The 487,587-nt window shown below is 37.8% G+C and overlaps 1 protein-coding gene across 6 annotated transcripts; it reads left to right on the top strand.

Annotated features, from left to right (window-relative positions):
* Positions 1-820: 820 nt before the first annotated feature.
* On the top strand, positions 821-419,099 carry NXPH1 (neurexophilin 1). Of its 6 annotated transcripts, none has more exons than XM_082472103.1 (6): positions 821-17,430; positions 17,966-18,085; positions 128,587-128,651; positions 135,427-135,678; positions 136,537-136,700; positions 414,833-419,099. In XM_082472103.1, the coding sequence occupies exons 5-6, from the start codon at positions 136,647-136,649 to the stop codon at positions 415,592-415,594; spliced, it is 816 nt and encodes a 271-aa protein (XP_082328229.1). In that variant the 5' UTR covers positions 821-17,430; positions 17,966-18,085; positions 128,587-128,651; positions 135,427-135,678; positions 136,537-136,646; the 3' UTR covers positions 415,595-419,099. The 6 variants fall into 6 exon arrangements, with proteins under 6 accessions (XP_082328229.1, XP_082328228.1, XP_082328232.1 ...); XM_082472106.1 differs by lacking the exons at positions 821-17,430; positions 17,966-18,085 and adding exons at positions 79,169-89,376; positions 113,390-113,506; XM_082472102.1 differs by having other exon boundaries at positions 128,587-135,678.
* The last annotated feature ends 68,488 nt before the right edge of the window (positions 419,100-487,587 follow it).

The raw sequence follows: 487,587 nt of genomic DNA, 5'->3' as shown, positions 1-487,587 counted from the left end.
TCCCTACTAGACTGTAATCTTTTGATGGCTTATTGACTGAGTCTTATTTCTCTATGACGTCACCTAGAACCTGTACATAGTAGGTGATCAATAGATACTTGTAGAAGTAAATGAAGTGAAGCAATTTTGGGGTGCACTCAAAAATAGGGACATAGATATTAATTTACTTCTGATTTTTGTTAAAGGGAATAGACAAAAGAGTGGTTTGTTAAAAAAAAATTCCTTATAGACATTTAGATGTAAAAGTCTTAGCTTTGGTGGCTTCCAAAGAAAGAGAATGGCAAAAGATGATTTCTAGTTCAGGCAGGGTGATATTTATTTTGCTTGTCTCGCACAAAAGCTAAGGATTCTGAGAGTTTTTGAATGGTTTTTAAATAGTTTTCCAAACGGGCATATTTTTGCATATGCATTCATAACATAGAAACTAAATGTAGCTAAATGAATTTACTTGAATTTTATACGATGCTATCTTACTCTGTAACTACTTGCTACCATTAGGAAAAAGCAATAATGTGACATGACAAGACACTTTCAATTCCTTTTGTAAGCAGATAAGTTTAAATAAGGAATGAATGAATGAATGAAATAAAGTGGGAAAAAATAATGACCAAGTTTGATTACCATAATAGAGCAGCACTTTGAAAATCTAGCACTTTGAAGTTAAATATTGAGTTTGTAATTTATATGAGGTAGTGAAACATTCATTCACAATTTTTTTTAAAAGAAATTTACCAGGCACAGTGAGTTGGGGCCTCTTTGGATTTTAAACATAGTATTGCCACTTTTGGGTGTCATACTGTGACATTTTTCTGGGTGACCGTTTGGAGTGGGGCCCAAAGTGGGAGGGGGCTGTCCAGCCGGTCCTAGCATCAAGGCAAGCATCTCTGTCTTGGCTCTTGTGAGCTAGTGAATCCAGTGCTGCTGGAATAGTCTGTGGCCCATGCAAAAGCTGTATGGAGCCCAGGACAAGCCCCAGCAAGACCACCGCAGAGGAGACTGTTTGTGTTTGGGAAAATGCAAAAGCTACTTTATCAAGTGACTCTTCATTGAGAAATGAGTCCTGGCTTATTGCTAGGTTCATGTAGAGACTGAATCACTCAACCATCTGGCATAAGATGGCCATGGTACCTCAATGCCTGACATGAAATAGTGTTGTCTCAGACACTTAGCATAAAGCCAGGCATTCCCAGAAGTAATCCACATCAAGTGGGTTGAGATGGAAGAGAAACCTATGAGGCTGAGTCTATGAGAAGCCTGAAGACACAGGTAAATTGTATGAGCAGGCAGTTGCACTTCTTCATTACTCTTTCTTCCTTATGACTCCTGGGGAGTTTCCTATGACTAGTGGACCAGGGACAGAGTAACTTGAACCTGGTGTACAGATGGCTTTGCATGATACGCTGGCACCAGACAGATGAGAGGAAGTGCTGCTGTTCTTCAGGGTGGCCCTGAACTACAACTGAGAAGGGAAATGCTTACAATAGTTAAATTCTGAGCAGTAATTTTATGTTCACTTTGTCTAGAAAGAAACATTTTATTGTCTACTTTGCCTAAGGTCAGGATCTACGCTGATTCTTAAGCACAGAGGTGCTCAGAGGTGAGCACAGAGGCGATATTCAAAATCTATAACAAGAAAGGCAATTGGAATCTATCACTGAAACTGGGGCTGAAGGCCCCCTGTTGTGCCAGATGTTAACCCTTTTATTGCTGAATTGTAGGGAGTCAGAGATGTCTCTGAGGAAAGAACCAGACTGACTTGGGCAATGGTGGATATACTGGGGCAGGGGGCTTGGGACAGTGGCAATATTTTAGAAACGGTTAGGGTTGAATGAGTACATACTGGGTAATTTTGTTGTTCTGGTCTGACTAGATGGTCAGGGACTTAGAAGGATCAAGACTGGAGAATTGATGACAAGAAGGTTTTAGGGGAGGGTGGATGGACCTTTCAGAATGGGCCCAGAGTGTGAGAATATCTGTGTCCATGTGAATGCTCACTAAGAGGCCTGCATTATTAAAAGGTTCTTAATAACCAGGAGAACAAAATGACTCCTTCTATGGGAGCCAGTCATCCTCCTTCTCCAGCTAGCCTATTGGTTCATGGATATAACAGCTATGATGGCCAGCATGGAGGTAATGCTTGGACTCAACAACATAAATTTCATCAAAACTGATTCATATACTGTTAGCAACAGTGACTAGCAATGTGCTTCTAGGGGACCTGATCTACTACCCTGTGGCAGATAAATTATTTTGAGTTGGAAATGCCCTTTCATCATGGAGGAGCAGCATTTATCATCACTGGAATAGTCTTTCTGGATTTGGATTCTCTTTCCCTGCTTACATGCCTCTAAAGCATCACAGGATTCCATACATGGCTTCTGACCAATGAACTCACTGCATCGCAAAACAAGCAAGGCAACAGGCTACTAACTGCCTGGCCTTACTGTATAGATATCCAATCACCCTGATGAAGCTAGACTTCATTGGAAACTTAGCCACAACACTATCTAAGAAGTAGCCCCTTGTGATATTGGTGTGCTCTGGCGTAGGATGCAGAACATGAGCAGAACCAGTGACCAATATGTTTGATATTGTTTTCATAGCCAGAATGCAACCTAGGACCTAGGGGTGAAGACACCTCTTACACTACAGCTACTCTTTCACTTCCAGAGTTTTGGCTTTAATTCTTTAAAATTATTTCCTTAATTCTTTAGTGTAAGGAATTCAGTATTCATTGAAGGGATGCTTCATCTAAGGGTTAAAAAAAGTGTAGGTTCTATTGAATTGGGAGCTGAAACTGCCACCTAGATATGTTAGATTCTTTGTGCTATCAGGGCAAAGATCCTTGGCAAGCTGTGGTGTTGGCTGAAAGTCAGGAGAACTTGGAACAAGTTGAGAAGAAATCTATCTTATAAGTCAGCGGCATTCTTGTGCATGCCCACAGAATGGGGGACTTGCACCAGTATTTGCTTGCTAAGTATGCTATTTATTCTCGTGTTTCCTTTTAAAATGATAATGAAAATTATTATTTTTTTCTTTTCTTTCCTCTTTCTTCCAGGGGTATATGTTATCTAAGTAGTGGTTGAATTTATCATGTAGTCTATAGGCTGTAGAATACTGAGATGGGATTGTGACAGAACTGAAGAGGAATGGACACAAGCCAGAGGTCCTGGGCTCCACAGCCAATATCTCACCTCTGTGTGCAGTGGCTGGAAATGACTGTGGTTGTCTCCCATTGCTGTTGTGTGAGAATTGGTTGGATCATGTGTTATGAGTGGGGTTTTTTTTTGTTTTTTGTTTTTTTTGGATATAGGAAAAAAAGGTATGTATTAGAGAGAAAGAGAGAGACAGAGACAGAGAGAATGAATGAATGAATGTGTGTGTGTGTGTGTGAGTGTGTGTGTGTGTGTGTGTGTGTGTGTGTGTGTGTGTGTGTTCTGGGCAGCCAGAGGGTGGATTGTAGCAGATGGCTTTGGGGTAGCTGTATGGTCAACTGTGATTTCTCCTTTCTCAGAGAGATTATTTCTTTGCACATAGACATAGGCCCAGGAGATTTTATCTGTCCTATGTGATTCTGTCTACCTAGTCATAGATGTTTGTCTGGGAGTTTCCACTTGATTATGTTCGGCATCTCGATGATTAACATTTGGAATGGTGAGACAGAGAGTTGGAAAGCATTTGATCCCAGTCACATTAGTGGCAAATTCTAGAGAGAGATCTATAAACTCACTGATGCCCTGGAAGCTCACCAATTCCTGTCCTTTTAAGTCTTTGTCCTTTACCCCTTCGTTGGATTTCATGAAATGCTCTGAAACCCCTCCCATAATCTTCCTTTGTTGTCTAAGTTAGCCAGCGTTGTTTTACGTTCTTCACAACCAAAGAATATTAGTTAGCTAATACAGAAAATAAAGACTGCCTATGTATGGGGTGGTCCTAGATGTGGTTGCTTAATTTTAATAAAAAACCATCAATTATTTGTGAAGAAGAAAACTATAAGAAGAAAGGAAGACGTCCAAGCTAATCTCTTTCTTCATGGGGTTACACTGCCCTCCCTCTTCCCTTAATTCTGCGATGGAAAAAACTCAGCATTAATTATTGGAATAATTGTATTTATTTTTCTAAAGTTAAAATTTGGATGTACAGAGGAGATGGCATGGGGAGGAATGAAAAACAGCATCTAGTGTAGCTGGTTTAGTGAGAGTACTGGGTCAGATGGACAAGAAGTAAAGATACAAAAACTTGGAGTAAAGGCAAGCAGAGGATCAAAACAAGTGTAAATACATAAGCCGGATGAAGTCCCCCAGTGCTAGCTTCCTCATACCTGTACCATTTTACTAATCCCACTGCCACTGGGACACAAGTAGATGTTCTGGTGGTAGTGGATACAGGCTATAAAGAAACTTGCCAAATAAATAGAATTATATATTGGTGGCTTTAGATATATCATTAATGTCACCTTCTCCCTGTTTATTTTCATTCACTGGTCTTTCCAGCTTTCTCCTCACTGAAATCTAATATCCTCTATTATATATTAATGAAGTAGTTCTCAAACTTTAGTAATCCTAACAATTACCTAGGAGGTGCTTGTTAAAATGCATATTATGGGCTTGCCCCTCAGAGGTCCTAATTTATTAGGTTCAAGGTAGGATGTAGGAAGCTCTACTTTTAATAAGAACCAGGATTTTCAAATGCAATTAGTCATTGGTTGAGTGACCATGTGTAAATTATTTTCCAAACCAGAACACTTTTGAGAGTGAAGTGAGTTGCTACTAATAATTATTCTGGAAGGACAAGTGCAAACCAGCACTGTCCCATGGAAACCATGACATGGCCAGTAATTGATCACATTTGAGAAACACTGCTACGTGAAATTAAATTTCAGTCATAGCAACTCAGACAATTCAGACTTAAACTGATTGTGGTTATAAAAGTCCTTGTTATATACGAGAAATTTTAGGCCTTAAGGAAAGGCAGATGGAAGACCCTTTATTTTTCAGGTGGGGGATCGCCTGCCTGCTGTACCCCCAAAATTAATATAACCTTTGATAGGCTTGTTTTGCCAGTGATTTTTGAGACAGTTCAAGCACTTTTAAATCACACAAAAAAATCTCCTTTATTCCTCCCTCCTTTCATTCCTCCCTCCCTGCCTTCCTTCCCTCATCAGTTTTTTAAGTCAAATATTTATTGAGGAATCCAGAAGACTGAGAAAGAGTCTGGGAGAATGCACCCTCATTCCTCTTACTCTTCATAAAATGCAGAGACAGCCCAGCTCTTGAAACTGGTGCAGTTTACTACTGTTTTGGATAGATGTTTAGCCAAGCATAATTAAAAATACAACAGAACCATGTATTTTACTTTAAGGCTAGTTTAGCAATTCAACCAGAAACACCTTAACCTTGAATGTTTAAAGGAGGAGTTACCTCAAAGTATTTTTAAGCCATGTTAGACTGTAAATATGAAATTTTGTCTCTTTTGTCTGGCATGATGGTCATTGTGTTTAGAGTTATTCTTGTGGGTGAAGATTAGGTTTCACTTTGTTCTTTTCCAGTTAATTTCGGGTTTGCATTGTAGAAAACAGATCAAGTGTGTCAGAAAGTAAGCACCTGCTGGGGAGGAGGAAGGCATTAACTATTTCAGGCACTAATAAGAAATGGTACTTGATGCAGAAGTAAATTAGTCAATTACATTCATGGTGACAAGGACAAATTAATGTTTCTTTAAAAATTCCTGACCTTTTGAATTATTTGCCCCATAGAAAATGATCCATCTCCCCAATTTTTAAAGTTAAGAGTTGTAGTGAGCTTGGAAGAACTTTATGATTACTTTTTCTCTCCTTTATCAAAATAGAAAAGGGATTTACTTAGGAAGATAAAATCATCATTATTTGATCTTTGTTAATGCTGTGTCATCTTATAGATGTTTTTAAAGACTTGGAACATGAAGCACTTTGATAGAGAGATACATATTTTTCTAAAAGTTTTTTTTTCTTTGACCTTTCATTTTTCATATATAATTACTGGAAACACAATTTAAAAACCACAAGGTGAAATTCTTAATTTAGACTTAGCTTTCGTTAAGGAATTCAACAAGAAGCAAATGTCAACTCTAAATAACCCCTTTTTAATGCATAGGCCATACTATGGTGTGTGTATTGTCTGTAAAATAAATGTCATGTTCAGCTTCTGTTAACCCACATTATGCCAGGAAATTTCCTAATGGCTCTTTCAGACATTTTTTTCTTTCTGTAAATCTATTACTGTGAAACTAGTTCCTTCCTGACTTCCTATTATGTTTCTCTGCTATTGCATTATTGGTGTTTATTGTGTTGGAATAATCTGTCTTTATAAATTAATTTTGTCTTTTTGTCTTAATTTTTTTCAATGCTCTTGATTTTTTTCAACTTACATTAGCATTTTTATTATTAATTCCTTTTTGAAGAGGCATTCATACTTAAATGAGATTTATTCTGTTTGCAAAATTTAATTAAAATTTCCTTCTTCCTCAATACATTAAACCTGTAATTGTTCTTGGATTTTAATATTTTCTATTATTTCAAATCAATAGTGGAGAATGAAAACATTCGTACATTGATCTAAATGATTTTTCTCTATTTTCCTATCTTTCTAGCAGCTACTTGAACATTTTTTTTATCAACTTTGAGATCCCTTGAATATAAAAACATATTCTTCTATTTCCTCTATGTACAGGAAGTTTTTCTATAGTTCTTCATCTGTAAACCTACACATGCCACAGTTGTGTTATTTGTCTTCTCTGTGTCCATTCATTCAGCCAGACATTCATTGAGCACATATTAATAAGATACTGTTAGGTTATGTTTATTTGTTATTGTTTCTTTCCAATTGCAATTTTTTGGATTATATTTCTAATGCTGCTCACAAAAAGTATGCTTAAAGCAAACTTTCTTACTCTGATTTATTCTCTTATATAGTTAATTGAAGTGTAGTGTGTTTATAGATTTAAGAGCCATGACTACTAAATAGATACACTAGTAGTTATGATAATTCTAAAACTGCCCAGTGAAATCATATAGATATATAGTGATGGTCTTTCTGCACATATAAAATTTCATTGAGATTTGCAAAAATTACAGAAAACTTGATGACCTTTACTGACAATAATTTTAGTTAAAATGGCAAATTAAACACAAATTAATAAAAGCTGTAACTTAGTATCATTTACTATGCACCAACTTGGTCAAATCAGTAATTTCATCTATCATAAGAAAAGCTAGATAAAGATGAAAAATTCTTGGCAGTCATGTTGAAATTATTCCATTCACTAAAAATTAACCTTTTTCAAATAAAGTTCTGTTTTTAGATCTTTACAGGTTACTCTATGAGAAAAGAATCAGGAGAAATGGGAAATAAATTTAAAACGGACAGTTTGCTCAGCTGATTTAATTAATTGAAAGTCATTGCTATTAGCCGACTCTTTCCAGCCAGGCTTGGTAGAACAGAAGGTACCTTATAGAGCAACTAAACTTTTTTTATAGAGCGACTTTTATTGGGCCCTTTTAATAAAGTCTATTTTGTTAGTTTAATTTCTATTAGAGGGAAAACACACACACACACATACATACACTAAAAGGTCACAATTAATTTCAAAATCTTGGGGTACAGGAACATCTAAACAAAACTCTAGTTCAGTTCAGCATCCCTCATTGAGCAGATATTTACAGAATACCTGCTCTGGTCTGGGCAGAATGCTGGGGAATCAAGATGACTCACCTGAATCCTGAGTGAGGATGAGGCCTTATTCATGCTAGATTTAAAGTGTGTGAAGCTCACTGGAAATACATGAAATCTTGTTGCCAGCTGAACAGGATGAGATACAATTCTGAACAGTGTTTAAACATTTGACGGTCTGTGTTTCAGCGTGCTCATTTCCTAAAACCTAGAGATGTGGCACAATCCAAGAGAAGCCCCAGGCTCTGCTCCTGCATCCCAACTTCTGCTCAGTTGGATCTCTTGCCAACCCTTCTTCTACTAGGAAGTTTCATCTTCTCCTCAAAGTCTCCAACTACTGTCTAAACTACGTTTATTCATCTTTGTAGTCACCGATGTTCCCAGGACTTAATATTTTATCTTTCAAAGTATACCTTCTTTCTGAGATTTATTTTTCACTTGCATTTCCTGCCTTTATTGTTGAAAGCATCTACAAAATTTATAGGTTAGACTTTTTTTTTGAGTTAGTTTTTTTCTCCCCAGAAGATACAAGTTATAAAGTCACTTGCAACTGAGGCTAAATCATTTTTGTTTCTAATCCAACACCTAAAATAGTGTTCTAGCTCCCTACAGACTGTTGGTATTAGTTTTCTTACTTTGATCCATGTGGCTTTGAAGATTTTGAAGTGCCTGTGAATGTAAAAGTACCTAATACGAGCAGGATTAAACAAAATGTCCCGTGTGTGCTTACCGAGTGTGATGCTTAATGGTCTTGCTTAGGAAGAATCATGGCATCTATAGCTCAACATCTTGGAGAATTTAGACTGTATTTAGGAAAGGCCACTTCTCACCAAATGGAGTTTTAAAATGTTGACAGGTGTCCCATTCTGAATCAGATAGTGTAATATTTTGAGCTTTTTTTCTGGAAAAAATTGGACATAAATATGACCTGATGTATATATCTGTCATTTTTACTCAAACATGTTTTATTATGAAGTGACCTATTAGAATTTTTAGATATCTACTCTTGAGATATTTGCTATTGATCCATTTCCATTGGCATTATGAGTGGATGAACTTCTATACATGTGGACCTTGATGCAGAGTAGAACAAGCCACAAGCATTTTGATTGTAGCACCCATTATAGAATTTTCTCTTAATGAGGCTTATTTCTAGCTGGATATATTGGGATTATATCTGATGCTTGCTAAGTACACAGTAAATGATCATTTGAAAGAATGTGTGAATGAATGAACAAATGGACTCGAAAGTAGAAAAATAAAGCAAATTCTATGCTCTGCCTCTAAGAACACTTTGCAGAGGTAGATAACTTAAATTACCCTCAGGGGTTGAACCTAGTATGGACAGGGATAAGACTTAAGCAAAGCCAGAACAATGTATCTAGGGTGGGGGTGAGGTAATGAGAAATGTAGAGTAAGTTATTGAGGACTTACTACGTACCCACATTATGCTACAAACGTCCATAGATGTTATCCTCTTTAAATCACAAAATAATACTATAAACAAGGTATTGTCTATAGGATTGTCTACAATCCTACAGACAAGTCTTGTTTTACAAGGGAGGACGGAGAGGCTCCAAAAGTTAGGTCACTACCCAAGATTATACAGCCTATAAGTGGTGCAACCCGGATTAAGCTTCCAACACCACAGCTAGTGATCTTATGACAGTGGCCTTGTCTGGATTATAATATTCTTCTGCTGAAACAAATGGAATCCCTACAGCTATAAGGTCAGTTCAGGCATGAGAAGGAATGAAAAAAGAAATATTGCATAAGATTTCATTCATCAGGGAACTATAGGGATTTAGGAACACAAATTAGCCTAAAAGATATGAATTCCAGACTAATACACCTCATGTAAGTATTAATTTATGATTTATTTATTCATCCAATAAATACTGATTTGTTATCCTCCATGTACCATAAGCCCATGCTGCTCACACCTGGCATGGGTCTTGGGTACCTCTCTGGTAGGATGTTGCATTTTATTTGGCTCTCCAAAGTGAAACCTATGTTTGCAGGTTCTGTCCTTGAATCCACCCACCAAAACTCAGATGGTAATTTGCCTCTTTATTGTAGCCAGGGGCTCCCAGTTAGTGAGAGAGGCTGATATAAAGGGGAGTGAAGAGGCAAAGGAGGTAATTTGTCTCCATTTCTGCTGATAAGGCCGGGAAGGCAAGTTTTCCTGAGGCTACGATAATCTGGAAAGCTGTCTCACTTATTACCCACAGCATCTGGAAGCTCTGTGGCTAAACTGCAAAGATAAGCTGATAAGTGTATTTTGCCCAATAACAGACACTGAACTATCTAATCTTCCTTTAGTATTAGAAGGTGGTCTGAGAACACCAGGTGTTAGAAACAGGTTTTCTTGTCACTTGTCTGACCAGTTGCATGTGCACAAAGTGTGCAGGTGAAAAACCTAAACCAGATTAAAAATTAACCAGTTAATTGTGAGTATAACAGAGATAAAGTGAGTTTTGAAAATGCCAAAGTGCTATAACATATTTGTTGTTATTATGAGTCCTTTATGATGAACTTCAGTGGACTGGTTATGTCACAATTAGTAGGTATTAAAATCTTACGAAGATTTTCTTATGGACAGCCAGGTGGTATAAGGTAATACTTCTCTAACTTTAATATGCATATGAGCCCCCTGGGGATCTTGTTAAAATCCAGGTTCTGATTCAACAGGTCTGGGATGAGGCTTGAGGTTTTGTGTTTCTACAAAACTCTCAGATGATATTGATGCTGCTGGTTCATGGACCACATTTTGAATAGCATGGGTGTAAAACTGAGGGCATTATCGTCCCTCAATTCACGAGAATTTATGAAACTTTTGTCCTAAAAATACATATATATATATAATATTTATTATGTATATTATTATATATACTATGTTGTATATTAGTATATATTTATAATATGTAAGTATAAATATATATTATATATATAAAATATATATTTAAAAATATGTAATGTAGCTGGTGCAGGACTCATGGTATAACAGCAAATCATCAAATCATCTTTATTTTCATCTTTCCTGCCCCAGTAATCACTGGGTGTTCCTGGATGAAAATTTCTCCAGACCCCATGACTTTCCTGCTCATGTTTAAGTAATAGATCATCCTACCGTCAATTAAGATCATGAACAAGGCTCAATTCAGTAATTAGATTTGGGGGCCCAAGATATTAACTAAGCTCTGACCTTAATTTAACAGGCAAACCTCCCTCGGCCCAGCAAGAGCCTGCTTCCCTGGTAAGTCTGCCCTGGAAAGAGGCCCTCATTAGCCTTTCTCTATTTACTTATCTTGGGCCTATTGGTTTAAAGCTGATTCTTTCCTCCTGGGGCACTTTCGTGGAGTCTTCATGATTATGTTTGCTGGTGACCTCCCTCCTGCAGTTCCCTTGTTGCTGGCTGGCAGAGCCACTTGGATTCCAGGTGGCCACTTGCATCTCCTGCTTTGGACCCGAGGAATCTGGCCTCACCTCCAGTCTCTTGCTGGACCCCTATTGGGCCAGATTCTCTCTCATCAGCTACCTACCTCTGGTCCACAGGAAACACTCTCATGTCCTATACCCTGAAAAACTCTGGCAATGCAGATGGACCTGCCCACAGAGCAGTTAGTCAACCATCCGTGGTCCTCTAGATTTCCTGGACAGAAGGCAGATGGCAGGCCTGGAGTCCCCAAAGTGCAGGGATATACCACTCAGGGTCACCGAGGGGACCCATCTGAGTCCTTCTCAACAGAGTGAGGTGGTGAAGCCTATTAACTAGGCAACAGCTCTTTCCAAAGTGCTCTCTCTTCAAAAATATTCCTTCTCCTTCCCTTTCTCAATCCTCTCATATTCTCAAAGTGGGTCAGAGGGTTCAGAAGTTATGGCATGGATTCTCAGAAATTTCCTTTGAAATTCTTTATATGGCAGTTTGGTACCTCACTTTTAAATCACTCTTGTTATTGTAACGGAATGTCAACAACCTAAGTTTAGCAAGCACAACATACCATGTAGTAAGTGTGATACATTTCCCCATTTGACAGGTGAAGAAACTGAAGCATAGAGAGATTAAGTAAAAAATGCTGTATGTGAAGCTAAAAATTTTTGCTCCTAAGTTTGTAACCTAAACTGCTATTCTGGGCCTGTGGTAGAAAATTTCCAAATATTTGAAGGCAATATAATGATATATCCAAAAGAGAATATTAAAAAGCAAGTGGTATGTCAGACCTGCAGAGTAAAATCTTTGGATAAGATTTTTGGTTTTAGGTCTTATTTATTATTGCCTTAAAAGAGACATCCTTGGACTGCATTTCCTAAAGTGTGTTCCATAAAACATTAGGCCCATGGTTCTTTGAATCATTCAACACATTTACTGCATGCTACACAGGGAATTCTGTTCCTCTTGGGGATTTACAGCCTATTACCATGTTTCTAAGAAATCGTGTAGAAAAGAAAAGTGTGATTTAACCCCAAATTATTTGATATTGGATTTTTCTGTTTGACTTAAAAATTTTTTTTTGTAATACCAGTAACGTTCTTTGGAAGTTCCAAAGAATTGGCTCTTGGGAATTTTGTAATGGATTCTTTGATTACTTCAGAGGTGAGTGAAGGTGCATCTACTAATTATATTTTCTTTTTCCTTTGGCTGTAAAGAATGTTTAGTTTACAATCACCTTTTGCAGTAATTTGACAGACTTCCAAAAGCACATTTTAAACCTAACTTGGAACTAAACCCTTATATTTTCATAAACCTTTATAAATAACACTGAAAATAAAGCAGGAGTGTGTTAACATCAGTTTATGTAAGATGTAGGGTTTGGTGCAGTGGTCCTCAACCTTGTCTGCATATTAGAATCACCTGGGAAGCTTTTAAATATCTGAGGCTCAGGCCACTCCGGGTCAATTAAAGCAGAACCTCTGGAGGTAGGATCCAAGTACATATCTTGAGGTAGGCTCTGATTTGACCTTCCCACAGTCCATGTGAAAAATAACCTAGATACTTAGGTGAATTCAAACTACCTCTCTGAAAAGGAGATCAAATTATCTACCACCAACAGATTTAGTCTGCTGAAATAAAATGGTTAAAACATGTAAGATTTTCTTTCTTAAAAAAAAAAAAACAACTAAATGCATACTACGTAACATTTCTACATCATGGCAATTACCTAGGATATTCCTTATTGAGGCTTTGTAATTTATGACCTTTTGTGTAAGCCCCCTCTCCTCATTTGGCTCTCATTTGTCAGTTTTATATTTCCAAACTGCACTCTACTGAAAATAAGGAAATTAGATCAATATAGTTATGTTAATGGAAGTAATATGCAGCTCATTTGAAAGAGAATGGCAATATATATTTTCATACGTTCTACATTACTCAACTCATTGACCAGAAATGTGTTAATGATATAACGCTGTTATTTTGAATGTCTGAGAGCTCCTTTGATGGCACCTTAGAGATAAAAAGCTACTTAATGTGCATGAAACTGGAATGAATGACTGCACTGAATATTTAAATTATCTTTAATGTCCTGTTTTTAGCAGCAAGTTTTATTCAAACTCATTAACTATTATTCCTAGGAAATAAATTAACTATGCATTTTTGTTCATCGCAGCTCACACAATTCCTTGTTATTTTGTTTGAATAGTGAGCATAATTCTGTTTGCCAAATAAAAGAAAAACAAAATCATAGAGTTATATATCATCAAAAAGTCTACAAATAATAAATGTTGGAGAGGGTGTGGAGAAAAGGGAACCCTCCTACACTGTTGGTGGGAATGTAAATTGGTGCAGCCACTATGGAGAACAGTATGCAGGTTCCTCAAAAAACTAAAAATAGAGCTACCACATGATCCAGCAATCTCACTCCTGTGCATATATCCCCAAAAGATGAAAACTCTAATTTGAAAAGATACATGTACCCCAATGTTCATAGCAGCACTATTTACAATAGCCAAGACATGGATGGAAGCAAACTAAATGTCAATTGACAGATGAATGGATAAAGAAGATGTGGTACATATATACAATAGAATATTACTCAGCCATAAAAAGAATGAAATAATGCCATTTGCAGCGACATGGATGGACCTAGAGATTATCATACTAAGTGAAGTCAGACAGAGAAAGACAAATATCATATGATATCATCTATATGTGGAATCTAAAAAAATGATACAAATGAACTTATTTACAAAACAGAAACAGACTCACAGACATAGGAAACAAATTTATGGTTACCAAATGGGAAAGTCGGGGGGGGGGTGTGGGAGGGACAAATTAGGAGTATGGGATTAACAGATACAAACTGCTATACATAAAATAGATAAGCAGCAAGGATTTACTGTATAACCCAGGGAACTATAGTCAATATCTTGTAATAGCCTGTAAAGGAAAATAATCTGAAAAAAATATATAACTGAATCACTTTGCTGTATACCTGAAACTAACACAATATTGTAAATCAACTATTCTTTTTTTTTTTTGTATTCCAAACTGTATTTATTATAATGGGTCAGAGAAGAAAAAAAATACACCAAACAATTAATAATTGGCTGCCATTTTGTCTTACCTATTCACAAGCAACATAATAATCTTAACCACACAATGATAATAGAAGAAAATATAAATAGTGACTACAAAATTATATCCAAACACCACTTTGAAATCATTTTTCTTCAACAGAATCCCCCAAGGAACATTTAACTCTGCTATTAATGTACATAAAATGCTGCTGACATACTGCAAAATTCAGGCTAATTTAATAAAGCCTGATGAGCCTTACTTCATGTTAAGATGATGTAATAATATGTTGCTAAATGAGTCTCCTCATATTACCTTCACAGCAATGGCATAACTGATGAGCCATTAAAAGGAAACTGGTGTAGCAGTATTACTGGAAACATTGATAGATCATTCTGCAATTGAATTTTTTTCGGTTCAACACAGAGCATAGAAGCCAACATCTTTATTAACAATAGGTATGGGGGGAGGGATAAATTGGGAGATTTGGATTGACGTATACACACTACTATATATAAAATAGATAACCAATAAGGACCTACTGTATAGCACAGGGGACTCTACTCAGTGTAAATCAACTATTCTTCAATTAAGAAAATAATTTAAAAACTCATAGAGCTCTAAGAAACACAATGCCAGAATCATGTGATTTAATAAGAACAAACCAGGAGTAAATTCTTGGGATTTTCTGCCATAAAAACTCCATTGCACACATTTCTTTGCTTTCCCCTTCGGGCCTTGCTCGTGTCATGTATTGTTTCTTGGTTCTGTTTTTAGTGGGAAAAACAATAATGATGGTTTCTATGTAATTAGGAACTTCCAAGATACCTTTGCGGTATCTTTAAGAAATAAAAAACTATTAGAGGATTTCGCCCTGAGAAGGCAGTAGAAGTTGAGCAAATGGGAAGGAGGAGATAGAAATGTGAAAGAATTGCTTGTTGGGATATTTGAATGAAGGTGAGGATGCAGAAGGAGTCTTGCTGGAGAGAAAATGGATTTGTGTAAATGGAAGACTACTTGCTATTCTATGGAGAGATGCCAAAGGATTAGCAACAAGAGACATTAACATTTAATCTTTTTTATACTTATCAAAAAATAGAGAAACTAAGGAATAAAGTAATCTTGGGTACACATATATGGTGAAAAAGTCATCTGCAAATTTCAGAAATATGAACTGCCTTCTAGGGACTACTATTTAAATGTCACCTGCCTAAAATAATACATTTTAATTGGACTTTGATTGGCAAGTTCTTCACTACTTCCTTTCCTTTTGTGAAGATATGTTTCAGCTGGCAATACACAAGAGTGCGTGGCATTTTAAAAAGGGAAACGGTGAGTAAACACTATTACGTGGATCTGAGCTCCCTGACACAGACAACTGTTTCGATATAATTCTTCTTAGTTGTAGTTTACTAGCCTGAAGGGCGTCGTTAAACTGGTTTCAGTTTTTTTAAAAAAATAAAAGTACAGGTAACAGAAAGCACTAGAAAGGGAATTGGAAGATGCTAGACTGAGTCCTAAAAAAAATTACTTTGTGAACGCTAGGAACTAACTGGAGCCTCAGTTTCATCAGCTGTCCAGGCGAGATGCCATTTAACGTCTCTGAGGTCCAAAATTGTATGAATTGTCTAAATTAGCCCAGAGCTAGGTAGAGCATTACTTGCTTAAACCAATGGTGACATCTGGTGGCTGGATGTGCTAATGACGGTTTCAGCTGCCTTCCAGCTTCCCCAGGGTTTGGTAAAGCTGTTTTTTAAAAATGGCTGCCTTTTCCATTTGATAATGTTCTGAGGGCCAGTTGGAAGTCTTACTGTTCAGATTTGGTCTCTCTAATATATTGTTTATATTATGAGTTAAAAAAATTATGATTAAGTAGGTGAATGAACAATGTGGTTTTTTTAGTGAATTTGATAATCTTTTTCTTTTAAATAAAAAAAGCTCTAACTTCCTCTGGCTCTGGAGCTACCTCTCTGAAGCAGATTATGTTGCTGCCATGCAATTGCTTGCAGTGCCGGCTGTTAAAAGATAAACTGAGGCATGTTAAAATTTTTAAGAGTTTATCTGAGCAAAAATAGATTCGAATTGATTGTCAGGTTTCTGCAGGGATAAACAGTAAATATTCCTGGCAGTATGGAACAACCTCTTGGATACAAAAGGCATCCCAAAGAGCGTGCAAAAGATACTACCCTCCCAAGATCCAGAGCCACTCCTGAAGATAACCATAAGAAAGACAATTCCCCTGAGAGCTGGCAACAGTCTGCGGGACCCTAGCAACCCACATTTTTGTCTGCCTGTATTTTGGGGGCCCCCAACCTGACAGCTGCCAACTCTAGTTCTCAGGACACAAAACGGGACAGACAAGAAGGCAATAGCTGTCTGTGGAAGAGACGGGATCCACAACCAACGGGTACCCAAAAGCAAATTCACAAGTCCCAATTCAAAATGTAATTCTTAATTTTTTTTTTCCCTGCCCATCTGCATTTGGGAAGGAAAGGACAACGTGAAATTTTACCTTCCTCTCTTCACCAGGCACCACAGATAGAGATCTGAAGAGCTGACTTTGGTGAGAATTCTCACCCCTTGCTCACTTCTGCCAGTTTTCCCAGGATTCTGTGTGCAGGCTCTGCAGCGAGTGGGGTGTCCCAGCGGCTCTTACCCTGGTCATGAGAAACTGCTGAGGAGGAAAAATAATTTTCGCTCGACCCATTATGGTGAGTGCTTGGCTGAGACCCTTTTTCTCCAGGGCACCCCGTAGTAAATGGATAAGCTTATCCAGGGTTAAAGTTCTCCACTGTGGCCACTGTAATTCAAGATTATTTTCGGTAAGGTTAACTTGCTTGTTCAGCCTTGAAGCAAAATTTTGTTCCCTTGAGGCCTCACACTGGACCTAGTCCGGCTTAAGTTGGACCGGGACCCGGTCTGGTTTCCAAGTCGGACCCAGGCTGACCCCGGACACGGTCTGGTTTCTACGTCGGACCCAGGCTGACCCCAGACACGGTCTGGTTTCCAAGTCGGACCCAGGCTGACCCCAGACACGGTCTGGTTTCTAAGTCGGAACCAGTTGGACTCCAGTCGGTTTCCGGACCCAACCCGGAAAAAGAGCCGCTCAAAGAAAGTTTGAAAGCTCACGACGCAAAAGCTGCAGAGGCAGGAATGAGGAGGGCCTCACCCACCACCGGCAAGAAAGCGGCGAGCTCAAGGGGCTCACAGGTACATTCACCTGCTTGCTTGTTGCTCCAGAGGGTCCTCGGGGGTCTCCTCTGGTGCCCTCTTCTGAAACCAGGACTGTTAAAAGATAAACTGAGGCATATTAAACATTCTGAGAGTTTTTTTGAGCAAAAATCGATTTGAATCAGGCAGCATTCCATCTAGCAGATAGAAGGGGGCTCCGAGAATCTATACAAAATGAGATTTTTATAAGCAGAAGGGAGCAGGAACTAGGCAACAAAGTGGTTGGTCATTGCAAGGTCGCTTCCCTTTAAGGGATGGCAGGGGTCTGTCAGGCAGATAACCTACTCATTGCTGATAGGTGATTCCTGACTGACTGGTTTTAGACTCCATTTCTGGGAGAACTGAAACTGTAATTAATTTATGTTTTGGTTTGGTGACGTGGGGTTTAACGTAAGTGACTCCATTTGGGGCCTGTTGTCTTGTTTTTACAAGACTTAAATTTAAAAATAAATTAACTTATTTATTCTCTCACCTATTCAACTCCTACTCTTGTGTCAACCTCTGTGTGAACCAGGAGGGATTAAGAAATAAAAGCACATCCCTTGACTACTGAAGCCTCTGGTTTAGAACCTGTGCAACTGATAACACACTGGCCTGGATCTGGGCTCCCTTTTGAAATATAGACAGCAGCAGGGTAAGTCTTGATTTTCACTTTGTTTGTCATTATTTCCTGGTTTGCCTTTCATGGTGGTGAGGTCCTTACCCCTGCCTTCTGAATCCCCACTCCTCTCAGACAACCCTTAGCTTCTACACATGGTTGAATGAATGAGCACTTACTTAGGCTTACTATTTTCCCCTACGTTTAATATTCACAACTTGTGATTTGTAAAATCTTGATATTCCCTTTAGTGCAGAGTGATAGCACCTCCAGCTTAGTCCTTTTCCAAACTATCTGGCTGACTTAGAATTCCCACATTTCCCAGTCTCTGCCATAGTGCTCAATTTTATCTTTTTTCATAGCATTTCACATTATTTGCAATGATTATCTTTATTAATTTGTCTATAGCTTTTTTTCCCCCTATGATGTACGATGTGAAACCTAAGTGTCAGCACATTTAAGACAGTTTCCCTGAAACCTGAGTAAGGGGCAAAGTGAGGAACCTAACCCAGGCTTTTAGACTTCCTAGTTTGGGGTCTTTACCATACACCCGAACTGCCTTAATTCCTGGAAGGGTGAGACTCTCCTTATCCAAGTTTCTGGACAAGAAAGTGGATCCAACCAGAGAGAATGTGGAGAGGGATGCCTCTCTCTGCTTTGTATCCTTGTCCACTGTGGCTTATCAGTCAGGAAGTGGAGTCATAGGCAGGTATATACTCAGTTTAGTTTCCCCAGAAACACTGACAGGTGGTGCAAACAGAAATCTGAATTATTTATAAATGACTGTAGGAAAATATTTACTTTGGGAACTCTTACCATTTTATGCTTGATTCATTTATAGTCTACTGTTTAGAGCTGCAGTTGGCTTTACTATCATTTATTCTTTCGTACACTGAGTCAGTGAGCCTTGATTCAGCAGCTACTACGAGGATAAACCAGACTAGGTTATCTTCTTAAGCATTTAGGAGTCAAAGTAAATTTGATTGACTTACAGCTGTATTTTAAATATATTGCCCCCTCATTCATGTTCCCCTGTATACTCTAGAGGGAGGATGAATTCTGGAACACACAACAGTGACATAGAGGATGGCCTGTTATATCTCTCCCCATATTCTAGGGTATGTATATGCCAGCACCTAACAGTCCTTGTCACATGGCAGATGGTCAATATATACTTGTTAACCGACTGCCTGAATGAATATGATGATACCATCTTTCTGCTTGAAATCCTCTAAGGGCCTCCTATTGTACATACAGTGAAGTCCTTTCTTTGACTCTGACCTTCAAGCCCTGCTTACCTTTCTAACCTCACTTATGCAGCCCCATCTGCACTAGTCTTTTTACACTCTCTCCTATCCAAGGACTTTGGCACATGTTTTCCCTCTGCCTGGAATGCTCTTTTTTCTGTCCTTCTTCAGGTCCCAGATCAAATGTCCTGTTCTCAGAAAGGCCTTCCTTGACCTCGCTATTTAAGCATGTTCCCTTACCTTTCTCCATTTCAGCAACTTGTGTGTAACCTTTGTAGCATTTATTTCAGTTTTCAATTTTCACCTCTTTCACTGTCATTCCTACATCTAAAGCCCCATCATCTCAGGCCTGGACTATTCCTGCCCTCCTACATTTTATCCTCCACGTCGCAACCAGAGTGAATTTTTAAAATAAATAAGATAGATTGTCCTAGTTACAATCCTGGCTCTGCTCTATACAAGCATGTATGATGAAATGTGATGAAATGTCTTCCGGCCTCCGTTTCCTTATTTGTAAAATAGGGATAGTACAGTTGACCCTTGAACAACACAGGTTTGAACTGTGAGGGTCCACTTACATGCAGATATTTTTCAATAAATTAACAGCTGGTTGAATCTGCAGATGTGGAACCTTGGATATGGAGGGCTGACTGTGAAGTTACACGTGGATGTTTTACTGCGTGGGGCGTCTGCACTCCTAGCCCCTGCGTTGTTCAAGAGTCAACTGTAGCAACACCCCTTTCATAAGCTTGCTGAATGATTAAATGAGTACATATTTGTAAAGCACTTAGAACAGTCCAAGTTCATAGTCAGTGCTATATTTTAGCTTTGAACATATAATAACTGAAACTCCCATTACTTCTCATTATACTCTAAGTAAAATCCAGACTTCTTAACCACAAGTCTCTGAGGCTCTACATTATCTTGTTTTCTTGCCTCTCTCTTCAAACTGAGTGCTTACGACTCTTCTCCTTACTCCCTATTCACCCACGTCGACCTTTTCTTCCAGGCTTCTGGTCTTAAAACCTGCTTTACTAAAGCTGAGAATGCTCATCCTCTAGATCTTGGTGTAGTTCTCTCCTCACCAATTCAGGCTCTTCTGAGAAACCTTTCCTGACCACCTTATCCCTCCCCCTCCCCCTCTCGTTCTTTATTCCTGCATCCCTATTGTCCTTTCCTTAACAGTTGTCATGACCTGCAATTATCTTATATCAATATATTGATCTATTTACTTGTTTTTTCCAGTCTCCCACACTCTCAAGTTATCTCTATGATATCAAGCACTTTGTCTGCCTGGTTTACCTTTCTATCCCCAGGATATAAAACAGTGCCTATATAAAACAGTGCCTGGCATCTAGTAGGTGCTCCATAAATATTTGTTGGATAAATTGCAAAACAGTCTTACAAGTGTACTTTACCATTGGTGGAATTATTGCCATTTCTGCCATTTCATACTTCTTGGCTAAGACATAAAATCTATGGTATAATTTAATCTCCTTAAATCAACTATAAGCATTTGGCTGGGATTAAGCAAATTCCAAATTTACATGATTAGAGTACAAGGAATTGTTTTGACCTCTCATAATCGTATGTTTCAAAGCTTTTTTTGTGTTTTCAGTGCCCGGAGTTATTTAAATAGGTCTGCATTGTGATATTTTTCAGTCAATACCATTGTTATTAAATCTTTTTATAAAAATGCTATCTCTGATCTTTCCTGATAGATGGAATTTAAATTCTTTGGAATAGTTGAAGAAGATAAAGAAAGAAGGAAATAAGGCTGGGGTGTTCTCTCGAGACTCCATAGCCTAGTGTGCTTTGAGGAATGTATATTCTGATTCATTGCACATTTTACCAGTTTGGTAAAAATGGAATATAGTGATAGCCCACTGCAGTGTTATATACAAAGTATAATTGAGAACCCTAAGAAAACCATTAGAAATCCAACTGAGGATTTCTTGTGTGTCTAAAACTGAGAATAGGAAATCTGCTTTGACCTGATACCCTCCCTCACTTCCCTCATTTCTGGGGTCTTATAGAAACCTAATCAAGTAAGCTGGCCTAGCAAGAAGGAAGCATTGCAAAAAAGCAAAGGAGTTCAGTCTGTCTTCTCCTATGCCTAATAGAACAATCTGCCATTATTAAACAACTAAAGAAATTTAAATAAAATCAGATGATTATTCAATGTGCAGATCATTCAAGATATAGGTGAATATCAGAGAATGAGAGAAATTCCATTTACAATCTTTTTTTTTTTTAAATAAATTTATTTATTTATTTATTTTTGACCGTGTTGGGTCTTCGTTTCTGTGTGAGGGCTTTCTCCAGTTGCGGCGAGCGGGGGCCACTCTTCATCGCGGTGCGCGGGCCTCTCACTGTCATGGCCTCTCCCGTTGCGGAGCACAGGCTCCAGACGCGCAAGCTCAGTAGTTGTGGCTCACAGGCCCAGCCACTCCGCGGCATGTGGGATCTTCCCGGGCCAGGGCTCGAACACGTGTCCCCTGCACTGGCAGGCAGATTCTCAACCACTGCGCCACCAGGGAAGCCCCCATTTAGAATCTTTGACGTCCCTTTCTAAGACCTGCAAATGTAGCAAACATATGAGTCCTTAAAGATAGAATGTAACTTCAGCCCATCCCTCAATTCTTTCCTGGGCCCACCTTGTCTTCAACATCAGTTCCTGGAATCTCAAAGAGGGAGTGAAGCTCACCACTTGGTTAAAGATGAAAGGTGGAAATCTGATGGTTTGTTTTTAGGTAGTGTCATTGTGTTCTTGCTTCAAAGTGTTCCTTCAGATGGGTCTCATCATATTGTCTTGGCATTGAAATGGCTGCATCAAAGCAGCTTCATCAACAGATCATACACTTAAAATAGAAAACAGGCACATTACCTCAACAGGACTAGTTGTTACACTATCTGCCTTTCTGAATATGCTTCAGTGACACCCACGCTAATTAAATGAAGTCGATTAGAACTCAGCAGTGACCTAATTCCATGTCTAGCACATCAAGAGCTGTTTGTTTATACCAGTTATCAGAACAGGGTTACCAAACTGTAGAAGTAATTTAGGTGGCACTTTCTAAACAATGTAGATCAATTTAAAGTGGATTCACTGTGGTAAGTGACTCATGGTGGAATAGTGAGATCAAACCTATAATAATGTTTATAAAAGGAAGAGAATGTGAGAAGAATAAAATATCTTAAGTTGTAAAAATTCTTCAGACGAATCGATTTAGTTAACTATTTATTGAATGCCTACTATGTACCAGGCATTGGGGGTACAGCAGTGGACAAAATGGACCAAAAAATTCCCTACCTTCATGGAGCTGTCATTTGTGAGGGAAGGTCAATAAAAATATTGAAAGTTAAGTGTGTACTATGTCAGAAAGTGATAAGTGCTATGAAGAAAAATAACACAAGAAAGGGGAACATTTCACTTCTAATCTGTCACCAAATTCTGATGGTTTTACTTTCGAAATATATTCAGAAACCAACCACTTCCGCCACTTCCACTACTCAGCTCAAGCCACCAATGTATCGAGGGCAGAATAATGCAGTAGCCTCCAGATTGGCCATCCTGCTTTAACTTGGCCCCTTTCTGTTTATTCTTTTTTTTTTTTGGCTGCACCGTGCGGCATGAGGGACCTTAGTTCTCAGACCAGGGATCAAACCCTGCACCCCCTATCTTGGAAGCATGGAGTCTTAACCACTGGACTACTAGAAGTCCCCCTTTCCATTTATCCTTGATACAGCTCCCAGAGTCATCTTGCTAAAAAGAAGTCAGGCAGTTTCACTTGTCTCCTCTAAACTCTCCAGTGGTCACCCAGAGAAAAGCTCAAGTCTTTAATATGGGGTTGGCCAAAAAGTTCGTTCGGTTTTTCCATAAGATGTTATGGAAAAACCCAAACAAGCTTTTTGGCCAACCCAATAGTAGCCTCAAGGTCCGGCATTATCTGGCCTTTGTTTGCCCTTTGTGCTTCTCTCTTATAGCCCTGGGGCCTGCTTGCTCTTCCTTGAACACTGGGTATCTCCTGCCTCAGGGCCTTTGCTCTTGTCCTTCCTTTGCCTAGAAATCATCTCTTTTACTCTTTTTGCTTTTCGTGTCACCTGCTTTCGAATCAACTCTGGCATCTGCCTGGGGCTGTGCTGATGGTTATTTCACAAAACAGAACAAGCAGGGAGTTTGACTCCAATTATTACCTTTCACCTGTTTTGCTGGCCACATTATCAAGCACCTGTGCCTCATTAAAAGGGTGCTAGCACATGTTATGTCTTGTCTGTTCATCACTCCCATCCAGTTACTCAACTACCAATTTTCTCATTTCACCCTCACCTTGTTCATTGGACCTATGCTCTTATCTTCCTGGATTATGCCCTTGGTCCATTAGCACTAGGACCCTGCCTGTCTGTCCTGGTGCTGTATGTTTGAACTGCCTTGGGAATGCACCTTCCTTCTGACTTAGATCCAGGGAACTTTTCTAGCTGAAAGCTGTCACCAACGTCATCCATGCCTCCTCATAGCAGGCAGAATTTGGACACCATGAGCTTAAGAAGGCAACTTCCATTTTAATGTGAGTAGTAAATAGAAAAATATTGTCCGACAAAATTTTACCTTAGAGCTGGTAATGGCCCTTTATGCAGCTCTTTACTGAAGTGGAGTGGAAGTTCTTTATGCAGCTCTTTACTGAAAAGGAGGGAATGTTATTTTTATTGGCTATTTAGATTATTAATCCTACCATCAACTGGTGGAGTTGTTAATAGTGTGTTCTCTGCAGAGATCTGTACTTTTCTTGTCTATCCTTGCTCCACATTGCAGCAGTGATAAATTCTGTTATCTTTCATGCTTTTTGGTTTTTTCATGTTGCTCATCTTTGGGTGGTAAGATTATAAAGATTCAGGTATGGCCTTGGAGGAGGGAAGAGAACATGGTCCAACTAGCTTTCCAGAGTCTTCTGCTAACAGACAGCAGAATATATGTGTGTGTGTGTGTGTGTATATATACACACACACACAAACACATTTTAAAATATATACAGTATTTAAATAAGACTATAGACTCTCTCTCTCTCTCTCTCTCTCTCTCTCTCTCTCTCTCTCTCTATATATATATATATATATATAGACTCTGGTTGGGGCGATTTGATTCTTCCTAGTTTCCCATAATTTATAACATAGCATCTCAATTCCTGTTTTATTTCTAACAGTCAGTATTCCAGTTATCTACTACTGTATAACAAACCATCCAAAACCTTAGTGGCATAAAGCTAAAACCACTTTTTTACATACATGAAATTTGTTGTTAGGAGTTTGCACAGCACACAGTAGGGATGGCTTGTCTCTGCTCTATGATGTCTGAGACCCTAGCTGGGAAGAAATGAGTGGCTGGGGGTGACTGAATGGCTGGGGGCTGGGAATCATCTGGAGGCTTCTTCCTGCACATGTTGGTACCTGGTTTGGGATGATTTGAAGGCTGGACACAGCTGGGACACTGTGAACTGGTGTTTCTACCTGTGTCCTTTCCATGTGGCTTGGGCTCCCAACAGTATGATATTCTTTACACATTAAAGTGTTGTTTAGTACTATCTAAAATAGAGTTGCCCAGTGATGAAAGTAGCTTTCACAAATTCCATGTTCCAAAATCTCTTAGGCCCTTATTCAAGAAATTGTTACTCTTATTTCACAGTTCCAGTAGGGATGCACCTCATGTAACTTGGCCTGTAGAAGATTATAAGCAGCCAATTAGACAGTCAAGGGTGACTGCCAGAGTCAGGTGAATGGATAGGGCAGTCACTGTCAGATTGGTATTGGGATACAGATTCAGTTTTAATCCTTTAGAGGAGGTATGTAAATCTTCATTGCAGCTCAGAAAGAGCAACAGTGGGGACCACTGTGTGTAAGAATCACTAGATCAACATGAGTCACTAGCCCTTTACGACAATATAGTGTGGGAAGGGACCAATTTTATGTACTAGTCAAGGACAGGTTTTGTAGCAAAGCACTTGGGTTCACATTCCTAGTTCTGTTTCTTAACAGGTGTGCTGCCTTGGTTCTGTAAAATGTACTTATCAGATCCATCTCATAGGCTTATTTTGGAGGAAAGGGGAGATTAAGTGAGGTAATGTCTTTAAAGCAGAGTGTGGATGGTAAAAGCTGATAAACAATCGTACCATCTCTGAGAGTCCCACTGATGACCCTGAATCATTAAGAGAAGGGCACATTATAATAAGTGTGCTCATTTATTGAAACTAGAAAATGTATCATAAATATTATAAAGATTAAAATTATAAAGATCATAAAGTAAAATATCTGGATCAGACAATGTCCTGACAGGAAAGAACCCATTAAAATTGGATAATTGAAGAGAGTTGAAGAGAGTTTTGCAGATACGTGAGCAGCGTATAGGGAAACCACTGGATACAGAGAACAGGGTGGAAAAGGATTATCACTCCGAGGTCTCGGGGGAGGGGATGGGCTTACCAGGACTCAGACACAGTGAGGATGAGAAGAGGGTTGCTGAGACCCTTGTTGGAAGGATGCAGCTTGCCTGTGGGGACCCCTTAGGGAGGAAGGTGGAAGGAAGATACCCTGACCTCACTCTTTCTCTAATCTGCTGGAAGCCAGTGGGCAAGGAAGGCAGTTTGCTTGTGAGGGCCATGCAAGTTAGCCTTCTGGGGCTGGGAACAGAGTGAACCAACAATAAATAGCCTTTTTCATCTTCCGGACAAGGGAAAGATGAAGAGATGAACTATGTGTAGTTTGTAAAACATAGAACTTCAACAAAGGAGATGAATGGAGCTTCCTTCTCTCCCTCTGTCTGTTTTGCTGTTCTGTGGGTGAGGCACAGGGTGATTTAAGATGCATTTAGCATTTAGTAGTTTTCCAGCAGGCTGTTTAATGCAGACATTCTTGTTCCTACATTGCCATCCTCACTCAGCAGGCCTGTTAGGGAATGAGAACTACGTTAGAAGCTGTGGGAAAAACAGGCTAAGGGGGAAACTCGATCCTTATCTTGCAAGAACTTATATGTAGTTAGGGAGATAGGACAAGCCCATGATAGCCAGCAATTCAAGATGATGTATCATTATACATGCCTCAGGAGCTTGAAGAGGGACGTCATTGAGGTCTTGGAAAGGTTCTTGGCTGTGACAGTGCAGGGGAGCTGTACTTTGAAGGTGGGTGAGATAGAAAGGAAAGCATTCTATGTGACCAGAATAAATGAAGGAGTGATATTTGAGCTCCAGTAGCACCAGCCAGAACAAGTATTACCCAGTAAGCAAGGTGGACCCAGTCTGAGAGTTTTAGAGGATCTCAAATCTGGTTTAGGGGAAAATGTAGTATATTAAGTCACTGGGGAATAAAGTAGGTTTACTTTTTTGCTTGTTGCCTTGATAAATCTGGAAGGAACGTCCTGGAAGAAATAATAACAATTTCTAATGTTGACTTTCTTGATTAACATAGAGTCTTTCAATGTGACCAGGTAAATCCAGTAATTTTTGTCAGTTTTTCTAACTGCTGAATTGCAAGGAAGTGCTGACTTAGAATCTTGAAATAATGAGGTTATTAGATTTACATGAATTAATATGGTTGCAGGAATTTGATTTATACATCTTCCTGAGACTGAATAGTTAATTAACTGATGACTAAAATAACTTTATAGATTTATCTACGAAGAATGCGTTCCTAAATACTATAAGGCTTATTTATTTAACCCACTTTTGAGCGTCATGTAAATGAAATCACACAGTATGTACTCTTATGTGTCTGTTTTCTTTCAATAATACATTTTTGAGATTCATCCACATTGATGTGTACTGTGGTTCATTAATTATCATTGCAGTATAATATTCCATAATCTATTCTGTTGTTGATGGGCACTTTAAAAAATTTTGGAGTTGTTTTGAATACTGATGTTGTAAAACGTCGTACATGTACATTTTGTTGGGTATATATTTAGGAGTTTAACACTAGGTCATAGGACATTTATATCTTGAACTTTACTAGTAATGCTAAATTATTTTCCACTTATACTAATGTATACTATGATCAGCAGTGTTTGACAGTTTTCATTGGTCGGCATCCTCATAAACAGTTGATATTATCAGATTAAAAAAAATTTTTAGCCATTCCAGTGGCAGCTCAGTCATACTATATTGTAGATTTACTTTACATTTCCAAGGTTACATAATGAGGTAAGGCTATTTCCCTATATTTAGTTTTATTCATTGGATTTTCTCTGCTGTAAAGTGCCTGTTTAAGTCTTTTGTGCATTTTTTAAATGGGTTGTCTTTTTCTTATTGATTTGTAAAAGTTTTTAATATATGAGTCCTACATTGATTGATTATAGGTACTACAATTAGTGTTTCCTTCACCCTGTGGCTTGCCTGTCACTCGTTTAATGGTGTTTTTAGGTGAACTGAAGTTCAGTTTTATTAATAACTGAAGTTCTTAATTCAGTACAATCTAATTTACTAAGATTTTTGGTGGCTTTTCTCTCTTTCTTTTTTCCTTTCATTCTTTCTTTCCTTTGTTTAATAAATCATTTTCTATCTCAAAGTCATGAAGATATTCTATATTATCATCTAAATGCTTTATTATTTTGCCTTTTACACTTCAGTCTATAATAGATTTGAGATTGACTTTTTGTGTGGTGCGAGATGGGTTCCAATTTCATTTTTTCCCATATGTTTACCCAGTTGTCCAAACACCATTTATGAAAAATGTGGTCATTCTCACTGCTCTGCAATGTCACTTTTGTCATAAAGTGTTTTTATATGTACGGGTCTATTTGTGTTCTCTCTGTTCTTTTTCTTCGGTTGTTTCGAATAATCTTTCACCAGTATCATAATCCTTTCATTACCTTAGTTTTATGTTAAGTTTTGATATCCAGCAGCGAAAATCCTCCCACCTTGTTCTTTCCTTTTGGAATGTCTAGAATATAGACAATTCTTAGACCTTTGCCTTTTCTTATAAATCTTAGAACCAGCTTGTCAAACCACACACACACACACACACACACACACACACACACGATAGGTTGGTATTGTGATTGAGATTGTGTTGAGCCTATAGATCACTTTGAGGAGAACTAAATCCTTATAACATTGATTCTTCCAGTCTCTGAATATGGTAGATATTCCTCTTTCTTTAGGTCTGCTTTCATTTTGCTCAACAAAGTTTAAGAGATTTGCATATCTTTTATTAGTTTTATTCCTTAGGTACTTAATATTTTTGTTGCTATTTTCAACCACATTTAAAGAATTGTTTAAAATAAATATTTTTAGTGAAGTATGACATCCAAACAGAAAAATGCAGAAAACACAAGTATTGCAACTGAATGAATTATCACAAAAACATACCCTGGTTATTACTACTTAAATCAAGAAATAGAACATTGCCCATGCCTCAGAAGCCATCCTCATGCCCTTCCCAGTTAGGATATCTTCTCTCTTCCCCAACGGTATCCTTTAATCTGATTTCTAGCACTACAGATAAGTTTTGTATGTTTGAATTTTATATAATTTTGAACACATTATGCATTCGTCTTATTTGGCTTTGCCTCAACAATATGTTTTTGATATTCATCCATGTTCTTGCATGTAGCAACAGTTTATTCATTTTCATTGTAGTTCTGATTTACCCAACATAATGACTATTCAGTTAACAACTCTTCATTATAATGGCTTTTGAAAATTTATTTTTTGGAATGACTTTTTATTTAGTAAAATGACTTTTTCAACCCTAAAGCATACTCAATGAATATGCTATAGGAAGTGATGTTTTAACATTTGATTTCAGGCAGACACATTCACCAAAATTCTTGAACAATTGTTCCTAGTCAAAGAATATCATATGGAACAAATTCTAATTGTGTGTCACATCTGCATGAACCCAAAATGTGTTGTTGTTTTTTATTTTTTTTAATTTTATTTAGTTATTTATTTTTGGCTGCGTTGTGTCTTTGTTGCTGTGCACGGGCTTTCTCTAGTTGCGGACAGAGGGGGCTACTCTTCGTTGCCGTGCGTAGGCTTCTCATTGCGGTGGCTTCTCTTGTTGCTCTAGAGCACAGGCTCAGTAGTTGTGGCTCACGGGCTTAGTTGCTCTGCGGCATGTGGGATCTTCCCGGACCAGGGCCCAAACCCGTGTCCCCTGCATTGGCAGGCGGATTCTTAACCACTGTGCCACCAGGGAAGCCCCAAAATGTGTTGTTTTCAATGGATACAAGAGAGAGGCAGCAGTGTTATCTCCCATGACTCTTCAGACTGCTGTGTTTCTACTTGCTTCCAGGAAATCTCATGTTTAGCCTTTATTTTGCCCTCTTTTGTTTTACTATGCTGTTACTTTGTTTATAAGTGCAGTTTGAGTGCAAAAACCATAACGCCCAAAATGCTGAAAAGTTGTTATAAAAAATGGTGCAGAATACCATGATATCACTTATATGTGGAATCTAAAATATGATACAAATGAACTTATTTACAAAACAGGAACAGACTCACACATAGAAAACCAAACTTATGGTTACTGAAGGGGGAAGGGGAAAGGGGAAAGGGGGTAGGGGAGGGATAAATTAGAAGTTTGGGATTAGCAGATACAAACTACTATATATAAAATACATAAACAACAATGTCCTACTGTATAGCACAGGGAACTATATTCAATATCTTATAATAAACCATAATGCAAAAGAATATGAAAAAGAATATATATATATCTGACTCACTTTGCTATACACCAGAAACTAACACAACATTGTAAATCAACTATACTTCATTAAGTAAATAAATAAATACATAAATAAATAAAGGTGCAGAAAGAAGAAAAAGAATGAATACAACAAACCTTTTTTTTAAAAATTAATTAATTAATTTATTTATGGCTGTGTTGGGTCTTCGTTTCTGTGCGAGGGCTTTCTCTAGTTGTGGCAAGTGGGGGCCACTCTTCATCGTGGTGCGCGGGCCTCTCACTGTCGCGGCCTCTCTTGCCGCGGAGCACAGGCTCCAGACGTGCAGGCTCAGCAGCTGTGGCTCACGGGCCCAGTTGCTCCGCGGCATGTGGGATCTTCCCAGACCAGGGCTCGAACCCGTGTCCCCTGCATTGGCAGACAGATTCTCAACCACTGTGCCACCAGGGAAGCCCCCTACAATAAATCTTATATCACATTATATTTTATGTGCAAACTACTTTTTAACTATTGTTTTTCACTTATATAAACTTGTTTTTGTTTTTCAGTTGATACATATTCTATCTGTGAATATTGTTTGGGTCTTTATGATTGGAATAAAATGCATTAGTTTTTTCCATTAACACTAACAAAAATACTTTTCACTGAATGTTTTTGCTTTAGTAGCTGTGACATTGTGATTTATAACAAGAAATATATATTTGGTCTTCTTCCACTGCTCCTGGCACATAGGTCTTAAAACTTTGGGAACTTCCTAAGTGATGAGAGCCATAAAGGTGTCTTTTGCTATGTTAATGAGGTAACTTTTGGATCTCACCTAAGGATGGGGTCTGGTTGTCAGGAGAACCAACTATGTGATTGGAGGATTGGAATGTTCCAACCCACTGAGGAGGGGAGAGGGGCTGGAAGTTGACTAGATGGCCAATGGCCAATTATTTAATCAATCATGCCTATGTAATGAAGCCTCCATAAAAACCTAAAAAGAACAGGATTGGGAAAGCTTCTGATTTGGTGAACACGAGGACACTGGGGGAGACTGGCACTCTGAGAGGGCATGGAAGCTCTGCACCCTTTCCCCATGCCTGTCCTATGCACTTCTTGCATTTGGCTGATCTTGAGTTATATCCTTTTATAATAAACTGGTAATCTAGTAAGTAAAATGTTTCTCTGAGTTCTGTAAGCCACTCTAGTAACTTAACCGAACCTAAGGAGGGGATTGCTGAAGCCTCCAATCTATAGCTAGTCAGTCAGAAACACAAGTGTTAACTGAGGCTGGAGAGGGATGCAGGCTTGTAGGACTGAGTCCTTAACCTGTGGGATATGATGTTGTCTCTAGGTTGGTAGTATCAGAATTGAGTTGAATTGTAAAACACCCAGCTGGCGCCGAGAATTGCTTGGTGATGTGGGGAAACCCCCTCCACACACTGGAATTAGTGATCAGAGTCATTAGTAGCAGTGTTTTCAGGAATGAATTAAAGTCATTGAACAAAGGATAGGTATATTTCATTGTATGACTATCCCATTTGTCCATTATATTATTGATGGATTTTTTTTTTTTTTACTGTTTTCCTATTTCTGGTAATTAAGAATGTTCCAAAAAAGAGGGGATATATGTGTACGTATAGCTGAATCACTTTGCTGTACAGTAGAAACTAACACAACATTGTAAGGCAACTGTACTCCAAAAAAATTTTTTTAAGAAAAGAATGTTTCTATAAATATCCTGTACAGGTTGTTTGGTATGTATGTGCTCGGATTTCTGTTGGGTATAAACTTAGGAGTGGTTTTTCTGGGTTACACATATATGTGCAACTTTAATAGATAATGCCAAAGAGTTTTCAAAACTGCTTCTGCCAAATTAGATTTCTACAGCCAGTGTGTGAGAGTTAGGGTTGCTCTAATCTTTGTAAGCACGTAGTATTGTCAGTCTTTTGAATATTATCCATTCTGTCGGGTGTGATTGATACTCTATTTAACTTGTATTTCCCTGATTATTAAAAAGTTGAGCATATTTTCATAGGTCTACTGGCCATTTGGGTATTCTCTTTTGTTAAGTGTCTGTTCGAGTCATTTGCCCATTTATCTGACAGGTATATTGACTTGTAGGCATTCCTTATGCATTCTGGATACCAGCCCTTTGTCTGTTGCTGGTGTTACAAATATGTTCTCTTATCATGTGTCTTGCCTTTTTACTCTTATTAGTGGTGTCTTTTGATGAGCAGAAATGGTTAATTTTTTTGAAGTCTAGTGTATCAATCTTCCCTTTATGATTAGTGTTTTTTGTGTTGTTAAATAAATCTTCACCTACCTCAAGGTCACAAAAGTTGTTTTCCTGTGTTATCTTTGACATGCTTGATTGTTTCACCTTTCACATGTAGATCTACAATCCACCTGGAATTGATTTTTTGGTATGATGTGAAGTAAGGGTCAAGTTTCATTGCTTTTCATATGGATATCCAATTGACTCAGTACCATCTTTTGAAAATATGACCCTTTTCTTCTGCCCTACAGTGCCACATTTGTCATAAATCAAGTGACCATATATGCGTGCTTTTTTTTTTCTGGGTTCTCTACCCCACCATTGATCTATATGTCTACTATTGTATCAGTAGCACATTGGCTTAATTCCTATAGCTTTCTAAAAAGTCCTGATAATTGGTAGAGTAAATCCTCCAATTTTGTCTTCTTTATGCTTACCTTGTTTATTTTTGGTCTGTTGCATTTTATAAAAACTTGAGTGTCAGGTGGTCATCACACACACACACACACACACTCTGCTAGAATTTTGATTGGAATTGCGTTGAAAATATGGTTTAATTTGGGGAGAATAGATATGGTACATCCTTTTATTTATTTAGGTCTTTAATTTCTTTCAATAATATTTTTTTGTGTAGAAGTCTATATATCTTTAACAAAATTTATTTCTAAGTATTTGAATTGTAGATGTTATTGTAGATGATGTTGTTTGAAAAACTTTGTTTTCCAGTGTTTCATTCTGGCACAGAGAAATACAGCTGATTTTGGTCTGATAACCAGTGACCTTGCTAAATTCACTTATTAATTCTAATAACTTATTTGTAGATTCTCTTTTTAAAATTTTATTTGTAGATTCTTAATTCTCTACATTCTCAATTATATTGTCTATGAATAATGACATTTTTATTTCTTTGGGATTCCCCTTTTTCTAAGGGTGGAGACTTTTGAGGTCCCAGCCTCAAGTAGAGGATACTTGACCACGTTTCCCAACCTTGGACTCTTACTATTGTCTGCCTGGTCCTCTAACTGTGGGGATTGCTGCCATTAATATATAGTTGTGCAGCTCAGAATCTCAGCTACCCCTTCCAGATAGATAAATGTTAACAGGCAAAAGCAGCCCACCAACTCTGGGTTCTCTCCCCTTTGGCCTGGGTGTTCCTCACTCTGTTGTTAGCTCTTTGATGCTTTTAAGAAGCTGTTCTAAAAACAGCATTTCCCAATTTGTCCTCAGTGAAAAGATTAGTATTCATTACCGAGTCTGCTATTATTAAAAACAAAGGTTTCTTAGATGTTTTTCCACGACAGCCTTGGGAGAGAAAGGGTGCTGAGCCTGAAGACTAAATTCTGACATCTATCTGGCAGAAAAGTGATGAGTCATGGGTGAAGGTTGCTGACAGAGCCAGGTCAGAATGACCTGCTTGCTTTGGCTTTACTCTGGGGTTGCAGTGATCATGGGTAAAGCCAAAATTGTAGAACTCTGTGTACTGGGGATGGGTGTAAGGAATACTCCTGGGTGCACATGGAAACTTCTTTCTTATCTATGCTAAACACAGTGACTGGAGTTTACCCAAAGCTGTTTCTCTCTCAAGCATCCATTTTCGTTTTTAATTCCTGAGACTATAATGGCACATGGGAATCAGTCCAAGGAAGTAAAATTGAGTTCTAAATTGTATAGTTCAGGAAAGTAGGTATGATAGAGAAGGCATTTTACATGTCCAGAGACCAGGACACCATTTATAGAGTAGGCTTATTTTAGAGCATTTGCCAAGTCAGATTCACAAATAGTTGGTACACAGAAGTGGCTCTGTTCTATACAGACCTTACTTGAAATGGTATTCATTATAGAGGATATTAACCATAGTAACTCTGGGCTGGGATCTCCTCTTATAACATGCATTCCCATAAGATTCCATCTGAAAACTGATATAAAACCTTGTGCTAAGTAGCCTGCCTTAGCCATCATCAAAAAGTCTACAAATAGTAAATACTGGAGAGGGTGTGGAGAAAAGGGAACCCTCCTACACTGTTGGTGGGAATGTAAATTGGTACAGCCACCATGGAGAACAGTATAAAGGTTCCTTAAAAAACTGAAAATAGAGCTACCATATAATCCTGCAATCCCACTCCTAGACATATATCCCAAGAAAACCATAATTCAGAAAGATACATACACTCCAGTGTTCATAGCAGCTCTATTTACAATAGCCAAGACGTGGAAGTGACCTAAATGTCTATTGACAGATGAACGCATAAAGAAGATGTGGTACATGTATACCAGGGAATATTACTCAGCCATAAAAAAATAATGAAATAATGCCATTTGCAGCAACATGAATGGACCTACAGATTATACTAAGTGAAGTCAGACAAAGACAAACATCACATGATATCACTTATATGTGGAATCTAAAAAATGATACAAATGAACTTATTTCCAAAACAGAAAGAGACTCACAGACATAGAAAACAAATTTATGGTTACCAAAAGGGAAGAGTGTGTGGGGGGAGGGATAAATTAGGAGGTTGGGATTAACATATATACACTACTATATATAAAATAGACAACCAACAAGGACCTACTGTATATCACAGGGAACTACGCTCAATATTTTGTAATAACCTATAAGGGAATAGAATTTGAAGAAGAATATATTAAAAAAAAAAGTAGCCTGCCCTAGCAGAGGGCTGAACCAGGATGTTTACCATGACTGAGACTTCTTGAAATACTCTTCCCCTTGCCTTTCACTTTTTCCCTGAAAATAGAGTATTAAAATACTCTATTTCATTTGGAAGTATTACCTCTTTAAAATTTTTAAATTTTTTTCTGCAAAAAAAAGGAAAAAAAAAAAAAGATAAAATCCTTCCCTGCTGATAGAGCTGAAGAATCAGCAATCAATTTACATTTTCACATGAAAATGGCTGAAGACCTCTGGGAATCTCTGATTCCAACATTCGTCCAGTTTTAGTTGATTCAGGGACACCTAAACACTGGAGTCAGCTTTTCCCTTTCTTTGCTCTTTGAGAGTCTGGGACTTTGTGCATTCTTCATTAGCTCTTATGAAAATGTAGTTTTTAACTATATAAGCATTTCCCACAAAGTGGTGTTTTACAGCCTTATTAGAGGCAGCATTTTAAGGCAAATGAATATTTTCAATAAAACTTAACCTGCTGTAAAGTTAGAAACAGTCTGCCTTAGGTTATTACTAATCCCACATGACAAAAACATCTGGATGAACTGCCATAGCTAATATTTTTCAAGTGAGATCCAAGCTAAAGATTGTCCATCCTATTAGGACTCTTTTGATAGAACCTACCCTTTGTAACCGAATACTAGGAATGAATCTTTAATAGTTATCAATACAACATAAAGTTGTACATCAGAATGCAGAAAAATCAGGGTATAAGGACAATTTTAATAAAATTGTAATAAGAGGGGTAAAAATATAATAAGAGGGAATACCTAACAACAACAGCAATAACCACAAATGCCTCAGACAAACAAATCATTCCTGCACATACCTATGAAAGTATTCCCTTCATTCCCCCACCCGCAGAAATTAATTTAATTGAGTGGGGAAAATCTTGAACGTAATTGATCTCGTATACTGCACTCTATTGCCTTTGAAAGCCGCCTCTGTTTTATGTGGTGGTGAATACACATAAATAATAAAAGAGGTCAGAGGAAAACAGAATGCATTTATATTTTTAGTTGGTTTAAAAAGGTTTACAAATTTTGTGACCTTGAAAAATAGCAAATATTCTACAGCCACATTTATGCTATTGACTTGATATTTCAATATAAATTGAATAAATCCTGGATATATTTTTTGTTTGCTATTAATTCTCGCAGAGTATTCCCAAATAAACGTTCTCAACAGGGAAGACTGAACTGATGTCATCAGAAGGAAGAAAGACATGATTCTCAGATGGAAGTGCCTTAAATGGCAATGAAAACAATAAAAAGCATTGGCATAGCACCTTGAGAATCAAACTTTAGAGAGATGCGAATAAGGCACAAAGAGGTGGTAAAAAAAAATCCTAAATTACAGTTTCCTTAGAATAACACCTTGTGCAGTGTCAACATATGACAGATATTACTGTTGTGCTATAATGAAATACCTTGAGGCAAAATGTTGGGATTACATTCATTTTAATTGAAACCAGATTTTTAAGGTTTATAGCCCCTGTAACATATAGAGACATACTTCTGCTACACATGATTAAATTGGCTCCATTTGGAGGCAAGGAAAGGGAGGATGACAAGGATTGGAAACTCAGGCACTAAGTAAGGAAAATAGGAAAACAAAGAACTCCAAGACTCATGTAACTAATACTTTTTTTGAATTATAAACGATTACTTTAGACACTAAGACAACTATTATTTCCATTACTTTACACTGTCTTCCAACTATTTCTTGGCTAGTGCTGGGCAAAGTAAAATTTGGACACCCAAACAGGCTTTCTTCCATCACCATGAAATCCTCACAAACTTGCTCGAAGGATGCCTTAATATATATAACTAGAAGAGGGGACGGCTCCATGGCAGTCGCTAGGGATACTGAGATGACAAAAGCGCAGTTCTTTTCTTCAAGGTTACCATGACTTGTTGGCAAATAATTGTAAACACACTGGACACTCATTACAAAAGAGTTTTGTACAAAACAGAGACATAGGGAAATAGGGAAGGCGTAAGATGGAGGTGGGTGTAGGGAAGGCATAGAGCGAGCCCAGAAAGAGGTGCCCTTGAGCCAAATACCTAAGGATAAGCAGGAGTTCACCAGGCAGGGAGGGAAGAGAAGATACTCTGAGAGGCAAGTGCACAGACCTGGAGGTGCTTAACAGATCAGAGCTGCACATAGAGCACCAGGGATGATACTGGGAATGACTGGTGAGAGGGATGGAGAAAATGCTCACTGAGGATGACAGACTGAGGATTTGGATGTTGTTCTGTGGTCCAGGGGGGCACATGTAAGCATTCTGAATAGAAGCATAAGCTGATTCCACTCGCTCTTTAGAAAGACCATTCTCTCTACTCTGTTGAGAGCTGATTGCAGGGAGCAAGACTAGAGGAACGAGCGTTGACTAGGAGGCCATTGCCAGAAACCAGCATCTGAGTCAGGACAGAGTTGTGGTACAGAAAGGTGTGATGATAACTACCAAATTTCAGACTAGAGTTATGGTGGTTTAATTTACTAGGATAGGGAATACAGGTTTAGGAAGGAACGTAATTAGTTGAGCTTTGGACTTGCTGTGTTTGTCATCCTGGGTGTTATCTCAGTTGATTAATGATAGTGTAGAAGACAGGTAGAGGGTGGAATGGCTTGGCATTGACCTCAAAGGCAGATGGATATGCAGCTAGGTAGGCTGGCAAAGTACCTCTCTGGAAGGTATTCATCCCCTGTGTCTGATGTTTAGGAGAAGGAGCGGCTTTCACCCCTTCCACCCTGTGGCCAGTGCCAATCCCATCTCCTAGCACTGCAATGAATGTGGCTTTTAAAAGAAAAATATCCTTGGAAGTTTAATAGGCTGCCAGTCACTCTCAACCTCATGTTACATAGAGCAATTAGTAATTAGCTGAGCTGATCTTAGATTTGGAAGAAATGGGAGGAACTAATTGGGGAATATGGGGGAAACTGCAGTTTCTGGATGGTGGCAACTAGGCAGCTGGGAGTGCAAGAAGCCACACAAATTAGGAGATACGGGTAAATAAAAGCCAAGTTCCAGGAGGAACAAGTCCAGATAGGGAGGTGGGAGGGACCAATTATAACACGTGGAAATTTTTTTTAGAGGGTCCTCTTTGCTCTAATCCTCCTAATCTCCAACAATTGGAGCACAATCGAAGGAACCTAACATTTATGTCCTAAGTGCCTTTAATTTAAAGTAGATAAGACCATATCTGTGAACCCATTTTACAGATGAAAAACCTGAGGCTCGGAGAGTAAAATAACTTGCTAAGTGGCAGAGCCAGGTATCTCTGCCTAAAAGTCCACATACTCTTTCTACTCTATCATATTGGATCCTGAGATGAGAGAGGAAAAGAAAATTAATAGGATGAGCATGGGTGTTAAAGGGAAAGAGTGGGTAATATTATTTAAATGTATTTGATGGATATAAGTCCTTGGAAAAGATCCCATAACTTCTTGTTGCAATGCCTGTATTCAGGCTTCTTCCCAGATCCTCAGATCTCAAACCAGGGCTCTGATGGTTGCATTTAAAATAAGCCAAACCTCACAGAAACAGAAATATAGATCAATGGAACAGGATAGAAAGCCCAGAGATAAACCCACGCACATATGGTCACCTTATCTTTGATGAAGGAGGCAAGAATATACAGTAGAGAAAAGACAGCCTCTTCAATAAGTGGTGCTGGGAAAACTGGACAGCTACATGTAAAAGAATGAAATTAGAACACTCCCTAACACCATACACAAAAATAAACTCAAAATGGTTTAAAGACCTAAATGTAAGGCCAGACACCATCAAACTCTTAGAGGAAAACATAGGCAGAACACTCTATGACATAAATCACAGCAAGATCCTTTTTGACTCACCTCCTAGAGAAATGGAAATAAAAATAAACAAATGGGACCTAATGAAACTTAAAAGCTTTTGCACAGCAAAGGAAACCATAAACAAGACGAAAAGACAACCCTCAGAATGGGAGAAAATATTTGCAAATGAAGCAACTGACAAAGGATTAATCTCCAAAATATACAAGCAGCTCATGCAGCTCAGTATCAAAAATGCAAACAGCCCAATCCAAAAATGGGCAGAAGACCTAAAGTGACATTTCTCCAAAGAAGATATACAGATTGCCAAGAAACACATGAAAGGATGCTCAACATCACTAATCATTAGAGAAATGCAAATCAAAACTACAATGAGATATCACCTCACACCGGTCAGAATGGCCATCATCAAAAAATCTACAAACAATAAATGCTGGAGAGGGTGTGGAGAAAAGGGAACCCTCTTGCACTGTTGGTGGGAATGTAAATTGATACAGCCACTATGGAGAACAGTATGGAGGTTTCTTAAAAAACTAAAAATAGAACTACCATACGGTAGTTACCATATGGTAGCTACCATATACCCAGCAATCCCACTACTGGGCATATACCCTGAGAAAACCATAATTCAAAAAGAGTCACATACCAAAATGTTCATTGCAGCTCTATTTACAATAGCCAGGACGTGGAAGCAACCTAAGTGTCCATCATCGGATGAATGGATAAAGAAGATGTGGCACATATATACAATGGAATATTACTCAGCCATAAAAAGGAATGAAACTGAGTTATTTGTAATGAGGTGGATGGACCTAGAGACTGTCATACAGAGTGAAGTAAGTCAGAAAGAGAAAAACAAATACTGTATGCTAACACATATATATGGAATCTAAAAAAAAAAAAAATGGTCATGAAGAACCTAGGGGCAAGACGGGAATAAAGATGCAGGCCTACTAGAGAATGGACTTGAGGATATGGGGAGGGGGAAGGGTAAGCTGGGACAAAGTGAGAGAGTGGCATGGACATATATACACTACCAAACGCAAAATAGGTAGCTAGTGGGAAGCAGCCACATAGCACAGGGAGATCAGCTCGGTGCATTGTGACCACGTAGAGGGGTGGGATAGGGAGGGTGGGAGGGAGGGAGGGAGATGCAAGAGGGAAGAGATATGGTGACATATGTATATGTATAACTGATTCACTTTGTTATAAAGCAGAAACTAACACACCATTGTAAAGCAATTATACTCCAATGAAGATGTTAAAAAATATATATATAAGCAACATAGTCTAACGATTTAGGCTGTAAATCATGCCTTTATAACAAAAATAAAAATACTTTAATATATTGAAAAAAAAAATAAGCCAACCCTGAAAATCATTATTTTACTTTCTTAAGATGTCAATTAATCACTGGTTATAAGCTAACCATCCAGAGGCTTTGCTTCCCAAATTATCTAACATTGTGGGAACATATTGACAGCACTATGTTTTAAGAGTATGTAGACTAGAGGGTTTATAATTTTAAATGTACTTAAATTTCATGATCTCATTCAGTCTTCACATCAGTCCTACATAGTGACAGTGTTTTTTTATTTTTTGTTTTTAATTTGAGTTGAGGAAATGGAAGATCAGAGAGGTTAAGTGACTCACTCAGACCCACACAGCTAGGAAGAGCTGGTGCCAGTAACTAGAAAAAGCATGTCTTTTGACTTATTAGCAATATTGTTTCCACAATACCACACAGATGTGGTGGTGTGTGCTCGTAGGCTTAGAGAGAGAGAGAAGGAAGGGGAGGGAGAGGATATATAATAGAGAAAAGGAATGCAAAGCAAGATTCAATAAAAATCCAGGGAACTGACAATTTCTTTGCTTTCAAACGCATCATTTATGTCTTTCAGACATTCATTCTTTTGTTTTGTCCAACTTTTTTCAAAGATCCTTAGGGTCTCAAGATTTCAATGAAGCGCCACTGATGTAGCCACACAGGCTGCCACTGAAGGGTCCTGGAGGCTGGGGAGTTAATAGAGCTCAGAAGTTCACTGCACTGCGGTCAAACGCAGAACCAGAGTTACAGTTTTCTTGCAGGTAATGAGCTGAGCTTGCTGCATGGTCTAAAACAGACCCACCATATGACGCTACTTGATGCAAACGACAGTAACTGTGAATGGCATACATGCGAGGCTGACTCTAGGGGGCAGAACTCTTAACATCCCTTGGATTAAATTCCTTCTACCCATCAGCTTTAGTGGGTACCTGTCCAAGTGCCTGAGTTTTCAGAGTGCAACACTTGATCTTTACCAAGTAATTCAGCCATCAGACCCTTCCAGGGCTTTCCTTCAGCACTTCCACACTTCTCAGGAAATACTGATTTCTGCTGATTGACTGCCGTTGACCAAGGATTAAGTGGTCGTTGTTCTGTCTTTGGAGAGGAGCAAAGCTGGCACCCAGGTATATCTACAAAGCTCAATGACACCTTTCCCCTGGTTGTCTTGCCTACCACTGCTGCTGTTGAAAGCAGGCTAATTAGTTAGTTCATTCCAGAAATATCCATTTAAATCTGTACTAGCCACTTTAAAATATCTTCATAATACCGCTTTCAAGGTGCAGAGAGAACACTGATCCTAGTGTCTCTTTCCCCTTGAATGCCATGGTTTAAAAACTAAAAAATCTGCTTTGGTGAAATATACAAAGGAAATTTTAAAAATCTGTCAAAGTATTAAATGCATAAGTAATAGCAAAAGAGTTGAAACTCTGCACTTGCAGCAGACTCAGGGTCATTGCTTTTGATGAATATTTTCCCTTTTAAGAGGCATAGCTAATATAAGTAAGTAGACCAAAGAGGATATTTAAAATATATCCATATATTGCCTTTTGTTAAGATCTTTAACCCTGGAAAATCATGTCCATAATCGTAGCTCATTATCTTAATTAGATCTGTCCTACATTATCTCACAATTTATTCTCTTTACTTCATAGGTGATCAGCCTTCTGAAAAGAATGTGAGCAGAATTTTCTGATTTTTATTGTGATAGTGTCTGTCTTCTCTTTCAAACTCTATTTAGATCTTTGGGGTGTTATAATGGTGGTGCTATATTTAATTAAAAATTACATTAGAAAGATATTAATATTCATTCTGATGAATGAACACAGGATTAACTCAAGAATTAAAATCTCAATAATGGCTAATGAGGTGAACTCTGCTGGGATGTCCATAAAAACAGAGATGAACCATAGAAATGACTAAAAATCTGAAGCTTTCCTGTCTATTGTCATGCTCTGTGTACAGGGAGCAGCCCTCTTCAGTAACAAGTCATTTCCGTGTGTGCTTGCCTAGGAGTGTGACAGCACCCGATGTACTTGACCCTCAACCCTGCCCTCAGGCTCCAAGCCCTTAAGCGATCAAGATCCCATTGCCGGAAAGCTATACCTTCTCTCTTCCTTGATCCCTCTCATTCAAGTTAAAAACATAAGGGGTAGCTATGTTTCTAACAGCTTGTCAGTTAAAATGGGTTTATAATCCTTTGAGGTAGGAAATATGTACTGAACTTTCAATTTTCTGGCCTGTAATATAGATTCTGGAGAAAAACTGCAGTTGAGGAACACAGAATTGTAACTATTTATGCAAATAGGAAGGGAAAATTGTAAAATTAAGGTTAGCAACTGTTTGTGAGGACAGTTCTAGAAGCATTAAGAGCATAAAATGTTGAGGCAAATACAGACATTGCTCAGCCAATTCTGGGACCCTCTGGGTCAGGTTGGTTCTGTAGGGAGGGAGAGTCATGTGACGGGGCAGATATTTAGGACCACGGAAATTCACTGTGGGAGAGGGCTCGGGCAGTATACTCACGGGCAGAGCTCACGTCGCAGCAGAGCAGGACGGGGCCTCAGTGAGAGTATCAAGGCTGAGAGACCAAAAGTCTTTATTGGCTACTGTTGGTGCTTTTCCAGATAACTGTTTCATGGCAAAAGTGGTGGGTAAAAAAATGGAGAACAAAACCAAATTTTGTTGTATGCTAAAGGTATCCTTGGAAGAGAGGAGAGTGCAGTGTGGTAGAAAGAGCTCTGAGCTGAAACAGAAGTAATTTCTATTCCTCCTTTGCCTATGAGAAATTAATCAAATTACATAACCTCTTTGGGCCTCAGATTTCTTCTCTCTGAAATTAGGTTGGAGTAAACAATAATCACTAAAATCCTTCCAACTTTAGAGTTCTGGGAAACTTATGGAGAGTCCAAGTTTCTCCTATACATACGGTATCATGATAAAAGCAATAACCCAGATGTGGTGGATTGATTGCAAAAACTGCGTCGGTCATTTCCCTGTCAGCATCTGCCTCCCTCTCAATGACTTCGCAGATGTTCCCATCAAGAGGTGCAGTCTATACCCACACCCCTTAATATGACCTGGCCTTGTGATTTGCTTTGACTTACAATATGGGGTGGAATTGATGGTGTTCCAGGTCCAAGCCTAGGCCTCAAGAAGTTCTGTGCTGTTTTGCTCTTTCTCTTTCTTTCTCCCGGACCCCCGCCTCCACCTATGGGGACAAGCCTGGGTGAATTCACCGGAGGTATGTGAGAAACATTTGGAGGAAAGCTGAACTGTTTCAGCCAAGGCCACCTGATTCAGCAAGTCCCCAGCTGACCTGATCATTGACCACAGACACATGAGTGAGCCCAGATGAGATAAACCAAGCCCAGCCCAGGTCACCAGAGCTGTGACTCCTAGACTTGTCAGAAATAATGAATGGTTCTTATATTATGTCCATACGTTTGGGGTATTTTTATACAATAAAAGCTAACTACCCTCCACTCAGTCACCCAAGAATTCATTTCCTGGTAAAGTCCTCTCTCTCTGGCCCTGACTATTTCTTGGGGCCCTTAGGCAGTGTTTTCATAACTGCTCATGAAAATCTGGTGATCAGCCAGATGGCACCCGCTGGGTCCTACTACCAGTTCTGCTGGACACTCCTGTTCCACCTGGCATGTTGATACTGCACTGGTAGCAGCTCTTGCTCCATCTTTCTACTGCCAGCTGGTTCTCTGGCCTCAACAACAAGTGTTTCAAGGTGCCAAAGCTTTGTCCAGGGAAGAATGGCAAAGTTACAGAAATGCCTTGTTTGTTCTATTCTCTGTTACATGGTTACACCATGATATCTTGAATACACCAGATATCTTGAAGACATTTAAATTAAATAAATCTTAGGTTTTATTTATAGCCCCTTGTCTTCCTAGGGCTTAGAGACTGGACCAGAGAAAGAAATGTGTGAAGATGCCATGTTACGCCCAGCACATTTCTCCCCTTCAGTGATTAGAGCTCTGGTGTTGGGTCAACTTCGACGTGCCCAACTCTTTCCTTCTTAAGGATGAGTGTTTTCCTAGGAGGCTCCTTTGTACTCCCAGTAAATACACTTCTGGAAGTTTGCCACACCATTATATGAGATACACCCAGATGTGTTCAAATTCTGGCCCAGGATGAAGCTAGGATATCCCATGGTGATTGTTTTGAAATCTGCTTCTTGTATCCAGAGAGAGGAACACTGGGAGCCAAGAGGTAGTTACTTAAGTGTCACTTACGTATCAGCTGTTTCTCATGGCAATGTGCATCTTCGTTTGCACATAATATTTTCAGTTCACTTTAACCCAAACACTGACAGAATCTTTTCAGACCCATTCTTCTCCATTTATTCACACCAAAAAGTTTAGTCATCAGCATAGCCCCTGCTAAAAATTTTGTGGGGAGAATGAGGATGAGGTTTATATTGCATAATATATTAGTTAATCTAATCTAGGCTATGCTGGGGTAACAAATAAACCCTTGAATCCTAGTGACTCTACACAAATAATACATATTTCTCTGTCATGCAGAATCTGATGCCCTCCTCCATTTTTTCCAGCTTTATTGAGATATAACTGACATGTAACATTGTGTGAATTTAAAGTGTACGTGTTAATTTTATATACTTATGTACTGGAAAATGATTACTACCACGATGTTAGCTAACACCTTCGTCATGTATGACTACCATTTCCTTTCTGTAGTGAGAGCACTTCAGATTTACTCTTCCAGCAACTTTCAAGGACATAATGCAGTGTTATTAACTATAATCACTCTACCCCTTCTCCATCTTGTAGCTACACCGTCTGGATTACATAGCCTCCCAGGTCACCAGAGCAGGGAAAAGGAAAGAACAGGAGAATATTTAGGTGGGAGGTTACATATCCCTTTTGCTCACCTTCCACTGGCATGATCTGATTGCACGATCCCACTTCGGTTCATGGGGCTTGGAAATGTAGAGAAACACGTTAATATTAGATAGGCTCTTATAGTCTCTCCACTGTCTTCCCTTCTAGTCATCAAATCTCCAATTACTCCCTTATTCACACACATAGGCCATCTCAAGCCAGCCTTAGGAGAGACATCCCAAAGTCCAATCCAGTCACTACATCAAGTTCTATGGAATACGTAGGCCTCTTCATGAGTTCTATGTGAAGCTCTTCGTGATCAGGTGACCTACGAACTGAAAGGAAAATTATATAAACTTCCCACCTCTACTGGATATATATTGGTGGAAAGCGGCAGGATAACTACAGTACACATTCCTACCTGGAAAGGGGAAGATTGAGGACACACAGCAATGATGAAATCCCACTGGGAAGACTTGGTAAAGGCTCCTCTCACCTGGGGTGGTGTGTTCCTGGATTAGGCCTTGGTTCTGAGGCTTGAGAGCAGTTCTTTCATCTGTTGTACTCCATGGCTGCAAGCTGTGCCCTCTGAGATGTTCTTTCTTTTCCATTAGTCTCTTTAACACCTCTGAAGTGAGTGTTGGGGAACATGATCTCCTTGGTAGCTGCACAGTTTTCTCAGCAACCTGCTTTCTCATGGAACACTGGGGACCCTAGAGTTGCAAGTCTCAAAATGTCAATAGTTTTTTAAGTGCAGACTCATGGTTTATTTGGCAATGCATTTCCCTCCCAAACATAGTAGGCTTCTGATGTATTTGCTTCCAACAAGCTCTATGTGCCAGTGATCACACCTAAAGTTCTCTTCTAGACAAAGTTCTACAATCTGCTTTGTTTCATTGCTTCACACGTCCATGCATTTCTCTGTCAACTTTATGGTGGCTACCTTGAAGATGTCTGGATAATAGGTGGGAAATTCACACACTTAACTTGATCTTTGTCTTGAGTCATTTCATCTGACAGGAAAGATTCACTGTGATTTTGTTGCAGAGTCTTTGGAGATTCCCAGTTTTAATCTCTGAGCTCTAGAAGTAGTCACTTTTTCAATTTGCAAGTCCCTAAATTTCTGAGCTATTCCCATTCCTGTCATTTCTGTTTGAGTTTATTTCATCCTTGTAAACTTATGTCAACTATAGCTAAAATTTGCTTTCAACATTCTTCCCCTAAACCAGTGGGCTCAGAAGCATATTGTCTGCTTCCCAAATTACCACAGGAAATAATTTTACCAAATGCTTTCCCACTGTGTAAAATGGATCAAACACTGGATACCTCACTGCCTTCTGTCTAATTGCTAAGCCGTTGCTACATATTTTAGGTTTCTTTGTTATGGCCTTTTATCACTGGTACAATTTCTAAATTTGTTAGGATAGACTAGAATATGCTGTGGAAACAGATATCCTCATCCCAACCTAGTTGTTGAACACCATGAAGTTTTCTTTCTCTTCATGCAAAATCTCTAGAGTCCTGTCTTATTTCACTATAAGCCATGGTTATAAGCTACCATCAGATCAGAAGGGCATAAATTGTGAGGAAAATGAAAAAGGAAGTTCAGAGTGACATTCTGTTTAGTAAAATTGGACTATATGTCAGTATTATTGTCATGTATATTTACTTGTATGTTTATTCAATGTGATTAAGAAAATTTATAGTGCCTGAATCATTGGTTTCCCTCCCTTGAGAGAGCAATGGGTAAGGATAGGGAGAGGAAAGTATTTTATTACATTTACCAGAGTGAAAATTAGCAGAAAGTTTGTGCTAGTGGACATTTAAAATAAAATCTCCTCTAAGTTATAATCATATTTAAATTTTTTGCATAGGTAACTAAATAACTGTTGCACTTTCTTCTGGTGACTTATTAGTGGAAAATAAACACAGATACTTTTATTTGTTTTATAGTTTGTAGCAGTACTTTCAGCAACCTTGAGAGGTAGGCATGGCATAGCTGGTATATTTATTATCTTCATTTAATGATGTGGAAACAGAGGCACCTGCCACAGTTCTTGGCACATTAAGGGTCTTAAAGAAATATTCTTGAATGGATGAACAAGTGAACAAAAGGTTGAGTGAGTAAATGAGACAGGTTAAATGACTACTTCTAGGTTGGTTAGTACTTGACACAATCTAACCAAGTTTTCTTTTTTAAAAAAAAATCTTTATTGGAGTATAATTGCTTTACAATGTTGTGTTAGTTTCTGCTGTATAACAAAGTGAATCAACTATATGTATACATATATCCCCAAATCCCCTCCCTCTTGCATCTCCCTCCCACCCTCCCTGTCCCACCCCTCTAGGTGGTCACAAAGCACCGAGCTGATCTCCCTGTGCTATGTGGTTGCTTCCTACTAGCTATCTATTTTACATTTGACAGTGTATATATGTCCATGCCACTCTCTCACTTCGTCCCAGCTTACCCTTCTCCCTCCCCGTGTCCTCAAGTCCATTCTCTACGTCACCTCACTACAAATAACTGAATTTCATTTCATTTTATGGCTGAGTAATATTCCATTGTATATATGTGCCACATCTTCTTTATCCATTCATCTGTTGATGGACACTTAGCTTGCTTCCATGTCCTGGCTATTGTAAATAGTGTTGCAATGAACATTGTGGTACATGACTCTTTTTGAATTATGGTTTTCTCAGGATATATGCCCAGTAGTGGGATTGCTGGGTCATATGGTAGTTCTATTTTTAGTTTTTTAAGGAACCTCCATACTGTTCTCTACAGTGGCTGTATCATTTTACATTCCCACCAACAGTGCAAGAGGGTTCCTTTTTCTCCACACCCTCTCCAGCATTTATTGTATGTAGCCATTTTGATAGTGGCCATTCTGATTCGTGTGAGGTGATGCCTCATTGTAGCTTTGATTTGCATTTCTCTAATGATTAGTAATGTTGAGCATCCTTTCATCTGTTTGTTGGCAATCTGTATATCTTCTTTGGAGAAATGTCTATTTAGGTCTTCTGCCCATTTTTGGATTGGGTTGTTTGTTTTTATGATATTGAGCTGCATGAGCTGCTTGTAAATTTTAGAGATTAAATCTTTGTCAGTTGCTTCATTTGCAAATATTTTCTCCCATTCTGAGGGTTGTCTTTTCGTCTTGTTTAAGTTTTCCTGTGCTGTGCAAAAGTTTTTAAGTTTCATTAAGTCCCATTTCTTTATTTTTATTTCCATTTCTCTAGGAGGTGGGTCAAGAAAGATCTTGCTGTGATTTATGTCATAGAGTGTTCTGCCTATGTTTTCCTCTAAGAGTTTTATAGTGTCTGGCCTTACGTTTAGGTCTTTAATCCATTTTGAGTTTATTTTTGTATATGGTGTTAGGGAGTGTTCTAACTTCATTCTTTTACATGTAGCTGTCCAGTTTTCCCAGCACCACCTATTGAAGAAGCTATCTTTCCTCCATTGTATATTCTTGCCTCCTTTACCAAAGATAAGGTGACCATATGTGTGTGGGTTTATCTCTGGGCTTTCTATCCTGTTCCATTGATCTGTATTTCTGTTTTTGTGCCAGTACCACACTGTCTTGATTACTGTAGCTTTGTAGTACAGTCTGAAGTCAGGGGGCCTGATTCCTCCAGCTCCGTTTTTCTTTCTCGAGATTGCTTTGGCTATTTGGGGTCTTTTGTGTTTCCATAATATTGTAAAATTTTTTATTCTAGCTCTGTGAAAAATGCCGTTGGTAGTTTGATAGGGATTGCACTGAATCTGTAGATTGCTTTGGGTAGTAGAATCATTTTCACAATGTTGATTCTTCCAATCCAAGAACATGGTATATCTCTCCATCTGTTTGTATCATCTTTAATTTCTTTCATCAGTGTCTTATCCTCTTCTGCATACAGGTCTTTTGTCTCCTTAGGCAGGTTTATTCCTAGGTATTATGTTCTTTTTGTTGCAATGGTAAATGGGAGTGTTTCCTTAATTTCTTTTTCAGATTTTTCAGCATTAGTGTATAGGAATACAAGAGATTTCTGTGTATTAATTTTGTATCCTGCTATTTTACCAAATTCATTGATTAGCTCTAGTACGTTTCTGGTAGCATCTTTAGGATTCTCTATGTATAGTATCATGTCATCTGCAAACAGTGACAGTTTTATTTCTTCTTTTCCAATTTGGATTCCTTTTATTTCTTTTTCTTCTCTGATTGCTGTGGCTAAAACTTCCAAAATTATGTTGAATAATAGTGGTGAGAGTGGACATCCTTGTCTTGTTCCTGATCTTAGAGGAAATGGTTTCAGTGTTTCACCATTGAGAACGATGTTGGCTGTGGGTTTGTCATACATGGCCTTTATTATGTTGAGGTAAGTTCCCTCTATGCCTACTTTCTGGAGAGTTTTTATCATAAACGGGTGTTGAATTTTGTTGAAAGCTTTTTCTGCCTCTATTGAGATGATCATATGGTTTTTATTCTTCCATTTGTTAACATGGTGTATCACATTGACTGATTTGCATATATTGAAGAATCCTTGCATTCCTGGGATAAACCCCACTTGATCACGGTGTATGATCCTTTTCATGTGCTGTTGAATTCTGTTTGCTAGTATTTTGTTGAGGATTTTTGCATCTGTGTTCATCAGTGATATTGGCCTGTAGTTTTCTTTTTTTGTTACATCTTTGTCTGGTTTTGGTATCAGGGTGATTGTGGCCTCTTAGAATGAGTTTGAGAGTGTTCCTTCCTCCGCTGTATTTTGGAAGAGTTTGAGAAGGATAGGTGATAGCTCTTCTCTAAGTGTTTGATAGAATTCGCCTGTGAAGCCATCTGGTCCTGGGCTTTTGTTTATTGCAAGATTTTTAATCACAATTTCAGTTTCAGTGCTTGTGATTGGTCTGTTTATATTTTCTATTGCTTCCTGGTTCAGTCTTGGAATGTTGTGCTTTTCTAAGAATTTGTCCATTTCTTCCAGGTTTTCCATTTTATTGGCATATAGGGGCTTGTAGTAATCTCTCATGATCCTTTGTATTTCTGCAGGGTCAGTCGTTGCTTCTCCTTTTTCATTTCTATTTCTATTGATTTGAGTCTTCTCCCTTTTTTTCTTGATGAGTCTGGCTAGTGGTTTATCAATTTTGTTTATCTTCTCAAAGTACCAGCTTTTAGTTTTATTGATCTTAGCTACTGTTTCCTTCATTTCTTTTTCATTTATTTCTGATGTGATCTTAATGATTTCTTTCCTTTTGTTCTTCTTTCTCTGATTGCTTTAGGTGTAAGTTTACAGTGTTTATTTGACATATTTCTTGTTTCTTGAGGTAGGATTGTATTGCTATAAACTTCCCTCTTATAACTGCTTTTGCCGCCTCCCATATGTTTTGGGTCATCGTGTTTTCATTGTCATTTGTTTCTAGATATTTTTGGATTTCCTCTTTGATTTCTTCAGTGATCTCTCGGTTATTTAGTAGTGTATTGTTTAGCCTCCATGTGTTTGCATTTTTTCTAGATATTTTCCTGTAATTGATATCTAGTCTCATAGCGTTGTGGTCAGGAAGGATACTTTATATGATTTCAATTTTCTTAAATTTACTGAGGCTTGATTTGTGACCCAAGATATGATCTATCCTGGAGAATGTTCTATGAGCACTTGAGAAGACAGTGTATTCTGTTGTTTTTAGATGGAATGTCTTGTAAATATCAATTAAGTCCATCTTCTTTAATGTATCATTTAAAGCTTGTGTTTCCTTATTTATTTTCATTTTGGATGATCTGTCCATTGGTGAAAGTGGAGTGTTAAAGTCCCCCACTATTATTGTGTTACTGTCGATTTTCTCTTTTATAGCTGTTAGCAGTGGCCTTATGTATTGAGGTGCTCCTATGTTGAGTGCATATATATTTATAATTGTTATATCTTCTTCTTGGATTGATCCCTCGATCATTGTGTAGTGTCCTTCTTTGTCTGTTGTAATAGTCTTTATTTTAAAGTCTATTTTGTCTGATATGAGAGTTGCTACTCCAGCTTTCTTTTGATTTCCATTTGCATGGAATATCTTTTTCCATGCCCTCACTTTCAGTCTGTATGTGTCCCTAGGTCTGAAGTGGGTTTCTTGTATACAGCATATATACGGGTCTTGTTTTTGTTTCCATTCAGCCAGTCTATGTCTTTTGGTTGGAGCATTTAATCCATTTACATTTAAGTTAGTTATCAATATGTATGTTCCTATTACCATTTTCTTAATTGTTTTTGGTTTTTTATTGTAGGTCTTTTCCTTCTCTTGTGTTTCCTGCCTAGAGAAGTCCTTTAGTATCTGTTGTAAAGCTGGTTTGGTGGTGCTGAATTCTCTTAGCTTTTGCTTGTCTGTAAAGGTTTTGATTTCTCCATCGAATCTGAATGAGATCCTTGCTGAGTAGAGTAATCGTGGTTGTAGGTTCTTCCCTTTCATCACTTTAAGTATATCATGCCACTCCCTTCTGGCTTGTAGAGTTTCTGCTGAGAAATCAGCTGTTAATCTTATGGGAGTTCCCTTGTATGTTATTTGTCGTTTTTCCCTTGCTGCTTTCAATAATTTTTCTTTGTCTTTAATTTTTGCCAATTTGATTACTATGTGTCTTGGCGTGTTTCTCCTTTGGTTTATCCTGTATGGGACTTGCTGCGCTTCCTGGACTTGGGTGCCTATTTCCTTTCCCATGTTGGGGAAGTTTTCGACTATAATCTCTTCAAGTATTTTCTCTGGTCCTTTCTCTCTCTCTTCTCCTTCTGGGACCCCTATAATGCGAATGTTGTTGTGTTTAATGCTGTCCCAGATGTCTCTTAGGCTCTCTTCAGTTCTTTTCATTCTTTTTTCTTTATTCTGTTCCACAGCAGTGAATTCCACCATTCTGTCTTCCGGGTCACTTATCCGTTCTTCTGCCTCAGTTATTCTGCTATTGATTCCTTCTAGTGTAGTTTTTATTTCAGTTATTGTATTGTTCATCTCTGTTTGTTTGTTCTTTAATTCTTCTAGGTCTTTGTTAAACATTTCTTGCATCTTCTCGATCTTTGCCTCCATTGTTTTTCCGAGGTCCTGGATCATCTTCACTATCATTATTCTGAATTCTTTTTCTGGAAGGTTGCCTATCTCCACTTCATTTAGTTGATTTTCTGGGGTTTTATCTTGTTCCTTCATCTGGTACATAGCCCTCTGCCTTTTCATCTTGTCTATCTTTCTGTGAATGTGTTTTTTGTTCCACGGGCTGCAGCGTTGTAGTTCTTCTTGCTTATGCTGTCTTCCGTCTGGTGGATGAGGCTATCTAAGTGGCTTGTGTAAGTTTCCTGATGAGAGGGACTGGTGGTGGGTAGAGCTGACTGTAGCTCTGGTGGGCAGAGCTCAGTAAAACTTTAATCTGCTTGACTGTTGATGGGTGGGGCTAGGTTCCCTCCCTGTTGGTTGTTTGGCCTGAGGCAACCCAACACTGGAGCCTCCCTGGGCTCTTTTGTGGGGCTAATGACAGACTCTGGGAGGGCTTATGCCGAGGAGTACTTCCCAGAACTTCTGCCGCCAGTGTCCTTGTCCCCACAGTGAGCCACAACCACCCCCCGCCTCTGCAGGAAACCCTCCAACACTAGCAGGTAGGTCTGGTTCAGTCTCCCCTGGGGTCCCTGCTCCTTCCCCTGGGTCCCAATGCGCACACTACTTTGTGTGTGCCCTCCAAGAGTGGAGTCTCTGTTTCCCCCAATCCTGTCGAAGTCCTGTAATCAAATCCCACTAGGCTTCAATGTCTGATTCTCTAGGAATTCCTCCTCTTGTTGCCAGACCCCCAGGTTGGGCAGCCTGACGTGGGGCTCAGGACCTTCACTCCAGTGGGTGGACTTCTGTGGTATACGTGTTCTCCAGTCTGTGAGTCACCCACCCATCAGTTATGGGATTTGATTTTTCTGTGATTGTGCCCCTCCTACCATCGCATTGTGGCTTCTCCTTTGTCTTTGTATGTGGGGTATCTTTTTTGGTGAGTTCCAGTGTCTTCCTGTCAATGATTGTCCAGCAGCTAGTTGTGATTCTGGTGTTCTCACAAGAGGCAGTCTCTGTCTTCTCATTTTGCTTAACTTACTGTGTTTGGGGTCTCCTTTTCGCAGGCTGCAGGTTCGTAGTTCCCATTGTTTTTGGTGTCTGCCCCCAGTTGATAAGGTTGGTTCAGGGGGTTGTGTAGGCTTCCTGGTGGAGGGGAGTGGTGCCTGTGTTCTGGTGGATGAGGCTGGGTCTTGTCTTTCTGGTGGGCAGGATCATGTCCAGTGGTGTGTTTTGGGGTGTCTGTGACCTTATTATGATTTTAGGCAGCCTCTCTGCTAATGTGCGAGGTTGTTTTCCTGTCTTGCTAGTTGTTTGGCATAGGGTGTCTAGCATTGTAGTTTGCTGGTCATTGAGTTCAGCTGGGTCTTAGCATTGAGGTGGAGATCTCTGGGAGAACTTTTGCCGTTTGATATTACATGGAGCTGGGAAGTTTCTGGTGGACCAATGTCAGCTCTCCCACTTCAGAGGCACAGGCCTGACACCCGCCTGGAGCACCAAGACACTGGCAGCCAGACAGCTCAGAAGAAAAGGGAGAAAAAAAAAGAAAGGAAAGAAGGAAGGAAGGAAGGAAGAAAGAAAAATATAAAATAAAATAAAGTTATTAAAATAAAAAAAATTAAAAAGTAAAAAAAAAAAAAAAAAAGAAGAAGAAAAAGGACAGACAGAACCCTGGGAGAAATGGTAAAAGCAAAGCTATCCAGACAAAATCACACAAAGAAGCATACCCATACACACTCACAAAAAGAGAAAAAGTAAAATATATATATCTTTTGGGAAGTCTGAGGTCTTCTGCCAGCATTCAGTAGGTGTTCTGTAGGAGTTGTTCCACATGTAGATGTATTTCTGATGTATTTGTGGGGAGAAAGGTGATCTCCATGTCTTACTCCTCCGCCATCTTGAAGGTCTCTAACCAAGTTTTCTAACGTTCTGTTAATCCTGCCTCAAAGCAGCTTCAGAATGCAGGTTTACGCTTCTGCTATAAATATTTTCTTTGGAGTTTTGCTGATGAATTGAAGTTTCATAACAAAAAGAAAGCAGATGGCTTTTAGGAAGGGCTTATACTTGCCCTTTGAACTGTGTTTCTGTTTTGCTTGTTTATGCAGAGTGTGCACGAAGGTTGCCAGAGCCTTAATTTCAAACTGCATCATTTAATAAAATACAATAAGGAGAATTAAGAAGAAAGGCTGCAGGGGAACATCCTGCTTATTATCTCTGAAATGAGAGAGCTATTTTTTCTTCCATCAGTTGCCAGTGATGGGCCTTTTGTTTCCTTTCGTCTGGGCACAGTTGTGATATTCAATGAGAGGAGTGTGAAGTGCCACTTTAAAGCCAAACATTCAATTCCTCCTAATTCACAAGGGAGAGAAGGATCAAGTTGTGCAGCTGGGAGGTGATGTTTCTTCCCAGCAGCTGTCACTGAAGAGACACGTGCAGACCATAGAAGTCATTTGTCACAGAACCCATCCAGAATTTGCTGTGTGCATCTCTCTTGCTAACGTGACATGAAATAGTGAAGCTTTCAAAATCAAGTATGGAGACTTCGCTTTGTTGACATGGGCAAAATGAAATGGAGAGCTGAGGCAATTATGTGGATAAATCAGGCCAAAAATATCCAACCATTGAGAGTAAAGTTCCTTTAGCTCGAATTATTCAGAGTGACTGTCCATGTTCATCAATTTATCAGGATAATGAATTTTATCCTATACTTTACTTTGTCACTACAGATATATCTTTAGTCTATGAATTTGAATGACTTTGTGATATTTTATTTCACTGGAAATTATAATAGGAGTTGAATGAGCAAGCACTATGTTAAAAGATTGCTGCTGCAGCTATGATAACAGTCCAAGAGAATTTAAACTTCATTATTCAACTAGCAGATATGGCTATTGGAATGGGGGGGTAGAGAGGGAGGTGTGAAATCTGTTGAGAATCAAATGCTTGTAACTAATCTGTCTCTCCGATTTAGCATTCCATTATCCTAAAATATCTCGGTCCATAGCTCCTGGCTGCTTTTCTGGTCATTTGACAACTGGCTAAATGAGCCTGAAAATTTCATCAGGTTTCATATAAATAATAATATATTATTATGTTATACACACAAGTGTATCCGTTTGTGTATTTTTATTATCCCTTATTTATGTACGAGGAGATAAATATTTCAAATATGTGAAGGATAAGCAAGGTCAGTCCTCATGTCTGCCCATGCCTTGGCTTTGAGCTTCCTGCCTGGAATCCTCAGCATGCTGTGCCCTTTAGCCATCCTTCCTGTTTCTTCATGCTTCCAGAGCCACCAGTATCATGCTCAAGAGGCCGGGGGTCTCCCAGGGGGCAGTGAAAAACCTTTGAGCACCTAGCTACTATCTTGGGTGGTCTGGTCCTTGTCAGAGTCTCCTATATATCAGGGACAACTTGCCACTGAGAAGTTACAAATAAATGCCTAATATTGACAAGCTTTTAAATTTTTATCATAAAATTATAGTATGAGAGAAAAATCTAAAAGAATGATCCTATTGCTTCCAGTCACAATAATATTGTAAAATTACATTTTGAAAAATGGAAATATGTGTATGCCTTCTGATTGAAAGAGAAATACATTGCATAAAATTATCAGGAAAATAAAATCACTAGAATTCAATATCTAGCAATAACCACTTGTTATGTGTTGAATATTTGTAACCCCACCCCTCAGTTTCATAAATTGAAGCCTTAACCCCAATGTGATGGTATATGGAGATGGGGTCTTTGAGGCATAATAGAGGTAATAAAGCCCTAACTCAATAGGGATGGTGCCCTTATAAGAAGAGAAAGAGACACCAGAGCTCACTGGCTCTCTTCTCCTCTCTCTGCCATGTGAGGACACAGCGAGAGGCCATTCGCAAGACAGGAAGAGAGCTCTCGCCAGAAACCAACCCTGCTGGCACCTTGATCTTGGACTTATAGCCACTAGAACTGTGAGAAAACAAATTTCTGTTCTTTAAGCTACCCAGTCTATTGTATTTTGTTGTGGCAGCCTGAGCATACTAATATAGACTAAGGTTTTTAATCTTTTTATACTTTAACATTCTTCTAGACTAAAAAATATATATACACACAGGCTCCCAAGGCAATAGAAATAAAAGCAGAAATAAACAAATGGAACCTAATCAAACTTATACGCTTTTGCACAGCAAAGGAAACCATACGGACTTGGAGAAAATGTTTGCAAATGATGCAACTGACAAGGGCTTAATTTCCAAAATGTACAAACAGCTCATACAACTCAATAACAAATAAAACAACCCAATCATAAAAGGGGAGAAGACATAAATAGACATTTCTTTGAAGAAGACATACAGGTGACTAACAGGCACATGAAAAGATGCTCTAATTTTTAGAGAAATGCAAATCAAAACTACAATGAAATACCACCTCACACTGATCAAAATGGCCATCACTAAAAATCTACAAATAGCAAATGCTGGAGAAGATGTGGAGAAAAGGGAACCCTCCTACACTGTTGGTGGGAATGTAAATTGGTGCAGCCACTATGGTAAACAGTATGGAGGTTCCTTAAAAAACTAAAAATAGAGTTGCCGTAAGATCCAGCAATCCCACTTCTGGGCGTATATCAGTAAAAAAAACTATAATTCTAAAAGATATATACACCCCTATGTTCACTGCAGCACTATTTACGATAGCCAAGACATGGAAACAACCTAAATTTCCATCGACAGATGAGTGGATGAAGAAGATATGGTGTGTGTGTGTGTGTGTGTGTGTGTGTGTGTATATATATATATATATATATATATATATATATACACACACACACACACACACACAATGGAATACTACTCAGCCATAAAAAAATGAAATAATGCCATTTGCAGCAACATGGATGGACCTAGAGATTATTATACTAAGTGAAGTAAGTCAGAAATAGAAAGACAAATACCATATGATATCACTCATGGGTGGAATCTAAAATATGACACAAATGAAACAGAAACATTCATAGATATAGAGAACAGACTTGTGGTTGCCACGGGGGAGGGAGGGTGGGGGAGGGATGGATTGGGAGTTTGGGATTAGCAGATGCAAACTATTATATATAGAATGGATAAACAACAAGGTCCTACTGTATAGCACAGGGAACTATATTCATTATCCTGTGATAAACCATAATGGAAAAGATTATGAAAAAGAGTGTAGATATATGTATATACATGTATAACTGATTCACTTTGCTGTACAGTAGAAATTAACACAACATTGTAAATCAACTATACTTCAATAAAATAAAAAATATTTAAAAATATGTACCCACATATACATACATAAATACATTCAGATATAGTAAGATCAGTGATGGTTACATCAGTGATGTCCAACAGAAATATATTGTGAATCACATACATAATTAAACAATTTTAGTGACTACATTTAAAAGCAAAAAGAAAAGGGAAAATAAGTTCAACAATATTTTAAATTTAATCCAATATATCTAGAATATTATTTCCAACCTGTGATCAGTTTAAAAATTACTCTTGAGATAATTTATATTCTTTTTACATCCTGTCTTCGAAATCTGATGTATACTTTATACATACAGCACATTTTCAGTTTGGACTGGCCACATTTCAAGTGCTATGGCCACCATATTGAACAGAGCAGGTTAAATCCAGGGCTTTCAGTCCTGGGTTTGGGCTGGGTCTCTGTGGCTTATTTGCCAAAAGACCTTGGGCAATTTAATTAATCCTTTAAACCCTGGGTTCCTTATGTTTAAAATGGAAGTAATAGAAGTATTTACATCATAGGATTGTCATGGTGCCTAAATAATATGCTATGTAAAGCATGAACACTGCATGGTAAATAGCATTCAATAGATGTTGGCAAAAATTATTTATGTAGTCATAGAATATGAATCCGTATTTTACAATAAATGATGATTTGTATATTTAAAACCATTTTCCCACCTAATCATATCTTTCCATAAATTCTAAATTTATAGACACATGATAGAAAGTGAAATGTGTTACCCATGAGGAGCATGCCATCTCATTACAATGCAGTGTGTGTGTATGTTTCTGTCTACACCTTGGGAAAAGTACACAGGTGAGAACATACTATCATAAAAATCTTCCAGGTTTCAGAGACACCTGAACTGAATTCTAAGATATAATGGGTTGCCTTATGTTGAGAGCTCAGGAAAGTAGTTGTAACTGTGGTGAATGATAAAGCATCTTTTAATTTCTTAGTTGACATGCGTCATATTACTGCAGCCATTGCCGAATTAAAGAGCCATTTCATTTATTGACAATCTCAGCAAAAAAGCTAGGAAAATCAATTCTGAACATGAATTATGGCACTTCTTTGAATATCAACTATTTCTGTTGTTTCTAAAATCTGCACTATGGTATTCTCTGTTTCCTAGTGGTAGGTTATTAATGAATTCTGGTTGCACCTTGTTATAAATTTTGTCAGAAAGATAATAGCACGGTAACCTGGCACAGTAACCTTCCAACAATCTGTAACTTGATTTGCTGACAATTCCTATCCTCAGCTCCTGTAACTACAGGAGAAGAGGTGAAGTAGAAGTGTCGATCAAGGGACAGAGATTATCAAAAAAGTTTAAATAAATCATTAAAATGCTGATATCTTCCCACATGACAAAGATAAGAAGAGGAAATAGTATAATATGAAAGCATTTTTCATGAAATGAATATAATGGAATTGGAGAAGAGGAAATTATATCAACCTACTTGCATTCATTACAGTCTGAATTTTGGCCTTTGGTACTTGTCTTCACATGTCCTAGTTCCTGTCCTCATTCTCTGTCAAGAATAGCAAATCAATATGGCCTTTTTGTGAGGACCTGAACTGGCCTTAAAACTATGTTCTTTTAAAAATAAAACTGTTAAATTCATCATTTAAAAATGTATCTGGTGGTAGTTAATACCACAGTGATTTCTACCACCACTCATTAAAATTACTAGAACAAACTCTTTAAGAGTTAGTGGTCTTACGTTGTTCTTTTTTCCACTTCCCCCACAGAATTTTATTCTAATGAAATACATATATTTTTGACAGTTTTTATTGATTCTCCTATCATATTTCTCTGCTGCCAAAATATGTTTATAAATTGGAATTACTTTTTTCATAATTTTGTAAAATTTTGACTTAAATTGTTTTCCTCTATTGAGTTATAACATTTTTATTAACTAATAATTTATAAAACCGAAGTAAACATTAAATTTGTGGTACATTACTCTTGTAAAACATAAAAAAATTATTAAAAGCTTATTTCTTCATGAGAAGAATTGTGTCTCTGTGTGTGTCTCATGGGAAAGGGAACTTAGGGTGTCTTAATCAGCAAATACTTCTTAGAGAGCAACATTTCAAATTATCCTCTGACACAATACACCATAAGGAGGTATGCTTTGGTAAAATGGGAAAAGAGCAACTGTGAAAAGGGAATGGGGCAGAGAAAGGAAAACTCAGTAGATAAAACTGCAGGTGTATTCTCCTGCAGATCAATTTTCGGAAAGAACAGACTACATGTGGAAACTGAGGATCCGATCGGGAAATTGAGTTCCTTAAAATTTCTGTGCCTATATTCCCCTTTGGAATAATCTTGAACCCCCAGGGGTCAGCAGTCCCTCTTGGAAGGCCTGGATTATAACTTTCCCATAATTCTTGGTAGAACATTGATGAATGGAAAGAGTTTGAAGAAAAACCAAACAAACCACTTTCAAGCTCTCCATCATACTCTAGGCGTGGGGGCTGTATTAGACAAAGAGCAAGTTCAGTCACTATGGATGCTGGAAAGACCCTGGATTTGAAGGGCTGGGTTTGATTTACTGTTTCATTACTCATTAAAAACTAAACTACCATCATCCAAAATGAAAATAAATAAGGAAACACAAGCTTTAAATGATACATTAAAGAAGATGGACTTAATTGGTATTTATAGGACATTCCATCCAAAAACAACAGAATACACTTTCTTCTCAAGTGCTCATGGAACATTCTCCAGGATAGACCATATCTTCGGTCACAAATCAAGCCTTGGTAAATTTAAGAAAATTGAAATTGTATCAAGTTTCTTTTCCAACCACAATGCTATGAGACTAGGTATCAATTATAGGAAAAAAATCTGTGAAAAATACAAACACATGGAGGCTAAACAATACACTACTAAATAACCAAGAGATCACTGAAGAAATCAAAGAGGAAATCCAAAAATATCTAGAAACAAATGACAGTGAAAACAAAATGACCCAAAACCTATGGGATGCAGCAAAAGCAGTTATAAGGGGGAAGTTTATAGCAATACAATCCTACCTCAAGAAACAAGAAACATCTCAAATAAACAACCTAACCTTACACCTAAAGCAATCAGAGAAAGAAGAATTAAAAAAACCCCAAAGTTAGCAGATGGAAAGAAATCATAAAGATCAGAAATAAATGAAAAAGAAATGAAGGAAACAGTAGCTAAGATCAATAAAACTAAAAGCTGGTACTTTGAGAAGATAAACAAAATTGATAAACCACTAGCCAGACTCATCAAGAAAAAAAGGGAGAAGACTCAAATCAATAGAAATAGAAATGAAAAAGGAGAAGCAACGACTGACCCTGCAGAAATACAAAGGATCATGAGAGATTACTACAAGCCACTATATGCCAATAAAATGGAAAACCTGGAAGAAATGGACAAATTCTTAGAAAAGCACAACATTCCAAGACTGAACCAGGAAGCAATAGAAAATATAAACAGACCAATCACAAGCACTGAAACTGAAATTGTGATTAAAAATCTTGCAATAAACAAAAGCCCAGGACCAGATGGCTTCACAGGCGAATTCTATCAAACACTTAGAGAAGAGCTATCACCTATCCTTCTCAAACTCTTCCAAAATACAGCGGAGGGAGGAACACTCTCAAACTCATTCTAAAAGGCCACAATCACCCTGATACCAAAACCAGACAAAGATGTAACAAAAAAAGAAAACTACAGGCCAATATCACTGATGAACACAGATGCAAAAATCCTCAACAAAATACTAGCAAACAGAATTCAACAGCACATGAAAAGGATCATACACCGTGATCAAGTGGGGTTTATCCCAGGAATGCAAGGATTCTTCAATATACGCAAATCAGTCAATGTGATACACCATGTTAACAAATGGAAGAATAAAAACCATATGATCATCTCAATAGAGGCAGAAAAAGCTTTCAACAAAATTCAACACCCGTTTATGATAAAAACTCTCCAGAAAGTAGGCATAGAGGGAACTTACCTCAACATAATAAAGGCCATGTATGACAAACCCACAGCCAACATCGTTCTCAATGGTGAAACACTGAAACCATTTCCTCTAAGATCAGGAACAAGACAAGGATGTCCACTCTCACCACTATTATTCAACATAATTTTGGAAGTTTTAGCCACAGCAATCAGAGAAGAAAAAGAAATAAAAGGAATCCAAATTGGAAAAGAAGAAATAAAACTGTCACTGTTTGCAGATGACATGATACTATACATAGAGAATCCTAAAGATGCTACCAGAAACGTACTAGAGCTAATCAATGAATTTGGTAAAATAGCAGGATACAAAATTAATACACAGAAATCTCTTGTATTCCTATACACTAATGCTGAAAAATCTGAAAGAGAAATTAAGGAAACACTCCCATTTACCATTGCAACAAAAAGAATATAATACCTAGGAATAAACCTGCCTAAGGAGACAAAAGACCTGTATGCAGAAAACTATAAGACACTGATGAAAGATATTAAAGATGATACAAACAGAGAGATATACCATGTTCTTGGATTGGAAGAATCAACATTGTGAAAATGACTCTACTACCCAAAGCAATCTACAGATTCAGTGCAATCCCTATCAAACTACCAACAACATTTTTCACAGAGCTAGAACAAAAAATTTCACAATTTGTGTGGAAACACAAAAGACCCCGAATGGCCAAAGCAATCTTGAGAAAGAAAACCAGAGCTGGAGGAATCAGGCCCCCTGACTTCAGACTATACTACAAAGCTACAGTAATCAAGACAGTGTGGTACTGGCACAAAAACAGAAATATAGATCAATGGAACAGGATAGAAAGCCCAGAGATAAACCCAGACACATATGGTCACCTTATCTTTGATAAAGGAGGCAAGAATGTACAATGGAGGAAAGATAGCTTCTTCAATAGGTGGTGCTGGGAAAACTGGACAGCTACATGTAAAAGAATGAAATTAGAACCCTCCCTAACACCATACACAAAAATAAACTCAAAATGGATTAAAGACCTAAACGTAAGGCCAGACACTATAAAACTCTTAGAAGAAAACATAGGCAGAACACTCTATGACATAAATCATAGCAAGATCCTTTTTGACCCACCTCCTAGAGAAATGGAAATAAAAACAAAAATAAACAAATGAGACCTAATGAAACTTAAAAACTTTTGCACAGCACAGGAAAACTTAAACAAGACAAAAAGACAACCCTCAGAATGGGAGAAAATATTTGCAAATGAAGCAACTGACAAAGATTTAATCTCTAAAATTTACAAGCAGCTCATGCAGCTCAATATCATAAAAACAAACAACCCAATCCAAAAATGGGCCAAAGACCTAAATAGACATTTCTCCAAAGAAGATATACAGATTGCCAACAAACAGATGAAAGGATGCTCAACATCACTAATCATTAGAGAAATGCAAATCAAAACTACAATGAGGTATCACCTCACACCAGTCAGAATGTCCACCATCAAAAATCTACAAACAATAAATGCTGGAGAGGGTGTGGAGAAAAGGGAACCCTCTTGCACTGTTGGTGAGAATGTAACTTGATACAGCTTCTATGGAGAACAGTATGGAGGTTCCTTAAAAAACTAAAAATAGAACTACCATATGACCCAGCAATCCCACTACTGGGCATATACCCTGAGAAAACCATAATTCAAAAACAGTCATGTAACACAATGTTCACTGCAGCTCTATTTACAGTAGCCAGGACATGGAAGCAACCTAAGTGTCCATTGACAGATGAATGGATAAAGAATATGTGGCACATATATACAATGGAATATTACTCAGCCATAAAAAGAAATGAAATTGAGTTATTTGTAGTTAGGTGCATGGACCTAGAGACTGTCATACAGAGTGAAGTAAGTCAGAAAGAGAAAAACAAATACCGCATGCTAACACACATATATGGAATCTAAAAAAATAAAAAAATAAAAAGGGGGTTCTGAAGAACCTAGGGGCAGGACAGGAATAAAGACACAGATGTAGAGAATGGACTTGAGGACACTGGGAAGGGGAAGGGGAAGCTGGGATGAAGTGAGAGAGTGGCATGGACATATATACACTACCAAATGTAAAATAGATAGCTAGTGGGAAGCAGCCACATAGCACAGGGAGATCAGCTCGATGCTTTGTGACCACCTAGATGGGTGGGATAGCGAGGGTGCGGGGGAGATGCCATAGGGAGGAGATGTGGGGATATATGTTTATGCATTCCTGATTCACTTTGTTATACAGCAGAAACTAACACACCATTGTAAAGCAATTTTACCCCAATAAAGATGTTAAAAAAAAGAAAACAAAAACAAAATCTATACTACCAGTTTTGTCATTAGTGAAATTGGGATATCTATAAATAGATGTTTTAGAGTTACTGTAAAGATTCAGTGAAATAACATAGTTAAAGCACCTGGTTCATAAATCAAATAGTACTCAAAAAAAAAGTAAAAAAATGTATATACATGTTCAGTATTTACTTTTGGCAAAATTATTTAGAGGAAGGATGGGCTCAAAAATGTCCAATGATTGGTCTCAGAGATACTCACAGGAGCAACCAGGTATTTGTCTGCTGAGGGATAATCTCACTTGTCATTTTTCAAGAAAAGAGAATGAAACAACAAATTACTGCTCTCCCAAACTTGGGTTGGAAAACTGTAGGAATTTTCTCAGCCATCTGCGAGCAAAAGATGATATATGCAAAAGCCACTCAGAGAGAAGGCCTCTTATTCCAGACACTTATCAGCTGAATACAATGCCCAGCAAACAGCTAGAAGTTTTCATTTCACCAGAGAAGGGCTCCTGCTTTGAAAGGTTTTTCAAAGTTTCCATGACAAAATATTCTTTCACAGTCTCTGCATCAGTGAGCTGCTTTGTATTTCTAGCGCAGCTAAGCAATTAAAAGAAGATGAATAGATGTATTCCAACATGTGTGATAACAAATGGCATACTTAAGGTGACAAGGTTTTCTGTGTTAACTGGCTTTGCAGTCACTTGCAAGTTTTTGAAAAATATTCCCTTTTATTGGGAGTTTTTTCCTGCTTAATCTTAGCTTAAAGACTATTTTTTCTCAAAGCAAATTGGAAGAGAAGTCATCTTTGATGCGACAGAATATATGTACATATTCCCTCTGTGCAGAGGAGCTCCTGCTTTTTTTGTGACAGCTCAAATTGACTAAAGTTTTAAGCATCAAGCTCTTCACCATTACAAAAGATGCTCTTGGCAACAAATGATGAGACTTCTGCAGGAAACTGAGGTGGTCCGTTTAAATTGCTTCTCTATGTTCATGCTCTTTTTGTAGGGTCAGTGCACTAGGGACGCGCTCCATGGATCTTGGACTCAGGATATTTTTGGATCTAGATTATTCCCAGGAGCAGGGAATAATGGGAATTTAGATATCATTTTGGTTGCAAGTTGATGGAAAGAGAAGCAGATGGCATTAAAGCCCTTCTAATATAATCTTTAGTCCTTATCAAGTCTGTTTTATTTTCTCTTGCTTTTGGAAAATTCACCTACCCTGGACTTCAGTTAGGATCTCTCTAGTTATATGAATTTATGTTTACTAAATCTGATAATTAGAATCCTAGGGCATACTAACCTCCTGCTCATTTATGTGCTCTTTTGCAGCTTCAGGAACAGGCAGTGTGGTATAAGGTAATACACACCAACTTAGAGGAAGATGAACCTGGATTCAGGTTCTGACTCTGGTACTTTTGGCTCTGTGACCTTGGGCAAGTTACTTGACCTTGTTAAGCTACAACATGGCAAATGTAAAATGAGGCCCTGGGATCGATGACCACTTTCCCTAAGGGTAGTAATATGGCCTTGTGGTTAAGAAGCTATCTTTGCCGTCATATAGACCTGGATTTGACAGACCTCTTCTACTTCATAACTATGAAACCTTGAGAATTCCATTTAATCTTTTTAGGTTTGCTTATTTCCTTACATAAAAAAGAATTTAAATGTTAAAATAATAGTCACTACCTTGTAGGGTTGTTGTGAGGATTAAAAGTGATAATACATGTGCTTGTTAAAGAATAATTCATATTAGCTGGGAACTCTTTAAAAGGATTATGTACCATTGTAGAAAGTTCTTAATAAAGACTCAAATCTTAAAACACTGAAATGGGACTTGGATTATAATCTAAAATGTTCATTTTATAGATAGAAAAAAACCAAAACAAAAACCAAGTGGAGATTGTGATGTGCTCCAGATCCCACACCAATATCCCATACCTGACTCCAGTCCTCCCATAATGCTAAGTGCATGTGGCACATTCAACAGATAAATATGCTGTTCACTCCCAGTAATTCCTGATAGAGTATTTCACCCCCAAATCAGTGAACTCACCAAGAACAACTTCTTTGTGGGGGAAAAATAAACCTTTATGATCACTGTATTTTCTTTCCTACCTAAAACAGCAAAATTTTCATGAGTAAACAAAGAAATGGACAAATAAGATTGAGGGTTCAACCTTCAGCAGAAGAGTTAAGACATTTATCAAGACAGAGTCCTTTGTTTAGTGAGAATCCATCTGTGCCTTTCAGTAAATGAAAAAAGATATCTGCAACTCTTTCATAAGAGTTGTTATGAAATTTTTACATTGAATGTAAATTTTGTATTCCAGTTCTCATCCTCTCCATAGAAGATGTTTCCAACCTTCTCCAGCCACAGTTCCTTCAAGAATTATTTTTATTGTACTTTCACAGAGACATTTTGTTCCTTAGTTTCATTTTAGACGCTTCACTTCATTCAGCTGAAACTAGCTAGGGTTCCCAATGGAGAAAAGGGAAAATATGAAAATTCAACTGTAAAAAGAATACGTATTTTATGACCTACACTTTGTGAAGTTACTTTGCTGTGTGTCCTGGCTAAATGGTGCCTTTAGACATAATGAAATCTTACTGTCTGATAGACAGCTTGAAGAGGTTAGAGCACTTCCCAGCTATTTAAAACGCTAAAGTGGGAATGTTAAATGCCAGAATGCCCTCCAGTGTTGTTATGGCCTGCATGGTAAACACATCTTGCCTTTTCATAGTCCGATGCATGGTGTCTTTTAAAGATATCCCTTTCACTGTTCCCCTCACTCCCTACTCTTTCCTTCTGCAGTGGAAAAGAACTTATGCAAAGGCATAGAGAACAAATAACAGTACAGAATTTATCTACAAAACATGTTGAGGCTGGAGCTGTAATGTTTACCCATATTCTCCAATCTCCATCTGAGTAAATAAAGTGGTATCACGGGATAGGCTGCTCTATAGATAACGAGTTTCAAACTCATTCATCCAGAGAAATTTCACCTGATATAGTTTGCCCATCAAATGGATTTAAAGTTGTATTGTCACTGCGCTGCTTTCCACGGTGATTGTTTTTGCCCTGTGGTTCCATGTCTTAATAGACGGTTTGATTGTACATATATGCTGCTTCGTTCATATGATTCAGTTTGTAATGGTCTGTATGTACAACCCTGCTGTCCAGTAATAAAGCAGAACATAACCCCTTCCGTGATTTTAACTAAGGAGTTTATCTGTTTCTGGTGCTATTTTCTGAGAGTAAATAAGGAAATCCTTTTTGCTGATGATTTTTCTTTTTTTTTTCCTTTCTTCTTTCCCTCCCTTTCTCCTTCCCTCCCTCCCCTGCCCCCATTCCCTTCTTCCTTTCTTTGATCTATGTATCCTTTCACAGTTTGAGTTTGATGAATATTTCTGCTGAATTTTTGTGAAGAGAAGATAAGTTATCAATGCATTTTCTCCTTGTTAATGGCTTCAGTGGCCTATCATTTATTATCTGAGTGCTGTGTGCCTTGAATAGACAGTGGAGTAGATGAAACAGTCTTTCACTTGGTGATCTGCCCCCAACTGTAAGGGAATAGTCTTGGATCTTTGATCGAAATCAAGGGCTGTCATTTGCCTCATACTTCGCTGGTTCCAGGAAGGAGGCCAGGATTATTTTCCCTTGGAAAGAGAATCAGCTATGTTTCCTTCAAATGCCTAGATTTTAGTCTCAGGCTCAATTATCTATAAAAAGAGCTTTTATAGCAAAGAGACTTCACCATAGAGAAATGATGTTAAGTCAAATGGAATATAAAGAAAACCATATTCCAAACTCTCTCTGTTAAGTAATTTAATACTAACTGAAATCTGAAGTTGCAGAATATAAAAAAGAAATAAACAATAACTCTGCTGCTTTCTCAAGGGAAAGATTACTCAGCTGCCTTGCTGAAGTTGGCTCCTGTGTCCTTTCCACAAAATCACCCTCTTAAGCACTCTCTCTGACTAAAATCCTTAAAACATCAATAGAGGCATTACAATTTTATCACATTTGATGTTGACTCAAAATGACTACGTGTAGAACACCACTGAATTTCAAACTCACCTTGACACATGAAAGAAGTGGGCAGCTATAAACAGGTTGAACTGGTCTAGATACAAGGTGAAGAAGAAAGACTGTATGTACAGAAACCAGTGGGGCAGAACTGTGGGTGCATAAACAGAGCAGAAGGTCAGAAGACACATATGAGGCACTTCATTCCAGATTCTCCTTAAGTATTACCTCCTCAGAGAAAATTTCTCTGACTATCTAATTAAATATAGAATACTTCATCACTCTCCATCCCTCATTCAGCTTTATTTTTCATTATAGAAATGTTATTATATATTACATGTATATTATAATATATGTTAGATATACTAAATAGATACTAGATGTATGTTATAAATATATATATATATTTTTAAAATGTGAATATTATCTGAATTTCCCACTAGAATACAAGCTCAATGAAGTCAATAACTGTTTGGCTCACTGCTATAGACTCAGCACCTAGAATAGTACCTGGCACTAAATAAGTATTTGTTGAAACAAAAAATTAAAAATGAAAAATATAAATTGGTTATGTTAAAATGTAGCTGGAAGGCTTAATTAGGAGCATTGGTTGCTAGTAATTCTCCCAGTCACTCAACATTTTTTAGGCCTTGTATGAGAACCCTGTTCTGTTTGGTACACAATGGTAATATTAAAAACTTGTCACAGGTCTTGAAAGGATAGATGAAAAATACATATAGTTCAGCCTTTGCAAGAATTTCCTATGGGATCTATTACATTTGGAAAAGTCAAGTTCTGTGATCTCTCTTTGGGGGGAAAAATGTAACAGGAATATGAGATTTAATAGTACTCACTGAATATATGTAAAAATATCTAATATTAAATGAAAAAAGTAGCTAACATTTCTGTAGTGCCAGGCAATGTTTTAAGTACTTTATATTTATTAGCTCTTTTAATTCTTAAAAAAATCCTTTGAGGTAGGTTTTGTGATTAGCCCTGTTGTATAAGGAGCTTTGACTTTTTTTACTGGTTCTTGGGAGGGAGCCTCTAAATCCTTGCAATTTCCTCAGTTATAGGAATGTCTTTGCCATTCATGGTGGTCCCTTTGTTATTTATGATAGTTATGCTAATGAGATGGCTCATGGTGGTCCTTAGATAGTTTCAGGATGGGGGCCAGCTTTGCCAGAAAGACCAACCTCGTGATTAAAGGGTTGGGTCTTTGAGCCAAGCAATACCGGCTCAACCTCCTGGGGTGGTGGGAGGATGGGCGTGGAGATTGAATTCCATCATGTGGCCACTGATTCAGCCAATCACACCTACATAATGAAACCCTAATGAAAACTCTGGACACTGAAGATTGAGTGAGTCCAGGGATGTGTCCTGACTCTACAGGGAGAAGACATGGAAATTTTGCATTTGGAACCCTCCCAAAATATGCCTTTTATGTACTTCATCTTTTCACTGTTTCTGAGTTGTATTCTTTTGCTACAATACAACTGTTAAGAGTATAGCACTTTCTTGAGTTCTGTAAGTTGTGTCAGCAAATTATTAAACCTAGTAATGGGAACTCCCAAATTTGTAGCCAATTGGTCAGAGGTGTAGCTGGCCTGGGAACCCTTGGACTTACGGTTGGTGTTTGAAGTGAGAGCTGTCTTGTGGAGGCCTGAGCCCTTAACCTGTGAAGTTTTGTCAAACTCCAAGTAGTTAGTGTCAGAATTGCATTGTAGCCCCACTTTCAGATGTAGAAATGGAGGCATGCAGATTTGCCTAAAGTCTCAAAACTAGTAAGTGGCAGTGTCAGGAATTAAATCCAGGCTATCTACCTGCAAAAAATATCTGCTCTTCATCATTATGTTATTGTCTCTCTTAATCAAAGAGCTCTTTTCAGTTTTCAGTAGAAGTAAGATAAGAATGAATCTGTTAGGATTTATTACCCTGTCCACAGTTTGATTTCAAACTTCTGGAATCCACAACTTTGAGAGAATATACTTCTGTTGTTTTAAGCCACCCAATTTGTGGTAATTTGTTATAACAGTACTAGGAAACTAATACAGTATCTCAAACTTAATATGACCAAGACAGAACTCTTTTTTTTTTTTTTTAATTTTATTTATTTATTTATGGCTGCGTTGGGTCTTCGTTGCTGTGCGCGGGCTTTCTCTAGTTGCAGCGAGTGGGGGCTACTGTTCATTGCGGTGTGTGGGCTACTCATTGCGGTGGCTTCTCTTGTTGCGGAGCACGGGCTCTAGGCGTGCAGGCTTCAGTAGTTGTGGCACACAGGCTCGGTAGTTGTGGCGCACGGGCTTAGTTGCTCCGCAGCATGTGGGATCTTCCCAGACCAGGGATCGAACCTGTGTCCCCTGCATTGGCAGGCGGATTCTTAACCACTGCACCACCAGGGAAGTCCCCAAAACAGAACTCTTGATCTGCCCCCACCCAAAACCTATTTCCCCTTAGTCTTGCTTTCTCAGCATATGGCAACCTTATCCATCCAGTTGCCAAAACCAAAAATTGAGGAATCATCCTCTATTTCTCTTTTCCTCTCCTTCCACCTCTAATCCTTTAGCAGGATTTAAATACCTATCGTCTTTATTCTACCAGATATACCTTTTCCACCTCCATTTCTCTCCAGTTCCATTGTTACTATGCTGGTCAGAACCACCATCAACCCTGGCCTGGACTACGGTGACACCATCTTCACTGGGTTCCCTCCTTACGTTCTTGCCATGTCACACTTAAATAAAATCCAAACTTCTTACTGTGGCTTACCAAACCCTGCTTGATCTCGCCCATGCCTACCCATCTGAATTCATCTCAACTCACTTCCACTTACTGTGCTTTAGCTGAACAGATATTCTTTGTTTCTCAAGTAGACCAACTTAACTTACCTTAGGCTTTTGCACTAATTGTTTCCTCTGTCTCGAATGCACTTCCCCTGTTCTTGATGCAACAAGTTTCTTCTTGTAAATTAAATCTCAACTTCAGTATCACCTCCTCTAAGACGCCTTTCACTGACCTGGTTTAACTAGCCTCCCTGGTATTTTTTCTTTGTCACATTAGCCTATTAAAATTCTTTGCATTGCACCCATCATTATCTAACATTTTTCTTCTTTATCTGTCTGTTTTCCTTTAGTAGACTATACACTCTGTGAGGCTAGAGCTTGACTGGCTGATCACTGCTTTGTGAATGCCAGAGCAGTCTTTGGCATGTAATAGGAGCTCAGTAAATATTTGTTAAATGAATAATTACCATTCTCCCAACCCCTTGCAAAACCATGTAAAAAATATTGACACAGGTTCAAAGTATAGAGCCTTGAAGATTTTGACAAATCTGTAAGACGGGGGTGAACAATCATCTTACATGTTCCTTCTTCCTTTATAAGAGTTCTTTATTCACTGTAGTTCCCTTACTGGGCTTGTATAGTTCTCCCTGATGTTGATATATATTGGGGTGGTTACATGTCAAGGAAAATAATACATATTTATTTTTCAAAAAAATGTACAGAAGCTCTAAGGTTGTTAGTATTGGGGGGATCATTGTATAAAATAAATGAATAAATATGCTGTTAAGTGGTACCTATAAGCTATTAAGATCTATTGAGGCATGCCTAATTTAATCACTTTAAATCACATGCTGTGAAAACAATTTTTACAGTTCACTGAGAGTTTTAGAAATTTTATTGTTATTAGAAAACAATGAAAAACAAAACTTTAAATTTCTGAAAATGGCTTGCCTTTTAACGGAACACTTATGATTGTCTTCACTCTTTTTAAAATATGAATTTCAATTCAATATCTGTTTAACTCTGCTTTCAGAAGTTGAATTTTAGGTTGATGTAAAAATGCAAGATCAATTCATGTAATATCTTAGCACAGGTAGTACCCTAACAAGTAATATACTGACAGAAAAATGCCTGTTTTTATGTGGTCTTAGCTCAGAAAAACATTTTTAAATGTTTGGAACAAAAATCAAAGACTATTTTGAGATGTGAAAATTATATGAAATACAGTGTCCATAAACACAACCAGGTTCATTCATTTATGTACTGTTTCTGGCTGCTTTCCCATTACAATGACAGCATTGAGGAGTTGTGACAGAGACCACATGGCCTGCAAAGCCTAGCTATTTATTACCTGGCCTTTTACAGAAAAAGTTTGCTGACCCCTGATCTAACATATAAAAATATGTGAAAAATAATTTTATCTCTCTGTTCATCTTAACCATCTAATTAGACAGCAATGCCGTATGTTCTAAACTCAAATCAGTGTTTTATTGTATCTAATAACTGTTGGCATTCAGTATAAGGGCAGGAGCACAAACATATACAAGAAAATGGTACTACCCACATCAACTGTAATAGCACGTATCTCTAGAACTTATTAGTCAAAATGTTCTTCTCTAGACCATATGGGAGCAGGGGACTGTCTTTGTTAAGGCATCATTTACATTCAGGTGCACCATTCCATCAAACTTGTATTTAAAGTCCTCGGTGCTGTGACACAAAGATCAACAAGGAAGTCCCTACTCTCTAGGAGTTCCTGATTAAGCAGGAAGTTCACATTTTCATTCCCCAAGCAACTCAATGAGATTCTTATTATTGCTATTTTAGAGGTGAGACAACAGAAATGCAGGCAGAGATCAGGCAATTTGTATAAGATACCCTGAAACATTGGCAATTCCTCTTTGTTTTTTCTTTCTGGATTCAGGTTAACATAGTAATGAAATATATATATGTATATATATGTGTGTGTGTGTATCTATATCTATATATAGATACACACACACACACACACACACACACTTTTATAAATAGCACAGAGCTGAGCAAGTATGTAGGGAAAAGGGAGAGACAATCCATACTCTGCAGGGAAATCTGTCAGGAAGTCCACGCCAGAAGGAATTCCCTGCCCATGTTATTTCTTTCAACATCTAACAGATTCCTGTATATGTTCCAGGTTTAAAATTGTTGAGGGTCAAGCAGAGGGGACACTGGGGGTGGGAGGGCATCAGACTGGAGTCTGTCTTTTAGCAAATGTATTTCAATGGATCACAGGCACCATACCAACTTCCTCATTAAAAAAAATATCTCAAAATAGACTTGGTGGAGCCCTGTAAAGTGTAATGATATAAGGAAGAGCAGCTTGGGTGCTGAGAGACGCTCTGAAGTCTGACCTTTCTCAGATGTGGATATAATGACCCACTTTCATTCCAGTTGGAGAATAAATTCAGATAAAGATACATGCTGCCGTCCCGTGGAGCCCACATGTGGCCTTACAAATGAGTGTGCTGCCAGAGCTCAGAGTGACCAGGTTTATATGGGCACTGGTAGTCACTTCTCTGGCTCCAACTGGAGAGGCAATTCAAAAGAATAAAGGTCTAGACTTTACACTTTGCCAGAGTTAGGAATTGGCTCCCCCCAGCCTCAGCTATGTATACGAAATTATATAGGTACATAAAATTATACATACACACACACACTTTTTTTTTCCCTTTCCCTGAACAGTTGGAGAGTTAGTTTCAGGCTTGCGGGATTCATGGCACTTCCCCTTTCAGCCTATATCTTCTAAGAAATGGACATAACCAAACATTATTTCATATTCAAGACATCTAACATTAACACAACTCTATGACCTATTGATCTAATATACTGTCCATATTCAAAATTTCACAATTGTCCCAATAATGTCTTTCATAGGCTTAATTTTTTTTTCAGAATTTATAAATCCACAATCTAGTCAAGGATCATGCATTGCATTTACTTGTCATACTTCTTTAGGGTCTTTCTAGGACAGTTCCTAGCCCTTTTGGGGGCATTTTTGAAGAGTCAAGTTTAGTTATTTTGCAGACTGTCCTTTAATTGGGATTTGTCTGATTGTCTTATTATGATAAAGGTTAAACTTTTTTTTTTTTCAGGAATATTACAAAAGTGATGTGCTCTTCTCAGTACATCTAATTAGGAGACACATTAGGTCATTTTGTCCTATAATTGGTGATGTTAAGTTGATCATTTAATTAAGGCGGAGTCCATCAGATTTTCCTGCTATCAAACATATCTTTTTCTCTTTGAAATTAATAACTAATCAGTAGAGTTATATTTTCAGACTATGTGAATATCTTCTTCTTCAACAGTCTGTCACCCATGTTTTGGCATCTATTGTTGATTCTCACCTGAATCAGTTACTACCATGGTGGTTTGCCAATGGTGATTTTCTAATTCTATTGACCCTTCTACATTTATTAGAATTCTTCTGTAAATAAGAGCTCTTCTGTCTCCACCCCACTTAAAAATATTATTTATTTATGATTACAACACATATACACATACATAAACACATACATATAAGATATATTTTATATCTGTGGGAACTGATGGATTTTTAAAAATTTATTGTTTTATAATTGGTTTCTGCCATTCTTCATTATTATACTCAAATTAGAATCAGTTTAATTTAGGTACACATTAACTTAGTACTACTGCTTGGAATCTGAGATCTGTGTGATTGTAACTCTAACCTGGACCAGAGCTCTCCTGGGAAATGTAAGACTATGGCCCGTAAGAGTTGGAAGAGACATTAAGCATTACCTTCTCATGGACAGTAGGAATTTTCTATCTAATGTCTTGTGTCCATCTGTGGGAAGTGTCCATCCTATTTGCTTTCTCTGGAATGCTTTTCTTCTCCCCAGTCAAGATGCCCTCCATATATCTGTCATCACACATCTTCTGCCATCTGGTGGTAGGTTACTGAGTCTACAAGAAGAGACCAGGCAGACACAGCCCTTAGGTATTCAGAGACCAAAGCAGGACCTGTGCTGTCCAATACTGTCCACACATCAAAGGGCAATGCCTAATTAGCAGGTCACTTCTTTGTAGCTAAGAGTCTTTCATTTTAAATGCTTGTGAGTTTTTGTAGGAGGAAAGCGGATATGAAATATTTACTGGTCTCTGTTCTGGGACCTGCCATAAATGCTAAGTTAAACCTTGAGAAGCTCTACAAGGAAAACTCTGTTATCCTAATTTTATAGATCAGGAAAAATAGAGTTAAATATTCTTTCGAAGTCATGCAGCTCGTAAGTGTTGGAGCCAAAATCTGAACCAAAGTTAGCTGACTTTGAAGCCTGTGTTCTTTCCACTCATTATACTCACTCTAAAGTGTGTTCATTCCTATATGTGTGTATGTGAGTGAGAGAGAGAGAGAGAGGGCTATTTATATCATAAATCATTGGAGACCTCCCCAAATCTCAGACTGAAATTAATTGGGTTATAAATTATTAAGATATGTTAGAACATAATATTATACTTTTTAAGGTGAATGCTCTTCACTGATATCAGATTTCCTCATTTCCACAATAAATATAAGGGAAGCAGTAGGGTCAAGTATTTAAGAGATCCTGGATTTAGTAATCAGACCTGATTTTGTTCAAGTTTGTCTCTGCCACTTAAATGTGTGAATATGGACAAGTCAGTAGATATCCCTAAGCTTTAGTGTCTCATACATATAATGGTTAGGTATATATAACATTTGGTTTATGGAGTTGTAAACATTGAGTTAGATAACATACGTCAAGTACTTGATTCAGGGCCTGACAGAATTTGTGCTCCATTACCGATGACGATTACCATTTTTAATTATGAGAGCAGTGAATGGGAATCTTTGTAGGTCAGTAAATATTCCTCAGATCTGAAGACTGTCTTGATGCATCTTCTTAGAAATGAAGCAATGAATTACTCTTGCTTTTTCTCCTACTTAACATTTAAATTAAAGTGTTTTGTAACCAAACAGTTCCAGAGCCTGAGCGCCTCTTAATCATACAGCCATCTGTGAGTAGTACATAGAAACTCTTAACTTTTTCCTTTCTCTATTTGTTACTAACCAGAGTCCTCAGAGACCACCTGACTTGGGAAGAACAATTGTTTGAGGTCATCATGACAGTTTTAAATCATCAGAGGGTTAAATGTATTTTAAAGGACATCTGTAAGACAAATTTTGATATTTATGCTAATGTCGCTGAGACAAAGAAGTGGAGCATTGCTTTCGTTGTTTTCAGATATTCTTAGTGAGACTTTTTTTTGTACGAACATGTGCACTCTTCCCTTTACTTACTGCTTATCAGTAGAAATATAGGACATTTAATTGATTTGATACATTTGTTTTCTTGTTATAGTTCATCATTTTGTAAAGCACTTTGCAATGGATTCACTTAAAAATGTTTATTGAATACTTGTTATATACCAGGCAGTAAGTCACTTTACGAGGTAGAGTATAAGAAAAATATTAGTAAATATAAAAATATATGTGTCAAGCACTATGCCTGGTACAGGCAATATAAAAATTAACATAAAGTTATTAAGATATGTTTTTTTCCTCAGTGAACTTAAAGCCTGGTTTATCATCACAATTTAATATTATTAAATACATTTAACGGGAGATGAGGAAGCTGAAGTTAAAAGAAGTTGAAATAACTTGCATAAGGTCACACAGAAAGTGAGTTTTAAATTGCAATTTATATTTGCGTTAATCAAATATTTTTATAATACTGTTTTATTTCCTACATTGACTTTGGAACTACATCTCATTTTTAAAAGACATTGATCTTGTATAAAAATATACATTTTTAACTTATAGTCTACTTAGAATCAATATTATATAGCTTGCTATATAATGTAATAATCACATTTCCGTTTTCCTCTTTCTAGCCTTTGGACTATTTTTGTCATACATTTTTATTTACATATATTATAAACCCCATGATATATTGCTATTAGTTTTGTTTAAACAGTAACTCTCTTTTAAATTGATCTAAAAATAAGAATAAGATCTTGTATATTTATCCATGTAGCTACCTTTTCTAGTATTTTACATTCCTTTATATAGATGCATATTTCCATCTCATATCTTTTTCTTTCGGCCTGAAACACTTCCTTTAACATTTCTTGTAGTGCATGTCTTCTGGTGATAAATTCTTTCAGCTTTTCCATGTCTCAAAAAGACTTTATTTTGCCTTTATTTTTGCAAAATATTTTTGCTAGGTGTAGAATTCTATGTTGATGGATGTTTTTGTCTTTCAGTACTTTAAAGAGGTTGCTCCGTTGACTTCTTTCTTGCTTTGTTTTGGATGAGAAATCTGCTCTTTTGTCTATATATATATATATTTATTTATTTATTTATAATATATATATTTATGTAACGTGTTCTCCCTCTCCCTACCCTCGCCCCCTTTCCCCAGGATACTCTTAAGATTTTCTTTACCACTAATTTTTACCAATTTGATTAAGATGTATCTTGGTAGTTTAATTCATATTTCTTGTTCTTGGGGTTTGTTGAGCTTCTTGGCTCTCTAAGTTTATGGTTTCCATCAATTTAGGAAAATTTTGGCCATAATTTCTTCAAGCATTTTCTGGGTTCCTCCCTTTCTTCTCCTTCAGCGACTTAAATTACAAAAAATATTAGGCCACTTAAAGTTGGCCGATACCTCACTGATGCTCTGTTCACTTTTTTGAATACTTTTTTCTGTGTTTTATTTTGGATAATTTGTATTGCTACTTTTTCCAGCTTACCATTCTTCTCTTCGAAATATTTAATCTCTTCTTATTATTATTTCTCTTTTTCTAAATTTTGGCTTCACCCCCCGGAGCTGCCGTGAGGGAGTCTCTGCATCTCCGCAGCCACTTACTTCCAGCGGTGATCTCGTGAGACTCCATGCTCTTGGCCATTGCTACCCCTCTTGTTATTCTTATCCAGTGTAGTTTTCATCACAGCCATCATGGTTTTCAAATCTTAAAGTCTGATTGCCCCAAATTTCTGGCTTCAGAGAATCTCCCTTTTAAAAAAATATTTCTTGTTTCAGCTTAATATTCTGAACATATGGACTACAGTTATAATAATTATTTTGATGTTCTTGTTTGTTAATTCTAATATTGGTCTCAGTTCGGATGGGTTTCAATTGATTGATTTTTCCTCCTCTTTATGGGTCGTATATCCTGGCTTTTTTGTATTCCTGGTTAATTTGAATTGGATACAAGAATTGAGAATTTTATCTTATTGAGTGCTGAATATTTTTGTATTCTTATAAATATCCTTGTGCTTTGTTCCAGGATGCAGTTAAGTTGCTTGGGAAAAGTTTGAACCTTTTGGGTCTTGCTTGTACAATTTCGTGAGTCTGACCAGAGCATCATGTAGTCTAGGGATAATTATTCCCCATGTCTAATGCAATACTTCTCTGAGAACTCTACCCAGTGCTCCCAGAGTAATGTGGCTTTCCAGTCTGGCTGGTGATAACAGGCACCAGTCTTTGTCCTGTCTGACCATTGAGTACTGTTCCCTCTGACTTGCAGGGCTTCAGGTAGTTTTCTCAAATGAATGTGTTGAACACTTGAAGAAGACTGTCTGGAGATTTCCAGGCTTCTTTCTTTGTGCAGATCTCTCCTTTCTGGTCCTCTGTCCTGCAAACTCCATCTGCTTTGTTTTCCTTTGGACTCTAACTTCATCTCCTCAACTCACAGAGTCTGATGGGCTCTGCTTGGTTTCTCCCTCCTTGAGTGGTGGCCTGGAAACTCTCAAGCCAGGAAGCTGGGATAATCACTATTTCCTGTCTCTCAGGGATAACTGTCCTTTGTTGACTGATGTCCAGTGTTTTATATATTTTGCTTTTTTCTGTTTCCGTATTTTAGGTTAAAATAACCTAAATAAAAATTTCTTAATGTATTATTTATCATTAACATTTATTAATTTAATTAATAAATCAAAATTTATTAATTTAGAGTAACAAAGTTTCTTCTATCTTTGTTGAAAGCAAAAATTCCCTCTTTTAGCACTTTAAAGATGCTGACTCATTGTTTCTAATGAGAAGTCAGAGTCTACCTATTGTTGTTCCCCCATATGTAATAATTTTCCCCCTTTGGCTGCTATTAATATATTTCTTTTTATTTTTGATGTTTGTTTTACTATCCTGTGCCCAAGGATGGTCTTTTTTGTGTTTGTGCTATTTTTGTTTTGCTCAGCTTTATGAATCTGTGGGTTGATGTTTTTCACCAAATTTGGGGAGATTTCAACTATTATTTCTTCAAATATTTTTATGCCTCAATCTCTCTCTCTCCTATCCTTGTGAGACTCTAATTATGTCTGTTAAACATTTTTTTACAGTCCCATTTGCTGTTTATTTTGAAAAATCTTTTTTTTTTAATCTCTGTTTTTCAGTTTGGGTGATTTCTACTGACCTATCTTTCAAGCTTACTAATCCTTTTTTTTTTTCCATTGTCTACTTTTCTATTAAGCTCATTTAGTGAATTTTTAATTTATTTTTATTTATTTATTTATTTATTTATGGCTGTGTTGGGTCTTCGTTTCTGTGCGAGGGCTTTCTCTAGTTGTGGCAAGTGGGGGCCACTCTTCATCGCGGTGCACGGGCCTCTCACTATTGCGGCCTCTCTTGTTGCGGGGCACAGGCTCCAGACGCGCAGGCTCAGTAGTTGTGGCTCACGGGCCTAGTTGCTCTGCGGCATGTGGGATCTTCCCAGACCAGGGCTCAAACCTGTGTCCCCTGCATTGGCAGGCAGACTCTCAACCACTGCGCCACCAGGGAAGCCCACATTTAGTGAATTTTTACTTTCATTTATTTTATTTTTTAGTTCTTGAATTCCTATTTGGTTCTTTTTATAATTTTCATATCTCTACTGATATTCTCTATCCAATCATTCTATCCGTAATTTCAAGTTCTTGAACATGTTTATCATAGTTTTTTAAGAGTACTTTTCTGATAATTTCAAAACCTGCATCATCCTGGGGGCTTGCTTCCATTGGCTATTTTTCTCTTTTGACTTTAGGTCATATTTTTTGCTTATTTGCATGTACAGTAGTTTAAAAAATGTATACTGGACATTGTGCACAAGACATGATTTGTGGAGTATGCTGTTTTCCTTAAAGAATTTGAGGGTTTTTTCTGGCAGACAGTTAATTTGTGGTGATCACTTGGAGCTTGTAGAGTGGTGATTCTCAGCCAGGTGTAGTTTTGCTCCCCCCACCCAAGGAGATATTTGGCAATGTATGGAGATATTTTTGGTTGTCACAACTTGGGGTGACAGTGACATATGACAGTGACAATGAAAGTGGGTAGAGGCCAGGAATGTTGGTAAACATCCCACAATTCACAGGAAAAGCACTCCACAACAACTAATTATCTGATCTAATGTTTCAGTAGTGCCAAGGTTGAAAAACCCTACTGTAGATGTTTTAGACATTGTTAGAAAGGGTTTATTTCAGTTTTTCCCCCCAGTCCTAGAGCATGTACCTTATTCTAGAGTATGCCTTATTTCTAACATTTGGCCTTGCTGGGGTCTTAACTAAATGCCCAAAGTACTAAATGTCTCTTTATTCCACTCTGACTAGCTAAACCTCCAATGTCTCCCAGCACTTTACAACTTCTAGTATCTTTATTCAGGACTCACCTCCCAGCAACTGGTTAGTCTTATTGAGTCTCACCCTGCAGAAGTACAGTCCAGTGCTTGGCCAAAGTCCTTCAGGGCACCTCTGTGTAGAACTCTGGGGATCTCCACCAACTCAAGGAACTTTACCTATAAATTCTCGCCTCCTAAGCAACCCTAAATTCCAAACTCTGTGTCCTCTTCCTAATGAGATTGCCACTTTCTGTACTTCACTTCAGAAAGTACCCTTGATAGAAATGTGGGTCAACATGAAACTCACCTCACATAATTTCCTTCTGTCAAAGATCACAACCCTATGCATTTTGTTTTCTAATGCCTGACAACAATTGTTTCATATATTTTGTACAGTTTCATAGTTTGCAATAGGAGTGTAATTCCTATACCAGTTATTCCATCATGGCCAGAGGTAGATATCCCAGAAATGGATCTTGAACTCAACTCTAAAACTTAGGTTTCTCCATCATTCTTTGGGAGTAAGGAGATATCCTTTTAATTATAAGGAAATATTTTATAATAGATGAATATAAACTCGCAGTTTCCTTCTCTAGAAAATACTAGAGGAGAACATTTCTGCTAGATCTACCTTCTTATCCCATTCTCCAAGACCATTTCTATGCTGGCTAATAAGACCATACAAATGATGCCTTCTTTCTACCGGAGATAATAATAGCTGTCTTCTCTTGTATGGTTTCTATTGCCAGGCAATGTGCCAATAGATTTACATATATTTTATTTTATTTTATGTTCATAGCAGCCCTATTTTCCCTGATTTACATTTTTATTTTTATTTTTATTTAATTAATTAATTTATTTCTATTTTTGGCTGCATTGGGTCTCAGTTGTGGCATGCAGGCTCTTCCTTGTGGTGTGCAGGCTTCTCTCTAGTTGTGGCTTGTGGGTTTTCACTTTCTAGTTGTGGCACGTGGGTTCCAGAGCGTGTGGGTTCTGTAGTTTGTGGCACGCAGGCTCTCTCGTTGAGGCGTGTGGGCTCAGTAGTTGTGGTGCACGGGCTTAGTTGCCCGGCAGCATGTGGGATCTTAGTTCCCTGACTAGGGATCGAACCCATGTCCCTTGCATTGGAAGGCGGATTCTTTACCACTGGACCACCAGGGAAGTTCCCCTTCCCTGATTTACTTTTAAGGAAACTGAGGCTCCAAGAAGTTAGGTAACTTGTAAGGTTTCAGAGGTAGTGAAATGAAAGAACTGAAACATAGGCCTAGGTCTGTCTGACTCTAAAGCCTCAAATGTGTATCAGTCAGGGTAGGCTAATTGCTGTAGCAGAGCACCCCCAGATCCTCAGTGGCTGAACACAATAACCATTTACGAAAGAGTTCTTATTCATATTAAATTCTAGCATTGGTTGATGGAAACTTCTGCTTCACACAATCCTTCTTTCTAGTGGCCCCATTATTCCCAGGGCCTTGGAGTTCTCTGCTGCTCCACTTCATCAGAAGACGATAAAAGAGAGTGCAGAGGATCAAGCTGGAAGATGTTAAGACTGATAAGTAGAGAATATCACTTCTGATGACACACAATTGGGCAGAAGTCAGTTATATAGCCCACCTACCCACAGGGAGGCTAGGGAATAGTGTTTAGCTATGTACTTAGGAGGAAAAGGGAATGGGTTTCAGTGAACAACTAGCTAGTCCCTACCACACCGCATTAAGCCAAATTCTCTCCTAAGTTCCTCCTTGGGGAGCATTTATACACTTTGCTCTAAATTTAGCTTTTCTAGGCTGGGGACCTGTTTTAGTGTCATAGATAATTCTCTAGGCAAGTGAAAGTTAACAGAAATCATATCCTGAGAGGATGTGGATCTTTAGTTCATGTATCACATTGTCCCTCATCAGGCCAATAATTATCACCATCATCATTATCATCATCATTCCCAATTTTAAGCAATGCATTTTTGATAATTTTTGACATTTTAATCTACAGTTACTATCTACATTATTTTAATTAAGACACTAAACTTCCTCTCCCACCACTGTCATCTATCATGCCTTTGCACCTGGGCCGCCATGGAGTCAATGCCTTGTTTTCTTGGCCTTTATCTTGCCCAAGTATCAGGCTTTCAGAATGGTGTCTTCCAGTGAAACTCTGAGTCTGTAAACACAAAATGAGTATCAAGAAATTTCTAACTGCCCTGAACAATATCAGTGCTAAATTAATAGTCAAAAAATAATCACAAGTATGAGGAGGACACTTCCAAAAAGAACTGGCTTAGATTCCTTTGGGAAATGGTAGTGACACCTGGGAAACCAACAGTTAACTGAAAAAGAGGCAAATTTGAAGAGCACTTTAGTCAACTTGCTTTGCTCAGCCCACCTGGGTCTTTCTTTTGATTTAAGTACATCTCCCATCTGTTTGGTAGGAGTGTTTGAAGCAGTTCCCTGGATTTCATTCCAATCGCACCTGCCCTAATCCAGGACCTCCTTTTCCCTCCTTCTGGCAACACATCCAGATTTTCTCTGTCTTTAGTGTCTTCCTTCTTAATTCATCCTACAGAAGACTGCCATTATCTTTCAAAGTGCAGTTCACATTATGTCTTATTCTTGCTCACAAATTTTCAACGGCACGCTGTCTCCAGTTTCTTCCCTCATCTACCCTCTGATCCAGCCAGACTGGTGCCCTTTGTGTTCCTAGAACTTGTTCCATGTAATCCCATACTTGCGCTATCATGAATGCCACCCCATATACCTGGATACCTTCTCATTCTCATCTCCACTCTTCAAAATCCTACCCTGTTTTCAGGGCACAAGTAAAATTTTATCTCTTCTGTGAAGTCTGCACCCATGTTTCTGGTTAAATAAATCCCTCTCTTGCTTGTATTTGGGTAGCACTTTGTACTAGTTACAGTGTGCTTTGTGTCCCATCTTCCCCAGTAGATCATAAACATCTGGGGAGTAGGTGTCTTGTGAACCTTCTGATGCATCTCCCACAGTCCTAAGCTGTGGTTCACTGAAGATTAGAAATGCTTATTGGGCAAAATTAAAAGAAGTATGTGACATCAACTGTACAAAGATCTTTTCCCTGAATTAACCTGAAAACTAATAACAGACTACCTCAAAATGATTTGATAATATGCTTGAGATAACCTATTTAGGCATAACCTAAAAGTACATTTAAATGGTCTCTTTTAAATAAAAAAAACAAATGCTTCAAACAGTTAATTTTTAAATAGATCTATAGTATCTTTTAATAGCCTGTATTTCCTTAAAGATAATATTAAGTAGGAAGAATGGTTAGAACTATTTCTATAAAATGTACTGTGATTTCAAATTTCCAAAAAGACGTCCTAAATGATAGGTATTGAGCGTCCCTGGGATGATGCCACTGCAGGCGGCTACTTTAGCAATGTCCTGGATACAATTTTGCGTCTAGATTGTCTTTGCCCAGGAGAGGCACAACTTTTGTTGGAAAGCACAACTGTTGGTGCAGTGGGGCAATTGGAAAGTGTTACATTGGAGGGAGATCCTTCAGAGAGAATGTGTATCTTCATCAAAATTCTAAATGCATTGAAACTGTCATTCAAAGAGTTAACATCTGCGAAGAATAAAAAATGCAATGGAGAGGTTTCAGGCAAAGCATGGGGAGACTGATAAAATTATCAGTGAATTAAATTCAGACAGATGGCTTTGGAAAGGAATGAAGTACACAAACCTTCCATGGAGTATAATGACTCTCATTCTGACAGGGGCTTTGTCAACAGGGTAAGCCTTTTTTAAAAAAAGAAGAAAATCTGGATTTTAAAGCAACTGGAAGTCAGATTCTTCTCCTTTTCTGAAGGTGTTGTTTAGTACTGAAAGCAACACAACAACAAAACCTGATAAAGTTTGGACCATCTCAGAGTCTAAATTGCCTGGTGTAGGTGCACAGCCTGGTGGAAGGCACATGGTAGGCACCCTGGGTTCTGTTCCTTCTCATTGTCTTCAGACTTGCTGCCCACATCAGTGGGTCCTTGGCAGCTAAAACATTTCTACAGAGCAGAGGCCAGTCATTAGCTCTGCTTACAACAGCGGGATGACAAGAGAACCTTTCGGCCATTAAACACACTCGTGCACACATATGCACACTGAATAAAGAGAAATCAACTGATTTTTGCTCCTTAAAATTTCAATTTTTATCATTGTTGGTTACATTAAAAAATAGAGCTCCTAGAAAAAGTATCCTAGTTGATACTCACTATCCTTCTACATATAGATAAAAATGATGAGAAAATAGTATGTTATTTCTCGCTCAGGGTTTCTTTTCCTTACTGTTTCTATTTCATCTTCACTTATTTGGCTCTAGGGACCCCCTCTTTCAGGTGACAGGCCCTGGCGTATTCACGCTTGGACGAGGATGGCCAGGTTGCTTCTAAGCAATGGACGTTGCCTTTGTTCCAGACCAGATGTTCTGTCTCTCCCTGGTAACAGTTTGCATTGTGGTGCCTTATTATCCAGCACTCTCTGGAACTGGTGCCAGGGTAGCCTCAGAATCTGCCAAGAGCAGCGCTGAATCAATGAGACAGCTGGCAGCCTCCCTGGGGAGGGAACGTTTTTACCTTTTTGATTCATGCAGTCTCCGCTAGTTCTGATCCAGGATGCCATGAATGATTTTTCTTAGCGACAGGTAAGAACAAAAAAGCTTTGTAACCTAATTCAATAGAAGCTGGAGACTCAGTGTGCGACTGATTTAAAGGAGAAGACGATGAAGAGGAAGTGTACACACAGTCCATTGCATTTTCTCCATAATCGACATCTGTGCTTCTGCCTGTGTTGGAGTTGTCAGGTTTGCTGGGAAGAGAAGCTTGAGAATCAAGAGTATTGTGTTTATTGACCTAGGATTAGGATTTTAATCATGTCTCTGAGATTGCATGTTATCTACAAAAATGAGAAGATTACTCTTTTTTAATTTTTTAGCTATAAAATTCACTGATCTATTGCTAACTTGGCTAAAAATTCAAGGTTACTTTAATGGGTTTGTTCACATCATTCAGGCTTTAATGTTTCGAATACATTTATTTATCAGGGCTATGAATTTGGGTAAAAATCATCCATGTTTACACTCAAGCAAAGGATGACAGCTCAGTTTGGGTCCTCGCCCTAGGTCATACACATGTCAGCACACTTTTTGAGTCAACAAGAACACTAGTCCTGAACACCCTGTTCTCCCACTGCCCCATGAAAGCAGGCCAGTTCTTAAGCCACTGTAGTCAAGAAGACCATTAGGAGATGAGATGGCACAGTACCTGAGCTCCAGTCCTGGTGTGATTGAGAGGAAAAAAATGTGACAGTAACAGAATTCAGGGACCTTGCAGTGTGTCATCCCTATCAATCATGGCAGACGTATTGGCAATATGATGGATGACACCCAACCACTGACCTTGGTGGGTTAGCCTTTGTCACATAAGTACCAGAATAAGTCAAAGCAGTGGGTCAACCCACCATCAAATAAGAGCGATAAGCTGTGACAGCAGCAGAGGGAAAATGAACATTAGTGTCAAATGTTGTCCATATTTCTGAAGAGCAGTTATCTTATTGTTCAACCATTGAATGGGATGGGTTATTTCAGGAAGAGGGAAAATCAATCATCAATGCATGCTTGTGGCAGTATGAGTTTTCCTCTCTTAACTAAGGTATAACTTAGAGTATTTGGTCTGTAAAGTAGGCACTCTCATAGGGTGAAAACTATTATAACATAGATTTCTTTACTTAAAACCTGAGAAAAATTAGTCTAACCAGTGAACAAACCCCATACATACCAAAGTTTCAACTCCATTTACAAGACATTGCCTCATCTACGTGCAGTTCAACATTCAGTTGGTGACAGACGGCTTGGTTTGGGAATAGAAATAATTTAGCCTGGGATTCCTGGTGATTTTCCCATGATGGTCTTAGAATTTGTCTCTCAAGCATTCTCCCAAAGCTTCACACTTACAAATGACCTACCCCAAATCTATTTTCTCAGTTTACATTTTATTTGATTGGTCATAGAAAGTAAGGAGAAATTTTCAATGAGATATCTCAGTGTGCAGCAGGACATGTGGAAGGCTCAATGGCTACAGAGGATAAAGGAAACAGAGAAAAGGTTATGATCAACTTGCTTTTCATCAAAAAGTGAGGTTAGAACAGACTGAAGCAAAACCTGCCCGTTTATTTTCCAGATGGCTTTGTGCCATGTGATAAGGGATACTATCAGCTTTATCAGTGGTAAGAGTTTGTCGCTCTAACCATACCCCTAAGCCAGTGGAATCACTGAAAATACTGTATCATATCTTTTGGAATCAACATTTAAAAAGCAAGAGACCCAGATATCATGTGATTCTCTTTCCTTCCAAGCCAAAATATTCAGTTTGGCATCCTGAGGCACTCAGTCAAGGGGAGTAGACCAGGTGGTGCATTAACAGTTAAGGGTCAGACCCTGCATCATTCTAATCCAGCCCATTCACGTTGCTATGCATTCCCCCCACAAATATCTTCTGTGTGCTTCCCACCATGCCAGCCATCAGTACAAAGGATGTTTTAAGGCAAACAAACGAGATACTGTTTATCATAGCAGGCTTTGTAACTTTTGGGACTTCAGGAGGTGGGTACAAGCTGAAAATGCATATAGAGTCAGGAAAGATTTAGGGCGGAAAAGGAGCAATATATTATATGCATATCGGCTTTATTAAGGAGAGAAAATCTCCAGGGGTGTTTCAGAGCGAACCTTCCCTCTTTTGAGATTGATGTCAGAGAGGATGAACGTATCCTCTCATGGGTGACCTGATACAAGCCATTTGTCTGATCCAGCAAGATATTTCTTATATTCTCTAGTTCTTGATATGGGAGTAGACACTGAGAAGTCAAAGCATCTGGATGCATTGTGTTTGGCTGTGTGGACTACTGTACACAGAAAAAGATAAAGTGTAAGCCCTGATGGTATTCTGGGTGCATTTCTCTCCTTTCTGGATGAATGCCTAAGATGTTGCTAGACTGAAAGCTGAATTGGTTCTCTTGGTAGTCTTTCCCATTCTTCTCAACTGCAGGATTTATAAAACATTGCTCTTTCGGTCTAGGTATAATTTTGGGATCACATCATGATAACTCTATGTGTGTGCCGGGAGGGCAAAGTTGCAAAGCAATTACTCAGCAGTGCTGGGGAAAGAAGCAATTACTGGAACACATTTTAGCCCCGCTTGTCAGAGTGAGCTTCACTTGGGCACAAGGGAAGCATTTAACTTGGGCAGCATCCCTTTTTGGAGGCTTAATTTAGTTTTTTCTTCCCTTTAATTGTGTGATTCCAATATTTTAGCTACAATCCCTAGGCTGTAAGAACCTTTAAACAGCTCTTGATTATGAAGCAGGGCATGGGTTTTGAAGAAGAATAAACAGGGAGCTGTATAATTTATAGGAAAACTGCATGATGGACTTTTCTTCACAAAGAACATTGGGTTTACACTGGCACAAGCCAAATACCTTTATAATGAATAGTCAGTAATCAGCAGCAGCTACAGTAAGTGCTTGAAATTTTTTCTTTTATGTGCTATGAGTCCATAAATTAAGCGTCTGATTCTGATTGCTGTCACGAATGCATACACCTATTGCTACCCAACCCCACTGCTCAGATCTCCTGCATCAGCTCATGCTCAGTATAGAACATTACGAAAAGTAGAAGGCAAGTCTCTTTTAATATGTTCAATTTCCATCTACTTTAAATACCATAATGGGAAAAGAGTGTTGACAGTACATTCCACTTTCCTATTTGGATCTAGATCACAGTTTGGATTTGAAGACAGCAGTGTTATGTTCTAGAATGTAAGAAAAAGAGTCTATATCAAGAGCCGTTAAAATGAACTGAATTGCCAAGGTGGTTTACAAATATTATTATTATTATTTAGAAGAGATTTATCTAAATTGTAAGCTTTCAACTTGCTCATTCCACTAAGATTTTGCATATGCTATTTTCATCGCTTGGAGTGTATCCTTCCTTTTTCTATTCTCTGCTTCTCAAGATTTCTAATTCTAACCAAAAACCCAGACAAAATACTTTAGGAAATTATTCTTTTCTAATCTCTTCTGCAACCAGATCCTTTTCAGTCCCCTACTTAATGATTCGTTGGCTGCTGTGAAGTTAATGTGAACAGATAGCTATTAATTTATAACTATGATGCTTTCTAATAGTTTAAGAGTATTTTAAAAAACATAAACATATTTTCTAATTGGAACAATGTTACATGTGGTAGTTATGGCTCCAGGCCAAGTCACAAAATCTATTGAATCCAAAGTATGGGTTAAGTGCAAATATTTAAAATTAAAAAGTAGCATCAGAAAATAATATTGCAATATTGACAATAAAATAAGTTATTAGAGCCTTATCTATGCCAGCACTATTTTAAGTCATTTACAAGTATTAATTAATTGACTTCACAATATTCCTGTAAGTACTATGATTTTCATCATTTTACAGAGGAGGAAACTGAGGCACAAGAAGGTTTAAGCAACTTCTCATGTTTGCATAGCTAATATGTGGTTGGGCTGAAATTTGAGTCGAAGTTTAACACAAACTCTTATGATTTTAACTGCAGTGTTAATTGTATTTAATTTAAAAAAAATATTGTGGTAATTGAGGTATGGAAGAAAGCAAACTTAGAAGACAACTTTAGTAAATATATTCAGAAGATAACTTTGAAACCCTAGTTGCTTTAGAAGTTGGCAAAAATTATTCTATTGAAGTCTAAACAGTTGCTGCTTTCATATCAAGTGTTTTTGACTTACAAAAGCAATAGAGAGAAAAGGGTTTAAAGAAAGCAAAAGAAAGCGAGTTAAAATTTTTTTAATGTGAATTTGGTAAGAATTCAAAACAGAAAAGAGAAAGGGAATTAAAGAGAAATTAAGAGAAACCGAAAAACTTTTAAAAAGTAAACAATAAGCATGGAAGAGAAATGTATGGAATTGTAACTTACGCCCAAGTTCCCTTATGAATGATCCAAGAAAGAAGAAAAAAAAAGGACCTATGGGATCTGATAGTTTCCTCAAAGACCCACTAGGCGGCAATGTTGTCCGAGACAGCTTTGTGGCCAAGGCTGCTTAGTCAGGGTCTAGGGTTTGTAGGGGAAGTGAAGTGAGAAATATATATGGGATGTTTATTATTCAGTTGTCATAATTTGGAGAATGCCTTAATGACTGTCACTTGTTACCTTTGAATTTTTTTAGTTTTTTTTTTTTAAATTCAGTAAATTATAGTATTTTAGGGACAGAGAATATTGTATCTTCCACAGAGCATGAAGTTGAGTTTTCATATTTGGAAAAATGACTGGGGTCATTTCTACAGAGTGAAAAAGCTAAACTTTGCCATGGGAGAATCACCTTCCTACTCAAGATACTTCCTCACCCAGGTAAGTTTCTTACTGCATCTCAAGTAGTGATCTGAACATCATATTCACCCAATTAGTATTGTTGAATAAATATCATACAGCATTTGAAACCTTGATTTTTATATAAATACAGTGATTTTTGTAGTTTAAGCCTGAAAAGTATCTGTTGTGTCATCCTGTCAGCTGAGGACAGTGATTTTTGCGGCTTCCTTTTGTATTTCACTGTTACTTGCCTGAGGAGGAAGCAACATTGAGTGCAGGAAACCCAAGAGAAGATTTAGGTAGAATGTAAACACTGTAGAGAATTGAAGTGTTCAGCTGTGCATTAGGTAAGCAAAATTCCAGCAAGTCAAGATCAGCAAATTTGTGCGATGTTCTGGTAAGCCACTTCCGTTCTGCAGCCCACTCATTAATTTTCGGAAGCCTGACAGAATGGCTAAAAGGATGATCAATTTCAAGTGTCACTCCTGGTGTGTTTTTAGCCTATGTAAAAGTAGTCCCTGACAAGTAACCCTGTTAGTGCCCTCAAAATGTCTTCTATTATTAAATATTGGGAATAAGCTGAAATAATGAAACTAGCTTTTTTTCTGTCACCAGAGTGGTTGGTTTAGAAGATGATGAGATTGGTGTCTATTACTGACTTTTAGGTTGGCTTAAGCACTCAAACGAGCAAAACCCTGAGAGAAATGTACATATTTCAGGAGAACTACTTTTCCTTAATGGATCTGTGTGGAACAAATGGGATATCTCTACTCAATTTCCAAGTGATTGCATAACCTTGTTATCTAGTAGATAAAAACCTCTCTCCTCCTCCTCCCTATCCATTTTTATTCTAATGTGTTGCTTTAATTTTGGGTAGATAACTGGTGTCACCAGGACCCCTGAGCTGACCCTGAAGGAGCTGTGGGTAGCCCTGTAGGTGTTTCTCTACCAGAGGAACAGGATGGAGTGTCTTTCCCTCCTTGAGTTTGCTTCTCCTCTCTTTCTCCTTCTCACTCACTCATTTTTTGCCTTCTTTTCTAGATGTCATTTTTTCCTCCTCTTCCTTTTGATAACACCTTCTACCCTTAAATGTTTAGCCCCAAACATAGGCAATGTGTAGGTATTTTGATGTCTATTGGCACTAAAGCATTTGCTGCTGTTGGTCTTAATTCCTTTTATGTCCTAATATTTGGTGAACGGATATTATTCCCAGAGCACTTGGTGAGAAAAAGGGAGAGAGTTATTGCACAACCCACTTACAGAATCTCTACTGCAAATATGTGGAAAATTCTAAGAAAGATATAGCCTTCAGGTCAGACCAACACTGCAAGGCCTTGAGGAGTGGCAAATGTGAAAGCTACACACAGGGGCCTGACAGTTCAAGCAAGTAAATGGCATAGGCCTAGCAAGGATGGAAAAGAAGGGGAGAGCAGCTGGTCCATTCATAGGGACTCCACTGCTTCTCCTGTTCTGAATATGGGATTTGCCTGAATTTACTTGATTTGATGCCAAGTAATCCTATATATATATATATATGAGATACAGATATATATATGTGTGTGTGTATATATATATAAAATATATATATGGTCCTGGAAAGAGAAAAAGAAAGAAAGAAAATGAAATGAAAAGAAAAGAAAGGAAAAGAAAAAATTAAAGAAAAGAAGAAAAGATAAACAACAATGTATCTGCAGGCCTGGAGTACCATAGGCAGCTTGTTTGCAGTTCCTACAATAAATACTATAAATTCTGGAGATAGAATATTGTAATTTTGTTACACCTGGGAATCTTAATGTACCACAGTGTTCTGACAGAAGTTTGAGCATAAACAGTTTTCTAGATGAATGTTCATTCACTCAGTTAAAACTCTCTAACTCTTCAGAATGTGAAATTCTGAACTAAGACTGGAAGCAATAAACTGACTAATTAAACATCACCTACTGTTAAGATACAAACAGCTATTAATTTATAAAGCTAATTGGATTGGAATGCAGTTAACCTCAAACCAGAGTTACATTCTAATTGCTCTTTTACTTTAGAAAATATCAAAGACCACGAGATAATATTTTTATGGTGATAGTTCTTAACAAGTCATGCAGGTCTTCAATAGAAGCCTTTGTTAGAGTGCTGGTATTTGAAAGAATTTAAGTGTAACAGGCCAACTTTATGGAATTGACTCAGAGTGCATTAGAAGAAAAGGGATTTGTAAAGGACTTTTTAAAAACGCAGCCTTCATTCCATATATGCTGATATCTAAGAGTCTCATAATGTGGTTTTAAAAAATTGTGTTTTCTAGAATGCTGTCTGAAATAGATTATTTGACAAGCTGAGTTGTTTTCAATACCTTGAGCCCGTTAAGAATTGTTTCTTTTGTCTTGATAGAGCTGTCAGGCTGTTTCTAATCATGTTGGCTTTGATGTCTATCAAGAAAAGACACACAAAGAGAAGGTTGGGAGACCTGTTTGCCATTTCACTCCCTCACAGATGCAAAGTAACCAAGTGGAAGAGCATGTAGGGACAGTGTGACATGGAGTAGAGGACACAGGGTCTTCTAGTCTGAATCCCATTGATGTTTCAGCCTTGAACTGTGAACACTTCCGTTCAGATATGTATCTCAGGTGTTTGCCCTCAAAGGAGGGTCTCAGACCTCAGGTACTCTTCCTTTCATAATCTAAATTAAAATACCCCCAAACAGACCTGGGAGTCATTTCAGTTTTCCTCATCGGTGAGCTTCCTCTAGCTTTTACCCTCTAGGTTTTACCTATGGCTTGAATCTGGGGGGCCTGCAGGGCTTTCCTGGGAGTCCCGAGCGCACCCACGTCCCTGGATTCCTCACAGCCACCGCCCCCCCACCAGGAAGCGTCAGCCACAGCTTTATCCTCGACACCCAGGTTATCAGAACGCTATTTCCCCCTACAACCCCCCACCGCCGCTGCGGGCTCTCAGCGAAACTGAGCAACGCCCAGGAGCTGCGCTGAGTCCTTGAACAGGGCTCCGGGGGCCTGCAGACGTTGGCCTGGTGCTTCGGGGAGCGGCCAGCTTGCGCACCGGTCCGGGAACCCTGAGCCCGGCCTACGGGCGCCGCTCTTTGCAGGAGCCGAACTGGCATCTCCACGCTGCCAGCGCCCCGCTGCTCCTGGCGGCCTGCACAGGCCTCTCCTTGGCGCTCGTCGTCAGTCACGCATTCCCCCCACTGACCTTTCCTTCCGGTCTCTGTACTGGGTACCCATTTCCGGTGCAAACAATGGCTCATTGGCAGGTCCCCCTCTGTCTTTCCCAGCCTCGTGTCAGTCTGCAGCCCGTCAGCAACCTGTCACCCGCAGTTGGGAACCAGCGCTCCAGCCCCTTGTTCCCCGCGCACATCTCCTCTCTCTCTGGCGCTGGACGAGCCTCAGTGCTAGCTCAGGGCGCTCTCGTGTGGCACCAAGGCAGGCAGGGTTAGGAGGACCCAATTTGGTCACCTGTCAAAGATTATGTCTCTATGAGGCAATTTCAACTAGGTTTCTAGATTTTCCCGACACCCCTCCCACCCTATTTAACACATATCCACGTGCCCACAAGCGAGAACTCTGGTAAATATGAAGCGGGATTTTAACCTGAACAACTTTAGGACTTGGAAGGCGAAGGTGTGTGTGTGGGGAGGGGGGAATATGAAATGAATGGGAAGAAAAAACGATTGCAATTACATTGCCACCAATACACCTCCTGTGGGGAAAGTGATAAAGAAACAATGGGCTTGGAAGAAACATTCAGGAGGCTCCTTTAAGATTTTGCACAAGAGAAGCAATAATCTATTTTGTTTTAGAAATAGGCTCTTTGCTTCTGAGGCCTAATGGTATTGCCATATAACTACACTTTCTTCTCTTCAAGTCTTTCACCTTTCTCTCTCCCTCTCTTTTTTTCCCCCCTTACTAGATGTAGTAGAAACCTACTTCCTATCTCCATGGCACTGAGTTCAGTAAAGCTGCATTTCCTTGAGAGTAAGAAAAACCATGCAACCCCAAAATGTGTGTGATGTGCATATATTTCATCCCTGGGCTTGTCTTTCTGTGAGCAGTGAGTTTGAACACACACAAACACACACACTACTCCATAACAATTTCTTTGTCATATCTGCCTAGATAGGTAATATCTTATGTAAGTAAAGTCTCTAATTAATTTTTATGACCTTGGCAGCCTTCTGTAATTCTTTTTCTTTAGCACCATTGTGTACACAGTTACCATAATATTAAAATTTTTCTAACAGTTTTTATTCCTTAATCTGCTAAACGATTTCCAATCTGTGGAACTTTAAAAATCTTTCCTTTTTCTTTTTTCTTTTGAAATCTTTTTTCCCCTTAAATGGGGAAATTTTATAATTAGGTTGCACGATAACATCGGTAAAATGAAAAAGAATTTCTCAAGATTTAACCTGTTATGTACTATCTTTAGACAGCAATTTGCAAGGTGCCTGAGAATGCACCTGAGAATTTATATGGACTGCATATTTTAAAATAATTGAAGTAATAGTTCATGGGTGGACACAGTATAAAATTCTGTAATAGTTCCAGTTTATTCATACTATTATCCTTGCCACCAGCGTCTGCTTTATTTTCTGACTGCATTTGTTAAGTATTCTCTAAAAACTGTATGAGAATTTAAACTTCTCTCTCCCAGAGGACAAGGAAAGACTGACAGATGAGGCTCTCAAGGGGTCTTTTTTGTATTTTCCCATTTTCCAATCAAGCAGTGCATTTTATGCTATTTCAGTTTTATGACTGACACAGAGTAAAGACAATTTCATCCATCTTATCTTAGTTAGGTATGTAGGCCAACTGGCATGTGCTTTTTACATTGAGAGGATTCTCACTGCTAATTGCGAACAACTTCTTTTTAAATTTCCTGGGAGTAGGATTTTTATTATATTTTAGTCTGGAAGCACAGCATTTCTCTGATTTTGTGTGTGCATGTGTGTGTGTGTGTGTGTGTGTGTGTGTGTGTGTGTGTGTGTAGCCAAAAAAGGTCTCCAGAAGTCAGAAGCCCTGTCTTCCCTTTGCTTTGTTATGGGTAAATTGTAGAGGTTTCTTGCTACGGATTGTGCACTTGGCATCATCTTTACAAGCACGACAGACCTTTCCACTTAGTTGCAGGATGTGTTTCCAAAGACAAATTAAATATTTTCCACTGAGAGCAGAATCTTTTTCTTCCCAGCCAGAAAAGATCTAGTTAGCTTATGTTATTTACAGAATCCCCCATATCATGGCATAACTTTCTCATTGTGCGTCTTCAGAAATGCTGCTCACAAGATTGGGTATAATCAGGAAGTGGGTGGTATAACCAAATAGCCCTATACTGTGTTGGGGGCAGCCTGGAACCAGAAGCTTTAGAAAACAGATGTAAGAACTCCTCACATTTCTGTTCTCCTTTGAAGGCTGGGGGAACTTTCACAATAAAGTCTGGTATTGTTGCAAAGTCCTCCTCAAAAAATCTCCCACTCCCCCTTCAGTTAAGGAGCTCTTCATCTGTGAGGTATTGTGATTGTCGATACTTTATGCTCAGGTTAGGCTCTTATTTACCAGCCTGGAGACCTGCCAGTTATACAGATCAAGAAGAGCTTTGGTCATCTGCTTGTAGATTTTGGTGCTATGAACTTCATGGTCAGTGTTCTCTGCCAAAGAGCCCTGCAAGACAACACTCTGATGTTCGCCCTGACCCTCCTTTTTGTCTCTGGCAGCCACTCTCATCCTGTGTGGGGCAGTTCAGTGGCACCCCAGAGCCTCGGTCATCTCAGGATCCTCCCATCCTCTTGGAAGTCAGGGAGCCCATTGCACTGCAGTGTCTCCCACCAGTGTCCTGGCCTTAGGCAAAACCACCTAAGTGCTTTTCAGAGATACTAGCCCTCTTCTCACCAGTGTATTTCTCAAGGCCTGGGTGAATGAAGTGACAGATCCCCTTGAAGGACATAGTTAGAGGGTAGATGGTTGATGAGTTGCCTATGATTAATCCATTCCAGTATTATTTCGTGAACTCTTGTATATCTTCCTGTTTATTTTAAGGGTGCTTTTTTTTTTTTTTATGGCATCTTGACTTCATTTTGTGCTGTCCACTGTTATGTCTAGGTTTTGGGAAAATCATCCAAACACCAGTTAAACCCACTTGTAGCAACTTGAATGAGTTTATCAAATCCAGAATCTCTGGTGAATGTACTCATGCTGTGTACACTTGTTTGAGCATCTTTAGAATTCATTTCTACACATATTCCCAAGATTTTTGTAGATTCCAGCAATTCCATTGGTGTATAAGCCTTCTCCACAAGTGATTGACTTTGTCATTGTGTTCCCAAGACATTCTGGGATCTGACTCTAGTTATCAGACTAGTGGTGAAGAGAAGTGAAGGATAAAGAGAACTGATTTTTCCTTGCAAAGCAATTTCTTCATATGAGGTTACTAGAGGGTCTTCAAGTATAGTAGGGGCAGTTTCATCAGACAAGGGTGGCAGTTGAAGGTTCAAAGTAAATAAAGTTCTCCAAATCTTCCCATATGTTTTACTCAGCTTGGGCTGACACAACAAAATACCATCAACTGAGTGGCTTAAATCACAGGAATTTATTTTTCACAGTTCTGGAGGCTTGGAAATCCAAATCAAGGTGGTGGCAGCTAATACAGTTCCCAGGTGAGGGCTCTCTTCCTGGATTATAGACAGCTGCCTTCTCACTGTGTCCACACATGGGGGAGAGAGAGTGAGAAGGAGAGAGAAAGAGAGATTGCTCTCTGAGGGCACTAATATCATGATGAGGGCCCCACCCTCATGGCTTCATCTAAACTTCATTACCACCCAAAGACCCCGTCTCCAAATACCTTCACATTGGGGAGCTTCAACATAGCACTTTTAGAGGGACACAATTCAGTCCATAGCATCATACATCCTCAGGATAGTTCTCAAAGTCCAATTACTTCCCAATGACTGTCCTAATTTTTACATATGACACATGGTGAACATATTAATTCAAATGATGTTGTGATTCAGTAATTTACAGGATAAACATCCTCAATTGTTGCTGATTTCTGACTGCCTCTGGTTGTTTGCATCCCTCCCTCAGTATTCAAAACTCCAGGTGTAAGTATATGATTGGTCGAGCCTGTGTTGCTGTTACATGCCTTGATTGTCTTCCATAGTGGGAATCAGGGCCCTAAATTCTTTGTCTCTTGGGATCTCCCCTTACTAAATCAGAAGGATGTTCAGGTGCTGTGTAGCAAAAAATCCCAATTGTTTACTATAATGATGTTCAGTTATTTTTCTTTGATTTTCTTTCTATTTTAAATGGCACTGATAAATAGCAAAGTTTCCACTTATTTCCTAGCATAGAGTTTCAGAAGTAAAGTTTTGGTGTCAAAGGTTTTATAAATATTTTAGGATATGTGATATATCTGTCAAAATGCTTTTTAAAATTTTTGTACCAATTTATTCTCACTCCGGCAATGTTTGAGTGATCCTGTTTCACTGTGTCCTTACTCCCACTGACCTAAGACGTTTACTTTCTGTCAGCAGTCTATTATTCTTTCTTGAAAACATCACCTTTTTATCTTTTAAAAAAAACCTTAACATTTCCCTCATTCCTGTTTTGATTTCTCTGCTTTCTTCTCAAATCCCTTAAGAATACATCGGTGAGAAATGGATAGTCTCATTTCTGTGGTATTCCTGCCCAAAATACATAACCTCAGTCTGATTATGAGAGAATGTCAAACCCAACCAGATATTCTACAAGAGAAGTGGCCCTCTAAAGTGTCAAGGTTCTAAAAAAGACAAAGACTCAGGTACTGTCCCAGGCTAGAGGAGAGTAAAGAGACAGAACAATTAAACACAAAGTGTGGTCCTCAAGTGGGTCCTGGACCAGAAAAAGGCTATTAGTAGGAACACTGGTGAGATTTGAATAAGGTCACTAGATTAGCTAATAATATAATATCGATGTTCATTCCTGGGTTTGAGAATTGCACTGTGCTTATATAAGATGATAACATTAGGGGAAGCTGGGTGAAGGGTATATCGTGCCTTTCGGTACTATTATTGTGACTTTTATGTAAGTCTAAACATTGAAAATAAAAGTTAAATGCTTCAATATATAAATATGTTTATTTATAAAATATGCTCTGTGTACAATGTCATGGAAGACACAGCAATGGGTGGAGATGCCGGCTGGACTCAGTAGCAGGAAGGCTTTTCATTTCTAGACTTTTTCATAACTCTGTTTTACTCAGTCTTTGTTCATCCTTGTATGGTAGACTTGGGCATTGCTCTTAAACCTACGTGCAAGGTTTACTTAACTGTCAGGGGCCTTTATAAAATCCATCAGTGAAACTCTCCAGGCCAAAAGCACTGGCTCCCCTCTGGAGTCTTGTTCTGTTTTGCTTCTGCTTGTTCATTATGTTCTCCTTTTCTCCAGTGCATCTCCACAGTCTTGTTCTGTTTTGCTTCTGCTTGTTCATTATGTTCTCCTTTTCTCCAGTGCATCTCCACCCTCCGGTCCCTCCCATCTTAGGACAGACAGCTCCTCAGTGTTTCCAAGAAAATGAATACAAGTTCCTTATTAGACATATTTGATTTTTTTGTTGCTGTTGACTATTAAACTTTTCTCCGAAGAACTTAAACACACTTCGCATTGTGAGGAACTCTCAAGCACTGTTTCCAGCCTATCATGTCCATTTGTTTCAGCAGTGCCTCAGGGATGTGCCTGCTTTCTCTTCTCTGCCTCTTGGGCATGAACACAGACAGCCCTGCATGTGATCACAGTGTTTACTGGCCTCTCCTGCCTCAGGAGAACACGCTTACTGATGAAAATTCTTGATGATACTTATGTGCCCTTGGACATCATTATCACTGTAAGAGCATTGGTCAGGATAGGGTTTGCTGTCTGCAGTTTACCCAGTAGCTTTTCCACAGTGTGGCCCATGGATCACCTGTATTGAAAGTTCTAGGAGGGCTTGTAGAAGTGCACATTCATTTGGTTCCTGTCAAACCCACTACTGTGTCAGAATCACTGAAGTCACCAAGAAATCTTTGTGTGTCTGAACCATCTTCATTCTTCTCTTACTCTTGATTGAAAGCTGAAAATAATAGTAGTGTTTACTCAGAATTTGAAGAAAATGCTTGATGGCAAGAATTTCCTGGAAGAGCTGTTTCTTTCTAAATCTGGAACTGTAATTGGAGAGATAGCCAGGAAGTTTGAGTCAGAATCTCTTGGTATGAAAGCAAAGAATCTGTATTTTTTTAAAATAAGAATTTCATATTTTTGTATGTTTTGTTTCATCTGTAACCCCAACGATTTCACTCTGTGTTTGACTTTTCTGGACTTGTTTTCATACCTCCATTTCATGGGAAGAATAGTTGATTCATTCTCTGAGAATCTCTGAGAATCTCCTTTGAATTAGGCACTGATACAAAGAAGAGCCAAAGTCCCTGCTTTCAAGCAATTAACACTCTGAGGCGGGACACAGACAAGTAAATAGTCAATTGCATGCCACATGAGGAGGGCTATGATGGGGGAAACACACAGGAGAGATGCCAGCTCAGCCTGGGTGCACTGGGCAGGGCTTCCTGCAAGGACTAACACCTGGGTAGGCAAGGCTTGAGGGCAGCAAGTGTGTCTATGGTTTCTGCTCTGCATGTGTGCACATGCATGCTTCTCACTGTCTATGTTAGTTTGATTTACTTCATCCATTTCTTCTCTACTATTTTTAGTTCTACTAGTTAAAAATCCCATTTGTTTCTTACATCCCACCTCCTTTCACCCTTCTTTATTTTTTTAACTAAACCCTTCCGAGGAGCCAAATCTCTCATCTCCATTGGCCTTGACCTGCCAGATTTCTCCAAGTCTCAACCACTTACTCCTTCTGCCTCGATTTCTTCCTCTGCTCCCTTGTTCTTGTTGGACTTTGAATGAGTAAATGGATGTTTCCCTTCAGGATCTTTGCATTCCTACACCCTGTACAATGGGCCCCGCCACTGACTGAAAGGGCTAATCTCTGACCCTAAATGGCAATCAATGAGGAGTTATTATTGGCCCAAAACATGCACAGTGATTTCTCCCCACTCCGTAGTGAGAGTCAGGAGCACGTGGTTTGCCACAGCCCTCTCCTGCCACAGCTCCGCCCAACGCCAAGTTCTCTCAGTCTGCTTCTGGCCTCACTGGCATTAGTGAGGGTTGCCATATTGCCAGCCCTCCAGAAATATTTAAAGACTTGTTCATAAAGTATCTGTCATACTCATTGATCTCTGGATTGAGTCTCTTAGAGCATTTAAGGTGACAGTCATTTTAGTTCATTTTGGGGTCAGGTGCTGCCTTCTTTAGGGTGTTCCTAGCCCACTGGCAAATTATCTTCTGATTGACCCTCCCCATACCTTCTTTCTCCTTTGGAAACCATACACATCTCAATCTCCTTTTCATTCTCTTCCTTGAGGTAGGTTTCAAGGTAGGACCAATGTAAGATATTGAAGCATTAAATATTTGGGAGGTGTTGAGCTAAGGAAAGATTCAGAATGTGGTCAGGAAGAGTGACTCAAGTGTGTGCTGGGCACCTGTATAAGACACTCCTCTGAACCACTTTACATCCTCTTTACTCTTATCCAGGCTTCAGTGACTAGCTCTGTGCGTTGTTCAGGAAGCTTCTCACAGGGGTCATCTGGTGGTACCTCACCTCACGGGCTGCATATATCATGCTTCCTGCCTCTAGTGCCAAGAGCTTGACCTCCACCCAAGCTCTGGAGGTGGAGTTATCCTTGACCACTGGAGACAGAAGCTAATGGATAAGGTGCATCAGTCTCTCTTGTGTCTCTGGGGTGGGCAGTTCTGACATTTCCTAAGGCTCCTCAAAAGGTCACAGGAGGATCAAGCATGAGTCACCTACAGCAGTGACAAACTCAGTAATGCATCTTTGTATTGTTCTTTCCTGTTTCTCTGTTTCACTCTCATTGGTCCCTCACTGCTGCTCCCTGGGCCATAGACTGTGCTCAAGACCTTGCTTTCAGGGGTAGCTCAGACTGTGACATCCTGAGCAATTTTAGCACATATGCTTAATAAAGCCACATTTCTCCCTTTTTTTTTTTTTTCACTTTAGGAGCTTTGGGCGTCATTATTGAAGCACCAGGAACATATTACTCTATTTTTTTTGTTTCTCCCTCCTTTTCACATATTTCTCCTCTCCTTTTATTCAACAAATATTCATTGAACACTTACTATGGGCTAAGCATTATTCTACGATTTTAAGGTACATCAATGAATAAAACAGACAAAGATTCCTGCCCTTGTGAAGCTTACATTCTAGGGAAGGGAAGAGGCAATAAACAGTAAATCACTATGTGATAAGTAAATCACAAAGTGTGCTGGAAGTTGATAAAAGCTTTGAGAGAAATGAAAGTTAAAAGTGGGTAAGAGGGAACCAAGCATACCAGGGGTTGAAGGGGGTTACAAATATAAATAGGATGATTGAAGTTGGTTTAAAGAGAAGATGACAGTCGATTAAAGACTTAAGGGAGAGGAGGAAGTTATCTACACAGATAATGGGAGGAAGAACTTTGCATCAGAGGTAACTGCTGTGCAAGGGCTCTCAGGCTGGAGCAGGCATGCCATAATCAAGGAACAGCAGGAGTGAACTTCTTTTCTCCAGGGTGTTTTGCTTTTTGCTATTGGCTACTCACCTTAAGGCAGGTGTGAGCTTCACACACCGTGAGTTTCTCTGTCTGATTTTTCATAGCTCCTGCTCAGTTTCCCATGAACTTCTAATTCCTTTACATTGTTCTCCTTGTTTTCCTCTTATTCCTCTGCACTCCTAGGAATATCTTGCCATTTCTTTAGAAGTAATCTCAGTTGTATGTATCATTCCTCTCATGAGGATGGAGCAACCATGTTTGCTTTTATTCTGTAAGATGAGAAGGAGAAGGAATATCCCAATTTTGTAAAGAGGCTAAAACACAGGAGATTTGTGGTTGACCCAAGTGAGGGAACTTCCAGTCTCATGCACAATGAATTTTTGCAGTTTGATGGTACAAAAATAAAACCTCACATCCCTTAGGATGGCTACTATTAAAACCCAAAACCACAAAACCAGAAAACAAGCATTGTCAAGTATGTGGAGAAATTGGAATACTTGTGCACTGTTGGTGATAATGTAAAGTGGTGCAGCTGCTGTGGAAGCACAGTATGATGATTCCTTAATAAACTGTAAACAGAATTACCATACGGTCCAGCAATTCCACTTCTGGGCATATACCCGGAAGAATTGAAAGCAGGGTCTTGAAGAGATATTTGTATATCCATGTTTATAGCAGCATTATTCACAATAGCCAAAAGGTGGAAGTAACTCAGTGTTCATCAGTGGACGAGTGGACAAACAAGATGTGGTATGTACATATAATGGAAGGTTATTTAGACTTAAAAAGGAAGGAGCTCTCATCCACCACAGGGCAGACAGCAGAAGCAAGAACTACAATCCTGCAGCCTGTGGAACAAAAACCACATTCACAGAAAGATAGACAAGATGAAAAGGCAGAGAGCTATGTATCAGATGAAGGAACAAGATAAAACCCCAGAAAAACAACTAAATGAAGTGGAGATAGGCAACCTTCCAGAAAAAGAATTCAGAATAATGATAGTGAAGATGATCCAGGACCTTGGAAAAACAATGGAGGCAAAGATCAAGAAGATGCAAGAAATGTTTAACAAAGACCTAGAAGAATTAAAGAATAAACAAACAGAGATGAACAATACAATAACTGAAATGAAAACTACACTAGAAGGAATCAATAACAGAATAACTGAGGCAGAAGAACGGGTAAGTGACCTGGAAGACAGAATGGTGGAATTCACTGCTGTGGAACAGAATAAAGAAAAAAGAATGAAAAGAGCTGAAGACAGCCTAAGAGACCTCTGGGACAACATTAAATGCAACAACATTCGCATTATAGGGGTCCCAGAAGGAGAAGAGAGAGAGAAAGGACCCGAGAAAATATTTGAAGAGATTATAGTTGAAAACTTCCCTAACATGGGAAAGGAAATAGCCACCCAAGTCCAGGAAGCGCAGAGAGTCCCATACAGAATAAGTCCAAGGAGAAACACGCCAAGACACATGGTAATCAAACTGGCAAAAATAGAGACAAAGAAAAATTATTGAAAGCAACAAGGGAAAAACGACAAATAACATACAAGGGATCTCCCATAGGTTAACAGCTGATTTCTCAGGAGAAACTCTACAAGCCAGAAGGGAGTGTCATGATATACTTAAAGTGATGAAAGGGAAGAACCTACAACCAAGATTACTCTACCCGGCAATAATCTCATTCAGATTTGATGGAGAAATCAAAATCTTTACAGACAAGCAAAAGCTAAGAGAATTCAGCACCACCAAACCAGCTCTACAACAAATGCTAAAGGAACTTCTCTAAGTGGGAAACACAAGAGAAGGAAAGAACCTACAAAAACACCTCCAAAACAATTAAGAAAATGGTCATAGGAACATACATCTCAATAATTACCTTAAACGTGAATGGATTAAATACTCTAACCAAAAGACACAGGCTTGCTGAATGGATACAAAAACAAGACCCATATATATGCTGTCTACAAGAGACCCACTTCAGACCTAGGGACACCTACAGACTGAAAGTGAGGGGATGGAAAAAGATATTCCATGCAAATGGAAATCAAAAGAAAGCTGGAGTAGCAATACTCATATCAGATAAAATAGACTTTAAAATAAAGAATGTTATAAGAGACAAGGAAGGACACTACATAATGATCAAGGGATCAATCCAAGAAGAAGATACAACAATTATAAATATATATGCACCCACCATAGGAGCACCTCAATACATAAGGCAACTGCTAACAGCTATAAAAGAGGAAATCGACAGTAACACAATAATAGTGGGGGACTTTAACACCTCACTTACACCAATGGACAGATCGTCCAAAATGAAAATAAATAAGGAAACAGAAGCTTTAAATGACACAATAGATCAGATAGATTTAATTGATATTTATAGGACATTCCATCCAAAAACAGCAGATTACACTTTCTTCTCAAGTGCTCATGGAACATTCTCCAGGATAGATCACATCTTGGGTCACAAATCAAGCCACAGTAAATTTAAGAAAATTGAAATTATATCCAGCATCTTTTCTGACCACAACGCTATGAGATTAGAAATGAATTACAGGGAAAAAAACGTAAAAAACACAAAACACATGGAGGCTAAACAATACGTTACTAAATAACCAAGAGATCACTGAAGAAATCAAAGAGGAAATCAAAAAATACCTAGAGAGAAATGACAATGAAAACGGGACGATCCAAAACCTATGGGATGCAGCAAAAGCAGTTCTAAGAGGGAAGTTTATAGCTATACAAGCCTACCTCAAGAAACAAGAAAAATTTCAAATAAAGAATCTAACCTTACACCTAAAGGAACTAGAGAAAGAAGAACAAACAAAACCCGAAGTTAGCAGAAGGAAGGAAATCATAAAGATCAAAGCAGAAATAAGTGAAATAGAAACAAAGAAAACGATAGCAAAGATCAATAAAACTAAAAGCTGGTTCTTTGAGAAGATAAACAAATTTGATAAACCATTAGCCCGACTCATCAAGAAAAAGAGGGAGAGGACTGAATTCAATAAAATTAGAAATGAAAAAGGAGAAGTTACAACAGACACCGCAGAAATACAAAGCATCCTAAGAGACTACTACAAGCAACTCTATGCCAATAAAATGGACAACCTGGAAGAAATGGACAAATTCTTAGAAAGGTATAACCTTCCAAGACTGAACCAGGAAGAAACAGAAAATATGAACAGACCAATCACAAGTAATGAAATTGAAACTGTGATTAAAAATCTTCCAACAAACAGAAGTCCAGGACCAGATGGCTTCACAGGTGAATTCTATCAAACATTTAGAGAAGAGCTAACACCTATCCTTCTCAAACTCTTCCAAAAAGTTGCAGAGGGAGTAACACTCCCAAATTCATTCTACAAAGCCACCATCACCCTGATTCCAAAACCAGAAAAAGATATCACACAAAAAAGAAAATTATAGACCAATATTACTGATGAACATACATGCAAAAATCGTGAACAAAATACTAGCAAACAGAATCCAACAACACATTAAAAGGATCATACACCATGATCCAGTGGGATTTATCCCAGGGATGCAAGGATTCTTCAATATACGTAAATCAATCAATGTGATACACCATTTTAACAAACTGAAGAATAAAAACCATATGATCATGTCAATAGATGCAGAAGAAGCTTTTGACAAAATTCAACACCCATTTATGATAAAAGCTCTCCAGAAAGTGGGTATAGAGGGAACCTACCTCAACATAATAAAGGCCATATACGAAAAACCCACAGCAAACATCATTCTCAATGGTGAAAAACTGAAACCATTTCCTCTAAGATCAGGAACAAGACAAGGATGTCCACTCTCAGCACTATTATTCAACACAGTTTTGGAAGTCCTAGCCGTGGCAATCAGAGAAGAAAAAGAAATAAAAGGAATACAAATTGGAAAAGAAGAAGTAAAACTGTCACTTTTTGCAGATGACATGATACTATACATAGAGAATCCTAAAGATGCCACCAGAAAACTACTAGAGCTAATAAATGAATTTGGTAAAGTTGCAGGATACGAAATTAATGCACAGAAATCTCTTGAATTCCTATACACTAATGTTGAAAAATCTGAAAGGGAATTTAAGGAAAAACTCCCATTTACCATTGCAACAAAAAGAATAAAATACCTAGGAATAAACCTACCTAGGGAGACAAAAGACCTGTATGCAGAAAACTATAAGACACTGATGAAAGAAATTAAAGATGATACCAACAGATGGAGAGATATACCATGTTCTTGGGTTGGAAGAATCAATATTGTGAAAATGACTATACTACCCAAAGCAATCTACAGATTCAATGCAATCCCTATCAAATTACCAATGGCATTTTTTACAGAACTAGAACAAAAAGTCTTAAAATTTGTATGGAGACACAAGAGACCCTGAATAGCCAAAGCAGTCTTGAGGGAAAAAAACGGAGCTGGAGGAATCAGACTCCCTGACTTCAGACTATACTACAAAGCTACAATAATCAAGACAATATAGTACTGGCAGAAAAACAGAAACATAGATCCATGGAATAAGATAAACCCACGCACCTATGGTCAACTAATCTATGACAAAGGAGACAAGGATATACAATGGAGAAAAGACAGTCTCTTCAGTAAGTGGTGCTGGGAAAACTGGACAGCTACATGTAAAAGAATGAAATTAGAACACTCCCTAACACCATACACAAAAATAAACTCAAAATGGATTCGAGACCTAAATGTAAGACTGGACACTATAAAACTCTTAGAGGAAAACATAGGAAGAACACTCTTTGACATAAATCACAGCAAGATCTTTTTTTGATCCACCTCCTAGAGTAATGGAAATAAAACCAAAAATAAACAAACGGGACCTAATGAAACTTCAAAGCTTTTGCATAGCAAAGGAAACCATAAACAAGATGAAAAGACAACCCTCAGAAAGGGAGACAATATTTGCAAACGAATCAACGGACAAAGGATTAATCTCCAAAGTATATAAAGAGCTCATGCAGCTCAATATTAAAGAAACAACCCAATCCAAAAATGGCCAGAAGAGCTAAATAGACATTTCTCCAAAGAAGACATACAGATGGCCAAGAAGCACATGAAAAGCTGCTCAACATCACTAATTATTAGAGAAATGCAAATCAAAACTACAATGAGGTATCACCTCACACCAGTTAGAATGGGCATCATCAGAAAATCTACAAACAAGAAATGCTGGAGAGGGTGTGGAGAAAAGGGAACCCTCTTGCACTGTTGGTGGGAATGTAAATTGATACAGCCACTATGGAGAACAGTATGGAGGTTCCTTAAAAAACTAAAAATAGAATTACCATATGACCCAGCAATCCCACTACTGGGCATATACCCAGAGAAAACCATAATTGAAAAAGACACATACACCCCAGTGTTCATTGCAGCACTATTTACAATAGCCAGGTCATGGAAGCAACCTAAATGCCCATTGACAGATGAATGGATCAAGAAGATGTGGTACATATATACAATGGAATATTACTCAGCCATAAAAATGAATGAAATTGGGTCATTTGTAGAGACGTGGATGGATCTAGAGACTGTCATACAGAGTGAAGTTAGTCAGAAAGAGAAAAACAAATATCATATATTAACGCATATATGTGGAACGTAGAAAAATGGTACAGATGAACTGGTTTTCAGGGCAGAAATTGAGACACAGATGTAGAGAACAAACGTATGGACAGCAGTGGGGGAAAGCGGCGGGGGGGTTGGGTGGTGGTGTGATGAATTGGGCGATTGGGATTGACATGTATACACTGATGTGTATAAAATTGATGACTAATAAGGACCTGCTGTTTAAAAAATAAAATAAAATTCAAAAATTAAAAAAAAAACAAAAGGAAGGAAATGCTGATATATGCTTCAACATGGATGAACTAAGTGAAACAAGCCACTCATATGACAAATACTGTATGATCACACTTATATGAGATACCTAGAGTAGTAAAACTCATAGACACAGAAAGTGGGAGGGTGGTTGCCAGGGGAGGGGAGAATGGAGAATTGTTTAATGAGTATAGAGTTTCAGTTTTGAAAGATGAAAAGATTTCTGGAGATTGGTTGTCCAACAATGTGAATTTATATAACTACTGAACTCTATACCTAAAAATGATTAAGATGGTACCAGCAACCCCACTACTGGGCATACACCCCAAGAAAACCATAATTCAAAAAGATACATGTAGTGCTTCCCTGGTTTTGCAGTGGTTAAGAATCCGCCTGCTGATGCAGGGGACACGGGTTTGAACCCTGGTCCGGGAAGATCCTACATGCTGCAGAGCAACTAAGCCCGTGTGCCACAACTACTGAGCCTGTGCTCTAGAGCCTGCGAGCCACAACTACTGAGCCCACGTGCCACAACTACTGAAGCCCGAGTGCCTAGAGTCCATGCTCCGCAACAAGAAAAGCCACTGCAATGAGAAGCCCGTGCACTGCAATGAAGAGTAGCCCGTGCTCACTGCAACTAGAGAAAGCCTGCATGCAGCAGTGAAGACCCAACGCAGACAAATATAAATAAAATAAATTAAAAAAAAATTAAAGATACATGGATACATGTACCACAGTGTTCACTGCAACACTATTTACAATAGCCAGGACATGGAAGCAACCTAAGTGTCTATTGACAGTTGAATGGATAAAGAAGATGTGGCACATATGTACAATGGAATATAACTCAGCCATAAAAAGAAACGAAATTGAGTTATTTGTAGTGCGGTGGATGGACCTAGAGTCTGTCATACAGAGTGAAGTAAGTCAGAAAGAGAAAAACAAATACCGTATGCTAACGCACATTCATGGCATCTAAAAAAACGGTACTGATGAACTTAGTGGCAGGGCAGGAATAAAGACGCAGACGTAGAGAACGGGCGGACTTGAGGACACAATGGGGGAAGGGTAAGCTGGGGCAAAGTGAGAGAGTGGCATGGACATATACACACTACCAAATGTAAAATGGATGGCTAGTGGGAAGCTGCTGCATAGGCATGGGGAGATCAGCTCGATGCTTTGTGACGACCTAGAGGGGTGGGATAGGGAGGGTGGAGGGAGGCTCAAGAGGGAGGGAATATGGGGATATATGTATACATATAGCTGATTCGCTTTGTTGTACAGCAGAAACTCACACAACATTGTAAAGCAGTTATACTCCAATAAAGATACATAAAAAAAGAATAGTAAAAACTTAAAAATGGTTAAGATGGTAAATTTTACGTTATGTATGTTTTATCACAATTTGAAAAATCTAATATCACTGGAAGTTTTCAAAAGACTTTGATAACCAGTTGATGGGTAATACTTTGAGAATCATTAGACTAGAAGAATTATCCATATCCAAAATCTTGTCATCAGTTTGCTAGTCCAGACTCTAGACTGTTTTGAGGGTTTGTCTGGCCACCCTGGAACTGTGCTAGTGAGTATTAAACAGGGGAAGAGGGAAAAATCAATCCAAGGCTTAGGTGATCTGCTTGAGTCTTGGGGTTCCTTACAGGCCAGTAACCTATATCTATGGAGGAATTCACAGGTTTAGCTGTGTCCTTGTCTGAACCCCTTTGAGGTGGAAATGGACCCCAAAGAGGATCCAGGGACTGATTCTCAGGGCAGATTATCTCCAAATTGGAAGATGTAATAATCACACTAGCAGAGGCTGGGCTCCTGTTGACAATTTTGACTCTACATTCTAGAAACAGACAGAACAATTGGCACTTTCACCAGGTCAGAATAGTTGTGCAGTGTTTATAATAATATAAACAAACTGTCACTTACGGTTGTGCAGTTTGTGCACTGCTCAAAAGTGCAGCTGAGGAATGGTTGAGGGTCTAAAATTTAGCTCACGCTATTTAAAGAAAAAAATTTTTTTATTGGAGTATAGCTCACCCTATTCATCAAAACTTGGGCCCTGTTGCAGGGTTCCATCTGACCAGAAGAAGGGGTAATCTCTTCCTTGTCCAAAAGTGTCATCTATGCCAAGACCTAAATGAGGGCCTACATCTTCCTTGAGGGGACCTTTTAAAATTCATGCCCAAAGGGGGATACTTTTAAAACTTTGTGCAGGCAACTTATAGACTATCATTGGCTCTCATTCTTAAAGCAGGCTCTCAGATTAAGTGATTTGGCCAAACTTCAATTCACACTAATTTTTCAGAACTTGGGTAGGGGGTGGGAAGTGGCCAGAGGGAAGAAGGCAGGCTTAGGGGGATAATGGTTGAGAGAGATGGTGTAGAAGGAGGAGGAAGGCAGAGTGGCCACTGTAGAAATGCTATACCTCATTGACATACCCAGTCATGAGCATGGCCTCATTCTCAGGTCATTACGCTGATGTCACATGGACTGAGATTTATAGTGTGTGCAGAAATTCTTTGAGATGCTCACACATGTGGATAGACATTTTTATCCATTTCTCTATACCAAGGCTTCCTAACTGGGTCCTCTGGGCATTTCCTGAATCTCCTCAAATTGCACCCCAAATTTAGAGAGTACGCTGTTACATGTGTGATTCTGTGGGGGAAGTTCATAACTTTAATCGAATTCTCAAAAGGATATGAGACCCCAAATGGGTTAAAAACTAGAGTAGATAAACACCTGGCCCCTTCCCTCTGAGTCTCTGTAGTTCAGGCACTTGTTCTGTCTTGTTCCATATCTGCCTGTATCTCAGCATTCCCCACGGCTCCCACAGACCAAACACTTATGAGTGGTGCTCATAAGAACGCCACTTCAATTAGTTAAGTAGGCACAGTGATTTTTCCCCCCCTTTCTACTATATTGGTCTTCAGAAGTTTTGCTTGCATTCTCCACCCCCTGCCCTCCCGCCAAAAAAAATTTTAAAAACTGTTTACAACCTCACATCTAAAAATGGGTGTATAAAACTTTAAAATCAAGTTTAAATGGTTGCAAAACACATATTTTCTGGCATATTGAACATGCTTTCAATATATTTGCCTCAGAACTTTGGAGTCTCAAATATAGCCCATTCGAGTTGATTCAAATGTCCAACATATAATTTAATTAGCAAAGTCAGTCCTTGCTGTTGAAACTTTCAGCCAAATCAAAGTTATTTTCTGCCAGAAAAATATTAGACTGTCTTTTTAAAAAAATTCAAATCAACGTGTGAACATATCCCTGTGATAACTGTCTTAGTTTTGAATTAAAATTTTTAGGTTGGTAAGTTTATAGGAGTAATGAGATAAGCACGAGGGAGAGGGAGAGAGACAGAGACAGAGACGGAGAGAGACACAGAGGCACAGAGAAACAGAATAGAGAGAAAAGAGAGAAAAGGAGAGAGGAGAGGTTTAGCTCCCATTATTAGTCCTTCTTCCTACTTTCTGATCTCTTTGCTTCCCTCCCAAAGGACTTACCCTCAGAGGCATTTCAAATTTGTTCCCTGGTTTGCTTTGCGGGTGGTTTTACACCCTGGGGCAGTTTACTACAGCAAGAATTAAGTAGGGGGAAGAAGTGTTTTTTGATTTTTTTTTTTTTTTTTTTTTTGTCAAGTGGGAGACAGGTCATTGTGAAAGGGGAAGAAAGACCATGAAAACCATCAGAAGGAGAAGCATTCTCAAGCAGATCAGTTTTCAAAAATTCTTATTTTGAAATAATTTTAGATTATAAAGAGTAGCAAAAATAGTCCAGAGAGGTTCCACATACCCTTTACCCAGCTTCTGATAATGTCAACATCTCACACAACCATAGTATATTTATCAAAACTAAGAAATTAACATTGGTTCAGACTTCACAGATTCAAACATATTTCACCAGTTTTCCCACTAATGTCTTTTTTTCTGTCTCAGGATAATATGTTGCATTTACAGTTGACCCTTGAACAACACGTGTGTTTGTGGGGGGGGGGAGTTAATCTGCCTATAATTTAGTCGACCCTCCATATCCCCGGTTCCTCCAAAACCTTGGATTCAACCAGCTGTGGGCTGTTTGGTACTGTAGTACTTACTATTGAGAAATACCTGTGTATGGATGGATCTTTGCAGTTCAAACCTGCATTGTTCAAGGGTCAACTGTAGTTCTTGTGTCTTCTTAAACTCTTCAATCTGTGACTGTATCTTGGTCTTTCCTTGTCTTTCATGACCTTGACACTTTTGAAGAGTACTTTTCAGGTATTTTGTATGAAGTATATTCATTTGAGTCTGTCTGATGTTTTCTCATGAGTAGACTGGGGTTATGCATTTTTAAGAAGAACACCCCAGAGGTGAAGTGCTTTCATTGTATCAGGTCAGGGGTACGTGACATCAACATGACTTATCATGGTGCTATTAACGTTGATCACTTGGGTAAGTGGTGTATGCTGGGTTTCTCCACCATAAATTTATGGTTTCTCCCTTTCCATCTTCTATTTGATAGAGGAGAGTCACTAAGTCCAGCCCACCCTCAAGGGGAGAGGAATGAAACTCCACCTCTTGGAGGGAGGAGTAGCAGAGAATATGGATAAATGTTAAAACCCTCACAGTAATTAATAAATATTTTGGGAGAGGCTATTCAACTATCCTGTTTAACATTAAAGTTTTGCCTCCTAATTTTAGCATTTGTCAGTGTATCTTATCTGCAGGAGTTATTATGGTGGCATTCTAATGGTGATTTTCTGTTTCACTCATTCTTTCTTGGCTTCACTCTTGGGCAAGCAAATATATAAGGAAAATAGCCTCCTCTCCATTTACTGATTTATTCATTCATTTGTTTATATCACTACAGATTCACTGATGCTTATTTTATTCTTTGGGTTATAAACCGATATTTATTTTGTTGCTCAATTTCTTCCAGCTTTGGACATTGGGAACTCTTTAGCGTTGTGTACGTTTGACATGCTTCTATCTTCCCTCCCTCCAACTCTCCCATCTTTTCCTTCCTTCCTCCCTCCCTTCCTTCCTTCTTTCCTTCCTTCCTTCCTTCCCCCCTCCCCCTCTCTCTCTTTTTCTTTCTTTCCTTCTTTCTTTCCACTTTCTTATTTTCAGGCACTACAAGACATTCCAGGCTTATCTTGTATTTTCCATGCCCTGTCCCTAGAATCAGTCATTTCTCTAAGGAGCCCTAGTTCCTTTTATTGGTAAATGGTATCTAGAAACCAAGGTCTGAGCGATAGCTAAGCAAATACATTTTAAGAAAGAGTATATGTGAAAGTTGAGGATCTGGAAATGGGTTCCCTTAATGCTATCTATATTCACATATCCTCTGGAAATTCTTGTGTGTTGAACATTAGGTTTTTATAAAGCTTAAAGATATACTGTGTGTTGTACAGCCTAAATACCTGAGAAATAAGTTCTACAAAATGCTAAAACTGTGAATATATGCTTACAACCTATGTTATATGTGATAGTTAACATGCTTTATTAGAAATAAGAGTAATGGCAAATCGAAGCTGGTGAGGAAAATTGATGCCTGTTAACTAAATATATAGATTAACCCCATTCTTTTGTTCTTAAGATTCTTTAGAGCTAATCAAGCTCAAATCTATAATCAGCTAAGTGGTATTTCACTTCTTGAATGTTTACTTCTGAACCCTTTAGTCTCTGTTGCAGGGGCCTTGGGTAGGTATTAAAATCTCAGCATTCTTGCTTGGTATTCTCACGTTTTCTGGCTTCTTCAGATTTGTTGCATTAGCAATTTCCTGCTTCACTGCTCCTCCCTATAAAACAAGCTGTAAGGTTTTGTAGTCTTCCAGGCAGAGTTGAGTAACAGCACTTCCATCTCTCTTTATAAAAGTCAGCCTTCTTTTTCTTGCCTGGTGCCTGCCTTAGTATGGTCACTCAGTCTTTTAGGATATTTAAATGGTAACAGGCTTCCCCGGTGGCACAGTGGTTAAGAATGCGCCTGCTAATGCAGGGGACATGGGTTCGAGCCCTGGTCCAGGAAGATCCCACATGCCGCGGAGTAACTAAGCCCGTGCGCCACAACTACTGAGCCTGCGCTCTAGAGCCTGCGAGCCACAACGACTGAGCCCACGTGCCACAACTACTGAAGCCCGCACGCCTAGAGCCCGTGCTCCACAACAAGAGAAGCCACCACAATGAGAAGCCCGCGCACCTCAACGAAGAGTAGCCCCTGCTCGCCGCAACCAGAGAAAGCCCACGTGCAGCAACAAAGACCCAACGCAGTCAAAGATAAATAAATCAAAAAATAAATAAATAAATAAATAGTAACAAAGGAATCCCAGAAAAACACCCCATCAACTGATGATAGCTCAGTTTCCCTGTAATTCTTCTTGACACTTCACCGACTACACAGCCCCTGATCTAAGTTGAAAACGTCTGAGATCAGTGGCCAAGACTGAGTACCCACGTGCAGTGACTGAGGGAAGATTTGGGCTGTGCTTGCATTCACACCAGATACTTTGGGCTTAAGGAAAATTTTGGCTCTGAATGTGGTGCTGTTGTCATTCTTTTTTTAGACTATTGCAACATTCCTCATTGAAAGAAGACAGTACTTGAGCTTCTCAGAAAGGAATAATTAAATTTGTACCCAACGTAGAACATAAGCTAAAGAAGGACCATTTGAATGACATTCAGTCAGTACCTGCCTTTCCTATCTCCACCAGATTTACACATGTGCTCTGACACCCACTTAAGTGGTTTCCAACATTTTTGAATATGAAGAAACATTTTTAATGTCTTCCAATCTCTAAAATCCCCATAAGAGCAGTTGTGTTTTTAGGATCTGCTGAGAAAACATTTGATGACAAAAGCTGTTATGAATTCAACAATGCTTTGAAATAAATTTGTTTTGCACAACAATATATACATACACTGGAAAAATAGTGGTCTCTCTTCATAGGAGACATACTATTTATTGAATCTATAAATAACTCTTGGTTTGCGCATAGATTCTGAATCTCCTCATGATAAGCTTAGGGCCACGGTCAGAGCATGATAGCCCAGCAACTATAGATATAAATAGTAGTTGATTTAGTTAACTGATGTTACCAAGAGTTCTTAATTAAGGGGTGGTAAGCAAATCAAGATTAAGCCTTAGGGTCAGAAGCAAATCAAGATTAAGCCTTAGGGGCAGAGATATTAATAAATATCAGAAGATTTAGTAATAAGAACAATATTTTACATTTCAAGTGACACATGCACTTTTTCACTGTTTAATCAGAATCCTATACAGAGAGCTTAACTCTTGTTAGAATCACTTAATACCTGGAGGTAGGAGGTTGAGTAAATTAGATTGTAGTTGATCATGATAGAAGCAAGACTCAATTCTAATGGCCATTAGTAGCATAGAGATTGCTCTTAAACGATCATATTAAAATGTGTCAGTGAAACAACCACTCTGATAATTTGGGGAGAATTAAATTAGTATAATTTCCTGTGATAGCAATTTGGCAAAGTGTGTTGAAAACCTCAAACACCTTGGTCCAGTAATGCTATCTCTTGGCGACATAAAATGAGTTTCAGCACTGTTTATGTTGGTAAAGAATGTGGAACTATCTACATTCCAACAACAGAGACATGGTTGAGCTCATTATAGTCTACTGATTAGATGGAACATTAAGTAGTCATTAAAAATTATCTTTACAGATTCAACTGACTGGTTGATTGAGTCAGGCTACTGTGGGTAAATTTGGCCAAAATACTCATTATTATCTTTTTCGTTTTCTCCAAGCATGTACCTTTAACAATGAAGCAAATAACACCTAATTTTAAAATACTAAATAAAACAGTGTAATTGCACAATGAAAAAAAATTATCTTTACAAAGTATTCACTAGGTGTAGAAATGCACATATGTTATTTAAGAAAAAGCAGTGTACCAAATTGTACATATAGTATAACTGTATAAATAACTTTTTCAGATTTTTATAATAAACCTGAATATCTTTTATAACAAAAGCTCAATATATTTGTTTATTTTCAAACTGTGTATTACAAATTAGTTTCCTCTTTTTAAAAATAATATTGGAAAGCAATATGTAAAACAGCAAGATCATTGGCTTTCTAAACAAGCAGACTTGGGTTCAGATTCCAGCTCCAGACTTGGTAGATGTGTGACCTTGGGCAAGTAATTTAAAAGCTCTAATTTCAGACACCTTATCTATATAATGGGTTGCCATGAAGACAAGATATAATAACATATATGTAAAGTGCCTAATATAAAAAAGCATAGCTGGGTTAACAGTTCAGAAACTGCTATGCCTGTATACTGGAGTCTTGAACAAATGAATAAATGGATGGTGGGTGATGGGAGCCAGATTTCTCCAAGTTGGAGAGGGAGGTTACAGATAAGCAAGAAGGGGGCAAGAGGGGGTAGATGTACCACGAGATACTGGATTAAAAACAGAATCATCATTATGAAACTGTTTAACTTAATATAGATAAAGATGGATAGATACAGAAATAATTATAGATTTTTATAACCCATATTACATAGGTGAGTATACATACATGTACTTTTCTAGCTCTGTCTGCTGAGAGGGCCTAGAAGCAGTGACACTCCAGTACCAACAAGCATACTCAGAGCATAGATCTTGGTTTCTAATACTATTTTCTAATAAAAGGAACTAGGGCTCCCTGGAAAAATGGCTGATTCTAGGGTTGGGGCAGGGAAAACACAAGATGAGCCTGGGGTGTCTTGTAGTGCCAGAAGTTAAGAAATGCTCAAAAAACAAAAAGATAGGAGCATGTCTAAGAGACGCTGGAGGCAACCTAAAAGAGTTGCCAGTGGCCAAAGCTGGAAGGATGTGAGCAATAAAATGAATATTTTTGAGTCCATACTGATATAAATGATTGATAAACAAGTAAACGAATCGGGAGAAAAGACAAATCTTCCTTACAGAACTCCAGGTAATTTATGTAGATAAGTAGAAACTGACACACCATTGTAAAGCAATTATACTCCAATAAAGATGTTAAAACAAACAAACAAACAACAACAAAAAGGACTTCCTCCAGGAGGTGGAGCTCAGTTCCTTCCACCCACCCAGCATGAGCTCTATAGTAACTTGCTTTCAAAAAGTAGATTATGGAAAGCGGGAAAAAGAATAACTTTACAGTGGAGAAATCTGACCAACACTGCCTCTGGCAAGTGATCAATGTTCACATCAACAGTCATAAGTCATGCTAGTAAATGTACCCTTAGTATAATGTGATTCAAAATGACACTACTTTTGTGTTCTTTATCTCCCAAACCTGTAACCCCAGTCTAATCCTGAAGAAAATAAACAAATTCAAATAGAAGGACAATTTTCAATATACCTCAAAATCGTCAAGTTCATTAAAAACAAGGGAAGTCTGAGAAACTGTTACAGTCAAGAGGCGCCTATGGAGACACGACAACTAAACGTTATCTAGTATATTTTATGGGATCGTGGAACAGAAAAAGGACACTAGTGGAAAAGCCAGTGAAATTTGAACAAAGTGTGTGTAGTTCATAGTAATGCACTGACGTTAGTTCTTTAGTTGTGACGAAGGTACCATAGTTGTATGTAAAATGTCACCTTTGCTGTACCCTAGCAAGTGATTGATAAGTTCCTTCTTGAACCTTCCAAACCACAAATTGAGGGAGCCTGTTCCACCTTTGGTCAGCTCTGAAGATTAGATTATTCACTCTTCATTCCCAATCATCCATTCAATTAGGACTGGTTGTGCACCTTAAGACCTCCTGCTAGGGCATTAAGGTACATCAGTAAAGAAAATGAATGTGGCTTCTGCCCCTCCAGGGGTGATTAGAAAGTGCATGCCTTCAATAAGTAGACATCCATTTCCACGCAGTATTTACCCAGTGATCCTAGTTCTGCCTGTTTTGGTGCCACAGAGTATATAGAGAATCTCTCTTGCTCAAAATAATCTTCAAATTTAGGAAGGCAATGACCATGCTTCCTCTGAATTTGCTCCAAACAAAATGCCCTCTCTCCCTTCAATATTTTCTCAAATATACAGTTTTGGTTTTCCTCTAAATCCTGTTTGTCTTCCAATTTTTTTCATATTCTTCTTGGGGTATGGAGTTCAGAATAATTTTAACCACTACTATGTACCTAGTCTGCTAGTTGTGTGACATACTTTCACAAACTGTTTGTTTTTGATAACCCCCAAAGCTGATATTGTCACCTCATGTTACCGATGAGAAACTGGTACCTTGGTTAAGGACATTAATTCATTTACAAATGAATTTATTGAAGAACTACTTTGTACCAGACCCTCTTCAAAGTGATGGGGATAAAACAGTGAATAAAGCAGATTAAGTCTCTGCCTAATGGAGTTTATTATTCTAGAGCAGCCATGGGCCAAATCCAGCACCTGCCACCTGTTTTTGTGAATAAAGTTTTATTGGAACACAGCCCCACTCTTTGTTAACATATTGCCAATGGCTCCTTTCCCCTATAATAGCAGAGTTGAGAAGTTGTGACAGAGACACACATGACCCGCAAAGCCAGTAATATTTACTATCTGGGCTTTTATAGAAAAAGTTTGCTCACCCATATTCTAAGGAGATTGAGAGTACGGGGGATGGTGCTTAGGCATCAAAGGAGAGAGAAAAAAATAAACTAAAGAATTATATGTCAGATGTGATAGATGCAGTGGAAAACAATAAAGCTGGGAAAGGGAGACGGCAAGTGCAACAGTGGGGTGTGTGTGTGTGTGTGTGAGATGGAATTTAGGATGAGAGAGGAACTCTTGGAAATGGTGACATGGGAGTAAAGACCCAGGGGCACTGAGGGAGTAGACAGAGAGGGTATGTAGGAGAGGGACGATCGGCCAGAGGGAACTGCAAAGACCCTGAGGTGGGAGAGAGTGTTCCTAGGCTTGAGGAACAGCGGCTGGAGAAGAGAACCCAAGGGAGGAGGAGAGTGGTAGGAGATGAGAACGGAAGCGGAGGTGGTACAGGGCCTGCATGCAGTGGGGCCATATAACTTCTCCGGCTCCCCTGCTGGCCGATGTGGTAGTCAAGAGAAGATTGGGGCAGAGGAGCTAGATGATGGGACCATAATGTAAACGATTGTTCTGGCTGCTGCGCTGAGGACAGACTGAGGAAGGGCAAGAGCAGAAGCAGTCAGTAGGTGACTACGTGGATGCAGGCAGCAGATGATGGTGGCTCAGACACAGTCACACAGAGTGAGGGACAAAGCAGGACTGTGGCCCCAGATCTACTTTACCCCAGAGCCCAGGCTCCGCCAAACATAGATTCTAATCACAGAACCTGATACTTTAGTCCTGGGTCATGTAAGGCAGCATTTACCTGCAAAAATTCTAACTTCCTCGTGGATTCTCTGTGTCCTGTCAGGAGAGCTGTGTGACTCTAACAGACGAATCCATAATACTAAGATAATTGAGGGGCTAGATAAAAACTGTGGGCAGTGCTCATTAGTTCTTCTGAGTCAGAGTAGGGACACTCATGAACATAATTAAAGTTCTGAAGCACAGTTTCTAAAAAAAAAAAAGGGACATATATACACACTCACAATATTTTGCATACATTGTTAGGGTGTTTACTACCTCTGCCTCTAGGATTTAATATTGAGAACTGATTTCTTTGGGGTTATCTAAATCAGAGCACTGGCTATAAAGTGAGAATTCGAGGTTCAGCAAGAAAGGAAGATGGCACTTCACTGAGTGAGTGGGGAGATATGTGGGCACATGTGAACCTTATGGCATCTTTAAAGTTAGCCTGGATGTATCTCCTATTGTACTGACACGAAATGATATATTTATTCATCATTTTTCAAAACATAAAGGTATTAGTTTTATAAAACATTATAACTTTTCTTTGGTACAAAATAAATGTCCCTTTTGAAATACTTATTTAAAAGCTGAGTACACGGTGATATCCCATCTCTCCTTGAGCATCAAATGCCTTTGTCACATTTCTGCTCCCATTTATATTTTGTAAATGAAGAAATTAAAGCAGTTTTACAGGGAACTTAGATTCTTCTCCATTCATGGACTTGACTGAAAATGGGAAAAAAAGGCCATTCAGGCCGAAATGATGAGCTTTCTCCTTCCTCCTTTGTTACCTGACCAGAGTTGCACAGAAATGTTGGCTTTTCCATGTGCTGACTAAGCTAGTTTATTAGCCTGGTGTGCATCTGGATTTGAAAGATCCAGACTGCAATTCTATTTCCTTAGACAATACTTTTTATCTGACTCAATCCTAGCATTTCTTATCTAGAAGCAAGGACATTTTTCTGGTTGTTGGATTACTTTGATAAAGAGATTTGAGAAAGAGAAAACCAGAACAAGAATAATAGGATATTTTCTCAAGGCACATGTAGACACCATCTCATTCCCACGTATGTTCAACTAGAACAAGATTTTTTTTTTCCTTAGTTGGAGTTATTCTGCGATATACGTAACATATTTGACACTTGGAGTGGATCAATTCTTAAACATCACCTTTCCTCTATATGACAAAATTATTTTCAGTAATTATCATGACATAAAATTAGAGATCTGTAGCTTTAATCCATAAGGATAGTGCTTAAAACTTTACCTCTAAGTGGTCTTCTGTCCAGCTGTTGGTTTAGGATGATTTCTGGTTACCTGATGCTGATCATAATACAACACAATTCTGCCTCAAGGATGTTGCCACACCAGCTTCTAGTGAATCTTTCACACAAGGCAGTTTTTTGAGCACTAAAAAGAAGAGATCTGGGACTTTGTTAAACTTACAGAATAGACTATATGAATAGTTTTGGATTTGCTTGCTAATGACTATTTAACAAATGTCTGTATGTGTGGCATAATTTGATCTGAGACATGGTTTCATTATAATTTGGTAATGAGGTTGTGGGAGCGTAGTTGTCACCCACCTTAACCTTCTTTTGTGGCCACTATTTATAATAACAAGAACCTGAGAGTGTTCTCAACCAATTTTTAAAAATTCATTTCATGAAAATTGGGTATTCAACGGTCACCCTTTTTTCATGTTTCGTTGGCTCTTTCTGTAAACACAGCACTTATATGTGTAGATCTTCCACTCTGAAACGCTAAAATGAATCAATTATTAAGTGGCTTACCTTTATCAAAAACAACGTCAATCTTATAACTGCATTGGTTTGCTAGGAAGCAATGGTGATTAGGCTAGGCGTTTATCAATGGGAATGAACCCTAAAGGTGTAAAAGACTTTGAATTCAACAAAAATGACAAGAGCCCTTCAGCAATTTTAAAGTACTAAAATAAAAGAATGAAAATACCTTGACTATAAGATTTCAAAATCAAGCTATGAAGTCTTCCTGTTTCCTTTTATTTGGGGTGTGAGGATTCCTTTGTAAGAAATTTTAGTTTGGTTTAATAGGCACTACAGCAATATGTGGAAAACACTAGGTGGCGCTAGAGGACTGTAATAATTGACCACAATTAGAGCCCTTTGCAAATCCCACCATTGTCAGAACCAAGAGGAGTGTGAAATTTTACATTAAAGACTGATGCAAATGATCAGCTTTCTTTCTCCTCTGACTGTGGCTTAGCTCACTAAAAATCCAAGTTCAGTTTTGTCATGAGTGAAATAGAGTTTATGCAGTGCTCACTGGGCATTAACTTTTCAAAACCAACTACACTATAGAAACAACATTCCTTTGTTTGGATGCTCCCATTTTCAAATTTTGTTGATCCTTAAAGTCATGGTCTTAGTTTGCTTAACAGTCATCAGCTCACTGTAAACCATCCACATGAAAATACTACTTGATAGTCATCTCTCCAATGACTGACAGTTTCCTTTCCTTATTTTGTGCAGCTTTTTTTTTTTTTTTTTAATTTAAAGGGTCACGGTAAATCTTGGAGCATAGCAGAGCATATGATGAAAGGTGAAGGCTGTTCCTTCATCCTCCACTTGCTCATGTTGTAAAAAAGAATGAAAAATGTCTGCTGCATAAGCTGATCTTCGTGTTTCATCTTGACTCTTCAACAGGAAAATCCATTTCATAATCATTTCATTGAGGGTGTTTTTGTCCATTTTCATTGAAAGATATCCACTTTCTGGAAGTCAATTAAGATTTGGCAAAAGAGAAAATAGTACACAGGGTTAATCATTATTACATTTCTATTCTCTTTTTGAAAATGATAAAAGAAAGCATATACCTAGTGTTTCAATCAGCTTATTTGTCGAATTCTTCTGCAATATTTGGAAAGGTTCTTTCTCATTAATTAATTCTGAAACTTAAGATACAAGGTAGAAATAGTAAACTTGAGATTTAAAGTATAAAGATACATAGTCTAAAGATAAAATAATAGTATAGTCAAATAGAATATCAGTTTCACAAAATTAACACACATCTAATATAGTTCATCTTATTTTGAATTGTAGAAGCTAAAATCCAATATTTCTACATTGCAGATTCACAATTTATCATGATATAAAATGAGAAAAATAATATACAGTTAAGTTTAAGTTAAATTATTCCAATTTTATATTTCTTTGTCAAAGATAATTTTAAAAATTAAAAATTAGCACTTCGGTTTTATATACAACTCCTTAGACGATCTCAATGTAACTTCAAGTTTTGGGACAGATGATGATTTTAGGATATAAGCTACAGATTGAGGGTCTCTTGGGCAGGCACTTGGGATGCCGAGTGAACTCCTTGACTGCCATAAGGAGTTGGTCCATCTCATCAGAGAATGTATTTCCTTCATAGCATCGTATGTGGCCATGTAAATTTTCCTTCTTAGTTTTTTTTTTTTTTTTTTTCTTAGAGCCCATGACCAAAAGTAAGGCAAATAAGATTACCAGACTTTTGTTGCTAACCTTGAAGGATTCAATAATGTTGGGATAGTTGTTAGTAATTCTTCATTCAGATCTCTAATGGAGCCCCAATGACCTAAGAGGGTTAAGAAAGCTTTCAAAATTCACAAGAGTTCCCATACTGGGGAAGTAAAAGGAACATTTAAGAACTATATTTCAGGTGTGCAGTTCATATTAGGCTCAGAAATCACTTGCTTAATAAACTTTTTTTTTTTTAAGTGTATTTTATTTTTGGTTGCATTGGGTCTTCATTGCTGCGTGCAGGCTTTCTCTAGTTGCGGCGAGCGGGGACTACTCTTCGTTGCGATTTGTAGGCTTCTCATCACAGTGGCTTCTCTTGTTGCGGAGCATGGGCTCTAGGCGCACGGGTTTCAGTAGTTGTGGCTCTCGGGCTCTAGAGCACAGCTCAGTAGTTGTGGTGCATGGGTTTAGTTGCTCCGCAGCATGTGGGATTTTCCTGGACCAGGGCTCGAACCGGTGTCCCCTGAATTGGCAGACGGATTCTTAACCACTGTGCCACAAGGGAAGTCCCTAAACTATTCTTTGATTTTTCTCTTAAGATCAGAAATCTGAGAGGAAGTTCTTGTGGCAAAAAGAAGTCCACTCCAAAGAGGAAATGTATTCCCAGAGAACATTTTAATCCTGATTTTCAGAAACTCAGACTTGTAAATCATTACTGTTTGAGCCAGTAGTAGTTTGATAAGCTTTCAAGGTGGAAAGGATCAAAAGCAGGAAGTTGTTAAAGAGCTGTTTTGTTGATATTTTATTAAGTTAAGTTATCAAACCAATTGTAAGACTACTGGTTCATATGTTATTAAAGAGGAAAAAATAGAATTAAAAAATTATAATTTTGTTGAAAAACATTTAGCAAAACATCTTCAATTCTAAGTGAAAAGGCTTGGAAAACAAATCTGAATTAGGTATCAGGTAGTTTTATATTTTTATTCAGGAAGCAACTATGGTGGAAAGAGGAAAGGACTGGATTCTAAAGTTGGAGATTTAGGTTCCATGTCTTGGAATAACCTTGGGCAGGTCAACCTCTTTAAGACTATCTCATCATAGTCTTATAAAATATATACTACCAACATCCTATGGCTCTTGAGAGGATTAAAGAAGATAATGTATAATGTATGAAATAATTGTTCAGTGTAAAGCCCTTTTCATCCATCCATCCATCCATCCATTGTTTATTTACTCATTCTAACATATATTAATCCTTCATTAAGTGTCTTCATGTGTGGCTCTATTTTCTCACTTGATTTTTCATTGATCCTGAAAGTGCCATTTGATCGGTAGAATAAACAATGCTAAGCTTAGTCTAAGATTTTTTTTAAGTGGAAGGTATATAAAAATAGAATTTTTGAATCCAGTAGATAGTGCAAGATACATCATGATGTTGAGGTACAGATGATAAGCCTAAAATCTGGAGTAACTATATGTTAAAACAAAGACCACCAAAAGACGAGATTAGGGTTCTTTCTTGGTTAGTTTCAGAAAGTAGAAAAGCCCTTGGGATGGAGCAGGAATTTCCAGACAAGGGTAATATTATAGTTAAAATGGCATGTAAAAATAATTCCTCTTTTCAGGATATGGTCTATAAATTATCCTGACTGAAACAGAGGGCTATATAAGAAAATGCTGAAAGATACATTTTGGGTAGAACCACTTCATGAAGGTCCCTAAAGGTCAAAATGAGGATCAGAAATTTGACCTACAATCTGCTTAAAATTATAATCAGGCAGAAGAGTTAGAAAAGGCGGCAGAGAATGCCATTAGAGAAATATTTATGTAGTTCATCATATATTTTCGAATACTCACTGTAGGCACAGAATTGTGCAAAGCTCTGAGGGGGGTTGTTGCAGATGTAGAAGGAGTTATTGATCCTCTCCGCTAAGAGCTTCCAAATTAGTTAGAAAGAAGGTATAAACATAATGAGGAGTTAAGTATCACTGAGGGTGAGATATGATAAAATGCCAAAATGAGCAGACTGGTACTAGATGGTACAGAGACTCAGGGAGAAGGAAATTAAGAGAGGTGAAGAACATCTTGCAAGAGTGGTCTATACTCTCTGTGTACACTCTCTCTCTTTACATTTCTTTGTTGAATCTACTCCACTCAGCTTCCCCCTCATCCACCCACTGAAACTGCTCTTGCCAAGGTCACCAAAGATTTCCATATTTCTAAATTCAGTGGTCATTTCCAATCTTACCTGACTTATCAAAGCATTTGCTTGAGTTGCCTACTTCTCTTTCTTGGCTTCCTCCTACATCACTGAGTGCTCTCTCTCAGTCTGCTTCCCTGGACCCACCCCACACCTGACCTCTTAACAATGAAGTGCTCAAGGACTCTTTTCTTCTTCATCTACACTGATTCCCTTGATGATCTCATGTCTGTAAATACCCTCTATATAAATAGTATCTAAATTTATATTTTCAGCCCCAAAATTTCCCCTGAATTCTTTTTTTTTTTTTTGATTTATTTTCTTTATTTTTTTTGGCTGCGTCGGGTCTTAGTTGTGGCATGTGGGGTCTTCATTGAGGCATGCGGGATCTTTTGTTGCAGCGCAGGCTCTTCATTGTGGCGCTTGAGTTTCTCTCTAGCTGTGGCAGGCGGGTTTTTCTCTTTCTAGTTGTGGCGTGCGGACTCCAGGGCGCATGGGCTCTGTAGTTTGCGGCACGTGGACTCTCTCGTTGAGGCGCGCGAGCCCAGTAGTTGTGGCGCGTGGGCTTAGTTGCCCTGCGGCATGTGGGATCTTAACTTCCCGACCAGGGATTGAACCTGCATCCCTTGCACAGGAAGGCAGATTCTTTACCACTGGACCACCAGGGAAGTCCCTCCCCTGAATTCTTGACTCATAATATCAATACATCCACATGGATGTCTAATATACATCTCAAACTTAACATGTTAACATGTCTGAAACTCAGCTGTCAATTTTTCTTCTCCCTCTGCCTTACTTTCTTCTCTCACAGTCTTCTTCATATTAATCAGGGTACTCAGGGCAAAAACCTGGAGACAACAGTGTGTCTCATATTCCACATTCAATCCATCAGCAAATTATGTCATCTTTCCCTTCAAAATATATTCAGAATTGGTTCTTTTCTCACCACTTCTACCACACCCATGTCACCGAGTCATCATTGCCTCTTGTTTGGATTATTGCAACGGTCCCTAAATGTTCTTCCTGATTCCCCTCTTTCTCCCCTTAAAGGTGTTTTTGACATGGTATCTAGAATAATCTCATTAAAATGTCAGTCAGATGTGTCACTTCTTTGCTCAATGTAAGAGCGTTCTGTAAGGACTTATGAAGCCAAATCCTTCCAATGCCCTTCAGATGCTACTCAAATTTGTCACCTCTGACCTCATCTCTTTGCCATCTCTTCCTGGCTCACTCTTCCCCAGACACATTGGCATTCTTGCTGTTCCTCTAATATATGAGGTTGTACTTCTTTCTCAGCTTTTTTCGCTTGCCGTTCCTTATGCCCAGAAAGCTCTTACTCCAAATATCTTCATGGCTTACTCCTTCACCTCCTTCAATCTTTACTCAATTGTCATCTTTTCCTGAGGCTTCGGCAGTCCTTAATTGTTACTACAAGAGGTTCAGATGTCATCCTGTGAGATAGAGTTTTAAAATTCCAATCCATCTGCTTCTAGAGTAAGGTTTCTCAAAGTGTATTCTTCTGACAGGGTTCGTCAGGATTGCCTGGATGCTGTTAAAATGCATCCTTTTCAGGGTCAAAGACCAGACCAATAAATTGTAATTGATAGTGGGGCCGGTAATGCACATTTTAATAACCTCCTCCAGGTGAAAATTAAGCAAACTAAGGTTTGGAAACTACTGTCTTAGAGTATCCTGGACAGTTATCTAGGATTGCTTGGGGATGGAACAAAGGAGAGGAGGTGGAGTGGAGAGTCTACAGATGCGGATCTAAGCAATCTCTCCCAGACTCAACCAGGGAAGCTTTGAGTTTCTGTTTTACTTACCATGTGTCTGAGTGAGGATTCTCTTGAAGAAATGGTTTGTTGGAAAAAATAAGTGAACACATAAAATAGCCCTCTCTATATATGGGAAAATAAAAGAAGTTTTATTTATTTATTTATTTTTGGTGTGCAGTGGAATAACAGGGCAAATGTGTTATTTAAGAAATAATCCGGGGACTTCCCTGGTGGCACAGTGGTTAAGAATCCGCCTGCCAATGCAGAGGACACAGGTTTGAGCCCTGGTCCGGGAAGATCCCACATGCCGCGGAGCAACTAAGCCAGTGTGCCACAGCTACTAAAGCCCGTGGGCCTAGAGCCCACGCTCTGCAACAAGAGAAGCCACTGCAATGAGAAGCCCGCACAGCAGTGCAGACCCAACGCAGCCAAAAACAGATTTAACAGTAAATAAAGAAATAAATTTAACTAAAAAAAGGAAAGCTTTAAAAAAAAAAAAAAAGAAATAATCTGGAGGTGGTATAAGGAATTTAATCCATGCATCAGGCAAATATTTATTAAGCATCTATTATGTGTTTGGCACCATATTTGGTGCTGGGAGTACAAACGTGAATAAGGCATAGTCCCTACCATTATGGTGCTCACAGTAGTGAGATTAATGGGACTTGGGAAAGACTATAGCCAGGGAAAACATTTTAGAAGGCGGCTGTCCAGATATGAGATGATGAAGATCTAGATCTAGATCTAGACCACTCTTGATCTAGAGTGGTCGTAAGGAGGTGGGTGAAAGAGATATTCTGAAGGAAGACGTGATGAGATAATGTGCATGACTGATCTATGAGACATACACAAAAACAGTGAGAGCTAATTCTGAGGTTTAAAGGCTGTGTGCAAAGAAAACTTGGGTGTCACTAATGTAATTAGGGTAACTGTGAATAGGACTTTGTGTGTGTGCTGGGGGCGTGTTGGGAGTATTAGTGAGTTTACTCTTGTACATTTAGTGTCAGACAACTGTAGGACATTTGAATGACAATACCCTCTGGTTGCTGAAGATGTTAGGCTGTAGTTTAGGTTCAAAGGGGAGGCTTGAAACTAGAAAACTGACAGTTTGGGGAGAGTTACTCAGAGGAACCAGCATAGGAGACAAAAAGGAACACTCAGAGAGGCTGAAAAGAAACCTGAGAAGGATGGTTTTGTGGAGAATTGATGATGTAAAAATTGAGAAAGGCTATTGAATTCAGTTAAATGTAGGCTACAGGTTACTTTAGAGCCCTATCAATGCAGGGATGGAAATATGATTCAGGGGTGCTTAGTGAGACCTCAGAGATCATGAAGCAGGAGCCACAGGTGACTATGATGTCAGGAATTTAACTGTGATGGGAAAAAGTGCTAGTGTATTTTCTTGACCACGGGCTTCACAGTTCTCCTTTCTGCCAGATTCATTCAGAAGCTCAGAGCCATAAAGCCAAGAGTCCTATTTTCCTATGGGTCTAGTTAATCCCATTTACCATATCCAAAGCTGGTGGTAGTTATGATAAGGTGTTCATTTTCCTTTCTTGAACTCCCCTCTCTCTAACTCCCCTTCTCTCATTTATCTGGTGCTAAAGGTGGAGGGGTTAAGGCAGGGTCTGATACTACTGAAATGTGATACAGGATTTGCGGTGTATTAATGCAGAATGAAACTAGAATTTATGGACATCTGGGGATTTTGGGGTACCATGTCATGCTTGGCCCTGGAAATGAGAAGGGTTAATGAGTCAGTCATAGAGTAATCCATTCAGACTAAATTTCTCATTAGCCCCTGGTTCTGAGAAGAATGTTAGAGGGTGTTTTGGGTGAGGGAGCTTCTGTCTTCGGTCCTAAGCCTCCCACTCTGGTCCTATTCCTTTCACTCATTTCACCAGGCTGAGATTTGCCTGAAACTTTTTCCAATTATGCATATTTGAGCACTTCATAGATGAAGACTTGCTATTCCAGAGCCTCTGATGTGCTCTCTTGCAAGAGGTACACTAGGCTGTTTTCTGGACACTGTGCTTTCCAAGTGTGGCTGAAAGCTCAGCTCAATCCAGTTCAAGGTAGGCAAGGGGTACAAAAGTGAATGACACAGTCCAGTAGAGAAGATTTAAACAGCATGGTGTAAATGATTAATAATATGTTTTGGTGCACAGATCTCTGAGAAAAGTGGAGAGGATGAAGGGTGATCTCTGAACAGAGGTATATAGGAAGATTAAGAGTTCATATAGGGGTTGAATTGAGAGAATTCAAAGCAAAGGAAAGAAGGTGCAGAGGCCCCAGGTTGAGACATACAGTTGTGTATTTAGAAGTTCTAAGGATCCTGTAACTGACGAATGTGAAGTATGAAGTCAAGCAGGGGCCAGGGGGCAGGAGATGGAGATGGATGAGTGGACAGATGCCTGCTCAAAAGCAGTGTTCTGTGCTGAGCTAAGGAGTTTGACTTGATTCTATAAGCAGTGGGAAGTTGTGAAAAGATTTAAACAAGTGTGTGATGTGAACACATTTTTGTTGTAGCTTTATGGTGGCATGGAAGAGGGCATCTGTATGGAGGTAGAAACTCAAAAGGCTGAGACCAGTTAGAAGGCCATTGCCATAGACCAGATGACTGATGATATGAACCTGAGTCAGTAGCAGGAGTAGAAACAGAGAAGGGAGGAGAGATATGAGAGAGAATTAGGTGAAAAACTGAGAGGTGCTGGTATTTTATTTTTGATGTGTAGGAAACAAAAAGATGGCATAAAGACATCTAATTGTTAGGTTTTCAGTGAAGTAGTGGTGTCACCAATTAATCAGCTTTGACCATGATAATGCTGTAAAACAAATAATCCCCAAATATTGATGATTAAACAACAGATATTTATTTCTTACTTTTGGATCTGCGGGGCTACAAGTCAGCTATGGTGGCTGTGATCCAGATCACGGGTCAGGTTCTGGTCTGCTTCATGTGTTTTTTCATTTCAGGACCCATGCTGAAGGATGCAGCTTTTACCTGGTGTCTGCTATTCTTCTGCTGACTAGAGGATCAGGTAGGAACATGCTATACCTCTTGAAGGCTCTGATTAGGATTAAAAGGAATCCTAAAGATGGATTTCCTAGGAAGTAAGGAGAGAAAGAAAGAAAGAAAGAAAGAAAGAAAGAAAGAAAGAAAGAAAGAAAGAAAGAAAGAAAGAAAGAAAGAAAGAAAGAAAGAAAAAGAAAGGGAAGAGAAAAAGAGGAAAATTTGCATATATGGGGAGGTATATTCCTCCATTTCAATGAGAGGTCACTTGGCAAAGGGCATGGGCTTAATCATATTATAAGTAGAGAACTCCAGAATCTGTCACACCAACTAACAGGATATGCATGTAACATAGTGATATAATGTGTTCAGCTTTAGGCATGCTAATTCTAAGTATCTCTAGGACATCTATCTCTAGGACATACAGACAATTGAATAGTTGGGTCAAGAAAAATATCAGAGCTGGACTTATGAACCTGTTGGTCATTGGGTGTTAAGTAAAAAATAAAACTGTGGAAATAGGCAGAATTGTCTAATTAGAGTGAAAAGAGACAAAGAGAGTTACTGATGGAGACTTGAGAAGCACGAGTGTTTAATATATGAAGATGAGCAGCATGTAGATAATCTGAGAAGGAATGGTTAGAGGGTTAGTTGAAAAATTTGGAGAGAGGATGGTGGTACTGACTAGAGAAGAGATTTACGAGATGGAGGGAGTGGGAATGAATGGTCCAGTGATGCTGAGATTTGTTTTAAGTTGGCCTCCATGGAGAACCAGTGTGAAGAAGGAGATCTTATTTAACCTGAGAGGTTTCCTTTTAAAACTAAATTGCAGATTGATGCTCACAGAATCACTAGGGAAACAGTGGATAATGTAAATAGAGCCCAGGGTATGGTCCCTGGTACTCAGTAAATGGTAGGCATTATTATCCTATTGAAATCTATGGAGCTTGGAGAAATTACTACCAGTTTAATATAAAATTTGATGTTAGACCATTTTGCTTTGAATTTTATCAAAAGCATTTTATTATTAGAGCCAGAGGAAGCAGAAAAATGTAATATTTTGTGATTTTTATGGCATAACCTTGAAGTTAATTATGGTGAAATTCTGGTGTAGTTGTTTTCATTAATTTGATGTTAAAAAGGGAAATTGAGAGAGTTGTTGCATCCCTGTGATATCTCTTATTTAAAAGATGTCTAATCCAAGACATTCTTATCATTAGGATCTTAGGGCTGACGGGGCCATTTGTTCCCTGCCTGTATAAATCACCTTGTTTTTAAGTTCTGTCTTTATATTGCCAAATCAGAATAAAAGCTGAAAAAACATGTGTGTTTCAAAATATCCACATACTTTAGATTATGGAGATGAAATATGCATTTTCAGACTTGCTTCTGATTTTCAGGTAACCACAGAGCTTGCAGTTTTTTCCTCATAATTTCTTCCATTTCAACGTGGTTCAGAGTCCTAGTGTTCTTCCTGGCTGAAAGCATATACTGTATTTCACTTTGTTAACAGAACACTGGTTACCAAGTTTTTTATCTTTAATGATTCTGCTTTAGAGAACCGTCAATTAATAATCCTTGGAGGGACCACCATGAAGAGTTTCTGTAATTAGATTATAATGCGAAGGTTTGCTTAGTCACAGTATTTTTTAAAAATTTTAATTATGATTTTTGGACGATGACCCCAATCTTCCCATCTTTTACATTCAACTGCCTTTTTAAGTTTAGCTATTTATTTATTTATTTATTTTTGGCTGCGTTGTGTCTTCGTTGCTGCACTCGGTCTTTCTCTAGTTGTGGCGAGTGGGGACTACTCTTTGTTGTGTTGCATGCGCTCTAGGCGCGTGAGCTTCAGTAGTTGTGGCACACGGGCTCAGTAGTTGTGGCTCACGGGCTCTAGAGTGTAGCCTCCATAGTTGTGGTGCACGGGCTTAGTTGCTCCGCGGCATATGGGATCTTCCCGGACCAGGGCTCGAACCCGTGTCCCCTGCATTGGCAGGCAGATTCTTAACCACTGCGCCACCAGGGAAGCCCCTCAACCGCGTTTTTAACGCTGATTTTCTTCAATTTCTCTTGTTGTGTTCATTTTCTTTTTAAAGTCTGTGAGTATAATTAAAACTACCCTACCTTTGAGAACCTTCTGTCCTCACCTAGCAGAATAAATGAAATATGGTTACAAAGACTGAGCATATAAATTACCTCTAGAAAAAGAAAATGCCTTCTATGTAAAGCTTTTTGATTCCCTTTAAATTTATTTATTTTTAAATTCCAGAGCTTGTCGGCTATTTTTTCTCTCTAGTCCAATGATCTTGTTATTAAAGTATTCTTGTAAAGGTAATTTAGCACACATGCCTCATAGTTATTAACCAAGTTCTACTACATTCAAATATCAAATCACTTTGCAGATGATACTTCCTTCCTTCCACTAGCAAAATATCTTGGGGTGTGGAGGGGCCTGGGGGTTCTTAATTGTCCTGAGTGACATTCAAGAATTCTGCAAAAGTAGTGGAAATGGCTTTGGGTCTTTTAAATAAATATTCATATGTATAATAAAGATGCCACTCTGAGTGTAGAGTCTCATAAATCAATGACATCAAAAACATGTGCAGAACAATTTATATGAAAAATTATATAATTAATACAATAGAGCCAACCTTTGACCTAGAAGAAAGGGTATGAGGATGGGGCAGAGAAGGAATGTCCCCAAAAGGCCTTGAACTCAAACCTACAAACACGCTTGACTTAAAATCTTTGAAATGCACTGAACAGAATATATTCTTTTAAATTATTAATATTTTTGAAAATCATAATACATTATAAAATTGTTATTTGTGAAGTAAATTTTTTAAACCTGAGATGACTTCACATTTAATCATACAAAAACAAAATAAAGTTATTTTAGAACTGGAAGGCACTTTAGACATCATCTAACCCTACTTTCTCATTATATAGGGGAGGGTTCTGAGGTCAGGGGAATCTTCAGGTACTTTCCCAAGGTCATACCACATGTAAATACCAGGTTATACTGTGGTCAAGGCAGACAGATAATGCATGCTTTGTAAGTTTTTGGCACTATTAGGGGAAAAATAGGTACAATGCACTTACTATGTACAAAGTGATTTAATTTGGCCTGCAGCTTAAGCAAGACCACAGCTGGGTGCTTCATAACAACATATTTACTTGGATTTTGGGTAAAAGATGATGGTATTCATGCATTTTAAAGACAGGTTCATTTTAGGGCAGAGTTTTGTAGAACTCAAAATTAATCTCTTTCTTGCTTCTTCCCAGCCCCAAGATAATTCAAACTTTTAACTCCTGTCCTCCTTCTCCCACTCAGAAAAAGAGAATCATACAAATGAACTGAAACAAATCAACCAAAACAGCTAATTACAGTTAACAGGATTATCATTTTATTTCACATGAATTCTAATTTTAATTTGTTCTGGTTTTAATTATCAGGAAATTTGTTTAGTATCACTGTTTCCTTTTTGAGGTCAGCCCATTTTAGTTCTTTTAAAAATATATTTCTTGGAGATAAGCATATATTATTGCTTTATAATATTCCGTTCAGATTGGATCAGGTAGATTGGGGAAAAGCCAAGGGCAGAGGACTGTGTTTTACTGTGGCTATAATTCATGCTAAATTTATATGTGTATGAAATTGCATCACACAAAATTTAGAGAGTGATTTCTGAAAGGATTCTCAACACGACTAAAGTCTGAAAAAAATGGCATGAGTACTATACTTCTTAAAGATAATCACACTTTTGTTCTATCCTGGTAAGGCTGATTGTGGATGAATTCTAAGAGTGCATTTTAGAGTAGCGTACTACTTTAAACAGAAGAACGTATGAGAATCATGCCCTTAATGTTTTTAGTTCTTTTTAAAGCAAATGATAGGAAAGAAGGAAGGTGAAGCAGCCATCCTTCTTTCCCCTACCCCCACTCCACCAACGTTACGTTATTAAAATTGGAGAGGTTTAGCAGAAACAATACTAAGTTTTTCATTGTTACTTGGCTTAGTGTCCTTTTCTGATTGAGTACTACAGGAAATGAAGACTCCTACAAAGAGACAAAAATGACAATCCACTGTTGTTTCATATCCCAGGCCAAGGGTCTTGTAGGATCCATGAGAGTTGAATGTCAGGGCAGAAGGTCTCAGGTCATTACCATCAAAAGCTCTTTGGCACCCTGTGTCATAGAACAAAGTGTCAGACCAGTTCCCATTACTAGGTGCCTGTGGTGCTTTTCTTCAATAATCAGTCCCATTCAGACAGAGATTTTAAGGTCCTTGATCGTCTTTCTGTTTCACAAGCAGTAATTTTTTAAGGCTAAATGGCCCTAGAGGGAGAATGTTTTTGAAGTAAGGTTTAGAAAAAGAACTTGTTCTATCCCGAAGCTGGCCTGATTCTTTCTCCTTTTTCCCTAAGGGTCAGATGCAAGTTCAGCTCGGAGGGCACCAAACTTGGGCATGTGGGCAGAGGGCAGCATTGTGGGCAGCCTTCACTCCAGCTCCACATGCCAGCAGTGGAGGGCTGGGAGCTAATGTACAAGTGGGGATCAATTTTAGGGTGGCTTGCTGAATCCCAAAGGGTGGAATCAGACAAAGCTTCCTTTGCCCTACTTTGACCCTCAGCCTCAGATATGGGTACTTTTTTTTTTCTTCTTGAAACTTTTTAAGAGCGTGAAAAACCTGGGAAGTGAAGATAGCCAAGATAACATTGCAACTATGCTCTATATAAATGTGTATTTTTTTCTAAAGTGCATTTTCAGAGTCCCAATTAGAAAATGTGCTTCACTGCTTTACTCTGCATATGCCCCCATGAATTCCAGGAGGTCACAGAGGCAGAGTACGACTTTGGAGATTAGAAGAGCTTGCTCTTTGAAGAGCTATTTTTAGCTTGGAAGGGAGCGTGTAGGCCTGGAAGTGCCTGGCAGGTATGTCCTACAGTGGGGATCTAAATTGGAGGTCTGATTCCAGGCCAAGGTCTCAGCAAGGCTCCTTCTGCATTTGCTCTAGCAAAGGGTGGTTCTGCTGATTGTCACTGCTCTGTTGGGGAGTGGGGGTTACCAGCTTTCCCTCGGGGAACTCAACCTGTGGTTGGGGGAGACCCTCTTGTGTAGAGGGTACATTGTGTCTGGGCCCCGACTGACCTGAGCAGAAACACTAGAGCCTGAGGTGTCCAATAGCCATGCTGGAGGAAAGGACTCCCCAGGACTCATTGAAAATCACAGTTCTATTTTGATGGTCACTAACTGGGGCTCCTGAGATAAATTTCAAACCAACACTTATATAGAATTGCCATCCTGCAGAGTGCACAATTCCAGGCCAGGCACTAGGGAAGGGCAGGCTTGGAGAGGTAACAGGTGAGGTAGGAGGAAGAAAAATGTCCGCTCCGACTTGTGGACTGAGTCTGGACCTGTTCAGGAGATTCTGGCCTCCCCGCCGGCAGAGAGGGCCTGGTCCCAGGATCTCACCGGATTACGGGTGAAGCTGGCCTGAGGGTTGTGTGATGGACAGGGTGAAGGGGAGAAGACAAGGACAAGGTCTGAGAGGGAATGGCGAGGGTGAGATAGAGACACAGATATACAGAGACGGAGAGGGTCAGAAATCCTGAGAGAGACACAGAAAGAGGTAGAAAGACGCCGAGGGACAGGCATGGAGTACAAGAAAGACAGAGGATACAGAAAAGAGAGTGAGAGATAGAGACAGCAAGGGAGAGATTGAGAAAAACAGAGACAGTGAGACTCAGAGCAAAGAGGTGAAGACTGGGAGATACTGGTTGAGGAAGAGGTTTTAGGAGCGAGGGAGGTGGCAAAGGCTGGAAGCATCCCCCATCACCCCACCTCCACTCCCAGGCCGCACCCCCGCCTTGCCCAGCCCACGGCTAGGAGTCGAGCGCGCAAGGTCGCCCAGTCCTCTCGGCTGTCGCGCGCTGAATGGCTGGCGGTCCGCAGCGCCCGGGTCTCGGGCCTCCCAGCTACAGGTCCGCCCGCGTAGGCGCCCAAGGCGGGCTGGGGAGACCTGCACCCTCCTGCGCCCGTTTCCGCCCTACGCACCGCCCCACTACGCTTCCCGCCACTCCTCTGGCGGTCGCAGTCCTCCTCACGACCCTTGGGAAGGGTGCACTGCGGCCACCAGAGACACCGCAGGAGCCACTTCTCCCTGCGGGCCCAGCCCGCCGAGAGCCTAGGAACGGGATCCATTTACACGGGGTATTAATTGGTGTCTGAGGAATCGTTCGCCCACGTGCCGATGTAATTGCCCGAGTCAGGAAGGTAGGCGAGCCGAGCGGTGGACCTACGGAGAAAGCACCACGGCACCGGCGCCGAGAACCCCAGCGCACTCCAGAGCGTCCCCCAGTGGCCGGGCAGGACCACGGATAGAGCCTGCGACTCCGCTCCGGAGTGGCTCTCGGGCTTCTCAGTGCCGCCGGTAGAGGTACAGCTGCTGGGTGCGCCAGGATCCTCGGGGCTCTGCTCACCCACCCCTCCCTCTGAAACTCGGACTGCTTGCGCCTGCCGTGTGGCTGTTTTCTTCCGAAAGGCCAGTGTCTTATCTCTCAAGTTCAAGTCCTGAGGACTTGCCCAGTCTCCTCCCCTTAAGTCATTTCTACCATCCTTCGGCAGCCTCGGGAATCAGCGAGCCTCGGACCGCTTGTCCCAGATCCAACGCGGGCAGTCCCGGTCTGTCCGGTGCAGTAGCCCGGCGCGTTCGCTTCTCACCCTCCCTCTCTTTCTCCCTCCCTTTCTCTCTTCCTCGCTTTTCCCCTCTACTTCCCCTCCCTCTCTTGCCTCTTAAGTTTCCTGCACCGTGAATCCAACTGTGCCAAGCCTAGCCTCCCGCGGAACCAATCCTGAGCGCGACCCGGGCACTGGGACGCGGACTCTGTCGAGCCTGGGCAAGGCAGCGGGACCGGTCCGCGCCCGAGCATGGAGGTGAAGCGCCAGGGAGGGCATGTCCGGGACGCCGGAGACGCCAGGCCCGAGTAGCTCCTCCATGGAGCCTTCGCAGAGCGGTCCTTGCCTGCCGGATTCGCCCCCAGTCCTGTGCGGTACGTACCCTCCGCCTCCACAGTTCCGATATGGGGGACACCTTGGGGTGGGGTAGTGGGGCAGCAGGAAGGGGCAGCGGGGAAGGCCACTGGTTGGAAGACAGAGTGAGCCTGAGGGGTGACCCTCACAGACCCGGGCAGGCTTCCACTCTAGAAGTTAGCGACTGGCTGTGCCCCTTCTCTCGAAAAAAGTAGTACCGTGTGTATGCGCGTGGTATCCCTGTGTGTGCAGGGCGCTCGAATGGGTAAATTGAACCCGGCTTTCCTATATGCAAATTGCATTCACTTTCCCCACCCCCATCGCACCAAACGCGTGGAGATACCCGGTACCTAATCCTGGTCAGCTCTACCTACCCCTTCCTCTTCCCGCGCCCCCCTCGCTCAATATCTCTCGCTCGCTCTCCCTCTCTCTTTCTCTCTCCACCTCTCTCTGCTGGTGTGTACGTGTGTGAGCACTGCCAGGGCTGGCGAAGAACCAGCCACCGCCTTTAGTCCGAGCCTCCCGGCCATCAAACACTAGGGCAGGTCTCGCTGCCAGAGAAGCTTGGGCTCGGAACCAGCCTGCACGCGGCTCTGTGTGCCCCGCCACCTCCTGGCTCCACCTCCCGGGAACTCGCACCCGAGCAGCGTAGGGCGCAAGGAGCCCCTCATCCTCCAACACTCCTGCCCGCCTGCCTGCGGAACGCGCGCTCGCGGGTTTCAGGCGCTGGATTTGCTCGCTTTTCAATTTTTCCTGCCTCCCCCACCTCCGGGTTTTTTTTGGTCCATCCCTCCCGCCACGACCCCCTTTCCGCGCTTGGTTGCCAAGCCTAACCTTGCCCGCGTGGTCATGGGATGTCTAATTTCATTTGTATCTAGGCTGCTGAGAGCGCTCCTTGCTCTGTAAAGTGGATGTCAGGTGGATCTATGTTTTTGAAGGAACAAAGACTCAGCGAAGGCACCGCCGAGGAAGTTTGAGACGCGGGAGGATGCAGGCTACGTGCTGGTACGTGCTTCTCCTCTTGCAGCCCACCGTCTACTTGGTAAGTCGCTGCCAATCCCGCGCCCCCGCAATCACACCCTGGTCGCAAGGCCAGGCAACTGGGGGCGCGCGGGAGGAGGGTGAGACCGCCAGTTCAGCGAGAGCGACGTTCCTAGCGACGGTGTCGGAACAACTTTGGCAAACTGGTCTCCCGATCCCTGTGGGATTTTCCGGGGTTCCCACCCTCGTTTCCTGCTCCAGTGCCCCCTCTCCTGCGAGTGATTCTAAACCGCGTCTAGGGCGCCCTAGACATCCAGAAACCGAGGAGATAGCTGGACGGGATGCTTTATGGGGAGAGAAGGCAAAGAGAAGGGGTGGAAGACAGGGAACTCTCATTAGTTCATCCAGACTTTAAACGAAAGGAAATGGAGGTGGAGAATGGAAAGCAATGAATCTGCCCAGGTCCCTGACTTTGAAAGTAAATCCACCCACCTAACCCCCAGTTTGGAGATGCGGCACATAAAGAAGTGCAGGTAACTTTGTTCGACTTGTAGGGTTCAGACAGGACAAGTTTAACTATCTAGGAGCCCCACAAGCGTCCAGATGGAGTTGGGTCAGAGATGCTCCAGCAAACATATAGAGGCTCCCCCTCCCTCTCCTCCCAATCTCTCCTTTCCACCAAATAACCAAACCCCAGTTCCAGTGCTGAGCCCCTTATTAGGGAGTGGCAGACCTTGTGCCGAGTTTTCTGAGGTCCGGACTTTGCCGGGGTGGGGTGGGGGGTTTTGAGGGAAGCACTTTATTGTGGTGGCGGTGGATTGGTAGCTGTGGGCACCGCGCGGAGCCAAGACCGAGAGCTCAATTTCTCGGGTCTGACTCCAGGGAGGGCCAGGGACAGTCTTATCCTGCTGGTGAAGTTGTGCTCAGTGCACAGAACCCCATAACGTACCCCTGGGCCGCAGGAGCGCGCTGAGGGCTCTGTGTGTTCCGACTAGGAGCAAGGAGCGCTGGGGCGGCATGATGGGTTGAATAAACGGGAATGGGGTGAGCGGTGCCGTCTCAAGCCCAAGGGCTTCAGAACCCGCAATCCTTGGAGCAAAAGTGTTGCCATCCCTGCAGTTGAGAGCGTTTCCCAGCTGTTGCCCTGGTGCCTGTGACTGCAGGGCTGCTAGTTGTGTGAACTCTGTATATGCTAATGAATGTGTATGTATACGTGTGTGTGAATATGAATGTAAGGGTATGTGTGTAAGCGGGTTTCAGCTGGAATCCAAGAACCCTCAGTGTTGCGTGTGCTTGCACCTTTATCGCCTGACCATGGCAGCCGCGGACGCCAGAGGGCGCTGCGCGTCAGTGTCCTCGCCTACAGGACACCTTGGGGTAAACAGGTGAAAGCCCGGGCAGCCAATCCAAAAGAACGGCCTTTCTGACTCCGTTACCGAAGTCTGTGCCTTCCCCGGCTAGAACGCAGACACACTGCAAAAAGTGTCCTTCCCATTTCTCATCTTCAATCATTCTTGCCCCCACCTGTGTCCAGTAGACCCACTGACATTGAGAGCTTAGAGAAGCGGGGCAGAAAGTTTGGCCAGAGGAAATATAGAAATTGTTTGTTGAAAGAAGGGGGAGGGACCCAAAGTGAAAGCTACAGAGGGAGAATATTAAAGATTCCCTTGACCATGGAAACCCTCCTGCCCCTCTCCTCTGCATACCTTTACGCAGGACCTGAACCTCAGGACTGTTCTTAACGTCCTTGAACTGTGCTCACACATGGCAAAACCTCGCGGCTGTGGTGCAGTTATTGCTTGGAACAAGTATTTCGATAGTCTGGAAAATAATCTGTCAAAAGTAGAAGTGAAATCAATACGTTGTGTTAAATTTTAAATGTGTTTGTTGGCAGTTAAACCGTTTTCCACTCATTACAACAACAGTGCTGGATTTATTCTAATGCGCTGCGTTCTCAACAACAAGTGCATTAATTCTCCTTTAATTGTAAACTGGGAGCATTTGAAAACCATTCAGTGTGAAAATTATGCTGATTCAATTACCGTTTAGTTACAGACTTCATTACCTGAATGCCTTTTGGCAATACAGAGAAAGGAGACAATTTTTCCAATTTCACTCAAAACAATACAAAATGTGAACAATAAAATAGAGAAGGCGATTTAGAAGTCCATTCTTTTTCTCTCCGATCTAAAGTTGTTTTGTGTGTCGGGGATTAGAAACCACACGCACCACAAAAACAAAAGGCTGGTGGCTGTGACCCAAGGCAGTATTTCCAGGGATTGCAGTCCCACGGTTATTTGTCGGCAAAATCCCAAACTGTTTTCCTGGAGGAGCAAGAAGCTGACTTTTACCATGGAAATGAATTTAGAAGGGTGAATTGGGCAGTCAGGACAGGTTGGATTTCAGCAAGTAAATAAGTAGAAACCCTTGATTAAGTCTCTGGGGCAATGAGACAGACCAGGAAGTGGTCAAAGCTTCTTTCTCCATCTGTTTTGTTAAATACCAGAAACAGTAACTGAATTTATCATTTGTTTGGAGCCGCACCCCAAAACATCCCAGACCTTTGCAAGAAACTGCAATAGATGCCTGCAGGTTGTCAGGAGATGCTTCAAGTTACACTCCAAAAAGGCAGGGGTGGCAGAACCATTATTTTATTTTTCCCCTTGAATTGCCACAATCCAGGGAGGAGTTTAATGAATAATTTTTTTGTCCTTATGGACTCACACCGCAAGTTAAGTGACAGGGGCACTCTGTACATTGCCTTGTAGCTGATACCACAGTGCACCTTTCTCTTTAAACCCCTCGAATCCCAGTTATATTTCCCAAGGAGTAATCACACATTATGTTCCAGGATCAAGATTTGTTTAGGTATCTCCTATGCAACAATATTTAGGCTTCTGCTTATAGAGACATACCTTAAATACTCCCAGTTTTGAGAAGATATTTTTTTTAAATGAAAAATAACTCTCTATCCGGCAGATCAATGCTCCATATTTAAGCCACAGTTCCCAGCCTGTATTTAGGTGAATGTTCTCACAGTATGTTTCTTGGCCCAGGGTTCTTTGAATGCCTGTTCTAGTTTGAGAATTTTGAGTCTTTTTGTGCTTTGAGAGATGGGTCTGTCCTGTTTCAAACTAGAAGCTTATTTTAATACTGCAATGGAAAGTTAATTAGAGATGTGTCTGCAAAGTTACCTCCTGAAGCATATTAGCTAGGATACTCAAAAATCACCACAGGGCTAACTCCAGCCATAAATGCAGGGGAGTGGGAAATCATTGAAAAAAAAAAAAAAAAAGGCAAGGAAATCTTCTGTTTACTGAATGTTATTGAATTGCAGATTTAAAATTCTGAATTCAGCAGGAGAGGAACTTATAGTGTAATAATACTTGTTAAAAATAAAAAAGTCCTGCAATCTTTATTCTCCTGTCAGTTCTGGACTGATTGCAGGATATTTTCAGTATGATATAATGGGGTAACAGATAATAGCATTTTAACAGAATTGAAGCACACACTGGATAATCTAGGGAAATGTGGTTTCTGGATTGGAAGAATGAGGGTCCTAAGTTGAGTTATGAGCTGAAGGACAGGCATGGGCACACAGGGAGGGCACCTCCCAGCAGAAGGCAGAGGTGTCCTGCTTGGGGGCTCACCTGTGGCAATTTTCAGAGTCAAGAATTAAGTAAAATGAGCACTCCCAGGGCATGTTAACAAAAACGTTACTCAGAAACTGAGTCCAGATATTCTGCTGAGAGGTTGCATGATGCTACTGTGATCAAGTCACACATCCACAGTCTATTCTGAGAAGAGGCCCCTTGTCCTCCAATTTAGTTCCCACCATTTTTGCTAGGAAATTAATTTGCTAATAATCTAGTCGCTGTTTTAACCGATATGGGCAAAAATGGAAAGTTCTTTCTAAAACTTGTGCTTAACATTTTGATTCATCTATTTCCTCGAATTTAGGGTATCCTGAAAGTATGAATTCCATACCAATTGTTTAATAGAGATTAAAGCATGGTTAATATATTCATGGAATACTACCTCTACACTGTTAGAAGCCAGACTGTTTGGGTGAATTCCACTCATTATGAAGGCAGCTGTTAAGAAATGTGGAAGCTAAGGGAAAAGTAGCAGGAAAGAGATCACCAATGTCTATCCTTTGGACTAGGTATGTGTACTTCCCATTCTTTGAAAATTAAGCCAGCTGACCACTGAACATTTTAATTAATTTCAGCTTATTCCTGAAAAGAAGAGCACATTAACTACCTCACAGCAGTGATTCAGTGTTCTCTGTTAAGGTCAGTTCTTGGAGGCAGTACTATAAGTTACCCAATCCCACTGAATTTCCTGACTCTTGTGCCCCAGATCAGCCTTCCAGATAAAGGATTAAACCTAGATTTTTGAAGGAGCCTGTGCCCCAGCAGCATAAAATGAGAATTCATCAGTCTCAAGACCTATTCCAGGGCTCTGTGAGAGGAGAAGTTGCTACTACTCCAGGCATTTCCCTGAAATAGTCAACTCTCCACTGACCAGGAAAGGAGCTCTCTGGGTGTGTGGAAAGCGCTTGGGTGGGTCGCACTTCTACTCACTTCCAGGAGGATTATACTGGTCTGGGGCCTTCTAGTGACAGTTTTGGGGAAACAGCTTTCAGTATTAGAAGGAGAGAACTAGAATTGCTCCAACTTTCTCAGCAGTATTTCCCCAGAAAGCCATTAAGTTCGTGGCTCCTCTTTGTGTGAAGTTGATTTCCATCTGGCTTTGAATTGTTGGCGGCTATTTCCTCCTTAATGAAAGTGTTGTCTGGGTGAAAAATATATCAGGTGCCAGGGAAACTGGTTGATTTTTTTGAGATAGGTGCCCAATGTCCTACTTTTCTATCTGAGGGAAGATTTTCTGCAGACTACAGAAATTGACAGTATTGTCCAGGTAATAACCACCGACGACAATATTTTCAAAAGGGCATTTGAGTGATGAAAGCATTTGGATATTGCTTTTTCAAATAAGCAATTTTCTCTCTTGGGCTTCTTTGATTTTTATAGGGGGTGGGGGAGAAGAGGCCACGCATTGGCAAAGGGATGCCTTCCCGGTTTTGCCTAGTTCTGAAATACCTAGGTACTTGTCAGCCTTGCTTGGAATTGCGGGGTCTGAAGAGCTCTCAGTGAGTTTGACTGTCGCCGCAGTGATATTAAGGGTCAAAAGGGAATCCTGAGAATGAAGAATAACCCTCTTCTTGCACTCTTCCTCCCATAAAGAAAGCTGATGGAAGCTGTGAAAGTTTGCCTGCTCTCAAGTGGTTAGCTAGGAAGCGTTTTCTCTTTCTTTCTTTCTTTCTCTCTTTCTTTCTTTTTTTAAAATATGCCTAGGTTTGATTCGATTCAGGTAAGTTCTCTTAAAGCAACCTCGTCCTTTAGGAGCTTTCAGATCTCATTCTAAGACCTTAACAGTCCGCTCCATTTTAATTAATAGAGGGAAGTAGGCGAGTTAGCCTGCCGGGCGCCGTCGGGTCAGCGACTTCCAGGAGCAGCTGGGTGGTGGTAAGGCGTGTCTGCTCCCTCGCCTCCCCCTACATTCTTCTAGCCAGTCCTGCCGACAGTTTGCGGGAAGTTGCGATCTTGATTTACCCGCCACTCAAGCTCCAGACCAGCTCTTTTTCTCTAAGTCAGCACTAACCCCTCCCGGAGCTCGGTAAACACGGCGCGCGCACATTTTTCTGCTGCCGATGGGCAGGTTGACGACTCCGCTTGAAGGAATGTGACAATAAAGTGGGAACCAAAGCTTGGCAAGCACTTAATCAAGGATAAAAAGGTTCCGCCGTAAGGATGTCACTCAATTTATTGTGAAAGTCGAATGAATTACCTTTAATGAAAGTGCTTCCCAGATGAATATTACCGGCAATTTCCTGAGTTGGCTCTGTCAGCACGAGATGAGGAAATGCCAACCGAGATCAGGAAAGAGCGCCCATCTCAATTACTATGCCAGCTTTCCAAGAGCGGCTTTTTATTGAGATGATATGTATTGGCGGCTTCTTCAAGCCCCTCCGCGCGCCCAGGAGCGCGTTGGCGCATTTTCCAAGTTTGCTGTCTGCCCTGGCGGGTTGCTGGCTGTTGTTTAAACTTCTAATGAGCTCGCCGCGTTTCTGCTGCGGGCTCCAAACCTGGTTGCCTCCTCGGTAAACAGCTTTCCCTAGTATGTTTTGTTTACTTCGGAGGTGGGGGCTGGCGGGGGGTGGGTGGGCGTGGGGCGGAGAGAATTCCCCTTCTTGGGGTCCCACTGTTATAGAAGGTTCCTCGGCATCAGGTCGGGGGCTCGGGAAGGCAAGGCGGCGCCCAGAGCTGGGGCCTGGGGAGAGTGCGTGCCGTAGGGCCTCAGGAGCAGAGAGCGCGCGGCACGTGCCCCTCCCGCCGCGGCTAGCGAAAAGCCTTCGCCGGCTCCCACTTCCTTTAAATTAATGAGCGTATTTTACTTGTTCCAGCCGGAAATACGATGGGGAGGGGGATAAGCAGGCCGCGGCCGGAGCGCACCGCTGCGTCTGCATGAGAATGGAGAACCGTGAGGCTTTTCTGGTGCTGTTTTTCTCCCACAGCAAGACAAATTGCTGCTTGTAAAAACCGAGTGTTTCCTTAGAAACTGGCTCGTGGGGGCTCTGCACGTCTCTGCCGAACCTGACTCTGGCCGGGCCTCGCCCGGTGTCCCCGCCGCCCTAATGGATTCTGACGGGAAGGATCGAGGCAGCGGCTCGAGGGCCGCGAAGAGAGGCTGCGGGCCCTCGCCCCACCGGAGGGAGCGGGCGTCCTCCTGACATAGGCCGCCCTCGTTCTCAGACCCCCTTCCCACCCATTGATTTTCAAGGCCATTTCAAGTCATCCTCTTCAGTTAGAAGCGAGAAACTTCCTTCGACGTAGGCTTCAGACCCTCGACTCGGAAACTCAGCCCTCTGACCGAAGCCGCGGAGTTCGGGCCCGGGGAAGGTTCCCAGCCTGAGTCACCGCCGTCACAGTTGCGCTCTCCGGTGTCTGCTTTTAGCCTCAGGCGACCTCCAGCCGTCCCAACGGCTTTATGAAAACACAGGTGCAGCGCTCTCGCATCTGGACCCCAAGGCCTCACACCAGAAGCGTGGCTTCTGCGGAACTCTTCGTTGACGCCGCCGAGCTTCGATGCTCCTGGGGCAGCCGGCAGGACAGCAGCGGTTCTCCGGCGGGAGGCCGCAGCGCGGAGGGTGAATGGGGCCTTGGCCGGAGGCCGGCGGCTGGGCAAGGCGGGCCCGCAGAGCGATCCCTCAGGACCACGGACAGCGCCACAGGCTCCGCCCCGCGTGGTGCCCGCGGCCCGGCCTCCCTCGAAGCCGCGGTGCGGGCTCGGCCCCTCTGCAAGCAGAGTGCGCGCTTTCCGCAGACACCTCGCTGCCGCCCAGCCGCGACCTGAACCACTCGCCTCCCCCTCCCAGTCTTTCGGGAGCATTAAGCTCCGATCGCTAGGTCCCCAAGGTTTCCTGTGGTCGGAGCCTCTAGTTAGCGCCCCTTTCCCCGCCCCCTCCCTGGTGGCGGCGTCACGTGGTCGCCACAGAGTTTGTCCTGAGGAGAGGTGAATCCTTCTTTTCTTCCACTTTCTCCTCCCCTGCCCCCATTGCCTCGCACAGTTCGTTAAATCTACCCCTCCTCCCAAACAGAAACGCGCATCCTGTGAGGTAGAGCGGCAAGCGTCTTTAACACTGTAAAAGACTCGTTTGACAGACAAGGAAACTGAGGTAGGAGGGGAACCAACTGTCTCGAAAGAGTAAAACCAAGTGGGGAACAATGATTCCTGTCCTATCTCCCAGCTGCGGGGAGCACGGCTGGAGCCACCAAGTCGCCCACCAGATATGCGCCTTTAAAACGCAGCGCGGGGTGGAGTGGGGTGCGGAGTCCTAATTATTATGAATTTCCAGAGGAGCAGTAATTATTCACGGAGAGCAGGCGAAACAACGGCCTGAGTAAGGGAATCGATATATTTGCTATCGAAAGTGCCTGGCTCGCCCGTAATGCAGACGAATGGGGATGCAGCCTCATTATTTTCCGTGGTTAGGCTCCCCGGCGTGGGCCCCGAAGCAGCATGGGATCTATCATCATTAGACCCGGGTTGGGGTGGGGGGCAGTTTCTCCTTATTTACTTAGCAAAACAAACAAACACTGCACCAACCCTACCCCCTCGAACACTGATACACAACCGTCGTTCCGCCTCCTCTTCCCCTCCCCTCGCCCTCTTGCTCCGGCTGCTGTTGCATACTCCCGCCCGGGCCTCCCTGAGCACTCTAGAGCGGACACTGCGGTCACTTGAAGTGCGAGCAGTTCCTCCTTGGCGGCGGTCACACGGTTGATTTGGTCCAGAAATAAGCCGGAGAGTACCGAGCGTTGGCGCTAGGGGTTCTCGGTGTCAAAGGCGAAGGTTGGCTGGGAAGTTCCGTCCTTTTCTCTCGCCTTAGCGTCAGAGTCAGTCCTTTCTGGACGCCCGATTCTGCAAATCCTCGCAGTGTTAAAGGAGCAGAGGTCTGGCAGGTGGTGCTCCATCAACCCTTGTGAGAAGCCAGCTTGGAGAAATGCAAGCCCGAGAGAAGAGAACGAATCTGGAGGTGAAGGGAAGTCGAATACTGAATAGGAAGGGAAGGGAAGGTTTGGGCATAACGCCTCCAGGGTATTCTCGAAGGTCCCCGGTGAGAACGGCCTTCTTCCTGCTCCAGGTGAGATGCTGGCCGTTTGCCTGCGCGCGCCAGTCAGCTGCAGTTTTCCACGAGTGGGAATGGGCCCCACCTGCACCCACTGGAGTCGCCGAACTGTTGAGGGTCCTGCCGAGTATATTGCACAGCGTCTCCCCATTTCTCTTCCATTCTGCAGCCCTCACTCCCTGGCACAGCCTTTCTCACTCCTAGAAGTTGCCTGACGCTCCTGGTGGGCAGCTGCTGGGATGAAACTTGTATTCCTGTACAGGTGTCTTCACTGTTCCCTGAAATGCCACAGTTCTTATGGTCAAGTGAGGGGTGTGTATGTGTGTGTGTGTGTGTGTGTGTGTGTGTGTGTGTGTGTGCGTGTGTATCTTTGAGTGCTTGGTCTTCGTCTGGCAGCCCTTCCCTTATTACAGCAGATCAATGCTGCAGAGAAGATAGGGTGTGGCCCTTAAAAAAACCCTAACTCCTCCTCCTTAATTGCAGTAAAACTATCATAATTACAATAACATTTATAATAACACTGATGAGAACAAAATTTAAAATTGTGGACTTCCAGCCACTAAAGTAATAATAATACCCTTCTTCCCTGGAATTTTCTTTTCTTCGGAGCCCAGCCTTTCATGGTACATTGTGATTACCTGAGTGTCTTTGTTTCCTTGCCAGCAGAGACAGCCAGCCAACACAGCACCAGCACTGTATCATCTACTGGCATCATTTCCTCCCACCATCTTCATTTTTAGAGGTTTTATAATTAAACTCCGTGAGATATATGTAACATAAATCCAGTGGAGGACTTTTTATTTATATTTATGTAGCATGCTGAGAAAGGAAAATTAAGGAAGTGCTTATATTGAAGTAATAAGCCTGCTTTGATATTAACAGAAACGTCACTTTAATTTACTTTTCTCAAGTCTAAAAGACTGTCTCTGTGAGACCAGACCCCATAGTCATGCCTTTTTCAGGGGAGATCCCAATAAAGTGAAAAAGACATTAATTAGCTTGTACTAACTTAGTGGGAAAAAAGGCCAGGCTCGCCACTCACTGGAAATATATACTAGGCTATACATGGCAAAGTTGCAGTATGACGTAGGAAGTTGAGCAGCTAGCTGGAAACAGCTACAAAGCCCTACATTTTTCTGTCTATCCCTGCCCCTAACCTGTCACAATGCACATTTACACATAGAGTAACAGGGCCTTTCCAGAGCCAACACAAAGACATCATGCTGCAAACCAACAGGAATTTTAATAAAACTGAAAGCCATAGACTAAAAGGAAGAAGGCACCGATTTCCTTCTCTAAGATAGGTTATTGCCAGAAAAATTATGATAGAAAGGCTTGGAGAAAATGTCCTGGCTTAGAAGACCCTTTTTCATGTACAGGTTAAACACACACACATACACACACACACACACACACACAAGAGCAAGACTGGATATACATCTGTACATCTACTCTTTGAAGGATTCCATGGAAATTATAATAGGGAATTCTTTTGTTTTCATAAGTTGTTGGACCCGAAATTTCAACTTGGGTTTGACAGTACCATTTCCTTGATAGGAATCTAGTACCTGATACTGCATTGTTGTCCTGTTTATGTCAGTATTTTCAGCTATAGAATGAAAGCAATTTTGGTGAAGAAGAACTACTGGCACGATAGCTGGAATTTCAGTGATGTATATATATGCCAACCTCTCCAACTGAACTTTAGAAAATGATACTTCTCCTTGTAACCTTGTAGCTGAATGCTATTAGAGGCCCACAGGTATATAAAACAGCTTATATAAAATTAATGGACTGCTTTACATTCACAATCTCTTACTTGTGAAGCCCTTGTAAAATATTACACCTATTTAAAATAGGGAGAATATAAAATCAGGGTTGGTGTGCAATCGGTAGTTGTAAATGGTTCGATGAAGTATTTGATTGTTTTGAATGAGTTTAACAGTGTGATGGAAATTTATTGTTCATCTTTGTTCACTGATGTGCTAATCATAAGACTGCTTCTTCTTTTATGTACTTGGCCAGTTTTGAAACTGATCCTAAGGTTCCAAGGCAACATCTAAGTACATAATCAAAATTTTAGGAAAGATGAATTTATTGACTTACTAGATTACAGAGAGATCCATGGGTCACCATGAAGTCACACACACACACACACACACACAGACACACACACAAACCCTCCAACATTGCTTTATTATTTTGTTTAAAATGATCAGCCATATATTTATTGGCATTGAATACACTGGACATTTTATATGCATTTTTTGAATAAGAAAATGGATAGAGGTTTTAATTTAGCATCAGACTTCATAAAAATAGTCTTTCTGAGTATAGTGAAATTATTAAAATAAATCTCTTCGTGTTTTTCATTGATGTGGACAAAATTTGGAAAAATGAGAGATCCTCATTCTTTTTTTTTTCCCTCCAAACATATATTAAAGACTGCATTTCTCTTTAATCTGTTACTTAGTTTATGATCTCAAAGACAAGCTGTTAAGCCCCACTATGGATTTTTTTTTTTTCCTTACTATGCATTTTGTTTGGGGAATGAAGCATTTTTTTTCTCCTGCCTTATTAGACTGAGAATTTTACGCAGCCTAAAACCATAGTGACATTTTCAAAGCCTTCTTCCCCCTTTCCCCCACTTCACTCGAAGTTTACTAGGTAAACTTCTAGAATGGTCATATTTTTTTCTTCTTGTATAAATGGCCACTAGACTACTGTGTTAACATCTCCTCTAAATGAGAAGCAATGCCCTAATTTACCAACCATCTATATACATTGCTGGTGCTGTTCCATACTTGATGGAAAACTCTTAAAAACACGCATCGGATTACATGAGATCCATTACACTTTTTCTTTGAGAAGTTTTCAATGAAAATGCCATAATTAATCCCAGGTTTGATTCTAAAACTGAATTGAACTATGAGTTGTGATTTGTTGTTGGAGCAGCTGTGCTGTTGGTAATAGGACCGACTACATGATCTCTGAAACTGGAAATATAAAATACCTTTACTCACATACTTTTTCTGGTTATTTGTGAATAGTTTCTTGTGCCAGGGCACCATCATTTATTGTCTTACAGCATTAAATGTAGAGAAAGATGCAAACCACTGCATGTGAAGTTATTCATGGGTAGTCAGTGTAGTATTTCTCTGCTCTTGATGTGAAACTTAATTGCTATTGATGTTGAGATTTTGCAGAACATGGCAGAGTTTTTGCCTCTTTCACAAGAAATATGTAATTGAATGATGAGTGCCTCGTATTAGATTTTCGACCTTATTTCTTTTGGTTTAGTAAGGCAGTGTTATGAGTAGCTGCACCAGAGGCAGCCACAATCTCTAGCCATTATCAAACTAAAGCAGAACTGGCACTAGCACGTATGAGCTGAGCTACCGCTTTTGGATCTGCAGCTCTGCTGTCAGGCTGAAATGTTCTGGGGTGTGGAAGCATGAAGAGTGAATGATCTGGCCTGAGATGTTTAATCCCGCCTTGCATTCTTGACTGAAATCCTTCACAGTTAGAAGAGCTCTAATGTGTGGCCAGATGGATTTGCACGTTTCTCAGACTGATGGATTTTTTTCCCCCCCTTGAACAAATGCTGAAAAAAATGAGAAGTTTTAACAGCAAATCAACATGCCAAAAGATGGCTGATATCCTCCCAAAGACCGCTACTTCTAGCTAGATGGATAATATCATGGCACCTGTGCAATGTCAGCAATGAATTCATTACTCTTCTATTCAGGAATAGAAGAGTAATGATGAGAAAGTGGGTGACTTGTTGCTCCAGTGAAGACCTGGCCACAGGAGGGAGAAAATAGGCCCTTTTCGTTCATCCTGGATGCCCCCACCCCCCTCCGGTCTCTCTCTCATCTCTCACTTCAGTTCTTAAGGGAAATGGCGTTGATGAAAGACTTATTAGGAGAAAAGAGGGGAAGAGAATGGCAAAGTATTTTCTTAATTCTGTGACCTTGGGCAAACTTTTTAACCTCTCAGATCTTAATTACCTAATCTGTAAAATGAGGCTAACAATACCTCCTACCCAACAGAGTTGTTATTGAGGATTAACTGAGTTAATGTGTTACAAAGAGCTTAGAAAGGTGTGTGGCACATGGCAGTGGTGAATCAATAGTAAAGGAAAAAAGTTGAGGGAAAGGTTTCTGGACCAGGTTCCCATGCTCCCAGCACAGCTGTTACAGGGATGAAACACCGCTCTGCCCTAAGACCAATCCTATCTTTTGTTTCCCTCTTGCAGCTGGTTGATTGCTGTACCGTTTGCCCAGGGCTGCCCAGTAAGCCATATGTATTTAATGAGAATAGTAACCATTATGATTAAAACAAAAGAAAATGGCCATTTCTACAGCAACTACCCAAGTGTTTATAGAAATGAAGAGACAAGTCATCGGCAGGCCCAATGAACAGATTGCCTAATTGAAATGAGAATTCTTGTGATGTTTTAATTTCAGGTGGCAAGCACTATGGGCATTTATTAAGATCTAATTTTAAGTACTGATTAATTTGTGAACAGTATTTGCTTTTATTTACTTTTCTTTTAACACTTGAAATTCTCTTAAAATTTGCACACAAGGTAATCAAAATGTACAGTCCACTGGGTTTTAAAGTCCAAAGACCTTTGGACAGGGGATACAGGCTGCTTTTCTCTGGTGAAGTTCATTCTAGCTGCACGCTTGTATGTGGCAGTACATTAGCTCCCCAGAAGTACTAGATGAAATAATTTAGTGGGTTGAGAGCACAGCACCCTTCCTATATGCTGCTCAGAATATCTCCTGTAGGCCACCATATGCCTCCTTCCAAGGCATTGTCCTGGGTACCCAAGAAGGGTTCCTACACAGAGATAGTATTTTGTGTCTTGGATTTGACTTGAGAGTGGGGAAGGTGTGGAGATGACTGCAGAAGATAAAATCTTCTACCTTCTTGTTTATACCCTGAGCCAAGCACTGTGCCAGAACTTTAGCATGGATTTTTTTTTTTTCATTTAGTTCTCTTAACCCTGTAAGGTGATAGGTACCATCAGTAAGGTACTATTAATATCACTAATATTAATATATTAATACACCCATCCTAGTCATATCATTAATAACACTCCATTTTATAGATGAAACAGTTGAGGCACTGAGAATGTGAGTGAACAGTGCAAGGTGGAAAGATTCTACCCCAGATAGTCTAATTCTTGAGCCACCGCTTTTAATTACAACACCATAGTGTGTGTGTGTGTGTGTGTGTGTGTGTGTGTGTGTGATTAAAATTTATTTTGAAAGAAGGAACTGGGTTGCTTTCTACTTCAGTGACTAGTTCTTGCTTCCCCTTCCTCCGGATAGACCTTATTTGGATAACTGGATGTGTACATAAAACGCTGTTGGTACTACTGTAATTTAGTAGTTTTATTAGATGTAGTGCATCAAAGGGGGGATACAAAGGTAACATATGCAGGTTTGACACTGATGGTCGTGACTCTAGCTTCTGCTGATGGCGTGTGTGGGACACAGTCTCTTTAGGAACTCTGCATCTATTGACCTGACCAATTTGAAAAATGATCCCTGGGCCTCAGGGTAAGGTAATAAGTGAGACCCGGGCATAAAGCACAGCTCTTACAGTCATCTGTGATGGAGTTTAAAATGATCCATGACATCCGTATCTCTTCTAACAAATCACACACCTGTTTTCTGAATTATTTGCCATGTCCGGGCAGGAGGAGGTAGGGAGAGGAGCGTAGAGTTTATTTGTAAGGGGATAACCACATGTAAGAGGCATAAACTCTAGTGTTTCTCATGGCATTTATGCTCGTGAATTCTGTGTTTCTGACAGCTGACAGATACAAAAGAGAGATGCAAATCCATATTATTTTATAAGCAAAATCTTTGCACATTGATACAAATTAAGAAACTTTAAAAAATCTGTTTAGCTTAATACCTTATAGTCAGAATAGCCCCAAACATTTAACTAGTTTAGCATAGGCATTTTCACTGTGGGCTGGACATGTGATTTAAAAGTAAAATAGAAAAATGCTCACAAAATATTTTATAGAATTACTCGGTCTATGTTGAATTTAGGAATTTTTCTATTTCTGAAGAATAAAGGTAGATCCAAGATACTCCTGCCCAAAGTAGAAGCCCTCTGGCATGAGATGAGGGTGGAGAGTCTGGTGTCATTTCAGTCTTGTACTACATTTGACCTTGGGAGAGCTTAGTTATGCCTTGGGGCAAAAAATTAAATGTTCCATTTTGCAGCAGTATCATCCTTCAACTTTATGTGGATTTAAAAATGTAAATAAAATTGCTTTCTGTAAATGGTATACATGAAGGTCATATTCATATTCTCTGCAAGGATTCCAAATGCCATTTGACCCATCATTGGCTCAATAGATAATAATGTGTTCTATTAGTTTCTAGTAATCTACTTTTTAAGCATTTTATGACCCAATAGTTTTATGCTTAGTTCCTAGTTTGTGAAATAAGAAATCAGAAATAAACCTTTTAGCAGTTCATTGTAGATTTATTTATAGAATGTGGGCTTTCAACTTTGAACTTTTAAAAATGCCAGATCTTCCCAGAATACATAGTCTGGCTGAAAATCTGCAATGAGAGAAGAATGTGTTTTTGAAAAATTTTGAGGGTTCAAGCTTATTCTAATTATTATCTCCGTTCCTTTCCTTGTAGGCCAGTCAGAAAATGGGGTTTGAGAACCCTCATAGCAGAGTGCAACCAATGGACTTAGACAGTAAAGTAACTGCTCTTCTCTTTGAGAGAGAGGGTGTTTGAATTCTTTTCATTGAAATTTGGATAATAAGACCCTGATAGATCCTTGTATTTAATTGTCATGATTTTGATTGTTAATGACGTTTGACTGCTTCTTCTGGAGGTACCTGTCAGCCTTTTCCAAAGCACAGATGGCTTTATCAAGAAGCAGTAGGAGTTCCTTTTTCTTACTAACCTTGAGCTGAACAAATTATTTTGGGAAGATGAGCAGACCAATGTCATCACAAGTTTTTCTGTCTTTGGGAGATTATTTTGTTTATTGAATAATGTATTGAGATCACTCTGTTTCAAAAATTTCTAGCTGTTTTTTAAATTGTAAAGAGTATTGGTCCTCTCTCTGAGTAGATATGTCATGAATATTCAATGACCAAGGCCATAAGACAATGATAATACACCCCTGTTTGCTTGGGAAAGTCCTGTTTTATGCCTATCATTTATATCAAAAACACCATCTCATTTTCAAAAGTGTTTTGGTGTGGATGATAAATTATATGGTCATCTTGTATACAACTCAGTCTTCAAATGGCTGAGAAAGGTTGATTACAAGCCTTTATGAAAGGCTTATGATTATGAAAGATTGTTGAATAGGCAAGAAAATCATTCCCATCTTTTACGTTCCCTTTCTTATGAGACGTTCAGGGTCCTCATGAACTTGGGCAACCAGGGTTCACTACCATAATGTGCTTCATGGAATGTATCCCATACTCTTTATTTAAAAATTTGGTAACATTTTAAATTAAATATTGTGCATTACACAGTCCTGGGAAAAGCTGATAGAAAAGGACTGGCTGATTAGCCATGCAGAAGTCCTGCAGGGTAGCATCAGCATGGAGAAATTGCTTTGGTCCAGGGCCCAGAAACTGAACGTTACCAGTGCTCCTAGAGTTAACACAGAAATAGACTCACTCTAACCAGCAAATCATTTTGATAATGCCCTTTTGCTGTGAGAAGAATATCTAAAACACTATTCAGAGCACATTACTTTCAATATGGTAGCTCTGGAGAGTCCAGTTAGTAATCAAAAGTTTATACATATAAATATATATATGTATGTGTGTGTGTTTATATATGTATGTGTGTGTATAGTGTGTGTGTGTGTATATATATATATATATATATATATATATATATATATATATATATATATATAACTTTGAGGTTATTTCATAAGATGCATGGCAGACCCCAAAGTAGAGTCGAAGGTTCCCTTTTTCTGTCCAGTGTCTTCCTATCCTTGAGAGTGCTGAGCATGCATCACCTTGCTTGCTTCTCTGAATCCTTGTTTTCTATGCTGACAGACGCTTTCTGTCTTTTTGATACATTCTTTCTCTAGGTGTGTTACTATCACTGATGAAACTTCAAGCAGCTGCTCCTGTGGACCTATTGAATATTCTTCCTATTCCTATTATTTATTTTATTAGATCTCCGGAAGGCATCATTTTCTTCCTTAATGTCTTGGTTCTTGATGCGTTAGAAACTCACTGACCCCCTTGACCCTCCGTCATGTTTTATGTCTTCCTTTTTTAGGGCTTTGCAAGGCCTTGAGACTAGGAATGTGAATATGTGATGTTGATTTAATAGGTTTCTCTTTCACACCTCTACTGGGAGTTATTCACGTTGGGTAATTCAAGCAATTAGGCAAAGCCATTTAGTGTGTGGTGGGAAGAGGGGAGAAGGAAGCATTTTCCATGCCTTTGTTCAAATGCTTGACCTGTTTTTACAGTAGGCATCCTGTAGACATGTCTTAGTTTTTCCAGATTTCATGGGATTGTAGAAGTTGGTGCCTGGTAAAGTGTTAAAAAGAGTGAGGGATAGGGTGAGGTGGTGGCTGTGGGGATTGATACTAGAGACACTTCGCAAATTCTCCTCTGTTTTGCAAATGAATTGGCAAAAGTTAAATGGATCCTCCTTGGTAAGAAGCTTCAATGCAGATTGCTCCCTCTGACAGCTCCGGAGATGAGTGTGCTTCTTACTTTGCTTTTCTGGGAAAATCTCATGAGGAATTGTTCCCTAGGAATCTAGTTCGTGCTGGTCTCTGGCAAGGATGGTTAAAATTTTTTAAAAATCTACTTTTATATTTAATTGTGGTAAAATATAACATAAAGCTTACCGGCTTAACCATTTTTAAGTGTACAGTTCAATAATGTTAAGTACATTCACATTGTTGTGCAACCAATTTCCAGAACTCTTTTCATCTTGCAAAACTGAAACTCTATACCCATTAAACAGCAACTCCCCATTTTCCCCTCTCTCCAGGCCCTGGCAACCACCATTATACTTTCTGTCTGTTTGAATTCGACTACTCTAAGTACCTCGTATAAGTGGAATCATGCCATATTTGTCCTTTTGTGACAGGGCTTATTTCTCTTAGCATAATGTCCTCAGGGTTCATCCATGTTCCAGCATGTATCAGAATTTCCTTTTTTTATCATTAAATTTATTTAATGTGATCATATTTATCAATTAGCCTACACCCAGATAATAGAAGAATCCATCCATATTTTTTTCTTGTACATACATGGTTGTTTTATTGTTTTACATTTAGAACCCTGATCCATTTTGAATTTATGTCTTATGTATGGTGTAATAGAAGTCTAATTTTATTTTTTCAAATGGCTAGGCAGACATCCTAGCATCAATTGTTTAAAATACTACCTTTGCTTCAGTGATTTCAGATGACGCTTTTATCATATACTAAATATCCTTGCATCTGTTTTTCTTCCATTGGTCTGTTTGCCTCTGTATGTACCAGTACCACGCTGTGTTAATTAGAAAGGCTGTCTAGCTTTACTTAATGTCTGTTGGAGCTGGTTCTGTCTCACAGCTTTTCCCCCCAGCTTTATTGAGATATAATTGACATATAACATTGTATACATTTAAAGTGTAGAATGTGATGATTTTGTACATGTATATATTGGGAAATATTTGCCACAGTAAGGTTGGTTAACACATCCCTTGCCTCATATAATTATTTCGTTGTTGTTCTTGTTGTTGTTACAGTAAGAACATTAATGCTCTACTCTCATAGCAACTTTCAAGTTTTTAATATGGTATTGTTAATTATAGTCACCATGGTGTACATTAGATCCCTGGAACTTATTCATCTTATAACTGAACGTTTGTACCCTTTGACCAACCTCTTCCCATTTCCCCACCTCTCAGCCCCTGGCAACCATCATTCTACTATTCGTTTCTATGAGTTTGTTGTTTTTAGATTTCACATATCAGTGAGATCATACAGTATTTGTCTTTCTCTGTCTGACTTATTTTACTTAGGATAATGCCCTCAAAGTCCATGTTGTCACAAATGGCAGGACCTTCTTCTTTTTTTATTGCTGAATAATACTCCCATTGTGTATATATGTGTGTATCTATATCTCACATTTTTTTTATCCATTCATCTGTCAGTGGACACTTAGGTTGTTTCTGTGTCTTGGATATTGTGAATAATGCTTCAGTGAACATTGGTGTGTGGATATCTCTTCCAGATAGTGATTTCATATATTTTGGATATATACCCAGAAGTGGGATTGCTGGATCGTGTGGTAATTCTATTTTTAATTTTTTGAAAAACCTCCATTCTATTTTCCATAGTGGTTGTACTGATTTACATTCCCACCAATGGTATGCCGAGGTTTCCTTTTTTCACCATCCTCACCAGCATTTATCTCTTTATGTTTTGATAATAGCCATTCTAACAGTTGTGAGGTGATATCTCACTGTGATTTTGGTTTGCATTTTCCTGATGATTAGTGATGTTGAACACCTTTCATGTACTTGTTGGCCATTTGTATGTCTTTGGGAAAATGTCTGTTCAAGTCCTCTGCCCGTTTTAAAATCAGATTGTTTGTATTTTTGCTATTGAGTTGCATGGGTTTCTTGTATATTTTGAATATTAACCCCTTATCAGTTATATGGTTTGCAAATTAGGTTGCCTTCTCATTTTGTCGATTGTTATTTTTGCTATGCAGAAGCTTTTTCATTCAATGTAGTCACACTTGTTGATTTTTGCTTTTGTTGCTTGTGCCTTTAGTGTCATATCCAAAAAAATCATTGCCAAGACCAATGTTAAGGAGCAAGGAAAGAGATAACATAATGTGCCAGGAATTTCACTCCAGTCTGGAAACTAAAATGGACTGAAAGATAGAAATCATCAGGTTTCTTCTCAAAGATACTTTTTTCTTTCCATTGAATTAGAAGAAGAGAGGGTGAGGAAGAGAAAGTAGAGGGAGAGAAAAAGTATTCAGCATTTGCATCTATTCTATATTTAGAAACTATCATCATAAAAATATTACCCTCTTCAGTATGCTGAACAGTTGACATGAGCTCCTGATTTCTTAGTTACTCAACATGTGAAAATGATTCTAAATATTTTAATCAGCAGAAAAGAGACTAAAGGGGAAAAAAACCCAACCAACCAACCAACCAAACAAGAGTCATGCACAACCACCAAAAAATTTTACGGAAATGTCTCGGTTTCCAAGATGTCTGTATATCCCAAGCAGGGCATTTTGTGGTGGGGATGTTTTTTTTAAATATTGTAAATGGACAAATATGCTCTTAATCCAGAGCGTGTAAAGAACCATTTGCTTTAAGAAAATTCAGTGTTTTATTTATTAAACTTCCTTAGCTGAGGAATTAATGAGTTCAAATAATTGATTTGAAGACTGTCATGATATTGGTACTGGTGAATTCTGAAAGTGAATAATTGTCCTAACATATGCTATATACATAATTTTGAAAGAAAACATTAGAAGACTGCCTTTGTGACCTGGCAGATTGCCAGTGAACAGTGAAATAGTAGATGATATCCTATGTCTTAGGTGTTTAGAATTTAAAGGGGATGATCAATTTTAACCACCACAAGGTCTGGGACAAAGCATTTCTCCTCTTCATTGTGCACTTTGCTTCCCCTGCTACACAATTCTTCATCTTTTCTAAGCCCTTAGTTCTTTTCCAGTTTTGGCTTCTAATGACTGGAGAAGTGGTAGAATTAGGACCATTTGTGGAGAAGGATGTAGAAAATCCTCTGATGATATGTTTTAGCCACTAGCTCCTCTTTCTGATTCCTACCGTATCTCTTTTCCCTCAATCTATGCTATACTCAAAATTAAGAACGAGTACAAAAGGCCCCTTTAAAAAGGGACACATGGTTCTAGAGAAATACTGCTGGTTCATGGTAAAGGTGGAAAGGATGAGGCAGCTTTTCTAGCAATCAGTGTTCACTGGAGTCTCAATATTGAAACCAGAGTTATCATCCCCATGGGGTGTTATAACAGGTTTTTGGTAAATCATGAATTTCTCAGTTCTTGGGGGTTACCGCAGCTGGGCATTCATCTTTCTTAGCTACTGCCTTATATTTATGTGCTTGTGGTAAACAGGGCATTTTGTGGTGGGGGTGCTTTTCCTGTCCCAGAGACAGGAAACAGGTATGTGGAGAAATTATGTAGAAATCTTTTTTCTCTGATAAATGCAAAAGACAAGGACAATTTTTAGAAAGTGGAGTCTAGAAGTCTAACTTGTGCTACTGATTTCATCACCTGAGCTTCTATGCACTGTGGAGTGAACTGTGGGCAAGATGGACTGAATACTTGTGTCTCAGATTATCAGAGGGAGCCTTGTAATGCTATGCCGTGCTGTTACTTTCCATACGGCCCCCAATGAGTCACTGAATTATTCTATGAATTATATTATTAGTTCTCCTATATGTAAATTTAACAAAAGGGGACTAAAGCTGTGTTTGCAAAACTGTAGTGTAGGTCTGAAAAGAAAATGAATTGGCTTAAACTAAAGATCAACTTGTGGCCACTTTAAAAGGCTAATCCCGAGACTTTAATCAGCTGGAGTAATATTCCATGCATGGAGAAAATTGATGTACTGAATATTGTGTCTTGGTGAGTAACCTCTGGTCCTATTTTCCTTTGTGGTGCCATTGAAAAAGGAAAGGAGTGGTTCTTTGAATGGAAATCCGGGCTGTTAACAGCTCTAGCAGAAGGGTGAAAGGTAAAGCTTTATTTCCAAGCCAGGGCATTTCAGCTCACAATGAGAACAGACTTCCCTCTTTCTGAATACCATCTGCACAGTCTTGTAGCCTGAGTTGCCGTTTACTGTCCAGAGAGAATAGCACTTCCCAGAAAGGATCAGAATTTGAGCAATGTTCCAGCCTGGAATTTTAACATTCACGAGTCATTTGTGAGCACAAGTTGGAAGGAAATTGCCTGATGCTTATCAGCGTCCACTTTTTGTCACTTCTTCCAAAAGTGTTTGGGCCAATATTAAATATCGGATGCTGTTGGAAGCCACTAACCTAGAAAATAAAAAGTGGCTTGTTACAATGCACATTGGTGTGCTTGTCAGTCATTCAAACCAAACATGAGATGCAGGGTTTTCTTGCCATGTGTCCTAAGGGCTGTTTCTTTGCCAATCATTTATTTGCTGACTCTTACAGAAAAGAACAATTCTTTAAGGCACTTTTCTAGATATAGCCTCTGCTCTGAAATGGGAAGGAACAAAGCTAGTTGTTGGTAATTTTTCTATAAGTGGTGACGCTGAGGCACAGGATAGTTAAATGTCTTACCTGGGTCACACATGTAGGAGTTAGAATCAAGTCTGCTGACTTCCATCTTGCCAGCAAGAGAAATTAAGAACCACAGGATTTCACACTATTTTGCTACTCCCTGTCTACATAAGGGTGAAAGCCTAATATATTGACTTAGGGGGATCTCACCTAAAATCATAATGTTTGTAAAGGAGATAAAGAATTCTGGTTCATCTTGGTGATAGCTGATTAACTCATTGATCCCTGGCTTGGGAATAATAAATAATAAAAATTGTTGTGATTGTTCAGCATTATTACTTGATTTCAAGGTTGCTGTAGTTTGAGCAATTTTGTACAATAATCTGCCCATCTTTTTAGAATTCACAGAGGCAATGGGACCTTGAGTCTGGTCCAAGTGGCTGTGTGTGCTCAGCATGTGACAAAAATGATGAATGAAGATGCAGTTTCAAGGAAACAGAGGTCTTATTGGAATGACATCTGCTTCTCTTCCAGGCCAAACATGACATAGCAGGGAACGGTGAATCATGGAGGAAAAGGAATTCGACAGGCTTGAAAACATAACTTTTTTTCTGGCTTATTTGATTTTGAGCAGAAAAACGAACTAAAACAAAAGTAGTTGATTTTTCTATTTCTTATACTTTGTGCATCCAAATTCATAAAGCTATATTAAATTAACTATAAAAGGAAACAAATTTTTGGCTTTATGAGACTTGTAATTTAAGCTATTGTTGCCCTCTCATATCTATTCACTTATTAAGGTCCAGCTTGCTGAAAACAAGGCTTTGCTTTTGACTTATGTTTTCAATTTATTTCCTTGCCAATGATTTCTAACTCTCCATTTGCACCACCCTCCCCACCACTGTCTAAATAAACTCTTCAACTCTCAAACTATATTAAATTATCAGAATGGTGGCACGTTATCCTAGGTATACTTTCAAACAGTGCACCTCACATGTAGAACAGAGAATCTCTTATATCCACAAAGCTCAACTGAATATTTATGCTTAGCAGATGGACCTCTAAAAACACTTTGTAGGAGCTATGGGTTTTTTATATTTAAAAATGGCTTTTAAGAGGTATTTTCAAACTCTTTCATTATGGAAGCGCCATTACTTCTTGGCTTTTCCACTTAATTTCTGATGTCTTTAAAGAAATGCCCTTGGCGGTAGAGCCATTTTGCAATAGTTGGCAACTGATGCAAATGAAACAAATCTCTGCTTCTCTAGTCTAAGTAGTTTAATTTTCTCAGGCAGTTCCAGAGCTTCTTCCTAAATGGGGGAAAGAAACAACCCACAGATACAATCTGTGACTGGTATATGCTGGATCAGAATTGATACGTTGATGGAGAAACCATTTGTCAAACTATGTAGTTAAGAATCATGGTGCCGTGACAGCTCAGCCTGGAGGCCCACGTCCTTGACACAGTTGAGAAACTGAGGGTTTAGTCACACACCATATTTTTCATTGGTAGGATGCTTTTCATTACCCTAATTCTTGCTGAATTTTTTTTTCAAAAACAGTTGAGAGTAGCCTCAGAAGGTAGGTGAGCCAATTTCATTGGCCCATTAGGTCTCATAGCTACTGAGTCTCCCCCATTGTTCATGCTTAGATTTCCTCAGCATTCTCTTTGGATTGAGCTCTCAGTGAGGATCCACATAAAATACTCGCATATCTACCCTTGCTTCTCAGCCTTCTGGCAAAGACTAGGTGAAGGCCATTTTTACCCCCTGTGTGTATGTGTGTGTTTCTTTGAAGACTAAGGTAGGCATTTCTATAATCTTTTTTGCCGTTGATTAAAGCAATTAAATTTTTCAGAGCTATAAAAAATTTAAGAATTATTCAGACCAATTCCAGTTCACTTACTTGCTTAAGGTCAGACAGAGAGTCAAATGCTTGGGCCAGGTTCCCGGAGCAGTTCTTAATGATGTCATACTAAATGTTTTTATTTAATTCTTAGAGATTTGCTCTAATTAAATTGATATATTTTTTAAAATTATGAAAAGAATTGCTGGCCCACAAAAATAATGAATTGATTGGGGGGTCTGAATGAATTGATAGCTAATGAATTTGTACATATTCTGCTCTTTTTCCTTCATAGTCTGTTGAATTGTGTTGAGGTGAAATGATGGACAAAGATGTTCCAAAGAGGCAGGGAGGATCTTTGACTTTCAGGTTTATTGACTTAAGCAGTGGAGAGAGGACTGGATGAGTAATTGAAAACCTGTATCCTAATTCTGAATCTCTCAGTGTTGGACAAGGTTTAGAATTTAGAGATGAAATGCACCTTAGAGTTGATTTATACTAAGTCTCATCTTATTGCTAAGGAAAATGAGCTGAAGAATGATGAAGTGACTAATCCAGGAACACCTAGTTTATTACAGGGGGAATAAGGAATAGAATCTTGGAATTCTGACTTCAAATTCTTCAGTATTTCTCCTACTCTAAACTGCTCCCAAAGTCATTCATCATTCCACATTTCAGTTTTCTCATCTGTTAAGTGATGACTGTGGTATTTGCTTAACTACTTAATAGGGTTTTGAAAAGAGTAACCTGCGATAAATAAGAGAGAAGGAGAGGGAGAAGGAGAGAGAAGGAAAGTTATGTTACGATAATTTAGTGGAATAGGAATTTTGGGTAAAACATAGCACATTTCCAGGCTGAAATAATCTTGATGGAAAGAACCACTTTACACAACTATTTGAAAGATGCTTTCTGACATGGAAATGGAATTTTGGGGTAAGATTAAGAAGGAGCAAATGATCCCCTCTTTTTCTTAAACTAAATTTATAAATTGGGGCATTCTTATCCATAAACTTACAATTACATAAAACAGCCTCCTTACCATATAGTAGCTTTTTGATGCTGATCTATTAATGATTTTTTTTTTTTCAAGCAGAAGGAGTCAACTTAATGAACATCTTGAGTTGTCTCTGTGGTCTAATAATTTAATGCTTATCTAAGAATTTTAGTATTTTGCAGGAAAAATAGTTAATGAGAACATAAAATTATGCATTTTTTACCTGATTCTAGATGAAATGATATGAGAGAAGGATGATTAATTTTATCATGTAGAGACTTTACTGGATTTTACAAATTAAAGCCAAATACTCTTCATGAAAATTCTTGGAGATGTGACAAACCAATTTATATTCCATTAATTTAACTCTATTTAGGCAGAATCGTGGACTTTTGTAATAAAACACAAAATTAATTAAATTGCCCAATAGTATAATTACAGTTTCATCAACAGTGAAAACAACTTCGAGTGCCAGAGTTTTGAAATGTTCAAATGCATTTTCAGTTTAATTTGGGAAAATGTGTAATTGTGCGCTACCCTGCCCTCTTCTTCTTGCTAGAAATATTAATGCAAAAGCACGCACTACTTTTTCCTACTAATAACTTCAGCTTTTATATCAGTCTGTTAAACTTGCCCACTGTGTGTCCTCAAGGCTGGAAGGAACTGTGAGGTTGGGGAGACAAATGCATCAAAATGAAGTGGAAAAGGTAAAGAAAATTTAAGGGGGAAAGAGTAAGGTTGGGTAGTAGGAATAAATCCCATTATGAAGTCTGTGTGTCTGTGAAGAAAATGACAGAAAGCAATAAAGAGCTCTATAGGCAATAAATATTTGTTGCATGAATGAATTCATGAATGAATGATATAGGGCTGAAGACCCTTTGAAAATGAAAGCAGCCACGAGGCATATAAAATATGGATGCTTAGCCAAACTGAGCTATGCCATGATGACCCACAAAGTTTAATGAAATAAGTGGCTTTCCTTAGGATTATAGTTTAGTATGTGACATTTCTTGTTTTCTTATTAGTTCCCTTGTTAGTTTTACTCAGATAAGTAAAAGCATCTCTGCATATAAAAGAAACTTAATAAATGTTTTATTTACAAATATAGCATAGGAAACTATTCAATACCTTGTAGTAACCTATAATGGAAAAGAATCTGAAAAAGAATATATATATGTATAACTGAATCACTTTGCTGTACACCAGAAACTAACAAGCTTGTAAATCAACTATACTTCAATAAAAAAAAAAAAGGATGATATAATCTATAATTTTTAACCCAAGCTAAGTATTTGAAGCTAAACTTTTACTAATTTTATCTGAAATTTGTCATGTACCAATTTTGCAACTCTGTTCTTTTTCATTCCTTCTTTCTAATGGCGCTAGACTTCCTATTCCAAAGGAAGATGAAGGTAAAGAGGGGCTCTCTTTATACCTTTTCTTGTCCCTCTGGTTGTTTTGGATTAGATTCCATTAAGAATCAAATTTTTAAAAATCAAGCAACAGTGTACAAATCTAAGTGTTTGAGCCTTGAAAGCAAAATTGATTCCTCTTTGCATGATACTTTGCTTAGGAGTTTCCTGAAGCAGGTCTGTTTCGTTAGTAATAGAATGGGATCAACAGGAAAGTTTTCAGTGGGAAGACCAACTTTCAAACCTTGTATTGACCACTGGACATGCCTAGCTCCCATCCTTCCAGAGGAGTAGTAGGTTAAGTGAAATGAGTCTGCAAGGTTTTGAATGGTTTTTACTTCTTGCATTCAAAGTTTTTGTCTCCTGGCATAATGAGAAGTGGAAAGTGAAACAGCATGAGCCTTGGACCAGACATACTTGAGTTTGAATCTCAGCAGTCCCAATTACTGGCTGCCTATTTTTGGCAAAATTACTTAACAACAGCCAACGCTCTGTTGCTGCATCTGTAAATAGGGAGATTATAATAACCATCTCCCAAGACTTTGGGAGAAATAAATGAAATCATATATGTGAAAGTATCTGGCACACATTATAGCCTCATTACATTTCCCCATGTTTTGTTTTCTTTCCTTTTGGCTCTCTGTGTCTGCAGATTTTCGATATTATGTATTAAAAAGGACTAGCTTACACTGCTGACAGAGTACTAAATTTACTAAAAATGTGGTAGCTCTTGTTTATTTAGAGGGTTGGGAAAACACAAAAGGATCTGAGGGCTGTTTGGAGGTGATCTCAGCATTGGGTTGCAGAGGAGGAGAACATTTGGAGAGTGGATCCTGTCCTTCAGCATTTGCTGTCTAAATGTTCAATTTTCAGTTCTTCATACTCCCTCTCTCACATCACATGATCGGGAAAAGATGCGAGTTAGCACAAATCCATTGCTCACTCTCCAGTTCTTTCTCTCTTTTTTCTTTGTTGAAAACATCAGCTGAACGAAGAATAACTTCAGCTACTACCAGGTTTTAAGGAAGAAGAAAAGAAAAAGAGAAAAAGTAAATGAAAAGAATTAAGGAGCCTAGGAGGCCAAGGAAGGCCTTGTAGAGATTCTAGAGATGGTATCATTAATTCGAAGTAGATAGTATTATCTAGGTCACCGATTTTCCCCCAAATCCAAATAGCTTTATTGTTTGCTGACTTTAGGATTCACAGCCCCCCCAACTTTCATGTGCAAATATACCAATACTGAAAATTCTTAACAGTGGAATTATAGGGCCGAAAGGCGGGTAAATTTAAAATTATGATAGTTATTTCCAAGTTGCCCTTCAAAAGTTTTGTCCCAAATGATATCCCTACCAACAGTGTATGAGAGACCTATTTCTCACATCCTCACCAAGATTTTGATCATCAGTATTTACATAGGTGAAAAAAAGGAACTTAATTTTTATTATTTGCATTTACTTAATTTTCACTGAATTTGAGTACCTTTCATGTGCTTAAAGCCATTTGTAGTTCTTTTTCTATGGACTGCTCAGGTTCCTTTCTGGGTTAGTCACTGAAGCTTTCTGAACTTCAGTTTTCTCACCTGTAAACTGAGGGTTTTGGGGACTAAATGAGAATATAAGGGTTTTTTTTCACAGTACCTGGCAGAAAGTAAGCCATTAATAAATGTTGACTGTTATTATTATTTTATTATTTCCCCTTCTCCATACCAGCACCTTTTCTCTCACTGTGTCATTTGAACCTTTCTCTGGATTTCCAGATTCATATTTCTATCCCTCTCTTTTGCTTAAATCAGTATCTTCCCAGAAACTTATCTTCTCTTCCTCCTTCTCTTTGTTCTCTGCCTGTGAAGTGGCTTCTTCATGCTCTGACTAATGAGGTTTGTCAATTCTCAGTCCTCTTCACCCCTCCCTCTTCTTCACTCCCTATATCTAACCAGCTGCCAGATCTTATCAATTTCACCTGCATAGTCAATCCCTTTAATCTCCTTCCTTCCTAGCCCTCCCTAGAAATGTATTGCATGCCATTTTCTTTTCTTGCCCTTGAAGACTGTCCTTGACAGCTCATCCGGAAGTCTCCTGAGAATTCATATAGTGAGTGTACTGCTCACTGGGTTGGCTCCATTTATTGCCAAGGATTCATATGTACATACTCTAAAGGGCCGTAATGTCAGCCTAAGTAGTTTAGATTTTGAAATTTCAATTTCTTTTTTTTTTTTTTTTTTGAGTAAGGGAGGGTTAGAATCAAAGTGTACTTTGGGAAATTAATCTGGCAGTATGACATAGGTTAGACATGAGAGAAGGAGCTATGGAAACCAGTTAAGAGGTGTATGTAGATACTAGAACTGGGGTGTGGGGGGCAGGGGAAAGAAGCTCTAATTAGGAATGGTGGCACTTATAATGGAAAGGACAACAGGAAAAGATATAGCACAGTAGGTCTTCCCAGAATCGAAAAAAGCTTTCAGTTGCACAAGGGGTTCTTGGTTTGATGGAAAAGCTAGAGAGAAATACAGTTAAAGCATCCAGGGGGTTATCATGGCGTCCTTACAGAAACACTTGATTTTCCTTTAGAATTTCTGATCTAGCCCCTTTTCATTGTGATATATATATAAAGAATTTAGAATAGTGGAATTTCCTACTTGTTCCTCTATGCTCAGGTGACATTGGGGATTGTGCCTCGTGGAGGATTAATTACCATAAAAGGCCTCTCACCCCTGAAAGGCTTCCTTTTAGGTCATGGTCCAGCTCAGCCCAGGCCAAGCTGGGAAGGCGTGTACGTGGAATGCCTGCAGTGCCCCTGACAAGTAGATAGATGAGCTCTTATTTCCCATATTGTGCTATTAGACTCCAGAGCAAGTGTAGCGCAGGAGACCAGGAAAGTACTGCAAAGCAGGGGGCGTTGTCACAGTCCCTTTCCAGCTGTTGGCTGTTAGCAACAACATCCATTCTGCTGCTGACACCCTGCTCTCCCGGGTGGCACTTCTGCTTAGAAATTATTTAAACCACTTAAAGACAGTAGAATATTTAAAAGTCAAAATGCCTGTTTTCTAATTATTCCCTAGACCTCACTTAGCGATAGCTGGCTTCATGTCACACAGTGTGACTCTCATGGGGATTTCAGCAGCCCCCTGAGCAGAAGTGACAGCGTCGGCATGTTATTAACAACACTGGACTCCACTGTGCCCACAGCCTTGAAGAGGGGGGCGAGAAGCCCCTCCCCTTCTCTCATCCACTCCAAAGTCTCTAATGGAGTGGATAGGGCAATTTCAATGGGCTGTTCTTAGGTGTTTAGGGGGAATCTTGAGGCTATTCCTTGACTTGCATCAATTCATTCAGGTCATTCCTAATGAAATGATCTGTGATAAATGGGAAGCAGTGAAAATGGGATTTTGTACTATTGGCCTCTCTTGACCCTCCCTGACTTTCCTGAGCGTCTTGAAAACTGGTGACAAAATACAAAAGAATTAATGAGTTAAAGGAAATCAAGACCAGGACCATCATATTGTCAGGAAGTTTGTTGAATAGGCTTTTGAATTTGCTTTGTTAAATCTCAGAAATGGCATTAAGCAGTTAATGGAGTTGATATATTAAATACCACCCTCGTCTGTGCACAAAATGGACACTGGCTAATCAGTGATTTGGTACATCAATTGATATGGGAAAGATGAGCTCTTTTTATTAGGTCAGCGGAACCAGTGATGTATGGAGGCACTAAAATGAGATTAAGCTGCTCTTTGCAATTTTAATTATGATTTTTTATGAACAAAAAAAGTAAAATGTAGACATCTTTGGGAGAATAAAGGTGTCTGCAACATTTGCTGGAGTTCTGAGCTATTGATGTTCCATTTTTCTTTAGCCTCACATCTAGATAAATATTTGAAGGCACTTTATGAATTCACATATTCTTAGTTTACAATATATTAGTAAGGAAGATGAGTTGTGAAAAATCCCTTTTATCTGACTTCCTGTGATATTATTTATATTACCCATTAAAAAAAAATAAAAGAAACAGAATTTTAGACCCAGAAAACTTAGGAGATGCTGAGTCCTAGTCCTTTGTTCCTTAGTCCTGGAAATTCACTTTTCTTTCCATTTGTTTCCCCCAGTTATGGGTGGGGGAGGTGGAGTAGAGTAGTGGTAACAAGCCCAGGATCTGGAGTCATTAGGGGCTGATGCAAATACGGGCTTTGCTACTTGCTAACTAGTTAACTTCCTTAATCTTTCTAGACTGTAGTAGTTTCTACATCTGTATAATGGAGATAATACCTCCCCTAGGGCTGCTTTGACGCTGAATAATACAAATGAGAGAAATATAAAACAGCACACTGCACAGCACTCAGAGTTGAGTGAATTGTTTTTATTATTTGGGTATGAGTCCTGCAAAATCTTCTTATTGTAGAGTACATTTTTTTATATGGAAGTTTGCGACTACTTTGGGCCTCTTCTAGTATGGCCAAGTTTAACTCAAATCTCGTTTGAAAGGTCAATGTCTTTTATAGGTCTATGAACCGGTATTAGTACCTAAATACAGCTAAATGAGGAGCCATAGGAAGCAGCAGGTGATAAGGCCACTTCTGGAATCTCCCTAAGGCCAGAGCATACACATTTGCATACAATTGGCAATTTACAGATGCTTCCTATCTGTTTTGCGATATTTTCAACCTAGGATTTTATTATGACTCCCCTTAAGACAAAATTTCCTGAGTTTCCTGAATCTTCATGCAGACTTTCTTATATCTTAAACTGTTTATTGTTAATTTTCTAAAAGCATGAGCCTGAGACAGCAGATAAACAAGCTAAGTGAGGGGTAGGGTAGGGGGCTGGTAGAAACCTTTGCCAGGGCATTTTAACCTATGTATGAAAATGTTGAATTTGCAGTATAACATCTTTAGATCTTGCTAGGGCATCTTGGTAGTTCACAGGTATCAAGCTGTAATTAGGACCAGTTGGTTAATATGGTGATCAGTAACAGGATAGCAACCATTTAATTTAGAACTTTTGGATTTAAAGTGAATAATCATGAATAGACATTTTCTTGGAAGAAAGGATTTGCTGGGTATTTTGCCTATTTTCTGCTACAAATTTATTACCAAGCACTGCTATTTAATATTTTGAGGCCAATTCTGAGTTTTTGGGCATCTTGTGCTATCAGTGTTACTGATTGCACTCTGTAGGGATGCCTGTAATTTGTATGCAGTTAATTAATAAAGTTTATTGAGCATTTGGTTGTGAAATAAACTGCACAAAAATAAAAAAGAGGAAAGAAATTGTGATCCATCCATACTCCATTTAAATGAAGCAGAAAAAATAAGTAAGAAAAGTGTTTTGTACCATGTTTTAATATGCTTCCACCAAAATTTCTAAAACAAATATATCAGGTTATAGAATAATGATAAACATAAATCCTTCCAGAATATAACAGACAGGATGCTGTATGAAATCAAATCTGGAAGTTGTTAGAGCATTAAAAGTGAAGTCAGATAAACGTCTTAGCAAAAGGCCATGTAAGAGTGATCTTATCTTAGAATTTCTTCTAAAATGGGTAGGCAGATGAGCTTACAGAAATTGAAGATTTAAAACCCGTTCAAAAATTTAAAGCCTATTTGCATTTTATCTTTGAAAGCCTTTTCTCCGAAATTGCTGACCATTAGATAAAAGCCATACTTGCCACACCTGCATTTATTTTCATGTATCTCATTCTACTAGTGAGATCGAGTCCGTGAGTAGACAATCTTGTGCTTGGTTATTGGTTCTGAACTTGTATTGTGTAACCTAAGATTTGTCCCATGTCCTGCTACTCTATTTTTCACCACCACTCACCACAGATCAGGGAACTATGGCCTGGAATGCTTCTGCACACCTAAGATTGTGCACTTTCCCTGAAAGCCTCTGAGGTAATACTGGCCTTAGGTAGAAGTTCAAAGCTTTGGGTTAAGTTTCTGTGTTGCTTGCAGTTGATCAGTTGAAGATACTTTTTCTTCCTATATTTGTAAGTTTTTCCCTGGTAGTTATTATATCATGATAATTTCAGTTCTTAGATTTGAGCAATAATTCTAATGGGGTTAGTGTAAACAATTACCTGAGATAAAATTCTAGAAACGTGATTTCATCTAGAGGAATTTATCTCATTTCTTTCTATTTCTGGAAAAACACATAAGGCAATTAATCCATTTTTTAAGATTGTTACATTTTATCTGTGGTTTTAAGACTATTTCTCTTCTATGATATTGATATAAAAATCTTGTTTTTAAGTAAATGCTTGTGTTGAAATGCTTTTTTTTTTAATAGATCTTTATTGGAGTATAATTGCTTCACAATACTGTGTTAGTTTCTGTTGTACAACAAAGTGAATCAGCCATATGCATACACATGTCCCCATATCCCTTCCCTCTTGAGCCTCCCTCCCATCCTCCCTATCCCACCCCTCTAGCTCATCGCAAAGCACCAAGCTGATCTCCCTGTGCTATGCTGCTGCTTCCCACTAGCTATCAGTTTTACATTTGGTAGTGTATATATGTCCATGCCACTCTCTCACTTTGTCCCAGATTACCCTTCCCTCTCCCCGCGTCCTCAAGTCCATTCTCTACGTCTGTGTCTTTATTCCTGTCCTGCCACTAGGTTCATCAGTACCATTTTTTTTTCTTTTTTAGATTCCATATATATGCGTCAGCATATGGTATTTGTTTTTCTCTTTCTGACTTACTTCAGTCTGTAAGACAGACTTACCCTCAGAATGGGAGAAAATATTTGCAAATGAAACAACGGACAAAGAATTAATCTCTAAAATATATGAACAGCTCATGGAGTTGTCTTTTCATCTTGTTTATGGTATCCTTTGCTGGGCAAAAGCTTTTCAGTTTAATTAGGTCCCATTTGTTTATTTTTGTTTTTATTTTCATTACTCTAGGAGGTGAGACAAAAAAGATCTTGCTGTGGTTTAAGTCAAAAGGTGTTTTTCCTATGTTTTGCTCTAAGAGTTTTATAGTGTCTGGTCTTACATTTAGGTCTTTAATCCATTTGGAGTTTATTTTTGTGTATGGTGTTAGGTAGTGTTCTAATTTCATTCTTTTACATGTAGCTGTCCAGTTTTCCCAGACCCAGCAATGGTTCCCCCTCCTCTTACCCTTTCATGAGACTACTAGTCTTTATCTTTCTTTTTCAAAGTATGGTTTCAGAAAACAATCAGCATCAGATAATCAGATAACTTACATCTTATCTTAAGTAACTTCACAATGAAGTTGTTTTTTTGTATAATGTTTTCAGGGCCGATGATTGTGAAGTCTTCTCCTCCCTACCAGCTGTGTCTCTGGGATGATGAAAAATGACATTTTTAGTAAAAAAGAAGGAAGTGGCAGGATGGCATGGACATGGGGATGAGATCTTATACAATTCTGTGTTTCAGAGAGATAACTGGAGGTTAGGGCAAGAGCAGGAAAAGGAGTAACTACTTGGAACTTCTTGGATTTCCTTTTCGGGCAGTTGAGTAGTGGGCAGAGGTAAAATGGTGGCATTTGGGTTTCCAGTGGGTTTGTATCTGAAAATCAGAGCTATTTCAGGAGGCTTGGATTTATCCAAATTGGATCTGATTGGTTTATGTGGAATTGCCAAGTTTAGAATTTCAGAATTAAAGAGAACAAACAATAGGACATGTCATCTTTGAATTTCACTCTTTAAGGTGGAGATTAAGCTAGTGAGGTAGAACTCTACAATAGAGATTGCATTTAAGGGAATTTATAAGTAGCATGAGCCCTCACTCTGAGAAGAAGGATTTGTGAGGAGTAAAAACTCTGGGTCACAGACATATCATTAACATAAAAGATATATTCTCATAAAACTGACCTTTTGTTTAGAAGACAGATGGAAGGATGAATGTTAAAAGGCACAATATCTTAGTTTTGTAGTCAGGGTAGGAGCTTCTGAGTCAGTAACTGCTTTGGAAATAGATTTTAAATACAATAAGAGTGACTTTTCTTAGGATTTCATTTTGTTGCTTACCACAGAACATATCTTGTCTTAGCATGGAACATTAGGAGGATGGATTTGTCCATGGCCTTCAACTAACTGGAGAAACCACTACTTGTTAACTTCTTAAGCTATGTGTATTTATTCTTTTGTTCCCTGGAGAATAGATCAAGAACTTTATGGAGGTGTCCTTTTCTCATGAAACCAATTAATCTTTTATGTTTTTCATCATTAACACACTTCACCCCATGTTACTTTGCTGAAAGATAAAGACTAGCATTTTTAATTCTTCTCATGCAAAATAGCAGATTATAAAACAGTATGTAGAGTATAATCTCATGGTAAATGGTGTTTACCATAATGTTAACGCTGATATTTTTCCAAAGAGAGGGATTATGGGTAATTTTTATTCATTTATTTATTTTTTGCTGTCCTAGGGTGTGGCCATAAAAACTGAAAATGTAAATAATATTATTTTGTCACGTTTACAATGTAATAACAATAAGCCATTCATCATGTATAGCAAACTTGGTGGCCTTCCTGATTATTTCATTTTATTTCTATAGGCAATGTGGCTTTTTTTGTGCTAAGAAGAAAGAGAAATACGTTATTAATATATTTGCAGTCACATTGGAATTATACTAATTTGTAATAATCGTGCTTTGAATTGTATAGAAGCTCTGCTTCTGTTTGACTTTGTTCAAGTCATTTAAGCACTTGGGGACTGTTTCCTCATCTGTATAATAAGGGGTAGCGCTAAATTAAATGATCTCTAAGGTCATTCTAAAATTCTGTAATTTTATGAGTGAACATTTTTCAAAGTACTTTCATAGTCATGATTTTATTTGATTTCCTGACCGTCCAGTGAGGGAGATAAGATCAGTGCTATTTTACACATGAGGGACTGGGCCACGGAGGGGTTGGATGGTTTGTCCAAAGTCACCCTGACTCTGTATCAGAGCCTGGGTGAGGATTGGCTGTCCTTCTCTGGGCCCGTGTTTCTGTTACTAGGCTGCCTGCCTCAGTGCCTCCAGTTCTCTCAGAGGCTCTGGTGTCTGGAAATGCTGTGGATGTCATGCTCCTGGGTGGGCCCATTGGCCTGGTAGGAAAGGGACTCTGGCTGGGATCTCACATCCCAAGAGTGCCACCATGGCAGGAGAGCAGATAGAAGAACTCACCAGGCCAAGGCAGGGGAGCTGTTGACTGCAAATCATCCTTCTCAACCTAATAAAGAGTGCAGCTAGGCTGCGGAGGGAGCCAGCCCTTCAGCCACAATAGATTCCCCTATGCCTGTTGGAGACAGAAGGCTTGAATACAAGGATCTGGACTAAAAGAAGGAAACTCACTTGGTTTTAGTTCTGGCCTTGCCACAGATTTCTAAAAGCCGTTGCTGCTCTGATGTTCCAGTTTTCCCATAGTTCAACAGCAGAACCTATCTGCCTCCTCAATGAAACATCACCTTGTGGATCTTACATAAAAGGGGTAGAAGACTATCAGTGTTATGTGCTGCCCTCCAATTGCAGAAGCAGAGAATGGTCTGCGGCCATCAGCTACTTTATGGTGTTCACATATGTCATAACTGATGGTCCTTTCCACTCTTTCTTACTTTTTCCATACCTGGAGTTTTCAGGGAATTCCTTTGGATTAATTCTCTGTTGTAGGGGAATAGCTGCTGTCATGTGCCTAGAACAGTAAATGCTTTAGCAGTGCAGCTGTTCCCAACCAAGGCTTGAAAATCATTGACCAAAGCAGTCCACATCATCTAAGTTAGTTGTTTCAATGCATTACACCCAGGCTGTGTTATCCATCAGAAATGTACAAGAAAGCCTTTTTCCCACTGCTATTGATTTTTGCATGGTGACTATTTGTCTGCACTCTTGACAAGATGACAGTTGGCTGACATTGCTGGGCTTGAGTGTCCTTTTATACCTCCTGCAGTCTAAAACTGGTATGTGGGTGGGAAGATTCAGATTAAAACCCACTTAAATTAAATTGCTCCCTTATTGGATTTTTTTCCATATCACTTATTATTGTGCTGTACTGTCAGTTCCAACATCTTATCTCCCTCCACCAAATTATAGTCCTATTTTTTCAGTATTCTATCTCTTTATACTGTTTTCTATACAAATAAGCTTATACTCTCATTTACTAGATTCTAACGTCATTCTTAGGCAGTAGACAATGGCTTAAGGTAGATATTAACATGCCATGCTTTCTAGGAGAGGAGGCAAGTTGCCAAACCCCAGCAATGATAGACTTTCCATTTACTTAACTTCTCAGTCCAATTTGACTAGTCTATATGAGTCTACCCCTAAAGAACAGAGGTTTTCAGCTTGGGCAGGATGTCATTTCTCCTTTATAGGCTACTCAGATTTCATTTTCCACTTGAACTGCATGTATCTTGAGCTCCCTTCATATTACCCAGGGGCTTGATGAATAGCTGGACTCTCCAGTGAGTGGACAGCTCATTAGCCAATCTACAAGGGCATGCTGTGACTATTCTTAATCAAAAAGCCAAGTTTTTAATGGTGGATAGCCAATTAACAGCAAAATGTACCCTCATGAATTTTAACTGTTGCCTTGTCAGAAGTGTCAGTTTGATGTTCTCTTTCATGATGTTTATTTTCCTTATCGTAATTGGGAGCATGGGAGGACCTGGTCGGAATTAAGAATCAGATGTGTAAAGACAATATTAGGATCGTGATGACTTTTATGCATGCCTTGTGTTATTTTTTTCTTTCTCTTCAGTTAATACCAACAGTCATGATCATGAGTTTCCATCAGACAGGTGCTGGGAAAAAGGATACAGAAAAAGAAGTAGTAACAAAGCTTTCTTTGTTTTTATTTATTATTATTATTATTATATATTTCACAAAATTGGAAAATATAAAAAGCATATATGGAAAAAATATGGAAGTATAAAAAATAAGAAAATCACCCATAATCCCATCACACAAAATAAACTCATGTTAGAATTTTTTTTTTTTTTGGTATATTTTCCTATCTCTTTGGCCTTTGTCTCTATTCCCATCTTTCACCCACACATCTAATATAATAGGTATACAAGTATACTAATCTCTATATGTTTATACATGTTTACAAAAATGAGTAGATTCTACAAACTGTTGTTTTTTTGTTTTTTTTTAAATTTATTTTTATTTATTTATTGCTGTGTTGGGTCTTCGTTTCTGTGCGAGGGCTTTCTCCAGTTGTGGCAAGTGGGGGCCACTCTTCATCGCAGTGCGCGGGCCTCTCACTATCACGGCCTCTCTTGTTGCGGAGCACAGGCTCAGTAATTGTGACTCACGGGCCCAGCTGCTCCGCGGCATGTGGGATATTCCGGGACCAGGGCTCGAACCCGTGTCCTCTGCATTGGCAGGCGGATTCTTAACCACTGCGCCACCAGGGAAGCCCCCTACAAACTGTGTTTAACCTGCTCTTATGGTTGATCATTATATTGTGAACATCTCCCTCCAATCACTCCATATATTAGAAAACACGATTTCAACAGTTGCATAGTAGTTCACAGGTTTTATTCAACCCAGCCCTAATCATTCACCTCTTTCTTCTAGTTTCCTTCATCTGAGCCCATACTTTTTCATTTTTCTTTTTTCCATCCTCACTGTCATGTACATTATCTTCTCACTGTCTTTAGTATATTATCCACCTTACACTGGCTTTTCCTTCCCTCTCAGCAGGAGTTCAAGATGAATACCTTATGAAATTGTGGCCACACTAGTTCTTCGAGGAACCTTCTCCCAAGGTGAACTGAATAAATGCAACAGAGGCCTGAGTATAAGGACGGGAGATGGTGTGAGAGTGGGGATGCTGCTGGCAACGTCCTGGTTCTGGGTATCACCTCTACTTGCAGGAGGCCATCCCTGGTCGTGTACAGGCACTCTGATTTGGAGGGTGATGAGGTGTGGTTTTCCTGTACTGTGCTCTTCTCTTTGCTTTTGTTTCCACCTTCCTAGACTCCTTCAGAAATCCCTAAACTTCAGTTGTTTAGATCCCGTGTAGAGAGCTGTAGGATGTGGAACCTGATTCCTGTTCTGGCCTGTCCCCCACAGGCTCCATTTAAACTCTTCGGCTTGGTCTCCTTAGAGGAAATCTCAGGGACTTGATGCTTTCTTTGATGTTTCCCTTTAATATGAGCCTTCCTGTTCCATAACCAAACTATAAAGTTGTACCATGTAGTTTTGGTCTAAAAGTAATGGATCCTTTGGGAAGATTTGGGATTAGGTATATGAAGGCTAATTTGGATGTGATTTACAGTTATATCATAAGAAACCCATGGAATGGAGAGCCTTTATAAGAAATGTCACTAGCCATACTGAAAATTAAACTGGACAAAAAAATAACCCTCTATGAATTATATGAAGCTGGCTGCCTTCAAATGCCCTCCCTCTCTGCAGCCCAGAGCATGATAATCATTGTAGGATTGAAGGAGAAATTTAGTGTTCAAAGTGTCTCTTCTTTGATGGGAACATTCTTTAACTTCTCTACCCCCTTTTTTCCTTTCCTCTTTTCCCCCATTAAAATGAGGATATCACATATCTAATTGTTGATTAGGGACTGCTGAACGATTTGATTGAAGTAAAACTTAGTCATAGTAAAATGTTATCTCAAACAGGCATTTGGATTCTATGACCTTTATCTCTAATCGTTTTTATTCCAGCTAATAGCCATGTCCTCCACCCCTGCCCAACCTTTCCAATTTCCACTCATCTTGCCAACAGGGAATATTTTTCTTTGTTTGTTTTTAGAGCAATGGGAGTGGGGCTGAGTCTGAAACAATACTAACATGACTTTGTTGATCCTGCAAGCAGTTTAAGTTCTTCTATGGCAGGTTTCTTAACATTTTTGGGGGGGTCGTATTCCTTTTTGTGAATATGAAAATATTTACAGATTCTCTGTTGTAAAGATTTTATATTCTCTTCTCCTGTTCTGTATGTTTTTGAAGGAAGTTCATGAATCCCTGACTATGGCACCTGTTCTTAGCAACACTTTGAGTGGTGTCAGTAAGTGTAAGAAAACCCTGGTTCTTTCTCTATTCACTGATCACCTTCTTGGTACTTGAAGTACTTGACCTACTTTTTCAATCTTTTTCTATTCTTTCAGACCCGGATGTGTGTCTTCATGTCCCCACCTCAGATAGGCCCTTTGGCTCTCTCCCTACAGAACCCTCTTACCCTAAATCATTTCTTATCTGAGATAAGACTAAATTCATTTTTTCCCTTTCTAACATTATTCAAATCTTAGCTCGTTCTTTTTCTCCTCAAGAATTTCCAGATTCATATTTGATGTTATTTGATGCATACAGTTTTATTTTAGTTAGTTTTTAATGATATATTTTTACATTAAACTTCTTCTGATCTGACATCCTGAAATGCAGTTCTTCACATTAATTGTTTTTTCTTTTTTTAAAATAATTAATTAATTAATTAATTAAATTTTGGCTGTGTTGGGTCTTCGTTGCTGCGCGTGGGCTTTCTCTAGTTGCGGTGAGCGCGGGCTACTCTTCCTTGCGGTGCGTGGGCTTCTCATTGCGGTGTCTTCCCTTGTCGCGGAGCATGGGCTCTAGGCATGTGGGCTTCAGTAGTTGTGGCACGTGGGCTCAGTAGTTGTGGCTCGCAGGCTCTAGAACGCAGGCTCAGTAGTTGTGGCGCACAGGCTTAGTTGCTCCACGGCATGTGGGATCTTCCCAGACCAGGGCTCGAACCCATTTCCCCTGCATTGGCAGGTGCCACCAGGGAAGTACCACATTAATTGTTTTTTCAACCTTAGCTGTAAAGTATGTCAACAAAAGGCATGCTTTCTGTTAATAAATATATTAACATGCTTTTTATTAATAAATGTAATAAATCTATCATTGCATTTAAAATCTAAAAACAGTGTAGAGCTGTTCCCAGAGCTGATTTCTGGAGCAGGTTACAAATTTATTTCAAATTGAAGATTGACTGGGGATTTTAGCTAAAGGAAGGTATCTAAGTTCAAATGTGGTCACATTTTTGTGAGACTTGGGGTTTGTCTGTATGTTAAATAGTATACCAAATACATTGTGTCTGCTCAGTTGAGACAGTGAGAAGATGAAGAATTCCTCCTCTCCTTCTTGGTTCTGAAAGGGAGACAACAGTCTGAGGTACAACTCTAGAAAGGCACTTCCCTGGTAGATGACCTGGGACAGCAAGCTTCCACAGTTCCCATAAGCAATGAAAAAAGAGAAAACTCTGGTTTGCCCAAAGATTGGTATATTACTCCATCTTGTGCTTACTTACCCTTTTTTGTTTCTTTATGATTATGTTGCTAGACTGCAGGTGACTGATGGCCATAGGTTATCACCTCAGCTGAATAAATTTATATTTCCTTGAGGAAAGGAAGACTGGGAAAACAGTAGTAATTCTTTTTCCTTCCTAGATTTTTTGCCTAGAAACACATATTAATGTACTATAGGACAGAGCGAACTGTACCATTAAAAAAAGGAATATGCCAATGTGCTTAATTTTATCGTATCTTTAGGGGACATTTTAATACAATTCTGGGTTTAATGGCATATTCATGCTTGAGTTAGACTAATGATTCTTTTTTTGTTTTTTTTTTTTGTTCAAGGTGTACAGCATGTTGGTTTGATTTACATATATTGTGAAATGATTACCACAATAGGTTTAGTTAACATCCATTATCTCATATAGATACAATAAAAAGAAAAGAAAAAAAATTCTCCTTGTGATGAGAACTCTTAGGATCTACTCCCTTAACGACTTTCTTATATATCATACAGCAGTGTTCACTATAGTAAGCGTGCTGTACATCACATCTTGACATCAGAAAGTGGGCATCTTGACATCAGAAAGTGACTTATGAGGGAAAGAGAATTAGATTATCATTGCACTGTTTTTTGGAGAGCAATGCTTTATGCTAGAAGAAAATGGAGTAACATATTTTAGGAAATATGAAGAAAAAAAATGTGAGCCAAAGATTTTTATAGCTAGAAAAACTGACTTTCAAGTATAAAGAGCACAGACTGTTATTAACATACAATATTAATAATATAGTTAATAATAAGAATATATTTCCCATCAGATTTTTCTGAGGAATCTACTAGAGAATGATCCTCAGACAATGAAAGTAATTAGAGAGACAGACATTGCCATAAGGGCTAGTGATGAACATTAAACATATAGTTATAAAATAGAACTAAGACTAAATGAGGGCTAAGAGGGAGTAAGAATTTATAAAACAGCAGTACGCAATAAAATGTAGATAAAAATAACTATAAAAATGTGTGTGCAGAGGGCACACCTAACATTCAGATTGTGGTGGCTTTAAAATAATATTTCCCATTAAAGGAAACTAGTGTAGTACAGGGAACTCAGCTCAATATTCGTAATAACCTAAATGGGAAAAGAATTTGAAAAAGAATGGCTACTTGTATGGGTATAACTGAATCACTTTGCTGTATACCTGTAACGAACACATCATGGTTAATCAACTATACTCCCATATAAGATAAAAATTTTAAAAAAATTTTTAAAAAAGGAAACTAGAACTTGGAGAATTGGTCAATTCTAGGTCTGGGGCAGGAAATGCACAAGATTAGTCTGGAACATCTTGTCATACCATGAAGCTAGGAAGCTATCAAAAACTACTGGGGTTTGTCGAAAGAACTCAGGAACCAACTTTAAGAGCTTCCCATTGGGACAATTTAAGCTTCGAAAGAGGTAATTGCAATTGAATGAAACCTATAAGTTATGTTTAAATCCATGGATACATAATTGTATTTTAAAAACCTAACCACCTTCAGAAGATTCTAAGGAACCAATTCATTTTCTTGAAAATGGTAAGTAGAGGGAAAGAATCAAACATTTATCCTGCCTTTCCAATATGAACCACGGGGAAACCAAAGAGTAGATGAGGGGAAGCACATATTTACAAAAAATTTTTAACTAATAAATGAAAAAAAAAGGATAAAATTTAACTATCACCATTTTACAAACCTCAAATGAATGACTAGATTTAGGCATTAAGCCTCAACAGCTGCTAATGGAGAAAGAGAGATAACTAGACATTAAATGCTTTTTGGTGAAAGGCCACAGTAATTAGAGTCTTTGCAATGGGATGGAACCCAAACCTAGTCAAGGTTCCGGATCCACCTGCCAATTTGAAAGAAATACACTGGACAGAGGAACATGCTGAACTGTACCATGTTCATCAGCATTGTCTGAACTGTGAGAAACTCTGCAGGTCAAATGCCCCACATCCTAGAACAAAAAAATTGTAAGGCAAAGAAAGGGATGGTTGAGAAATCTGTGGATTAAAAGGGACCTAAAATACGTATCGGATTTAATAAAATGGGCAAGACTAAAATATGATGTCTAGGAATGTGTATTTATGTGATAGAACTTATGTGATAGAAAAAAGTGATTATTATAAAAATAGTGCTTACTTTTGGGAGGCAGATGGTGTTTGAGATACGGATGGTGCACACGCATGTGGTATCTTAGGCTGGCAAAGGTCTATATCTTGACTTAGGTGGTGGTTGCAGGATGTCTACCTTATAATAGCTCATTAAACTATACATAAGTTTTTTGTTGTTTTTCTTTCACAATTAAAAAGTTAAAAGCCAAAAAAGGAAAATAAGATTGGATGGGACTTTTATTCCTTCTCCCAAGTAAATTCTGTGATTCTTCTTCTGCTCATATATGTGGTCTGAGATCTTATTAATGCCTAAAGTTCAAAGACTCCTAAGATAGGGGGCAAATTCATCTTTACGTGACAGTATGCCCAATGCTCTAGAGACTTGACATGGTTCAAAACAGACGTAATTTTCTTTTGGAGTCCAGAATTTTTCTGCATTTTATTTGCCTCCAGGGAAAATAATATGACTTTATATGTTCGTTGTCATCAGTGAGAATTTCTAACACTGGGGTGTCAGGGAGCTGGGCAGTAAATCTCAGTGGACTAAACCACTGTCCTAAGTGGCTTACTCACGCTGTAGCACTCCCTGTATAGCTGCTAAAAATGACTGCAAGCTGGACTTTCCAGAAGCTAGAGTTGATCTTTATTAAATCTATCCATCCATTGTGTGAACTTGGCCACCTGGGAATTGTAAGAAGAAAAATGAGTCCCCAAGACTTGTACATTGTGAAAGGCAAACTCTCTCTCACCACCAAGCAGTCCTAGAAATTAAATCTTTTTTTCTTAGTGATTCACTAAGTGTTTGCAATCATGGTCCACACATTTAGTTGTTGTCAAGATGGATGTTTCTGAAGGAATTATCTTTTCATTTCATGGTGAGATTCTTTTTATCTTCCAGTTACTTCAATTACTGACAGAAACTGGATATGAGAGGCTCAGGTAGTGAGGTTTCATTTGTACATTAGTGCTCAGGGATGAGGGTCCCGCATATACTGCATTATGTCCACATCTGATGAGCCACAACAGCCTCTTTCGTGGACGATGATGGAGATTTCTGAACTTCCATTCAGGGTCTAGCTTTTCAGTCAATATCTAAAAAAATAAAAGAAATAACCAGTGATGATCACCACAGTCAACTCTTTTCTTTGCAGAACTCATGTAGAATAAACTGCTTCATAAATAATGCTGGAGTGACTGTCGAGGGCTGAAGGCAGATTCTTTGCATTAGGCCATGGAGCATATATCAGAGAGGCATTAGCAAAGGTGCGATTTATCCAGTCGCAATGGTGAGCAGATATGTATAGAAACATCTTGGGAGAGAAAAAAAAAACTTCCATAGAAACATTTGTGGGTGGTGGGGAAAGATTTTTTAATTTGAAGGTTTGGGAGTATTGGGGAATGAAATAAACACTATGAAGTGAAACCTGGAGGTCAGAAGTGAGAGTGAGCTCATTTGCATTGCTTTTGGATTTGTTTACAACTTAAGAGTCCTTCTACCGTGAGGAAGTTGGCATTCAGAGGAAGGAAAGTAATTTATAAAGTTGAAAAAAATAAATACTCCATCACCATAAAAGTGCTTTATCTTGCTCTAGTAGCTAGTTTTAAAAATGAATCCTAATGACTTCAGTTCCTCTGAAGTTTTTGCATAGACCAGACTCAGTGCTGCAGAGTAGGCTGACCAGGACCTGATGCCCGCTTTGGACCACTTCATGTTGCCTGCACCTAATACACATGGAGTCCTGTGGACTTTTTATGGAGCCCCCTGTAAGACTGGCTTGGGAGGCCCTGAGCATCTGGCCAATGAAGCAGAATCCATGGGCTGGGACTATGCAGAAGCTTTGGCCCAACAGAGTGAAACTGCTGAACGTCAGCTTTTTCACTATTTTGCTTCACTTTAAAGAGCAGCCTCAGCTTGAACAGCTGGAGCTAAATTGCAGGGGAGAGTGTTTCCATGAGCTTCAATGGCTTTCACAAACGAGCTTGTGGAATCTGGCCACTGTCAGCAGTGTCCAAACACGCCATCTGATTGTGTCTCAGTGAAATGAGGGTGGTTTCATTTCCCTTTTTAAAGTCCATTTCCCACACAATCAAACCTCTAGTCAGGGCCAGTTACTTCTGTTTTTAGCAGGGAGTTGTTTAGGTGAGGGAAATATTTGGAGGCACTTATTGTTTATATGACTTTGGGGGACTTTAGGTCTCCTGGGCTTCCCGAGCCTAAACTGGCAGATAATGGGCCTTAAAGTGAAAGCTAACTGCCCTAGCTCAGGATTTAAATCTTAGTATCTGGCCTTTTTCTCTCTTTTGAACTTTTGTCATTTTAAATCAAGAATGGTTGGGCTTCCCTGGTGGCTTAGTAGTTTAGAATCCGCCTGCCAATGCACAGGACATGGGTTCGAGCCCTGATCCAGGAAGATCCCACATGCCGCGGAGCAACTAAGCCCGTGTGTCACAACTACTGAGCCCGCGAGCCTCAACTACTGAAGCCCGCGCGCCTAGAGCCCGTGCCTCACAAAAAGAGAAGCCACCGCAATGAGAAGCCCGCGCACCACAACAAAGAGTAGCCCCCGCTCGCCACAACTAGAGAAAGCCCGCATGCAGCAACGAAGACCCAACGCAGTCAAAAATAAAATAAATAAAATAAATAAATTTATATATAGAAAAAAAAGAATGGTGATGACTTGACACACATGCCCCCATTTCTTCCTTGTGCCAAAGGCTGACATTACTTATGGTCATTGATGCCTTTCTACTAAATCTGTGCTCAACCTGAGAATACTTATTAATGTGGCCTATCAATGAATTAGCCTATGTGTTGAATTCTATTTCCTATCCTTGATAAGAGATGCTTCAGTGACAGTGGAGTGGAGTGGCCCAAGAGACTGGTAAGTTGGCCCCGCCCCCGTATTGTAATGAATGGAGCCTTGGATAGAATGGTTAGAAGGACTGTGTTCTTTGTCTCAGTTAACTTCAACTACATTTGATCTCTTTGAAACTTAGTTTTCCTCATCAGAAAAAATGACATACCCATTCTGAATACCTTGCAATTTGTTGTAATATACATAAATAAATAAATGGGTGTGGATGCCTTTGCAAACTGCCTAGTGTGACACAAATAAAAGCTGTTAGCAACATAATGTATTGCAGATTTCTGCTTCCCTATTTCCTAGACTCGGAGGAGCTATTAGGTGCCAGGTACTTTAAGTACCGAAAACTCCCAGGATTAATAGTGCTGTGGAAAAAGCACTAGATTGGGATTCAGCATATCTGGGTTTTTGTTTATATCCTGTAACAAATTGCTACAATATCTTGGGTGTTTGGACTCTACATCCATATTTGTAAAATTGGAAGGTTGAATTAGATGAGTGAGTGTTAAGCATTGTTTTTAGCACTTGGAACCACATTGCTAATAAAATCTTATGAAACCCTTATATGTAAATGAGATATATAAAAGGAGCTATGCTAAATCATATGGGAGTGGGATGTCCAGACACCTGCCTGATTGACCTCTTTTGCAAGTGTCCCAGAGGCACCCTTGTGGCACCTTAGGGTCCCCTGGAACATAATTTGAAAACCACTAGACCAGATGTTCTCCAAGATCCATTCAAACTTTCACATTCTGTGATTCTAACCCCGCAAAGAAGACTAATATCTCAATGCCTTGATCAATTTTTTCTAATAGAAACAACTGGAAATTTATAGTAATGCCTGTGCAAGCACAGCCAGCAGCTAGACTAAATGACACACCCATTCCTTTGTTTTCTTTTAAGAAGTGGCCTGTAGAGGACATCAGAAATGTCTGTTGCACTCTACAGAGCCATCTTGCCTATGGAGACACCTGTTTCATTAAGCCTCGAATCTTCCATCCTCTTTCCTTGTAACAAATTCAGGTCCACAGAAATGTGTTTCATGCTGTCCATGTGCCAGGCACGATGCTGCCTGGGGTACCTTCATGCTGGGGTTACAACAGGCACTAACACACAGCCCTACCTTAAGGATCTCACACAGCCACAGTAGTTTTCAAACTGTGCTCGGCAAGTACAACTTTATGTCTTAGGCATTGCGTATCAAGATTGTATTAGTTTTTTAAGTGTTGGTGCAACACAATAGTTTGATTTTTGTGCCTGAAATATTTGGTTTGCTTTATCTGCTGTAGCTTGTCTAGGTTTACACCATCAAGCGGGATGATGGCAATGCTTGTGATTCAGGGTTCAGTGACGGCAGCTCTCAAGAAATAGGTTCTGGCCTCGTTTGTGAGTTCTACAAAGCATTTGGACTTTCTTTTTTAAAAAAATAAGAAAAAATAAGTTAGAGATTTAAAAAATATATTTAAAAAACATTTTAGAAATTAAAGCAATAATGAAATGAAATTAGCCCTCCCCTTTTTAAACTGTACACAATATAACCCCTTCATTAGTTACTTTTGGATTATTTATCTTGAACTTGGTTAAGTGTCATAGAACTGAGCTTCTCTAAAAATGATGAAAAAATCTTCAACAAGCTATCACCTTTGGGAGTAGTAATAGGAAAATGGGCATATGTAGGAGTGTTTAATTTTTTCTTTTCCTTCAATAAAAATAATGGTCTTTTCTCATCCAAGAAAAATATTGTATCATCCAGAAATGGACTTCTTCATCTTTCAGATTATATTCCAAATGTAGTCAAATTCCAACAGTGACCTTGAACCTCTGTCATTCCATACTATACTTAGATATAGAGACCATCACCTAAGCAACTTGCAAAATATGTAAGCTTCTGACCAAAGGAAAAAAGACAGGTGAAGGTGATCGTGAGCATGAAGTACATTTATTAAGACACCAAACCCAAAGCTGAAGTCAAACTAAATGATAATCTGTCAACTCATCCTCTAGAGTGTCCTGTTCATGGAGATTTCAGAAGTTCCTGTGAGAGGAATTTCGATTTCTCATCCCTTCCTCTTGCTCCACAGAAGGGTGACACAAAGAACCATCCTATTCTCCAGATAGGAGATTCCATTCTGTTTCAGGATGTAGTGAGGTTGAGGTGGGCTAGGGCAGAAGTGTAGTATTTTGGGTAAGTCGGGGAGGGGGCTCAAAAGACAACTTCCCATTTGGCAATTTTTTTGTGTGTTTTAAATATAGTATTAAAAAAAGGAGACCTATTTTTTCTCCAACTTCAGGCTAATACATTTTAAGGGATACATCAGAGATAGAGTACAAGAGGCGATAACTATAAATTATTTTCCTGAAGGGAACATTTTGGATTCAGGTATTGATTAGGATCCTCTGTGAAAATGAGAGAGCAAAGGTTGATAGGCTCAAATCAATGTCATAAAAACAAGAATAGTAGCTGCCAGGACCATTTGTGGATTAAACATCATTGGTGTTTATCTGGCATTGATGCTGGTTATAAAGATCAATTTCAACCTACCTGGTTTTTCCCTTTCCAACCTGACTAGCTAGGATAAAATACTTAGAAAAAGAGTTACTCCCTAGATTTTAAAATTACACAAATATTATGGGATCTAAGATACTCACACACGTCTCTTCCCCTACCTGAGTTAGAACCAATTGAGAGGTGTCAGGAAGATGACTTTAAAATATCACCTTTATTGCTGATAAAACTGATTTTGGAGAGTATGTTTTTTATCTGCTTGTAAGTGAATTCCCTTTCTGAAGGCAGAACTAGACAGAATTCACATCAGCCACAGATAGCAAAATGGCATCGTGAGACTCCTAATATATGACATGGAGGAGCAGAGCAGAATGTGTGCTTCTTTAAGGAAGAGAAAGAGAGGAAGCACAGCCTAGGTGCTGAGTGCTGCATTCACGTTCCAAACTCCTTTGCTTGCTTCTTTTGCAGGAGTAGAGAAAGGCTGGCCTGTTCTGCTGGAGGCGTCCCTCAGTTGGAAGGAATTCTCTGGGCAGGGTGGGAAAGGAGCATTCCTTACAAGGATACGTTCTCATTATAAGACTACACTCTCCAGTGACTTGCTGTGTACGTTCAGAGCATTCATTAACTTTTCTGAATCTTTCCTCATCTGTAAGAGGGACATAATAAAGACCTACGTCTATCACTTAATTGATTGAGATAATTCATGCATGATAAGCTGGATCTAGCCCCTGCCTACCTCTCCTAGATCATTCTATCTTTATTCTCAACACTCTGGCTTTACAGTCTTTCAGTTACTGCACACATCATGCTCTTGTTGTCTCGGGATTTTTGGTAGGCAGTTATCTCTACCTGGACAGGCTTTCCCATTTTTCTGGATCTGATTAATTCCTACCTATTCTTCAGTTCTTCACTCAAATCTAATTTCCTTAGTTATGCTTTTTCCTGACCCCTTTCATTATCTAAATTACCTGCCCTTTATTATTTCTCACTCATAGCATTTATGATTCGGAATTTATATTTACTTAAATAATTATTTGTGTAATGTCTATTTTCCCTGACTGCAAATTATGCATATAAGAACAGGGACTGTGTTTATTGTGTTTACCATTATATACTGAGAGCCTTGCAGAGAACCTGGCATATAATAGTTACTCAGTAAATATGTGTTTAATGAATATGTTAAATGCCTAGCATGTCATGTGTGTCTTATTGATATTAGTTTCCTTCTCTTCTGTCTCAAAAACCATCAGCGCACTGGTTTATATGATGGTAGACCAATCACTGGATAGCCTTTCTCTTGTCCTTCCACTTTATTTTATTTTTAAATACTTTTTTGATATGGACCATTTTTCAAGTCTTTATTGAATTTGTTACAATATTGCTTCTGTTTTATGTTTTGGTTTTTTGGCTGCGAGGCATGTGGGATCTTAGCTCCCAGACCAGGAATCGAACCCACATCTCCTGCATTGGAAGGTAAAGTCTTAACCACTGGACCACCAGGGAAGTCCCTTATCCTTCCATTTTATAACTCTACCTCCATAAGTGAAGAACTACTTGTGAATGAGTACTGTAACTCTTTAATCACTGTGGAAGATTTTTAAGCTTCTTGAAATAAAAATCTTTTTATTTAACTTTACTCACCAGCTTGCCCTGAAATAAATAGTGCTACCCCCAAAATGGAAAGTCTTAGAGAGTACAGCTAATCTTCTCATAGAAATCAAAGTGACTGAAACCCAGGCCTTACATCTCTTAGTTTTGTGTTCTTTCTTCCAACTGTATCCACTTAACAGTGCTAGCAGAAGCTACATAATAATTCCATTTTGTGTCTTTTGTTCTAATTTAGATGATTTTGTTCTTCTGAAAGCTAATGGGTGACTTGCCTCTTTCACATATTCTTTTGCATCAGCATCTCTGAGTAGGTTTGCCACCAACTAGCTGTGGGACCTGGGATAAGTTACTTAACCTCTTTTGACTGAGTTTCCTCATCTGTTAAATGGGCATGATGGTAGGACTCATCTCAAAGATTATGAAGGTTAAATGAAATAATTTATGCTTTGCATGGTATATAGTTTCTGGAAGATGGTAAGAGTTCGGTAAATAAAGTTTAGTGCTTTTGGTTCTGTTATGCAATTGTCCATCAACTCTTTTAGCAGCCTACTGAACTTCAATAACTGTTCTGAATTCTGTAGTAAGTCTCAACTTTCAATATTGATTCTGATGTACAGTCTTCAGACTCAAGCCTTTCAGAGGCATTTTATTGAGTTCCTTGAATTTGCAAATCATAACACATGGAGCTCTGAAGGATGGAACATGGATATAGAATTCCTGCTTAAGGGAACTTCATGTGATTGGCAGCCCCATTATGCAGGACTGAAATGTGAGGGTAAAATCACAGTGACTTCTGCCTCCCCATGTGTTAGAGTGGATTTGGCCTGTTTGTGGCATGTCCCTTTCTTCCCTCAGTGCTCCATATGGGACCTTCTGGAAGGTGGGTGGCCTTTTCAGATGGAAGAAATTCTTTGTCATTCAAGGGTATCTGAGTTTTTATGATGGTCACAAAGCATGGAGCTGATCTCCCTGTGCTATGCGGCTGCTTCCCACTAGCTATCTATTTTACATTTGGTAGTATATATAAATCCATGCCACTCTCTCACTTTGTCCCCAGCTTACCCTTCCCCCTCCCCGTGTCCTCAAATTGCACTTGGGAACTTTAAAAGCCATTTTCACAGTTAGTGCCTACAACACCCCTGGAGGTCTAAGTGGGGCTCATGGTTGAGTGGGCGGTGCTGTTACTGTATTTGAATGGTTGATTCATTCATAAGTCTGTGGGCTGTGCAGGGGGAACCTTCTCTTAGCTACTAGTGGCCCCACCGAAAATAGTTGTCTGTCAAATATCAGGAGCTCCCAACTTAGGAAGAAAAGTTCAAGATTTCTGCCTTGCGATTCTGGTCTACAAAACCACTTAGATTTAGTGCTATGGGTGTTGTTGAAAGAACCTGCCAAAACATTCCCCCAGTTCCCTAGATGGATACTCAATCTCTATCTCAAATCTGCTCTAGGTTCAGGGACCAGTTTAATGGCTGAAATCAGGAAAATTTCTCTGCATCTCAATAGTTTTGCTGGATCCTATTTTGACTTGACTTCTGGTTTAAAGTGATTGGGTCCTTGATTTAATTTAGCCGCATTCCACCTTATTCTCTGAGCCTGTACCTTGGTTCCTCTACCTCTCAAATCCCAATCCTATTGCATCCTCATTAGTAAAATCAGAAACTCACAAGCCCGAGACCCAGCCTTGAGAGGGGTTCCTTCTCAGTTACCTACCAATCTTGCTCTTTGGAACATCTCTCTCAAGGAAAACTCTTGATATGGGCATTCAAATTCCATAATTCTCCAAACGATATACTCAGCCACTTTTCTATTAAAAAAGGGCTTTATGTATACTGCTTAGAGAGAAATTAACCAAATTATTCTGGCGGTGCTTCAGATTAAGATTAAATGAAAAAAAAAAATCAAGAGAAACGAAAAGCGTCCATGAACGGTATTCTAATTAGCACAGAAATTGCTGGACTAACTTTTCAATTCACTTATTCCAATATTTTAGCAGGAGGCTGGGGGAGGGGAAGTAACTGTGTTTGTCCTCTATATACACAGGCTGTTTTGCAACACATTTAACTTACCAACTGCAGTTTTGTAATCAAACTTTCTACTTTGTACTTCATAGAAAGGGCCCTATTTTTCATTTTCATTCAACCTTGTGTATGTGAAGCAATGTGGAAGTGATTCATTTTGTGTGGCTCTACACTTACACTTGGGAGATCTTGGCTTTCTGTGAAGTACATCAGTTCCAACATTCATGGGAACATTTGGACTACTACTGTTTACTAGTATAAAAATCTGTGTTAAAAAATGTGAGAATCACTGCTTTCTATGTAAGATGTCAATAGTTTTATAATGGCAATAAATATTTAAGGGAGGAAGGAGGCACAGTGTTTAACTTATTCTAAAGCTTGACATCCCAAGCGATATAATTTAATCACAACAGCCCCACCCTCCAGTCCTTTAATATTTTACCAAATACATTTCATGAATAAATATTAGTCAAGTACTTCTGGAGTTTGTGATTAAATATTAACAGAGTTATTTTTACAAAATGCACAGGAACATTTCACAGGATTGTGTCTATAAATGTAAATAGATCTACAGACATTTTGACAGAAACTTGTGGTTTCGTTTAGTGACACCTGCTTTAAGTATGATTTATTATTAGAAAAACATTTTTTTTTTTTTTTGCTTCTTCCTCATCAGTGTGACTTATGGTTTATCGTCATCTGAAAGTATGATTTTTACCAGGGCAATGAAGAATAAAGGGTTTTGTAATTTATCCTAATAAGCTTGAATGGGAATCCACTTGCTTTGGACATTTCCAGCCAGGCATAATTTATCCCCATCCTTGGCTGTGAAACAGTGTGGATCTTCTTAACTGAGTCCCTGACAGATGGTTTCAGTGTTTTCAGGACTTCATTTCCAATCATTTTGCCCATATTGCAAAATTGGCCTTGAAAAAGGGTAAAGAGTTGTTATGCTGCATTAACATCCCTTCAGAATTGCTTGCTGTGAAGGGCATGAAGAAATGAAGGAAATCAAGAGAGAAATGCTCGAAAAATATGCTTCTGGAAATTAGAAATGTTAACAACATACTGATGGTCCCAGATTACATCACAATCTCCATTTAATTTTGATTGTAAATCCCAAAGACACATTAAATGCAATAATAAAAACACAAATATCCAGTTAATGTGGCTCATAAGCCAGTCTGATGGCATCCATAATGTGGAAAGTTAGAAAGGGCTCTAGTTTAGGCCGGGTTCCTGTCGTCTTAAATCCTGCTGATAGGTACCACCACTGTTAGATGTGCAGAGGTTCTCATAGTACTGTTCAAGTCTTGCTACTGGCTCATAATGAAAGCACTCAAATATCTACATTCATTTTCCAAGAAACATGAATTGATCACATTCAGCATGCCAAATTTCCATTTTCTGTTGCAGCTTCAGCTGACTGACTTCTTCATCTAAAGTGCTGTTCTTTTCTTTTTGTCGCCTTTTAGTTTATGATCAAAATCAATGAGGACTGAAGCTTTCCACAGCCATCTATAAAATGCAATTACTGTATACAACACTCAGTAAAACTCCTGTGGTGTATATGTTGAGACATAATTTATGCTACTTACCTCCAGAGAGGTATCGATCTTTCTCTGTGAATGTTTTACAAAAGGGTCTCTTGAGTGCAAGTGAAAGAAAATATGTGGCTATTGGGGCTGATCTGTAATTTGATTAATAATGACCAATCTCGTGAACTTGACTCCTCACTGCACTTTTATTGTGATCTGACCTTAGAATTTTAGCTTTTTTTTTTTCTTTTGCCATTCTTTTCAGAGGCGTAGTTATTGCTACATTTTGATGTGCTAATCTTGTTACTTGCCTTATCCATGATATAGCTCTCATCAAGTTTGGCAGCACTATAGGGGATGAACACTAAATCTGGAATCAGAATACCTTAGTGTGTCTTCTGGCTCAGGCACTTAATAGTGTGTACTTCGAGCATACTGCTTACCTCCCCGAATCTCAGTTATAGTCTCTGGGAAATGGAACCAGGAATCCACGTCCAGTGACATTATTTTCTGAGGATTAAATGAGGTATTTAATTTATTTAGTCGAGAGACATTTATCAACCAGACAATTTGACAGGCACCAGGCATTTTGACAGGCTTTTGCAGGACATGATGTTAAATAAGACAGACATGATTCCTGCCTTCATGGAGCTTACATAATCCATGGGTATGTAAATAAAATCCATGTAATTGAATAAGTTACACATATGGAAGGTGGCTTCATCATCATTATTGTTATATTGTCGTAGTTGTTGTCATGCCTGGGAGTAGAAAGCAAAATCATGCTGATGCTGTTCCTGACAGTCAGTCCCATTGGTGGAGGGAATAGTTAGAGCTAATGACATGGAAATTGTTCTGACACTGCACAATCAGCCTTCTTAATGCTCCAAAGCTTAGCATTTACTAGTTTATCCCCTTAAGTTTGGCTGGAAGCTCTATTTATTGATTATTTCCCTTGTAGCCAGAGTGTTCTAAGTGAAAGAGACAGTAAGAAAAAAGAAGGAAAGGCCTCTTCTTTATACTCTTCTAAAATGTAATCTATCAGAGTCAATGAGCATGGGAAGTTCATTTTCAAAGAATAAACCTTCCTGTTTCCATCCATGATCACTCAGGATCTTATCTTGGCTCGCCATGTGATGGATAATCCACCATCTCAACTGTCTCTGTGAGGCAGGACAAATCTGATTAAGGGATTGTGCCCTTTGAACTAGGAGATTTTAGTTGTCACCAGGGTTATGTTATGGGATTTTATGTCTCCTAAATAACATGGGGACAACTGTTAGCTTGCTTGGAAGAATGTCTCCTTCTGAGCCTTCTGTAACAGCCATGGAAGGAAGTGTGTTTTAAATTACTTGAAGTTTTAACCCTATATATAGCTCTTGCTATTTCAACACTGCTGAATGAAGGGTAGAGTTCAAACCTAGTACTTTGCTGATATAAAAGATGGCAGCAGGTAAGTAAATGATAAATGATCAGACTGCCTTATGCTTTGACTTTGCTTATTGCTGTTCCCAGAACCTTATATTCTCCTGGAATATTTGTCTGTACTATGTGAAGAAAGAGCATTTTGTCCTGATAAAATGAAGGATCAGCTCAGGCTAATTTACCTTGAGCGGGAATCTGGACAGTAGAATAAACTTCATTGTTATATGACTACAGTATATTTTCCCACCTTGACCTGGAGTTAGTGTCCACTTTGGGGATTAGAGGAAAATTAATTGCCTATTTTCAACTCACTGAGGTCAGCAACATAATAAAATGCTCATTTATATGCAATCAGAAAGATTATATGGTCAAGGAAACTTTCCAGTGAGGTCAAGGTCCACTTTTTGGCTTAAGAACAAGAGTCTGGAAGAAGCTGCTTCTATTCAGATGAGATCCTCATATGTGCAAGAAAGTGAACTCTTTCTCTCTTTTAAGTTGAGAGAATTTTCTGCGTGTTTGAGGCAATAGGAGTAACATGGGGATACTGCTGGATAAGATCAATAGGATGGGGTGTTTAATCCTAATTTTGTTGGCTTAAATAAGAGTGAGAATCCAAAAGTTAAATGAAGGAAAGCATAGGGAGTAGTTAGTTGATTTTAAAAGTATTTTTCTGTTAGGGCCATACCTATGTATCCTAGATTTTTTACTGTCTCCAATTTTGGAGGCCCTAACTGAGAATCAGGTGGTCAGCAAGCTCATAGGAGGTATGTATTGGCACAACTTTGTTTTCTAATTCCTTCTTGAATTTTCATAGCAGAATAAAATTTTTAGGCAGACAAGTATAATTTCTCTAGGTAGATATTTATTTCTGCAAAGAGGAGAAGGAACTAATATTTCTTGAATACACAGAATGTGTTAAACCCTGTGATAAACACTTTTACATGTATTATTCAGTTTTCCTCTCTTTGTATCGAATTGTGAGGCAGTTATTTTTTTTTTCATTTTATTTCTGAGGGAGCTAGGATTTAAACTTATTTGTTGTGCAACCTTAACTGACGTCTGTGAACCTCAGTTTCTTATTTGTTAAATGAGGCTAATAATACCTTCTTCATAGATATTTAACAGTACAATGTGTATAGAGTTAAGATCACACATAGTAAAGATTTCAGAAAATGGTTGCTTTGAATTTTTTTTTTTTACTATTGTTACAAGTATATTTCCTCCCCAAATACCTTGACAAGGCAAATAAAATGCAGTCAGTCATCTAAATGGTGATCTTTGAGAAGTGCCAACCAATTGGTTCAATCAAGTCGACAGAATTATCTTGAGCTTAAATCACTGAATTAACTGTTCTTGTTCTAGGCGTACATAATTTCATGGGTGAATCTACATATGAGATGCAACTGATTTAGTGGCTCAGCTTTTATGGGCACATGGTAATACTTTGTGGTGGTGAGAATATGGTCCTTGGAATCAGAGAGACCTGTTCAAATCTCAGGGCCACATCCTGACCATACCTTCACTGAAAGCTGTCTCCTTGGTTAAGTTTGCACTTTTATTTCCTCATATGTAAAATGGGGATAGTATAGATTTTTGTGAGGTTTAAAAAGGGGTGTTAAAATAGAAGTCTCAAGTAGACATCATGCATTTTTCAGGGTTCTCCAGAGAAACAGAACCAATCGAATATTTATCTATCTATCTATGTATCTATCATCTATCTATCTATCTATCCATATCTTTCGAGATTGACTTACAGATATATTTATTTTAAGGAATTGGCTCACATGGTTGTGGGGACTGGCAAGTCTGAAGTTTGGAGGTTAGGCCACCAGGCTAGAATTTCATGCAAGGGTTGTTGTTGCAGTCTTGAGTCCAGAGGCAGTCTGGAGGCAGAATTCCTTCCTTCTCTGGAAACCTTAGTCTTTCCCTTAAGACTTTCAACTGATTAGATGAGGCCTACCCACATTATGAGAGTGATCTTCTTTATTCAAAGTCTACTGATAGAAATGTCAGTCATATCCAAAAAGTATCTCCGCAACAACATTGAGACTGATGTCTGAACAAACAATTGGACATCATAATCTAGCCAAGTTGACATATAACATTAACCATTACACATAACAATATAATGGATAAAAAATTCCAAAGCTGGTTTTACCTAGGTTGGATTCATAGAAGCAATAATCAGGAACAAATTCCCTACTTTTCTAGCCTTTGTCACATTCTGAAAATATGAAAGGGTCTAGGGAGAAGGAAGAGGAGTCAAGATTTGTGAAGAGATGTAATTGAAGAGAGGTATGGTGTATTGTGGATCTGTACCCTCCCTTACCCCAGGGATGTGGGGTGCATATTATCTCCTTTGCCTCAAGCTTCGTGAAAGAGATTTCCATAGGTCTCCTTGGAAAACCTGAAGTGCGTCCCTTGCAGTTAGGAGAAGACCTAGAGAACCAGGGCTTACACATGCATGAGGATGGTAGCATGGCCTATGGCTGCCATAGGGTTGGTGTGTATTCCTGGAATTTGTTAGGCAGGGTATGTGATGTTGTTTCTGGTGAACCATGGGAGAGAGAGCTAACATGGGTGATCATGTGTCTCTCCAATAAGGCCTCCTGAAGGGACCAAGGGATCCTGAGGCAAGAATCTAGAGGGTCAACACTAGATTTCTAGGGACTTTTCTGGTGGTCCAGTGGCTAAGACTCCACACTTCCAATGCAGGGGGCCCAGGTTCCATCCCTGGTCAGGGAGCTAGATCCCACATGCTGCAACTAAGAGTTCGCATGCCACAACTAAGACCCAGCACAGCCAAATAGATAAATAAATAGTAAAAATAACCCCAAACATTAGATTTCTAGAGGCTGAGGAAGGAGTAGGTGGCAGTTAGTTAGAATAGAAATATATCAGATAACTTGCAGCCTTGAGATTCTCCCAGTGACCCAGTAGAGCACCCACTATAGAGTTAGCTTCAAACTCTTCCTGACCAAGAGCATGTGAAGGCTGTTACAGCAGTACCAGTTCATGTCAGGTCTTTCTTCACCCTTTGTCTCTCTTTTCTCTACCTCCATGAGAACAACCACAGAGGAGCTGGTATACGTGGTGGGGAGCACAGGGCAGAGAAATCCACAAACCAGCCATGCCCCTCTTTCCCACTCTGCTGTCTTCCAGCCTGAGAGAGCCTGAAGAGGAAGAGGGGAGATGTTTTAATATTAAATTAAGTTCAGAGTTTTGATTAATATAATAGACTAGACATTCTACTTTCTGAATTAAAATTGTTTATAATTTAGAGCAATTGTATTTGCCATTTAAAAGAACCCAACAGAGAGCAGAAAAGCCTTTTGACTTGTTCAAGTTTTCATTTAGGGTCATGGGGAGACGAAAGAGAATTGTGTCTCGAGTACCTGACAAGTGGTTCTCAACGTGTGGTTCACCAGACCCTCCACATCAGTGTTGCCTGAGAACATGTTAGAAATGCAACCCTCCCCCTCAGCCTACTGACTCAGAAACTCCAGGCAGTGGGGTTCAGCAATCTCAAGCCCTTCAGGTGATTATGATGCAGGCTAAGCCTTGAGAACACTTGTCGTAGAACAATGTCTGACAGTAGCGCAAGAAAAATGTAGTGCCCTCCCACCATGCTCAAATAAATCTATTTAATGACCAATGCCTCTCTCAATATATGTAAAGGAGATATGTAAATAACAAAAGATTTAACCTGTTTCCTTACAGCAGTAACATTACAGCTGACATTTCCTCTTCTGTAGGAGATAATCATCCCTGCTCTTCTTATTTTGTGAAAATATTGCATCAAATGAGCTAATGTATTTGAAAATGCTTTTTAAACCATGAAGCACTGTACATATGCAGGTTATTATTAGAAGTACCTTATTTACATGGACATCAGTTTCATTTTGAAAGTGATATCCTTGGGGTTTGCTGATCATTTAGCTTTCATTATCATATCTGTCAACCAGCTCCTACCACTAACTAATAAGGTATCAAGCAGAAGAGCCAAATGAGGGGGAGAAATTGGTCAAATTATGGCTAAATACTTTAATTTCAGTGAGAAAAAATAGAGTTGATGGATTTTGTGAAGGCTGAGATTGGGTATTTAGAGTAATTTAATGACTACTGGTTTATCCATATCCCTGCTTTTTCCCCTCACTTTCGAAAATGTTTCTGCCTATCATAAAGACCCAACCTTGGGTGAGGTTAATAACATTTGCAAACCAAAAGCAATTTAAGGATAATACTGACTGTTTTTGAAATTTCCATTTGTGGAAAATCCTTTCCAAGTTGAAAATAGTCTCTCACTTTGCTTGTTCTTATTGGAACAATCTCTTTTTCAGTTCTTTTGGGGAATTAGAGCACAATGAAATTTTTGCCTTTTTAGATACTGATAATTTTGTGTCATGAAGTTCAGTATTGCTAGTAGTCAATGACCTTACTATTCTGAGGTGCTATTATATGCAAAGTCCTAGGGGAAGATATCAAATGTGAGACTGTTCCAAGTCATTCTCAGAGCTTAGTTAGATAGAGCAATAAGATGTAGACCCAGGAAAGGGTCTTTGACTCTTTTGACTGTGATGTCAGTCAAAAGAGTTGTATGAACAAATATAGTCTAGGTTAGGGTCAGGTAGGTAATGCTTGTGTGTGGGTGGCTTCACTGAGAATTTGGGATTTCATCTGTGATCAGATGGTATATATTTGTTTAACACGAGAGTATAAAGTTTGGCAGTTGGCATTCCAGCAGTTTGGACTTGGGAATATTTAGCATGAAGTGAACAGATTCTACATAATGTAAACCTCATATCAGACAAGATGAGATGAGGCAGTAATGCTAGTGGGAACCCCCGCTCCAGGTGCCGGGGTGATTAATGGTGTGAGACAGGAAGTATCTTTGAGCTGCTGTGCCAGTGGAGGATTCTTTTTCAGTTCCTACATCAAGTAGGAAGAGACCATTTGTATGGAAGGGGCTTAAAAACCGCTCTCATCACCACTACAAAGAAGAACAAGTTGTTTGAGCATAAGAATTTTCCTTCCAGCTGAGACCACTCAGACAGAAAGACCAGGAGACCCCCAGCCAGGACAGTCTTCTACAGCCACTCCCTAGATTCACAGCAAACAGTCAGTGCTCCAAGACTGTACTTTCAGCAAGTGCTCAGGCAAAGACCAAGACTTGGTAATAAGGGCCCTTGATGCAAACAGCAGAGATCTCAGCTGAGCTTCACCAGCCCACAAAGGCCTGTTTCGAAGGTCAGCAAGAATGAGACTTGGATTTGGCTTAAGTTACTTACGGTTTGGTTTACTATTGATCTACTAAAAGAAGCAGTGTAAAGATAGGGGTGTAAATGAGTGAGTGGGTACAGTACCTTCCCAGTGCCTCTCAGGTCTGTCTGCACAGAGATAGATGCCCCCAAGTTCTGTAATTGATACTAATGCCTGGTGAAAAACTAGGTCAGAACAGCAAAAGCTGGGCCCCTTATACTGCTGGGCTGGGGCAAGGCCCAGTCAGCCCTCAAAGGTCTGTCTATTTTGGGGGTCTTTACTCTCCATGCCATAGTTGAACACTTGTGAGTGTGGGCCTGTACGGCTGGCCTAGGCATGGCTTCCACACCGCCCTGGACTTCATTCACAGGAGAGGGAAGGGCTGGATCAGCAAAGAGACTCAATCTGTAGTCTCCTTTGTTACAGGTGATCTCCACTTCCCTCACGGGGAAGAACCACAGATGGAGAGAAAACTCTCTTCATGTCCTTTACAGTTTGCTCTGTGTGAAGCTAGTGAACTGTAAAATAAAATGAATAATGTTTTCATAATAGAATGTGGGTTCCAACATTCTGAACAAATCTTTCTGGCATTTTTATATATTTGTGAGTTAAAATACTGTATCCAGGCATTGTTATGTGCAGACTCGCCCTGGCAGAAGTTTCCTGATCATCAGGGTCAAGATTCTGCAACCAAAACGGGTCAAAACAAGGCAAGGCTTTTTTTGGTGTCTGGATGTGCATGGACTTAAAAAGATAGCAGAAGGCTCAGATGACAGAAAGCTCCGTGTTCTGGAAATGTGGACTTAAGCAGTGGTCATTCTTGCATTTTAAATCTCAGTTTCTCTTCAGCAGCATCAAATCCCACCTGTCAAATAGCCCCGGATGGTAACAGCATTGAATCAAGCATTTGAATTTCTTTATTTATGGTTTCTCTTGAAAACTGATGACTGATTCGTAGATCCTGATTGGGAAAGTTTTAAGTTTGTTGAACTGGGAAGAGGCAGGGTATCATACACAGATCTTTAGGATCTGACTGCTTGAGTTTGAATCCCAGCCTGGCATTTCCTAGCTGTGTGACCTGGGGCAGGTTGATCCAGACACGGTAGCTGCGTTATTTGGCTGTTGTAAGGATTAGATGAATTGCTGGGTTTTGAAGTGTATAACAGTGCCTGACATGTAAGTGTTTGCTATTATTATTTTCAAACACAAGCCTCCTCTTTTGTGAAGGGCACAGTATAGTCTAGACTGCTCAGTTTTGCCTGCTGCTGTAATATAGAATTTTTGAAAGGAACTTGTTTCTTAACTAGAATGGTAATAACACTGTCTATAAACATTGGAACCAGCTGGTGCCTTATCTGTAATCTTGATAGCGAAATACAAACATAGTTTACTTTCTTAGCCTCACCTTTCACAGAAGCATAAAATTTTTTTTAATCTTATTTTAATAAATTAATTTTTTAATATATATATATATTTTTATTTTTGGCTGTATTGGGTCTTTGTTTCTGTGCTAGGGCTTTCTCTAGTTGCGGCAAGCGGGGGCCACTCTTCATCGCGGTGCGCGGGCCTCTCACTATCGCGGCCTCTCTTGTTGCGGAGCACAGGCCACAGACGCGCAGGCTCAGTAGTCGTGGCTCACGGGCCTAGTTGCTCTGTGGCATGTGGGATCTTCCCAGACCAGGGCTCGAACCCGTGTCCCCTGCATTGGCAGGCAGATTCTCAACCACTGCGCCACCAGGGAAGCCCAGAATCATAAAATTTTAGTGCAGACTTTCTCCACTTGGACCTCTTCATCTTTCAGGCATATGACCAAAGGCTAAGCAAGTAGGTGGTGGTCCCTAGCTTGTAGTTACAGAGTCTGAATTTGATTACTTGTCTTTATACTCTTAGCTCTAAGAAGTCTCCAATAAAACATAATGTTCAAAGATAAATGCCATAGATGAGATCTCTGTAACCCTAATCTTGAAAGATCTGGCCTGGGATCATGGAAGCTGTCTTATTAAATCCTTTAATGATACTTGTTTTTGAGTTGGGATCTTCAGCTTGTTTTTGGTTTTTGCTTTTAGAGCTTTGAAAAATCTGTCAGCTATCACAAATATGATTTTTGTCATCTGGCTCTTTCAAGGACTAAGGATCTGTCATTTATAAATTTCATAATATAATATGGCTATCAGTTCTCACCATTGAACTGAAGTTGGGCTTTTCATGTGCACAATGCAAAAACGAGAAACCGTAATTTGTTATCGAGTAATGAAATGGCAAATGATCAGTTTCCGGAAGCTTTTAGGAGTTGTGCTATATAAGATACGACTGTGAAACAAGGAGCCTGAGTGCCTGGGAGCAGTGATGATCATACCCAGCCATACAGTCCCTGGCACCCAGGACCTTCTAGAACCTAGATTTCTGGGCCCATTTAAACCCTTGGAATTAGGATATCTAGCAGATGGAAAAAAATTATACAGTGATTCCCAAATGACACATTAAAACAGTCTTGAAACTCTGGAGTTGTATTTCAAATATTAGAATCAAAGTACTTGGGCATTGGTAGGAATTTAATGTAACATCCAGTTCAATTGTACATTTTATAGATGAAGAAAATAAGATTGTGAGTGGCTTAAAGGTTTTAGGATCATAGAGGTTTAGAGGAGGAAGAAAGCTCATAGATGATCTGATACACGATTAACATTTTAGAGATGAAGAAACTGAGAACCAGAAGGGCTGTGTGACTGGCCCTAGGTCACAGTCAGAGCAGCAAGCCGAGATCTCTCAGAGCTCCCATCACAGAGATAAGGTAGCTCTAAAGGGACATATACAAGGTCCTTCCAAGGTTGTGGACACCAGTGGTGGAGACAGGAATCAGAGGGTAAGGCCCAAGGCCTATATACCCCTCAAGTTGACCTATGTGCATCTTTTAAACTTGTCTTGGCCATGCTTCACATTTAGAGAAAAAATTAATTCAAGATGTCATTTGAGATTGGATCAGTCTTAATCATCGTTGTTGGGAGTTAATACGGTGGAGGGGATAAAAAAAAATTTGGCTGGAAACTGGGAGATCTGAGATCTGTTCCTACACCTGTCACTAAGTGCACTGCAGGATTGTAGGTAAGTCATTCGACTTCTAGCTTCAGTTTCCCTATCTCAGAAATTACAGGATAATACCTTCCCTAAATACTTTACAGGATCATTATGAATATAAAATTTTAAAAAATATGTAGGAAAGTACATTGAAAAGTATATTAGACATGTTAATATTGTTATATGGGAAGCCATTTAAATAGAAATGATTTTTACAAAATAGGGAGATGTTAGTAAACTTAAGTTTAATTTATCATTCAGCCACTGTTAACATTGCCCACCAATTATCACACTAAAATATATATGCTTTCACTATATACTTGTTTTTAACATCACTTATTTAATGTAAATGCCTAGTTTTAACCTAGTATGACAGGCAATAGGTTTTATTGCACTAAACATATTTAATGGCAAAAGCTGTAGGTAAGAAAGAAGGAAAGCAAATAGTTTTTCTTTTCCCAAGGATACCAGGTCACAGGAGACACTTATATGATGCTAGATCTAAAACTATACTTATTCCTTTCTTTCCTGGCCCTCATATTAAAAGATTAATGTAACAAACACTTTAAAAGTGCTTATTATGTACAAGGCACTGTTTTATACTTAACAAATAGGATTTTATTAATCCCCCTACATCAGTCAGGGCTCCACCAGGAGACAGAAACCACACAGTAATTTGAATGGTGAAAGTAAAATATAAAGCATTACTAAGCATAACAAGGGATTGAAGTAATGAGGAATTGGCTAGTAAGAAGTGAACAGAGCTGTAAAAAGTATAGGATTAGCAAATACAGGAACTGCCACTACCCTCAGGCTAAGATAGAGCTCCCAAGGTAGAAATAAACCTGAAAATGGATCCCCCTACCCATAATTAAGATTCAGACCTCACTGGAGAGGGTGTGGCCATGGCACACTGGGTGGCAGAGGAAATGCCAGAGTGCTCCGCAGGTGGAACCTGCTCAGAACTCGTCCTCTGGGGTGCCGGTTCTGCTGGCTGCTGCACGCTGCAGAAGCTGGGTGCTGGAAGACTCATTCCCTGCAAAAGCCGGATACTGGAAAGGCTGCAAGCTGCGGGAGCCTGCTGAATGAGACAAGCTGGCCCTGGGAGGGAAACCCCTTCCTCCTCCAGTGTCTCTCCGTTGCTCTCTAATGATGGTGCTTAGCATCATGCCAGCTGGCAAAGGAGAAATGTTTAAAGGGCCCACCTCCATTTGTGCAGAGCAGGCAATGAAGGTTGAATTTGGAGCTTTGAGGAAATAAATTGATAATTGGAACACCTTTCAATAGTTCTGTGAACTAGGTACTACTATTATCCCCATTTTACAGAGGTAGAAACTGAGGCACAGAAAGGTAAAACAACTTGCCCAAGGAGGGTCACATGGGTAGTAAGTGACAGAGCCAAGATTTGAACCCTTGTATTTTGGCTCTAGCACTTACTCTAAATTACTCCCCTACGAAGCCTCTGTGTTACTTTCTCGCCTGTGATGCATGGTCAGCATTATCTCATGGCTTCACGTGCGAGCCTCACTATCGTCCAGTTTGACGATATAACATCATTACATAAAATCCTTAAACTTTAGCACAGAGTTGTTACTATTCTCCTGTTTGTTTTCCATGTTTCTCCAAGTTTTTCTAAAATTATGTATATCCAAATCAAACCACAAATCTATTCCCTTACTCCCTTTTAACATTTCCTGTTGTATATGAAGAAGACAATGTGAAGAGGCAGTCTGTGGATTCTCTATATCTCTACATTTCTATATCTCTTTTCTGCTTTCCATCTCACTACTCTAGTACAGACCCATAGTACCTCTTACTTGACTGTGAACATGGCCCGCCTACCAGTACATCTGTTGCCAATGAGAGGTCTGGTTCACCTTGAACACCATCACTGTGTTAGCCTTCATGAAGAGCAGCTCTGGTCATATCACCACCCTCCTCCATAATATCCAGTGGTCCCTCAGGCTCTACCGTATTAAAGCACATTCCCTCAGTTCGGACTCCAGAGCCCCCTATGTCATAATCATGACTTAATGGCTTTCCAGCCCTAGCTCTCCTCACTTCTTCTAGCACTGATCTGCCTACCTAGCTGAAGTGAATATTCAGTGTTCCTCCAACTTTGTTTCCTGCCACCATCCTTTGTTTCAGGCATGCATTTTGCTGGAAGCTTTTCTCCCCAGCGGCATGTGTCCAATCCCACCTCATCTCAGAAACAAATCCTTCCACAAAGCCTTTCCTATTTTCAAATAATCTTTTCCTCCTTTTAAGCTCCAGGGTGCTATGTTTTTGTCATATAGCTTTTTAGGATAGCAATATTGTTCTTGACTTCTACCCTATTATTAGATCACAAGTTCCTTGAAGGCAGGGCAATATTTTACTAACTTTTCTTTCTTTTATCTATCTATCTATCTATCTATCTATCTATCTATCTATCTATCTATCTATCTATCTACCTATCATTCATCCAGCTATGCATGCATGTATGTTTGTATGTATGTATGTGTCTACCTAACAGATTGATTGTATTTCTTGAAATCCAAGAAGTCATCAATATATGTTTCAAGGTCTGGTTTTCAGTCAGGCTCTCAAGACTCAATTAGACCTACTTGGCATCAAATTTACTTTGAGAGGATGTAGAACAGGAAACACAAGTATGTCCAGCGACGGCAGCATCACAGAGGCTGCAGCCATTCAGTTGCAGTTTCTATCTCTTAGTCATTGCTGGGACATGTTCCTGTCTCAAGATTCATAGTAAATGAATGGAGAGCAAGGTGTATCAAGGAAATCACTGGTTCTGGGGTTCATCTGTTTACATGTCCTGTTAGCCTACACAGCCCTGAAAGGGTCAAGGACGTTCTGTCACATGGTACCCTGAACATAGTAAAAGATTAAAAACTTTTTTTAACTTTTAATTTTATGTCATTTTGGATTAGATTTTTGGTTTTGCTCTGCATTTATGAATCCAAGTTTTCCTGCTTATCAACAGAATGCTGGGCCTCTGAGCCTCTGCTGGCTGTTCTTCTGTTTATACATGCCCTTTTCTACCTGTTTCTAATTCCTAACCTCATTTACACCTCCAACTTGATCTTTAAAACTTTCCTAGTGACCTGGGCTTATTTTCAGTGCTGACAACCTGCTTGATTCTTGAAGGCTTGCCTCAGCCTCCTCTCCAGTTCTAGGTCCTTATTGTTTGTTTGTAATTAGCCCCAGAGTAACCTGAGTGGCCAAAACAGTCATTTATAAGCAATACACCACTAGAATACCTGTATCTAGGAAGAAGTAATAGAACTCAACATTGCAGATTGGATTCCTGAGCCACTCAGCAGAGGTTTCTGGCGGAAGCCATGTAAGAAAAATAGTTTTAAAATCATATTTTTCATATTAAAAAACTCTAGAGATATATTGTCCTATATATTATTAGATAATTTTCATAAAACTTTGTAAAACTTGCACTTTTTTGTGCCCATTAGGTTTCCATGTGACTTTCTGAAGATTTCTGTTTGCACTAAAGTTTCACATACACTAAACATTCAATAGCTGTTAGTTGCATAACTGTGTAAGACACAATGTTTTTTTTCTCAATTATTAGAAATCTCATTGTCTGCTAGAAAATTAATTTTGAAGAGCAGGCAGGTGTTTCCACACAAGGTCTTAACCAGGTGATTAGCCTTCTCCTTGGCGACACTTGCCTTTTACAAGCAGTCCAGCTGCACACAGATCACTGTTTCTCAACTTTGATGTGCATGTGAACCACTTCCCACGTGAATTAAGAATGTAGGTTTCTGGGATCTCATCCCCAACCATTTTGATGAGGTTGTTCTGGAGGTGGGCCTAGGCATCTGCACTTTTACAGCATCCGGTGTGGTTCTATGCATGTGGTGTGAGGACATGGCTTTAAGAAGCACTAAATTTGTCTCTAGAGAAGGTGTTCAAGTATTTGACAATTTTTAAGGTACTTTCTGGGTTGAACTCCAAAATATCACTTAAGAGTTGTGGTGATTTTCAAAAACAATTTTATCAAAGTATAATTTACATGCGATAAGCGTCACCTACCTTAGTGGACAAGCCTATATTTTTAGCACATTTGCTGAGTTGTACAATTCTTATAATGACTGTTACCTCTTTGCCTTTGCCTGGGTTGATCTATCACCCAGTCCATTATGCCAATTGGTGACAATGTACAATACAATTTCTTATCTGCAAGGCAGCAAAGTGTTTTGGGAGAACCAGAAAGTCAAAAGACCCAAGTTTGAGCTTTGGCTTCATCACCCATTGGCCTGAGATCTAGGGCAAGGGACATGGCCTTTCTGAGTCTTGATCACCTCATTTATAAAAATGGGGATAATATTATTTAATCTCTCTTCTATAGGGCTCTTGTGAAGATTAAATGGGAAAAGGTATTTGGAGTGTAATTTGTAAGTATATTAAATTATTTAATTAATGAGTACTTGCTTTGGTTGCTTAATTACTGATCTAGGAAGTGAAGAGACATTAGTGAGTAAGATAGACACCATCCCTGATCTCCCTGAACAGATAGTAGGGAAAATGAGTATGGTCCTATGAGGGCATAGAATGGAGAAATTTGAGTTGAGTGGGGAGTGAGGAGTCTGTGCAAGAAAGGCAGGAAAGTTTTACCCAAGGAGGTAATGCTTGAGATGAGAGCTGACAGATGAATTGGCATTAACTAAGCAAGGGGATGGTGGTGCTAGCATTCCAGGTGGAAGAAATGGGGGACAATGTGGTAGATGTGGTAGATGGTACACGGTACATTTGAAGGATGTGAACAAACGCTGTGGTTGCTTGAGGGAGGAGCAGGCCCCAGACCCCAGCAGGCCTCAGACCCCGCAATGCGCTGCAGCCCATGTAATGGTTCAGGGCCTAATCCTTGAAGGATGTTAAGTGCATGGGCAGGTGTGTGTGATGTGACCAGATTTGCATTTCCAGTGACTGCTCTGGGAAGATTAATGGGGAGTGTAGGGAGGGCAGAGAATACCAGAAGGCCAGTTTGGATGCTATTGCAACAGTTTAGGTGAGAGACTTGGGTTAAGGTGTCGGTGGTAGACCTAGAGAGATGCTGGTGTATTAGAAATAGATATAGGGTATTAGATTGATTGGATTTGGCTATGGATTATATTTGGAAGGTGTGGAGAGGGTGGTGTCTGGATGATTCAGATTTATGACTTGCATAATTGAATTGTGGTGGTTCATTCACTAGGATATGAAACATTACAAGGACAAAGAGTTTGAAGGTGAAGGGGGAGATCTTGAGCATATGTAAAGCACTCAGAACTGTGTCTGACGGTCAATGAATGGTAGCCATGATGATGATGGTGATGATTTTAAGATGCCTTTAAGGCATCTTAGTGGATATCTTGAGCTGTAATGAGGTATAAATATGTTGGTTATTACTATTATTTTGCTCATAAAACATGGCAAGCACTATATTAATTCATGTTTTAATTTCTTTAACTTATACTTCAAAATTATAACATTAATCCTTCCCCCCATGGTATAAATGTAGGATTTTACTGTATTAAATAGGAGCCCATGTTTCATAATCTTCCAAGTTTATTGATTGAAACTGAAAGCTTCAACTAGATCACTCCTCAGAGCTTCTCTAGGGAGTGTTACATTAGAAAGATAACAGCAGGCTTGTAAATTAGTCCAGTTTACCAACCCACAAGCATTTGTCACTTCTCCCCTCCTCACGAGAGAGCGGAAGGAAAATAAGCAGTCTTTCCTCAGTGCCTCCTGCCTCATGATTTGTTTGGCATATTTGCTACCTGCCTTGTGGCTGGGCAGTTAGCTAATTTAAAGGCTGAATGAGGGCTTCCCTGGTGGCGCAGTGGTTGGGAGTCTGCCTGCTAGTGCAGGGGACGGGGGTTCGGGCCCTGGTCTGGGAGGATCCCACATGCCGTGGAGCGGCTGGGCCCGTGAGCCACAACTGCTGAGCCTGCGCGTGTGGAGCCTGTGCTCCACAGCAAGAGGGGCTGCGATAGTGAGAGGCCCGCGCACCGCGATGAGGAGTGGCCCCCGCTTGCCACAACTGGAGGAAGCCCTCGCACAGAAACGAAGACCCAACACAACCATAAATAAATAAATTAATTAATTAAAATAAATTAAAAAAAAAAAAAAAAAAAAAAAAGGCTGAATGAGAAAGCTCTGGAAACAGCCAGAGTGCTCTGCTGAAGTAGATGGCTAGTCAATAGGGAAAAAGGAGAATAAGCTGATTAATGATGAAATCAGGAACACCCTTTGAAAAGAATGCTTGTGCTTTGCCAGGCTGATTTAAGTGGATCTTATATTACTAGTCCACCTGATGCCCATCCAGCGTTCCTGATGTCAACTTCAGACAGTTCCCAGCATATAATTATTAAATCATAGCTGACATTTTTTCAGTGGAACACTACTCAGATAATTGTGACTTAGTTTTTTTTCTGTTATAAATTTAGTTGTCTACCTGTGAAGCAAAATTATAATTAGGTGAATACTTGCATATTTACAGGTGTATTTCAGCCCAAGAGAAAATCTAAATGTTTTCAGCTAACAGACTTAGATTGCTAAGGGCACAAGGAGTTAGTGGTTCTTTGTTGTCTGACTTAGCTTAGCATTTTGATTGCTTTAATTTTAATTGTTAGCATTTAATTGTGTGGCATTGCCATTTTGAGTTACATAAGCTTTGCTATTCTCGTCTATAAAATAGAAATGATAATAATATTACCTCCCTCATAGGGTAATTGCCAGAATTAAATGAAGCAAGTATCTACAAAATGCTTTGAACAGTGCCTGCCACATAAGTGTCTTAGTCCATTTGGGCTGCTATAACAAAATACCACAGACTGGGTGGCATATAAACAACAGAAATTTGTTTCTTACAGTTCTGGAGTCTGGGGAAGTCCAAGATCAAGGCAATGGCAGATTTGATGCCTGATCAGGGCCCACTTCCTGGTTCATAGATGGCCATCTTCTTGCTGTGTCCTCACATGGTGGAAGGGGCGAGGGAGCTCTCTGGGGTCTCTTTTATAAGGGCACTAACCCCGTTCATGAGGGCTCCATCCTTATGACCTAATCACCTTCCATAGGCCCTACCTCCAAATACTCTCACATTGTGGACTAGGTTTCAACATATGAATTTTGAGGGAGCACAAACGTTCAGTCTATTTTGGTAAGCATTCATTCACTGAGGGCTATACTTATTGTTAAAGAGTCCCCACCTAGCTCAACATGGTGAGAGAGAATGTAAATATTTCTCCATCATTGGGTGAGCACTGTGGATAGAGTATGAAAAGTACCAAAAGGACCAAAAGAAATTAAGTGACACATAAGTGACACATAAGTGACACATAAGTGACGAACAATCACATAATACAATTATGTGATCTCGTATTTGTTCAACATCTGTCTTCTAAATGTCTAATGTCTAGAATGTGAATCCTGCAGGGCAGAGGCTCCACTTCTTTCTCCTTCTAAGCCCAGTGTCTGGCCCCATGCGCTGTATAGGGTCAATCAATGTACATTGTGTAAATAAATACATAGTACAGTGATTTGTGGGTTTTTCACTGGTTCTCAAATCTCCATGGAAGGGGGGAGGCAGGGTCTTCTAAAAGGAGAGGAATCAATCTGAGGCTGTTAATAACATTCCCACTATCATTTGGGGAGGTGGGGGATATTTAGAAGCAACGGGACTGGGTCCGTGGCAAAAGAGAAATCAGATTTTTGCAAGACAATGTCTTGTAACACAATCTCAACAAATGATATCTATAAAAAAACAACTCAATTTTTGTGGGTATTTCCTTGTTTTAGAATCAGATTCGTCTGAAATAGGCATGAAGCACCATGGAACAAAAATTCCAACACTGCATAATTTTGATATCTTTATTAAATGATATTATCCATTAGTGCATGACTATGGAGTCCACTGTCTACCAGCCTGAAATGAACTACAAAACCTACTCACATATATTATTTAAAAATTAAAATGTTGATTCCACAAGGTTATTGAAAAATCCAAGTCATGCTGATTTAATATTGCAAGATGGAATTAATTTTGGAAGGCATTTTGTATAATTTGAGTAGCTTAATTCCACATTAATGAATATGTTGTGGTGTCTAGGATAAACACTTTGCTTTGGAGGAGCACGTTCATTTTCCAAAGACAGTGTCAACTTGTGCCCTGTCATAGACAGCGTATCATATGTGGAGTATCTTTTTCTCTCTTCTTTTCTCTTTTTCTCTTTTCTGTCTCTGAGGACAAACATCTTCCTTTACCTCGGGTCTATAGTAATTAGAATCACCCTTAGGAAACTGGTGGTGGGTCTGATTTTCCCTTTGATACTCCCTCTCCATTTCCTCCTTGTGGGGTTTGTAAGGGAGCTTGTAAGGGTCTGCTGTGGGTAGAAGCTTGTGTTTTATTTGAGGGAGAAGAGAGTTAGTAAAAGGGGACTGGGAAAGTTGGGCATGGTATGTTTCCTCAATGTGACGTGAGTTTCATTGTTTGTGAGCTTCACTAATACCAGTAAAATAGTTAACACATGTTCCCACAAAAGTGAAACCAATGTGGGGACGTCTCATCAATGCCTTTGTGTGGTGATGGACAGGAATTATGGGGGACGACATTTTATCATGTAGCTGAGAATTAGCAATGATTATTTCTTCTGAAAGCATCTGCTTAATGACAGGTCTTTTAAACTTCTTCAGAAAAGGAGTTAGTGAAAAATCCGTAGTTATATATCTTGCATTGAAGGGTTCCATTTAGATGCTTACTGTTTCAGAATCTGAGCTGATCTCAAACACTAGGGTGCTTACTACAGACCCTGATAGTCTGACTGTGTGCCAGGCACTACTCTAAGCAGCGCTCCTGCGTGTAGCTGGGAACGACGTTTATAAACAAGGAAACCCAGCAAAAGGCCAAGTGGGGCGGAAAGCCAGGTGTGACATAAAGGTAGTCTGGGGAGCCAAGAAACATAAACTTGACATTTTGCCTACTTCTGCCCCTGAAATGACTGCTTATAAGTCAGTGATGAATATAATCATAGTCTTATTAGTAATTCCTAGTGTCTGTCATTGTACACAGATATTAAGTGAAATATTTTCATTAACATTATTTCATATAATTATCACAATCACTCTGTTGAGGTAATTATCATTCTCATCTCACAGGTGACAAAATTGAGGCTCAGAGAGTTTGAGACATTTGTCTATAGTAGAATTGGGACATAAATCCAGGGTTATTTTTTTCCACATATTCTGCACATACAATTCCAACATTAGCCCCATTGAAATATAGGGTTACAGGGAAAGGCATAGTATTTTGAATGTTTTTGAAGTTTCATGATTGAAGAAATATTAAATTTTCATTGTAGGTAAGGTGAGAAGTATGGGAATAAAAGCATAGAAAGCCTGCTTCTTTTTGGGTAATTATATAAACATATACTCATAAAATATGGGGATATATAACTTTAAAAGATACTTATATAGGCATATATTTATATGTGTATGTATTTATATATACCCACCATTAATGTTTATTTAAAATATTCTGTTATAGGGTCAAAGTGAGGGACTAGTATAAATTTAGGGTACCTGTTACTCCTAGCTGGAGCTATAGTCTCTCTCAATAAACAGTTGCCTTCTGGCTTCAATTCATTTAAGTTTGAACTTCTGAATCCTTTCGCTGGAAGGTTCCATTTATTTTGTCATGGGATCTTGGGAAATAAATACCTGTAGTATGCTGGTACTGGTCTGATCTTTGCTTCCTTGACCTTGGATCAATAAAGGAGAGGCTGCAGTAGCTGTTCTCAACTGTGCAAACAAACCTTATTTTATGTAGAACAACAGAGTTTGGCTTTAACTGGAATCCAAAAAATAAATCAGACTTGATTTACAATTACAGACAAACACTTTGAAGAAATAATGCATTGTGTACAGCATTAAGCAATTGTTCTAACCTTAAAGATAACAGATGAAATGGGGCATTATGAATACCTCTTTTATGAATCTTTGCTATTTTATCAGGCTTTGTGTTGGTGACTTTCTGAGTTAATTCCTGCAGGGTTTATCTCCCTTTCCTTAGGGCCCATTACTCTTATGTCAGAGTCTGCCAACCACAATTTTGCATTTCCTTTCTAAGTGTGGAAACTGTCCTGCCTATGAATATTGTCCTGGCCTTTGATTTCAGATTTCTGCTGCAAGTGGCCTTGGGTCTAATGGCCTCTGGCACCCTGCCCCTTCTCTCAGATGTGAGGCCACTGTGTGCAGGGTAGACTGATCACTCATTCAACCAGAGACCTTGAAATGTCTCCTTCGCTTTACAGAGATTGGAGAGGAACAGACTAATAGTAGGGGAAAAAAGGGATGCCGCAGAGTGTACCCAAAGGATTTGAGGAAGACCTTTCCATCTCTACCTGACTCTCTTGGCCCCAGAGAACTGGTGGGCTGTATGCCACTGGCACCAACATAATACAGCTAATAACAGTTATTTCTGTTCTGGTGTTGAATTAGATTCTTAGCTTCAAATCCTCACACAGCAGGTTTGTAGACCGTGCTGAAGATTCTGGCACAATTTCAGTCTAGTGCAGGCAGCTTCAATAAGACATGGGCCAAGGGGCTGAATTGAAGGCATATTTCCTTTTATCAAGGTTGACTGAAAGAAAGTAGCCACCAGGAAGTTCTGACAGCCCAGGAATGGGTGACCCTGCCCCGGCAGCTCTGGCCTTTGGAGCCCAGCCAGGGCAGATGCTAGAGATGAGTCTCCCCACAGCTGCAGATGCCGGGGCTCAAGATGCATAATCCAGAGCTTGACAGCTGCCAAACTAGCCCCCCCCCCGAGTGCCCAAATGAGTTGGCGCTTCTGAAGGAGATGGCAGGAAGGAACCAGAGGGATTGCCATGGCTCCTCTCCAAATATAGCATTAAAGGGAAGCCAAGAGAACATTACAATTTCCTCTGTATTTTAAGAAGCACAGGAATCACATAATAATCTTAACCCAGTGTTATCACTTCAATACCTGGAGGAGGTTGTGAGCTAAATCCTGTACATTTTTTGTGACCCTTTTTGGTTTTTAAAGCATTCATTTATTCAATCAGTTGACAGTCTTTTATTAAATGCCCACTCCATGGTAAGCAGTGAGAATACTGAGGTTAAATAAAAGTATAGTAATTTACCTTAAGGCAGTGGTTCTCAGACTTTTTGAACACAGCCCACTTGGGAGGGGCTGAAGATTCCATGGCTCACCAATTCCACCTTCTTCCTCTTTCCAGTGGTGGAAAATTTCAGAGAGTGATTATGATGAATTTACTTTAGGATTAGTGAAATACATGGCTAGTGAAATATATGGCTAATATTTGAATCATAATACCTAGTCTAGTAATGTAGAAACTATAGTCTCAAATAATTTTGATATAAATACACCTTTCTTCATACTAAAGGATTAACCAGGTAACCCAAAGTAAATTCATGATGAAGTTAAATTCATAGAAATTTCTTACTTATTGTAACAAATGCAAGCTACATCCAGTTTATAGTATTGATAATGTACTGGTAATAAAGGGCTTTTTCTCCAAATGCCAAATTCCATGTATTTGCTTATGTGTATGCAGAGAAGGAGCTTTTCAATGTTGACCAGCATTGGAGGGCAGCCAGACTTCTTAGTAGAAAACTGAACCAGAATTCTAAGTACATTCTCAGAAACACTAATTTTCATTTTCAAATGCTAAGTGTTAGAAACTTCTGGCACACTTAGTACTTTACTAGCAAGTAGCCCTTGGTGCTACATTAAGATGAAGATATATAGCATTGACCTTCATCATCTCTAAAGACCTAGAGAGAGGTGTTCTTTTTGCATGTGTACACAGTCAATGTAAGTATTGCCAAATTAGAGATACGTATTTAGAAGATATCATGGAAGGAGGTTGGGAAAGTGCCCAACTGCCTAAGTAATGAGGGGAGGTTTCTTGGGACTGGTTCTCTTTGAACTGAGTTATAAGCATGGCATAGGAATTTTACAGGGATGAGGGTACCAGCAGGACATTCTCGGTGAAGGAAACAGAATATACAGGGATATGGAGGAATAAAAATATGTATAGGTTCTCAGTACCTTACCTGCCATTCTGAAACCCCCAAAACTTTAAAATCTGAAGGTTTTTAATTTATTTGGCAACAAAACTGACCTGAAGTGATGTGAGGCTACATGTAGTTTCTGTTTATCCCCATTAGTGTTAATATTCACATATTTAGTTGCAGAAATATTAATATGTTGTTTATAGGGTGTATCACCATATCCCACTGGGAGTTTTACATGATAAATGCTATGTGCACTATAATGTTTTGATAAAATCTGAAAATTTCTGAATTCCAAAGCACATCTAGCCTTAAGGGTTTCAGGTAAGGGGTTGCATACCTTTGGGAAGCTATAGAATTTCATTGTGGTTTGGGAAACAAGGGTCATTTGGAGGTGTGGTGGGTGATAGGATGAGAAAATTAGGGAAGAGTCATTTGAACCCTGTGAATTCCCTTTGAGCTCACCACTAAGGATTTCACAGAGAACTACATATATCACACGGTTTGTTAGACTTACCTGTACCTTGTTCTGTGTATTAGTTTCCTACGGCTGTCATAGCAAAGTACTACATACTGAGTGGCTTAAACAACAGAAGTTTATTGTCTCACTGTTCTAGAGACTAGCAGTCTGAAATCAAGATGTCAGCAGGGTTGGTCCCTTCTAAGAGCTGAGAGAGGAACTATTCCAGGACTCTTTCTTTGGCTTGTAGATGGCCATCTTCCCCCTATATCTCTTTATATCGTCTTCCTTCTGTGTGTATCTCTGTGTCCAAATTTCCCCCTTTTATAAGGACACCAGTCATATTAGATTAAGGCCCATCCTAATGACTTCATCTTAACAAATTACATCTGTAAAGACCCTATTTCCAAATAAAGTCATATTCTGCTGTACTGGGGGTTATAACTTTAATATTTATGGATTTGGAGGGTATACGATTAAACCTAAAACCCTTCACACCTTGCCTGTTCTCAGTTCCTTTTGTTTCTTAGATTACTAGACTGAAGATATGTGTTGCTTCTCCCTCATAGGTCCTCTTCCTTTCCAGACATTTATTAAGCCTTTAATATTTATGAAACCTATATATAAATTATTATTGTTCTCATTTCTAAGGATGACTCAGAGAGGTCCAGTAACATCTCTAAGGTTACACAATAAACAGCAGATTTGGAATTCAGCCTTCAGTTTTTCTACCTCTATAGACAAGCTTTGGAGTTTTGCCCGCTGTATTGGAAAATGGTTAAACCAAAAAGAGGAATCCATCCCTAGATACTACCTCAGGATGGTGTATAAAACCTCACTTCCCCCTTTTGCTGCTCCCATGACTGTGGATTTCGAAAGTTGTAGGGTATATGTGTCAGATGGGTAGGACCTGCCATCTCCTTGGTTTTTTACACTGTCAGCTCTGATCCAAACAAGCACTCTGCAAGGCAGCATATCAAGGTTTCCAATTCCACGCTGTTCTGTTTCACCTCAGGTGAATGTCCAGCTTAGTCCACTTCATACCCTCCTGCTCCTCTCCCCTGGCTACAAGTCAGTGGTTCAGTTGAGATGACTTAAAACAGATCACACACTCTAAGGGAAATTTACTTTACTGTCTTACTTTCCAAACATTTTACAGTCAGTTTAATTCGTATGGCCCATATGTCCTCTGTCCCACACAGAAGCAGCTGCATACTTAGTGCCTCTTGTCTCTTTCCAAGAACATCAGAATAAACCGAGCATTGCAGAAAGTGATATGCATACACACACACACACACACACACACACACACACACACACATACACACGAGATAGGGAGAGCAAGAGTGAGAAAGAAAGAGAGAGAAAGATGCTTTGTAGTTTACAAAATGCTTGCCAGATAAAAATGACCTTTTACTAGTTTCTGATCTAGCTAGGCTGCAAATGTTTCCCATGGGGACCGATTTTGAGTGAGGTAAAAAAATCTGCATTTCTGGGCAGATGTGTGTCTAGGTGGGAGGTGGGATAAATAAGAGAACAGGTCTGCAGAACTCCCACTAGTCTGTGTGATTCTGCTTCATTATCATCAATTAATGTTTATTGAGTGATAGATCATGGGGCACATGGCACTGTATGCTGTTCCGAAGAGTAATATTTTATTTCCTGCCAAGGGGTCCTGGAGAGTTGCTACATTTCACAGCTAAATGGTGGTTATTTGAACAGTTGGTTAAAGAGACTCATTCATATATTGTTTATAAAATTACTTCACAGTCTTGGGAATCAAGAAAAACATTCTATGAGTATGTATCAGTTTTAGCTGATTATCACAGAGAGGAAATGGAATGTATATATTACAGTAAAAACTGGCTTTTTTTTTTCTGCTAAGAGTATAGGAAAAAACACAACTTATGAACTCCATATTGCTTTTTACCAAGGTATTCTAAAGTGCTTTAGGTAAGACCTGGTATGTACTTGGAATCATTCCTGGGAAGTGTGTTTATTGCAGGTGTTAACATCTTCCCCCTTCAACAGTTGGGAGACCTGAGACACTGAGCATTTTAATGACGTCCATAAACTCACATATGGAACGTGGCTCTCATCACATAGGCCCTCCAAGTCAGGGCAAATTGAATAAAATATACATTTTCCTTTGTCATGGCCCATGGGTTGCTTGTTACTCTATAGCCTTATCTCCCTCTAAATCTTCCCTTCTTCCCTTCTTACTCCCCACCCTCCTGCCCCCCATCAGCCACTCACACACTCATGCACACACACTTGATACTCTTGCCAAGCTAGACTATTCATTACCTTCTGGTTTAGTCATATATTTTACTGCCACCAAACCTTTGCTTTTATTGTTTTCTCATCTGTAACTCCATATGCTATTATCCAAGTTCTGCTTGCTTAAATCTTGGGCATCTTTAGGGAGCTGCTCAAATCCCACCGGTCCTCAAAGCCTTTTTGATACCCCTTTCTTCCCATTATTAGTAAGCTCTCTCTTTTTTTTTCCTCTGCCACTATTGCACATCTTTTAGATCATCTATCATAACTCTTTCCTCTCCCCCCATTTCTCATGCTCTATCTACTTGGGATTTGTTTATGAGTTGCTGAGTATCTCACGTCATTGGCTGGGTGTTCTCTTGGACCTTAAGGCATTGGTATGATCAGTCAATAAGCCGATCAGTCAATCAACCAATTAAGACAGCTTGCTCAGTTGTCCACTCTGAAGTAACAAAATAAACATAGATCAAAGAGCATTACAGTGAGCCTCAAAGGACTATCCAATGCTGTTTTTGCTGATAAGGAAATCAATTGTTTTGTATGAAGTATTGTTTGAAATTCTTCAGATATTTTCTGATGCTCAGAAATATCTTGATCCTGCTGAGATTTTCAGGATGTTGTTCAATAAAAGTAATTTTTTTTTTTTTTCTTAAGGAAAGTATTTCAACACCTGAGTAGGGGAATAGCTTTATCCAAGTTATTCTTGCCCTTATGGCTAGTTGCCAAGAGGAGGTAGAACTCTGTAATCTTTTGAGTTTAGAACTTTTGCGAGAAGTAAGAGAGAAAGAGAATGAGTCTCTTGTCATCTATCCCCATTCAAATGGGTTTATAAAGCTCTTTATCAAACAAAACCATAAATAACTGCAAAGAGGTCCAATACCCAGGGTATAGAAGAATAGATGGAAAAGAAAGAAAGCAGCTATTTTCCCATGAGCATCCTGTGTTTGGCCGCCTTAGGGGTTTTGTTTGTTTGTTTTGTCCTTTAGGGTTAAATCTGGTAGGATTTATCATTTACTATCTAAGAAATTGTACATAAACTATAGATAGACGTTAATTGATTGATGGATTAATTCAATCCACAAATATTACTGACCATCTACTTAGTGCAGGCGTAGTATGAGGCACCAAAAAAAACAATAGTGAAGGAGGTAGAGGCAGTATTTGCCCTCACTGAGCTTGTAGGTTAGTGTGTATGAGAGCAATTCAGCAGGGGGCAACGGTGCCGTGTGACCAGGCCACTACAGGGGAAAGACAGGGTGCTGCAGGGGCATGGAGAGCTACCTCACCCAGATGTGTGGGCTTAGAGGAAGGGTCACCTATACATGGGGAACTGAAGGCTATGTAGGAGTTCACTGGTCAGAATGAGAAGAGATGCAAGCAGAGGGAAGGGCATGAGTGAAGGCCTGGGATGAAAGAGAAAGTGGAGAGTGTGAAGGTCCACACTGTGGCTGAAGGACAGAGGCCGGGGGGGCACAATGCAGTGCTGCGCAGATGTGAGGCTTGTTTCTGTGAGATCCCACCTCCTGACCAGGGGTGAGAGAAGTGGAGTCTGGAGTGGTCCTTACAGAGTAGCTCTTACACGTGTTGCTTATGATCTGACTCTGGGTTTGAAGCAGGCAGATACTCATGCAGACTAAAGAGGTGCTCTGACTGTTTCTCTTTAAAAGGAACTATGGCACTGGAATCCAGCGCCCTCCCAGAAGAGATCTCTACCCACATTTGTGCCTGGGCTTCAGTTTATAGAAATAGTAGAGCAGGGTTCAGGGAAGGGGCAGAGGAATAACACTTACTCTCTTACCCTCTACTAGGCAAGTTTACATAGAGGCAGTTCCTGGCAAGTTTTTGAGATGATGTAAAACATGCGCTGGGGAGAGGGCTACAGAGATGATCCTTGACATCTCTGAAGAACTGCTAGGCGTGAACAGAGCTGCCCGGGACTGTGTTTTAGAAAGCAAAATTGCATTAGAAATGGAAAGTTTCACATATGTTTGATGCCCCAAAGCAGCTTCTTTCCACCATTGCAATATTTGTCAAACATGCAGATAAAAGGTAGGTAGAAATATCAATGCTTAGGTGCTGAATTTTAGTAGTCGTATTTATGGTACTTTGTAAGCCTGAGGTATGCCCTCAGCTAGATTATGACACAGTACTTTGTGTGTAGTGGGTGTGCCAAAATATTACTGGAATGAAGTTGAATTTTGAATATATCGCTAAAAACTACAGATCAAAATGGAATTCAAGGAAAACCCCAGATTTATTTTCTTCCACATGAAGAACAAATTTATTCACTTCTCTTGAATTATCCCTAGTACTGAGCTGGGTACTGGATATGTAATCTTTGTTGACAAATTGAAGGAGTGTAGTCCTAATTAAGATTAGTGTTAGAAGTGTCTTCATTGTCAACAACACAGTTACCGTGATGTCACACTTTTTCCAAGGTGTTTTCATATGTGCCTGTCCTAACTCATAATTTTAAATAAGAGGAAAGAATATTGATAGTAAGAACAGAGAAGTATTTGTAAAATATACATTTATTTTCTAGCTCCAAGTAGCTCTTTCTAGTCCTTGGATTTTGGAGCCATACAACTTTGTGTTTAAACCTAACCATTTTCCACTGGGAGGAATGTAGGGCAAGTTCTTAAATTCTTTGTGTTTCCTTCCCCAGGTCCTCCCACCTCATGACCGTTTTTTTCTTTCAAAATGGAGATAATATCAATGTTATAGGATTTTTGTGATGACACAGTGAGGTAGGTGGCAGAGGACCTGTTTAGAGGAGGTGTTTGATTGATGTGTGTCCTCTTCCCATCAGCCTTTCCTTTGCTCTGAAGATCCAAGCTTCAGAGCAGTATAGCTCAGCATCATTAGTATTATCTACTTACTTTGAATTATTTATTATTTTGCTGGGGATAAATAGAGCTTTACTTTTGTGTACTCTATAAGGGCAAGTTTAAAAAAAAACACTGCGTCAAGACAATTACAGGAAATGTGTTAAATACACTTAGAAAGCATACTTTTTAAAATGGTGAAGCAAATGACACAGACATTAATTAAAGCTGCCCTGTCATACAGAGATAGTTCCAAAGTGAGTTGATTAAGTATTACATATTCTGTAATTCAAGGTTCAGATTCAGAATGGCTTTGCCATGCCGTTTGCTTTAGTGGTCACTTTTCCCGATGAACACGTTTAAACTGAAAACACATTTGAACTAGGGGATTCCAAGGAGCGAAAAGGAATGGACTGCACAAAGAAAGAGTTATAATACAGAACAAGCACATTCACAGCTTTTTTGCTATAAAATTGAATTGTCAGTACTCCTATCTTGATAAATTATAAAACAGCGTTCCTTTTCCTCTGCTTTCTTCTCTTTTTTTCCCCTCTGTCTTTTTAGCTTTTCATATTTGTATGCATTAGTTGAAAGCCAGGTATGGGCTGAGGGATGTTGCAGTTGAAAAACAAGAAAAAGGCAAACAAAAGCTTATTGATTTTCACTGTTTGTTAACATGAAAGAGTATATATTTATGGGCATGTACTTGCATATGAATTAAGTTGTAAGCTGAAATGAAAATGTTTATGAGAAAATATCTAAAACTCAAGCCACATCATCAAGTAGCTATAGATAAATGTGCCAGTGTTACTCCCCAACTATCTTCGTCATAATGCTCATTAATTATTATTTATAAAGTTATGTGTGGTATATATTCTTTATTATATAAAAAGAATGGGTGTACAGACCCCAAATTTAAAATTGAGAAGTCTGGACTGAAAAGCTGCTTGACCATGGTGTCATGAGACTCTGGAATAATCTTCCAATCTCTCATGCTGACCTGGATGAGGCACTCAGCAAATCCATTGCAGTGATCTAGGTAGACAACCTAGAAGAAAGGTTTTTATGCAAGTCACCGTCTGACTTTTCCAGACAATTCAACAATTTCTTTTTAAGGAAAAAAAAAAAAAAGCAGCAATTGTTTTCCTTCAAAGCAGTTTTGTTCTATGATTGAGACGACATGCCTTTTGGACTGCTCACTGCAGGAGGAGAAGCCAGACGGAAGGCAGCTTTCTCTCAGCTCTGGCAATTATAACAGAGTCATAAAACCCCAGGTAAATGGGAACTCTTTAAACATTTGCAGATATAAATCTGACACAGTAGGAAAGTGACCCAAAGGGAAGTGCTTATTGATCCATTTTCCCCCAAAGCTGTCAGTGACGAATGAACATCATCTAATTTAATAGGAACAGCTCCAAGCCTGCAACCTTGCAGGTACTCTCCCTGCCTTTTCTTGGGTGGCTGTTTGACTATGACGGAGAAACTTAACCTTTTCAGGTATCACTTTCCCCATCTGTTAATGGGGATAACAGTGTCTCAGCTCTGAGTCTTTCTATGGAAGGCAGCTCTGGGGAAATGTGCTGTTGTGCTGTATTGTATCATAAACATATTTCTTGCCAAGTTTTGTCAGTTCGTTTTCTCCTCAGTAGGGTCTTGTCCGTTATTGTTGATTTCCTTCTGTCCTAGAGTACAAAGCAGTAAAGGGGAAAGTTTCAAACTTGTAGCATTCACATGTAGTCGATTGAGAGAGCCACAAGAGATTCTGACATCCCTGCCACATTCATTTGTCTTGTACGCTGCACTTTTTCAGCAGCGAGGAAATGGGACAAAGAGCTGTGGAAGAGACATAACTTGATCAGATATGATGTTTTCCCTGTCAGTGTTCAGATTAAATCCATCAATAAATACTTTCTGAAGCAATTCTATTATATACGGGGCACAGTTCTAAAAACTTTGGCAGAATTCCAGCCATGTGTACGATGAGTGCCTAGGGAGCTCAGAAAAGCCAGCTCACTACCAAACAACCAAAGCTCAGTTTAACTTCAGTTAGCATGACTGATGTCCCAGTCTATTTGGGAGACATGATACAAACTCACTGTGCTGGAGAATACTAAAGCTCACCCATATCCAGGTCTTCTATTCTTTTGGAACATATGGAAATACTATACTTTTCAGCCTCCTGTTGGTAGATGGGCTGTGTGACTAGCCAGTTACCTGTTAGAGGGTGTGGTGTGTGTCACTTCGGGGCTCGGGTGTTGAAGAACTGAGAAAGCTACCTCCACACGCTCTCTTCCCTCACCATGGTATCCTTGAGGGTCAGGTGTTGAGATGGCAGTGCCACAAGATGAAGAGAGCTTGGATCTCTTGAGTCCTGGAATGGTGAAGAGACTCTAATATCCCTCCCTAGACTTTATGTGAGTGAAAAATAAACTTTCGAAAGGTTTCAAAGTTAAGATATAGGGTTTCTTTTTTATACACCACAGCATAGTCTGGCCTCCTCTGCCTAATGGAATGTTAAGCAAAATAATAAGAATTAAATGACAAGATAAGACAATGACAAAGTAATTGTCACCAGGTGGTATAAGAATATTCACCAAGTGAGAAGTAAGATCATTGAGTTTCCTTAGCACGAAGAGGGATGGGATCAATAATCGTGGAAGGAATTTGAGGATATGGAAGATTTGAGTGGGAGGAGCAAGGGGACAGGAGGAAAGATGTTCCAAGAAGGCACTAGTCCAGTGCTGTGAGCCATGACTTCGTGGCTGCATGGGAGAGCCTCAGTGTAGGACACTGGCCCTGCTGCCTTGGAGAGGGGAAGTGAAAGGAAGCAAAAGTCCTTATCATTACATATTAAAAACTAGAAACCTAGATACGTATAGGTGATTATTGTTCTTAATTAAGAGGCAGTGTTTCAGAATTTCAGGGAGAGAATGTCAGAAGACAAGTCATAACTGAACAAAGGTAATAAGGACCTGTGGGAGAGAGCCCATTCGTGTGAAATCAGTGATGTCAGTTTGAGTCTAGCTCTGTCCCTTGGTCCCACCCTCTGCTGGGCTAGTTTTCCAGAGGTATGTAGTTTTCATAGCACCAGTGTACTTTGATTGCACCATGGTTGGACCTGTAAATCAGTTCGTTCATACAATTGAATGTGATGACTGATTATGCCACAACATTGCTAAAGTCCCATAGAAAATGGATCTAGTTTGTTTTATGCAGTTACTATTATTTTATTGAGTATGCATTATTGATTTTATAGAGTAGACAGTTATTTGAGAGATATGCTCATGAATTTGAATCAACTCCAGCACCATTCTTTTAAAGCACAGACGATGCTGGTGAGGGACTTAAAATTCAAGTCTGCATTTTGTGATTGTTAATTTTATTCAGTTGTCATTTAGATTAATTTCCTCCTAGGTTATAGAAAACTAGTTTTCCTATTTAAAAGCTGAATTGCAGCTCCAGCTTGGTTTTCTCAGCCTGTATCTTCCATAAATGGCCAGAACTGGATCCACTGCTGCTTCCCACCTTCAGGTCCAGGCCCTATGTGCACCCCATCTTTCTGATGGTGAGTGTGATTATACCAGGCTCTGAGCTCAAAGGCCTAGAGGCTCTGAAGAATCTTCTGGGCCCCCGTGGGACTTCCCCTTAGAGAGTGTTACAGTGTGATATAGGGCACTGGCTTTGGAGGCAGATGGACCTGGATTTCAATCTCAGCTCTGTCACATATTCACTATGTGACTTTAGGCAAATCAAGTTACCTCTTCTTACTTGAGCTTCCTCATCTGTAAAATGGGAATAATGCAGGGATGGTAGTTTCAAGAATTGTAAGAGTTGATGTGTTTCATGTTTGAAGAGTACAGGCATTCAACAAGATCGTTGCATGAATGAACGTAACCTGCAGTGCTGGCAAAGAGCTATCCCAGGACTTCCTGTGACTGCTGGCCCCTATTCAGTGTCCATCTTGAGCCTACATGTTCTAGAGTTAAGGCAGGGAACCTATTGCTGCCTCCCACACATGGTACCTTATTGTAGGCATACCCAGAATTTCCTAATAGTGGAAGATGTTGCTTATTTGACCTCTGTGGTACCTGTATCTTATCTGGGTCCTCCCAACTCCTGTATATGAAAATTCTGAGCTCAGGGTTTTTTAAAAAAGCTCAGGGTTGTATGAAAATGACTGAAGGATTTGATACATTTAACTATACACTTGCTCTTTCATGAGAATTAAGTATGATTTGCTCTACAGTAGTATTTCCAAAACCTTGTTCCAGGGAATACTAATTCTCTGAGATGGTCTAAATGTTCTTAGGCAGAAAAAAGTAGGATTCTAAGGATTAAATACATTTGAGGAACCTTGAGTTAAATAATATTTTTTCTTATTTCAGTATTTATCAGAGCTTTTGTATTCTAATTTGCACCATGGATCTTTAAGGGACCTGATACAGAGTAGGCATACAACAAATATTTGTTCCATGAATGAATAAATAAAGGAATGGCAGAGTTAAACTTAGATTGCCCCTTCTGGACCGAGTTTTGAAGCCTCATCAGCTTCCCTTTGCCCCTCACCTCTTACCCCTTCTTTACATGTGCCTGGACCCAATTTGTTGTCCTTCTCTACTAGTCATATGTTTTTGCAGACCTGTATGCCCCTGTCCAAATTTTCAGGTTGTAAGAAACACCAGTGTTTTTTGGTATGTCGAGGATTCAGGAGAGCTATGTCCATGCTCGTGAGTCCTTATGGCACAGAGTGACCCAGACGGTTCTCAGTCAGTATCCTCTTGAGGCCTGGCTCTTTTCCCCAGGATACTAAGCTCTTAAAAAGAGCGCCCCAGGCAGGACTCGCCTGTAGTGGGTCGGTCTGCAAGGTCTGCTTCAGAGGCTCACCTGCCCCGTCCTTCTCCTCCTTACTTGCGCAGACTTGACAACGGCCCTTTGGAAATTACAGGGAGGCTTGCTGCTTTATTCCCTTTCTTTGCCCAAATAAGGCGCCCTCTGAGACACTGGGCACTCTCTTTTATTTAGAGAGACAATGCAGAGGTGTCTCAGCAGAGGTAAATGTATTATTCTGCTTGGATGATATAGGCTATCACAACTTTTAATTCCTGTTCTTCTAATACCAGCCAGGACCACAATCATGAATTCCCCTATAGTCATTTCCCAATAGAATTTCAAAAAGAAAGTGCCCAGAATTTTTCTGCTACCTGAAATTCAACCAAGCCAAACCTAACAACCCTGTCCTCTTTCATGCGTAGCTGGAGAAATAATGGCCACTGGGTAGTAAAAGGTGAAGCCATTTTGAGTGGCAGCTCCTTATTATGCAGAGATTTCCAGTTGGGGTCATTGTTGCCAGGCCCCCTATGTTGGCCTGTCACCTCACCTCCTGTGCAGAGCACGTGGAATCAAAAGCCTGACCCATGCATGTTGACTGGGCAACAGACAGGGAGGAGCAGGCAATAGACTCAGAGACCATCTGACCCTCAGGGAAGCTCAGATGGTCTATGAGTTGCCTTCAGGATCTTATCTTCAGGGCATGCAACTTGTATTCCTGCTTCAATCTTGTCCTTTTTGATGAAGTAACAGTCCCCTCATTAAAAAATGACAGCAAGTATGGCTTTGACAACCCAATAGAGAAGACAATCCAGACCCACAGAATTAGAAGGGGAGGACTTAGGTCATTAGTTGAGACAAGGACTTAATTATTTCTAAGTTTGACAGGAATTAGTGCAAGTGGTCCACACTTTTGAATGAGACTTCTTTATGAGCTCCCAAATGGATATATTTTCATGGATCCAAACTCTGGCAAGGAGAGAAATGGACTTGTTGGATTAACTAAATCTTTGACATGTCCTCCAAATAGCTTATTCATCCAGGATCCAGTCTGCAATTGTTTGACACACATTTGTCCCTCTTTAAGAAGCCCCACCATAGTGATTTAACATGGCAAAGAGACACACATAACTCGGTGTGCTTTTTTAGTGGGAGAGTTCGGGAGAAGAAGGAGCATGGGATATGGGAATTTACTGGATGGATTTTGATCCACTATTAATGGCCCATGACATGCTATCTAACTGATTGGTGAAAATATTCCTGGGGAAAAAGCTTCCCTTGGTAGGCTATTATTTTATTTGTTTGCTTTAGTCTTCACTTTGTAGCTGACAGAACTCACAAGGGTGGTTCTTTGACCCAACTCCAAAAGCACAGTAACTGATGCTTTGAGTGAGAGAGGAGCTACGGTGTGAAGAAGCCATTTCATTTATAGAAAACAGAGGCTGGAGGAGGGAAGGAAACAAAAGCTTCCCTTGCAAAGGACCCTTCCTCCCCTGAAGGGTGAGTTTGGAGGCCTGTGGCAGTGCCCACCAGCAGCAGCACAGATTGTGCCCTTCTCCACGGTGCCTGGGCTGCCTGCTGGGGTGACAGCTCTGTGGGGAGCTGGAGTGGGCGGGAGCGCCCATGCAGCCTGGGGCTACAGGCTGGACGTATTTCCGGAGGATGTGGTGGGATTTAGGCATGACTTTGGATTGCAGAAAAGCATTTGTTTTTCCAGCAGATTGCATCCCACAAGTAAACAACAAGCACAGACACATGATTCGTTTTAACATGAAATCCACACAGATGAAGTGCAAGGCATGGACCATATTGAATTGTCTTTGTTTTAAGACTCTTTGTCTGGAATGATACCTCATTTGCATATGAAAAATATGTTCCTTTTTGCAGTGGCCTCTTCCCCCTCATTTTTCTTTCAAGGAACAGCTCCAGTTTACCAGTGAGAAGCATAAAGTTTTTATTTTGTTGAAACGTAGAGGGAATGGCTTAGTGGCTGAAAGGAGAGATGTCAGGGAAATTGCGTATACTTGTTTAATATTTGAAGTTTTATTTTAAAGTTGAGATATCTGTTTTTCCTATCCCAGGTGGACCTTGAAAAAGGAGTTGAAACTAATAAGACAGAAGGTAGTGTATTAGTTTCCAGTTGTTGCTGTAACAAATCACCACATATTTAGCAGTGTAAACAACACCCATTTATTATCTTGCAGTTTCTGTAGGTCAGAAGTTCAGCAGGGTATGGCTGGATTCTTTGGTTAGGGTCTCACCATGCTAAAATCAAGGTATCAGCTGGGGCTGCAGTTCTTATCTGAAATTCAAGGCCCTCTTCCTCTTCATTGGTTGTTGGCAGAGTTCAGCTCCTTGCAGCGGTAGGGCAGGTCCCTATTTCCTTGACAGGTGGCTCCTTCATCAAGTGTTGAATGGGGTGTTGAAACTTCTCATGTTTCAAATCTCTCAGATTTCCTCCTCTGCCCTTAACCAAGAGAAAGTTCTGCTTTTAAGGGCTCATGTAATCACACTAGACTCACTCAAATAATCCATATCTCCCTATTTTAAGGTCACTAATTAGTAGCATTAATTACATACGCAATGTCCCTTTGGCAACATAAGGAAACATATTCATGGGTGTGGCATTGGGTGGGGGGGCGGTGGCAAAATTCTGCTTGCCAGAGGGAGGGAGGAGGAGATTCAAGGCAGGAGGTGTAGCACAAGAAAGGTGTGCGCATGGTATATATGGGAAGGTAAAGGGAGACATGATGGACATTTTTAGTATTTTTACAATCATTTGTATGATTGTATTTCAGAAAGAATACTGGAGATAAGGAGGCTAGTAAGGAGTTATGATGGGGGTCTACACTTGCTGTGACCCATTTTTCATGCTGGCAAGAATGGGCTTCATTAGTAGTACTAGTTAAGTGAGGACTGAAGGATCAGGCAGCCTGTGTTGTTCAAGTCTTGGCCTTGCCATTTATTAAATTTACTCCCTTCGTCAAATTTTAGTTAGTTCTGCTTATCCTGAATTTTCTCAGGTGTATAATGAAGATAATAATGATTACCTACCCTATAGGATGTTGTGAGTATAAATGAGCTAGGGAATATCCTGGCATATTGTCAGTGGTCCATAAATGTTTGCAATTTTTATTTTTACTTCCTCCTTTTTCTATATCAGAAAAAATGGTTCACAGTAATTCATATCAAGCTGAGAATATTTTGAATTTAGTTTCTGATCTCTCTCTTCTGCTGATTAGCTGTGTGATCACCCCTTCTCTGTGTCACTTTTGTTTTATCCCCTTTAAAATGAAGATAATGTGAAAAGTAAGTTGTTGATATTTGAGCACTTTGAAATAATCACTGGTTATTTATGAGGATATGATTATGTAGAGGAAAACAATCTTGATTTCTTTTAGCTCATTCTTTATCAGAGTCACCCTACAAATAATGGAAGAAGTCGAGGAAATTTCCTATGGGCCCATCATTCAATAAGATATAGAGAAAACCAATCATCATGGAGAGTATGTTGGAAATTTACTTACCCCATGGATGGGCAGAGTAGCTGGCTGGCCAAGGAATGTGAACTGAGAAATGTCAAAAAGTCAAACTCCCCTTCAAATCTCTTCTATCAATTTGTAGCAAATGCCCCAAATACTAATATTAGAGATTTTGTTCTTTTACAATATTGAGACCTAAAAGGCAAAGTGGTAGAGTACAAAGAATAATTGACCCAAAGCGGGAAATCTGCATTTTGGTGGGTCCTAGGACTAACTAGCCATAAGTCCTGCCTTCTTTCAGGGTCTCATTTGTAAATGATGCAGGTTGGTCTAGGATGATGTCTATGGTTCTTTTCTCCTTTAAGATTCTATGAAGTAGGCTGCTGAGACAGAGCGGATTCCTAAAATCTTTGAGCTTAGTGTATAACAGTTTGGACAACCGTTCTGGTGAGCAGCACATGCTCCAGGAGGATTTCTCTGAGGGGGGTGGGCAGGAGAGAGGGCTGTTGTAGGGATTCTGCAGGCAACAGTGGAGACTGGCCTGGCTGGGTCCAGAGTTGGTATGAGGGATGAGGCGAGTCAACAAGGGAGATGGTCTCGTGGGTGAGGTGAGAGGGAAGGCTGCTATACAGACTTAGCCACTTTCCCAGCCCTGCTGACAAGCTCTGATTAGAGAGACCATCCATTCAGACATCTGGTTTGTACTATAAAGTTACTAGCCTGTTTCTTGGGCTGACTGAATTCTTTTGGTGAAAGCTTCATCTATAAATGAAGTTAATACTAATTTATTTGTCTGAAGGCAGGGCTTTTTGAGGTTCGTTTAGCAATGAGGCATATTTATTCTGGGATATACAGTATCTCATTTGCCTTCAAAGCAGGCAAAAAATTTAACCTAAAGTTTTGTATGTTTTAGTTTTAGGAAAACTAGAATGGGGATCAGAACGCCTGGTTTTAGCCTGAGCCCTGGCACTAAATGGAGATGTGAACCTGGGCATTCAGTAACCCTTCAGGGTCTCACCCCTTATTGGTGATGTGGAGATAATAATATCTGACTTGCCAGTCAGTAAAGCTATGTGAAGTGCTCCGCACCGGGCTTTGCATTAGTAAATGCTCCGTAGCTATGGGCTATTATTTTTTCAATCCTGGTACAGTACCTGGAAATTTGAAATAATAAAAAAATAGTTGTTGAATGAATGAACGACAACAACAAAAGGGTGTTGTGAAGTTCAAAATAAGTCAATGTGTGAAGTACCACATTAGAGTAAGTATATTCTATTTGTTGAATGAAGCAACATTTTCACACATACAGCAACACTGTAGAAAAATTCTCAAACCTTAAATATCTCTTCCTACCTGAGTGAAGTGTAATTGCTAGTGTGTCACCTTATATCAGAGACACCTTCCCTCACCACCCTATCTAAAATAGAACTCCCTCTAATTACTCTCTACCCTTTATCTGGCCTAACTTTCCCTCTCAGCAAGTACTATCACCTGACAAATCCATTTGTATTTATTATCGGACTCTCCCCTTCCCCCTTTTGGAATATGAGACCCATGAAAGTGGATCCTTTTGCCTATTTCTGACTTTTCTCACTACTATAAATGGCATTTATAGAACAATACATGACACAGAAGGCACACAAGAAAGATGTTGAATTAATATCTTTTGGGGATGCTTCAGCTGTGATAATGACTTTTCTTAAATGATCAAGTCCTTTTTACCCCATCCGACATTACATAAAGCCTATAATATATCACATCTAGTATTAAAGCAATAGCAATAACTTTTCTTGGTGACTCATAGGAGGTATCACTGCATATAGATGGATCTTATGACCAGGACCTGGAAGCTGTTTGTCTGTGATCGTTTGTCCCCTTAGGGATGGTCAGGAGAACTGCTTCCCAAATGGAGGTGCCCTCAGTCCCCATAGCTACAGAGGTGTCTAAGTCAGGAGCAACACCAATAATTCTGCTCTGTGCTCCATAAACAATTAATAGCCATAAAAGTCAAATTGGCTTCCTCACTAGCAAATGAACTTTACTACCTGCTTTAGCTTGCAGACTCTTAGTAACCAGTATGTAAAAAATACCAACCAGGGAAAGATATTTTCCCTCTTTATAGGCTTTAAAAAAACCATTTAATTCAATCTGGCATGCAGGCTGAATGTAAAATAGCTGCAAAGCGGTATTGATGGGACAACACATGACATAATTAAATATATGTATCAATTCATCAAGCGTAAGATAAAAATCAATCACATGCAAACAGACACCTTTAGGCGGGAAAAAAGGCAGATGTTCGCTGCAGCCCTGCTTCTACATTGTATCTGGTTGGTCTCTTTTTGGAGCAATATCTCATCTGCTGCAAGATTATCGTTTGATATTTTCTGAGGGCCTGCTTTGTGCAGGGCTCCGAATGAAATTTCAGAAATTTTGAGCCATGATCTGGGGCCTAAAACACAACTGGGGAACTTGTTAAACCTATAGATTCTTGGGCACCATTACAGATATTCTGATTATACTGATGGTGGTCCTGATGCCGTACTTAGAAAAGTAGTGTCATTTGTAGCCATAAGCGCTGGGTGAAAATCCAGGCTCTATCACTTAAAATTCTCTGGTGTTGGGCAAGAAACTGAATCCTTTTCTAAACCTCAGTTTGCTCATTTGTAATTCAAGCTGCTGGATGATAAAGTGTTCTGGGTACATTATCGTTTCCTCCTACTTTATAGGGTAGTGTAGGAGTAAATGAGGCAATGTATGCAAGACACTTAGCTCAGAGTCTGATAAATATTGTACTATTGCTACTGTCAGCAGCTAAGATGTACTGAGTGCTTCCTCTCTGAGGGGCACTGTTCTAAGTGCTCTACATGTATTCACACTTTTAAATCTCGGGTAGGTACTGCTATTATGCCTGTTTTGTACAGTTGAGGAAACTGAGGTGCAGAGAAATTAAGTAACCTGTTTGAGGTCACATAGCCATGAGCAAAGACAGGAATCCAGGTTTGTGTGACATCAAACCCCACATACTTTGTCTGCTATTATTACTTATTTTCCCCTGGAATCCATCTATCTTTCTTCTTCTAGCTTTACATTTGGTCCTTATCAGCTCCACAGTGAAGTCATCTTGCTGGTTCATCTGTTGTTCTCCTATGTGTTCTGGTACCAATACATTTATTGGTGAAGGGGAACTCTTAACATACACATTCTAAAATAAGAACGTAACCCATAGCATTAAGAAGTGCAAATAATCTGCTATTCTCCACCCCTCCCTCCAAATATACGTATAAAATCAACATTAGTTGACAAATCTCAGGAATCAACATAGTTTTTTTGGCTCAGGGCAGTATGTACGTCAAAGGAATCAGTAAGGAAACATTTGAAAACTAAATTGAAAATTTCATTTTGTTTATGGCTAGCTAGGGTTAGTGGAATTGTAGGTAATTTCTTTACTTTTTTAGAATTTATACCTCTTCTGAATTTTGTACCACAGTGAACATATATTACTTTGTAATCAGAAAAAAAATTTCTTCCTTCAAAAGAAAGCAAATTAATTGCAAATAGAACCTCACAGCATTAGTCTTATATTTCTTCGGGCTGCTGCTCACTCCTAGGCATGCATCCTGGTCACCTCTGTAGGACACTGAGAGAAAAGCTGATCAATATTTTGGTGCCAAGGGGAGGAAGGAGAGACTGGTGGAGAGGGAATATTTTAAAACTCTGTGAGCGCTGTTAGAAGTATGCCTCAGTTCACTGACCTTGAAAATTAATCTAGGGTAACCAGAGGACTAAGCCCCAGAATAAACAAATAAGCAAGAAAATTCTTTTCCAATTTTGAACAAATGTTAACAACATGTTGTGTTTCCGCAATGCCAAAACTTATTAATTTAATGAAAAACAACATCAGTCAAGTCATTGGAAACACACAAAAATCAATATGGGTGTTATTTTATAGATCAAGCTATCACTTTATAGATGGAATTTCTCTACTGTTCAAGTATTTATTTAGTTACCACTTGAAATAGTTAGAGGTCATACTGGATTCTGAACAGACACTGGTGCCTCAAAGAGAAAAATTATGAAAATACCACATTGCCAAAGGAAATGTAATGAAAAAGGCTCTAGTACCTTGCAGGGCCATAAATGAGCCATTGGAAACATTCCATTTTCTAATAAAGTGATTGCTAATTTTTTTTCTTTTTGATAGTACAGTACAATCCATTTACTACTAGGTTGGAAACCTTTGGGTATAAAGAAATTGTAGACTATATGGAACAATTCTCCACACCAATAATAATCTCCCAGCCGCATTGATGCGTTAAGTTACTTATAATGAGACTTGCTTGGTAGCTAATGGGAAAGAAGGATCTGCAACTAAGGTATTTCATAATCTTTTATATAAAAGCAGAGTTTCTAAAATGAGGAAAGATGCTATTGTAAGTTCTTGAGAATGTGGAGAGGAAAAGCCTCTTATAATGTGTAAGCCAAAGAAGAGATAGCATACAATAATGGTACCTTACATTTATAAATTATAATACTCTCAAACATTTGATGTGTTTTCAGATCTATTTTATCACTCTATTCCTGTCACAGCTCTGTATCAGGTGGGCATTTTCACCCCAGACTGATGAAGAAACTAAGGCATGGTTAAGTCATTTGCTCAAAGTTACTGGTAGGGTAAAAATTACATTGTGGGTCATTATACTTACTAAGTTGGGGCTTACTTATGCTCTATTTTTTGTCTGTCTTGATAATTTGTTCTCATGGCACAAAAATATCTGTGAGAAAAGTAAAAGCAAACAAGCAAACAAACAAAAAGAAAAGAAAAAAGAAAACCCGACACAGCGCCCAGTTTGCTTTGTGTGTATCACCTTTAACATCTAGAAATGCCCAAATCAATAAATGTGAAGTGCAGTGTTCCAAGAAGTTTGGGTCATTGACTACTATTTTTCTTTTTATCCAGATGCTTTGACATCATTTATGCCCAGCTGAAGTTAAGATATAGACAGACAGAGAGTTGCACAGCAAAGATTATCTGGCTCAAATTATGCATTTTATAGTAGTTGTGATTTGGTTTTAAATATAGTTTAGATGTTTGTCACCTTTAGATTTGTACCAAAAAAGCAACCAGTGGAAACAGTAAGGACAAATTTAGATATACATAATAGAATCTCATGCTTCACTTGGGATTTTGGAAAAATTTATCAAAAGGATTTTACAATTTAGGCCCATGATGATGGGCCTTTTTTCCCTTTTTATCTCTCTCTCTCTCTCTTTTTTTTTTTTTTTTTAACAGAAAAAGAGATTGAAATGAGATAAGTGGGATTCCTATCATACAGGCCTGATGAGGATATGTGCTGACCTGTCTTGGTGACCAGGATTGAATGGGGTACAGCACAGAAAAAACAAAAATAAGAACAAACCAATATCCTGCTCCCATGGTGCTTAGAGTCTAGTGGGTGAAGAAAGAAACCCCAAATAAATATTTTCCACTTCAAGTGGTAGTCAGTATTGGGTTGGAACAAAGGTAGGAAGAAAGAGTGGCTGGGGTGCTCTTTCATATAGGGGGGTTCAGGCAGGGCCTTTTTTGACAAGGTGAAATTTTAAGGATACATTCCAATCAATTTATGGTTATGCAAAAAGGCTGAGTTTTTCAAAGGTGGTAGATGTGAACAGATTAAGGTATATGAGATGGCAGAATCATGTCCTGTACATCTTTTGTCCACTGTGCTGCTTCCTCTACTGGAAGCTTCTCCTTCCCACTTTCCACCCAGCTCCCCCCTTTATCCAAGTGATTCTGGTAACTTCTGTTTATTCTTCAGGTCTCAACTTAGATGATCCCTTTCTCAGACAAGCATTGTCTTTTCAATTCTCCCTAAATACTTCATTCTTCCGCTTTCATAATCACACTTGTAACTGTGTTTAATAGCAGCCGATCCCACTTGACTGAATTACCAGACTGTATGCACCTCTGTTCACCTTTGCTTTTCTTCTTTCTATCCCTATGAATGTGGAGAGATTTAAGATAGGAAAATAAGAGTTTATCTTCTATTTGGGGGATTGAACACATATATATAATACAGAGTATATAAACATATATATAATAATACAGAGTGTTTGAAGTTCAATTCTAATAATACATTGAGAGCAGCAAAGATGGGTGACAGTAAGTGGATTCTAGGGTGATAAGAAAATGATTTTAGAATGTTTTTGCACTGTGAAGATTTAACTGACAATGCACCTTTCTGATACTGGTGTCTGCTCTTCTCAAGAACCATATCATCTATCATGTTCTGTTACTGAAGTCACAAATGGCTCTTTTTTGCTAGTAGGTTGTGGTTGTTTAGGGATGCTGGTTGTACCTTCTTGGGTTTACGTAGAAAAGCACTTAATGAGCTCGGTTATAAACTACAGAAAGGAGGCTATTATGACCATTGGTAGGCTTAAGAAAGGGAGTGACTTCATCTGGTTCACCTGATTTTGAAGACATCCTGCTTGCTAGGTAGAAAATATATTGTATGGGACCAGAGTGGAAGAAGAGAGACTGTTTAAAAAGCTGTATTAATAGCCCAGGCAAGAGAATAGGGTGGCTTAGACTAGAGTTGTTGAAACAGAGAAGGAGAGAAGTGAATATGTTTGAGATACATCTTGGAAATAGGATCAAGAGGATTTATTTTATGGATTGGATACAGGGTGTGAAGGAGCTAAAAGTGCTTGCTGATTTTTGCCATGAGTAGCTGACTGAATAGTGGTGCCATTTACTGAGATGGTGACACTTACATGGTGGGTGAGTGAAACTGAGAGTTCCATTATGGATTCTTCAGATTCTAGATGCCATATTATATATTCAAGTCTCATTTTTGGACTGAATTTGCAAATTATTACATTTATTATTATGTTTTAAAATAATGTCTTAACCTACTGTTCTTCATTTTTAATTGTAAACTCCTTCTAAGTATAGAATGTTTTGTACTCACTTTTGTACTCTTTGTATTTCTGGGCCTCTCCATTAGTTGAATGATGAATAGATGGTGGTAGGGACTTCCACATTGCTTACTCTTTATCTCCCTGTCTTGTCTCTTTCCCTTTCCTTCCCTTCCCTTCCCTTCCTTTCTTCTTTCCTTTTTTCTCTCTGTGTGCCATCTCTCTGCCTTCTTCGATGTAGGAAAAAGCACTAAACTGGGAATTATTCACATTTGGGTACTAGTCTCCACTAGCTGTGTGACTCTGGAAGCTCCAATTAATATTTTTTTGAGCCTCAGTTTCTTTGTTTGAAAAATGAGGCAATTAGAGGTGATCCCTAAAGTTTCTTTCAGTTTTAAAATTCTGTAATTGGTATTTTTCTCTCTGAAGTGTGCAAATCCAATATGTAATTGTAGGTTTTACTTTGTAACTGTTTCAAGGGAAGGTATTTTTAGAAAGAGATGATTTAGAGGTAATCAATTCAACTCACTCATGTGAAAGGTGAGAGAAGTAGAACCCTGAGGTATGCTTCCCCACTCATAAAATGAGACTAAAAATGATAATAATAGTAACAATAATAACAATGACAATAAGAACACCTACATCAAAAAAATTCTTATGGGACTAAAATGAGATAAAACATCCAAAAGTGCTAGGAATAAATGTTCAATCAATGTTGGCTCTTACAATGATTATTGTTGTTAGATGTCATGTGATTTGCCTGAGGATGTCTGATCAGCTAATGGCAGACCTGGGAATAAATTGTTTCCTTAAGAGGCACAAGCCTTCAATTTCTCTTCTAGTCCTTTCCTGTCTTCTCCAGCAATCAGAGTTGAATACATTCATACACTGTGGAGACAGTGCACTAAAATGGTTATGAACATACCTTAAGGGTGAGATAAAAACTGAGTTTGAAACCAGTTTCTGGTACTTTTTACATGTGTGACACTGGATAAGTATCAAATGTTTCTGAATCTCAGTCTCCTCATTTGTAAAATGGGGATAATAATAATGGGTACCAACCTCAAAGAGATGTAGTGAGAATAAATGATGTAATGTATGTCACGTACTTGGCAATGTCCATGGCATGAATGAAATCAATAAACAGTACTTAAGTATTATCTCCCCTCCACCACACCTGCTAAATGAAGGAAGTTCTCCATATTACCTACCTAGAAGTTATTACATGTACTTTTGAAGGAAGGTCTGGCACTGAAATCTGGCAGACAAAGATATCTGCTCAAACGTTGCCCTGGGAATATTGTCAGAACAGTTCAGTTGGGATGTTAGAAGATGACAACAGTGCTTTAGGCCTGTACAGCAACCAGTATGGCTTAAACAGGAGGGTGGAGGGCCACCGGAAGGAGGTCTCTAGGAAAGAAATAAAATTGTTAGGTTATCCAATGTGTTTGAACATGAAAAATATCATTGGTGTTTGAAAGGTCTGTAAAAACGTTTAGAAAATATTAGTGATTGTTCATGTAAATCTAAGGACATGAGACAAATATCTTCAAGAAAATATGGATAGTAAAGGAAATGTCATCATTATACATCATTTGGCTTGATGAACAACATTACACAGTCAGAATTATTTAAACACTGCTTACCTGTGTAACCCCAAATAGTAACTTCATTCTACCAAAAAGATGGGTGAGTGAAAAAGAAGGAGTTGAGGGTAGTGGTGAAAAAGAGCTAAATTCTCATCTAAAATGACAAGATGTCAGAGAATAGTGTCTAAGCTTAACAAATAAAAAAGCAATATTTATAGTTAGAAACATTAAGGCAATTACAGGAAAAACAACAAAAGATGTTGAATGTGGTTACTGCTGGAGAATAGGACTGGGGAGTGGGGAGTGGTGAGAAGGAGGTTACTATGTTTTCTTGTGTGCACTTATATACTGTTTAACTTAAAACGGTGATTGATAAAAAAGCAGAAAAAACAGATGATCTACACCTATCTTTACTTTCTGTATGTTTCCTAAATGAGATAAATATGAGTTATCCGTAAAATTTGTATAAAGCTTTTTTTTTTTTTTTTAAATGCTTGTCTAGGCTCTCACAGTGGTTTTGGAACTACGACTCCCTCTGATGACATATAAGGATGCCTATAAAATGCAGTATTGGGCAATAGAATTTTTCTGACATTTAGATATAAACTTAAGGTATTATTAGTGTTGGAAGTAAAGTTTGTATTGATTAATTATCAATAAGCTTGTGTTAATAATATTACCAAATACATGTCTTCAAACATAAATGCAGGTTGCAAACTTTTTTTATAAGTAAATGTGATGATAACACTTATTATTCTTTTACTATGCTTTTAGCTCATGGAGGGCAGGAACTGAATCTTTCTCTTCTTTGGTAACTCTTAGAACTCAGCACTGAATATATGAATTCTTTTTTTTTTTTTTTTTTTTGTGTGGAAGTGAACTCAGAGCAAAGAGTATGTGCTTCCACTCCCTCATTTTATTTTATTTTTTATTTAAAAAAAATTTTATTCTAGATAGTTGATTACAATGTTGTGTTAGTTTCAGGTATACAGCAAAGTGAGTCAGTTATACATATGCATATATCCATTCTTTTTTAGATTCTTTTCCTATATAGGTCATTACAGAGTATTTAGTAGAGTTCCCTGTGATATACAACAGGTTCTTATTAGTTATCTATTTTATATATAGTAGTGTGTATATGTCAATCCCAATCTCCCAATTTATCTGCTCCCCCCTTGCCCCCTGATAACCATAAGTTTGTTTTCTATATCTGTGACTCTATTTCTGTTTTGTAAATAAGTTCATTTGTACCATTTTTTTAGATTCCAAATATAAGCAATATCATATGATATTTGTCTTTCTCTGTCTGACTTACTTCACTCAGTATGACAGTCTCTAGGTCCAATAATCTTAAAAACAAATTACTAGTAATTCTTATTTGGGGAAGAAGGTGAATGATGTCACAGAGTCATAGAATCACATGGGAAGTAATTTAAGAAATTAACTTCCCACCTTGGATGGTCAAAATACATCTCCAGTACCATGGGAGACTCAGATAGTGGTTCTTATCAGAATCTGAGAAAAATGATATTTAAATATATTACATTAAGACCTTAATGAGAACTACATTATAAACTCAATCTGTTATTTCCATAATTATAATAAGAGCTGATATTCCCATATAAGGTTTAACAGTAATATTAATGGCATTGAGTCAAGTAATTTTTAGGAATAGTAACATATTTAAATAATCTACTTGAACTGGGACTTCTGCTTCCAGTGAAAATGAAGTGATGGGGGTTGAATTTACACTTTTACTCAAAACAACCAAAGATGGACAAAATGTGTGAAACAAGTTCGAAGATATTGGATATTATATTCTAAGTCATAAAACTGTTTCAATAAATTAAAAGGATTCAAGTCACAAAAAGATTCTCTGACCATAGTGGAAATAAATTAAAAATCAATGAAGTAGTCCATTTAACAAATTAACAAATGTAATTATTTATATTATACAACTATTTGAGTGAAATATCCTTGGATTTTGGGGGGGAAAAAAATTCTCAGTTCCCACCTCTTAAGAGGAAAAATCATGTTAAAGTGTATAAAAATGGTCAGTATAGGAATGTCATTTTATGTATGGGTTTACACTGGCAAAATAATATGGGTACTAGAAGGAAATAAGACTTATTCAGCAAATAAACATGGGCTTTTGAGAAATAAAATGAATTAGGAGACTTTGAGGTCTAGAAGTTTTAATGCATTGAGTAATTTAATTTTCTTCTTGAATTGCATATATGGCCTAAAAATCAGTGAAACACATTTTAGTCAGACAACACTTAAATAGGATTTAAACATCTTTGAACTAATTTTTTTTCCAGGATGGTTGTCCTTTGGGGGGATAGACATTTTCAAATTGATTCTACCATACATGTATACAACTAACTCACTTTATTATTTCTGTCCAACACAAGTACTGATGTCTTGAGACTCTTCATTGACTCCCAAGTCCATCTCATCCACTCCCACATCTGGTCCTTTGCTCATGTTGAATCTCCACATGAATACCTTTCCTGGCTCTTTCTAAACCCCATCTATTTATACTTTCATCTTACCTACTAGGGACTTTCCTTTAACTATTCTGACCTGCCATTAATGTTACTTTCTCTGATTCTCTTATTCATTAATTTTAATTCAGTGAGTTTTAAACTATAGTATACATACTCACTTGGAAGTGATTGTAATAATGCAGGTTTTGGACCAAATCCTCAGAAATCCCAACCCATTAAGACTAAGGGATCAGGAATTTGTATTTTACCTAAGATCCTGGGATACCCTGATTTCAGGATCTACATATTCACTTTGGGCAAAAACACCACCTCTTTAATGGGTTTTAATAATTCAGTCTAGTTTACTCATAGAGATGCACAGTGTCTAATCCTTCTTTTATATCTTTATATCAACAAGTAGAGTGCTAAGCATATAATGGATTCTCAATAAATGCTCACAAGTGTATTGAAGCAGTGCAGTTACACATACGGTTAATGTATGTACTCTTCAGGTATTTTTGTTTTTAATGATCGCACAGCCAGGTATCTTAATTAAAAATTTTTCTTTCTAAAGCTGTGATTTGCCTTCTCATTTGAATAATAGAATTTTAGAGCTGGAAGGGATTGCTAGAATTAAATTGATTCTCTCATTTTTTCGATGAAGCAATTGAGGGCATTAGAGGTTAAGTGAATCGCCCAAGTTCACACAGTTAATTAGAGAGAGAGAGAGAGCTGTATCTACTGAAACCAAGTCTCCAAGCTCCGAAACCTCATGTTCTTGCTGCTGCATGTGTTGCCTCTCACTAACAAATCTGCCCAGTAACCCTAGGTAGTGACACAAGCAATAAGATTTAAACACACATTTCTCGGTAAGTTAAGTGACTAAAAAGTTTATGTCATTCTAAAGAACTCACAGCAGCTGTTACTTTAGCTTCTTTGGCCTGGATAATTTGGGGTCAGATAATTCCTTTTTGTGGGCCTGTCCCACTTGGTAGAAATTTTAGCAGGATCCCTGACCTCTAATCAACAGTTGCCAATACACTCTTTACCCCAGTGCCAATAAAAAATGTCTCTAGATCTTGCCAAATGTCCCTTGGGAAACAAAATCACTCCCAGTTGAAAACCTTTGCTTTTTACAGACAAGCACATAAATACTTGGATCCTTGAATTCTTATATTCTTGGAAAGACTCGTAAAGGGTCTTTCAAGATCCTTTCAAGATAGAGATTTTCATGGGAGGATGCTCTGCATTTGAAGCAATCACTATCTGGAGATACCGCACACATATGTTATAAACCAAAGGCTAAGGAAGTTAAGAGTGCAGTGTAATGTTATGAAGCAGAATTACTAAGCCATATGATGGTGTGATTTAGATGGATTTCTATGGCTTTTTTATTTACATGAATTTTTATTATGCTCCTTTTTATTTTATTCCTCAGTGCTACAGTGCCTATTATTTCTTTAAGTGGAACATTATGTTATGATATAAAGAATGGTTTTCATCATCCGTAATCCAATTTATATATATCGTAGACATAAAAGATTTATCTTGTGGATTTTTCAAAAGTCAAGAAAAACTATGTACATATACCCTTTGGAAAATGTAAATATATATAATGCTTCGTCATATGCAATGTGTCTTATTCTCCCCCCACCCCTTTCCTTGAATATAGAAGCTCAGGGAAGCCTACTTGACCACTTTAGTCAAGCTTGACATTAACAGAATAATTTCTTAATGGGTGTCTGCTTATCTTTGCTGCTGTGCTGAAGGGAACAGCATCTTTCTGCTCTCACGGGATAGGAATTATGAACTGAAGTTTAATGGATGAGCAACATTTTATCAAACAGCTGCCAGAGAAACATCTCTTTAGTGTAAGTCTGAAATAGAGGAAGAGAAATATTATTTAAGGAAAATTTTATCCCAGAGAGTAGCTTGGGAAATAGAAGCATTAAACGAGGAGTGGAAGGTTGAGTTCCAGCCCTGCCTCCGTCACAAGGATACTCTCTGATTTGGGGCATATTTTTATTCATCAGTTAATAATGGTGTTAGGCTAGATGATCTTGTACATGTATATACTGCACATCTATAGTAAAAATTCCAATTATTTATATTGCTCAGAATAAATTGTTTTAGCAGAAAGAAGGAAAAATAGCACTAGAGAAATGCCCCAAGTAATAATGTAAACTTCATCAAGAAAAACTCTCCTCTTCTAGAGTTGAACATGGAATCTTACTTAGAGGACATACAAACATAGAAACCTCATACACAATGGTTCTAATTAAATTAAAACAAAATACTAGCCTCCAAATAATTTTCTTCTTCTCTAGCTAAAACAAAATACTGTTATCTGCTTTTAGCAATGTTCTGCTCAATTAGGTCAATTAGTAGTTTAATAGTCAAAGGAAATAATACTCAGTGATTATAATATTGATGATTTTCACAATTAAAATATAGAAATTATAAATATCAACTGCTTAGACTCCAATTAGCTTATTAGCATGCAGCAGAGAATATACACCTACACTATTTCGTGTGTTGTTTTTTTTTTTTTATTTAGTTCATGGCAACTAAGCACTGTCAGCCCTTAATATGATTATGTCAAACTCTCATACAAGTTAGCTTCTGGCGGAAGTCTGACACGGTCAGTCCATATCTGGGTTTAATTATGTTGATGAACAAAAAAAGTCACCTTTTTTGTGTAGGCTAAATGCTCACTGTGTGTAGGGAGACCAGTTGTTGCTCTTTTGATTCACCCTAAAGATTGGAACAAAAGGTCAGGGATCTTTTGATGCAAGCTAATTAAAATATCAATGATTATGCACACCTTGTAAGCTTGTTCTTGGATCATTGTATAATGCAGAAATTTCTTTTTCATATGTATTACGACTGTGCACTTTAGAGTAATGATTTAGATGTGTAAGTGCCAAGAACGTCTACACATTAACCTTTGAAAGAATATTCAAACATACCTGGAGTTGTTTTTTCTTCCTTTACAAAACTGAGTACATACATGTATGTTTCGCCTACTCACCCCAGAGGGCAATTGAGTTTGGGAAAGGAAATTGTAAACATGGAAAAAACTAGGTCCCATCAGATCATTAATGAAACCGGATGGGGATATTCTTCACAGGTGTTTGTTGGACCTCTGGTCATGTATCTGCGGATATTCCAGCTCAGTTAACTGGATTAGCTTTCTTAGAAATTTGTCTCCTTAGATCAAAGTGTGATCTATGGACTACCTCTCTTAGAATCACCTGAATTTCTTGAAATGCATACTCCCTGACCTCACAACTAGATATTCGGTTTCTGTAGGTCTGGAGTAGTGCTCAGGAGGATATGTTGCCAAACAAAAATTCCAGGTGATTCTGATACTCCTTAAAAACTCTCAAACCACTAACTTAGGTAGCAGCAGACAGAACTCAGTCAGGACAAATATTTTATCTTTTGCTTGCCTACTTTTCCCAGGAACCCCTCATCCCTCTTCCATCCCCTACCATCAGCTTGTCTAGGTTTCAGTGAACTGTCAACTAATGCCTGCTAATGAGAGCTTAAAGCATTAGACCCTTTAGGGGCATTTCTATTTTGATGATGATGATAATAATAATAATAGTAATAGTAGTAGTAGTAGTTGTAGTAGTAATATCCGGCTCTATACATTTCAAACCTTGTGTCTCTTTATCCACATAATTCTGGTGTCAGAGGCTGCAGAGCATTTTCATATTGTAAAATGGCGTTGGACCTGGACTTCTGTGTGATCACGCTAGATGAGTGGGAACACTGGGAAGTAGGAGAACTCCTGGAAATACTCCTAAACTGAGATGGTTAACAAGAATTTAGGTCTACATGGAGGTGACTGTAAGCCACATAAATATATGCCATTAAAATCCAACTAAATATAACTATTCACAATTCAGTTTCCCCTAAGGTGGATGCCAAAAATCTGTGCAATCACTCCAAAGCCACAGTACACAGGAAAGGAAGGAAGAGAGAGGGGAAATCCAAGGGGGAAAGAGACAGTGGCCTTAACTGATTGTAATTAAAGTATCTTCTTTTGCAAATTTTGGAAGAATATACGATTATGAGAACACATTGTTGTCCCCCGCTGCCAGCTGTTCCCTTGAAAGGGCCCAGGGAAGTGAGGGGCCCTCAAGCTCAAGCTTCACTAGCTTCTCAATAAATTCACTTCTGCCTTTACCTAGCTCAGTGACAGACACCTGACTGCTGTACAAAATAGATATATAATAAGTGGATGAATGAATAGAAGAGGTGTAAATCTTATTCTCCCAACATTTTAGATAAGGAATTTAGCAACATTTCTAAAGTCACATAACAATAAAATGACATTCACATTAAAAAGCAAGTTTCCGACTCATGGACTTCGCTAGAAGGCTCAGTGATCAATACTTCTAGTATAGTCCATTGTTGCTGGGGTACCTTGTTTAGCATTGTCCTGGGTTCAGGGAGCAAGCTGTGCAGTGATAGTCTCTCTCCAGGAAAATTTCCATCTGCATAAGGTCCATTCTCTGTTAAAAGGAATCCAGAAGAATGTGATGGCTAACAATCAGAATATTTTTTCCAGGTATCAAAACCCTCTGCCCTGGTTAACTTGTGAGCTCATAAGAAGGCTATTAGGTGGTTGTATAAATGCTGGGGTTGGAGAGAGTGGGATACAGTTGGCCCTCCCTAGCTGCGGGTTCCACATCCCTGGATTCAACCAACTGCAGATCAGATGGAGGGCCGACTGTACCACACCATTTATAAGGGACTTGAGCATCCGCGGATTTTGTTGTCTTTTGGAGGTCCTGGAACCAATCCCCTGCAGATACTGAGGGATGACTGTATCCATCTTTTCTGACTTCCAGTCAGACTGAGTAATATGTGTCTGATGCGGCCTTTGACATGAAAACTTTCAGGTCATTTCGCTAGTCAGTATTGTATAGGGTTGAGAGTGTGGTTTCTGGAGTTGGAGTTCCTGGGTTCTCAATATAGTCTGCTGCTTACTGTGTGACCTTTGACCAGTCGCTTAATTCTATTGTGCCATCATATTTTATCACCTGTTAAATGGGACTGTTTTGAGGGTTGAATGAGTTAACATTGTGGTTCGTTAAGTGCTCAATAAATACTAACAATTACTGTCGTTATACTTGGTCTTGTCTTTTGACACTAACCAGCTCTTGACATTGGCAAAAACATTATATCTGTGGGCCTCAGTTCCTCATCAGTAAGTAAATGGAGTAGTTAAATGATAGTTAAGATTCATAATTATTTTAAGTCAAAGCTGTTGTAGAACTCCTTTGTTTAGTAACTGAAAGATAAAAGCCCACTCATTCTCTAGCATCTTAAAAAATAAATGAAAAAAATCTAACAAGTTGGCCTTTTTTTTTTCTCTTTGGAAACAAGTATATTGAAGAGCCAGTCTTGTCGCCTAATGAACCAAGAATCCAAACCTTGGATTTCATTACTGTTATGATTCCAGATCCCATCAGAGTCTCTTATCAAATGTGGCCTCATTAAGTGCAAAGGCAACGTACTTCTCCATTAAATTGTGCTGAGCTAACTTGTGGTTGATGTGAGCCAAAATGAAATGTAATTATTTTAAATCTGTACATCACAGACAGATATAATCACATGCAAAACTACTTGGGAATCCTCACTTATCTTGGCTCTATTCTGAGTAAGTATACTGTATATCAAACCTATTTAATGAGGCTCTGTCAATATAAAAACTAAATATATAACAACTCCACTGTGTTACTCTGTTTTGAGTAAGTTACCTCTAAGACTAACCCAATAGATTGGATTTTCTTCCCTTCGTGGAAAATGGAACTGTGTATGAACAGACCCTCCAACATGTAATCTGTACTTTTTGGTAGCCAGGAATTTTGTTAACATATTTTTAACCTTGGAAGAGAGAAGGCACATCATTTTTATTTTGTTCCAGTCTCAGCCAGTATTGTGTCTGGCCTGGCCCTTGTGGTTCTTACTATGATTGCAAGTTGCCCTCAGCAATAACTACCTGGGAAACTTTGAAAAAGTTTATTATTTACAAGTCCTGGAAATTACATGGAATACCTGGGGCCACACAGTGAGGTTGAGGGGGAGAGAGAGAGAGGACACATGGGTCCAGGGTTCTGCTTTTACTGGGGATCAAGGGGGTGGACCTAGGATTTCTAGGGCTTGCTCTTTATCAGTGAATTTGAAACATAAAAGCAGGAATTTAAATTCCAGAAAAGGAGAAAAAAACAAGCTTCCCAAAGGTTAGTTATCAGAAATCAACCAAGATCTCTAAAACAAGGGAGCCTAGAAGGGAGGATGAGGCAGGAGGCTTTGGGCTCTTTATCTAGTCCTATGGCTAGAAATGTGTTTATTTGAGATATCCGTCTTTGAAGTGAATGCCCCTTTGGAGTGGATGCCTCAGCAATCAAAACTTAAATCAAGTACCTGCATTAGAAAAAGAAAAGCCAACTGTCAGAGCTTGCGCTACAGCTTTCTAATAATAATTGCTAACATTTGCTCTATACCAGAAATGGTTTAAGTGCTGTATATGTGTTAACTAACTCATTTAATCTGTTTTTACAGAGGAGGAAATAGAAACACAGAGAGTCTGTGCAATTTACCAAGATCATATAGCTAGTGAATGACAGCTGGATTCACATCCAGGAAGTCCAGTTTGCGTATGTGGTTGTAGCCACTAAACTACTACTATTTCTTGAATTCCTCCTAAATTGTGTCAGTTTCCTTAAGGCAGAGAGACACACTAGACACTGAACAGTGAGAACTGAAACCATAGAATGCAAGTTGGTATCTGGTGATCTTTATGTCTTATTTTGTTTCTCAGTGAGGAAGAATATAATATGCAACCCAATTTTGAAATAGGTGGTTACAAAACTTGCCTGAGGTGACCTGGAGATGTTAGTGAAAGCAGGAATAGGTACAAGCTTCTGACTGGCTCTGTTTCTTGGCTAAAGCCACTAGAGAATGTCTTTCCAGTGACAGCCATCAATGACTGTAGGGATAGAAACAATTAGGAGACAATTAGTGATTCCAGAGGGAAGTGACAGAACATGAAATGCTTGGGGGTGAAAGGAGGGTGCAGGGATCTGGCTTATGGTAATAACTTCACTGGCAACCTCAACTTAAAACAAAATTAATGATATATTTTTAAATGGCATTCCAAAAGGATCTCAGTATTTGACACTTCAGTTCCAAGCATCCACATTATAGAGTTAGCTCACATTTTTCATCCCTGAAGTCTTTTTTTAAGAGCCAAAGAAACATGGGCAAACCCTTCCCTAGACTTTTTGGGAAGTACAGTGCTTCTGTATTTTGTAGATTTTGAAAGCATAGTAATAATTTATATCCAAAACAATGGCTATTTAATGGACATATCACATGCAAAACAAGATGAAGTGCCAACACAGATTGGAAAATAAAAATTATTTGCAATCCCATTATTCAGAAATTATCAGCATTTTTTCCTATCCATATTTCTATTTACAATGACTTTAGAATCACATACATGTACAATTTTAAATCTTGTATTTCACTTGATATGAATATTTCTCCAGATCATTACATATTTTAAAATTTTGGATCTGAAAACACCATTGAATGAGTGGAAAATAACTCATTGCACACAGTACCATAACTTATTTGATATGCTCCTGTTGTTGAACAATTAGATTGTTTGAGGATATTTGCTATTTTGAATAATAAGTATTTTTATATGTGAATATTTGTTAGATTTTAAAATTATTTTTAGGATAGTCATTCGTAAGATAGGCGTTCATTTTCAAAGACTGTACTGTCTAAAATAAAACCTTCACTATGTATTATAAAATTATTTTACAGAAACATCTTGCTGATTTTTGTTCTATCAGCTGTATAAAAGGATGTCTGTTTCACCAAATCCTCATAAACATTAAGGATTATTATGAAAAAAATGTCTTAGTTAATTTAATAGGCCAACCGTCACATCCTGTTCAATTCGCATTTCTTAAATGTTTACTTATCATCTGTGTTTCCTCTTTTGCAAATAAATTTTCTGCTTACATCCTTTGTCTAAAATTTAAATTATTAAAGAAGTTTTGCTACTGTACATTATGATCAAAACGTTGGAAAATCTGAACAAATTTGTTGAGAGTGAATATACTAAATGCCAAACAATTTCACAGGAATTAAAAAATTTTCCTTTACCAATGTTCATCAAGACTGTTTTTATGAGAAATGTGGAAAGGTCTAGTCAGAACAAATAATGTGTTTATAATATCTTATAAAAAGGTGCTAAATTGTAAATAAGGCAGAACTACCATTTTGGAAGAAGGGAAATGCATTGTGTGTGTATTGCTGAGCCTTATTTACTACTCTAAGTATATAATCCATTGCTTCTGCACTCCTATAATGCATTATAACAACTTGGAAGAGAAAACAAATGAGCAAGAAAACAGAGTTGTACAAATACTGTCAAATGTCTTTTCCCATGTCCAACCCCTTTGAATTAAACTGTCTAATGGCTTCTTTGACCCTGTTCACCAGATTAGCTTTCAATTTGTTCAGGTAGATCCGCAGCTTTGAAGATGTGCATTTTGTTCCCCCCTCAACTCTCTGGAGTCCCTTTTTCTTAAACAAAGGACACAAGTTTGCTTAGCTGTAAAATTTGTCTGTACTTTTCAGAAATTAAAGTGAAGCTTCCTGAGTCTGAGAACAATAATTCCATTTGGTTTAACTCCAGTAATCTTCAGGAAAAAAACAAACAAAGAAAAAAAAAAACCCCCACAAACTGTAAGGAGAGTAATGATTTGTAGAAATTTGCAGGAGGCCTTGGTCCTTGGTTCAGGAGTATTACTGCTGACAATTACACAAATAGTTTTCCTATGCAATTATCCCAGCAATAACCAATAGCAAGCAAAAATTATAGAGGCCTGATGCGATTTATGCCCAGAGGTTTCTGTGTAGCACTTTGTTTGAATCAAAATGGCTATCTTTATTTTTTTTTTTCTTTTCTTTAAAGAAAAGAATCGGGCAACTCCTTAGGAGAATATAATTTTCTTCCATCTAGTTTTAAATGGCATTAGCGCAGCAATCAGATGTCAAGGTGAAAGATAGACATATCTGCTCCTGGGTGCCTAAATGGTGAAAATACCATGTAATGTGGTACCACCTCCCTGGCTTTTGCATTTTAAATAGTATTAACCTTGTGCAGTGTGGAGTTACGATTTCTTAAACTGTTTTCTCTCTACAGTGGACAGTTGGTTGCATGATTTAAAAATATACAGGGTGTTGTCAAGTTTTTCTATTGAATGTGAGTGCATAGAACAAAATTCAATTTGTTTTGTTTTCAGTTTTGCATGATTAGTGCATTGTACTTATTTCCACGATTCCTTCAATGTCACCATTCAACTGTCCTTAATTGAAAACTGCTCGTGTTTACTCTTTGCCCAGGAGATTACATTTCAGGATATATGTAACACAGATTGGAAAGCAGCAAATCAGATTGGAAGAAAAAAAATTTTTTTTCCCTTTTGAAGATGTATGTATTAATGGTCATGTGGGAAGTCCATTTACGAGCTCTGGCAGCCATTTAACAAAAACTAGATGCAACTGCAAAATGGAAGAGGGGGAAAGCTCTTGGGCACCAGATCCCTCTCAGATGACCCCTTCTATCAAAAAGGACCAGGAACTGAAAGACAGTTTTAGTAAAGCTGCCTTTGGAGATTCTGCAGACTCTGTTTGGCTGAAAGGGAAAAAGGCAGAACTGGACAAACAAATATATTTCTCAACCCTTAATGTACTAAGTGGAAACTAGATTCCAGTGGGCAAACAAGTTATCTCCTCACTGTGGCTTAAAAAGATGACATCCCAAAATATTGGAAATTTGGTAGCTTTTTATACAATTTTCAAAATTTTTTTGGAGGGAGACAGTGCACATGTTTTGCTTGTTGTATCTATTAGAAAAACAGAAACAATCTAATATTTTTCTGTGTTTAAATGCTGAAGCAGAAATTGCCTGGTAGGGACTCCCCTGTTGGCTCAGTGGTTAAGAATCCACTTGCCAATGCAGGGGACACAGGTTCGAGCCCTGGTCTGGGAAGATCCCACATGCCGCAGAGCAACTGAGCCTGTGCGGCACAACTACTGAGCCCATGCACCACAACTACTGAAGCCCGAGCGCCTAGAGCTCATGCTCCGCAGCAAGAGAAGCCACTGCAATGAGAAGCTCGCCCACTGCAACGAGAGTAGTCCCCGCTCACTGCAACTAGAGAAAGTCAGTGCGCAGCAACAAAGACCCAACACAGCCAAAAATAAATAAATTAATTAAAAAAAAAAGAAGTTGCCTGGTACATGGTTATTGTTAAACAAATGTTTCTTAAATTAAATGTTACTTGGCATAGTCTTGGCTTGAAGCCTGGGCCAGTTTCATGACTATTTGGCTTATTGGGACTATACCCAAATTTGAGTCCTAGTCTAGGACTGGTTTTATAAGGAGAGAGGGACTACTCAGGAAGCTTTCTCAGCGTGTTAATTATGTAGCAGTCCAGCTCCAGGTTCATCTATCCAGCCAAAATCTCTTTGTCTTTCAGTCTTCCAACCAGCTTATCTCCATGAACGTAATGAATCACCAGAAACCATCCAGCTAACATGCCCAGAGAAGGGAATCAATCATCTTGTGTCATGATCATCTGAACTATTTGTTCTGTTTGATAAAGATGCCAAAGTCTATAGGTCCTCCCTAGTTGAGACATATTACTAATTCCATATCATCACATAAGTACTCTGATTGGTTTGGGTATTTCTTGTGGCACTGGGAAAACTTTTCAACTATATTTCCAAGCACATTTCTTAGAAGAAATTCTTTGACATAACTGTGGAATTTAGTATTGACTCTCTAGAGAGCTGAAAAGGTCATATTAGTAGCCAGGGTGTGATTTTGATCCACAAAGTCTTAAGAGATTTATAGGGTGTTTAGGGCGGGAGCTAAGTTTGTGAAGAGTCAAAATCTTGGTCCCAACAGGATGTGAGACCCAGGGAGCTTGTAAATCAAGAAAGGAAAAAAAAAAAAAAAGATATGTAAATGTTTGCATACTGTCATTGTTTAGGTCTTAGCCTGCTGGCATTTAGGATGATGCTGAAGTTGTCTAAAAATACAGTAATAGCCAGGGGCAGTCAGTCCTCCAGTCTAATGAGACAGATGTGATCCAAACGTGGAGATGATGCACTCATCAGTGGAGGAGAGAGGTGGACCATGTGGTATGAGATCAGCTCACATCCATCAGGATGAGCCCATTGGTGTTCTTTGGGTTTGAAGCTGAGGGTGTGGTGCTATTGCGGTTTACACGTTTGGGTGTGTGCGGGTAGGTAAGTGAGCAGCAGTTCTCAGCACCCTGAATTGTGATATATGAATACACTTAGAAGCGTTCTTATTCTGTTAGTGTATGTTATTTATATTTTCTTCATACTACCACATTCTTTCTCATTTTCAAAATTCAGGAAAAGCAAAATAGTATTTGTGAAGAAAAGAGGTTCTAGAGATCTGCTTTCATATTTATAAATAAACAGAACATGGTTGATCTATTTCCTGGATTCTTTAGTTGTTTTTCAGTTTTAAGTCCTCCTATTCCCTAGGAATGCTCTTTGCTTGAAATGGTATAATCTGGCCCAGGACAATAGGGTTTGTAACAGTATATGCATGAAGATTTTAGAAGAGAGAGAAACAGTAAGACCTCAGCTTTTCTAATTGCAGTTTAAAATTTTATTTGATTCTATTAGAATTCAAGAGGGGGATCTCAAATTGGTGGGAAATTGCCATGATTTCCTGATTCACATGGGCTGTAAGTCTCTTGTAGATCAGGACATATCTAGATGCCATTTTCTGCCAAAGCTTGACAGTGGGAAGGACAGCCCTTGGATGGCAGTATGGTTGGGGCCTGCCGTTCAGCTTCATTTCTGATAAAGGGTAGGTCTTCAATAGAAGGACTGAATGAAAAGACAGCATGCAACCCAGGTGTGCTGGTGTCAAGAACCTGTGGTTTGAATGGTCAGGAGTGAACACAGCCCACTGGTTAGGGAAAACTGACACACAGCTGATAGACTGAAGTCCAGTGGGAGTTATTTTCTGCCCAGCACTCCATTGGCAGCTACATTTGTGAATCAACTAAGAGCAGTTTGTATTGATATGGTCACTTTGCTTTTAGTTCCCATTTTGAAGTGTGCCTCTTTGATGGATTTATAAGGAATCCTCTCAGACACCTCTGACAGAAGACATCAGGCAGAAGATACGGCTAGATTTTGAGCAATCCTGATTCCACAAAAGAGATGACAGACTGCTGAGTAAAACACAGCAAGCCAGTTTGTGAAGAGACCAAGCATTATGTAACAGAAGCACCTAAGTCACTGTTCAGGCTGCTTGCCTTTGAGGGCTAGAGGGAAGGCTTCGGTCTGAAAGGAGAAAAGAAAAACTTTCCCAAGGCTAACACACCAGGTTGTAAAAGCTTGGAGTCAAGATTTGTTGACCCTTCGTTCTGATCTCCCCAACCTCATTTCTTTGTTCACTTGGCAAGGACCCTTTGCTGGAATTTAAGCAGTCTCCTTCACAGGTCTTGTCAATGACTTGTTCATTACTACTTTTGAAACTTCACATATGCCATTTCTAACTTACAGAACATATTCTCTGCCTGCCATTGGTATATCTACTCTATGTTTTTGCTCTCCTTCAAAAATCTGGCTTAAATCTAACTTTTGGGAAGCATTTCATAACTAAGCCAGTCCTGGCTGTGTACTCCCTGCTTAGACTTTTATCTGTATATGGAACAGACGGACCTGGTTTAAGCTTCTATCATTTGTAACCCCTGCACTGGGGTTAAGTATTTGGAAACTGTATTTTGGTTACTTCTGCGTAAAGGTAGTCATTCTCCCTAACCACACTGTTGCTACCTGAGGACAGGAATGAGTTTACTTATGCAGTGTATTCTTCCCTCCTCCCTCCATCCAGAACAGTCCAGTGATTGGCAAACAGCAGGTACTAAGCACGTGTCATAGTTATAGATTCTAAAACAAGAAGTATCTCCATGATGTACCCACTTAGAGAAGGTGAGCACCAGGAAAGTGAAAAAAAAATAAGAGCGACTATATAAAGTGCTGTGTTTTGAGGATCTACTGCTGTGTAACAAACTATCCTAAAATGTAGTGACTTGGCACAACAATAATCTGCCATTTAAGCAGAATTTCGAAGGAACTGCTTAACTCTGCTCCATGTGGAGGTAGGTGGGCTCCGGAATCAGGTGGGCTCCGGAATCTGGAGAATCTATTTCCTAGATTGCTCACTTATCTGATTTGCAGGTTGGCTCTGGTTGTTTGCTGGGAGTTCATCAGCAAGTGTTGGCTGGGGGCCTTGATCATTCCCTCTATGGGTACCTCCACGAGGTTATTTGTGCTTCCTCAAAGCATGGTGATTGAGTTCCAAGAGAGAGTGTTCCAAAAGGCAGGAGGCAAAAGCTAACTGGCCAGTTAAGGGCTACATCTAGAGGTGGTATAGCTTTACTTCGTCAGACACATATTCTACCTCTTTATGGGGGAGTGGCATGGTCACATTGTAGAAGACCACACGCGATGGGAGATGTTATTTTGGCCATATTTGGAAAATACAGTCTGTCACATGCTGCTTTACTAATGAAATTACACAAAATCACATTGCATAAAAGGAGGAAATGCCTTGATTAGTGAACTCATCTCCAAGTTAATGATAAGAGTTAACATTTGTTTTTTTCTTACTCTGTGTTAGGCACTGGGCTAAAAGGTTTACACATGTTCGCTCGTTTGATTCTCATAACTTATGAGTTAGACATTTATTATTGTCCCCATTTTACAGATGAAGAAACTGAGATGTAAAGAGGTAATATAGTTTGTTCAGGGTCACAACTATTAAATGGCAAAGGCAGGATGTTAATCCAAATGGTCTAACCCCAGAACTTGAACTTTTCTGTCTCTTGTTGAGAGTGACTGTATAGAGTGAGACATTATAATGTAGCACAAAGACACAAGAAATAGCAGCATCATTAATCCAGGGGTTAAGAACCTGGGCTTAAGTTCATGTGCTCATGGGATACTTGAAGCCTCTATGGTTATTATTGAAGCCTCTATGGTTATTATTGGCAGCATTGGTCATGTGTGTGTGTCCTTTGCTTTTATCAGAGTCTTAAAAGTCTGTGCTCCATAAACTCTTAAATGTTAAAAAAAAAAGTAATGTAAGTCATCCCCTTTTTCCGAAGACAGGCTTACTCTCAATATCTTACAACAAGATCAGTTAAATTCTTCCTTTAAAACCTTCCGAAAGAAGCATGCATGATACACTGGGGGCATACTTGCTTTGGGGTCTGTGATGGACTCGGCCAAAATCCCAGTGACTCTTTTACAATCCTTATAATTTTTGGGTAAATTACTGACCCCTCCCCTCAGGGCCCATTTTCCTGGTTTGTAGAACATGGCCGATACCTTTAAGGTTGGGAGGAAAAATTAGTATGCTGTGTTTGATGTATCTGGCAGTAATAGGTTTTCATCTGGTGTTATTTTCTTTAAAGGTATTTTGAGTGTTGCCCAGAACTGGTGCAGTAAAAACATTTCCTTCTCAAGTAGCTGCTACCCTCTAAAGGCAGGACAAATCCCCAAAGAAATCCATATGCCAAATCGCTTACATGTAGCTACATAAATGTCCCAGCTCACATCTCAGTATTCAAGAGCATGCCAGGCGCCGTATTTTCCTCCTTGTGCAAAAGTATCCTGCAGATTTAGTACTAAGTGAAGGAATACAGAAATTCAATCCAGGCAATTGCTTCTTCACTTTCTGAGCAGTTCTTCCCAGTTTATTCCCAGCTTTGAATACCCTTTATCTCTTTGGTGTAGACCAGGATCTACTCCTTCCTGCCCCCAGGTCCTGCTGTAAAAAGTAAGACTCAAAGTGCTTCACACAAAGACTTGTTATTAAAGTCTCCCTCCTGCCTTCTCTAATTTGCTATTTTCTTAATTAAATCTGGGAGAGATGTTTTTATTTGACATTTGCACCTGAGAAACACTTTGATTTTAACTTCTTATAATTACTTCGGTTTTGGATGGGTTTCTTTGTCATCAGCTTTCATGGGGCCGAATGTGGCCTGTGTTTTGCAGAACAAACGTGAACGTGTCCCTGTGGGACGCAGGAGCTCCAGTGTAACGGAGGTGGAAGTAATAATTCTTCCAGAGCGCTTTTCTCCAGTGACTCCCTGGAAATCCTTCTAGGCTTGAGGAGTTAGAGCAGCTGAGGTTTGAAAGAGAAGCCTAATAAGGGTTAAGGGTGAAACAGCCTTTTGATTTGATCTTTTTATTTTATGTCTAAGAGACAGGGGAACCAATAAAACTTCCTTATTATTCAAGATATTTATTAACAGTGCTTCTGCTTTGGTCTCTTTCTTTGTTCTTGGGGCCTTTTCTTACAAGCAGCTTCACTTTTTCAAAATTTTAAAGAAGGTGCCAAACTGAGCTAGATTCTTAACTTCTCCTGGGCCCAAGTCACCTATAAACCCACCCTTTCCTTTTTTGTGAGTGTTACTGATATTTAATAACTTTTTAAAAATCTCTCTTTGTTATTTTTTAAATTACATTTCTTCAGCCTACAGCAGAATTCAAGTTACTTTACAGTCAGAACCAATTGATTGAACTGCCTAGCTTTCTTGCTAGCTTTCCCTTTTAATTGTTTCAACGCTGACTGCCCTTTTTGTTGATTCTCTATTTTCCTATACTTTTGTTTTTGGTGTTTGTTTTGTTTATGGAGGTATAGTGAACCACAGGAAAAAGAAAAAAAAATTGGAATATTGATCACATCCTAATAATTTTAGAACATCAATATAAAAACAAAAGTATCTTCATTTGATTAAACTATGTGTCTTTTCTTTCTTCTGCCACCTCCTTTGTGGTTTAGGAGATCTGCATCTATAATTTCCCTTAGATTAGCAAGCCATGCTTTTGTCTTATGTGTTTTCGTTAAAAATCGCAACCAAACTCATTATTTGAATACCAAAATTTAATAAAAATATAAATGCTTTTGGTTCCCATTTTCTTCCTAATGCCTTGAGATGTAGTGATTGACTTATGCTGAAAATACTAATTTTTGTCTTAGCCGAGTTCCCCAAAACTTGCAGCAGTTAAATCCACAGATGTCTGAGGTTTGAGATGCCGTTAATCCATTCAGTGTTAATAGCTTGGGCTGGATCTGGTGCCTATGCAGAGCTAAGTGTAGCCCCCTATCGATTTAGGCCTGTGTATTTGATCTCATATCCTTGTTTCAAGGTAACTCTAAGGAGACACAGACTTTAGTCACAGAAACTCAAATACTTCAATGACTACAGAATGCATGATGTCACCAATTTAAAGTGGGTGTGACATACTGGCCCAGTTCTCAACTTGCTTGCCGACTCTGAGCCATTTGTAGTGGTTGCTGGAGGTGCTGGTTTTCTGTAAATAGAACGAGGCTGGCACGAGAGATTGACAGGAGCGATGATTCCCTCCCTGTCTTTCATGGAGGGAAATATGGTAATGGGAGAGCCATATATTTGCCATTTTAATTCTAGGTATTCATTATTTATTAAGAAAACACAAGGGCTCCCTTTCATTTCATTTAGATGCCTCAGCTCCAAAACAGGATTCTATGTGAAAGGTCAACATTACTCATTTCGGAACATCTTAACACCCACTAACTTCCGTATATATAGTTATAGTTAGGTCATACTAAAACTAACAGCATATGTAGAAGTTTATCATTATTAAAGGATTACAGGTTGTAAAGTTTAATTTCTCAGACCCAACCTCATTTTATGAAACTAAAGACAGTCGCAGACTCGCTTTGCTCTCTGGCAGTACGTTCCTCGAAGACTGCTGACATTTGAAAGCCAGAGAAGCTGAACGCTGACCCTCTAAAGAACACACTCTAATTCTAGAGAAAAGGTGGTCTGATCTGCATGACTGTGTTTGATGTGACTGCAAAGGGAGTATACTTTGTTGTCACAGAGATGCTCTCATTTTGGAAGCAGCTACTCATTTGAACCCGTATTATTTCTGTTGCGCCCTCCAATCGTAGGCTGTTGGCACGTATTTATTACCCTTTCTGCAGTGTGTTAGTTAAATTCGCTTTCTAAGGCAATGGGGCCCTGAGGGAATGTCAAGGAAAGGGGGAGAGGGAGAGGAGTCTGGGATGAGCTGCTGGTTCTATAACTTCCTTCCAGGCCATTAGTTGATCTATTAGATCAGCTTTTCTCAAGCTTTTGTATGTGACTTTCCTGGCAGAGTCGTTGAATTATGTGCAGCCCCTTTCAGCAAGCTGCTTAGGTCGGGGGCTTTTCTTTGGCATTTAGCTCCCACGTACTTAAACAAGACCTCAATTTGCTAATTTGTTTTTTAACACTAGAAGCTTGTTCTCCTTATCCATTTTCAGTATTTCTTTCACTCATCGTTATTCATAACACATCTGGCTGCAGGTTATGGCATTTTGGCTGCGTTTTGCCACGCTAACCTCCGTTACCTCTCCTAGGGTTTAGGAAACCGTTCCCTCTGGATTAAAATATTAATGAGCATAAGTACAACAGCAACCCCTCTGCTTTTCAAGGAACGCAATTCTAAGCCGAAGGGCAGCAGCGCCAATTATAACTACGGGAATCCTCTATACTCTCCCGGTAGGATACACAGATGCTCACACAGGGACTCAGCTGGGCTCTGATACTTGTAACTCGATGCTTCCTTGTGCTTTGGTGTTTTGAGGCTCTAAAAGAGAAAAATGATTCCAGCAAGGAGATTTGGTTGGTAAGGGAGAACCACTGATAACTGCTGAGCTGGCTGTGTGGGAAACTGCCCTTAGGTGCGTGGTGAGGTCTCCTCACCTCTTCTCATAACACTCAGTTGCGGAGATGAGGGAAGCCTTTGTGGCGCTCTCTCTCTCTCTCTCAATTTCTCCTCATTCCTCTGGGCTGTTTTCTGTAATTAGAATAGTGTACCAGGGAAAGTAGTAGTAGGTTTTATTTTCAACTCAACTGCCACCTGATAGACAGGCCCTCTATGCCCAGGGACGTTCAACCCAAGGGTGAAAACAAATGAGCAAAGATTATAAAATGGGTCGAGTCACATGGTGTAGGAAGCCTGTTGGCAGAAACAGATCCACAGACTGAATCTTTTGAGGTTGCCTTTTCTGCTAGACTATTTCCTAACTCCAGGCTGACAGTCAAAAGCCTTAGACTCTAGAGGGCATAATCAGGTTTTGTAAAGGTCCATGAGTTCTCAAGAGGAAGAAAGGAGACAGAAAATGTAGAGGAGAGGGCTGGGCAAGGAAAAATTGAGGTATTTACATAAAAAGAGTGTTGTGCCCAAATGGTAAAACTACAGAAAATGGGAAAACAAAAATAATTGCCAAGAAACAAAAAAAATCCAAAACAATGTGTGATTAAGTGACCCAATGAGAGTTGCAGATAATGACACTAACCATTTGTTGATCACTATAGTGTTCCAGGCAACATTCTAAGTGCTTGATATATATTGACTTACGATCCTCATAACAGTTTTATAAGAAAGGGAATATTTTTATCCCCATTTTATAGATGAACTGGAAGCACACAAGGTTTAAATAACTTGCATAAGATCAACATTATATTCTTAACCATTATACTTCAGCTTCCTCCCAAGACATAAAAGAGACTTTCTAAGAAAAGGTTGGAGAAGTTGGCCAGATAGAGAAGACCAGTTCTTGAAAATGAAGCGAGTTGTATGAGTAGTACTAACAAAAGCACCCTAGCAAAAAGATACTCTCCAAAAGGTGGCCTCTGTATATTCTGGTTTTAGCGGTTGGTTAATTTCCTTAAAGTAATTGATGAAATTACTTTCCTTTGCCTGCCTCACTTTGGATGTACCTCTGGGTGCAGTGAAATGATGTTTTTCTTTTCTTTACCTTAAACCATCAGTTTCTTGAATGTGGTTTTACAAATATTCTTTTTTTTTTTAAGGTTTTTTTTTTGATGTGGACCATTTTTAAAGTCTTTATTGAATTTGTTACAATATTGCTTCTGTTTTATATTTTGGTCCCTTGGCCGCAAGGCATGTGGGATCTTAGCTCCCCGACCAGGGATCGAACCCTCACCCCCTGCATTGGAAGGTGAAGTCTTAACCACTGGACTGCCAGGGAAGTCCCACAGATATTCTTTAATGATTAACATTTTGGGCTTTTGAAGAATGTTAAGTGGAAACTTTAGAAACTAATTTAAAAATAAATACAATTGGGGCTTCCCTGGTGGCGCAGTGGTTGAGAATCTGCCTGCCAATGCAGGGGACACAGGTTCGAGCCCTGGTCTGGGAAGATCCCACATGCCGCGGAGCAACTAGGCCCGTGAGCCACAACTACTGAGCCTGCGCGTCTGGAGCCTGTGCTCCGCAACAAGAGAGGCCGCGATGAATAGTGGCCACAACTAGAGAAAGCCCTCGCACAGAAACAAAGACCCAACACAGCCATAAATAAAATAAATAAATAAACATAGAACAAAACCTGTTTTTAAAAAAAAAAAATACAATTGATGGAATAGTATTAGGATATATTTAACATAATTGGGAACGATATACAAATAGTATATCTAGTATGAGCCCAATTTTGTTAAAAAATGTGTATATGTATATGCACATATTCAAAAAAATTAGAAAGATATACCTCCAGGTATCTCTGAGAATATAAAGGATTTATATGTGTATCTTTTTACTCTTCTGAATTTCACATTTTTTAAAATAAATGACATGTATTACCTGAATAAGCAGAAAAGATGCTATTAAAAGTGAGATAAACACAGTGCAAGCATCATGTTTTAGAAATGGCTCCAGCAGATACTTAGTCAAGTTATGAATCCTAATCCACCAGCATACACCTATCTCTGCTTTTTTTTTTTTTTTTAAAATTAAATCTTCTGACTTTATAAGCTAGACAGAACATTGACTTCCGAATCTAAAATAGGATTAGTCAAGCTTCAGAAGGTCAAATGGAACTGATTCTCAATCACACATTGCAAAGAAAACTGTCAGCTCCCGTTCTAAACTTTGGCTCCTTGGAATCTTTGCTGCTTTCTTAGTGTATAGCACTCTTTCGTTAGGGGAAGAAAAACAACACTGTGTTAAAAAGAGAAGAAACTATATTTCAAGTAAAAAATCAGCCTTATTTTGTGTGGGTTATATTCAGCTATTAGCTTTGAATTCTTGGAGCTCTTTGAGAATGCCCACTCAATTAGGGATTTGAATACATATGCTTCTAGAATGGACAATGAAATATGGTATGGTATGGTATGGTATGGTATGGTATGGTATGGTATGGTATGGTATGGTATGGCATGGTATTGTATAATATAGTATCTGGAGATCAGAAAGCTAAATTTATGAAAGTACTATATATTGATGTTATAATTTTCATTGATGGCATAAGAAGGGAGAAAGCAAAAAGAATTGAGAAGAGACTTTAGGAAGTACTTTCTGACTACCACCAATAAGACATGAAAAACATTGAGATGTAGTATGAGGGCTGGTAAAGGGAAAGGATTTCAGGAGAAGTAAAACTACCTTGGGGTGGTTCTGGTTGGGGGGAGGGGTTACACTCTTGGAAATTCCTCCCTCTCCCTCCCACGCTTGGACAAACTTCACCAGCAAATGCTTTATCTCTTTACCTGGAGTTCACAGCCACTGTGCTCTACTAGTAATGCACACAGAAATTCCTTAAGAAATGCTGCTTATCCTGGTTACCTGGCCTGCCCAATTATAAACCCTGGAGACAGCTTAGTTAAAAATTGATGGGCCATTCAAATTAAAAGAGCAAAACAAACAGCCAAAACAAATGAATAAGTGATGCTTCTTTAGTTTGTTAATTCCAGAACTGCTCAGTGTTAGTCAGAACTTGTGCAAAAGACAGGGAAAGTGTCCATCTCAGTTCCATTGCATGGAACTAAGACCCTCCACCCCTGTTCTTCCTATTGCATCCAAAACATAAAAATTATAGATTTAGCCCATGCTTTGTGTATAACTGCTTGCTCCTTGGGCAGGAACACCAATAACGTTGCCAAACACTTGCTCTGATGGGGCTGTGTGGTTTTTCCTTGTTCATTGTCTGCTCTCCGTCCTCATCTCTTCTAGTAAAACAGATTCATGCCAACTGCAAAAATAATAAAAACATAGATATTTTAAACCAGTGTAGCAATAAATTAATTTCATGCCTATTCTAAATGGTCCTGTTAATAAAAATAGAAATCCTCTGGTGCTTGAGAATAACTGAACAGAAGATGTGATTTTGCTGGCTTTCTCCTCAGAATGTGACATTGCTCACAGCTCTTCCTAACTGCTGCCAGAAGCTGTGTCGGTCGTTGGTTGTGGGTGCTTAACAGCCATCTGGAAGGAAAGTTGGCATCATCTAGTTGAAGGCATATCTCAAATCGAGGGATTGTGGCTGCCATCTCAGTTAGTAAACACTGTAGCTTTCCCGCTGGGTCGAATGTCTACTCCAAACTCCTGAAGGGGAGAGAAAATCAAGAAGGAGGGAAGAGGATAAGCGTCACCTGAATGCTTTGCTGACTGGCAATTCATTAAGGCAAGATGTTTTTCTTTTATTCCAGAACTCAATCTAGGTGAAGTGTGGCCCATTTTTGTTCTTCATCTCATTAGATAGAGCTAGTCAATTGCTGCCCATGCTTAGAAAGTTTGCGCAGAGGACCGTGATCTTTAGAAACCAGAGTTTGAAACAGTCTTTGCTGGGAATAAATGAAGGAGTAGGAGGCATACGATTATTTTGTTCTTTGTTTACTTGACACTTCAATTGCTCATTCCAGAAGGCATGGGCAGTCATTCTACTGAATTTTCTTCTATTATTTTCTGAACTGTGTCCTTTCAGAAAGTGGATGTCAAGAGTCCCCTTAAACTTTGGATCAGAAGTAGCAAATAGCAGAGATAAAATAGGACCCTTGTGCTGAGAACTCTTTCCAGTCCGATCACCTCTGACTTATAAAATGGTACATCAAAGCAGATGTGACCTGGTGTGTTTTTTCTTATGACAATTCTCACAGATTTTTACGGTCACTTTCAGAAACCTGGAGAGTGAAGACGGATAGATTCCAGCTCACTGTCACCGTGGGTGGTTCCTTTCAGAACAAGTAAAATGTGCTTTTGCTGTCGACAGAGTGTGCATTTCTTCTCTCTCAAGAGTATTTCCCAGGAAAATGGCTGGAAAGAGTTTGTCTTATACCCATCTTTTAAGCATGCATGCAATATAGAATCTTGGCATTTTTAAAGCCAATACACAAAGGAGAGCATGAGCCAACAGAAAAATTGAAATGTAGAATTCATATTTGCTGCTTAAATCTGATTAAAGAGCTCTGGGTTTCACTGGTGTGTTTAGGTGCTCCCATCACATATTTTGTGGAATAAGCTGACATTGTCTCTTGGCCCACTGTTGCATTTTACCAGAATTCTGGGAAAAACAACTTTACAGTTGGTGTACATGTTTACGGTCATAACCTGGTGAATTGTAGGTTCACAAAATAAATAACAAAACGGTTCTTTTGATACAGTCTTCTCCCACAAATCTCGCTGTAGCATAACATCTTTTATTGGTTTAGAAATGGAGGATTTCTTGTACGCCTTAACATGCTAATATTTCTCTTGAAATTTCCATTGGCTTTGACCACTCCTAACTAGGTGGGATGATGCCAGATAAGGAGGCCCTGTCAAGAGAATCCAGCCCTTATTGCTTCCTCTTTGTTTGCTTTGGTTTCTGAGAAAGCACAGCATCGTGGTTTCTGAGTCTCCCATAGAGACCAGCAAGGGAGCTCTATGCTCTCTAGTTCTTTGGCATCATCTCTTCTGATGACTCAGATACTTGAACATATGGAATCATTGAAAGCTTCTCTATGTGACTCTTTTGTATGACTATGAAATTGTTCCCAAACTAAACCTGTTGCTTAACCTCGGTTGAGTGGATGGAGACCCATCGCTTACTCAGATTACTTTGAGGAGAAGAATATTTAGAGTAAGGATTCATATGGCCCAGAACTTCAGTGAGAACACTGTGAGAAATCCAAGCCTCTCTGGTGACTAGCTGGTTTTCTTCTCTCCCCCCATAGACGTCTGTGATAGAAGTTTTGCTTTTCTCTTACCTCCATTATACCTTTTCTACTAACTAGTTTTCTTTACTGATTGTCTCTGGTCCCTGATTCTTTTAGCTTACTCCAAGTCTTATGGTTCAACTCTAACTGTGGTTTTAGCTCTCCCAAATAACTATTAATGTCTTTTGGGTTTTCCAAAACTTATTTCCTGAGAAGTCCTATACTATTTTTATTTTAAATAACAGGTCCTTTTATAGGTCAGTTGCTAAGTTTGAATTACTTGTGGTAGGTTCATGTTTCCACATCTGTTCAAATCATCTCTGGCAGAGGTCTTAGTAAGTACCATGCCTGGGAATTGTGAGCAGGACGTTTCCTCATGGAAGAGGCTGTGAGTAGGACCTGCAATGACTGACACCTGTGTACATGGTATGCCATCCTTAAAATGGGTCTACTCCTATAGGACGACTATTAGTCAGACATATTTAAAGATAAGGGAGAGGAAACTTTATTTTATTCAAAACTTGGACATTTTTATCGATGTTATATCTTGAATGACTCAAAATAAAGGAGAAACGTGAAATTATGACACAAAATGTTGAAATATTGTGATTTGCACCAAATCTTTTCAAATTCTATTGCTCTCTTCGTCTTGGATATTCAGTGCCACTAGATTGAAGCCTGTATGTTTCTCTGAAGTGGACTGTATTTGCTGCTCTCTGAGGTTAGTTTTCTGCTAGTGAGGCTATGTTGATTGTGATGTTCATAATAGATCTAAACAGTTTAGTTCGAGGAGAACATATGGTTTTTTGGCGTTGCTCAGGGAATGATTTCATCGAACTAACTCAATTGTGTACATTTTTCTGGATAGCACTTAACAAAATCATAGACAGTTTGAGCTAGGAGTGGCTTTATACCATCTCATCCAATCTCTTCATATTTATAGGAAAGAATTTGTCCAAAGCAGATAATTAGTGTGGGTGTAGAAATTAGGAGCTAAATCTGCTGAATTGCAGGGCAAGGCTTTTTCCAGTGTCCCATGCTATTTCCAAGGATGGAGAAACATAATGGCTTTAAAATTTATACTCATCATGAGCCCTTTAAATACAGGTGAATAGAATAGGGAAGATTATGTAGAAACTGACTAAAAATATCCTACGGATGGTAGAGACCTCTGTCACCTATGACTAGTCCTGAACCTAGATGCTGGGCTTTAATTTCCTCAGATGCTTTCAGTTTAAAATTTTCCTTGTATGTTTCTCTTTGGGACCCAATTTCCTTTGTCAATAAATAGGTAAACAAGAGCTAATGATGTACTTTCATTAGCTACATTCTTCTCCCTGCTGCTATGAATTTCTTTATCTGATGCTCTGTGCAAATGTTATAGATGATGTTTTTTACACAATACACAGCATAGCAGCTTATCATGTAGCTTCATAAAGAAAAGGCCGTATTTTTGTAGGGTAGGCTATATTAATATGATGAGGACAATATTTTTTATTTGTTTCTCTTCACAGTGTTATGACCTCTTAACTATGGTTCTACTTTTTTTGTGTGTAGATCTCCAAATTTGATGTTTTGGTCAAAAAACAGGTCATCAAATATCTCTGCATAATGTATAAAAGAAAGTTCACTTCCTTAGCAAAATCCTACTTTTAATAGGATAAATTGTTATTGAATCAATGCCAAAATGTTCTTTGAAGAACCAAGTACCCTGCGATACTTGAGGTCTATGTCAACCGTAATTTAATGGAGGACTTGTTCATTTGTCTTGATACGAATAATTATTTCTGAGACTAGAGAACTTTATCTGTTTCCAAGCCAATACTGAATGCAACATTTGATATCTTTGCATTTGTACCCTGACCCATTTACTGAGCAACATAACAGGAGGTTGATAATCAATAAGAATCGCATCTTATAAATGGAAAAGGAATTATAGAATCACAAAAAATTATCATTTTTAAAACTCTTAAAATTTGGTTCTTGAAAATGAAAGTCAGTGACTTCTAAAACTATTTTGATAAAATTTGTTGGAACACAGAGTAATTAGTGGATCAGGCTGACAATTCTTGAACCCACTGATCAATCTTAATCTCACTAAATTAGGACCACTAGACATTATGTATATCCTGATTGGTGTCATAAGACATATACAACACCACCTATGAAGATTTTTGTCAAAAATAATTGAACTTGAATTTAATTAAGCCCCTAGACTTAGCTACCAGTTCTTCAACAAATAAATGGCTTGCGAAAAGGAAAGGGAGGCGGAACCGTTATAGATGAAAAGAAACTTAACATACATAGCAACCAAGTATAATGGGTAGACATTGCTAGGATCCTAATTCAAACACATCACTGTAAGAAGACATTTTTTAACATCGAGAAAATTGACCATAGACTGGATATTAGATTATATTAAGGAGTATTTTTTAATTTTGTTAAGTGTGATAACTGTCTTGTGGCTCTTTTAAGATATCTGTTAGAGATATATACTGATGAATTTACATGTGAAATAATATGATATTTCGGACTTACTTTAGTTCAGTGATAAACACATAAATAAAGTGTGGGAGGGTAGGTGAAATCGATAATGGTGTACTCTTGATAATTTTTGAAGCTGGGTGATGGGTTCATGGGAGATTATTTACTCTTGTCTCTATTTTTGTGTGTGTTTCAAATTTAAAAAAATATATAAAATAGGCTGACAAAGAGAGCTTTGTCTTCATTCTAGAATATGCAAGTTTTTTAAAGCCAGAACTCATGTTTGACTTAGTGAGAAAAATAGATATTCTTCAAGGTCCTACTCTACTTAACACTGAAGGCTGACAACTTGCCTCTTAGGGCAGGCCTACTTTGGGTACTACTTTGCTATGTTACTGGTTTTGTGTCCATGGACATTAACCCCTAGGAGCCATAGAGGTAGTATCTGTATAGTGAAAATAATAGTATCCACAGTACATGTTGTAATGAGGTTTAAATATGACAATGTGTGTGAAACACCTGGTATGATGCCCAGCATGTGTTCACTCCTCAGTAAATGGAGCTGTAACTATCTTTGCTTCATTTAACAAAGACTAATTAAGTGTCAGGTATGTCCCACACCTCTGCTTAATCCAGGGGATTTTTATGGAGAAAAAGATGTGGCATCTGTCCATGAATCATTCTTAGTTTATTGAAAAAGTTGACTCATAGGAGATTGCTGTTTTGTAGGTATAAAAGAATAAAATACTAGCAATTTCATATGGTTCACCCTGATAACTGAAGTGAGATATAATTATAGAGGAGAGTGGTGCAATGGTTAAGATGCTAGACTCTAGTATCAGATTGCCTGGGCTTGAAACTTGACTCTGGCATGAAGAAACTGTGTGATCTGAGCAAAATCGCCATTAATACCTTGTTCGTGGTCTGTAAAATGGGGATATAGTAGTACTTACCTTATAGGATTGTTATGATGATTACACATAAAATACATGCAATAGTACCTAGTACATAGTAAATCCTGTGCATTATTGTTATCAGTGCATGCACAAGGTGGTATGTGAAGATACCCTATTATGGGAGGTGCAGATAATTGTATTATGTGCTGGGAGTTGCTACTGAGTGGTGATAGAAATTTCACAGATTAAGTGTGACATTTGAACTTTAGCAGAAAGAAGGAGCCATTAAAGGCAAAGAAGATTACTCTAAGGACATTTTAGGCAAAGGCCTGGAAGTGGGAAAGGAGAGTTTCAGGAGCAGAAGGAAGTGGAGGGGGATCAGAGTTTACAATGTGGTTCTGGGGGATGGAGAGGAACTGGACCTGAAACTGTCACGGTAGCCTGGGTGGTTTATGTCTTCATAATTCAGTAGGCAAAAGGAGTCACACGAAAATTTTGCCCAGAATAGTGACAGCAATTTGGTGACTGGTTGGAATGGAAGGAAGACTTGCTGATAGTCTATAAAAATAACCTAGAGCCTTGCTGTGCAAAGTGTGTTTTTTTGGACCAGCAGCATCAGTATCACCACGGATCTGTTAGAAATAAGAATTCTGGGCCCCACCCCATCTATGCAATCAGAACTTGCATTTTAACAAGATCTGCAGGTGATTCATGAGCACATTGAAATTTGAGAAACACTGGTCTGGAGACAGCCTAGGGGAGCCTAGGCTAAGGCAGGGACAGTGGGGATGGAAAGTAGGAATAAGGACCAGTAACAGATATATTTAAGAGATGAATCTGAAAAGATTTGACTGATAAGGTATGGGGATTGAGGGGGGGTTAGTTGAAAAGGATGAATTGAGAGTATATCTATGATTCCTTATTACAATTTCTGGATGAACAATTGGGAATACAGGAAAAAGGGAAGTTATGGGGAGCAAAGTTGGGAAAACGAACTCATTTTACGGCGTGTTGATTTTAAGCAGCCTATGAGACATAGAAGGAAATCCATAAAAAATGCACTGAGGAAAATGGAGTCACATTAATAAGAAAATCTGAAGGAAATAGTTAGTTTAACATCAAGGAAGAATCCAATAATGACAAATTCTAGACATATCCCTCTACTGTTCTGTAAAAGAACAAGGGCACATTAGAGTTGGTTCTCTACTGTGCATTAAATACTCTGAAAAAATTTTTGAGCTTGTAAAGTCAAGTATTTCTGGCTCCTCTGTTAAGTATAACTGCATAAAAATAAAAGTGTAAGGCACAACAGAGCTTGATAATTTGTATATAATTCTCCCATATAGACTTGGCAAGAAGGAATTCAGGCTCTGGAATTTGGAGAGGTTAGGGAGTCCTGGTGATTCCTTGGCATCAATGTTAGTGTATTTTCTTTTTTAAACTTAGTTGGGAAGGAGGTGGAGAATTCAGATATCTGAGTTCACTAACTGCTGAGTTTAAATGAAATGCTACCCAGGGGTAGGTTTAAGAAGTTATTTAGCCAGACTGAGAAATCTCTAAATATGCAATCACTCTCCCACCCAGAGTTGCCAGATTTAGCAAATAGAAACGCAGGACCCCCAGTTAAATTTGAATCTCAGATAAACACGAACGATATTTTAGTATAAAAAGATTATACCAAATATTGAATAGGATATACAGATACTAAAAAAAGAATCACTATGTATCTGAAATTCAAATTTAACTAGGTTTCATGTATCTTATCTGACAACTCCCTCCAATTCTCTAATTATAACAAAGATATATATATATAAATATTGATATATATACATATGTATGTATATGCACACACATATGTATATATATATATATTAACAAGGGATTTTTTTCATATGTATATATATGTTGCAAATTTAGAAAATTATAGCAAATATTAATGTTTAAAAAGCTAAGCTGAGAATTTTGCAAGATGTTATATAGAAATTTATAACATTAATTCATGCAAACATCTGTATATCCAATTTGGAGGAAAAAAGCAGAATAGTCTTGCTGGGAGAATTATGCCATGATTTTTCTTCTTGTGCTTATGATAAAATTACTGGTTTATTTTTTTAACCCCTGCATACATTTTAGCACCTTGTTCCATAATGTTAGTACAGCATTTGGTAGGAAGAAAGTCTATAATTAAGGTGTAAGTTTTCAAACAAACTGCAGATGTAGAGCTGTGAGTGTAGGCTTGATGATTCTTGGTTTGTAAAGGAGACTCTGATGTTAGAGAGATTTGCTTCTACTAAATAAGGCAATGTGAAAATAAAACTGTATTACAGGTACAGTCTAATATATATAGAAACTACCTCTTCAATTGAGTCTGTTTTTAGAAGTTCTAAGACGTATCTATGTTAGGTTTTTTTTTTTTTTTTTTTTCAGTGAAATTCAACAGATATATTGGGCAGAAAATGTGATTAAAAAATATCCCATACTACACAATAGTATGGGACTACAGAGAAATAAGGAATTAATTCCATCAAGGGTCATTTGAGAAGATTTCACAGAGGGTGGCATGTAAGCATCTACTTAAAATATAGGATTTTAAAAAAAACCTTTTCAGTGCGTTTTTTTTTTTTTCTGATTTAAAGGTAATATATGCAGAAATTTTGTAAAGCAGAGGAGAGTTTACAAAAGCAGCAGAAAAAAATTACCCCAAATTTCAAGATCTAGAATTATCTTGATGTTATCAGTTTGATATATTCCCTTTCAGTCTTTTTCTGATTTTTTTAACATAATTAAGATCATATTAAGCAATTTCTATTCTGTTATTTCACCTAACATATGTCTTAAACATTTCTTCTTGTCATTAAAAACTCTTTTAACATCATTTAACAGCTAACCAATAATCTATTAAATGGATGAAAATGACTTAATATAATCCTCTAATACTGTGTTCTTAGGTACCTTCCAGGATTTTTTTTTCCTTTTGTTATTATAAAATACATTGTTGTACATTAAAAATCTATAGCTCATTATTTCTAAGACTTAGAAGTAGAATTATTGGGTTAAGGATATAAAATAACATTAATGATCTTGACACACATACTATCAAACTGCCTTCTGAATAGACTGTCCCAATTTAGACTTGAAGAGTCAACAGAAGGAATGAAAAGGGAGCCCTGAGGGACAGAGTTGGGAAAGTGTGGTATGTGGTCAACAACAGGAATAGTTAGATTTGTTTGGAGCATAAGGCATGGGTGACGGAGGGGTGAAATCAGGATAAAAGCATAGTTTAGAACCAGATTATGCAAAATCTTAAATGCCAACTATTCCAATGAGCCTTCCTTCTACAGGAAGTCGTGAGCCACAGAAGGCTTCTGAGCAGAGAATGCCATGACTTTAGAACTTTCTTCCAGTTAATTATAGCTTATTAAATGTCTCTGAACTTTTGGATCATGCCCAAATAATATTTAAGGTCATCAGCTATCAAAATTTGAATGTCTAGAAATAAACTATGCCATTGGCTTGTCGTGTTTAAAGATATCATTGACATTTACCTTATTGAACATAAATTGATTTTTACACACTTCTGTCAGTGACTGCATAAAGCCCCTGGAAGGTAGAAAGTGCTAGGTCAACTCTATGTCATGGAAACCTTTTAATGTGTACTCCAGTGGTATATAGAACTGTGAATGTTATAAAGATTTATTGAGGATTTAAGATGTTTCTAGGACCTTCTTGTTTAATGATGTGCCCTGTAACCATTCCTGGCTCAGAGCAGGACTAGAAGAACAAAAATGCTATAAAAAAGTCGATTTGAGTAAATACTGTCTATTTAAAATCAGGACGCAGTGTACTCTTTTTCCCCAAGTACTCTGTTTCTCTCTGACACTAAATATTTATATGAAAAGCTAAAGAAATAAATTACTCAAATATTTAGACTTATTTTGCATCTTGTAGGCAAAACTGGGTGATTTTATTTTCTCCCATCACACAGATGCTTTCACAGAGCAAGCAGAGATTCAGATTAACGTTGCTCAGTCTGGTCAACGGAAATTGTCTCTTTTTGAAGAGAAGAGATGGAATCGGTTAACTTCTTTGATGTGAGCCATGCCCACAAAAAGGAAGATGAGACACTGACTACAATCACATGATTCTCACCATGGGTGGTTTTCCTGGTGTAGTTATGTCATACACACTGCGGCTGGGAGAGTACAAAACCTTCCACATTTAGAGTCTATTTAAACACTGAAGGTTCTGAGTTTCAAATTCAACTTGATCTTTTTAGTCTTTGGATTCTGTCTTTTGCTGTCATAACATCACTTCTCAATTCAGAGGGGAAAAAAGAGATTCATAGTACCACAGATAGAGCTTGTCTGGCATGGCCGTGTGTTAAGTATAAATGAATCACAAAACTGAGCATTAACTTTTATTTGAAATAGATAAGACTTTAAAAAATAGGGATAAAATTGCACTGATGGTTTGAAATAGCTATTCAAGTATTTTATGGCACCTACCACCAGACATGCTTGGTTAAGAGTATGAGGCACTCCTTCCAAGATATTGCAGTCATTGAAGACCTTTTGTTAAATCTAAAATGTAAATAGCCTCTCCCTTTCATACTATGCTTGACTCTGACATTAATGCTACATCATTTAAGTGACTAAAAGAGTATTTCTGACCAGGCTTTCTAATTTTGTCATAAAACTTTGTCCAGAGTGAATTTTTGCTTAAAATGCCAACCATTTAATACATTTTTCTTTTGGCCAATTTAAAGCAAATAAATAAGGTCAGTTCTTTTTATGACACAAAAGGGAAAAATGGTAAGTTTTCTTACTTCACATTCTTTTATTTTTAAATTTCTACAACTGAAATGTCTCTTCTGTCCTTTAAGTACAAGCTGACAGGTCATTAATCCTTAATGTGGATTTGTACCTCTGGGTATTTTGGGGAGAAAACTCATTAAAATTCTTTTGTTTTATATGTGACTGTCCTAATAGAAATTTGGAGTTCATGTTTAGTATTTGTTAAAATGAATACAAAGCATATAAATCCTTTTTAAAAGAGTTGAAGTACACAAAATTACTTCTAACTGTAGTCAATGCTGTCACTCTATTCTTGAATGTCTGCTGCTAACTTTTCTACAGACAGAACATAAGTTCTGTATGCTCCGTATTTTCAATATGAATATTTTTATTCCATTTGCATTATCTGGGTAGGTCTAATGCCCTTAATGAAATTTTCTATAATGCTTTCCTATATTTCTGAGAAGCACTGGCTATTTTTTCTTTAATTCTACCCAAAGGTAAGGCATTGAACAATCATCCTGCTTTTCTTTTTAAGGAAATAGGCTCTTATTCAGTGAAGGTTAGCTAGCAATGGTTTATATGTAGGCAAAGGAGAATGCTTTATAAATACTGGTGAATCTATTATGTATTGTTTTGTCACATCGTATTTTCCCCTTACTTCCTCTTTTCCCATTTCCCTCTTCCACTGAATGTTTGAAAGCCTTCTAAATGGAAAAGAACTGCCATCAACAAACTTACATTTCAAGTCTGTCTAGTAAGATTTTGCTATCTGTAAAAACCTCCCAAATAAATCGGGGATCGGGATTCCCTCTTCTCTGATTGTCCAGAATAGCTTCTATCTCCTTTTATTCTAGCCATTGATAGTAATACAAGAATCCATCAAGAGACACATTATGCTTTTGTTTTTACTTTATTTTTCTTAAATAAGTGCATCAAATTCTGCCACAGTCTAAGCTGCACTCTGGGCATGCATTTGAAATCTTCATTTATTCCATCCATCTACACACAGTGAACGTGGGCTCTGTGTTGAGCCTGGTGTAGGACACTGGAAGCACAGCAACAAGAACAGTAGTCACTGTCTGTGCCGTAGGGGTGGGAATAGGGGGGTTGGAGAAAATGGGATATCAACACTACTCAATATTTCCCATGAGGAGTAAAAATTACAGTTGTGATAAGAGCTACCAAGACGATACATAGTGCTATAAAGTGTATAATAGGAAGAACTAATTTCCACTGAGGCCTTTCCACTGAGAGAAGGCTTCCCTGAAGAAGCAATTTTTCAAAAAGGATGTAATGATGGACATTCTAGACAAGGTAGTCCAGAGAATAAAGTGGTAAGAGAATGTTCTAGGACTGAAAGAGGACTTGGGCACAGCATGTGAGGAGGGGTCTTGTCAGGTGAAATGGGAGAGTTACATCTGGACCACATCAGACATGACTCTGTGGGTCATGTTAACAATTTTTATCTTTACTCAATATTCAAGATGTAAAAAGCCATTGAAAACTTTTGTAAAGGGCAGAGACATGCTAGATCTTTGTTTTTTAAAAGGTCAGTGTGGTTGTTAAGGGAAGTGCGGATGAAGAGTCTTTAGAGTATGTGTGTTGAAACCTGCGTGGGCTTATTGCGATGGTCCAGGCTGGTGGGAGCAGAGAGTAGGGAGTGGATTTAGGGGATATTAATGATTAGATGAGGGAGGTGTCCAGGATAAATACCAGGTTTTTGACTTGCTCCCTGTGTGGATGCTGGTTGTTCTTCATTGAGATACTGTCCTGCTCTTGGTTTCATTAGATCGTAAACCCCTATAGGGTCAGAGCTGTGTTTCTGGAGTGAACTAATAAGCTTGAATATTAAAGTAATCAATTCTGGTCTGCAATATTCCCTTCTTACTCTGAATGGCCTTTACTGTTTCATGGTCATAATTTACAAATATTTACTAAAGCATTTAGAAATTCTTTCCAAAAACAGTGTCAAAGAAAATGCAAATAACGTTATTATTAGAACTTTGAAGTGATAATTATAGTAATGCTTGTATTAGTCAAGAATTCTAAAGGCTCAAATCGCCCCTGTATTGTTTAACGTATTTGCATAACATTTGCGAGGGTAGCTAAATTATAAATTTCCATAATAAGGATAAGGCAGGAAAAAAAAAAAAAAAGAATTTGGCAGTTTCTAAGCCTCTCACCAAATTTTTTTTTTTGTGATAGAAGAGTTAATACATGCATTGTGTTCTTAGCCAAATGATTAAGAAGTAAGACGGGGTTCAGACACTAGAGAATTATTCCAGGGCACATGTCTCTCCCACTGTCACTAACACCTGTTTTGCATCCCTTCCAAAACCAGTCATTGCAATCTTTGCTGTGGTGATTGGGGAGTATGTATGTGCAGTCTTATTAACTGCTTTAGCATTCTTCTGACTTTTCCATTGCTAGCCTCAGAAAGTAGGTAGCATCCACTCCTTGGCTCCACTCTTTCATCTATTTATCCATGATTCCAGCTATAGATCCCATCAAACATTTATTTTAGAGTACGTACTGTGCACGAAGCACTGTGCCAGCGACTCTGGACAGAGAAAAAGTCTGTGGAAGCCAGATGTGATGGCTCCCAATGTTCCTTGCCTCCTGGTGTTCATGCCCATCTGTAGTCTCCTCCCATAGTGAGTCTCAGCTTGTCTGTTTGACTGACTGAGTTTGACGAAGGTGACAATGTGCAATTTTGAAGGCTTGATTTTAAAGGGCATTGTGTCTTCCATCTTGTTTCCTTGGTTCTCTTACTCTGGGGGTAGTCGGTCACCGTGTTGCGAGGACACAAGCTGTTTTGTGGAGAAACCCATGTGGGGTGGGACTGAGGCATCTGCTCAGTACCAACCTGTCAGCATATGGGTGAGCACCTTGGAAGTGGATCTTCCAGCCCCACTCAAGCCTTCAGATTATTGCAGTCCCAGCTGACATCTTACTGCAAGCTCATGAGATACCCTGAGCCAGAAACACCCACCCAAGTTACCCCCAAGTTCTTTCCCCACAAAAATTGGGAAAGATAATAAATGTTTCTTGTTGTTTTAAGCCATTAAGTTTTGGGGTAATTTGTTATCCTGCAAAAAAATTCTAATACTGCTCCCTGCCATCATATTGTACTTCCTTCTATAGGAGGGGAGGGTAGTGTTCACATCTCAGCCATGTTCCAGTCAATAATAAAGAAAACTCAACCATAGCTTCAGCACACAGAGATTCTGTTACAATTTGAGATTTTTTGGAATTCAAAACATACAAAGATAATACGTAGTGACTTTGATTTTTATAGCAATTTGATATTTACTTTTGCAGTTTATAAAGTGCTTTCACACAGTGTATTATAAACATAGCCCTCTGAAAGTAGTGAGGATTTAAGAATAGGAGCTCGTTACTAAATTTGTATTGAGTATTTACCATATTCCAGTCAGTGAGCTAGGTACCGGAGTCATAGCAGAGATCAAGGCAGGCAAAAGCTCTCTGAAGAGGGCAGAAACACTTAAATGATTACAAGAGTCCTACTTGCTGCCAAGGTTCAAGTACTAGCTGCTATGAAAGCATAAAATAGAGGGAAGCCAAAGAAATATGAGGCTAAAGGAAGGCTTCTCTGAAAATGCTATAGTTCAGTTGAGACTTACAAGATTGAGAGAGTTATCTAAGGAAAAAACTGTGGTAGGTGACGGAGAGGCTGAATATTAGTAAATAAAGCCCCGAGTCAGGGTAAAGCCGTCTCTATTTGAAAAATTGAAAGAAGTCAGGTATGGATGGAGTAGGACAAGGAAAGAGACAAATGGTGCTCAGTGCTGCTAGGCAGGAGTAGGCAGGAACCAGCTCTTCATCACCTTAGACCATGTAGTACCACATGCTTGTAAGAGTTAAGGGGAATAACTTGAAGTGCAAGGTTGTGTGTCACTGAACTAAAACTTGAACTCGAGTTTTCTTTCTACCCCTTTCATTTTATAGCATTTACTATTTCTTTATTACGGTATCCTGGACAGGTAGAGGGCAAGCAACCAAATATCTACCTTAAAAGGGAGGAAGGAAACTAAGATTCAGAGAAGGCAAGGAAAGACTTACCCTAAATTATAACTCATCATGGTAGAGCCAGAAACTTGGACATTAGTCTAAGGCTCATGGAATTCAGGTTTTATGACTCAAAATTCAGAATGTAACTCATTTTATCCACTTGATTTCATTTGATCCACATGATTGTTCCACTTGATCACTGGAACCATCTTTAGTGTGTGTTGCAGAAGATAGATCACGAGTTGGCTATTAGAAAACCTGAAGGCTTGTCCAGCTACAGCCAGCCCTGTCAAACCCCTTGGGGGCCGCTAGAAGGGAGTCAGGCATTTGTCAGCGTTGAATTCCCCTGGCTTCAGTACCTGTAGAGAGTGGAAGCTACATCTTTATGTTAAAAAACGACTGAGGGCTTTGTCATCAGGAGCGGTGAGTAGAGACAGCTGAGAAGAGTCTATGCTATTCCATTCCTGCTTTGACCAAGAACTGAAAAGTGTAAAATAGGTGGTGACTGCTAGTTAAGGAGTACAAATTAGGCTGAGTCCCTGTAGCCTGCTTCACGTGGGAAGGGGGACGTAAGGATATAGACTGGACTTAGGACCTTTCACATAAGAGAACAGAAAGAAGTTGCATCAGGGTTCTCAAACACTTTAGAGAATGGATATGGGTGAAAGATAGTGCTGATTAAATATGGGGTTTGGAGGAGACAGTCACAGGCTGCTATTATTATGAGTTTATACTTCCACTATCTATGACACCTTGAAAGATTGAAGGGACAAAGAGGGAGAGAAAGAGGGTTTTACATGGAGTCTTGCATTTAAGTAACATCCACTGATTTATTCCTGTCAGGAAAAGATTAGGAAACCAAGGGTCCTTGAAATACTAACCAGAGACTGCTTGGCTAGGCAGTCTCTTAACTCCTGCTAGGCAAGGAGAAGCTATTACTTTGCTTGGAGATTAGGGGACTGAGAATAGGAGAGGGGCTGATCCTTGGAAAATTGCAAAGCTGCTGAAGAGGCAGCAGCTGAACATATTTTCCTTTTAGTTTTGAATGTTGAGATGTCTGAAGAATAAGATATCAGTCATAGTACTGACTGGCAGTGAACCAGCCAAACCTCTGGATAGCTTAGAATTCTGATGATTGGCATTTGAGTGAAGTTCCCTGACATCCAAGCTGAATCTGCTCTGTTCATGCAGTCTGACTTGTGTTGGTCATTTTTTTCCCTTTTTGTGGGGAGGGAGAAAAGTAGCTGTGCATGATACTGAGCCCTTTTAGGCTTCTCAACAAATTACTTCTGGACCATTTAGGGAAACTCTTTCCTTCAGACTTCAGGCCTTCTATCAGTGAAATATTTTATGTTCTAGCACTTGGCAGATGGAGTTATTCTTATATTCTTAACATTTTCCTTTACACTTGGAGGTGTTTGTTTGTTTAACCTAACCATCAATCCACCCGGTCCTCTAGCGTTTCTGATTATATCTTCACCTCTGAGAAATCCCAAACCCTTGAGCAGGAAAAGGAGTTGTGCTCAAGCACCAAATGGGATTCGCCTTCTACCTCTGCAATCATAGAAATTTTTGGTCTAACATCCTAGAATGCTCCAAGTTTATTGAAATGTTCTTTACAGTGGAGTTAGGATGGAGGAGGAGAAAGCACATATTTTACACTTTTCTTTTCTCATTTCCTTTCTTCCTTCCCTTTAATAAATATTTATGAAAGACATATATGTATCAAGCATTGGGGAAACAATGATAAGCATGACATGCTAGAGTCCTTACTAGAAGGAAACACAGATGTGAAATATATCCTTGCAGTCTAGTGTATTAAGAGCCATAATAGGAAATTGTAGGGAGCTGGAGGACAAAGCAGTGACCCTCAACGTATTTGGGAGGAAGGTCAGGAGGGGGTCAAAAGAGACTCCCCAGAGAAGTGCCTTTTAAACTAAGTGATAGAGAGTCAGGTGAAATGGAGCTAGGCAGATGGTTCTAAGCAGAGAGAACAGTAGGTTAAAAAGATGCAGAACAGAGAGATGATTGGATCGTGATAACGTTTAAAAAGGCTTTGAGAGAAGTTCATGCAGGTGGGGTGAAGTTTGGTGGTCATGGTGTTGGGAGAGGGTTACTAAAGGTGGGGTTGGAGATGTTGAGAACTGACACTGGAAGGATAAGCAGGGCAAATCCATGAAGAGCATGAAAGTCATTTTTGGGAATCTGTTCAAGCTGGGGCTAGAGGCTATACTTACCCACAAGGGTATAAGGAGGACTCCTACACTGACATCTATATTGTCTGCCAGTACCCAGGTTCCTCGTGACTTCACAGAGTGGGTGCAGAGACCTGGCATTCACAGAGCACCTACTGCATTACCAGACATTGTGCAGTGGTTCATAGGCTCTGGTATCACAGTGTCTGAGTTTGAATCCTGGTGCTGCTATTTATCAGCTTTGTAGTCTTAGACAAGTTATATGACTTATCCATAAAACGGTTTCCTTATCTATATGTAAAGCTTGGTTACTAACAGTACTTATACCATATGATTGTGTGAATTGTAAAGGATATAAGGTCAGTGCTCAATAGATTCTAAGCATTCAATGCATGTTTGCAATCGTTATTTTTATTATTATCCCCATTTTGCAGATGGAGAGATTGGGCTGCAAAGGGTTTCAGTTGTGTGTGCACAAAACTTAGTGATAGAATTGGGGTTTGCATTATCTTGATGAAGGATGCAGCACTCCCTTTTTCTGAGAAGGCATTGAACCAAGGAATAAAAGAAGAACTCTGGGAGGGACCAGAGCAACAAGTGCAGTGACCATGGTTCCCAGACATTTGCCAGATGGCCGGGACTTGAGACCTGATAAAGGATGAGGAGGCAGGTAGCCCCAGCCCATTGCTTCTTCTTCTCCTATTGGGACTCCTCTAAGAGGCAGCAGAGAGGGAGTTATTTCATGCTGCATAGCCTGATCACCGAGCTCTCCTGCAGAGATGGGAAGAGGTGTTCAAGCTTCCAGTTGCTCATGGCATGTAGTCAGAATGCAGTTATCTGTGTGGTCTTGGACAGTTCCCCCAAACTGTTAATAAGCTAATAAGTTAAGTTTTCTTCAGCTATTACTCTGCATCAAGTGCTGTTTCATGTACTTTACATATATTAACTCAATGAATATTCATAACGAGTCTGTGAGTTAGTTACTATTATTATCATCCCCATTTTATGTATGATTAAACTGAGGCATAGAGGTTAAAAAACTTACTGAAGTTCATACAGCTATGAAGTGGAGCCAGGGTGTGGCCTTAGGCGGTCAGTCAGACTCCAGAGTCTGTACTCTTAACCTCCATACTTAGAAACTTTTTGGTTGTGAAAATTAAAAGATTATATTGCAGCATCAATAATATTGTGCCCCAGTCACTGCTGGAGCTCAGAATAGGTTAGATTTCCTTCTTTACTTACAAACTTTCTTCCTCAGCAGAATGAATTAGTTTTTTCTGATTTAACAAATATGCACTCATATTTTTATTATGTGCAAGTTATTACTCTAGGTTTCATTAGAGGATCAAGGATAAATGAGATGTCTTATAAGGGGTCAAGATCCAGTGAACCAAGCATTCATACAGAGAGACCGACACACACCCAGAAGTCTAACCCACGATAAAGTATTGATTTCTATCATTGAGGGATAAAGGACCTGAAAATATGATCCATATTATGGGTTCTGAGGACTTGTTTAAAACGCATTTGTGACATTACATCACTAACCACTGATTCCAAGTGGAATCTTTGGGATCAGAATGGAGACTGTCCTTAGGGTCTGAAGCTGTTTGTGTCCATCTTTTTTTTTTTTTTTTTAAATATCTTTATTGGCATATAATTGCTTTACAATGTTGTGTTTGTTTTTTTTTACGTAGAAAGAGGCATAAATTGTACTGCTTACCTAAGCAATTCCTATACGGTCAGTCTAAAGAGAACAAAATAAGCTAGAGAAATATTTCAAGATCCACAACACAAAGAAATGTAAGATTGTGAATAATGAGAAAAGACCACTTAGATAAACAATAATTTAAAGTGAGCTACCCTAACCACAATAGAATTATGAAATGAACTAGATGTTAGTCAAGGTCCACAAGATGTTAACATCTAGTTCATTTCATAATTCTATTGTGGTTAGGGTAGCTCACTTTAAATTATTGTTTATCTAAGTGGTCTTTTCTCATTATTCACAATCTTACATTTCTTTGTGTTGTGGATCTTGAAATATTTCTCTAGCTTATTTTGTTCTCTTTAGACTGACCGTATAGGAATTGCTTAGGTAAGCAGTACAATTTATGCCTCTTTCTACGTTAAAAAAATAAAAACAAAAGCAAAACCCTAAAACTGACTTAAGGCTACTCTAAGCATAAGAAATGTTATCATTTTGCATTTTGATTGCTTTTCTGTATCAGAGGTGTCAGTAGTGTTCACAATCTGGAGAATAGGTCTACACAGTGTTTTTATAGATCCCTTTTTATTGGGAAATATCAATAATTTGTTTCTGTAAAATCACTTTATTTCTAGTAACATGAGACGCTTTAGCTGGACTACTTATACTTCAGTACACCTCTTTCTTTTGTGTTTTTAAAATATATAAGTATGCGTGCCTCTTCAATTTATTGGTGCCCATTCCTACTTCTGGTTTCCAAATGAGGCATGCTTGCTCTGCCTCGGGGGTGAGGAGTTCACTTGGCTTTGTGTTTCTGCTACAAACAATCCTTCATTAGGGATCTTGAACTGGGGCTTTCATAAAACATAGAATTTCTTACAGAGTAACTCAATTGTTTCAGTAAAACTTGATATGCTCATCCCTGGGTAAGTCATAACCAGGGTTATTGACGGCACAGTCGGGTTTAGTAGAGAGAGTCATAGGAACCAGGAGACCATGCTCCAGTCCTGCCCTTCTTTGATCTAATCTGTGTCTCATATCTAAGAAGCCTTAAATCTTAAATCAGTTTTGTGAATATATTTTCATTCTCTCCCTCAATCTGGCAGTGTGATGTGCTTTGGCTGGACTGTTTTATTTCAAGAAGCTGCTTTTGTGTTGTAAAAATAAAAGGATGAGTATGCATCACATGTGTTGGAGCATTTGCAATTAGTTGGTGTTACTCTCTTAAGTGATTGGGCAGGGAAGGCAGACTTCCAGCCTTGGCAATCTTTTCAGATTCTTTTTCATGCCGATTTGCAATCTGTGACACTGCCATGGTTTTATCAAGGGAGTTTTATTGAGCTTTAGAAATGACTACTTCTTGACCTGACTTGGTAGATGCTTGCCTGGAGTCATAAAACTGATTCTTCATCAAATATTTTTCCGTGGGGATATTTGGGGTAATAATTCAGCAAGCTCAGTGTGGAATAGACATTGTCACACTACCAGTTATTGTGGAAGAATTTGGCACAGAGTTTGCTATAGAGATGAAGAAATACAGTGACATAGAAAGTCTGTGTGAACACACCCTATCTTAGTTGATTAGATAAGAATGGAATTAGTTGACTAAAATAAAATTTCAATGCCCAAACAATGCGGAACCTGAAATACTGAAAATTCTGATCCCAAAACACTGTGTTTGGGAAACTGTACTACAGCCTCAGAGCGTGTGAGTGGAAGGGGAGAAAATTGTGGAGGGAGGCTGTGGTACAAATGGGTTTAAGAATTGAATTCTGACTTCAAAGAGTAGATAGTTTAGTTTGGAATTCAGGATTGATTCATAGAAACTTAATTAATGAAATCCCATGTCATGTGCTCAGAGTCCCATGGCTGGAATGCAAATAAAGACTATGGTGTCTGAGAGGAAATGAGGTTCCTGAGTACTGAGATGCTCAGAGAAGATTCCAAGAACAATATAGGTTTTGTTTAGTCTTGAAGGGTGAATTCGAGTCTGAAAGTTGGAAAGTGAATAGAGGAAGAACATGACCACAAATTCCAGAAGTATGAATGTCATGTTAAGAGAATAATGAATAGATATATATTGAGCACAAGCTTTACATACTATAAAATAAGTTGGAAATTTGTCTTAGAATAAAAGTAGTGACTTTCAAACCTTTTGCATTCCTGTTGGAGCAGTCCCAGGGTCTTACCTTGGTTAGTTTTTCTCCCTTGCTTTTATGCATTTACACACATGTAGCCATGTTTGACATGTCTGAGATAAGGTATGTCAGTTGATTTGACTTGAGAATTTTAATTCATAAGACTGTGAAGGAAATAATAAAATGCCATGTAATAATATAGCCCTTAGAAAAAAGATCATTGTTGACATTATGTAAATATTCAGGCAATTGTCTATGAATATATAAATAGATGGGTGGAAAGATAATTGATAGATAATATGAAATAATTTTATAAAAATTGGGTCATACTGTACATGCTTTAAAAATTCTATTCTTTACTATTTCTAGTGATATACAATTTCAAAATACAACTAAACATTTACGTGTCAGAGAATTCAAAATGACATTTCTTTTCAATGCCTAGTCAAATCTCAAGCACCATGTTTCTCGTAAACTTTAATATATATATAAAACACTTAATATATTTATATATGTATATATATATACATTTATATAGTTGCTCGGGATCCTTCATTTTTAATTTTCTGGGTTTGCATATATATTTGGAATTATATATGCAAAACAATTCTTTTCTACAATGCTGCATTTATTCAGGGGTGACTTTTTAAAAATTTGTTAAAAATATTGTATTGATTGACATTCTTGGATTCAAATAGTAGAAACATAACTTGAACTAACTCAGAAGAGAGGGAATTTACTGGAACTGTACTGGGACATCTAATGTAAAGCAAGAAGGACAGGGAAAGCTGGGTCTTGGGATAGCACGAAATTAGGAATTGAATTTCTGCTTCTCTCTGCATGTTGGCTTCTGCTTGCATAGTAGACCATACATCCCCATGGCTGAGAACACGGCTTCTCAAGGCTGCCAGGCCTCATATCCCACAGCTGTCGCAGATAAGGACTGACTCTCTTCCCTTGAAACCATGTCTGATTGGTTTGACTTGGGTTAGATGCCCAATCAATTTTAAATGGAGTCACCTGGCACATGCATGGCAATTGGGAGTCTGTTCCTATATATCCGGTGTGCTCCAAGATGAACAAGCTGGACAGCCACTCTCCCCTAATTGGTTTCAAACACATTTATAAAACTACACTTGGCTTAAAGTATAGAGAAACAAGGGAGGGGCAGTTAAAATGCTATTTTAATATCATAAAATTTCAGAGCATTCTAGCACTTCATTGTTTGTAATTACAGAAATAACATCTGATAAATGTACAATTTATTTACATGCATGCTATCATCTTTCTTTTTATTCCTTTACATATTAGCATTATATAGAAATTCATGGAGCAAATATCTAGGCTGTTCATGTTTGTAATTTAGAATAAAACAGTGTGTTGTTATCAGTGCAGAAAAAAAGATTCAAAACAAGTTTCTGGTGGAATAAAGTTTGCTGGCTTTCACACCTGGATAACTGACCTTTAGAAAAAGGAAATTTAACTTCTAAAATATTTTTCCTAAGTTCTGGGCTATGGAAAGCAGACTGTAGATGAATAGTCAAAAAGGTAGACAAATCTTAAAGTATAAGATGAGAATAGATGCCTAAAATAGAATCTTTTATCAGAGAATTAGAGGTGGAGCTGAACTATCTTTGTTTGGCAGGCCTGGCCATTTCTATTATATTAAGCCACAGGGTGTAAGGTTTACGAGCAGAACTTGTGGAAATTATAATTTTTATGGGTGGTTCCTAAAGTATAACTATGCACAGGGAGAAAGTAGCTATGCTCACCAGCAGCCAGGAGAAGACAGCTGAGGACTATGTGGTAAACTCTTGCTAAAGACAGGAGATGGAGGAGGAGTGGTTTCTGAGGGAGTATGCACCAGACAGAGTACCAGGACCAGCCCATACTCAGCCAAGGTGAGGGTGAAGAAATCATCTTTGGACACTGGACTTCACGGGTAGGAGATGGCAGCATGGGTGACACAAACATGATAGGTCAATGACTCAGAAAGGGATCTTGAAGGAAGATCTTCAAGGGTCCTCAGAGGAATGCTTTTAAAATGTGCAACTGAGGCTGGTTGGTAACTGTTAAAGAATATATTCGTGGAAAGGACAAATGTATTGATGGCAGGGCTAGCATTCCATCTGTACTGTCCAATAAGTAGCTGCTAGTCACATGTGTCTATTGAGCTTTATTAAAATTAAGTAAAATAAAAATTCAGTTCCCGTTGCACTAGTCACATTTCAAGTGTGGAATAGCCAAGGCTAGAGGGCATTATATTGAACAGTGCAGATTTAGAACATTTCCATCATAGCAGAACAGTTCTGTGGGGTAGCACTGAGAGGCCCTGACAAGTGGCAGTAAACCTGAAGGCTTGACCCAACATTAAAGCTTCACTTTTCTTTTCATAGTTGTAGATTGACCCTGCTGGAAAACAGCTTGGATCCTAACACTGAAATGACATTTTGGGGTAACTGAGACGATATCTAGCATCACTAAAGAGACAAATACTGGGGTGGGTTTAGATATGTAACTTTTAAAGAGTGTTGAGGAAGAATGTCAAGCCCACTCATAAAGCTCATTCTCTCACTGCCTGAACTGATCCTATTTTTAACTCAACTTTTTAAAAAAACTGCAGCAGCTTTCTGAGGCTATTAGGCTACTGTTCAATTAGATATTGCTTCTGTACACAATGGCACCCCAAGAGCTTTAAAGTACTCATGCTGCTTCAGAAATGTTTAATTTGCTGCCAGGGAATATCTTAGTTCAGAACAGCATGAGGAAAGCAAAAAGGAAAGAACAGGATAGTATTTCTCACAGGTAAGGAACTAAGGAAAGATAATAAGAACAATGAAAGATAACATTTGTTAAGCTTTTACCATGAGATAAGAATTGTGTTTTATCTTCCTGTGTTTTATCTTAATTGACCTTCTCAAGAACAACTTGAGGAGGGTAATATTATTATTCCCATTTTGCTAATGAGAAAACTGAGGTAGAGTAATTTACCCAATGACACAGAGCTAGTAAGTGGTGAATTTAGGATTGGTACTCAAACTGTTTGATTCTAGAAACCACATTTTTAACCATCACTTTTCCTTAGTTGACTAAAATGGCTCAGATGGTACTGAACACATTCTGTACTTTCCCAAATGTGTCTTTTCTCTTGTTGGACTGAAAACAGGCTATTCCTCCTAATTGCCTTTTGAAGTTTTAATAATGCTTTAAGATCCAGATTAAATCCCATCTCCAAGAACACTTTCTATACCTCTCCAGCCAAAGTAAGCATTCTTCTCTCTTAACCCTATAACGTTTTGTACTTCCATTATTATCATTTTCAAAGTCTGCCTTGTATTAGAATTTTGTGTTTGTCCTGTGAAGTTCTGGAGAGTCAGCACTTTAGCTTGTAAAACTTATATTTCTCTGGTGTCTTGAATATAGCAGGTACTCAAAATACTTTTGTTGTTCATTTTGAAATTTCGCTAACAACTAATAAACATTGTATTTTTCTGATTCTGGGTTGAAAGAAAGAATAAAAGGGCTGTTTTTGTTTGTTTGTTGTTTTTGTTTTTCCCATAGTACCTTCAGTTGCACTTCATTCTGTTTGAGGACAAGTTGTCCTTTAAAGGTGACTTCCAGGGTTCCAAGCATTTATTCACCAGGTCACTTTTCAGTCTTCTAGGAGCTGAGCATATAATGGCGACAGAGACAGATTTATTGCTTTTCTCTTGGAGTTAAGAATCTGATGGAGGAGACAGATACTCATAAGCAAGTGGCTCCCTAAATATATAATTATAAATGTGCTCTGAAGGAAACAAAGGTGATGCTAGGATGGAGTGATTGAGGAAGTGATATTTAAGGGAAGACTTGATGGGTGGAAAGGAGAGAGGCTGGGATAAGCAGAGGGAAGAGTGTCCTTAGCAGATGGGACATCATGTGTGAGAGCCCTGAGGTGGAAAAGAGCCTGAAGAATTGAGTCTCCATCCACTCAAATGTTATGGAATGGATGATAGAGCAATGATTCCTCTGGCAGTCAGTTCTCCATTATGCATGCATGACAGGCTCTATCTGTGTTTGCATGGTTATAAGTTAGACCAGGTCAATATTTCCATTTTTAAAAGGAACTTAATGGCCAGTTACTTAATGGGTAAGTCATGCCTTTTGTAGCCTTGTTTACCTTTGCTTATCAATTAATGACTTAGTGATCAAACTAAGCAGTACTTTGTGCATTCTGGATTTTAAAAGTATTTTATTATGCATTATATCAAATCTACCACTGTATGAGTGGGAATTAAGACTTTATGTAGTTTTTATATGTTGTAATATTTCTTCAAATAAGTCTCTTCTAGAAATAAAAAAAGTTGTCTTTTGAAGTTGTACATTTGGTTCAAATTACAGCTTCTTACAAAAGAATCATAATATTTACTATTTATTGAGTGCTTATATGCCAGGCTCTGTGTTAACCATTTCATTCATATTATTTCTTTATTTTGTTTTAGCATCTTTATTGGAGTATAACTGCTTTACAATGGTGTGTTAGTTTCTGCTGTATAACAAAGTGAGTCAGCTATACGTATACATACATCCCAATATCCTCTCTCTCTCTTGCGCCTCCCTCCCACCCTCCCTATCCCACCCCTCTAGGTGGTCACAAAGCACCAAGCTGATCTCCCTGTGCTATGCAGCTGCTTCCCACTAGCTATCTATTTTACATTTGGTAGTGTATATATGTCCATGCCACTCTCTCAGTTCATCCCAGCTTACCATTCCCCCTCCCTGTGTCTTCAAGTCCATTCTCTACATCTGTGTCATTATTCCTCTTCTGCCCCTAGGTTCTTCAGAATCACTTTTTTTTTTTTTTTTTTTTTTAGATTCCAAATATACGTGTTAGCATACAGTATTTGTTTTTCTCTTTCTGACTTAATTCACTCTGTATGACAGACTCTAGGTCCATCCACCTCACTACAGATAACTCCGTTTCGTTTCTTTTTATGGCTGAGTAATATTCCATTGAATATATGTGCCACATCTTCTTTATCCATTCATCTGTTGATGGACACTTAGGTTGCTTCCATGTCCTGGCTATTGTACATAGTGCTGCAATGAACATTGTGGTACATGACTATTTTGAATTATGGTTTTTCTCAGGGTATATGCCCAGTAGTGGGGTGGTGGGTCATATGGTAGTTCTATGTTTAGTTTTTTAAGGAACCTCCATACTGTTCTCCATAGTGGCTGTATCAATTTACATTCCCACCAACAGTGCAAGAGGGTTCCCTTTCCTCCACACCCTCTCCAGCATTTATTGTTTGTAGATTTTTTGATGGTGGCCATTCTGACTGGTGTGAGGTGATACCTCATTGTAGTTTTCATTTGCATTTCTCTAATGATTAGTGATGTTGAGCATCCTTTCATGTGTTTGTTAGCAATCTGTATATCTTCTTTGGAGAGATGTCTGTTTAGGTCTTCTGCCCATTTTTGGACTGGGTTGTTTGTTTTTTTGATATTGAGCTGCATGAGCTGCTTGTAAATTTTGGAGATTAATCCTTTGTCAGTTGCTTCACTTGCAAATATTTTCTCCCACTCTGAGGGTTATATTTTCTTCTTGTTTCTGGTTTCCTTTGCTGTGCAAAAGCTTTTAAGTTTCATTAGGTTCCATTTGTTTATTTTTGTTTTATTTCCATTTCTCTAGGACGTGGGTCAAAAAGGATCTTGTTGTGGTTTATGTCACAGAGTGTTCTGCCTATGTTTTCCTCTAAGAGTTTGATAGTGTCTGGCCTTACATTTAGGTCTTTAATCCATTTTGAGTTTATTTTTGTATATGGTGTTAGGGAGTATTCTAATTTCATTCTTTTACATGTAGCTGTCCAGTTTTCCCAACCCCACTTATTGAAGAGGCTGTCTTTTCTCCATTGTATATTCTTGCCTCCTTTATCAAAGATAAGTTGACCATATGTGCGTGGGTTTTTCTCTGGGCTTTCTATCCTGTTCCATTGATCTATATTTCTGTTTTTTGTGCCAGTACCACACCGTCTTGATTATTGTAGCTTTGTAGTATGGTCTGAAGTCTGGGAGCCTGATTCCTCCAGCTCCGTTTTTCTTTCTCAAGATTGCTTTGGCTATTCGGGGTCTTTTGTGTTTCTATACAAATTGTGAAATTTTTTGTTCTAGCTCTGTGAAAAACGCCAGTGCTAGTTTGATAGGGATTGCATTGAATCTATAGATTGCTTTGGGTAGTATAGTCATTTTCACAATGCTGATTCTTCCAATCCAAGGACATGGTATATCTCTCCATCTGTTTGTACCATCTTTAATTTCTTTCATCAGTGTCTTATAGTTTTCTGCATACAGATCTTTTGTCTCCTTAGGTAGGTTTATTCTTAGGTATTTTATTCTTTTTGTTGCAGTGGTAAATGGGAGTGTTTCCTTAATTTCTCTTTCAGATTTTTCATCATTAGTGTATAGGAATGCAAGAGATTTTTGTGCATTAATTTTGTTTCCTGCTACTCTACCAAATTCATTGATAAGCTTTAGTAGTTTTCTGGTAGCATCTTTAGGATTCTCTATGTATAGTATCATGTCATCTGCAAACAGTGACAGCTTTACTTCTTCTTTTCTGATTTAGATTCTTTTTATTTCTTTTTCTTCTCTGATTGCTGTGGCTAAACTTCCAAAACTATGTTGAATAATACTGGTGAGAGTGGGTAACCTTGTCTTGTTCCTGATCTTAGAGGAAATGGTTTCAGTTTTTCACCATTGAGAATGATGTTGGCTCTGGGTTTGTCATATAATGCCTTTATTATGTTGAGGTAGGTTCCCTCTATGCCAGCTTTCTGCAGGGTTTTTATCATAAATGGGTGTTGAAGTTTGTCGAAAGCTTTTTCTGCATCTATTGAGATGATCATATATGGTTTTTCTCCTTCAATTTGTTAATATGGTTTATCACATTGATTGGTTTGCGTATATTGAAGAATCCTTGCATTCCTGGGATAAATGCCACTTGATCATGGTGTATGATCCTTTTAATGTGCTGTTGTGTTCATTGTTTTTTTTAATATTTATTATTATTTTTTAAAATTTATTTATTTTATTTATTTATTTTTGGCAGCATTGGGTCTTTGTTGCTGGGCATGGGCATTCTCTAGTTGCTGTGAGCAGGGGCTACTTTTTGCTGTGGTGCGTGGGCTTCTCATTGTGGTGGCTTCTTTTGTTGTGGAGCACGGGCTCTAGGCATGCAGGCTTCTGTAGGTGTGGTGCATGGGTTTAGTTGCTCCATGGCATGTGGGATCTTCCCAGATGGGCTCAAACCTGTGACCCCTGCATTGGCAGGTGGATCCTTAAACACTGTGCCACCAGGGAAGCCCTGTGCTGTTGTATTCTGTTTGCTAGTATTTGGCTGAGGATTTTTGCATATATGTTCATCAGTGATATTGGCCTGTAGTTTTCTATTTTTGTGACACCCTTGTCTGGTTTTGTTATCAGGGTGATGGTGGCCTCATAGAATGCATTTGGGAGTGCTCCTCCCTCTGCTATATTTTGAAAGAGTTTGAGAAGGATAGGTGTTAGCTCTTCTCTAAATGTTTGATAGAATTCGCCAGTGAAGCCTTCTGGTCCTGGGCTTTTGTTTGTTGGAAGATTTTTAATCACAGTTTCAATTTCAGTGCTTGTGATTGGTCTGTTTATATTTACTATTACTTGCTGGTTGAGTCTTGGAAGGTTGTGCTTTTCTAAGAATTTGTCCATTTCTTCCAGGTTGTCCATTTTATTGGCATAGAGTTGCTTGTAGTAATCTCTCATGATCCTTTGTATTTCTGCAGTGTCCGTGGTTACTTCTCCTTTTTCACTTCTAGTTCTGCTGATTTGAGTCTTCTCCCTTTTTTTCTTGATGAGTCTGGCTAATGGTTTATCAATTTTGATTATCTTCTCAAAGAACCAGCTTTTAGTTTTACTGATCTTTGCTATCATTTCCTTCATTTCTTTTCCATTTATTTCTGATCTGATCTTCATGATTTCTTTCCTTCTGCTAACTTTGGGGTCTTTTTTGTTCTTCTTTCTGTAATTGCTTTAGGTGTATGGTTAGGTTTTTTATTTGAGATGTTTCTTGTTTCTTGAGGTAGGATTGTATTGCTGTAAACTTCCCTCTTAGAACTGCTTTTGCTGCATCCCGTAGGTTTTGGGTTGTTGTGTTTTCATTGTCATTTGTTTCTAGGTATTTTTGGATTTCCTGTTTGATTTCTTCAGTGATCTCTTGGTTATTTAGTAGTTTATTATTTAGCCTCCATGTGTTTGTATTTTTTTACAGTTTTTTTCCTGTAATTGATATCTAGTCTTATAGCATTGTGGTCGGAAAAGATACTTGATACAATTTCAATATTCTTAAATTTACCAAAGCTTGATTTGTGACCCAAGATATGATCTAGCCTGGAGAATGTTCCCTGAACACTTGAGAAGAAAGTGTATTCTGTTGTTTTTAGATGGAATGTCCTATAAATATCAATTAAGTCCATTGTGTGTAATGTGTCATTTAAAGCTTGTGTTTCCTTATTTATTTCCATTTTGCATCATCTGTCCACTGGTGATAGTGTGGTGTTAAAGTCCCCTACTATGATTGTATTGCTGTCAATTTCCCCTTTTATGGCTGTTAACATTTGCCTTATGTATTGAGGTGCTCCTATGTTGGGTGCATAAATATTTACAATTGTTATGTCTTCTTCTTGGATTGATCCCTTGATCATTATGAGTGTCCTTCTTTGTCTCTTGTAATACTCTTTATTTTAAATACTGTTTTGTCTGATATGAGAATTGCTACTCCAGCTTTCTTTTGATTTCCATTTGCATGGAATATCTTTTTCCATCCCCTCACTTTCAGTCTGTATGTGTCCCTAGGTCTGAAGTGGGTCTCTTGTAGACAGCATATATAAAGGTCTTGTTTTTGTATCCATTCAGCCAGTGTATGTCGTTTGGTTGGAGCATTAATCCACTTATATTTAAGGTAATTATCGATATGTATGTTCCTATTACCATTTTCTTAATTGTTTTGGGTTTGTTATTGTTGGTCTTTTCCTTCTCTTGTGTTTGCTGCCTAGAGAAGTTCCTTTAGCATTTGTTGTAAAGCTGGTTTGGTGGTGCTGAATTCTCTTAGCTTTTGCTTGTCTGTAAAGGTTTTAATTTCTCTATTGAATCTGAATGAGATCCTTGCTGGCTAGGGTAATCTTGGTTGTAGGTTTTTCCCTTTCATCACTCAAATATGTCCTGCCACACCTTTCTGGCTTGCAGAGTTTCTGCTGAATTATCTGCTGTTAACCTTATGGGGATTCTCTTCTCTGTTATTTGTTGTTTTTCCCTTGCTGCTTTTAATATTTTTTCTTTGTATTTAATTTTTGATAGTTTGATTAATATGTGTCTTGGCGTGTTTCTCCTTGGATTTATCCCGTATGGGACTCTCTGTACTTCCTGGACTTGATTGACTCTTTCCTTTCCCGTATTAGGGAAGTTTTCAACTATAATCTCTTCAAATGTTTTCTCAGTCCCTTTCTTTTTCTCTTCTTTTTCTGGGACCCCTATAATTGGAATGTTCATGGATTTCATGTGTCCCAGAGGTCTCTGAGACTGTCCTCAATTCTTTTCATTCTTTTTCTTTATTCTGCTCTGTGGTAGTTATTTCCAGTATTATATCTTCCAGGTCACTTTTCCGTTCTTCTGCCTCAGTTATTCTGCTATTGATTCCTTCTAGAGAATTTTTAATTTCATTTATTGTTTTGTTCCTCATTGTTTGTTTGCTCTTTAGTTCTTCTAGGTCCTTTTTAAACGTTTCTTGTATTTTCTCCATTCTATTTCCAAGATTTTGGATCATCTTTACTATCATTACTCTGAATTCTTTTTCAGGTAGGCTGCCTATTTCCTCTTCATTTGTTTGTTCTGGTGGGTTTTTACCTTTCCCCTTCATCTGCTGTGTATTTCTTTGTCTTCTCATTTTGCTAATCTTACTGTGTTTGTGGTCTCCTTTTCACAGGCTGCAGGTTCGTAATTCCCATTGTATTTGATGTCTGCTCCCAGTGGGTAAGGTTGGTTCAGTGGGTTGTGTAGGCTTCCTGGTGGAGGGGACTGGTGCCTGTGTTCTGGTGGATTAGGCTGGATCTTGTCTTTCTGGTTGGCAGGACTGCATCCAGTGGTGTGTTTTGGGGTGTCTGTGAACTTAGTGTGATTGTAGGCAGCCTCTTTGCTAATGGGTAGGGTTGTGTTCCTGTCTTTCTAGTTGTTTGGCATGGGGTGTTCAGCACTGAAGCTTGCTGGTCGTTGAGTGGAGCTGGGTCTTAGTGTTGAGACAGAGATCTCTGGGAGAGCTCTTGCTGATTGATATTATGAGGGGCCGGGATGTCTCTGGTGGACCAATGTCCTGAATTCGGCTCTCCCACCTTAGAGGCTCAGGCCTGACACCTGGCTGACCACCAAGACCCTGTCAGCCACACAGCTCAGAAGAAAAGGGAGAAAAGAAAAAAAAGAAAGCAAGAAAAAAAAAATAAAGTTATTAAAATAAAAAATATATATATTATTAAAATAACATAAATAAAAAAGTAATTAAAAAAATATGACAGCAACCAAAGCAATAAACAAATCCACCAATTATAACAAGCGCTAAAAAAAAAAGACAGACAGAACAGTAGGACGAATGGCAAATGCAAACCTATACAGACAAAATCACACAAAGAAGCATACCCATACATGCTCACAAAAAGATAAAAAGGAATAAATATATATATATATATATAAAGGAAGAGAGCAACCAAATCAATAAACAAATCTACCAATGATAATAAGCTCTAAATACTTTACTAAGCTAAACATAAAATTAGATGCATTAAAGCAAACCCCAAGTCTACGGTTGCCCCCAAAGTCCACTGCCTCAGTTTTGGGATGATTTGCTGTCTATTTAGGTATTCCACAGATGCAGGGTTCATCAAGTTGATTGTGGAAGTTTAATCCGCTGCTCCTGAGGCTGCTGGGAGAAATTTCCCTTTCTCTTCTTTGTTCTTACAGCTCCTGGGGTTCAGCTTTGGGTTTGGCCCTGCCTCTGTGTGTAGGTCACCTGAGGGCCTTTGTTCTTTACCCAGACAGGACGGGGTTAAAGGAGCAGCTGATTCGGGGGCTCTGGCTCACTCAGGCCGGGGGAGGGAGGGGTACGGAATGCGGGGCGAGCCTGTGCTGGCAGAGGCTGGTGTGACGTTGCAACAGCCTGAGGCGCGCCGTGCGTTCTCCCAGGGAAGTTGTCCCTGGATCACGGGACCCTGGCAGTGGTGGGCTGCACAGGCTCCCGGGAGGGGCGGTGTGGATAGTGACCTGTGCTTGCACACAGGCTTCTTGGTGGCTGCAGCAGCAGCCTTAGCGTCTCATGCCCATCTCTGGGGTCCAGGCTGATAGCCGCGGCTCGCGCCCGTCTCTGGAGCTCATTTAGGCGGTGCTGTGAATCCCCTTTCCTCATGCACCCCGAAACAACAGTCTCTTGCCTCTTAGGCAGGTCCAGACCTTTTCCCGGACTCCCTCTGGGCTAGCTGTGGCGGCCTAGCCCCCTTCAGGCTGTGTTCACGCCACCAACCCCAGTCCTCTCCCTGCGATCCAACCTCCGAAGCCCGAGCCTCAGCTCCCAGCCCCGCCCATCCCGGTGGGTGAGCAGACAAGCCTCTCGGGCTGGTGAGTGCTGGTCGGCACCGGGCCTCTGTGCGGGAATCTCTCCGCTTTGCCCTCCGCACCTGTTTGGCTGCGCTCTCCTCCGTGGCTCTGAAGCTTCCCCCCTCCGCCACCCGCAGTCTCCGCCCGTGAAGGGGCTTCCTAGTAAGTGGAAACCTTTCCTCCTTCACAGCTCCCTCCCAGAGGAGCAGGTCCCGCCCCTATTCTTTTGTCTCTGTTGTTTCTTTTTTCTTTTGCCCTACCCAGGTATGTGGGGAGCTTCTTGCCTTTTGGGAAGTCTGAGGTGTTCTGCCAGCGTTCAGTAGGTGTTCTGTAGGAGTTGTTCCACATGTAGATGTATTTTTGATGTATTTGTGGAGAGGAAGGTGATCTCCACGTCTTACTCCTCCGCCATCTTGAAGGTCCTCCCATATTATTTCTTTTAATTCTGTACAACAAGGGTCTCGGCAAACTTTTCTGTAAAGAGCGTGATAGAAAGTATTATAAGCTTTGTAGGACACGTGACCCCTGTTGCAACTATTCAGCTTTGCTATTTTAACAAAAAAGCAGCTATACACAATATGTAAATAAATGGGTGTGGCTGTGTTCTGATAAAACTTTATTTCTGGACACTGAAATTTGAATGTTATATATTTTTAAAATATTATCAAATATTCTTTAAAAAACTTACTTAACCATTTAAAAATGTGAGAACTATTCTTAGCTCAGAGCTCGTACAAAAACAGGCTCTGGGCAGGATTTGGCCCATGGGCTGTAGCTTGCCTGTCCCTGTCCTGATTGTCCGTGTTTAACTGACAAGGAAGCTGAAGTTAGTGAGAAGTAATTTATAACCAGAATTGGATCTCAGGTCTGGTAGATTCCAAGTTCCATGTTTTTAATCCAAATAACTCATAGCATTAACAATTCTGTTGGGTTCCTGGAATGATTTCCTAATTGTTTCTGGTGTATAAATCCTATTCCCCAATCAGATTGCACGTTTCTCAGAGGAAGACACTCTTTCTTCTGTATGTCTTATTTCCCTCTATAGCAATGATGGGCTTGTAGCAGGCATTCAAAAGTGGCTTAATTGTCCTTCAAACAGTTTATCTGAAGTGACTCAGAACTGTAGGATTTTGGGGAATACACAGCAATCGTATTTCTATTGCCAACATAATTTAGTCCTCTAAAATGCTGCCCTGAAGACTGATTAGAAAAATGATTAAAATTCTAGGTGCAACTCTTATGTCACATTTTTAGAATTAGTGTCATTTTATGCGTTTTCACATGCAAATCTTGTAAAACACAAAAAAGTTTATTTCTCTTCCTTTGTGGGATAAATTGCCCTTTAGTCCCCTAAACCATGGGGGATTTCTTTAATTTCTTGTTTTGAAATTGTGCCTGTGGAGTCAATTAAAGGTGAACGTAGGAGCTTTTAAAACCTAAAAAATGAGTAAATAAGTGGAAAATGATTGAAACGATTGGTAATCGTTAAGTAATATGTAGGTAGACAGTCTGTCTTGCTGTCTCTCTGTCTCTCCATCTCTCTCCCTAGTTACCTTAAAATTAAAATTCAGATGTGACAAAGTTGTCACAGGGATTTTAACATCTAGAATATAACTGATTGTTTTAACAATGAGAACTGACTTTTTTTTTCCTTTTTGTCACTTTTTACTGAGTTACAAGTTGAGATGTTAGCTTTGTTATTTAAGGTACTGGTTATGCAGACATTTTCTGTAAATCAAAAGACCTAAACTACATAGTACTGAGGATTTGGTAAAAAGTATATTTAAAGCAGGTATACGATATGTCACATGCCAGAATACATATCTTTTACAAACACTTCAGCTTTTGATAAAATTTTAAGATGACAACTTAAAAATGTGTGAGTGGATACAATGTTTCAAAATTCTTTTGGAGAGTATGATAGCAGCGAATTGTGAAGTCCACTGGTTTAGGGAATTTCTTTTAAAAGGGTTCCTCTGAGACTGGACTTCTTCAAGATCCCTAATGACTATCTGCCTTTAGAGTCATATGTTTTACTGGACTACCCTCTCCACCTCCACATTTGCTTGAATGGTAAATGTAAGCATAAGAGGATAAAAATGAAATGACACGCACACAAGCTACGGTAGTTTTACAATAAGTCTGTTTCACTTTCTGGTATTTGCAGAAAGAGGAAATTTTTTTGATGTTTGTTCTGGATAGGGACATGAAAGGGCTGTTTTGAAGTTTCCCATATTTCAGACATGCAGGAGTATGTTATTGTTAAAAATGGTAAACAGCTGGAGAAGATAACTGCCTTGAGCAGCTGGAGAAGGGAGCTAACATTACCCAGTTTAGAAGTCTAGAAACGAAGAAAGCATATTTTCTTAACTACAGTTACCTCAGCAGTATAGATGCATAGTCTATATGCCTATAAAGCAGCCATTCAAGTTTAAAAATATGTTCCTCTTTGCTTGTTTGTGGGACAAGGCCATGAAAAAAATAAATTGAATAGGTTCTGACCTCAGCAGCTGATTTCCACAAAATGATAGCAAGGACTGAAGGGAAGAGAAATGAAGTTTGTTTTGGTCTCAGTGAGTCTTCTCAAGGGAGAGTTGGTAGCTAGTTGTATTTCTTTGGAAGGCGACTTAACTTTACTGAGGTTCAGTGAAGGAAGATTGTACTTAATAGAGCCCTGATGTCCCCAGAGAATCAATACTGTTTCCACTTGGCACTTTCAGATTTAAACAAATTATTGTCTTGTGGAGGGACAGCCTTTTCATTAGGTTTTCATGGGGAAGAAACTTCATGAATTTGCTGCTGGCTGAGTATGTATTTCCATTAATTAGCAAGGCAGGAAGCAAAGAAGCCAAAAGATGAGCTAGCCTAGGTAAGACTCCAGAGTTCAAGAACCTGACTAAAAGCTACCTAGGTTAACAAAAACAAACTTTTAACTTATACACCATTAAGTAGAACTTCAAGGTCACTCTGGTGGATTATTTGGCCTCAATTTTTTAACTGCAACATCATCACAATCTTCTTGGAAACATACGTATATCTATAACGATACTAAGTTTTTTTGTGGTATAAAGAGGAACCTTTGATTTTAAGAATTTAGGGTTATCTCATTTTGAGAAACCCCAGTATAAGAAAATAGGAAATAAAGACAAATATGGATTTAAAGAATGCATGAACTGAATTTTAGTACGTTTAAAAAATGTGATTGGATTTACAAATAATAATTTATTTTTGACTTGAGAAAAAAATGGATGTTAAAATCATGTTTACCACAAGTTGAAAAGCTGAAAAATGACAACCATTTGGAAATAATTTAGTGAAATTGTCTAACATTTTAAAAAATATATGTATGTGGGGATTTCATAATTTAGTCTATATTGAGGAAACCTATTAAACACTGTAATTATAAGTTGGTAATTGGGTATAAGATATTGACTTAATCTGCTAGGTGTTTGGAAGGTGTTTAGTAAAATTGAATTTCTAATGCTGTAACTTGCCACAATTTGTGAAGGTATAACTCACATCTACTGATTCTAGAGTGTATTTAGTTGAGCTTAGTTTTTTGTTGTGTTTTTTGGCAGAGCTGTTTTTCTTTTGAATTTTAAATTTCATGTCCTAAAAAAGAGAGCACTGGACAAAGACTACCCTTCACCACTGCTTTTAATGGGTCATGTACCCATTTGTGGCTCAATTTTACAATGTGTTGTTTATTCTTAAAAGGTGATTATGAGGACAGGTAAGTAATAGATTCAATGATTTTTAAGCTACTCAGATGAATTAATTTATAAATTAATATTGTATTAACACTCAAAACTTAAAAATCTTAGTTTATAAGTTTGACATGTCTGTGGCATGCATATCACAGGAAAGACAAGTGGTATGTATGTGTATCCACTTAAACATTACACATTTTTTCCTGGGGATCTTGTATTATTTCTTTGACATAATAATAGAAAGTTAGGTAAGGTTAAGGACTCATGAAATTATGTTTTTTCCAAGATGAGCAGTAAAGCTGAGATTGGGAAGTTATTTCCTGCTGAATTAGTAATTAGGCTCATTAGCTCTTTCTAACTTACCTGGGGAAGTTCTGTTCAGGACAAGAAAGACAGCATTGGCATGAAAATAAGACCTTAGAAAGGATGAATGTTGTTTTTTTTAAAAAAAATTTATTTATTTATTTTTATTTTTGGCTGTGTTGGGTCTTTGTTGCTGCGTGTGGGCTTTCTCTAGTTATGGCGAGCGGGGGCTACCCTTCATTGCATTGCGGTGCGGTGCATGGGCTTCTCATCGCGGTGGCTTCTCTTGTTGCAGAGCACGGGCTCTAGGCACATGGGCTTCAGTAGTTATGGCACGCAGGCTCAGTAGTTGTGGCACACAGGCTTAGTTGCTCTGCTGCATGTGGGATCTTCCCGGACCAGGGCTCGAACCCGTGTCCCCTGCATTGGCAGACGGATTCTTAACCACTGCGCCACCAGGGAAGTCCCAGGATGAATGTGCTTGAGAATCAAAGTTTGAAAAGACACAGAATAGCAGTACTGGAAGGAGTTAATGAAGACGTGTAGGTATTAGGGCTCTTGAAAGAATGTTTCCTGCTTAAATGGCTCACAAAATCCAGCATCCACCACTGCCAGAGTGTTTCTATTGGAATGAACTTTACTATCTTTCCCCAAGTCAGTTTATGCAGTCCAGTTCAACTATCATGTCTAGATCTTTACCATGTCTCCACTGGAACTGAAATATGAATGCCATTGACTTTTCAATCTGGTAAATAACATTCATTAAACATTGATTATGCTTTACAGAAATCAGATTTTCTAATCCTCACCATAGCTCCCTAAGGTATATATTGACCAGATCCTCATTTTACAATTGAGGACACTGAGTCACGGAGAGGTTAGGGAAAGAGCAGTGCAGGATTTGAGATCAGGGAGCTCCAGAGCCCACGGTTCTCATCACTGTTTTACTTCAGGAGAAGCACTTGAACAGCTCACCATCTTGTAGAAGAGAAAAGGAAATACATGCTCATAATATGGTAGGATAAATGCGATCAAAGAACTGTGCACAAGATGCAGGAATACTACAAAAAAAAAAGAAAGAAAAAGAACTGCTAGTATTGCTTATGTGGGTAGTTTTGTGGAAGGAATTTACAGAGCCAGTGATAACCTAGGCAAAGTATTGAGGCTAAAGAGAAGCTTTCCAAGTGGGCCAAGTAGGGATGGCCATTCACAGCTGAGGGAAGAATATACACAAATGCAGGAGGCCTGGCACTACAAGATGAGTCTGTGTAACTATAAGTATTTAGCTCAGTAATGGTAAATGTAGAATGATGTTAGAGAGGGTGGAGAGACCAGGAGATGAGAATAAAGAGAATGGCAACAAACAGGAGAGGTAGGTCTTCAACTGGAGTAAGGGGCTTCAGCCATTAAAGGGTGAGATTTATTAATTAGCTAGCTTGCTTAGGTAGACATATTTGTGGTGGGCAGATGGGGTGGGTGAGACACCAGTAAGGGGGCCAATATAGGAATCTAACGAAGGGCAATACCAGCTCTGGGGTGGGCGATCAGGTGAATGATGGTGCATCTGTGCTAGAGAATACAACAGCAAGAGCAGGTCAGGGAAGACAGTGAGTTTAGTTATACGATTACTAGTTGAGTCACTTTGGTAGTATTTCTTATTTCCTTTTTGTCTAGAATTTCCTTTAATACACATTTTAATATGCAAGTGTTCTAAATACAGTAGGCCCCCTTATCCTTGATTTTGTTTCCATGGTTTCAGTTACCCATGGTCAACCGCAGTCCGAAAATATTAAATGGAAAATTCTAGCAATGAACAGTTCATCAATTTTAAATTGTGCACCATTCTGAGTAGCATGGTTAAATCTCTGGCCTTCCTGCTCCATCCCGCGTAGGACGTGAATCATCCCTTTGCCCCGCGTGTCCTACCTGTTAGTCACTTAGTCCTCTATGTTATCAGATCAACTGCCCTAATTTCACTTAATAATGGCCCCAAAGCACAAAAGTAGTGATGCTGGCAATTTGGATATACCAAAGAGAAGCTGTAAAGTGCTTTCTTTAAGTGAAAAGGTAAAACTCTTGACTTAATAAGGGAAGAAAATAAAATTGTATGCTGAGGATGTGGTAAGGAAGAATCTTCTATTCTGAAATTGGGAAGAAGCAAAAAGAAATTCATGCTAGTTTTTGCTGTCACACCTCAAACTGCAAATATTATGGCCACAATGCCTGATAAGTGCTTGGTTAAGATGGAAAAGACATTGAATCTGTGCAATAAGATATTTTGAGAGAGAAAGAGAGAAACCACATTTATTACAGTATATTGTTATAATTGTTCTATTTTATTATTAGTTATTGTTGTTAATCTTTTACTATGCCTAATTTATAAATTAAACTTTATCATAGGTATGTATGTATAGGAAAAAATATTATAGTGTTTGGTACTGTCTATGATTTCAGCCATCCACTGGGGATCTGAGAACGTATTCCCCGTGGATAAGAGGGGCTACTGAATTGACTCTGAATGATCTATTTTGTGGGGACAGATACTCAGGGGAGCCAGTGTTAAAAACCAAACAGCCTCTCTCTATTTGCACACCGAGACTTCAGAGTCGTCTGAAGAAGAATCAGAACAGTCTGAGTTAGTGTCTCCACCTCTGCTCATATATAGTCAGATCCAAGATATAAAAGGAGGGGACAGGGAGTAGCAGCTATACCCTCTATAGTTGGCAGCATGCTTTCTGAGTTGAAGACCAGTCCTTCTTTAGCTGCTGTTAATGCTGATTATACAGAAAATTGCACAACACTTCACTTTGGTTTGGCCAATTGAAATGCCCTTTTAGGAAACGAATGGCATTACCAAATTGGTCAATTCCTAGATCGGTGCAAATCTGAGAGTTCTTTTGCTGCAGACAGCGGTCCTATCATTTCAGTGCAGTCGATTAGCAGAGGTAATATGAAAATGTCCAGCTCTGCGATAGAACGCAAATAGACTTTGGATGATTATTAAGCAGTTTTCTCATGTGTTCCTTCCTTGCTGGAGTTAAAGGCATTAGGATTTGAATCCTGCCCACACTCACTGTATAGAGCATATGTTGTTCTCTCCATCTTTATTGCTATTCATATTGAGGTCAATTATGAGCTGCTGTTTAATGTCACCATGAAATTGTTCAATTATTTTCTCTCAGCATCTAAGCAGCTATCCTCAAAGGGATTTAGGAGGAGTGGTATTAATACTGAGGAATTCTTAGGAAACCAGTAGCCCTAGATGGGTCTCCTTTTGTGTTTCACTCCTTCTCAATTTTGAGATCTAAAATGCCTGATAAGTTGTTAATGAATAGCTTAGTATTCAATCTCCTCTTCAGTTAATATTGGGGAAAATAAACATAGTTCCTTTCCTTGGTGGTAAAGTCATAATTAAAAGAGAGAAGCTGTATCTTTGCCACTTCCCCCTCTTCCCTCATAACTAGACTCTTCTGGATCCCCAAGGGCTTGTGTTTATTCCTAACTAGGGAATTTTCTTTTTCCATTTTAATGTTGAAGTGGAGGGAGGGGAGAGGTAAAACATTTTATTTTTCTAAGTGAATCACAATTATCTTTGTATAATGCCAGTTTTTTTGTTTGTTTGTTTGTTTGTTTCAGTTTACAAGTAAAATGGCCTTGGATCTCTTTTACTATTGTCATGATTTGCAGGGAGATGCACAGAGAAATATTTCAATAAAGAAAAAAATGTCAATGCTTACTAAGAAATATCTCATGTTCCAATTACTCCTTTTTTTCTCCGTAGCTTAGTTTGGGTTTCCTGAAGTCAGTCCAGTTGCTCCTCACCATTTTATGCTTGCTCTTCACTCTGGCATTTCATTATCTCTAGAGCAATGCAAAACTAGCAAAGTGTTTCTTTGAGGCATTTCAATTACTTTATTTATTCATCCAAACTATTATGCACAAGGTACGGTGCTGGATGTTCTTGGGTGAAGGGGCATAACTGGATGGATCAGCCAAGGACCCCATTTCAAGGAGTTTGTGGTGTAACTGAGGCAGTACACATGTAAAGGGCTAACTCTAACACAGGGCTGAATGAACTAAATGTTATAAGAGGATGTTGGGCTGCACCCCACAGGCCTACAAGGCCTGTACTTGCCCAGTTTAAGACTGAAGAAAGAGCCTGGAATCAGCAACAGAGACATCAATGGCTTAAATGATGGGGGATCATTACCTTCCTAAAGCAAGGGCCTGGAAATGTGGCAGACGATGGGCAGGACGTGGTGGCAGTCTTTGCTGGTAGGGGGAGTGGGGCGGCCACCAGTTACAAGGGGAATTGATGTCAGGTTGGCTCAAGGGTTACCAGGGAAACCAGGAGAGGGGCACGCCCCTCACCTCCTCTTTAATAAGCTAACAGGTGGAGATGTTCTGATGTAAAGTTAGAACACTCCTTAGCTGGGGTGGGATAAGTATGTAGGAAGGTCAGTCATGTGGGTAGGGTGTATGTGAAGCAGGTGGAGAGGGGATGTACCAAGAGCAAGAGAACAGCCACCTTGAGTGGCCTGACCATACAGAGCAAACAAAAGGCTGTGCGAGAACAAAGGAAGAATTCTCAAAGAGATGACTTCATGGAAGAAGAAACCTTTGAGCTGAACCTTGAGAGTAAGAAGATATTTTACAGGTAGCATGGGGCTGAGCATTCAGGCTGAGGGAGTGCCATAGCAGTCACGAATGTCGTTATACGCTATGATTTCATCTTCTTAACCATTCTCTGCCACTGCTTTTGTCCTGGTCTTCAGTGTTCTCCTCTTTCCTATTGTTGTACTGCTCTTCCAGTCTCATTCATTTTTTTGTTTTTTAACATCTTTATTGGAGTATAATTGCTTTACAATGGTGTGTTAGTTTCTGCTGTATAACAAAGTGAATCAGCTATACGTATACATATATCCCCATATCTCCTCCCTCTTGTATCTCCCTCCCACCCTCCCTATCCCACCCCTCTAGGTGGACACAAAGCACCGAGCTGATCTAATCTCCCTGTGCTATGCGGCTGCTTCCCACTAGCTATCTGCTTTACATTTGGTAGTGTATATATGTCCATGCCACTCTCTCACTTTGTCCCAGCTTACCCTTCCCCCTCCCTAGTCTCATTCATTTTTTTATCTCTTTCTCCATATTGCTACCATAGTAAGCTCTATAACTTACTAGTTTCATCCTGTCTCCCCTGCTTGTTAAGTACAATAGTATACCACTGCCCCCCAAATAAAGCCTGAGATTCCTGTCTTAGTATATGATGCCTACCATGGTCTGATAGATACCTATGTCTGCCATTTCATGTTTTTCTGCAGTCTAACTCAGGATCACCTATTTGGCAAGCATCTGTTTACACCTATTTGTCTTTCTGCCTTTAATGCTTTCTTCTCTCATCTGCCTATCAAATACTAAGTTCAATCACTTCCAACACTGTTATAGTTAGAGGTCAAGACCTGGTTACTCAACTAGTACTGCAGGCTAGTGTGAATGGAGCGGGAAAGTAACAACCTGAAATGGTGCTTAACCAAGCTTATTCATATCTAGTTGTGCCCATCTTACCCTCAGCGGTAGAGATTTTTTTTGGGGGGGGAGGGGTTGTTGGTGTTAATTTATCATTAAATAGAATTTCCAGCTTTAATGATTATTTATGTATCTTTTAGTCATAATAATGAAGCCGATTCTAGAATAGGTTAATTTTGAAGAAAGAGCTTAAGAAATGAAAGAACAAAGGATTGGGGGAACAAGACCTATCTGTGGGGAATATTAGTTGAAAGGGAGAAAGTGGCATGGTAGAGGGTATTTCTAACATCCACACATCCCTTACTAAGAAAATATGTATTTATTTGGTCCTCAAGTTAAAAGTTGGATTCATTCAGTAATTACCAAAGAAAGACCAATTGCAAGACACTGGTACATGCTTGATCTGGGGCCTCTGCCTGTTTTTTTTCCCTGTGTTGACTCTTTTAATGGATCCTGGTAAACCCATGCCAGTGATTGAGAGAAACCATGTAAAAAGCTAATTTGGAAACCAGCTCAGAGGATTTTGCAAGGCTCAGTTTATTTCCTCGTTATGCTTCAGCTCACTCAGTGCTTGATCCACTTGGTTCCTTGTGGTGTTGGCTCTCCTTTCTGATCTGTTTAGGCCTGGTTATTGGTTATTGCATTCCTGTGCCATTCACTTGACGGGTGGGAGGTCCATTGCTCTGACCTAAACTGGCTCACAGACCCGCTGCAGACCTGCAGCAACTTCTAGGCTCTGTCCACCCAGGGTGGGGTGGGTTGACCAGACAGAGATGTTCAGGGCAGATTTGTGGATTATGTGGACTGACCAACCAGACCTAAGCTAACTTTAAGCCAGTTGCCTTCACTGACTCTTCTCTCCACTCAACAATTAGTGAGTTATGTTTGACCTTTGATTAGAGAAGAATATTTAAATTTTATTGCATAATATAAATAGACTGTTTTGTTCTCTTCAGGGGACTCCATACAAATGCAGATATTCCATTTGTTAAAGGAAAAGTGTGTATATATGTATGTTTTTTCTTTTTTCCATACGGTGATCATACTTTTCTTTCTTGAAGTTTATGTAATATTACCATCATTCCTCTTCTTTGGGTATTTTTTTTAATCTCTCTTTAAAAAGTAATCAAACTTCTTTTTTAGTATATGAATTTTAATCTACTACGGTGTTAGGTCATAGAGGAACCAGACTAAGAGGACGTAAAAAGAAGAATATTTTTTCAAAATTACTTCTTAATACATTAAGGGAAAAGAACTAAAATAATACCACCAAAGTGGAATATCCAGTGACCCTGAAGTTACCAAAGTTCTCAGTGTGTGATACCCATTCTTCAGGATGATACCTCTCAGAAGTCCCTTTACTGTTTTTTTTTTTCCCCTCCAAGCGGAGAGCAAGTAATATTATACCAGGAGAGGTAAGTGATGCTGATCCTTTTCTTCACCAGTGTTATATCTAGATTGCCTTTTATTAAAAATGGGGACTGAACCCTTTAAAGGGAGACATCTAGTCACCCTGGAATATATTATGTCAGGGCTTGATTCCCTAAAACCAGGAAGTCAGTGTGCCCTTGTGCTTATCTGATGCCTTCATGCTTTGTGATGAGAAACTCCTTTACTTCCCAGATTTGTGATCCAACTGGTTCTTCTTCCTGTAACTCAGGGAGTCACAGTGCTATTCTAGGACTAGACTGCAGGATATTCGGGAAAGTGCCATTATTTGCCGGCTGCTGGAAATATTTGGCTTTAAATCAGTTTCAGTAAAAGTCCTGACCAAAGACCAATGGCTGCATTTTGGCTTAATCAATAATGAAAGTTAAATATGGCTTTAGATTTTTTTTTTGCCTCCAACCTCTAATTTAGGTAATAGTAATAATAAATAGTATATTTATATTGATGGATATAGTATATCAGAAAATTATACTACTTGCTTTAAAAAATACTGACACCATTTATGTTGATTGTGAAACACTTAGGAAGTATCAATAAGCAAAGAGGTCATAACCTGTTATCATTCAAAAATACCACTTTTGTGAATATTTTAGTATATGTTCTTTTAGTATATGTTCTTTTAGTCATTTCTCTCATTTAAAATGGTCCAGAAAAGCTTTCCAAAAATTTCTTTCTGAACCCGAGGTCTGATCACATTATTGCTTAACTCAAAAAACGTTACTTGCCTTCCCTTGCCTATAGAATAGACTCAGGTTCCTTGGCTTGGCTTTTAAAACCTTTCATGGCTTTCTGACTATCTCCCTTAAACCTTCTGACCATCCTCTGGTCTCTGTCATTTTAACAGGTACTGCTTTGTGTACTTGGTCCTTTTGTCTCAAATGTCCTTCCCTCATCATAATCCATCTTGCTAAGCCTATTCAAATCCTCCTTCCCTCAGAATGTCCTCATTTAAAATTAATGCCTTGCTTCACTCTGTTTCACAACTCGTTTCTCTCTATTTTAAGCATCTTTCTCAGTCAGCCTTACTTTAGCTTTGTGTTTGCATGCCTGCTTTCTCCACTAGATTTTAAGTCTGGAGGGAGGGGATTATCATTCTCACACTTTGTTGTGATGACTTGTTTAATGTCAGTTTTTTCCACTCTCCTATAATCCAAATAAAGACAGGGGCCACCTTTATAGCTCCAACACAATGCTCCTGTTGGTTGGGCATATAAATATTTCAGACTCAACAATATTTGGGTCCCATTTACCCTTGTGTTGTTTGCAGTTCCTAGCATGGTGCCTAGAACTTAGTAATGCCTAAGAGATATTGGTTGAATTAAATTATTTGTTATTGCCCACAAATAAGGAGCAGGCATGGGTCAAACATCAAACTGCTATGACTTGTCCAAATTCTTTGGAACATTTTCAAAGGAAATAAGCTCATTACTTTGAAACTTACTCAGGAGTATATAGCATTTTGAATAGAAATACAGTAAGTAAATATTATTCCAGGGAGTAGTGCGTATTACAGGGTGTTCTTAGTGACCTCAGTAGCCGCCATAAACTTTTGAGACGTTATTGCTCTTACTGTTTTTGTTTTTTGTTCAGCTGACCACATCATCATTAAAATTGGATCAATAATTGTGTCATCAGCTACATTACAGACAAAGTACTACCCATTTACTTAAGAAGACCACTCAAGTCTGCCTTCATTATTTTGAGTTTTTTTGGTCATTTTTGTCATTTGCTTAGGTCTTCCACAATTCATGGTACTTTTTCAGATTTTACCTATTACGGTTAGAATTATCTTTCCAAGTCTACTTTTGGATAGAAAATGATTTAACTTGTTTTGGCTGCTCTCTAAGTGACATTGAAAGGTACATAATTTTCTCACTCTTTCTAGGATCCTAAGAAATAGTACATTTTATTTTATGTCACAGTGTGCAGCCTCCTCAGTCTCTCTTCCTTTGTTTGTTGGGTTTTTCTTTTAATTAAAAAAAATTACACCTGGTTATAGTTTTTCCTTATTCTTCCTTCTTTTTTCATTTACTTTCTGGAAAACTAATTGAGAAAAGTTAGTCTTCAGATCTGTCTGAAAAAAAAATTCTTATTGAAATCTATTCTTTTGCATTCTTTAAAATGAATGCCCCAGATTATTGTTTTCTCATGGGGCAAATACAATTATGATAGAGTGTTAGCTATGTTGTATTAGCAAAAGTGCATGTAATTGAGAAAAAAATGAAAAGAGTGTGAGTGGTTCTATACCTTCTTCTAAAGACTGAACTGGCATCTGCCTTCAACGTTGGTGGCATTTTCTGGGTCAGGGTCATGTGCTATTTAATAAATTCTGACTTTTAGGTAATAAGGAGTGATTTGTATTCAGTTGTTATAAAACACCCTGTATTTTAAAAAAATGTCTGTTGATTCAACATTCTCTACAACCATTTCTAATGTAGCCTAGTCCTTTAATTTCCAGTTATCTTCGGCAATTATTTCTTGAGTGCTTAAAATATACCCAAACTGAGGTGGACTCTCAGAGGGGTACAAATGGAGTGTAAGAAGTTGCAATTAGAGAAATTTTCATCTGCATTTTTTCTTTAGTTGCACTGTTCTTGCTTTCTTAGTATTTGATTGCCTTTTTCCTTTCCATAGTAGTCTGCTTTTCTCTCACACTTGTCTGGTTAAAATTGTGCAAAAGGGGCTTTGAAACAAACAGTATTGCAAAATATAACTTTCAGTCAAAGTCTGAGCTTTAAGTTTATAATTTTTCCTTTGCATTTTGGAATTTCGAATATTTTATCACCCTATTTTTTTTAACATCTTTATTGGAGTATAATTGCTTTACAATGGTGTGTTAGTTTCTGCTGTATAACAAAGTGAATCCTCTGTACATATACATATATCCCCATATCTCCTCCCTCTTGCATCTCCCTCCCACCCCCCTATCCCACCTCTCTAGGTGGTCACAAAGCACTGAGCTGATCTGATCTCCCTGTGCTATGCAGCTGCTTCCCACTAGCTATCTATTTTACATTTGGTAGTGTCTATATGTCCATGCCACTCTCTCACTTCATCCCAGCTTACCATTCCCCCTCCCTGTGTCTTCAAGTCCATTCTCTACATCTGTGTCATTATTCCTCTTCTGCCCCTAGGTTCTTCAGAATCACTTTTTTTTTTTTTTTTTTTTTTTTAGATTCCAAATATATGTGTTAGCATACAATATTTGTTTTTCTCTTTCTGACTTAATTCACTCTGTATGACAGACTCTAGGTCCATCCACCTCACTACAAATAACTCAATTTCGTTTCTTTTTCTGGCTGAGTAATATTCCATTGTATATATGTGCCACATCTTCTTCATCTATTCATCTGTTGATAGATATTTAGGTTGGTTCCATGTCCTGGCTATTGTACATAGTGCTGCAATGAACATTGTGGTACATGACTATTTTGAATTATGGTTTTCTCAGGGTATATGCCCAGTAGTGGGGTGGTGGGTCATATGGTAGTTCTATGTTTAGTTTTTTAAGGAACCTTCATACTGTTCTCCATAGTGGCTGTATCAATTTACATTCCCATCAACAGTGCAAGAGGGTTCCCTTTTCTCCACATCCTCTCCAGCATTTATTGTTTGTAGATTTTTTGATGATGGCCATTCTTACTGGTGTGAGGTTATACCTCATTGTAATTTTAATTTGCATTTCTCTAATGATTAGTGATGTTGAGCATCCTTTCATGTGTTTGTTGGCAATCTGTATATCTTCTTTGGAGAAATGTCTATTTAGGTCTTCTGCCCATTTTTGGATTGGGTTGTTTGTTTTTTTGATATTGAGCTGCATGAGCCGCTTGTAAATTTTGGAGATTAATCCTTTGTCAGTTGCTTCATTTGCAAATATTTTCTCCCATTCTGAGGGCTGTCTTTTCATCTTGTTTATGTTTTCCTTTGCTGTGCAAAGGCTTTTAAGTTTCATTAGGTCGCATTTGTTTATTTTTGTTTTTATTTCCATTTCTCTAGGAGGTGGGTCAAAAAGGATCTTGCTGTGATTTATGTCATAGAGTGCTCTGCCTATGTTTTCCTCTAATAAGAGTTTGATAGTGTCTGGCCTTACATTTAGGTCTTTAATCCATTTTGAGTTTATTTTTGTTATCACCCTATTTTTGATTGGAATTTTTGTTGAATACTTTTTAAAAGAAGGTATTATACTAAGGTTCTAGTATGGTAATGGACTACTGCTGACAATAGCCTAATCAAATATCATTCTTTGGATTTGTGAATACAAATCAAATTCCTAACAAATTTATGGCTGGTCAAAATGCTGACATTCTGACAAATTAGAAGTCTGTAGCCTAACATAAGCCTAACCCTACTTATTTATTACATAAAAGAGATATATAGGTTTCTTCAAAATAATTTACATTACATGGAAATAATAACATACCTGTCATTTTTTACCATTTTAGATTGATGCTCAAATGTCACAGCATTATACATCACTGCTAATTCTTGGAACTGTGTAGCATATGCTGTGTTTATTTCTAGGGTTTTATACCTGTACTTTAAAGTTTGAAATCACATCAAGTGAGTTTATTCACATTCATTCTTAATTACTTGATTCTAGTAGAACTGTTTAAGGGATGCCTCATCTTTGGTATGTGTGAAATGAAAGGTGATATAGAAATAAAGTATTGGGGGTAGCTTCTGTGTAATTTTGGCTCACTGGAATGCCAGTTGGGGAATGGCAAAGGCTAATAATATTCAACAGATGGCAAAGTCCTAAAACCTATAATAATGGTTGCAGTTATTTTCATTACTGTCGTTTGATGACACATACAATAGTGTGAAAAGGCTTGAACTGGGTAATCACAGTAAATATACTCAAAGGGACCAGATGCATTTCAAACAATCAAAACGGTGATGGATATTCAGGCTGAGTGCCACTTCTGCACATACTCTAGGTGCATTTATTGCTAGGAATTAGAAGCAACATGACTTGTCACAGAGAGGAGCTCCATTTCCCCTTTTAGTAATAACAAGCAACAAAAATTGACATCTGTTGTAACACAGACAGATTATTTCACATCCTTTATGATTGTGTGTCATTACCATGCATATAAATTTAGTTTGCAGATGTTCAACGTCAGAGATCAAAATACCAATTTTGCCCACGAAGGAGTTGCAATGGATACCAAAAACCTAATCACTTTTGCAAATAGATAAGTTAAATCTTTTAGAGAGAGGACAATAACAATCAAATGAGATGAGGAAGAAAGAGCATCAAAGGCATCAGAAAGGGATGTGTGGAAGTTTCAGAAGATCTTAATAGTTTTATTTCCAGCTCTGTAAAAGTACCTCTTCTTGATTTTATTTTGCAGAGACTGTAGTCTGAGATACCTTTGTTATTTTCTTCAGTACAATGCGTAAAATGAGGCCATATTGTTTTCCTTGAAAGACAGATTCTGCAATTCTGGAACACTAATTAGATTGTCTTTGAATATTTATAATCCTTCCTGTGTTAAATATGTAAAAATAGTTCTTGGTGATTGCCTGTGGGGTCAGGCTGGCAATGACCTACAATGATGCTATTAAACACCATACAACAGACAAGCTTACATTTTGAGGTGTTCAGTACTCAATTTAAAATCACTGTTTGTTCTATGTATATTTTACTTTAAATTTTAGGAAACGTGGAGAGAAGATGAGAAGGAAGCTTTTTATATTTTGAGGTACAATATAAAATATCTAAGAACACAAAAATAATTATACTTTATGGGAAACACTTCTCCTTTTCCCCAACCCCAAGCAACCTCAAACCACAAACAATTTCAACGAAAGGAAAGAAACCCAAGTCACTTATTTTAACAATCTTGTCCCTGCTTCAAAGACACTGTTAACAATGTGGATATATTTTGCATTTGCCTCTGGGGATTTACCACTCAATATTAAAACACTTCCCACTGTGACATTTTTTAAACTGTCTCTTTCCTCTGCTGAGCTAACAGCATAATGGGGATCAAGAAAACAGTCTGGTACAAGCACAACATAAAATCCCTCCCAGGCACTGGAAGCTAAGACATGGTGTTTGCCCCTCTTTTTATAATAGGCAAACGTACAGGACTGCTGCCCTCTCACACTGTGCCTTTTCAAAGCTTGTTAAATGAATTGGCTCTGTTATACAGTAAATTTGAAATATTTACACAGGGTCCTTGGTTCAAATCTAAGTGTATAGCCTATTTGATCAGTGAATATGTATAGGATAGTATGTGTAAATCAAGAAGTGATACTGATGACAATATTTGAAGAAGCTATGAGGTCATAGAGTTGGTAAGAACCTGTGATTACATGAGGAGAACATGTAGGTCCTTGGAATATTGAAGAAGATCTGCTTTCTTTTTCTTAGATATTTTTCTATCTTGAGAAGTAGAATGCTACCTTTAATGACTATTTTCTTGTGTTTTTGGGGTATAATCTATTTTAAGTAAATTTAATAATCTGAAGACATATTTTATTGAACAATTTTACTTGGGGCTTTGATTCTGGTTTGTTCTGGGACCAAGAAATTTAATGATATAGTAAATATTAATAAAATTAATTCAAAGAAGTTTGAACCTGAGCAGTGTGAAATCACATTGGGTCATTTTAAATTTAGTAAAAATGATTGACCTGTCTGTAATTAATACATACTTGTATGTATTATTGCTTAAATAGGTATTTAAATTTTACATGCTCTGGATAATTTTAGCTTAAATGAGTTAAAAGCACAATTTAATTAAGACCAGTGAGATTCTGAAAGAATGCATTTTGTTTCATACTTCGCCTGGATGGTGTCTGTCTTTACAGTACTCATTTACCAGTGACAAATAAAAAAGTCAATAAAGCCCTGTTTCCATCAGCTAGACTAATGAACTTCATTAGTTGATCATGTTATCAGTATAATTACTACATACCACATTTCGCCCTTGGTTATTAATGAAATAGACTTCTGCAACTTATTCTTAGGAGAACTGGCTAGGAAGACAAGAACTCGGTTTAGCTCTGAAAATAACCTTGGCTCTTTAAAAACTCACCATTAAATCCTCCAGGAAATACTTTGGATATTCCACATACCTAATTGCAGTAGTTTAGACACTCTCCTTTGGAACTGTTTTGCTAGACAACTTTGTTTCGGTATGGTTGACTATGCCTTTATGAGGTGATATGGTGGGTTGAATTGTGTTCCCCAAAAGATATGTTGAAGTCCTAACCCCTGGTACTTGTGATGTGAACTTATTTCGAACTAGGGTCTTTGTAGATGTAAATTAAGATGGGGCCATACGGGAGTAGGGTAGACCCTTAATCCAATATGACTAGTGTATTTATCAGAGGAGAAGAGACAGAGGGAGAATGACATGTGGTGACGGAAGCAGAGACTGAAGTGATATGGCTGCAATCCAGAGTGCCAAGGATTGGCAGTGCCCACCAGGAGCTAGAAAGAGGTAAGGAGGATTCTACCCAGAGTCTCAGAGGGGGTATAGCCCTGACAACACATTGATGTTGGACTTCTACCTCCCATAACTATGGGAGAGTAAATTCCTGTTGTTTTAAGCCACCCAGTTTGTGGTACTTTGTTACAGCAGCCTGAGGAAACAAATACAGATTTCTTACTTGAATTGTTAACCAGCAATTGTTAACTGCTGAGCTAGCAAGGAGGAAGTGCTCAGCTATTCTCAGGGATAAATGGGAGACTCAGAAGTCATGTTGTTCATCAGGACAAACTCTCAAAAATGAGTGAGATTTATATCAGAGTAATAGAAATGAGGGTAGTGGCAAGGAAGGGGCAAGAGACGGAGAAACAGAGGTAGAATTAAAATACAGAAATTGGAGTAAGTTATTCAAGTGAAAAAGCCTTTTCTGTGCCTTTAAAATGTATGGGGGTTTTGTCTTTTTTGATATGCCACTTTGAAAACTTGGAAGTTTTTCACGCATTACACATTGCTGTTGACGAAACTACCCCACCATAAAACTACCACAAACTTCAGAGAAAATGAACCCCAAATAAAAATATGTTTTTGATGTGATATGAATGGCAAATGATTACAAATAATTTTAGTAATTTATATATAAATCCAATGAGTCGTATTTTGCGATTGACAGTTACACTAGGGGAGTTTTGGGTCACATTTAAAAATCACTTGTATAGGGCTTCCCTGGTGGCGCAGTGGTTGAGAGTCTGTCTGCCAGTGCAGGGGACACGGGTTCGAGCCCTGGTCTGGGAGGATCCCACATGCCGCGGAGCTACTAGGCCCGTGAGCCACAATTGCTGAGCCTGCGCGTCTGGAGCCTGTGCTCCGCAACAAGAGAGGCCGCGATAGTGAGAGGCCCGCGCACCGCGATGAAGAGTGGCCTCCACTTGCCACAACTGGAGGAAGCCCTCGCACAGAAACGAAGACCCAACACAGCCATAAATAAATAAATAAACAAATAAATGTTAAAAAAAAAAAAATCACTTGTATAGGTGATACAGCATTAAAATGAGAGCCAGAGAAATAAAAAAATATATATATATGTAAGTTTTATTTTATTAATTTTTATATTACATTATTTATATTTATTTACAAATAAATTATTTATATTTATATATATATGTATAATTTAACCATATATCAGTCCAAAGATATAACTCAGGCTTTCTAATCTTTCTAGGTATAGTTGATGTCCATGCTAGCTAAGCTAGGAAAAGCTTAGAAACTCATATGTAAGCAACTAAAAAACCAAAAACATCCTTTTGATGATTCTTCAACCTTTTACTCTAAAACTAGGGCAGTCATCATAAATAAGAGCTTTACAGCTCTTCTCTTTGTAGATGGAGAATGTAACAATTAGGAAACAGTCTAAAAGATTGTCAGTGGGAGGAGGAAGGAAGAGAAACACAAGCCTAAGCTAATTCATGGAATTGCCTCAAATAACAAGAAGCTGGTGTCATGCAAACAGATCTTCTGGGGTGGGGAGGGGGGGAAGAGATTGGGGTTATGACTGTGCAGTACTTTGAGATACTCTCAGAAGAGCTTAAGGGCAAAGATGTTTCATGGTCCAAAGTACATTCTTATTGGTGACATTTTGGACAGTTATCTTTGAACTAATATTACAAAGGAAAATCCTTATCACCTGTGTAATCCTCCGTTGTGTACCTGGATTTTACTGGTCTCATGATTTTATGTAAGCCAAGAATGAGCTCTACATGATACAATTTCTGCCAAGCTCTGAGAGCTATTTTTTCTATTAATGCATCATAACAGAGACTGTAGTTTTCTGATTTTGCAGTTGTAAGGGAGAACTATCTTTGTCTTTTACTTTATGCTAGGAAAAGGAAAAACATTTTTGCAGTTAAAGTAAATGAGGATGATTATTTTTGCCATTAAGACTTTCAGATCCCTTGGTGAAGAAGACGTTGCACTATTAAAATTTACTTGTTTGATTTTGAAGTATTGCTGTTGGACATGGTGAGAGTTTTGAAGTTTAATTTTGATTTATTTGCTTGCTAGAGTGATAGCTTTGAAGAGATCATAACATTTTATTTTAATATTGCTAACAGTAATAAATGTACTTTATAGCTTTTTTGAGACAGTTTGGTTGCAATTTCACATTTGGCTATCAGCATTAAGAGAGATGATTCCAATTATGGGAGGTGGCAAGTATTTCTCTTTGAACTTTCTAAAAAGAGCTGAGTGCTTATCTATGAACCAAAGCATAGCTTGACATATACAGCTGTATGTGATTTAAGCACTCTCCATGGTACAACATGAAGGTTGAATTAGATAGTAATTTACATTTCAATGCCATTTTATACACCTATAAACATTCTCCCCATTTGTTTTTAATTCATTAGTGTCTATTTCCAAATCTTCATTCCCATGATTATATCACCCTTGACTTGTTAGGAGTACAGGCACGATACTTATAACTTTTTGATTGAAGGCCAAATAGCTATCTACATGATATGATTTGATGGGTTCTGTGAGTTCCCTTTTACCCCAAATCTCTCTCTACCAGCCAGTCCGAGGGCTTATGGTCCCCCCCGCCCAATTTTCCTTTGGGTTAAATAATTTTGTCTTCAGAAAGCATCTTAAAAAAATAAATGTGTTACATGGGAGAGACAATCATCATACACAGATTACCTGCCAGAAATCGAATCTCTGAAGAAATGGGCATAAAACAAGAATCTTGACAGAGGAAAGAAGACAACGCGGTGTGCATGGTGGATCACTATGAGTAGTGGTTAGTTGAAGGAATTGCAGTAGAGGGTTCTGAGTCACCAGGATTCGGTGTGAGAATCCTACATGCTTGGTGGGAGTTTGTGAAGGAAGATGCTAAAAAATGGAAAGTAAAATAAAGACTATGTTCTGTGCCTTGATCTTTGTGGCACAATGATGTTTTCAATATTACAAGTGGTCACTTAGTTATAAATTCCACTCATATTGGAATTTATAATTTTGTTACAGTTAAATCAAATTCCTGGCTAAGTGATGATGGGAGCCTTGGTTAGCTAGTAGATGCAGCTATCCAACCACTCAGTGTCTGCTTCTCAGCAGGGTTTTGTTGTTTGACCTAGTACTACAAAGTCTACAATAATATGGAAAGTTATTTTGTGGTGTCAGGAAATTCTCAGCACACATGTTACTCAGGAAGAGAATGTAATTGCAGAATAAGTCGGATGTACTTATAAACATTTCAAAATTGTGAATTTCTTGAAGTTTTCAAGATAATAAAGAATAACAAGAACGATCCCCTGGGAATCCAGGGTGTTAAAAAGGTAAGTGAGTATGTGGAGTTTATTTTATAGGCATGTTCATCATTTGAGTTTCTATTCTTTATTTTCTTTCCCTTCCCTTCCCTTCCCTTCCATTTCTTACTTCCTCCTCCTTTTCACTCTTTCTTTCTTCCTTCCTTCTTTTTCCTTTTTGAATATTTATAGTGATATAATCAACCAGCTCAGGGATTTTGGCTGTAATAAAGGATTTTTTGGTGAATTCCTGCTTCTCTGTCATTCTCTCAAAAATTGCTGTGAGGAGAGGAGATAGAGTAATGGCTTATAGGAGCACTAAAGAGAAACTTTCCTTGCCTTGTAATTTCATAAGTGTTCCAATGCTATCACATTATATCTATGAAAGTATTGACTTGGACAATTTTGCCAAGAGTAAATTAATAGGCATTTATATTTCTTAGGTTATAAAACAAACAAATCAGTTCTGCAGCCTCACAGTAACTCTTGCTTCCACTTCTGTTACAATTCAAAGGGAATATTTAAAATATTATATGTTTATGTCTTGATTTTTCTTTTTTTTGATATTAGATTACTACTTAATTTGTTAGTATTCTGTTTTCACAGTATGTCTCATTCATTCATCAAACCCTTTCCCCAGTCTGGAATCATTAACCTTGCTTTGTAGATAAAGAGACTTGGAGGTCAATAGTCTTGGCAAATGTTCTGTCCACTCACTGTTATTGCTGATAATAGATAAAAGTATTGGAAACAATGCAGCTTTATTTCCTTGTTACCTTGCCCAAAGTTAGGCCTCAATTATGCACCAGAGGACTATATGCTGCAATGAAGCTGCATAAACTAAATAAACCATAATAAAGATGATCAGGGTGTTGCCAAATTACAGATATGTATGTGTTTTTACCTGTAGCTATATAGATATGTGTCTATGTTTATATCATGTATGTTTGCATTTTCATGCTGCTATTACTTTGTATTTGTTTAGGTGGTTAAGAGCACATGATCCTGCGTTTTCCTTAGTGTATAGCTTTCAGAGGTTTTTTTCGTTATTAGCTCATTATTATTTTTTTTTAACATCTTTATTGGAGTATAATTGCTTTAAAATGGTGTATTAGTTTCTGCTGTATAACAAAGTGAATCAGTTATACATATACATATATCCCCATATCTCCTCCCTCTTTCATTTCCCTCCCACCCTCCCTATCCTACCTTTCTAGGTGGTCACACAGCACCGAGCTGATCTCCCTGTGAGATGCTAGCTCATTTTTTTTACATAACCGATTTTAATAATTATAGTCATGTGTTAAAGTATGTGCACACTTGTTTCTTCAGCCATTTTAAATGCTAGCAAACTCAGTAACTCAAAAGCTTTCAAACATAATCTGTTGTCCAGGGCTTTCATGGTGCATGTCAACAAAGAGAATCTCTGTGCTCACTCAATTTGCAAACATCTGGAGGAAAATAATGTGATAATTAGGAGGCAACGTGAGTTCATCAAAAACAAATCATGCCAAACTAACTTAATTTCTTTCTTTGATTTCTTAACAAGCTGAGTGGGAACAGAGTGGTATTTTTATTATAGAAAGGCAATTGATGTAGCTTCTGAACATTCTAAAAAGACCTAAGGAAAATGCCGATGAGGTAAAATGACCAGCTAATGTAGGATATTTTTGTAAAAAGGAATAAGTAACCATTATTTATGTATGGTTCAATATATAGTTAGGAGAGACTGTTAGGTAAATATTATTTTATTAACTGCATGTTTATTAAATATCTTAAGCTTTTGACTTTGGTGTATACATTTTATTTCTCAGTTTTTAACTGGCGATAAAGGATTCAATTTGTAAAAATTAAGATTTGTAGTTTTTTTTTTTTCCTGGAAAGAAACGTAAACCTTGGCCAATTTTTTTCATTGGAAAATTGTGAAAATCATATATATTTTTCTTTGTAACTATACACACACAGACATACATCACATACATACATTATAAGCACACACACATATAATTCATAATCTCACTTTCCATATACAACTAGTATTATTTTGATAATTGTTCTCTCACACTTATTTCTGTGTATAATATGTACATTTTTACAAAAGTGGACACATGTTTACTATTTTTTTAAAATTTTTATTTATTTATTTTTTTGGCCACACCACGTGGCTTGTGAGATCTTAGTTCCCCAACCAGGGATTGAACCTATGCCCTCAGCAGTGAAAGCACAGAGGCCTAACCGCTGGACTGCCAGGGAATTCCTATGCTTACTATTTTTAAACTATTTTTTTTCACTTAATAATGTACTGTTAACATAGTCCCAAGTCAACAAATGTGCTTTTACAGCATCATTTCTAAGGGCTGAATAGTATTCCAGTATCTGGATGTGCCATAATTTATGACTGATTGTCTCTAGTTAGATAGATTATATCTTTGTTGTTTTTACTATAAACAATACCAGGATAACTACACTTATAGTTAAATCTTTCTGTATAGTCATAATATAAATGACTAAACAATGTATTATTATTAATATTTTTATTGAAGTATACTTGCTGTACAGTATTATATAAGTTACAAGTGTACAAAATAGTGACTCAGTTTTTAAAAGTTATACTCCGTTTATAGTTATTATAAAATATTGGCTATATTCCCTGTGTTGTACAATATATCCTTGTCACTTATTTTATACCTAATGGTTTGTACCCCTAAATTGTCCCTCCCCTCTTCCCTCTCCTCACTGGTAACCACTAGTTTGCTCTCTATATCTGTGAGTCTGCTTCTTTCTTCTTATATTCACTAGTTTGTTGTATTATATTCCACATATGAGTGATAGCATACAGTATTTGTCTTTCTCTGTCTGACTTATTTCACTTAGCATAATGCCCTTCAGGTCCATCCATGTTGCTGCAAATGGCAAAATTTTGTTCTTTTTTATGGCTGAGTTGTATTCCATTGTGTGTGTGTGTGCGTGCGCGCGCGTGTGTGTGTGTGTGTGTATAAAACATCTTTTTCCATTCATCTGTTGATGGACACTTAGGTTGCTTCAATTTCTTAGCAATTGTAAATAATGCTGCTATGAACATTGGGATGCATGTAACTTTTTGAATTAGTGTTTTCTTTTTCTTCAGATATATACCCAGGAGTGGAATTGCTGGGTCATATGGTAGTTCTATTTTTAGTTTTTTGAGCAACCTCCATACTGTTTTCCACAGTATGCAGTTTTCCATTGGCTGCACCAATTTACATTCCCACCAGCAGTATGCAAGTGTTCCCTTTTCTCCACAACCTTCCCAACGTTTGTTGTTTGAGTTCTTTTTGATGATAACCATTCTGACAGGTGTGAGGTGATATCTCACTTTGGTTTTGATTGGCATTTCCAATTAGCGATGTTGAGCACCTTTTCATCTGCATTTCCTCCTTGGAGAAATGTCTATTCAGTTCTTCTGGTCATTTTTTCATTTGGGTTCTTTGATTTTTTGATGTTGAGTTGTACAAGTTGTTTACATATGTTGCATATTAAACCCTTATCCATCATATCATTTGCAAATATTTTCTCGCCTTTCACTAGGTTGTCTTTTCGTTTTGTTGATGGTTTTCTTTTTTGTGCAAAAGCTTTTAAGTTTAATTAGGTCCCATTAGTTTATTTTTGTTTTTATTTTCTTTACATTAGGAAATGGATCCAAAAAAAACATTGCTGTGATTTATGTCAAAGAGTGTTCTGCCTATGTTTTCCTCTAAGAGTGTTATAGTGTCCGATCTTACATTTAGGTCTTTACTCCATTTTGAGTTTATTTTTCTACATTATGTTAGAGAATGTTCTAATTTTATTCTTTCACATGTATCTGTCCAGTGTTCCCAGCACCACTTATTGAAGAGACTGTCTTCTCCATTGTATATTTTTGCATCCTTTGTTGAGATTACTTGACCATAAGTACATGGGTTTATTTCTGGGCAATCTGTTCTACTGATCTGTGTGTCTGTTTTTGTGCCAGTACCATATTGTTTTGCTTACTGTAGCTTTGTAGTATAGTCTGAAGTCAGGGAGCATGATTCCTCCAGCTCTGTTCTTCTTTCTCAAGATTTTTTTGGTTATTCAGGGTCTTTTGTGTTTCCATACAGATTTTAAATTTATTTGCTCTAGTTCTGTGAAAAATGCCATTGGTATTTTGATAGGGATTGCATTGAATCTGTAGATTGCCTTGGGTAGTATGGTCATTTTAACAATATTGATTCTTCAACCCAAGAACATGGTATATCTTTCCAACTGTTTGTGTCATTTTCCATTTCTTTCATCAATGTCTTATAGTTTTCTGAGTACAGGTCTTTTGCCTCCTTAGGTAGGTTTATTCCTAGGTATTTTCTTCTTTTTGATGTGATGGTAAATGGAATTGTTTCCTTAATTTCTCTTTGTGCTAGTTTGTTGTTAGTGTATAGAAATGCAAAAGATTTAAACGCAACAGTGTTTATTAATTTTGTATCCTAACTTTGCCAAATTCATTAACGAGGTCTAGTAGTTGTCTGGTGGCATCTTTAGGATTTTCTAGGTATAGTATCATAGACATTGTATTATTGAATCAAGAATATGAAAGTTATAAGAATTTCATGTATGTTTCATTGCCTTCTAAAAGGTTGAACCAGTTTACGTTCCTGCCAGCTGTTTGAAAGGAAGCTATATATGTATTCATATCTATAGACATATACATACCTACATACATATGTATCTCTGTCTCTATCTCTAACCATATATGTACATATACATGTATTTTTTAAGAAAAAAAGAAAGTTTCTCCTTGGGAAAATAAAACTCACTGGAAATATTTAAATAATGAAAGTTTCCATAAATATTTTAGAAACTTTATGTTTCATTATGCAACTGTGATGAAAGAATTCCAAAGTATAGCCTAAAACTGACTTTTTTCCTATTTCTCTCTAAAGATTTATCAAAAGGAGAGTTTCATTTCTGTGGCAATTATTGTTCTTATTGAACGCTTTGAAATAAGAATATTCTATGCCTCAAAGTGACATTAACTTATATTCTTTGCTAATATATTAAACAAACCAAGGTCTTTTAAATGGTGTTTGAGATGAAAAATTCTGTTTAATGCTTTAATACTGCAGCAAATACAGTTTCTTAGATCTACTGTTAGGTGGCTCTGATTTCCCATTCTCTTCCCTTTCTCCTTTTTACTTGTTGTGCCTCATTAAAATTTCAAATGAAACTGTATGACACTGATTGGAATTGTTTCTGTTGGGGGGAAATGTACACACTAGATGTGCAGCAGAAATTCATCTGTATTTGAACCCTGCTATTTGTTTGACACAATAGATTTTCAGAAATGGGATTGCAGGAGCTAAATCTTTAATAAAATTGCTATTGATTATCCCTGCAGGAGGCAGTGTGCATGGCAGCTAAACAGGAAGGTCTGAACTCTAAGATCTGTAGCTTATTGGCTGTGTAACTAACCTCTCTTGTGTACATTTGTTCATCTGAAAAATGTAATAATACAAACTCCTTAAGGCTGTTGAGAGGATTCAACAAGATAATTTAAATAAAGTACTTGAGATCTAGTAAGCTCTCAATAAATGTTAGCTTTTACTGATATCTCTTGGTGAACCACACTTTCCTCGGATGGTAGGGCCTAACCTTTCCTGTATCTTTGGCAAAAACTCCTACTCTGTTTGCCCCAAATTATTGCATCATTTTGAAGCAATCATACCAGAATTCACAAAATAACTCTTGCGTCTATATTTTTCCTCCCTCCCTCCCTCCCTCCCTCTCTTCCTTTCTTCCTTCCTTCCTTCCTTCCTATTTATTGTACACTACCTGTTTTCTATACTCTACTAGACATTGGAGAAGGAAAAACTGATTGAATCCCTTTCCTGAAGGAACTCGTAGACTAGTGGAGGAGAAATATATTCATCAGATAATCACACAGATAAATACAAAATTGCAAGGATGTCAAGTGCTATGTTAATGACAGATATATGGGTTACAAGAGTATATAGAAGATTAGAGAGACTTCCCTGAGGAATTGAAATAGGGATATAAAGAAAGTATAGGAGTTAAATAGGTGAAGCAGTAGACCTTTAAATAGTCTCCCTGTATCTGTTATTGCCGCTTACAGCCTGTCCTCCACATAGAAGCCAGAGTCATCCCATTAAAATGAAAGCCAGATTACATTCGACCTCTACTCAAATCTTTGTCATCATGACTTCCCATCTCACTTAGAGTGAGTCTCACAGTCCTTAGCTTGGCTTTTTAGAGCCCTATGTGATTGGCTCTTGCTACCTATCTGACCTCATCTTCTTCCACTTTCTGCCTGCATATTCCTCTCCAGCCACACTGGCCTCCATGATGTTCCCTGAAGACACAGGTAAACTCCACCTCAGAATCTCTCGTCTTGCTGCTCTGTACCCCAAACACTCTTCTCCAGATGCCCCTTCATCAGTGAGATCCTCCCTGATGACCCTACTCAAAACAGTAACTTTAACTCCATCAGCACTCCACATCACCTTTACACTGTATTTACTGCCATTTCACATTTTATAATTTTACCTGTTTATTTATGTTTGGTTTTCCCTCCCCATCTCTACTCAACTGGTTGAAAACTCCAAGAGGTCAGGGGTTTGTGTTTACTGCTGAAGTCCCAGCTTGCAGAAAAGTGCCTGAAAGTGATTGGGCACTCATTCAGTATTTGAAGAATGAATGAAGGATGAAGAGATATGGAGGTAAGAGCATTTAGAACTGGGGGAGAAGCATGTGCAAAGGCCCCAAGGCAGGTGGAAGAATGCCGGCTAAGACAAGCTAAGGGAAGGACAGGGCTGCTGTTGAACAGAGAGAACAAAAGAGAGTATGGAGTGATAGAGACTTCAAAGGTAGGTAAGGACTGACTCAAGCAATTGTTAAGAATTTTTCTGAAATCTTGCCATTTGCAGCAACATGAATGGACCTTTAGGGTATTATGCTAAGTGAAACAAGTCAGAAAGAGAAAGACAAATACCATGCGATCTCATTTACATATGGAATTTAAAAAAAGGAAGTTCATAGATACAGAGAGAACAGATTGGTGGTTGCCAGAGGTGGGGCATGGGGGATGGACTTTGAAATGGGTAAAAGGAGTCAAAAGGTACAAACTTCCAGTTATAAAATAAATGAGTCATGGGGATGTAATGTACAGCATGGTGTCTGTAGTTCATAATACTGTACTGCATATTCAAAAGTTGCTAAGAGAGTAGATCTTAAAAGTTCTCATCACAAGAAAAAAAATTCTGTGACTATGTATGGTGATGGATGTTAACTGGATTTATAGTGGTGATCATTTTGCAATATATACAAATATCAAATCATTATGTAGTATACCCGAAACTAATATAAAGTTGTATGTCAATTAAACCTCAATAAAAAAGAAAAAAAATTTCCCTAAAAACAAACAGAAGTTACTAAAGTATTTTAAGCAGGGAGTGGATTAACGTGATTAAATTTTTGTTAAAAAAAAAAATCAAAAAACCTCACTCTAGCTACAGTGTGGCTATAAAGTTGGAGAGGAACAGAGTGGATGTGGGTAGATCAATTCGGAGTCTGTTATAGTAGTTGTGTGTCCAAGAGATGGTGGCCACTTACACAGGGCTTCAGTGGATCAGAAGAGGAGTGGACGGTTTGAGACCTGTAGTTTTCAGCTGCAGCAGTTATGCCTCCCAGTGGATATTTGGCAGTATCTGGCTATATATATTTTTGTCATCTCAGTTGAGTGGGGGGCGGGGTGATGATGATGCTAATGGCATCTAGCGAGTAGAGACCTAGTGTTTTGCAGGGATGCTGCAAAACACTCAGCAATGCACAGTACAGCCTGCACAACAAAGAATTAATTATCCAGCCCTAATGTCAATAGTGCTGAGAACTGAGAAACTCTGTTTTAGAGGTTCATGAGGTAAAAACTCAGAACATGGTATTGGAGTAGATATGGGGGTTAAGGAATGGAGGTATTATGGGTAACTCCTAGATTTGGGGCTTGCATAACTAAATGGATAAGAGTATCATTCACTGAAGAATTATACTACTACTAGGTTATTCTGCCCATATGGATTCATTGATTTCTGTCCATCCTATATCTTCTCTTGTCGTTGACAGTAGCACCACCAACTGAAAAGGTGGAATGGTTAATCATGTTTGTACTTTATGATTGGTATGTGGATATTTGGGATATATTTTATGGTAGCAGTATGGAGGTTAGGAATGATAACATTTGGTTTGATATTTCACTCAACTAATTGATGTCACTGAGTCACTGACTGTATTCACACGGCTGATATGTATGGCGCTGATTCTCAGAGCAACGAAGATCAAAATAGCCATTGTATCCATCCTTTCAGAACATTAACACTCTTCTAGCAGAATCTTGATGTCCAGCTAATGACTGACTATATAATTCAATATTTTATTAGCTTTTTATAAAGGACCTCAAACACTTCCACATACATTTTCCCTTCATACTATTTATGTCCTTGTATTGACAGGAAGAGGACAATTTAGCTGTATTTTTTTAATGGAGCAAACTTTGAGGCACTGAGATATTTGTGAGACTTAAATTTTGCTTGCAAACTAGGAGAGGGGCTGCAAATGAGGAGTCAGTATTCAGCCTTTTGCTAATGTATTGTTGTTCCCAGAAGTGTAATCACTGTATCATTCTTTCATCTGAGGGCCTCCTGAGATTATACAAGATATTTAATTCTATATTATTATATGTTGAATCTGCATAAGCAGAACTCATTGTATTCTTTCTATGTATTGTTTTTTTTCTGTTTTGTTTGTTTGAAGTTATGCTAAACACGGTACCCAGAATTCAAGTAATGTCTAATTCTGTGTACCTCAATTGAAGTTATCTGGACCCAGTTTCTTCTCTTCTCCCAAAGCACATTTTACAGCAGGGATCTGGTAGAAAAGGAAAATTGTAAAATTCAAATCTTTTCATTTTATATCTTACTATTTTTAGGCAGAAAGAGTTTAGGAGGGACAAGAGAGGTGGGATCAATGAATACCTGTGGCATCAGTTGGTTATTTTCTCTTTTTGCAAAGGAAGTTGAGAACTTACTGAGCTTGATTGTATCTGCTGTGGTGAACATTTCTACATATGCCACATGTTCATGGCATAGTTATTCATTTTTTTTTTTTTAATTTTTATTTATTTGTTTATTTATTCATGGCTTGTGTTGGGTCTTCGTTTCTGTGCGAGGGCTTTCTCCAGTTTCGGCAAGCGGGGGCCACTCTTCATCGCGGTGCGCGGGCCTCTCACTATCGCGGCCTCTCTTGTTGCGGAGCACAGGCTCCAGACGCGCAGGCTCAGTAATTGTGGCTCACAGGCCCAGCCGCTCCGCGGCATGTGGGATCCTCCCAGACCAGGGCTCGAACCCGCGTCCCCTGCATTGGCAGGCAGACTCCCAACCACTGCGCCACCAGGGAAGCCCTAGTTCTTCGTTTTGACGGAGCACTAATTTCTATTCAGAAGAAATCAGGCCCTCTGTGTAGTCAGCATTCCTTGTCTTGTCTCCTTGTTCAGGTTGCCCTTGAAATCTTCTATTCCCCCTACTTAACTTCTGTAATTTGCTTCTATGTTTCTGTTAACATTTGTTCCTGCTTAGGGGATGAAGCTTATAATTATATGTCCATTGTGAATACTTTACTATGGTTTTGGTTAATTCTGATCCTACTTTGTTCATGTTTGCTTAGGCAAATGAGGCTCAGTGTTCTTTCAGATATATTTTAAAGTAATGGGATCAATAATTTAAGCTTTAATAAGTTTGCATATCCTGGCTGACCCTGTTGACCAACATGTGTTCATAGTGTTAGTTGTATCTACATTGAGCAACCTCATTGACACCTATGGATTCATTTAGCTATGAAGCAAAATCATATAATCGTATAAACTCAGTGTAGAAAAGTATTGGAGAGATCTCCTATCTCCCAACTTATTTTTCAAATGGGAAAACCAAGTCCCAGAAAAAAGGACTAATGCCTCACATTTGTATAACACTCTGTAGTTTATAAAATGCACTGATAAGCATTATGTTATGTGACTTTTTTCCCAGCAATTCTGTGAGGTAAGCTGGACAGGTATTATCCTTATTTTACCAATGAGGAAACTAAAGTACAGAGAAATTGAGACTTGCCTCAACTACTTACAATAAGTAAGTGGTAAATCTGGATCTGAAAGCCAGCACTTGAGACTTCACTTGATTAGGTGGTCTTTCCACAAAATCATGCTGCCTCCTGGGCAGAGCTTTCCCACTCACAGGTTGCTCTTCATGCAGTGTTGAGACACTGACTCTCTCAGCACTTAGTGTAACACAGGACTACTATTATATTCTGTATACTGTGACATTAAAAAAGCTTAGAAGCACAGTCTTAGCACTTAATGGAAGAAGAGAAACCTGCTTAAGTCAGTGAATGAGTTTATTGAAAGATTACTATGTGCATAACAGTCCGTGAGTTCTGGAAATATTCCTCCTAGTATGCATTCACTCACCCTCTGATACCTGTATTCATTTCCCTCTAAGGAACCACCCCTGCCCACTCTCAGTCTGTGTGGCCCCAGGAAGCCAACTAACAACACTTGTGACCCAGAGGTGTGGGCATGGAGTTGTGGGCCTTAGTAGGTCTGTGTGCTCTCTCTTCTTGTCCTGGTGATTGGATTCAACCAGAGAGACTTTCTCTGTGACTTTTGGGAAGAGAATACTGCCACCCTTCTGGAGCTGAACAGGAAGCACACAGACTGGAGCTGCTGCCACCATCCTGACTTCTTCTGAAGCTGAGACTGTAGCTGAGGGGAGCTGAGAGATAAACTGAGCCCTACTGATATCATTTGATGGCAAAACAGCCCACTCTAATTCTGCACTTTAGAGTTATATGAACCAAAAAATTCCCCCTTTCCTTAAAATAATTGGATTAGGTTGTTTTGTCACTTGAAGCCTGGAGAATCCTAATATATTTCTGCTCGAACAGCACAAAAAGTCATCTGCAGTCTTTCACAAATGGTTAAAATTTTTGATTTGTCACTTTAAGGGCCTTGTGGAGACAGGAGAGATTTAGAATTGAACGTTGGCATTTGATCTAATCTCTTCCAGTTTGTGTTTTTCATCTACCTCTGGATAGATGATTCATAACCTATGAATAAAAACTATCACTGTTTAAAGTTTCCCATAATCTGTGAGTTTCCAGAGGGGCTTTTGTCACGGTCAGTTACCTGTATTAATTCAACAAATAATTATTGTTATGAAACTGAACTAAGCTAGAGAACCAGACATCATCCTTGCCCTCAAAATATTTGTAATTTAGTTGGTAGAAAAGATAACTTTATTGTGGAAAGAAAAGTAGATACAAGTCAGTATATGACTAAATGTGATATGAGTGTCACTGGAGAAGTCAAAGCAGAGCAAGGCCATCAAAGATTGAAAAATGATAATCTCCATGAAAGAGACAGGGCTAGAGTCAAATCTTTAGGATTTGGGCAGGTGACGTGGAAGAAGTCCTTCCAAGAGCTGAAGCATAGCACAGGCAAGGACTCGGAGGCAGGAGAGAATGGTGATGGAGGAAGGTGTGACTAAATAGGATGGGATGCAGCAGATGAGTAGGGTGAGGAAAAAGTAGCTTGGAAAATTACATCTGTTACTTCTGAGAACAACTCTTTGCTTAGGGTTTGCATTGAGAAACAACAACATGATAGTAACCTTTGAGCACTTATTATACAGATGGCATTAGGTTAAACACTTTACATGGATTATCTCACTTAATATTAGTACCTTTGAGGTAGTTATTATTGTTGTCTACAACTTATTCAGAGTTGCACTTGTTTACCAAACCTGTGAGTGGGTAAGGCAGAACCAACTAAGGTTAGTGTGCCTCTGAAACATATGCAGTTGCTCTGGTCATGAAATTCCCTCTCCTCTCGAAGACAAACAGAGCAGTCACTTTGTACAAGCTAGTCGATAATTGTTCTCTCACGGTTCAATGCGTATTCATATTTTTGGCACGTTTAATATTCAGAGTTACTATCTACACATTCTTAGAGTGACTGGATTTTGAGCATTTGAAGAGCCTCTCTTTTAACAGGAAATGCATTGTCATTTCTTCTAGACTTTAAGCAAGAGAGTGAAATCTCATGAATTAGATTCAACCAACAATTATTGAGAACATCACAGTAGCTAGGGATTGAGTTAATGCACTTGTATCATTATTACTTCATTTTTCTCCAGCAAGCAGGGAAGGTAACTGTCATTACTCCCATTGTATGGACAATAAAACTGAGATCAAAAGTATTTAAGTAGCTTGCCTAAGAGCATACAGTTAGAGTGGCGAGAACTGTGACTTGAACTCAGGCCCTTTAAAGTCCAGTTCTTTCCCATTACTTTAGGCTACCAGTGGCTGAAGGGTATGGTTCTGAAATTTGACATTTGGATTTATTACTAGTTAGCATAAAAACTCAAAGTAATTATTGATTATTAGTGATGATTTGACAGAGATTAATCTTCTTTCAAACTGTACTTCTCATTTGGAATTCTCATTTGTCTGGTTATTTTTTTAATAATCTATTAACAAATCAGGTAACAAATATTTATTGAGTACCTATTTTCAAGTAATATTATGCATCAACTTGAAAAGAACTTTGCGTGAACTCTATGCTAATGGAACTTAAAATATGGTCAAGGGACCAGGTGGAAAGTTATACAGCAGTACATGAACAGTTATATGGTACAAGAGATGCATGATCTATGAGAAAGTATTAAACAACTGTTTTGAGGCAGTACATAACTAATTGCCAAATGAATGATGTCACATGAATATTAAGGACTATGAGTTCAGACGAAGAAAATAATTGTAGGCATTGGAGTGGTCTGGAGAAGCTTCATGAAAGAAGTATTTGAACTAAGTCTGGAAGGTAGGACTTGAAGAGATGAGAGCATGCTGAAATCAGAAAGAATAAAAGCTGAGAAATAGGGAAGTACATGGTATGCTCTAGGGAGCAGTTTGTCTGAAACCAAGGTTTAAGTAGGGGAACAGTTAGGGATAAAACCACAGAAGTGGGTCTAGACCAGCCTGAGGAGGTCTTAAAAGGAAAGCTAAGATTTTATGATGCAGGAGGAATGGTGGTTGTGGGGGTTGGTGCAGAGGGGTGGGAACAGGGAGGATTTTAGCCAAGGAATTAAAACATGAGGGAGGAGGAGATAAAGATTCATTCGGTATATAAGAGATTGGGGAAATTAGATGAAATAATGAGGACCCATTAGAAAGTGATGGGAACAGATCTAGCCTCCACAAGTTATAGGGGAAGAGGTAAAAGACAAATGCATTTCAAGTAAACAATCAGATACACTCAAGTTATCTGACATTCTCTTAGACAAAGTAAACTGTCATGAATAATAAACAGGAGGGAGGAAAATAAAAAGGAGATCAAAGAAATAGAATAATTAAATACAACGACAACTTGTAAATTGTGATTGAATCATAGTTTAGAAAAAAACCCCATAATAGCTATGAAAGCCATTTGGTGGGGAATCAGTGGGGATATTTGAATGTGGACTGGATTTTGGATAACATTAGTGGATTGTTGTTAATTTATAGGTTTGATAGTGATATTGTGGTAATGTAAGAGAAAGTTCTTATTCTTAAGAGATGAGTGATGTGTGCTGAGAAGTCTCTTAATATCTGCTCCTTCCTTTCAAATTGCTTGGGAAAATATATGTATATGTATAATGTATATATATATATGTATATCTATATTGTATCTATATCTTTATCTACATCTTGTCTATGTCTATATGTATACTCACACCTATACCTATACCTATACCCATACTCATCCGTATCTCTATCCCTATACTTATAGCTAGATCCAGATATAGGTACAGAAAAAGAAAATATATATGATATATATATATGATATAATGTTACAAATCATGAAACCTAGTTTGTGTGTATACAGATGAGCACTGTGTTATTCTTTTAATTTTTCTGTATGTTGAAGATTTTTATAATAATAATTGAGCCAGGGAGAAGAGAGAGAAATAAATCAGGCTTGGAGCCTAAAGCAGATGCAGTATGAGTGGAAAAGGAGCGGATGTGCAGGGATAATTGGCAACTGGGCAATTTGTTTAACCCAGAGCATCAGAGGACTCTCTTAAGCAGGAGTCTGACATTAAGGCCTTGCTGATTGGATGTGGTCACATTTTATATCAAGACAGGAAAGTCTTCAAGGGAGTTAGGTTCAGGAGAGAACATGTATTCAGTTTCAGGTTTAGTTTTGAGTGAATCTGAACTTTCCAGGTGAACACTTGCTGGGGAAGGTGGCCCAAGCTCTGAGGAGACAGAGCTGGACCAGAGATGCCACTTTGTCATTAGTCACAGAGGGTGAATGTTGAAATCATGGAATTGGATGCAAGTTAGGAGTAAGGAAGTATACAAAAGGGAAACTGAGAGAAGTCTTGAGAAATGCCTAGAAATTGAGGTGGGGGGAAGAAAAAGTGGTGGCCACAGAGCAGACAGAGCAGGCCATGTCAGAAGGAAATAGGTTAGTGTCCTGTGGAAAAATTGAGGGAGGACATGACAAATAGCAGGCACTCCATAAATCTTTCTGAACAAATGGATGAATGGAGTTTTACAAAGGAGTGAAGTTCATCAAAGTCAAAAGATACAGAGCAGTTAAGAAAATTGGGAAGTTAACAAAGAGGCATTTGGGATTAGAAGTTAAGAAATTTAAGAGGTTATTTTAAACTCAGACAAGAGGTTTCTGGGAGGATATTGCAGTGGTCATTGGGGAAGCACAAGTCAGTATTGAGAAGAAAAGCTGAGTTGAGGATGGCTCCTAAGGGCAGCTTGGAGATAGAAAAACCTGAGTTCAAGTCATGACTCCTAGCTCATGAAAGACTTCCCTGGGCTTCAATTTTTATTTCCATAAAAAAGTGGTTGGACTAAGTGATGTACAGTATTTCTCTCAACACTCACATTCTATTGGCCCTTATATTTTAAAAAGAGTATGTAGACAGGACTGTTCTAAGTTTCATATTATGGTGTCAGTTTGAGAATCCTATGTGTCCATAATTGTGTTGACCACTGAGACCATATGTAATATTAGAAATATTTTTCTCTCTTTTTTTGCAAGCTCATGCATTTATAATCAATTATTGAAATAGTCAGTATATATATCCATACAATATTTTGATATAAACAAAATGTGACTTGATTGAATTGCAAAACTATGTTTTAATTTTTTTATTTCCACTATCAAAGATTCCTTTTTTTTTTTTAACAACCTGTCATAATCAGTTGCTATGCATTAGTAGCTGTTTCTAGTAGGAAGTTAGGGGAAGACCTACGCAAAACTCTGTACCTTTTCCCTACTCCATTATAAAATTGTGCATCATATTAGGTCCAAATATGCAGAAAAAAATTATGCAGATGGTACCATTCTGCTTAAATGACAAACCTGGAATGATAAATGCCTTCTTCGGTCAATTAACCTCTGCCAGAGCTCTCAGTGACTAAAAGAAATGCTGTGGAACATAGTCTCAAGTAGACTATAAAATATATGAATTACAGATCTTCTGAAGAGGATAGCATTGCGTTAGAAATCTACCAGCTCCTTTTAACTCTACAGTTCCATATTTCTCAGAACATTTACCAGAGGCTTGAGCAGAAACTGGCTCATAACCAGTTTTCTTAACAAAGCTTTCAGATCTTTGTTATCACAAAAAGAGATAAAAAGTCTGAAATGCTTCTTATGATTCAGGCATCATCTGTTATCCTAGATCAATGTCAAGCTAAAGATTTTTAGAAAGGATTTTGGCAAAGTGCAATTGTAGATTAACCCACATTCCATTAGATAAGTGACATAATGGGGGATTTTAAACATTGAGTCGGAGGCCTGGGCTCTAATCTTGAGATGACTGATTTTCTCTATGACCTTCAAATTAGTTGCATAATCTTCTTTTGGTTTGTGAATCTGTTCTCTGTGATATATGGACCCTGCTTTTCTTTTTGTTGGTTTAGGAGTATAGGAAATGCAAGGTGCTGTTATTTCTCATGTTTTGGGGAGATCCATTATTCTTTACATTTCTGCTAAGAGACCTCTTTCTCTTTAAGCACACCAGACTTCACTGCAAACAAAGGATGCATTAAACCTGTTACGGAAAATCAGTCCTGAAAAGAGCAAGAAACTTTTGGTAAAGAAAGTGCTGGGGTGCACATCATAGTGGGTGTGATGCAGCATGGTTGGACAAGCATAACGAGTTACATGTCTTTGGGTCTTAGTCTCTGTTGTGACCTGCAACTTTGTTGAATTTCATAGAGCATAAATCTGACATTTCAGAAGAATGTAATCATTGTCATGCAGCTTACTTTCCTTTTGGCAACTTCTAATACTTTCTCTAGTCCAAGTCCTTCTATCTGCAGAGGGTAACTTGCCACCCGCTTAGAATCCATGACGTTTTCACTGCCCTGGAGGACCCTTGAGCAAGCACTTGAGTTTCCATCTACATCCTATCTATCTTCTCCTTGAAAACAAGGCTAGGATTTTCTTAATCTTTGTATTCTAATACCTAGCACAGTGTTTGGCACACAGTAATTGATTAATCCATGTTAAGGTGAACTGGCCTACTTGGAAGGAAGAATAAAATTGCAGAGTCGTGCAAATTTTCATGTACACTTGGTGTCCCAGTAATTTTTTTGGGTAACCAGGCACTTGTGTGTGACTTTGGTCAAGGTAACAAGGGAATGCTCATTGCTTAAATGAAGCAGGATAAGGAACCACTTGTTAGTCTAGAAATAAAGGCCATATGTATATCGGTAAGTATATATGGGAGGGGAAAATATACTTGGGGAAGTTGTCAACAAAATAAGTTTCTTAATTATGCAATATACATTCTTTAGCTAATATCTCATATAAAACAAAGAAAAGACTTCCAGACCTTCAATGCTCCAAATTGCCATGGTAGCAGCACCATCAGTCTTGGCTCTTTGAGTAGTAGGATTGCAGGGAGAATGGCCTGACACTAGTAGGCAGATTGCCAAAGGGCTGGGAGAGGTTACTGAAGCATTTTATTACTGACACTGAAGAAATGATTATAGATCTTGAAGCAGGAGAACCTACCATACCGTGGCAATGAGATTCATTGGTTTCCAGAGAGTTGCGTTTTGACTTTTAAAAGGAGATTTTAAAAAATGATAGTCAAATGCACTTCAATGGATTAAAAAGAATAACCATTTTAAAACTGAAAGGGTAGAAGCTGCTAGAGAGTGAATTCAAATCCATGCTTAGCAACCAGACCAGATTTCACCCATAAAAGAAGGCTAGAGCTACAAAAATAATAATAATAAAAAGCCTCTTTGGTCTCTAAAGAATATAAAGGCATACTAGAGAAAAAGAACCACTTTGGGTTCTTAAGATGAAAGGCACGGCATGGATATAAAGTATTTTTTTGAAAAGAAGGAAGAAGTGATGTCTAGACTGGATAGGTTATCTTAGGTATATATGAGATAATTGCCAAAGTCAAAATGAGAAATCATGACAGCTAGAATCATTAAAGTATTCAGAAGTTATTATTATTATTTTTTTTATCATAAGGAATATTTTTTTTTTCCTGAATCAAGGTAAGGGAAATGTAAAGGGAGACTATGTGGATGACTTGGCAACTTGAGAATATTTCCTCAAAAGGTTTTCACAGTGAAGAGAGATGAGACGGTGCAAATAAAAACATCACTAATGTATTACAGAGTTAGATGTCATCTATCTTCAAACATTTCAATGAAATTCTACACAAGTACTTGGTTCTAAGTGATTCAACCAGGTAGGGAACGTTGAGGCACTTAGGCATTGTTCCTTGATAATTTAAGGTCAGAAGAGTCATCATAAACAAAATAGCACATATTAAAAAAAAAAGAACTCCAAGCCAACAAAACAAACTTTTTAAAAAAGAGGAACATCAGTGGCAAGCAAGTCACTTCTGGTAATATGATTGAAAAAAATTTACAAGTTAAACTAGAACTTTTATTTCCTCTGACTTAAATGAGGCCTTTTTAAAAATAAATTTATTTATTTATTTTTGGCTGCATTGGATCTTCATTGCTGTGTGCAGGCTTTCTCTGGTTGCTGTGAGCGGGGGCTACTCTTCATTGCAGTGTGCGGGCTTCTCATTGTGGTGGCTTCTCTTGTTGCGGAGCACGGGCTCTAGGCACGCGGGCTTCAGTAGTTGTGGCACACGGGCTCAGTAGTTGTGGCTTATGGGCTGTAGAGCGCAGGCTCAGTACTTGTGGCGCACGGGCTTAGTTGCTCTGCGGCATGTGGGATCTTCCCGGACCAGGGCTCGGACCCGTGTCCACTGCATTGGCAGGCGGATTCTTAACCACTGCACCACCAGGGAAGCCCTAAATGAGGCCTTTTTGTGTAAGTGTAAAGAAAGAGAACTAAGAACTATGGGATGTGAAAGAAATGATTCTATTCATATGCCAAAAAACAATGCATAGATTATCTTCAGGGAGATTCAAGTATGCTCTTGAGTGGTATACAAAAAGGTCGTTGGATTAGGATAAAAAAGAAATGCAAATCAGTGTTTCCTGGATTAACAAAGAACGTAAGTTTGGAACTGGAATGTGTAAATTTAGCAGAGATTTGATGTCTTGGTTTGAACAGACTGTGGTACAGTTGTTATCTGCCCAGGTTATTTTATAATGGCTGCATTTTCCCTTGAAGCCAGACCCCATATGGTATGAGAGGACGAAACCTCATATATCTCACTATCATTAGGCTAATGAGATTGGTCAAGGCCACATGCATTCTAAGTCTCGGCAAAATTTAAGACAAATCTAGTAAACTGTTCTAATAGCTTTGTGCTGTTTTTGGAAGGAAGGAATAAAAAGAACTAAGGAATGAATAAAAACAAATCAAGTACATGAGATTGTATTTCAGAAATACTGTTGCATTATCAAAACAATTCTAAGAAAGATTATTGTTTATTCACATTATTGGAGAATCTTATGGTCACAGAAAATTTTTAATCATATATTTATGAAAATCCAGTAGAGAAATGCAAAACATTATACATTTGTTTCTTAAGTTTTCCTTTTATACACAAAAGTTTCCAGTTTTTAAAGTTAAGGGTTTTGAAAATTAGAGTGCATGGACATTGAAAACAGGTTAGTTAGCATAGTTCTGGAAAGTTTATTGAACTGAGAACAATTTCTAGAAATTATACCCAATTTATAATTGCTAAAAAAGTTTAATTGGTAGGAGCCATAATGAATGCTTTCTGACATAAGGTTTATAATGACTTATGTGCAGTTGAGGGAGATATCACTTCATTTAAAATCTTTGGATAGGTTTTCAGAGCTAGTTGAAAATAATGCAAACTCATTTTAACTTTGCTCTATGAAATAATATTACAAGCTGTTCATTGAAATTACTGAAGTTGCTCTTTATATAGGTAGGTAATAACTACATAGTATTGTCTATAACGTAGGGTGCACTGGTGAAAAATGATCAAATTGCTGTCCAAAGGCTGAAGTTATGACACAGTGCAGAGCAACACTCAGTAATAAATGGAAGTACCATCTGCAGTATATTACAAATGAGTCAGTTTAAAGCTGTGTGTGGAGAACTCTAAACACAGTTGTAGCTATGTAGACAAAGTGAAGTAGAGAGTTTAGAAATTATCTGTACATTTATCAGCTTAGGTAGTCACTGTGGATAATTTAAGTACTACAACACTTCTCTCTGAGAATTAGATGTGCTTGCCCTGATTACCCTATATAGTAGCTTTACATTTATATACTTCTTTGCCTGATTTGGTTGTACTGTGCTAAAAAAGCCAAGATGGGGGGTTGGTGAATAGTTCCCTCCCCCACATTTCACCCCTAAGTCTTAGAAAAAAATATACTCTTAACTTTGCCAGAACAACTCATGCTGTAAGGGGCTTCCTGAGAGTAGTTCTGTAGTATCACACTGATATAATAGTATTGTAATAGGTAAGAGACTTCACATACAGTCATTACTACTAAGAAATTTTCTAAAATTATAAGGGTTGAGTTAAATTGAATCCAATACTGAATGAAAAGCCAATTGAAGCGTTAAAATTGTACAATGTTTTGTAATTACTCACTGTTCTCAAGACATTTAATGCTGCATTTTGTGCCTAATACTGAATGTTGTTCCAAATGCAGTGCATTCCCATGAATGCTCTAAGATTTGACCAAAGTAAAAAAACAACAAACAAATATTTTGAAGAAGTAATGCAAAATGAACTAGGCAGTTTGACAGGATATTTATACAAATATTTTATAAGCATAGGTAATAAAAGTCATTAGTTAACGTTCTCAGTAAGTTGTCATTTTTACCAGCAAAAGAAATATGCCCACTCTCTTTAAAAATGTTGAACAGATTTTTATGAGTATTGAATTTTTCAGTTCTCTTTTTGCCTGTGATGTTGAGCCAAACAAAGTCAAACTATTGAAGATTATGCATAATTTGACTTCATTTTATTGTTTGAAAGTACAAACGCAGGGATTTTTTTTCCAGCATGCCATTATTAATAGAATTAGTGCTATTTCAACTTTTCACTTTCAATTACTTTGCTTTGAGTTGCTGTTTTGTTAGTAGTGTGTACATGAAATTACTGCTCACAAGCACTTTAACAATTTTCTGTCATCCCAACGTTAAGTTACTCACAAGTACTGTGGTCAGCATCAACAGGGCCATGGATTATTGGATATTCCAGGTATTAACTCATTTTAATTCTATTCCATTCTTTCCCAATGTTCTCTGGTTAGAAGCAAGTTATACCTTATAATTACAGTCAGGACATGAAAATCATACTTGTAATTTTAATGTGTTTGCATTATTTCAAATATATTTGATCAAAATGAGTATTGCATCTTTCATAGTACAAATGCCCTCCATCCCGTGGTCTGACAGAGGACACGCTCAAACATGTGTAGGTTACAGGATATTCTTTAGTGCACCCTGAGATACCTACAGTACTGATAAAGAGCTAGAACTCTCGTAAGCCCTGAGACCTTGTACCTGCCATTCAGGGAGCTGCCATCAGATGGCTGCAGCAAAGTGGAAAGTTGCCTTGTACTTCCTTTTCTCTCCAGGGACTGGTAACTGCGTTCAGGGATTTACTCATAATTGAAAATTTCTGCCTTCTAATTAATCTCTTTATTTAAAAAAATATACCAAATTAGAAAAATCTCTTTATGATGACTAAGCAAAGAATTTTACATGAGGAAGATTTATTTAAAATATGAAACATCTCACGGCTCATCTATCTCATGGCTGGCAGTATTTTTTCTAAAATTACTATTGACTTCGGTATTGATGTTCTTGGTCCAGTTGTTCACCTGTGTACGTGTAAGTCTACCTATAATTCTGTGTCTATAAGTCTTTTTCTCCGAAAGCCTCACTTCTGGCTACTCTGAGGCTTACCCGAGGTGAGTAGGATATCAGTCACTTTAGGTGCTAGGCTTTGATTTTTCTCACTTATGCACTTAATGGTGAGCATCCTTGTTTCCCAAATGTAGCAGCTGGAACAGTGACTGGAGCATGAAATCTCTCTGTTCTCGATTCCTCATGGCTCTTCTGAACTAGAAAGCACTCTCCTCAAATATGGCAGCTGTGTGACTAGCTTTCTTCTAAGTTAACACTGTGTCATTTCAACTCACCCTTAAGCCTTCCTTCCCAACATGAGAAGGGTTTCCATGGTGTAGAGTTGGAATTGTAAAGTAGGGCTCTGAAGGCTCCTAGAAATCTTCCAGTTTGCTAGAAAGTTTTTAATATATAATTTTTTTGAGACATACTTTATTTAGATCAGCATTCTTGTAGATCGAGTACCTAGTGATGAAAAGAAAACAAGGCAAATATATTTTGAGGAAGATCCTTTACTGCTCTGTGCAATATTACATCACTTTGGTAATAGATGTCTGGATGATTCTTTCTCAAAATGTCATGGATTCATGTGTCTACTATGTGGAAGGCTAATCAATAAAATTTTACAGACATTACCAATGATGAATCCATGCACTTGCACATGCAACCAAACAACTCACATGAACTCAATTAATAATAATGAAATTAATAAAACTGTAATGTATTTTTGAAATAAGAATAACAGCAAGTGAAAGCTACAGTGAGCTCAAGATATTCCTGTTGATCTGACAACAAAGCTTCCTTCCCCAAAATTGTGGGAATGTGCAAGCACATACACATTATACCCCAGTGTTGTGTGACAACCAAATTTCTTAATAGAAGAGTTAATTTCAGCCTCAATGTGCTCTAGTTATGAGCCAACATTTGCTTATGAACTGGGAACTTCAGAAATTTTAGAAACATTTAATAAACCATTCAAAAGGATATTTAGTAGGCTTAAGTAATTTGTAAAAAGAAGTTTCCAGCCAATTACCCATAAGAACTGAGGAGAAGACTTGTGATTTGTATACAGTTCATGGCTCATCAAGCTGGCCCTGTGTGAACTGACAACAATGCACATATTTGACAATCCCCATTTCAGTTGAACCTTCCTTTTGCAGATGAAAAAATGAGTTCTGTAGGTGGAAGTGGCTTGTTAGGTTGTACTAAAGATAAATAATTTTTGCGTGTGAAGTATTTGCTTAAGAATCTGAACTCCTAGGTTACATACTGGGCCCAGTTTTCTTATTTATTAAAAAGTCTTTGCTTAAGAACATCTGTAGATAGCAATTTTTCCCCCAAATGGAGATGTTTATTCTATTATAGGGCAATTCTAATTGTTTGAAAGTTGAGTTTGATGGCTGAAATCTGTCTCATGATAACTTCTATTTATTTATATTTTCCCTGGTAATGATAAAGTTTGTTTTGTTTTGCTATCACACTTGTCTGAGTGTTTTGGGCCCAAGACATGGCCACATCTGTATTAATTTACAAGATTATAGGAATGAAATCCTTTGAAGTGAAATCTTTCTTCTGCAGTCATTTGCGTTATAGAGATTGTCCAGAAGATTTCTTTCCAAAGAGAGCTGCCTCTCCTTCACTAAGTGATTTTCTTTGGAATGAAAATGGACCAGGAAACGGTAGGGTTTATATTTATTTGCTTATCTATTAGGAAAGCAAGCAGACACAAAATGTTCATCTCTGGTCCAAATATCTGATGATTTTCCCAAGAATTAGTATTGAGAACTCCAGAATGCAGAAGTTCCAAGTCCTTCGCCAGGCACTTTTGAAGTACTTGAATACCTAGTAATTTCTTTATAACTTTCTACCATGTGTAGAAATGTGTGAAATGAAATGTGTGTGTGAAATGACTCTTTTGCTTCCTATCATCAGCATATTACTGGAGCACAAACAATATTTTGAGGACGTAGTTATAATATTGGGAATTTGTCAAAATAGTGATTTGTAATTATTTTTGTCAAAAGCAGTCTAGAAGTCTTATCTATCTGAAGCAGTCAACCAGTAGGCAGTTTTTTAAGAGACAACCTAAAATGCTGAATAAGACTTGCAAATAGAAAAAATGCTTTGTCACTGAGGTGAAGGGAAACTTGGAGCCTGAGTGCTATATGCATTTCTTCAAAGCTTATGGGAATGACAGCTATTAGCAGGCTGGAGGTACAATTCTTTAAGAACTAATACACAGCAGCCTTTGCTGCCTTTTGCCCTAAAATCTCAAATCCCATTCCAGTTAGTTAGACAGCTATTGAACTCAAAAGAACTTTAGAGTTTCTTTCAAGTTTCTTTTTCTACCTTTCTCCTTTTGGTGTTATAAATACACTCAATCTCTTGGGCACCATTTGAATTATTCTTTTAAATTCTACAAGATCTTAGTCATTGGTTTCTGAGACTTCCTTCATTATCAAGATGGCTGTTAAATCTTAAGAGCAATGCCATTGTCATAGAAGAAAGAAAATAAAGACATATCAAGCTAGATAATTTGGATGAAGAACCATTGCTCAGTTATCTCCTGGAATGTTAGAGAGTGACTGTGGCAACATTATGTCTAAATACATTTGTAGTATTTAAATAAGTAAAAGAAAATATTAAAAGAAATCAACACCCTGTGGACATTGTATCTCATTCTACTGAATTGTGTTTTGGAAGCATTTATCTTAAGTCTTTAACCAATGAAAAGATAAAACAGTTTTTTTTAACAGTTAAAAATATTGGTCCAACAAAGAGGTTGCCCAATTGTTTGAATTAACTGAGTTTTAAAATGTGTATTAATTTTATCTCTTATTTGTTAAAGAGTGTTATTTGAGAGAGAAAGAGAGAATCCAAGGAATATGATGCTTAAAAGTAATGCTTCTTACTTATACCCGCTGAAGGTCACTTTATTTATCCAAGGGTACGGCTCTTCTTTCTCCCATTTATTTTTTATTGAAGTTGGACTGCAGCCCGCATAGACTTTCTTTTTCCTTTAAAGATATCATTTTCTGCCTAGTTGTGCCCAGCTTCATTTACACCCTGAAAAGAATGGTGTTTGAGCTTATAGACTCAGGAGACTATTTCACTCAATAGCCAAACTCCAGCCACAGCCCTTTGGGATATTTGGGTAAATGTAAGTGAAAGCTCCTTGTGTTTTTCTCTGTGTTCCCTTTAAACAAAAGTTTAACTCAGGACACTATGGGAATATTTAAAGAAATTTATATGTAGAACTTTCTTCCAGATAAGATGCAAAAAATACTTTTTGGACTGCAAAAGTATTCATCAGTCAGCAGAATTTCCAATAGAGCATCTGATCTTTTCAAGACAACTTCTCCCCATGTTACTAGGTAAAGAAACTACATCTGCCTACAGGAGATAAAGACATTCCTTTAAAATTTTCCATAAAAACTGAACAGCAAAGGATTAAAAAGGAAAGGGCAAATCAAGGATGGCAAATTGATTTCACTTCCAATGGAATGCCAATTCCAATCAATTAGTATGTGGCATCAGTTACAGGCTGAGATGATGAAAATGTATCTGCAGTCAGTGGGAAAATGTGCTGTGATTGATTTTTGATGTCTGCCATGGCCTTGGATAGCGAATCTCGTATTTGAACATATGTTCTAAGGTTGACATATTCCACCTCTAGCTTAAGTCCTCAACATCAGGTTTTAAAGGCCTACAATCATAGTGACCTGTTTGGTTTTCTGATCTACATCATTCATCTTCCCTTAATTTGGGCTACATAGGCCCAACTGAATACTCAATTCATCAGACTCTAAGGGCATTGGATCCCTACAATCAGTGAAATTTTAGAATCGGAGTAATAATTGAAGGTTCAAGAACAGGCCAGCTTTGCTAACTTGGTCCTCAAGTTCTAAAACGAGGCATGTGGCTTTGATGTTACGACCATAAGCTTATTTTGTGTTACAGTTCTAGGGGAACAGCCTGGCTTCCTCTCCCCAGGAACCCTGTGTATCGTACTCCAGTGCTAACCTTGGTCTGCCCTCTCCTTCTAGGGAGCAGAGACTTGGCACAGACCACACGCATGTGGTCATATTTTACACAAACCAAGGAACTTCTGGATCTCCGCCTTTTGTGCAGCTACAATCCCTTAAAAACCATGTCCCTCACACCGTACATCCCTCATCTTGCCTGTTGCTGAGACTGACTCATTTCCTGTTCTGGCCAGTGAGGCTGGACTGTCCCTGGTGAGCTTTCACCACAGACTGATCTGCTCCTCTGACAGCTTCTTGTCATTTAGATATTGTGCCTGTCATCTTTTAGGCTTTTAGCTACTCTAACCTTTATTAATTTGTGGAATGAACTCACAGTGCTTCACATGCTCTTCAGCTTCATTGAATTTATTGCTAAAATAGAGATTGGTATTTCTGTTAGGTATGCGGTTTAAGAAAGAAAAGAAATAGGGTATCTACCTAGGTAAATATAATATTAATAGGAGGACCTCTAGTGACATGATATAAAGCAAATCAAAGGAATTTATTTTAAATGTGGTATTGGGCTACAAAGTTGCATTGAACAAGCTCAGCCCATACCTGGAATAGAAATCCCATTCTAGGCTATCAAATTGAATAACACAAACTTCTCCAAAAATGAAAAGTCTGCTGAAGAGAATTGGAGAATTGAATACAAAAATGGATAAGGTGTAGGTGGCCATTACTTTGAAAAGAAAATACCCCAACTTGTAGCAACAGAGATGAAGAACCTGGGAGGAGAATGCTGATCTAGTGAAGCAGATGGTCCAAACAAACACGAGCTGGGAAAACAAAGCAGAAAATCTGGGAGGAGAGCCAGCATCTACAATGAACTAATAAAAGCAAACAAACACCTCGGCAACCGTGTCAGACAGCTAGGAACACGAATTGGCGCTACTCAGCTCATTGTCTTGGACATATCAGAAAAAGCAGAGAGACCACCCGCCTGTAGATGCTCGCATTCACTGTGGACCAGCAATCCCTGGAGAGAATTAGAGTCCTCCTGGTGCCAGGAAGTCTCTTGAAGTTTGCATATTAGCCAATGCTGGTGCTATTCTTATTTAAATATAACAGCAAACGAAGGAATTATGTAAGATATTATATTAAGAAGTTGTAATCTACTGTGGGAACCTTTAAAGGAGCATCAGTAGAATGAATGACTGCCTTATTTAGGGATTGATTGTGGTATCATAAGTAGTTTTCACAAGTAGTTGTATTTTTGGATAGATAAACACTTTGAGGTTTTCTTAAGAGGGAGAGAAAAGAGCACATTAAAAGCTCCCTTGCTCTATCTGTATAGTGTTGTGAATATTAATTCAGTGAATGATTTTTTTAATGTCTCAGTAGTATGACTTTAACAGTGGATCCTATGGTTAATTCTATGTGATTAAAAATTCATACTTTATCAGTCTTGACTTCATTATTCTTTATCCTTTGCAACTTTTTTGTTGCTCATATTTTACAATCATGGCATAGGGGTTGAGATCTTTGGAGATGTGGGCTTGAATTACCCTCTAAGTTGCTGTGTGACCTTGGATAAGTTACTTTAGGCTCTCTGAACCACATCTTCAAGGTGAGGATCATAATACTTACCTCATAAACATATTAAAACTATGAAATGAAGTTTAGATAAAGTGTTTAATATAGTTTTTGGCATGGAGCAAGCCATCAATAAGTGATTGGTACATTTCTTTTTCTGTGAGTGCTACATATACATAAAAATAACTGCATAATTATTTTTAAATTTTTATATAAACTAAAAATGAAACCTTTAGTAACTAATTAATGATGGAATTAATATTTGGAGAGTTCTGACTTTTGTAATATCACATTATCAAAATTCAGACCTGTCTAGAACTGGTTTAATTTTAGAAAAATGGTTGTCTGGTAGCTGCATCTATATGGGCAAATGGACATATGAGGAATTATCTGGTAAATTAGACTCTGTGTATGCGAATAGACTTTCACACCTCGACCACAGACACTATGACAAAAGGCCTGAGCATTTACTTTAGAAAGATATTGCTATCTAAAAATCTTATATTTGTATTTGTATGGAAATATGTATGGAAATATGTTAATATAAATGTTTCAGACATTACATGAAATTTCTAAAAAAAAAAAAAAGAAAGATATTGCTAAATTTTCCTCCAGAAGATTGTACCAATTTACGTTATTACTAGCAATGCAAAAGAAAGAAAGAAAGACAGACACACAGACAGAAAGAAAGAAAGAAAGAAAGAAAGAAAGAAAGAAAGAAAGAAAGAAAGAAAGAGAGAGAAAAAAAATGTTTCTCTACATCCTTTTTCATTTTTGCCAATTTGGTGGCTAAAAATTGTTCTCATCATTGTTTTCATTGACATTAATTATTAGTGAGGCTGAGCATCCTTTTTATATTATTGACTATTATTACTTAACTTCTGTGAATTGTTTGATCTTATGCTTTGACTGCTTTTCTATTGGATTATTTGTGTTTTTCTTATTGATTTATAGGAACTCTTTTTATATAGATATTGATTCATAATGTATGTTGCAGACCTTTATTCCCAATGTTACCTGCCTTTTAATTTTTGATTCTGTTTTATTTTAATCCATAGACGTTATTACTGTTTATGTCAGTGTAAATTCATTCCTTTAAGGCCTTTGGGTTTTATGTCTAATTTAGGAAGATCCTCTCAACTCCAAATGTAAAGAAATATCTGTGTTTTAAATACTTTTAACATTTTTAAAAATGTTTAGATTTTTATTTGAAATTGATTTTTTACTTTATATGAAGTAGAAATCTAAATTAATAATTCAGCTTAATATTTTCACTTTAAGAATATCCAGTGGTCCTCTTGCAGTTTTTGAGTAGTCCATTTTCTCCTCACTGATTTGCATATTACATTTATTAGTGTATTTGTATATTCTGTGCCTATGCCAATAACACAATCTTTAAATAAATATGGCTTTATGGTATGTTTTAACATAGTATGGCACATGCTAACTCTTTTTTTTATGTGATAGTCTCATAATTCTTACTCTTTTTATGTTAAATGTAGGATCAGCATATAAAATTCTATTAAAAAACTATTTAGATTAGGTTGAGCTTCCAATTAATTAAAAAATTAATTTGTGATGCTTTAGTATTTTAATTACTTGAGTCTTCCATGTAAGAACAAAGTCTCTTTTTGGCCTTTAAATATCCTTAGTTAAATTTACTAATTTTCTTGATGTGTATCTTTAACATTTCCAATAACATCTATTCCTAGGTATTTTATAATTTTTATTATTTATGATGAGATCATTTTTATAATGCTTCTTTTTTATTTTAAGCTATCATACCGACTAATCTATTTAAGTACTTATTTATTATTTTAAAGTAATACATGTACAGAATTTTAACATCAAAAAAATAGTAATTATCCTTGTATCTAGAACACTGATGTACTGGAGCCAGTTTTTGTGGGCTTTTCCCCAATTCTGTGTTCAGGGGCAACAAATTGGTAACTTTAAATCAGCCACAGCGAGAGTATATCCAACACAAAAATTGTCACGTGCTGCAAATCAGGGTTTTGCTTTTTTTTGAGAGAGCAAATTTTAAGCACTTACCAGCCTACTTCTGGAGTTGCACTACTCCACTCCACTTCCCACCCCCAGAAACAATTTTCAACATTTTTAGCAATTTCTTCGGCTATGTATATCTGTTTCTAAATATCATGCTTTGCTGGTAAGGTTTTTTTTTATTTTTTAGACATTGTTTATGGTATTTACTTCCTACCCTGGGTGATAACTTCACTTTCTTACATGTACATGCCTCTCCTTCCCATTACATTATAGTTGCATCATATTTTATGTTAATTTATTATTAAGGCACAATATTATGACTATAATTTTTCACATGAGCTATATTATATACTATAATTTTGTTTCTGTTCTTATACAATCCCTTCATTCTTATTCAAGTTAATAATTGTTTATTTTTCTCTGCCTAGTTTTCTGTGAATTGCCTATACTCACAACCAAATATGTGAAACCCTTCTCAATAAAGTCAAACACACTGGGTAGTTAGTATAAGTTTTATTTCTTTCCCCTTGGAGATTTTCCTTCTGGAGCCCTCCATCTTTCTGTTCCATTTTTCTCTCTAGGTCTACAGTACAAGTGTTATCCCTAGGCTCTTCTTCATACTATAGGAATTCCTCTTGCTTCTGTCCACTGGGATTTCTTTTTCCTTCATTTTGAGGCATTCTCAGTTAGCTTCCTTGAAAGAGGACATTTTTTCCTCGGACTTTGCAGGGCTAAAAGTATCTTTATTCTTACCTCATACTTGAGGATAACATTCAATTTGGGAGTCATTTTCCTCTTGAACTTTTAAAGACATTGATTTATTACCTTATAGCTTCCAATGTTGCTGTTAAAAAGTTTGATGTCATTCTCATTCCAAATTGTTTGTAGGTGACCCTTTAGTTCTGTCTGGAATCTTTTAAGTTTTTTTTTTAATCCTGGGCATTCTTAAATTAAAATGATATGCCTTAGGTAGGCATTTTTTCCCTACATTTGGTAGATCTTTTGAGTGTGGGAGTGCATAACTGGTTCCCTCTGGGACTTTAAAATGTTTTAAAAATTAGTTACTGAAAATATATCGAAAAGCTTTTTTATTTTTTAATGTTGTCTTTTGCCTGGCCATCAGACTGAATGTTTTAATTCTAAAGTTTTCTGTTGATTTTCTTGGATATTTTAGATAGGCAATATTATCATCAACAAATAATGACTTCTCTTTATAGTTCCATATTTCCATATTTATTCCTCATTTTTTCTTGTCTTATTTCATTGGCTGGGATATCTAAACCAATGGAAAATAGTAACTGTAGTAGCAGAGATCCTTTTCTTTTTACTCACTTTAATGGGAATATTCCTAGTATTCTGCTATGGATGTCTGGGCATATATCTTTTAAGTTAAGAAAATTTCCTTTCATTTCTAGCTTAATATGATTAGCATCAGGAATAAGTGTTAAGTTTATGCTAATCTACTTTGGCATCAGTTTTTAATAATATATATGCATATATGTACATATAATTTTGCATTCTTGGAGAATTCATCTGAGGCTATGATGCACTGTTTTATTAAGAAACTGGTGGATTGTTTCTGATTTTTAATAATTTTACATAAATATGCACAATATAGATGTTCTGAAACTATCTTTTTCATGTTTTCCTCCTCCTGTTTGGCTATTGGGTTATGTTAGCCTTTAGAAAATTTCTGGTTAGCCTTTGTTTGTAAATCTGAGAATTTGGATAGTTTAAATATCACTTGTATGAATGTAGTGAGATTTTTTTTATTAGCCTAATGCATATTCAGATTTTGTTATAATTATTGCAAAGGACATTTGAAATAACACGTAATTTCTGTCATATACAAAATTTCCCAACACATCTACTTATTGTAAATATTAATTAGTATTAAAATAAAGTTTTACTTTTGAGAATTTTATTTTTATTTTTTAAATTTTATTATATTTTATTTAATCCCATGCTTCCAAAATATTATCATTTCAATATGTAACCAATTTAAACATTTTTGAGATATTTTACAATCTTATTTTTTCATTCTAAGCCTCTTTTTTTTAAACTTTATTGGAGTATAGTTGATTTACAATGTTGCGTTAGGTTCAGGTGTACAACATAGTGATTCAGTTATACATATACATATATTCATTCTTTTTCAGATTCTTTTCCCATATAGGTTATTACAGAATATTGAGTAGAGCTCCCTTTGCTATACAGTAGATTCTTGTTGGCTATCTATTTTATATATAGCAGTGTATGTATGTTAATCCCAAGCTCCTAATTTATCCCTCCCCCTCGGAATTTTATTACTTTACTATTTTTGCACAGCAGTATATTAATGTGCCCCATTGTGGTTATAATTTTTGATAATATCTTCTTATATATCTAACAGTTTTAATTTTGAATACTATGTTGTTTGATTTACAATATTTGTAACTGTATGTGGATTATGCCTTTTATCAATATCAATATTCATATTATCTCATTAATGCTTTTGGTCTTGTATTGGTATTACATTTTATCTGATAGCAATAGTGTATGTTCATAGAAGGCTTTCCTTGGGGTTCCTGGGCAACAACAGTATGGAAGTCTTTGCTCTGGGGATTGAGAAGTTTGGTGTGTTCACTTCTGGGCCTCACATACTACTTAGTTATCTCCCTGCCCTTTGTGGAAATTTGGTTTTCTTTTGCCTCCGGCCTGGATATCTCGGCTAAAAGCTCTCTCAGGGAAGATTCTCCTTTGTTTGGAAAGTAATTCTTAAGGCTTTATCCTGGAAGGCAAATGCCCCTGTTTCCAGCTGCTTTGTTTTTGTCTCAGAGAAGGAGGACCAATACTGGCACAGCAGCTGCTGTTTGACGGATGGTCTCTTAATTAATTGTTCTGACCATTATCCTGCTCTTTAAATTTCCTGAGCTTGGAGTTTCTCTGCAGCTCCTTTGGGAAGAAAGGTTCTCACCTTGGCAATGGCCTTCTCTCAGCCATTTGGGTCGAAGTTTTCTCACTGTTTTTTCTGTTAGCTTGCACCATCTTTATTGTCTCTTTTAGAAATTCTTCTCTATTTCTGGCTTGTTTATGGCATCCTTTCTTCTGATGACTACAGTTTTTGATGAATTCTTTTTTTAAGATCTATTTTTTTCTGCCATATTGGAATTTATAAGAATGTGCTCAATCTGTCTTGAATTGATCTTGTCGCATTCTTTAAAAGATAAAGTTTTTAAAGAAAGATATAAATTACCTAAAATATCTAAATATAAGAAGTAATATGATAATTTCCACACAGTTAAAGAATTAGAAGAGTATAATAACCGTTGGTTCTCACCGTGTATTACTGCCCAATACACCTCTCTCCTCTCCAAGTGGTAACCTCTAACTTAAATTTTTTTTTCAAATTGTTCCCTTGCTTTTTGTAATGATTTTGCTCTAAATGTTTATATCTCTAAACACTGTATCTAATTTTTCATATTTATGTGTTTTACATAAATGGATTGTCTTCTTTGGAAGCTTACCTTTTTGTTTACTGTACTTTTTGTGAGATTCATCTTGCTGGCAAATGCAGTTCTAGTTCATTTGTTTTTTTTGCAGATGTGGAGTATTCCACTGAATAAAGATAGTGCTCATTCTCTTGATTCTCACAAGTCTTATGTAAAAGTTTGCAAGTCTCCATACCCTCAGCAACATTTTTAAGCTTTTAAATTTCTGCAAATATATTGTGTATAAGGTTATATTTCACTGTGCTTTTAGTTTACAATTTCTTGATTACTAATAAGCTTGAGCATCTTTTCATTTGTTATGGATATTCAAATTCCTTCTTCTGTTAATGCTTCTCTATATCACTTGCACATTTTTTCACTTTTTTGTATTTTTAATTTATTTGTGGGAATTTACTAAAATAAATTTTAGATATCAATCCTTCCTTGATGATACATAATGTACTTACTACTGATACATTCCTTCTGATTTTTGGTTCATCTTTTAATTTCTTCAATCTTTTTCAAGTTTTGTCTTTTTATAGAAATCTTTCCCTATCTTGAGATCTTAAAGTTATTCTTCTATATTTTCTTCTAAAAGTTTAAAAATTTTATTTCTTATATTTGAGTGTTTAATCCAACTAGAATTGAGTTTTGGGGTATGTTACAAGGTAGTTACACAATTTTATGGACTTTTTTCCAAATGGAATTACCAGCACTGTTACTCTCCTGCTGATCAACAATTCCACCTGTCATGTGTCAAGTTTACCTATAGTATTTGTGGGTCCAATTCTTTCTGTTCTTTTGTCTCTTTGTCATCTTTTTTGCTAAGCCCATATTGTGTTGATTATATTTTTATAATAAGTGCTAAGTATTTATTTTTATAATGAGTGCTAACATCTACAGTGTATGTCTTATCTTTTCTGTGTGTATCTTAGTATCATCTTGTGAAGTCCTTTAAAAATCCTGTAGGTATTATTTTGATACATATTAAATCAATTAATTTTGGAAAACTGACATCTTTTAAATATAATCATTCTATCCATGAATGTGGGCAATTCCTCTATTTTTAAAAAGGTCTTCTTCAATGTCTTTTAGCAAAGATTTTATTTTTTTCCGTGAAGGTCACTCACCACTTTGCTTAGATGTGTTACTAGGTACCTATTATTTATTTAATTTCTTATTGTAAACAAACTTACTAGAGACACATTTTTAACTCTTTAAGACTGTTACATATAAGTGCAATTGATATTTTTTGCATTTATTTCATATCCAGCCATCTTGTTAAATTCTTACTAATTCTTACAGTATGTATATTATTTCAGGCTTTTTATGTTTATAATCTGTGACTAATGACAATATTGTTTCCTCCTTTCCTATTATTCTTCTTTTCCTAACGAAATTATTAGCTGAAAATATGACAAATTAAAAGACTTCTTAGTAAAGTATTAAGGTTTACTAGGTGATTTTCATCTACATAGAAAAAGCAGATTCAATTTAAAAAGCCTCTACCACATGAGATTTCTATAAAACTTAAAAGACTGTCTTGTGATCTAAAGACTCAGTCTCTTTGAATGAGCAAAGATAGGCAGTCTGAGTTTTAATATCTTTTTATTGTTGCAAGTTGGTCAATTTCTGTGTTTCAGCTTTGTCTTCTACAATACCTGCCTAACCTTACTTCTAGAGGTATGAGAATATAGTGGGGTCTTTGCAGCCCTCTTCTTCTTATGTTTGACTTTAAAAATACTTGCCTGTCTATATATTACAATACATTATGCTCTCTTTGCCATTTTAATAAATATTTTACGTTGCCACATGACACTAGTCTCTTCCATCCATCAGTTCAGTTTTGACAACATGCCTGTCATTATTCGGTAGTGTATAGGCAATGACTAGAAAAAGAGAACTGACAGTGCTATTGCAACAAAGGTGGAAGCCATTAAGATGAGGCAAAGCAGCAAATATTTAGCTTTAATTAGACATTCATTGTACTGATTATGAGGTCAAATGTGAAGAAGATAAATACAGTTAAACTGCATGGATAAAACGTTGGAAACAAATCATTGAAGATTTATGCAAAAGATGAGATTTACTTTGGAATTGTGTAATTTTAAGTTGTCAAATAGAATTCCTCTGTACCTGCAAGCCTTTTGGATGATTGACTTTAGAACATGTAACTTTGGTTCATCATTTCAAGTTCATGTTTTGTCTTTATCATATGTTGTGATACTTGAAGGAAAATATTTCAAAACCCTTCCAAATCAGAGTTTAATCAACTCTCTGATCATTATCAGAACACTAGAAGCATTTTTCAGTACATTTTTGAAAATAGTTGTAATGGATAATTTATGGTTAAAGTATTTATCTCATCCTATCTTTTTGTGTAGTCTATAAGTTATTGAAAGTGAGTATAATTTTCTTTTGGAGAGCCTTTCCTACTTTGACTTTTTATTGGTATTATTTTTCTGGCACACAGAACAACATAGGGTCATTTATCCTCACACCTCCATTCCCTGCTCTTTTTCTTTTTTTAATCCCAGAGGATTTTTACTTCTTTTAATCTGTTTTTAAGTTTTCACCATTCTATGAAGGACTTTCAATTTCTGGAGCTCCTAGCTTTAGCCTCAACCTTTACCAAATCAGCCTTCCATGTAAAAATTCACTGGGCCGAGCTTCCTTTAAAAATGATTTGAAAATTCCACATGCAATAAATTATTATTATAAAACATAAAAATAAGAAAAAGCTATAACAAAATCACCTATGTCTCCATACCCAGAAATAACCGATGCTACACTTTGATATATACTCCTCAAAGTGTTTATATGTTAATAGAGCCATTACATATTTTATTTATCTTATATAGAGAAATAAATGGAATCATACTTCCTATGATTTTACAATCTCTTTTTATTCATTCAACCTACATCATAGAGAGAAACCTCCATCATGGGCATCTTTCCATATCAATAAATATACCTCTAGAACACATTTTATATCTGTTCAAATTCAATTACATGGATGTGTCAAGATTCACTATACTAATCCTCAGTTACTAGAATTTCAGGAGGTTTCTAAGATCATTAATTTATTAAACACATAGTCTGAGTATCTACTATGTGCCAGTCCCTATTGTAGGCACCAGAGTTTAGCAAAAAAAGGATAGATAAATTTTTGCTCATATGGAGCTTATTTTTGGACAGTAGCATTCAAATAATCTCTTCTTTGGGTGACCTACTCTCCCATGATCACATATGTACCTTAGTTTGTTGTCTGCAGATAATCCTTTTTATACAACTTACGGGAAAACATGCTTAGGTGTACTTCTCCATCCCTCTACTCCTTAATGCTACAAGTGACTCTTAGATTTCTATGCCTTTGTTTGGAGACACTGATTGTACAGAGAAATTACTGTTCTTGTAGAAATCTAAAAGCATACCTGGAATTATTAGTAGGTATTTACTTCAGAGTCATCTTTTCATGTCACTCATTCAAAATAAATGCTCCTAACTGAACACATTTTGGTACCTACAAATTACAGTATAATTTTATCTGACTGTTACAGGCTATATATGTTTTAGTAGTTGTTTTGGTGGTAGAATTTTAAAAAGCCACTTTGTACTCCAGTGGTGCTCTGTGCGGTGTTGCTTCTATATCCTCAACCATAAAACAGAGTTTGACTAGATGATTTCTACAGTGCTTGCCAGCTCTGAACAGGGAGGCTTTGCACTATCATAAAACAGTTCTTAAGACTGACTCAAATGACTTCAAACCTTGTTGGTATACACACATCCATGCAGTCTCTCAGCTTCTGGCTCTGATTTCCCTTAAATATGTTATACTGTTTTCTCAATCATAGGAATGGCAGGATTTTCAATTAAGCATAGTCTGTACTAACAATCTATATTTCATTTCTCTCCTCTAGATTCTGGGGAATGTTTGCCCTCTCAAATGCAGAAGGGGAGCCTATCTACCTCCTCAGGGACTTTTCTTAACTGTCAAGTTGTCCCGTAAACTGATAGAAGAACTTTTTCAGAGGATTTTTCATTTTATCAGAAAGATGATGTACCATTGGACATTTTCTTGTTTTCATTTCTTGTAATACACAGGTGACTATTTCCCCTCCATGTACTTTTGCGTGGCCAGGGTCAACTATTATCATTAGGAAAATGTAGACTAAAAGTGGTAATACTAACACAACAGTTAGTTAACCATGTTGGATTCAATTGGGCTTTCACTATAGTTTTGCTTTTTTCATCTCTCTTGATATATAAATTTATCTGCAGAAGATGGAATACCAGGAGGACAGTAGAAATCAAAGGTCTCTCTAGCCTTTAACTCTTGACAAACTCTTCAAGTTGCTTTGGATATTCTCAATTTCTTCTGCCATTTTTCCTGGGAGAATTCAGAATTAGTGTTCAATAATTTTTTTTTCTTTTTGGAAAAAACAAACTCTATTAGATTTTTTTCAAGTGACTCAGTTACTACAGTTTTCATAAGGTCAGATTCCAACTAGTATTTACATTTTTAACTGACATTCCGGGAGGATTTTTAGCTGGAGTTAAAGACAAAGAGAGAAGGGACAAGCACTTATTACAGCTCGACTGTTCTGAAAATGATCTGATTTTTAAAAGGTTACAAAATGAATATGATTATCTTATTATTCCTAATTTGAATTTACACCATTAAGACCACATTCTACTAAAGGAACATATAATACAAATTTATTACTATATAGTGTCACATTGAGGGATTCCGGTGCAAAGGGAAAACTCACTCCTTTGGAAATCAGCTTATCCCCAGCTGTTGATAGAAGGATTTGTGTAGCCCATAAAACCTTCCATGAGGCATGAGGCAATGGCTACAGTTTTGGTGGTCTCATCTCTGCTAATCTTTTCATTCCCACTCAAGTCACCTCTTTGCTTAGCCATAGACTTTGAGTTTCGGGGGAGGTACTGTAGATGTAATACCTTTGTCAGCTCCAAATCATTCCTCCGACATCCATGGTGATTTGATCTGTCTCTCTGAGCTGGAGATTTGGATATTCAGGGTGGGAATATGAAAGAAGGGGTTTGGGGCATTACTGGCTGAATGATTTTGACAGTCTCCCTGGTGGGGGGTGGGGAGGTGGGTGGATGATTGGGTCTCATAATATAAGGAAAATGAAATGCAAAGAAAGCTGTTTGGAAGATCCAAAGGCAAGAAACCGTAATTATCCAGATTGTTTATTGCATAGTCAGAAAAATTCAGCTACCCATGAAGGCGAGACTCTCCACTGTGTCTTTTTTTTCTGGAAATTGACTAATTTCTGAGTACATGAAAAAAATATAGGAGATGGTAGCATCTGATCTCTGGTATCTCCAGTGCACAGCAATTTGCTGGCACAAATTAGATGTAAGATAAAATTTTATTGAATGAATGCTCTTAATTTAAATGACATACATCATTGGCTTCAGTTTAGGTTTATGTCTTGGTTGCTTGTAGAAGGCAGACATATGTAGGAAATGTTGCTAAGGAAGACTCATCTACTTTATTCCTGATAATATGAATAGTAAGGGTGATTGACAGTGAATATCTAAATATTATTTGTTTTTGTATTACAAAAACACACAGTAGGTATTTAGTAATATTTGTAGAGTAAATGAATAATGAATATAAGCTTGTTTTTAAAATACTTAATATGTGCTAGACACTGAGTAAATTACTTTATTTACATTATCTCATTTCTCTTTTATTACTCTGTGAGTGAGGTATTATGATCTCCATTGTAGAGATGAGAAAATAGACTCAAATAAATTGAGTAACTTTACTAAGATCAGATAGCTTATAAGCAGCAGAGCCAGTATTTGGCTGAGGTCCGTCTTATTCATTTTCTCATTATGCTCTTAACCCCTCTACATGTTGTCTGTCAAATTATAGTTCTTCATCAATGAATTTATAGTTCTTCTTTATAAATCCATTAATGCATCTTTTATTTTGGTCCTTATTCCAGTTATGTATGGAAGAATAAGCACTGAGTTTCCATAGTTGGTGCCTCTTTGATCTAAGATTTATTGAACTTTTAGGCAAATGATGTTGTACTAGCTGCTATAGGACATATAGTCTTGGCTATTTAAGGGCAGCAATTGTGTTTCACTCATTTCTTAGTCTCATAATATCTACCTAACACAGCATTTTACCTATAAAAGCCAACAAACATTTGACATGCAATTCTGGATTAAAAGAGCAAAAAACAGTACCATAAATTGCATAAGATAGTATAAATGGCAAAGAAATATTACAAGCAAAATGAGCTATGAATTCTAAAGTGAGAGAAATCATTGTGGGTGGGAATAGCCAGGACAGTTGGCTTTGATAATTTTGTAAGAGATTTTGAAACTCCCCCAATTAGCTTGTTTGTTGTCATCCTTAACTGCTTTTCAGCAGTGATTTGCAGGACTTTTCCTTACACAGGAAGGGTCTGGGCACTTGTCTTGGGAACGACAAGAAATGTGAGAGCGGAGGAGGCAGTGGGTAGAGGCAGGGCTGAGGGTGGTGGAGTGGGGACCCGCCAAATCAGAGATGACGTCATGGCAGCTAGAAGGGAAGCAGGCTGGAGAATAAGGTATCATTTATAATCAACAGTCTAACAGCAAGAGACATCAAAGAAAACTCCAATATCATAAGCTTCAGAAATTAAAAATTTCTTGGTCTCAATAAGAATGCGAATGCTGAGAAGAAGAAAAATTCGGTAAAATGCAACAATTCAAAATTAATTTCACTTTACACACCCATTTTCAGACAAGCATTTGATGAGTTTGGAAATACAATATAACGAATAGGTACACTCACGTATACTTTCTGTGTAAATTTTGAATCAAGTTAGTCCTAATATTTATATGTTCATATATTATCTAAGCACCTCAATTATGAATTCCTAATGCTATGTTTTATTCATCTTTTTATCCTTGGTACTTATCATAGTGTCTAATTTATAGTAAGTACTCAATGGATGAACAAATTTCCATTTAGAATATTAGTAGCGTTAAGAATTTAAGGAAGTCTTTCTTGAGTTTTAATATGTTTATCATATCAGAACAGATTGTAACCACAGCTGCAATAAATCTACTGTGATATGAAGCACAGCACACCAAGGAAACTTAGTTGTATTCTGATTGCTGGTTATGAACTGATTTTGAGATTTAAAAAACAGTGTAGATTAAATGTGGCCACATTCAACCATTTAAAAATATAAGCCCCTTATCTATCCTTGTCATTGATTTGTACAATATACAATCAAGTAAGACTAAAATAGTCATTTGAAACCCATCCTTGTTCCTATAACACCAGTTATTTATAACAACTTATTTATATCCAGCTCTCACTCAGAAGTCTATTATTTTATAATATTACATATGGACCTGCTCTCCGGGTGTTTATACCCTAGTATGAAAAAAAAGGTCAACCAATTTAGGTTACATATGAGAAAATAAAATAATATAGAATAAAGTATCTATAAAACAATGTGAGGCAGAATTGTTTGATTGTATAAGAATATTTTAGGAGAGGGTAGATTAGTTTTGAATAGTCTAAAAGAAATGATAAATTATACAGGTAAGATTTGTATCAGATCTTTAATATTTGTATGCTGTGACTCATGGAAGAATGGTAGAGGGAAAGTTGGCATGAGAACAATTTTTTTTTTTTTTGGCTGAAGTAGAAAAGTTTGAACTGGGTAAACTGGCAGCTGGGTTTGTTTCATGACTTGGAGTCAAACGACAGGTGGCTTTATGAGACTATGATGGTTTTGAGCCCTACCTGATGGGCTGTGGGAGAGCCCTGGAGGTTTTGTAGGTTAATTAACATAGTTAAAAAGGAAGATAACCACAGTGCTACCGCCAAGAACTAAGTAAAGGTAAAAAGGAACGTAAGCAGGTTTATTAGTCCAGGAAATATTACTATTCAGAAAACCTTTGGATGTCCCCAGTACTAAGGGTTGTTATTTCTTAGACCCTTTATTAAAAATGAGAAGGAAATAGCCTTTAAGAGGAATGGATTAATATAATCTAGTAATAAATGCATTTATTTATTTATTTAACCAACTCAAAATTATTGCTTATTGTGAGGTTGCCTGAGGATGCACAGTAAACCAGATAGTCTCAGCCCTGATGACACTCATCAGCCAGTGCTAGGGATGTGTGAGTGGTCACACCGATGAGCAATTCAGGACACTCCACAATACAGAGAGAAGTGCTGGGATGGGATTGGTGTAGAGTCTTTTGGGAACACATAGGAATGGCATAATCGTGCTTGGAAAAATACCCTGTGTTACTTTCTGCAACTGGCAATATTACTTTAAATTAATTAAATTGCTCATAATATGATAATGGTAATGGCCTAACATATATCTAGCATCTTGTTATGTGTCAGCCCTGGGAAAATGTTTTATGTGCATTATCTCATTTTAATCCTTAAAACTACCCTGTTGGATAGGCACTAGTTTGTTTTGTTGTTGCTATTATTTTCCAGATAAGGAGTGAGACTTAAAAAGTTGAGTACCTGTCTAATGGTCACAGAACTAGTCAGGAGTAGAGAAGGGCACAAACTAAAACTATACGTTAACTTTCATAAATACATATGTGAAACTTCTGAAAGAAGACACTAAGCAGGAACACAGAGTGTGCACAGCTAACACAACCGCTGCTCAATATTAAGAACAACTCTCCTACATTCAAGTAGCTATAAGTTTTTAAAACAGTTACAATGGCAAACTTGTTGAATTTTTTAGATCAGTAAGACTCAAATGTAAAACTCACTTTTTGGCATCTGAGGACAGGAAATGTAAATTTAAAATGAATTGGACAGCAGTGAAGCCACTCACTAGAACAGAAATCCTTTTCAATTACAGCAATTGAAGGCTTCTTTGGCACAAGAATAATTGTGAAATATTTATGTATGATTGAAGCAGCAGTACCAGACAAAGAAACGATTCACAACCCTTCCAATAATAGGTTTGGAAGTAAGCAAACATCTTTTTAATGCAGTGTGAGAACGAGTTTAAGGTTTAGGTTTGAAGCTTAAATATTTGATTTTTAGTTTTCCTATTTGTCTTCTGTGTGTCAAAATTTTCCATCTTAAAAATGGTTACTTTTACAAATGAAGAGAAATGCCAATTTCATGAAAAGCAGAGGACATAATTTATATATCAGTCCCTTATTTTTTAAAAAGTGGCTAATGCCATTATACATAACATAACCTTAGATGGAGTGATCATTTCCTCAGGTAATCTCTTTTGATTAAGAAGCTGCTCAGTGGCATAGAAAAGGACAGCAGCGTGATTGCTCCCTCTCCAGATCATGTCTGAATAATAAGTAGTCAAAGCAAGAATAACTTGGAATATTGAGGTGTCTTCATTTTGTAACCTTAGAACATTTCATCAGTTATTTTATCCTCACAATATGGATTTCAAAATTTTAGTTCTCTCTCTTTTTTTTTTTTAACATCTTTATTGGAGTATAATTGCTTTACAATGGTGTGTTAGTTTCTGCTGCATAACAAAGTGAATCAGCTATACATATACATATATCCCTATATCTCCTCCCACTTGCGTCTCCCTCCCACCCTCCCTTTCCCACACTTCTCTTAAAGTTACAACACACAAAATGATACTGATGGAGAATAGCTGGGACCGAGGATGGGTTATAAAACGTCATTTTTTCATCCTGAGTAACACCAATCTCAAAGTGATAATATCCTGCATCTACTGATTCTTAAATAACAGTTTGACTCATCAAATCCAGACGTATCAAAAGAATGCAATCTAGTTGAATCTAACAACTGCCTTGAGTAATAATTAATAGATAAAGAGGAGGGCATTAAAAATGCACTGCAAAACAAAGGCAAAACAAAATGTAAATGGAATTAATGACTTTGGTCCAATTATACCCAAAATATGTAGCAACTAAAAGAAATAACCGAATTGAGATAAAAATTCCTCAAGTATAATGATATTGCTAAGTTTTAAATTTCCTAAATGATAAGAAGCCCTAGGTCCTTTATAATATTAAACTAATTCATTGTACATGTTTCTAAGTAATAAACTATGAAGTATGACTGACACATAGAATTATGCATGTTAAAACTAAGGAAAACTTATAGATATCTGGTACACACCAAGTACAAAAAAAGAAACAATTAACTTAAAATAGTAAATTAAATAACATATGTTAAATAAATAAAAATATAAAGACTTTTCAGGTAGCTTCTTACCAAAAACTTGCTCAGGAACTTGAAAATGACTTTGTAAGTGCTTTATGCCTTGGCTCATATTTCCAGTTAAAATGAGTATTGCATATTCTTTGAGATATTACATTTTTTTTGAGATATCAAGTGGAGCTGCATAGTCTGTATTTGTTTCCCTGTTGGCTTCAACACTGCTGTATAAACTTGTAACTGGCAGTAAATGATGTTAATGCCTTGTGATTCCCATAAATGAGAAAGGCGGGCCGTTGCTTGTCATTTAATTCAGTTTATAACTGTCAGAACAGGTTTTGTCATTGGAGATGAGTCTGGCTTAAGTTACTAAAACTTATTCATGAGCTTACTTAACCAGAATGAGAAAGTGTACAGTGACAATTTCAAACATAATTATGATTTTATTTCTTAAAGGAAAATTGTGAAAAATTTAAAATTTCACCTATATGTAGAAATATTTGTAAAGTTTGTGAAGGAAAGGTTTTTAATTCTTCATCAACTCTGGGTCATAGGTTGGCTTTACTGAGTTACCCTTTTGCAAATAAGAAAACTGGGAAGTGAAGTTACTTGTCCTAATGTCAGATAGAAAGTAAATGTCAGAGTCAGGGCTTAAACCATGGGTATCTGACTTTAGGTTCAGTACTTTTCCCACGAAACCACAACTACTGTTTTAAATCTACTTAATACTGCAGTGTTATCCAGAGCCATAATTTGCTATATTTGTACTACTGCCAGTGTTATTAACTAAATATTCATAAATGTGTGTAATCATTAACTATTTGGAAGGTGAAACAAAAAGGTTGTGCATTATTTTCCAGCTTTATTAGGGTATAATTGAAAAATAAAAATTGTATATATTTAAGGTGTCATTGTGATGGTTTGATATACTTACCCATTGTGAATGATTACCATAATCACGGTAATTAACACATTCATCACCTCTCGTAGTTATCTTTTTGTGTGTGAAGGGGGTGAGAACTATTAAGATCTACCTTCTTAACAAATTTCAATATAAAATACAGTATTATTAACTATAATCACCATGCTGTATTAGATCCCCAGAATGTTTTCATTTTATAACTGAAAGTTTGTACCCTTTGACCAACATCCCCCATTTCCCCCATCCCCAGTCCCTGGTAAACACCAATCTGGTTCTGTGTGTTCTTTTTTAGATTCCGCACATAAGTGAGATCATATAGCATTTGTCTTTCTCTGTCTGCTTTATTTCACTTAGCATAATACCCTCGAGGTTCATCCATGTTGTCAAAATGACAGGATTTCCTTCTTTTTTATGGCTGAATTATATTACATTGTATATTTATACAACATTTCTTTATTCATTCATCAGTTGACGAACTTAGGTTGTTTCTGTGTCTTGGCTGTTGTGAACAAATTCTTCAAGATATTGATTTCATTTCCTTAGGATATATCCCCAGTAGTGGGATTGCTTGATCATGTGGTAGTTTTATTTTTAATATTTTGAGGACCTCCATACAGGTAATGCATTTTTAAACAAGTGAAGGTGTGTCTAATTAAGACCATCCATGTTATCTGTTTTTCTCTTTCTCAGGATGTTCAGTGGTTATAGCACAGTAAGTGCTAAAGAATGGATGGAGTGGGTGCAATACTCTGATCTGATAAGGGTGTAATATTTCAATGTGCTGGAAGACAGAATGACTGCTTACAAATGATTGACAACAAGGTCAGGGGCATAAAGGTGTGGTTGAACAGGGAGCTAGAAAATTGGGCCCTGGGAGTTATTTAATATACCTGGAGTCACTTATGTATATGAGTATCAAATATTATAACTTGTAAAAATGAGATAAATTGTTCCCCATGGTGTCTGCTGGCTGACTCTTCCTTCTCTATCCTTTGGCATAATGCACACAGTTTTCCTTTTTAAATCCTCTAGAGGGAACACACACTTGACATTCCACCCTGCGTCCCATACTCTCTCTAGTCCTAACAATCTGTCTGATTCACATGATTATTACTTGTCTGGCCCTAATGTAGATGAATTCCAAGATCCTTTCTTCCTCAAAAATTCTGTGGCTTTTTCATCTACAGTGGGCTTTTTGTATAAGTCATTTTACACAAATAATAGCTAAGGTCTGCTTCTGTTACAGACCATACAGTTTGGGGGCTAAAAGACCTGTATTCAATTTATTCCAGGTTCTTCAATTGCCAAAACAAAAGGTATCCCTCACAAAATTAAAAGTTAACCTAATATTGTAATTTATGGAAATTCATGAGAAGTGCATTAGTTACTGGACTCATCAACCAGGGGACCCAAAGTTAGCTTTCTCAAACCTAACTGAGCTAAAGGGAGTCTAATCCTGTGATACAAAGAAATAATCAGGTTTCCAGTGTCTGATGGTCTTGGTTCACGGAGGTAGCTTCCATCTCTTGAAGCCCCTCATCCTAATCTTGATTTCCTTTTAGAAGAGGATTATACATGTACACTATGAGATATATATATATACACTATGCTATATATATATAAGTATATATATAATCATATATATATACTGTTGTGAAATTGTATATTAATATTAATAGATATTATAATCTTTTTGCATATCTCTGTAGCATGGAAACTTACTCAGCTCATAGGAAACAGCAGAATACACATTTATTTCCAGTGGACAGGGAACATTCTCCAGGATAGATCATATACTAAGCCACAAAACAAGTCTCGTTTATTATTTGAAAATATGATTTTTAATGGTTGTTTAGTATTTTGTTATGTACCATAACTTCAGGACTTAATCTTCAGTTGTTAAGCATTTAGGATGTTTTCTATCATAAACAAATACTGGAATTGCTCTTTTCAAAGTTAGCAATGACCACTAGTTATCCAACCCATGACATCTGTCATTTGAAATGGTTGCTGCATCTTCTGAGAGAAATGTCCCCTGCCTTTGATCCTCTTTCTTTTTCTCTGACTTTTCATTCCTCTCCCTAAATGTAGATGGTCCTCAAGGCAGTATCCTTGGCTTTATCTCAACAGAGTCCCCTCTGGAAAATTCACTTTTCCCAAATCTACATTTTCAGTCTTGAAGTCTCTCACAAGTTCTATCATCTCTTTTCTTATTAAACATTTTTACCTAAAACTAGTGTTTAAAGCCAAATTGAACTTACCCAAGTTTATATAAGATTGAACTTAACTAACCCAAATTCAGTACTTTTTGTGACCTCCAGATTCTTTTAATGGTACAAATCATTGTCTGAATTGTCCAACACGAAGATTCTCATGTAAGCTCCTTCTCATTCATCTTTTCTGCCAACATAACCAAGTCCTTTTTCCTCCTTTCCTTTCCATTTAATCTCACTTAAATTCTTCTTTCACTATTTCAATTGAACATTAATTCTATTTGCTTCACTTTTAGGCTGCCCAATATCCTCATTTAAAGAAAAAAGTAGTCTTTGAAATGGAAGTCAATGGTAAAACAGGGTCTGATACGTAGCATATAACAATATAAAAGCAATTTGAACAACTTTTTGATTCTTGAAATATGTGCATCACAGAAGAGTTTTTTTGTTCAATACAAGGGGATAGGGACAGGGGTGCCTTTGTTCCTAGTTCTCCAAGGATTTCTGGCCTGTAACATCTTTCCGTATGTGCATCCCTCTGGGATTGCTTTGTAATCTTGCGATCAATATATGGTGTGTTAGGTGCACCCAAGATGATATCACCTTTGATGTAGTCTGACCTATCTGTGATGTTCCCATCTTCCTGAATTGTCATCATGGTCTTTAACAAGAGGTCCCTTAAAAATTACCCTACCCTGGTCTGTGGACAAAGTCAAGCCAGGCATTCCACAGATACATGTCATTCAGCTCAAATAAATGATGTGCATATTTTAGATCCCTTATTATAATGGCAAAAATATTTCTGTACAAATATGTTAAATACATAGCACATACTGTTTTTCTGTATTGTGTTGCTTAAATAAACAGTTTGATTTCTATGTGAAAAAAATTGGGAAAGTTATTATAGGAAAGTACTATCATGTGGAGAAGACCATATGTTTGACTAAGGATTTTATCATATTAAGCACCCAGCTGTCTTCGGCCATTGAAGCTTTCTTGGACAGATATGTGCCTGAGCTTTCTAAAAGCACTTTTCTGATTGCCAGTAGAGTTTGGCTTCAGGGACTCTCTCGCTCCTATATTTGCCAGAAAGAATGAAAATACTGATGCTTTCCCTCAGTTTTAGCGAGAGAAACATTTTAGAGCACTGGAGTGAGAGAGTGTGGAAGGTCATATAATTACCTCCCATTAAGGCCTTTAAAAACAGAATGGCTATTTATATTCCTGGAGTTCTTAATGAAGCTCTTTTCTGCAGTGAAGGAGTGATTCTGTGATGATTTCTGAGGTCATTCTAGGTCTTGTTTTGAATAGTTCTAATGTCTTAGATAAGTTTGGTTCAGAAAAACATTCCTATTCAGAAAAATTGGGTCTGGTGCTGGCTCTATCATAAAGTTATTGGGTAAATCTTAATTCTTTCACTATTTTTGAAGAGAGTGTTTAAGGATAAAAGAAATAATAAATGTAAATACTCTGTTGCCTCTTTAGAAAAGTACTTAAAAGAGAAATTCTAAATTGTCTTGTCCAGTTGCTTTCTAATCTCTATACAGCTCAATTGCTAGGCTGGTTGAGGCAATTAATAAAAGAGGTTTATATTTTGAAGAAATAAAAAGTGAGAACCAAAGCCAAGTATCTGCTTTTTCATAGAAGTGACCTAAGTAGTTTCAACATTATGTGCCAACTGCTGTGGGTTGCATGAGGGGTCTTTTCTCACTTTCCAACTTTGAGGATTTTGTACCTTTCTTGTCTCACGGTCCCCTCTGCTATCTCTTTCCACGTTACTTTCTCCAGCCCCAGCATCTTTGCTTTCTCCTGTGTGCTGTTAAGGGAAGGGACAAGGTGGCAGAGTGAAAAGCACATGAATTTGCATCAGGCAGACCTGGGTTTGCATCTTCGTCACTTAGCATCAGGATTTCCTTTGTCAAGTTATATATCCTCGTGTGAAAACACTGAAATAAACTCTACCTCTCAAAGTTGGTACAAAATGAGATGATATCTGGAAAACATCCTAGCACAGTTGCTGACACAAAATGAATTCTCAATAATTATTAGGCATTATTGTTCTATTTTCATATGTCGTGTTGAAATACCACTGCCAATTTGAATATAATTATTTTAAGCCTGATAAAAGGGAAACAAATTGGCTCTAAAAAAGGAATACATGATAAATAAAAGCAAAAGATATTTGAAAGAGATATCCCAAAATAAAAAGAAGCAAGTATTATTAACATAAACAGTTTCAATTGAGATGTAGGCTTTTAAACTAAATAAATACTGACAATAGCATTAAGTTTTCAAATATAATTTGATGATAGATCCTCTAGTAATCTTCCTAAATTGGAGGCCACTCTGGAGAAAATATTTTGGATATATTCTTAAAAATTGAAGTGTATATCGAGGTTGTATGTTTATCTAGGAAAGCCAAGTGCAGTTTTGCACGTGTTGTTTTCCAAGTTAGAGAAGCTATGTAGCATGGAAGTTAAGAGTATGGGCTCTGTTTTTTTTTTTTTTTTTAATTTTATTTATTTATTTATTTATTTATTTATTTATTTATTTATGGCTGTGTTGGGTCTTCGTTTCTGTGCGAGGGCTTTCTCTAGTTGCGGCAAGTGGGGGCCACTCTTCATCGCGGTGCGCGGGCCTCTCACTGTCGCGGCCTCTCGTTGCGGAGCACAAGCTCCAGACGCGCAGGCTCAGTAGTTGTGGCTCACGGGCCTAGTTGCTCCGCGGCATGTGGGATCTTCCCAGACCAGGGCTCGAACCCGTGTCCCCCTGCATTGGCAGGTAGATTCTCAACCACTGCGCCACCCGGGAAGCCGTATTTTTTTCATCTTTTAAATGAGGTATAAATCTATGGTGAAAACATGAATCATACCTTTATTTTATTATAAGATGCAACTCTAATCTGAGTTCCTGGTACACACACACACACACACAAACACTCAATTCAATCCTTGCTGCAAATCTGCAAGGCATTTCTTAATATTTCTATTGTACAGATGAGAAAACTGAAGATTAGCAAGATTTTTGTGGCTTGCTTAAGACACACACTATGTGGGAGATTTCTTGACTCCTTATTGGGTCACTTTGTCTCTCTAAAGTGCCTTCATTTCCTGAAAGTATTGCTGTTATGTCACTCTATGGATCTTTGCTATATTTTGTTATGTTCAGAAAATGTATCATATTTAAAAAGAAAGTTCATTTTTATAAATCAATCTCTATTAAGAAACAAGGGTGTGTTCAGATGGAGAGCCACTGAAGGTCTGGGGGTTGGAGGCAGAAAGGGAAGTAAACTCACCCTAAAGAAATCCAGGGCTCTGGGCATCAGTAAAGCAGAAGCCCGGGAGAAGCTGATCAGCAGACAAACTGGTAACGTATGACCATAGCGACAGAGAGGTGGGATTGTAGCTGCGTTAATGAAGCAGGTTCTTGTCAATTTTGGGTGAATCATGCTGACAGCCAGCAGCATGCACCAAAGAGTAAATCATGCTCTCTGGAGGCCTATCACAGAAGGGATGCAACTAATGAGATTCCATGCATCACACTGATGAGGTATGAACGAACGCTCATCAGGAACAATTGACCTAGAAACCAAGACCAGTCTTTCAAGGGGTATCTTATAGCCAAGCCCTATCAGTGTAGCCAGCTCCAGATGAAATATGTGCTTTTTCTAAGCCAACTTAGTGACAGAGCAATCCTGATTTTTTCCTACCACTGCTGACAGGGTTTTATGGACATGGTGTGCATGGGTAAGTTCTAAAATAGAACAAAGCTAGGGTAGGCTAAATCTTCCCAGTCTTGGGTGAAGGGAAGAGAATAGGAACTCTGGTGTCAGAGTCCTAAGATTCAAATTCCAGCTCTTCCATTTATTTGCTGTAAAATTGGGTGTGTTACTTAGTATCTTGGTAAGTTTTTTCATCTCTAAAATGGGATTAAGAATACTTAATTCAAAATGCTTAAGATGTCGTATGTAATGCCCTGGCATACAACAACTATTTAATAAATAATTGTTCTATCAGTCCCCTTCTATTTAGAGACAAGAATTGATATACAGTGTACTATCTATCTTTTCCCAATTACAATTTCCTGGCATTCCTTGCTCCTTTCCTAAAGTTTAAGATTCATTCATTCATTCATTCAGCAATCAGGTAATGAGCATTTACAGTGTGCCAGGAACTGCGACAGGTCCTGAGATTTTAGAGATAGAGAACACAGCCTCTGCTTCTACGTTAGTCACTGATCACTGCAGAATTCATGGAAAACTTCAATTCAATGTGATGAGTACAGGATGCTAAGGGAACAGCTAGGACAGGTGGAGTATTGGGTTATCTGTAGAGCCTCCTACAGTATGAGTATGGGTTAACCAAGTAAAGGAAGGTTAGGGTAATGGTATATTCCCTGAAAAGGGTAACATATACAAAGATATGAAGGTCCTGTGTAGACAACCATGGATCTCTTTCAGGTATTGTAAAGGCCAGTTGTAAGTTTTAAATGGCTTCCAATAAATTAGTCAATTCAATCCTAGTCAAAGACACACATTTCCATTTAGTCTCTGTTTTGTCACTCATTGCCTCCCACTCTTGCTTCCATCCACAACTAATTCTCAGAAGTTTTCTATGCTGCTTGGCCGTGTGTAGTAAACTATCCAAGCTGTAGGGCTAAGATCTAGAATTGCAGGCACAGTCTTAGATGTTTTTCTAAACAATTTAACTACTGTGGTCAGTGCCACAGATGTCTTAGTTTAAAAAATGTGTAAAGTTTTATTAGGTATTAACATTTCAAAAGAGTTACTACTATAGTTTACACACAGCCTTAAAAAGAGAGTAATATAGATTGAATAACCAGAAGGAATTATGCCTTCCTATTCTTAAGATGTGTGTTATCCTAGGCACCTATTGTGTGCTATAATGGAACTAGCTTAAAAACACTGTTTAAGTTTTGTTCAAGATATTCTTTCAGAGCAAAAGATAGAGTTCTGGAGCTCTGTACCTTAGTTGGGTTGTGTGAGCTAAAGTGAGTAGCAAAAAACTGAAGTCATTTGCATAATGATCCTCCTGAGAGCCCCAACTCAGTCCTTACCTATAAAATTGTGATTTTTATTTTAGTTAGGAAAAAAATGTTAGAAAATACCTTTTGGATAAAAAGGTCCTTTTGTTTGTATATTATTGGAATACATTTCTTTAAAGTATTGCTTTGCCTAGCAAAGTCTAAGTACAGGGAAATAATGGATATTCTAGAGAAAATTCTGAATATATACATTTACATTACTAGAAAAGAAAAGAAGTGATAGCCCACGACTCAGCATTTCAAGGGTTGCTTATTGATTTATATAGAGCTTGGCTGTATCTGTATAATTCCCAGTGTATATGACATATTGGTTAATTGCTTAAATGGGTAAAATATTTATTTAAATAAATCTGATACTTCATGATATGGGAATTTAAGGCCAGAAGAAAACTTACGGATGAGACCTGTAGTGTTAGACTCTGTTGTTTCAAATCTTATTATTTATCAAGAACTAGAAAAAGCCAACTAAAATCATTAAGGGGGAAAAAAGATTCTGAACCAAATGTAAATTTACTTGTCATTCTAAAGTATATGGGCCAGTGCAGGGCTTCCCTGGTGGCACAGGGGTTGAGAGTCTGCCTGCCAGTGCAGGGGACGCGGGTTCGAGCCCTGGTCTGGGAGGATCCCACATGCCGCGGAGTGACTGGGCCCGTGAGCCACAACTACTGAGCCTGCGCGTCTGGAGCCTGTGCTCCGCAACAAGAGAGGCCGCGATGGTGAGAGGCCGGCGCACCGCGATGAAGAGTGGCCCCCGCTTGCCACAACTAGAGAAAGCCCTCGCACAGAAACGAAGACCCAACACAGCCATAAATAAATAAAAATTTAAAAAAAACAAAAAAACAAAAATAAAGTATATGGGCCAGTGCAGAAAAACTAACCCTGTTTATTTATATTCTTGAGCAAATATTGGATGTCTGTATTTTGTTCATTTCAAGAACCTCATTTAAGTTGTAGTCTCTGAATGAGTGCTACAGGTTAAAACATAGCCATCTGTGGTGTCCTGTCTGAGACATCAGAGTTCTCTTGAGAATAGAGAGCAGTAGGTTTATAGATGTACTTTATTCTTCCTAATCTGGTATTGAGACCTAAAGAAACTAAGAGAACAATTATGAAGGGCAGTTTTTGCAGAAATCCCCCATGCTACATTTAACCAGATTGATAATGGCAGAATTTCCTAAAGTTATGATGTTAGAATTCTTGATTCTTCAGTGAGTGAGTGTATCAGTTGGATTCCAGTTAAGTAGAAAGTTATCGGAGTATGCATATAGAAACTGTATAGATTTTTAATGGAAAGATATTTAGAAGTTCATTTAAGAAATGACAGACCAAAGAGAAAGTGCTAATTTGTTAATAGGAACAGTAGGAATTAAATAAATTATTTGCTAAGACATTTACAGGGAAAATCAGGGGACAGATGCCAGCAACAGACATGAAGTTCCCTAGAGAGGAAAAGAACTATGATAGCACAAAACCAGATGATCAAGGTATTAGAATGTGAAATCTGACAAAAACTCCAGGCCATATGGAGCGCATCTCACAGTTGTGAAATGGAAAAGGGAAGAGATAAACCTTTCTCCCCATCCTTGGTTTCCAAAGAAACAAGACCTCATATTTAAAGTAAACTCAAATATATTTAATTTAGAACAAGAAAACCAAAGATAGATTTAGCTATGAAAATGAGATTTTTTTATCGATAATAAAACCATGCATTTCCAGACTATAAATTAATCAAGGCTTATTTGAAACTTATTCATATAAAGCGTACTCATACAAAAAGAATTGGGAAAATGTGCACTCAATTCAACATATTATATAATCAATGTGATTAGATTATGGTGCCATACAGTTGGCCAAAGAATTAGTGTGTAATAGATATAGAATGAGTTAAAGTGTGAAAGAGCTGGAGGAAATTTCTAAGATAATCTGTTGAACGAGAGGAAGAAATTCATCCTTATTTCAAGCACTTTCTAGAGAAAGTGATTTCCTAAGTTTCTTAGATTTCTAGTACTATTATTTAGTAGCCCAGGGGTCAACAGGACTCACCAGGTTTATGGGTGCAAAAGAAGGTTATGCTGGCAGTCCGAAGGCTCAGTATACCCCACCACTTGGTGCTCAGTCTAACTGCCAATATATAAGTTTACATCTCTCCCCAGGGTAGGGATGTTTTTCCATTTCTTGTTTTCTGCCTAGGACCTTGGACTTTGCCCTTTTGCCTCTCTGATGTACCATCCTCAATTCCAGAGTATCTCTGGCAGTCTGTGGGAGTTTCTCATATACAGTTTCCGCATCTACAGTATAGGTTTTCTCCAGTTACGTTTTCACTTTCTCTGGTTGTTGTTTACCGAAGCCTGCACTGGAGGTGCTTGCACCAGTGAGCAGCACTGCTGGTGTTCAGGAGCAACCACCTCCTCTGGATCCCATCTCTCACTGCTCTCACTCCACTGTCTCAGCCAAATCAGAGACTCCCGATAGATCCTGTGGGGCCTCCTGCTGGGTAATGGGTCATCTTGTACTGATTGCTGCTTCTGCAATTTGCAACTTCAGGCTGTCACCATTGCCTCCAGGTTGGTGGTCTGGACGTGAACTACTCTTAATAAATAAATGATTTTCTCTTATTGTTGTAATTTTGCTTATTTAAAGTGGCCCCATAGCAGAATTGCTTGGGACTCTAGTACTAGCATCTGTTTTATTCTCAGCCCTTTCCTCCCTTTATTTTTATTCACCTTCCTAGCTTTATCTTTGCTTTACTTAACTTACCATGATATTTCAGTGTTCCCTAACATTTTAAGAAATACTTACATTTAAATGTAATTCACTGCAATTTTTGGCTTGGTGGACTAGACAAATATATTCTCAAGGTGCTGAGGTACTAGAAATCTTTATGAAATAGGACCTGCATTTTATTTATGTATGTCTTACATACCGGCCAGGATTTTATCTTAATCAGTTTAATATGTTTAATTGATAAATTATCAGGTAAAGTAAAGAAGGGGCACTCCAGTCACAGAAGAATTGTTAAAATCTTATTTTCAATTTTCTCTCTTAACTTGTGTTTGTCATAAACGAATTTTTGTTATTATTTTTGGTATGAGTTGAAAGTCCTTTGGTTAAGATTAATATATATTTGATCAGATGTGTGTGAATTGGGTGAAGGATTGTTTTTTGGTGCACATATCTTCCAGGTCTATTTGTTTCATCCTTTTCATTAAGATTTAATCTAAATCAGATGTTTGAAAATTTATTATTTCTTCAGACATGGGGTTGTATTCATTCATGGTATGGTTACTACCACCAACATGAGAAACCTTTCATTCAGTGCCATTTGTGGTTTCGCCTATCTTGGTAACTGTACAAAAGAAGTTAAATTCATTTCAAACATTTTGTTCATAAGGTGTTATAACAGGCCTTGGGGATATGGCGATGCATTAAAGGTGGTAATGGTGCACTGGTGATGAAGGGAGGAGAGAGAGTGTTTGTTTCAGATGGAAGAAATAGCAAGTGCAGAAAGCATAGAGTGTGGAAAATGCAGGGCCTGTGCGACATCAGATGAACAGTTAGCCGCAGCTAAAGTTATGAAGGTAGGGAGTCTGCTCCTTCAAGCCATACACTTTAAGATTGCAGATTTCAATGAGCAAAACAAATCTCATGGCTTATAGATTATTTCCCCAAGTGATTCAAGAATAAATGCTAGGTAGCATACACACACGCTTAGGTAAAATGCATTTGATGACAGGAAAGCATCTGCAAACAAAACCAAACCAAAATATGTTCCTGGTAGAATTAGGAAGATGGTATAGATATGTTTCAGAAAATGAAGTACTTTGTCAGGAGACTTGGTAGTGACTGAGGAAAACTGTAGAATCATCATGCAATAATCAAAGGAGAGAATTCTCATAATACAAGAGATCATTGTAAGAGTTATTGATATGAAGTTAACACCTGGAGCTGCCACTGCTAATGAGGTAACTTCAGCTGAAAGTACCTGCTATCAGCATTTTTTGACAGAAAAGAAGTGCTAAAACAGCTCCCTCATAATCCATAAGGGAAATTTCTATTAACAGAGTGTTAGTGCTAGAAAAGGATTGTTGTGATCTGAAGCTATCAGAAACCTTCTGAATACTTCAACTAGGACAGAATAGAGAATTAAGAGAATATCTAATTCGATCCCTTATTTTATAGATGAGCAAACTGAGGTTCAGAGAGTTAAGGTGATTTGCTCAAAGTCAGACAGCTGGTTAGTAATAGAGCTGGTACTAGTGTCCAGTACTCTTCTCATAGATTTGGCTACCCCTGTCCATTTCCTTTATATCAGTTAAAGAAAAGCTTTTTCCTTACTCAACACTTTTGACACCGAATGTGTAGGTTTTTCACACATTGCAATTCTGACACTTAACTACGTGGAGTCAGTGAAGACTCTGCATTGTTAAGGGCTCAGTCCTTCAAGACTGAGCCCCATTTCAGATGCCAGCCACAGCCCCCAGGATTGTCACCTGTACTTCTGATCAACAGAAAATGAATTGGGATTCCCACAATCCCCTCCTTAGGTTCAATTATTTGCTAGAATGGTTGACAGAACTCAGGAAAGTGCTCTACTTACTATTGCCAGTTTACTAAAAAGGATATAACTCGGGAACTGCCAAATGGAAGAGAAGCATAAGACAAGGAGTGGGGAAGGGGTGCTGAGCTTCCATGCCCTCTCCCAGCACCTCCGTGTGTTTACCAGCCTGATATTTCTCCCACCCCTTCGTATGGAGTTTTTATGGAGATTCCATTACACAAGAATAATCTATTAAATCATTGACCATTGGTGACTGAACGCTGTCTCTAACCCCTCTTTCCTCCTGGGAGGTCTGGGAGGTGGAGCTGAAAGTTCTAACCCTGGAAGCACATGCACATTGTTGGCTTTTCTGGTAACCAGCTCCCATCCTCCAGGAGTCACTTCCTTAACATAAACTCAAGTATAATTAATAAGGACTTGCTGTAAATAATAAAAGACACCACTAACCTTCTATCACTCAGGAAATTCTAAGGGTCCTAGAAGCTCTGTGGCAGTAATCTGGACAAAAAACCAAATATTAATTTATTGTATTACATGAGGAGCTCTGTGCCAGGAACCAGGGATGAAGAACAAATATAGCCAGCCCTCCGTATCTGCAGATTCCACATTCTTGAATTGTGTACTATGATTAAGGTTGGCAGTGTTGAAGCCCCAGATGCGGAACCTGAGGAGGGTGGGCTGACAGTGGGACTTGAGCATCCTCAGATTTTGGAATCTTCAACGGGTCCTGGAACCAGTCCCCCTTGAATACCGAGGGACATTGTATACATATTTTTATTATATCACATATTAGGTAGTTAAATAAATAGATATTTGTGAGAGAATTAAGTGGTCTTTCGAAGTCACTTAGTTTCAGAGCTATAATAATAATAAAAAGCAGCCCTTTTACTTTTAGCTTTGAGATCTTTCTATCCTATCATATCACCATTCGTGAATAAGTATAGGTATAAATCAGAGATATTGCAGGTTTGGCTCCAGATCACTGCAATAAAGTGAATATCTCAATAAAGTGAGTCACATGAAATGTTTGGTTTTCCACTGCATATAAAAGTTGAGTTTAAACTATACTATAGCCTGTTAAGTGTGCAATAACAGATGTCTAAAAAAACAATGTACATACCTTAACTAAAAAATACTTAATTGCTAAAAAATTTTAATCATCATCTGAGCCTTCAGCGAGTTACCATCTTTTTGCTGGTGGAGGGTCTTGCCTTGTTGTTGATGCTGCTGACAGATCAGGGTGGTGGTTGCAGAATTTTAGGGTGGCGGTTGCTGAATTTTAGGGTGCCTGTGACGATTTCTTAAAATAAGACAATAATGAGTTTGCTGCATTGATTGACTCTTCCTTTCACGAACAATTTCTCTGTAGCGTGCATTGCTGTTTGATAGCATCTACCCACAGTAGAATTTCTTTCAAATTTGAAGTCAGTCCTCTCAAACCCTGCTTCTGCTTTAGTTTATGTACTATTCTAAATCCTTTGCTGCCATTTCAGTAATCTTCACAGCATCTTCACCAGGACTAGATTCCATCTCAAGAAACCATTCTCTTTGCTCATCCATAAGAATCAACTCCTTAGCCCTTCAGTTTTATTATGAGATTGCAGCAATTCAGTCACATCTTCAGGCTCCACTTCTAATTCTAGTTCTCTTGCTATTTCCACCACATCTGCAGTTATTCCCTCCACTGAAGTCTTGAACCCCTCAAAGTCATCCATGGAATCAACTTCTTCTAAACTCCTGTTAATGGTGATATTTTGATCTCTTTTCATGAATCATGGATGTTCTTAATGGCATCTAGAATGGTGAATCCTTTCCAGAAGGTTATTAATTTACTTTGCCCAGATCTATCAGAAGAATCACTACCTATGGCAGCTACAGCCTTACCAAATATATTTCTTAAATAATAAGACTTGAAAGTTGAAATTACTCCTTGATCCATGAGCTGCAGAATGGATGTTGTGTTTGCAGGCATGAAAACAACATTAATCTTATTGTGCATCTCCATCAGAGCTCTTGGGTGACCAGGTGCATTGTCAATGAGCAGTAATATTTTGAAAGAAATATTTTTTTTCTGAGCATTAGGTCTCAACAGTGGGCTTAATATATCCAGTAAACAATGTTGTAAACAAATGTGCTGTCATCCAGGCTTTGTTTTTCCATGTATAGGGGAGGAAGAGTAGATTTAGCATAATTCTTAAGGGCCCTAGGGCTTTCAGAATGGTAAATGAGCAATGGCTTCAACTTAAAGTCAGCAGCTGTATTAGCCCCTAACAAGAGAGTCAGCCTGTCTTTTGAAGCTTTAAAGTCAGGCATTGACTTCTCCTCTCTAGCTATGAAAGTCCTAGATTACATCTTCTTTCAACATCTGCATCGAAAGCCTGTTGTTTACAGTAGCCACCTTCATTCATTATCTTAGCTAGGTCTTCCGTATAATTTTTTGTAGCTTCTACATTCGCACTTCCTGCTTCATCTTGTACTTTTATGTTCTAGAGATGACTTCTTCCTTCAACAGCATGAACCAACCTTTGCTAGCTTAAAACTTTTCTTCTGCAGATTCCTCATGTCTCTCAGCCTTCATACAATTGAAGAGAGTTAGGGCCTTGCTCTGGACTAGGCTTTGGCTTAAGGGAACATTGTGACTGGTTTCATCTTCTAACCAGACTACTAAAAATCTTTCTCCATATCAGCAGTAAAGTTGTTTTGCTTTCTTATTATTTGTGTGTTCACTGGAGTTACACTTTTAATTTCCCTCAAGAACTTTTCCTTTGCACTCACATCTTGGCTAACTCTTTGGCACAAAAGGTCCAGCTTTTGCCCTATCTTAGCTTTTGACATGCCTTCCTGGCTAAGATTAATCATTTTTAGCTTTTGATTTAAAGAGAGACATGTGACTCTTCCTTTCACTTGAACACTTAGAGGCCGTTGGAGGGTTATTAATTGGCCTAATTTCAATATTGTTATGTCTCAGGGACTAGGAAGGCCCGAGGACAGGGAGAGAGACTGGGGAATGGCCAGTCGGTGGAGCAGTCAGAACACACACAACATTTATTAATTAAGTTCACCATCTTGCATGGGCATGGTTCGTGGCGCCCCAAAACAATTACAAGAGTAACATCAAAGATCACTGATCAGAGGTCACCATAACAGATATAATAATAATGAGAAAGTTTGAAATATGAGAATTACCAAAATGTGACAGAGACGTGAAGTGAGCAAATGTTGTTGGAAAAATGGTGCCAAAAGACTTGCTCAGTGCAGGGTTGCCACAAACCTTCAATTTGTAAAAAAAACCCAGTATCTGCGAAGTGCAATAAAGCAAAGCATAATAAAATGGGGTACTCCTGTACTTATTTTCTAATCAAGGTGATATACAATGCAGAAATACTAAATTTCAACTGGAATTGATTTATGTTTTTTTCCAGTGAAAGTTAAGTAATATTTTGAGACAATTTTACCAGTAATGCGATTTCTTTAGCTTCCCAGAGACCCAAGGGACCTCATACTTATTATAATACATATGTAAGATATATGCTTTAATATATAATTTAATAAAACTGCTCAGAGTGGGGAAAGCTCATTAGGTCAGACAGTGCCACTGTCCTAACCTCTACTGGATCAGCAGACCATGGGTATCCATGACTAGATAGTAAGGTCACAGGTCTTCTGGGAGAGATATGGCTTGTGGAGGGCAATTACATGAGGGGAGACATTTCTTCAGTGTGAACTACCAAGTCTAAGGATTTTGATTTCATAATGTAAAATGTATGGATGACCCAGCAATCCCACTCCTGGGCATATACCCTGAGAAAACCATAATTCAAAAAGAATCAGGTACCACAATTTTCATTGCAACTCTATTTACAAAAGCCAGGACATGGAAGCAACCTAAGTGTCCATCGACAGATGAATGGATAAAGAAGATGTGGCACATATATACAATAAAATAATACTCAGCCATAAAAAGAAATGAAATTGAGTTATTTGTAGTGAGGTGGATGGACCTAGAGTCTGTCATACAGAGTGAAGTAAGTCAGAAAGAGAAAAACAAATACCATATAGTAACACATATATATGGAATCTAAAAAAAAAAAAAAAAGGTTCTGAAGAACCTAGGGGTAGAACAGGAATAAAGACGTAGACGTAGAGAATGGACTTGAGGACACAGGGAGGGGGAAGGGTAAGCTGGGATGAAGTGAGAGAGTGGCATGGACTTATATACACTACCAAATGTAATATAGATAGCTAGTGGAAAGCAGCTGCATAGCACAGGGAGATCAGCTCAGTGCTTTGTGACCACCTAGAGAGGTGGGGTAGGGAGGGTGGGAGGGAGATGCAAGAGGGAGGAGATATGGGGATATATGTATAGCTGATTCACTTTGTTATACAGCAGAAACTAACACACGATTGTAAAGCAATTATAGTCCAATAAAGATGTTAAAAAATAAATAAATAAAATGTATGGAAACATGCAGTCTTAATTTTTTTTTTTACTACATTAAGAATTCTATAATTTTTATTAAAGGCAAGTCACAATCCTTGAGGAACATCAGCACTGTGTCAGGCTGGATCCTAGATGGTTTGGAGATATCGCCTGTGTAGCCCACTTTTGCTATGTCTCCCTCTACAATGGGAGCTTGAGGGGAGAGGCAGGAGAGGAAAGAAACAGGAGAAGAGTAGAAGTGATGGGTGAGCAGGCCAGCAGAAGAGTGGTCTGGAAGAGTCCTGGGGGTAGAGGTGGTATACCTGGGTGAGCCTGGCTCATTGAAAGGGCAAGCAAGGGCCAGAGCAAGTAATGACGATGGAATGTGGTTTCTCAGGGTCCTGGGGAGAGTCAGAGGCCAGAGTTTAATCCAAACACAGGTACATAAAAAATCCCCTAGGATACTTTGGGTGGGGATGTGAGAATGAATAGCTCCAAGCTAATGTGGCTGGTGCAAGAAGAGCAAAATCTGAGTGGGTATGCAGGTTGGAGGAGAATTCAGGAATTCAGACATCTATAAGGGGCACAAGTTTTTGGAGTAGTAATTCCCTAACCATTAGAAGCTCCTTGGGATCAGATTCCCAGGGTAGTGGTTAAGAGATACATTCTGGCTTTGTAGGTCTTTGCTCCAGATCAGAAATCTGTGTTTTCAAAAGGCATTCTAAAAGATTCTGATACACAACTGGATTTGGGGTACACTCCTCTGGAAATTCTTTACAGTACAAACAAAATAATTCAATGATTGTATTTTAATGTTTAATGAAGTCTCTGGAATGGTTACAAGAGATTACCTTCACTTTACCAAATTTCTTTGGCCTATATAAATATCATAAAAATAAAAGGCAAGACTTTCCTCTTCTACTCTTAGACCATTATAAACAAACAAACAAAAAACAAAACTATCACTTGCAATAAGCATAAGTGAGATCAACACACATATACAAAATTGAAAATAATCTCATGCCCTCAATGCTTAGTGGAAATGAATACACACTGAGTAGACTCTGGGCATGAATAAATAGAAGTATTGACCAGTAGTCAGAAGAAATCATTGTAGCATTTTATAAAGGATGAGTGATGCCTCTTCAGAAATGTAGCACAAAATATGCCATTTAAAGGAATGCACACACTATTAACCTTTTTGTATTTCAAGTCATTAGAATGTGATGTTGAATATTTTCAGACATCAGAGAAGATGGATTTACCATGAGGCAGCTTGTTCCAGCAAAAAGAATCCTTGATTTCACTTCAAGAAATCTGGGCACTACCCCTCACTCAGTTACTGACACAGAAAGGAACAGGGTTACATCTCCAAAGTTTCCCAAGATCTAATATTCTATTTTATTTGTCATTGTGACTTAGAATATATATTCCCTAAATCCTTAAAGCTCTTTTAATTAAAGAAAAAGAAAACTTGTTTTTTCCTAGGTCCCTAATCTATTTTCATTTTATATACCATCCTAACTAGTCATTCATTCATTTAACAAATATTTATTAACACAATTATATTCAAGACATTGGGATATTTACTATGAAAGTCTACTCCCAAGGAATTTAGAGATTAGTAGAGAAAAATACAATGTCCAAAAAAGTAGAAACAATATGTTAGAAACTGATGATTATCATAATAATTCAGACAAGAGATCTGTCTAAATCTGGTGTGATTCATATTTATAGAGATGGCAGGTGATTTGCATCCTGAAGTTCAGGTAGGATTTGGAATTAGAAATTTGTTGGGGAACAGCATTTCCGGCACAGAGAGATGAAGGAACTGGATCATATTTGGAGAACATTGAATAATTTAGCTTAGTGTGCAGGACATGCGAAGGAGATCACTGGGAAATGAGCTGAAAAGATGGGTTGGATTTGTAATTCGTAGCACCTGTAGTGGAGCTTATGGGTAGCAATTTTCTACAGATCAGGCCATTTCTGGGCTTGTTAATTTCTTATTTCTGCCTATGAGGCACCTTTGCTGTTAGCTGTGATTACCACAGTAGTCTGTATCTGTTTCTTCACACCAGGGCTTATTTTCAGGAAGACATTTGACTGGTATCCTGGATTTGAAATTTGGCCTTTGATATGTGATACTGGGATGCTAAAGGTTAGGTTCAGTCTTTTTATTTTCTTGACTGTTTTCTCTCAGGCCATACTCTGATTTTATTAATTCATAATCTTATCCCTTTCAGTCTGTTTCAAGATGGTATATAGGTTGGAAGAAAGGACTGTTGCTTGGAATGAAAGAGAAAATTTAGGTCTCCTGGTGCTAAGTACTAGAGATTCTAGATGTTTAGAGCTTCATTGTTTTCTTCTTAACAACCTGGCAGACTTACAGATCTGTAACTGCAAGAACAGATTGTGTGTGTTTGAAGAAGCTATACTTTAAAGAACAAACCAGACCTAATCATTAATTATATTAGAAAACCAGTTTCTGTCACTGTGAAAAGAAAATTCCAAATCATTTTCTCCACTGTTCAGTTTCCTGTGCTATTTATCCTATTCCCCGGGGAACGATTTTGCTTACCTCCTTTAAATCTATTAATTTTGCTCCTTTGGTGACATTTAGAATCTTCCACGGGTTGTGTTTGCTTTGCTAATTGTTTAAATATCTTCCAACAAAAATAACATGTGGGTTTGGAGAATGGGTAATCAGAAATGTGAGTTTTAAATAACTCCAATTCACTGTGCTCTTTTGTCTACCTGCATTAGGTGTATTTTGAACTGGTTCTGGGCAGAACTGGAAGTAGAACTTTATCTTCTCATTTCTTAGCCTTGTCTTCTCCTCCCTTCCCTTTCTTGCTAGTGGCCTTCACTTTTCTCTCAGGAGCAGTTTCTACCTGTTCCCTTCAAAACCTGTTCTTAGATAATGTTCTCTTAAACTCATTCACACAAAGGTTTAATAAACTGATAACTCTCAGTGGGTTTCCTTTAAAATGCTTGTTTGCTTTTAACAGCTTATGTTACCCAAAGGAGTTATTTTCTAATTGGTTATGTTTGAGGTAGAGGGACATTCCTGGCTCCTTAAAATAAATAAGGTACTCTTTACCCTCTTCCAACCCGATCAAAAAGAGTCATTTTTTTTTTCTTTGCAATTCTATAGCTCCTTGTTAGGTATGACCTTAAGTTTAACAAATGTGCCTGATATTTTATACCTACAAGCTTCCTGCTTCTAGTTTGCACTTAGAATATATTCCATTCCTTAAGTGTTCGGTGTTTTCTACTTCCATCTAATGAAAATTCTGTACTGCTGTCAAAATTCAAAAAGCACAGTTATCATTTCATTGTGGTAGTTCAGAAAAATTTAAATTAGATTTGTACTCTTCAAAATCATAGTCCGTTTAGGCATAAGCAAATTACATGCAAATAATGTAGAAAATGTCAGGTGGATTTGTTACACTTGAATATGACCTTTGGGAAAATAATATTCAAAGTGCCTGACTGTGTTGGAGGACCGATGGAGAGGTCTGACAGAACAGAAGGTCATCTGCACACAGAAAATCTTAGTTTCTTTATACAATTGTGCATATGAGAATTGTTTTCCTGCTCTGATAAGTAAGTGAAAAACCAAAGATGGTTAGCACCATGAATATGCTAAAGACAAAGGGACGGGTGACATGTTTTCACCTGCTTTTAATGCTAATCTTGTCAAATTAGGGAAGAGAATAATATTAAAAATGCTGTGTTAGGAGAATGCAACTCGAACTAGGTTCCTTCAAATCAGCTTACTTTTATGATAAACTTGAACTGATGTCATTCATGTCATTATTGTATTTGTGACTGAGAATGCTGCATTTTATTCTGACTTACATGTTATGGTGAACAAATTATGCTAATTTTTCTGCCTATAAGAAGTTGTTTTAACCAAAAAAAGTGGGCAAGAATTTGATAAGATAGATTTTTCACAAATACAAAGTAAATCACTGCCAGTATGGTATAGTTTGGGAAGTTCTAAATAAAGGACTTGCATTCTCAAAAAAAGCTCCCTTCTTTGACTTAAAACTATGCTACAATGTTATATTGAAATATAATTTTAGCCTCATTTTTCTAACCATAGAAACATGGTTCTTTCTGTCAAATTTATGTGTCTGAGTGTTTCCCTCAAAATGCATGGACACCAAATCAGAGGGAAATGGGTTTAAACACTGATATTGCTACTTAGAAGTAAAGTGATCCTGGGCAAGTGAAATAACTGCACTCACCATCCATTTTTTTTTCACTTGTGAAATTGATATAATAATTTTGATGAGATTTTTGAGGAGAAATGTGGTGATATTTGCACATGAGGTGGTAATGGTAAATGTTCAGTATCAGCTAGAATCATTATTATTGATAAAGTTACCCCTCTTCTGACATATTCTGAAAGATATTTCTTTCTGGAACTAAGTCTATTGGTCAGACTTCACACAAATAAATGCAGTTTCATTTCTCTTCGTCTTTGAAATCAGAACCACTGGGCTGTGTCGTTCTTTTTTTCTCATATGGTACCAGTGTATGCATAGTTAACTTGATGTCAAAAAAGTAAGTAAAGAGAATCTTGCTCTATCCTGTTTATGTCAGGAAATTTAAAGATTCCATATTTGAAAATGAATGTGGGATATTTTGATAAATGTACTCATTATGAAATGTGCGTTGTGACCTGCTTCTCCCTGGCATCTTGGACAGGGACCCCTGCTTACTTTGCAGAGCTCTATGTATAAAAGGATATCTTCAAAATTAGCTGACGGATGCCCTGGGACTTGATGTTCTCAATGTAGGTAAAACTCATTATTCAGAAACTTGATAAATAGAAATGCAAACTTTAAAAATAGCACTAATGTAAGTCATGGAACTGATTTGTTATACATCATAAATTCCTTTACATATCTTATGGTTAACTCAACATTTTCAATAAGTTTGTTCTCTCCTATTATTTAATATACTATAGAATGAATCTTGGTAAATGTGGTTGTCATTTTTTCCAATTAACATAGTATCTTAGGTTGCTGCTTCTGCTTTTATTTTTCACATCCTCCTCTCCATAGTCCAAACCAATCTGCAAATTTCTAAAATCCAAACTTTCTCAACAGGACTGGGAAATATAGTTAAGGAAAGAAAGGGTCACAGGTCCTTGAATTGATCTGGGCTCAGCAAGCAAAAGAGATGATAGTAAGTGATATTTGAACTTAGTGTGTTGTATTTAAATGAGGTAAATGGATTTATCTTCTTTTAACTTTACGACTTTGGCACTCATCAAGACTTAGTCATCCTTAAAACGGAGGGGGAGCCCATGATAGAGAAGGGGAAACATGGGTCCTGTTGTTACCCATTTTATCATCTGACGGTCTTATTGAGAGACTGATTTTGAGATTGCAAATAAATTTTTCTTGTTAGGACACAATTAAGAATCAGGATTTCCATTTATCAGAAGGTAGTCAATAAGTGTTACAGAACCGGATCATTGCTCCCAGGCACATCCTTCTAAAGATGCTCCTGACTGCTGTATTGTCCCATTTAAACCTGATATCAGTTAATGTTCCAAGGTACCTTTGTTTTCCATGGCTTTTGTTTTGACCTCCTCTAGTGCTTTTCCTAATGAGCACATTACCTAATTCATACTGGTCCCTTGCTCAAAAGTATTTGTTGAATAAATATATGTTCATATATCACTGGAATTTTAGAGCTTATTGTGTCCTTCATTATCTAATATAGGAAGGGAGTCTGTAGATTGACTAGCTTGATATAGGGGGATAACCCATAGGTTTCAGAGTCAGGGGCGCCCAGATTTGAATCTCTTCTATCTAGCTGGAAAAATAAAGTAGTTTTCTGTACCTTAATTTTTTCACAAGTAAAATGGGCATGCTTTGTCATACATAGGATTTCTGTGTAGATGAAGTAAAACATTCCCTCAGTCAGCTTCGAGGCAGGAAACATAAGGAACACTCAAATGGGAAATTGAGGAAAGAAACGACTCTACAAAGGTATGGACGAGATTAAAGGACATCTACAAGGTATTATGAAGCATTGTAGGGCTAGCAACAGAATCATTGCTAAGGCTAGATCTGAAGAAGCAATGGGAGTGAAGGGTTCATCCAGAAATAGGGCTGTGCTTGTACGAAAGAGCCATTTGGAGCTGTGGCCTTTAGTAGAGGGACCATACCAGCTAGACCATAGCCAGGCAGGGAGTGAGATCAGGGAATAAATATCCTGACTACTTTTCTTTATTCCCACCCTCATATTTCCTGGTACTGCCTCTGAGTGGCCAAAATCACTCAGAAGGGACACAATAATACAGGTGATACAGATTAGCCTCTGTGGAATGGAGAATGGTAGAATAGAGAAAAATATCTTTCTCTCTCTCTCTTTCTCTGTCTATCTGTGGATCCATCATGAGCATAGTACTTGCTACTGAACACACAGGATAACCATATAATTTATTATCTAAATTGCAACATTTTTGAGAATGAAAGGGGACACTACAATTAGTAATTGCACAGGGGCAACAGGCAGAAAATAGAACTGTACCAGACGAATCAGGGCTTATTGTCACCTTACTAACAGAGCATGACAAGAGTAGGTAAATGTGGTAAATCCTTCCCTTTCTTCACCACGTTTCAAATTTTCTCCTCTTGTAATAGAGCAATGTGGATATTTTGAGACAGAAGTTTGGGTTATTTTAACAAAGCAATTTAGACTCACCTCCCTGTGGCAGGCTTTCCAAAGTTGGTAGTTATTACTGAGTCCCCTGCTAATGTCTGCCAGAAGAATGTGAAGGATTTAGCTTATCTTTAAACCTAGGACCTGATTATCTTGTTTAATAGGCTCCCTCTGCTTAGAAACCTCGTTTGAATGCTGAAGACAGTAGAGGCAAGAGAGAGTCTGTTATTCAATAAATTGAACCTACGTACTATGCACAGGGGAATTTGGTGAGCTATTTATTCTTCTCTGCCCATGGCCTTTCTGTCTTATTTATATCTTAAAACCAATTACTACACGAGTTGGTTGCTTTGATTTGGAAGATACCTGTGATTAATATTTTCAGTCTCGGTAAATATTGGTGATGGACCAGGAGTGGTTTGCAATGTCATTATATATAACACAGAACAAGAAAAGGAATACTAATGAGTGCAAGGAATTAAGGAGATCAGCAAACATTTCAGCATATGCAGATAGGTACAATGAAGTTCAAAGATAAAAATAATTTTAGTTAAGCCAAGAAACATCAATATGATCAAATGTGATGGAGCAGATTTGGAACAAAGGAAGCTCTAATTGTGAAAATTGTGTGTGGTTTACCTTCTAAACAAGTCTTGGCTAGAATTTTGAGCCACATACTTGGGAAATAAATAACCTTGGTTATTTCTGCTTCTCAGTATTTCAGCTTACATATTTATGTTTTTAATGCCCTGTTTGTGACAACCCTGTCAACATCAGTGATCTGATGCTTTCTTTTGAAGTTCCCTGAAGTCAAGGGCAGTGTGGGCTTGAACCCACCTCTGGTGCCCTTGCTCCTGGCTTATTGACTTTCTTGATACCGTTACCTTTGTTCAGCTTACACGAGTCTCTGTGCTCATAGGATCTTGCACTGCTCCTTTGCCATCCATCCAGATTTGAATAAGGTCCTCAAGGAGTGACTTACTTTTTTCCTCCAGAGACTTCTTTTTAGTTAACAATTAAGAGAGTCACTTGACTGTGACTCTAATTGGTTGGGGTGACATATGGCTCACTCAGCCCTAGTGTTTCTGCAACCCTATTGGAAGGTAGGATATATTCTTTAAGGAAAAGGCTTACTAACTTTCCAGTGAAGTTTTTTTAATTAAACATTTTATTGGTAAGAAAGCATTTAACCTGGTCATTCGACCAGTTCTGTGCATTCAATGAAGGCTTAACTCTCTAGAGTTATGGTGCCCTAAACATACATCATATGAAATTGTTCAGCTAGGGCAGATACAGACTTCTAGAGGCAGGATTTTGTGTCCTTTAATTGATAGCATGCTATCAGAAAGCCTCTTAAAACAAGGTTGGTCACAGTCCCAATTAAGGGTTGAGCCTTCCTAAAATACAGATTCAAGGCCTCACTAGTTTTTTACAATATGTTTATGCAAGAGCTTGTAGTTTTGGTGAGTTCTTTCTGGAACTTTTTGAGGTCACATCCACAAAACAGAATCAAAGAATTTATACAATTTGACACTGGTAAACACACTTTTTAAAAGTCATATGTAATCATAAGAAAATATTTTTTGTTAGCAAAGATGTTTTTATATTGAAAAGTGGAAATCAAAAAAATCTTATCCAGTTATTATGATATAAAGGTAAAGCAAACATTCATAAATAAATTGGTTGGCTAATTTATTTATTTGTTCACTAATGCTTTCTGAGTCCTGCTATGCACCAGATGTTCTTCTAGACGTAGGGGATACAGTGGTGGCTAAGACGAGCTTATTCTCTAATCTGATGGAGTTTACATTGGCCGTAGGGGAGATAAGCAGTAAGCAACTATAAAACAAGTAAATAAAAAATAAACTGTCAGAGAGTATTAGGTGCTATGTGGAGATTACTATGTTAGGGAATAATGGAGTGGCTGCCCTTTGGGTTAAGGAAGGTCTTTTGGAGGAGGCGACTTGCAAGCCAAGGTCTGAGTGACAAGAGGCACCAGACAAGCCACCATCTGGGGAGGCACCCTGTCCATCAGCAGGAATAGTATATACAAAGGCTCTGGGGCTGGAAACAGCCTGGCCCATTTCAGGTATTGGACGAAGGTCGGGGAGGCTGAAGTGGGCCTGGAGAAAAAGTATGATAGGATGGTAGGAGGAGCCTGCAAGGTCCTGACTATTGGGGTTTGTAAGCTGGGATAAGGAGTTCAGATTTTGTTCTAAGTACTATGGGATGTAACTGGAGGGAATTACATAAGGGAATGACAAGATCTGATAAACAGATTTAAAAGATACTCTGGCTGCTGGGTGGAGAATTAACCAAAAAGGGGCAAGAGTGGAAGCCTGGAGACCATTGACAAGCTATTGCACCCCCAGTGAGCGATGGTGGTGTCTTGCACTAGGGTGCTGGTGACAAAGATGGAGAGAAGTAGGCAGAATGGGGAAAAGTCTTGCTTTGTGGGTATTTAACTTCAGAACACAGTCTAGATGAATGTAATCGTCAATGACCAGCATCAGAGCGTAGTTTGTTTCTTATTAACGGAACAAGACTGCCTAGGTAAGAACTCAAGAGGAATTTATATGTGCCCTTGCCATACTCTTCTTTCATTCGTTTTCTTGGCCTCTTGTCTAGAATAGTGCTACTTAAACTTTCTCATATAATACTGTGGGGAAATTCCTTTCAATCTGCTCATGGTGCGAGAGTGGTTTGTGTTACCTCCCTGCATCTTTGTGTACACAGTGTGGTTAATGGATTTTCATGCTATTTAGAAAAGGGTGATGATAACTTCTCAAGCCAAGTTGAAAGTAGGACAAGTATAGCAGAACGAGATGCTGTGGATAAGCTGATGTGGAGGATGAAATGCCCCATACTGAATGAATGTCATAAGAAAGAAGGGGATGTAAACAAACACAAATTAGACGAAACACAGACTGCAAGTGATGTGAAGGATACACTACGGAAGCTCCTTACTAGTAAGCTAAGGTTTCTGACAAGCCCAGTTGTGACATCTTGATTAAATATTTAGAAGGAGCTCTGAGGAAAAGAGAAAAGAAAGAGGCAAGGAGGGGAAATTTTAGAGTGGAAATGGAGATTAAGCAGAGTCCACGTAAGAAGAGGGGAAGAGATCCTTGCCTCATGCCCCTCAGAAAAACCCCATACAGAACTCAAACAAACAAAGCCTGGACAAAGCCCAGTCGATATTTTGGAAGTAAGAACGTTGACTTAAGAATCAGGCAGGCCTGAATTTGAATCCACATTCCATATTATATGTGAATCCTTGAACAAGACAGTCTCTGAGCCTCAGTTTCCTCATTTATAATATGGAGATGTAATGCCATTTATAAAATGGAGATTTATAAAATCATAGTAACTTTGGAACAAATTTAATGAGCTGGCATCGTGTTTGAAGCCAAGTTCCATCTTTTTATCTATGTGTCTTTGGCAAGAGACTTAACCCTTTTTCTTTTTTTAACATCTTTGTTGGAGTATAATTGCTTTACAATGGTGTGTTAGTTTCTGCTTTATAACAAAGTGAATCAGCTATATGTATACATATATCCCCATATCTCCTCCCTCTTGCGTCTCCCTCCCACCCTCCCTATCACACCCCTCTAGGTGGTCACAAAGCACGAGACTTAACCCTTTAAAACTTTGGTTTCCGTAACTGTAAAACGTGGCTAATATCTTCCTCACAGATTGTTGTCTAAAATGTTATCATTACTATACATACTATAATTGTTGGAGTTTTTATTATTTAAAAGGTTGGTCTAAAGCAGGCAATCAATTAATATTATTTTCTTTCTGCTATTTTCTTTCCTTCAACCCTTGTATCACTTTACCACGCCTCCTCCATTACAGAAAAATCCTTTTCCCCCACAATGTTCAAATTTTAGTCTACAAGTTTGCATAAATAAGTATATGCTTGCTTTAAACGTTTTCTCCTAAGAAATCCTATGTGATTTCTTCCTCTGTGTTCGGCATAATTATTAATAGTTTCCCTTTTCACTCTCAAGTGTCCTGGTTTGAAGAACAAATTATGTGGTCATTCCACTCATGGTTCTTGTTACTCATGTAATCATTCAATATGTAATTTAAAATACATATCTTTGGAAAACTTACTGCTCTGTGATGGAAGGTTCAAGTCAAGATTACATTTGTAAAAGTGATTTTCTGAAAAAAGTAGTGTCTTGCTTACCAAACAGACAATGAGTCCACCAGCAAGCCCTGATGGATGGGGGTGCTGATGATAACCTGTCATTCCTAGAACATTCTGGGGCAAACCAAATGCACTTCTGTGGGTACATCCTCAAGCTGCATGTTATGAAAGTGCTTGTGATGTTGGAAGACATTCATGGCTTCACTCTCTCCCAAGCGCAGATGCAGAGTTGTCTTTGTGTTTCAGGTGCCATTACGTGCGTGTGGGGAGAGGCTGAATTGTCTCTTGCTACCCATGTCATGTGTGCTTGTCAAAGAACCACAGCTTCCTTTGGGAGAATGAGCTTTTTCTATGTCCCAACAGAAAATACAGCAGGGTTGTCCAGGAGCGACCACTGGGATGGCATTTTTCTGGCGTGGTGATTTCATTTCTCAGCCTGTCCATTTGGTGGAGGAAAAAGTTCTTTTAAACATTTAATCTGGACCTAGCCCTAGCACCATGTCAGATTGGAGAAAACATGAAACTTTGAATCCTGAATATTTCATTTCTGCTTAAACAGGTTATGATAACACTTAACCTATTTTTTTCATAGAGTGATATTTGACTCATAATTCAATTGATTACTGTACGTTTTGGCAGGGAAGGAGTAGAGGGATTCATAATGTTATAATTAACAAATCCCGGGCATTGTAAGCATTCATCTCACTCCCCTCCCTACACCAACTTATTCTCCCCACTATGTAACTAAAATTCATATAAAGCAGTCACACAAAACAGCCTCTGCCTTAGGTAGCTTGCTAACTTCTTAGAGGTGTAGACATGAAAAAAAAGTTGAAGAAAATGAGAATTTGATTGAAAAAATAAGTGCTAAATTAAGTTAAAAAGTGAATACTTCAGGATAGGATTTGGGATTGTTTTGATTATTCAGTCCATCTAGCAAAGAAAATCTCTGAATGCAATATTACTTTAAACCCAAATATTAGATGATTTAGACTTATAAAAGCATTGGCTATAATTTTAGATGTATGGCAGCACTAGGGTATGAACTTTTATTAAAACATTTCCTTTAGAAAAAAAGCATGAAATATTCATTGCTAATATTAAACCAAACTTCCTTTTATATTAAATCTGGAATTAGAATAGGGTACTTTTAATTTTTGTAATGGTAGGTACATTATTCCGTAACAATAATAGCTATAATTTAAGGGCTTGGTGGATGCTAGGTCTCTGATATATACTGTCTCATGTAATCTTACCAATCTTCTTAAGAGTTAGGTATTATTATGTTCATATTACAGATGAGGCTAGTAACTGGGTCAAAGTCACACAGTTAGTTATTGACAGACAGCTTTCAATGCCAGGTTTTGCTATTACCCACTGTTTTACAGAATGCAATTTGTTTACCAGGATGATCATTATTATATTTTCTTCCTAGATGTCATCATTACTTTAGTGGAAGTCACAATTTACTGCTGACTTAAATGCTTGTCGAACACCTTTTCATCCCTTACTTAGCAGATTGTCATCATTAGACTTTATTGCACTGCTATTTCTATCACCCCTACCTCTTAGTTTCCTGAAGGTTAGGTAGATATGAGACCACTCTGGCTTTCCTTGTTAAGGAATTTTGTATGTCTCTTGGTCCTGGTCTTCCAGCTTGACCTCTAATACACTAAGTATTTGGTACCAGAGTTAACATTTACTACCACTGACAGGAACTAGCAGCACTCAAAGCTGTTCTGTAAAGAAAAAACAACTCACAAATGTTATGATTCACGATATTAGAAATTACTCAACAAACAGGACACTTTGCTTATCTATATGGTAATATTTTTAATATAACATTAAACATGGGGCTTCCTAACCATTTGCCTTACTTAATGTTCATGAAATAGTTCCTTTACTTCCTAATTTTTTAAGTTAAGGAGTACACATGCACTCCTTAAAACTGAGAAGAATGACACCTTATATTGGGAGATTTGGAGGCATAGTCTGAAGCAAGTGCTAAAATTATGAAGTTTCACAGAAATCTTGTTTTATATTAAAAACCCATATAAATATTATATTCTAATTCATTATGTATTTTAACCTTTTTCTATAAATATATTGTTTAAATACTTGGAAGGTATGCCATATTTTCCTGGGGTTTGAACAAACTGACTCATGTTTTCTGGTGATGCAATGCTCCAGTTTGAAAACTGTGAAGTTAAAGAATTTTCTCCAGGAAAATCTTGTTAGAATACTGAGCCACTCCTTCATTTATTTATTCAACAAATATTTTTTCAGTGTTCAGCCTGAGTAATGACTACTCAGGCATTGGGTACAGACTTATAGTTAATTTCATCAAGGTCCTTGCTTCCATGGGTCTTATATTCAAGGGATAGTCATTAATAAATAACTAAGTAAGCAAAAAACAAAACAAAACAAAAAACCCCCAACACTAATCAGTTCTATGATGAAAGTAAAGGAAGGTATTGTGAGAGGGAGTAAGTGGGGATTTCTTCAGACATGGTAGATTGGGAAAGACCTTTCTGGGGATGTGACATTTAAACTGACACCTGAATGATAGGAAGAAGCCAGCCATACAAATTTGTGTCACAGTAACTTCCAGGCATATATTTGCAGGATACAGCAAAAGTCCTAGGGTGAGAATGAGTGTGACTTGTTCTTTTATCAGAAAAAACTGGTTATATAGAGAGTGAGTGGAAGGAAGGTGAATGATGAGGCAAGGGGACCAGATTGTCAAAGCCTTTGTAGATTATTGTGGCCCGAGTTTGGGTTCTATTCAAAGTATGAAAGATGTCAGTGGATCTCTTGAAATGGGGGAATGACATGATCTGATTTTGCTGTGTGGAGAAAGGATTATAGAGGATAAGAACAGAAGCAACGTGACCAACTAGGCAACCTGTAAAATAGTATGGGTGAGAGATGACTCAGACAGAAATAGTAGCAGTCGCTATGATGAATTTGGGATATGTTTTAGAGATAAAGAGGAAAGGACTTATTCATTGATTAGGTGGACAAAGGCATTTGGATAAGGAGAAAATTGTCAAAGATTTTAGCCTGAGCCAACTGGATGTGCCATTTGGTAAGATAGGCAGGATGATGATTTGAGGAGCAAGTGAACCAATCTCCATTTTGGGAAATTCACCTTTCAGGTGAAGAAGTCAAGTAGGGTACAGGAGTCAGAGAAAAACTCAGGTGAGAGTGCTCCATAAAGAGAGAACTGCAAATACAAAATGCCAAGTATGGAATAATTTTGATGAGTTTTAGGACCATCAAGAGAGCCAGTCTATCTGGAGCATGAAGCAAGAGGGATACTGGTAAATGAGATCACAGAGGTTGGCTACAGGCAGGATCATACAGGACTTGAAGGTCATGCAAAAGAGTTTGGATTGTATTCTGTGACAGGAAATCATTGATGGGTTTAGCCCAAGTTACGAAGTCTGATAAACACTTTTTAAAGAATCACTCTCACTGTTATGTGATGAATTGATGGGGAGAGGGTGGTGCAAGGAGCAAGAGAAGAAGAGGAGGGAAAAGGAACTCATTAGAAGGTTATTGGAAGCAGGGATGTGAGGTATTTTGTAATGTGTGGATGAGTTCTGCACAATCACACATTTTCCCACCCACGTTTTACGTGACCTATGAGCACCCTCCTGGAGAGTTAATGAGGTGAAAAATCTGTTTACAATTATATGTTTTATATAAACACAAATCCTTTGTGCATAGTTTTAGTCTACACTAAATTTTCTAGAAATGCAAGTATTGTGTATGTTGAAGGAAATACTGTACTTGTTCTCTACTGAACTGTGCTAATAGATGTTCACATTTGGAAAATCAAGTCATTGACGGCAGTGTCACCTATGGTATTTAAGTGGCCAGTACCTCACATCTGTATCTATCTGCATTTGTAATTATCTTATTGATGGCTCTATGGATAAGTTCAAGCATCTGATACCAACGTGTCTTGTAGAGTAGTAGTATCCTTACATTTACATATTGGAATACATCTTATGGGACACTATACTGATTTTTTGAAAAATAGGTTACAATATTGATGAGTTTTATTTCAGAGTGATTAAACTATTGTTATGTAAAGGGAGCCATGAATCTGATAAATTGAGAACCACAGATCTAGGTAATAATGGATAACCTAGGAAGCTTAAGTTTCTGCTGATGACTGATGTTAAACTAGATGGAATTAGACCTAATGGTCTCTTGGATTAATGTAATTTGCCCAAGAACACATAGCTAATTAGCCACAGATGCTGGTTTTGAATCCAGCTCGGAATGTCTCCAAAGCCCATCTTGATTATATCATACCCATCAGTGAAAAGATTTATCTTCAGAAGTTTGTTCATTGTAGTGTCCTGCTTAAATTCTTGGCCCAATGAAAATACTTTAAAGCTGTGTCTCTGCTGGTAATAAGATAAAGGTGTTAATTCAGCCAATTTAGTGATTAAAATAATTAAATTTGGAGAGTAAGAACAGATATAGTAATTGTTTGGTCCATTATATGAAGAACAAATCCTGATTGTGGCTTTTCTTCACTTTTAGTTGTTGGGATACCTTGAAGAAAAGACTAGGTTTTATTATGGTTTCTAATTTAAACTTGAAAATATGTTTCTATTTGTTTTTGATTATCTTCCTCTTATCACAAGTTTCTCCCATATTGGTTAGGTAAATGCTTAATGATTGTTAAAAATAGAAAACACATATAGATTTTTACTCTAAGATTTTAAAACTAATACTTGTTTACTAGAAAAGCTGCTCAGTTTTTATCCCTGATTTTCCCTTTGTATATAGGAATTCACCTAGTAAAATATTCTTTTTAGTGTCGATGTTTTATCTTATGAAGTACCAACAATATTATTATCCTGTAGAAGAATAACTGAGAAGGAATTAACTAAGCAGTAATTGTCATGTAAAAAAGTAATTTTTAACAGTTATGAATATATTGTTGAGTATATCAACAATATTTTATTATTGTATCAAAGGGGTTTTTGATAGGGTTTTGACAATGGGAAAAATAGAAGTTAAAAAACGAAATCTGTCTTCTTCTATTTGGGCCATTTTGCATTGGAAATTGACCTGGTATCAAAAATTGATTTTTACTATTTCACTTTTATTATGAGGCAATGAATAGCTTGGATCCACAGCATCATATGAGATTTCTTAATCTTCATGATGCACCTTGCTCTTCACGGTGATTTGTGTCTGGCTTTGTCTTATGGATAGAAAGGGAAGATACACTTACTTACTGTGTTGAAGATATAAAAGAAATTAATTATACCGCCTGTGGTTACTATCTGCACAGAATCAAATTACTTGGTTTAGGAAATATTTCATCTGTTAAAAATCCAATGTGGACCAGAGATACTGCGCCTCAACCAAATAAATGGTAAAACCTCAAGATAAATTTACTTTTCATTACTCTGCCTGTGAAAGACAGGGCAGCACATGTCCAAAAGCTCTCCAGTGAGGCATCTGAGAAACTGTCATCCTTTCTTTACCAAAATGAGTTGTAAACTATTCCTATTTAGGATCCTTTATGAGTGGTTTGAATGTTACTTAACAAGCATAGGGTTGTGGAGTAGTGTTGCATACTGTCTAAGAAGATTTCTATGACTTCTATTTATCTTTTGCATCAGTATTTGACAGGTAACAAATGAAATTGCTTTTCTAAAATTAAATCCAGCTTCATTTCTGTCTTTCACCCATAAAGGATGAAACATTATTTGCTTCATAGACAGTTCCTGTACTCTATCATCTTTCATTACTTTTATAAGTTCTGTCATAAATGCTTTAGTTCTTTGGCCATGGCTTCTAACTGCCTATTATAGAGATAAGTGTCTGCGTTTGATAATATAAAATCCTCAAATATTACCTTACCTTCAATTAAAAAGTACTTTAAAAACAGCATTAGGGTATGATATTGTCTTTCATTTCTCTGTTGTATTTGCCTTCTCATATAGTTTTGGTTCTTTATGACCATGAAGAACAGTGTTCCTAGAGCATTTTGGACGCCTCTCTTCACTGAGGTCCAGCCCAGAACACCTGCCTTCTGCACACCGTCACCTGGATGTCCCACAACACCTTAAACTTAACCCGAATGGTGTTCCTTCCTCTGCTTTCTCTATTATAGAGGTTGGCAGATTATGGTCCTTGGGCCAAATCTATCTCACTGCCTGTTTTTGCATGGCCCTTCAGAAAGGTGAGAATAGTTTTCACATCTTTAAAAGAAAATGAAAATATTTCATGATGTGAAAATTAGATGAAATTCAAATATCAATGTCCATAAAATGTTTTATTGGAATACAGCCACACTTATTTGTTTACGTATTGCCTATGCCTGCCTTTGTGCTTCAGTAGCAGAAAGGAGTAGTTGTGTTGAAGACCGTCTGTCTCTCAAAGGCTTAAAATAGCCTAAGCTATCTGGCCCTTTACAGAAAAAGTTTGCTGACTTCTACTCTATTTGAATGGAATATTTCACCACTCTCTCAACTCTTAATCTCCCAATATCAAAACCTCTGAACTACCTTCCAGCCTTTCCTCTTATTCAGACGCATATCCTATTGATGTATATAAGGATTATCTCCAGACCAGACTCCTGTTCTTTATTCTATTTCTACAACTTTAGCATAAAGGTCCTTACTGTCTGTTTCCTAGACAACTGCAATATTTCTTCTTAACCCCAGTTTCTCTCTAATAAAATTCAAATTCTATGTTAGTATCAAAGCTATCGTGTGAAAATCAATAGATTAGATCATTTCACTCCCCTATTAAAGGTGGCATTGGGACCCTGCTTCCCACAGAATTAAGTCCAAGCTCCTTATCATTGTAACAAATCCCTTCATTCATTGGCCCTGACTTTTTCTCCAGTTTCATCTCCGTTGGCTGCCTGTACCCTCCACTCCCACCCTTGCATCCTAAATTCCCACAACACAGTACTTCTTATTGTCCTCCTGATATGTTGCTGCCTTTCATAACTCTCTGCCTTTGCAATGCAGCTGCCTTTTTCTTTACTGCCCTTTTACTACTTTCTAAATAGCAAACTTGATTTAAATTTTTGAGACTCAGCTTAAATGTCACATTTAAAAATCCTTTTTTAGAGCCTTCAGGTAAAGTTAATTGTTCTCCCACTTCCACTTCCTTGAGTTGTCATCATCTGTATAGATATCAGATCTCTTTCTCACTTTTGTATCCTAGAACCTAGAATTTCTTACAAAGAAGACAGTAGATATTTGCTGGTTGAATAAATAAGTGCTCATATACTTTTAGAGAGATTCTTCCATTTAATTTAGCAGATCTAAAATTATAAAATAATAGCAATCAAATCTGTTAATTCTATCTGGTCTGGAATGAAACTTTGAATCTTGTGAGTGGTTACCCAAAAGTCTCTGATAGGCATCTCCAATTGTTGTAGTTCTCACTATTTAATTTTGTGGTTTCTTAACTTGCAAAGTTATTGAACCAAAGGCATCAATTTATCCATTAACTATTTCCTTCCCAAATAATTATTTATGACCTCAATGTATCGTGAAAAGAAAGTCTTTTCTATACCAAATTTGTTATTTATTTTAAGTTGGCCTACTATTTACTTATTTATTTTTACTATTTCTGTAAGCAATAGTTAAATTTTCAAATTTAGCTTTCAGGAGGAGCAGGTTATATACATAAACAGTTTGTGTCTATGTTTCAATTATTCAAACTGGCCATTTGTTTGGAGAATTAACTAAGCTCCTCATATCCTATCTTTCTCCCCTGGTACTGTCTTTGGATTCGCATTACTGTTTGTTAGCATCTCCATAGAAGGCTAGAGCTTGCTGACGTATTTTGCATGTGCCCTGTAAAGACTGGTTAGATGGGAAAGAATATAAAACCGTCTAAAAGAAGATTTTAAGATTATCTATAAGTTTCATTCATCTATATTTTCCTGGCTCCATTTAGTATGGATAATAATAATGAGACAAGCTTATGATTATATAGCACTCTATACTTATTCAGAGTGCTTTCACCTACATTATGCCTCCTGGAAGGAAAGCATTGGTGGTATTGTTACAGTGATTTTTTTCAAGTAAAACTGATGCTCAGAAAGTTGAAATTACCTGCTAAAATTCTTACGTTTGTTAGCAACGTGGCTGAGGCTAAAACCTAGTTCCTGACCCAATGTACTTTTTCTGTGATTTTGTTTTCTTCATATAAAATACATACTTGTTATCAAGCTGTTGTCTCTTGGTTCTAAGCTACCCTTCCATACTCTGATTTGTACTGGGGCTAAGACTTTGAAGAGTTCTGTTCTCTACCAGTTGGCTTCTTGTTGGGTTCTGCCAACATGGAGTACAAGGGGGAGACTGGGTATTAGGAGAGTAATATTCTGCTTGCTGTTCTTGTCAGCATATAGCTAGCAATAGAAGTTGAATAGAAGCTTCTTTCGGCCTTCCCAGAACCAATCGCATTATATCTCCTCAGAACTACCAGCAGCAGTAGGGCAGTGCCTCTATTCAGCTCTCTGAGTCTCTAGTCCCTCCTATCACCTTCTAACTTCTGATAACCACAACCCATGCCCTCTATATCTCTAGCCTTAGAGGTGGTAGCTGCTTTTTTATAATGATTTGCCCATGTTGCTTTAGTGTTCCCTTTGTGCTTTTTTAGTCCTTCAGTACCTATGAAACCAATCCCCCATGCTGTTGACTCTCTTTGGAAATACTTGGTTTGGTTTTGGTTTTCCTGACACAATGCTGCATGACAGACATTCCTATCTCTGCCAGGATGGCAAACCTAAATTAGAATTATAGCCCTAGAAAAACTGCAGATCAGTGCCACTATCAAAAACTTGAAATGTGCAGGGGTAGTGATTTCCATTTTATCCTCATTGAATTCACTTGGTTGCACTTTGAAGAAGATGGATGTATCTTAGAGAATTACTGTGGATTATCTTAAATATAACCAGGCAGTGATTCCAATTGCAGCTGCAGTTCCAGATGTGGTTTCTTTACTGAAGCAAATCAACACGGCTCCTTGGACCTGGTGCAAAGCTATTAATCTGGAAAATGCTTTTGTCTCTATAACAATTTGCAAAGATCACCAGCAGTGTGCTTATTTACTTTTACCTAACAAGATCAACAGTCCTTCTTCACAGTATTGCCTTAGGGTTGTGTTGACACACCTTCTCTCTGCCTTGATTTAGTCCTCAAAGATTATGGTGGCACAAAGCTTGGTTGGCTAATTTGGATTTGGGAGACAGCACATATCACAACTGAGCATGCTGCTCCATCGTGTTTGTTGAGTAACTCAAAGCATAGCAAGGAAATGCTCTTCAGCCAGTAGCACAGCAGTACAAACTGCTCTTCTGTTTGAGCCTAATGACCTATCAGATCCAATAATATTTGATGTATCAGGAAATACAGATGCTTGTGAAACTTCTGACAAACCCCTAGAGGAGAATCATAGTTTTGATCTCGGGGTTTTAGAGCAAAACTATGACTATTTCTGCAGATATCTTTGAAAAACAGTTCCTGGAAAGCTATCATCAGGCCTTGGTAGAGTTGGAATGCCTGACCGTGGGCCATCAAGTGATCATGAAAATTTGGCCGCCATCATGAATTGGATATGCATTAGCATGTGCAGCAGCAATTTATCATTAATGGAATAATATGTTTGAGATTAGGTGTAAGCAGATCCAAAAGGCATAAGCAGGTGTCTCAGACTTTTACCACACATGTTCCTATTGTGTTACCTCTCCTCCCCCAGTGCATAACCAAGGCCTCATGGGGGAATTTCTTATGACTAGTTGAGTACTGAAGTGTTCAACTTGGTTGAGGTAAGTTCATGATCTTCTTGGAATAGTCAGAGTGTGAAGCTGTTTGTGTCCCATGTGAATGGCCAACAAAGGGCATCTACCAGAGAACCGGCTCTGAATAGTCATATGGATGAGATGACCCCTGCTCCGATTGTCGGTTTGCTTCTTCCTCAGCCACTCTTATTCTTGCTCAGTGGACCCATGGACAGAGTGGCCATGGCCACAGGAATAGAAGCTATTCCTGGGCTCAGCAACATGGCCATCCCCTTACCAAGACTGGTCTGATTATTGCCAGTCCTGAGTGACTAACATGACAACTGCAAAGGCCAACACTATTCCTCAATATGGTCCCATATCCATTTGATGGGGAGGAAGCTTTCCTGGGGGGGCAGGTTGATTACATTAGACAGACCACTTTTAACTGACTAAAAATTGAGTATTAAGATGTTTTAATGACTTATTGACTCTATTTGGTTGACTGTTACTATTTAAGCTAGAAAGTTGTGTGTATCCTTGATTTTGTTTCTTTCTCTCTAGCTCTTAACTTTCCCATCTTATATTTCTCATGGTTAAATTTATTTGACATTACTTTATACTTTTTATTTGGCAACACATTATACTCTTCCGCACCCTTGTGCTTTTGGCTGACCCAGCTTCTCTGTTTTACCTAGCCAAAATATATCCAACATTCAAAACCCATCTCAAGTATAGTATCACCTCCTTTAATTCCTGACAACACTTTATATGTATTTTTAGTACAGTCCTTCTCAGGTTGTATTATAAGAACATATTATAGGTACATGTTTACTTACTAAACTGTGTATTCCATGAGGAGTTGGCAATGCTATCCATTATTGCATACTGTCCTTTGGCCACCAAGTCAATGACTATCACGTCAGTGGTTCTTAATACATATTCAGTGACTGAATGGAATATGCCCCTCTTTCTATTTTTTCTGTTTTTTCCACTATACTGAATCATAATGATGTTGAGGTTCGTAGGTCAATTTGAATAATGATAGTGAAGCGGTGTGACATGTGAGAGACTTAGTCAATGGCCTAACTCTGGGATTTGTTAGCTGTGTGACCATGAGAAAGTCAGTTAATCTCCCTGAGCCTCAGTTTCTTCTTTTCTAGGAGGAGGTTTCTTTTAACATTATAATTCTACTGTTTCATGATTTATTTCAAACAATAAATAAATTGTATTATAGAAACAATTAACTTAAAAAAATTTCCTTTCTTATTCTTTATTTTTACATAGTTTAGAATAATTGCTTCAATATTGCAAATGAAAGCTTTTTTCTTTTGAAGATGATCAATGGTTGAAACTTTGCTTGGATAGAAAATATAAATCTTTAAATAATTTAATATGCATTCATATATATGAATATGCAAATTTTACATTGAATTAGTTTGAAACTGAAAATATTTATAACATGCTATTATAAAGGATTCATCCCACATTTTGAATCACTATAGTGACAAAGAACCAAATCAGTCTATCAAGAACTCTTAATTTTTTTCTTCACTCAGAAAAATCATCACATATGAGGAGCTTAACGCCTGTTAGTTCGTTCATTCAGCTGATATGAAGGAAGATATGTTGTTCACGCTTTGCTCACCTAGGTGTTTTAAATTTTGCCTTTGGGTCAAGGTAGACGTTAATGTGTGCCTGGAATGCATGTTTTTATACTTTATTAATAAAATTACTTTTATAGAAGTGATTACTAAATGATATTATAATATCAGGATCCCATGGACCAGCAGCCTTGGCCCTACCCAAGAGCTTATTAGAAATTCAGAATCATAGGTTCCAACTGTAGATATTCTGAGTCAGAATCTGCCTTTTAATCAGATCCCGTGATGGTCCATATGCACGTTAAAGTGTGAGAAGCAGGACATCACCCAGTGGTGTGTTCTTTATGAGATTCCTCATAAAATTATTTTATCATAAAATAATAAAATTATTATTATGAGTACACATAATCAAGGAAAAAAACCTGTGCATCTCCCAAACAAGAGATTTTTGTTATAGTTGTTTTTTAATCTTTTGAATGCTGTGAACTTTTTGATTGATCCCATTTTCCTTTCTGCCTTGGCCACATCATATGGTCCATGTTATATCTGTTGAGCACTGTGTCATGGCCTCTTTGCAAGTACCTTTCTTATCCTTTTGCTTGTTCATTTGTATGCCATCCACATTTTCCCTTTGCCTGGATCCTTTCAATTAAAAAAAAATGTCATGTGGTTTATTGAGTGCTTCAAATCCTTTGTGGAATGAGGTAAAGTAAAAAGAAGTAAAACCAACATAAACAGCCTAAATATTTCCAGGATTTGTTATATGATTTAAGCATTGCAAACCTAGACACTTCCCTCTTCGCCACCTACCCTTCTGAGCATCATAATTAATGAAGTATGAAGATCCTGAGATACTCTGGGGGGTACAGTTATCAGAGAAGTATTAATTATACTCAGCACACTATACTGTACTTACTGAGCCAGAAACATGGACTAATGTGTTTTATAAAGATTTTAAACAAGAGTGGAAAACCCAAAAGATTTCTGACTAAATGAGAACCTTCACTTCAATTAAAACATCCCATTTCGTGAGCACACTGGTGAATATCAGGCTTTTTATAGACAAATTATTTTTCTATTTTTTTAAACTGGATTCAATCATTATCTAGGAATTTAGAAATCATTTGCATCAAACATGTACTGATAAAACAAGTAGCAGGTAAATTCTGAGATAATGTCAGGCTATATATTTTTTACCAGCAGGCAGCCAAACAGTTGAACTTACTGCCTCAGGATGCCACTGAACTGACTATTGTGGCTGAATAATTTTATGACCGGTAATAAGGTCACACGTTATATATGCTAAGAGAGGGTAATCAAATATTATGCTTTGGGACATAAATTAATCACTGTAGGGGTCAAAAAAGAATCTTCTTTGCCCTATGAAGAGAATTGAATAATTAGGCAGGGGCTGTATTGATGATTTTAGAGCCTTCTTAAGGATCAGCATTGGTTTTAAGAACAATTCTGGGACTTTGTGGGGTGGGTGTTTGAGCTCTTGATTAGAAGAGGAGGGTGCCGCCAGTTGAGCAGTTCATTCTGGCAGGCAGACAGGTTGGGCAGCTTCCTGATGCCACACTGTTCAACTTGATTTTCATTAAGAGCTCAAAGTTCCTGCTGTTAAAATGTCTCCAGGCAGCTGGGGCAAATGGGCCTCCTTGCCCACCTGGGAATCTTGAGGTGGATTTTTATCTGTTAATCAAGCCTCCTTGTAAGGTGGTGGTGGGAAGGTAGAGTGGTTTACGAATGTGGGAGGTTCATTTTCTTTCTTCTACAAGTCACATTTTACATTTTAAAAAGGCACATTTCTCTAACATTGGGGAATTAAACCTTGGGTTTTTTTTTGTTTGTTTGTTTGTTTTCAGTAAAACAGGCTCAAGGGGAAACTTGTTAATCAAATGGCATTAGAGGTCAAGTGTGATCAACTGCTGAACACATAAATCTTTGCAGGTTTGCCTACATGGTTATTGAACGAAGCATGTCAAACGTGGTTTGTGATAATGCAAGGATACTGTATTCCATGGGAAATAAATTTTATTTCCTGTATCCTGCTGCTACCCACCCCCCATATTCAGCAGTTTTAAATTTAGATAAAGCAAAATAACTTTCAAGTCATATCCCAGGAGTGTTTCTAGTAAAAGGAAATCTGAAGAATGAATCATTTCCAAATAATGACTGCATATGAGCGACCTTGATACTCAATACTCCTAGAGATGAAAACCAAAACTTTATTGACATACCTATTTATTGCCTCCACTAGCCTTGCAGATGTTTGCATATTTGGTTTTCTTTGCCTTTCTCTGTTTTCACTTTGAAACCAGTCAAATATTATTGTGTGGCTAGTCCAGCAGTGTGTTAAATGTATTTACTTATAATGCAAAATATTATGATTTTCCGTCAAAGGATTTACTGTATTTTTCCTATGAGCCTGACACTGAGGCAGGCATGGAAGTTGAAATGAAGGCAGCAACTTTTCCCTTTAGATGCTATAATCTGATTGGGGCCATAGGACAGACCACTACATACGGTTAAGTCATGTTATTATTATTATTATCATTACTGGCCACACCGTGCAGCTTGCAGGATCTTAGTTCCCTGACCAGGGATCGAACCCATGCCCCCTGCAGTGAAAGCGCGGAGTCCTAACCACTGGACTGCCAGGGAATTCCCAGTTAAGTCATATTATTGTCAGGTTAAGTGTCAATGAGGCCTATGTATGTTCAGGAGAAGAGATATCAGCATGGTCTGGCATGATTCAAGACAGGGAGCAAGACTGCCTCTGGGCCTGAAGAGTATGTATGTTTCGTAGGGGTGTAGGAAAAGGGGTACTGTGTATGGGCACGAGAGTGTGCATGGACGTTGTGTACATGTGTAGGGACATGCACGCAGTGGGGGATGCAGATTGCTGCAGAATGAACAAAGACTTGAATTCAAGAAGGAGCTAAGAATGAACTGGGAAGGACCGGGATATGTTTTGATAATAATAGGGAACACGTTTAGGTAGATAGAGATGGGTCTGATCCTTGAAGAACTTGAATGCCAGGCTAAATAATATCTTACAGAGATTAGGAAACCATTGACTTTTCTGAGTAGATAATTGGCATGTTGAAAGCATATTTTGGGAAGAATAATATGGTTACAGTATAGAAAGTGAACTCGAGCAGACAGGGGCTGGGGTCAGGGATACTGGTTTGAGTGTCATCCAGTCCTGAGACAGTTGTTTATATTATTTGCCATTCATTTTCTGGTTTCACAACCAGAAAGTCTACTTGATCATATTTTTTGTTTGATTTTTTTGTTTGTTTATTTTCTTTTCTTTTTCTGAAAGCTCAAGTTTGTCTTTTGCCAAAAGAGAGATGAGAGGTCAGGTTTGATTTACTGAATGTGTGCTAATGTGACCACAGCACTGGTATTGCCTATTAGGTACTAGATTCAAGTATCTTTACGTTTAGGTTGACAGTGAACACCATTAAGTATGCATCCCTAAATCGATGTTGAGTTCAGTATGCTTAATTTCAGGATCAATTCCCTCTGTCTCTTCTTTTTTTTCAGCAAAATATCCAACATTTTTACAAGGCTTGTTTTCCTGAAATAAGCATACATTAAATATCTCTAGGTAATAAATCTTTGTGTCAGCAGCTATCATAATCTCACCAGATTTCATATTGTTACATTTTCATGACATTCTAAGGTAGCAAAGTAAATCAACTGCTCAGACAAATGAGCAGTTCAAACTCCTTTGAAAAGTCTGTCAATATTGGTAGAGTGCCCACTGAATAAAAATTCTTCCCTCTGTGCCTTGGGAAGATACAAAGTGTTAAATGAGCAGTCTGCCCTTGGTAAGACTGCAGCAGAATGAGGGAACAAGGAAAAGCACAAATTAAAAATTAGACTAAAACCTAAAAAGACCCCTAAAATAGTAATAGCTCTGGATCAAATAATTACTCTGTACCAGACAAACAAACATCTCACTTCACAAACAAACATCTCACTTCTTGTATCAGCCCTGTGGATTATAGTATTAGCATTCCTAATTTTGCAGATGAGGAATCTAAGGCCCAGAATGGTTAGCTATCTTGTTCGTGGTCACACAATGGCAGAGCCAGAATTTAAACTTGTGGCTCTCTAACTTTTGAGCCAGGTTTCTTTTCAGGCTGCTGTAATTAGTTATGAGAAGGCAAAAAATGCCAAAGTTATTGTCTTTTAATTCCAAATAGAGTGATTGGGGAAGGCTATATAGAGTCATGATTTGAAGCCATGAAAAAGAAAGTAACACAGATTAGGAAAGAGTCTTCAGGAGAACATTCCAGATCGGGAAAATGGTAGACTTGTAATCAGAATACAACAGGCAACAAGTGTGGGGCAGTATACAGGAACAGTGAACTGAGGTGACTGATGGAGGGAGATGTGTCCCCAAATTAAATGCATTACTAGGACTTGAAATCCTTATTAGAATATTTAGTGCTGGGCACGTATAATGTGATTGACATATGCATATTGAGGTGATGGTGACTTGTGGTGCTGAGCGCTGATGTGGGTTTATGCGGTGAAGACAACAAAGGGGGAAAGCAGACAGGGAGACAGAGCTGGCCTCTCTAGATGTTAACCTCAAATCATTCTCTAACACTTTCCTCACAGTAATAAAGTAGTGTGAGTGTCGGGTGACTTCAGCCTCCTCTTTTCCATATCACACACCCCAAAACGTCAGGAAGCCCTCTTATGTCATTTCCCCTTCAAGGCAGCTCTGAATATAACGTTAATCTATAATTCTCTGTGTAAAAGTACCAGGGAAGGGAGTTTAGCTAATATAATTTTTCCAAACCCTAAACTGTGGGATTAGGATTAATGAATTAAAAAAAAAAAAACCCAAAAAACAAAAACCAAAGGACCAACATTGTTTCATAATCTCATGAAAAGGTTAGTTTAACAAAAATATTTACTTAGAAAATTTATAACTAAACATAATTAAGTAGAGTAGATTTTGATCCAGTTTATTTTATCAGATAGCAATAATTCAGAAGAATTATACCAGTGCATTACAGAAGTAACTAGTAAAGAAAGTATATTTCTGTTCTTTCCATTGCCTTTTAGCCATTCTGAATTCCTTGGCCTTTGGAGTTAAATGAATACTGTTGAGATATACAGTTGACTCTTGAACAACATGGGTTGGAACTTTTCAGGTCCATGTATTTGCAGATTTTTTTCAGTAGTAAATATTCTAGTACCACTCCATCTGTGGTTGGTTGAAACCATGGATGTGGAGGAACTGCAAATATGGAGGGCCTACTACAGGTCTATGGGAATTTTTTTTTTTTTTTTTGGCCACACCACAGGGCATGTGGGATCTTAGCTCCCCAACCAGGGATCGAACCCGCACCCCCTGCAGTGGAAGCATGGAGTCTTAACCACCGAACCACCAGGAAAGTCCCTCTGCGGGGATTTTTGACTGCACTGAGGATCTGTCCCTAACCCTCCTGGTATTCAAGGATAACCTGTATTTGTGTTGTAGGCTGATGAATGGTGAACTGTAACTGATGAAGAAAAGAGGATGGATATTCAGCTAGTATGCACCAGTGTTAAACTATTTAAATACTTATGTATTAATTGGTAAATAGCCACTGTCCTGAGCCATTGGAGTGTCCCCCATACTTCTCTCTGCTATTCTGGGCACTCTGGCCACTCTAGCCTCTGGCCCTTCCCCCCAGGACAGTTCCTTCCCTTCCCTAAAGTCCAGCACCTAAAGAGTTGACTAGAACAGAAGGAAGGCTCCAGGACACTGTCAGGTGCCCCAGCACTCATCCTGGTGTTGATACAGTTGTTAACGATTTAATGTGCCAAGGTAATTGGTTGAACGTGGTAGGAAAGGTAGCCATTTCTTCTCTTACTCAAGTTTTCCTATTCTTACATCTTTCTCCTTATATTTCTCCTCCATGCATAGGCTCCCAAGGGAGCGTAAAAGTACGACTTTGGAAATGATACATCCTTTCTCTTGAATTAAGGATGCCTCCAGGTATACTCATTTCCTATCTTCTTGTCCTATTTTATGCTACCACTTGTGAATACGATTGAATAATGGCAAACATTTTGCTTTTTATAACATTTATGTCTAGTTTTAAATGGCTTTGAGAATAATAGATTCTAGATTTCCCTAATAAATGTTAAACTATAAAATTAAAAAACTGGGTCATGTGTGTATGTATATGTGTGTGTGTACAGACACAAAAAAAACCCATATTGATGTGTGTGTGTATTTACACACACACACACACATATAAACATATTCAGGGTTTATTTAAAAAGTCATAACTCGTAATACTTAATAATATATTAATGTATTCCTGGCACGATATTTCTTTAGGTGCTTATAACATTTCTTATAATGCGACAGTGTTATTCCTTTGCATTTCTTCTTGAAGCGCATTTGCCCTCTCTCAAAACAGAGTATTTATGTAGTCATATTCAATGTGAAAAGGGGATCTTTCTTTGCACATATTATATGTAAAGCAGGCATGAACTCAGCTTTTGATTAAAACGTAGTTGTGTGACCTTCTAGCTCAGCTTTAATTGCATTTAAAATTCCTTTCTGCACCTGTCCTGAAGATTGCAAACCAATATTAATAAAGTAAGCTTAGAGCAGTGCAGCACCTAAGCAATAGGTTCTTGACAAAAGTTATTTACCTAACTAGAGTTTCATTTCAAAGTTAACATGTTTCCGTGCTACTTGAATAAAGCACTCATCTGAAAACTCTGTTAGACACTTTAACCCAATTTAATTTATTCCCTGAAAGTTTAATCCCCTGCTGACAAGAGTAGTTACAAATTTTCCAGAGTCACAGTCCACTGAAGTGAAAAATGTTTAATGACATCATAGGTACTGAGCTTCAAGAGTTTAGTTAAAAATCTTCAAAATGTAAAACAGTGGGCAAGAGTTAATAGGATATTTTATATAGTTATATTTCAATTCTATTACAAATCTTTCTAAAGTCCCTTACATCTCTACCATTAAAGCTATGCCAAATGAGTTACTTAGACATCTCCAGGGAGCAGGGAAGGAAAAAAAAGACCCTTAAATTTTAAACCATAAAAACAAATCTCTTCTGAGCTTTGACATTTAAATGGCCCATTCAGTCATTTTACATTTTATAAAACCCTCTTTGTAATCACAGTGACCAAACAAAGCAAATATTAGGTCCCAACCATCTACAGTGTTCTGCTCAACTATACAAGAAAGCAGCCCAAAAGTGCACAACATGGAATGCTTTGGCACCCATATAACAAACCCCGACTTGGTTTTATACAGTTAAATTATGCAATAGAAGTCTATTTATCAGTTATTAAAATATTTTTGGTCTGACTGCCAGAGAGTGAGGATAAAAACAGGGGAGGAGAGAAAGTAAATCTGAATTGACTTTGTTTTTGGCACAGTAGAAAGCATTTTGTTTCTCTTTATAGTTTCCTAAAAATCTAATTATTCATTTGGCAGTTGTACCTCTATAGCGCAACTGGATAGTTGTTTTAAAATATGCAAAGCACAGATTTCAGATTTAATAGGAGATAATGACCGCTTTATAGCCTGTCAGGTCATGGCCTATTTGGCCTAGTTACAGAGATATTGCTTCATGGTTCAGTGCTTGAGAGCTGATGATGGCTTCAGGCCAACAAAGGTGTCGTTGACATAATAGAAAGTAAGGGTTTCTCTGGAACTCTAATGGGATGCTCTGTAAAGAATACATCAAAAATGCCATGGATTAGATAGTACAACTCTGATGGGGGCATTGGGTGGTATTTCTCTATACTGTATCATTAAAAAAAAAGAAAGGAAGGAAGACAAAGAAAGAAAGAAAGAAAAGAGAAAGGAAGGAAGGAAGGAAGGAAAAGAAAATTTAAAAAATCTACAGTTTAAATCAAGTTTCTTTGTTAAGTCATAATTTCACATTCTAAAACTAGGATCATTAGTGAAAATCATATTTTGCTTGGAGTATTACCACTTCAAAGGAATAACAGTGCACTGGTTGCTGGAATGACTTGGAATGTCACCATTTAGGCAATTCCCATGGACAAGGGCATCTGCCTTAAGAGCTGGGATGAGAGCCTGTGGCCTGGCTCCAGAACCCCTGCTTTTACCACTACACCAAGATACCTAAAATGTGCAGTTTTTTCTATATGACTTTAAATTGTGGTAATTAGACTCTTCTATACAAAATAACCACACAGATCAATGTAACCATCTTGATGAGTTTAAAAAAACCCAAATTAGAGCAAGTATTATTAACAACTACCATTTATTGAGAAGAAATATTCGCATACATTGTTTCTAATTCTCAAAATAATGCTGGGGCAAGGTATTCATATCAATTATAATGAGAAAATTGAGGTTTAAGAGATTATGGCTTTGAAATTAACTGAGTGTCTGTATACCTGAGTACCTGGTGGGTAATGAACAGTGATATGCTAGTCAGCTCTTTTGGAAGAATGATGATTCAAGTTATACTTGAAGTTCTACATACAGGGTTGAAGCATGAGGATACCTCTACTTGGTCAAGGTCAATTGGCTCATGCCCATTCAAGGAACTGAATGACCATGTATACTCTTGTTAAATAGCAATAGATAGTACATTGTGGTAACAGCAGAGCAATCTGGGGTTTTTGACACAGAATCTGAATGTTGCTTCTTGGATGTGTGATTCGAAGGAAGTCTCTTTGCCAGTGGGTCTTAGTTTCCTCCAACCTATCATTGGAGTATTGGTATCAACATCCCAGGGAGGTTGTCAGAGTTCAATCTACTCATATAACATACTAATTTTTGATGGGAAAATAAACACTATGCAAATATTACTTTAAAAATCCTTCTGACTTAAAAGAATGTCAGCCTCAGATTTATTAGTTAGTCAAGGAAACAGGTTTTTTTTTTAAACTTTAGCTTCATTTAAACAAAATGTGAAATGAAAGAGCCATAAAATGACAAAATTAAATGAGCTTATTATCAAAAATAGTAAAACAATTATACATAATACAAATTAATTATCTGTAAAATTATATTAAATAGTCTAAATGACTTGCAAGGCTATGATTTAGCATAGTACAATAATATTATTCTCTCTACAACTACTCAAAGCATTGCTTCCTTCACTGTCAAATCCAGAAACACTCTTTTCCCATTATCGTCTTTGTCAGTCGAAAGCTCTAGAACTTTATTATAAAGTGATTTGCAGCACACAAACCCAAACTGAGGAATATTTCACAAATTAAGTAGCCTATAATGTTTACATTTTACAAAAATGTAAAGGACAAGAAACAGAAAGAAAGGCTACTGAAGGGCCATAAGCACTAAATGCAATGCATGACACTGGATTGGACCAGAAAAATTAGTAAGTGTAAAGGGTATTGTTGGGACAATTTGATATTGACTATAGATTAAATTATAGTAAAGTATCAAGGTTAAATTTTTTTATTTTGATAGCTGTATTATGCGTATATAAGAAAATGTAATATTTCTTAGGAATTACTTTAGAACTTCTTTAAGAGTAAATTGGCATGCTGTCTCCAACTTACTCTGAAAATGGCCTAGACGCACACAAATATGTATAACACACATGTGTATATATAAACATGTACATATATACATGTACATATAAATATACATGTGTATATGAATGAAAGAGAGAGAGAGAAAGCAATAAAACGGCGTGTGATCAAATGGAATTAATTGGTGAATCTGGGTAAAGAGTGTATGTAAGTTCCTTGCAACTTTCTATAAGTTGGAAATTATATCGAAATTTTAAAATTACAAAAATATATAAACATAACTGTTTTCTGTGCAGATTCCAACTAAGATAGATCATGCTTGCAGTCTGTCTAAAGAATCAAGATTACTTAGCAAAAGATGATTTCACTTGTAAATACATTTCTTGACTGTTTAAACCAGCCTCCACTTTGAGAAAAAAACATATATCTCACACCTTCCTTTAACATTGTGTCAAACTATGAAATAAATATTCTGACTAGAAGCAAATCAATGATACACTTGGAATAAGCTTTTTAATACAGTACACATTCCAACACCCCCACTACCAATTCTGTTATAATCCTCAGTATATATTACAGCTCACGTTACCCTGGCTTTACTTTAGTAATCTCCTTTGGGAATCACTGACTTTCAAGGCTCATAACAGGAAGGCAGCTCCAAAATAGTAGGACCTTATCTATAAGAGAGTCTAAAGTACTGATGTAGGTTATCTAGAATGAGCAGACATACAGATTTAGACTGAGTACAATGACTTCCCTGAGGTTAATTTTTGAAAATTAAAAAAAAATCATGGTTATTTAACAAATGCTTGCTGATGGACTTATAGAAGAGAGAATCTGACAAACTTTTGCTTTAACTCTGTTTTTTTAAAAAAAATAAGTCTTCTGAAAATAGGAACTAACAAATTTTTGGAAACAAATATAAAGCACTTTCTCTTTTAGAGACTAAAATATAACTCCCTCTGTGTTATCATTTGCTTAACTGAAAACCTATGACAACTGTTTGCTCATTTTGATTCTCTCTCCCCTCAGAGCAGTCACTGTTCAGACTTAAGTCTCAGGAGGTCTGAGCGTAGGTTTGTGCACATAGTCAATCCAGGAGACTCCAAGCTGTAATTGAGATGCACTCACTGGGTTAGTGCCTCTTTGTTTTAGGGTTAGCAAATGATGGCAAATTTCCATAGTATCCCCTCCTTCCACAAAACTAAGAGCAAAGATAAGCCAGTTCCTTATTTTGAAGTTGACACCCTGATTTCAAGTTTCAGTAAACTCTGGAGGAGACATAAGGTACCAGCTCTTATGGAAAGTTTGGAACTCAAGAAGAGTGGACTGAATACTAGGAAACCTTCACTATAGTTTTAACTCTGCCCCTAACCACCGTGGGAACTTTAGGTGAGTTACTTCAGCTCTATGGGACTCAGCTTCCTAAGTCATGAAATTATTTTCAAGGTCCCTTTTAGCTTCAGATGTTTTGTGATTCTAACTCTCAACAATCATGGATTTTAGTGATATAGACAAAAAGCAGAAATGTCACAGTTGTACTGTATTTATACTCTGTCAACTCTAGAGTAAAGCCAAACATGCCTGTAAGACTCATATTTTTTAATAACAATTTAATTTGTACTGTTAATGAACATTTTTATAGCTCCATTTGAGCCTTTGCAAACACATCCATATAACTGGTTGTATTGCTTCAAGTTTATAAAACCCCACTGCATTTTCCAAGAAAGTGGGTATTTATGCAAAGAAATAGCCTAACACATGCCTAACTGCCTATTTCAAAGCAATTATTATTTGTCAATACAGTATCCACTTGAATAGTGCAAAGACAATGCCCCCGGAAAGTCTGGCAGATTCCTGTTGAAGGAACCTCTGCTCTTAGAATCCCATCAGCATTTTCTTTCATTTCTGTCTTAGCATCAAATTTCTGGAAATTCAAGAGTGAAAATCCAGAAGATGGCACTAACTTTCCTGCCATCCAAGAGACCACACTCATTGTTTCATTAAGCTTTCCTGATATTTGTAAAGCCTCCAAAATACAGTTATGTTCATATAGGCATTTTTGCTCTTAGTCACTTTTCACTTTGATTTAAATAATACTCACATTTATTTGGAGACTTTTGATGTAACATTCCTGTCTGGTTATAATGACCTATAGCATCAACTCACTTGTATTTTCTTAGAAAACTATCACCTTTTCTCTTGCACCACTGTGGGTGTTTACAGAATTACACAAAGCCTCCATGAAGGCTTACAATATAAACACTTTTATCTATGCCAGAAAATGAGCTGTTTATCTGCTTATGGGGCAAGCTCATCTGTGAAGGAATACCATTAGGTGTAGGTAGGCACTCCATTCAAACATGCATTTATTCATTCAGCTGATATTTATAGAGCACCTACTTGGAACCTGGCATTTTATAAAGTGTAGTAATAGTGACTAAGGTATTGAATGACCACTCCCACCCCCATGGAGATGACAGTTCAGAGAAAGAAGATTAATAGATAGATAGATAGATAGATAGATAGATAGATAGATAGATAGATAGATAGGTGATAGATAGATAAGGATATAGGTATAGATATAGATAATAGTATTACTTTTATGAACAAAAATAGTACAAGGTGCTCTGAGAGGATCAACCATTCCTGTAGAAATGAACTTTAGGTTGGGCTAGAGGGTGAGTAGGAGTTAGCTAAGCAAATGGAAGTGGGGAGAAAGGATTCCAGGATGGAGAAGCAGCCCATGCAAAGGTCCTGAAGTTGGAAGAAAGAGAACACATAAAAAAGTCTGATGTGATCTGAACTCTGAGGCCAAAGGGAAGAGTAGCCAAAATGCAGCTGGAGATGTAGGAATACGTAGCATTGACCTAGACTTTTTTCCAAATAAATAAATATAAATACCTAAACCCTGAACATACCCTCTGTGAGGAATTGAAGGCTCACAACCGCTTCTTTAGTTGGTGATGGCTTCTGTAGTAGTTTCTTGAGCAACAGTGACCTTCCTGGTCTCTGCAGCTCATAGAAGAGGTAGCTTCCAGGGGCTGCAACAGTCAGCAGGTACCACAAAGGTTCCTGGTCCATCTTCTTTTTTCAAAGAGCTCTGGGGCCCCTAGTGACACAATTCCATATGACTTCAGCACCAGGAATAGAGACAGCTGTCAGATGTCCTAGCTGTGCCCTCTAGTGGCAGGTGGAGTGTTACCCAGCTCTTTTGAAAAGGGTAAACTCCCTCTCAGAGTTTGGAAATATGAGTGTGGGGACATATGGGGGTGGGGGGTCGGGGAGGAGAGGAAATTCTACTCTAACAGCCTGTCTTTCTTTCAATTCTCCTATGATTCCTTCTATCCACAGTGTTCACAGCAGTTCACATTAATGCTGTGATAAGTCATTTTAAAGTACATTAAAGGTCAAGGGGATCTCAGAGCTCTGCTTGCACACACACTTTCATCCAACCTTTCTATTGTGACTACTCTTACATCATCCTCAGTCTCTTTGGGCTCTGTTTGCTCTATCTCTCCATGACCCATCTCATCTCCTCCTGTAACATAATCTGGGTGAATATCCTTCTTTGATTTAGTGAAACAGTCCACTTAATTCCCTTGGAAACAGAAGGAGCCAAGTACTTTTCTTTTTGGAATCTAGGCATACCACTCAGTTTTACATCTAATTAACTTAAAGCCACAGCACCTAAATCCAGAGGCCATCTTTTTCCTTGTTGATGAGATCTCTCTGCCTAAGCATCCTTTTCCCTCAGCACTTGGCTTTTTGATATGAGATTCCACATGCCATGCTTTAAGAAACTGGGAGTAAGGGAAAGGGGTAGGGCCAAGACCGAAGTGAAATGTAGCCCAGACTCATGGTGTATCTGGTTCCAAAACTGGCAATAATTGGGTAAGAGATTTGTGTTTCCCAAGTGCTAAGAATCTTACATGGAAGAAACAAATATCAAAGAATGGATGCTAATCTTATCAGAGGGACTTTAGAAAAGAACAGGTTGGTTTAAGAGCTTTCAAGGGAATTGTTTTCTCATGGACATAGTGGCCTTTGAAGTTCCTTCAGTGCATGAGTTGTGTCTTCCCTGAGCTATGCCTTAGAGCCATAGTGGGGCCTGGTGCTCTAGGCTGGATACGCTTTACCACATCTTGCTCTGGTCAAGGCATGATCCAAAGATATGTATTTACTCAATGTCAAAAGGTTTTACCTAACTAGAACTCCAGCATCACCATCCTTTGATAAAAGGGTGAGGGGTCGATTCTCTTTGTTGGTTTTGTCTGTTCACAGGACACTGGATTTGTTCCACTTCAGGAAGCTGGAGATTCCCAGTTTACAGTACTTTTACAGGAGTGTGGAGGGACCGTATTTCCAGAATCTGCCTCCCCTTTTGTATTTCTGGGTTGACCGTCTGCCTTGTTGTCCACTCTGTACCTGTGAAGCTCTGATCGGTGTCCACGCCTTCTAGCCTGATAAGAAAGAAGTCCTAGAGGAATTTTTGAATGAATCCAGGATCTAAATGGTACAGGGATGATATCCCACTGCACCTAGCCTCTATCACTTTCTTTATATAATGACTTCTTCCTCTGTCTTTTGGAAGGTTTTCAGATCAACCTCTGGAAAATCAAAGGGTGTTAAGTAGGCATATTGTCTCAAAAATATCAAAGTTATTATTTCCTGAGGAATTTGAGTTCTATTGGATAAAGTGGATTCAGTATGTTCTCTTATACCATCGCTGTATATGAGAACATATGTATGTGAAGGTTGCTGGAAATAGGATTGGAAAGTGAGTCAGTCCTTCCTCAGTTGGTCCATTCTAGATAGGTGTGTACTTTGTTGGACTTTAAGAAGCTATAAACTTTCAAAAGCCTCCATGTAACATGCCTTATTATGGACAATCACTCATATTGGGCTCCAGTTCAGATAGAAAGACCCTGGCTCTAACCCAGCTATTCCTACATATGCAATATTTGTCTTTTCCTTAAAGACAGCTAGATTTACTGACAAATTAAAATCTCTTTATGCATAATGAAAAAATAATGCTGAAGTGGCTTTTTTTCAGCCAAGAAATAGTTTTTCAACATGTTATTTTAAGTGTTTTGTTCATTATTATAACCAAGTACCCAGGAGTCCTCACATGAGATATTCCTTATACATTTTAAATGGAAGTAATGTAAAATACTAAAAAAAGAAGCAACTTTTGCAGTGCAAACCTGGGTAAAGTAATCTGTAATTATGTTTTCAGAGAATGGGTTAAGTAGGACTATGTAGAATATAATTTTTAATTTCTCACCAATGTTAATGTGTCTATATATCAAAACATATATATATCTATGTGTTTATAAAGTGAGCATGAGGGAAGAGACAATATTTTTGTAAGATGAAAAATTCTGTTTCTCAGTAGCAGAAACAGTAGTTCACGGCTCTTCACAAGGCATCCTTTTTCTCCTGCAGTTAAAGAACCAAAAACATTTTCAAGATAATTTTCATGAGAGGACCTACAGGAGGAAGAATCAAAGGGAAAGCTAACTGTATAGTCGTACAAACTTGCGAGGTGCTCAATTACCTATGACTCAGAACCAGTCTCCAATACAATAATGTAGGGAATAGTTGGTGCCCTATGTTGGAAGTGAGCCATCCTGCATGGGATCATGAGAACTCATGGAGTAACATACTAAAATTCTTAGCCATTTCTTCAAGTGATAGAAACATACCATGTTTCTAGTTTTTAAGGATGGCATGGAATGTGCAGGCTGATCAGAGTGTCTTCTTTTAAAGTTATGTTAAAGATAAATTATTGCCAACATTTGCCAATACTAAATTGTAATGTACATAATCAGGGTGGTCTCCTACCACCACCTACTACTAAAGATGACCACAGAGTTGTTACAATTATGCTAATTTCCATCTCAGTTTGTTTGGACCGTTTGAGCAGACGTAATGTCTCCAGTCAGAAGATGGGGATAGAATAGCAGTGTGCATTCTGAAAGCCTTGTTTTCCTTTTCTTCGGGGCTTCATAACCTAGCTAAGCATGATAGCTCTCAGGTGTTGAACTCATAATATTTTCCATACTTTTATTTGTGCCACATATAAAAACTTTTATTTTATCTTCACGAAAACCCAGTGAGTAAGGTATCATCTCTATTTTCTAGTTGGAAAACAATATGGCTCTAAGGGGTCACTGGTGATAAAGTAGCAGATTTTGGATTTAGCCCTGTGATCTCTGACTGCAAGCCCCATTTTCTTAGTTTCTATGTACAGCCTCCAGCAACTACTAGGTTAAGGGAGAGGCGTGAGTTCCTTTTCTGCTTTTCTATTGTTAAGGCAGCACTGCTACTCCTGGAGCACTGCTTTGTAGCAGAAGGAAATGATGTATTTTTGATGTATTAAAATACTAACCCATTTCCTCTGGCTTATCACATATAATACAGGCACTCCAAGTATTGTCAATGAAGTGTATGCTCTAAACTTGTAGGAGAGAAACCTCTATGGGCCACATGTCCCACCAAAATCTTGGTTGTGGCTAAAGAATCAATGAACCTTCACTATTGAAATAGATTTAAATAAGAATATAAGCCGTATATGTAATTTATTGGGTACTTACTCTATGCGAGGTACTCTCTCTCCCAAGTTACAAAATGGCATAATACAGAAAGAACATCCCTCAGAGAGGTGGGAGTCCTCTTGGTGGAACTCTATGAAAAAGAGTCTAACGTGTCTATAAATATCTGTATGCTTTTCCCTAAACTAGTTAAGAAAGAGTCTGGAGAAAGCATGAGCACACGTAGCCCACCTTGTGAGATTTCACAATATCTGAAATAGAAAAAAATCCTAAATTTTTTGGAGAGAGAAAAAAATAAAACAGAACAAAATGAGTTAAGAGATGAAAGACTATTCTGCCCAGTGTATGCCTATGGCCAGTAAAGACATTTTTAGGCATGGGACAACTCAGATAGTTTATCTCTTTTGAACTTTTTTTTAAAAGAATCACACAAATCTATACAACCATAGAAATGAAAATCCAGCTCTTGAGAGGAGGGAGTAAGTTATCCGAAGCAACTGTGAACAGAAAAACCAATAGAATGAAGGCTAAAAAAATAAGTCTAGGTAACCTGGCTGTGAAACAATGTAATAATTAAGGATCTATCACAAAAGGTATCCCCCAAAATAGAAGTATGATACATTCATATTCTAAAATTCTATTTCCCATTTAATAAAGATGATATACCTGGATGTACTAAGAGGTATGCATCTCCAAGATATTTTGTTGACTGGAAAAATACAAAATGCAAATCATAAAATATGACATTATTTATGTAAAATATTTATACATGAAAAAATAGTGAAAATATTTAGAAACAATATACATCAAAAATTTGAGGTTTTACCTTTGGAGAGAGAGGTGGGATTGTAAGGGAACAGGGGTAGAGGATGAAGATAGGCTTTTAATTTTTAGTTCATAAATCCTATAATGTTTAAATGTTTTGATAAACATATATTAATGTATAATTACATGATTAAAATGATTTTTAAAATAAAGGAAATACCCTGTGGAGTAGCTAAGCAGTAACTCTTTCGTTTACCAGCAGTAATCTTGGACAAGTCTTTTTTGAGCTTCCATATCTCTGCCTGTAAGCTGAAATAACAATATTGATCTTAAAGTCTGTGTGTGAGTGAGTGAATGAGTGAGTGCGTGTGTGTGGTTTAAATGAAATGCAATGCCATATGTAAAATGCTAATTACAATGTCTGGAATATAGTATGCCCTTAACCAATAGCAGTTAATAGTATGCAACATATATTCAACCTAGGAAATCATAAAACTGCCAAAATGAAGTTGTAATCACAGAGCAAGGCCGTTTTGTTGATTAGTTGTTCACTGATGAGAGATATTGCTTAAGCATCAGATTATCTAAAATTTTTGTTTGGCTTAAATACTCATACAGTTGATGAAATAAATACATGATTTTCAAAGTAATCTTGAGATAATTTATATTGAACAGTAATAGATCAACAGTAAATGTGTGGTTTGGTAGAAATTAAAAGGCATCTTATTGCTCTTTTGTAAAAAGAGATATGCAAACATCTGGAAGCACCTCTAGTTGGAGATGTACATGTAAAAGAGTGAAATGTTTGTATAAAATCTCATAAGGCCAGGAGCATAGTTGAGGTGGCAGTGAAGTTTATTTTTCCAAAGTGATGCCTTTCAACAATATTTTAAAAGATAATATATTGACATTATGATTGTAAGCCTGCAATGAAAAGATGTTAGAGAAAGCAGTGCGAAAGCATGGCCCTGAGGTATATAAAGGAGGAGCTAGATCAAGGCATTGCAACTTCTTATATGCTTACACTCCCACCAGTCAATAGTAGTCTTTTCTCCCCAGCTCCACAGACAGGTCCTGCCCCAGACATGCTCCCTTCATGTTAGATCCTAGCTCTGTCTTTGTTTACAGTTGAAGAAAATGACCCTTCTCTTTGCACCTATATTTGAATGTTCTCAAAAGAAACATATGCTTTAAAATGCATATACCTAATCATGTTGAGTCTTTATGATTCTCATTGTTTCTAAAACAGTTAGGCAAATCACATAATTTGTGGAAATGGTATCACTGGATTAGTGGGTCAACTCCTTTTGAGTGGGCGGGCATTGGCCACTTTTGCCTTGGAAAATTATATTCAGTTAGGAAGTATCTTTGGTGTTTTCACTGTTATAGGAAAAATTACTCTTCGTAGCAAAAAAGGTTCATGATGCTTTGCCTTTTTGGAATTGAGTTAATTAGAAATTGTCAGATTTTTCTTTTGGTCTCATTTTATGCCATAGTCTTTGCCACCTCTGTTATCATACTGATATACTGATGTGAAAGGATCTTTAGGTGACTTTTAAAAAGAAGCTCTTTTATTATGTTTGTAAAATCAATGGTACAGGGTGTTCTCAGTATAAGGTTTTTTTTTTTTAATGGTATTGTTTATTCAGTAAGGCTCAAAATCTATTTCAATTTTATGTGTACATTTATGTGTTTCAAAAATGAAAATTCTTAAGATGTAAGCAATATAATAGAGTGAGAAAGCCAAGGATTCCTGATTGCATCTGAGAGCAGATGTGTTAAGCTTGTTGCTCTTCTTTCTCATCTTACATCGTCTCTTTGCCACTACTGAAACTTGCTTCAAGAAGGTCCTTAGTAGTGAATTAAAAAATCAGGAGGCTTCTTTTCAAGTGTTTATACTTTTTTTTTAACTTGTTACTTTTGTATTCCTTACAGATGCAAGCAAACTCATTAATTCGCAACTTTTTCATGCTCCTGCTTAGCCAATAAATCATCAAGTTGAGTTAATCCTACCTCTAAAATATCTTTTATATCCATTTTTTCTTTCTCTTTTTCTCTGCCACTGCCTTGGTTCAAGCTCATTTACTTTCTCAAATGAAGTACTGCAATTTGTTATTTAACTAATTATTCCCTGAAGTTCTCTCCCTACCAATCCACCTTTCAATGTCCAATCGGTGCTTCTTCTACAGCCAGGATGACCTACTTAAAAGCAAAACATGCTGAAATTTAGGGATTCCCCCTTATATATAATAATTTTAAATGCCTTCACAAATTGACCCTAGAACCTTTACAATTTGACCCTAGCCTACCTTCTTCAGGTTCTACTGACTTCTTGCAACCTCTTCTTCTCTTTATCCTCCCAGTCAATTCTCCCTAATGTTCAGAGGTAAGGAAAAATTTTCCATTCTTACGTTTGACACGTTCCTTCTCAACTTTTTACTTTTACATAGTATGTTCCTTATACTTAGGAGAACTTCTCTGGCCTATTCACTATCTGTTGAAGTTCTTAACCTCTTTTTTATCTCCCAGATATGAGTATCATCTCCTCTGTTACATCTTCTCTACCTTTTAACTTTGACTATGACTCCAAGAATATCATACATAGTGTTGGTTACATCACACTGCTCGTTGCTTACTGAGTTCACTATTAGATTTTGAACATCTTGAGGGCAAGAACCATGCCTCATTTACCTTTGTATTACTATTATTTTACTGAATATTAGCAGAATCTCACTATATAGTTATTGAATTAATAAGACAAAATGAATCAGTGTTGTGTATACTGAACAGATCTGGGGACTTTCCTAAGGACGCTCCCTGATTTTTTATGACTGATATTCTCTTTTAGACATTGCCCTGAAAGGGAAGGGAAGAGAGAATAAGAATATTCAAGGTGGTGTTGATGACTACAACCTGCTTTGATTCTGTACCTAAACTGAGATATTCCAGAGAGGTTTCTTGACTGTCTGCACCACTGGAAGCCGTTCACATCACACCATTGAAGGCTAATAAATTCATTGCATTTGATAGTTGAACAGTTTAATAGATGAACTTATGCTCATGTCTTATTAACCTGAGTTTTACTATCTACTCAACTTGTTATGTTTTTAGATTGTCACAGCAGCACTTTCAAAAGTATACATATTTTTTAATTGTTTGCTTTAGGTTTTTGGTTATATAAACGGGAGATTTTCTTATAAAGATACCCTTTGCTCCCAAATCCTATTGTAAGTTATTCATTTACATAAAATATTACCCAGTGGAATTCAGAGATAAAATGTTTTAGGATGATGATAGTTAGAAATACTAATGATGAACACTCATCATGTCCAGGTGACTGTCCTTTAGTGCTTTAAATGGAGTGTCCTATTTAATTCTCAAAACAGCCATGTGAGTGAAAGCGGTATCATTCTCCTACTCTGTAGAAGAGAAAAACAGAAGTGTAAACAAGTTAAGCAACTTGCCCACACTGTACAGCTGTGAAAGGATCACAGCCTGGATTGGAATTCAGGGTGTCAGACTCCAGGGTCATAATCACTATAGCTGTGGAGAGTATAATTTAGAAGTAAATTTCTATTCTACCTGAAAATCAGAGGTTGTTCTGCTATCAGAATCTTAGCATCCTCTTCAATAGATTGGTTCTTTCTCCTTGAAATCTGACACTTCCCTTTTTTTTTTTTTTACTCCCTATATGCTGCTGGTAAATGCACTCTAAATCCCTTTTCACTTTTTCTCTGGGACAATTTCATTACTGCTTCATGAGTCAGTGCACCATGATGCATCTCATTACAGCCCCTCTCCTTGATCAACTGTGTTGATGATGAGATACAAGTACCAAGCCATTACCAAATGCGTGCTTGTATTTATTCTTTTTGCCACCTGAAGAGTGGGAAACTGTCTATGTAATTCTAGAGACTAGGATATGTATTCATTTCTTTTATACTAAAGATAAATATAGAAGCTGCAATAAGAACAATGCCTATAGAATTAGGCAAGTACAGATTTGGATGTTTGACCAATTGATTAAATTTCATTGAAACAAAACAAACAAATAAAAGACAAAAATAAACTCTAAAATCAAAAGATCTGCATTACTCTTGTCAGTTAATGTTTGTCTTCCTAGATCACATTTTAAATCCCTTAATGGAAAAAATTGTCTTATACAGTATGTTTCTTGCTAATAATGGGTGATCATAAACATGTTATTTTGTTTTGACCAGATAAAATATACTACAGCCTCCTTGCCAAACTAACTTTCCTTATGTGACTGTGGCATGGACTACCAAAAGCCTATAGAACGTCAGTTGACATATTTCTGAGAATCATACTATTATAAAGCTTATGGTAATCTTGAAGTAAAAAAGTAACATAATCATTTGTAAAATTTTATTTTAAAAGTGTTTGGATTTTGGTGCTGAGAAGTAATTACTTTAGTGTGATTTATGTTTGAATTTAATTTGCTTTATTCATGTTAGGTGGCCTTTTTCTCGTCAAATGTTTTTATATAGTCTTTCTGTCATGTTTAGTGGCTTTTATCCACCTACACCCCCTCTCTCCCATCATTGTATGAAATAGAAGTGATACTTTATCACAGCCTAATAAATATTGGCTAGGTGCTGAAGGTACTTTAATTCCCAGCCTCTGAGAAAGGGCTTGGATCTTTGTGTTGGGTGTTCTCAGATACAGAGATGTAAACGCCATTTTTCTGTTCCATTTGCAGGTCACATGTGCCAATTTAACAAACGGTGGAAAGTCAGAACTTCTAAAATCAGGAAGCAGCAAATCCACACTAAAGCATATATGGACAGAAAGCAGCAAAGACTTGTCTATCAGCCGACTCCTGTCACAGACTTTTCGTGGCAAAGAAAATGATACAGATTTAGACCTGCGATATGACACTCCAGAACCTTATTCTGAGCAAGACCTCTGGGACTGGCTGAGGAACTCCACAGACCTTCAAGAGCCTCGGCCCAGGGCCAAGCGAAGGCCCATTGTTAAGACGGGCAAGTTTAAGAAAATGTTTGGATGGGGTGATTTTCATTCCAACATCAAAACAGTGAAGCTAAACCTATTGATAACTGGGAAAATTGTAGATCATGGCAATGGGACATTTAGTGTTTATTTCAGGCATAATTCCACTGGTCAAGGGAATGTATCTGTCAGCTTGGTGCCCCCTACGAAAATAGTGGAATTCGACTTGGCACAGCAAACCGTGATTGATGCCAAAGATTCCAAGTCCTTTAACTGTCGCATTGAATATGAAAAGGTTGACAAGGCTACCAAGAACACACTCTGCAACTATGACCCTTCAAAAACCTGTTACCAGGAGCAGACCCAAAGTCATGTGTCCTGGCTCTGCTCCAAGCCCTTTAAGGTGATCTGTATTTACATTTCCTTTTATAGTACAGATTATAAACTCGTACAGAAAGTGTGCCCCGACTACAACTACCACAGCGACACACCTTACTTCCCCTCTGGATGAGGATGAATGTAGGGGTGAGACTGAAGCCTGAGGAATTCAAGGTCACATGACAGGGCTGTTACCTCAAGAAGAAGGTCCCATCTGTTGCCTGGAATGTGTCTACACTGCCGCTCTCGTCAACTGGCTGCAAATACGCTCGTGGAAAACAATCTGATGTAATTTCTGCCCAGTCAGCTTCATCTCTCAGTATAGTTGTAAATCACCACAGATTCTAAAGCCACACTTGAAGACATGCTCTCACACACAGATGTACACAGACACACTCTCATATACATTTCAGCTGGCATCCGTCATGATTCCTGTCAAGAGGGCTTTTGTTGTCTGACTCATAATGGTTCAGGATAAACGATCATCAAGCAAAAGGATTAACTAGACAGTGAATGGTTTTTAGCACTTGCTGTTATGGAAATCTCCTTTTAAGTCTTGAGTACATGCTAATCAATAATCCCCACTCATGCATTTCTACTGCTTGGAGTAGCTGTACTGGTAAATACTACTGTAGGAGTATATGCTTGTTAAAATGGAAAAAAAAATGTGTCTTTAGAGCTCAGTATTCTTTATTTTATGAACACAACAAGTGTAGTAACTTTTTCCAGCATTCAGTAGGCACATTCAAGGTGATACAAGATGGCTCTTTTTTCTGTGGAGGGAGCCTGTTCTCAGTAAAGATGAGCAAACATTTGGAATTTACATGTGGGCAGACACTGGATTACAGCTTTCATCACCAATCATTGGACTTTTGCAAAGTCGAGACCAGCTAAGGTTGCTTAAAATAAGTTCTGATCATTATATAAGAAGGGAAATGCCTGACAGACACCATGTAAGTTATAAGTGTCTGTCTTATCTTTACTACACATATTGTAACAAATTCAATATCCTAGTCTTCATTTGTATGAATGGTTTGTATTGTACATAGTTTAACCAAGTGTTATTTGAGCTGCTTATTAATATTAACTATGTACTTGTCTCTCTGCTTGTTATTGGTTAAAAAAGAAAAAAAAAAGGATATGAGGAATCCATTCTATCAATGTAGCTGTGAACCCCATTAAAAAGACAAACTTAATGTACAAAGCATTTATTCAGCTCAAGTATTGTTGAAAGCTATACATATACAACATTACAGTCTGTCTGTATTTAGATATTTTATTTCTGGACAAATGAAATGTACATAAAAATAAAATGCTTAAAGTTGAGTTTCAATATGTACTTGTGTAAGATGGTGATTTAAATGGTTCTGACAAGAAGGATGTGTTGGAATACAGTCATGGTTTTACATCTGATGTCTCTAAATTTGTACAGAACTATCTAAATTGCTATTAGTTGCCCAGTCAAAACAACTTAGGAGTTTAAGTCTCAAAACTGGGAAACAGTTGTGGCATTCAGTATTACATATATTTTTGGTTTGCTGTCATGCTAGTTGTTCAAGAATAACAAAAATCAATGAACATAAGGCGATGATTGAGGTCTCCTAAATTAATTATAGCTAGTTGTTGCTGTTGTTGTTTTCCTGTACAGCGTCTTTATTTAGCAGGATATTGAGAAGAAGGTAATTTTTTTTTTCCTTAAAAGAAAGCCAAGATGTCTGAAGATTGTGGCTGACTTTCCCTGATTCTACTGTGTTGACTCAACTGAGAAAATTACAACAGCAGTGAAGGGCTTCTATGCTCAATTTACATATGGCAAAAGGGATCAATTTATCTATATAGCATTATTTTGGGGCATTAAGCTTTACTTTTTAAAACTAATTACCATACACAATCCCAGCAAAATAAACAGAAGAAGAAATATGTAAAGTAATAAACCATATTTAAGGTCACAAATTGGGGATTGGGATATGAAAAGTCTCAAAGGTTAACCAAAGAAGTCAAATTAAGAACATTCACCCATTCTCATTTTCCCTTCATGCTTCATAGGGGTAAGTATGTTTTCATACAGAAAATAATAGACGTTCTACAGGGAACCCAATACCACAGAGTTCTAAAGTGAGAACTCAATGACTGATTTGACTGAAGAGAGTCTTCAATTGCCAATTAAAGACACATCATTCTGTTAAGTGTCCATCTCTCAAAGTCCTCCAACATAGCTAGACGACCATTTATATCAATGTATTAATTAATTTGCCATGGAATTTAGAAGCTGATGTTAGAACAGACTTCTCTGGCACAATTGGCAGGAAGAGCTTCATGAGTCCCAGCTGCAGAACATATTTTCCACAGATTAAACCTTGTTATTCTGGGGTTTATTTATCAAAGTGATCACTTAGGAGTCAGTTCTCTCTTAACAAAAAGGAGGATAAGTAAGAAGGCAAAAATCTTTTTTTTTTTTTGGATCATTTGATTAGTGGCCTGTGACTTTCATTATGTGGTGTAATCTGTCCTGTAATCCAGCATTCAAGATAAGATGAAAATATGTTTCAGAAAAAAAAAAAATATGCTTCAGTCTTCACCCATCTGTCCTACTCGCCAAAGTCCTCATGAAATATTGCTTTTACATTTTTATAAACATATAGAATGCAGCTAACTAACAATGCATTGAATTATTTTTCTGTAATTTTTCTTTAGAAGAAAAATGGGGAAAATTAGCAAATCCCTAATGAAGATTTCAATTTTTAAAAATTTAAACTTTTAAGACTTTTTCTGGGCCTGTACTCACATATCCCTAACTCCTATATCATCAGCACCTCCATCTGTGATATAGAAAAGTCATGATGATACAGAATTTTGATTCAAAAGATAATTTATTTGTATCTAATATACTCCTTCTGTTTTAGAAAAGGAAGAGGATGAAGAAAGATGATGAATAAGAAAATTCAAAGGTTCAGATTAAAAACTTTACTAGGCCAACTTGTTGCTTCAACAAACTGGTTAGTTAAGTTTTAGTTATGCTAGAAAATCATTTGTTATTTGGAAAAAATAAACTTAAATCTGCCCTAAGGAAATTGCTTTTTCTAGAGTCTTAAATATTCTTTCGCACCTTTGCTAAGATATAGAAAAAAAGTCAAGATGGAAATAGATAGCACCTGATGCAAACATGGGTATGTCATCATTTATTGTTATTTTCAGAAACATTTTAGTAAAATTGAAATTATTATAAAGAAATGATTATTGCAGCTTCTCTCCTCATGGAAGAAAAATGATACAAGTTACTGGTTTATCTATTTATGATAAAAACAATGAATTGTCATGGTATGGTTTCAGTTGGGCATTTTGGGGTCCATGACTCCTGTGAGAATTTCTCTGCCTGAGTAGAAGGGGCATAACTATTAATAGTACAGTACTAAAGTTCTGGAAGTGATTATTCTGGAAGTAACTGAAATACTTGTTAAATTTAAAACTGTGGACAGGAATCTTCAGGTTCCTACATTTCAGCAATAAACTGTATTTTTGCACAGATAGATTAAAAAAATCATGAGAAGCCTGAGAAAGTGTTTGTCTTTTCCCTTTTCCCCACTGCTTTACATGTAAGAAGCAGCTTAACCAATATAAACAACTCTTTGGAAAAACAATTTGCATCTCCACCATCAACTCTGAATGACAAGTTTTAGCCGGAAGCAAATTCAAATGGCTGTGTTTATTAACTTTGGAAAGATTTGGTTGATGTACTAGTTTCAGACATTTATTGATATTCAATTATCAGTCTTTTTATCTAGTTTATATTTATTTTTATCTTTATATTTTTATTCAAATAAAATGAAAATCAGTAGATCAAAAATTAAAAATTTAAACACATTAGTTTGCATAAAAAATATTACTATTTACCTAGTTTGTAGGTGACAGAAATTGCGGACCTTAACAGTCAGAACTGAATCCTGAAAAGCTGATTGCTAGGTCAGCTTTTCTCAGGAGTCCCATGCATATCAAAGAATGATTTCAGGGCTTGGGAGCATAAGGAAAACAGTCCTTCTCAATTTAAAATTGTGGTGTATCATTGCTTTTTATATCCAGTACTATCAGAAATACTTTTAGGTAACAAATTTACAGTTACTTTTATTTTTACTAGGATGGCAAAGAACAGAAATCCCATGAGAGTTTTAGTTTCAATATGTTTGTGTGAACAAAGTCTAGAGAAATCACCTAAAATTAGGAGAGTACTTGTGCCAAGTAGCTGGCCAAGTGTCCCAAGTTTGATGGACAGCAGTTTAATATTTATAATTCTGCATTTAGAGGATTATGCCCTTTATTACTGCTGTATTGCAGGATGACTGTAAAGGCCCTAAAGGCGATGGATACAGACTTCCTTTCATTGGCTGTAGTGGCTGTTATGGCTGGAGGTGCCAAGTGTACATTCTCCCAAAATTAGACATACAGCCAAATCTCTGTTCACATCATCCTCACCTGACAGTTGCTGGATTTCTATTTCCTAATTCTGTGTAAGGGGCCTCAATAGACAACTGGAATTACTGATTTCTGATACTCAAATTCCTTGACCCAAACACATGTGTAAATTTGGCCATTGAGAGAGTGACTATTTAAAGAAATAATGCCAGAAAGTTGTTAGAGGGCCTCTATTGTCAAATAAGTATTAAATATATATGTATGTATATGTAATATACATGTATGTATATGTAATATACATATATATCTACCATTGTTTCTGTTACTGCCAAAATTCACTTTGCCAATTTTCTGAAATCCAGTTTTATTATTACAATTAATTTCTTTTCTGCATTTTATAAAAGTTTTTGGTAGAAGGCAAAAAAGAAATTGTGTACAGTCTAAGACAGTAGTCCGGTTTTTATTCTTTTACATATGGTTGTCCAGTTTTCCCAACACCATTTATTTAAGTTTTTTCCTAAAGAGTTTTTATTTGTATGCTTTTAGAGCTATTTTTGGAGTCATTTTGTCTTTTAGAAGCTTGTCTGTATGATCAAAGACTGCATTCCATTGTCTCTGGGAGGTTTGAGATTCTCTCTTGTCAAGAATGTGCCTCAAGGTAGACTTATCCAAATTAAAGTTTCCAAGTGGCCACTACAATTCCAAATTATCCAAAAGTTCACCCATTTTCCAAAAAGGCACAAGATTCTGATCCATAGGGGGTATACATATAGAAAGCAGTTTTTCTGAGCGAGATGGAGAAAAAGTTTTAGACCAGGTGGAACCCATCTTTGCATTTAGATTCCCTGAGAGATCATAACTACAAGGGGACCTGTTTCTTAACAGCTGTTCCGAAACACCGGGACTCACATGTTTTCCTCACTTTCGAACAGAATGGGGTGACTTAACCAAGAAGCTTTAACAAACAAAATAGAGGTATGCACAATAAAGTGGGACAGCTCAAAATGCAAAGGCAGCAGAGCCTGGACCCAAGAGAGAATTACCCTCAAATTCCAGGGTTGACGAGAAAGCAGTGAACTCAGTGGACTCTGTAGGTATCAGCATGAGTTTGCTCACTAGCCTCAGAGCCATACGGGGTCTTCTTTGGATTCCACTCTTAATGCTATGAACTGGTAAATGTTCAGAAATAACAGAAGTAAGACCAATAAATCCCTGAAGTAGTAAATAATAAAAGTTTATTGTGCACTCACCAAAAGGGCAGTTTGCAAACTGGCAGCACTCAAACCAGCACATGGAATGAGGCTCGAGAGTCCATTGTTATAAAGCAGCTTATGTAGTGAGAAGGCAGTGACTGTTCTTCACAGTGACTGGTTATAATATTTGAATTCTCTTCAATGATAGGGCATTGGTTAGTGGTTACCTCATATCAATTTTGGGAAACGGTTTGAGTTTTGTCTATGATTTCCAGAGCCATAAGCATGAAATGACTCAGGTCAAGCTAGTGTTGCAAAATAAGCTAAATCAAGGTTTGTTTGGATTACTTAAGTGGTTTTGCCTGCTCAGGGAATTTTCAAGCCTGGTCTCCATTTGGGTTTGATTTTAACAAACAAAAAAAAAATGGCTCCTGCCTGGTTTACTGAAGATGGTGCCCACCAGCCTCCATTGCCAGAGGAGATCCCAGAAAGCCCCTGCCCCTCAGTCCACCTGCTTTAAAATTAGCAAATAAGCTTCTTTCACACAAAGTATGGCGCTTTTCAAAGGGCTGCTTCTGTGCTGGGCACTGTGGCAGGTGAGTCTATGTGCGGACCCTTTAAGAGCCGTTCTTCCGTGGCCGCAGCCCGTGGTCTCGTGCTCACGCGCATGCGCTCTCTCGAGATTTTTCCAAGCGAGGACTTTTAAGGGCTTGTCTCTCAGGTGCAGGTCTTAATAGTAAGCGTACGCGCCGTGGAGTAGGACTCCTTCGGTCCTCAGGGAGAAGCTTCGGGTTCTGAGCTCGCTCAGATTGTGGGTCACTGTGGAGAGACTGTGTCTCAGCCTTCTGCCAGCGTTGATATGGTTTCCCTCTGTCTGCTCGCCCGACGTGCAGGAGCGGCTCCACGAGTTTTGGGGGTTTTTCTCAGAGAAAATCGTTCCCTATGTAGCTGTCGACTCAGTTTGTCCGTGCGAGGAGCCGAGTTCAGGATCTGTGTTGCCGTCTGAGCCGCAGTGCCTCATAAACTTTTTACGTGAGGTAAGCAGTTGTTACTCTCTCTTACTTTCTTCACCCAAACGAGAAAGGAGTGCAAGTTTCTGATAATGGCTAATAGTTGTTGAACACGTAAGGATGAGCCCTTGACCGTGCCAGGCCATTTCCGTGTGTCCCCTCACTTAAGCCTCGCAGCTTTACGAGGTTATAAAGACTCTTCCTAGGCCTCCCTTGCCGTGAAAAGTCTGATGCTTGGAGACATGGAGTAACTTCGCCCAAAGCAGTGCAACTCGTGATACATCCAGGAGTCAAATCCCACCTTCAGGACCCCAGAGTCTGACTTTGAAACTGCTACTTCTCTCTGTTACTCTGTGAAAAAAATGTATATGCAAAATTAGCACATCTAATATGAACCTATAGTATAATTATATAAAAAAGAGATGAAAACTTCATTGAATCCATTTGTTTTTCTTCAGCTGCTTGCTGTTTCTCTTACTTTTCCAGGCCCCTCAGAGTCCCGTGTGGCCCGGCCAGTTGCCTTTGCGGTGGATGGGCTGCCCAGGGCAGCCAACCCGTCGTGGTCCCCCAAACCTGTGTGTGTGTGTGTGCATGCGTGTGTCAGTGTCACCGTCACCCAGTCCCTGCGTCGGAATCTCCTTTCAGGGAAATCCTGTATGTTTAGGAAATTTCCGACCATGGTTTCCATTTTTCCTCAAAAATGAGTCAAGTAATTTTAATATGGTTTTCAGTCAACTTTTTGTATCATGTCATAATGTGTCTTTTTGCCCTTCTGCTCTAGGTTTTCAAGTTTTTTTCTCACAGAGGGAAACCAAAAACACATTTTATTTTCTATGTAAAGCTTAGTGGATGGGGAGATTGGGAAGGATTGCTCCATCTCCTTTTCTGACATACTTTGTTTTTCTTTTGCTGCCTCTTATTCTTGAAACAAACACACCAAAAAAATTGTAACAATTTTCTTGCTTTAATTCCTCAAGTCTTTTAAAGGCCCAGCTCTAAACACAAAAACAGGGATTAGAATACTCTTAATACCCTGGTCCTCTGCCTATAACAGTGATATGTGTTCCTCTTTTTTTCTCTTACTCATGTTTTGCTCATGTTCAAAATTAGCATACTTTGAGAGAACCTGTAAGTGGGAAGGCAAGTTATACTCCATTGGTTTAACTGGGCTCCTGCTGAAATTCTGTCATGTCGTAAATAACTTATGAGCCCTCTCTTCATTGTTAACTGAGCCTGAGCTCCACCTTTTCATTTTTCCACAGATATTAGGGAAAAATCAAATGTATCATTAAAATAACACTTGTGTTTAAATCTGTACTATTTATAATATTTTACTCTACGTAAGTTATGAAAACTAAGGGATGAGTTGAGTTTACAAATACAGTTCATTTTCTTGAGTTCACAGGTTTTTCCTTCCCTCCCTTTCTCCCTTCCTTCCTTCCTTCCTTGGTATTTGCCAGCTATTTCTCATGCAGGGCCTTTTGAAGTACATGCTCCCAACCCCTCCATACATGCATTTACTTCTTTGGACCACGTGGGCTCTCCTTGACATAGGCAACTACAGCTTTCTACACTCAGTACCCTGCTGCTTCTGCGAGTTTTTGGGTTTTTTTTGAAAATTTAGCAGAGTTATTGGGTTTGACCAAAAAAAAGTGTTCGTTGCTTTCTTTTCTTTTAGCTTGAGTTAAGTATATAAAAAGGGAGACGTTGGAGCATTAGAGCACAAATTCTACTTTATATATAATAGAAAAAGTTAAGATTATACAGAGCCAGTTCCTCCATACTCATTACTCACACTCAGAATAGGTGCTCCTTGTTTACAATGTGAAGAAAAGGAATTTACTCGTGGAAGGCAAGATTATACACACCAGTATGATTCTGGGAAAGAGCCTCGTGCTCTCGGGCTTTGTTCTGAGAATAGAAATACTTTGGGATGGAATCTAGGGAAGCTGGAAGTCTTGCAGCAGAGTTGAGATCGCTGTGTGGAGTATCTAGGCCATTGGGAATGGGGTATAAAAAGTGTCATGAAAACAACAGAAAGTTTTCTTTTGTTATCTAAGAGTGGTATAAACTTGACAGAGCCCAGTAAACCCACAAGGCCTTGAGTTTGGGACGGGATTGGCAGGAGCAATCTACCAGGCCTGACTGCTGGAGCCCAGATGGACGTGTGTCTCTGGGAGGCCGGTGTGGGCTGATGAGGAATGAGAATCAGGTGTCATCTCTCGCCAACACCATGTGAAAGTTTTTTGTAACTTTGGGAATAGGCTGGAGAGCCCCTAGATAGACTTAAATTGGCTTCACTTGGCTGAGATTTTAGTGTTCTCCATATGGTAGAATTTGGGCTTAAGATAAAAATTAAGTTGTAGAAAGGTAAAAATTACATCTATTCCACAATTGATTATGTGACTTGAAATTAACATCTGCTAGATATTTTCATTCATTTGATAGAAGGTGTTGATATCTGTTTTGTGGAAGGTGCAGTCCTACCACACTGATTCTGAAACAGACGTGGTTTAATCTAGAGATACCTATACTGAAGGACAAAGTAATTTATTAAAATGCAGGAGGATTTTGTGACCTATATGAAGATTTCCATCCAGTATAAATCTTTAATTTTATATTGGCTTAAATAACCTTTATAAATAATGGTTTTGGATAAAAGGGATAGTTATAGAGATATGAAGGAGATGGTGAAAAGGTAAATATTTTCAACTCAGACCTTTAATCATTCTTTTTATCCTCCCTTTCTCAGTCATGTTTTTACAGGTTATGAATAAATATAGAGCTTATTTCCAAGCACTGGCACACTGAAAGGAATAGAATGTTGAGGATATTTTACAGGGCCCTGTCAAGGGAAATGCCTGGTAGTGGGAATAGAGCTCAACCTAACTCAGGCTTCAAGTCTAAAACTCTTTCCATTACACTGTAATTATACTTTGCCCACTCTTCTTAGGAGCTCCTGCTTGTATATTTGTTAAAAAAAAAAAAAAAAAAAAAAAAGTGTTTCTAGAACTAGAGTCATGGTTTACAGGTGTGTTCCAAGAATCCCTAAATTTCCAAAGAGGTGCCTTCTGAGCCTTTAGAGTGGGACATGGAGGCCAAGGAGGGGTGGTACTGAGCTATCTGCTTAACTTTTCACTCAAGTATTCACTTATTCATTTGACACAGATTTATAGAATGTCTACTATGTGTCATGCATTGGTCCTGAGGATATATCAGTGAACAATACAGACAAGGTCCCTGCCCTCAGGCAGCTTAGAATCTAGCGGAAGAAGAAAGCATTCGCTAAATGAATATATGGTATGTCTGGTGTTAATAAATACTATGAAGACGAATGAAGCAGAGAGAGGATGTAGAGGTTTATTAGGTTTTTTCTTTTTTTTTTTTATATTGGTGGTTTGGAAAAGTGGCTCATATATGGTGACATTTGAAGACAGTGATGGAGGTAGTCATATGGATACCTAGGGCAGGAGCATTCCATGGACAGGGAAAAGCAGTTGCAAATGCCTGAGTCAAAGGCTGGCTTGGTGTGCTTTTAAGGAAAGGCAAAATGGTTAGAGTGACTGGAACAGAGTTAGCCCTGGAGGGAACCTTTGGAGGGTTTAGAGCAGATGAGTGACTTGATGTGATTTATGTTTTAAAAGGACCACTCTGACTGCAATGTGGAGAACGGAATATAAGGGAGGCCAGGTGTGAAGCTACTGTAATAGAGCAGGTGGGAGATGATGGTGGCTCAAATTTAGGACATAGGGTAGCAATATTGGCGGTTAGAAATCACCAGATCCTGGATATAGAACCTAGAATTGACTGATGGACTGGTTCTGATGTGTGAGAGAAATCAGTGATGCCTTCTTTATTTTTTATCTTCAGGTTACATATAAAGATAGGTGCTTTGTAGAAACAAACATTTTAACACCTGCTTTGAAATTAGCTGGAAGTTACAAATAAGCATGCCCCTTCTGGTTTTGATTAACTAATAAGTTTGTTCTATCTCTTTGGAACTGTGGAAGGGAAAGGAATTCATTTTATATTTTGAAAAGTCCATATACTTTGTGCATTCTGACAGTCACTTTATTGCTCTTAAAAGCATTGTGAGGTTTGATGTTTCTTTCTTTAGATGTTGCATTTTAAAATTACATGAAGAACTCTTTCATATAGTATGACTTACTTGTACTGATCCATTGTGAAAATCTGAGGGAAATATGCTTTGATGTAAATTGGAGGGAACAAGTAAATAGAAAAATGTACCTGTAAATTCTTCATGTTCACTTTTAAGCTCAATTAATGTCTAAGCAGACCTACATATAATCTGCAAGTAGCGTTTGGGTTCCAGAGCTGACTTTTACAGAGGCCAAGAAATTCCGCCAATTGTATATATATTCCTTTTTTCTTGGAAGAAAGATCCAAGTTTCCATCATATTTACAAAAGTTTTTGAAAGTAAAAAAAGTTCAAGAACAACAAAATTGGGTAATAAGAAATTATGAACTGATAGGCTGAACCGATGTTAACAACAAAAGGAAATTTTGAAAGATGTTATGGAACATTACTTAAAAGTGAATCTGTTTTATACTTAACCACTTGCAATTTTAAAAATACTTTTGATATGGCTAGAAAAAGTTTTCATTTTAATATTTAACCTCTGAATAAAAATTGAAAAACTAATAGTTTAAACTTTTAAAATATTACCTCATCCTAAAATGTCTGGAAGCATATTTGAGGCATACTTTAAAATCAGGTGTTGGCACCAGAATTATGTTAATCTACAAGCCTTTTCAAAATCTGTGAGTACTAACATTAGACCTGAACTCGGTTTTTCAAGAAATGTTCAATCAAAACTCTGAAAACTGAGACTCTACTAATCACGAAATGGAAAGGCTGTAGTAATTCATATGTCTAGAAAAAATGGACTGTGTAATGCTCATGTAATTATGTCCTGGCTAGTGCATTTAATCCATATAAATGTACTATCAGACAGTTGATTCAAAAGTATTGTGCCTGGAGATTGAATATGTAGAATTTATATTCATTTAGAAATTTAAATATATGTGGTAGTTGAATAGCCAGTTATAGCTGTTGGTTGATGCTGACTCTTATGTCGTTAAAAAAAAAACAAAACAATAATAAAAAGTCTTAATTGTTTCACTTCGAATGTGGGAATTTATATTCTCTTAAGCCTCTGGGATAACATGTAGAGCTCTCTTGTTACAGAATAATTGTTAGTTATAACAGTGAAGTGTCTTAAATTAAATTAAATTAAATATTTCTAAATATATTGCTGTGAATGATTGATCCTGGGGAGGATGTAGGTCTATGCCAAATAAGACTATTGCAGGGAAAAAGAATTAGTATGTTCTCTTCACAATGATGTGTATTTAATTTGATGGCTGAATACAATGATTTTTACATTTTCCAGCATATTTGAATGGCATATATCTGACTTTGTGGTCAGTTCCTGTGGCTTACATCTCTATAGTTGTAAAAAATGTGTTAGTCTTGAAAACAAAATGGAAATAAAAGTATAAACGATCCGAAGTTGTCCTTAACTCTAAGACCTGTATGGATAAAATTTCTGAATCACCAATGTATTTTGAATTGTTGAGTGTTCTTTTCTGGTAACGTTGTAGCAGGCACTGACGGTGTCCTGCCCAAGTCAGTGCTCCCCTACCACTTCAGTCCATATTAGCTCAACTTCCAATTGTCAGTACCTGCATTTTTTTTCCCCCCAAAGGCTTTCTCTGTCTACTGGAGCCCGCTTTGCTGCTTGTGCAGCAGGTCAGATGTGCCCAGGAACTAACGCTCTGCAGGAGCACAGGGACAGGCTTCCAAAGATGACTGGAGCAGCCCTCAACCAGTGATCCTCAGGTGGGATAATTTTTTTATGTGTGCGCTGTACACTGGTTCACCAAATCCCACAGTAGTAACTTACTTCATGGAGCACACCTTATTGAATTCCCTTCTCTGTCTCACTTTTTCCCTCCATTACTGGTGTCTTCTATAATCATCTCCAGTATAAACTACTTTCATTCAAATCTTTGTCTCAGGAAATGTTTGTGGGGAATCCACATTAAGAAAAAAGTAGATTTCACAACTTGTATTCGATTGCGATATTTGCTTTTGGTTGTAAATGTAATATCTTTTTATGAATATAGATTTTAAATCACGTTAATTGAGGTATAAAGTGCAATCATTTTAGGTGTATAGTTCAGTAAGTTTGTGTACAACTGTAACTGCCACCATCACAATCAAGATACAGAACATCTCCATCACCCTAAAAATCTCCTTCATACCACTTTGTAGTCAATCCTCCGCCACACTCAATCTGCCCTCTCTCACTGCAGATTCGTTTTTCTTCTAGAATTTCACATAGAGAAAATATTTCTCTGGCTTCCTTTGCTTTGAATTATGTTTTTGAGATTTATTTGTTGTGTGTTCTATGAATCAATAGTTTTATTTTAATTGCTAAGTAATATCCCATTGCATAGAAACACTACAGTTTGCTTATTCATTCACACTTGGGTTGCTTCCAGTTTTGACTACTAAGAAAAAAGCTGCTTTTTGTGGACCTGTTTTCATTTCTATCAGGTAAATTCCTAAGTGTGGAATTGCTGGGTTGGAATTCCTGGATTTGATGATAAAGTTATGTTTACCTTTAAGAAAAAAAGGAAAACTGGTTTACAAAGTGGCTTTATACATTTTACATTTCTGCCAACAGTCTATAAGAGTTACAGTTGCCCTATGTCTTCCTCAACACGAGGTATTGTCAGTCTTTTTAATCTTAACAATTCTAGTGGATATGTAATAGTATCTCAATATGATTATGCTTTTAATTTTAATCTGCGTTTTCCTTATGATCTCTCATGACGTTGAGTGTCTTTTCAGATGCTTATTGGTTATTTAGATAGTTTGTTTTTGTTAAGTGTCTGTGAAATATTTGCCCATTTTTAAATGATTGAGTTTAGAAATTTTTAATATATTCTGGATACTAGCTTTTAGTTATATGCACTGCAAATACTTTCCCTTGGTCTTAGCTTGCCTTTTCATTTTCTTATTAGTGTCTTTAGAAGAGCAGAGTTTAATTTATTGGGTTTTTTTATGGGTAGTGTTTTTTTGGTGTTCTACCTAAGAAATCTTGGTCTGCTTCCAGAAACATTAGAGTTTTACTTTTTTTTGTTTTGACTGGTGATGCATTTGAAGTTGGCTTTTGTTTGTGGTATGAAGTAAGGGTTGAAGTATTTCAAGTGGACATAAGAGTTTTTCCAGCAACAGTTGTTGAAAAGACTATCTTTTCCCCATTGGATTATTGGGACAACTTTGCAAAACTTAATTGAATGTATATATGGAGTCTACTCTTGAATACTATTCTGTTCCATTGATTTATATGTTTATACATTTTGTTTTGATTTCATTTTTCTTCATTTTGATATATTTTCTTTGTCATTTTGGGGATCCACGGTACATTTAGAAATGGCCACCAAATGTTTGTGAATTTTTCAGACATTTTTTGTTACTGATATTTGCTTTAATCCAATTATGGTCAGAATATACTCAACATGGTTTCAGTGTCTCGATTTACTGAGATTTATTTTATGGGTCAGCATATGGTTTATTTTAGTAGATGGTTCATATGCACTTGACAACAGTATGTGTTCTACTATTGTTTGTTATAATGTTGTATAATGTCATTTATGTAAAGTTGATTGATAATGTTTAAGTATTCTATATCCTTACCAATTATGTGCATATTTGTTTTCTCTATTACTGATAAGAGTATAAAAGCCTGAAACTAGTTTTTTTGAATTTCATTTTTTTATACAGCCGGTTCTTAATTAGTCATCAGTTTTATACACATCAGTGTATACATGTCAATCCCAATCTCCCAATTCATCACACCACCACCCCCACCTGCCACCGCTTTCCCCCCTTGGTGTCCATACGTTTGTTCTCTACATCTGTGTCTCAACTTCTGCCCTGCAAACTGGTTCATCTGTACCTTTTTTCTAGGTTCCACATACATGTGTTAATATACGGTATTTGTTTTTCTTTTTCTGACTTACTTCACTCTGCATGACAGTCTCTAGATCCATCCACGTCTCAACAAATGACCCAATTTCGTTCCTTTTTATGGCTGAGTAATATTCCATTGTATATATGTGCCACATCTTCTTTATCCATTCGTCTGTCGATGGGCATTTAGGTTACTTCCATGACCTGGCTATTGTAAATAGTGCTGCAATGAACATTGGGGTGCATGTGTCTTTTTGAATTATGGTTTTCTATTGGTATATACCCAGTAGTGGGATTGCTGGATCATATGGTAATTCTATTTTTAGTTTTTTAAGGAACCTCCATACTGTTCTTCATAGTGGCTGTATCAATTTACATTCCCACCAACAGTGCAGGAGGGTTCCCTTTTCTCCACACCCTCTCCAGCATTTATTGTTTGTAGATTTTCTGATGATGCCCATTCTAACTGGTGTGAGGTGATACCTCATTGTAGTTTTGATTTGCATTTCTCTAATAGTGAGTTGAGCAGCTTTTCATTTGCTTCCTGGCCATCGGTATGTCTTCTTTGGAGAAATGTCTATTTAGGTTTTCTGCCCATTTTTGGATTGGGTTGTTTGTTTTTTTAATATTGAGCTGCATGAGCTGTTTATATATTTTGGAGATTAATCCTTTGTCCGTTGATTCATTTGCGAATTTTTTCTCCTATTCGGAGGGTTGTCTTTTCGTCTCATGTATGCTTTCCTTTGCTGTGCAAAAGCTTTTAAGTTTCATTAGGTCCCATTTGTTTATTTTTGTTTTTATTTCCATTACTCTAGGAGGTGGATCAAAAAAGATCTTGCTGTGATTTGTGTCTAAGAGTGTTCTTCCTATGTTTTCCTCTAAGAGTTTTATAGTGTCCGGTCTTACATTTAGGTCTCTAATCGATTTTGAGTTTATTTTTGTGTATGGTGTTAGGGAGTGTTCTAATTTCATTCTTTTACATGTAGCTGTCCAGTTTTCCCAGCACCACTTATTGAAGAGACTGTCTTTTCTCCATTGTATATCTTTGCCTCCTTTGTCATAGATTAGTTGACCATAGGTGCGTGGGTTTATCTCTGGGCTTTCTATCTTGTTCCATTGATCTATGTTTCTGTTTTTGTGCCAGTACCATATTGTCTTGATTACTGTAGCTTTGTAGTATAGTCTGAAGTCAGGGAGTATGATTCTTCCAGCTCCGTTTTTTTCCCTCAAGACTGCTTTGGCTATTCGGGGTCTTTGTGTTTCCATACAAATTTTAAGATGATTTGTTCTAGTTCTGTAAAAACTGCCATTGGTAATTTGATAGGGATTGCGTTGAATCTGTAGATTGCTTTGGGTAGTATAGTCATTTTCACAGTATTCTTCCAATCCAAGAACATGGTCTATCTCTCCATCTGTTTGTATCATCTTTAATTTCTTTCATCAGTGTCTTATAGTTTTCTGCATACAGGTCTTTTGTCTCCCTAGGTAGGTTTATTCCTAGGTATTTTATTCTTTTTGTTGCAATGGTAAATGGGAGTATTTCCTTAATTTCTCTTTCAGATGTTTCATCATTAGTGTATAGGGTTGTAAGTGATTTCTGTGCATTAATTTTATGTCCTGCTACTTCACCAAATTCATTGATTAGCTCTAGTAGTTTTCTGGTAGCATCTTTAGGATTCTCTATGTATAGTATCATGTCATCTGCAAACAGTGACAGTTTTACTTCTTCTTTTCCAATTTGTATTCCTTTTATTTCTTTTTCTTCTCTGATTGCCTTGGCTAGGACTTCCAAAACTATGTTGAATGATAGTGGTGAGAGTGGACATCCTTTTCTTGTCCTTGATCTTAGAGGAAATGCTTTCAGCTTTTCACCATTGAGAATGATGTTTGCTGTGGGTTTGTCCTATATGGCCTTTATTATGTTGAGTTAGGTTCCCTCTATGCCCACTCTCTGAAGAGTTTTTATCATAAATGGGTGTTGAATTTTGTCAAAAGCTTTTTCTGCATCTATTGACATGATCATATGGTTTTTATTCTTCAATTTGTTAATATGGTGTATCACATTGATTGATTTGCGTATATTGACGAATTCTTGCATCCTTGGGATAAATCCCACTTCATCATGGTGTATGATCCTTTTAATGTGTTGTTGGATTCCGTTTACTAGTATTTTGTTGAGGATTTTTGCATCTATATTCATCAGTGATAGTGGCCTGTAGTTTTCTTTTTTTGTAGTAACTTTTTCTGGTTTTGGTATCAGGGCGATGGTGGCCTCATAGAATGAGTTTGGGAGTGTTCCTTCCTCTGCAATTTTTTGGAAGAGTTTGAGAAGGATGGGTGTTAGCTGTTCTTTAAATGTTTGATAGAATTCAGCTGTGAAGCCATCAGGTCCTGGACTTTTGTTTGTTGGAAGATTTTTAATCACAGTTTCAATTTCATTACTTGTGATTGGTCTGTTCATATTTTCTATTTCTTCCTGGTTCAGTCTTGGAAGGTTATACCTTTCTAAGAATTTGTCCATTTCTTCCAGGTTGTCCATTTTATTGGCATAGAGTTGCTTGTAGTAGTCTCTTAGGATGCTTTGATATTTCTTCAGTGTCTGTTGTAACTTCTCCTTTTTCATTTCTAATTTTATTGATTTGAATCCTCTTCCTCTTTTTCTTGATGAGTCTGGCCAATGGTTTATCAATTTTGTTTATCTTCTCAAAGAACCAACTTTTAGTTTTATTGATCTTTGCTATTGTTTTCTTTGTTTCTATTTCATTTATTTCTGCTCTGATCTTTATGATTTCTTTCCTTCTGCTAACTTTGGGTTTTGTTTGTTCTTCTTTCTCTAGTTCTTTTAGGTGTAAGGTTAGATTGTTTACTTGAGATTTTTCTTGTTTCTTGAGGTAGGCTTGTATAGCTATAAACTTCCCTCTTAGAACTGCTTTTGCTGCATCCCATAGGTTTTGGATCATCGTGTTTTCATTGTCATTTGTCTCTAGGTATTTTTTGATTTCCTCTTTGAAGTCTTCAGTGATATCTTGGTTATTTAGTAACGTATTGTTTAGCCTCCATGTGTTTGTGCTTTTTACGGTTTTTTCCCTGTAATTAATTTCTAATCTCATAGTGTTGTGGTCAGAAAAGATGGTTGATATGGTTTCAGTTTTCTTAAATTTACTGAGGCTTTATTTGTGACCCAAGATGTGATCTATCCTGGAGAATGTTCCGTGCACACTTGAGAAGAAGGCGTAATCTGCTGTTTTTGGATGGAATGTCCTATAAATATCAATTAATCTATCTGGTCTATTGTGTTATTTAAAGCTTTTGTTTCCTTATTTATTTTCATTTTGGATGATCTGTCCATTGGTGTAAGTGAGGTGTTAAAGTCCCCCACTATTATTGTGTTACTGTCAATTTCCTCTTTTATAGCTGTTAGCAGTTGCCTTAAGTATTGAGGTGCTCCTATGTTGGGTGCATATATATTTATCATTGTTATATCTTCTTCTTGGATTGATCCCTTGATCATTATGTAGTGTCCTTTCTTGTCTCTTGTAACGTTCTTTATTTTAAAGTCTATTTTATCTGATATGAGTATTGCTACTCCAGCTTTCTTTTGATTTCCATTTGCATGGAATATCTTTTTCCATCCCCTCACTTTCAGTCTGTAGGTGTCCCTAGGTCTGAAGTGGGTCTCTTATAGACAGCATATAGATGGGTCTTGTTTTTGTATCCATTCAGCAAGCCTGTGTCTTTTGGTTGGAGCATTTAATCCATTCACGTTTAAGGTAATTATTGATATGTATGTTCCTATGACCATTTTCTTAATTGTTTTGGTTTGCTTTTGTAGGTCCTTTTCTTCTGTTGTGTTTCCCACTTAGAGGAGTTCCTTTAGCATTTGTTGTAGAGCTGGTTTGGTGGTGCTGAGATCCTTGCCTGGTAGAGTAATCTTGGTTGTAGATTCTTCCCTTTCATCACTTTAAGTATGTGATGCCACTCCCTTCTGGCTTGTAGAGTTTCTGCTGAGAAATCAGCTCTTAGCCTTATGGGAGTTCCCTTGTATGTTATTTGTCGTTTTTCCCTTGCTGCTTTCAATAATTTTTCTTTGTGTTTAAGTTTTGCCAATTTGATTACTGTGTGTCTCGGTGTGTTTCTCCTTGGGTTTATCCTGTATGGGACTCGCTGTGCTTCCTGGACTTGGGTGGCTATTTCCTTTCCCATGTTAGGGAAGTTTTCGACTATAATCTCTTCAAATATTTTCTGTGGTCCTTTCTCTCTCTCTTCTCCTTCTGGGACCCCTATAATGCGAATGTTGTTGCATTTAATGTTGTCCCAGAGGTCTCTTAGGCTGTCTTCATTTCTTTTCATTCTTTTTTCTTTAGTCTGTTCTGCAGCAGTGAATTCCACCATTCTGTCTTCCAGGTCACTTATCCGTTCTTCTGCCTCAGTTATTCTGCTATTGATTCCTTCTAGTGTAGTTTTCATTTCTGTTATTGTGTTGTTCATTTCTGTTTGTTTGTTCTTTAATTCTTCTAGGTCTTTGTTAAACATTTCTTGCATCTTCTTGATCTTTGCCTCCATTCTTATTCCGAGGTCCTGGATCATCTTCGCTATCATTATTCTGAATTCTTTTTCTGGAAGGTTGCCTATCTCCACTTCATTTAGTTGTTTTCCTGGGGTTTTATCTTGTTCCTTCATCTGGTACATAGCCCTCTGCCTTTTCATCTTGTCTATCTTTCTGTGAATGTGGTTTTTGTTCCACAGGCTGCAGGATTGTAGTTCCTCTTGCTTCTGCTGTCTGCCCTCTGGTGGATGAGGCTATCTAAGAGGCTTGTGCAAGTTTCCTGATGGGAGGGACTGGTCAAAGCCTGAAACTATTAATTTTAGTTTTGTCTATTTCTTCTTTCACGTCTATCACTCTTTGCTTCATGTATTGATATTTTGAATTTCTACTATTAGTTATATACACATTTAAGGATGTTATGGCTTCCTGACAAATCAAGATTTTTTTCATTATGAAATATCCTTTTATTCCTGGTAGTATTCAGGAATCTTAAGTATACTTAAATTTAATATAGCCAATTCATGTTTCTTTTGATTTGTGTTTTTACAGTGTAATTCTTAAAAATCCTTTTATCATTAACCTATCAATGGCTTTATTTTTACACTGTGTTCCTTATAGACAGCCATGTATTGGGTGTTGTGTACACTGTGGTGTGTCACCCACATTCTCCTTCAATGAAAGACTTACTGCCCAGCCTTTGAGAGTGCTGTCAGTGGACAGTCTTCAGCTTTCAGTTTCTTCATGAATTGCCTCTGCTTCAAAAGTTTGCCTCATCATTTCTTTTGAGAAATTACATTTCTGGCTCCAGTGGACATATTAGGAGAAAATAAAGCTAATTTGAGTATTTTGGTTCCTTGTAGAATATGCTTTCTTCTGAATCAACTTTACTAGCCATGATGGTTTAGAGGTTAGTACTCTGTGTTGTGAATCACCTTTACACTCCAGCTGTGTTTTGATGCTTTCATTAAATTCTATAGAAAATCAAATAATTATCTGCAAATGTTTAAGAATTTTAAGAGGCATTTGTGCTATTAAGCTTCCTATTTTACGTTAATCAATGAGATCTGGCCTTTATGTGAGTGTCATGTTGTTTGGGAATGGATCATATGTATTAATCTAGGAAGGGTCTTATTTTCTGTAAAATATACCAGTTCTTTAAGGAATTAACTTATATGAAACAGAATCAAAATAAAATGTCAGAACTTTCTGGCAAAATCTTATAGAGTCTCATCAGCAGCCTCAAAACAGATGCATGTTTAGTTTATTCCTTTATCCTCTGAAAGTTTCACACCAGAATACTTACATAGCATATATGAATTGTTAGTTTTCAAAGGTGGTCAATTTCCAATTTGACAGCTGACTTGAAAAGGTAGGAAACATTCATTGAATGTATACTATGCCTCAGTCACTATCATAGGTATTTTACATCAGTTATCTCTTTTAATCCTAAAAGTAATGCTGTGAGATCCATAGTTATAATCATTCATGTTTTACTGATGGTGAAACTGAGGTTTAGAAAGGTTTAGTCTGAGTCCATACAGGGTGTTCATCTTAAATACTATTATTTTGTTTTTAATTTTTGGACATAATTAAATCCATGTTGGATGTAAACTGGTATTAGGTACTGATTTCCTAGACACCTAGAAAAAATGCTGATATATATCTTAGTATGTATTTTTTTTCTTGTTGGTAAAGATGTATAAAGAGATTTATAGAGAACCGCTGAGTTTGCATTTGAAGAAGGTTATATAAGCAATTTATTCCAAATGACGTACGTGAAATATTTAACTCCAACCTGGAAAAATTAATGTAAAATGGTTTCTGAATTATTAGAATTTAAAAATGTACTTGCTTTATATTTATACCCTTATTCTGAATCAAGGGGCCATGATCTAACATTTATACTAACAACCCACTAGCAATATCAGAGATTTGACATAACTGAGGTTGTGACTTGAGGACCTTTTCTCTCTCAAGGTGACTATTTACTGTAGCATTTGCATATATATAGGAATAGAAATGCGTACATAGCATAGTTTGCAATTAGTAAGGCATAATGGGCAAAATAACAGCGATCTTTAATGCTGTGGAAACCAGATAAACTATTTTTTTTCCTAAGTGAATAAATTGCAAGGAAATACATATGTTAAAAAGCATATGGATTTTCACATAAAGACGATTAGTTTATGACATACCACAGATTTATCTGGCAAGGCTAATGCATGGTTATAATTTTGGCTTAATATTCTGTTTCTCAACCATTGCTTAGCTTTATTCTACCCAGAATGTATGTCTTTTTTCTTTCATATTAATGATTATTCACTTTATTAGAAGTATTTGAAGAGATCAAATAGTATTTTAAAATTCTAGGCTCTTTATTTGTTGCCATTGTATTTTTTTTAATTTTTAACTTTATTGAGTTTATTTTTTTAGAATAGTTGAAAGTTCACTGGAAAATTGAAGGGAAGGTACAGAGATTCTCATACCCCTCGTTCCACACATACATAGTTTCCCCCCTTATCAACAGCCCCTATCAGAGTGGTACGTTTGTTAATGATGTGTGAATGTAGGTTTATCAATTTTATCACCCAAAGTCCATCGCTTCCATTAAGGTTAACTCCTGGTGTTGTACGTTCTGTGGGTTTGGACAAATGTATAATGAAATGTATCCATCATTATGGTAGAATACAAAATATTTTCACTGCCCTAAAAATCTTCTGTGCTCTGCCTATTCTTCCCTCTTTCCTCCCCAATGCCTGGTGACTGCTAATATTTTTACTGTCTTCATAGTTTTGCCTTTTTGCAGTCATACTTTAACATTTCACTTAAGTAATTATTGAGCACTTATAATATTCTAGGCATCATGCTAGGTGCTGAGAACACCAAGATGAATGTTTTTAAGAGTTGACATACTGTAGAAGGGTAAAAGCAATTTATATCATATGATTGGTAATATAATATGATAATAACATGATATAATATGTAAGGTGTATTGATTTTGGAGCCATGATGAAGAAATAAAACATTTTGCCTGTAGATAGTATGGGAGGGCATTTTAGTATATGTTCTCCCATTCATAGACCCTGCATCACGTGTTTGAGTACAAGTATTTATTTGGGAGGTAGAGAAGGGAGATTGGGAAGGAAGGACAGCCAATAAAGGGAGCTTATAGGTAAGCAGAGTTAACTGTTACACATGGGACTGGAAAGAGCATAGAAATAAGCTGAGCATCCTCTGAAAGCTGTAACAGTAACTGGGAACGTTAATTAAAGCACTCTACCTTGGTTCTAAGACAAAGAGCAAAAGATTTTGGGGGGCTCAAACTGAAAACATTACTATAGAAAAAAGTGACCTTAGTGAGCTCTTTCTCAAGATACATACATTTCAGAATTTTCCTAATCAGTCCAATGCACTTTGAAGGCACAACTTGAAAATATCAGACCAGTGTGAAACTGGTCTCTCCTACAAATAGCTCATCTGTGGGCATGTTCTATGAAGCAACTGAATAGCTTTTATTCTTTTCTGCTTAGAATTTGATGAGAATTTGTGAGTCAGCTTGTTCGGGTTGATAAGAGACTCTCCTAAAATAGCAACATTCTTTTCTACCCAGATTCTACATAATTTTAGAAATTAAGTAAAGAATAAATTTGGAGGTCAAAGATAAATTCTCACTGATAGCGGCTCTCTATAAGAATGTAATTTATTGTGAGAGCCAAATCCATCAGATAGTCATACCCCAGAAAGAGGCTGTTAACCAGTGGTTGGGGCAATGCACTTCTTCACATGGTTGGCCTGCCCAGGGAAGACTGAGCAAGGTGAGAATTCTTACTCTTGGAGGGCAAGCTTATTCTCAAGTAGAAGAAGGGTACTGCAGACTTGAACATGTCAAGGTATTTGTCAGGTACACCACTCTGCTCTTCAGGTGTGGAGATAGTGAAGGAGTAGAGAGAGGCCAAGAGTTATCTTCAGAATAGATTTTTCCTTATGGAAATCAGGATTTGTGTTGGAGTAGTGGCAGGGGAGAGATGTTTTCTCTTTTATAGGGATTATATAAAAAATATTAGAGGTTAGAAAGATTAGAGAATTTGATCTAATATTTTTCCCATTAGAAGAGACATTTAGGGGGTTGTTATTGTTTAGGACAAAATGAAAAAATATTTTATAGCCACTCATGATATGGGGGAAATCACAGTGTCAAAACATCCCTTAAACTGAGAATTTTCTATTTGTTTAAAATTCGGTCATTACATTTTGGGCACAGTGTTTTTTCTAATTAATAAATTAGAAACTCAGTTTTAATAATACATTTAACTGAAATTTAACTTTGTTCCAAATTAAGCCTAGTTAAACAATATCACAATAATTTTTAATTTAATGTACTCTACACCATCTTCCAAATTATACTCTGTAGCACATCTAAGCAGCAAGATGCTCACAGTCAAAAAGTAGCATGATCAAATTAGTTGGGGAAATATGAGGCAAAAATCAAGTTTTACAGGTTTCCTCACTATAACTATAGGACTTCTTAAAATATTTGGCATTTGAATATCAATTGTGAATTTCCTAGCATTTTCAAAACTTACTTGACTGCCGTCCTTTCTTTCACAGACCACTTCAGGGGACCAGTTTTCTTTGCATCATGCTTTGGGAAATAGTGTTTTTCAGTTTTTAAAATTGTTTCCTATATGTAATTTTATTTTTTTATCACATTTGTCTTCTCAGCTGATATTAGGTTGGCCCTAATAGCAGAATATGAGAGATGAGGAAACTGAAGTGTTATGTCATTGGATCAAGGCATAAGTCTAGAGAAAACTGGGAGTTGAACTTGAGTGTTCTGACTCTCACTCCATTAGCCTTTACACTGTGGTCTTATTTCTTACTAAGTACAATGTGAAGTCCCTGTACACAGGTCAGTACAGTTAATTGAAAAGTGAAAAGAAAAGAAAGTAACTTAAGCACGTTAATAATGATAATATGAAGAAATTGACATTATTCAAAATAAATGTTATAGACATATTTTCTCTTACTGGATTGAGTTAGTTTGGAGTCGTGCAGAAAGGACTGAATGACAATATTTTGTGCAAAATGGTTTCCTTGAGCCTGAATCCAGTTCATGTCTTTGACTTTGAGATAGGGTGCTGAGGTGGCATCAGTTTTCTAGAAAAACTCTGGCGTGATATAAATAGAAGAATACCACTCTCTCATAAATATTTTAAAATGTTCTTTCACTTGATATTTGAAGATGAAGTGTTCTTTGATATATTTTCCCACTAATCAGTGGATTAAAAACTGCTGTAAAATAGGTTCTTTATTGAAGATTGTGAAGGAAGTAAACATGAACATCCTCCTGATTTCTGAAAAGTGATTTCTTGTGAAACAGGAAGGGGATAACTTGATAATACAATGTCTCTAAACATGATTTCATAACTTCAGTGCTAAGGACTTCACTCATAAGAGCTTCATCTTCTACTAATTTGCGTGACATGTTATGGGTCAAACATCCCCTTTAGCTGAAGCTAGGCTGATGAAACATTTAGCCTGGAGGAAAGATTTTTATTTTTGAACAAATTTTGTATATCAGTTGATAGTAAAGGATTCTACTGTTTTGGGTCCTTTCTTTTTTTTTTTTTTTTTTTTAATGAGGGTTTTAGTTCAGAGTTGCTATTTACTAGTAGCTGAAAAGTGTATGAAAATGCATGGGATTTAGGTCTGTTTCTGAGATGATTTATGTGCAAGTAAGTCCTGTAAACCATCACTCTGGAGCATATTTATGGCTTTGAATAGCTTCCTGTTTCCACTGTTTTTCAGCAGGCAAGAGGCATCTCCTTTTGGACTCAAGCCTTCCAAGACAGGGAGAAGATAATTAATATGAATTTTTGAGGGTGTTTTCTTAAAGTTTGCTCCCATTATTGAAATATTTTTGAAGCCAAAATACATTATGTTAGCATTTGATTCTTTATATTAATTATTTGAGGAGGACAGTTCCCACACTCTGAAACATGTGGACTTGATTTCACAACAAGTAGATATAAAGCTGGACCTGTTTTTAAGGAATTGAAGGTAGAATTGGAAAGGAGAGGGAGGTTGGGAAAGATGTTTTATATGGATTTGCTTTTTAAGCTGTTTTGGTTTCACTTAGTATAAATCATTTTACCTCTCTTGAGTCTTGGATTCCTAATCTGTGAAATAGATGTGATAACTTACCTCCGAGGGTTATAAGGATTAAATAAAGTTTATAAAGTAACCCAGTATGGTGCTTTACACATAGTGGATAGTCTGCGAATGCTAGCTGCTATTACTGATTTTAATACAGGATATCTTTTAACCTGAGAATCCAAATATGTTAATGACAACAAGATATTGTTTATTTTAAATTTACCACAAAAGCAAGCAAATAAGCATTTGAAGATCTTTGAGTCAAACTTATTCATAAATAACTCTCCTTTTTACCTATGTTTATGTGTCCATAAATGCACCTTTAGTCTAAACCAGTAGTTCCCAACCACCTGCATGTTAGATTTGACAAGGGAGCTTTAAAAAAAAAAATACAGATAGCCAGATACCCACCTCACACCACTTAAACCTCTAAGGTGGAGTCCATGTATTGGTAGGCTTTAAAGGCTCATCAAGTGGGTTGCAGCGAAAGATGAAAACATTTGGCCTACTGCCCATCTGGCTTCAAGACTGAAATATAAATTGTCTACAGTAAGACAATTTAGGTTAAGAATATGAGTGACATCTTAGAATGTAATGCCTAATCACACTCCCTAAACCTTTACTGCCTAGGTTATGAGCAAGATTAGAAACTTGCAATAAAGTCAAGTTTAGAAGATCTGCTTAATTGGCTTGTTGGGAAGTAGACAAGGGAATTTTCAATTGGAGAAACAAAAAATAGCAGGTTATCAACTACTCATACGCCCTTTGTTTTACCATTATTTGAATAAAACGAAACAAAACAAAACATGGTAAACTCTTAGCTAAAGCTGATCTCAGAAAAATTTAACAGGTGAGAATGAGCAAGATCTGGAGATTTTATATGGCTAGCTACTTTTTCTTTTTTTTTCCTCTATAAATCATTTACCTGGATGCTAATTTGGGGTTTGGTCTACTTAACCAGAGTGAGAGAAGGAAGATGCATGTTCCATTATCAGATCAATTTGGAATCAACCAGGTGCCCAACTTAGTTGATATAGCCAAAGTTTGCTTTGACTCTGAAGCCCTGGATTTAATCAGCTTTTCTGATCCTAGATCATATTAATATTCCCCCAGTCAGTCAGCAGTACTGTTCATTTAGGGCATCAGTATTTCTGTCCATGTTGGCGTTGTAAATCTGGACATTCTTAGGACTCTTATGACAGTAACTTCAATGTGGGTAATAAGTGATTTTTTTTATTCCCACATGATTCAGATAGCTGTCACTTTGTGTAAAACTGGTATATCCTTGATGACTAGAAGAACGCATTTCTCTTTGCAGATACATATGTATTATAGTGAATGTATACACTGACATATCTAGATGGCATGCGTAGCATAAAGCTTTTTAGAAACAGAGTTAATGTGTATCACTTCACCTTCTTATTCCCTCTAAAAAGACTGTGCATTGGTCATAATAATAGTAAAAATACACTAGGCTATAAATTATCTGTGAGCTGAGTAAGAACAACAACTATTTTCTTTTCTGGAATCTATCCAACAATTGATTACATTAATCCATGATATTTTGTTCAGTGAGAAATGAAGGTGTTAATGACTAAAGGAAGGATGTGGCATTATCAGGGATAGCAGATAGATTGATATGTGGACTACACTGAGGAGAATGATGGACAAACGAATGTTTTCTAAAATTATAAAACATGGTATTGAAAAACACTTCGAAAAGACAACCCTCAGAACGGGAGAAAATATTTGCAAACGGACCAACTGACAAAGGATTAATCTCCAAAATGTGCAAGCAGCTCATGCAGCTCAATATCAAAAACACAAACAACCCAATCCAAAAATGGGCAGAAGACCTAAATAGACATTTATACAAAGAAGATATACAGATTGCCAACAAACACATGAAAGGATGCTCAACATCACTAATCATTAGAGAAATGCAAATGAAAACTACAATGAGTTATAACCTCACACCAGTCAGAATGACCATCATCAAAAAATCTACAAACAATAAATGCTGGAGAGGGTGTGGAGAAAAGGGGAACCCTCTTACACTGTTGGTGGGAATGCAAATTGATACAGCCACTATGGAGAACAGTATGGAGGTTCCTTAAAAAAAATAAACATAGAACTACCATATGACCCAGCAATCCCACTACTGGGCATATTCACTGAGAAAACCATAATTCAAAAAGAGTCATGTACCACAATGTTCACTGCAGCTCTATTTACAATAGCCAAGACATGGAAGCAACCTTAGTGTCCATAGACAGATGAATGGAGAAAGAAGATGTGGCACATATCCAATGGAATATTACTCAGCTATAAAAAGAAAAGAAATTGAGTTATTTGTAGTGAGGTGGATGGACCTAGAGACTGTCATACAGAGTGAAGTAAGTCAGAAAGAGAAAAACAAATACGGTATGCTAACACATATATATGGAATCTAAAAAAAAAAAAAAAAGGTTCTGAAGAACCTAGGGGCAGGACAGGAATAAAGACACAGATGTAGAGAATGGACTTGAGGACACGGGGAGGGGGACGGTAAGCTGGGATGAAGTGAGAGAGTGACGTTGACATACATACACTTCCAAATGTAAAATAGATAGCTAGTGGAAAGCAGCTGCATGGCACAGGGAGATCAGCTCTGTGCTTTGTGTCCACCTAGAGGGGTGGGATAGGGTGGTTGGGAGGGAGACACAAGAGGGAGGAGTTACGGGGATACTTGTATACATATAGCTGATTCACTTTGTTATAGGCAGAAACTAACACACCATTGTAAAGCGATTATACTCCAATAAAGGTGTTATAAAAAAAAAAGCTCAAATTTTGGCTGAGATTCCTGGAAGAATTTATCCTTAGGTAATAATCAAAATTCTATACAAAGATTAATGTTTAAGGACCTTTATTACATCTTTTAACATGCAAGAAGACCATGCAAAATGATAAAAGAAAAGTTAAATGTCTAATAACATAACTGTTAAATAAATTATCGTGTATCCATACCATGGGATGTTACATGCTTTTTAAATTTATATTTTCAAAAGGTATTTAATGGTATGAAGAATTCTCGTAGTATGATGTAACCTGAAAAACTCAGGATTGTAGGCTGTTGGTAGATATGGTCCTGGTTGTTGTGATGTGGTGGTAGCAACACTGTGAGTGTGGCACTGTAATATTTTAATACATTCAGAAAGAAATGAACTGAATGTTAAGAGATTATTGCTATCTGGTGACACTACAAGTAATTAAGCATTTCTTCCTTATAATTTTCTATATCTTTCCATCTTTTTACAGTAAATATGTATAATTTTGCTATTAGAAAGATGTTACAGAAGAAATCTGTTTCATTCTATGTAGCTCAGCAAAGATAACAACAGACCCCAAAGACCATCATTTAAAAGCACAATTATTTCTTATTACCTGGGGGAACACAGCCTGCAAGGTGACTGCTTCGTAAATGAGAGAGCAGGTCATCCCAGTCAAACAGAGGAAGATGAAAGATATTCAGAAGCCTCCACTGACCTCATGCCAAACTCAGATGCTTTGTGTCAGCTCTGTTATTCTCAAGTTCAATAGCCTTGGTAGTAGCAAATATTTGGTTCCGATCAAACCATAAAAAAGCTGATGTAGTAAAGTTTTAAGCATCATAATGTGAGAAAAAAATATAACTGTTTCAGAAGCAGTTGGCAATACATATCATGAGCCATAAAAAGGTTCATATTTTTGGATATACTAATTTCAATTCTGAAGATGAATCGTAAAGAAAAAATCTTAAATATTGAACTAATTTAATGTAAAAATATGTTTAGTGAATTGTTAATTTTCAGTGGAAAAATATTAGATGTGAGCTAAGTATCTACTGGAATAATCATTAAATTGATTATAGTATATTTACCAATGGACTGTTGTGCAGATATAAAAAATACAACATTTTTCTAAATGCTTAAGATATTTTAAGTGAAAAAGCATCTATCAATGAATCTACATAGAGTTTTAACAACTTTGCATGGGGAGCCCTGTATAGAAAAAAATGATAGGACAATAGGGTAATTTTAAAATTTTCTTGATATTTTAATTTTCTTTTGTGAGCATCCTTTTATAAACCAACACAGGAATCTGTGAAGAGAATGCTCAGTTGCACGTTCCTTGTAGTGGGATAGCCAAAGGAATTTTAAGAGCAGAGATACAGAGTGTTCAATTCCTGTTTGCTTATTCTGCTGTGATGTCAATCTCATCCATTGGCTCTGATCTCCAGTAAAAGTCAGTTGCAGACATAGCCTTACATCAGTGGCTGTTTTGAGAAATAAAGCAATCAGGATGCTTTCCAGGATGGAGCGATTCAGTAAAGGAAAGGGACAGAATATACGGGACCACAAGAGAAGCTGAACTAATTAAGAGGAAAGAACTTGAAGGCAGTGATGACTAGGAGGGATGTAACCCCCAAGAATTCTAAGAGACATTCAGAGAGATACTCCTTCACGTTTGGTTGACAAAAGTCGTTTGTTTTTTTTTTTTAACTTCAGAGGGCAAGGTAATACCACTTGTCTTATCATTTATAGTTGTAAAGAGCAGAATTTGTTACATAAGCCTGGGATCTAAGTAATGATCCAGCTGATATTGAGTAAAATCAGAATGGCCAATCTCCCTCACCTCTGCCGACTTTCCTTTTACTTCTAATAGTTAGAAGAGGGTTTTAACATCAGAAATAAGGGAGTTTATTTTCTAAAATTAATTCATTCACCCAGCAGTATTTTATACTGTCTAATAAATGTCAGGCACTGTTACAGGCACTTGGGATACATCAATTAACACAAAATACAAAAAACCTCACCGTCTTAGGATGTAAATCTATTCTAAAGTTAAAACCTCGAAGAAAAATTAGTAACAAAACCAGTGAAATACAGACACGTTATTGCCGATCCAGTTACATTTTAGAAGAAGAAGAGAGTGGTTATTTTGTAATGACGTTACAGGGACTTCACCGGGTCTGGGAAGTTGAGCACGTTATCTTTATGCAGCTTTGAGGTATGTGATTTAAGATTGAAAATTCTAGAGTTTTTGGGTCAAAATAGAGTCCTCTCAATTCTTTTAGTTCAGGTAATCTGCAGAGTGCCTAGATTGAGAATAATTATCCAGAAAGAATTTACTCCACTCTCTGGTTGGAAAAACGTGAAGTGGAAGTGGGTTAGAGATGAGCTATGGAGATGAACAGTGAAAATCCTGGTCATAAAGGACCTCATGATAACTTGGTATTCCCCTCTAATATTACTGATTTTATTTATTTCCAAGCCAAGTGATCAGACCATCTGGTTAGAAGTCTCTTGACATTATGTTGAGAATTGGCTCTTCCTGAATCACTGCAACATATTGTAATAACAACTGAAGTGAAACAAAACACAGAAACACAGAAGCAAAATCCAGTGAAGTACCCTAGAGATTGTGTGTTTTATTACTGTTTGGTCACAAATACTTAATATGGCCTTTATTAGGGAAATGTAGACTAATAGTCTCTTGCGATACTCCTGGAAAAAAAGATTTAATGGTCAGATGAGTTTGGAAAACCATTTCTTTCATGGATGTTTTCAAGGCATGTTGGTCCAAAAAAGTCTCTAAGATATCCAACAGTAAAGAAACCTCTTTACCTTTGCCTACTCAAGAGTTTTCTAAAATTTTTTGACCATGAAATCTAGTTTATTTCTTTTCATGTTTTTTTGTTTTAAGAAACAGTAATTATCAGTCCCATAAATATATTTTGAAAACGTTCCTGTAAAATGATTTGTTTTATACTAAAAGGATAATTATGTTAAGAGCATTTACTTGAAGTTCATAAATGACGCATAAAGCTATATTTGGTAGGCATTGACAAACCTGAAAAATATTTTTGAGTCTTTGTGATTATTTTTTTTCTATTGAAAGTCAAAATGATTTGAAAGTAACGAAGAGGTTCCTAGGCCATACATGGCTGATGGCAATTTGTTGCACAAATTTGCACTGGTAGATAATCGAATTTTTATCGCTTGTTTCAAGCTGATTACACTCTTGGAAGATGTTCTACTTTTCCCCGACTTTGCATCCGAGGCACACATTAGCTGGGCAATTGCTTGCAATTTTTGTTTTCCATTCTCTAGGTTTTAATGCCACTTGAAGATCCAAAAACTTTCAAGAAGCAGCAAAGCAAGAAAGTACTATTCTACTTGCTAAAAGAAAATAAAACCATTTTCAAGGTATGCTTATTCTTCCAATTTCATGGATGCTGAAATCCATGGATGGGTTCCATCTCAAGGCCATCTTGAGCAGAATTACACTGCTTTGCATCTAATGTTGGGTTTCTCCACCTGGGAGTCTTTTTCCTAGGAGAGCATTCTTATTAAAGATGAGCAGCAGCATTTCCCAAGATGAGGAAGACTGTAATGACCTGGGTTTTACATACCTGACAGGCTATGCTAATACAATCAGAACTGCCTCTCTGAAAGAGGAACAGCATCTTATGGGCAAAATAAAAGCAGGCTATGCCTTGTTTACTTTTGCTGCTAATTAAGATGTTATAATTATAAAGCCAATGAGTAGATTTCTTGTCCTATATAGAGTTATCTTTTCTTATTAAAATATCGTTAACATTTAAAAATTATATTTCATTTGTGCAGAGAGACCACTTGTTCTAGACTAAAGTTCAGATGAGTGGCTGGATCATGAAGGAAATTAATATCAATAGTATACTTTGTTATCTCTAAAAATAATCCAGTAAAAGTGAGCTTTGAAGTAAGAGCCAAACAGCTTTTAAATTTTAATCCTATTAAATAGAAGGCCCCAAATGAACTTGTTAGACATATCAGCTATCAAAACCAAACAAATTAATATCTATCAAGCTGACATGTATTCATCTTATATTATGGGAGAAGCATTATGATAGATGCTGGTAAGATAGAAAGCAGTGTGATAGTCCCTTTCCTAAAGAGATTATAGTGAAATAGAGGAGAAAGCACAGTAAATAGACAATTATGCCTTGCTCAGTCTCAGAGAGCAGGGAGGGAATGGCAATTCATGAATGTTTCCAGAGGAAATGAATCTGAATTGAGTTTTTATAGGTGACTGATAGTCCTGGTGAACTGCAGGGGTAGGACATTTCAGGTAGAAGTTACAGTATGTGCAGTGGGGCAGGGTGAGAGGGAACATGTTGAATTCTGACAGTTGAGATTAGTTAGAACGAGGGTGTAAGGGATTGGCATGGAATGAGGCTAGAGAAGTGGGCAGGAGCCAGATCCTAAGAAACTTTGTATGCCAGGCTAAGGAGTTGAGATTTTATCCTGTAGGCAGTGAGTGTCATTGATAAATCTTATTATGGGATCTAATGGGTTGGGCCCTATCAGGCATATGGTCATGGTTAGGGTGTGGGGCATTCAACACATCAGGTGGTAGGGATGTGGGGGGAGGAGGGAGCAGGGGAGGGAGATACTACAGAATTCAGTGTTGGAGGAATTTGTGGGGCTTGGCAGTTGAGCATGGTGGTGGTGGAGAAGGGCTGTTGGAGTGTGATAGGCATACTACAATGCTATAGATGATATTCATTTTTGTTATTAAGAATAATTCACCATTTGGAGGCAGAGGTCAGAGGTTTTCTCTCCTTGTTTAAGGGAATAGTGGTGATTCTCCTTGTGGCAAGGCAAGGAAGTAGATGCTTCTGGGATCCAGGTCGTTGTCTGGGTGGTAAAGATGACTCATTTTCTGCTCATGACTCTTTCCTTCTTGATAGACTAGTTTTACTTCTTCAATCGTGTATCTCTTTTATATCTTTAATTTTTTTTCTTGCCATGATGTAATTAAAATTTTTCCCAAAGTGAAATGTATAGCTGATTATGAAATCAAAACTGAAGCTGCCTTGTACTGGGACTATATTGGCTTTATTAATCAAATGTTCAGACCTTTCCCCCCCATTCATCCTTCATAGAGCTGTCAGATTCTTTCCTCTTAACACTTTTTTCAACCTTCCATATATCTGTATTGATGGAATAAAATCTTCAGTGACCCTTTAATTCATATACGATGCAATATCACTTCCTGGCACATGGCAATAGTTTATTTTAAAAAAATCATTGATACTAATTGGGACCCAAGTTTTCTTAATGCTCCAGTCATGATGTTTTGGATACAAAGGGTTTTTTAGACATTAGGAACAGAATTCAACTTACTTAAAAAGAGAGAAACTGAGGGGAGTTTTGGGAAAGGTTCAGGAGTCAGACTTTGAACTCAGGGCCAGGAGTTATTGGCAGGCATGTGAGCTACAAGAACCAGAAATTAGAAAGTCAGTTTTTGTGCTATGTCTTCCTCCAGGCCTGCATGATCTCTTAACTCTGCTTTTCGCAGGCACCCGTTTCAGTTCTTCTGTCTCTCAAGACTGGCTCTGTTTACATGTGAACTGGAGGTCCCAGTCACAGTTCTGTGCAGTATCTTCAGTCAAGACCCCAATAAAAATAGCTAATATCCCTGTAACACAATTCCAAAATTACAGGAAAGAAATACTAGTTAATTCATCTTGAGTCAACTACTAGCCCACTTCCATCATTTAAGGCCAGGGTGCTGGGTAACATGGGGCAGCACCCACTTAGTAGGGATGTAGAGCAGAGGGCCTAACAAGAGAGAATGAAAAGGTCCTCCAGGGAGGACATATAGGGGCAGGAAGAAAACAATGGGCACCTCTGAATCACCAGCTGAGCCTTACTCCTAAACATGCTGTTACTCTCCTACCTTTTTTCCTCAGAGAATCTAACAAATCTCAACTTAACCTAAGTTCCAACTCTTTAATTTAGATGCTAATGAGCAGTGAAATGACCAAACCATGGATGTGAATGAGGAAAAGGTAGAGAAGAAAGGTCTAAGGGTAAACTCATGAAGAAGATAATGAACGCTTAAATAATCCAGCATTACCTGGCATGTCTGTGACCTACTGTCTGTAGGGCAGGAGGACTCATTCTTCTTCCCAAACTATTGGTGTGGTTACAGGGACCTGAATTTTTCCCTGCCAAAGTAGAACAAGCTGAATTAGTTCTATGAATCTTTCCTGGAAACTACTTGGTACTTAACCTTTCCTCACCCTCTGCTAGCAATTCGGAAGTGGTTATTTGTCTTGTTTCTATTTGTGCCGTTTTATTCTCTCTTTTCACAAACTGCACCCTTAGTATATTGCTTTGCTTCGTTAATAATGAGAATGTAAATGTCCTTAGAGGCAAATCATGTAAAATTTAACCCTTTGTGCCTTTTCATGTGGACAAAAGCCTGCTGGAGTTTCTTTCCTCGCTTTAATATGTGTGAAAGAATGAGGATTTATAGGTAGAGGAACATTTTCTTTCCCCTGTGGGTAATCCAGGATTGTAACTAGGGATAAAGTATAATGGTCTTCTCTTCACACCACCTTTAGCTTTGGGTGAAGTAACAGTGGAGCTGCTGGGCTGGTACTACCATTCTGATGCTGAAGCAGTGGCTCAACAGTGAAAATATGCAAACTAGTTTTTAATGGATTTATGTAACTGTGGTTTGACATGTGTCATTTCAGGAGCTACTTCCCTAAATGAGACCCTCTACACTGAACAGTTGTCTGCTTTGACGTTGGCAGAAAAATGAGGGAAATAATTTACTACTTTTTTATAAAAATACCATCCACTAACTTAAACCAATGTTTTTTTCAAACCCTTGATGCTAGGGGTTCCACAGAAGTACTGCATCTGAAACACTAGAGAATACAGGAGTGAGGCTGAGTGGCCAATTCCCCTTGAAAGAAAAGAGCTCCAGACTTGAGTGTTTTATAATCTATGTGGAAAGTAGACAACTATGTTTCACTTGTTAATTCGTTGACCTTCTCATTTCCAGTTACATCCATTTCCTTTCACCTCGACAACCTATTTCCATTGTCATATTTTGCCCTGTAAGTGCTCCATCCTGTAATTGCTAATTCAAGAATACAACTTTCTAACCCACATCTCCTCTTTCCAACTTACTTGTCAGTAACTCTCATGATGGCTATTCTTAGATCTTTACAGATCCTTCCATCCCGTGACTCATTTTCCTTTCATCAGCTTCCTCCTTTCTTCACCACCCTCATAGTCAGTTTAAATCACAAGCCCTATGACATCAAAAAACTCTCACTAATATAATTTTCTTTTCCCTTTCCTTTTGTCACACCTCTCTGGCAGAATCCCATTCCTGGATGAACCCAAATATCTGTTGTATTTTTACTTGTGCCCAAGTAGCACAGAGGTCTTGGAAAAGATACTACAATAAAACAGATTGCTGCTTCTATAAATTAATGACTTTCAACTTCAGATTGACTCTTAGTATTGTTTAGAAATCCTGGTCCATTCCTCTGGCCAATAAAGTATCTTTGTATGAAATTTTAAAACCACTGAATAAATGTTTACAGAGGTCATACTGTACTAAGTGTTGGAGATATAGAATGTGTAGCAAAGTCCTCTCTACTCTGATGGACTTAGTCTAGAAGGGAGACTGGCAAGTAAACAAACATTAACAAATCAATTTTGATATATGTTATATGAAGGTGTATGTCTAAGACTATAGAAACATGTCTGTAAGCAACTGAAATTTTTAAATGAAGGCACAGCACAGTTTTCATGGAGGCAGGATTAAATTAAGACATATTTTTAAGTTAAAATTTTAAAAAGTTTTAAAGAAACTCTTGTATAGTGTGTATTCTGTCCACGAATTTTATATAGATTCCATTTTGTGAGATCTTTAATTTGGGTCAGAAATTGCACAGGAATTTTAAAAACTTTTTATTTTATACTGGAGTAGAGTTGATTAACTATGTTGTGAGAGTTTCAGGTATACAGCAAAGTGGTTCAGTTATACATATACATGTATCTATTCTATTTCAAATTCTTTTCACATTTAGGTTGTTACATAATATTGATCAGAGTTCAATACAGTAGGTGTTGAACCTGTGCTATACAGTAGGTCCTTGTTGGTTATCCATTTTGAATATAGCAGTGTGTACATATCAATCCCACACTCCGTGACTATCCCTTCCCCCCACCCTTCCCCCCTGGTAACCATAAGTTCGTTCTCAAAGTCTGTGAGTGTGTTTCTGTTTTGTTAGTAAGTTCATTTATATCATTTCTTTTAGATTCCACATATAAGTGATATCATACAACATTTCTCTTACTCTGACTTACTTCACTCTGTATGACAGTCTCTCGGTCCGTCCATGTTGCTGCAAATGGCATTATTTCATTCTTTTCAATGGCTGAGTAATATTCCATTGTATATATGTACCACATCTTCTTTTTCCATTCATCTGTCTATGGACATTTAGGTTGCTTCCATGTCTTGGCTCTGGTAGTGCTGCAGTGTACATTGGGGTGCATGTATCTTTTTGAAGTATGGTTTTCTCTGGAATATATGCCCAGGAGTGGGATTGCTAGATCATATGGTAATGCTATTTTTAGTTTTTTACGGACCCTCCATACTGTTCTCCATAGTGGTTGTACCAATTTACATTCCTACCAACAGTGTAGGAGGGTTCTCTATTCTCCACACCCTCTCCAGCATTTATTGTTTGTAGATTTTTAAATTATGGCTATTCTAACTTGTTTGAGGTGATAACTCATTGTAGTTTTGATTTGCATGATCTTATTCCTTGCTGAGGAGCCCAGGTTATAGAGGCGGACTGGCTTCCATCCCAGTTCTTCCACTGAGTAAACTTGAATAAACTCTCAAAGCCTTAGTTTTCTCATCTGTAAGATCTCTCCAATATTTAAATGAGGTCTTTTTTCAAGTTACTGCTGGATCTATAGTGAGTCCCTTGTGTTGACTCACAGTTCACAAATACTTTTGTTTACTAGTTTTGGTGAACTTCCTTGTAACTTCCGAGAAAGAACAATTAGTAACACTGTACTCAAAAATAATCCGAACTCATTAGGAGATTTATCAAATCACACAGAATTTATGACATGAAAGAGTAAATATGTGGTCAAAATCAAATACTGAATGATCAAAATAAAAATAATAACTTGTGGAGTTTACATACATACACATACAGATGTGTTTTGTACGTGTGTGTATTTGTCTGTGACGTAGTAATATTTAAACCTTAAATTATCAATAATTGCATAAACATAAAGGGAATAAAATACTATAATTAAAAATATTGCCAGAATAAATTAAAAGATTAAAAATAATTTAGACATTGCTTACAAGAAGGGGTAGCTTAAAGTCATGATAAAGTTGAAAGTAAAATGTAAAAGATACTAACCAGAAAAGGCTAATACAGCTAATATAATAAAAGGTAGATTTTTTTTTCAGGTTTTAGATGAATATTTATTGAAATACAGAATATTTGATATGTCCAAAAAAGGTAAAAAAAGAAGACCACAGAAGAGTATTAAAATATGATACTATTATTTTGAGGGAGAAAGAAGGAAGAAAAGAAGGGAGGAAGAGAGAAGGAAAAAGAGAAAAATAATGGAATATAAACCTCTGCTGATATTTTATTACACATCTCAGAATGGTGACATCACAATGGATTTCTTATTTCTGGTTTTGGTTTTGTTTTTCTGTTTTAAAATTCTTTTCAAATTTTTGTAATTGAAAAATTATTTAAGACTGAAAAGGATACCCAGAAATCTCTGGGCAGTAGAATTGCAAATATTCTTCATTTTCTTCTTGATACTTCTCTGTATTTTTTCTGTTTTATTACAAAGAGCATGAATTATTTTTATTGAAAGTGAAAAAGTTCTTTTTTACACAAAGAGATATGCGTATCTCGTTTTCTTTCATATTTGAGTATATTTTATTTTAATTTAATTTAATTTTTTAACATCTTTATTGGAGTACACTTGCTTTAAAATGGTGTGTTAGTTTCTGCTGTATGATAAAGTGAATCAGCTATACGTATACATGTATCCCCATATGCCCTCCCTCTTGCATCTCCCTCCCACCCTCCCTATCCCACCCCTCTGAGTGGTCACAAAGCACCGCGCTGATCTCCCTGTGCTATGCGGCTGCTTCCCACTAGCTATTTTACGTTTGGTAGTATATATAAGAACACGCCACTCTCTCACTTCGTCCCAGCTTACCCTTCCCCCTCTCCGTATCCTCAAGTCCATTCTCTACGTCTGTGTCTCTATTCCTGTCCTGCCCCTAGGTTCTTCGGAACCTTTTTTTTTTTTTTTTTTTTTAGATTCCATATATATGTGTTAGCGTACGGTATTTGTTTTTCTCTTTCTGACTTACTTCACTCTGTATGACAGACTCTAGGTCCATCCACCTCACTACAAATAACTCAATTTCGTTTCTTTTTATGGCTGAGTAATATTCCATTGTACATATGTGCCACATCTTCTTTCTCCATTCATCTGTCGATGGACACTTAGGTTGCTTCCATGTCCTGGCTATTGTAAATAGAGCTGCAATGAACGTTGTGGTACATGACTCTTTTTGAGTTATGGTTTTCTCAGGGTATATGCCCAGTAGTGGGATTGCTGGGTCATATGGTAGTTCTATGTTTCGTTTTTTAAAGAACCTCCATACTGTTCTCCATAGTGGCTGTATCAATTTACATTCCTACCAACAGTGCAAGATGGTTCCTTTTTCTCCACACCCTCTCCAGCATTTATTGTTTGTAGATTTTTTGATGATGGCCATTCTGACTGGTGTGAGGTGATACCTCATTGTAGTTTTGATTTGCATTTCTCTAATGATTAATGACATTGAGCATCCTTTCATGTGTTTGTTGGCAATCTGTATATCTTCTTTGGAGAAATGTCTATTTAGGTGTTCTGCCCATTTTTGGGTTGGGTTGTTTGTTTTTTTGATATTGAGCTGCATGAGCTGCTTGTAAATTTTGGAGATTAATCCTTTGTCAGTTGCTTCTTTGGCAAATATTTTGTCCCATTCTGAAGGTTGTCTTTTCGTCTGCTTTATGGTTTCCTTTAATGTGCAAAAGCTTTTAAGTTTCATGAGGTCCCATTTGTTTATTTTTGTTTTTATTTCCTTTTCTCTAGGAGATGGGTCAAAAAGGATCTTGCTGTGATTTATGCCACAGAGTGTTCTGCCTATATTTTCCTCTAAGAGTTTGATAGTGTCTGGCCTTACATTTAGGTCTTTAATCCATTTTGAGTTTATTTTTGTGTATGGTATTAGGGAGTGTTCTGATTTCATTCTTTTACATGTGGCTGCCCATTTTTCCCAGCACCACTTATTGAAGAGGCTGTCTTTTCTCCATTGTATATTCTTGCTTCCTTTATCAAAGATAAGGTGACCATATGTGCGTGGGTTTATCTCTGGGCTTTCTATCCTGTTCCATTGATCTGTATTTCTGGTTTTGTGCCAGGACCATACTGTCTGGATTACTGCAGCTTTTTAGTATAGTCTGAAGTCCAGGGCCTGATTCCTCCAGCTCCATTTTTCTTTCTCAAGATTGCTTTAGCTCTTCGGGGTCTTTTGTGTTTCCATACAAATTGTGAATTTTTTTGTTCTAGTTCTGTGAAAAATGCCAATGGTAATTTGATAGGGATTGCATTGAATCTGTAGATTGCTTTGAGTAATATAGTCATTTTCACAATGTTGATTCTTCTAGTCCAAGAACATGGTATATCTCTCCATCTGTTTGTATCATCTTTAATTTCTTTCATCAGTGTCTTATAGTCTTCTGCATACAGGTCTTTTGTCTCCTTAGGTAGGTTTATTCCTAGATATTTTATTCTTTTTGTTGCAGTGGTAAATGGGAGTGTTTCCTTAATTTCTCTTTCAGATGTTTCATCATTAGTGTATAGGGTTGTAAGTGATTTCTGTGCATTAATTTTATGTCCTGCTACTTCACCAAATTCATTGATTAGCTCTAGTAGTTTTCTGGTAGCATCTTTAGGATTCTCTATGTATAGTATCATGTCATCTGCAAACAGTGACAATTTTAGTTCTTCTTTTCCGATTTGGATTCCTTTTATTTCTTTTTCTTCTCTGATTGCTGTGGCTAAAACTTCCAAAACTATGTTGAATAATAGTGGTGAGAGTGGGCAACCTTGTCTTGTTCCTGATCTTAGTGGAAATGGTTCCAGTTTTTCACCATTGCATAGATGTTGGCTGTGAGTTTGTCATATATGGCCTTTATTATGTTGAGGTAGGTTCCCTCAGTGCCTGCTTTCTGGAGGGTTTTTATCATAAATGGGTGTTGAATTTTGTTGAAAGCTTTTTCTGCATCTATTGAGACGATCATATCGTTTTTCTCTTTCAATATGTTAACATGGTTTATCACATTGATTTGCGTATATTAAAGAGTCCTTGCATTCCTGGGATAAACCCCACTTGATCATGGTGTATGACCCTTTAATGTGCTGTTTCTCTTTGCTAGTGTTTTGTTGAGGATTTTTGCAACTATGTTCATTAGTGATATTGGCCTGTAGTTTTCTATTTTTGTGACACCCTTGTCTGGTTTTGGTATCAGGGTGATGGTGGCCTCATAGAATGAGTTTGGGAGTGTTCCTCTCTCTGCTGTATTTTGGAAGAGTTTGAGAAGGATAGGTGTTAGCTCTTCTCTAAATATTTGATAGAATTCACTTGTGAAGCCATTTGGTCCTCAGCTTTTGTTTGTTGGAAGATTTTTAATCATAGTTTCAAATTCAGTGCTTGTGATTGGTCTGTTTATATTTTCTATTTCTTCCTGGTTCAGTCTCGGCAGTTTGTGCATTTCTAAGAATCTGTCCATTTCTTCCAGGTTCTCCATTTTATTGGCATAGAGTTGCTTGTAGTAATCTCTCATGATCCTTTGTATTTCTGCAGTGTCAGTTGTTACTTCTCCTTTTTTATTTCTAATTCTATTGATTTGAGTCTTCTCTCTTTTTTTCTTGATGAGTCTGGCTAATGGTTTATCAATTTTGTTTATCTTCTCAAAGAACCAGCTTTTAGTTTTATTGATCTTTGCTATCATTTCCTGCATTTCTTTTTCATTTATTTCTGATCTGATTTTTATGATTTCTTTCCTTCTGCTAACTTTGGGGTTTTTTTGTTCTTCTTTCTCTAATTGCTTTAGGTGTATGCTTAGGTTGTTTATTTGAGATGTTTCTTGTTTCTTGATGTAGGATTTTATTGCTATAAACTTCCCTCTTAGAACTGCTTTTGCTGCATCCCATAAGTTTTGGGTCGTCATGTTTTCATTGTCATTTGTTTCTAGGTATTTTTGGATTTCCTCTTTGATTTCTTCAGTGATCTCTTAGTTATTTAGGAGTGTATTGTTTAGCCTCCATGTGTTTGCATTTTTTAAAGATTTTTTCCTGTAATTGATATCCAGTCTCATAGCATTGTGGGTGGAAAAGATACTTAATATGATTTCAGTTTTCTTAAATTTACCAAGGCTTGATTTGAATGTATCATTTAAAGCTTGTGTTTCCTCATTTATTTTCATTTTGGATGATGTGTCCATTGGTGAAAGTGGGGTGTTAAAGTCCCCTATTATCATTGTGTTACTGTTGATTTCCCCTTTTATGGCTGTTAGCATTTGCCTTATGTATTGAGGTGCTCCTATGTTGAGTGCATAAATATTTACCATTGTTATATCTTCTTCTTGGATTGATCCCTTGATCATTATGTAGTGTCCTTCTTTGTCTCTTGTAATAGTCTTTATTTTAAAGTCTATTTTGTCTGATATGAAAATTGCTACTCCAGCTTTCTTTTGATTTCCATTTGCATAGAACATCTTTCTCCATCCCCTCACTTTCAGTCTGTGTGTGTCCCTAGGTCTGAAATGGGTCTCTTGTAGACAGCATATATACGGGTCTTGTTTTTGTATCCATTCAGCCAGTCTGTGTCTTTTGGTGGGAACATTTAATCCATTTACATTTAAGGTAGTTACTGATATATATGTTCCTATTACCATTAATTATTTTGGGTTTGTTATTGTAGGTGTTTTCCTTCTCTTGTGTTTCCTTCCTAGAGAAGTTCCTTTAGTATTTGTTATAAAGCTGGTTTGGTGGTGCTGAATTCTCTTAGCTTTTGCTTGTCTGTAAAGGTTTTAATTGCTCTGTCAAATCTGAATGAGATTGTTGTTGGGTAGAGTAAACTTGGTTGTAGGTTTTTCCCTTTCCTCACTTTAAATATGTGCTGCCAGTCCCTTCTGGCTTGCAGAGTTTCTGCTGAAAGATCAGCTGTTAACCTTATGGGCATTCCGTTGTATGTTATTTGTTGCTTTTCCCTTGCTGCTTTTAATATTTTTTCTTTGTATTTAATTTTTGATAGTTTGATTAATATGTTTCTTGGCATGTTTGTCCTTGGATTTATCCTACATGGGACTCTCTGTGCTTCTTGGACTTGATTGACTACTTCCTTTCCCATATTAGGGAAGTTTTCAACTATAATCTCTTCCAATATTTTCTCAGTCCCTTTCTTTTTCTCTTCTTCTTCTGGGACCCCTATAATTCGAATGTTGGTGCATTTAGTGTTGTCCCAGAGGTCTCTGAGACTGTGCTCAATTCTTTTCATTCTTTTTTTTTTATTCTGCTCCGAGGTAGTTATTTCCACTATTTTATCTTCCAGGTCACTTATCCGTTCTTCTGCCTCAGATATTCTGCTATTGATTCCTTCTAGAGCATTTTTTATTTCATTTATTGTGTTGTTCATCATTTTTTGTTTGCTCTTTAGTTCTTCTAGGTCCTTTTTAAATGTTTCTTGTATTTTCTCCATTCTATTTCCAAGATTTTGGATCATCTTTACTATCATTACTCTGAATTCTTTTTCAGGTAGATTGCTCATTTCCTCTTCATTTGTTTGGTCTGATGGGTTTTTACCTTGCTCCTTCATCTGCTGCATATTTCTCTGTCTTCTCATTTTGCTTAACTTACTGTGTTTGGTTTCTCCTTTTCACAGGCTGCATTTTCATAGTTCCCGTTTTTTTGGTGTCTTCCCCCAGTGGCTGAGGTTGGTTCAGTGGGTTTTGTAGGCTTCCTGGTGGACGGGACTGGTGCCTGTGTTGAGGCTGGGTCTTGTCTTTCTGGTGGGCAGGACCACGTCCAGTGGTGTGTTTGGGGTTTCTGTTACCTTATTATGATTTTAGGCAGCCTCTCTGCTAATGGGTGGGGCTGTGTTCCTGTGTTGCTAGTTGTTTGGCATAGGGTGTCTAGCACTGTAGCTTGCTGGTCGTTGAGTGGAGCTGGGTCTTAGCATTGAGATGGAAATCTCTGGGAGAGCTTTTGCTGTTTGATATTACATGGAGCTGCGAGATCTCTGGTGGACCAGTGTTCTGAACTCAGCTCTCCCATCTCAGGCTTGACACCCAGCTGGAGCACTAAGACTCTGTCAGCCACACAGCTCAGAAGAAAAGGGAGAAAAAAAGAGAAAGAAGGAAAGAAAAATATAAAGTAAAATAAAATAAAGTTATTATAAAATAAAAATTAAAAAATTTATTAAATATAAAAAATAAAAAGTAATTTAAAAAAAAGAAAGAAAGAAGAGGACAACCAAACCTAAAGACAAATCCACCAATGATAACAAGTGCTAAAAACTATACCAAAAACAAAAACAAAAGCGGACAGACAGAACCCTAGGACAAATGGTAAAAGCAAAGTTATACAGACAAAATCACAGAAAGAAGTGTACACATACACTGTCATAAAAAGAGATAAAGGGAAAAAAATGCATATATATAAAAAAAAGGAAGAGAGCAACCAAATCAATAAACAAATCTACCAATGGTAATTAGGTCTAAATAGTAAAATAAGATAAACATAAAACTGGAAACAAATTAGATGCAGAAAGCAAACCCCTAGTGTACAGTTGCTCCCAAAGTCCACTGCCTCAATTTTGGGATGATTTGTTGTCTATTTTGTTATTCTACAGATGCAGGGTTCATCCAGTTGATTGTGTAGATTTAATCCGCTGCTCCTGAGGCTGCTGGGAGAAATTTCCCTTTCTCTTGTTTGTTCACATAGCTCCTGGGGTTCAGCTTTGGATTTGGCCCTGCCTCTGTGTGTAGGTTGCCTGAGGGCATCTGTTCCCCGCCCAGACAGGAGGGGGTTAAAGGAATGGCTGATTAGGGGGCTCTGGCTCACTCAGGCCAGCGAGAGAGGGGTATGGAATGCGGGGTGATCCTGCGGCAGCAGAGGCTGGCGTGAGGTTGCACCAGCCTGAGGCGTGCCGTGTGTTCTCCCGGATAAGTTGTCCTTGTATCACGGGACCCTGGCAGTGGCAGGCTGCACAGGCTCCTGGGAGGGGAGGTGTGGATAGTGACCTGTGCTTGCATACAGGCTTCTTGGTGGCTGTAGCAGCAGCCTTAGTGTTTCATGGCCATCGCTGGTTGCACACTGATATCCATGGCTCGTGCCTGTCTCTGGAGCTCATTTAGGCAGTGCTTTGAATCCCCTCTTCTCGTGCACTCCGAAACAATGGTCTCTTTCCTTTTAGCCAGTTCCAGACTGTTCCCTGGACTCCCTCTCGGTTAGCTGTGGCACACTAGCCCCCTTCAGGTTGTGTTCACGCAGCCAACCCCAGTCCTCTCCCTGGGATCTGACCTCCGAAGCCAGAACCTCAGCTCCCAGCCCTGGCAGGTGAGCAGACAAGCCTCTCGGGCTGGTGAGTGCTGGTCGGCACCGATCCTCTGTGTGGGAATCTCTCCACTTTGCCCTCTGCACCCCTGTTGCTGTGCTCTCCTCCGTGGCTCTGAACCTTCCCCCCTGCCCACCAGCCATTTCCACCAGTGAAGGGGCTTCCTAGTGTGTGGAAATTTTTCCTCCTACACAGCTCCCTCGCAGTGGTGCAGGTACCATCCGTATTCTTTTGTCTCTGTTTTTTCTTTTTTCTTTTGCCCTACCCAGGTACGTGGGGAGTTTCTTGCCTTTTAGGAAGTCTGAGGTCTTCTGCCAGCATTCAGTAGGTGTTCTGTAGGAGTTGTTCCACATGTAGATGTATTTTTGATGTGTTTGTTGGGTGGGAGGTGATCTCCACGTCTTACTACTCTGCCTTCTTGAAGGCCCCCCTAAAATGTAGATTTTTAGGACACATTCTAGAGATAGAGGGTTAATTTAAGACAGTATATCAGGAAGACATATTATTCTATATTTGTATGTATCTTAATAACATATCTTTAAAGCATATGAAGCAATAACATAGAACTTACTAATTCCATAGTCTGAGATTTGGATGTGTTTCTTTGAATAAATAATAGAATAAGCAGACAAAAGATAAGTATGTAGAAGATTTCAAGTATGTAGAAGACTTCAAGAATGTAACAAATGAGTATATAATTAATACAAGTTTGTATAATATATGTAAGCTTACTTGTATATATTATACAAACATATTATATATTACATAAATATACACATAAACACAAAAAATGGGTGTAATGTTATATAACCAATAATTGCAAAACATGTCATCTTTTAAGGGCACTTGGAAAATTTGTCAAATTTGCCAAATTTTGGAATTTGGAAAATTCCCCAAATTTCCAGTTCCAAAATTGACCACATAATGCTTCATATGACAAGCTTTAACAAATCTTTAGGAATTGAAATATTATAAACTGTGATTTCTGGCATTGATATTAAACTAGAACTTAACAGAAAGATACATTGAAAATTTTAAATTAAGTAATAACTTTTCTAAAAAATCTGGGTAAAGAAATCATAATAAATTTAATAAAATATTTTAATTTTGGGATAATGAAAAGATACCACTTCAGAACTTGTGGGATGCAGCAAATCAGGGCTAATAGAAAAACTTACAGCCTTAAATATATTAAAAACAAGATTAAATATAATTACTGGTCCATTGATTCCATACATTAGAAAAAGAACAGTCAATTAAATCTAAAGAAATTAGAAGGAAGAAAAATAATGAGGATGTGGCAAAGATCAATAAAATAATAAGCAGACTGAGGATCAGCAAAGCCAGTAGTTAATTCTTTATAAAGATAAATAAAATTAGTACAGTTCTAGCAAGCTAGGTGGAGGGCAGTGGAGGGAGGTGGTGGGAGTGGAGATAGGGAGGGAAAGGGAAATAGGGAGGGAGAGGGAAGAGGTATAAAATTTCAACATCAGTATCAGTAATGAAAAATTAATATACTTAGAAATTCTACAGACTTTCTAATGATTATTAGGGAATATTATGAACAACATTGTGCTATTAAAACTGAAAATTTAGTAATGAGAGAGCTCTTAGAAAAATAATCAAAACTAACAAAATAATAAATAGCAGATATATTAAAGAAACACTGCATAATTTTAAAACTTGCCACAAAGAAAACTTTTAAGCTCAGGTGACTTTACTGGTGAAATATTTCTTCCAATAGTTTTTAGGAAGAAATGATATAAATTCTATAATCCTCTTCCAAAAATAGAAGAAGAGGAAACACCAACATGTCAGTATAATCTTGATAATAAAATTTGACAAGGGCTTTAAAATAAAAGGGAAAATTACATACCAAACTCTTCATGAACATATATGCAAAAGTCTTTAACACAATATTAGCAAACTGAGTGCTGGTGGCATATGAAAAGGATATTATATCCAGGAATGAAAACTTCTGACAGTTTGATGGATTCAGTATATCAAGAAAATAATAGATGCAGAACAATCACTTGATAATTTCTTTAACGAATCATGATAATAACTCATGGAAAATTAGGAGTAGAAAAGAATTTTCTTAATCTGATAAAGAGTATACACAAAAACTAAAGCAAAGATCATATTTAATTGTGGAATCTTGATGTTAAATCAGACTTAATTAAATGGCAGACTATAGTATGTTCTTGGATTGGAAGTCTCCATGTTATACAAATGTCAGTTCTCCTTAAAGTGATTCATAGATTTAATGCAATTCTAATCAAAACCTCAAAATCTCAACATTTTTCTTTTGGTAAAATTGAGGAGATCAGTCTAGAGTTCATATGGTTATACATGTGAAAATAGCCAAGGCAAACTGGACAAAGATCAAAGCTCTAAGACTTAAAGCAAGTTATCAAGACTTGTTAAGTTCTATTAATCAAAAATTATTTTATTCATGCAAGGAGAGAAAAATAGGTCAATTTACCAGAAAGCTGTGCAGAATAAAGAACCACACGTACACAAACACTTGATTTATGACAAGGGCAGAATTTCACGGCAGCAGGCAAAGGACAGGCTTTTCCATAAGTGCTGCTGAGACAATTGAAAATCTATATGAAAAGTCTTCTAAAACTAATCACAAAAGAGCAGGCATATTCATGGCCTTTGGATATACAAATATTTATTAAATAGGACAAAAAAATACCCTAATAAACAGTACGGAAAGGAAAGCTATGTTACACTTTATAAAAATAAAATTTTTTCGCCAAAAGTCCCCATTATGTGGTAAAAAAAAAAAAATCCAGAGATTGTACAATATTATTGTATAATTGAAAAATTGAGCTCTTATCTAGAATATATAATGGTCTCTTATAAGTCAAGAAGAAAAAGAAAAATGGGCAAAATACTTGAACTAGGTACGTAACAAAAGAGGTTAGTCAAATGGTCAAAATAACATATGAAAAGAAGCTTAACTTTATTAGTTCTCAAATTAAGGTAAATTAAATCCATGAGCTCCAACTGCACATCTCGCATAATGGCTGAAACTAAAGACTGGTACTACTCAGGACTGGCAAGGTAGTGGGGGTAATAGAAAGTCTCATGCTTGCTGGTGGGAGTGCCGATTGGTACAACCACTTTGGAGAACTGATAGTATCTTATAAAGGTGAACCTAGCCAAACCCTATGACTCAGTGTTAACATATCTGGGTAGATAACCATCAGAAAGGCATACACATACACATGTTCATTAAAATTAAAAAAAAGAATGTTCACAACATTAATAGTAACAGAAACTGGAATCTACCCCAATGTCCACCAAAGGTAAGATGGATAAATACATTGAGATATATTAATATAATGGAATACTGTATAGCAATGGATGTGAATGAATTACTTCTACACCAATAGAAAGGTCATATCTCACAAACAGAACATTTAGTGAAAGAAGGCCGAAACAAAAGTGTACAAACTGTATTATTCCATATAAATAAAATTCAAACCTTGGCAGGAGAAATCTCGTGTCAGGAATCAGGAAACAAACTACTGCAGTGGTGAAGAGGTCACGTCTGAGAGGGGCACAAAGGACTTTTTGACTTGATAGTAGTGCTCTATTTCTTGGCTGGGGAGAGTTAGGTGGGTGTATTCACCCTATGTACATTCATTGAGCAGTACCTGTAAGCTGTGTGTGCTTTTCTGTATAAATGTTGTACTTGAATATAGACCTTTATTAGTATTTTTGGAAATGCCTATAATTTGTAATATTTAGAGTTACAGAGAACTGTGGGGAAAAAACTCTGTTATTGTTTTAAGCAAGGAAAAAATAAAAAAGCAAGATGGTACAATAAAGGCATGGATTTTGGGAACAGGCAGTTTTGAGTTTGAATCCTAAATTTACTGCTTACTAGCGTTGTGTCCTTGAGTACATTAATTTATCTAATCCTGAGCTTCTAAAAAATGGCTTTAAGGAATGTATGTATCAGTTGACCTAGAGCTTTTTCTTTTCCTAAAACTTTTTGTGTTTAGCACTACTTAAAGAGTAAAGCCACTGTAATCCCAGGATGGCCTACTGCCAGTAGATGTGGCTTTGGTGGTTACTATATCTCTGCTTCACTCATTTGGAAAAAGCCGATTTAGAAAAAGTATAAGGCACTTCTTATACCAAAACCATAACTACTTTGCTTGCAACTCTTTCTCATTCATGGCTAGCCGCCTAGACATGCTAAAACATGGCAGCAGTAAACAGACTAATCATTTTCCTATACCAAAGCCTCACTCAGGAAACTCACTCGTCTCATCTGTGCCAAAAGCAAATATTTCACAGTCCTCCCTGCTTTGCCTTTTAGGTGACTCAGAACACCTGGTTGCCAATTGCTAGCTGATGATAATTAGCTTTCAATTATCACCAGTTACATTTTCACCTGTTCAATTTGCAAATTCCTGAATCTTTTGGCCTGTCCTATTAACAATTTCTGATCTCTTCTGTCTTCAGTACACCTGCTCTGTGAGAGTGGGGAAACAGTACTCCCACTGGGGAATTACCCCTTCATCTGCCATCCTGTCCAGTTTTATCCATCTGGTGTTAGATGAATACATGCTCCACAAAGAGACATTTGGAGAGACCCAGGTTCTTAGTCTCAGTCTCTTATGTGCTCTCCTGCTTTTCTGGAATTGTTTCTGTGGTTTTTCTCACTTTGTTCAAAAATAGCCAAGTGATCCTTTATCTCTGTAAATTAGCTTTCTTAAAAAATAAACAAAACAAGAGCCAGACAATATAAGGAAAAGCGAATTTTTAACATTGTGGGGGTCTCCTAAATTTGATAATGGATTAAGAATCAATAAACCAGGGTATAAAAAGAAGTTAAAGGAGATAACAGAGTAAGATTTTCAAGAACAGAAAAGCTATCATAGTGAAATTTGTTGGTGGTTATATTTGAAGACATGTCAATTAAACAGAATGTATCCATTAAATGTCTGATAGGTAGTCTTAGAATTAACATGAATTAAAGTGGAATCCTCTAAATAATACAACATCATATACAAGGCAGTGTCACAATATAGGATATCAAACCTGGGATTAAGTGGACCCATGACATTGATTTATGCATTAAATAATGTGAACAGAGCTCACATATAAGGAATTTTAAAATGACATGTAAAATGCTGCTCATAGAAAATAATTTACTTGAATCATATAGTTTCCTTTACTTTCTATTTAAAAATCATTGTTTAAATTAAAAAACAATAACAAAACTATGACATTAAAAGAAAAGTTTTAAAAAGAAAGAACACATAGCACCTTTCTGTAACATTATAGATATTTTACCTTGCATGTTTTTTGTTTTTACCAACATATATTTACATCATTTTAGTTACAGATAATAATAAATATTATACTTTTAATCTACAGTGTGTTTAATGTTCTTCGATGTTTCCATAGTTTTTATTACTTTAATGAATGCAGATTAGTTCATTAAAATGATATATTACAATCTACTAAATCATTTGCTTTTTTGGGGACATTTGTTTTGCATCTATTTCTTAAATTATTTTGAGTAACACTGCAATGGACATTCTTGTCTTTTTATAACTTTTAGTATATTTGTGGGGAATTATGTGTCAGAGGGTATGATTCAACCCTTGTGTCTTGATATATTGCCAAATTGCCTTTCCAAATACTGCTTATCAATTTGTGTTTTCCACTTCCAAAGTTTCATTACTCGAATAGTAATGTTTTTAACTCCTTTTACATTTTTGTCAGAAAGAATATATTTTTGCATTTTTAATACTGGAAAAAATTCACGCTTAATGAAAAAACCTATAAAAACAGGAAATTGCAGAGAAAAACAAAACCAACATTACCATGATTCTATTGCCCAGAAAATTCTTTAATATTTTGGAATATATTATTTCAGGCTTTTATTGGAAAATATTTTAAAAATCCATTATAATGCTGATATTTTGGAACAGTGAACAATAAGTACTTCATAGTCTAGTTTCCCCAATTACATTTTGATTTTTTTAGGTTTAAGCATCATACCTTATATTTATTTTGAATCTACACAGTACAAATCATAGTTCTATCATATGAAAGATACCAAAATTTATGAAAAATTGTTGAGGTCCACTTTTTTCCTGGGAGTAAGAATTCACATTTATTGGAACTGTAGACTTTAATATTTTGTTTCTGCTATCTCTCAAATATGACTTATTTATATATTTATCCATTCACTCAAGGGACATTTATTAAGTAGTTAGTAAGACACAAATAAGGACCTGGTCATTCTGTGAAGATGGGCCATAGGCTAGTCAGAAAAGACTTTACTGCAAGAGAAACTTCACCTGAATATTGAATGACAAGTAGGTCTTAAAGAGGCTCAAGCAGGCAAGAGAAGGAACAGTATTTCAGAAGAAGGCACAATACGATTAAAGATTCAAACATGTAAGAGAACCATGATACTGACAGTAGCTTTATATGAGGAAGTAGTGTTAAGAAAGGAGCTGGAGAAGTAAGGACGGGCCATAGCAGAGTGGGCATGATGTGTCATGAGAAGGATAGTTACCTAAGACATTGCAAAGCAGGTATTAATGTAGTAATAGAAAAATACGTAACTATATGCAATTAAATAAGTTAGATACTTATTACATCAAATACCAAATTTCCTATATTCCAAAAACATGTTTCATCTAAGCTAGTCTAAACAAGTATATATGGGAATTACTTCTTAAATACCACATAGTCATTGTTTACGTATGCTCACAATCTAAACAATGGAAGCAATATGTTTCATGGACATCTCATGGTAAATACGTGCAAAGGGAGTTTTTGGCTTCATCTCAACTAAAATGTAAGCTTCAAGTCTCTAACAATAAATACTACCACATCTCTTAAACATCAGGTTCTAACTGTGAATATATAATGCTAGGTGACAACCTACTCCCATATAGACCCTTTCACCTTGAAACTAACACTCTGATTATTTTTTAAAATGGCAATAAAAATAAAGAAAATAAAAAAGATAGACTTTATTACTCAAGGATGGTAACTAACCTGAGCTACCATGGCTGGTCAGAAACTGAAAATATACTCAGTACGTGGTCAGAAATTTTAAGTGAAGTAGGTTTGTTGGACCAAAAGATGTGGCTCTGAGTACGTATCAAAATATACACAAATGATGTCATTTGACCCACAACAAGCATTAATGCTGATTCTGAATGATGAACAGCAAATATAATGGAATTCAGTGCATTCCATTTGTATTTAAGCATTTTGTGAATATTACAAACAGCATGTCTAAGGCCTCTGTAGGGTCCCTCTATCAAGATTTCACTCATTTTAGCTGCCAGGACATGTCTTGTACCAGGCACTATATGGTAATACTACACCTTTCTCACCCCTCAGACTTCTTCAGGAAATCTGTGCAGGATAGAGAAGAATTTATAGTCACTGAAAAAAATTGATTTTGGTTTCTAAGCCTCAGATCTGAAAATCTGAGTTTGTAATTGATTTAGTTTCTTAATTCCCACTCTGTTTTTTCCAGATTTGGGGATGTTCGTTCTCATTGCAGAATTGTAGTCTCTGGATTTTTATGCACTTGTACCCCACTAAAGTTTTTCATTATAAATACTAAGAAATGTAGTCAACAAGAAGAGTTTATAGAACCTTTAAAGATCTGACATATATCCGTGAGTTTGCTATCTCTATTTATTTGGATAGTCAGTAACTGCTCACATTGATAAGCCACTTGTATATGGACTGCTGACTTCAGTGGTTCACTGATTCTATGATTTATATTTGTGCAATTTGGCACCTATCATGTAGAAAAAGTACTCTATTGTATTCTTAAATTGTCTTGGACTTTTAAAGTGATATGATTTTTAAAATCTTCATTCACCTGATGAGAATTAAATGTACTATTTTTGTTTTTATGGTTATCATACTCCTTTTGAAATGAAATTGTTATGAAAGACATATAATTTCTATCATTTACATGTGGAGATAGAGTGAGGAAACCACCCCCCCCCCTGGAAAATCTAGGTCTTTTCCTCACTTCCACTATGGCTTCTTATTTCCTGATAATTGATGAGTTTATATAAACCACCTGTACTTGTTGCTCTTTTAAAAACAAAAAACAAAACCCTCGAGCTGAAGTAGCATCTAAATGTTGAATAGCAAGGAATCAATGATTAAAATTATAGTATTTCCATACTATGGAATACAACCCACATATTGTAAATGTTGGAGAATATTTAATGAAGTGTGGCTTTCAGATGTGTCCTTTTAATTGAACCCAAACAGGATACACATATATCAAAATCAAATAGATTAAAACCAGTAATCAGGATAAAATGTTAAAAAGCAGAGAAAAAAGATACATGTATCACAAGGGAATAAGCATAAGGGAAATCAGATATTTTTTATCAGAAACTATACAAGACCCAAGGCAATGGAATGACATCTTTAAAGTGTTCAAAGGGAAAAAAATAACTGTCAATTTAGAGTTCCATCAAAATTTCTTTCAAAAATAAAGTATAAATAAGGACTTCGAACTCTTTTTAAGAAATTAAGACTTCTATTTTTAGAGAAGTTTTAGGTTCACAGCAAAATTGAGAGGGAGATAGAGATTTCCCATATACTCCCACCCCTTCTCCCCCAGTCTCCCCATTCCCAACCTCCCCACCAGAGTGGTACATTTGTTACAATTGATGTACCTACATTAGCACATCATAATCACCCGAAGTCCATAGTCTACTATGGTTTACTTTCAACATTGTATAGTCGGTAGGTTTGGACGAATGTATAATAACATGTATCCATCATTATGGTATCATACAGAGTATTTTCACTGTTCTAAAAGTCTTCTTTGTTTTGCCTGTTTATCCCTATCTCCACCCCAATCTCTGGCAGCCACTGATCTTTTCATGTCTCTATAGTTTATTTTTTTTTCCTTTCTAGAATACCATATAGGTGAAAGCATACAGTATGTAACCTTTTTAGATTGGTTTCTTTCACTTAGCAATATGCATTTAAGATTCCTCCTTGTCTTTTCATGGCTTGGTCACTCATTTCTTTTTAATGCTGAATAATATTCTATTGTCTGGATGTACCACAGTTTATCCATTCACCTACTAAAGAACATCGTGGTTGCTTCCAAGTTTTGGCAGTTCTGAATAAAGCTGCTATAAACATCTGTGTGCAGGTTTTTATGTAGACATATGTTTTCAACTCCTTTGGATAAATACCAAGGAGAGCAGTTGCTGGATTGTTTGGCAAGAGTTTGTTTATATTAGTTAGAAACCACCGAATTATCTTCTAGAGTGTCTGTATGATTTTCCATTCCCACTGGAAATGAATGGGATTTCCTGTTCCTCCACATCCTCGTCAGCGCTTGGTGTTGTCATTGTTCCAGATTTTGATAGATGTGTATCTCATTGTTTTAATTTGCATTTCCCTGATGACATATGGGGAGCATCTTTTCAGATGCTTATTTCCCTTCTGTATATCTTCTTTGGTGAGGTATCTGTTAAAGTCTTTGACCCATTTTTTTAATTGGGTTGTTTTCATACTGTTGAGTTTTACGTGTTCTTTGTATATTTTGGATAACAGTCCTTTATCACATGAATCTTTTGCAAATATTTTCTTTTTAATAATATGTTTTCTTCTCAGTATTGTTCTTTACATAATTTTATAAATTATTTTGACTTATAAATAGAAAACTACTAAAATAGAAAATAAACAGTTGGGTTTTCAGGGCTGAAATACACACATTAGGTTTTGACCTATTAGGTTTAACATGAGTCCAAGCTATTTCCTCTGGTCTTTTATACAGACATGATCATTTACAAAAATCAAACTTCGTTCTCTTAGCCCTGACCAATCTGTTAAAACATCATCAGTTTTTGTAAAGTCTAAACGACAGCACTAGTTTTCAATGGAAATATAAATAAGCCTTGATTTGATTTAACAAAATGATAGTGTTTAGCAAAATCTTACATTTATATATCCTAAACCCAGTATCTAGTGTTTCCAGAAAATCATCTATAGAGAACATATTTTAGTTCATTTCACAGTCTGTTAATTGTGTAACACACTGTAACCATTACCTTTTACCAACTACAATTACTCTTCTAATGAAAACTGATGAATTTAACAAAAAATTATTAGATCGGTTTGATCTAAGCATGAACAAGTGGTTGATGGGAAATGCTTCCTAATGAATATTTCATTACCTTTACCCCTCCCTCCTTCAATTTCATAATTGAATTACATGCCTCAATTTAGTTAAGAAATAATAATTTAAAACATTTAGTGTACAAAATACCATAATATGTAACATTAGCTATAAGGAATTTTCTATTTCAGACCAGAGAAGTTATTGCCTGTCGTTTGGTTTTTATACATCTAGTATATGAAGGCAAATCTAGTTTTTTTTTTCCATAAAATTTTCTTCTTCCTCAGTTTTCTGCCTCCTAAATATCTTTGAAATAATGTTCTCTTCTCTCTTTGTCACTGTCAGTGAAAACCACCATTATTTCTGGCAACCCAGTTTTCTGCCTCTCTTTCTTCTGTCTCATTTTTCTTCAATTTCCTATCAGAAAATTCTTTTACAAAATGCTTAAATCTTGACTTAAATCTTTCAGTGGTCTCCCATTGCCTTTAGAATAAGCTGCTAATACCTTAGAATAAGAGGTCCTGTGGGGTTTGTTTCGTGGCTACTTCTCAGTGTCACCTTTCCTGTGGCATCCAGTGCTCCAGTAATACTGGACAGTTTGCTGCTCTTCAAACATTTCCTGATGTGCTTGTAGGCTTACCTCTGAATATTCAGTTTTCCCTGCTTGAATTGTTGTCCCCAGACTTTCTCTGCCCCCCACACTACTTAGTAAATTTCCATTCATCGTTCAAGAAGCAAATTTAAACTTTTTTTTTGTCAGTAGGAGGGTAAGATGTTAAAGTGTGTCATCAGCATAAACTTTATCCTGAGAATACTGTAAAATAACCTATATTTTGAAACCATCCTCCATATCAATTTCCCATTTTTTTAATCTCTACCATGTTTACAAACAGAGCCTTCAAAGTACTTGTAATGAAGAGGACTGCTGGTTAATACCCCACCCATATCCCCTCTTCCTTATCTCTTTACTGCATACCATAAATTCAGAGAATTAATAAAAGTCTAGGAGCAGCCCTCTCAACCTGTTATGGAGGAAATTTGATGTATAAGTGTTACAGTTCCTTTGTCCCTAGGTTGGGGTCTATATGAGGTGTTCCTCAAAGAAGTTAAGATCCTGTAACTCACAGTGATAACTTGCCAGATAATTCATCCTTTATTGGTTCTCTTTCCTTCCCTCTTACATTTGCCTTGACTCATTTCTTGGGATCATCTCCAAAATAAGTTACGTGCACTAAAATCTTTGTCCAACAGTCTACTTCTGGTAGAGCACATACTAAGAAAGACACTGGTAAATACCACTTATACATTGAATTGTTTTTGCATGTCGTAATCTATTAATGTTAGGCTTTGCTCATCAGAATGTCTTAGGAGTTGCAAAGTAAATAATTATAGCTTCTATATAAGTATATAAACTTATGTATAGTTCACATGTACGGATATAAACTCAGAGCATATAAATTCCATTCAAGCTCAAGTGAGAGCAGTTTGAAGATTAAAGAATAGGACAAAATAAACCAAGGATGATGATATAAAAGCCATCACAATCTATGGGTATCTGGCATTATCTGACCTATGGGATTCTTCTCTTAGCATTGGAAAAAAATTCCTGAGTCAATTTTAGCACCAAAATATTACTTAGATCTACATGTATTCTTCTTACAATCTTATAACACAGTGTTAGGCTTTGGCTAAACTTTAGATCTGGTTTTCTTATTTTTTGTCATTTTATTCTAAGATAAAAATTATTATAAATTAATATAGCAAATCAAAAAGTAAAAGAAAATAAAAACTAACTCTCATTGTTTCTCCCTACGAGATATCACTATTAAAAGTCTGGCATAGCTTTCCATACAAATTTCCATGTGTATAGGATTATATAAATGTAGGCTAACACTGTTCATATCATTTTGTGAACTTCCCTTCCCAGTAAATACAGTCTGAATTTTTCAATGTCATTAAATATTTTTCTATAAAATTATTTTTGATTGCTATAGGATACTCCATTTAAGATTCTTATTTTTTGGTTTCATTTGCTATTTTAAGTGACACATTTATAAATCCTTAAAGTCAAATTTTGTAAACTGATAGTTGTTACAGGGCCTACCCATGGTAACCATATCCTGGCTCATAGAATCTTGGGTAATTTTACCACCTGGCATCAGAGAATCAAGTAATTCAATGTTTTAAAACTACTTCAAATGTCTTTACCTAAATTTTATTAGAGATCCCTCTTCTATATGACTCTCATTTCAGAACTAACCCATTCCTGTTATTCTGTTTATTCGTATTCTTCTTTCCCCAAAACATGTATTACTACCTAACTTACTACATAATTGCTCATTTTTAATGTTTATTGTCCATCTCTTCAATAGACTTTAAGAACCATGAATGAGGTTCTTTCATGAGACTTGAGGTTCTTCAACAGACTTTAAGAACCATGAATGAGAAGCATGTGGTGGGTGTTTAATAAATTTTTGAGAAATAAGTACGACTTGAAAAAGGCCTTTTTCACATTGTATAGTCTCTAATTCTAGTTATTTCAACTCATTATCATAAGAACCAACATCCCAAAATAATCTTTAGGTAATACTATTTCTTCACTTTGGGGATTTTTGCCCACAGGTTGCTCAGTTGCTAATTTTCTTGTGGGTTTTGGAACTATTTTGATGTATATCATCTGTTCCTCTGCACTAGAAAAATCATAAAATGAAACTGGATGCTTTCAACACAGAGGAGGAAAGGACTGACCTCCAAATGTGGGTGTAGAATCTGAGATGTACGTGAGCCATCTCAAAGCCCAGCATCAAAGTTAGATTATACATGTAGCCATTATAACCATTACAAGGGTAAATGCAAATTATCACTTGATAGGTATCTAAAATCTATTATATGTTGAACTCTATACTAAAGTCATATTTTCCTGTGGAATATCTTTCTAGTAGAAATAAGTACATGAACATTTTAAGGCTGTTACACATTTATTTTCACTTAGATTTTGGTATGTTAAAGATGTTCATATGATTTGGATTAGGGGAGTAAAAAGAAATTTTCATTTAGTCATATTTTGTCTGCTCTTTTAAAAATTTATTTCTCCTGTTTGCTGTTTCTGGGGGCAATGCTAGGTGTTTGGAGACAACAAACAACAAACACAAAACAAAGAAAAACTTTGATAATTTGTTTTATTACTAATTGAGTAATTTACATTCAAGCCAAAAAAAAGTGCATACACAAACTTCAAAGATAAGCCTGAGGCTAGAAAAGAAATTTGCAATGCATGGTACCCCACAAAACACCAAGACCCAGAATACATATAAAGATTCTTACATTCGGCAAAAGACAACCCCAAAGAAAAATGGGCAAAAGACATAAAGAGACAATCTGAAGAAAAGGAAACATGAATGTCCAACGAACATATGAGAAAGTATATATTTTTAATAGTAAAAAAGTGAAAATAAGATATCAGTGAGATACTTTTTCAACTCCAGTAAAAGTCTGAGAGTTTCATAGCTCTCATACATGATGTCAATACAAATTAGTATAACCTCATAAAAAGGAATTTGGCAATATCTAATATAATTGAGGGTGCAGATAACATGCAGTCCAGTAATTCTACCCCTAGTCATATATTCTAGAGAAAATCTTTCAAAAACAGCCTGCCACCACCAACATAAGGATAGATCTGACCTATGGGTTCACTTGTATCTGTCTGATATCTGAATACAGCTATCACGCAAATAAACCCAGACCAGAAGAATTGTGAGAATTAATAAGTATGGTTTCAAGTCACTAAAGTATGGAGTAATTTGTTTCACATAAAAAAAAGCTAGCATATCCACTCATGTCTATGCTATATACAAATATAAATACAAACATAGTGAAAATAAAAAATAAGATTATGTTAACATTTTGCAACAATAATATAGAATAATATTTTCCTATGTGAGGCAAGATATTGAGTATTTGTTATTATCTCTACAGCTAGAGAAAACCAGAAAAATAAGTAGAGAGAGAAGTAAATTTCCCTTCTCATTCCAAAATTGTAGCCAGTTTTTGTATCCTGAATGTGGGCTCCTTTGCATCAGATGGTCTTTGGGGACCTTGGTATTTTGTGATGACAATAAGAATTTGCTTTGTCTTCATCCACTGAGAGAGGCTAGTTCTTCGAGTTGAAGTGGCTGAGTGCCCAGATCTAAGGAAAAGAAAATTGTGTTAGTTTAGGTTATCCCAGAGGCAAACACTGAGAAAGGAATTTGAGTGCCAGAGGTTCATTTGGGAAGTACAGAAAATAACAATAAGGGAGAGGAGCGGTGGTACAGGGAAGGGAAGGAGACAAAAGATACATTAATCAGCCTACTCTCCCCCAAGGGCAACTGGAGCTCAGTCCTGTAAAACTATAAACTGGTGTGAACACCTGACTCAGTTTCACCTCTGCAACCCTTCTCCTCTCATCTACTACAGAAGGGTGAGAGAGCTGGAGTATTTACACACCACCTTCAACAAATTGCGGCCTGTTCCAGTGGGAGAGTGGTGTTAATTCCCTGGAATTTCCAGACTGCTATGTAGGAGGAAGCCTTTTCCTGGCTCTGGAAAGAAAAATTCCTCAGACAAAGGGAAGTTCATCAGAGAACAATAAAAGGTCCAAGACATAGGGGCAGGGTCTGATGATGTCTGCTCCAGTGATCTTTCCTGTAATTGGGCAAAGGAGAAATTTGGTTTGGAAATTTCAGAGACTGGTCTACTTGCTCAGAGATTGGAAAGTGGGGACTTGGATGGCTCGGGTTGCCATGGTTACTCCGAATGGAGACCTTAAGGGGCGAAGTAGCGGCTGATTCGAGGTTTGCTTTGCTGGCCCCTCAGTCCACCAGGCTTTCAAGGGTTCATATATTGCAGAGAGCAGGCTCTAAGGCAGCCAGGTATAGTAGAAGGAGAAAAAATTTCAACCTCGTAAGCCCTAGGAGACTTGTGTATTGTAGGGAGTGGGAATGCCCTGCTGTCAAATATGATTATGGTAAGGTTTTTGTATCATTGGTAAGTGGGGCATAAACCTGAGTGATTTAGGAAAAAAAATCCATCTAAGGTTTCCTGCACCTAAGTGATATGGAACATATTATAACCAGTCTCCTATTGTTAGAAGTCAGTACATTATGAATAAAAACAAGATGATTATCTTTGAATTTTACCTGTGTGAGGATGTCTGAGAATTTTCTCTAGGAGAAATCCCTAACTGTGGAAATCTGGATCAAAAGGTGGGCACAGTTTGAGTTTTAAAATATATAGCAAAATTGTCTTTGAAAATGGACATATTGATTTGTACATAGTTCCACCAGTGTATTGATAGTTGGAGTTTTAATGATGCGTAAGTGGCATTTTTAAAACATATCTTTTAACTACATACAACAATTCCTAGCTTCCATGTCTTAATCTTCTCTTATTTCACAAAACAGCAGAAAGTCATGAGTTATCAACACAAGGCTGTCAAAAGGTGCCAAATTGTTCTTAATTAGACTAGTTGATTTTCTTCTCACTTTTGAGATATTTCTGGAAACTTTGAAAGAATTTTTTTTCTTTCAGTTATTCAAACTCATTTGCTAAATTTGCTTGCTTTTGTATAATATTAAATTCATATTTAATGTCAGGGCGTTACTAGAATTCTAGTTCTGTGACTCATTTTTTCCAGTTTTAGTCTTTATTATCTTATTTGTTTAGTATGTGTGATAGAGAACTGATAAACAGAATTCCATGTATATTATAAAAACTACTTAGTTGATTTACAGTACTTAAAACTCCCAGTAAGTAAAATGAAAAGAAGAGAAATTACATCTTTGATAAGATTCAGCTTTTATCAGGAGGTAATATTAAAATTTGCTTTCAGAATATAATCAAGCATTTGTCCAGTTATCTTTAATTGATCTGCTATAAAAGTGAGAGTGCAAATTGTAGATGAAATTGCAATGCATTACAAATCAAAGAGGATAAAATAAAGCAATAAAATAGGATGGAGATTTTTTCATTTGAGCACTCATGGGCTACTTACTGTTTTTCAATATTGCTAGTGAGGGGAAAAAAATTCAATAGCTTAAAATCAACCTGGACTTTAAAATGAAATTAAAAAAAGTTTTTGTAATCTTGGTTACTTTTAACTCAAAATGGGAGTTCTATGACAGGCTGCTCATTACTGCCTTGTCTGACAGGCTGGAGAAACTACTCACTCAGGCAGCATGGGTGAAGGGCTAATTATGGCAGTGAGGGGAGAGAGGGGATAGAAGTTAACGAGTCTGAATCTCTTCAGTGCTGTTACTCCCTTACTCTATGTTTCTAACTTAGGCTTGTAAAGATGCCCATTTCCTTTTTAGCCTGAAATGCTCAGAAAAACAGATAAGACCATGGGCTAGGGCATCGCAGTGGCTGAATCTCATCCATCTCTTACTAGCTAAATTTTAAGTTCTAATTTTTTATTGAAGTATAGTTGATTTACAATATTAGTTTCAGATATACAGCACAGTGATTCAGTATTTTTATAGGTTATACTCCATTTAAAGTTATTACAAATAGTGGCTATAATTCCTGTGCTGTATCCTTGTTTTTTATCTATTTTATACATAGTATCTCTTAATCCCATATCCCCACACCTCTGTCCTGCCACTCTCCCCATCCCTTTCCTATTATCCACTAGTTTTTCTTTTTTAAAAAATTTATTTATTTATATTTTAGTTTGACTGTGTTGGGTCTTCGTTGCTGCGTGCGGGCTCTCTCTAGTTGCAGTGTGCGGGCTACTTAGTGCAGTGGCTTCTCTTGTTGTGGAGCATGGGCTCTAGGCCGTGCAGGCTTCAGTAGTTGTGGTGCATGGGTTCAGTAGTTGTCACTTGCGGGCTCTAGAGCACAGGTTCAGTAGTTGTGGCACACGGGCTTAGTTGCTCTGCAGCATGTGGGATCTTCCCGGACCAAGGCTCGAACCCGTGTCCCCTGCATTGGCAGGCAGATTCTTAACGAATGTGCCACCAGAGAAGTCCCTACTAGTTTGTTTTCTATATCTGTGAGTCTGTCTCTGTTTTGCTATATACATTCATTTATTTTTTAGATTCCACATATGTGATAATAATGTACAATATTTGTCTTTCTCTGTCTAAATTATTTCACTAAGCATAATACTCTCTAGGTCCATCCATGTTGTTGCAAATGGCAGAATTTCATTCTTTTTTATGGCTGAGTAATACTCTAGTGTGTGTGTTTGTGTGTGTCTGTCTCTGTGTGTCACACCTTTATCCATTCATTGGTTGATAGACACTTGGATTATTTCTCTATTCTGGCTATTGTAAATAGTGCTTCTGTGAACATTGGGGTGCATGTATCTTTTCAAATTAATGTTTTTGTTATTTTGAATATAAACCCGGGAGGGGAATTGCTGGATCACATGGTAGTTCTATTTTCAGATTTTTGAGGAACCTCATACTGTCCTCCATAGTAACTACACCAATTTACATTCCCACCAACAGTGCACAAAAGTTCCCTGTTCTCCACATATTCATCAACATTTGTTATTTGTAGACTTTTTGATGATAGCCATTTTAATAGTTTCTCGTTGATATCTCGTTGTTTTGATTTTTATTTACCTTATAATTAGCGATGATGAGCATCTTTGCATGTGCCTGTTAACCATCTATATGTCTTTTTTAGAAGAAGTCTATTCAGGTCTTCTGCCTACTTTTTTTTTTTTAATTAATTAATTTATTTATTTATGGCTGTGTTGGGTCTTCGTTTCTGTGCGAGGGCTTTCTCTAGTTGCGGCAAGCGGGGGCCACTCTTCATCGCGGTGCGTGGGCCTCTAACTGTCGCGGCCTCTCTTGTTGCGGAGCACAGGCTCCAGATGCGCAGGCTCAGCAATTGTGGCTCACGGGCCCAGTCGCTCCGCGGCATGTGGGATCTTCCCAGACCAGGGCTTGAACCCGTGTCCCCTGCATTGGCAGGCAGATTCTCAACCACTGCGCCACCAGGGAAGCCTTTCTGCCTACTTTTTTAATTGGGTTGTTTGTTTTTTTGATATTGAGTTGTATGTGCAGTTTATATATTTTAGATATTACTCTCTTATCGGTCATATCATTTGTAAATATCTTCTCCCATCTTGTAGGTTGCTTTTTTTGTTTTGTCAATGATTTCTTTTAGTGTACAAAAGCCTTTATTAGGTCCCATTTTTTTTTTTTTGCTTTTGTTTCCTTTGCCTTAGCAGACAGATCCAAAAAATATTGCTGTGTTTTACGTCAGAGTATTCTGCCTGTATTCTCTTCTACGAGTTTTATGATTTCAGGTCTTACATTTAGGTTTTTAATCCATTTTGAGTTTATTTTTGTATATGGTGTTAGGGAATGTTCTGATTTTATTCTTTTACAGGTAGCTGTCCGGTTTTCCAGCACCACTTCTTGAAGAGACTCTTTTCTCCATTGTATACTCTTGCTTCCTTTGTCATAGATTAATTGACCACAAGTGTGTGGGTTTATTTCTGGCTTTTCTATTCCATTCCATTGATCTATGTGTCTGTTTTTGTGCTAGAACCATGCTGTTTTGATTACTGTAGATTTGTAGTATAATCTAAAATCAGGCAGCGTGATACTTCTAGCTTTGTTCTTTTTTTCTCAACGTAGCTTTGGCAATTGGGGTCTCTTGTGATTCCATATACTTTTTAGGATTAATTGTTCTAGTTCTGTGAAAACTGTCATGGTACTTTGATTGCAATTGCATTAAATCTGTAGATTGCTTTTGGTAATATGGCCATTTTAACAATATTAATTCTCCCTGTTCAGGAACATGGGATATCTTTCTGTTTCTTTGTATTGTTAATTACCTTCATCAGTGTTTTATAGTTTTCAGAGTATAGGTCTTTGACCTTCTTGATTAAGTTTATTCCTAGGTATTGTATTTATTTTTTTCATGCCCCACTTACAGATCACTGAGACAGAAAATCAATAAGGCTACAGTGGTCTTAAATGACACAATAAATGAATTGGAGTTAATAGATATCTATAGGACATTCCATCCAAAAACAGCAAGATACACATTCTTTTTACGTTCCACACGTTCCACATGGAACGTTCTCCAGGATATATCACCTGCTAGGCCTCAAAACAAGTAGGTCTCAAATTTGGAAGGATAGAAATTATATCAAGCATTTTTTTTTCTGACCACAATGATATGAAACTAGAAGTCAATAACAGGAAAAATGAACAGAGAAAAGAAAAAACGTATAGCGACTAAACAATATGCTACTAAAAAACTAATGGGTCAATGAAGAAATCAAAGAGGAAATCAGAAAATACCTAGACACTAATAAACATGGAAACAAAACTTTCCAAAATCTACAGCATGCAGCAAAAGCAGTTCTAAGAGGGAAGTTGATAGTGATACAGACCTTCCTCAAAAATCTCAAATAATCAACCTAACATACTAACTGAAGGAATTAGAAAAAGAAGAAAGAGAGCCCAAAGTCAGCAGAAGGAAGGAAATAATAAATGTCAGAGAGGAAACAGAGACCAAAAAAATAATAGAAAAGATCAATGAAACCACAAGCTGGTTTTCTGAAAAGAAAAAAAAATTGATAAACCATTAACCATGCTCATCAAGAAGAAAAGAGAGAGGACCCAAATAAACAAAGTAAAAAAATGAAAGAGGAGAAATCACAACTGATACCACAGATATACAAAAAATCATAAGAGAATACTATGAACAGTTATATTCCAACAAACTGCACAACCTAGAAGAAATGTAAAAATTTCCTAGAACTGAATCAGGAAGAGACAGACAATTTGAATAGACTGATCTCTGTAGTGAAATTCAATTTGTAATAAAAAAAAAAACCAACCCCAAAACAAAAAACCTCCCAGCTAACAAAATTCCAGGACCAGATGGCTTCAAAGGGTAATTCTACCAACATATAAAGAAGAGCTAATACCTATCCACAAACTACTCCAAAAATTGAAGATGGTAGAACACTCCCAGGTTTATTCTACAGGCCACCATTACTTGATGCCAAAACCAGGCAAAGACATTACAAAAACATAAAATTACAAGCTAATATCTTTGAATATAGATGCAAAAATTCTCAACAAAATATTAACAAACTGAATCCAACAATATAAAGGATCATACACCATGGTCAAGTGGAATTTAATCCAGGGATGCAAGGATGGTTCAATATTGATTCAAAACAATCGATGTGTGATACACCACATTAACAAGAGGATGGGTAGAAATCACATGATCATCTCAATAGTCACAGAAAAAGCACTTGACAAAATTCAACATTGTTTCATATAAAAACTCTAATCAAAGTTGGTATAGAGGGAACATATCTCAACATAATGAAGGCCATCTATGACAGACGCACAGCTAACATACTCAGTGGTGAAAAGCTGAATACCTTTCCTCTCAACTTAGGAACAAGACATGGATGTCCACTCTCACCACTTCTGTTTAACATAGTAATGGAAATCCTAGCCACAGCAATCAGATAAGAAAAATAAAATAGCATCCGAATTGGAAAGAAAGAATTAAATCTATCACTGTTTGCAGATGACATGATACTGTATATAGACAACCCTAAAGTCTCCACAAAAAGACTATTAAGATTAATGAATTCAGTAAAGTTGAAGGATACAAGATTAATATACAAGAATCTGTTGCTTTTCTATACAGTAATAATTAACTATCAGACAGAGAAAGCAAAAAAACCCCCAACAAAACCCTGTTTAAATTGCATCAAAAAGAATAAATTATAAATTATTTAATCTCCTTGAGTCTGTTTCTTTGTCTATAAAATGGGAAAAATAATAGCCATCTCCTGGGTAATTGTGAAGTTGAACAAAGACAACAATGTGTGCATTGTCTATGTATGTGTTATGTACTGAGACTTGAAGGCTAGTGATATTATTTTAATTTGCTGTTTTTGGTACTGTTCTTACTACTACTTATTATTGTAATGCTTTACTTTGGTTGGGGATTAAATCATTTACTAGAAATGAAGGGAACATGCCATAGGATTCAAGTTTCCTAACAATCGCACTTAAAAGATGAATTCCAAATGATTCTTTTTACTACTGTCAGTAGAATGGGCTTTCTCTTAGGTCTGTAGAAGGATTCTTACTAAGAATTTTTGGTAAGGTTTTTATAAGTCTATGTCATTGTTCAGACAATTCACAAATGTAAGTATATAATTCATTCTTGAGAATAGCTGTAATATAAAATAGTTCAGTAGTTACTAAAACTGGATGATAATCAAAATCACATGTGGCATTTCAAGACATACAGAAACTGAGGTCCTGCCCCAGTCCTTCTCAATTAGAGTCCTGAAATGGGTTATCTGTATGATAGGGATCACTTCTGATGGTCAGACCAATGTGGCAACTGCTACTGTATTTGAAGATTAAGTTTTAGAAATGTTATGCCTTTAGTAAAATGGGGTGAATGTCCCCCCTCTTGTTGCATTTAACATTGTGCATATGGATTAATTTTCAGAAATGGTATGAGGAGTAAATGCTTTCTCCCCCTTCCCTTTTACATTGCTAACAGGGTAGACCTTTGAGTTATTCTAGTCTAATTTCCTCCATATGCAAAGATTCTGGCAATCTTGACTCATTCAGCAAATGGAGTATACATCACTACATGAATACTTTTCATCTAGTTCACAGAAATCCCTCTTCTGGGAGCTAAAAGACACCTCTTTGTAACATTCATAAAAATTTGGGAAGATAATCCTCTGATTTGTTTCTATGTTTACATTGAGGACTATTATTTAAAAGCCAACAATTTACGTGAAATGCTGGGAAATAAAGTGCAGCTGTGGTTTGTGGGAGAGTGATGTGAGAGAAGTTCAATGACTTTTCTAACCATTGGGTTTCTTCATCCAAACCATCATGGCTTTTTCTTCAGACCAGGTTTGCAAAATTTAATGCCTACTAGCATTAAATATGAGTGAAGTATATGGGGACTTTTGCAAAATGGTATCTATAATTGACTAAGTTGAATTTTTTCTGTATCATTTTATTTGCAGGTTATATATGTAGTGCTAGCCTTTACTTCTCAGAAGGTGTATATGTAGTCTTCCAGTTTTCTTGAAATCCATGGTCCTCTTGGTGATGTTGTATTTTATTTTTAAATTTTGATAGAAAGATGAGTCTAACAAATGTTTAATTTTTCTCTTAACTCTGCTTTAAGAAAACTGTGCAGATGTGATAAATGGCAGCTTATTGTTGCAGTGTAGGAATAAAGACTCAGTGTTTCTGAATCTGATTATTTTTTTTTCCCAAGAGGGCTCCATATTCTTAAGAGATGGAAATTAATTTGTATGAGAAATTAAAAAACATTTTTAAGAGATGGAAATTAATTTAAAAAATTAACAATATATTGTTGGTCTACACAGCTTGGACCAATCAAAACACATCTATGGGATAAGATGTGGCTCATCTTGTACCTTCTAGCAGCCTCCATTCTAGACATTTATGTACTTCAAACATAATAAATAACCATGGATAGTGGCATTAACTTATAGTGATGATGTGCTCCTTTTATTACTCTTAATTTTTCTCCTAGAATTCAAAGAACGAGCTTTCCTTGTGTCTTTTCTTTGACTTTGTTCCGCACATTTATTATAACTAGTAAATTCTAGACCATTTTCCAATAGACTTCAGATCTTCTAACTCAACCATGTTTAGGAAATAGCAGGTGATAATGCAACTATTTAGTTTCTGTTCAGACTCTGCTATTTCTTGGTGCAGAAAGATGCAGCCCAAATCCCATTTGCAGTGTTTATTACCTCTCAGAATCTGTGAGCAAGCATCTTTCCTGGTCCTTTTACTTGTCTGTCTTGTCTATTGGCTATCCATTTTCCATTGCTGTCCCAGGTTGACTGCCAGTGGTACATTTCTCAGCCACTTAATAACTTTACTTAGACAGATTTATAAGAATCCAAGTGCTGTCAAGTCCCTGAGATGTATAGATTGAGGCTTTCTTCTTCTCTTCCACCCCTTCCAACTTTACAGTGTAAGTCTGTCTCCTTAATAGCACTTTGGTCTTAATAGAGTGTGTCTCTCAGGGTCCAGCATCAGCTATATTGTTGGAGCATGGCTTATGCTCATCTTTTCTGCACTGGACTGCAGTTAAATAGGAGCAATTTATTTCTGTTGTTGTCAATATCACATTTCATGAACCTGAAACTCATTACATTTTTTTTTCAAATTACCTTCCTTGGCTTTGTAAGGGCATTTCCTATTTGCTACAGATCATTCCTTTAGATTTGGAAAGAACTGAAACTTTTTGTTACACTTCTGATTGGTATAATAGGGTGCCATTAGATTAAGGATGGGCAGGAGAAGAAAAGCACACCTTTTGACTACAGAAACTACACTTGCCATACTAAATCACAAGGATAGTGGTTTTGGAGCTCCTGGCTTACAATGCAAAGGCAGGAAAAGAAAGAGCTGTCACATTATGATGTATTACTATAAACTTCTTAAAGACTAGAAATGTTTTTTTTGAAAAGGAATTTAAGAACTGTATCGAAGGGGCAGTTAGGAGTACTGTTAAGGACAATGTCTTAGTGGAATACTGGACCCAATTAAAATAGTTTGCTTTTCTTTTTATGCAAATTTTGCATTGCAGTTGGACCCTCTGCCAATCCCTGTTCTAGAGCACAGTGCTAGGTAACTGGACATATTTTTTTCTTCTCCATACTGGTACTTAGAGGAAACCCTGATATCAGGTGCTGCAAAGTCAGGGCTGGCTCTCTGCCCAGATGGAGTTGGGTAAATGGAATGATTTAAGGATGCAACAAAGTTTCCTGTGCTCACCAATATCTCAATCAGTGTTTTATCAAGATACAACTCTTCTATTGACTGATCAGAGTCATTCCTTGAGTTTGAGGATCCTAAGGGCCATTATTCGTAGAAGAATACAGAAAAAGTTGTAGCATGGAAAAAGTGCTAGACTAAGAATCAAGAAACCTGAGATCTAATTAGGATTTACCAGTGAATGACCCGGCTACATGCAGTTGAGCTAGGTGTTTGAGGTTTTTGCAGTTTTCTCATCTGCATGGATGATGAAGGTCTGTTTTAACTTGCTAGTTCCTATTTTCGTATTTCCCAATAATATTTGGACACCTCTCATTACTGTGATTGAATTTACTACCTCAATGAATTATTATGGAAAAAGTAGTTATTTTGTCCCTTAGTGCACACTATTCACTAACCTATCACCAACACCTAACACAAAGGAGATGCTTAATCATCAGTTTTGAATTAATGGATAAATGAATGCATGAATGAAATAATCTAATCATATTTAGTCTGTCTTTTTTTAAAATGGATTCTGTCTTTGTGGTTTGTCTTCTTATTTATTTGTAACTTCACCTTACACTTATGAACTGGGAATGAGCATGCCCTTTTGCTATGCTTCTTACAACCATGGTCCAGAGTCTTAGACAGCCTTATCTAGGCTTTGCTTACCCAGAACAAACAAATCAGTCAATTCATCTGGTACTCTAGACCCTTGGCAGAATTTCCTTGCCAGGCAGGCTGAATTCCCACGAGTGAGAGCTAAAAACCTTCGGGGACTGAGAAGTAGCCACAGAATACTAGTTGTATGGATTAACCCAACAATTAGGTGACTGTTAGTAATGAACTTTTGTACTTCTCAAATTTTCCCGGTACCAATGCTGCATTAGATGTCAAAATACTGATGAGTGTATATTGGTTTTGCAGGTTTTTGTGTTTGGAAGCACTTTTAGCTCTAGCTTTTTCTAATTTCAGAGGGCTCCTTATTTCCAAACAGTAGCTAAGCATGCTTAATGAAGCAAAATACAGTCTCTGTCATTAAGAAGTCCATAATTTTGTTTTAAAACATAAGAAATTGGAAATACTTATAAATACTTATAAATGGACTTTGCAAACTTTCCCATTTTTGCTTTGGGAAAGGAACTATCATAAAGGAAACTTTTTTATTACAGGTTTTTTATTTTTTTGGTCACTTCTGTAGAGTTAATACCTTTAAATATCAGTTTTCCATGATCTAGAGAGAGAAAAAGCTATTAGTACATGTTGATCTAAGAATCATGAATCATATTGATCTACGAATCACTGAATCATGAGAATTTAATCAAGATGGTTCTTAGCCAAGCAACTGTAGCATCTCATAAATACAATGAAGTAAGTACAAATATTTGGAAGGACACTCCTATTTACCCTCATTGTCTTATGGTTGAAGAAGCAATGGCTATGAGAAGATGGCAGTTATTACAAGAGTGAATGGGAAAAAACACAAAACAAAAACAAAATTTAAAAAAAATCTATAATTACTGTCTTTCAAGCTGAATATCAATATAATCTATATGTGTATCATACTACTCAATGTCAAAAATTATTATCAATTACTGATCAGAATAAATAGCCAATTATTATTTTTATTGTCATTGTGTACCTAACAGTGTGAAATTTAATCATTGTAAAATATGAAGAACAACTTTGGGTCTCCCTATAACTAACAATCCCAGTTTCTTGAATCCATTTGGGAGGGTTGAGGTGCGGATAAAAAGGGAATAATAGTATCTCATCCAGGTTACTTCTTTACTTACTCTGGTTTTCTCTATGCAAATTGAAATAGCTGCAGTATGTGCCTTCACACGTGTAAGAGCCAAGATAGGAAGACCTAGTTGCATTTCTAAGACAACCTTTGTTAGGTATCATTTTAAAGACTTCTATAGGAGAAATTTCTTAACTTTCGCCATAACATCTTGTGTCGGCAGTCTTTAACTTCTTCTCTTTCCACATCTAAAGGTTCTGGTTCTTTACCTAATTCAAGTGTTTATAGCAAAGGTAGAGTGAACTAGTATGATGTTGTCTTTGATATTGATATTGTGTTGATATCAGCGTAATTATGTTTATTATGCACACATTGATACCATAGCGAATGATAAATAAAAGACCTTGCCAAAGAACAGCAGATTATAATAATGGCAAGTGTTTATTGAGAACTTCAATATGCCAGCAATAGTTCTATGTAATTTATATGGTATCATATCTATTTTCAAAGTAATCCTGTGCAATACTCATTTTCCCTTGTATTTATGGCTGCAGAGACTGAGTGTTTAGGCAATTTGCCAAAACCTACGGAGTCAGAATTTGAACCCAGGTAGTCTGATGTCAAAGCCTATGTACCACCTAATTAGTTTCTTTCTAGAAAAATTTTTGAGCTTACTGTATTTGTCACAAAAATATTATTAATTTATTAGATTCATCTTTCAGAGTTGCATTTTCTAAACTCTATTCCCTGGAATAAAAGTCTCATGAGGTAGTAACTCATACAGGGGGGTCCTTGACTGAATATGTTTGAGAAGTGATGGGTTAATCAAACCAGTTTCTCTTACTAGGCCCTCTCAGGGCTTTTACCATGCTAATGCACATTGTAGTGCCCCAAGACTAGGAGAGTGTACAGCGTCTTCCTCTCTTGGTCACACTGTGGGAAAGAATTACTTTCGTACTGATTTTAGTCTATAGACCTGCACTGTCTGATATGATAGCTACTAGCCAAATGTGGCTATTTAAATTAAAATTAATTAAATTAAAAATTCAATGAGTTGCATTAGTCACATGTTAAGTGTTTAATAACCATATGTGGCTAATGACTACTATATTACACAGTGCAGATATAGAACATTTCCATCTTCACAGATACTTCTGTTAGCATTTATGTTGTTCTTCTGCATTTGGGGCTAGAGGAAAATAATGCTTTGTAGGTTACTAAACTATACAGGTAGACAATTGCTGCACTAAGGTGAATCTTGAGATAGAAACAATGCTTTTTGACTGACTTCCTTTAGTTTTTCTACTACTGTAAAATGAATCTTTTGAATAAAATATAATTGTGTTTATAAATCACTAATTCCTTATATCTATGGCAAAATTCAAAAGATTTATAGGACTTGGAGTTCAGTATTTAAATAGATATAAACAGCAAAATAAAATAGAGGAAAGCAAGCATGAAGAAAGGATAGATTAATAATCTTGAGAGCAAGAAGTTGGCTGCAGGGATTCCCCTTGCTGTGTGCTGGATACATAAAATCT

This window comes from Balaenoptera physalus (genome assembly GCF_965194825.1).
Source record: "Balaenoptera physalus genome assembly, chromosome: 8".
NCBI lineage: Eukaryota > Metazoa > Chordata > Mammalia > Artiodactyla > Balaenopteridae > Balaenoptera > Balaenoptera physalus.
Note: the sequence above shows the minus strand (reverse complement) of the source record. Positions and strands in the feature narration are given on the sequence as shown.

What these genes read in the sequence shown, in the direction of transcription:
- NXPH1 (XM_082472103.1), top strand. Translation starts at nt 136,647, where the DNA reads ATGCAGGCTACGTGCTGGTACGTGCTTCTCCTCTTGCAGCCCACCGTC. An exon ending in TGCAGCCCACCGTCTACTTG is followed by an intron (nt 136,701 to 414,832) that starts GTAAGTCGCTGC and finishes TTCCATTTGCAG; the next exon opens with GTCACATGTGCCAATTTAAC.